Raw genomic sequence first — 560,509 nt, 5'->3', positions numbered from 1 at the left:
TTGCAGCAGCACTTTAGTCCTTTAATCTGTCCAGTTCTCTCAACATCTCATTTGTATATTCTGCTCATTTGTATATTCTGCTAATACCACCTTCGACACCATCATTACGTAGCTGTGCCCAGTCTCTGTACAACTGTGCCACATAGTTAAATAGTTCCACTCCTTTACTATGTGGGATTTCTCATTAATATGGCACTGAGCATTTATGGAAATTGGTAAACAAGAAAGAAGATTCTTTGTTTTTTATTTATTTATTTATTTATTTATTTATTTATTTGGAGCTAACACTGAAACCTGACTTGTCATCAGAGCATTGCATTACACAACACAACTCCTAACTTTTTACTGGAATAACAGAAACACAGCACCATGTTATAATGTATTAGAATTCAGGGTGAAGTGTTTCTTTAATTGGAATGAAGTGTAACACTAATTTCTGTATTATTAGCCAACATTATGCAGGTCTGGGCATCCAGGATAACCTTGGTCTTTAGCAGTTAATGATTTAAGCAACTTTTCGAAACATTAGGCTGTCTGAAACCACATTTTCACAAAGTACTAAGGCATATTTACCACTACGTTAATGATTGTAATTGTAGCTGTTGCTTAATGAAAGCTGCATGAGAACACAGTAACAGCTCGGCAGCGTACATGAAGCCACGCCCACTCCCTGACAGCGAAGGGCGTGGTTTCATGTTTTAAAGATGACCCTACTGGTTTATTCAATTTGCCTCCTAAAGCAGCGCGAGATCAGTGTCACGTTATAGACACAGGCCATTCGCACTGTGCTGTACATGTGGCACAGTGCATACAATCCTGCTGTCTTCCTTTTGCTCCTGTCTCATGGCGTGTGTATCCAGGGAGACTGAACCGCACCCCTGAGCCGCTGGAGGGCTGATAGTCTGTTCTCTCTTGGTCTCTTACACCTCTTTAATACTGCCGTTTGTATTGATCGGAATATTTACGATGTCTGACTCAGAGGATATAACGGAGTTCGGGAGCATAATGGAGCGAATTGAAAGGGGAGAGGTAAGTGTACACTGAAACACATTTCCCACGTGTTTTTTTTTGTTCTCAGAAATCAGCCATTGCTTTGATCTTGGGAAGATGAGGGATGAAGATGTTTGATGATGATGATGATGAGGGATGAAGATGATGAATGATGATGAGGGATGAAGATGATTGATGAAGATGAGGAATGATGATGAGGGATGATGATGAGGGATGAAGATGAGGGATGATGATGAGGGAAGATGAGGGATAAAGATGAGGGATGATGAGGGATGCTGCATTTCAGTTAAACGCCGCCCTGTCTCTATGAGTGCAAAATAAGCATTGGATCATTACAACATTTAGTGGTTTCAATCAGAATTTCCCAATCTAGGCAACGTTTTATCTGGGAAGATAGTACATTCATGTGCTATCGGTTTTCTCGTACTTACTGACCCCTAGCTGTGAACATGGCCGTGCAGACACCGTTATAAGAGCAGAGAGGTGCTCAGAGTTATACATCAACACCCCCATTTACACCAACACCTGAAACAGCACACTAACTACAGCACAAAACTATAGCAACAAATATTCAAGATGAAAATAACAAACCACGCTATATTATCTGACCAGATTGGTGTTTATCAAACGAAACAATCTTTATAATAATAAGTATTTTATATATTTTTTATATAACCATGATAAAACAAATCCAATTAAAACGTAAAGGTGGAAATGAAACTAAAAAGCATACACAATAAGCATCCAAGCAATAACACAGGGATGTATTTAACCAGCTCTGTCTAACTCACATAACCTACTTCTCTAATGCACTAAGTGTGAGAGTCTAAGTCACTGCACTAAGTCTAAGTCAGCTCATATTCATCTCAGATCCTCCAGCTGCACACTTCTGCTCACCACTACATACCTGACAGATGCTATAAATACAACATCACCTCAAAATGATCTCACTGCTAATCGGAGCTCAACACTGGTGTAGTTTATGCAGTTTGCGTGTAATAGACAGCATCTGGGGCATTTTATGTATAGTTAAAATACTTTGCATTGAAATATACAAGTGTCTATGGTGAGCCTTTTATGATGTTCTGCATCCCATTTGAGGACGCAGGCCTATTCCAGCCACACCCAGTGTTAGTGTGATGGGTCTATTTAGTCACTACCTTACATCTGTAATCGGTGTCTACCTTATGCATTTACATGTACGGTATTTGTCAGACTTACATTTATCTCATTTATACACCACTTAAAGAGACTGCTGCAGCAGCGCTTTAATCCTTTAATCTGTGCAGATCTCTCAACTTCTCTTATATAGGCTCCCTGATATGGTTACCAAAGTGAAAAAAAAATAGTTTAGCCAACTAATAACACACTTGTACCTTAGTTCAGAAGTCGTCTTCTCAGGCTGGACAATTAAATGATATGACACGTGAGGGCAGGATTTCCCTTCATCCTGGCAACTACGGGCTGAAGTGTCAGGCAGGGTTGTGTTTTCTTATTTGCTTTACTCATGCAACACGGACTGACTGTATAAATGCAACAAATTCTTTCTTTCTTCATTCGTTATATCTTGACTGAAATTAGCTCACGTTTATCCTTTAAAACATTAATGATTTTTTTTAACAAGAAGACACGAGCGACTATACGGCTCATTCGTCCACGCCCCCCTAATTTGCATACACAAGGGCTGCCAGGATGGTTGCTAAGGCGACTTTCTTTGGCCCCGCCCTGATTCCGGGCTTTCTGCGCTTCTTCTCATAAACTAACGGCGGTGCGCATGTGTGCCGGTTCACAGCGACTCTTTATCTGTAGTGTCAACTTAGAGGCTTTAATTCACTTTCTGGTTCTCGGCAAAGTTCCTGTTCTTCAGTTCACTAATTCTAACACTAATTCTAAGCAGTTAAGCGCTTTACAATGTCTGCGGTATCAAGGCGCAGCTCTATGGGGGTAAGTGATGCAGGAACATGATTCGAGTCTTTGGAGCTCATTATCGAGCTCACTGTCGATAACAGACTCATTCTGTCTCAGGTTGTGTTTGGATAAAAAACTACAATAGATAATCTGAATTGACATATTTTGTGTTGACTAAAAGTGCGACAATATCGTCTGGTTAAGTCTGAAAGAGCTGAATGCTACATTTCAAGGGGTGTAAACTAGCTGAAATGTAACAATGGCTTGTTCCCTTCCCCTTTATTTCCCCACACGGCTGTTCGTATGCAAATGAAGCTCGAGTTCAGCTGCAGGGGTCTTAAGTCTAGAAGGAATAAAATTCAAATCAAGTCTTGTTCAAAACTTTTCTTGTATGTGAATTTCCACTGGAATTTCCCTCAATGTGTTAAAAATGTCCTTGAATTTTAAAAATGAATGAAAAGTTAAAAAAAAGTTTTCTGCCCAGATATCTCAGTTCAGTTGTTTTTCTACATACTGTTCTTGTTCAACCAGAGTAACTGAAGCCTGATTTCTCGCTCTCTCTCTTTTTTTGCATTATTTGCAGGTCCCTATAAAGAACATAGAGCGTGAGCTGATCTGCCCCATTTGCAAGGAACTGTTCACGCACCCCCTCATCCTGCCATGCCAGCACAGTGTTTGTCACAAATGTGTCAAAGAGCTGCTCATGTTAAACCATGACGACTCTTTCAGCACGGACGCCGGATCCGAGTGCTCGAACCCTGGAAGTCCTCGGTCCAGAGTGCCGTCTCCCAGCATGGAGAGGCTTGACAGGCTGGTCCGATCAGGTGCGTCCCAGCTCTGAGTCTCAACAGACACACGCATCTGACACTGGAATATGCAATAATGTTCTTTAGAGAATTGTTTTTATTTAGTCTGTTTGTTTGCTATGAAACTGTTAGAAAATGTAAGAATGGCTGTTGAAGTTGTTACCTCTGGGTGCCTAGTCCATAAATGTAAACATGAATGTGGTTTAAGGAGGTAGAAAGCACAAGAAGGAAAGTTATACTGCCTTGTGCAAATATTTAACTTTCTAATTAATTACTCTTTGACTATTCAGGTTTGACTAGTGTCAAGTAGGTTTGACTAGTGTCAGTTTGACTAGTGTCAAACCTGTTAAATACACTTGTCTTAGATCAATGAGCATATGCATCGATTTTAGCAGGATCTTCAGTGCTGATGGTCTACTGCTCCCGTTCCTGCATACAATAATGTTTTAGTTAATTTTATTTTTTACGTTTGGAGTTCTCTGTATATTTTAGCAGAAATGTCTTATTTAGTCAGCTATAGACATGTCCTGTGCGGACCCCCAGCAGAGAGGAGAAATTGACCGATGTTTTCTAGTTCTACCTCCTACAAAGTGTTGTCATGGTGAGGCAGCCTGGCATTAGGAGGATTAAATCAAACCGAACAAACCTTGGGACAAGAACCTCCAGGCTTCTTTTATATCATCCAGCATTTGCTTAAGCAAATAATTCAGCTTTATTTTTGGCCGAAAGATACGCATCAAGCTCCTGTGAATTAACAACTATGTTCCTGTTGTCCTCATCTACAGTGTCAGCTTTGCATTGAAATGTGTGACATGTAATATGATTTCATGTTTGTGCAATCCTGGGCTGTAAGCCAGGTCTCATGCTACATTTGTTCACATTTGTTCTGTGTTACTCTTATTTTATTTCACTTCTCTGTTTGTTGCTTGCAGCCTCACTCAGAAGGTCGTTCGGAGGGAGAGGTAGATGTGGGTTACATAATTTGAATAGCTGTAGTGAGTACGGTGTTTGTAGAACCCTTGTGAACACACACTACTTCTCTGTAGATACAAACAGCTCCTTGTGCGAGACGGTGTAATGGAATAACGGAAACGATGTCTTTTGAAAAGTCTACTGAGCATATTCACTGGATAACATGGTGCAGCTTTGAAGCCACTCATTTGCAAATGCTTTTACAAGGAATGAATCCAACCAGAGAGAGTAAGAGCGATAGATTGATAGAGCGATAGAGAAAGGGTTTAGAGAGCTGAGGACGTTGCTGTGGACGTGTGCTGGCCTGGAATGTGTGGGTCACTTTGTAGAGTTCTTTGTAACATTTAAATATATTTTAAAATACCATTTCACAGTAGTGACGTTCTTTATAGTCACTGTGAATTTCAGTAATGCTAAAATGTTTCTCTTGCTAGGGTTTTTTTAATATTGAAAATTTTCTTTAAATCTCAAATTTAACATTGCAGTTTAAAGCAATTTAAATATTTGGCGAGATAATTAAGTCATGTTGAGTTAACCCCTATTTTATTTAACCCCCTAATTTTAATAAAGCATTCTTCCTGTCAATGCTGGCATATGTGTCTGTGTTTGAAAGGCCTAGGATGGAGAAATGATTAAAAGACCTGTTAAACCCACAAAAAAATGTCAGCTAAATATTTCAGCTGCTAGTATCGCTAAAATTGTAACTTTTATTGATTTTTTCTGAACTAATGAACTTTATCTGATCAGATATATTTTATTGCAATCCAACAGCCACAACAGATTTTCCATGTTATTAAACTTGTGAATGAAAACAATCGCACAGTTGAGTAAAATGAAAAGCACTGTGGAGCACATAAGACGTGCCTCGTCACTTCTGGTGTACTGCAGGCAAATGTGCAAACCTGAGGTATCTGAACTGTGCTTTTTGTCGTTAAAGACGTTTTAAAAGAGTTGTGGTGAACATTTATTGGGGAGATATTTATTCCTAATTTTATCCTGCAAGCTTCATATGTGATGGCTCCATTGTCTGAGGGTAAAAACCAGATCCAGAGAAAATCCATGAAAACAGTGTGGCTGTCTGCTGGTGTTTCTATCTTCACACTGAGCTCATGTGGACGTTTGGCATAACCATTGGCTGAATGACGATGTCAGTATTTATTTGAATACTGGTGGATCAAATGGTTAACGGTTATTTGAATATTTGGGAACATCCCTAGCTTCCACAGAAAGTGATCATCAGGTCAAGTGGTGTTTTATTTGACCACCAGCAGATGGCACTAAAATTACTAACAGCTCCTTTAAACCCAAATTAACTAAAATGAGTGTCGTCTTTTTTCCTAACTAATTAATCAATGCATCAGTGCACCACTCAGTCCTAGCCAATTCTTTTTATATTATGTGTATCCTGCCTTGATGCCTGATGATGCCTGAGATAGGCACAGGCTCCTAGTGACCCGAGTAGTTCGGATAAGCGTTAGAAAATGAATGAATGAATGTAATATAACACAGGTTACGTGAGTCAGTACAAGCCTTAGCCAGACTTGCTTCTATTCATTGTTTGTCCTGGCAGTAAATATGCTCAGTGTTTCGAACGTCCGTGCACAATTGTCGCCTGTTTCCAACCGTTTGACTCTTCCACCCATCTCTGATGTGAATATCACACATCAGATTGCGTCTGAGAGTGCGCCCCACTGCACAATTAGTGATTGGAAAGTGAGAACATTCTACCAAATTTAACTGAGGCAGATCTGAAAGTAGATAATGCGTACATGTGAAAAAATGTTTAGTTTTAGCATAGTACCATGATCTTGAATGAAAAGGTGCTTGCCATTGATTTGTGATTTTTGTATGGCCAGGCACCTCTATGCTCTGCCAGAATGGCTTTACGATGACTTACTGGTCTGAGCGTTTTATTTTCTTTTCCCTCCTCTGCACTGAGTGTCACTGCGGCAGCAGCAGCAGCAGCTGGCCCAAGCAAGCCGCGCTGCAGATGCTGCCTGCTCCTCCCCTCCCCGAACAGCACAGCGCAACCATGGCCTAAGTACATGCTCCCTTCTTCTAACACGCCCTTACTCATTGCCTATTTTATCTTCAATTTGTTCATCTCCCATACGTAAAAGTCCTCGCAATCATTGTCACCACCATCTCCCACCATGTCCGCAACAGTCAAGCCGTTATGAGTCCGTTACATCTCCGTACATCTCTGTGCATGTTTCTTTCTGTTTTGCATCCATTGGTCACTTTTGTGCAATGCAATGTGATGTCACTGTCTTGTGTTCATGCCGTGCATCTAAGTTTAGTCTTTTCTTAGCTGAAGTGTTTGTTACCTGCTTGCTTCTGTCATGGATGTAGTGAATGTTTTCTTGTTCTGTCAGTGACTCTCTTATGTCTGAGATTTTTCATTTTTCATGTGGAACACAAACTTTGTGTCTCTGTTACTGTACTCTGCTTATTTACATGTTAAATACATTGAACTGGACAAGAAACAGGATAAATCTTTACCTGATATCTGTAGTTTTTCTGGTGTCAGTGAAATGTCAAAAAAAGAAAATGGTTGGTTAGTTATATTGCATCATACCCAAGTATGTGGTGGTGTGTTGGTGTGTGGTGGTGGTGGGGGGGAATAAAATGCACATTTGCAACATCATCTGACTATTCAGCTTGTCAATCAAGAATTTGGTAACTGGCTCACATATCTTTTGTATGGTATCTCTTTGTTTGACCTCCTTTTGTATTTGAGCATTTTATTGTCCAGATCATTGTGCACCTTCTGGCTTTTCCTTCTATCTGTCTCATTGTTTGTGAGCATCCTATTTCATCTTTTTAGGTCAGCAGTGCTTTCACTTTTATAAGATTTTTCATCTATGCATTTAGCTGACAGTAATATTTGTGTGAAATCAGGGTCCGTGTCCTCTTCTCCCGGCTGGAGGCGCTCCTCAGTCACCCCCCGCGTCACCAGCTTTCCATGCCCAGGTTGCCAGCGTGACATAGAGCTGGGCGAACGCGGCATCAGCATGCTTTTCCGCAACTTCACACTAGAGAGCATCGTGGAACGCTACAGGCAGGCAGCCCGTGCTGCAGTCGCCATCATGTGCAACGTGTGCAAGCCGCCTGTGCAGGAGGCCACCAAGAGCTGCATGGACTGTAAGGCGAGCTACTGCAACGAGTGCTTCAAGCTGCACCACCCATGGGGGACGCCCAGGGCCCAGCATGAGTATGTTGGGCCTACTACTAACTTCAGACCAAAGGTATGACCGGCAAAACTGTTAAATTACTAACATCAGATCTTGTATTGGTGTCCTGGATATCATCTGATCTGTAGTCAAGTCAGACTGCCAGTCTAGGCAAGAAAGGATTGAACATATGATATAATCATGCTGTAATATATGTAAAATATGTAATATCTCTTTATTAATAAGGTGTTGGACCAACATTTGCATTTAATACAGCCTCCAAACTTAGTGGAATTGATTCATACAAATTTTTGGTATGAATTTTCTACCATTCATCTAGCAGAATATCTTCTTATTGCTTCAGAGAGGTTGGAGCAGAGAACCTGCTTCTCACTCGTCTCTCCAAAATTTCCCACATTGATTTGATGATATTCAAAGTCAGGTGATTGGCCAGGGCAGATGTTGTAGTTCATACTGGTGCTGCTTAAACCCAGACTAAACTCTTTTGGCTGTGTGTAGGGGTGTATTATCATCTTCAAAAATGGCAACATTGTTTTGAAACAACATTTGGACCTTAGGATGCACCAGATTAGTTAGAATTTCCAAATAATTGCTGACAGTAACACAACTATGTAATCTAATGACAGGCCCAACAGCTTACCAAGATATGGCTGCTGAAATCTTCATATAAACCTCCATGTTTGACAGTTGGAACTAAACAGTCCAAGTGGTATGCTCCCTTGGGGGTTCTCCATACATAAACCTGACCTGCATAAACTTGAAGAATGTTAATGATGGTTCATCAGACTATATGACATGTTTTCAGCTGCTCAGTTTTTATGATCATGAAACCATCTTTTTTTTTTTTTTTTTTTTTTACATTTTTGCCATGTCCTGCCATGCTTTGTATACGCAGTTATAATCGTGCAGACTGTTGATCTTGAAGCACAAAAGAGTTGGGCTATAAAGGTTACAGATGTTAACAGGAGCTCCCACAATCTGTCCCATTTGGAAGTCTAATAAGTCACCCATTTCAACAATGCCTTAAACTAAACACTGCTGAGCACGAAATGTTTTATACTGGCATGCAACCTAGACAATATATATTCAATTCAGTTCAGTTCAATTTATTTGTTTAGCTCTTTTAACAATTCACATAATCTCAAAGCAGCTTTACAGAAGTATAGAAACAGAAGAAGAAGAAGGAAAAAATGTGTGTGTGTGTGTGTATATATATATATATATATATATATATATATATATATATATATATATATATATATATATATATACACATTTTTTTTCCTTCTTCTTCTTCTGTTTCTATACTTCTGTAAAGCTGCTTTGAGATTATGTGAATTAAAATTAAATTAAAAATATTTAGAACATTTAAAATACTATGTAACTCTAATATCTATCCCTAACGAGCAAGCCAGAGGTGACAGTGGCAAGGAAAAACTCCCCGAGATGATATGAGGAAGAAACTTTGAGAGGAACCAGACTCAAATGGGAACCCATATAGCAGCAAAAAATAAATAAAATGATAATCACAACATTTGATTTTTTTTTTTTTCACAAAAGCCTACACAAATAATATTATCCCCTATAACTGTGTGTGCTCACATTATTGTGTTCAACCCCTGTATGTCCTCCTGGGATAGTTTATGAGAGATAACTGATCATTAAAGCATATTCTCATCCCCAAGAGTTTCCATCTTTCTGGCTGCAGGTGTTGATGTGTCCTGAGCACGAGATGGAGAAAGTTAACATGTACTGCGAGGTGTGTCGCAGGCCGGTGTGTCACCTCTGCAAACTTGGCGGTTCGCATGCTAACCATAAAGTCACGTCCATGAGCAGTGCCTATAAGGTCCTTAAGGTATGCAGACTCGAAACAAGATTGTAATAGAAACTATAGGTTTCTACTGCATTCTCAAGCCTGTGATGGCGCATTGTATTTGTTAAGGGTTTACAGTTTCATTTTTTTAGCTGCTCATTAAAAATTGATTATCCTGCTTCGCAAGAACTCCGGATCATGTTGCTTTTGAATAGAAGGGAAAGAGGCAAGAAATTCACATATGTACATTTGTCAGTTAAAGCCTCTTCTTTACTTTTGGCCAGGTGTAAATTCCTAAAGAATACAAAAAAAAACACTGCAGACCCATTTTGTCTTTAGTCTAAGCTGTGTAACCTTAGATCAGACCAAGCAGGCCTGGGCTATGCATTTTTAATGCAATCAATTCTGCCTAATAATGTTAAAGCCATCTCAGAGCCCAATGTCTTCTGTCAGTGTGGTATTAAATGCTCTGAATTGCTGGCGCAGTTCACTTTACATTACGTGCATTCAAAGCCTAATAGAGTTATTTGTTCCCCAACAGGAAAAGCTATCAAAAAGTATCCATTATTTAATTAGCAAAGAGGAACAAGTGAGGACTCAGATTTCTGAACTCCATGTCATGATTCGGCAGACTGAGGTACGTAGTTTGCTCTGTCTACTCCACTGCCTACTGCAAGACAGGATCATGTCTCTTCTTGTCAAGTAGAATTTATAAAAATGAACATACAAATTTTGATGGTCAAGCCATGGGATATTAGGGGATTGATATATAAAATATACAAAAGTCTACAATATTGTGATTTAGGATAAAATTTTTATATTACATTACATTTTCTCATTACAACTTCTAATTCAATTATCTGTAGCACTAACTTTAATAGTGTAGGTTAGAAAAAGAATTACACGAGGAAAGCAAACTCACAGCCAGAATTGTATTGATTAAAATAGTGTAATGGTCTTTAGATTCTCATAACCAGTGTATTGTGTTTATGACTGCTCTGTTTAGACATGTTGGCAGCTGGCAGAGTAAAACTTGTCTACCGGTCCACAAGGACCGTTTCTGGAAATGCTGGTGTAGTGTATTGTGTGTAGTGATGCACTTACAGTATCTAATGATGAGCACTAGTGCTAGGCCTAAATTGGCCTGAAGCAGTGGATTGATTTTGAGACAGACCTGACTGTGACAAATGTCTTTCTGCTATGGAAGTTGAGTAGCTCCTGAGTATTTCCTCTCTTAAGCACATCATTAGCTGATGGAAGAGAATAGCAATCTGACCATAGCACTCGGGATATTGAAAATGATAATAGACTAGTTTTTGCTTTTGGTAATTAATGTTTGTATCTCACCAATGTAGGAAAATGGACAGCTTGCAGAGAGACAGGCGCATGAGCACTTTGAGCGTCTATTTGAGACTCTGCAGGAAAGAAAGACTGAAATGTTGCGGTCCATTGAGTTGTCCAGGAACCGACGTCTGGACAAGCTCAAGAGCCAGGTGGAAGAGTACCAGGGCATGTTGGAGAACAGCGGTTTAGTGGGCTACGCACAAGAAGTCCTCAAAGAGACTGACCAGTCCTGCTTTGTTCAGACGGCTAAGCAGCTCCACATCAGGTTACACCAGTATCTCCTAAATTCCCTAATTCTTATATTTACTGCTGTTTATTTTCTGACACAAGCCGCTTAAAAGTGGCTGGTGGTCTGTCTCAAGGTTCTGGTCAGTGAAAGCTGTCCACGTGTTTCTGAGCTTTGCAGAATGACTTGTATGGGTGGATTTATGTCTAATAATAGTGCCCTTCAGTCTAATCCTGATAATTGATCTCTATTAGGCAGCTTTTGTCAGTTTACTATCTAAGCACTTCATATACAATGATCAAACATGGCTGCTGTTGAACTGCTGCTGTATCTCAACGTTTTCTTGGGTTTAGGATTCAGAAAGCAACGGAGTCACTGAAGACCTTTCAGCCTGCTGCAAATCCCTCATTTGATGAGTTTGTCCTGGACACCTCAAAGGAAGAGTCCTTGCTGAAAGATCTTTCTTTTGGTGGAGGTAAGTGTGAGAAAAGCACACGTTCATCTGTGGGCAGGTGGGGTGTGACTGCTACCAGTGGCTCTCTAATTAAATAAGCTGGTTGGAGTCCTTAATATAGCCTAGGATTTTGACACAAGGAGGATTGGCAGCTTTTACTCTTATTTCATTCTTAATGACTTGTATACTTGTTGTAAGGTAAAGTTTATGAAATGGGTTTGTGTGTGATTATATAGAGCAGGGGTCACCAACACGGTGCCCGCGGGCACCTGGTCGCCCGCAAGGAGCACTTAAGGTGCCCGCGAGGCACGTTCTAAAATAGCACTGGTCAAAATATAGCTACGCCTAAAAAAATTTTCTTGCTGTAGTTTTTGAATAAAAAACACTTGCATTAACGTAGATTTTAAAATGACGATATTTAATTTCATTTTATTTAATTAAAAAAAAAATTAAAACAAAAATGTTTTATGTATATAACGAACTCTGGCCTTTTCTGAAGTCAAATGTCAATATTGCGCGCACGTCACGTCCGACTGCTGACACAAGGAAGTGGTGCAGCAACGATGAGGAGTTAGTTGTGATTTACCCCCAAAAAACGGCAGAAAAGCGACAGAAAACATACCATTTTCACAGTGTTTGGGAGGAAGAGTTCTTTTTACGTCAGTCAAAAGAAAAGTGTGTGTGTCTCATTTGCGGGACGACTGTTGCGACGGCAAAGCAGCACAATGTGGCAGGACACTTCAGTCTGCGTCACGAAAGTTTCAATGCTAACTACCCACCCAAAAAGCCGTTACAAATCCTTTCATGCAAGTGGACATGACATGCACTGCTGAGCAACTAAGTGCTCTGTTCAAATTGGATGCTGGACAGGTAGAGACAGAAATCCTAACGTTGCAAAATGACCTCCACCTCAAAGCCCATCAGTCTGCATCAAACTTTTGGTGCCTTGTGGACACAGAAAAGTACAGTGGTGTATGCACAGCAGCTATGAAATTTGCATGCCTTTTTGGTTCAACCTATCTCTGTGAATCAGCCTTTTCTAAAATGAACTTTATCAAGAACTAACACAGAACACGCCTTACTGATGCACATTTACAAAACTCACTCAGACTTGCAGTGTCAAATTATTCACCAGATTACAGTACACTGGTGTGCAGAATGCAGTGCCAGGCTTCCCACTAACAGACATTTACAGACAAAGAAGAGATAACATGTGTTCATTGAAAACACCATAACATTAAACTAAAAATGGTGCACAGAAATGTGAACATTTTTTGAAAAAGACTAAATTACTTGTGAATATTCCTTAAATCATTGTTGTATAAATCAGTGTTAATAATTGTGGAGAATAATAAACATTGACATGTGAGCAGTCTCTTCACCATAATATTATTATTATTATTATTATTATTATTAAAAAGTGATCTGTGCAATTTTGCTCTTGAGGAAGTTTGTATCAAACCGGTAGCCCTTCGTACTACTCAGTTCCCTTGAAGTAGCCCTCAGTCTTAAAAAGGTTGGTGACCCCTGATATAGAGTATACAACTGAGCACACTAGTTTTAGATTTATTTTCCTTGTTTCAAATGTTAAATCTATCAACATTTACTAAAGTTTAATTGTTTCGGTTGTTCCTGAAAGTGTATGATCTTACTAGTGCAACAATCACCATTGTGTCTGATGTGGACTTTCCTCTTATTCCACTTGTTCCTGTTCCTCCAAATACATCTTCTATTTGTGTCAGGTGAATGTTTTTCTCGATAACCTATATAAGTAGTGTCTGTGTTTTTGTTTTTTTTCCACTGAGAAACAAAGGGAATGCAAAGCTTTGCGCTCAATTGTGTGTAAATAAAGCAACATACAGGGAGAAACTGGAGTGCGACAGAGGCAAATATAGATGTTAAAATTGCAAGGTAGTATACAAAGTCTGCTCAGGAACTGATTATTTAGTCAGAAATCTCTCCTCAGCTATGCAAACAAAGAGCGCATTTTGTACTGCTCAGCAAAAAATATGCAGAGTAAAGCTGTGGGGTAAGAGCTGGTTAATATGTGAATTGTTCCTGAAAACATATTGTAAACTTGTTAGCTGTTTATTCAGATCTTTGCAAACAAGGAATTTTATGTAACTAGACCTGTACATGACACGCAGTGAGATGCTTACACCAGTATAACTGTGCTTGAAGACTGGTGTCTGGCAACTGTTGAGCAACAGCTGACTAGTGATCTGTCATTGAATCAAAATGGTGTAATTCTGGTTCAAACTGGTCAGATTACACATGGTCGAAATCCTGCTTTCATCACATCCACAAAGATTTTCTTTGGACTATTTCTCTGTGTGTGTGTGTGTGTGTGTGTGTGTGTGTGTGTGTGTGTGTGTGTGTGTGTGTGTGTGTGTGTGTGTGTGTGTGTGTGTGTGTGTGTGTGTGTGTGTGTGTGTGTGTGTGTGTGTGTGTGTGTGTGTGTGTGTGTGTGTGTGTGTGTGTGTGTGTGTGTGTGTGTGTGTGTGATTTTTTTTTTTTTTTTTTTTTTAACCAATTTACAAAATGTAAAGTGAACAAAACATCATCCATTTCACATGTAGGTTGAAACACAGTTATTAAGTGAAACAGAAACAGCAGTGTAGGAGGTTTAACACTGGGTGAGTGACCTTAAGCGCATAGCCAAACCTAGACTTATGGATGTGTAAAAATGGCAAGTGTAGTATCTAATCAGAATGAAAGCAACAACACAATAAAATGTGCAACATGGGAAAGGGTTGAATACTTCCTGGATCCACTGTGTGTCCCCTGTCACTAATCAGTGACATAATACATAAGTTTAAAAGGCCTGCAAGTAATGTGAGTAATGATGTATAAAATACTATAATTAGGACGATCCATTTTAATTAGATTTTTTTCTGCAGTCTAATTTTTGCGAATGCTTCTAAAAAGGTCTGTGTATATTGAGTGCAATTGATCAAATGGAAAAGCATACTAGGCAGATGGCATCTGCTGCTTCCATTTTGACATTGCATCTCTGATTAAAGTGGACTTTTATTGGGGCTTTGTAATGCTGATGGAAGCCATAAATGCCCATAGAATGGCACACCTTCTTGACCTCCAGCTCTATAAATCTGTTTTCTCTTCCATAATTTCTGGTGCAGAAGAATTCACGACCAGTGAGCAAGATGAGGTTTCTTTGCAGTTTTGGGGTTTATTGCAGCCCCTGTTCTGTTCAATATCTTGTTATTTGGGGAGAAGTGCTTTGGGCTTTGTGCCTAAAGGCTTTAGTTGTGTGTCAGTCCCCTCTTCATCCTTGCTTGTCGAGGTTACAGCTCTTCACTTTTTGGACGAGATCATGCTACAGAGTATTTCCAAGTTTATTTCCAAGTTTTGAAAATGTATTATACAATCTGCAAAAACAACGATTGATGATAAAAAAGCACCCATTAGATGTTTTATTTAACATGCAATATATTGTGAATTTTGGAGTTGGTCCTGCATCAGGAACAGCTCTATTCTTGTCCCATTCACTTCATGTCCTTCATAGTTTGATGTAAGAACCGTGTCTTTATGGTTCAAATGGTAACACAGAATTATGTTTGTCCATTTTTCTCTTCAGTTCCCGATCCTCCTATGATTGACTTGTCTCAGAGTCGTGTATATAATGAGGGCCTGATCCAATGGAGGCTGCCGGACGATTCTCTTCCCACTGACCACCATGTTCTCGAGTATAGAAAAGTGCCTGCAAAGGATGAGGAGAGCCACTGGCACCAGACCGAGCAAGTGTACAGCCCCAGCACAGTGGTGTGTGATTTGGATAGCGATTGCCACTACGCATTCAGGGTGCGGAGCTGCCGCAATAGCATTCACAGCCCCTACAGCCCAGAGGTGTCCTTTCACACACCTCCTGCACCAGGTAAAAGAACATTATCATGGTTAATAATCTGGTTCATGCACAATAGCCGGTACCCAGTGGAACTCACCCAGTTCGGTCCCAGCTGTGTATGAGACTGTATGCACCAGCACTGTAAAAAATCCTCATTACAATAATGGCACTTTTCCCTCTGATGGTATGGCATGGATTAGCAAATTAACTGCGATCCCACATGATGACACTTTTTTCATGATGTCCATGTCCCTGTGATGAATCTAGTCACCCTTCTCCAGAGACCATGCAAGTTTGGACCTGCAGGTGATGCTAAAAATAGCTCACACCGTCGATTAGTCAAGTACGATTAAAGAGAATCTTGATTCGTCTCTGAATGAATAATTTATTTAGGAGCACAAAACTTTACAGTAAGTTTATTACTGCTTTAAAAATCTTCTGAATTTAAAATAAATGTTTCTTTTCAATTTTTTTTTCATATACACAATTTTTACTGCTAGTGAGTTAGATTTTACATAGACTTTGTGTGTCACATACCTTATTACTAGTTATATCTCTTTACCAAACCAGCTAAAGAAACTTATAAAGCTTTCTAATAATTGGAATATTCAAACCTAGAAATTGTATTGTGATGCTTTAATGCACACATTGAGAGATTTGAAAAAGGCTGAAACGATTCCTCTAGTTTGTCAAATACAAAAAAATCATTGAGGAAAATTATTTCTAAGCTTCGTTTAGTCCATTTACTGTAACTACACACAGAGCACTGCGTTTCCCCATGTACCATAATTACTGACGCACAACCCACTAAACTCTGGACATGTGATAAACACTGACGCTGCAAAATGAAAAACGGAGGAACAGGGAGAAAGCGCTGAGGGACGAGGAGGAGATTCAGGCAAAAGAAGACTGCAGAAAGTTTCCAAAAATTGTGATAATTTCAAATTAATACTTCGTACAGTGTGTATTCTGTAAGATTGAACTGGAGACCACAAGAGTACACGTTCGATGCTTCAACATCTCATCCAAAAACACTGTCCTCGCAATTCCACTGAGCAGAGTCGACACAAGGTAGTTTGAATTAAAGGCCAATAAAAATGTATGTTGGTTGTGGCTATATTAGGTGAATATTTAGGATTGTAAATCAATATGGTGTCTAGTTATGATTTCCCCAAATTGCAATTTCTGCAATAAAAATGTTAATTTTTCTAAAAAGTAAACAAATTAGTTGTTTATTTTAAGAGACCTGTCTTATTTTCTCTTGCATATTTAGTATTCCTCTTTAATAAAGAAAAAAGTACTCCTTATCCAATTACTCCTACAGCCTGAGTATATTTTAAATTTAAATCGTCTACGATGTCTATAAATGTGCCGGTCTTTTTATTCAAAGCCATTCCGACATTCTGCCGATTCTGCATCTTGCTCGAACAAATCCTGGCTATGCATTCTGTATCACAGCGTATGAAGTTGCTCTTCTAAGTTGATTAACGACTGAACATATGGTATGTGGCAGTTGAACTGCTGAGCCACCACATGTGTAACCTTCCGTGACGCTATTGTATGTATTTTAATGCACATATTTGAACAAGATCACTAAGTATTCCGATGCCTCTTTTGTGCACCTCCTGTCATGATTACCTTTATCTCAGATTTAATCTGGCAGCATTTGTGTGCTCAGACCAGCAGAGCATATTCAGTCTGGCCGTCTTTTCTGTTGTTTGTTATTCAGTGAACGGTGGAACATTTTAAACTGCTGTCAAAATCCAATCTGTGCTAGGGTTTATCTCTGGAGCTGGATGAAGGGTCATTCCAAATGAGCATGAGTGTGTTATTAATGAGGGGCATTTTTGGGTCTTTGTACCTTAGTGTAATATTTGGCGCCTTGTCTAAAGCATCGGCTCAGTGCTGTAGTGCTCGGGCTACAATTATACAATCAAAATATTTGAAGTAAATATTCAGAGTTGGTATTAATTTAGCGTAGGTACAATTGAATTTACAAAATGAAAGTGTATTGCAGTACTGTATAAATATGTTATTGCATTTCTAGTCAGTATAATGTTTCAACATATTTCTGTTGACTCACTTGGTAATGTTACAAAATTAGTCACTGACTGTCTCAACAAAAAGTAAGCTCTTTTGTAATTAGTTTATTTCCTTTATTTGTGTAGTGTTTAATACCTGGAACTGTCCCTTCAGTATTCTGCAAATTTGCGATTACAGAATTAAGCACTCAGCAATCAAGTCCACGCTACTCAGAGGAGCTTGCGGTTTTTTGCAATATTACTACAAGACATGCCATGTGATTTGATCACAACTCACATAGTGCCAGACCCCCATTCAGTTCAGGTTCGTCCAACATGCGTACAGCTAGGATAAAAAATAAATACATATGCGTCTTTTTTGTTGGACGTTTACAAGAAGTAAACGTCCAAAAGTCCGGTGCTTGCAATTTTGCCATTCATTTGCAATTCAATTAGCTTTCCAAAAAAAGCACAAAAAAATTAAGTTGAATCACAAAAAATCGGGGGTGTATATAACCGCAAAAGCCACTAAAAACAAACAAAAAAAAAACTCCTCAGTGGAATTCTGGAGGGACTGGAAAGAAGTTGTCACATCCTGCCTATATTTTGAAACACTACTCCTTAATTAATGCCCTTAAACCAGGTTTTACTTTTTAAGAAGCTGCTGTTTGCTTTTCCACAGTGTTCGGCTTCCTGTTCAATGAGAAATGCGGCTACAGCGCCGAGCGTCTGAGGTTGAGCAAGAGGAAGGACTCTGTGGACAGCATGGCTGGCATGACCTTCTTGTTGGCTGCTGATCGGGTTCAGACTGGAAGTTACATATGTCTCGACTACATCATCGGTGACACAGGCATCTCTCATGGCCGCCACTACTGGGCTTTCCATGTGGAACCAAGCTCTTACATGGTGAAAGTGGGTGTGGCTTCAGATTCGAAGATGAGTGAGTGGTTCCACAACCCCCGTGACACCAGCAGCCCACGGTAAGTGTATTTAGGGAAAGTCATCCTCTGTTACTTCTGTTGATTAACTGCCAATTTGTGTGTTATACTTTAGAAAAGGCTTTTACTACTGGTCAGTAATGTGAGTTTATGGAAAAATTTATTTAACTGATGAAGGAATAGTATTTTAAAGGCAGAATGCTATAAGGAAATCCCCCCCCCACCACCCACCCACACACACACACACACACACACACACACACACACACTTTTTTTTGTCATTTCCCCTTGTTGCAATCTGTTTCAACATCCAGGGCCTTCCCTTGTCTGTCAGCTGATGTGAAGGTCATTAATTGAGTCCTGGGAGGATTGATATAATGAAGCAATGTAATGGAGACATCAGAAGCAAAATAGTAGATTACTACTGTTTAGGTTTAATTATGCTTAAGATTGCACATTTAGAATTTTTAGGCATACACACGTACATAAAAGCATCAAAGCAATCAAAGTACTTTTTGTTTAAATTGGGGCACCGATCTGGTGCTTTTAAATAGTTGGATGTAGTCCAAGCCAACTGGTTTCTGTTCAGCAGATCTTGGTCATGCCATTCTTATAATTTTTTTCTAGGTATGACCATGACAGCGGGCATGACAGTGGCAGCGAAGACACGTGCTATGAGCTCTCTCAGCCTTTCACTCTGCTCACAGTAGGCATGGGAAAGCTCTTTATTCCCAAAGCGTCCCACAACGCAGCCTCGGGAGACCATGGAAGCCGTGTTCTGCCTCTGCCTCAGCGAATCGGCATCTGCCTTGACTATGAGGCTGGCCGTGTCTTCTTCTACGACGCTGACTCAATGCGCTGCTTCTTCGAGCGTCAGGTGGACTGTTCCGGAATCATGTACCCTGCTTTCGGCCTCATGGGAGGCGGAGCCATCCACCTGGAGGAGTTCATCACAGCCAAGCGTCTCTCTTACATGTAAAATATGTCTGAGTTGGTCTGCTGATCACTATCTATCCTATTCCATTGGCTTCTTTTGTCCCCTGTTTCTCACGTCATAATATGTAGCTATTTGTGAAAACACAATTTTGGTGCACTGCTTCAGTTTCAGAGCCACATGTAATGTGAAAAACCCTAGATACAGTGCCTTTTAGAAGACCAACTAGGCCGGTGTTTAGATTCTAATGTCTGCACTTATACAAATCAGGGTTTAACACCAGTCACAGAAATGCAAAAGAACACACTACACCTTAATATAATGCACTGTTTTACAGATGTCATCTATTTGCTGTACACATGAGCAATTTAACGATTGTAAACGAGTACGTTAATCGACACTAACTAATACCTGTGCACTAATAATCACCGACTTTGTACACTGTTCAGATTGTAGAAATGCTGCTTAGGCAGGCTTTGTTTCTATCACGAGAAAGATTACAAATTGTTTAAGAATAATCAAGAATGTTCTAATAAATAATTTGCAGTGAAATTGAGTCTATTCTAAACAGTCTGTTTTAAAAACACCATGAAAGCGCTTGCTTGCAGTGGACTGTCACGTATACACGTAAGGACACCTCGAAGTGATTGGTATGTAAATGAATGCAGCATTGATTAGCTTTTGCATTTTGAATGTAGCTTTAAAAAAAAAAAAAAGCAAGGTAGCATTTGAAGCACAGCTGTGCTGCTAGGTTTTAACCAGGGTATGAGTACGAACACTGATTCAGAAGGTGATTGGTTTAATATGCACAATCACAGCCAGTCCATAAATGACTGACTAATACTGACATGGCCTTAGTGAATGATGACGACAGATAACTGGATTTAAAGGGATTTAAATGGAGTAGCAGCAGATGGAATGGGATTGCCATGTGATTCCTCAGGTACTCATCCTATGGGCTTTCTAATACCTACCTCTTAGTCCTGAAATAATAATAATTGGCGCTGGCTTTATGCTTGGATGAAATTGAGGTGGTGGTATAGCATGTGCCTATTCACTGAACCTCAAAGGGTTTGTTTGCCTCTTAAGCTTGAACCCTATGAGTTTACCAAATCAAAGCATTTTATTTCTCCATTCAAGTCTTTCTAACTTGTTCTTTTTAACCTTTTTGGTATTTTTTTTAAGATGCTTTTTAAATTTCAATGCTTTTTGATCCTTCCTACTTATGTTTTAGTTTTTATTTCATTGTAGCATAATCCTTTGTGATAGGAATGTTTGTTTTAAAGAAAGCATCATCAGATTATGACCAAGAAGTCCTTTTTTTTTTTTTTTCTTCAAATCTCTTCAATAATATGTAATATATTTTACATGTTGTGTCCTGAGGGTTGGTTGGTTGGTTTGTTTGTGATGATTAATCATGTGAATGATGGTATTGTCACGTAAGAAAATAGTGAAATCATGGGATGCTCTTCTGGTAGTTACTTTCAAACACTAATCATGGTTTATCACATTTCTTTCCACAGTGGATTCAAAGGAGAATCTATGCACATTAGTTTACAGTTTCGGACTTGTGTTTTTTGCAAAGTTACAATGTTTGTGTCAGAGTGTAATTGTAACCCACATATAACAATATTTTTTTTTCCTTGTACACGTTAAACTGTTCAGTCTTTTAGGGTGGGGTTCTGTTTTCACTAATCACTTTTAACGTAGACTTAGTGGTAGAGTATCAAGATACTGTGAGCTGTACTTGCTTATTAAACAGGACATGATGTGTTTTTAGTGGTCATTCGTCGTTAAGATAGCACTTTATAGCATGTTAAGTCTCATGGCTCGGTGCAGATGTATGTGAAGTAGTGTGCAATATAATTTCCCCCCATGGGACGTACTATACTCTTCAATGAGCTGTGGTGTGATGTTTGTATTTTTGTGATTTCAAGGCTTTAATGAAAATGAAAAGCTGTCTGTCACTTGTATATCTATATTGTTTTATTTTTTAATTTGCCACGTGGGGTTTTGATATAAAATAAAAGTGTTGAAACTGGGATGAGTTTTATTATGATTTCATTTATTATTATTATTATTATTATTATTATTATTATTATTATTATTATTATTATGAGGAGGATGAATTTCTTTTCTGTATGTGCCTGCAGGTAACAAACATTTCACTTCTTTATCTCCAACATTTATCAACTGTAAATTTATCGTTTATTATGCCAAGTTTTTACGTGGAAACATGAATAAAAATCTCTGTAAATATACTGCGTATAAGAGGTCATCTACTACTGTACTGTGCCCTTATATAGCACTCTTCTGTTGTAAGGCATCAGTGACGCCTTGTGGCTTTCAGAGGAATTACACCCTTAAACAGGAGTTGACCTAAGGCAGGTTACACTGAATGTTACATTACATTACACCAGTGTAGTGTAATGTCACCCAGTGGCATCCTGTAATACAGTTGTCATGGTACACGAAGAACTGGAAAATATTGTGTCGCACTGCAACGTATGAATATATAAATGATGAAACTCAAAATGTTTGTAACTGCTAATAGGTGTGAGTTTCCCCATTCATTATTCTGCCTTTGTTCAACGTGGCTTCAGTCATTTTCTATAACATCCCTGACTGCAGTAGTATCCCAGGCTTTATCCCAGGCTAACTCCTTCACAGTGTCTTGTTCTTCAGGCAGTAAGACTAATAATGCACATATCACAAACATGTTCTTTAACAGTGATGACAATGACAAACTGATGAGATGAAGCTTTTTCTGTAAGATGTTTTCTTTATTTATGGTAATGGGTGTTGAAGCCTAATAATCCATTAATAATCTCAATCGGAATAAAAAAATCATATGCGACACCTCGGTGTAGGAGCCCTGAATGTGGAAAATGCAAATGACAGTCCAGTTAAACCAGGTGGATAATCATTTCAGTGATCCATGAAATAAAAACATAATAGTCATGTAAGGCTTTGTGTCTGAATATATTTGCTACTGGAATCTGCACAGAAAGTTACAGATTTCAACTTTTGTTTTATTATTATTATTATTATTATTATTATTATTATTATTATTGGTAGTAGTAGTAGTGTTGGTGGTTGTATTAGTATTTATATAATTATTATCATTTTCTGCTTTATTATTTGTATTTTTTAATACGCTTTATCCCTTAATAAATACATGTTTCTTGTGATTATGTGCTTAATGTCACAAACATTAGACTTTTCTGACCCCCTTTTTTTTCTTTAGTTCACTATTCATTCATAGAGAATCAGGGAATAAATGAATTAATACTCCTCAAAACTGGTGTGATTCGTATTTAAATAACCAGGCAGGGAATCACTTAGCTGATAAAACATACAAAGATTCTCTCAGACAGACAGAGAGTCCAATATTAAACTAATATTCCATTAAAACCAACTAAAGATGCTGAGAAAATCTCACACCGGAGCAAACCGGCGTCCTTCATGCTTCAACTAACCCCCGCCATATCAAGGCCGTATCCCAAATCACATAAAGGGCACTAAATAGGCTGTAATATCCATCTCTCTACACTTGGAGCAAGCAGGTGCTATTTGGTATCCAGCCATTTTTTTTACTTACCTGTGCACTAACGCTCGGTGACGACAAGGTGCTCACGTCACCGAGGCAACAACGCGGAAGCGGAGAAAGAGACTCCACGTCATTTTAGGTGCACTATTGCGACCAAACCATGGGGTTTGCTGTAGGGAGACTGACATGTAATTGAAACTGCCAACCCCTGAGCCATAATAGTGTTTGGCCGCGCAGGCAAACAGAAAAGCGACGGATTCCGGAACCTCGTTTCTTCAGGTACTGCATTTCTTCTCTGTTTCTCTGTCACTGTTGACCTAGCATGGATGTGACTAGCTGTCACGGCTTGCTATTGTAGCGCGCGACGCTAACAGCCTGCATCACGTATCGTTATTGGCACACAATCTCTGTATTGTGTACACAAAACCCGAGCTATTCCTGTGGTATAAAACGGCAACCTTTGTGTTATAATCGTGCATTGCTTCTGACTCGCAATTTACTTGCTACGGTACCATTTAAAATATTACCAGAACTGTCAAAATCTCGGATTGATGTGTTGACGTCAGGTGATTGTTTGTAATCTGTGTAAATGAATACATTTGGTCTGTAAACGCCTTTCCTAACTGACCTTAGTGCTGATTTCCTCTACGGGGGACGTGGTGCTTTAGCCTAGTGGTTAAGGCGACTGACCAGAAGGTCATGAGTTCGAATCCCACGTCCACCAAGCTGGGCCCCTGAGCAAGGCCCTAAACCCTCAATCGCTCAGTTGTGTAAATTTTAATACGTCACTCTGGATTAGGGTGTCTGCTAAATGCCATGAATGTAGATGTAAACACTCCTAAGCACTCTCATCATTATGCAAGCCTGGATAATACGCAGGTGTGTGATTCATGTGTTGTGAAAAACAAACACAATTAACTTGTGTTATATTTCAGAATTGTATAGAATGTGCATTGTTTGCTGAAATGCACATCTCCATAATCCTGAATAGAGTGGAACCTGCATTCCAGTGGTAGGTGTGTAGAAGTGGGTGTTTTGTGTAAAAGCATTTATAAGTTCTTAATCACATTTAGTTAATAGGAAACGCCTTTTTTTTTTTTGACAGTAAGTACAACTCCTTATGTGCAAGGCAAAGTTGATCATTTTCATCGGTAGCATATACTTTGTGGAAAAATGATGCTGTCATTGAAACTTATTATTTATTTGTTATTTCGGCTGATATAATCTCCATGTGTACTGATTGTGTGTGTTTTTAATTTTATTCAGATTTAGTTAGATTTGGTGCTTATCTCTGATGGGTGAATCAGGGCCACGCAGATCCACCCTGGTCTCCAGGTTGCCCATCTTCAGGCGCAGCGCAAGGAAGAAGCAGGACTCCCTGCCGTCCTCTCCCTCCTCCGGTGGTGTAGGCAATGGTGTGCACACTTCTTCTCCCTCAAGCACCAACTCGAGCTCCAGCAGCACTGGAAAGCGGCGCAGCCTTTTTCGAACACCATCTATCAGCTTTCATAGCAAGAGGAACAGTGAGTCACGAGCTGATTCCAACCAGTTCAGTGCAGACAATCGGAGTCGGCTGTCTGAACCGAGCTTCAATGACAGTTGCAACAAGACACGACACTCGTTTGGTTTTGGCGGACACAAGAAGAAGCTCAGCCGCTCCCAGACAGAGGACTTTGAGAAAACCCCCACAAACCGCAATGTTTTCATCAACTGCATTAGCTCACGGACGAATGAAGCAGACGATTCAGGTTTCCTGGATGATGTCAGCAGCAAGAGATCTTCCAAATCAAAAAAGCTGCTGCCCAAGTCTTTTTCGGCCCACCATCGGTTTTCCAAGAACTACTCGAACCAGGTTGAACAGAATCAAGGCAAGGATGATGCTCCCAAGACAGGAACTCCAGGTTCCTGGCCTGGCGAACTTGCAGACTCTCTACAATCTCCCATAGTTTCTGAGGACCGGACAACAGCCATTACCCCCTCAGACTTTGTCCATGTCACCGAGGACACAGTCTCTGAAGTGGATGCCCTGCCTGTTCCGAGTCCAGCTGAAGTCCCACCTGAGAATATGAGCCAAGGTGTTTCTACCTCACAGACATGCGCCAAACCAGATCAGAGTACTGTAGAGAAGCCTATACTGCCAGATATGAACCAAACTGCTGATACAAAGTGTGAGAGTACCACTGTCCAAACAGAACCAGAAACACAGAATAAAGCAGTGGAACAGCACCAGAATCCAAACGAGACCAGTGAAAACGAACTGAACCCAGAGCCGAGCGAGGAGGAGGGCAGCTCCAATGCAGAACCCAGAGGAAGAACACACCGAAATACTGTGCTGGTTCAGCAGCTAGGAAAATCAGCAGGCCTTGGCAAACTGGAGAGCAGGCCAAGCTATCTGAGGAAACCTCACACAGGTATGATGAAGAGGAAATAGTAAAAAAAAAAGTACTCACACACACACACACACACACCCCAGTATATAGAGGGCTTTGGTCTGTTGCAGTCATCTACATTTACAGCATGCATGCATACAGAAGTTCATTGAAGACTCTGTAGAAAAAAACATGACCTATAAATATCTTATAAATCCCATAATGCTTTACATAAGGTGTAGTACTTTCAGAGAGATAGTACCACAAAGCGATTCTCATATTTCAATTGAAATCATTTTCAGGACCTTTTCAAAGGTTACTCATTGTTTCATTTAGTTCCTTGTTTGTTTTCTAGTGAACAAGGGAAAGACAGTCGCCCTGTCACCCAACACTTGCTGTTTATCAGGTTTTTTTTTAATATGAGGTCAGTTGCATCTACTTGAGTTTGTTGTAATTGAATATGATGGCTTTAAAACACTTTTCTCACTTCTCGTGACCTGAGGCTACATTTTGAGGAACCATACCACAGAGTACTGTAACTACTTAAATGTAGGTTTACATGAGGTATGTGGTATATGGTAATGTTTTTTTTTTTTATTTACTCTGTAGAAGCAACCCTCGAAGGGCCAGTACCAGATTTAGATGATAACAAAGACATTATAGTGTGACTTCCATTGAATAACCTGTTTGTCTTTTAAATCCTGGCTGTTGCACATTAGTTCCTGAAGTTTGTTTATCAGGGAAGTAGGAACTGTTTTCTGTGTGATCTATTTCAAGTTTATAGTAAATCAGCTTCTAATAAATCATCTGTTTATGTTAAATAAAATCATTCAGACAAAGTGAGTCATATTGGTCTCAAGCAGAAAAGTACAGGAATGAATACAGCATTGGAATAGCTCACAATGTTGTTTGTCATCAATAAAGCAGTGTGTCAGTCGGTCACACACACAAAATCAGATTAAGTAATATTAGGTTAAGATCCAGCAATCTGTTTGCAAATATGTGTCAAGCTTTTACATGGATTTCTTTCTTTCTTTCTTTCTTTTTTTAAGTCAGTGTCTGTAGAAGAGATGGGAGGAAACAATACTCAACCCGAATATGTCACTTGATCCTTTAAAGGTTATAGTCTAGACACCACAATAGTTCTGTCCCATGAGCTAAATGCAGGAAAGATCTGGCCACCTCAGAGGCACGAACTGTACATTGGTCATCTGAATTTGCCGCTTGTCAATACAGCATATAAATAGACCTGACTTAACTTTCACACTTATGTCCACAGCTCTTTTCTCTAAAAGCATGTTCATGTTAAATGATTACATATCTGAGAGGCCTAGGAGAGTCTGGCATCTCAGAAAAAACGCACAATGTAGTTGAATATCTTTTTTTCCAAACATGTAAACCAACAATAAGATACCAAGTGAGGAAAAATAAGCTACAATATAATCGAGACATGAAAATAGAAAAAAAGGTAGAACCGTGTTTATCAACAATAACGTGAAGTGTTTTGTAGTCAAGTCATTTGAAGGAGTTTCAGTCTCTCACATTGTTTTGGCGAAATCTTCAGTTCACTGAATTTCACTGTTGACAGTTTGAAGGCCTTTGTTTATGTACAGCTCACTAAATCCCACCACAACATTTCACTGGGATTGAGATTTGGACTTTGACTTGGCCAGTCCAACACTTTGGACCTTAAATATTTTTTCTTTGTTAGCCATTCATGACATTCTGTCGATTAGCTGGTGTGCATGCAATCGTTGGTATAAAGTGGACCTTATTTATTTATTTATTTATTTATTTATTTATTTATTTATTTATATGTTTCAATGACTGCAAGTTGGCTGCAGGTCCACCACCATGCTTTTTTTTTGGTCAAAAATGGCTCTGTGCATCATGAACAAACACCACTATCTTGGTCTCATTAGTCAAAAATGATATTTAGATTTCTTAATATGAAATTTTCCGAAGCAAAGTCATGCTGTCATATTATTTTTGCAGACGTTGGCCTTTTTCCTAACCGGTCTTCTATGAAAGCCTTAAATATTGAGTTTTCTCAGCTGAATCTGTCTTGAACATAAACCTTTACAGAGGCTTGTAGGCGGTCATTAAATAGTCTGGCCTTGGACCAAATTTGATGGGATGCTCACTCCTGGGAATTCTTAAAGGCTGTCCGTTTCTAAACAATACTTCTCACTTTTAAGTGCTCCAGCATACCAAACTGCTGAAAGCTCTGCTTGTCCACAGGTAGATTGATTGATCATTAATTAATTTTGTGTATTTCATTAGTAATGAACTGAACACCTTGCTGCTAATTAATTGAGTTCAATTAAACTGTATTTCTACAACACTTTCAAAGTGAACATTGTCACCAAGCAGCTTTACAGAAATTAAGTATGTACATTTTAAATTGTTCTCTTAAGGAGTGTGGAAGTAATAGAAGGGCGTACTTATTTTCCTAAAAGTTTTCTTTTGTTACTTGTTATAAACACATTGTGTTGTTTTGTTATCACCTGCGAGTTTCCTTTTCCCCATGACCGTATTTTTACGGTTGGAAAGAAATTAAGATAATGAACAGGGAACTATATTTTTATGTAGTAGATAACTGTGATAACTTCCCTCATAGTATTATAATTTAATTGTTATTTTTATAGTCATTCCTTTACAGTTCATTTATGTTTTGTGTTATGTTCTGTTATGTTGTGTGCTGCCTCAGGTTTGATTTAACAACCATTTACTTTACTAGCTCTAGTTTAACAATTCTTCCATTGCACTCCTTTAAAACATTATTGCTTCTACCCACTGAAAACATCTCTTTCCTATGCAGTGTGACTTCAGTTTCTTTCCCTCATGGCCTACAATATTGTAATGTTATATTGTGAGTCCTGAAGCTCACACTCTGGAATTCCTGTGGCTGAGAGCTTTTATGGAAGTTTGTTGACTGTATTAAATTTCTTCATGCTGAGAGGTAATCTGCAAATTCTCTGTGTCTTTCTCGTTTCTTAATGCGTGCTCTGGAGAAAGTGAACTATTTTCATGTATGTATGTATTTTTGTCAGCACAACACTCAACAGGGCATATGATTAACCATATAATTCACCTATTTACATGTAGGCTGGATTGATTTTTTTTTTTTTTTTCTTAATGCTGATATTTCATATAACTTCTAGACCTATATCCCTTGATACCACCTTGATGTAGTTTGTTCTGGTTAAATAATATCAGTTTGTTTTGAATGTCTGCTGAAGATTCACACATACCTGACACAACAGCGGTGATGGCTTATTTATGAATGTGTATAGACATTTTCTACTTCCCCCCCTCCTAACTGCCAGGATAAGTTCTTCAGAATGCATGCCAGCCTGCACATGTAGACCTTCAACAAAGTTCCGTAAGCGAAAGCGTCCGGTCAATTCTTTGATATAAATACTTTTGATGTATGGATACTATTCTTTTTTTCAGTTTTTGCTTAGAATCCCACAAACCTCATTTAATTCTGCAGTAGTGTCCTATAGTATGTTTTGGAGATGTTTTTAACATGGTAGTTGGTTTCTCTCTGTATCTTGCCAGCATATCTTGTGAACATGTTGAGGAAACTCTTAAAACATCACCCTCCATCCTCATTTGCATGATATCTCAAGAACAAATGGTTGAATGTTTTTTGTATTTATATTGGACCATCACTGTAACAAGCAACATTTAAAATTCATCCAAACAGGGAAAAGGTTGCAGTAAGGAAAGTAAATTTCTGAACTATTTTTCAGTAGCTGCTTTCAAGTCTGAGATATAGTTCAATATTTCTGCCATACACAATAGTAACAAGAAGGGCTTGGAGGTGTTCCTGTAGATGTCGCTGGCATTGTCTTTTTGGATTGGATCCTGACATCCATCCTTTTTTTTTTTTTTTTGAATTTATTTTATTATTATTATTTTTTGCACTGTTTAAAGACTATTTGTTGATCATTAAAAGATCCTTTAGACCAGCAACAGCTCCTTATTTAACTTGATGGATTATGAGCAGGTTTCAGGCCACAGTGCTTTACTGGTGGTTTCACTGGATAATGTTCACATGTAGAATACACTGCCCATGCAGCTGAATTCATGATATTCTAATTCTTACCTCAAGTATGGTGTGTAGAGGCAATTTGATGGATGCTTTCCTTGGAAATGGTCCAATATGCAGCGATCAATGTCTCAAGATGGCGAGTGTGGTTGGCACAATCCTTATTGACAGTCACATGTAATTCAACCCTGTGAAAGTAGGCCATATGGGACAGTCCACCACTCTTACTCACAGTGAATTGCTCATTCTCATGAAAAACAAACCAAATACTGAAGCAACAAACAGTTCTTCAGCATAAAGTCTTCAGTATTGAGAATTCTGTCCACCATATTACCCCAGTTTGTGGCAGATATTATTACACTGTTTGATTCAGGCAGGAAACAGATTCTATCATTTTAACTGCAGCGACAACAGTAGTGGACTTGGACATTTGCAATACCCCAAATACCACACCATGTGTGTGAGGGTGAGGGGCACAGTCTCTAATTCACCGGATATGTGAAATTTTCCTCACAAAAGGGGTCCGCGAGTAGTGGTCCACAAGAGAGATAGTCGCCATGGATGCCTCACTCTCTGGCTGGGGGGTTGTGCAGTACCACTGAGACACTGGAAATGTGTGGAGCCTCATTGTGAACCTTCTGGTACTTGGGGTGGTCTGTCTATCCTTAAATACTTTTCGCAGTAATGAAACACTGGTGTGTAATGGTCTCAAAAGTAATACTTAGTAACTGTTAATTAAAATATTAACAAAATTCTGGCTGGATTCATATAGTTCAGAGGGAAAAAAGAAACTGCAGTTCTCTCAGCTGGTAGCTAAATAAATACACTAATGGTTGCTTTAATTGCTGATACTGGTTTTTGTGTGTATTCTTTTGTTCATTTTATGCGTCAGTGGGAACTTTTAAAGAAGATTGCTTATTTTAAATATCGCTCCTGGTTTTTTAGTCTTACACTTCACCACTGTTGTGTTTCACTCCTCACAGTGTCCATGTGCAGTAGTATGAGCCCACGCCGTGAGGTTATACGTTTGGAGCGGAGGCTGCGCTCAGCTTCAGAGGGAGCTGGAGGACCAAATCTTCATCTCAACCTTAAAGAGCATACCTGCATGGAGGCCAGCATGCTTGCAAAACACAGAACCAACTCCTCGTCCTCCAAACTGGGCAGTCTGGTAAGCAGTGTCATCAAGATCATACCACATCAGGGCACTTACTGTAGCGTGTTATGTTGATACGTGAGTCTTCGTTTTTGAACCAACAAATTTGGTGGAGCAGCTTGCCAATATATTCCCTTCTTAGTTGTAGTATGAATTTAAAGGAAGGAACATGTACTATCTCAGCATTAATGATACCTACACTTGATCACACACACTTACTTACAGACTCTGCAGCTCTGTAAGTGGATGTGCCTATATACAAATATAGTGCACTGCAGGGGGTAAAGAGGTATGCTAACTAGATATAATGAGAGAGAAGTTGGTAGCTCTGTCTTTTAATGAGATTTGGGTTTGTTCCTCTCCCACACACATTTCCCTTGTCCTTATGTGAAAAAATATAAAATCCCAAAGGTTATATGCTCCATCAAATTTACTGTAGTCTTATAAAGTTTTGTTAGTCCCTTGTATATCATGCTTGTTTGCAAACATTTTTCTTTCTTACTATTTTCTAACTGGTTTCTGCCTCTCATTAGAGATCAGTTTAAATGCTAATCTTTCACAGCTAACACACATAAGCGCTCTCTCTCAAGGTGCCATATCTGGAGTAGACTTTAAACTTCTAATGCCCTCCATTCTTTAAAAGATTAGCTTTTCACCCAGGGAGAAAAGCACAAGTCTTCACAGATGAGGCGAATCCTCGTCGAGGAAGTCGAGTCCTTTTTCCTTCTCCTTTTTTTCTTCTCCTGCCCCTTCTGTGACAGATTTCTTGCTGTAGCACCTTGGCTGAGTAAGCATAGTTTGCTGAAGTAAACACATTGAGTGTAGACATTTTGCCTTTTTTTGCTCTGACCCTTCAAGTGGACTAATGTGATAAAGGATCTCTAGAATAAATTTAGTTCAGTCAGACAACAGACACTACAGTTATGAAGAGCCACATTCGTGGCACAGAGCAGGAGTCATGTGACCTTAGGCCAATGAAGCGAGCAACCTCTCCTGTGAGACACGATGACTGAACGAATGATGACAGATGAAAACTTTTGTTAGTATCATTTCATCTGTTTATTTCATCTTTCAGTTTTTTTTTTTTTCACAAAAAAAAATCGGGAAATTCAGTGAAACAACATTAACCCTACTCTAATACTCTACTCTACCTACACATGTAAATCTTCATACTCGCACGAGTGCCATTAAAACATGTACACCCGATTTCACTGCTCATGCCAAATCTAAAAATTGTTATTTCTCTCATTAAAAGCCAGCTTAAATGTTTCCTTTTAAACATAGGAAAAAAGCTTACTTGAGTGTCTTATGGTGCAAAAATACAACATAATGGCTCCTATATTGTTGTTGTGTCATCACTCATATTACAAGCCAGATCTCTTCGGCCACTCGTTTGGAATGCTTTTCATGAACTGCCCCCATGGCAAAGTAATTGAATAGCCCTGCATTAGATGCTGTACAAGATGATTTGTAGTTAGTGAGATTCACCCTTTGTGTCCTTTGATAGCGTATACTTGAAATAAGATATTTTTGGAGCAGTAGTTCTGAAACTTGTCTTGGCTGAAATCGTAAAGTTTTAGAGGTCACATTTCTATGGGTATCGTGAAACTCTAGCCAAGAGGCTGTAGCTTAACCAGCTACTTGGCGTGTCCTCCGCTGTACTGTAATTACATGGGAATTAAAGTTTGTGAACTCTGTGGCCTCTAAACTCCCTGTAGAGCCAAAGAAGTTCAGTATATCTAAACTGGCCTAAAGTACTAAAATCTTGGAAAAAATACAAACAGAACAAAGTGAGATGCGCTGTAATTCTTAAGATGACTTAAATCTTATATGCTAAGTCTATTGTAAGATCTAACAACATTTAAATAGTATTGAAATACTAGAAATACAATATAAAGTGCTGATTGCTTTGATGGTTTTTCTGTCCTGTACCTGATATTACTTGGTGTTCAGTGTGAGCAGCAGGTCATCTACATCTGTGTAAACTTTTCATGGTTTCTGCGATGCACAATAGGCAAGTAATTTGCATTTACTGTTTATGCCAAGTGCCAAGAGGGGGTACAATGCCCAAGGACCCATGAATACACAGCAGAAAACAACAGAAGCAAAACAGGAAACTCCCAGTCTCCTCCGTTCTTGAAAGGATGACAGGGTTTAAGCCTCCATTATAACTAAACATAATGCTTGTCAAGGCTGTTGGACTTTGTAAACCAATGAAGCCTATTGAGCCTCATTACACAGTGTCTAACATACACTATTTTTCAGAGAGATGTCTACCAGGAATGCACAGATTATTTTTTACTGTACTTAAATATGAGTGAGTCTTTCCCTTGAGAAACTTTACTTCAGAAAGCATAATAAATGGCTCTCCAGGCCCCCAAACACTCTCAGAAGTGCTTCAGTGTGTATTAGCTCCAAGGCTATTAGGGCCATATTCATTAATAAATGGTGTCTAGGAGCAGGCATGAGGTGAAATATTTTGGTCTAGTATAGTTCTGGCTCTGCAGTATATTTATTATTGCTGGTTATGTTAATTAGCAGGAGTGGAACGCAATCGCTTCAGTCTCCACAGCAATTTGAAGCAGATTTGCATTCCTTAGAGTTGTATTTGCAGTATTCAAAGCAGTGTGACGTTTCTGTGCTTCGGGATAAGAACACACAACAGAATGAAACAACGATGAAATCATGTTCGAATATTATCCACCCTTAATGTAAAATAACATAAAAATCCGGTGGAAAAAAACAAATCCGAAACAACCTTGCTCTTTTATATATGGGGATGTGGCTGTATTCCGGATGAACCGATCACATCCAGTCTCATGATCACGAGTAATTATCCTACAGTTGTCATCAATGAAATGTTTCTGATTAATCCCAAATAAATATCAGCTGTTTCTGTAGGATTTTCTTCACATATTCTTGGTTTCACTGAAGCCATAGTCCCCAAAGAGCTTACAAAGCATGCATGATATCTCACTTGAGTGTAAGTATTGCGTACTTTTTTCTATTGGAAAAGTTTGCTGATTCTTTGTCATTTCACATTGACGGGGAGAAAAGTTCTGACATGAATTTTGTTTCATGTTTTTACCTTAAAAAAACCTGAATTTTAATACATTTTATATCCATGGTATTAAATTTGTGCCCTTTGGATTTTATTCTATTTATTATTTCTCTATCGATGAAATCCTTTTTCTAGTTAAAGAATCACTAACAAAGGCCAAAGAGTGTATGGTGTCCTATTGTGTGTTTTTCTTTTCTTTTCTTCTTCTTTTTTTTTTTTTATACCAAGCATTATTATACAAGAGGAAGTGCTACTTCTGATCATGTCTTGTGTTTTAGGCAGAACAGAGAACAGACAGTGTTTATCTGGATAAAGTAGTAGACAGTTAGCAGTTATTCATTGTGTAATTCAGAGGTGTTGTATTCATAAATGTAGTCTTAATGACTTTTATAGTTTTGCAATTATTCTTGTGTAATTTATTGAAGTTTGAGACCCTTTTAGAAGAGCCAGCTCCTGCATGCAGAACATTTATATTCTTAGGTTTATGATGCCATTAATTTATGATGCCATTAATTTATGATGCCATTAATCTTCACAAGAGAGTCTGAGCCACTAGCCACAAAACAGCTGCAGTGTCAATGAGCCACCTCTCTGTTTTATAGTGGGGTTTCAGGTGCTTTTCCTTGTACATCATTCCTGTTTAGCAGGAGTGAAATGAATACACACTCCTGTGTCTATATATACACATACACACACACACACACACACACACACACACACACAGTGAAGTTCAGGTTTCATTTTTTGATTTACGGGGCGTTGCCAGGTTCACTCTAAGTTAAGGGTTACAAGAATTTTAAATAGTTCATTTTAAAAAAATGGTTAATATATGATAAGTAATTTCCTTAACATCGAGATTTTTACTCTGTGTATCGTGAGAATGGGACTAGACAGAGGCATAAAAAAAACAAACATAGGACAAACAAAAAGACACGGTAAAGCGAATATGGCCAGGGTGAAGAGAGAAATGTATTAGCTGAAAAGAAACAAGGATTTATTTGGACTGTTATCATGAATTTGGTTACACTGAAGCAGTGGACAATGTGAGAATTTTGAAAATCTGTGGTGAGAGATTAGCCAATGAAAGCATGAAGCCCTGAAAACTGAAGAGGAATCTGAGCACCAAACAGACACAGACGGTCTGCAAAGTCAGAGAAATTTTCCTAAGGAAAAAACTTCCCCAGAATATCAGAGATACTGTGACTAGAGCTGGAAATAAAAATAGACAATGTGTGCTCTCTTGCTTAAATTGCTCTTAATTATTATAAAGAAATAATGTGCGAGACAAGTGGCATCTAAACTTAAACTGTATTTGTGTCTATTTTTGTGGCTGTCACAAAAATCAAGTCTTTTATCCAGTCTCTAGCCCAAGAAATCCAGGCTCAGAGTTTACATTAATTAGCATTTCACAATTAATCAAGTGCTTCATTTAGTCAGGAATACAAGAAATTACACACATAAATTGACATAAGTATAATTATAATTTAAATGGCGGAATAGGGGTTGACAAGACAAAACTTGACAAGCTGAAGAATCAGCTAAGATATTTAGATACTGTGATCTTTGTGCTCTTTTTCCCCCTCGGTCACTATTGTCCTCGCATGCTACTGACAATGAAGCTTTATTATAACACTTAATGAATAATATTTTATAATATATAAATATTAAAAATTTCTTAATTCAAAGGTATGAAAGTTTTTTCATCATACTCTTAACACACACTTATTAAGTGTCTAAACCCAATGTGGCGGCAAATAAATAGATCACATCCTATAACCTTTGGTATAACAGTATTATCCATGTACATTTCCATAAAATCCTGTTGCTGATCTTGTGATGAAATATGAAAATTCATAGATATTGTTGTTCTACAAATTTACAGTTAATTTATTTTTAACCATTTATCCCACATCTATCGCTTCATGATTAACAGGACTGTTTAGCTTTGACACTTCTCTACTAATTTATTAAAAGCAGTGTTGGTGTTTTTCTCACCTCTAAGTAAATCAGACTTTTTTATTCAATGTGTATTATTAGTTTAATATGACTTCTAATTGGCTGTGCATCACAGACGCTTTAGTTGACATTATAGTCCCTGTAGAGAAATGTACGACTGGAGCAAAAAAAAAAAAGGAGTGTTAGGAAACTTGACCCAGAAACCAGTCTGTGTAATCGGAATAAGCCATCTAAGAAGGTTTAATCTAATCATAAATGTCCAGGTACTTTGTTAGCAGCAGTGCAGTTTCTGTTACATTTGAGGTTATGTTCTGATGTGGATAAAGTTTCTGTGCCCACGTATTAATTTACCACTAAAAAAGGATCGGTAGGAAGATCCTGCTCTGTCCACCTGAATCTGTGACACATTCAGCACTCAGCCAAAGGATCAGGTCATGGTTTATTTAGTAATTGTTGATAAACAAATTTCTCTGCTAGTTAATATTATCATATTATCTCATTATCTCATATTTATCTCACATTGTAAAATTATCTAGGCGTTCACTCGATTGACTATAGGCAGCTACAATTTGTGAACGATCCGGCTTCAGCTTTGCTTGGGCAGCCTTATTACTGCTGCTGCTGAGCTCCTGTATTACTAACTGATTATTAGACTTCTCTGTTTGCAAAACTTCAATACTCAAGTTTAGTGAATGAGAAGCAGCCACTGAGAACTGCTCAGTGGCTGAGAATTTGCAGAGCTGTGCAGCCTGATCATGCAGTCCAACACACTATTGCACCTACTGCACTATTGCATCATGAAGGAGGTATGAACATGTATAATTAGCAATATTTAAATAAGCACTGATCTTCACACTATCTGGCATTTTGCTGCAGTAATTGGGATCGGGAACGTTCAACAATTCATAAGTAATACTTGTAAGAATCCATCAAATGATAGTAAAACTTTCTCTCTTTGTGTCTAGGTGTTTGTTAGGACTCAGTCAGCCATGTTCAAACAATATTAATGTTCATTCACACCCACATTTCAAGATGGTGCAGCTTTAATTCCTTGCAAAATTAGCAAGACATAAATGACAGTGCTGTACGTGGTGTCTTGGTGCATGGTACGCTGCCCGTGTGGGGTAAATGTGACGAGGTGATTGGTACTAAACGGGGAAATGAGCATGTGGGAATGCACAAGAAAATTTCAGAAGGAAAATGGTTGGAAACCACAGAAATTCAAGCTGGAACACAGGTTTCCATCATGTGTCTGATGGACTTTGAGTTTGTTTTCTATCTTAAGTCATATTTTTGATTTGCCTGTGCATCTGTTTCAGTTTGTCCGTTTGCGTGTCCTAAATTTTTGTTAGATTTATTTCACGAGAACAAGTGTTTGAATGTTTGCAGGACTTATATGATGGAATCATTCTAACCAAAAGATTAACACAAGGTCATACAAGGTCACAACAAAGTCAACATTTTTGAATTAATTTATCTTCCATAGCTTCTCACATGAAATCTATTTCAATGGTATTTGGGTATTTAAACCATAAAAATTACTAATAGGAAACACACCTTGGTGATGGTGGAGTCATCCAAAGCATTGCATTCTGCTTGTTTTCCTTCCTGCACTTTGAACCATGTGTTTTGTTTATTTATTTTTTCATATTATTGATTGAGGATCCTGAATGTTGAAGTAAAGTAAAGCAACCTATTCCTGAAATCAATGTTTAAAATGGCACACATTTCCTTGATTGGTGATTGGATGATGATGATGGTAATGGGGAGCGCTGTTTAACAATCCAGTCCCAGATCTCCTAACGGTGTTTAGTTAAACTGAGATTCATGAAACCATTTAGTGAGATCTCATGCCCCGTGTCCGTACGCACTGACATCCGTAGAACAGAACACTCCCATCAGGATAGATATGAATCATCGTAGCATAAAAGGCGATCAGTCAGAATAACTTTGTATTGATTTGCAGTGACCCTTTCCTCTAAGCAGACAAATGAATCCAAACCCTGGCAGCAAAATGCCTTTGGAAGGTTTCCAGAGTCTGTGCTATTTCCTTTCATTTAGCATCTTTCTGTAGCTACATATAAAACACAATTAATTAGGGGGAAAAATTTAAATCAGAAAATAGATTTAGTTATACACACTCTAATAGGAACTGTCCACTTTATTAGGAACACCTGTAGTCATGTAGCAGCAGCAGTGTGTACAGTCATATAAATATACGTCAAGATCTTCAGGTAATAGTCACAAGTCATATCAAACATCCGAATGTGGAAAAAAAGGGTCTTCTTAGTACAAGGTGGGCTTCTGTGTATTTTTGTAACAGCTGATCCCTTGCTATTCTCACACACAAGTAACCAATTAACTGATGGATAACTACATGAATTTGTAGGTGTACTGGTTCCTAATAAAGTGGACGGTAAGTGTATGTTCATATTATTTTACAAGCTTTGCTGGGTTACTCATAATCAGCATTAAGATTTGTTGATCAATAAGTAAACATTGAGAAATGTTACAAACAACAGAAGTTCAAAGTACAGAAAAATAATTATATTTATCGACTATGATATGCAATCAATATTATATGACTATAAGAGTGTGTGTGGCAGTGTGTGTGTGGGGCTGTCTGTGTGTGTGGGGCTGTGTGTCTGTATGTGTGGGGGCTGTCTGTGTGTGTTGTGGGGGGGGGCTGTGTGTGTGTGGGGGGGCTGTCTGAGAGTGTGGGGGGGCTGTCTGAGAGTGTGTGGGGGCTGTCTGAGAGTGTGTGGGAGCTGTCTGTGAGTGTGTGGGAGCTGTCTGTGAGTGTGTGGGGGCTGTCTGTGAGTGTGTGGGGGCTGTCTGTGAGTGTGTGGGAGCTGTCTGTGAGTGTGTGGGAGCTGTCTGTGTGTGTGGGGGGGGCTGTCTGTGAGTGTGGGGGGCTGTCTGTGTCTGGGGGCTGTCTGTGTGTGTGGGGGGGCTGTCTGTGTGTGTGTGGGGGGCTGTCTGTGTGTGTGGGGGGGCTGTCTGTGTGTGTGTGTGTGGGGCTGTGTGTGTGTGGGGCTGTGTGTGTGTGGGGCTGTGTGTGTGTGGGGCTGTGTGTGTGTGGGGCTGTGTGTGTGTGTGTGGGGCTGTCTGTGTGTGTGTGTGGGGCTGTCTGTGTGTGTGTGTGTGGGGCTGTCTGTGTGTGTGTGGGGCTGTCTGTGTGTGTGTGTGGGGGCTGTCTGTGTGTGTGTGGGGGCTGTCTGTGAGTGTGTGGGGGGCTGTCTGTGAGTGTGTGAGGGGGGCTGTCTGTGAGTGTGTGTGTGTGTGGGGGCTGCCTGTGTGTGGGGTGGCTGCCTGTGTGTGTGTGTGGGGGGCTGCCTGTGTGTGTGTGGGGGGCTGCCTGTGTGTGTGTGGGGGGCTGCCTGTGTGTGTGTGTGGGGCTGCCTGTGTGTGTGTGTGTGTGGGGCTGCCTCTGTGTGTGTGGGGGGCTGCCTGTGTGTGTGTGGGGGGCTGCCTGTGTGTGTGTGTGGGGCTGCCTGTGTGTGGGTGGGGGGGGGTGTGTGTGTGTGTGTGGGGCTGCCTGTGTGTGTGTGGGGGGGCTGCCCGTGTGTGTGGGGGGGCTGCCTGTGTGTGTGGGGGGGGCTGCCTGTGTGTGTGGGGGGGGCTGCCTGTGTGTGTGGGGGGGGGCTGCCTGTGTGTGTGGGGGGGATGCCTGTGTGTGGGGGGGGGCTGCCGGTGTGTGTGGGGGGCTGCCTGTGTGTGTGTGTGTGTGTGGGGGCTGCCTGTGTGTGTGTGTGTGTGGGGGCTGCCTGTGTGTGTGTGTGTGTGTGTGTGTGGGGGGGGCTGCCTGTGTGTGTGTGTGTGGGGGCTGCCTGTGTGTGTGTGTGTGTGGGGGCTGCCTGTGTGTGTGTGTGTGTGTGTGTGTGTGTGTGTGTGTGTGTGTGTGTGTCATTGTGTGTGTGTGTGGGGGGGCTGCCTGTGTGTGTGTGTGGGGCTGCCTCTGTGTGTGTGTGGGGCTGCCTGTGTGTGTGTGGGGGGGGCTGCCTGTGTGTGTGTGTGTGTGGGGGGCTGCCTGTGTGTGTGTGTGTGGGGGGGGCTGCCTGTGTATGTGTGTGTGGGGGGGGCTGCCTGTGTGTGTGTGTGTGTGGGGGGCTGCCTGTGTGTGTGTGTGGGGGGGCTGCCTGTGTGTGTGGGGGGGGGCTGCCTGTGTATGTGTGTGGGGGGTCTGTGTGTGTGGGGGGCTGCCTGTGTGTTTGGCTGTCTGTGTGTGTGTCTGGGGCTGTCTCTGTGTGTGTGTGGCTGGCTGTCTGAGTGTGTGTGGCTGGGGCTGTCTGAGTGTGTGTGGCTGGGGCTGTCTGAGTGTGTGTGGCTGGCTGTCTGAGTGTGCATGTGTGCGTGTGGCTGTCTGTCTGTGTGTGCGTGTGTGTGTGTGTGATGTAGCCTTGTGGTTAAGGTGTTGGACTATCATTTGGGTTGTTCAATTCGAGGTTCACTAAGCTGCCACTGCTGGGCCCCTGAGCATGTCCCTTAACCCTCAATTGCTCATTTGTAGAAAAATGAGATAAAATGTAAGTCGCTCTGGATAAGGTTGTTTGCCAAATGCTGTAAATGTAAACGTGTGTGTGTGTGTGTGTGAGTGAAAGATAGCAGCTGCAGTTGTTATTCATTTTCAGTATGCCTTCATTCTTTTGACAGCATAAGCAATATGTTTTATAAGGCTTTGTCCAGAATTCCCTGCATGAATCTACACTTGTTCTGCTCAGAAGCTGTGAGTGCAGTGTGCCGGTTGAACTGGCTGTTGAATCCAGTGTTAAAGACGTGTTTACCCTGAGCATGTTGTTGTGAAGAGGGCTCAGGTGGAATACCTTTTTAGCAGACATACAGTATCTCCTGAGCCTAACATCTTCTAACATCACACAGCGTAGTATCATAAATATGGTTTTTTGGTCCTTTGCTCTAAACAGTTTGCTATGCTAATCATGTAATGACTGGCTTCAAGAAGTGAAAAGTATGAGAACGATTAGATTGGACAGACAGGAAAAGAGTAAAGACGTTTGCTGCTGCTGCCGCTAGCATAGCTTGTATTGTTATAACTTTGGTTGGACATCATTAAGCAGCTACAATTGTAGCAAATTTGTCCGATGTGGCTATAAACAAAGCACAATTAACATGTTTTACAAGTGTGAAGTTTTATGAAGTGTTTATTTTTCCCCTTAGAAAATGAGCAAATTTTTATTGTGCTATTAAGGTTTCATCTCTCGTCCTCATTATTGGACTCCTGAGCCAAATGTTTATCACCACAAAAGGCTTTTATTGCTAATCATCCCTAACACTTTAATACTTGAACATACCATTTTGGTGAAATGGATGCAGCTATGGATTTAGTGATAGTTTAAACAATAGTAGAGAAAATACATCTGGGATTACGCAAGGTAATGCTGGACCATCAGACTCTTTTCAAACAATGCACATGTATGCGAACAAACCGTAAGTCTTATTTCATCAGGTCTGATTAGTTTCCTTTCGTTATGATTGTGAGGAAGCTAGCTAAAGGCTTGCCTTGTTACTGTGGTCAATTAGTCCTCTGGGCAGACCTGCTCTGTGTGGTTCTAATGCTAATGCTTAGCTTGATCAGTCTAATTGAAAAAGCCACATGAGTTTCACCAGGTCTATACAACCATTGATATAAGTTTCCTATTTCCTAATTATTTCCTATTTAAAAAAAAAAACAATACTTATGAACAAATTGCTGCCAAACTAGTACATATATTATTACATGCGTAAAACAAGTGTTTTGTACTCGGTAGATAAGAAATAAAAGCCACTATGCTACAATAAAGTGTGTGATCTAAATCCAATATTAACTGTACAGTATAAAAACAGTATCTTACAGTGAAGGCTGTTCATGGTTGGTGCATGTGCAAGTGTTCACGTGATCATTTTGGGCCCCCTCACATTTCCCGATGAGATCTTCTGTGATTAATAAAGATATTGGAATCACTGGAAATCTCTTCAGTGTATACACTAAGGATACACTTACATTAGAGTAGCTGGACTATGCGCTCAGAAATCTCCATTATATATTTATTACTAGCTTGTAGTTTTATGTTGAAATACAGTATGTGGTGAAGTATTTGTCCTACAGGTTTGCACTGTGGTAACTTTTTAGGATGAATATTGACCTGCTTCTCTAACAGATACTTACTATATAATGCCTTCTTGAGGTCAAATTGCAGATCATTTCTAGTGTTGCTCATAAGTACATTAAGTACATATTGTATATTTATGTCTGTCTTGCGTATTCAGCCGGCTACTTTCTGCCAGGCAGCTTCTGTGGCTTTATATTACAGGATGATCTTGTCATAATTATGTCTTACAGCGTTTAACAAACAATTCCTCAAAGGAAAAAAAAGTGTCATTCTTTGTTTGAATGACACTTTGCTCTTTCTGCCTCCGATTGTCAGGGCTGTAGACTTGTCGGATGGATGCATGTGAGCCTTGATTACTTCAGCTGCTCTTAAGTTAGTGGGAACGTGTCACACACCGAGGACAGAGTGACCTGTCTGGCGATTTCAAATAAGGCAGGATATTGGGAGCTTGTTTTGTAGAATACCCCCTGGTTGATTATAAATAAGCCTTTTCACACAATTGTGTTTTTTCCTAATAGCTTGTGACAGCCCAGCTTTAGTCTAATCCTGAAGCAGCGCATTATGCAGTCCTGTGGAGTGGATTTAATTACTGAACTTGGACCCTGTAGAAGTTGGGTTTTGAAACCCAGATGGTGTTAGCAGCAAAGTTTATATTTGTGATCAAAAAAAAGTTTTTTTTTAAGCCTAGGTGGTCATCCATCCATCCATCCATCCATCCATCCATCCATCCATCCATTTCTGTACCATTTATTTTACACAGGGTTCAGGGGTACCTGGTGTCATGGGGCACAATGCTCAGGAGTACGTGTGCTAACCACTTACAGTGTATATATATGCTGTTAGGTTCAATTTTGCTCTTTAAATGATTTTAGTGAATTCATTATTTTTCAAAGATGACATTCTCATGTTCTCAACTGATCAATTGAGAAAGATTTTAAAAAAGAAGGTTTTAAATACAGGAACTCAGCAGTGTGGCTGAATTCCTCCTGTATTTAATAAGAACTTCTGCTTGTAAGAGCTGCAGGGATGGTGGGACATTATTGTGTGTAGCAGCAGCTTTATTGAGGTTTGTTGACAGCAGCATTTGTAATCCAGAGCAGACGTGAATAAGAAAGTTACAGAATGCTGCATTTTTTCAGTTTTATATCGTCAACAAGGTTGATCTATGCAATCATCTCTCTCTTTCTCTTGCTCTCTTCTTTTTTTTTTTTCCAGTTAGATCGTTGAGATTCCTTTAGCTTGAATCCACTATTCAGGCTGAAGGCCATACATATAGTTTGACACTAGCTGCTTCTTTTTTCACATGCATTAGTGCTCCAAATAAAGAACTTACATGAGCACTTCTGTCATCATCACAGGGGTTTATCTAAAGGTAGTAATTCAGGTACATACTACACATTCCTCATAGATAACTAGTTAAAGATGACTGTGGTGCAATGGTTTCGGTGTGTATTCTAAACAGTACTTTATCTCAGAGAGTTATAAGTGAGTGGTATGTTGTGACCGAGCTGTAGTATCCATGCTGTATACAACACTATACATTTTGTAGGCTTTATTTTTAAATCAATTAGCTACAATGTCACCTTTAAAGTGCTCCTTTAAAGTGTGCAAGGAAAGCATTTCTTTTTTTGCTCACTGCCCACATTGCCCTGTTTGATCGATCGTAGGCGATGCAGATTGCCTGTCTCTTCACCATGATTCTCCTTTTTAGAGACTAATGAATCTTCAAAATGAGGAAAAGTAGCATCCATCCTGACCAGCCCATCTGTTTCCACAACACCTTTATTCCAAACCACTGTGCGTTCCTGACCCAACATGAAACACAAGAACCTTTCGATTTAAAGTAAAATTTACTTTGATTGAAGAGAAAACCCCATGTTTTCAGAACTGGTCTTATAGATATTAACTATCCACTATGCTGGAATAAGGAACTAGTCTTTCCGGTCATTGTGCTTTTGTTGACCGGTAAAAGAGACAAGCTGTTTAAAGTCGTTCTCTTCCAATGTGGCTTGACTCAGCATGCATCACCGCTGTGTGCAGTGTTCCGGATTTTATCCGTGTTCAGGCACAGTTTCTTGTACAGCCGGATGTTTTCGCATGTTTGTTTTCTCACAGGGCTGCGTGGAATCGTCAGGCAGCAGAAAATTGTTTCATTTGCCATTGCATGGTTTTTCAAGTGCCTTGGCAACAACTGTTGGATCCAGCTTTAATGAGTAAAAGAGTTTTTCTCCTGGCTGTGGCATGAGAGGCAGGAAAATCAATCTGGTTGTGTGTGTGAAAGAGAGTAAGTCATACCAAATGTCAGATCTCTGTCACCCCTCAAACTCTTCTCAGAGATAAATGTTAACATGAAAGCGTTCAGACAGGATGCCGGCTGCAGGTAGCTGATTTACAGGCGGATGTGTGCCGGTGTGGGTGTAAGACCATGTCGATTATATTTCTCGATTAAAAATAATTACACATGCCATTTTCAGATAACATTAAAATCAATTCTGGTTTCCTTCTCACGGTACCAGCTTTTTATTTTTCTTTTCTTTTTTTCCCTCTCAGTGAGAGAGGGGTGGTGGGGGTGTGTTTTTTATTATGCAGTTTCAAGTTTTTATGCTCTAGCTATGTTCTGCTTTACAGCGGCTTGGCTTGCCTGCTTTGTGCCTCGCTTTCCACCCTTTCTCAGTTTTCAACCATTCCTGACACTGGCCACAAGATGGCAGTGTGTCTCTATGGAAAGGATTTGTCATGCCTTATGGTTTAATCTGAATAACTTGTTCAGGCAGTACATGCCTTTTAGATGTATTGCATTTGTGAGCTTCTTTCTGATAGAAAAAGACATGCCTTGTGTTTTATGTCAAAGCTATAAAGATTTTCAGGTTATTTTGATTTACTAGTAGCAATGGGATTTTACTGAAGACGTATTCGAGACGCTACTACTCTATGGGACTTTGTCTTTTCTAAGCTTCTTTGACTTGTGTAATGATCATAAAACTGATGAAGACTCCTGATCAGAATTATGTTTTTAGTGACGTCCCACTGACTGATTGCTAGAGATTCAAAATGATGAGGTAAAAGCAGTAAGTCTAAACATGTACTGTAGCATACATTTTCACAGACGAATAAAACTAGCCACGTCCTAAGTACTGTATGTTGCTTTGTTCTACATATAAAACCAGATAGACAGATGAACGGATGCTTGTAAAATCACCAAATCATCACCATTCCAAACTAGTTAATCTATGGACTCTAGTTGCATTGCACACCCAGTCAGTGGAAAGTACACTGAGATCTCAACACACTGGTGCCATGCTTACATGACAGGACTTTCACTGCTGTTTAGAGCAAGAAGTGTAACCAAATACTGAGAGGGGATAAATTATACATTTTAATCCAGGAAGCTCCTCTTCTATATATCAAATGCAATATACAGTATCACACAGAAGTGAGTACACCCCTCAAATTTTTTTATGTGACAACACTGAAGAAATGACACTTTGCTACAATATAAAGTAGTGAGTGTACAGCATGTATAACAGTGTAAATGTGCTGTCCCATCAAAATAACTCAACACACAGCCATTAATGTCTAAATCGCTGGCCATAAAAGTGAGTACAGCCCTAAGAGAAAATGTCCAAATTTGGCCCAATTAGTCATTTTTCTCTCCCCGGTGTCATGTGACTCGTTAGTGTTACAAGGTCAAAGGTGTGTTAAATTTGGTGCTATCGCTCTCACTCTCTCCTACTGGTCACTAGAATTTCAACATGGCACCTCATGGAAAAGAACTCCAACCTCTCTAAGGATCTGAAAAAAGAATTGTTGCTCTAAAGATGGTGTGGGCTATAATAAGATCGCCAAGAAACTGAGCTGCAGCACGGTGGCCAAGACCATACAGCTGTTTAACAGGACAGGTTCCACTCAGAACAGGGTATATCCAGAGGTTGTGTTTGGGGAAATAGACGTATAAACGCTGCCAGCATTGCAGGGGGTCTGCATGGGTGTCGTCCCAGAATGAGGCCTCTCCTGCTGTCCTGGCTTTCTTGTGCATCATCCTTAGACGTTTAGTTTGCTGAAGACAAGCAGACTAAGGACATGGATTACTTGAACCATGTCCTGTGGTCTGATGAGACCAAGAAAAACTTATTTGTTTCAGATGGTGCCAAGCGTGTGTGGCGACAACCAGGTGAGGATTACAAAGACAAGTGTGTTTTGCCTACAGTCAAGCATGGTGGTGGGAGTATCATGGTCTGGGGCTACATGAGTGCTGTCGGGACTGGGGAGCTACAGTTCATTGAGGGAACCATGAATGGCAACATGTACTGTGACATTCTGAAGCAGAGCAGGATCCCCTCCCTTCAGAAACTGGGCCGCAGGGCTGTATTCCAACATGATAACGACCCCAAACACACCTCCAAGACAACCACTGCCTTGCTAAAGAAGCTGAGGGTAAAGGTGAAGGACTGGCCAAGCATGTCTCCGGACCTAAACCCTATTTAGCATCTGTGGGGCACCCTCAACCAGAAGGTGGTGGAGCGCAAGGTCTCTAACATCCTCCATGTCATCATGGAGGAGTGGAAGAGGACTCCAGTGTTCACCTGTGATGCTCTGGTGAACTCCATGCCCAATAGGGTTAAGGCAGTGCTGGAAAATAATGGTGGCTACACAAAATATTTACACTTTGGGCCCAATTTGGTCATTTTCAGTTGGGGTATACTCACTTTTGTGGGCAGCACAAGAGTGTGTTGAGTTATTTTGATGGGGACAGGAAATTTACACTGTTATACAAGCTGTACACTCCCTACTTTATATTGTAGCAAAGTTTCATTTCTTCAGTGTTGTCACATGAAAAGATATAATAAAATATTTACAAAAATGTCAGGGGTGTACTCACTTCTGTGCTGTATTTTAAGACTTGATTGAAACTTTTGAAGTGAAGTATGCGAGAACTTTGTCACTGATGCAATGGCTTCTCTTCTCCCAGGATTTTTTGAACAATCTCGGCTCATCAGAGCTAGATGAGGACGATCTAATGCTGGACCTGGAGCTCTCCGATGACCAGAGACATCGACATGGTACATCTTTAAGCACTTTAAACTAATAATGAACCTCACACTAACTTCTCTGGTGAATACCCTTCATCTTAAAGTAATTATGTAAATCATTTGCACAATACTCTAGTGGGAAGATTGCTTGCAGATTGCTTTTTTAAACTAGACATGCCGCTTTTGTTTCAAATATATGAGGATTAAGCAAGACAGAATTTTAATACTGGTCAAGAATATATTACACAACTATAGAGAATGCTTGTGAGCAGATATCCAGGACAAATCCTGCTAATATATCTCATTTATTGTCCATTTAAACTCATCAAACTTTGTGTTTTTGTACAAATAACATACTGTATCATCTTGGTCAGGTTTCTTAGTATGCTGCTCTATATAAAGGTTCTGATGTAGTTTTTGTGTTGGGCCACAAAACAAAACAAAACAAATGTGTAGCCAATGAGCAGAAAGTGGCGTGTTTTGTCAATATGGGCGGAGAGAGTGTTCAGTACGCATGTGTGACATTAGCAGAAAGCGGTTTAAATATTGACATGGAGGATAAAAACAGAAAGAAAGCAAAGAAAGGCTTACGATAAGGCAAGAAGTAGGACCCGTGTTAATATAGGATCAGCTTTCCAACACCGGAGAGAACTGAACGTTTTTCGCGTGACACGGAGCTAAACCTTACAAAACACAGTACTACAAAAACACATTTGCATTACCATAGTATTACTCATTGAGTTAATTTATTGATAAAATATACCCTCGGTCAGCTGCCCCAACAGGTTGTGCCATGATACTTGTCTGGGTTATACTTGGGTTATACTTGTCTGGTGTATGTGTGGGTTGGAGCTATCAAAACAGGGGTGGACCCATTTGGGTTAGGGGCGTGTTTGTTTTGGTGATTTCAAATGTCAACATTGGCTTTCAAACAACGGAGACCCCACCTTTAATTGTTTTAAAATCAATACAATTCCCTGGCATTCTAAATGTCTAATGAATTCTAATCTTTTTTTGTGGTTATTAATAGAAATGTAATATCAATTTTGTTTTAAAAAACAATTCCTTACCAATCCACGTTTCTAGTTTCTCCTAATCTTTCTCTTCTTAATTATATTATGATTGGTAATTAAGTAAACATACATAAATTCACTTATTTATGTTATATAAAGGATCGTCATGAATTGAATGAATGAATCGAATGTCGTCCTCACTAACTGACACTAATTAGCCTTGTTGCTTTATGTAATATTTTTTATTTTTTTTTATTTTTTGAAACGATAGCTTCTCAGGAAGACTCGTGCCAATCTCTTGCCTCCTGTCTGAATCTGCTGCCATCCCCACTGGAACTGCCTACAGACCAGAACACTGCCAAGGAGTGCAGAGAGAACAACAGGTACTTGCTCATCCTCCTCTGGCTCACTCTGTGTTAATATTCTCCTCTCCTCACCTCTCCTCCTTTTACCCTCCGTTAATCTTTTTTTCTCCTGTTTCCTCTTCTCACCCCCCCCTCCTTTCTTCCTCTCCTCTCCTCTTTTCATCTCCTCTCCTCCTCTCTCTTTGACTCTCCTCTCCTTCTTTCTCTTTGACTCTCCTCTCCTTCTCTCTCTTTGACTCTCCCTTTCTTCTCTCTCTTTGACTCTCCTCTCCTCCTTTCCTCTACTTACTTCTCCTTTCTTCTCCTCCCCCCTTTCCCCCTCCTCTCCTTTCCTCTCCTCTCCTCTTTTCTCCTTTCTTCACCTCTCTTTTTGTTTCCTCTCCTTTCTTTCACCTCTCTTTTCCTCTCCTTTCCTCTCTTCTCCTCACTCAAATTCATTTGCATGTTAAATCTTTAAATCAGTCAAAAGAATTAGATGTGATCAATTCTATAAAAATTGCATTAAAAAAAAAAAACAACAATTAATTTATCCTCCTGCGCCCAGCTCACAGAGATGCTCTAATGAATACATGAGAAAAGACAGTGATTGAGGAAGACAAATAAGCCAAGCTTTACCTCCACTGGATTTCAGTATGCTGGGATTTCAAACGGCTTTGCCTTACAAGCTTGCCACTAGTTCATTTAAATTTATCTGATTGAACGAGAGTGTAAGTGTATGTTTAAACAATGAAGACTGTTTTGGATTTTAGCAGCCTGATCTCAGTGCTCTCTAGTGTCACTGTGGGATTTGTACCCCAGTGTTCTTGATGAAGAATTTTTAGGTTTAGTCTCCACCGCTTTGTAGGAGATTGTAATCGACTTGATTGACTGAGCCTCTTAGATAGTTAAATCCACTTCAGTTTCCCGACGCGCTCATATAACTCTCATCTAAACAAGATAGTCTGTTGTTCTTGTTGACAGCTAATTACCATAATTTATACAGTTGTGTCTAGTTGTTTAATTATATCTAACAGTAATGCACACAATGCATTACTGGTTAAGATAGTTGATAAATATGCTCTCAAATGCTGAGTCCTTACAGAACTGGGTCTCATTTCTGACAGCTGGCTTTTCCTCGTAATGACGCCAGACGTATCCCATGTGGATGTGCCGGAAATTATATTTGCATGGAAATTAGCCTAGAAATTTATATATATTTCCCTGACCTTTTAATTATTTGTACAATTTTTAGAAGCTGCCCTAATATACTATGGTTCAAGTTTATTTGAGAATCTGGAAAAAAAAAAAGTGTGACTCTGTGTGATTTTGAATATATTTTTTCATAGGGTGCAAAATAAAAGTCTAATTTTGAACAGTGCACCAGCCATAACTGTTAAGAGCAATGCTGTGTTCAGATCCTGACCCTGAAGACTTGAGAATGAATAACACACAATGTGCAGGGCAAGTGGAATAGTAAGACAAAAGCAGCTTTCATGCTGGCAGTTTAGTCTAAAACAGAGCAGGGTTTGCATGGAAATGGTAAACCTGTCATGTGGATTGGAAAGAGCATCGCAATTTTCAACCCGAGACCCCAGCCTGTAGGAGGAGCTCTGATTTTGGGTAGCATACATATATATTTTATATTTATATATAAAAACAGGTGCACTCAAATAGTGAAAAAAGTATTATATAAATTCAGTACACACAGACTAAAGTAGTTTAAGTCTTTGGTACTTTTAATTGTGATGATTTTGGCTCACATCTAACAAAAACCCACCAGTTAAATGACCATGGAGTTGGTATGTTTGACCGGACAGAAAACTCACCAGAACTGAACCCTCTAGTGAATCTATGCTGTATTGTCAAGAGGAAAATGAGAAACAAGAAAAAAGAAGACCAAAAAATGCAGGTGTATATGTATGTATGTATGTATGTATGTGTGTGTGTGTGTGTGTGTGTGTGTGTGTGTGTGTGTGTGTGTGTGTGTGTGTGTGTGTGTGTGTATATATATATCGCTGTCGGGGGGAAACCTCGTATGTCCAAATTTGGTCAATTTCATATTTTTTCACATATCGATGCTATTGGTCAGTCCCCATGTGGGTCTGTTATTTTTACAAGTTATTAACCAATCTAAAGTCTTGAAAATAGCTTGAGCGCAAATCTCAGAACTCCATTGGACACTTCAACTGTCCACCTCTTCCTCACTCCGCGGGAGAGCTTCGCGGCATATTTCTCCTCAAGAAGAGTCGCAACGAATCAACACGTCTTCTGAGGTAAATGTCTTCAAAACACTGGGCTCAAAGAAAAAAAATAGAACCCGCTAGTTCTGGTGCTCGTCTGAGGACAGGAATTTAGCGCAAGACAATCCACTGCAATGCGGACTAAACCCTGTTCACTGCAGATAAGAGACGCCGTTTTTTTCATTTCCTGAAAAATAACGGTTTTGGAGATACGAGGATTCCGCCCGACAGCGACGATATATATATATATATATATATATATATATATATATATATATATATATATATATATATATATATATTTATATATATTTATATATATTTATAAATATATAAATTTAATTAGTCACTTGAGTCTCATTGTGTTCTCCATGTGCATTTTTGTTGACACAAGATGAGCACACTTGGGTTTCCATAGAATCAACTGAGTGTGAATCCACACCAAAGTGCCGGAAACAATCACATTCAGGTTCAGACCTCAGAAAATGTGCCTAGTGTGAAAACCACCTAACACAGCAAGAGGTGTGTGGAATGAAGTGGACAATAAGTTCAGTGTTCACGAAACCCCACCATCACTAATGCATTTGTACCAGCACACACCACCACCCCTCCTTCACACACACACACACATACACACATACACACACATGCACACGCCACTGCCATGCTACTGTCACTGCTGTGCTGTGAATGATCCACCGTTCAGATAAGATCTGCTCAGCAGTTGTTTGTTAGTAGGCACTTCCTGTCTATATACAGACTCTTCATACATTCAAAATGATTCCCTACAGCACACAGATTTTCAATACAGCCCAAACATGACGACTGTGATAACCAAGATTGATTTTCTGTCCCAACACCTCTTCAGTTTGGGGTCATTATCTTGCTGAAAGATCCATTTACAAGCAACTATTAACCTCCTGGCAGAGGTTTTGGGCTCAAATATCCTGCTCTTTGGCAGAATTCATGATGCCATCAATATTCACAAGAGCACCTGAACCAACAGCCCCAAAGCATCAGTGATCCACCATCAGATTTTATTATGACTGTCACGCGATTGCTCTTGCATCCTGTTCCCTTTTTATCACCAGTTAAGGTACAGTTAAGCGTTGTCATCTTTCTTTTCTTTTCTTTTCTTTTCTTTTCCAGATGAGATTTTGTGTCTGCAACCTCATATCAACCTCAATACAAGAAAACAACAAAAGAATTTGATATTTCTAAGGACATGTTCTGTGCTTTTAATATAAAACACTTCCATTACATACACAAAAAAAAAAAAATAAAATAAAATGCATGGCAGTGTGTGTGAGTGTGTGTGTGTGAGTGTGAGTGTGTGTGTGTAAGCCTGAATGTGATATATACATACACACACACACAAAGATTCTAAGATTTTTCTTAGAAACTGACTTGAAGACTGATATTTTTAATCTACTTTTGAATTACTGCACAAAAAAGCTGTTAAGTTCCCTCCAGAGCAGGTGGGTTTGCCTCGTCAGCAAGACGTATGAATGACCTTGGCCTTGTATCTTTAAAACAGCTTTGAATCGCTCGTCCACTGTATATCTTCCAACAGAGTTTTATGTCTAGTATTATGCAGCCTGTTGTACATCCTCAGCACATCTGGCCAGCAGTTTGTAAGTCAATATATTTTTTTTCCCCTTGTTTTTTTTTTGGACGTGCGTGTGACAGCTGCTATTCAGTGATATGACCAAAAAATTATTAACATTTTTTTTTTCTATGATATTTTTAAAGATATTGTGACTTCTGGCCCTTTGCCATGACATATTAGGGTCTTATTTGAAATAGAAGTTTTTTCCCCTCGTTTTTAAATCAAAGCATGTGCATGTAGACTGAATATTTGTTAGCATACAGGTTAGTGATATTTCTGCTTGAACACTTCACATCTGGTTAGTGGTAAAGCTGTCACTTTATAGGTCGCAATGAATACAAACATACCAGATGGAACCAAAACAGTGTGATGTTATTCATACTTACTTATTAAAACTAATTAGACAAATTGACCCAATGACACCCAAGCCAGTGTTTTGCTTTATTTAATCTCTGACTGTTGACATTTTTTTTTTCCAAGCACATCACCTGATCAGCTTTTCCAGTACCATGGTTGGATAATTAGACCAATAAAACAGACTTTATTATTCACCTGGCTTTAAGGTTCTTCAGTCCTGAAAAAAAAAATATGGTTTTGACTTTATGGAGATATAAATAAATAAATGAATAAACTGCAGATTTGCCACAGGTTTGGCCCAAGGCCCATTATCATACCCATCATCATCTTCATCAAAACATTCAGCCAAAGCCTTCTTCAGTTTCTGTGCATCGTACTTGATATTATAGAAAGCTATTACAAACATGTCGTCAGTGGAAGTAGTTCCAAAGAAGAAGGATCCCATGATTACACTTTAACCAGTTTAAGTAGCTTTCCACAAGAAAGTTGCATCATAAATTTTGAAAAAGCTCTAACCAAATCAAGTGTATTTGGCTGCAACAATCTCAAAAAAAAAAAAAAACTCCTAAAATATTGCAATGAGGTAACAGTGACTTGGTCTGTTGAATTGGTGATGCTGCAAGCACAGGATTCATCTTTTAATCTACTTTCTACGAGGTTCAACACACATGAATTGAGGACGAGTTTGGCTAAACTGTGTCTTGGGCCAAATCTGCAGAAACCCGTTGATAAATTGGAAAAAAATTGCAAGCTCCTCTGAATATCAGCTTGAATATTTGAATGACTTTGAGTTCAATTCTGGAGGGACTGATACTTACTACCCTATTGATGGTGCAGTCTATGCATTGACCAGAGCCTTTCCTTTTTCCACTGTCGCTCTTGCTAAAATGCTTTGATCTGCAATTAAGTACTAAGCTCTGAAATGCCCAGAGTGAAATAACTTAGCAGGATTATACCACTGCCATCAGTGCAGCAAAAGATACTCTGTGAGTCTGTGGAGTTTTTATTCTTCTCCAGTGCTAAGTGACATGATTTATTATCCTAAGGCAAAACCTTGGCTTTTTCTATGGATGACACCTCAACAGTTGACAAAACCGATTCTCAGCCCCAGAGCCCTCCCTCTCTCAATCCCAGCATTGAGGTTTGAGGCAGAGCTAAACCGAGCGAGGGAGAGGGGGCGAGAGTGAGAGCGAGAGAACAGAATGGGTTCATCCTACCTTATAGCACGACTAAGACTGAATCACTTGTAGAAAAGACAACGTAATGTGTAGAAACTTAAGCAACTAGCAATGTAGGAGATCTTTTTGGAGGAAAGCAGAGAAGAATTTAATCCCTATTGTGGCCTTACACTTTTTCATCCAGTGCTTTTGATCCTTTTTTTTTCCTTTTTTTTTTATTAAGTCTCTGGACAAAGCCCAGGTGGTCAGGTGCTCAAATTCTCAGCCATGAAAGGCAGTTCATCTCACGTGTCCTTCAGGAACAGGTTTGCTGCAGCAGGGGGGCAGACTGCATAGGTTCTTGCAAGCTGTGGTCCTCTGTGACAGAAGGCTGTGCGTCTGGCCTGTGCTACTTTCCGTCTCCTTCTCTTTCAAGGTGATTTAGAGAGGGAGGCTCCAAAAAACCATGACAAACCGAGAAGTACTTTAGATTGAAAATGTCTAATCCAACTCTCAGCCAGCACGCTTATGTCTAGGCTAAGAAATATCTCAATCAAAATGACTCATGCTTGTCATTTGGTTGGTTTTTTTAATTTTTTTTTATTTCCAAAGGCAGGCAGTGCCACCGTATTGGCAAGTTCAGATGCTTCGTGACGGATTTACAGTCATGTTTTTTTTTTTTTTTGCCTGATTACGCACGTTATAAATGATGAACTACTTAAATATAGGACTTCCAATATAACTCATATGTCAAGGCTGTCTTCCTCACTCAACCTCATATTATTTCATTTCTCGAAATAACATTGGTTTTTTTCAGCAGGCATTTAGTCAACAGTGACAAAATTATTATTCCAAGCATAGAAGTGAGGATTATACAAAAAAAAAAGGTGCATCGGTGTCAAGACACCGAGTGTAGCTGTCACCTCTACGTTCTCAATGTTAACACCAATGTTGCATTATATCACGTGATTTAAATCAAACAAAATCTTTCTGAGATTCAGCACAGGAAATTAAAAAGTAGTTTACCGGTTTACCTTTTTACCTGTCTTTTTTTCCCGTTTTTTAACAGTATGCACGTCTCAATAACGTAATACAATTGTGTACGATTGCCACTGGTGTGCTTCTATTAAGCAAGACAAGAAAAAAAAGCCTTATATTTATGTTTTCTTTTTTTTTTCTCGAAATATCTTTCAGTTCGTATTTACTTCATTTTTCTAATTTCTGAAAGCAGAATCCACCGAACTCAGCATGCAACACCTTCAACTAGATCTGAGCAAATCTTTCTTTTTCGAATTGCCACTTCATTTTAAATCATTTCACACATTTTCACCCCTTTCACTTGTAATCCTGTTACGAGCCTCCTTTCATGGTTGCATGTCGCTTTAAGCTAATGGTCCAGCGTAAACTCTACAGTATCTTGGCATGCCGATGGTTTCAGGTACGCACCAATAAACGTTCTCAGTAGTCCATCAGACCCAATGGACTTCCCTAGGGTGTTCGTATATCCACAGTCCTGCGTCTGCGTCTCTTTTTTGTGCTCATGTTTACGGGGTTTCTTTCCTGGCACACATTCATACAGCACCATCAGTTTTTCAAACTGCTTCTATTTTCAGTGTCTTTATGCTTCATATTTTTTGGTATAGCATTTGTTAAATCTCCTCCTACTCACTCGGTTATCTGCAGCCTCCAAATGTGCTGTACAGCTTAACAGCTTGCTAACTAAGGTATACACATATTTGTCTTTGCTGCTCTTGCCAGGATACACAACTCCACTCTAATGCAGACCTTTTTTTTTTTTTTTTTTTTTGCTTCACTTTGCTTCACTTTGCTTGAAGTGTTTATTATATTACTCCTTGATTTGTTTATTAAATTTGTAAGCTACAGCCTTGTTTTTGAGCTTATTATATGAGTTTTGCCTGATTGAAACATATCATAATATTCTGTGACTCCTCTTGTTTTGCTCAACACCAGATATTTCCATATCTTTATTGAACAAGTACATAGCTTATTAAGACTGTGTCTTTGTTTTCCACTGTGACCTAGATGAAGATCAGATTGTATTTTAGGAGCCGTTCAAGCAGAGATCCAAATTTTTCCCTACAACTCCATAATGAATATACCAGCACGGATGGCTTCATGGTGCCCAGATGCAGTACTGCTTCTCTAGCGTGAAATTAATGTGTAATTAGAAATCAAAGGCAGTGCGTGGCATGATGCTGAAGGCCCTGATGGGAATACTGCGCTAATAACCCAAACACAGAATATGAGCTATAAAGCAGTCCAGCTGGGGGAGTCCATTCCATGTGACAGCTGGTCTTTTAGAGCAAAGGGACACCGGCTCCCTGTGTCCTCTAACATGAGGAGTCCAGGTGAGCGCACAGAGGGGGGCCATCATAGAGGAGGCTAAACAAAGAGACTTTCCTTCATAAGACGCCCTAACTGGATGGCATTATTAGTATTCGCATTGCACAGTGCACAGACATGAACCCATAGAGTCCTGGGGGAAGCTGTGATGGCTATAATGATATTGTAATGGGATATTAGAGGTGACTGGAATGTTGTCAAAGCTAATGGGCACCACTTTTAGATGTTCTACACAGGGCCATATTACAGTGAAGGAAAGATAGAGGCACTAATGTGAAGCATATTTAGGATTTATAGTGTTTGAAGGGACAGAAATCCAGCTTGTGCCAGTGGAGGCTGAAAAAGTGCTTTAGTAAGGAAAATTACATAGTCAGGGAAAAAAAACCCTATTCCTGTTATCATCAGTGTTCCCAGACAAAGCTAACTCTGCCAGCCTGCCATTTTCTTAGTGCTATGGCTATTATGCTAAGATGTCATTGCTTTTATCCTCACACTGCTGTTTTTCTTTGCCAGAGTAAAAAGCCCTCAGATGGCGTGTTCTCTCTATAGTAGACAACAAGGTAAAATCCAGGGACGACAAAAATCTGCTCTGGTGTATCTAGAATATGAATCACGACTGTTTCTCTATCCTCTAATCCATGATGTAAATAATGACCCTGTAATAGATGTAGCGATTGTCATATAAATATATATATGTGTTTTCTGTCTTATCACTCTGGCCTGCCTTAGGCACATCCATTGTGAGAGAGTCACCGTGTAGATTGTGAGCAGTCAGTGAATCATCACATTCATTACCACAGTACTGCTTTTGATTTCCAAGAAAAAATATTCTTATAAGAAATATAGAGTTTTTCCCCGGTTAGTAGTTTTCTGTGCCAGGATTAGACAGACACATCCACACCTGAGAGCTGTTTGAGCTCTGTTGATCGGAACACATACGCATTAAGCACTAGTCTCATATACAGAAAATGAAAACTATCAGGTTAAATGCCTCAGATATGAAAATGGTTTTATATGTTATACTGTGTAAATATGATCAGTTTTTTATTTTATTTTATTTCACAGTAAATGTTTGTTGAGAAGTCAAGAATACTTTTTGGAATTTTCTGAAATTTTTGTTTATTGGAACAGCAACTGGAACAGCCTTCATTGTTTTTTTTTTTTTTTTTAGCTTTAATTGCATTAATTGCTTCACTTAATTTCAACATTTAGTTGCATATTTTATAGAGAAGAATTATTTTTTCCCGATCTGGAATCACTGTGTGCAAAACTGGCTACTTTTATTGAGCGGGCTTTCTCCTTTTTCATGACTCTCTTCTATACCTGAAGTTTATTATTCTGTGTTTTTTTAGCCCCTTTTTTGCTTTATAATCTGCACTCATTGAGTGTCTGTGTTTCCTTTTTCAGTTATGTTTATATTATTATATATATTTCAGTAATTATATTGATGGTTCTAGTGTAATACTTTTTTTTTTTTTTTTTTTTTTACTCGAGTTCCACTAATCCAGCACGTACAGTATCTGCACTGCTCACTATGTTTCTTGCAAAATATCCAATTAACCGCACGATGCAAAGCTTACGTTAATGTATATATCACTCGATATAGAGTTTACTATTAGGCGAAGCAACTAAAAGACCTCATGACCAAAAACACTCATTGTTAACGAATAAAGTCTGCTGCACTTGATGAGCATTTTTAAACAAGTACAGTTTATATTGTGCTTCTACTGCATGTACATACTGTATAGTATTTGTATGTTTCCATGTTAGGAATACACTGACATGTTGTTCCATCTCTTGTTTTTTCCAGGGAGTCACGACCGGTGTCTCTCTTTGTGCCCTGTGATGATGAGCTGTTCCCTGGGTTGGAGACGTTACCCTTCAGGCTGATGCAGCAGGACTGCACGGCCATGAAAACGCTCCTGCTGCGACTTCGCAGGCTTTTGCAGGAGGTAAGAGTTCATGCTGGTTGCTGATTTCTGGAGCTGCTGTGCTTTTTTTTTTTTAATTTTATTTATTTATTTATTTTAAATCATCTGAGAAATAAACAGAGCTTTAAGGCCACTACCTGTTAAAACCTCTCCACTGGAATGGGAAGCACAGCTACTGTAAGGCATTTTTGACTCAAGTATCTTACTATAATCTAGAGAAAGGGCTTATAAACTTACATGCAGTATTGCTGTGCTAGATTTTACCTGGAACAAAGCTTAATAAACTTAGCAAGAGCATAATATTATAAACTTACCTGGTGTACAGCATTAGAAACGTACCTGGTGTACAGCATTAGAAACATATCTGGTGTACAGCATTAGAAACGTACCTGGAGTACAGCATTACAAACGTACCTGGAGTACAGCATTACAAACGTACCTGGAGTACAGCATTACAAACTTACCTGGAGTACAGCTACAGTCCCATCTGAAACTATTGGAACATCAAGGCCATTTCTTTTGTTTTTGATATTCAATGAAGACATTTGGGGTTGAGAACAAAAGTTAAATATGCAATGATAGATCATAATTTCAGCTTCTGGGCTGTATATTAGCTTAGGAATGACATATTTCCCTGAAATATACTATCTTTGCTAGGACAAAATGAAGTGTGTCAGCTTTACTGACTATGCAAAATATAAAAACTTTATTGCTTTGGCTGGACTCAGAGCAACCTGAGTCTGAGGTTCAGCCTGCAAGTGATCTTAGTATTTATTATTATTTGGCAAAACTGTAGTCATTCTGATATTTTTGACTATAAACACAAGTTCATTTATTTTCAGTGGAGGTCCCTTTTCATTCTATTGAATCATATTATTTTAGATTTCATTATTGACTCTCACTATAAACCATCGTACCTGTGACACTCTCTATCCTCTTCCCCTACACAGTAGCAACTAAAACTATTTTGTAAGCCGTAAAAACTGAAATAACAATTATGAGACAAAAGAAGGTCCAGGAAAGTGCGCACAGCATAAAAAAAAACATGAATATTAAAGAGGAAATTGTTTGCCCTCCTCACTGACTCAGGCCTCTCATTAACTTGCAAATGTGCCGTCTTCCATCTCCATATGTAAACTGTTCACCAACAAATTTGCAATGAGTTGTGCTTTTCTGTTGCGGTTGTTTATATGACCCTGTGATATTGAGCACAGATGAAGACGTCTTCAAAGTTTCCCATTGGTTTCAAATTATATAGAGATGGCTTCAGTATTACTGGAGTGAAATGGCATAGATTTTTATGAACAGAGTATCAACATGTTCACATTTATATTTTCCTTTTTTCTTTCATCACTTTTCACCTTTTTTTTCATCCGCATTAGAAAAATGAAAAGAATACACAAATGAATTTAGATTGAACTGTTTTGACCTTCGTGAATAAAGAAAAGACTACAAAGAACAATAAATTACATATAATAAAATATTAGTAGTATTGCAGTATTAAACCTGCCTGGAAGATGACACAAGTCAGTTTTGCCATCATGCACAGAGAGAAGGATAGAGACGAGGAGCACAGTTGGAGATTTGAGGAAGTGGACCATCATTTTGGGGTCACTAAATCTCAGAATCTGAAATAAACAATCTATTTGAAATGGACATATCCGAACTGATATGTTAACAGATCAGATGATTAACAGGTGGAATCAGGTGGACTCCTCTTTTAGAAGGTCAGAACAAATCCAAAACCCTCATTAACAAGAAGCGTATGTATCTGGAGTTCATTTGACAATACTGGAAATTTGACTGGGACAATGTTCTGTAGTCAGATGTTTATTTATTTATTTATTGGCTTATAGGGTGGATATACAGAAAAGAACCTAATACCCACCGCTGAGTATGGTAGACAATCTGTAAAGGAATCTTGTTGCGTTTTTAACAGGTACTCTACAAAGTACTACAGATTTTAAAGAAATGTCCGGCTACCTGAGTCCAAAAATGGGATCTTGATAATGTGAGGATGCATTCAAATCTACACAAAAATGGTTCAGTGACCACAGAATATGACCATATATGAGCATATAGCCATTACAGTTCCCTGAAAATATTTCAAACCCTTGTGGAAAACCTGTGGGTAAGCAAAAGAACAGAATCCACAAAAGACTATCAGGAACAATGGAGCATCTGTAGAGATTGTGATAGATCCATATTTTTTTCAATTTATATATATTTTTTATTACATTTTCCTAGAATAAAGGCAAGATGTTTCAGTGTGAGATCGAGTTAATAAATCATACAGTATTTATTTCCTTAACGTTTTCAACCAATTCAACAGGTCCCAATAATTTTGGAGCTTTCTGTATCATTTAATTATTCATTCATTAAATTAACTATTTCTTCAGTATCACAGTAATCTACAGCTAACCTGACATAACAATGATCACAGATGTTCAAACCTTGTTGCTTTACTTATTGATGATGTTTGGTTTTATTTTGACATGCAGGTCAGCTAAGCTGACAGGACAACGTTTCCAAATTATAGCACACCTCACAAAATGTGCTTTCAGTGAAACACTCTGTGAACCATTAAGTACTCAAGTTCCATTAGGGCATTACATCTCAGTGAGCTGCAGAAAATACCACAAAGACAACCAGTTATCAAGTACAAACATTATGCCAGTTGAAAAGCCGTATTGAATCCACGTTTCTAGAATGACTCTGTAAAATAAATGTCAAGATAGGAAACTTTTAGGAATTGCAAATTCGTGTGGAGCTTGAACACATTTACAGTACAGTATGGAAAAAAAATCCTTGTTCTTACTTCCCATCTGATCTACCAAGAGTTAATAGGGTACAATAGATTAAATGGCACAGAGTACAAGTATTAGTACAATGAAAAGCAGTTTAGAATCTAACCAGATGTAAAGTGAAGTGTAAGCATAATATAGAATGGCAGGGTCAGGTAAGTATGTACAGGGCAATTGATAGATTCAGCTCCAATGATGGATATAAGAGCTATATGTAGATATGATTTTGTTGTTACAGAGTGTTATATGTCCAGTAGGGTATGGCAGGTCACACACCCTCCATCTTTAGGTGTCTCCACAGATATTATATACAGTACAGGTCTGGGTTACTCAAGGACATACCGACACTTGTACTCAGAGCTAGTGCTGGTGCTGGTTCAAAGTTGGTTCCACTGGCGAACCTTCTAAGAACCGGTTTGCCTTTCCATCGGTTAGAGAGCCATCACAGAGCCGAGTCTGACGTCACTGTATACGTGTCACGTTTCCCAGCAACTTTAGCGCAGCACTGGCAAACACATCAACAATGGCAGATGTTGCCTTACTGTTAATGCTCATGGCTTTGTGAACCTACAAATGCATCCAAACGTGGCGAATCCAACGTGTACGTGCAGCTCAATGTAATTTGTATAATCGGAGGTTGTAATCGAGAAAGTACATAACATTATTTTATCATTAACTCACAAAAAAGTTAGCCTTAGCATGTAGCTACCTACTATCATGTGTGCTGATAATTGATCATATTGCGGTAAAGTAAAAGTTTATTAAAAATCTGTATATTATCAAATGCGCTAACAGTAGCCCCGCCCCCAGCCACTGACACAAGCGGTTCTTAAGTCTAGACCAGCAACGTTTTGGTGCTACTTAAGAACCACTTTTCCTGGTTCAGAGCCGGTGCTTTGGCTGTCAAAAAAGAAAGAACTGGTTCTAAATTAGGCTCTGGCTCCGAATCAGCACTCAAACTGCCTCAGTGGAAAAGGGGCATTATTGACTCGATTCTGACCAGTCTTCCTGTCCCTGCCACAACCATGCATCACCGCAGGGATGGTATTATCCAGTTGATAAGCAGTATCTGGTTTCCACCAGATTTGTGTTTGTAGTTAAGCCCAACGTGTTCCATTTATATCTCATCAGACCAGAGGATCTTTTTTCTCACGCTGTCTTTTAAATGCCTGCCATATGCTTTTTACTCAGGAGTGACTTCTATCTTGTCGATGTACTATAAAGGCCTGACTGATGCAGTATTTTTAAGATTGTTGACTTATAAAGCTGTTAGAGTGGTTCTAACCAAGGCCATTTTATCCTGGTAACTGTACTCTAGAAAGAGTCCTAATGGTTCCAAACCTCTTCTATTTCACAAACGTTCTGCCCACTCTGTCTGTATCCCATAAATTCAGAGCTTTAGAAATGTTTTATACACTGTGCCCAGATTCATGTTTGTATACAATTTGTTTGTGGAAGTCTACAGCAATTTCCTTGGACTGTGGTTTGGTGTCTGGTTGGACATGCACTCTAAATTGTGGATCTGTGTACACACAAGTGTGCCTTTCTAGGGAATCTAGTCACCTCCTACAGATGCCTCAAGATTATCAAAATCTACCTGAGCCAAGAATTTTAGGATTTGGTTAATTAGAGCTCAGGTTTGTAATTGTAATACATTTGCAAAATGCTAAATGCTAATAAAATACTTTTCTGGAAGTCAACTATGTATTGAATTGTGTGTCGTTCATTCAGGGTAAGACATTAAAAACAACAACAACAAAAAAAGGATTGAATTGAAACTGATGGTCTTTGTTGTTTTTCCCCTCCTTTTAGAGCACTGAGCCCAGCCCTGCCAGCAGCCTTCACTCTTTACCCATAAGCCCTTGCAGCGAGAAGTCTCCAGCTTTCAAGGTAATTGCCATCATTATGAAATATATTTGGGGAATTTCTTAAGCCTTTCAGTCTGTAAAGTTTGTATACACATTTTTCTAGTAATTAAAAAAAACTATCAGTGTTTGTTTTTCGCAGTTTGTTAATATAAACCTTATCTTAAAAGAGATGCCAGCATTTCTGAACTGCAATAATGAGAATGAATTTATTTTCCTTTTGTGTTTTTCCAACAAAATGCTCTCTTTCCTTCAATTCAACTTCGGTATAGAAGGGAGCTCAATCTGAATTATTTTCCTCAACCATCAAAAAAAAAAAATGTTGAACTATGTTGATGAGATTATTTTATTATGTTGGGTAATCCTTTGGAGCTGGGCCATGGCTGTCACAAGAGAAAGGTTTATACTTTTGCCTGTGGAGTTTTTTATGGGGAGGGAAGCGGATTTTGTTTCTCATCAGGATTTTTTTCAAATCGGAAATCCCGTCGAGCTGAGCAAAGTTGGAAACGAGGTCTCTCTCTGTCCTCCTTCCTGACCTACATGGAGCACATGCAGGAGCAGCAGTCACACCAATGGGCCATGTGATGTCGCAGCTTGTCCGTAGCCTGCAAGAGGAAAGCTTATAATAGGATGCCATGAATTCTCACACTGTGTTCAGATGACAGGAGAAGGGTGGGACTAGTCCTGCCTTGTTCTAGAAAACATAAAACTTCCTCATATTTAAAAATAAAACCCACAATCCCACCTGAAACAGAACCATGTCACTTTTTGTCCTACTTTGAGCAGAACTTTGTGTATCAAATATTTGTTATCTCTGTGTCTTTCATAACTGGAGCCTGAGGAAAGTGCTCTCGTGTGGTTACACCGAGAAATCTGCAAAGAATAAGGAGTTATGCTTCTTGAAATTATTACCCGATTATTGTTTGTGTGGCTCCTATCGCAGTCATTAAGCTCTGTTGAGCACTAACATTAAAACTAACAGATGCAGTGAATAAATGTAGGGGTTGTTGTGCTGGAAGGAGGAAAAATGGGCAAGTCTATGGATGTTTGAAAAGGACCACTGTGTGATGGCTAGATGTCTGGTTCAGAGCATCTCCAAAACATCAGGTCTTGTGAAGTGTTTCCAGTATGCATGACAGCCAGGTCATGGGCACTCAAGCCTCACGGAAGGATAGTCAGATCCGATCTAACAGAAGAGCTATTGTAGCACAAATTTGTCTACGAACGAAAGGTGTCAGAACACACAGTGGCATGGCCACAGACTGGTCAGAATTGCCATACTGACCCCTGTGCACTGCTGAAAGGGCCTACAATGGGCAAGTGGGCATGGTGCAGATCCCACAGCACACCTTAAGAGGTCTTGTAGAGTCCATGCCTTGACGGGTCAGAGCTGTTTAGGTGGCAGCACTGGGGGCCTACACAATATTAGGCACCTAGTTTAATGTTAAGTGTATCATTGTATATTCATGGTGCAACAGGCAGAACCTGGCTTAAGTGTTTTTATTCTCAGCAAATGGGATTTAAGTAAATAATACAAAGTTCCAATTTCAGGCTGCTGAGTTCGATTTATTGTTTTAGCTCTTATGAGACTGTATCTCTTAATGATGCAGAGGCACAAGTGATGGCTGACTGAGTCTCCCATACAGTGTCAAACACTGGAAAATTTATTTATGACATTTTTCCTTCGCCCCAAATCCACACATAGTCTCTATACTGAAATAAAGAAAATAAGGTCAAATGAGTGGACAACCTTTTTATCATGTAAATGTTGTTGTTCCATCCTGTTAATATAATTCAATAATGAGCCTGAAATGCTTCAGTGGCAACATGGCTTTGTGCTCAGACACTGCAGACAGTCATTTCAAAATGTAGTGTCCTACATTAATTAAACATCTAGAACAATATTTTTGCTAATCAGGGTAGGTCTAGAATGAGTTGCAATAAAGGGCATTGTAATTATGTTAGAAATTAATTGCATGGCAATTAATATAGAGGCTTTATTGTTGCAAAGTGGGTAGTAGTTGACTACCGAGAGAGAATTGGCCAAAGCTAAGGGAGAGAACTTGGGGGGTAAAAAGAAGGAGAGTACATTATGAAACTCCATTTCAATGACAGAGTAATTTTGTCAGCTCACCTCAGCTTACCTGTTTTTTTTTTCCCCAATAGAATCTTAACATACTTTATGATGGACAAAAACAATCTATTTCAATAAATGTAAAGCCAGCAACACGATGCTGTTCTGACATTAATGTCATTGTGACTGCTGTATCAGCAGCAATGTTATTGTAACTTTCATTAAAATAGAATTGCAAAGAAGATTTTTGTCTACATTAAAGAGCCAGCCCAGAGAATCAACTTGTTTTTAAACAATTCATAACTACGAAGCATAAAGTAACCAAAGTCATAGACTAGATTTACATAATAACACAGTAAATGTAAGAAGGATTTATTTTTTTCATTTATTACTGCAACACCATACTGTATTTATAATTTATTTGTAATTTTTACCCTTATTGGTTACTTGTTTTTCGGCTGTCTGTACATCTACATGCTCTCATTAAAAAAGTATGTTTAAAATGATGGGAAATACAAATTATGCAGAACACAGCAGATCACTGAAGTATGGTAATTGGGTCTAAATGAAAAGATTGTCTCTCTTTACGACGGCGATACGGCAGAGAGAGTTTAAGTTTCAGTGATGTTCAGACTAACTTTTGAACAGGTGTTTTGCCTTATTTTGGATTTAGCCTATATCGCTAACTTTATTCTCCTAAATTCTGCATGCTTATTAACTAATCAATCTAATGAAAGTATTGTCTAATTAGAGAGCAGAAATCTCAGGTATATAAACTTGGATCCATGTAAAGAATTATTGTTTGGTTTAAACAAGTGTGAGTGATGTTAGGAAATCTGCATATATTTCTGACAGTTTTGCTGCCATAGATTTTTTTTTAATGGCAAAACTTATTAGTTAAAAAATATTTTTAAGCACACATTGTCACACCCATGGCTAAGGCAGTGACTAGCAGTATACCTATATACACTATTATACACCTGTATACAAATTAATATACATATTAATATGGTGATGATTAAAAAGAAAACATTTAGATTCTTAGCCTAATTAATTATAATATTATTATTGTTAATAAAATGGAATGGTCAATATTATGAATGAAAGAATATATTTTTTATTAATAAGTTTTTAATAATGCATGTTCTCCCCGTGCCTCGAGGGTTTCCTCCGGGTACTCCGGTTTCCTCCCCCGGTCCAAAGACATGCATGGTAGGTTGATTGGCATCTCTGGAAAATTGTCCCTAGTGTGTGATTGCGTGAGTGAATGAGAGTGTGTGTGTGCCCTGCGATGGGTTGGCACTCCGTCCAGGGTGTATCCTGCCTTGATGCCCAATGACGCCTGAGATAGGCACAGGCTCCCCGTGACCCGAGGTAGTTCGTATAAGCGGTAGAAGATGAATGAATGAATGAAGTTGTTTTTCATTTGTCATAGTTGAGTAGCAGTAGATTTTGTGTGTGTGTGTGTGTTTCTATTTATGGACCTTGAAGGGATGAACTTTCAATATACTTCTGTATTTGTGTTTTCTGTAACAGTAAAGTGTTCTCATTTGTTGAGCCTGACCCTTTCGCACTGCTGAAGTGTCTAACTAGGCCAACTAAACTGAAAAAACTACTCAAGTGGAGCTTTACAGCATGCTGCCAAAGACTGTGCACAGCGTCTTGTTATGCTAAAGGCATTCGTCTGTTTGTCTATGTACTTCTGCGAATATGTGTGTCAATGTAACTGTGGCCAAATTGCTCTCTGGAGGTCCACCATGCCTCTGCAAAGATAAAATGCCTCTTGGTGAATCTGGGATCTATAATTATCGCATAATTAAATGTTCCCACAAGCCTGGATTTGGATGTGACCTTTTTTATGCGCTGGAAGTGTGTGGTTTTACTTCACTAGTTCACTAATTTGAAATTTGGTATCAAGATGAAGGATATTTATTTTTTCCTTTTTTAGCTACATCAGAGGTAAACTGACTCTTGAGATCCTTGTTTCCATAAGGGAGCATTTCCAGAAATAGCTGTGATATTGAAGCACATAATCTTTTTAACTGAGCTGTTATGACCTTCATACTACATAACAGGATTCCATTAAACCCCTGACTAGCTGTACGTTTACACCTTGATTAATAGGCATTTAGTATAAGGTTTTAGGATGGGTTGGAACAGCCAAATTTTGGATGCTTTTTGACCTTTATTGAACATTAATTTCCTTTACAGTTAAAACTTCAAGCATATTCCATACACCACTGTGCCATATACACTCAGACTAAACTGCGGTGAAGGCTATTGGCTAAAGCCAGCAATTTAACATGCAATAAATACACATGAAATGCAATAAATACACATGAAATATCACATAAAATGAACAGAGGATTATTTGCAGTATTTTCTAGCAACTGTGTTCAAGTAGAATGGGAAATCCCAGTTGGGAGTGGTTTTGTTTGTTTGTTTGTTTGTTTTTGGGTGCCACCAATGTGTGAACAGCACTGGTCAGTAGAGACTATATGGCCAAACATTTGTGGACACCTACCCATCAATGTGGGTGTTCCCTAAACTTTTACAAATTTGAAGCTCACAACTGTATTGGATGTGTTTGGATTTTGTTTCATTACAGTTTTCTTCAATGGAACTAAGATGCGCAAACATGTTCCACCCTGTGCACAAAGCTTATAAAGTCAATGAAGACATGACTTGCCAAGATTTATGTGGATCTTACTGCACATCCCCACTGCACACCTTTAGGATGAACTGGACTGCTGAGTGTGTGCCAGTCTTTTTAACTCAGCATCGGTGCCTAATCTTGCTAATGCTTCTGTGACAGAATGGATAAATCCTTATGTCATGTTTTGGGAAATCGAAATATTACTTGTTAAAATGTGAAGCATTTAATCTGCAAACATTGTACAATTTTGAAATGAAATCATGTCGGTAGTGAAGCAGAATAATTTTTGCGTGTCCCTCTGCCTCAATTTAGCCTGTGGCTGTGCTTCGCAAAACTATGGAAGGAGCACTTCAATTTTCTTTTAGGGATTTGTGGACAATAATTCCATCTTTAAACGCTCATTTTTTCCACTTTTTATATTTTCCCAATATACAACCTCAGACCTATTATAGGCTTTCATTGCACCATCATTAGTCTGATTATCCAAACATTACGCTCATAAATGTGCAAGACTTTCATGTTACCTTACTGTATTTCCCCAGCGTGACTAATCTCTTTAAATTAAACCCTGTCTGGAAAGCAGCTTCGGTTTATCTAGGGCTTTTTATTACCAGTACGTTAGTTGCCAAATCTATGCTGTATTTGGATGTGAATGAAGGAGTTTAGAGCTTTCAGTGGTCTAAATACTAAAGCTGAAGGTTCCTCCATACACATATAATGGATGTTGACCAGACTTGCTGGAAATGGTGAGCAAGTTCACATCAGACAGAACTTTAGTGTAAAAGCTGCACTTCCGCTACACTTTCTCTTCTCTCACTTGAAAAGCTGGTTCCCAACCAGAAAAGATGGCCTGAATAAAGTAGCCCTTTTTAAAGAGCGTGTGCGTGTGTGTGTGTGTGTAGGATCCAGGGCGAGATGAGAGCCACTCCCTGCAGCAGCAGCTGAAAGAGAGAGATGAGTTGATCCTGCTTCTACAGACTGAGCTGGTGAGATAAGTCTAACCCTCATACACATCACCTCCATTTTCCAAATCAAGACGCCTATAGTCTTCTCACAGGCAACCAAGATTAACATGCTACAGCTTCATGCTTGCTTTACTTAATTCCTTTTTGTTGGCACTACATAATTAGGTGGGACTAAGGCTATAAATAATGGACGACATGAATGTCTAGCTGGTGTCTGTTTCTCTTTCACTGATAAGTTATGCAGATGCTTGAGAGCACTTCAGTTCGCACTGGAAATATTTTGTCACTTGCCCTCTCACTGCATTGTAAACCAGGCACCATGTGCTCACTACTACTCACTATGGCAAAGACACTGTTCTGTGTCTTAACCGCAAGAGGGTAGATGCTGAAAGGAGAAATATGACAGCTCCTTCTCAAATTTATGGTCTAGTGGTGTGAAGGAGAACTGAAAAGACATGCTAGCATAAGAAAGGGGGCTTGAATAAACTCTAGAGGGCAGTCAAGAGGCTATAAATGCAAGAGGACAAATGAAGAATAATACTTCAGCCATAATGTGAAAGGCCGTCATAATGGTTTTCTACCAGCTAAATTGATATTTGTCAGATTGATTTGTGGAGGTGATTGAAAAGAACTCTTAAAAGCATATCAAATTTTAAATGCCATTGTTCTGTCCTATTGATGGGGTAAAGTGAAGGATGGTTGGTTGAATCTCAGTGCAGAATCATTATTACTCTGTCATTGTATTATTGCCATTAGATTGATTACTTACTTATGCATCGCAAGCTAGAATATTTATTTGTTTATGTGCGGGTTTTCTATAACTTTTGTACAGTTATTATGCTAATGTCATGCTGTTATATTCATAGCAAGTTTTTGGTCAAAGAACTTGGTCTAGACAGTGGGGGGCTCAAACTATAGAGTTTTCATGTAGTTAATTTTTCTGCCCAGACACTATATTCAGAAGACTCTTATGCTTTATTGATGCATTTCTAAATTTTCTGTCATGAAAAGGTCACCTTCTCTTTTCTTATGCAAACAAGTGTCTGTAGAAAATAAGTACTGTGGCTTTTATGTTTGCACATCTCAAACATACACAATCCAATCTCTCCAATCCCTCAAGACAATACACCACTGAGTTTATTTAAAAGTCTCTTGGCTGCACAAGCCTATGCTTCAATGGTTTTCACCATTTTCTTTGTCTGATCATATTTATTCGAGATGTACTGTACATGCCTGAGTACTGTGATCAGTAAGTCGGAATATCAGTTGGAATATTGCTGCATTGTGAAGAAAATAAGTCAGTGTTTTTAGGTCATATGATGAACACACCATGTTCAAACTTATCTTATCACGTTGTTTAAGGCCATTATGTTTTCTGCACCACAATGATTACTTTTAGCTTGTATATCGTGTGTGTGTGTGTGTGTGTGTGTGTGTGTATATATATATATATATATATATATATATATATATATATATATATATATATATATATATATATATATATATAATGTTTTTCATGTGTCTAGAAGATTTGACATTAAGCCTTTTAATATTTCCAAATGTAAACAAGTAATTTTGCTCACACATAGAACAGAACTGGATTATATCTGCTAATGGAATATGCTATTGTAATTTTTTATTATATGTGTTGTGCATGTGTTATAGGAAGCTGCCCGTTCTGCTCAGAGACCCCTGTGCCAAAAAACTGACAAAACAACACAGACGGATCCTCCAGCCCCAGAGGTGAGTACCCATTACTCGACCATAATAGAACTCTTAATGGCTCCTTTAAAGTCTTGGCTTCATTGAACACTGTCAGTTTTTTTTTTTTTTTTTTTAAATAATTGAATTCAGGTCTGCTTGCCCTGTTATTTATTTACTTATTTATTTATTTATATTTGGCCATGGTTGGAGAAAAAGCAATAATACTGTAATCCAGGCAGCGCATGTTCAGGTTCAGATAGTGCTGCCGGATTCAACACTTTCTCAGCAGAAAGCTTCAAGCCATTTAAATCATAAAGCTCTGATGCAGCGTTTTCTTGGATGTTCTTTGGGTAAAGCAGTTTTGCGAAGTTGTCATGCAGCATTCTGTGTAATACAAAGCTGTATAATTTACAGATATTAAGATCTTATTAAGATAAATTCTTTACAAGTTGCCTACATCCATTGAGAGTCAAAGTAAGAACTTCAGAATGCTGAAACTTGGTGTAGAACCGTAATGTAGGTCCTAGGACCTCAGTGTTTGACCTCAGCGTATCAGCTGTGTTCAACCTCCATGTGTAACCTGGAAACAGTTTCAAAAGGTGGAGTTTCCGTATCTCTAGTTTAGAAAACATGAAGTGTATTATCACTGGCAGTAAGTTCTTCAAGTTTTCCTCTTTCTTCTCTTGGTATTCATCACACATTTCACCTCCAGCACTGTAATGCGGAGTGAAAAGGACCCGCAATATTATCATGGGTTGGTTTTTTTGGGGGCTCTACTTCCCTCATTCAGATTCACTTTTAGACATGCTCCAGTGGAGACGACTGTCAGCCCCTGCCCCTTTCCCCCGAATATTTCCAGCCTCTCTAGACGTCCTAAGCATTGTATTATAGATAATGTGCTTCTCTGATGTGAATTCTAATGATGTTTCTATAATTGGTTTACAAGCCACACTGTTAACACAACCTAAATGGCTCACCAAGTCATCAGGCTTTTATCAGGCTCTTACATCGTCTATAAAAGAACCAGAGAAAGATGAAATATTCTAAGGAGCTCACTGTTATGCAATAGATAAACAGCATTTTTGAAAAATATCTGTGAGCTAACACTTTTTTTTTCCACTGCAATGTCAAGAAGGAATGTGGAAGTAGAGTGGGTGGATAAAAATGTGGATCATCTTCTGCTTGTCTCATATGAACCAGAGGTGGAATCCAAGAGCAAAAACTAACCACACAAGACCCTCACGCAACCTATCTGCTATACACAACCTCATCACTTCTGATGCTTAGCAAGAGAGGAGTTGCACTTCCGCACACCACTCTATGTAGACTGCACTGCTATATAGGTTACTTCATTGAGGACACGCAGACATCAGAAAGTGTGTCTACAAGTAGGTCAGCTATTTCTAAGGCTGCTTTGACTTGAGGAGGTCATCACTATTTTTCCTCTTTATCCGTAGTTCTCTATTTTTTATCTGGAGCACCCCGCCTCTCACTTACTGAGCTAATTAGCTAAAGCGGGAACGAAGCAAGGGTTTCATGTCCTAACTTAAGCCACACAGCAGCAATGGACAGGAATGGACAAGCCACATTTGTAGGCATCAGCCATACTCGTATTGAGCAGCCACAGCAAAGTATTCTCAATGTGTCAAAGAGCACTGGCCAGATGGCCAAGCTCCAGACCGAGCCATTTATGCCAGCTTGTCTTTTCCATCTTGTCCACAGTTGTCCTGCAGATCAATATGATCTTCCGTGTCACTTGTGAAGCATGACACAGTTCTTCACAAGATTTCCTCTTAGACGATCACGAATTGTCTTTCTTTTCATGTCATGATGTTAAAACTGACATGTTGAGGAATTCTATTGTATCTGTCCATAACTGTTAAAGGGATATCAGGATAACATTGTTCATTTAGATACCTGGTCCATACAGTCTATTCATGAGCACTATGCTGAGTGGAATGATGTCTGGTGGTGATGATCTATCCAGCGCACATGCAGCAGTTTAGCTCACCCACTCACATTGACATGATTAGCAAAGCTTTTAATGTTATTTAAGTGACAGATCTCAGATAAAGCCCCCTGACTTCCAAATGCCCCCACATGCACAAACACTCTCACAACTTCTATCTAAGCAGCATGAGCAATATGCATGTTTTTTTTTACCCTGAATGAACGTTGGGGCTTGCAAAGTTAAAAGCAAATGTGATTCACTGGTTTATATCTTACTCATCAAATCATTCAGTGAGCCCTCATAACCAGTGGAGGGTGACATTGTAATCATCAAGAACATCAAGAACACTCCTATCAGGATATGAACTTTATTCGGAACACCTGTACACCTAGTCATTTCTGCAATTACCGAACCAGCCAATCATGTGGCAGCAGTACAGTGTAAAAATCATGCATCTGCAGGTCAGGAGCTTTTGGTAATGTTCGCATCAAACATAAGAATGGGGGAAAATGGGATCTTGGTGATTTTGGCCATGCCATGATTGTTTGTTCCAGACAGGCTTGAAGCTCCTGAGATTTTAATGAACAACAGTCTCTAGGGTTTGCAAAAAACAGAGAAAAGCAAAGAAAAAGTGTGACACTTATGTGGAAACAAGGTCAGAGGAAAATTCCAGATTGTCCAGATTGGTTCAAGCCAACAAGAAGGATGCAGTAAATAATGAGTTTTTAAAAGTGGTGAGCAGTAATCATCTCCGAACAAACAAAACATCAAACCTTGAGGTGGATAAGTTACAACAGCAGATCACTACATTGGGTCTCACTTCTATCGGCCATGAATCTGAGGCTACAATTGGCCTAGACTTGCTGACACTGGGCCGTTTGAGATTAGAAAAAAAAAATCCTTTGTTTTTTCCCCTAGTCTTAAGCTGTCCTGTTTGGGTGATTCTCTTCTGCTGTTGTAGCACAGCCAAGTGAAGGTGATGTCTGTGTTCTGAGATGCTTTTTTGCTATTCTGCAGTTGGGATTATTTAAGTTACTATATTCTTCCTGTTGTTTTGAACCAATCTGGCAGTTTTCCTATGACCTCTCAGAGATTCCACCATCAGAACTGTTGCTCACTTGATGTTTTTTTCACAGCATTGTGTGAAAACCTAAGAGAATGTAGTAAGGGAACCCAGGAGATCAGCAAGTTATGAAATACTCAAGACTCCTGTTTGGTGGCAACTACACCACTGTTATCACTGAAATCACATTTTTTTATGTGTTGTGATATTTCATGTGAACAACTGAAACTCTTAATTGATATCTGCTTCATTGTATACTTGTATCGCTGCTACAGTATGCCACTCGATCATTTCATGAATGTGTTAATCATAGGACTTCCTTGCACTTGTCTTCCATCTATGTATCCATTCTTAAAGACGTTATAACAAAACCAGACCTTTAATTTTAAGCGATTAATAGATGTTAAAAATAGTGTCATTCGTTTTGGTATACAAACCCACCAAAACTTGCACAAACAATGTAGAATGGATTCCTTTTAAATGAACCAATATTTAGCTAACATTTAATTAGAGTTAGTGATTTTTGTCTTAACTCTTACTAAACATCAGGAAATTGCTCTGTCCTATTCTTCCTTAAAGTCAGTGCGAGAGTACAATATATTTTCATCAAGTGGAAATACATAATCGATCATGCTAAGATGTTTAGTAAACATAAATTATAAACTCTACCTGCTGCTTCAATTCTTCTCTGCTTGGGGTCATTTTTTTTCAGTTTGGCTTAAGCCTGTGGACCTCTGTTTAATAAGGATAAACACTAAAGAGCCCCATCAGTTCTCACTCCACGACAAAGATAAGTTTTTTTTTAACGGATTACTTAAAAATTTCACATACCTTCCCCCCAAGCCATAAATCTTATTTCGAGAAGTGACAGCTCATTAAACGTTTGAATATTTATCCCATATGAAACGCCCCCTCCAGCCAAAATGAATTGTTCTGATTATGGCCTCGACAGTTCAATCTATACTAGCTGGAGGTGGTGGGAGGAAATCGATCGATGATCATCTTTGTTGCTTCAAGAAACCTGTTGATGGAATAGTAGTGGACATGTTCAGCAATGCCACGTTTAAGACCTTTTGTCCATCCTCCAGAGAAACTTTTCGTCATGTTTTGTTTTGACCTACCTCACTCGCGCTTAAGTTTTTTACAGGTCTTCCATACCCCCCAACCCCCACCCCCACACAATTGTTTTTTGCAATTCAATAGTGAAGCCAAGGCTTACCAAAGCTTTTGAACAGCACTCACAGAGATTATTATTGAAGCAGCGTTTAAGCACAAAAAGCTTTACCCTATATAAAAAAGACATGTATACAGAATTTCAATTCATTGTCTCAGCATATAGGAGCTTTTGTCCTATCTCTGCCAGCACCATTTATGAGACATTCACAGATGATTGGGTGATTTTGCAGGTCACCTAGCAGCTCTAAAATCACAATTTTTTTATGATTTCATGCATCAGTCTGGTGCAGAATGGTCTAGACAGACACCTATGTTAGTGGCACCTGTGGGACATGTGGAACAGTGAATTATTATTGCCCTGAAGAGCAAATCATTTTGTTTGTTGTTTGACTATATTGTGAAGTAATAGACATGTAAAATAACATTGGAAAAAAAATGTGATTTTGTGAAATAGTAGAAGTTTATATACCACCTTTTTATATACTAAGGGTTGCTTTACCCAGCATGTACCATAGAGTAACTTAAAAATGAAAGAGAACGCAGAAAAAGAAGGCTGATATTGTGTAAAGAGAAATGTTTTCAGCCGAGATTTGAAAGAAGTAATAGAAGTGCAGTCACAGCTCGATTAGGGTAAGCCATGGCAATGCATGACCTTCTGCCCACTGATGAAAGCCTGGTGTGGGAAACTGCAGTCTGCTGCCAGAGGACGAGACCAAACGAGATGGGATGTAAAAGAAAGATAGGCAGGAGCAAGAGTTTAAAGGGCTTTAGAAGAGCTAAAATGTAGATTGTATTGAATACTGGAAAGATAACTGTAATCAGCGTAATTGACACAGCATTGGCGTAATATGAGCTGATCATATGGTGTTGTAATACTTAAGCAGTTGAATGTTAAATGTATTGTTTTAGCTGATATATCAATAAGCCAGTGCATTACAATAAGAGCCAATAAACATCATAAATATTTAAGAATGGACAGATTTTATGTGATGCTCGAATGAAAGTCCAGAACACTACCAAAAGAGTGTCCTGAATCACATTCTTATGCACTGTTCTATGCCAGTGTGTAGTACAAATAGTGTGAGTGGTTTGTTCACACTGAAAATTGCAACATGATGGAGGGTACTTGAAGTACCAGATGATGTACTTATTTGGCCGAATAAATTCAACATGGAACGTCGGACACGTCATGCACTCAACACTTGCAGCTTTGTTTTGCTTATGTAGTGGAAGAGGGGTGGGGTTTACCAGGTGCTGATCCTGGGTGAGAAAAAAAAAATCTAAGATAGCTGACAACACTGCAGCTAAATATGCATCTCACAAATGTTTTTTAAATTAGACCCATTGTGATTTCTTTTTCAATATTAAAAAAAATATTTTCTTCTAAAGATAGCAGTGCTGCATTATGTGCATTTGACCTCATTAGCCATCAGTTGGGGAACTAGTTTGTATTTCTGGTTAGTAAAAAAAAAACTGATTTGAGACAATACTGCTCTTCGATTATTCATACAGTCGACTTTGGAGTACATAGCACATAGTGTAAGTGCAGAAAGCAGCACACACTAAAGATTCCATACAGCCTGTGCAGATTTAAGACTGGGAGATTTGACACTGGGGTTTACAAGCAATATTTCTGTTTTGTTTTTGTTTAATCTAAGAGAAGTTTTATTCATCCACAGTTTTCAGTCATAAATGCATGTATACCTTTGTTACTGAAATGAAAGTTCGAACACAGGGTTGAGGTATGTGGTGCAATTTGCATTTACATGTCATCAGCAGAATACTGAAAGCTTGTAACTTGTCTAGGGAACATGTATTGTATGATGAAAAGGAAGGGACTGAGAACCGAGCCTTGAGGCAGCACTTGATTGACAGGCGAGGTAGATGATTTATGTTTTCCTAAGGTAATGAACTGTGTTTGGTTGAAAAGCTGTTTACAGTACAAAAAGCCAGAGAGAGATCAAGACAAAGAAGAATGTGCAGTGGACCAGCATTAGCAGACAGTAGGAGCACATTTTCCATCACTCACAATTGGCAAGAGCAGTTGTGTCAAGGCCAGGTTTCTTCAGGACAGGTGTAACAACAGCCCTACACATATCGATCAAACGGCAGGGGTCGAGAGGCTAGACAAGCAAGCTTTAAGATTAAAGGTAGGAACAGCATCAGATTCACAGACTGAAGAGCTGGATTTAGTACAAAATTTCTGAGACTGAGAAGGAATCAACAGCAAAGCAATTGCTGAACAAATTACCATGACGGTGGGGGGAAGCGGAGGGAAAATGTTAGTGGATATTACTAAATTTATCTTAAAAAAAATCTGGAGAAGCTTGTCAAGTGGTCAGCAGTACAGTGGGTATAAAAGCACTTGTAGTTCTACAGAACAGTAGTTATAAAGGGACTGTTAATGGTCAGAAGTTGTTATCTAGACATTCAGCTGTCATAACCTATGATTATGAGCAGCACAAGCAACCTGTAATTAAATATATACACGGAATATAAAGTTAAGGCCAGTTTTATATACATTTGTATGCCAGTTGCCTCATAGCTTAGGAGTCAATCATGGTGAAAGAGTGTGTAACTAGAACAAAGCCTGATCTTTAATTGGACATGATTATTGACTGTGTTGGAAATTCTATTATTATAATGTGAAACCACAGTGACTTAGAGGTTGAGCATGTTGGCCTCACACCTCAGGGTTCTGATTACTACATTGCACTGTGAACACAGAGTTCTCCTTATGCTTAGGGATTTCTTCTAGGTACTCTGTTTTCCTTCCCCAGTCCAAAAACATGCATTGTAGGCTGACTTGTAGTAGTGTGTGAATGGGTGTGAGTATACAGTATTACTATACTGAATATCAGTATTAAAAAAGAATCACTTCACTTCAACTCTGTTTCTTTCTTTCTTTCTTTCTTTCTTTCTTTCTTTCTTGGACGTTATAAACTGCAGTAAGTAAATACAACTGGATAAAAAAAAAAAATAAAAAATGTGTCCGTCTTCATTTTAGGCGGCAAAGCAAAAAAATTGTGATTATTCTGAAGGGCGGTCATTCTTTCTATACCCACTGTACAGTATGTACGATTGTGCCCTGCAGTGGTCTGGCTCCCCATCAAGGCTGTCCACTGCCTTGTGGTCTTTGGGATAAACTCCAGGTTCCTACAACCCTGTGTAGAATAAACAGTACAAAAAAATTGATTGAGGTTAAAGTACAGCTACATTCAATGAGGTGGTGATCAGGAGCTGAGTGTCTGTCTTGAGTCCAAAGATTATATCAATATTTATGCTGTGAAAGTTCCAAGTACTTAAGCTTTTTTTCTGAAAGTGCCTTTCAGCTTATGCAAATTAGCTGTGTGTTACTTCCTGCCTCGGAGGTTGTCAGTTTTGTCTGGAGAACAGGTGTCTTCCGAAAACATCTACAACTCCTCACTTAAACATAAAAACTTGCCTTTAAGCCCCAAAACATAGATGGACCAAAAAAAAAATGTTGTTTAGTGGTGTTTTTTTTTCTCTCAGATTGAATACGTAAAAGTAATTTCAAATTGCAGTTTAAAATTTTTTAATATTGAGTATTAAGAAGCTATTAAACAAATAATTGAGAAACTATTAAACAGAATGAATATCTACTAATCTAGTAATGGTTGTTAATTTTTTGTAGCTTATACATTTATATATCTAAATATTGTTTGATCATCTTATTATTTAACATTCATCCATCCAGCCATTTTCTGCAGTGCTTATCTTACACAGGGTCATGGGGAACCTGGAATCAAGCCCAGGGGACTTGTGGCACAAAGCCCAGGGTGCAAACCCATAACGGGGCAAGATCACACTCACACTCACACACTCATTATCACACTACTGAGGCCAGTCAGCCTACATTGGATGTCTTTGGACTAGGGGACTAACCAACTTAGTAAAGCCTTGGCATACCATACCGAGGTTGTAAATTCACATGTGCACAGAACATAGTGTTATTTTTCATGCTTTTAGACCATGGTGCTGCACTTGAGCCAAAATGGCACAAGAAAAAGGAGCTAAAGTGAGGAGCAGTATTAAGTCCAAGGAAAGAATTGCACGTAACTAAGACACGCGTCTGTTTTACTCCAACTTTCCTCAGTAAGTTCAGACAGTTCAGCTGTCCCCTGTCCATGCTGATCATATTGAGGATGTGTGAGTAGGCTGTTTACCAATACTGCTCCAAAGATATGTCATGTGTTGCTTTTACTTCCAGGGCCAAGCTTATGCCAGCCCCAGTTCTCCTGCTTGCGCCTTGTCTCGCAGGCAGTCGTGCGAGTTCTTCCCACAACCATGTGGTGCTTCATACAAAGCATGGCATACAACCACGGTTCAGAGAGCTGGACACTGCTACTCCCGTACTGACGCTTCAGGATTCTTGCCTGCTTTTTCAAGACCTCTACATCTTGTCTTTTTTGCTCAGCCAATCCAATTCCTGCCTGCCAAGCTTTCTGTATCTGTCTTTCTCTCTATATATATCCCATCCTTCTGCTCTTGTATGTGCACGCATATAGTCCTGGCTTTCATATGCAGTAATGGTACTTAAGACATTACAGCTTCAAATGTGTCCTTTTTGCACCATATCTCCTGACATTAGATGGAGTTCTTGATCTGTCCTTCGCAGAACATTCATCTCCAGTTTAAACGCTTAAAGCCAGCCTCACATTTAGTTTGTATTTAATCCCCCAGAAGCACCGCTTCAAAGATGAAGGGAAAACTCAGAGAAGCGCATACATATACTGCCCTTGTGTGGGCGTAAGTATATTGAATGATAATCCACGCAGACAGAGGCATGAGAATGGCAACTCTCTGCCCAAAGCGCCTGGATTGGGAAGATGAAAGCAGCATGTTTATTCAAGAGGAGGAGCTGGCTGCAGGAAGGCAGAAGGCCGCATAGGCTTTGATCCACTTTTAACTTTTTTTATTTTACTGATGTACGTAAAACTCATGAACATGTAGTATAAACTGAATGAAACGAAAGTCACAAAGGGTCTAATTTTATTCGAAGTTTTTTAAAAATGTATTTGATTTAACTCTTCCTCATATGCCCCTATGGGATTGTTCCAGGGAATGCAGGTTATGGGTAATTTAGTGCAGATTAGCTGAGATGGAAGGTGTCTCAGTGTGCTCAGGAAAACTGTTCAAGCCCCCTCCCCCTGCCCCAAATTTCCTTCAAGCTTCATAGCATAGTTTAGTAAAGAACTAATTTTCCTAATCTACTTACTTGCATGGTAGCGCAGAAAATACAATATAACATTTCAAATTCACATTTTTTTGTGCTCTCCGTGATCATCATTCCTGGGAACTTTACATGTGGCCGCTGGCAAGTGAGTGAACGTTTTCAAGTGCGTCTCATGCAATAATGAAGTGCTGATCTGCGCCACTATGATTTGGATAAGTGCATTGGAGTATGGCCAGACAGCAGGCAGGCGGTAGCAGCTAATGAGACAGCATCCCTCAAGAAGGTGCGTGGGCTCCTAGCAGCCGCTGCTGTTCCTTAGGTCCCACAGCTTTGGCCCCATGGCTGTATCCTTCACATCTCATCCAGCACACCATCAGCTGGAGAGGATCTGTCTGCCTCTGTCTTTTTCTTAGTTTTGTCTTTGACATTCCTTCACGTTTTTTTCTCAGGTGGCAGAAGAGTGGGAAGGTGAGAGTCTTGTTAGAAGCAGCTTGGAGTGGGGGAGGGCGAGAAGACTTGATGATGAGAGGCCATTACGAAAGTGATGTGTATTTTAAATGCTTGTTATGGACTGAATAGTGAGATGGATCCACATGAAAGCATCAGTAAAGGGACAGTAAAGAAGGGGTGGGAGCATGTGTTATAATAATAACATGGTCTTACTAAAGGTTATTGAAGTGTTAAGCTGTGTTTAACGCGAGATGGATGTGCTTTTTAAGTGCAAACGTGTGCACTGGTAGGCCTGTCATTAACACAGTGCTCCATCTGGGCTTAGTGCTAAGGCATCAGCAGGTGTGACGCCAAACGTGTGTGGGTGCTTGTGTGAAAACATTAAGTGGCAGGCAGGTTGGAGAACACTCAATGTTTTTTTTTCTTTTTTTTTTCTTTTTAATGAAGTGCCATGCCAGTTGATTAAGTAGTTCTTCAGGGATGAATGTTAAGTGCATTTTTCCTAGCCCCTAATATATGCTGTCATTTGAAAATGTCATCTTTTGTGTAATCATGCAATATCTCTTGTATTGTTATGCTCACACTGTAGCCCTGGCTTAACTTTAATAACTTTGTCAGGGTAATGACTGTAGCCTAAAATGAGAAACAGAATTATTGAGTCCCGGTACATGAGGCTGGCTGCAGGCTGTCTGTGGGGTATTTAGATATTAGAGGAAGGTGTGTGCTAGTCGGTGTGTGCCATACACACTCTATCTCGTCCCTCAATTCTTTCCCCTCAAGGGCCAGCGTGCGACAGAATGCACAGGCGACACCTCACCAGGGACAGATGGCTGGGAGAAGAAAGAACATTGTGGCAAGAATTTTAATAAAGAATTATATCATCAATGACACCAATCCTAGTGTTTATTCTTGGTTGTGCCCTCAAGCAGTTTTTTTTGTAGGTTGGTGTGCAGGTTTTATATGCACAGTATCAACAGTAGAGTTATACGCCTTGTCTTTTAATCTACACGTTACACAGGCATTTGATTTTGAAGTTTTTCAAAAATATTTTTTCAAAAGTTTTCAAGTTTTTATTTAAGGTTGTTTCTCCATTTCTTCCCAATATGATCACCTGGCAGTTCTCACCAACCTTTCCTGAGCCTTTCCCTGTTCTACACTTACCACACAGACAAGGTGAAAGCTAGCATTTTCTTTACTCCGAATCGCTTGAAACCAGCCTTTGCACTGACAGAAGAAAGAGTATGCAGTCACTCCCACCTAGAGAGCACAGCCAATTTTGTTCTCGTCGTCTCGATTCAAACTTGCGACAATAGAACAAATGCTTTTTCCTGCTCAGGAGCACAAACTATTGAAAATGTATATATATTTTTAGTTTTCTCTCTTATTTTCCTCTCTGTGAGTCCTACAGTATGAAGGGTTGTTGTAAGACCAAATTGAGACTCGGTCACTGGCTTCTGACAGTGTAGCCGTGTAGTGTGTGTACCCCAATAATTATATTCCCCAGTTTTTAATAAATGCTTCAGATAGTTATTTCAAGTCCCCTTAGTAGGGGGAAGGCCCTCTTTATATTTTCTCCCCCCTCTCTACTCAGTACCTCTAAATACATGTTGCAGTGTGAGTCACTCGCCCACCTACTGCTTCCTTAAGCATCTGCAGGTTCACTCCCCCCGAGACCTTAAACACTGTTCACAATCTCCTCTTGCAAATTTCTTCAAAGAAAACTTTTTGTGTTCCCCAGTTGATTGCATTTGTTGAGTCTGTGCTGTGGAGTAATGCAATTTTGCCTACCTAGCATAGGGCTAATTTAAATCAATCTGTATTTGTAAATAATTAATGCAGTGTTTAATTCTTTCTAATTTGGTAAGAATTTAACAATGCCTCAGTGGTGAAGCTTCGAACACTGTAATTGATACTTTGGTGACATTAGACCATTCATCTTCAAGCCATGTGGCATATTCTATGGCAGATCTGTTCTGAATGCTAATGATCCAGCGATGAATACCAAAGGACAGGGTCAGCCATGATACAGCACTCATGAAGCAGTAAGACCTGGGGGCCTTCCTCAAGGGCCCGACGGTTGAACCCCAATCCTCTGATCAACAACACAGGGCCTTAAACTTGAGCCTTGAGATTGATAAATAAAATGATTTATTTATGAGAGTTTTGTAAAAAGTGTTTTTTTCCCCTATTCTTATGTCTTAATGCTAATCTACACATTTGATCTTCCCTTGAAGCCCCAATGATTAATTCAAAGACATGTTTATATCTGCATAATGGGACACCATTCCAAATCGTCTCACCACATCTACCTTTTGTTTTCTCCATTTGATATTCAGGTTTTTATTTGTGTTTTGCACACATCATGCTCATCGGTCTATTCATTGTTGTGTTCTTTTGTCCCTCCCAATCCATCCTTGTGGGTGCAGTGAGCAACACGAGCCTGTGCTGGAGGCAGAACGCAGGTAGGAGGTATCTCTGTATGAAGCAGCCCTGTCTGACTCTAATCAAAGTCAGGTTGCTTTTCTCCGCCAATCTTCACCCTGGCTAATTAAGGGAAACAGCAGAGCTTTTGAAATTGCATCATCGAATAATAGAATCGCTTAATTACTGTGGTGCTCCTTATGAAATGAAAGTGATTGTTGGGTTGTAATCTTATCAGTAATCGTAATCGGAGTGCATGTTGATTACGTGGTGTCTCTTCATCAATGCTTACCCAATCTACCACCATTCTCCTATAAAATTGCCTTCTTTTTTGTTAATGCTTATTTCCATGTGGCACTGCCTTAATGCCTTTTGCCTCCAGGTTGCATATAGACATTTAGCATTTATTACACAAATACAAATCTTGGTGCGCACTGAATGGGACAGTAAACCATAACAGTGAGGAGAAACGGGAAGTGGCTTTATAGCTGAGAATACATTCAGGCAGTTATTTAAATTCCCACTTTGTGAGTAATGTAGAGGAATTTGAAAACACTTCACAAACACAAACACACAGTGAAGCATCCCAATAGAAAGTAGAAAATGTAGATGGGATGCAAATCACACCAGTCAACCACCTCCTTTAGCTCTGTGGGTGCAGAGTAGGTGTTTTAATGCGAGTAAAAATTGAAGTCCTGCTGCTTTGCCTTTTTCTGTGCCATAGCTCTGTTAGATTTAGGGTGGTAGTGTGAAAGTCTGTCATTTGGTAACATTCTGTATCTGCAGTAGATTGAGTTTAACAGAGGATTATTGTGTTTAGTGTATCGTGGTGTCCTGTGAATCTCTTTTTTTTGTGTGTGTGTGATTTGGGTATAGAGCGACGTGTTATTAGTAGTTAAGGGCGTGTAATCTAATCCATGTTTATGTACCGAAAGCTACATGCCGATATCTATTTCATTCATTTAGAAGGAGGTTAGAGAGCCTTGCCGGTGTGTGCTTTATAGAGCACTGCAAAGATATGGACTTGGTTGATCCATTGCCTTTACAGTACAAAAGGTTAACTGGAAGGAGTGATCACTGGACCTTACTCCCAGTGACAAAGCTTAAGGACGCATACAGTATAATGCAAATATGATATTGACATCAGAAAGCCTGTGCATTTATAGGTCTTTCCTGGAGGAATTACGCTTAAACTATAAGAATGAACCAAACAGCTCAGACTTTCTAAACATTTGTCACATTTGTTTAAGAAATCCAAGCTAACAAAACTGAACAGAGCCATTCATACAAGTTGCATTTGGAATGTTAAGTTCTAATATCATTATTATTATTATTAGTGAAGCAAGATTTGATTCATATGCAGTTGGGAACCTCTCTTCAACACATCCTGTTCTTTGAGCCTATATCAGATGAGTCTATATCTGGTTTCTCATCTATGGTTAGCTACAGGTGGAAAAGAGGTGCGTGTCTGATGGATGAAATCTTGGGAGGAGACAAGAGATTGATGTATTATTAAGCAGCCTCCAGGCCGCTGTCTATTATTGGAGTTGTTAGTTCAAGCTTGTAACAGTCAGCGATCAGCCAGAGAGGATGTGTGTACTTTTGTTTTGGGATGAGACATCGTGGTTTATTTCCGAACTTGGGAAAAGACCCATTTCAAATATTTCATAAGATGCTGAGAGAAATAATTCGTTTCATATTGTTGCTTTTAGAACGACTTGATCCGCAGTCAGACATGCTGCCCTTCGTCATTTCTTGCTCACATGCAGCCTCTCTTACCTGCTCATCTAGCTGAAAAAAGAAAGCCGAAAAATAGACTTAGCAGTTGAACTGAACCAATATTTTGTCCTGATTATATTAATTAAATGATTTGGCCTCAATGTGAAAATACCTACAATATATACAGCGTAATGTTACTACCATTAAAATAATTAAGACGTAAGTGTGATCTGGAATAAAAGATCATTTAGTAATTATGCAGGACTAAACTTGCAACATTTAATCAGATCTGTTGGAAATCATGTGTTGCCAGCACTAATTTATTATAGAGGTAAAAAACTTTATTGTAATGGTTCATTCACTTTTCTGTATTTCTTCAAATTTCTAAGCTGCTCTTTTGCAGACATTAAAGCAATATGGTTGTGCTTTCATATAATCCAAAGCTTTATAAGATCAATATCTCAGCTGAAGGATACAGATGGCCTTTCAGCGTTGTGTAATGTCTCTCTCTGTGTTATAGCAGGACCGACATCTTTCTTTAATTATCTGCTTCAATTCTTTTTCTTCAATATTATTTTATTAAACTTTTTTCTTCCAGATTTTTTTGTGCGCATTTTTCTCTGCCCAGACCACACCAGCATTTTTGTGAGTTCTTGAAGGGACATAATGTAGAGCTATTCAGTTTTGACTATTCTGTCCATTTAGACCAGTAGACCTTTTTCACTCTTCCGTTTATGAATGCGGAAGCATAAACCGAAGCATTTCACACCTTTCAGTGAGGCAGCAAATATAGTTTGCAATCTTTGCAGTGACCTTAAGTATACATATAATTCAAGCAAACATACTTGACTTTCACTCATTTCTCCACCGATGTGCTTGTGAGAGAGAAATGGCTTTCGGGCTATTATCTGGGATAAGGATGAGGAGTATAAACGTCTGCAGCCTGCATTTCAAAGAAACAGAATACTGGAAATCCAGGTGTAAATATTAATAGCATGAGACTATACAGTCTCCAACTGAATGGACAGATCAAATATCTTTTTTCCAGCAAAATATTTTGACTTGACAGAATCCCGAAAAAAAAAAAACCAGCAGTGTGTAGGACCACAACCATGCAGCTCTTCCTCTCTCAGATAAGTGAATATTTGTACAATATGCAGCCAAAAGTATGTTGACATCCCACCATCACACCTGTAAGTACTTGTTGAACATCCCATTCCAAAGCTGATATTCCCTTTACTGCTATAATAGCATTGACTCTTCTGGGAAGGCTTTTAGCTAGATTATTTTTAACATGGCTGTGCGCATTCAGCTACAAGAGTAAGGCCAGGAGAAAAGTTTTAGAGCTTACTTACCATTCCAGTTCATCCCAGAGGTTTTCAGTGGGGTTGAGGGTAGGGCTCTGTGGAGGAAACTGGAGTTTTTCCACTTTGGCCTTCACACACCTTGACTTTACGGGGCTTGCTTTGTGCACACATGTACAGTGGTAGCTCAGAAATAAGACTTTATTGGAAATCGCAGCAGCGTTGGGCTCTTACCTCTCAACTGCTCAGTTGTGCAAATGAAGTAGCTGCAAATTGCTCTGGATAAGACCATCTGCCATAAATGTAGACATCACGCTAGAATACATTAGTCCCTTTCTTCCAGTAAAAGGAAAACTACACCATACAAAGACATTCTAAACAATTGTCTGCTTACAGCAGTTGTGGGAAGAACCATTACATTTATTACAAGACCCATTACATTTATGGCATTTGCCAGAAGCCCTTATCCAGAGCAACTTACCTTAAACTTAACTTGTGCTTAAATTTTATCCTATTTTTTACAACGGAGCAATGGAGGGTTAAGAGCCTTGCTAAGGGGCCCAGCAGTGGCAGCTTGGCGGACCTGGGATTCAAACTCAACCTTCCAATTGGTAGCCCAACACCTTAACCACTAGGCTACCACATGCTGGGTGTTATGGTCAGGTATCCACATACTTTAGGCCATATAGTGTAAATTCAGTAAATTACTATGAAGAAACTATTTTCATTACACCTTGTTGTTAGTGATTGCTAGCTAATTAACTGCTGTGTTTGTTAGGAGCTATAGCAGGTGATTGACACCAACTCTGTAGCTGTGTGAAAAGTAAAAAAACATAGGTATTTTCCAATTACTTTAATTGTGACTATACCTTTAGTTCAGATTCACAGTGTGACCCTTGCATTTCATTACCTAAATAATGCTCAAAGTGTCAATGCTACTATTCAGTTCTGGATATCATGACATTGGTATTGTGAAAACAGTCCATACAAGTTTTCTAGGGAAAAGTAGGGCTAATAGAAGCTATTTAAGACCTCACATGGGCTCATCTCTGCTAAGAGCTTGTTCTTAGCAGTTGTTTCCTTTTTTCAACCTATTTGAATGTCCCTATACCAGATTGATACAGTTTAGGATTTAGACTGGGTCATTAAGTCATACTAAAGGCCAAGGCCGAGCAGGTTTTTGGATTACAGTAGTACCTCGAGTGCTTTGGCATACGAATATTTTGAGATACGCCTTCACACTGCACGTGACAAACAAATTTTCGGATCCGTTTTAAGCGTTGGATCCGTTAAAAAAAATTTGAACTTGTTTTTATTAAAACGACCGGCAGATGTTAGTGAGGAAAGAGTGACAAAAAAGGCAAAAACAAGTGAAGAGAAAAGCGATGAAGAAAATGAATCAAAATTAATGTAAAGAAAACAGAAATTGTAGCGATTAAGTTCAGTTATGTTAAGAGAATTTCGGTTAAGTTCTTTAATTTTAGTGAATTTTAGTTAAGTTCTATTTAAGTGTACAGTAGCCAGTAAGAGAATGAAAGTGAAAGTGTAATTCCTCCTAACTCTTCCTGTTTACTCCTCCCTCAACTTACGTGCGCACATTTTTCATATTTAAAACACATTCAAAACAACTGGAGTGGAATTTTGTGAGCTGGAACGGATTAATGGGATTTCAGTTAATTTAAATGGGGAAAATTGCTTTGAGATACGAGCAATTTGAGATACGAGCAAGGTCACGGAACGAATTAAACTCGTATCTCGAGGTATTACTGTATTTGTAGATTCTTGTCTGACATACATTTAAATGCAGCAGACAGGTATCTATTGTACTGTAACTGGATTTTAAGCACTGTGAGATGCGAGCTCATCCAGAATTGGTGGTGAGTATGTTATATGGATGGTCTAAAAATTTAATTGAGTGCCAGGATCTACAGGCTGTTTCAGTATTTTTTTACATATGTAAGAGAAGATGAAAAAAGCTGAACGCAAAATCACAAAGTATTCATTCATTCACTCATTTTTTTTATTTGTTAATTCATTCTTTCATGTTCAGTGATCGTTTTATTCTGGTCAAGGTTATTGATGATCCATATCTTATCCCATGAGCACTGTGCACGAGGCAGGAATGCACCCTCAAAAAGACAAGATTTGCTCTTAATAAAGCAACTGACTGATCTTTCACCGGTTGCTTTTCCCACATATTTTAAGATCAGTTTATCTGTGCTAAAAGCAGCTCAAATGTCATATTGCAGCAAGAGAACTCTTAAAATGTTGAAGATTTAAGTTAAATCTTAACAACCATAACCCTGACTTCATTTGCTTTTTAGACCAAATGAATCCTCCTCTCTCATATTTGCCAGTTGCTGGCACAGAATCAGTGCTCAATGATGCTGCAAACAACCTGAGATTTGATTGAATGTCTATACTGGAATCTGGTTTAAACCCCACAGTCATGATCAAGCTCACCATGCTGAGATCTCAGACTAATATCTCGCACCCTTTGCACCAGTTTGACCGTCATCCTCAACGATCTGCCCCCATTCCATTTTACTTAACTACTGTACAGCGAGCTGTGAACTGCTTACACCACCACTTGCCCCAGTGGTTAAACAGGATTGTGAAATAGTCCATGGAGTTTTGTATTGTCAAGCTAATTCCTTTATTATTCCTTCATTATTTTGTCTGCATTCTTTTGAAGGCAATTTTTTTTCTTTTATCATGTAATATTGTGAGGATTTGCTAAAAATGTGTGCCTCCAAGTTTTCAATCCAAGCTGGCACTCATTTTCAGAGCACACTTGCTTCTCCTGCCATACTGTTCAGTTTGCCAGAATGTTGTGAGCCCTGTCATTTACGAGACAGTTGTCACAATCATTCACAGTCACTCAGTCTGCACCAATTTATTTTTCGACCAGTTTGTGTTGTAGTGGATTTGTTAAGTTTGGAGAGAACGCTAGAAAAGGCACAGACAGGGTAAACTATTAGAGAGTTGAACGCTTGCCATCCATGGAGGCTGGTCTTTATTTTGATTGAGATAAATGTAGTTGTCTTTTTCCCTGTTCGGGTTGGCTGGGATGAAGTCCATTTTATCCAGTGTACTGAAAGGGCCCTTGTGTCATAGATTCCTTTTACTTACAGCTATGGCACTACCTGTAACCCGGTACAATTTAGATTGGACCCATTAAGGGCTTTGTGCTTTTTCCTGGATTATTTTGTTCATAACAACAACTGCAGAAAAGTAATGGAATTGAATTTTGTCTTAACTCTTCGATTACACAATGGTATTTATAGCATCAAACAAATCAAGAACCCATTAGGTCTGACTGACATAAAGGGAGAAAGGAATCTGGAACAAAGATGATGTGCAGTACTTACACAATGATTTACCGACTAGAAAGCATTGATGGTTTTTTTGGGACATCTTAATTGAATACCACCGCAATCAGCATATTCATCAAAAGGGAGATTTGAGCTTGGTTCGTCTTTGAGAATAGGCTGGATTTAGAAATTAATTAGAGCTCCATTATCCTTTGGACTGCAGATTGCAGCACGAGTATGATAGGGGAAAAGGATTGCTGTATAAGCGCGTGTGTGTGTGTGTGTGAGCAAGACAGAGACATACAGACAGACAGACAGGCTTTGGACACAGAGGAGTGTGACAGGGATCACAGCTATCTTAGACCTCTTCTTTTTCCTGACAGGGTCAGTTCAGACTTTCTACATTCTGAAACATCATGTACCAGTGACTCACAGTCAGCCAGTTCTTTTTCCCAGTAACATCAAACGAAAATGTAACACATTATATATCAAGGCAGCAGTATGTGGGTGTGTAATCCCGTATATTATCCATGTAGTGAATCACATATAGAACTTTTCAGGAGAAGCTAAAATGATTACTCTGCTTGTCCACGCTGCTCTACATAGTATATTAAACTATTTTTGCTCACCTAAGCAACATTGTTATATAAAACAGATGCATGGTAAAATGTGTTCAGAACTCTAGCACTGTTACCTTTGTCTTGAGTTCATTTTCAAAGGACATTCCAAAGGACTTTGCTAGAAAGACTGGACCTTTATAGACATTTGAGTTATGAGGCCTCTGCATCACACTGACAGTTTGGAAAGAGTTTGGACAGTATTGTAAAAAGAAATCTTGTAGCAGCATCATTATTCAAATTTAGTAGTATAACTTAATATAAACCATAAGCTGGGTGGGTAGATGTTGGCATTAGATTTTCAAACTGGTTTTGAGCTTCTTAGAAGATTTCTCACTTGAAACCCTTCCAGATAAGGAAACACTGTTCTAGGGTTTGACATTGAACCTTTTAAGCACACCTACAAGTGAACAACTAAAGAAAATTTATGTTAATTTGCTTTTAGGAGATGTGATTTTTATTTAGAAAGTAAACATGAGTGCTAAAACTTAATTAAATGTGTTAATAAGATTAAACATTAATAGAAAACTAAATCAGACAGCTCATGTAATGTGCACAGTGATTGAAAACAGATTCTAAACTAGAATTTAAAACTTTTACTGTGTGTGTGTGTGTGTGTGTGTGTGTGTGTGTGTGTGTGTGTGTGTGTGTGAGAGAGAGAGAGAGAGAGAGAGAGAGAACGTAGGGGTGCATGTTTATTTCAGCAGGTCTCAGGGTGCCTTCTAAGTCTGACCAGGGTCCAGGGATGAGGTTGCGTATCCATCACTGTGTAGTGGCACACGGTCAGTGTCAGCCAAGGGACTTGCTCCTGTTTACCGCTGTCCTCCTCACCCACTAGTGGACAGATTCAGGACATTTTAAGTTTATTAGTCAAGCTAAAGTAGGACAGGTGCAGTCTGAGCATTTTCCTCCATATTCTGGTTATGAACGTACTGAGGTAGCAGCAGCAGCAGCACCGTATGCGTGAAATTCAATAATTTTATTGGACATTCTGTGCATGCTTGCTTTCAGTTTGAGATGAATGGTATGTCAGTAAATTGGCTTCTGCTTTTCCTTTTGGCATGCACTTTTAAATTTTTCATCTGTCAGATGCTGAGAGGACCCCTGGCTCTCTGAATCTGATCTAGCACAGTTTACCCCAGCATAAATGGGAGAAAAGGCAACACGTAGAACGTTAATTACATATTCGAAATAGTCTTTAGATACTGAATCGCCTTGAGGTGTATAGTTTTGGGAATGTTTTGCCACAACCACAATGATTCCTCAAAAATTTCCTGTAGATTTTTAAGATGGGGCAGAACATCTACAAAGGATTTACACCATGTGCATCAGAGACAAAATCAGATTTCAGACATGGTAGTAGGTATGCTAGCACCAATACACACACACACACACACACACACAGGTCAAATGCATCCATATAACTACTTCACACACCAGTATGCAGTTGCTGAGTAATGTAAAGAATTTAATTTAAGAATGTAATTTAAAAACAAATGTTTGTCTTTTGCTTATCTGTTCATATCCACAATCACTATCATTTCGATGTATTCTCTGTTCATCTAAATCGGTGTGTATTCTAATTTCATATTACTGTTCAGAATTATTCTCTAATCGCTTTTCGTATCAAATGTATTCTATTAAGCACAAATTCTTGTTAAAATGTACATTTTCTTTAGGGATATTTTGTTTCAGAGAACCTTTTTTTGATTTGTTCTATGCTATTATATAAATAAGCAGGGCTTGTAGTATTGTTGCAGTTTTTACTACCTAGTCAGTGAGTTAGGAATATTTTAAACCAGGAAACTGAAATTAAATCATTATAGTTCTTGACTTATTGACTCAGAAATAACTTAATTGTACAGGCTCTGTTGATATATGAATATCAATATTTTACAGATTTATCAGGAGAAAAGAAACTTGTGGTTTTATTCCAGACTAGGTGGCGGTGTCAAAATGCTTTGCTTGCATAGTTTACTTTAACTGCTTAATATTTATTGTGACATTACCTTCATCTGGCAGGTCGTGTCCCTTATCATCAGCCACCACCGGATTATGAGCAATCAGTCTCTTGCTCTTCTTCTTTTTTCTCTTGCCTTCACTTTTTCTCGGCTTCTCTATGAGCTGTCACTATCTATAGTAGTTGTAATTAACATGGGCTTGTGTGGACAGAGAATGACATGTGTATCAGAGGAAGACCCTGGCCAGAAATTCCCTAAGGCGAGGTAGACGCATCCCTGCCAACGGTACAGCCGAGCATTCCTTTGCTCACTCCGTTACTCAGAGCTACATGACATGTAACAATGACACTCAAGGGCCCTGTGAAGGACACACTGTTCCCCTCATACTCTCCTTGTATTTCTTATACTTTATTTTTATGGTCATGTGGAGGATTGTTGTGTCCGAGTGTTGAATAATTCACATTATGGTAGTTAGCCAGTTGTGCCACCTTATTAAAAGAAATGCTCGGGCATGACCCAACGTACTAAAAAATAAGGTCTGATATATCCTCAGACAATGTAAAGGATACGAGTGGCTGTGATGGATTGAGAAAAGCATCATCATTACAGGTATTATACTGGCCCGAATAGCCTGGTAGCAAGTGCTAAAGAAAGGATGTCTCTCTAGAGGATGTGCTAGGGTGAAAAATGAGTTGCTATAAACTAGGCAAGCCCTTTAGTACTCTAAAAAAAAAAATAGAAAAGTAAAAAGAAAGACCTGGCTGAGCTTCTGACAGCAGAGCCTCTCTGATGACTTGGCCATCCATTGATGACTTGGCCATCCATAGATGCAAAGACAAGCACACAGCTGTGGTTTTAATTGTAAAGCCATGACCTAAAATGATTTCAACAAAAGTCTATATAAGTATAGTATATATCCTGTTATCATGGTGGAGTCATGGTAGATCTAGAGCTTATGCTGGGAACACTGGGTGTGAAGCAGGGATACATACAGCAAGGCAATGCCAGTCTAGTTCAGAGAAATATGCACACACGCACGCACGCACGCACGCACGCACGCACACACACACACACACACACACACACACACACACTAATATCCTCAATCATACCCAGGGGACAATTTAGTGTAGCTAATCTTCATTCTGGCTTGGTTTTACAAGGAAACTGAAATGAACACAATGAGAACCTGTGAAACTCTGCATACAGTAGATAGTACCCCAAGCTCAGGTCCAGCCAGGGATCCTGGAGCTGTGGGGTGTCAGTGGTACTCACTCCAATACTTTGTCAATGGCAACTTAATCAATATAAGGAATTCATAAACGTAAGGCTATGAACAGTTGATGTTTTGTGTCTCTGAAAGCTTTAATAATTCAAACACTAATTGCCTTATCAAAGATTCATTGCAGAAATTTCTTCTGCAGACCTTGACTTTGCAAAAAGTTTCTTTGTATTGCACCAGCTAGCACCAGGCTCGCTCTCAAAAATGCATTGCCTTCTTCATAGTGTTGACTCAGTAAACGAGCGCTGCTCCAGTTGTTGACATAAGGCCTAGATTTGGAGGGCACCTGAAGCTGCACAGTGGGTTACAGAGAAAGATGCCCAGGCTGGTAAGCTTTGTATCCTTGTGTTGTTTTTAAGCCTGACATAACTGTCTGTAGCCTCAGCCATTGCACTTACTTCAGCCCGAGTGCAGTAATAACAGCTGCAAGAGGCTGACTGCTTTGCTCTCCTTACACTAGCACCCAAGCAAATGGAAGGGAGCCGAGCGGAGCTACACAAACCTCACAGCCTGAGGGCACTCAAGCATTTGGCTCTGTGTTTCATGTTCTACCTCTGCCTGCAAATTATACCATACGCCAGGTTGCGGATGGGATGTGCATCTTTGAATGCTATCTAGCAGTTTGGCTTATTTTCTTTTGCTGCACTTTCCTGCGAAAAAGAGCTGCCTGCAATAGCTTTGCTGTTGGCATAAAAAACATCTGCAATTGTTTGTTAAGGATGCTGTGGCACCCAGCTGTGTTCCATCCACTGCTTTGTAATTTTTGCTTGTAAAATCCCATATGACATGTGATGCATTTTTCTGACATGATCCTTAGAACACTCTTCCCTTACCATAGTGGAGCTGACAGTCTTTAAAACAGGCTTCATGAGCCAGAGAAGACATCTGCCACAATGCGTGATAGAATCTCAATTTATACCGCTTTTATCTGCATCTTTCCTCTTTTTTTTTTGATATACATATCCCCTATTGTCTACCCAGTGCCTGTCCTGTCAGAGAGAACAAGACAAGCACTGTAAAGCACCTTATCTTCCCACAAAGCTGATGGCTATTTGAGGGAGGCAGTAGTAGGAGGAAGGGCTTTGATGTTCACTCTTCTACACTGCATTTTCAAATCAAAGCGCCATCAGGTCTCTGTGAACAAGCCTGGCAAAAATCCATTTCTGTCATTCCATCCTTGTATGATGCTTAGGAGAAATATTCACACACACACACACACACACACACACACATTTTGTACTGAAGTGGACTTAATTGGAATTATATGTCATGGAGCTACACAATTAGCAGGAGGGTAATGCAGGGTTCAATATTGTTTGTTAATTTATGAACAAAAAATTCTTTAAATGCATTATTTAAACATGGAAAGGATGTGGTACAACCATGCCTAAAGGAGACCATCTACCAAAAGTTACCGACCAGCTAAGGAGGTCATTAGTCAGGAGACGCGACCCGCAGGCCAACTCTGAAGGAGCTGAAGTGATCCACAGCTTACACAAGAGGAGGTGTTCACAGGACAACCATAGCCTGGACACTCCGCAAAGCAAAGCTTTATGGAAGTGTTATGTTTATGATAAGGAGACCTTATGGACCTTTCAATTCAGGTCCATAAAGTGTTTCGAAATGTAATAGTTTTTTGAAAGCTAAGAACCTTAATTATCCTGTGAACCATCAAAGAACCCCTGAAGAACCTTTTTATGCTTGCTACAGTTTGCTACATAATGTGATGTGTGGAACACCCCTGACACACACATACACACATTGTTGTCATTCCTTTGTTATCCGCACACTACTTTACTTTTATGTTCCTTTCAGTTTTCACCCATCTTTTGATCTCTCTACCATTTAGCTTGCTTCTCACCCTCACATCTCTTTGTACTCTCCCTGTGCTGTAGCACTGTGTCATAATGTAGTTCATTTTCAGATGCACCGCTGACTTTAACAGAACCTTTGTGAAAATTCCACTCCTGTGAACAGAAAAAAACCCAAACCTCTGATAAATGACCTGCTGAGATACCTGGTGGGAGACATTTATGTGTTCCAGAAAGAGTGAAAATTGCATTGGTGGAGACCTGCAGTGACCCTGGCGTTGAAATGAGATATAATTCTAGGTATGACTAATAAAGGCGACTATTTATGCAGGGCCTCAATGAAAAGGTTAGGCTAATTTGAGCTATTGCTGTGCATCCTTTCAAAATAAAATAAGAATATTTATATTACTTTCAGCTGTCGTCATTTAAAATATTGCAGAGCAGAGGTCTAATTTCAAAGGGCACAAAAAAGGTTGTTACCCAGCTGAAATCACACACGCATGCACACACACTCAGACACATGGAGATATCTTGATTTTGGATTAAGATGGCACAGGAAACTGATTTGAGGGGCTTTTAAAGAGGGTGTTATTATTGGGGTGGGAACGGCAGTTTCTTCAGACACCAAAGACTGCTGAACTGCCTTCAGAATCCCTGATTTATACCTGAGTTTGGTCGATGAGATTTTTTTGTGTATGTGTGTTTCTTCTTCTTCTTTTTTTTTTTTTGCCATCTCCACCACCCAAAAAAAAAAATCAACAACAAAAACATGGTGGTAGGTGGGTTGACTGTACCAAATTGTCTTTAGGTGTGACTGTAAGAATGTATGTCTGTTATACCTCATGATGGATCAGTGCCCCATCCAGGATGTCTTCACAGCTGTATTCCCACCTCACTCCACTGTTTGCTGGATAGACGACCGGGATCCTGACCAGAAATCAGGTGTTGCACACAGATAAATGAATGACCTAGATGTGATCAGACTGTTGCAAAGCACATGTTGACCTCAAGCATTAGAATGGGGAAATTCTGATCTCACTCATTTTTAGCTACATGTGAAGTCCTAGCCAGATGTGCTGGTTTGAGTATTTTAGAAACTCTTGATTTTCTGGTATGATCAAGAGATCATGATGTGTGTGTGTGTGTATGTGTATATCAGGGTTCCCACGCGTCCTGGAAAACCTGGAAATCCTGGAAAATTAATGACCAATGTTCCAGTCCTGGAAAACACATGGAAAATGAGAGAAAACATAAATTGTCCTGGAAAAAAATCTTTTTGTCCTGGAAAATTATTATTTTTAAATGTTCTTGATCATTTAAAGAACAGTTTACAACTGGTCAAAACAATTAAAGTTAGTAACAGAAAACGCTCTGTTCAGGGATGCAGAGTTTTTTCTTATGCTGTTTAATCTCGCTGTGACAGATGACGCTGTCTTGTGTTGGGGTTTCAGGTGCTAGGAATGGTTTAAGTGCTCGAATGTTTTCAGCAAATGGTGACAGTAAGCAGGTTATATTAACCTTGTTAATCTGAATATCATGTGCAAAGGGAATGCACATCAAACTAAAGCATGCATGACGGGATTGGCCTGAGAAAGGAAAGGGTATTAATATGTGCGGTCTTTTTATTCTATAAATGTTGAAATTTCATTCACATGACAAATTGTCTTTAAAAGTATAGTTAAGTAATAGCCATAAAGTGTACGTTGTTTTTAAGACTTCTGGAGAGAAGAACATGTTACTTTAGGCTCTGAATCTGTGATCCTTGTCTTTTTTTGCTAAATTTGAAATGTCCTGGAAAAGTCCTGGAAAATGATCTCTGAAAAAGAGTGGGAACCCTGTATATGTATGTATATATATATATATATATATATATATATATATATATATATATATATATATATATATATATATATATATATATATATATATACACACACACACACACACACACACACACACACACACACACACACACACACACACCATGGCTTCTGCTCTGATCTTGGATGACAGATCTTGCAATATCCCTACACAACAATCTGATCTCACCTTCGGTCACAAAGTAACGGTAACTTTGGGTAACCATGGACAATCAACTGTCCTTCCCTTGCATGTTGCTTATGTGACACGCTCATGTCGGTTTCTTCTCTATAACATCAGAAGGATTCAGCCATTTTCATCCACAGAGGCTTAGGTACTTGTTCAGTCTCTTTTCATTTTGAGACTGGGCGACTACAACTCACTGCTGGCAGGTCTACCTTTGAACACAATTAGTCCTCTGCAAATGATCCATAATGCAGCTGCACAACGTGTTTTCAATCTGCCTAAGTTCTCACACACCACCCCACTGCTGTGCTCCCTCCACTGGCTTCTGGTAGATGCACACATCAGATTCAAAACACTGATGCTTGTCTACAAAGCCAAAAATGGACCATCTCCCTCTTACCTCAAAGCTGATAAAATCTGAACTCCTAGCACTGCTCGAATGGTCCCACCATGTCTCCGGGAAAGAGGTAGGTATACAGCAAGACTCGTTTCTGTTGTGGCACTGAGGTGGTGGAATGCACCTCCCCTAGATGTCCAAACAGCTAAGTCACTTGCTATCTTCAGACGACAGGTGAAGACCTACCTCTTTTCATTCATTCATTCATTTTCTACCGCTTATCCGAACTACCTCGGGTCACGGGGAGCCTGTGCCTATCTCAGGCGTCATCGGGCATCAAGGCAGGATACACCCTGGACGGAGTGCCAACCCATCACAGTCCACACACACACACACACTCTCATTCACTCACGCAATCACACACTACGGACAATTTTCCAGATATGCCAATCAACCTACCATGCATGTCTTTGGACCGGGGGAGGAAACCGGAGTACCCAGAGGAAACCCCCGAGGCACGGGGAGAACATGCAAACTCCACACACACAAGGCGGAGGCGGGAATCGAACCCCCAACCCTGGAGGTGTGAGGCGAACGTGCTAACCACTAAGCCACCGTGCCCCCCCTACCTCTTTTGAAACACTTAAATTAGTTTGTTTTATTTTTGCTGTTTGTTTTAGGTGTATATGTAAAAAAGTGTTTATAAGTAATTATATCCTACGTCTTCCAAATGCCGTAACTGTACTGTATGTTCATTCACAGCAGTCTATAGAATTTATAGTCTATAGAATTCTGCATGCAAAATCCGTTGCTGATTAGAGAGGTCAAAGGAGAATGGCCAGATGAGTTCAAGCTGACAAGAAGGCTACAGTAACTCAAATAGTTGTTACAACCGTAGTTAACAGAAATGCAATATCTGACTGTTTAAATCTCATGGGGACATTTAGCTGATTTCCTTTTGGTTAAGGTTAGCGTTAGGCTTAGGTGTAGGCATAGCATTCATTAGCTGAATTCATAATTACGTCAATCAAAGCTCCTCACAAGGGGAGTAAGACAAATGCGAGTGGGTGTGTGTAAAATAAAAGGAATAGTTGTTGACAGTAGTTAAAGCAGAGTGAATCATGAATAGGAACTGAAATCTTCTTCTTCCACCCAATACAAACTCATTGTCCCTGTGGTAGACACACTCTATTTGTCCTTGTGTGCAGTGGCAGGTTAAAAAGCGGCCTTTGGCCTGAGCATATGATTGTAAGGTCTTTTAGTGCACAGAGTAGCCTGTGGGAGTTTTCCATACTCTCTCCTTTTCTCTGTCAGCTCTTCTATCATCTGAAGACGCGTCCGCTTCACAACGTTAGACGTCTAGCTCTGCAGCAGCCGCAGGCAAACTGTGTCTCTTCCCTCCGTGCTGCCTGAGCACACGTCTACTCTTCCTCTGACATTTGGGAGACAGTGATAAAAGATAGGTGGCTACTGAGCTCCAAACGGGAGCTAATGGCTTTATTTCCTACTTGTCTCAGTGAAAACACTGATGATGGCGCATTTATCATTTAAAGCACTACCTTAGTCAGGAGGCCTAGAAAATGGCACACTCTGTGTTAGAAGTGTCGTTATCTAAACCTGACAGTGGGTGTTCTTTTCATGCTTTTATTGATTTGAGATCACTTCTCTGAGAAATATTCCTGCCTCTGCAGACCCTGCCTCTCAGGGGCAGTGGTGGGTCAGGGGATATCCTCTGGGTTACTGCTCAGATCGTCAAGCGTTCAAGCCCCAGCACCAACAAGCTCCCATTGCTGGACCACATGAGCAAGATTACTAAACTCCATGGCTGACCCTGCACTCTGTTATGCTCTGAACAGAATTTCACTGAGACAAATAAAGGCATTCTTCTTCTTCTTGTGCTACGACCAGAGACTATTCATTTTTAATGAGAGCTGGAGACATCTTGCAACATGAGCAACAGCAACTGTCAGTGACTTGATGTGGGCGTGTCCAGCAATGTGAGAAAGTTGAGAAATGTTTAACATTATGCAAATACGTTGCGACGTGGTGTAGCATCTAGGGACGGTAGAGAAAACAGTAGAGTACACATGCTGCTTTTCCTTCATCTTGTGTATATATCTCCCTCCAGGATGTTTCATTTTACTAGCAAGAAAACTGATTTGAAATTCTAGTTGCAGCACACACTTGATAAATGTTATTACTATGGCAACCAACTGGCGACTTCATAGTACAGTGACTGGCGACTCACAGCGATAAAATCACTGCATGTGTGAACATAGGTTTATGTGGAATAATACAAAGGCTTGATATCCAAGTGCTGGATTTATAAGTATGTGTATATGTACTTTATAGTGTGGTGAAAGACTATGGTACTTCTCTCTGCCCAGTGGGTGTAATCAGCCTGAGGGGCTTTTAGTGGAAGTGTACAATTATCACCAGACTGGTTTTTATTACAGGCTAATAAAGACACAAATGGATTAGGCTGTTAAATCACAATGATTTACACCAGTATCCTGTTTTCAACATCAGGACTCTGCACGTGTAGTGAGGTGTGTGTGTGTGTGTGTGTAAAGGTTTCTGGCCTTTTTCCAAAGCATCAAACTTCTGTCTCAGATGCTTTTATGTCCCTGATTTTGAGAGACTGAGTGCATGTGGAGGCATGTGCTTGAGATGCAGTTGAAGAGAAGTAAACTTGGTCCACATCCGCCCCTATGTTGATCTCTGCCTTTCCATCATATATTTTACAAAATGGATGTCCGTGTCCTTTTATCTTGGTGTGCATACAAGCTGTTCAGTTTCTACCAAACTGTAGACATGTACTTGCTTTATATATATATATTTTTTTACCCTTGTCTGCTTTCAGTTTCCCCTCACCACTTTCCACTTTTCACATTAGTTAAGCAACATCACGTTTAATCAACTCTCTCCCTCAACCCAAGGGAACAGTCAAATTTACACTCATTGCAGTTTATTTTATTGCATTTTAGCTGTAAACTCAGCTGGGATTACACGCTGAGTTGTGGGTGGTATTTAGTCAAAACATTGAAGCCTTTAGCTAATGGCTTCGTTTATAGGTGCTCTGCTCATTAGCATCATAAGTAATGGGCTGTGTGGAAGTGAGGCTGTGTTTTGTGGGGGGAAAGAAATGAACAGGTGGCTTCATCTCTGCTGTGACTTTTTCCTTTTATTCTGCTACATCCCAGACATAGCTAGCTATTCCACAAAGATGCATCAGTTGGTCAAAAATCAATTAAAGAGGATCCAGGAGTCTGAGCGAGTTTGATCAAGGTGTTGTTGAATTAAGTGCCCTAATTTGTTCTTAGTCTTAAAGTCTCACTTTGTTCTTGTTTTCCTGTTTAACAGTCCATTCATTGAACTTAAACCATGAGCAAACCTCCTTTTGATTAACACATTTAACACCTTTCTACACGTTAGTTAAGAAGCATCATTATGCATTAAGCCTCATAATTAGTGTCTACTTGTCATATGTCCTGTCACTAGTTTATTCCATTGCTTTTTAATAAATTGTCCGATGTACACTCAACCTGTTTTCCTGATTTATTTGTTATTTTTTCCCCTTCTCTGTCAACAGGCTGTCCATCCAAGTCGAGCCATAGGCAATAGCAGCAGCAGTCTTCCAAGGGAGCGAAGGTCAGCCCGACTGTCCAGTTTGGGAGAAGAGCGTCATAGTGGAGGAACAGGCATTCGAGATCCTGCTGCACTACAGAGGAGGTCCGAACAGACATACTCATCATCTTCTGAGGCAACTACACCGCGAAAGCTAGACCATCCGGGGCCCTCTCAGATCCCTCGTGCCGTAGTGAGTGGCAGCACTTGCAGCCTGTCCTCAGACAGCGAGAGACTCACCATGGCAAGGCCACACTCCTCATTCAGCGGTCGTCTGGGCCAGCCGCCACGCGGGCCGCTCTCTCTGCACATGTACAGCCGCAAGAACGTCTTCCTCCAGCACTCGCTCTACACGACTGAGTTGCAGGCTCTTGGCCAGCAGGATGCATGAAAACAGACACACACACATACATACACACACACACACAAACTACAAACACACTTTAAATTAGACTTCTGCACTAATCATCAATCCCTCTGCCTCAGCAGCTGTTTGACCTCTGGCTGGTTTGGACAGAGCCCCAATCTAGCTTCTGCAGCTATCTTAAAAATGCCATCAATCCTCTATTGACCCCGCTTGACCTGCACAAGTAGACTTCATTACGCAGTTGTGTGACAAGGGCAGTATGGCAGAATAGTGGGTCTGACACCAGTTCACTGACTCACTGCTTACTGCTGAAAGACTGACATGGGAGATCATTCTGTATTTATCTATTTTTTATTTGTCTTTTGTATTTAAAATCTGTGTAGTAATGGTACCAGTGATATTGTCTATCTGTGTGTATTTAATCCTAGCATCTCCACTTACCTCTGATCGGCAAAGAAAAGAAAAAACTTAGAGAGCATACCAGACTTGAAAGATCTTAACGACAAGCACTCGTGTCTTATATCAAATTGATGCTTCATCTGCACATCTGTTGTGTTAGAGATCGGTGTGTATGGAATGCACACATTTGTAATTTACCCACCAGCATCTTTTTTGCACCAACAAATGTGGCCCATTCACATGTTGCCAACTCTTATCCTCTGGGGGATTTTAAGCTCTTGCTGCTAGTTGGAAATGATTCTTTCTCTCATTAACCTTTACTAATTGCATGCTACTTTGCTACTTTTTTACATTCCATAAACCGAAATCATACCTGAGCCTTTTTGTACAGTTGCTTAGAAATAGCGTTTACAGTATTTTAATAAGAAGCAGTGACAGCTTCTAGTGATCACCACGTCTATAAATAGAAACCAGGCGAGTTCATTTTACAAAAAAAGCTCGACTCATGACGCGACTCGCACTTCTTACATGTAATAACGGTCGGCTCCCACTACAGCAATCGTCATATTTATAATAGATAAATAAATAAATACAGCACACTAAATTTCACTTGAAAAATGGTGCATAAGAGCTATATTTAAGTTATTTGTTAAAAAAATGGATTGACATTCTGTGATGATTTAGATAAATGTACAAATATCTACACTCTGTACAAGGAGCTTGGTTTTTATAATATAATTTTTTTTTTTGTCCAATGTTGGGACAGCTTTGCACTTCGGACCAATGAGCATCGAAGGGCATTCAGAGGGGAAGGAAACCCTGAAGAAACTCACTTCTATCTATCCAGCAGGTCTGCTCCCGGAGGTCTGCTGCTCCACTTACAGCAATCTGCTGGGAGCGCCAGTACGCTCGCTCTCTCTCTCTCTCTCTCTCTCTCTCTCTCTCTCTCTCTCTCTCTCTCTCTCTCTTTTCTTTCTTTCACTCTCTCTCTTTTTCTTTCACTCTCTCCCCCCTCTCAGCCCTACTTGTACAGCAGAGAGAGAGATTTAGCATGCTCTCACCATCACCTTGCTGTGATCTCAATATCATCTCTCTGTGAAACTGGAACATGCTTCTTACGTGATTTAAGAATGACCTTGCAAGAACAGAGACTGCACTTCCTTTGAACATTTGCTTTTAGTGATACCATTACGACAGAACTTGAACTCTAAATGCATGTTTGAACAGACAAGCAACTTTCCTCTACATGTTTCTCAACCGTCATCTGTTAATGGGCATAGAACCTTTCAAGGTAAATGCCGTAATGGCAAAAGCACGGGTAATTAATTAACAAGTACAAGATGAGATAAAGGAGAATAAATGGCACTTGATGGAAAAATCATTCATGAGACTGTATGTAAGAAACACATCCTCTGAACAGACACTTTGTCAACTAGATTTTGTCAACTAGGTATTTATTTTGCGCCTTATTTATTATGTTCATTGTTGTGATATATCACTCGAAGGTCTTATTTTGTATGTAAAACTGGCATCCTTATAAAGGCCTCTCGATTTATTATGATTTATTATCATGCAGGAAAAAATTATTTGTAAATTATGTATTTTCCAAGATGTACAGGGTTCGTTTAATATCAGCACTTTGAAGAAGTGATTTTAAACCATGATCAAACTGAGAATTTAATAGAATATGTTCCTGTACTTTACTTTTTTCTCTCAACAGTGATTTTCACGATAATGTTATAATTTACACTGAATGTAATATAATATATATAAGGATAAATAAAAACTTTGAACAATTTGAATCAAGTTCTTGATCCACTGATACTTAACATGTTTCATCTCTTTGTGGATTGCCTCTGAATGTTTGTATGTAAAGGACACATCATTTTGTGGAAGAATTGTTTGGTTTTAAACCTTTGATTTAAAAAAAAAAAAAAACCCAAATGTACATTTATATATTTTATATGCCACATCACAGATATTAAAAACACATGCAAAGAAACAATCTGACTCACAGTGCAAGAAAGGACATCAAGTGAAAATATCTTAAATATTATCTTGACTATTCAGTCAAATTGATCTAATTTATGATATTACAAATATGAAATTATAATATTAAATATTTTTAGTAATTTTAATTTTATTGCCAATTCATTTTGTTTCTTTCTGGGAATAAATGGGAATTTCAAGCTTAAAATTAGTAAAATGATTAAAAAATCTGTTTAATTTTATATTTGGTTTAATGTAATATTTTAGAATAGGACATATTAGATAGATTGGACTATATTTAATATATTAGATGTTCAAACTGCGTCTCGTACGATATGATGCACATATTCACACTGGTGAATTCTATACAGAAACACTGTCCATCCACAATGTTTAATTTTAATAGAAAGAAAACTGATTTGTTGTCAGTTGGAAAGTTACATCCATGGATAAACATTATTACTTTGGCAACCAGAAGTAGCAACTCCTGCTTGTGATGTCGTAGAACGACGACTAGAGATTTGCAGTGATAAAATGTGTATTCTTGTGTGGACATACTGTAGCTTTACTGCCACGTTTTTGAGAGAAAACCCAAATAGATGCAAGGAGAAGATATGAAAATGCACTGACAGTGAAGTATCCTGAGCTCAACATTGAATCAGGGAATCTGCAACTGTGAGGCAGCAATGACAACCATGCTGACCAGTGAAAAATTAAAAGATCAGTTTTAGATCAGATTTAACAGATGTTAGCTGAAACTACCAGTTTATAATTTAGAATCCAAATTCTTTACATTCATTTCTGCCTCCTGTACAAACACATCAGCAAACCCAGCCTGGGCTAGATGGTTCTACCTATTTAGGTCCTACATATAAACTCAATTTGTCCTCTGCGAATGCTCCAAAATGCAGCTGCCTAAGTTCTCACACACCACCCCACTGCTGTGCTCCCTCCACTGACTTCTGGTAGATGCACGCATCAGATTCAAAACACTGATGCTTGCCTACAAAGCCAAAAATGGACCATCTCCCTCTTACCTCAAAGCTCTTATCACTCCTTGCATTGCTTGACTGGTCCCACCATGTCTTGGGGCAGGAGAGGAAGGTATACAGCAAGACTCGTTTCTGTTCTGGCACCGAGGTGGTGGAATGAACCTGGTGGAGTCACTGGTTTCAAACAACGAGTGAAGACCTATCTCTTTCTGAAACACTTAAACTAGCTCTTATTTTCACTTTTTGTATAATGTGTATATTTAAAAAAAAGTTTTAGTTTGATGGAATCCTAAGTCTGTAACTTAGTGAACCAGTGTTAATGTATTCATCGATAGAGATTTACAGTAAAAGCACTTTTGTACGTCGCTCTGGATAAGGGAGTCTGCCAAATGCTGTAAATGTAAATGTAAGATTCCTGAGAGCAGGAGGAAGGACTTTCTGAAATGACTTGTAACAAGTAAAAATGTCTGCTTATGCTGACTAATTGGCTAGTAATGGGTCACATCATTAGTTTTTCTCCTGCTCAGAATAAGTGGTGCCACAAACATCAGTGTTTTTGGTCACAGAGCGGATATGTTATTGACCCCTGGCAAAATGTGAGGAGCTCAATGCCAACATCACAGATAGTCCATTTTTATAAAGTGCTATGTAGAAGTGTAGAAATACAGTCCATGGATGTTTAGCCTGCTTTCCCAGCTGCTGTTTGTTAACTATTACTCTGACTCCTTTTCTGTCCAAGTAAACATTTTAAGAACCATAGGAAAAATATATGACATTTCACTTGATAGCTTGAATTTGATCCTTTTTGCTTCTGCCATTTTTTCCTGGTGCTGGAAAAGATGGTTATTAGTTTTTAAAAAAAATGTCCACTGGAAATCGTTTATTGCATTGTTGGTAATTTATTGCGTTAGATTTTATGGCTCAGAGCGACATCTTTCTCTATCAGTATCCATTCTTCCGCCCTTCAGCAGTTCGTGTTCAGCCTCCTTGGCCCAAATTGAACTAGCCTGCTTTCATGGCTTGCAACTCTTCTCTCTTATTCATCCTATTAACGAGTTTGCAGACTAAAAGGAGGCCAGAGGCGGCTTTGAGGCAGCTGTAGAGAGAAAATCGCTGTGGTGGCACTCGGCAGGAAAGGAGCGTTTCAGAATCTGCACTGATAATGCAGGCATGGGGTTTTGGATGCTAGGAGGATATTTCCCTTGTGCCAAGTCTAACTGTATGGTGGAGTGTTCCTGCTGCTCAATAATTAACTGATCAGTGAATAAACAAACTTTGATAGGCTGGAGTCCCATCCAGGGTGTACTTCTCTCCTTGCACCCTGTGTTTCTGGGATACACTCCAGATCCCATGACCAGGATAAAACAGTTACTGAAAATGAATGAATGAATGAATAAATAAATGAATGAATGAATGAATGAATGAATGAATGAATGAATGAATGAAACTGACTCCATAGTTTTTTCATCTGTCTAGACCATATTTGTATGGCCAAAGGTATGTTAACACCTAATCAAACCATATGTAGGTCCTGATCAAAATGTTGCCACAAAGTTGGAGGCATACAATTGTCTACAGTGTCTTTCAGTTTTGCACTGAAAGTGAATTTCCCTTTACAAACCCTTTCCTGCACGGTTATTCCAATATTGATGTGGAAGAACGTTAGTGGCCTGCATAGGGTTTTGAAATTAACCCCATTGAACAACTTTTGAATGAACTGGAAAGTCTGAACCACAGACCTACTCACTCAACATCACGGCCTGGCTTCACTAATGTTCTTGTAGCTGATTGAATACAGCCCTACAGCTTCCAAGATAAATGGAGGTTATTATAACAACAAAAAGGAGACCAAATCTAAAACAGGATGTTCAACAAGCACATGTGATTTGATAATCAGGTGTCCACAAACATTTGGCCATGTAGTGTATTACTGTATACTACCTGTAATTTAGAAATCATTGGCAAGTATTGTATATACTTTATTCTTTTCCTTTAGTAAAATCAGAGCTATATAAATAAAGAATAAACACTACTGGGCATGCTTTTATAAGAAAATGATTAAGTCCAGTGTAGTGTGATGCCGCCTGACACAAAATAGAGTTACTCTTGCCAACCTGAAGTAGACTATTTTTTCTACAGCACATCCTGAAGTGTTTTATTCCTCTTACACCATAGCAATTTCCCAATTGTTACAACTTTTCACTGACAAATGAAAAACATACTTTTATCCATATTGTGAAACCTGTAAAAAAAAGATGAGTTCCTGTTATCTTATGATAATAGCTGCTGTAGACAGAATCCCTCACTGGCATCTATTTTCTTCTGCTTTTTGCTGTTAATAGGACAAGAAATACAGAGAAAGCAGAAGATGTTCTTCTGTTTACTCCCATGGTTGAACTTACAAAGTGCTGACACTTGAGACTTCTTCTATAACTGATAACTAAAAGTCTTCTGATAGAAAGCTTTACCATATGGATGATTATAACAAAACCATATATAAGCGTCCTTCAGAAAAGTTCCTGTGAATGAGTTGCTCTAGAAACAATAAGGTACTCGAACCTGTGCATAAATACAAACCTCAGAAGCACTACTGTCAAAACTGCTTTTAAATAATAAAAATAATAGATTACCACCATCTGACCAATCATAAAATTTAGAATTTAGCAGCACTATGGAATAAATAAGCTTTGTATAATATAAAGTAATGGTTATGTAATGTTTACTATAGCCATTCAAATACCATTCTACAGCAGCTAGGATCTTTATTTCTCACATTGTCCCTCAATAACCTTGTGTTTTATTACTGGTATCTCTTCTACTGTTATTTTTTTCCACGTCAAGCAGCTTCGTCTGTGTAAAATAATGCATACTATATTAATGAAGGAACACAGAACAACCAGACACAACTGATGCTAAAGGCTGATGCCACCCACCATCTGGCAAGGATCCAAAAGCATTCTGTGAGAGCCTTCCTGTGATAGACTCAGGGCATATGGAAATGTGATGTCTGGGGCCGCTGGGTGTTGGAAACTGGTGAGTAGTATAAGCGGTGGCTTGTTACAGTAAAACATATTCAAGAACTGAGTACATGTAGTTAGGTACATGTTTCCACTCCTGCTTACTGACTAAGCCTAATAAAACAGAGACAAATAAGACAAAATCCAATTAGCCCTATAATTTAGAATATGATTATTTTTCATTTATGGAAGGAGTCTTTCTCTGTAAAAGTGTGCCAAAATATACATGCACATACATACATACATACATGCATATATATATAAAACATATGTATATTTGATATATGTATATGTATAAAACATATGTATATATATATATATATATATACTCATTACAGTGGCACCAATTCCACCAATATTTGGTGGATTGCTTGTTTTCTGGTAGCATGTGGCATTAATACAACATGAAGGAGAAGTTTAAAAGTTTCATTTCCAGTTATGTGAAGTTTCTTCCTTTTTTTTTTTTTACTTTTTATTTCACTGAATCAACCTTACAGTATAATAATCTTATACAACAGGTCTTTAATTAGTTGAAAGCATTAAAAGCATTAAACTTTCCATACTTCCTTCACATAATGTCCATGTCTACTGTATCTATCTATCTATCTATCTATCTATCTATCTATCTATCTATCTATCTATCTATCTATCTATCTATCTATCTAAGTAATTACTGGGAACATGAATGTGGTAATTGTCATTAATATCAAGAATCTGACATTGTGATAATTTATTGTGTAAGCATCGATTAACATTTTCACATTAATAAACTATATTTGAATTACCTGAACATCTTTTAAAGATACACTTTTTTATTTTTCATACAGTATTCAATCTATTGCAAGATGGCAAAAAAAAAAAAAAAATCAAACAAAGGAAGAAAAGAACAGGAAATGATGAAAATACTGACTTTGGCATGTTCTCCAAGATTCCTCCCCAGTACAAAGCCATGCATTGTTGTAGGCTGATTAGCATCTCTAAAAGTTGTCTTGTGCGAATGTCTGTGATTGTGCCCTGTGATGGGTTGGTACCCCATTCAGGGTGTCCCCATGCCTGTTCCCCCAGTCCCTGTGCATAGGCTTCTGGCTCCCCTTTATATTACCCTGTATAGTGGCACTGGAAATGGCTGGACCTTCACAGATGTTTTCCGTAACTCAAATAATGTAATTCTGTTTTAGATTTGCAGTGGACGTTAGGTAATTATATATGGTGTCCCAAAACTTGTTACAGTGGCTAACACTAAGTGTAAGGGTGAACATGTACAGCATATGTTGTGACTAATAAAAATACAAAATTACAGTCCTCTCCAAAGGAACAGGAAGGTCAGTTCATTTGGTTTTGAGATAAAAAGATGAATATGAGGTGATAGATCAGAATCTCAGCTTTCATTTCCTAATTTTCTCATCTAGATAACATCTAATAAATGGGAAATAAAAGATGAAATTCTGATATTTTTCTTCATATTCATCTTTGGATCTCAAACCCAAATGTCTTTAGTGTATAGCCAAAAAAATAAATAAATAAAATTGACCTTGCTGTTCCAATCCTTTCAAGGTGTACTGTATGTGTATGTAGTTTTACTCTCATTGGTTTCTGACATTTTTGGACATCCTGTATAGTAAACTATGAAGGAAATATAATTTACCCACTTACAATTTGGCCAAGACTACAAACTGGCTGCACCCCAAATAATGATGTAGAGAGAGAACAAATTCAGACATGAGCAAAATAACAAAAGCAAAAGAAAAACAAGGGGCTGGAGATGGTATAAGGTTATAGCTGCTAGAATGCAAGTCAGAACAGGAACTAACTTGTGTTATATATCTTAAACATTAAAATGTACTAGAAACACATAGAAAGTTTATCTTTAGTGGATAAAAACAAATTGTGTTGGCAAATTTTTAGGGTTGTAACAGTAACTCTGGTTCAGGTGGTTGATTATTTTTGTATGGCGGCATGCCCAGTTGTGTTGTATTTCTTTAACACTTGAAGATGAATTATGCAGATATGCGTTTCAGTTTTCATTCGAGATTCTTATGACTCATCACTGCTTTCATGAACAATTTAACCACCCTCACCAAACATACTAAATATTGTGCACATCTTTTACACATTTCTTCTTTGTAAATTGCCTCCATCATGCCTCATTACAGTTTTTCTCGATTGCTTAAACACATTTGCCCACTCTGACATCACATTTTCAAAACAGTTAACACACAGGATAAAACTGAAGCTCAATGGCCAAACTGACTCATTTTGTTAGCAAAATGCTCTAACACTCACAAAACATTAAAAACATGCAACATAAGCAAATATTTCCATCAAACACCACAACTTGTAGTCAAATTAATTTATTCTTTCAATCAAACATTACACAATGGACAACAAAATAAAAAAATGCATCCATCAATATGAATTATGATACTTTACAAACTCTAATGGATACTGGAAAAAAAGCTACCAAAGGAAACCTTTGGGTGGAAATACCTTTAAAAAAAGAAAGAAAGTGTGTCTTAGCAAATGAGAAAAACTGTAAATGCATGCCTCCAGCTGCATATACTATAAGCTTACCAGTTTAATTTCAATGAGATCACACAATACTGTGTTGTTAAAGAAATCAATTGCGTACTATTTGTTTCCTCGCTTGACATATTCTTCCTGTGGAGGAGAAAAAAATATATAAAACAGTAATAATGAAATGTCACCTCTCACTGCTGGACTGCATACTGTGTGGAGTGAAAGGTAAGTGTGTGTACCTGCTCATTCCTAAAGTAAACACAGAACTGATCAAAAAGTTCTGAATCTTGCCTCATTGCAATGGAGAGAGTGAAATAAAACTCCAAGACAAACAGTAGATTTATGTTAATGCACTCAATCTAACAGCTCATAACACTTTACATAACCTGACTAAAAATGTGTTTACAGTAAAATGCTGATATTTTTATTCCATAATGAATAAATATTAGGATATTTTACAGCTCAAGAACATTTTTATAAAGATATTATTAAGGTCTTAAATGTTATTTAATCCATAAAATAAAAAAAACACATTATACTCCCTACTTTGAACTTATCCAGTGCACTCATAAAGTCTCCATAATGCAGTGCAGCAGGTTCATGTCTAAATAATGTAGTTTATAGAATTTCCTTTACTGTAACAGGGGTCAGGAACATTTTTCAATAACATTTTAATTATTTAGGTCCATAGACAACTCAAAAACAAACAAATATGCAACAAACAATACATAATATGTTGCAATATAAAATGAATTGTGCAGGATTTTCACATTGAAATTGAGTTTGAGTACGTGTGTATGTGAGTGAGTGTGTGTGTGATTGAGTGAGTGTGTGAGTGTGTGTGAGTGAGTAAGTGTGTGAGTGAGTGAGTGTGTGTGTGAGTAAGTGAGTGTGTGTGCGAGTGTGTTTGAGTAAGTGAGTGAGTGTGTGTGAGTGAGTGTGTGTGTGTGAGTGTGTGAGTGAGTGAGTAAGTGTGTGAGTGAGTGAGTGTGTGTGTGTGTGTGTGTGAGTAAGTGAGTGTGTGTGCGAGTGTGTTTGAGTAAGTGAGTGAGTGTGTGTGAGTGTGTGTGAGTGGGTGTGTGTGTGTGAGTGTGTGAGTGAGTGAGTAAGTAAGTGAGTGAGTGTGTGTGAGTGAGTAAGTGTGTGTGAGTGAGTGTGTGTGTGAGTGAGTGAGTGTGTGGGTGAGTAAGTGAGTGAGTGAGTGTGTGTGTGAGTAAGTGTGTGAGTGAGTGTGTGTGTGAGTGAGTGAGTGTGTGTGTGTGAGTAAGTGAGTGAGTGTGTGTGTGTAAGTGAGTGAATGAGTGTGTGTGAGTGAGTGTGTGTGTATGAGTGATTAAGTGAGTGTGTGTGAATGAGTGAGTGCCTGTGAGTGTCTGTGAGTGTGTGAGTAAGTGTGTGTGTGAGTGAGAGTGTGGGTGTGTGAGTGTGTGAATGAGTGAGTGAGTGAGTGAGTGAGTGTCTGTGTGAGTGTGTATGAGTGTATGTGTGTGTAAGAATGATTGATTGTGTGTGTGAGTGAGTGTCTGTGATTGTCTGTGAGTGTGTGAGTAAGTGTGTGTGTGTGTGTGAGTGAGAGTGTGAGTATGTGAATGAGTAAGTGAGTGAGTGAGTGTGAGTGAGTGTCTGTGTGTGTGAGTGAGTGTATGTGAGTGTGTGAGAGTGTGTGAGTGAGTGTGTGTGAATGAGTGTGAGTGTCCATGAGTATGTGTGAGTATGTGTGTCTGTGTGTGAGTGAGTGAGTAAGTGTGTGTGAGTGTGTGTGTGTGTGTGTGAGTGAGTGTGTGAGTGAGTGAGTGAGTGAGTGTGTGTGAGTGTGTGTAAGTATGTGCGTGTGAGTGAGTGTGTGAGTGTCCATGAGAGTGTGTGTGTGAGTGAGTGTGTGTGTGTGAGTGAGTGTGAGAGTGAGCGAGTGTGTGTGTGTGATTGAGTGAGTGTGTGTGTGAGTGAGTGTGAGAGTGAGTGAGTGAGTGTGTGTGTGAGAGAGTGAGTGTAAGAGTGTGTGATTGAGTGTGTGTGAGTGAGTGAGTGTGTGTGAGTGTGAGAGTGAGCAAGTGTGTGTGTGTGTGTGATTGAGTAAGTGAGTGAGTGTGTGTGTGAGTGAGTGTGAGAGTGAGTGTGTGTGGATGAGTGTGAGTGAGTGAGTGAGTGTGTGTGAGTGAGTGTGTGTAAGTGAGTGTGTGTGAGTACGTGTGTGTGTGAGTGAGTGTGTGTGAGTGAGTGTGTGTGTGTGAGTAAGTGAGTGAGTGTGTGTGAGTGAGTAAGTGTGTGTGAGTGAGTGTGTGTGAGTGAGTGAGTGTGTGTGTGTGTGAGTGAGTGAGTGTGTGTGCGAGTGTGTGTGAGTAAGTGAGTGAGTGTGTGTGTGAGTGAGTGTGTGTGAGTGAATGTGTGTGTGTGTGTGAGTAAGTGAGTGAGTGAGTGTGTGTGCGAGTGTGTGTGAGTAAGTGAGTGAGTGTGTGTGAGTGAGTGTGTGTGTGAGTGTGTGTGAGTAAGTGAGTGAGTGAGTGTGTGTGCGAGTGTGTGAGCGAGTGTGTGTGTGTCTGAGCGAGTGTGTGCGTGTGTGAGTGAGTGAGAGTGTGTGTGTGTCTGAGCGAGTGTGTGTGAGTGAGTGTCTATGTGAGTGAGTGTGTGAGCGAGTGTGTGTGTGAGTGTAAGTAAGTGTGTGAGTGAGAGTTTGTGTGTGAGAGTGAGTGAGTGTGTATGAGTGAGTAAGTGAGTGAGTGTGTGAGAGTGTGTGTGTGTGAGTGAGTGTGTGTGAGTGTGTGTAAGAATGAGTGAGTGAGTGTGTGTGTGAGTGAGTGTGAGAGTGAGTGTGTGTGGGTGAGTGTGAGTGAGTGAGTGAGTGAGTGTGTGTGTGAGTGAGTGTGTGTAAGTGAGTGTGTGTGAGTACGTGTGTGTGTGAGTGAGTGTGTGTGAGTGAGTGTGTGTGTGTGAGTAAGTGAGTGAGTGTGTGTGAGTGAGTAAGTGTGTGTGAGTGAGTGAGTGTGTGTGCGAGTGTGTGTGAGTAAGTGAGTGAGTGTGTGTGTGAGTGAGTGTGTGTGAGTGAATGTGTGTGTGTGTGAGTAAGTGAGTGTGTGTGCGAGTGTGTGTGAGTAAGTGAGTGAGTGTGTGTGAGTGAGTGTGTGTAAGTGAGTGTGTGTGTGAGTGTGTGTGAGTAAGTGAGTGAGTGAGTGTGTGTGCGAGTGTGTGTGAGTAAGTGAGTGAGTGTGTGTGTGAGTGAGTGTGTGTGATTGAGTGTGTGTGTGAGTGTGTGTGAGTGAGTGTGTGTGAGTGAGTAAGTTTGTGTGAGTGTGTGTGTGAGTGAGTGAGTGTGTGTGTAAGTGAGTGTATGTGCGAGTGTGTTTGAGTAAGTGAGTGAGTGAATGAGTGAGTGTGTGTGTGAGTGTGTGTGTGAGTGTATGTGAGTGAGTGTGTGTGTGTTAGTGAGTAAGTGAATGAGTGAGTGTGTGAGTGAGTGAGTGTGTGTGTGTGTGTGTGAGTGAGTGTGTGTGAGTGTGTGTGTGTGAATGAGTGTGAGTGTGTGTGTGAGTAAGTGTGAGTAAGTGTGAGTACGTGTGAGTGAGTGAGAGTGTGTGTGTGAGTAAGTGTGTGTGTGAGTGTGTGTGAATGAGTGTGTGTGAGTGAGTGTGTGTGTATGAGTGATTAAGTGAGTGAGTGCGTGTGTGAATGAGTGAGTGTCTGTGAGTGTCTGTGAGTGTGTGAGTAAGTGTGTGTGTGTGAGTGAGAGTGTGTGTGAGTGAGTGAGTGTAAGTGAGTGTCTGTGTGAGTGTGTGAGTGTATGTGTGTGTAAGAATGATTGAGTGTGTGTGTGTGTGAGTGAGTGTGAGTGAGTGTGTGTGTGAGTGAGTGAGTGTGTGTGTGAGTGAGTGTGTGAGTGAGTGTGTGTGTGTGAGTTTGTGTGAGTGTGTGAGTGAGTGTGTGTGTGAGTTTGTGTAAGTGTGTGTGTGAGTGAGTGTATGTGAGTGTGTGTGAGAGTGTGTGTGTGAGTGTGTGTGAGTGAGTGTGTGAGTGTCCATGAGTATGTGTGAGAGTGTGTGTGTGTGTGTGAGTGAGTGAGTAAGTGTGTGTGAGTGTGTGTGTGTGTGAGTGAGTGTGTGAGTGAGTGAGTGAGTGTGTGTGAGTTTGTGTAAATGTGTGTGTGAGAGTGTGTGAGTGAGTGTGTGTGAGTGAGTGTGTGAGTGTCCATGAGTATGTGTGAGAGTGTGTGTGTGTGAGTGAGTGAGTAAGTGTGTGTGAGTGTGTGTGTGTGTGAGTGTGTGTGTAAGTGTGTGTGTGTGTGTGTGTGTGTGAGTGTGTGTGTAGAACAAAGCACAGTGCTTAAACTCAGGCCGCCATAAAATTACTTCCATTGTTTATAAACTACTTAAAGGCTTAACATAAAACCAGGATTCCTTAAAATTCAACTTTATTACACATAAAATATGTCTGTGGAAAAAAAACCATTGCCTTTATTAGTGAAACTCACAATTAGCATTACTATTTAATTTTATAAAAGAACACAATGAGTTCTGAACCAATAATGACACAGCAGAACACCAGAGCTTCCCGAAGCTCCTCTGAATCCTTACTTTTCTTCATCTGTATACTTTTAGCTAAAGTAGCTGCTTGTATCTGAGCACGAGTTAGTAAACGGTAGCAAACGGTTTGTTGTTGTTTGTCGTAGTGACACTTCTGCACATGCTACTGTATACACTTATGTCTTTAATATTACAAAATTAGTTACAAATAAATAAATTCTAAGAACTTGAACAAAACTTGTGTGTAATGGTTGTTTTTTCACTACTATTCATGTTCACTACTTAATGGTTCCTGCTAATTGCTGTAGGTGGGGCTTTAAGTAGCGTCACACCGTAGGAGGATATATCACTTCCTCTTTAAGCATTCACTCTTAGCTGCATTGTGTGTGCAAACAGAGAAGAGGTCGTTTTCACTTCTGTTTAGAATTTAATCCCCTTATTTATGGACTTAAAACTTGAAGGTTTTTGTAATGATGTACATATGTGTGTACATATTACCTCCTCTATCACACTTTTTTATGCAGAGGTGAAAGTGAGACTATTAATCTTGCATCATGCTGCTTTTATTATAGTATGTTGTTTTATTTTATGATCATTTAATTCAGTGTGTAAGTGGGTGAGTGTGTGTGTGTGGGTGGGTGAGTGTGTGTGTGGGTGTGGGTGAGGGTATGGGTGAGTGCGGGTGCGGGTGTGGGTGTGGGTGAGTGCGGGTGGGTGTGAGTGAGGGTGGGTGTGTGAGAGTGAGTGTGTGTGTGTGAGAGTGAGTGTGTGTGAGAGTGAGTGAGTGGGTGTGTGGGTGAGTGAGCGGGTGGGTGAGTGTGTGGGTGAGTGCGGGTGCGGGTGTGGGTGAGTGCGGGTGGGTGTGAGTGAGGGTGGGTGTGTGAGAGTGAGTGTGTGTGTGTGAGAGTGAGTGTGTGTGTGAGAGTGAGTGAGTGGGTGTGTGGGTGAGTGAGCGGGTGGGTGAGTGTGTGGGTGAGTGAGTGTGTGGGTGTGAGTGTGGATGAGTGCAGGTGGGTGTGAGTGAGTGTGTGTGTGTGGGTGAGAGTGCGGGTGAGTGTGTGGGTGAGTGGGTGTGGGTGAGTGCGGGTGTGTGTGAGTGAGTGTGAGTGTGGGTGAGTGTGTGGGTGTGTGTGACAGAATCATAAATAAACATAGAAGTGTTCAGTCTCAGTCGATGGTATATTAAAACGTGTAAGCAGAGGGATAAGGCAGTAGCACATCAATGTGTATGTTAATCTTGCCTCATGCAGCTTTATTTAAAGTAATAAATCCAGAGATTCAGTCATCCCATTCATGATGTGGCCATGTTTCTATGATGCCTAGTGGCCACAGGTCTGCTACGTACTGTATACATGCATTGGCCAGAACAACATGTTATAATCTGACTTCATTAACAGTAGGCTGTACAACAAATGCATTGTAATTGACTTTGTTTCCTGAAGGAAACTTGTCTTGTTGCATGTCTAAGTTTTTTAACGATCATATGTTGGTGAAAGGGTCGTTATCACACATGATTTTTGTCAAGAAGCCACTTGTATTAAGTTCTGACCAAAGACCAAGAATGCAGTCTGAAACATAGCAAGAGACATTTTTGTCATGTTTAAAAGAAAACAAAAAGAAAAAGAAAAAGATCAGATGTCTGAAGAGCATCATGGGTTGTTCTTCAAGGTCAATGATTCTGACTATCACAACATTTGAAATTTTCTGGTGTTACCCAATGAAATGTGTGGACACTGAGTAAAAACTATTTAATTTCGAAAGGTTAGTCAGATGCTAGGTGTCTTTGACCAAGTCATATGGTTTGAAATGAAAATGATAAACAGAATAAACAGTAATACCCTGACACTTGTTGTAAGATACTGGTATTTCAATGGCTTTTTAATTTCAAATGATTTAATGCTAGCAGACAACCTAATCAGTCTTTCTTCTCTTATTGGGTGCAAAACCAAATAACTGATTTATGGCTTCTCTATCAAAAATATTATCTTTATGGCATGAATAAAAAGTTTGGGAAAGTGAGAAGGTGGTGAGTTTTACATAAAGGCTATACAGTAGATTAAAATTGTCCTTTCCAAGCCTTGCATTTTTCAGGGATTGCATTCAACTGAGCAGATTGGTCCATTGTGTAAATTATAAATACAGCACTTTTGAAACTTTTTTAAAAGACAGAAGGTGAAGTTGAATATATTATTGGAGGTTCTGAGTTAGTATATGTGACAAGTGTTAATGTAGCTAAGCCTACCCTCTTATATTGTTCAAATACAGACCATTTTTATTAAACTAACAATTTAATTTACTGTTAATTTTGTTTTTCTCCTCCTAACACTGCCAGGAAATGTTTTCTTTTATTCTTGCATACAGTACAAACTGTGACACAATGCATATCATTTTTTCATATATATATATATATATATATATATATATATATATATATATATATATATATATATATATATATAAAAATGAGATTTAAAACAAAAACATTTTTCCTGTGGATACAATGGAAACAATAATTAATATTCCCATTTTACATGCGTTTTAAAAGACTTTTTTCAACCTTTTAAAATTAAATTAAATTAAAGTAAATTAAATTAAAGTAAATTAAATTGATAATATTTATATCTTTAACCTTTTATTATCTGTGCTCTGGTGTTTTGATATGACCTTTTAAATCAGTACAAATGAATTAATTTATGGCTGCAAGGCTGATATTTCAGAATAAGCAGATTTTACCTGTTTTGGGATAAACTTACACAATTTTACACAGATAATCTAACGATTTTTTTTTAGTTTTCTATATAATATATACCTCTAATAGGATAGGTAAAAAGATATATTTATGGAAAATTACAAATTTCTAAATTTGCAGCATTTGACAAGAGTTGATTCATTTTGCATTTTAATGTTACGGTTTTATGTTTTTAAATATTCTCTTCAAAATGATGCAATCTTGCGTGTGTGCGAGTATTGTGAGAGTGCCTTCCTGCCAGTAGGTGAAATTTCTCCAAGATGTATGTAGTTCATAGCTGACCTCCTGTACTCATATGAGTAACAAAAACACCCACGAATTGGTTTGTTGGGTCCTGAGGCTCCCCAGTATCTCTTTCCTAACACACACAAAAAGCACTGCTACACATAGTTCAGAGTGTATACTATTTTGACATCTGCTGTATTTTCAGTCTGGTTTATAGAGCTTGGCAGTAAGAAAACACTTCTATAGTCTTTTTCCCAATCCACGCAATTTCTCTTATACATTTTAAGTTATCAACGAACTGTGCATTAAAAAAGACTCAAAATTCTTTTGGAATATATATATATATATATACATATATATATTAAAGGAAAAAAATGTGATGTATCATAGTATACTCCTTATTAAAGGTAAGATGACTGAGAAAGTAGGAAGCAGGAATATTCCCTTTAGCAAAAGTAATTATCTCTGTATAATCACATCATTTTGACTGTGGATTCCTCATTGAGATGCATTCTGGTAAACGTCCAGCTAATTTGCAGTACACATTGATTTCAGAAGCAAAGTTAACAGTGGCCAGAATGACTGGACCTATTAGTCCACTTTTGTGGAGCTTTTATAGGAAGATCTATCCATACCCCTTGCTGTTATACCTTAGGGGTCCGAGAAATCAAGTGAGGAAGAAATTCATCATGGGCTTGCCAAACTCTTGGAAGGGTCCTAATGGGCTGGCAACTTATGCCTTATTTTTGCCAAAGCCATACTGAGATTCTCATCTTCCCGTGGCTTCTACTCCGATTCCCATAACTTTAAAAAATATAATACTCTCAGTTAAAGCTAGCATGCTGTGCTCTTCTTAGCTGATGATTACAAGAAGACTTGGCCTGTTACTTTAATGATTGGAGGATATTGGTAGTGAAGAAGAGAAACCAATAACTCCTTAATCATCATTACAATCACCTTTCAGCACAGCTTTTCTCATCATTATTATAATTTTTTTTTGTCTACACATGGCTGAAACGAAAGCCAGAAAAGCTTACTTTATGTTGATCAAACAACATGAACTGAGCATTTCTGTCTCTTTGAATCCTCAGAAGCTGTATCCCAGAGAGGTTAAGGCTTCTGGTGGCTTCAGAGCTGTAATATCCTTATATCTCTGCTTCACATTCAACAGCCCTCTGCACCAGCCAACAAAAGCAGGAAGCCTCCAATGGCAAATATGTTTGGTTTGTTATTCTTCTCACGATGGATGGAGAGAAAGCATGAGGAAAACCGAGGGACTTTATTATTTTCTTCCACTAACACAAATGTCTGATGAAGTCCTGATATACATTATTAGCAGTCTTTGATAGCATTTTGCCTTCAAAATGAAACGGAAACAGAATATAAAAGACCCAAAGACTAGGAGCAGCAGCAGCCCATCCATCTCTGAACGATCACATAAGACATTTTACACTTAATGATAATTAGCAATAAGAACGAGTGATTGCCATCTCTTTATTTTGTTTACACTCTTTCACAGTGTCTCTCTCTCCTACCTCCTCACACACTGGTTTGGTTTTTCTCATTTTAATTATTCCAGTATGTCGTACACCCGGACATACTCAAAGGTTCTTGGTTTGCCTAGCAGTAACATCTCACAAGATCCACCCACAGAAATGGGATTCCTTTACATCTTTAATTAAAGCATGCAAATGTTGTTGTTTTTTTGGCCTCAAAGCTGTCTAGATATGAGTCACATCAAGTACTTGTAAAGCTGTTGCCTGCAGCAGGCCAGGAACAATGAGGTAAAAACATACGTAACACCTGCAAAGCTGCATTACCTTGTTACAGAGATCTGCAGGCCTTTGGCCATGTTGATGGACCTGTAATAGATGTTGGCTGATAAAGGTTTTCCCAGGCAGTGTGCAGTGCCAACACTTCACTGCCCATATCAATTTGGCCAAATGCTTTTACAAGCACTCAGTCCTTACTAACAGTATGTGTTATTTCTGCAATCCAACTACTTTGATTTTTGACAAGGAAAAGTCAGCTATTAGAAAAAAGCCCTAATATCTATCCTTTTAAATGTAAATTATTTTGTCGTTTTGTTTTATTTTGCACTGCCTGATCTATTATTTATAACAGACTTTGTGTTGGCACTTTTGGTATGTGCAGAACTCCGGGGTCTCATTTATCAAGTTCTTATTCTGTGTAAGAATTTACCTCACTTCTTCACCTGCAATAGAAAATAATATTTATCACACACATGTACAGTATGCAGAGCTGTATGGAATGGATGTTAATAAATCCAACACACATTGAGCCAAATTGTTTTGCTCATGCATGATCATGCTCATTTACATAAAGAAATGCCGCTAAATCACCATATATGGTTGGTGTTTTTATGGCCATGTGCATGCACTCAATAGCAAAAACCCCTCACTATTGTCGTGTTTTTTTTTTTGCTGTATTTGGAAAAGTAATGCATGTAAGACGTGTCATTATTTATCTCATGGCTGTTTTGGAAAAGACCTGACCTGACCTGACAGCAGATTCTTGATTTTAATCTATTGAGTGTACATGAGGATGCAGTTTCTGCACTTTTTTTGGCTTTTTCAAAAGTTTTGCGAGTTGCTGGCAGAGATCAACTATAACTACACTGTGCAAACAAAATTGACTGATGAACCACTCTCAGCAAAGAGATTTCTGTGCTTCTTTCCTGCGCAAAGCTGTATGTGCCAAATATTCCAGTAAGGCAAGGTCATTTAGTATATTCCATTGATATGTTTTTACTATACATACCATCTGTCATTTGTCTTCACCTTGTTGTGAGCACCACAGCCAATATTTCCTGTCAGTTATGCTGACACGACTGACAATAAGTGGGATGGAAATGCCTCATAATTGGTTTACCCATGACTACACTTTTCAATCACAGGGAGTTACTGCATAAGCATGATCAGAGCTAGTAAATATGCACACGTCCTTACACACAAGAATAACTTGATCATATAAAGTTATGTAAATTGTATTCTGGGCAGCCTGATGGTGCAGTGGGCAATATTGCTGCTTAACTGAATTTGATCCTGAGCCACACTTCTTGCATGCTCTCCTCATGCCCATGTGATTTTCCTCTCATCTCTCAAAAACATGCCAGTAGGTGGATTGACTCTGGCCTAGTGAGTGTTTGTGCACATGCTGCCCTATGGACTGGCATGGCCCATTTATCCAGGGTGAATTCTTGCTCCCAGTTTATGCACCCTTGGTATAGGCACTGGACCAGTGCAAATATGACCAGGATAAAGCTCTTAACGATGATTAATGAATGTTTGAATACATCACGTTCATTGTATACAAATGGGGGTGTGCATGATTAATGCATGCTAACAATCTGTTGATAAATAAAACTCTTTGGTTATTAACTATTTATTTATAGTTAATCATAGACATTTGTTCAGACTGTGTCGAAGACATTCAGTGCTGTGCTACACATTACAGAATACTGTTGACACAATGCTGCTTGTATTTCTTCCATATCACTAATCTGTTCTTGCAGAAATCTTACAGATATCAGCATTGTTTCCAGCAACCATCATTTCTCTTCAGTAAGTACTTTACGTTGTTCAGGGTGATGGATCCGATGGCCACAAGGTGGGAGAATGAGATCATGTATCACTATTTTCCAGAGATATGTGTTTAACCTTTTACAAATAAATAAAATCTAAAGGAACCCTTTTTCTGTTATGAGAAATAGTTGCGGACACGGTGGCTTAGTGGTTAGCACGTTCGCCTCACACCTCCAGGGTTGGGATTTCGATTCCCGCCACCGCCTTGTGTGTGTGGAGTTTGAATGTTCTCCCTGTGCCTCGGGGGTTTCCTCCGGGTACTCCGGTTTCCTCCCCTGGTCCAAAGACATGCATGGTAGGTTGATTGGCATCTCTGGAAAATTGTCCATAGTGTGTGATTGCGTGAGTGAATGAGAGTGTGTGTGAACCCTGCGATGGGTTGGCACTCCGTCCAGGGTGTATCCTGCCTTGATGCCTGATGAAGCCTGAGATAGGCACAGGCTCCCCGTGACCCGAGGTAGTTCGGATAAGCGGTAGAAAATGAGTGAGTGAGTGAAATAGTTGCGTTAACACCTATATAACACTGCACCATAAAAATCCTTGTGCATTTGAGTGATAATGACAACTACTGGACTCTGCATTAAAGCCCATGTCACTCTGACAGCATAGCCCTGTAGAAACAGTGTCATGCCAGCCTGCTCCCTACCTACTTCAATTAAGATCCTGCTGCTTTGCGTTTCCTGCAAAGGAGCTCCTTTAACCTTGTTTTCCTTCATTAGCTGAGTAAACAAAATCATCCTTTTTGTTTCTCTTTCATTCCCTTCTCTTTCTCTTGCTCCCTCTCTTTCTCTGTCATTCACTCTCTCTTTAGCATAACTGCATGGCTGAGAGGATCTGTGGTCTCAGAGCCTGGAATGTCTATTTGCTTCTGTCTCTTGATCTCTGCCTTACCAAACCTCAGTAGGCATATTGTCCATGCAGAAGACCCTTATCACAGCTGTGGCAATCGTCTTTCCAAGCCTCCAATGCCCCCAGACAGTGCACTTCATTTCAGGTCTTCTTCTCATTGTGTTTTCAAGGTCAGTGAGCCAGAAAACCAATTAGTCAGGGTTCTTTTATCACCTGAATGAAAGTGAGTCCTGTTGAAAGTGGCAGGGATACATGCTAGGCACACAAATCCTGACTCTGCCAATTTTGAATTTCATGTGCACAGGATTCCTGTAGTCATTAACTGCGATGACTGTTGAATGATAGATTTTCTTACCCAGAAGTCCTTAACCATTTTTTGAGTGCAACCCACCCAACCCCCCAATCAAAATGATAGATGGATAAAGATTAATAACTTTTTCAATATTTTGGACTGCTGACTCAGTGGGATGGTTGGTTCAGATGCTTGCTGAGTGGTGCCTAGGAAATAATGTAAACTATTTTCAACAACGAGTCTGACATTATACTTTACCTGAAATGAATTTCATTCAGTATTTAATTACCAAATCTGACAAATTCTATAAATGAATTATTTAATTAGTTCATAATGCAGGTAGGTGGTAACCTTAATATTTTATACACTTCCTCAAAATAAACATTATCCTGTGACTAACTGCTTTAACCAGTTCTTTACCCATCATGATTCAACATTGTATTTAGGTAAAGGATTGATTGGGTTACCACTTGTAACCCACTATACTGCATTATTCTCATAGAAAATGGAAAGTGGATATGATAATTATGCACCTTTTTATTCTCGTACTAGTGTCTCCTACCACAAGGTTATAATAAAATCACATAATTTGAGTTTCTTCTGAGTGGAGAGCGATTCTGTGCCCACTGACTCTGACTCCAGCTCTGCTAAAGAGGAGGGTTCAGTCAGGCCTCCTTTTCTGCCAAAGTATGACTTCAGGCAGTAGGAGGAACTGTTGTGTCACCCATGTGCAAGGTGCTCCATCACTCATCCGAAACAAAATGTTTATGATGATGATGATGATGATGATGATGATGATGATGATGATGATGATGATGATGGCAGCACAAAGGGCAATGCAAGGTATCTCTTGCTTCTTCTGCCCAGCAAGGGCTCCACCCTGCATTAGCATTAAATTACATAACTCAATGCCACTGAAAAAATAGTATACCAACTTCATCTCAGGACATTTTTGGTGTTTTAATATTCAGAGAAGAAAAGTGGCAAAAGTGTTTCTTATTGAAAAGACCAAATTGAAATGTTTTTTAAATAGGATGTGTTGGCTGAAGGAAAATATGACTCCAGGGTGCCCAACAGTATGTTTGTGTGTGTGCACACATGGGTTTTCATGGCACAGTCCAGGTTTCTCAATCAATTCCATGAGTGTCTGATCCCCAAATGTAGATCTGAAAATAACCTGCAGCTCATTATTATGCATCATCCTGTCCAAAACTCTCAGCACAAAATCATACACAGTGTAATTAAATCTTATGTCTGTATAGAGACATGTCTCAGATTCTTTCTCAGAAATGTTTTAAAGGAAATATTGTGGAGTTTTCATCCATCTTTGTTCAAAGACAAAAATAATACAAGTCTTCAATGAACTACATGAAGCTATTTAGTAATATAACACACTCTTCTTTTTTCCAACAAGAGCAAAAAATTATAAAAGCTAATAAATTTCTTAAAAATAGATATGTTGATTTAAATAAACAAATGTCAGTGCTGCATTAAAGCTCAATGCTAAGCAGCTTATATAGAAGGGAGACCTCTGCTGTTTGCAGGAAAGTATTTCCCACTGTCCATTTAGCTAATAAGAGACCTCCTACGACAGCATTATAAAACAGGTTATTCAAGCTGAAATTTACATTTAAATGAATAAATTCAATAAATTATATTCATGTGTTAAACATGTCACAATAGTTTTCATCAATCCTGCTAAAGTTTTCTTGATTCAAGTACTTTTACTTTAGGTAATCTAATCTGATCCTTCATATTAACAGTCAGCACAGAGGCGCTGATGTGTAGAGATGAAGTACTCCCTTTCTTAACATTCCTCTTAATGAAGGCACAGACAAGTGCAGCGCTGGTGTTAGTTATATGGTGCAGTTATGTTTCAGGACTAGTAAGTGGACAGCTCCCATATCTCCTCAAGCACTTTTCATTTTAGTGCACGTAACAGAGGCTCTGACGTGCAGGTTATGATTAACAAGTCCTATTTACTGTGAAAGAAAAGTGCTATATAAATGACCCAACTACTCTTATGCTAAGACAGCAAATTATATATACGCAATGGCCACAAATTGCCATGCTAATGCATTGAGTAATGCGCTGCTGTGTGTGCTGTAAGACATGTCCTTGTCCTGTTTTATTCACATTCCTGAACTTGTTTCTCTACTCCCTGCCACTCAGAATGAGAAACATTCTGACCTGGTTAACGTGAACCATTTTTGATTAGGTGTTTTTTTCAGCTACAGTGTCTGAGTGGCGTAGACACATTACTTAGTAATCTAGATCGAAAAAACAGTTTTATAGTTGTTAGATTATTTATGACAGAGGTCCCCTTGCTACTCCACAGATCTAGAAATGCACCGGAAGATGTTTGGGAGGCTATAAATATTTCTTAGGACAGCTGCAATTGCCAAAACAGGGCCTCCAAAGTCATGCTTATTTGTCTCTCAACCCACACACCTCCATCGGTACTTAAGCTCACACATTTTGAGCTGAAGCTCCTTTCATTCTTTCTGTTTGCTGATAAATAATTCACCCTTTCCAAATCATTGTGAAGGTGGTCCTTGAAATGCAGCGCTCTGTGTATTTATGTGCAGTTGTGTGTGTCGATAGGAGTACAAAAGTGAGAAAATAGTGTTCATTTTGACTTTCAGAATAAAACAACTGATCTTTGACTGATCAAAGTTTGACACTGACACTTATCTGCTCTGAAATGCCAGTTGCCTGTCTCAATAGTGGCATGTCCTTGCCCATCTGTCTGCATATTCTTTATCACAGGGTCTTAGTTTTATGTAGATAAAAGACCTACCTAAGGTCACAGAATTGAGACCTTGAGGACTATGAGGTCCGTGTGCTTCTTTAAAACAGGGAATCTTATGTAATGAAACAGTTTTGTGTGGACTGCTGAACACCATACACTGATAGTGTTTATAACGTTATATCTTTCTTTGCATGCATTTTGTAATTCTGTATTTATGCCCTGATGTCACTGGCCAACATGATTAATGCCCTAGCATACAATGATATGTTGAAGCACTAATTTCACTTGTGCCTTATCCAATCACAGAGGTTAATGAGCCATAACACCCTCTCTCTTGGCTGAATGGCAGCATAAAAGTTGTGTGTTCTCATCCCTTGCAGACCCTTGATTTACCTGACCTATAATTCACAATGTAAACCCAACAAGAGATCTCAACAGCCTTAGAAAGCATAATAGAAAAATGAAGTCTAATTTTGCACTTGAAATTGCCTCTTTGGGTTCTACAGAAATCTACAATAAACTCTTACAACTAACCCAAACGTCTATAACCAAAGCTTTGTTTTTATGGGGAACCCTGAAGCACTGCATAACCCTCCAAATTTACCCTCTGAATTTAATCAGTTTTAGAAGCTATTATCCTCCAAAGGACTTTAGAGGAACAGAAGGGTTTTAAGTAACACAATTTTATATGGCTATAGCCATAACTAGAACCTTGAGGAACCTAGGGTAAGGGTTTAAGGCTATATATCTGGTAAACGCTCCATCGCTGGAGCTCTAGGCATTCCAATCAAGGTTAGCATTATAATCTTAAAACTAATTTTTTCATCTAGAATTTTTTCATCTAGAAGAACATATGTGTTCTTCAGTTTGTCCCTGTAAGAGAACTCTTGAAACTAAAATGTAGAGCCATATAACAGACTTTCCTTTATGCAAACATGGAACGATTTGGTGCAGCAACTACAAATGGAAGTGAAGACAGTAGTATGTGATTTGTGGCTGGTTACACCACCGACTGATAACCATTATTACCATGGCAACCAGTGGTAGGAACACCTACTGGCATCGTCGTGGTATTCAACAACTGGTGAATGTAGCATGCAACTGGTGAGCAAAACTAAGTAGAGGTAGCTAAGAAGAAACTCTATCTAACAAAATGACCTTTTTACAACAGATATCTTATTCCAGAAAAAAAAGGTACTAAGTAGAACCCCTTTGGAAAGTTAGAATCAAAACTTATTTTCCAAATAGAAGCTGATAGCTCAACATTCACTTAATAGGGCTCTAGTCAGGGAAGTGGCAGGTTGTAACATTGCACATGTTATTAAAATGATTTCTGTTTAACACTGTAAATTGTTTGTCCCTCCTGGGGGAAGAGCACTGTAAGAAAGTGCCTTGATTTCAGAGTATCTTGTAAGTCGGATTTTTCAGGAGACCGAGAACCCCTCAGTATCCCAAGAGCCAGGGATTAAACCTTGGTTGATAAATATCTTCATAGCTGGACAGGGGAGGAGCCATAACCACACAGATTACTCTTCTGCATGATCATGGCTCCGCCCACTTTCTCTCTCTCTCTCTGTTTCTCTCACTTTCTCTCTCTCTCTCTCTCTCTCTCTCTCTCTCTCTCTCTCTCTCTGAGGTAATCCAGTTCCGTTCAGCGCGGGAGCCGTAACGGATGCTGCGTATCTTTTCGTCTCCTCTCATCGCATACTAAGCAGAAGTCTCATGCGAAACACCCACTTAATTCTCCATCGCAGGAAAAAAAAAGTCGTCCAGTTTGTTCATCTAAACAGCGCTTCATGGGAATACGGGCTCAGAGCTAAACCTGCATCATCCAGCCTGAATCGTGCGCTTAAGAGGAAGTTGTGCGCCGTTTGATGCTGTGGCGCGCGAGTCGTCGAGCAAAGCCATCATAGCCGTCGCATTGCTCTTGACTTTCTCTGGTTTCTATTCGGATCGGACGCGGGCTGACCGGACGGAGTATATTTCAGCCTGGACTATCTGGATGTTTTGACGAGGTCTAGAAAGAATTCCCGAGATTGTTGAAGGATTTCTCCGTTTTGCATTGCTCTCGACAGAAAGCAACCGCATCCAAGCCGGGAGGGATTCGAGGGAGTGCGGCTTAAAGGAGGACTCGCATCCCTCCCTCCTCCTTCATCTGGACCTTCTGGATCTTCGTGTTGGCTCGGGATTTTAAAGCAGACGTCTCGCGGTAGGAGAATTGATTTGCAGCTGGAGAGATGAAAGTTTTTACGGCTGTGATGCTTCTGCTTGCATCCTGGAGTCTGGAGTGGGAGCCTGTGATTGCTGATTCCATTATTCACATCGGTGAGTTTAACCCTCTGTTTGAAGCCACGTCAGTTTCGGGATCCCTTTGGTGTTTGTTATTCCGAGATGCATTTAGTCTCTGCGTGGTTAAAAGCCACTGCTATTATTATGCAATTAACTCAATGCAGATGTCTGCGGCTTTTCTGCTGTATGACAGTCGACTCGTTTAGGCGACTGGATTTTGTTACAGAAAGACGCACTTGTACATGGACTGGTGTCTTCCCGACAATGCGCCTATTATATTCGCTTTGGTGCTCGAGAACAGGTGGTTGGTTTGACCAGAAGAAATTGTTCTATCATGATAATTCGCGCTTAACGGCAAAGCATCGATAATTGACTTAAGTAGCCTCACATATTGAATATCAGTAAAGTGAAGGTGTGTTTGTGTGTGTGTGTGTGTGTGTGTGTGTGTGTGTGTGCGCGTGTGTGTGTTTTTCGGGGTGAGGATGGGGGGCGGAAATATGTACAGAAGTGTGGAAGCGCGCGTGCCCGTTTGGATAAAATGAGCACGAGTGGACGCGCTCGGAATGATGTTAAATCAAGCGCGGACGCCTCTAAACTCCTGCACCGTGAGCGCGCGTATGTGTGTGTGTGCGTGTGCGTGTGTGTGTTTGAGGGTGGGGAGGTGGAGCACTAGTGAATAAGGGTGCACATATACATAATATGCAAACTTAAGCCTAATTCGTGCGTAAACCTTCAACAACTGACGTGAATTGCACGCGCACAATTATTTCTCATTTGCTTTATGTTATTAAAATGTAAGTACAACGAAAATCAACCACATAAACGAGAGTTTGCACCGTTACTTTGGAAGAGCTCATATAGCTTTAAAAAAGGCAATGCAGACGAAGCAACAAACAGGTGGCTTACATTGAACTCTCATGTCAGTCTCACACTGGCCTTATTCTCATTTTGTCTCAACTGTCTCTTACATCACTCATTAAACCAATGATATTTCCCATATACCCCTGGATTCTATTGTCATCTCACTGTTGGAACCCTCCCTGATCCTCGTTGCAAAGTCTGAAAACTGATGAGTTCTAAGAGATAAGATCCCCAAACAGTTCTGCGCTGTTGCAAAGCCACACTGCTGTATTAACACGCTGCTTATTTACCTTAGTTATCTTTCCCCACAATACTGTCATGCTAGCACTTCACAAACGACATGTTTAATATATTTAGAGCTGAATTGTTGAGCGCTTCAGATGGCATGGGCTGTATCTTGGTGACGCATTGCTTTTATGAGCTCTAGTACCAAAGTCACTGTCATTTATTTCTGTCACTGAAAAACCACAATGTCAATGCTGGCCTGCGCCTACAGGGACGCCAAGTGCGCACTTATTCCTCCTAAGTAGACTCCACACTCATGTTTCACGATAAGGTAGTTTAGAGTGACTCTTGAAGGGCAATTCGCAAACGTTTGGATTGGCAGAGAGAGAGAGGGAGAGTTAGTGAGGAGAAAGAGAGAGAGAGAGAGAGAGAGAGAGAGAGAGAGAGAGTTAGTGAGGAGAGAGACAGAGAGAGGAGAGGAGAGAGAGAGAGAGAGAGAGAGAGAGAGAGAGAGAGAGAAAGAGAGAGAGGGAGAATATATATAGAGAGAGAGAGAAGAGAGGAGAGAGGGATATAGAGAGAAGAGAAAGAGAGGAGAGAGCGTGCGTGCGTGTTTGTTCAAAAACCACAGGGTTTACGATTCAGTTCACTCCCCCTAGTGGCCGCTAGTTTTTATATCTTTATTCGCCTTTACGTGACCAGGTTGATTATTTATACGTGCGGAAAGATCTGGCATTGTGCATTTTTATATATTGCTTGAGAAACTGCGAAGATGAATGCCTTCCACCACACGTGCCAGGATAGTAGTTGCTTGGAATAATTTACTACATCAACACAAAAAATACATTTTGTATAATTTTCCTTAGGTCAGGGTTTGACCACATACACCTGTGTGACACTGGCCTTTTTTTTTTTTAAATAAACAGAAATATCTAGTGTTGTTATACAGTGTAAAATGTGTGACGTTTGATTGGTCTCTCCACAAGGATGAGCTCTGCCCTAACTGATGTCACTGAATGTGTCGCTGACACTCTTAGTTTTGCTGAGACAGATTGGTTTTTAGACTGCTTTTTATTCAGTGATCCACAAATGCAAATGAAACTGAATTAAAGAGTAAATAAACAAACAAGGGTATATATGATATCTGATAATCTCATCACCATCTCAAGCACTGTCATGTATGTTACATGGTTCTGTCCGAAGCCAAAGGGAATTGCGGATAATAATCTCCTGCATTGTCTGGCAGGTGGGCCAGATGGGTAGTCCCATCGCGGCAATCTATTTTTGGACATCTTTCTTGGCCTCCATCACAAGAACACAGTGGTAATGTGTTGTGTTTGCCTGCAGGCTACATATCATGCCAGGATTTAATATGCACTACTTCATCTCATAGGCAATTCTGCACCCTGTATAGAGCCACTTCAGCCCTCTCTTTTTCAGTGACATCAGTGACTTATGATATTAAGTCATACTTTCCCAAAACAGATTCATTCTTCAGTTTAAGTAAGCGTGACAGCTAACAGAAGCAGCAGTGCAGCAGTAAACAGTGAACTTTCCCCAGGCTCTGAAGGATCCGCCCCTTTGTTTTGTGATTTAATAATTTGACCTGGAACAAAGAATCTAGCAGCTTAAAGCTTTCCACACTGCTTACTGAATCTCAGCATGAACTCCTGGGGTTGCCAGGTCGGCTAGTGTTCCATCCAAGGTGGAAATATTGATGATGTTGACTGTTGGAAATGTATTCAAGTCTAGGGTTGTGGGCTACTTCTCACAAAATCCTCACAGTCAGCAGAAAGCTTTCACTGTAGACAGATGCAATGAAAATCTAACGTGTTATGAATATATTGATTCTAGTGATAAGTATATGACAACCTCAGACATACACATCTCAGTTCATTGTAATTCGGATTTATTTATATAGAGATGTTAACATTAGACATGGTCATAAAGCAGATTTCTAGAAATCTTGATGCAGATTTATGTCCCTGCTGAACAAATGAGATTCACTAAAGGCAATGAAGAAATCCCTAAGACAACTTACATCCTGGTAGTTATCATTTTGATCTGAAGAAACTTTGTTGTAATGGTTTAGTAAATGTAAATCAGTAGTTTTACAAAAGTTAGCAAACAATAACAAAGGGAAATGTTTAATGTATTACTACAGGGAGCAAACAGAAACATTATATTTCATCATCTTCTGTAACCATTTTATTCTGATCAATGTCAAGACGTATCTCAAAAGAGCCAGCCAGAGGCGACTGTAGTAGGGAAAAACTTCCTGAGACGACATGAAAAAGAAACCATGAGAGGAACCAGACTCAAAAAGGAATCCATCCTCATCAGGATGACACCAGATAGTGTGATTATAATTTCTCTTCTATAATGACTATGACTTTTACTATATACACACAAAGCACTGTTTTGTAAACAGGAAAGCATGAGCTTATGAGCCACTTTATATTCACCATTGGAAATAAAACACAGCCTGTCTACCTCCTGACATTTTGAAAACCAGAGACTTCAGAGGAAACCCATGCAGACGTTGGGTGAACATGCAAAACTAAAACAGCAATATAGCATAATTGTGACAGGGTTGTTTTTGGTACTATTACTCTATTATTACAAAAATTGCACTTAAGAAAAATTACAATACTGCACTGATTGAAATCTGTAATTAAATCTTTAAATACTTATTCTACTACCTACCTGGCAACTCTGTTTATTAATGTTATTATAATGAACTAATTTTCAAACCTATTTTAAGCCTTTTTAATTTAGTGTTCAGCAGTTGAGAGAAACTTTAGAAAGTTTTGGAAAATGATAATTAATATTATAATTCTGATATTCCTTAATTAGGGGGGCACGGTGGCTTAGTGGTTAGCACGTTCGCCTCACACCTCCAGGGTTGGGGGTTCGATTCATGCCTCCGCCTTGTGTGTGTGGAGTTTGCATGTTCTTCCCGTGCCTCGTGGGTTTCCTCCAGGTACTCTGGTTTCCTCCCCCGGTCCAAAGACATGCATGGTAGGTTGATTGGCGTCTCTGGAATATTGTCCGTAGTGTGTGATTGCGTGAGTGAATGAGAGAGTGTGTGTGCCCTGTGATGGGTTGGCACTCCATCCAGGGTGTATCCTGCCTTAATGCCCGATGACACCTGAGATAGGCACAGGCTCACCATGACCCGAGGTAGTTCGGATAAGCGGTAGAAGATGAATGAATGAATGAATATTCCTTAATTATTTAGAAATGACCTGGTTCTTTTTGGAAAGGCTCCTTAAGGTTTGAATCCCAAATCATTCTTGCATCATCTTTCTGTCATGATGTTCATGTAGTATAGAGTATAGAGACATGTTTTTGAGAGTTTTGTTTTCATTTGTGTGACAAGGAAAGAAATAAATGTCAATACTTGCTGCTATGTTAAAGAGTGTGAACTCAGGTTCTGATTTATGTGCAAAAATGCAGGCATTTAAATTGGGAGTATAAGGTCAGCAAACAATATCGCTGGGTTATTTCATCGTGCTTTTGCACAAGCATTGATGTTACATGCTCTTTATTAGGATTTGTGCTGCCGTTTGGTAAAGCGCACTTGGCCACACATTATGGCACTTGAAAGACAAAGCTTTCCACTGTCACTTCATGTGGCATTTAGAGTTTTGCTATTTCCATAAAAGCTGTCTCTTGCATTATATGCTTATCTGGATGACTATAGAGTGAAGTGAGTCAGACATGGCTGGGGTTGTTTTTAGTGTTTGGCATAGCGCATACCAATATATCCCTGTGTTAGGGCTGCAATATGCAGTGATCGTGGAGTCAAGGGCAAGACAACGAAAGAGCACAGGAATAATTAAAGTCTTACAAGTGTCACTGTGTGATCTTGTGCCTTCTTCAGTTGATTAAAAGAACGAAAGGTCTGTTCCAGCCAGGGTGTGACAGTCCTGGAGCCTCTCTTGGGTGTACTCTTTCTTCATTTCTATTCTTACAAAGGAATTTTGTAGCAGGATCACCTGAGGTCCTTTTGCATGTCATCTCACTTCAAACTAATCTCTAGGGTAGTGGAGTCATTTGCAGCAAATCTGGGATGTGAATGTCTGTCAGGATGAACCATGTCAGACCTTTTTTGAAATTCTTAGTCGTGTTCTACAAGAATAGATTGTTAGAATAGATTAGAATTTACCAGAATAGATTTTATTGGAGCCATTTTAGTAAATCCTAATAAGACTGAGAACAAAATGAGCTGTATGCCCCAGAATTGTGGAAAGTGTGCAAACACTGTTACAGAGATTTACTGTTTTTCCTTTTTTTTTTTATTTTTTTTTTTTTTATAAACAGAATTATGTAAACAGGTTTTATGAAGCAGGAATGAATGATTAAATGTTGCTTATTTCATTACAGATAAAAGGGCTTGTAATTGTGATGGCAGCAGGCTGCTTGGTTGTCTGATCCTTAAAAAAGCTGTCCTATCATTATCAGCCTGTTTGAATCCTTCATCTCTCTTTTTGTCTTACAAAGATCAATGTATATTTGACACTTAACACTTGACTCTGCTTGACTATTTTCTTGCGTTTTATTTTTGGATTGCTGATGCCGACAACTTGAGTTATTTCCTACGTACTGAGTAAACATGCTCCCAGTGAACTGTAACACAGAGCTAGACTGAGCACATCAGTCAAGCTTCACTACAGGGGTTAAAGGGAGCTATGCGGTGTCATAATTACAATACGCTGAGCTGGAAAGAAAATATTTTACAATAGTGACTGCTGTACCGTCACCCGTAGTAGTCGTACGGGAAGGTTAAGACTGTATGTTATTCATGTCAGGTGGATAGATAAAACAGCCAGAAGGCAAGAAAAGAAGGATTGGCTTGGCACTCAGGATTCATCTCAGCATAGCAGATCTCACAAGAACATGCAAACTAGAGTCAGACTTCAAGTTCCCTACAAACAAGCTCTTGCAACATACCGTAATCCTCAAAGGGAAGCAGGTCCCCTTTGAGAGGTGGTGGCTCTGATCATTGCTGTCTTTCGCACATGGAGCCTTGGGCCCCATACTTTGACTCCTGCTTCTCTCTCTCTCTCTCTCTCTCTCTCTCTCTCTCTCCCTCTCTCTTTCTCTCTCTCTCTCTCCCCCTCTCTCTCTTGTTCAAGCTCTGATCAACTCCTCTGCACTGTACTGCACGCATGTGATGAGCTTCAGAAGTCTTCCTCTGTTCCGTACCAATTTCTTTGTGTTAGCAACTTATTTCACACTCCTTAAACAGCAATGTAAACTATAATATTCACAATATTCACTAGTTTGAATTAGCTTGTAATTCATCACACTGGACAATATAGTTGTCTGCCTCCATCTACCAAACAAATGTCAGTGATCCAACCAGAAACCCTTATTTTATCTGATAAAACTATTGAACTAATTGAACCATCTTTAAAAACACACCGGCTCCATTACTCCTTTCTTAAAGATAGTTCTTCTATGCCACATGGCAAATAGAAGGATTCAGTACTTTAAGACGTCGTATAGGATACTACAGAAACACTCCACATTCTGAGCATGTGATTCTGTAAGCCATCACTCTTCTAACTCTATCTGCTTATGTGTCTTATTTTATATCACATGATTCTTACTGAGAAGCACTGATTGAAAGTGTACACGCATTCACTGGCTTGTGGACTTATGGAATAAAAGTGAATTATATATGGTGTAATCCTTATGCAAATACCTTATTCAGTTACTTTCTGGCATAAGCATAAGTCTGGCAAATCTTAAAAGTTAAGCTGTAAATCCTCTTTGGAAGAAGCTTGCTTTAATCGTGTGGATATTGTGTCGTCCTCACTAATTCCTTTGATTGTCCCTGACCCTGTATATAGCCCTTTGATACCATGAGAGGTCACATCATCTCTGCTTTGTGTCACGGTAAATCCTCATCTCGACAACCTTCTGGTCTCAACCAATAAAACATTAAACATTAAAAACTATTTGTTACTGACCATGTCTGGCTGTTGGCATCATGGAGGCTAAAGTTCAGCAAAAATTGGATGCCAGGATTTTATTGGACAAAGAAAGGCATGTTTTATAGAGAGAAATGGAGGGTTGACCAGATGGAAATATGGCTCGGAGTTAATTGGGTGTGGAAGGACTAATGTAAAACTCCAGCTCCATTTGTTTACCCTGCCATAGATCTGTATGCTGTGCTCACAGTTTTTCTAGTCAGGGAAAGTGACTGTATAAAGGCTGTGACTGAATCATGGGGCTTTGTTTGGCAAGCTGACATATGACATAAGCTTTAAGGAACCCAGTTATTGTTGCATCACATTTATTAGCACTCATTACAGTTTATACTTAAATAGATGTTTAATGCTTCTTTCATTATAGATCTAGGTGTGTCTGTTATTGTTTGTTTGGTTCTCTGGTTAAGGATTTTGAAGGTTAAAATCTCATTTCCACATTTCCAGAGCCACGGGGAACAATTTTTGTCAGCATTGCCATGGCAACACTATTAAGTATTGCATTGTACAGTTTAATGCATTTTTGTCTGAGCATTAACTCTATTGACAGATTTGTAAAATCCGTGTAAATCCAGTCTTGATTTTATCAAGGTCATCTACAAGCAAATCCAGACCAAGTCTGCACTTGAGCAACTCAAGCAAATCATTTTTCACAGACAATGGAGCAGAAGTCTGGGTTCTGTTCATGCTATTTAAAAGCCAGAAGTGAGAAGCACATGTGATTGTATTGAATTATAACACTACTAGTAACTAATACATAATGTATTTACCCTCAGGCATTATCATTTAAGAAACTGTACATACAGTATACGTCTTTGTGGTTAAGCCAGCATAAGTAGCAATACACAATACTGAGCTGGTCATATGATTATATTGAGGTTTAAAACCAAAAACCTGGTTTTATTAGAACAAAGCCCAGACCTCAATCTCATGGAGAATCTGTAGCAAAACCTGAACATTGCTGTTTACCTGTGGTCTCCATGCAATCTATCTGAGCTTGTGCAATTTTGCCAAGAAGAATTAGCATCCAGAATTGTAACGCTGATAGAGATGCATCCCGGCAGCTCTAACTGCAGCCAAAGGTGGATCTTCCAAGTGTTGACCCAGGTGGTTGAGAATGCAAACAAAACATTTCTGCTTTGTTGTTTAATTAACCTTTGTGTCACAAAAGAATGTATTTTTGCAGCTTCAAATAAACATATGGGGTAAATTAATTAATAAAAAAAAAATCCCATTTAGTGTGTAAATGTGAAAAAGTTCAAGAGTACTTATGTAAGCTACTGGAATTAATGGGGTTCTGGTAGTTCTTTACAGTCAGTAGTTTGTTTTTGTTTCAATGAGTTGCAACAGCTCATGTGTCCCCATTAACATTTTGGCATAGAAAAACCAACTCTATAAAATGTTGCAATATAATTAAAAATTCAGTATGGCACCTAATATTTATAGAGTCATAATATAAAATAATGTTATGTTATTCATTTTTGTGCATTAATTTATGGCAGTTTAATTCATTTAAAATAGGGTAAGAAGAAGCCCGGTTAATAACAGTAAAGTGTGTTTGGTCAAAGATAATCCTGGGAGCATGGACTTAGTAGCATTTAGTAATCATCAGTTTAGATCAAGTAATATAATTAAATAAGGGCATGTTGTCTTGTGGGGGCACAGTGGCTTAGTGGTTAGCACGTTCGCCTCACACCTCCAGGGTTGGGGGTTCGATTCCCGCCTCCGCCTTGTGTGTGTGGAGTTTGCATGTTCTCTCCGTGCCTCGGGGGTTTCCTCTGGGTACTCCGGTTTCCTCCCCCGGTCCAAAGACATGCATGGTAGGTTGATTGGCATCTCTAGTGTTTGATTGCGTGAGGGAATGAGAGTGTGTGTGTGCCCTGTGATGGGTTGGCACTCCGTCCAGGGTGTATCCTGCCTTGATGCCCGATGACACCTGAGATAGGCACAGGCTCTCCGTGACCCGAGGTAGTTCGGATAAGTGGTAGAAAATGAATGAATGAATGAATGAATGAATGAGAAAACACATTTATATAGTAGGAAACCAACATAATTAAGAAAACACCTACATGGTTGGTAGAGTTTTGGTGCATAAACGGTCGTTTTACAATACATGTCAATTGCTTAGCATGGGATTTTGGCAAGCTTTTCTCATTTAAACTCCATTTAAGTGTAAAATATTTTTTGCAATTGTGTAAATTCTTAGGGTAGAATCCAGATAATTTCAAACACTAGAGCTGTGCCTACTAAGTTTTTTTTGTTTGCTGAAAGATTAATTACATGCTTTTTCTCCTGTTAGCCAGATACTTTTTATTCTTAAACACTCCTTTTTGTTGAAACATTTACTGTTAAATCTGCTAAAAGATTAATCCTGAGGAACCCATAAAAGTTTTACATAGAACCTTACAGTATTTAAGACACGGCTTCTCTTTGAGAAAGATTTGTAAGTAGAACCCTCTGGGAAGGTCAGACAACATCGTTCCACTCCTAAAGCATAGTAGTGTAGACTGTATTACTTCTACAACAGCTGATCTTCCTTATTGTTGGGGTGGTCCCTTCAAGGGTAATCTATTTGTACCAGTAGTATATATCTTATACTTAGTAAGCTGCATGTAGTGTAAACTGAAAGCTCTAAAATATACTTCTAAAAGGTCATCATAGCTATCTACCTTAAATCATGTTTAAAGGCTCATTATATCCACATTTCCAATGGATAGATAGGTGTTAATGGTACAGACGATCAAGTCTGCCATCCCAGACACAAGTGAAGGTGCAATTTATTACCTTTAAACCATTATTTAATCCATTACTCTAAGATTACTTCAAGCTGCTTATATTAGCACATCAGTGCAAGAAAGTTTCTACATGTTGCATACATTTTAATCAGAATTCCTTGTTGAGCTTTTAACATCGCTTGAGCGTCATCCTCCATAAATAGACTCGGCTTCTCTTCCTGTGCTCCGTGCAACCCTGACCATCACTAAGAGTTTGGCTGTTTTATGCAGTATTGCCACAAAGGTCACATAAATAAACCTACACAGTGAGTCTATATTTGTATTAGATTTAAGTTCAAGCTATTGTATATTCCCCAGTTCACACTCCATGGCCTTTCCTTCATGAAACATAATCTCCTGTTTCATTTGGACATTCACTGATCCAGCACTAAAATCCTACTGGCTGTTCCTTTAACAGCTCTACCTGTGTTATGTAACCTCATGCCAGTGGCCCACAGTGAACCTTACACTCCAGATTTTGTCATGGAGTGTCATATGGCTTCTTTGCCACCAACTTATTCTTTGAAAAACAACAATAAATTTGGATTAAGCAGAAAGCAATTTTTATGAAAAATAGCTCACAGGCAGTAAGCCTACTTAGTAGTCAGGTCAGAATATGAGATGTCATTTTTTTTTGTGTTCTGTCTTCCAATAGAACATGTTTATCATCTACCTGCCAAATGAATCTACCGCAGTTCAATAAGTCACCATTCGTAAACTAGCTCTGTCTTATAAGACGTAGCTTGGTAATAAGCTTGGGCAGGGAAACTAATGGCGTCTTGGTTGCTGAATTATAATTGAAGAAATGAATAATTCTACAGGAATTAGAAAGGAGGACATGTAACTTTAATATTAAAACTGTGCTTTAATTTATCTGCTACACTAAAAGTGAAAATCTTGTTGGATTAATAGCTTTAGTGTGAATAAAGTAACATATTAATATATCAGTTAATGTAAATAGTAATCAGAACTGACATTTGCACACTGAAGTTTAACCAGTGAATGGAAAACAATGGAAAAACTGAAAATTTAAACTACGCTGTTAGTAAGCAGGTTTTACTTATAGAGATCAGGGAATACAGTGTTATTAAAAAATCTGTTTGTGTCCATTCCACCCTTCTATTATAGTATTGTCCATTTAGCAATGATAATATAATAAATAGCATTTTTCGCGTTCCATAATAAATAAATATGCTGTTTGACGCTTGTTTGTTTCATGTGTCTGTCTTTTGTCTGAGATGCTTACTCATGTCGTCTAACACGGAAATTGGCTTTCTCGTTATCTCGTATCCTCCTTCAAGAAAAGCCTCAAATAAGATGAAAGTTATGTTGCAATTTGTTAGAACTCGCTTTGAACTGCAGTGTATTTATCAGAACTGTTTATTAAAATACTAATGGATAGATACAAAGACAGGAAAGGGAGAATTGGTGTGTCATATGGTGGGAAAGGTCTTGCAACTTTGGAATAAGCCGATTGATGCAGTAGATGAAGGTACTTGAGAGCAGAAGAGGTAAAAAGGGGTAACGGGCAACAGCAGCAAGCTGGTCACTGTCGCTGTTAGCCAATTCTGACCTTTGCAAAACTGTGTTGAAATGTCTTTTACATTGTTGTTACTCAAGGTTTCTACAGATCAGATTGGTGCTGTCTGCATGTTTGTGGCTGGTTGTGTAGAATCTAGATGTGTAGACCCTAAAGGAATATTGCAGCCATTAAAAATGTATGATGAAAACATACATCTAGCTCAACTTATATTGCATGGTTGTGGTTTTGCATGCTTTAACACAAGCTGGTGTGTCATTGTGACACTGTGTGTAGTGTCATCACCTTTGAAGCTCCATTGATCCTGGCTGGATCCTCAGCTTGGGGGTTACAATGTGTGAGGGTTTTTCAGTTTTCTCTCACCTCACAAAAGCATGAAGGTTGGTAACTTAGCTACAGAACCATGCCCAGGATAAACCAGTTTAATGAAGATGAACATATGATTGAACAATCACAATGTGGATTACAGATCATTTGTATTGATCATTAAACTGGGTGTTTCAGGCTGAACACAAATGGGACTGTTAGGACTGATAGGGCAGGTCATAAGCCAGTGCAACACACCTCCTCAGATTTCCCTTTTATTTGAACAGTGTCTCTGATTAATAGAAAATCTCCTTTGCTCTGCGGCCGAATGCCTCGCCTCTTATAATTGGATTCTTGAGTAAGTCCAGATTCTACTTTACATTGCTTTCTACATGACGACATGGGATTCCAGCACTCTTTAATATTACATTTCCATTTCAGGCGAGTGGATGAAATATTCATACCAGAAAATGACTTTAATAAGGCGACCTTTTGAAGCATTTGAGGATAATTTGCAGCTTTCCTGCTTCTTTTCTAATGGTCTTTTCTGTGTACATGGCAGGACATGGTGGCATAATATATGTAAAAATTATCATCTCGAATGTTGACCCACACTTACAGAAGCTGCCAAATGGACTCTGAGGGCTCTGTCGCCTGCGAGCACACCTGCAATTTAATGCAGAGCCTTATCAGAACTTTGATAGACATGCTGTAATAGTGTTAAATTCACACCACAATCAAGACTTAATGAACGGGAGATCAACAGGGTTTAAAGCTGAATGGTCAGAAACACAATGTCTCCTAATCCCAAAGAAGAAGAAAAGGGTGCAAGGAATATCCTGACACCTCAAGATCAAAAGACTGAGTGTCTGCATGGATTATTCATATTCTTCTAACTGAATACTATGGAAGCTGTTCTTATCTCAGAACACTTGTTTTAGATGGTTGTAAAAAAGTGGCAGCGATCTTCCCATTTCCAATCTCGCTTTAAGCCGTATGTCAAGATACAGGATAATTAGACTTTTGAATCACACAGACTGGCGGTCGTCATACTGCTGCCCACCCAAATCTGCCCCGTCCTCTCTTTACACACATACACACCAATTTGTTACGATTAAGGGATTTTAATAATATTAAGCTGTGGAAATGAACACAAATTGACCATTTAATTAGGATTGTTCTCTTAGAATTGGACCACATGAAACTTGTATGTTCTAATTATTTTGACGTGTTTTCCTGCAACATTATGTTAAAATTTAGTTGCCTTTGTTTTACCCATGATAAACAAACAAACAAACAAACAAAAACCAATATATAATACTCTGAATTGACACTGTTTGTGTTACATTCAGTAAACTTCATTATCATTTCATTGGTAAAGTTCATTATCAAAAGGAGAAAGGATTGTATGAGTGGGGAAAAGCACATGTAAATTTATAACTCTTTGCTATAAGCCACCTTCACTGATCATGAAGCTCACTGTTTTTAATGTCATTAAAAATCGATCAGCCCTACACTGTACAGAGATGAAACATGATTCAAGTTTAATTCCTTTTATTAAACCTCAAGCTGAACCTCAAGCTCCCAATCACACTTTTTATTACCCTTTCCATATCTAGCCAAAGCCAGCAATGAGTTTGTCTCCTTAGTATGAGGAAATTCTTTTCCCTCCATCAAAGAGCAAAGCTTATCAACACGGCCATGGCAGCCTATTCGGTGAGTAGAGTGTAAACATATCTAAACACCTCACAGCCTTTTGCCTGTGTCGTCCCTCAGTTTGATCAGTTTGGAAATGTTGGAAGGTTAGCTCCAAAAGGTTTTGGTGTGGGAGTGTGCCCTGTAAAGAAGTTAAAGTTCTTAATTTGGTTATGACATCACCTATTGTGTTTTTAAGCAGCAGGATGTAATGGTTGGATAGAGCCTCACATGCACTGTAATTTGGGACTTTGTGAGTTTGCTTATTTCTCCCCACGATGAGGCCAATGCTCTGCTGTAAACAGCGTGCAGATTAATGAGCTTTCATTAGACAAGGCTGCTGAAAAATTGTCTGAGGAGTGTTTAGTTTAGCGGATGTCTGTTTTAGAGCAAGGATGCTGTATTTGAATCATGCCAGCTCTCAATCACATCTTGTCATGGACCTCTTTCCTCTATTATAGATCTTTCTGTGTTTACACACTCCCCTGCGATTATCACTTGGGGTATAGATTGTAACCAAGATTCCAGGATAAGTCCAAATAAATTGACACTGGACACACACACACACAAATCTATAGAATTCACTTTGACTCATAAAAAAAATCTGTGATCTGAATTGAAGTGGACAGTCCACATGCACATGATGAACAAAATAAAGGGGCTTGCAATAACCAGAGTAGCTCATTGCATTGCAGGATTTCAATTCGGTTATTGAGATAGCTATAGCAAAACATTGATTTTCTATTCCAGCAACTATTTCTTTATTGAGTTGGATGTATGTTTGGGGATATTATCTTGTTAAAATATCCAGTGTTTTGTGCTTAAAATATCTAGAATATGAAATCCATCAATCTTCACAAGGGCTTCTAGACTATTAGCTATACAACAACCTTAAAGTATCAAAGATCTTTTTTCTTCTTCTAGTTTTTACCTCAGATTTACATGGTGTAGTTCACAGACACTACGAACAATTAAAAAAATAATAATACAAACTTACTGCTATTAATTTGAAATATTTTTGCCATTAGTTTTGTCAAACCGTGAGAGAGTAAGCTATTTTTTTAACTACTGTTACTATGTTAAGGTTATTGTCGAACGATTTGTTGGTGTTTCGGTATTGTGAATAGTTTGAATAGAAAGCAAAATATATGAAATCTAATGACTATTATTAGTATTTATTGAAGGTGCCAATAATTTTGGTTTAGTCAGTTTATATTCCTGCATCATGCTTTAATGTATCGTTTATATTGTAGCCATTCAGAACGGAGAGAAGTTGATTGTTCTGGACTTTTGTATGTATATGAAGAGTGATGAGGTGAGCAACAGCTAGCAACTGGTTGGGAAGCATGAAGACCCTGATGCATACAAACTGAAGTCTATATTATTCTGTGGATACAGAATTGACATGCCAAGAAATTTTTATAGTCAACAAAACGTTTATTCATCTGTTGATGTTCTACAAGAGCTGTCAAAAAGCAATGCAACCTGATTAGAACGGGAGGAAACCAAAAGAAACTCAGTCATGATGTTCGTGAAAACTAGTGCTTTAGTTGTCAAGTATATAGACAGTAGCAGGACTCCTTTCCATCATATGTCATTTTTTATCTCCATTATCCAGAAAATGAAAAGCCTACAACAAATATATTTTAGATGAAAGCATAACAAACCTGATGACAGATAAATGACATTATATTACAGGAACGCTCTTAAGAAGAAACTCTGCTATCAGAGTTCATTTTTTTTTTTACAGTTGAGCAAGAGCACTGTGAATATGAAAGAAAGAAGAAAGAAATGTGGCTTTGAAAGATGGTCAATTCCAGTGCACTTTGAAACTTATTGCTTGGATCACTATTTTACAATTGTTTTTACCGAGCAGTTATTGTTTGACAGAATTTGATGTATTTTAAAGCATATAGGGAAAAAAGGAAAACCTGGAACATGATGAAGAATGAAGATAATATGTATTAATGTGTACATTTACTGTTCAAGACAAATAGTATTCAGGTCTCTGTTTAAAAACTGTAATAAATTGCAGAAGGTCATATAGAAAACACTGACCAAATAAATGAAGTTTCTAAATCATTAATAGCTCGTAGTGGTGGAAAAGTGCTATTTTGATCAGTGGAACTGGCTAGAGATCTGGGCACATATCCAGTGCATTAACTAAGACATGATTGACAGGTATAAACACAAGGATAACATGAGCCTCTTCCATGGGACCCCTGGGAAACATGGAATTGAAACCCATCATGCCAACACGGCTAGAGAGCTGGTAGAAGAGATATGGCCAGGTGAATTTCAGCGTACATGTGTGCAGTAGAGATTTGGCTTCTCTCAGCTGCCTGCCTGCTGCTATGTAACAGGAGGGCTACATCACACCCACAGATTTATGCTGCTGCTTTGCCAATCGAGCTCTGCTTCATTTGATTAAATATTTGGCACTGGAATGAAGGGCAGTGGATTTGCAGTATCAGTTCGGAAGTGTGTGCTTTGTGTGTAACATTTGATTTATATGCGCAATAAACATTTACCTACCACACGGAGGACAATAATTGGCACAGGGCCTCATTTAGAGTGGACTTATGCGGAAGTAGTGAGGATTTAATACCAAAATTGCACACATCAATATTCTTTCAATATACTTTCAGATTACTACATACTTGCATTTACTGACTCCTAGAGCTGCATGGGATTTTCACCTAAATCATAAACGTTGCTTATCTCAAAGAGCATATTTTCTATGGATGAAGTTGAAGTGCATTTAAAGTGAGATGCCAACTGCTTGGTCAGCTTATCCTTCAAACTGTTTGCTTCAAAGGGAAGTACATCCTATTAATCCAAACATCCGCAGTATTTCATTTCATTATAGTTTTTATACTTTTTTACAATGTTTTTTATGAATACAAATCACACTCGCATATTAGTGATTTAGTATCACAATTAAATGTCAGCATACTCTATAAAAATAAATATTGTCCTGTCCCGTCAACATAAGATATAACATTCGTCACCGCTTGCCTAAGCTGAATACTTTCTGTTGTGGTGGTGAGTAATGAGGGTGGATGTAATATTGTTCAATTAAGACAAATTTGCAGTCATTACATCTGGAGTCATACAACCAGGAGTGTTCTTGTAGGAATTTATTGCATGTTAATCAGGATTCCAGAAATTGTACATACAGCTGTTAATAATAATAACAACAATAATAATAATAATAATAATAATAATAATAATAATAATAATAATAATAATACACAAGTTTCTCCATTACTGTAAGAATTTGCCAGTGATTATAATTTTGAATTTATTAATGACACATCATACTTTTCCACAGTTCATCATTACATTTAAACCGATATGTTTAAAGTGTTTACGTGTTTATGATTTCTGGTTTCTCTGTAACAATACACCTTTTTTGTCTCATTAACGTAAAGAGAGAAAACTAACCACTGTGCTGTTGCTGGATTTTAAAACGCACTGAAACGTATTCTATAAATGTTAATAAAACTTCTCCAAAGCAATGAGTACATGCTGTTAATAAATTTATTATGAAGCTGGTTCATGTGTAGCTTTGGCTGTACTTGTGAATGAGCTGTGATGAGGAGCTGTGACAGAACGAGCATGTTGTTATAGACTTTTATATCATTTGTGTTACAGTGAAAAATATTTAGGCCTATGCTGTTACTGAAAATCAGTCGACCAGAATAATTCACTAACACACAATCTCTGGTAAAAGAATAATAATTTGGGCATCATGGATTATAGCTCATGACTCATGGATGTTGCTCCTTAGAGGTTTGAGATACATGAAGCAATGGCTATTAAACCAATAGATAATAGAAATAATAGAAAATAATAGAAAATAGGGTTCCAGAAGGATTCTGAAATAACCTTTAAATACATTTTACTCACATAGTAAATAAATAGTAAAAATAATAGAATAGTTATATTCTACTGCATTTATACTTGTTTCATTTGTAGTCAGGTGGAATAACAAGCATTATTAAAATTAATTTTTGTCAGTTCTTTTCAAATTTTTGTAATTAATTTATTAGTTCTTAATGATTCATGCCCACTTTTCTAATAAACATTTCCAATTGAGGCAAAGAAGTCATACACAACTTTTTTTGAGAAGAATTTTTTGAAATTTTTGAATCAGAGACCAAAACAGTTTGCTGAATTAGCCAACTGAACTTCATTAGAGACAAAAAACTAAACACTGAATGTTTTTGACCAATCAGAACTGACTCAGACCATTCAGAACTGACTCAGACGGTAAGAACCACTGACCTCAGTTTCCTTAGGCACTGTTTCTACTGACCCACTGACCCAGATTCTTTTACACAAAATAAAACTTCAGACTTGTCTACACACACTTTGTCATTTTTTTCTCTCTCTACTTTTGCAATTTAAATATAATCTGCAGTTGAACCCAACCCTGCGACTCCAGAATCTCATTGTATTCACTACTGTATTTTTAACCCGTCTCTGCAAGCCTAGCATGTGGGTTACATACTGTTTTAATTGGCATTTTTTGTTCTAGATAGTTCTGTTATACATCATTAAGTGTTCATGAACATAAGACACCTTTATAGAGTAAATATCAGTACATTTCTGCTTATAGGCACATGAGTAAAAGCAGAAATGTACTGATATTTACTCTATAAAAAAGAGTTAACTAATCATAGTAAACTCTTTTTTTTACTGGTACATTGCCATTTTAATCTGTCAGCAGAATGGAAATCAACTTGTCAGACATTTTTAAACAAAATGAATGAATTATCACTGCAAGTATGATATACTGTAAATGAATCGGGACACTGATGGCTTTCAGGATGAGACATGTTGACCTATGTGGAATAATGTTCCAAAGAATGTCAGTGGTTGATGATAACACCTTAAAATTTTTATGACAAGCACTTGGGGCATCTCAGAGAACAGGGTTTGATTTCATCCTTTACTTGGTGTGTGGGGGGGAAAAGGATAGATTTTTTTTTGGAACTTTTATAAAAATATTTTGCAACTAGTAGGGTAGGTGCAAATAGAAATACTTATAAAAAAAACTGCATATTTCTAAGTCTCTGAGAAAGTCAACGAAATTCAATGCTGAATATGGTCAACCCCAAATAGGCACAGACTCCTTTTTTGGCTTCTGGTAAAAGAAGTTAAATAACTCTTTATAATTGAAGCTATATAGTAGCCTAGTTCTAAATTGCCTTTTAATGAAAAAGTACTTAATATCTACTTGTATCTTTGTGGCTCTGTTTTTCTCTGTATGTTTTTGAGCATGATGGAAATTTGGAAATCTGTTCTCATGCAGTGGATACGATGACATTGCAGAGCCCTGGGAGAGAAGAGTGTGGGCTTAATGTTTGGATGTAGGTGGCACTGCTTTGACGAAGCACAGTTGCATCTATGGCCACAGGGATTTGTGAATGATTGTTTCTCCTCATCAGAGTAAAATGGGCTCAGATGCTGTCTTTTTGTAATGCTAATATGGCTTTGTCATAGAATGCACGTCATTGCAATGCCCTTCAGCATTTTTCCCTAGCCATGCTTGGAATTACTTTGGCGCATGACCTTGATGTTACAGAAAACTCCGTAAATGCCATCGGGTTATTACTGAAGCTTCAGACGCATATAAATTATTTTTTATTCACTCCTAACAACCACCTTTGCACTGGTAAACACGGTTTCCTTCTATTGACATTTGTAGACTGTTTTATCTGAAACAACTCAAAACAGCACTTTAATATTGCAATTACAGATCTTTTTTATCAGCAATTGGCTCACACTTAATGCCAGTGCATCCATTTTCCAGGCATAGTTGTAATGCAACAGTCATTTCCCTGGGTCTACAAACATATTAATAAAAATGGTTGACTTTTTGACAGCATGGCCTATATTGGTTCATCTCTGTGACAGGTTAATTTGACAGCTGTAGTCCCTAATCACCTTCACACAATTATTAAAAATAATGAATAATATGAATAATAGTCTGAATTAAACTGTTGAGTGTAAAGTGAAAATAGTTTGAGCCCTTTCTTCCCCAGCATCGTGTATAATGAATATGATTGCATGTTTTTTGCCTGAATTAGACTAAAATAAATTAGTCTACAGAAAATTCTGAAAATGTGGCCATGCAGATGCAAAACGTTCCACTAAGGAAGTCAAATCTCTTTCATGACATAACATCACCTATTGAATTGAATTACATTTAATTATATGGAAAAAAAACTTTAACTTCATATGGGATGGGGAATGACTTGCATCTCCTTCTGTCTAAAGGTTAAGAGATATATATATATATGTATATATTGTATAGCACTCTTGCAGTGAGGGGAACATGGAGAAATGACATAGAGTTGGGGATCCATTATTATATAAGAGTATGAACAGTATGAAAACTGCTAAGGCTTCAGCGGTCAGTGTGGCTTTGGCTCAGCAAACTAGGGAGCGACTGCAGCTTTTGGCCTGTTGACTCTGGAAAGAGGTAGAGAGACCATAAGCACGTTAATTCCACCCGTTACTTGACGGCTTACCTCTCCCCTGGTGCTGGGCCTGACTCAGGTGCTCAGGAGTCTTCTCCAGGAGCGTGAGGAGTTAGAGGGCGCTCCTGATTGGTCTGCCCAATTTTGTGGTGCTTTTGGTTGCCCAGTCTTCCAGCCACACTCAGCGGTGCTGGCCTTGGTGCTGAAATGCTGCTGTTTCTTCAGCACTCAGGTTTAATGAGTGACGAGAAGATTTAAACTGTGGTTTGGGTGAAAAGGTCTGTGTGGCATGTCATTATATATATGGATGAACAACGTCCTTCACACCTTCATGTAAACATTTTGCCATTATCCCTCGTTCCCAAGCCTTTATTTACATGGAAGGTCTTGAAATTTCATCCATATAGAAAACATATAAAGAAGATTCACAACCTGGCATTTAATCTCTGCAGGCAATTTACTCAGATAGTGTTCTGGTCTAATTCTTTAGGTGCCAGAACATATAGGGTAGAACTCAATAATTATTGGCACCCTTCAATAATGAGTAAAATACACTTCACACAAATAACAATTATACAATAAAAAAAAGGACTTTGCTATATTTTCAATTAAACATGTTTTGTATATTTTTTTTATTTAATCAAGTCATGCCTGCTTGATACATATACAGTTACAAATAGCATTGTAGGAGAAATCACAAAATCAGAAATATTCTCCTTTGTGTGGAAACATTACAGTATGTAATGTTACTTTTAGTCTTTTTTTTACTATACTGACATTTAGCGCTAGCATTAGAATTTGGCAAAAGAAGTCTGTCTACCTCTGCTAAACAAATTAGATTACCATTTTAGATTGCATACTTATATACATCTTTATATGCAAAATGTACCAATACACACACACACACACACACACACACACACACACACACACACACACACACACAGAGTATAGACCATCATGAGTACAAGCATTAACCATCTTATTAATTATTAGCCTTCTAATATGGTCGCTCATGCATACCAATCTTCTGGCTTTATTAGAGTAGTAAATACTCTTCAAAGTAAGATCAGAGTTTTGAGATGCAGCTCATGGCATCACAATGGAAATAGTGGAAATTTCTGAGCAAAATAGAGCTCATAGTTTTGTTTAACCTTGCTGTGCATGAAGTAATGTCTCACTATCTAACTGGCTAGAGCAGATGCAGTGGAAACCCCTGACCACATTTGTTGGTTGAACTGCGTGAGTGGACATGAGAAATGCTTCAGAAATCCACAAATAAATGCAGTCTGTTCCACAAATATCACATTGTTGTACATTCCACAAATAAACAACATAGTGAGTGAGCCTGTGCTTTTCAAATAATATTTGGAAGCCAAATATTTATTTGTGAATTGTAAAAATATTTTGTTTATTTTCTTTTATGTATTTGTGACTCACTTACTGTTCATTTGCTTGTTCTTGCTGAATTCATATTCCTTTTTTGTTAAACAAATTATGCAAAAGTCAAACAGAAACTATGTAATATTGTTCTATTTAAACACTGGTTTCATAAATAAAATCATTCCTATTCCTCATGGTGACGCATGTCCTTGAAAGAACGTCATAGTGTATCTTGTTGTAATATCTTACACAGTTCGACACACTTCTAGAGCGATGTTGAATCAATCTTCCATGCATTCAACTCTGTTTATATTCTTAGGTTTGTGCATGTGGACTTCCCTCTCCAATTCCGACCACAGGATTTTAAATAGGGTTCAAATCCAGAGGCTGAGTTCGTAATTGCAAAACATTGATTTTGTGTCTTGCAATCATTTCTCTGTTAGTTTTAGCGTATGCGTGTTGTCATTATCTTGTTGAAAGATCTGCAGATCAATCTTAACCTCTTGACAGAGGCAATCAGGTATTGGAATGAAGAAACTTGGTACTTAGTGCTTACATATTTTTTATAGGTAATAGCTGATTTACAGAAATAAAAACATCAGTCTTGTTTTGAATACCATGGTGATAAATAACAGACAGATTTTAACCATATGTAGCTCCTTACTTATTTAAATAAACAGAAAATTATATTTTTCCTCAATTTGATCATCAATCACCTCTACAAACGGCTTCTCGTGTAGCGTTCGACTACCAACCAGAAGCTCTGTGATCGATGGGGAGAAAGTATGCCATCATTTACGATCAGGGAGCATTGCCAGTTATGTTGCCCAATGCATGTAGCCCAATGATAGTTGAAACGTTGTCAGGACTTAAATTTGGGTGAACACTCTCCTTTGTGCCAGTTGGGAACCCCAAAACAATTGTGTTTATTTTTGTTTTGGAAAATAATTAGTTTCTCAAATTGTTTTGGGAAAGCCAAATCATTGTGTTTTTATTTTGCTCAATGCTTATACTAAACAGTGATTTTTTTTCTATTCTTTCACAATGTAGACAATATTCAAAAGTTTACAGCACATGCTTTATTAATTTGTTTTAATATAAAAAAAGTACAGCCCAGGTGCCTTGGTAGTACTGATGGTAGTACTGGCATGTCCATGGTTTGAGCATGAGCTTAGGTTTCTGTTTGTGTGGAGGTTCAAATGTTCTCCTCATGTTCCTGTGAGTTTCATTCCATCTCTGCAGGTAGGGTAATTGGCTGCTTTAAATTTAAATAGGTGTTGAATTGTGTGTGTGTGTGTGTGTGTGTGTGTGTGTGTGTGTGTGTGTGTGTGTGTGGCTGAATGGTGCTCTACTATAGGATGCCAAACTATCGTGGGTGAATTCACTTGCCTTGTGTCAATTGTTAGTGGGATAAGCTCTGGATCCACCACCCTGACCAGACTGTCCACAGCACCACCCTGACCTACAGCACTTACTGTAGATAAATGAATGAACACATGGCTATACAAATATACAGATGGTTTACACGGGGAGCCTGTGCCTATCTCAGGCGTCATTGGGCAACAAGGCAGGATACACCCTGGATGGAGTGCCATCCCATCGCAGGGCACACACACACTCTCATTCACTCACACAATCACACACTACGGACAATTTTCCAGAGATGCCAATCAACCTACCATGCATGTCTTTGGACCGGGGGAGGAAACCAGAGTACCCGGAGGAAACCCCCGAGGCACGGGGAGAACATGCAAACTCCACACACACAAGGTGGAGGCGGGAATCGAACCCCAACCCTGGAGGTGTGAGGCGAACGTGCTAACCACTAAGCCACCGTGCCCCCCTATATATATATACACACACACACACACACACACACACACACACACACACACACACACACACACACACACACACACACACACACACACACACACACACACACACACACACACACACACACACACACACACACACACTGTTTTGTGTTAAATCCACTGTTGCTGATTTTCTAGCATCACAAAAGCTTGTCACAGGAATCCATGGCTCACATTACCTTTTCCAAGTGAAATAATTTGATACTATCTGATTTCCTCTTGCTCATCTTCCTGGAGTGACAGCAGAGGCTTTCATAAATGGAAAAAAAAATCATTTAATACCATGACATCAACAGTGGGAGTTTTATTTGTTATTCTGTTTGGCAGCAGTGGAAGGCCATTTGTGTTTTTCTCCATTTTCTCATTTTGCTGTTAGGGCAAATGGAACACTCTGACAGGGGTTGTATCAATGGGTAAACAGATGACAAGTGTAGAAGGGTTGTTTTGGACAGCTGGGTCCGTTTCATAAGAAAGCATTGATATAGTCACATTCAGCACATGCTGTGAGTCTTACAATTTGTTGAAGAAATTGAGGATTGGACTTCTTTTTGCTGTATCTTATGATTTTCTTCATAAACCGACTGATTTTTACCCATTTCTTTTACCTTGGATTACTGAAAGCTGAAGTAATTCCTATGAGGCCAGATGACCCATAACTCCCTCTGACAGCCCAAAAGAACTCAGGTCTAAAGAGCACAGGCAGGCAATTTGTAATGGGTTCTCAACAGTGGGTCTATTTTGTCAAGGATTAAATCAGTCAGGGTTGAGTTGGATAAGAGAAAGGTGTGATCTCATTCTTCTCATCATGTGAGAAGATTAATGAAAAGCACTCAGGGATGGATTTTCTGGTGGAAGCAGCCAATATTTTTCCAAAGCAGAGGTGCTGTTCATCTCTTGATGTCAACAGAACTCCAGGTTTTTTTTTAATGTAGGACAAAGCATTTGGCCCTACATAATGCATACATGATATTTTTCATGCTAATGGTTGGTGAATTTTTTATTAAAGACAAAAGCTCTTTAAATTTTGTTCTGGGTGGAAGGAAAATGAAAGGACTTGAAACTGGGAAGTCTAAAGCTTGTCTTAGACAGTGCCACTACAATGCTTGTCATATTATCTGAGAGATCAATAAATATCTTGGCCGATTTCATTGACTGCGATAACGTGTTCTCCATGTCAGATTATACAATGGAACTGAGATGAAAAAAATGACTATGCTCTATTTATGTTCGTCTGTATCAATCGGCGTGTATCAACATTTTGTTTTTGTGACTTTAGATGATTAGGTTCTTTCTGCCTCAGGGAAAAGGAGGATGTTCTACACAAAGGCTAGCACAAATATGTTTTTCAAATAAGCATGAATTTATGCAGGGCTTCTTACAGTACATGTACCTACTGTGTTTTACCATAGTCGATGTTTGGACCCAGTTTCGAATGTATTTTTGAAACTCTCCAATGGGGCTTCTAGCTAGTGTGAAGGGAAGCGTTATGTATACCTTAGCCTGGCCTTCACCCACTCAGTGAACCACAGCACTGTAGGAGGGATGCTTTAAAGAAAAAGGGAGCGACAATTTTGAAAGAATGTGGATGAAGCTTGTGGATTGTGGATGAAGAGATAGTAGGTTTCGGAAGGTAGGTGATGAAATAAGGGACTAAAACCCTATTGGTGGGCATGAAGTGTTAAAAAAACATTAAGATAAATCACTGGATACCTGGATATTTAATGAGTAATTTAGTTATTTTGTCATTCCACAGAACTGGAAGTCATTAGGGAATTGAAATGTACCTTTAGCATTTAAAAAATTAAAAAAAGTAGTTCATGACCAGTAATGAATCTTCTCTACTCAGCTTTTTAAACAATAATCGTAGAATTTTCCTTTGTACATTGTGTTCTGCACATATTTTTTTATGGGAAATCATTTTATGGGTAGGTGATAAATGTCTGTCTAATACCTAGCATCAAGGCACAGAACACAATACCTAATGCCATTTAGTTACTGTGCTATCAAAAGCCTTGCTGTAACATATCACTACTTTCACTATTACACTTCTGTGGAACCGTCGCTAAGCATGATCACTGGCAGTAATTTATCTGTGACTGATGCAGCTGATGTGAGCAGAGGTTCCTTCTAAGTAATGATGACAAAGGAAATTTATTACCTAGACACTGAGTAAAGGAGAGAAGGGCTGCAATACAAACAGCACCCTTGCTGGTCCATGAGGGTTAATAATTTGCCCAGAAGCAGAGATGGCACATGTGAATCACTGGCATAAGAAGGTGGCAGTTTTGGCACAGTGAGACCAGCATGGGATCATAGGTCACATTCCACTAAGAACAAAAGTGTTATACTTAACGTAGGTGAATAATAATGTAGCCACATGAAGTAAACAGAGCTATGATCAAAACAAGCTCCTATCACATACGTATAAACCTGAATGATACTTCAGATGGTTTATGTGCATATTTATACATCCAGTGGCAATTATGTGCTACTGACCACTAGGCACTGCGTGAGATATTTTTAAAACTTCAAGAGAACACAATCTTAAATTTGAGATCAATTTGAGAAATAATAATAAGAACATTTCTCTAGTGTATTTTTTCCTATTGTCCAGGCCCTGTGCAGTGATTTATGTCACTAGAAAGTGACATAGATCCATCTTTCCACATTGAGGACAACGTAAGAACTTGTACACAACTATTACACAAAGCGCATTCACTGATTCTGGAGAAAGAAATCTAATCCATTAAGAGCCAGGGGATGTAAAATTTTTAACTGGATGGTCGGTGTACATTGTAAAAATCCTATGAACTTTTGTAAAAATACATTTGACCTACATGTTCAATGTACCTTTTATAGAGTAAAGTCAGTGTGTTTATTATGCAAGCCTTATGAGTTCAAGTGGCATCACATAAGCAACACTCCTAAACACATTTCAGGCACATTTAAGCACTAAGTGGTGTAGAAAAAAAAACTGTGGTAAAATATCAGCAGTTAAACTATGATTATGGGTCAAATAGCAAGCCAGATTCAGCGTAGAATGGAATAATACACTCTATTATGCAGAGCATGGCCTGAATTCATATTAAAACAATACAAAATTGGTGTTAATAGCACTATATTTTATTGTGAATGGTTGGTGCTGTTATATATATAATGATAATAATAATAATTATAGGAGCTGTATCCTATTATGTAAAAAAAAAATTCTTCTAAGGAAGGCCATAAGTAATAAAGCACGAAGGGATAAAATATGAATAAAAATCCAGAATGCATTTTATTTACACAATTTAAGGATTAGTACAGTAGTAGCAATAAAGTACTGTAACCGCACCAGTTTCACAAGCCGTGCTCACTATTTACTAAATACCACATCTTATAGATAAAGACTTTTATTTCTTTATTTGCTTATTTATTTTTGTCACTTTACAGCACAGTGAAAGTCTTTCTTTGCATATCCCAACTTTGGAGGTTGGGGTCAGAGTGCAGGGTCGGTACAGAGCCCCTGGAGCAGAGAGGGTTAAGGGCTTTACTCAAGGGCCCAACAGTGGCAGCTTCAACCCTGATCCTCTGATCAACAACCCAGACTCTTATCCACTTAAGCCACAAGCGGCGTCCCATCCAGTGTGTATTCCTACCTCATACCAGTGTTCCAGGACGAGGCTCTGAATTCACTGTCACTCAATACAGTATTTTAATAATATACAAACCAGCACTTTCTTCAGTAGTGTAAATGTAAATGTAAACTGAAAACAGTTTAAGGAGATGCCATCTCAGTCATTATTTTTTACTCACTCATCGCTTGAGGTTAGTATTTAAATTAAAGATTTAATCAAAACATTTAATTGGATATGTTGTTCCTGTTCAGGTAGCTGTGACTGAAGGTTGACAGGTTGATTGAAATGATTAAATCATGTCAGATCAAGCACAATACGCAGTAATATTCCGTTAAATAACATTGGTATAACAACAGAAATATAATCATTTAATAGAAGTTTTTAAAAAGAAATAAAGCTGTCTTAGAGGGTTGTGTTACGTTGGAGGTTTTGTAAAAACTCATAACCGTGTGTTACATTAGACGTTTTGGAACAATTCATATTAATTGTTTAAAAAAACCTGCCTTACACTGAAATGAAACTCTTGTGTCAGGCATTTCCTCGCCGTACCAAGAACAGCTTGCAGAGGTATGAGTTCACTTTGTCTTATACTTGTCTTGTCTCCTCCCATGTCTTGATATTTGTTATCTCCCTTATGTGTCTTCATTACTCAGACATTTTTCAGGTTGCACTTTCATCACTTTGTATGTGTTTAAACCCTTGTTTCAGTGTGAAGTATTGTGCAGTGTTTTGCCTACCTGGTGCTACCGACTCCTTTCTGTTCTCTGTTCTGATCCTCCAGTTAGCGCTTCCTTTACTGATTGCTGATCTCCTGACTTTTTCCTGTATTGTCTTCCATTCACGATGCTGATTGTGGTTTGGATTTGTTTGCCAGCTATGCTCATAAACTTCAAACCTACCAACCAAGGTGCCAGACACATTTTATTATATTTTATTTGATGGAAATCATAGCCTGACATATACTCGATAATAATGATTATATAATACAGTTTTATGCTGATTTATAGGTAAATACTTTCATTTAAATTCTGTGAACACTTTTTTTAGTAAAGACAGTATTTACATTCCATATAAGAACATTTCACCATTAAAGCAGTGTGAAACTGTATTACATCATTATTAATACCATTATGTTATGCAAAGTTTCTGTCAAATTATAGTGCTGGAGCTCAACTTGTTAGAATTATGTACTTTTCTGTGTCATTAATGTCAAAGAACCAGAAGATATTTTAATATCAATGTGATGGCAAACTGGGCAGACTGAATACTTGATGTTTGGCCAATCAGTTGTAGTTGGCTAAAGTCCCTAAAAGAAACATACATGTATCTAAAACCCATGTTAATCATTTCAATATATCTGTGTAATAAGATAAAATTGTACTGTTTATTCCTTTTTGCAAGATGTGTCTAAATACAAATATAACCCCTTGGGGTTGTAAAAATCTACACAAGGCAGTAAGTTCACATAGGTTACTGGATGCTTGAAGACAAGCTCAGCATTGGGGTCCCTTTTAGAAGTGTGCTGCTGTAGCGGTCTTCAGTTTGGAGGATCCATGTTTGTGCTTTGGCAATCAGGATACAGTTTTGTACTTTCCTAATCATGAAGCTAGGACTTGATTTAAGACCTCCCTGGAACTTTGAGTAGGACAAGAGATGTACAGTGTAATAAATTTAGCACTCACGTGAGCATTCTGTGCAAGATGTTAATAATTGAGGGGAATCTGTTCCAATTAACGTGCCCCCTTCATTTTAAATCCCTATTTAAATTCCCCTATCTGGGTCACAGGAGCAGTGGGATAAAATAAATTAGCTTCTTTAAATGATTAAGTTTTAACAAGTGGGTTACAACACCATAGTCTCCCTCATGCCTGCGAAGGCTGTAAAAGCTTCTCTTGAGCATTTGGTGTAGCAGAAGTGAGCAGGATGTTGCAAAGTCACAGCTCTATAGGGACATCAAAATCCAGCTTGCTCTTGTCTAAGCGCTTTTTTCCTGGATGATGAGAATTAGTTCATTATTTATAATGTCACATTGGTACAGGGACCTCATTATGCCTTGACAGGTCATTTGAGTTGGGTGCATTTCAGCTGGCAAAAAAAAAAAAAACTGTACTGACTGGAGAATTCTCAAGTGGGGAGAGCACAGCTCCTGCCAGATATTAAGCGGGATATTCATAGACACCCTTGAGAGTCCCTATCATTTGTCCCTTCTCATATTTTATCACCTGTCCCCTGAACGAAGACATCCAATCCAAAATGCTCCACGAGGGCATTAAACTATATCTTTCATGTTGCACGTTGTATTTCGAATATTTATATTTTTTAATCAGCAGCAAGTGCAGCGGCCACAGGGGGCAGAGGATTCCCACGGTAATCTGCAGCGTTTTTCACAGATAATCATATAGGTGCTTTGTTAAGCTTAAAATAGGATCCAGTAGCAGTGACTGCTGAAAGGTGGCAGGCTGACACCATTTTGAAGAGACATTTTGAGTGGTATTCTATCAACGCAGCAAAAAGCTGAGAGACCTTATATTCAGTTGGTTTATCCACCTTCTCATAGCCAGGAGCTCAACTCCAAACGTGCTTGGGTAGATTCTGCTTTCTGAGGAATACAAAAAAAATCCTCCAGTCTTATTTTTATCTCCCTTCACACAGTGAGATCAGGCTGCGATATATCAGCACTGTATTTCAGTTCAGCACGCTACGTGGAATCAGATTAGATTCAGATCTCAGATTAATTGCTGAATTTCAGGTTTGAATAACCAATTTCTAGCAAATGTACATGTATCTGAGAACGCATGTGAAGATGAAAATGTGTGGTGCTTAAAATGTGGAGTGGAAAGGAATTTCACCACATACAGCACTCTTTCATGTTATCTGTTGCGGCTGAGTTCGGTGTTAGGCCATTCTGAGAAATTCTGCCTGACACTTCAATGCGGTTTAAATTCCCCTCAGGTGTTTCAAGCCCAGTCAGATCTGTTAGCTTATTTGTACTTGCAGGTTTGAAAACTGCTGCCTTTTTATGTTTTGTTCTCCGCATCGCTCCTGCTGTTCACCTTTTTTAAGTGACCCAGTTTATACACCACTGGCAAATGAGTGATCAGTAAATAAATTGTGCTCATATTTGTTATCTGGAGAGTTGGCAGGAGCTCCAGATTTTTTTTTTGTTCTTTTGTAGGATTCGTTTGACTTTTCTCTCGGTTTCTTTGCGTTTCCCTGCGGAAAATTTAATGATTTCAGTTCTTGCAAGGTGTTGCTCATTTTTCCAGGAAAATATACACAAAAACAAACAAAGTAACAATCAAAGTAATTGTTCTTAGACAGATGGTACTTTAAATGTATAATTGTGCTGAGGAAAACAGCTGAGGCTTCTCAACTGCGCTTTGGTCCACATTTAACCGGCTGCTGAATAAGAAAAGCAGAACAGAGCAACAGCACATGGTTGTGTGCTGAAGTAACACAGTGCTTTTCATAAAAACCTAATAACTCAGACACTGTGTTTTTCTGGGATCCTTTAGCAGATTTATGTACAATTTCTTTTAATGGGATGACAGATTAAGGCTCATTAGATAATAGGACGTTAATATGTCATTTTGAGTCCTGCCCGGAAGCCATGCGGATTCGTTTGCGAGTACGAGTGAGAGGTGTTTTTCATAATTAAAAAAAAACTTTACTTCAACTTTAATGAACATTACTGACATGACATGAAGCTGGTGTTCCAATCCATCCACCATTTATTTATGGAACCTTTATGGAAGGCCAATATATGTGTGTTAAGGTCAGGTGTTGTGGTGGAAATTCAGTTATGATACAAAAACACGAGGAGTGACAACTGGAGTAAGAAAAAAAAGAAAGTGATTTCTAATAGTGATGCATGAAAGTAACTATCTCTTCTGATTAGCTCATGAAAGACTCCTTGTTCGAACACATTGCCAACATTCAGCAGACAGATGTTTCCAAGCCTTTTGGACAAAATTCTACTCATTCTATAAAAATGAGAGAGAAATGATAAATATCACATTTATTTATTTTTTATTCCGTTCTGCCCTGAATAAACTATTTCACATAACAAATGTTTACATACTGTAGTGTCCACAAAACAAAATAACTCAATTTAAACAAATGAAACAGTTCTAAATTCAAATTCTAATTCTAATGTATTTATAATGTATTTATGTGACTCAGGCAGCAGTGGCAATTAAAAACTCCATTGGATGGTAAAGGAAGAATCCTTGAGAGGAACCAGATTCAAAGGCGGAACCTATCATCGTTTTGGTGACACTGGAGGTGTAAAAATATACAGTCTGATTTGTGATGGTGTACAGTCTGATTTGTCAGACTACATATTTTCACACCTCCAGTGTCACCCAAATGATAATGGGTTCCCCTTTGAATACGCTTCCTTGATGAGAAGGTTGTTGTCCTCAAAGACCACATGGAGTTGGCATCTCCTCTTAGTATGTCCGAATACTTCTCAAGTCCAACTGGAGCAGGTAAATCTCTAGATGTCTCAGGATCCTCACAGAGTCGGACTCATCTCAGTAAAGGTCAAAAATCTTCATGGCACAAAAGACAGTCAGAGCTGGTAAAATTTCTGGATGCCTCGAGATGGGTGGAAAGGGAGAAGCAGTGGCGAGGAATTAGCGTAGCTGCTGTTCATAATATTAGCAAGCACTATAGATGATAATGTGCATTTGGTGATATGTATTAGAGCACAAGATTATTGGATGTATTATGTGTATGCCTGACTAAAGAGATACGTTTTTAAACCTACATTAAACTGGGAAAGTGTTTCTGAGCCCGAACACTATCAGGAAGTTTGGGAACTAAATACAAAAACGCCTTACCACCTTTAGTAGACTTTAATATTCTGGGAACTACCAGACGTCCTGAGTTTTATGATCTCAGAGAGCACGAAGGATTGTAACATGTTAGAAGACTAGTTAGATAAATTGGAGCTAAACCATTAAGAGCCTTGCATTACATATAATAATAATAATAATAATAATAATGCATTACAATTTCCAGTCTAGAGGTTATGAATACATGAACTAGCTTCTCAGCAGTAGATAAAGATAGGATGTTTCTTATTTCTAAGGTGGAAGAAGGCAGTTTTTGTAGGCTATATGATTTTCAAAAAGACAAGTTGCTGTTGAAATAAAATGCAGGTCTTTCATTGTTGAGCTGGTAGTTACAGTAGATCCCTCTAAATGGAAGTTGAAGTGTGAGAGCTTCTGTGTACTGAATTTCTGACCAATAAGTAGTATTTCTGTCTTATCAGAGTTTACAAACGGAAAATTTCAGGTCATCTGATCTTTTATCTCTTTAATGCACTCAGTTAATTTAGACAATATACATTTAGCTAATTCATTTGTTTTTGACAAGATATATAACTGGGTATCGTGAGCATAACAATGGGAACTAATCCCATGCTTTATAATGATGTTCCCTAAGGGAAGCATGTTTATTGAGAAAAACAGCGGTCCTAGAACTGATCCTTGAGGGACCCCATAATTAACTAGCAATAAACTGGATGATTCACCATTTAATTCTGCAAAATAGAATCGATCAGACATGTAGGATCAAAACCAACTTACAGCCTGCCCCTGAATACCTGAGTAATTTTGTAAGTGATCTAGGAGAATGTTGTGTTCTATAGTGTAGAATGCAGCAGTAAGGTCAAGTAGAACTAATAGTGACATGCTAAGAACAAGTCATTTGTAACTTTAACAAGTGCAGTTTCTGTGCTATGATGGGGTCTGAAACCTGACTGAAATGCTTCAAACATATTGTTCTCCTGTAGGAAGACACAACCTTTAACAGACACAACCTTTTCTAAAGTTTTACAGAGTAAAACTTTGAGTCACTTGCTTCTCCTGATCAGTTCAACTTCAGAAAAATCCTGCACATTTATTGCTTTTCCAGCATTATCTGACCCTGGCCAGTAGAGGCTATATGATTTTGAGATCCATCTTTCCACTCTGAGGACAACGTAAGAACTAGTACACAATTATTACACAAAGCGCATTCACTGATTCTCGAGAAAGAAATCTAATCCATTAAGAGCCAGGGGATGTAAACTTTTTAACTGGATGATCGGTGTACATTGTTGTGTAATCTTAGTTATTTTTTTCCTTTAGTACTGCCCTTCAGAAGCTACATAAAATATTTACATGTTTCCCTAAACATAAAATGTGAACAAATTTACACTGATCATCAAAAATTCTGTTATTTTTGTGTCTTGTGGAAAATATGGAAACATCTATTATGTGAAATAGTTTATTCAGGACTGAATTAAATTAAAAGCAAAATTAAATTTTTATCTCTCTTATTTAATAATAATAATAATAATAATAATAATAATAATAATAATAATAATAATAATAATAATAATAACTTTTAGCAGATTCTGACAGATGTATGCAAACCTATGGCCTCAACTATATATCTGAATCCACACACCATCCATTTGATTATACAGAGTTATAGAAAGGACATTATTTATAATCACACTCTCTGGTGTCACTGAAATTAGGATGAGTTCCCTTTTTAGTCTGTTTCCTCTCAAGGTTTCTTCCTCATATCATCTCAAGGACTTTTTCCTTATAGCTGTTGCCTCAGGCAAGGAATCATATCAAACAGCTCTTTATATAATGTTGAACTGAATATAAATTAGTAATTGTACATAATGCATTACAATACAAAAATGTACTGTAAATACCAAAAGTAACAAATAGAAAATAGTTAGATTCAGTTATTATTTGTAAATAATATACTATTCATATTTTAATATATTGTATAAATAATACTATTTAATAATGCCATTTATATCCTAAATATATGAACAAAAATTAAAGCATTACATACACTTTGTAAGAGAATTATATCTTGACAATTTAAATAAAACAACATTTCAATGCTTAATTTATATGTTTGTAATCTCTTTCCTTGAGTGATTAAAAATTAGTAAAAAGATCAATATTTACCTGAAGCACATTTGTATCCAATAATCCTGAGACGGCTAATCGGCTGTACTGTAAACTCACAGAAAGGAAAGGCATGAGCGATCACCAGACCAACCTTTTCTAAATAATGATAGTGATGAAGGTGAAATACGGTACATCAGGCGTAATGAAACAAAGGCCAGCATGATGTGCAAAATCACACTGATTATAAAGTGGCAGGATAATAGAGACGAATACTGTAACATTAATCCTGTACAGCCATTAAAACAGATTACAGTGTTTTTTCTTTGACCAAGAAAAGTAAACAATTTTGCACAGGATAAAAAGTTTTTGTCCAGCTTAGGTTTTTATAAGGGTTTCGAATTTGACATATAGCCAAGGAGCAAGAGACTTTAATGTGTTTTAATTATAGACGGCTCACTCAAGCAAGCATCCATAGTTAGGAGAAAGTCTCGGGTTAGGTACTCTTCTTCTTCTTCTTCTTTAAGTGTGCAAATAATTCACTGTTGATGTTTATAGGTAGTAGCCCACTGAATTTGTAGCTGATGCTTACAATAATTACAATGCAATTTTAGTCTTTTGCTGTGTTTTCTTTGTAATGTACCAACACTTTTATACCAAATCCCTGACACGGGTTCTCATTTCTCATTTTCTCTTATTTCCGCTGCTTGTGTAAAGACTTAACTTGCTTGCTGGCTAAATTGGTTGTCCCTAAAAAGCTAGTTTATAATTTACTGTATATTCTCCAGTTGCCTAGCAACAGTATTTCATAGCCATTGGAGTGACGAGCGTATCGACATTGCCGACACTTTCCTGTGTGGAAATCAAAAATTTTATGAGTTCAATCTGAAGTCACAATACGTTTGTGTCCTCTATAAAAAATGGCTAGAATCCATAGAAACTAACAGAAAGAACCAATCAAAACTCTTAAATAATCATCAAAAAATAAAATAAACCAAGCTCAGTGTCGAAAATGTTGGGGATCATGTTGGTAAAAAAAACTACTCCTAAAAAAAGGCTCACAACTGGCAATCAGCCTACATATCATTTACTGAAACGCAATACTACAAGGAACATTACTGAACACACAGCGCGTTTACTCACACATTACACATTTCACGCACCTTATACAAATATTAATGAAACGATCTTTAAGTTTCTGATAGCTTTTGCTTTGGAGAGCATGTGGCAAAACCATAAGGATATAAGGATTGCTTTCTGTCTACAGTAACTGAGGCTTTACTTGTTATAAAAAGCACAACGCGTTCTGATTTCAGTTGTTTATTATACGGTTGGAATATGCTTTTCTTATTGAACACAGCAAAAAATATAAATAAATTGTATGTAGGCACAGCCACATCGTTGCCACAGCACATTTTTTTTGTTGCTTCTGTATACGGAAAAAGATTCACACAGAAGCCTAGTGTGCTTATGTAAATGCTTGACTTTTGTTATGCTAATCATAACCCCCGACATCCCCATCATTTCAGCAGAAGCTGTTAACTCTCTCTCACCAGAATGAATCTATCTGTGTTGTGTAGTGCTGTGTTTTATTATTTTTTTGCTGAGGGATGGAAGAATAAATACAAAGATGGACATTTAGCCAAAAGAAGAAGTGTTAAGGAAAGAGACATTGTGACGATTACAAATAAACCAGCAATAGATGTGCAGTTCTTTCCCAAACTTTTACTTTTCTAAATTAAATGTTTGATTTTCTTTTATAGCTTTTCCTACATCTAATGGAGCCGTTGATTGAATTTACTCTGTTTAGGGAGCAGCATTACTCCCTATGTGAAGCCTAAACTACTGGGTAAATTACGCTCTTCAAAATTTAGAACCCAAAAAGTGAAAGTATGGTCAGCATATTTTAATAAAGATAATTTTAATAAAGAAATCTGACAATTCCAATCGTATTCCACAGACTCATGAACACGGCTGTCTACGATGTCTTTGTATGCTGTAAGCAGTGCAGTTGCTCATGGCCCAACTTTTCTCCAGCATGACAATGCCCGTGTGCACAAAGGAAGCTCCATGAAGACATAGTTTGCCAAGGACAGGGTGTGGAAAAGCTCAAGTCTCTCTGACCTCAACCCCATGTAACACTTGTGGATTAATTGGAACACTGGCTGCTTATCAGGTGTCTTCACACAACATCAGTGCCTGACCTCACTCATTCTCTTGTGCATAAATGAGCAGAAATCCCCACAGTCACGGTCCAAAATCAGGTGGAATTTCTTTCCCGATGAGTGGAGGTTATTATACCAGAAAAGATGGACTAAATATGGAATGTGATGATCAACAAGTACAAATACAGCATTGTGATGGTGTGATGGTGATGGTCAGGTTCACCTTCATTCATAACACAAATACCTTTACTGTAGAAATATTTCTAATAATAATCTTAGTTATAGTCATAATTAATAATCTTTACTGTAATTCAAATGTCACAACAAACTCTCCTGCTAAGAAAGTATAAAACATTTATGCATGTTTACACAAAGAAAAAAAAATCAATAAGGATAAAGATTGTTGGAGAGCAGAACATGAGCACTACACAAGCAGATGAGTGGATGGGCCATTTTTCTTTTCTTTATAAAGTGATTAATTTTAATATTTCACTTGATCTCCAGAATGTGTGAGAGTAATTGTCACATAATAATAATACTAATACTACTACTACTACTACTACTACTACTACTACTAATAATAATAATAATAATTATAATAATAATAATGATAATAATAATAAATACAATAATACTACTACTACTAATAACAATAATAATAACAATAATAATAATAATAATAATAATAATAAGAATAATCACTTTTATTATTGTTAGAAGTATCATTATTGTCTGGCAGGACATAAAAGGACTTGAATGGAACTAACTGGCCACGTAATCAGTCATGATTTGCACATAAGAGAGGTTCAAATTTCTTTTCATTACTGCTTGGCTACAGAAGATATCGCCAAACAGAAACGAAAGCACTCATTTAAACACACTCAATTGCTCATATTTGACAGGCGGATGATCTCCACAAAGGGGAGTAATTACTTATGTCGCTTGTGTATGCGCCATTATTGAAAGGCAGGAAACTGACACAAATCTGAACCAGCAGGATCTGTTAAATGCGCATATATTGCACATACACACAAAGGCACAAATCACATCCTACACAAAAAACACAAGGTACACTGCATCCTTACTGTATGACAACAACTGTATTTTTATTCATCATCAGCATTCAATCTAACATAAACACACAGATGAACGCTTTTAAAGTATGGCATGCCAGGTTTAGTCTTAAACATAATACACACATTTGTCATTCAAGTGCTGCTTACAGACAGCACAGTTTGACGCATTATGAATACAGAGCTGTCGATCATCCCTAAACACTAAACATCTTACTGTAAAAATCTCTTCAATTGTTGTTAACTGCAGAGCAACATCTACATATATATATATATATATAAAACAGCAGGCATCAGTTATATTATGTAGAAAAACTAATATTCATCCCAGACCTACAAACATCAGCCAAATTCCTGCTTTTTTCACATCAGTGACACTTATTTTTTACTATGCACCAAAAGGCACAAGGAAAATAAATAAACCAGTAAATAATTTATTACATTTATGCATTGTTTTCTAGTTAATTTAAACAGCAGACAACTGAATCCACTCTGTGACAGCTGCGCTCGCAACAAACACCTGCTTTATTGTAGAAAATCATACAATTATAAGAGTGTAGTGCATTTTGATAAAAATCAGTTCTTTCTGTTTCATTCGTTTTATTATATGCATTTGTGCAACCGGATCTGCTGTCATAATTTTCTTTCACGTTTGTGTTCCCAGATATGTTTGGCTTTTTGCTCTGTTCATAAGTTTTGCAGTTTATGGTTTTTGGAGAAAAAAAAAACAGCTTTAAATGTCAACATTTTAAAGGCTGTTTTAACACCTGAATTAACCAGGAAGATACTTATGCTCAAGATTTCTTATTCAATGAAATATTACATTTTAGATTGGCATCTAAATCCCAGTTTAAACATATGTGTTGATTGCTTGTGAAATGCAGTTTAAAGGAAGAGGAAACAGGGTTAAGCTGGCTGATATTTGATGCTGTATGACTTAAAGTTGGTGGAACTGCTCTGGACAAACCTATTCACTTCATCAGTGTTCAGTGTTCTACTGATAATTATTAAGTCCATATGTGCACTTGGGTATGCAGTTAAATTAAGTGGCCTTCTATAACCATCTGCCTCACAACGGAAACCAGTATTGTCACTGTAGAGAGCATTGTGTGCACTGTACTCACTTTATTGGACTACACATTGCTTTTATTACCCCTGACTTTATTTTCAGTGCAGTTAGATCATTTAAATTTGGTCTTCGTACAACATAAGCACTTTTCTTATCCGCGTGAAGTCTGACCTCTGCACCAGAGTGCTTACAATGTGAGTGTTAATTAACGCTGTTAAACTATGAGATTATTTGTGGGGGTTGGTGGAGGGGGTGGTTTTTTATCTTGTTTTCATCTTGGTACATGCCTCTCCTTACTTCCCTGTCTATTCCTTTTCTCATCCTCCAGGCCACCCAAATGTGCTGCAGTGATGAATAAAACAACAGGCACGTTTATGCTGACTCTCTCTGTTTTAAATGAACCAGTATGGCTGTAAGTCAGGCTGTACTTCCAAACATTTCTGCTTTTTACACACACACACACACACACACACACACACGCACGCACAGATTGGCCAACAGCGGAAGGTCAAACTGCTCTGGGTGGCTTGGCTCACTTGAAACATGTTCTTGCCATCACCAGGGCTCTTTGTGGCATAAATATTGGATATAATACACATCGGCACTCCCAGAGCCAGAACGCCTGCCATGAGGCTTAAAGTCGAATCCCATGGCAAGTTAATTCTTTACAGATCTCTTTTAAGCCATGTTCACATTGTGCTCAATATGCTTTAAAATAGCGGTCTTTCCTAAGCTGTGTCTTTTTCTCAGCTTGTTTTACAGTCACAGTTCCTGTACCCCTTCTCTCATCTCTTGTCTTCTCTTCTCTCCTCTCATCTTCTGCTAACCTTCATTACAAAGGCCATGCTGAGATCCCTCATGCATCAATGTTGAGTGAGCTAAATCCTATTTCTACCCCTTGAAGTAGCAAAATGCACTTACTAAATATAGGAATATTGACAGCTGATAAGCCATTAACATCTTTTCACGCTGACCCACAGTGCTAGGAAAGATGACTAGCTATTGTCTTCAGAAAAACTGTCTTCAAAAATGTGTTATTACTTTGGCTCTCTCATTGGTTCTATTGGTTTTTTGCTGGCTCGGGTTAATAGCCGGTTGCCTGTTCTTTGATATGGCAATAATGATAATAGTGCATCTACGTGTCCATTGTCACAGTCTGTGCCTGATTGTGCAGTAATGAAAGTCTTTCATGGCGTCTGAGAGGATTTCAGAGAAAACGAACCTTGGTTCTGATTTAAGCAGTAGCACTCATTGCACACCTCATTTACAACACGTTTAAGATCTGCAGTGAGCAAATTACTATAAATCTAGGAAGATAGCTTTGTAGTCTGTACATGGATTCCACTAGAATACGTGCTTGGTGTTGCAGTTCATTAGAGTCTAAGGGTAAAAGAACAATTCTGGTCGTAAAAGTCTCACAAAACACATAATGTAACAAAAGACTGCCATGATATGGCTCTACTGTGTGGACATTAAAACAGCCAGTGGACTCCTGAGCATTAAATAATGCCATATAAGTCAGCTTTATCAACCAGTTAAAGCAGTACTGGCAAGCACACAACCAGAGTGCGAGCTGAGAGCAGGCAGGAGCCAGGCTGAGTGGTACTGATAATTCCTCTGCCCTATGGAGAGATGTCACTCCTTCTGCGACCCTCTGGGTCTTTATCTCCCTCTTGCCTTGGTGGTTAGGCATCAGTGTTGTGGCTGTCTTTTAATGATGCCAAAGGACTCTGGTCCCTTTAAGCTGGGTTTGATTAAATATCAGAAGCAGAGATTGCTGCAGGAAAGGACTGTGATGTGAAATATGGAGCAGAATCTAGAGTAGCTCAATGCACGTACAATGAACAGAAATTAATTTATATTGTAATAATATAATAACGTGTAGTAGTGTTTGAAGCCAGATGGATCGAAGGAACGCATCCTGATTCTCATGGCAGGGATTATGTCTTTGGGGATTTATTAAAAAAGGGAAAAAAGTCTCAGGGTGGATATTATGCAGCAAGTCTCTGCACTGTCAATGAGACAATGCTATGCAGCTATTTAAGCCCTTTAATATTTGTGCGAGTCTCCTACTTGAATGCCAATGGACCAGCACAGTAAGACAGCAAGTGCTGTTGATAAGCATTGTGTTGCTTAGTTACTAACTCAGTTCAAGGTGTTGCAGGAGAATACGGTTTACATAATGACAATGATGCATCAATTAATTATTACACTTGTGCATAAACCGTCATTTAATCATAAGATGATTATGTTATTATGTTAATCATTGACAAGTAGCTGTGATTTATCACATCCTTCTGTGTATGCTTCCATCAAGCATTGAAAAATACTTCCTGTTCCTCTCACAAACTGCAAGACAAGATCTACATTGGTAGACCCAGTCTCAGACACAGTTCTTTCATACCTGCCATTTTCTATTAAGCTTCTTTAAGTTTTATATTTATTTATATTTGTTTATATTTATATTTATATTTTATATTTTGATTTATATTTTAGTCTTGCCATTTTTGATATCTATTTATTGAATTTTTATACAAATTTGCCAAATAACCAATCTCCAGCATTTTGATTTTAGGAACATCCCACACATCTCACAGTCAAATCAATTCTTCAGCTTAAATTCCTTGTTTTCATGCTGGCAGGAGAAGACATGGTTTTGTGTGGCTGCAAAGCAAAAACTGAGTTATTAATGGCTGACTGTGCGTGGCGGGCCAGTGGCAGTGTGATAAACTCTGCCTGGTGTTGCTGTTTTTATATCACATTATATCAGTCCATTACTACGCTCCCCAGCCCAGCGGCCTTATTAATCCAGTCCTGTTTCTGTGGCATCAGCGTGCACAACACATCCCCCTGAGAGAGATGCATCCCCGTGGCTGTAAATCTGAGTGCAGGATTCAGTAGGAACCTGATGCCAGCACCAACTAATTCATTACCATGCTGCCATCATCATGACTGCAGGCCACAGTATGAGCTCACAGCTACTCATACTTCAGAGATGACAGTGTTGGTGGCCGACAGTGTCCTGATATGCTCTTTGGAGATTGTCAAGCTTGATATTGCCAAGTTGATAAATAAAGGATATTTGGGCATCTGGAGAGACATTGTTTTGTGTATTGTTATGTGGCTCATATACCTCAGTGCACATGCACACATTCACACGCGACACATTAGCAGCAGTTGTCACCTAGCAGGAAGAGTTTAAGGGAATTTACAAAATGAACTACGGCATTTTACATGTTGCTTCAGGTTTCATTCAGGTTCTCTGGTTTTCTCCAACCTCTAAAAACTGGACGGTAGGTTGATTACTTACAATAAATTGCCTTTAGGTTTGAATGAGTGCATCTAAGTGTGTGCACATTGACTTGCGATGGGCTCTTGACCCATCTTCAGATTATTCCTGGCATATGCTTTGGATCCACTATGATCCTGACTGAGATAAATCGGTTACTGAAGTTGAATGAGCTACAGAGTCTCTACACTCAGATTAGTGTTATATTCCCATTGCTTCATGATGCATTGAAGGCTGACAGCTTCTTCTGCTTCTCCTCAATTCTCATTATTCCTTTTAATGGCTTAACTGTATAATGTAACTAGCTGCAATAACTGACATGTAGGCATAGGTGTAGAAACTTTGGCTGGTGAAATGTAGAAATGCATTGTAAAATATTCCATAGCCAATGGAATCAAAGCCAATGGATCTTCTTCTCTCTTTATTCTTGCATTTGTCTGTCTGACTGATGCACATATTTGATTTGACATGTCAAACCAGATCTCTTGCTCTGCTTTCTGTTTTTTTATGGCCACAAAATAGCACCATAGTGCTATAGTTTTTTTTTTGTAAATTGCAACTTAACATGGCTTCTGAAATGTTTGCTATGGATTTATCATTATTATGGTGGGATATGCATCATTTTGTACACTCTGGGTCAGATGTAAAAGACCTTTTAGCACATATTTTCTGTATGTATCAAAACAGCTTGACAGAAGCACAGGCTTTGAAAAATTTGCTGACAGAATATTTGCTTTATACTTTATATCTTATTTTAACTCTCAGTACAGAAAATTATCCAATGGTTCTGATTTAGCAGTCACCTGATTACTATTCTTATGTGAGAAAGGAAAGACGAACAAAAACCTCCTGCACAATGCTTTCATTTCTGTGAAACTGCCTGCGACAGTGTAATTTTTGAGCAACAGTATCTGTCACACTAAGAATTTAACAGTGTAGATGACGCATATTTTAGTTGATTTCATCTGGTTTTGCATCAAGCTAATTTTGTATTGTAGATGCCATAGGTGATAAGTGTAATAAACTTTTATCTGACATAGATTATTCTGTACACAACTTCTGTATATATATATATATTATCATTATCATTGTATCCTAATGGCATGACAGCCATATCAAAGCCCTTCACATTGTTTACTTGTTGTGACATTAGCGGAAGGACATTTAAAAAGAATTAAAACCCTGCACCTCATGCAGAGTGCTTTTAGCAGAAGGTCCCAGGTGCTGTTTGCACGATTAGCTGCAGCTTTTGTAAATTGAATGCTAATGTCAGAGACATTACAAGCACACATACCGCCCACCATGCCCATCATGCTGTGTTTTGCATTTTGCCTCCTCACTTGTGTACATCTGTCTCTGAATGTCACACCATGAGTTTTGAGTTTTAAGTTTTGTTAGAAAGTCACAAGACATGCTCAGACATTCCGGGCCACATTTACAACTCTGAATTAAAATCACACAAGTGGTCAGGTTACAGTTATGGTGCACTTGTCCTTGACATGTCGGATATGGCCAGATATTCTATAATGCTGATCTCTGATTTATGTGTTGACGTTTGCCTTTTCCTTCACAATCCAATTGCCCAAGAGCTGCAGCCACACAAGCTTTTTGGAGCAGGACAACAGCAGCTTGTAAATCAGCATTCACAGCTGCTCATTCACACACACACACACACACACACACAAACACACAAACACACAAACACACACACACACACAAACACACACACACACACACACGGTCTGTCATATCCTGGATGGGAGCCCACCTTCAGGTGATAGTGGAATCAAGAACACCATATTAAAAGAAGCTGGATGATATTAATATGCATAGTTCAAGGCATGTAGAAATGCTCTAGTTTGATCAGGGTCCAAACACATACAGAATATATCACATAAAATCTAAAAGACTAAAGGCTTTGAACTTTGCCTACCTACTTTCCTAGTTTTGTTATAGCTCGGCCTTACTTAAAGTGAAACACCAAAAAAACATCTCAAGATACAAGTACTACTGTACTTTATAACAGGAGATTACCATGAATATTTATATTTTTTAATAATAATAACAATAATAATAATAACAATAATAATAATAATAACAAATTAAAAAAACGATTAAACAGGAAGTAAAGTGATGCAGAGATAAGATATAAGTTTAATGTACTGTATGAGGTATTTGAAGGATAAAATAGAGGAGTCTGCATTTTGGCAGCCAGTATGATAAAAGTTTTCATTTCATAGTTAGAGGGTTTGGGGCCCTACTTGTTCCTTGGTTGCCAAGAATGTGTCACATTAACATTCAATTCACATAAGCCATGTGAAAAATATGATAATATAAGTCTTGCGGGAACACATAGAAGATCACCCAAAAGACAAGCCAAGAGATCATTGTCATGTCTTCAAGACACAGGCTTGTTCAAGGTACAGATACTTAGGTGTGAGACCATGAAGTGCACATTTTAAGGAACAGGCAACCACTTGAATTAATAGAGGAAAGGGAATATAGATTTTTGGTTAAAAACTGCATTTGCATATCCTTTTAACCTTGGCGATTTTCCCTTTGCCTTTCATGTAGCTCTTGGTAACAGCTGTTTGACTCCTAGACCTATCGAAGGCAGAGGTCAGACTGCTTAATTCTGTGTCTCTCAGGAGACACAAATGGGAAGAGAACTGAGGTGGGCAAAGAGGAAGCAGGAGGCAATGGTGCAGGTATTGAAAAGACGAGGGCAAGGATTTGGTTGTAATCTACATTGTGATATATTTGTGCCTGAGTCTCTTCAAACCCATTAGCAGATTAGGATCTTAGTTGACCAATCTTTCGGTGACTAACACTTTCTGAGGACATATGAAATAGATTAATTTCCGTATGCCATTGGAAAGTAAAATAGGGTTTAGACTTGTATAAGACTTGCTCAGAATCAAACTACCATGTTTTCTGTTGCATATTTTCTGCTACAAATGCACAACTGGGAAGCATGTTGGTACTGTCTAGTTCCTTTAACCACAGCTCTAGCCAGGAGAATATATAGTAACCTACTCTATTTTTTCTATTTCCAATTACTTTGGTCATCTGGCAATTTCTTCCAGCCAGTCTGCTCTCCCTTAAATCCAGGGGTGGTAGGGAGGGGGAAAGTTAACATATGCTTCCAGAGGCAGAGGCAGTAAGATGTACTGTATAAGGAGACTCTTTTATGGTTTATGCAAAAATTGTGGTCATGATCCATCAAACAAGATGAACAAAAGTAAATGTTTCAGAGTCACACAGACAGAGAGACAGACAGACAGACAGGCAGGCAGGCTGAGGACATGGGAACTGGAAAACAAGACTAGAGGACCACTGATCCATTATTCAGCATATCTTCACTAGCTATTCAGCTTATACTTCAGTAAACATACAAGGCTGACTTATCAATAGAACAGACTGTAATGAGGCTGGACCTGGAGCCAAAACCTGTCTGGAACCAAGCCAGAAAAGGATACAGATGGAACATATACATGGACCCACCTGAAAAGTATTTATTCATAAACTAATACTTCATTTTCACAGCATAAATAGATTCAACTTAAAGACATATTTCATACTGTACTGTGCACTCATGTCTATCGATTACAGGGTAATGTACATTCAGTCATATTTACTGTAAATGTTCACAAAAGAAACAATGCCACTGGAAGGGATTTTTATTCTAGATCTTCTAATTAGAGCTTAGATTTAAATTCTGATTGTTTTATTTCAGTTTCTAGGTGACGCAAGTGCTGCTAAGGGTGAGCTGCATCTTCAGTGTACATTTTTGAAACCTCCACATTGAGCTGTGTTTCTATGGCAACTCAGCAACAGATGAGAAAGATGTTTGTATGATGTTTTGCGGAGGATTTAAAAAAAAAAGTATGTGTCTTTATGGCAGCATGGAGGGAGAACTGTCTTCTGAAAGTTCTTTCAGCTTTCTCAACCTCTGTGAACAGTGACTGTAGTGACTGTACTTAAGAATCACCACACTGATCACAGGCTTTCATTTGGCAGATGTCTTTGGTACATAAGTTTGTCTTGTAGATTAAGACATGAAGCTTGTTTTTCTTTCTGCTTACCTTTATGATAAGGATTCTATGGCTTGTTTTCTATCCTTTCAACCATCCATTCATCCATCCATCATGATGGGTTAGTGGTTAGTATGTATGACTCGCACCTCTGTGGTTGGGGGTTTGTTTCCTGCTTCTGCCCTGTGTGTGTGAAGTTTGCATGGGCTCCCTACTGTATGCCTTGTGGGTTTCCTCTATGTACTCTGGTTTCCTTTTCTAGGTAGTGGTAGCTCAAGTAATTAAGGCTCTGGCTTATTGATTGGAAGGTCAGGGTTCAAACTGAAACTTGAGCAAGGCCCTTAACTGTCTCTACTTCGAAAATTGCACTCTGCTGTAATGTATATTAGGCTAAAGGCTTCAGATTGGAATTCTCTAAATTGTCCCTGGGATATGCCCTGAATCTCCAATGTGAGTACTGTAACAGTCTGGGTAAAGCAGCAACTGGAAAGTGGAAGCAGAAACTGGAAACTGGAAACTGGAAAGTCTTTTGGGCAGAAGTCTTTGTAATTTTTCTATGACATGAAAGACAAAATAGAGATTTAAAAACAAATATAGAGTGAGGCTGATGAGTGAATGCCTGTTTACAGATAGTATGACATGATAACAGGCACCAATTTGTTTTCCCATTACCATTTAACGCAACTATAAATGTATACGAATATGATGTGACAAACTGCTGGAGTATAGATGGAATAAAACCTTTGATTTTTAAATACCATGCCTGTATGTGTACATATCTTCTTCTCTTATTCCTGAGCTTAACAGCAGTGAGCAGAGATTTGCTAGTAGACATCACAGACCCTCATACACACACTCAAACTCACATACTTACCACGGCTTGGATAATTACAGCAGCTAAGCAGTACTTCGTATACACCTCACCGTAAATCTAACTTGTTTCTGTAAATTGTGTAAAAGGTGTTATAACCATTATGCTGACCTAATAGCTCTTTTATTCAGCCCATTTTTTTCCTTTAGAACACCAAAATAATAAACACACTTGCACAAAGGCAGATGCATGCAAACCCTTTTTTTTGTGTCAGTTGTTAAATGAGGATTATTTCATTTGTTCAGACATGTTACCATATTGATACTTTTATTTCTACTTTACTATTATTACTTTTACTTATTTCATGCTTTTACTTAATTTCCAGGGGCCATATTTGATGAGTCTGCCAAAAAGGATGACGAGGTGTTCCGCATGGCGGTGGCCGACCTCAACCTCAACAACGAGATCCTTGAGACAGAGAAAATCACCTTCTCTGTGGAGTTTGTGGATGGGAACAACCCCTTCCAGGCAGTGCAGGAAGGTAGGTTTTCGCTCAGATACACTTCCTTCTGATTGCTTTGGCCCTGAACTGCTAACCAGAGGCAAAGTGTCAAAACTAAAATGAGGAGGAACGGAATAAACTGTCTTTGTACTGCAAATAGAAATGAGTAACTCAAAAGTTGTTGTTTTTGTTTTTTACAAGGCCTTAATGACGGAATGCAGTGGGGTAAACACGCTTTAGCTCCCATGATCAACAGAACAATCATCACCAATTATCTTTCATCACAGCAATTAATTGCAAATATTTGGGTATTTAAAATCAGTCTATAAAATTCAAAGTACACTCAGAAAACGGACAGGCAGATTGCACATTAAATGATTTAAAAGTGCATGGATTACATGAGCCCTGGATATACTTTTCAAATTCTTCACTGATATGTGTGCACTCCTTCAGTTTCTGAACACTTCACTTTATACACATTGAACTGTTTGGCAGATGCTGTGGACAAGGACGATGGAACAAAATAAGACATGTTCTTAACCTTGAGCATCAGGAGAATACTTTGCAAGTAGACACAGACAGTGCAGTTATACTTTGTGTATGTGTGTTTAATTGATTATCAGGTGGATTGGCTACGGCAAATTGCTGATAAGTGTGAGTGGATATGTGAATGTATTTGTGCATTATGCCCTGTAATAGATTGGTATTCTGTTCCATCTCACACCAAGTGCTCCAGGGATAGTTACCGGATGGAGCCTGAGCACAATACTGCTATGTTTTTTTATTTTATGTATTTTCTCTTTTTACAGTTAATAGTCCTGCATAGGCTAGCTGCTTTCCCTTTGTATCTGTACTTCCTCTGGTTACTTAACAAAGTTCAGGTAGTTTGGTTTGTTATAAAGCTGTCAAAAGCTGACACTGGTCTTACACTTACATACTGGTCTTACACAATTACATTATGTATGATCCAGAGTCAGAATTTGAAGGAAGTTGTAGTGATAAAGCTGTTTAGCAAAGCATAACGAGTTAAGCTAGAGATTAAGCACTATTGAAAGAACAAATTGACTGTTCAAATGATCACTGTTAATGTGTTATTCCTGAATAATATTCTTTCTTTCATTCAATTTGTAACTTACAGGAAATATTCAGTGCAACATTTTAGTTTAGTCTACTATTAGCTCACTGTGCAGCATGACTGTGTATTAGCATATCACACTGGGGAAAAAAACATGAAGCCTGAATACAGCAGATTTAACATGGGTTCTTTTTTCATTAATCAAAAAAAAAAAAATCATGTTCTTTTGTTGAGTCATGCAAGACGAGAGCAGTTTCAGGTTCATATATTTACCTATCACTCATGTCCACCCACACAAAAAAACTCTATTATAACCAAATCATGGAAATACAAAATATTGTGACACAATTCTGGAAATCTTAAAGGTGTTATTTTATGCTAGATTTCTGATAGGATTGCTTGCACCCAGAGCTTTAAGTCTCCTGAATACTGACCTACAAACCAAAGCCATCTTTGTTATAGTCTCTTAGCATTACACACTGATCACACTGCTTAAACCTTGTCTGGTGCTTTTAAAGTGCTTCTTTTATTTTTCCTTTATCTGCTGTAGTTGGCTTGATTTTGCATTTCTCTGAATTTAGACCATTTCCTAAGTGCCGGGTTGTGTAACTCCAAACCTGTCCTTAGATTTCCATTCTCGATTGTCAGTGTTACAGAAGCGTATTTATTTAAATTTATTATTATTATTATTATTATTATTATTATTATTATTATTATTATTATTATTATTATTATTATTTTAACCTGAATGCAGCAGCCTTGGAGCTAGACTGCCTCATTAAGCAGAGTGTTAATACTCACACCTCTTTGCAGAGTATTGCCTTTCTGGTAGTTCTGATAGAATCCTGAACTCCTGAAAATGTCAGCGGTATCTATAGCTGCTTACTGGCTAAACACATTGATGTAGTGGATTTTATGCTGCTTTGATCTCTACGGTGATTCGAAAGAGATCTCCATTTCACTTTTCTTACCCTTTTCTTACCCTTTTCTACATCTTTCTAGATGACTCCGTTCTTCTCAAACCAGCAATCAGAAGTCGTTTAAATTAACACTGTGTAGGAATTAACTTTCATATTTTTATGTAAATGGTTATCGAAAATGATGCTAATATACTATTTACAGCAATACCATCTCAGTCCATCAAACACCCATGATCCATGACCTTTATATACTTATATACTTGCCTGAGGAGGTAGGCTTGATTTTATGCTGCACTAGTTAGCGCTGCCAGACTACTAATAATGCATTTTAAATAGGATTTTCATATGTTGCTATACTATCCTAAATATTCTGGTCTGTTATTTTCTTTTCTTCTACTAACCAAATTACTGCAAACCCACCCTGAGGTCCACCAGCTCTGACTCCTGCCATCCTGCCCACATGACTTGCGAGTATACTCTTTATTCAAAGAGGATTTGATTATCCTTGGACCAGCTCTTTAATGCTAGCCCACTCCAGTATTATATTACTACTCTTTAGAAAAACTAGAAGTGGCTGAGTCTGCATGGAAACACTGAAGAGAACATATTTTACCAATTTTACAAATGACAAATTCTCCTAAGATCCTAATATCAGTCTATGGCCCAGTATTTTATGGAGCTCATCCAGTAGAGCAAACAGTTTTAAAAATTGTATGTAGTTTATTGTTATTGTTTGAAGCAAAGTGCATTGTGGGCTATAGAAATAAAGCCATAATGTTGGGTTTTATTCAGTGCTCTGGCAGCAGTAGTTGTCTTTCTTTGTGTTTAAAAAAAAAAGTTCAGCCCTCATATTGATTATCGGATAGTGAATACAGGTGCTGTCAAATACCATTAGCCGCTTCCCTGTGTCTGCTTCTAGAACAGATCACGGGCCTTCTTTTTTCCTTTTTTTCCCCAAAAAAGCTGATTTAAGAAGTGCCTGTAATCTCATTAGTATTCACAAAGGTAATGAATGGCTAACTGCACTCATCACCACTAGGAGCCACTATGAGCACTTAGTCATGCCATAAATGCTCTCTAACCCTCTGGATAGCTTACCACAAGGAGCTTTTCAGGTGTTTATTAACAAGGTACTTATTGTTATACTAGATATGATAGATAGAGATGGGGCAATCATTTATCTTTCCAATAATCTAATCTACCTTAGAATGACACTTTTTTAAATTATTCAAGCAAAATTATTATTATTATTATTCACCTTCAAAAGGTTCAATTCTCTTACTCACTCTGGAGAATTATAGTATGTTCGATTTTCACTTTTGCTGTGTTTCTTACTTTCTCATCTTCACCTTACTCTGAAAGAAAGGCTTAATTTGATTCCTTTTAATGGCTAAGAAGGTTTTCCCAAATATAATTGAGAAATTTGGCTATAGAAAAAGTCTCTTTGGCACTTATTTTGTAGAAAATTGAAGAGTTTGGAGTACAGACACGCATCTGATCTTGCTAATAAGTTCGGAGGCCTGACTAATCAGGAAAAAAAAACATTTATTCTTGATGCTATTACATGTTATACATGTTTAATGAAAAATCATGTCATCAATAGCTATAAGGAAGATGATAAATGCATTAATTTGGCAAATGAGTAATACTAAGGGAACTATGTTAGTAATACATAGGCAACTACACAGAAGCTAAGAATCTATCTTAAGAAATAATGCTAATGAATTATTAAGTAAGTATGTAGTAGGTAAGGTGCACTATGCGGTAATTAAATCCCAAGCCTTAGTCTTACAGTAATTACTAAGTCTTAAATTAATTACTATTCCTTTACAACTACTAGTTCATTATGAGCCTTTTATAATTACTGCTGATTAATAACTGATCACACCAACATTAAATGCTAATAGCAAATCCTCACCTTTCTACCTTCTACTATATACAATACCTGCCCACTTTATTAGGAACTTTATTATTTAGTTAGCCAAACATGTAGAAGTAGTGCAATACAAAAAAAAGGTCGATTAATTTTCTTTTACATTTAACTTTTACATTCATGTTTGCTACAGCAGCTCCAAACTGTATGGATTTATGAGCTTAAAGGATTTTAACAATATTTATATAGGTTTAAACAATAAAGTGAAACTCATTAGTAATGATTGAAGTGTTACTGTAAAGTTCTTCAGTAGTTAATAAATATATGGAACAGTAATGTGTCATTCTTCACTAGTTTATAATGCTGTGGAACAGCATTACATATGGTAATTTACTCTATTCTATTAAATTATTATGAAATATTTACTTTACTTTTAATTATTAAATTAGTACTTACAAAAAAATAAATGTGTTACTGTGCAATATTTTTTAGTCACTTTTGAGGGGTATCGTTGTCTATTTCTCTCTTAAACAACATTAAATTAAAGCAATATACAGACCCTGTGCTCAGCTGAGGAGACCAGGACCTCTAATAATTCACATAAAGATTTACATGTTAGACACTGATGAGCTGAAACAAGATGAATTATGTTAGGTAGTAGATCTCCAGGAGGAAGGTAAGTCTTTGGGAGAATCTCCTAGGGATTAATGATATGATCACTAATTATACAGTAGAGCCATAGTTAGCTGTCTGAAATATCTTTGTATGCATTACAAGTTTCCTTCACTGAAAGGAGCTCAAACATATAATAGCATAAAAGTACCCTTGGTAACAAAGTAATCTCCATGAAGACATGGTTTGGCAAGTTTGGAACGAAAGAACTTAAGTAACCTGGACAAAACCCTGAACTCAACCCTAAAGCGCCTGTGATGAACTGGAATGCTGACTGCATCCCATGACTTCTTGCCCAACAGCAGTGCTTGATCTCACTAATACTCGTGTGGCTGAATGGACAAATCCCCAATGTCATACCACAAAATCTAGTGGAAAGCCTTCTCAGAAGAGTGAGGAGTGAGCGAAGGGGTGTGAGGAGAGGAGGGGGTATGTGGAATGGGAACGGGATGTTCAAAATGCGCATGTTCCATGAGTGTGATGGTGTAGTGTGCACATATTTTTGGCTGTAATACTACAGAGCATAAGAACTGTGACAGATGACAAAAATATTTTGATTTATACTTTATACATACTGTATTGCATTGTAGGATACTACATACTGTGCTGCATAGTACAAACGTTTTTGATGAATAGGGTATTGAACAATTCTGTACTAAACCCTGCTGATGACTCCCGTTGGACTCAGAGCCAGTGATTTTCCGAATCTGGGTAATTCACTGAGACCTTTCAGTGAGTCATGCCTTGTATGCACTAAAGATGTAAGCTGGCTAACCCTGGCTATCTAATAGATAATGCCCCATTAGCAAACGACACTGCTTGATCTAAGGTGCTTACTCTCATGAAAGGCTGTCAGCCTGTTCTGTGGTTTCACTGTTTGTTTGAAGATATCTCTTTGAAAGTGCCTAATTACAGATGTACATGTGTTATGGTTCAGCTTGAGTGCTGATGCTTGCACTTCTTATGGATGCCTGATTCTGGGACTTGTTATACATTCTTCATTTATTTAAACATCTGTTCTGTTCATCCTTCTGCTTTGCTGCTACTCTGGCTTTTGAAATTTATTTTCTTTTAACAAAAGTCTTTACATACCCCCCATTCTCTTTTTGTACAGTTTAGAAATGATTCGATAAATATATAACATTGTGCATATTACATTCTATGGTTAAATCAGCGGTCCAGTCCAATGTGTTGATATACACTCGTTAGCACTTTCCATGTCCTCCATAATTAGCAGACATTTAATACAATTGTATTATGTATTTCATTTAATTTGATCAACCTTTAATTTAATTTGTTTAATTCAGACAGGTCTTTTCATTTACAGTCGTATGCAAAAGTTTAGGAACCCCTGACAATTTCCATGATTTTCATTTATAAACATTTGGGTGTTTGAATCAGCAATTACATTTTGATCTATCAAATAACTAAAGGACACAGTAATATTTCAGTAGTGAAATGAGGTTTAATGGATTAACAGAAAATGTGCAATATGCATCAAAACAAAATTAGGCAGGTGCATAAATTTGGGCGACCCTCTACTTTAACCAGATTCCCAGTACCGGCACTGGCCACACCGCCCCACAGCATGATGGAACCTCCACCAAATTTTACTGTGGGTAGCAAGTGTTTTTCTTGGAATGCTGTGTTCTTTTGCCGCCATGCATAACGCCCCTTGTTATGACCAAATAACTCAATCTTTGTTTCATCACTCCACAGCACCTTATTCCAAAATGAAGCTGGCTTGTCCAAATGTGCGTTTGCATACCACAAGCGACTCCGTTTGTAGCGTGTGTGCAGAAAAGGCTTCTTTCGCCTCACTCTCCCATACAGCTTCACCTTGTGCAAAGTGTGCTGAATTGTTGAACGATGCACAGTGACACCATCTGAAGCAAGTTGATGTTGTAGGTCTTTGGAGGTGGTCTGTGGGCTGTTTTTGACCGTTTTCACCATCCTTCGCCTTTGCCCCTCCAATATTTTACGTGGTCTGCCACTTCTGGCCTTAACAAGAACTGTGCCTGTGGTCTTCCATTTCCTCACTATGTTCCTGGACACTGACAGTGGACACTGACAGTACTGACAGTGGACACTGACAGCTTATATCTCTGTGATAACTTTTTGTAGCCTTCCCCTAAACCACAATGTTGAACAATCTTTGTTTTCAGGTCATTTGAGAGTTGTTTTGAGGCCTCTATGTTGCCACTCTTCAGAGGAGAGTCAAGGAGAACAACAACTTGCAATTGGCCACCTTAAATACCTTTTCTCATGATTGGATGCACCTGTCTATGAAGTTCTAGGCTTAAGGAGCTCACCAAAGCTCACCAAATTGTGTGTTCCAATTAATCAGTGCTAAGTACAGTAGTTACAGGTATTCAAATCAACAAAATGGCAAGGGTGGCCAAATTTATGAACCTGTCTAATTTCGTTTTAATGCATATTGCATATTTTCTGTTAATCCAATAAACCTCATTTCACTATTGAAATATTACTGTGTCCTTGTTATTTGATAGATCAAAATGAAATTGCTGATCCAAATACCCAAATATTTATAAATGAAAATCATGGAAATTGTCAGGGGTTCCTAAACTTTTGCATACGACTGTAGTTTTGCATACACAATGCCTGGAATAGCTAAGCTTTTGAAACGTGCTATTTAAATATGAGATTTTTAGATATTGGTCCAATATGTATAAATAATATATTTGATTTCTTCCAAGTGATTTTGAACAAATAGGAACCCACATTTTTGATGACCCTTGGTCAGATAAAGCAAGAGGCAATACTGCAGAGCAGTTTGTTCTTGTTGTCCTCACACACACTCTGACAGCACTTGCCAGATAGTAAGCATGCTGTGTGTGTGGGTGAGGGAGATGTGTACAGGTTATTTTCCCATCAGTGCCCTGTCTGATCTTTGAACAGGACGTGACAGCTTTTCTTGCACTCAACCCAGTAATTATGTTGTGATTTTTACATAGATGCACCTTGTTTTGTCCTTTTCAAGGAGCTTCCAGCAGACTCTTGGTTGTCTGTAGAAAAGGTCAACGACAGTGAGGGATGTCTGACAGAATGACAAGTCAGGTTTTATTCAGATCCACAAAATTCCACCTAGCAAAGATGGAGAAACTGCATGAAAAAAATAGACTGAATACATACAGATCAAATACAGTTAACAGAACATGAGCCCAGCCAACCGAGCGGAATTAACTGATGGTTTTTATCTTAAGTCATCCTCAAGCAAATTGTGAATTAGGAACTCCACATAAACATATCACAGCTTTCTTTAACCTGGCTAAAGTTGAGTGTGGGTATAACATATCAAGCATAGATATCTCTCTCTCTCTCTCTCTCTCTCTCTCTCTCTCTCTCTCTCTCTCTCTCTCTCCATATATATATGGTATTATATAAATATATATAATGGTATGGTATTATGGACCACATCATGTGTGTATATATTTGTATATTTTTACATGTTTTGTTTTCAGTTTACTTGTACAGGTAATTCGACTTTTTTATCGTAACTAATCATATTCTATTCCCCCCCTCTTTTTTATCTCATGCACAGCCGAAAAGCATTTCAACATATCGTACTGTGTAGGGTTATGTGACAAACACAATTTGAATTTGGTTTGCAGGTGGTAAGCAATCTTTGTGTTTATCTTCCCTTCTGCTCTCTTTAGGTAGTCCATGCATATTTAAAATCATATGCAAGCATGTTTGATAATCACGTTTATGGGTCACAGCTCAACCTGGAATATCTGAATATAATTTTCAGTCTATGTACTTTAAAATAAAATAAAAAAGCATGCTTGATTGAGAGAGAGAGAGAGAGAGAGAGAGAGAGAGAGAAGGGAAAGAAGAGAGAGAGAATCATCATCTACTTTAAAAAGAAAAATGCAGATTTGATTACATGTTCCAGTTGTTCTCCATGGCCATTCATTTTGATACTTCAGTATATATTACAGCTGAAGGAAAATTGGTATTTAAGGGACTTGCAGTCACACTGAGAAGGAGGTTTTGGAGTGTTCCCTTTTGTTCTCCCAAACACACAGTCATTTTGATTTTTAAAAGGCCAGACTGGTCAGATATACAGATATGTAATATGAACCATCTGACCTGTGACAGTGACAGATTCTGAAGCAAAACTGTGGAACATTGAAAACTGAATGGATCTAGTCACCCAAAAAGGCAATTTCTGTTGTGCTAAATATTTCAGAAGCAGACAAAAATTTGCTTTTATATGTTTTCGATTTTAACTGAGTCTAGTCAAAACTCTCAAATTCATTAGCTGAAGATTAGTTGAATAATCAATGATTTACTTCATTTATAATACAAACATACTGTACATACAATAGACTTAGAAGCACTCATTACTTTCCTGTGGTGTGCTATCTGTCACTGTATTACATGTTGAATCACAACAGGAGGGGGATGTGAGGTTACAACTCCCCGGTGTGACTTCATATCCCCTCCCATGCCGAGGCTTAGTCTTCATCTCCTAAATGCCTCTAGATAAACTGCAGGCTTGCTGAGAAATAGCTCCAATCCAATTATCCAACTTCTAATCAATAGGGGAGGTGTCTCCAGCAGCGAGGCTGACATTTATAATAAAACAGCAATATGACTGCTTTCTGCAGCTGACAGCTGGCTAAAGCCCTGCTGCCAGTGCTTCATGGTTCCTAAGAGGAACTTGGCCTTGCAATGAGGTTCATTTGGCGTGGCTTAAATGGGCAAACTGACGCTTTCAGACTTTTTTTTTTCTCCCTCATGAACAATGAAGGAAAGTTGGTAAACAGCTCTCCACAGAATGTCTCTATTGGACATCAAGGGAGAGGCAGAGAGTTTCCTGCTCCTACAGAGATCTATCCGCTTGAGCTGGGAGTCTGAACTTGGCTCGACCATCGGAAATGATTATAACGAAACACCAGGATTCCAAACATTCAACGGCAGCCAATGGCTTTTGGAAAAAAAAAAAGTCTTTAGTTCTAATTGAATAAGTGAAGATATTTTTGGTATAAACTCATCTTTAGTGCAAAACAGGGGTGGAAACTAATAGAGATTGCTGTTGGTTTTAAGCTATGGCAGTAAATGCAGCCATGTGAATAACTGCCAGGCTTATTAAACCCTGAAAAAGATGTTCAACCCTTTTACAAACCCTCGTTTATTAACAAATTAAGCTGCAGAAAATTGGTCGGATGTTGTGGTGGGAAGAAGACTCATTTTGACAACCTTACAACAGGCAGTCAAGGCAATAATGAAATGAATTCAAAGAATATAGTAAAGATCCACTAGAAAGTGTCTTGTCCTTAAGTTTTATAGGCTCTGTAGAGGATAGTATATGGCTGTTTTGCCTCTTGCCAAAAAGCTGTCCTTCAGTGACAGTTTTTAACAGCAAAAATAATTTCCACAGCTCCACAAAGCAGGTCCGGAGACTAGAAATCAAAGTACATGACCATTCTTTATTTTATTTTTGTTGTTAGCATTCACTAGAAATATTTAAGAATATTTACATCATTCTTTTTTTTTTTTTTTTTTTTTTAAATCTATTTGTATGTATGTGTCTGTGTGTCCTCAACCTCCCATATTGAAGTTGTCTAAAGCACAGACATTGCTTTCAGTTGTATGAAAGGAGAGGTTCAGACACCCTGGGGCTAAAGTGACTGCTTCCAGCTCTCTGAGAGGATCTATCTCACTTCCTTCCTCCTCCTTTCTTTCATTCATTCGTTCTCTCTTTTTTCTTCAACCGCTCTAAGCACAGCTAAAGCAGAAATAATAATTCCATCTATTCCACAGATTTCCCCCTTAACCCCAATCGTGTCCTTTTAAATTCGCCCCAATGGATCCTGTCACTATAATGACACTTTTCAGGTCTGATCCTCGCAGTCTGTTGTGAGAGGCAGAATGAGGTGATCTTGACCAGTCTGACTCCACTGGGAATCTTTCGACTGGCCTTCCTCCTAGCTCTAGGCACTGAAAGAGAATACAAATCAGCATGTACTCACCCATTATATTGATTTGAAGCCTTTTCAGGAATAGTGATAACATAGACTTATATGAGTGTCTCGCTGCTTTCATTTTATTCCAGCAACCTTCTGGAATGGAAGTGTTTCATTCTGATGTAATCTCAGGTAACACAAGATACCCCTGAGGTATAAGTAGAGAATTTAAGAACTGAGGCCTCTAATGCATCTCAGGCACTTTAAAATCTTTTTTGATAAACTAGTCTAAGTCTAAGGTCATCCAACTTAAAAGTTAATACTCACTTTTTCTACAGTGCTATATAATTTTTCATACCCTTTCATTTCTATTATTTAAAATAATGTGGAATTTTGAGGTCCTACGAAAACACCACTGTGTAATCTCCTGTTTAGAGCCTTCAGTTATCAAACTCTGTTCAGTTACTCCAGTTTAATATCATAATTTCTAGGTAATATGTCTCTCCAATTTCACAGGACTAAACCACTTTTCTAAGTTCTGCAAGGTCAATTTCAATCTACGTCACGGTCGATGTAGCACATATAAATATACACTATATGGCCAAAGGCTTGTGGACAACTCACCATACTAATATGTGCGTTTTTAAAATTCCTATTTCAGACTATTGCCTGGCTTTGCTGTCACTGTTCCAGGAATCTTTCCACAGCTTTTTGGAGTGTGGCTGTGGGGTCTGGTCCTTTCAGCCACAGAAACATCAGTGAAGTCAAACACAGATGTTGAGTAAGAAGGTAGTCAGCATTCCAGTTCATCTCAGAAGTAATCCCTTGGGTTGAGGTCAGGGCTTTGTGCAGGCCACACAAATTCTTTCACACCAGCCTTTGCTTTGATCATGGAAGCTATGTCTTGCTAGAAAATCCTGTACAGAGGTGTGTTTTTGAACTATGTGGAAACATGTTGGGGAAGGATCAGATATGGTTGTGAATGCCAGGTGTCCATATGCGTTTGGCCATACTTACTTGGTATATCACTTGGGCTTCTATTGCAGGTATTACTAATAATTTTGGTTTGTCACATTTGATGGCTTTCAGTCTTTCATTGAATGTATTACTACGGAAGCGTATTGCATTCACTTGAGTAAAAAAAATCTAAAAATCGGTTCAACTGATCCTAGAGAAACACAGCAACGTCAAGCAGATCAGAATGTTCTTTTCGTCTGAACAGGTGCAAAGTCTTGAGGTGTCTGCGCAAAGTTGACGCACTAATAACAATACCATTTATATTACTTAAAGACAGCAGTATCTACCAATGTCTCAAACCCAAAGTAAAATAAAACCGGATTAAACTTGAAAGGCGGGACATGTTTACTTCCATGCAATCCACATTAAGTCGTTAATTCAGAAAAACAGAGCAAAAAACTTTTTATTCATGAAAAATTATCTCATAATTTTGAGATAATTAAGTCGTTAATTCAGAAAAACAGAGCAAAAAAATTTTTTTCCTGAAAAATTCTCATAATTTTGAGATACTGTAATTAAGTCGTTAATTCAGAAAAACAGAGCAAAACATTTTTTTTCCTGAAAAATTCTCTCATAATTCTGAGATAATTAAGTCGTTAATTCAGAAAAACAGAGTAGATTTTTTTTTACTCAAGTGAATGCAATACACTTCCGTATATTACAGATTATCTGCAAGTTAAAAATATTTGCTTGCAATATTGCAATCCTGCTATTCCACTCAATTTATTGGGATTATAAGATTCTTGTAGACAGCAAGATTTTTTGTCAGTATGCATGGTTCAAGGTTATGACCTAGTGAAATTCTTTAAGTGACCAAAACAGTGGGTTCTCCTGAATCATGATGAGGATACTAGTGGGATTAATGAATGTGCAATTGATCAATCCATTCACATCTAAAGCTGTAGTGTCTGGCTAGCAGCCATGGTGAAGCCAAGCAGTTTCCATGAGGAAATCAATCTTATTGCATTGATTTTATTGAGCCCCTTGTTGACAAAACAGAGGTGTTCTAACTCCGCTGTAGGTATCCACATTCTTCTAATTCTCCTGCTACATCTAATTCACCTGCTAATTCTCTTGTGGAGTTGGCCTGCATCCAGATTTCTCTCTTTTATATCCTCTCTCATTCTCTCACTAAGTCACACTCTCAAAGTCCAGAATATAAGTCCATGGATGTCAGAGGATGATCCAGGGATGATCTGGGTTTTGTGTTGATATGTACCACTGTGTGCTGTAACAGGCAATCATTCGGGAGATGCTCCCATGTTATACACTGTGCTTCCTCTAATCTGTCTTACTCTTCTTTCTCTCTTCTTAAGTTACCCTCTGTCACACTTTTTGCCAGACGACACTGCTGTCCATCGCTCTACTCTGCTAGGGATTTGCATCCGTAGTTGCTGGACCCTATTACATACTGTTACTCAGCAGCCTAAGTTAATGAGATGTCTTTACTGACTCCAGTTTTGTAAATTAGGTCTAGGTTATAAAGAAATATTTTATGATTTCATAATGATTATCCTTTTTATTTGATTAAATCTTTTGTACATTTATCTGGACAACTCAAGGGATAGATTAAGAGCCTTCTTCCAACTGGGAATATTTAAAAGAGATAGTGGTTTGATTTGATTTGCAAGGAAAAGTTAAAAAAATCATTCTGAAGAAACAGAACATATGTTTTTTAGCTCACTTTATTAGTCACTGAACATAAGGCATAAAATCAGCACTAACTAGGTTTTGATTTTAAATTCTCAGAAGATTTGCTTAATGGCATGAGCTGTTAACTCTGCAAAAGATAGGGCAAGCACATCATCTTCCAAGGGAGTGAACACAAACAGATTATATATATATAATCTATATATATATATATAATATATATATCTGTTTGTGTTCACTCCCTTGGCCAAGAACAGGAATCTGAGGCTATCATGAGCACAGGCTTACCCAAACTGGACACTTGAAGACCAGGTGATTTTTTTCTCCCCCCTTATCTTTGGCTGACAGTAGTGGAACATGATTCTGTATTTTGCTGTTGTAGCTCATCCACCTCAATGTTTGATGTTTTGTGCATGCTGAGATGCTTTTCTGCTCACCTCTCTTATAACCAAGGTGTTTCCACCTACAGTAGTGTCACTTTATAAAGTCTAGAGACTGTTATGTATAAAAATCTGGAAAATCCCACCTGCCACCAACAACTATGACAATTGTACACAATTGTTCATATTTTTTTTCACAGATCATATGTTTCCCCATTATGATATTTATATATAAACATCAACTGAAGCTTTCGATCTGTATCTGCATGGATTTTATGCATTGTGCTTCTGCCACTTGATTGAATAACTGCATGTATAGGGAATCTATGACTAAACACAGACAATCAATTTTACAACATTAAGACAAATAAAAGGACCTTTTTTGTTCACCGATTTTATTTTTAATTAATATCGTGGGCATTTTTCTGGCCTCTTGTTTAATTTCATCTCTCCTCAAGTATGAACATCAAAAGACTTTTCTGAAATTGGTCCAACTCAGACTTATAAACAAGAAGTTTCAGAAACGAATGTCAAATCAATTCACCTATAACAAGCTTCAAGCGATTTCAACTGGCGGCAATATAAATAAGTTTGAGCTGTCAGTTATGTTCATTAGTGTTTCTGTGCTTGGCAGCTTCTTACAAGGTTCCGCCCCTTTGAGAGGTCGACCAATCATTATAAGTAAAAGCCATGCATCCATCCAGAAGAGCGCACTGTCTAATAAATGTCAAGATGTATTTTTTAGTGAAAAACTCACCTGCCTACACTTCATTCACTCCCATTGAAGCCCCTGTGTTCAGGGACTGAAAATGACATGCTAAAAAAAAACGTCTAGTAATCTTTAGTATGTCTATCTTTCATCCTATTAAAATAGTACATGAACACTGATAGATGCACAACATTTCTGAATAAATATTTGCTCTATGTCAGGGGCTACAAAGGATCATGCAAGCTGAAATGTTCACAGAAACAGTTTGAAGTAAATGAATAAATACCATGATGCTATACCGAGATATTTGATCATTTTATTTTGAAAAATATTGAATATTGAATATATAATTTATTTATGAGGCTAGATTGACATACTGATAACAGCATGTCTAGAAGTTTTTTATTCCCTTTTAATGCAGACATTTTCAACAATCATAATATCTTTTATTAAATGTATTATATATATTTCTATTATTAATTAGTAAATATAATAAGTAAATAACATGTCATGTAGTGTTCATATGTTTTATTCATTTATATTTATTTTTAAATATTGTGGAATGGAATATTGTGGGCTGTGTGACTATTATGTTTTCCAAGCTTATGCAGGCCAAACAAAACAAGACTGCAGGCCAAGTTTGGGCCCTGTGTTTCAGAGCAGATTTTATTCAGGTAAATCTGTTTTTTTATTCCCGTGGATGACACAAATAAAGCATACAGGTAATCAGAGACTGTTTGTGTTCTGGCTTTTTAAACCATGCCTTTCAGGTTAAGCATCACTTTATGACAGTGAAGACCACTTAAACTCTACTGCTATGCTCTCAGCCCGGCACCAGAGGGAAGGTCAACGGAAGGAGGTGTGAATAGAAAGAGGGGTCAAAGATGAGAAAGTGGATATTTGATGAGGAGAAGGCCAGATATTGAAAGGTTAAGGGTGCCCAGATGCCCTTTTAAATGCGCACAAAATAGATTTTTTTTTGCCAATTTCTAAAGGAACAATAGTTCCAAGACAACATCTTGTACCTTCTGATAGAATATACACTACACAAACACCTTGCAGAACAGCTCTCAGATGTAAGACTGAAATAGAAACGCTTCTCCTTCTAACCTGTAGTAAAGTGAAGGAAAAGGTATGTCATATTACTAGTAAGTCAAAAGTACATTGTGCAAGCTCAAGGTAATATTGGTCTTCTCTGTAATCTCAAATGGGCGGTGATAACTCTTCTGTAGTGATAGCTGCCATGGAGGCTTATAAAATATTGATTAATAAGGGGTAAATTCAGTGGCTTCAATGTCATGGCCTTTCCCCTGGGTGAAGATAGCGTTAATAAATATGTTTTGAGCTGGATGTGGAACCTTTCATCTCTGAACTGGATATAAGATGAACTGGATATAAGGCATCTTTGAGTTGTCACTCAAATCATGGCTTCTGTGTCACACCCCCTTTTCATGTCCACTATCTCTCTTAACTCTTTTCATCATTGCAGTCCTCTTGGCATCAGCCCTGTTCAATAACACTACAATAGCCTTTAAATCTATACTTCTTAATCTGACCTCATGGCAGCAACCTTATACATCGTAAGTTAAACTCTGAACAATGCCATCATGCTTTTATTTTCCCAGGGAGTGTTATAGATACCATCACTTATTGCAAATCCTGGATTATTGCCACCGTTTTTTGGAAGATGAATGCTGAATAGTGGACTTCGTTGGGTATGATCTTTGACTTCAGCTTCATCAACTATATGGTGTCTACTTCATCTGGTGTTCCACCACACCTCCATTTTCCTCCATAATCTATGAGAAGCAATTTTTAAAATAGCACATTTTATACCGTTTTGGACATTATGAAATAAAAACTCAACAGACAGCTCAGTGTTTTTTTTTAGTTCATAATGTCCAAAACATGGTGAAATGTGCTATTTTAAAAAAGATCCTGTGCTTTAAATACCAGGTGTAAGAGTGTGGGTGTTTGGGCTAAATATGCTGACGTTGAACTGTAATGTCTGAAAGTGTTGAGTGGTTTAGTTTTGTTTGTTTATCTATTTATTTGTATTATAAGGATATTGTATTGGAACTATTACAGGGCTAAGGTTGGGTTTAGGTGACACCCTGGCTAGCATCTTCTGCAGATCATGAGATAAATTAAAGCAATCTCATTAAATGTTGTGAAAACGAAGGCCATGACATCTCCTGGCAGGTCGTGTATTAGAATCAGTAGGGTGGTTGGAATGGGATTGCAGTTGGATGCTGTCTGCGTTTTTCTGGAGAAGAACAGACCTGCCCAGTTGAATCAGAGCCTTTATGCAAAAACTGCAGGAGCAGCATGTCACCATAGCAATGTCACCATTACTGTGTCACTCTCGCTTAAGCGCTGCCTATGTCTTCCTGCAGACTGATCGATGTTTGTATAGTGGGCTGCAACAGGGGGTTTAAGCAGCCTATTACAAGGAGTGAGCATTTTTGCAAAGCAAGTGGCCTGATGCTATCATTAACCAATTAGGTGGGCTTGCATTTTTCTCTTCTCTTTTCTTTAAGCTATTGTCCAGGTGCCTTCAGCATTTTATCTATTAATCATTTGCTTCATTCATTCAATCCTATTCTGTATCACTTACCTTACACAGGGTCCTGGGGCCTGTTCCTGGGGCTCAATGTGGTGGACACCAGGACACTGGACGGTGCACCAACCCATCACAGGGCACAATCACACACATACTCTCACACATTACAATTTAGAGATGCCAATAACAACACATTGAACTTTGGGACAAAACCAAGTACCAGATAAGTAAATGGGAGAAAATGAAAACTCTGTGCACACAGGGAGTCGGTGGAAATTGAACCCCCAAACCTGGAGCTGTAAGGCAATGTGCTGACCATGTCTATGCCACCATACCCACCCCATGCCCCAATCTGCTACATAACATACACAATCCCATTTTATGCCCCCAAAACCAAATCAATTAAAATTTACAAGCTTTTATACGTACATCCACAGAAATATAGCTGCCATTATTGTCTATCATATACCATAGCATCAGCTCCTTTGCCCTTTTGAAATATGTTATTTATTTTTTGTTATACATCATTTTTAAAATGTTTTCCATAGGCTCTTATCAGAGGTTCTCTTCATGAGATTTGAGCTGCACTTATAGATTTTTAATTGCTGGAGCACACAATTCTGAATGTGAGCTGACAACCACAATTAGTTCCTGCTTCATTTTTTCTCATCAGATCGAATGACTGAAGCCTCAAGAGGCTTTTTACAAACAACATTCTTGCACTACATGGGGCATTGAAGTTGCGTAAAAACCATCACAGATTTGAGCGCTGGACTGATGTATGTACCAAACTGTGTCTAATTCATTAATTGATCTCATGCTTCCAACAGTGTGACAAATTGAACGCAAAAGACGAATAAACTACAGTTGCATGAAAAGAAGCCCCTGCCCACTAGTCCCTTATTTAAATGTCATATGCGAGACACACTACAATTTTCTCTAATTTACAGCTTATATACCGGAAGCATGCCCAATTTATACAGGTGTAGTGACAGCAAACCAATAAAAGGAAAGTGTTCAGCATAATACAGTTATCCAAGATCCAACAAAAGAAGTATTTTTTTTTTGTTTAAAGTGAGGAATAGATTTTTGCAATTTTTTAATTTTCTTGAAATTAACTGTATGATGTAGGCATATTCAGTGGATCAGTGGAAGTCTATGCCTTTTTTATGACATTCATAAGTCATTTAATATGAACACCGAAAAGCAGACCACCAAAATGAAGAAAAATGACTTCTGGCATGTTTGAGTGTTGATATGATATGGCTGAACCCTAAAATAAATTAGTACTTAGAACTGAAATGAATAAAAATGCAGTGTGATTTAATGTGTTGTGTAGTGCAAACACAGGTTTATGGTTTTTATTAAATCCTTAGTTGCCATGCAAAAGTCCAATGAAGTCTAAAATTATGAGACAAGCAGATGGTCATGTAACCAGCAAACAGGCATCAACTAGACTAAGAGTAAAGAGGTAAACAATAAGCTGTCTGGCTGAAACATAAATCACACCAGGCAAAGACACAATGCAAGTTTGGGTTTCTTATGTAGGTGAAGTTTTTATTTATTAAGATTACAAACATTTATTAATCTGCAGATTGTGTAAAGGAACTTGGAATCATATAGTAATGCCACAAGCTGGGGATCATAAGAACTCTGCATATTGATTTAAAATTATTTAACAGCATAAAATCTAAATTGACCTAGTCGGTAAAAGTATAGTTGCTGTAATAGTTTTGAATTCATTTAACTGCAAATCAAACATTTTAGATTTAGGTTGTTACATTCAAATTCATTCTTGCTTACCAGAAGTGCTGGTATTTGTCTAGAGAGATATGAACATACGCAACTTTGATAAATAAATGCAATTGGCCTTTAAGCGCTTCTAGAGCACTATAAGGCCAAGAGGATGATATTCAGGGTCGACCTTGCGGAACGGCTTGGCTGCTAGTTGACCAAAGGTTCTGCTCTTCTGGCTTTCTCAGTTGTATTTCACAGCTGACAAATATTCAGGTCTAGAATAGTTTAGCCTGGGCTTTCAACTGAAGTTAAAAGATGTATCCACCAATATATTAGACAGTATAGACTGTACGGAAATAGCTATTTGTGCTTTGGAGTTTTGGCTGTTTATTTTTTGCTCTGGTGAGAAAGAATTATACGTCTTGTATGAAATCTTTAATCATGGAATGTTGACCTAGGTACCCTACATCTGCAGCTGTGTTAATGTATAAAGTATATAATAAGTAAGTAATGTACTGTAAGGGTTGAATATTATGCTCTGTCCTATTGAAATTTAACACAGTGACTTATTCACGCTCAACTGGATTATTGGTTTATTATTACCAGTAATGTTAATTCAGTTAATGCTTACCTTTCTGTAGTATCTATAAAGTCTCAGAGGGAAATATTTTATTGTAGCTTGCTGAGGATTGTTTTTAATTCTAGTTAAGCTAACCAATATCAAGGTAATATTCTTATTGTTGCATATGGGAGTCTGTAGACATTCAAGAAGGCTTCAAGTGGACAGGATGTTGAATGAAATGTCTTTTGATAACCTGCTGCTCTTAAGCTGGTCTTGTCAGTAATACAGAAAAAAACTGTCATGAAAATGAAAACACTTACTAGATATTTAGACAGTAAAGAATTCTGGAAAGCTTCTCATTAACAATTCTCAGTAACTTTATATTGCTAGCTTCCTTCTCACATAAACACGCAGCCCATGCAGTGCTGTACTCGTTTGTGCGTCTTTCTTTGGGCAGTTATTATTGATGCCAATGTGTGTGTGCATGTGAATCTGCGATGTCTGAGGGAGCACACAGGGCAGTAATGAGATTGCTGTCTGCCAGCTTTCATTCTTCTGCATGTCCGCATTTAGATGTGTGCAAATAGAGAGAGGGTCACAAATTACACTCAGATGAGTGCCAGCTGTAAACAGACCCTTTAGCCCTGTCGACTGCATACTGCTGGGGTGTTAGTCACCGTAGTTTCCTGCACCTTGTGTCTAAGACAGATATAAATACTGCATCCAGCCACAGTGGAGGACAAAACAGTCCCGGCAGCCCAAGTAATAAAGTCCAAATCGAATAAAAGAAAGTAGTTTGATGAAATGTAAGTGGGGAGGTGTTAGAAAAGCCACCGTTTCTGATCACATTACGCAGCAATGCCACGCTTAGCTCTCCACCACATCATGTACTCTGTCTTTCTTCTTTTTCTCACCCGCCACTTTCCTGTTCTTCATGGAACCCGGGTCCACTCTCAGAGCTAGAGTACCACTGCACAGCATCACAATGAAAGAGACATTCTCTTTGTCACTTCTTTCAACCATTAAGGTGCATTAAAGCACAATAAGATCCTCTGTCTTTTTGGGGCAGACAGAAGATGACTCTTGGCTAATCTGACTCCACCCAGCCACCAACAAAGTGACTTTCTACTCCTTTTATCTGGAATAATAAGAGCAATTGGCTTAAAACAACACTCAGACACACTGCTGAAGGCCACAGAACATTGTGATCCTATATTAAGAGTATACTCACGATTTACTAAAAGGAAAAAAGCCTGCTTCAGTATAGTCACACAATAAGACAGCTACAGATCAGACAGCTAGTTCTGAAATAGGTTTCTTTTATCTCTCGTGACTTACTGCCCTCCAGACAAACACACGCAGGCCCTATAATTATTTCCGTTGTCATATTTTGTTTTCCCTACAGTCTCTACTGCTATATCAATATCTTATGGGGTCGTTTTCACACCACTCAGGACTGGAGGTAGGTATAATGACTTCTACACATGGCTTCATTCTGCTTCATGATGTATTCGGACATTCTAAGAGGACACACTACATGTGGTCTTTGAGGACAACAACCTCCTCGTCAATACCGTATATTTTTAATCGCATCCTCTAGTGTCACCCAAATAAGGATGGCTCCCTTTTGAGTCTGGTTCTCTCAAGGATTCTTCCTCTTCAATCAAAAGGAGTTTTTCCTTTCCACAGTCACCTCAGGCTTGATCATTGTGGATAAATACAAACACATTTAAATACAAGTCTAATATTAATCTTTGTATACCATTAGACTTTTTTGTATTATGTTTCTTATGTTCTGTAAAGCTGCTTTGAGACAATATCCATTGTTAAAAGCGCTATACAAATCAATTTAAATTGAATTGAATCATATAGTGTACTCTACTGGGGGGGCACGGTGGCTTAGTGGTTAGCACGTTCGCCTCACACCTCCAGGGTCGGGGTTCGATTCCCGCCTCCCCTTTGTGTGTGTGGAGTTTGCATGTTCTCCCCGTGCCTCGGGGGTTTCCTCCGGGTACTCCGGTTTCCTCCCCCGGTCCAAAGACATGCATGGTAGGTTGATTGGCATCTCTGGAAAATTGTCCCTAGTGTGTGATTGCGTGAGTGAATGAGAGTGTGTGTGTGTGCCCTGTGATGGGTTGGCACTCCGTCCAGGGTGTATCCTTCCTTGATGCCCGATGACGCCTGAGATTGGCACAGGTTCCCCGTGACCCGAGGTAGTTCGGATAAGCGGTAGAAGATGAGTGAGTGTACTCTACTTGCTCGGTGTTTCGCCAAAGCATTCATTCATTTATTCATTCATTCATTCATTCGTTCTTTTATTCATTCACTTAGCATTTTCAGTAAACATTTGTGCTGGTTAAGTTTCAAAGTTCTTTATTTGTCACATACATATTACATATGTATAACACATAAGAACACGATGAAACAGAATAAACTTAAAACAGAGTAGACTATAGAGGAATATAATGTAGACAATATAGAATATAGAGTGTAGAATACACCCTGGATAGGATGCAAGGCCATCTCGGACACCATGGGCTCATACATTCACACTTTTTTGTTACCGACTTATATTTGGGAAAGAAGACTAAAAACCAAAAAGGAACCTATCAGAACTTCTGACACACAACACACAATATATGAAAAAAAAAAAAAAAACATTGATTGACACAAAAAACGTCACACAGAGACCATGAAGTTAATTAAAAACTAAGGTTTGAATCAGAGACCTTGAAGCTGTGAGGTGGCAATGCTAACTGCTGTGCCAACATGCCAGAAAAGTACAAGAACATCTAGTATCACAGCAGGTGTTTGTGTAAATTGCAGTTCATATGCATTTTAGGGTCTTCATACAAAATTTACTGGTGCATATAATGTATCACCTGAATGATTCAAGTTATAGATGACATATTTTCTATTATTATACGTGCTCATTAAAAATAATCCCAAGTAATATTGTGGAAATTTGAATATTTATAATATTGAATTCCCTTTAAAGTTTTAAAGCTGCGAAGCAAGTCACTTGAAAATCCCCTTAAATATTAAATCAAGCTCAAAACCCTTATCACCAGTCAGAGTAGTGTTTTATGTATTTATTTATTTATGTTTTGTTTTGTTTCATGCATTATCATGTATGATATGCACATGAACATCTGTCAGGCAGCTGTTTAACAGTGTTGTGAAGCCAGAGACACAGAGAGTAGCCACAAACAATGATTGCTATTATTTCCAAGCCTTAAGAAAGCCAGCAATTAACAGTGACAGTGCCAGAGCTAAAATGACATGAAGGGGTTGCCAGATTTTAAAAGGATACTAGAATGATGTGTAGTGTTCTTGCTGAGCTGGTATGATGGATGTTTTTCTAGCTGGCTACTGAAATGATAGCCAGCCAACTGTAGCTGATAATACTGCTATATTTTTTGTTAGTTTGTGTTTATTAAGCTAAATATTAGAAATTTAATGTGAGTAGGAAATCCAGTCACTGAACCAAACATTGCATTACAACATTACGATTTATATTAAGATTAGGATTAATATTAAGATCCCCAAACTAGAGCCATACATATTATTTGACTTTATTTACAGTCTAGGACATTTTCAAGTGGTTGAATTATGGAGTGTTTTGTATATGCTTCACTGCCCTGGTGGAAGGTGGAAACATGACCTTAAGCTTTTACAGGAAGCACTCTAACAGCAATCAGTAATGCCCAGGGGATCCTTCTGCTTCTATCACTGCAACAACAAAAAAAAGAGATTTATGGAAAGTGTTACACAGAATTGTGTATCTCTATCACAGGCCAAAAATATATGGTATAAAAATACTATAAAACATCTATACATCTATATAAAATATATCATGGCAAACTACTGATTGAATACCACATTTTCCTTTCTTTTATTTTGGACTTCCTATTTTCTGAAATCGTACAGATTGCAATTACAATTCCAATACACATGTAATTTTTTTGTATATTCATATAGTAAAATGGCTGCCTCTACCAGCTTCTTATCACTCAAGGTGAAGGGTAATGGAAAGCAAATCAAACTTTCAGAGTAAATATTCTGTCAAACAAGAAGATTCCAGAGATTAAAATGGACATTTTCAATCTCATCTGCTGCACACTGCAGTGGTTCGTTGGCATTTGTTAGATGGAAGCTGAATGATGAAGGCTTTGTTTAAATACATCTCCCTCAGTGATATTGGATTATTGATCTTGCTATATCTAGAAATCTATTGGCTTGATGTATTAAAGCAATATAATTCACAATCAGGCTAAATAGTATGCAAAAAGGTGGCTGATTCAGTACATATGATGTGTAAACAGCAGCAGAGAGCTGCCCAGTGTTTCTTTGTACCCTTGAGAAGATCCTGAGAGTGACGACATGTCTTCTCGTCTCTTTCTTGGCATCAGACAGACTTGACGGTTTACATGCTGAGGTGGCAAACAGGGCCAAGCTGTAGTGTCTTCCCTCCCTTGAGGACCGTGCCCTGGGGCGTGACCTGGTTCAGCATGCCCATCACATTTCTCACCTTTGTCCAGCTCAAAGGAAAAGCACTCAGCCGTCACTCGCCATTTACATGCTCTTTTCTATTGCTGTTAATGGAATTTCTGTATTAACCTTATATCAGAGAATCAAAAAGTTGATGAACCTGGTAAAGGCAATTTGCATTGAGTGGCTCTGCAGATAAGATGTTCCACGAGCATTCCTGCCTTCAACATGTCTCAGTCTGCACTGACAGTGTCTATTATTTACTCATTAGTAGCATAAATGTGGCAGGGACTAAATCTTCCTGATGGGCTGTTAAGAGACTAGACCATTAAATTCCCATAGGTTGTCCCCAGTCATGCAGAAGGGATTGTCACCATTGTCCCCTAAGGCAGTGCTGCTAATATATTATCTTAAAGTCACACTCTGAGATTTAATAGATTCCTTCTTAAAAATAATTTGCTTGGTGAGTCTGTCCAGAGACAGCTAGTACTAATATTAGCTCAAGATGGATTATCACAAGATAGGTGCAGCATTTTCTTTAAAAGTAGTGTAACCCATTCTTGCTTTTTGATGCTCCTTGTCTGGTATGTCGATAGAAAGCATTAGTTGTTTGTCATTGATTGGTTTTAATAATTACAATAATTATAATCGGTTGCTTTACAAATTGGTGTTAAAATGCGAACATTTCATACATTTTTATGATGTAAGCAGACAGATTGACTGTTTCCTCTGTGCCATAAGGACACAGTAGTCCAGGCACCTGGCTTGTATTCTTGGAGAGACAGAAGTGTCAGCAGATGGACAGGATTTAGAATCGTATTTTGGCAGCACTCTGTGGCTTTTAAGCAAGTACTGGTGCATCTGCCGTCCTTGTGCCCTCCCGTTATACCCGGTTCAGCACCTGGAGCAGATGCACAGATTCAGAGAAATAAGAAGGAGTCTAGTGGGACCTTTTTTATTTGGCCATTGACGTTCTAATGTGTCAAAGATAATTACAGTTTTGGAAAATGGTGAAATGACCAAAATGGTGTAGTACTGCATGTCTATTTGATAGCCTGTTGATAAAGTGTCCCTTGATATTCTGTGAGAATTATGAAATTAGTGCATTAGGGTTTTCTTTGTTATTTTAATTAGTTGCATTTCTGTCAACGATCAGATGTTTTGTCTTTATGCCCCCTTGCTCTCCAGCAGGTCGCGACCACAGCAAAGCCTGCTTCTGTCTCACTCTCACCGCCTCTGAGAAGATTGATCTCCCTTAATGCAACTATAAAACCAGAAAACACAATATCCTGGCACCTAGAGAAAAATGCAGCATTCACAAAGCCTCAAGCAATGGTTATGAGCAGTCTTGAATTACATTTTTTAGAAAGCACAAAGTGATGCTGATTCTATCAAGTGGTGGTGCCTGTAGATGCCTGTGTGTGTGCTGGGTGGATTGTCAGTAAGGAAGTCTCCTGTGAAATCCTGTAATGTTTGTACAATTTCAAGTGTATTTTCTGCTCTAAGCTTGGCACGTTAAGTGATCTGCTTGGGCGGACACTGTTTCCGATTACAATTCGTGGTTTAAAGGAGTTGCACATAAGATTAAAGAAGTATTGTTCTATTCGCCCGTACAAACTGCCATCATTGTTTAGAACACCAGCGCTAAACTTTCTATAATGAGTGTTGTGCATGCCTTAGCACACTTTCTCATTTTGTCTGTGTGCTTGTACCATTTGCTCCAATAAAGACAGTCACTTTCACAGTGCATTGCATTTGGAATAAAAGCAGGGTTGGCACTACAGGGTTAGGGTTAGGGTTAGTATCTTCTAAAAAGTTATTTAGAAAGTCTAGGTTGGTTAAATTACAAAAAAAGCACTGAAAGTAGTATGAACTGCACTTCCACTTCTACCCTGTCCTTTATTTTTAAATTTTTTAAATTTTCTAATATGATGTAACCACTAATAGACTTTCACAGGATCTCTTTCATGGTGGCAAAATACTAACTCATAGCAGCTATTCGAAAATGAGGGAGACAGAAAAATCTGTAAAACCGAAACCTATGTAAATGCACCATCACACCTTTTTTTCATCTTATAGTGCAATTCTGCCAATTAAATTAAATTTCTACATAATATTTTTACTGGATGAAAAACTTTATGCAGTGATCTAATTGCTTCTTATATTAAAATGAAAAGACAGAGCAGAATATAGATGCTGGTGAAGAATGTATTGTTGCTAATGACTCTAATTTTCAGTAAGTGATCACATAATGGTTTTTACATTGATTTTAATAAAAAATTCTGACATGTGGCTAGAATTAGTTTAAAAACTTCGACTAATGTATAGGAAGTAGAGATTAGACTAGGACCAGGGCTAACTGCAATATCAGAGCTGCTGGCTTATTAACTCCTGTGTAACCCATCACCGAGGCAGCTGAACGAGCTGAGTATAATGCCTACACATTCATTCGAGTTGGTATAAAGGAATTATCCACTTTCTTTGTCAATGCATCGATTCAGATTTCTAAATGACCTCTTTTGATCCTCCACCAACGCTGGTGTCTTAAATCATTTTCTTATTGATCCTGCACTGATTTGAAAGGGTTTGAATTGATTAAAACAAACAAATGGCTCATAAATCACGTATACTGGGTTGATAAGAAGATTCACACCCTAATTTGTCCTGTAATTCTTTTGAATTAACTGACTCAGCAATACATGTGCACACACACACACAGACACACACACACACACACACAATCTAATAAATCAGTTAATTACATGTACAACTGTGGTGTTTTTAAGATAGATTGGTGCATTACTGCAAATAATAATTCTCATTTATGAACTAGCATTTGGGGGCATGGTGGGTTAGTGGTAAGCACATTTGCCTCACACCTCTGGGACTGAGGGCTCAATTTTCACCTCCACAAATAATTTGCATTACATTGCCCAAAATAACAATAACAGATAGGCATAGGGCTAAGAGATCGCTATCTTAGAGATTTCTTTTTTGCCTAGGAGATGTCAAGAAAGTGATGTTTGATATGAGCCTTTCTTTTTTAAAACACATATGAAGTGCATGCAGAATATTATAGGCTCATGGGCCACAATAGTGGCCTTATTTTATTTTATCTCATTTCCGAAAATATATTAAAGACTGAAAAAAAGTTTATTAGAAATTTTATCAAACTAGAACACAGGGTTTACTTATCAGCGAGAATTCCATGAATTGTCTAAGCTGAGTTTGTGCATTTCTACTTCCATGCAGACCAAAAAAATCACTTTTTCCTCAGAAACCTGTATGAAAAAAACAAAACATCGATTGAAGTAATTGACAGATGATTGCAGTTAGCTAGTGCTAATCACAGGTATGCAAAAAAACAGCACTCTTTTTTCTTATTTTTTGAAAGTCCAAGAAGGAATGTTCATCACTGTTTCTACCCAAATTCAGTCCCAACTACAAATAAAGCTAGTGATCTAGCTGTGAGCTTAGCAAACTATCAGACTGAAAGATAGAAGGTACATAAATGCTGTCTAAATTATTTCCAGATCGTTTGTAAGAAATTCAGGTGTGCTTAGGCGAGTACTCCGAGGACTTAGATGATAGGACACGTACTAGTGCAAGAAGACAAAATGCACTATTTAATATTTGGGGTAACAGGCTAAAGATATATAATGCTAACCAACCTTCATGTTGTCCAAGTGAATGCAAAACCTTGCAGAGCCTTAATTATTATCAAATTAGAACCATTTATATATTTATTATGAGTCAAGTGTGACCTTCAGAATGTACTTTCTTTAAACACAGGTTATAAAAAGGCCAAAAAAAGTGTGTACTAAGGCCTGGATAGTGAAAATCAAAATAAATGCTGTCCTTTAGAGACTTTCAGTTCCTTGATGTTTGTTTTGGATTTTATGAAAGGATTTCTGTTCCAGCTACAGGTATGTTTCTTCCAATTTTTGATAATATCTCACTGTCATTTTTTTCTACTATTGTTTGAATTATGGTTCTTACTGTTGATAATGGTGTCCCTCAACACTGATAGCTGTGTACAAGTACCATTTTTTTTCTTTTTCGGTACAGAGATAGCGTTCTTACACTCGATCTTAGCGTGGTAAACATTTCATTAAAATAAATATACACTATATGTTGACATGTGTTTTCATTAGATTGATATTAAAGACAAAAATATAAACATAAATCATATAAACAAAAAACCTTTAAAATAAATTAAAAACCTGTACTAGCTTCCAGTAATGTATTTGCAAAACAAAATACATGCAATTTTTAAATGAATGTGGAACTGTGGGTTGTAGTTAAACTGTGAAATAGACATGGATCTTTATCACCAAGAAAACCAGAAAGTGAATTGCATTTGAAGCAAGCTTTCACTTTTGCTGCTTTTGTCTGCTGGGGCATAGCTGTAAACTCTGAAGGATAGATATTGCATGTCATAAATGTTTGCCCAGCAAAATGAACCTTGCTTTTGTGCAAATCAGTCACTGACAGGAAAGGATTGATGAACTGCTGTTCTTTCCTTTGGTATATATTTGATATGCATGGCATAGATTTTCTGTGGAACAAAGTCATTAGATGCACTTGGCATATCTAAAAATGTGCTCCTGAATGAAAAGGTCAAAGGTGAAGCAAGGTCAGTGAGTACAATGAAGATATAATATGCCTTCAAAATTATTGTCAGGTTTCATTTGGAACTTCATTTTTATTCCGTCTTTTTTAGGCCAAATATGTACTGGTATCATTTGTTTTAATTGGTGGTGGTGAGGTCATACTAATCGCTAACCCCGATTTCCCGAAATGAGTATAGATTGCCACCGTGTGTATCGTGAACAGGGCATGGGATTTTCTCTCTATAATATTTTCTCATTTTCTTTCTCATTTTCTGTCTCTCTCAAGGTTGATAAAGCTCCATCTTTACAGGTTTAGCTTTTTCCGGGTAATTCATTGTTTTTGTGCAAGCTATGCATTTTCCCACATTAATTTGCACAAGTAATCTTAAGATCAATAGCCAGGAAACTTCAACCAACCAAGTCTCTCAGCTTCTCTGCTTGCCTGTATGAAATTGTACGTGCTAGACAACAAAAAAAGACTGCTTCTTATTGTGTCCCGCTGGTTTAATTTGACTTTTTTTCTTTTCATTTGCATAGTTCCCCTCTATTTAATCACCAATCTACAAAGGGGCTTAATTAGCTGGAGGTGCTGGTGCATGTCTGGATTATGCCTTTTGGAGAAACAACACATTTGCTCTCATTTGAAACAAGCCTCAATGACCATTAACTACTTGCAGCACTGTAGCTGGTTCTGCAGTGGCAAGACCGGCAGTGAACAACAAGAGCTGTTGACTCCATTGGTCGCTGCTGCACCAAGCTTTCTTGGGAAAAACTTTAATAAAGCATCTCATTACAAAGTAGAAATGTTTCGTTAGACTGTACAATCCAGTTTAATAGCCATTCAATTAAGCACCAATTGGAACGTCTACTGGATACAAGGGATGGAATCTTTTAACATGAGTTGAAATGGATGTTCATTGTGATTACTGAAAAGACCTGATACGGGATACTCACTGCATGAGTTGGTCAAGAAGTTAATTAGCAAGCTTTTGTACTGAGCCCGTTGGTCAATGCCTCCTCACGAATTCCTTCATGACTAGGTCTCCTTGAGCCTCATAATCTCCCACATGACAGACACCTTAAACAAGCAGACTTCACATGTGCCATAAAGAGCCTCTTGTTGCTGTCATCTTGCCTTTAGGCTGTGACATGCAGGTTTCCAGGGGAATCAGCACAGCACAGTCCCTAGTGTTCATTTTCATGCAGCTGGACAGAAAATAAACACTGTAAAAGTTAATTAACCACTTGGGATTTTGCCATGAAGGCTCTAGAAGAGGCTCCTTACAATCATGGAAGCCCATTCAGGCTGAGCACTGTCACTCAGCTTCCTGTTTTAGTCTTCAGCAGTCCTTTGTCTTAGCGTTTCAGCTCCACAAAGCTATAAAGAAGAGACGTGAAAGACTGAGAAGAGATGTCTCGTTCATGACTTATTCTATTCATCTTTTCTCTCTTTTACTTTTTCACAGTGCAGAAATGAAAGTGGAGAAAAATGGCACTGTTGTATTCTAAAACAATCAATAATCTCAGACGAATGCTGCTAGAGATTTAAAATGAATGGTGCTTTTATATGAAATGTATTATTTTTAACCCCTCAAAACCTCATCTTAAAGCTTGTAAAGTGTTCTAAACTACTGGGAAACCGCTGTGAAAGTAATAGGAAAACTCCACAGTTATATGAGTGAGGAATACAAGTCTAAACTGGAAACGTGTCTTCATGATTATCCTTCCAGTGATGTTTAGATACAAGCATGCTGTCCTACTCACTGTTACTTTAGGCCTCATTGATCAGTTCTAAAAACGTTTGTCTCTATTCATTTTAATGAAGTCATTCATTTCTCTTTGCTTGCAGTTGTTTTCTCGTGACTGCCTCAGACACTGCCGATATGCAGAGCTGATTATCTGACGCTGCTATAAATTACCACTAAACAAATGCCATCTTGGCTGTGGTTTTAAAATTACATTAGCAAATAACACTCATCAGCACACAAACCCATACACACTCACACTCCCATTTTGTCCCTTTCAAGTCACACCTCCACTGAGTATCTCTTCTATATTGATAAATAGCGTCTCCGTGTTTGAGGAGTGACAGAACGATGAAGAGATTGCTCTGCTAGGTCTGTGCCACAGCAAATGCGCGTGTGCTGCTTGCGTCATGGTCATTAAATTGGACGTTCATGCATCCCGAGAGTGTAGAAAGCTCCTGGATGGGAGAGGTGGGTGACAGCAATCGATTGTTTGGGTGCCTTCAAGTCCTCTTACAGAGCTGCAGATCTCTTTATTTGATTTCTCTGTCACACTGCACGCCTTGGCAGAGGGTACAGAGCCCTCTGCGCTTAGTGCTTTTATTGGATTGGATCGTGTATCAGACATGGCTCAATCTAATAGCTTCTCATTAAGCTACTAAGGAGTGTGCTGTGTTGTGCAGGCCTACAGTATATTGCTTACTTCAAGACCGCATGCAACAATATTTACCAAGTTCAAAATGGATTTGCATAATTGTAGTTATTTATGCAGATGTGTTTCACCTGGAATATGAATGCCGATGTTTCATCGACTGCAGCGTTTTAAACTGGCAGCATGTTCTTATGGATTTTTCCATGTCTGCATGTTCCGGAATAAGTAATTCATCTGTGACTTGCAGAATTTATAGAACATTAATGACATCCGGAAGTGTCTCACCTCACGATTTGTGTGAATTTATCTCCTAAATCCACCTTAATCAAGTGTTAATGACTGCCGCCTTGTCTATTTAAGTAAATTCTAGTCATCTTCTCATTAGCTAGCCTAGTAGCCTTTCATGTACCATTTGCGTTAGAGCACTGTGCTTAATGCTTCAAACTGATTCCTAGTAATTATTCAAACAACTTTCAAAATATCAGCCTGCAGGCGAAGATAAAGGAAATGATTACAAATCTAATTCTTTTTTATATGTCTTTGTGGAATCAGCTGGCAGAACTGAAACCTATATCCAAGCCTGTGTTTGCAGGATGAATGGAGATGGTTGAACAAATAAGTTAAGAAAATGAATTTATGCATTTTCAGGTGCTGCATATGCATAATAACCTCATCTTTATGTGGCGCTGGGGAATAGATTTATGGGGGAGGCTCTGCTTCCTTGATATTGAAGGATATGAGCTACCTTTCTGCTATGACTCATATTTAAAACCAATTATGGACATACATTACTCATGATTATGAAAACATATCATTGATGGCAACGTTAAGAGTTGCCCGAGCACTACTGTTGTTTTATTAATAGTGTTTCTCCTGATTCTTTACTTGCAACGTGGCCTCCTGCTATGAAAATTCTTTTAGATTAACGCTGACAATTCTTTACAGGTCTGTCATTTTTAGTAAACCTTGGTATAAGGCACATGTCTCTCACCAAGATATCCTTCTTCAGAGTGACTTACTTTTATCTCATTTATACAACTAAGGAGTTTAGGGTTAAGTGCCTCGCTCAAGGGCCCAGTAATAGCAGCTTGATTGTCCTCGCAACCTTCTGAGCAATACACCATCTTCTTAACCAGTGAACACACACACCCTATTTCTATACATAGCTGTGAAAAAGCAGGCAATTATTCAGGATCAGGTAAATCAACACAGTCCAGTGAACAAAGTAGAATTTACAGTTTCAGGCGTTAGTTAAAAGAAATTAGCGTGTAATTTTTATGAAGTTATAAAATCAATGAAGCGGTGACTCCTCTAATAAAATGTATGCTGTGACATTAATTTGGTGTATGTAAGGCCAGTGCTAAATTGAAGCTGAAATAGTTATTTCCTTATCTGCTGTTCTTTAAGGCTTTCCACAAAATGGCATTTGATGGCTGTTATTGGTTTTCCTTCTTCAGCTCCGACAACGAATGAATAGAATCGGTTGGGGAAAAAAAAAGCCATTACTACATAAGAAAATGCAGCAGGCACTGTATATACGTATATTTAACAAATAAAACTAAACAATATTAATTCAACATGCTCATTTTTCCTCCTTTTTGTAATTGTCATCTGACCTGAGTGCAGCGCTGATGGTGTGAGGAGGAATGCAAGCGGTTTTTAATCAGATCAATGCTTTGCTTTTCTGCTTAGATGATCTGTCTTGTGTGTGACTCAGCTTTGTCATAGCTCAGAGATCATAGATCAGCCATTATTTGGGCTTTGCCCTCATGCTTGTCACACCTGACAAGCAAAAGGAATGAATTTCCTGCAGCGTTATACCAAATCTAATTAAGGATTACATTTTTTTTCTCTCATTTTACCAACCGCTATCTGCATGTTAGTCAAATCAGTCAGATGCATTTCCATTCTTAAACCTTTTGGGATTTCTTCAGCATTGATTCAAATTGATTATTTTGTGCTATGCAAGTTTTATTGATGTATTAGTCCTACTTCATGGCTGGTAACCTTTTTATGAGTGATTACACACTTTTGTAGCTTATATATATATATTCTTTTGATTTGGCCTTGCTTATAAATGAAGAATTAATGAGGCTTGAGCATAGTTTCTGTTTATCTAAATGTTACTTTTAGTAACTCTGAAGCTGTAGATGTTTTCTTAACAATTATGCATGAAACACATTTACATATATATATACGTTTATATATATATATATATATACACACACACACACACACACACACACACACACATACATATACATACATACATACTTATATATACACGTATATACATATATATACACACACATACATTATATATACATTATATATATATATATATATATATATATATATATATATATATATATATATATATATATATATATATATATATATATATATATATATAATGTATATATATATATATATATATGCATAGAAAAAAATATCTGTGACTGTCCACTTTCATAGAAATACTATGCACTTGCTTATTTATGCTGTTATGAGGAGAAAGGTCAGACTGGTTTGGGCTGACTGAATGGCTATGCTTAAACAAACACTTTAAACACCACGAGCAGAAAATCATGAGCAGAAAATCATCTCAGAATGTATGACATCCTGAATCTTAATGAGGAAAGACTACAACATGTAGCAGAATACCTCATCAGGTTCTCTCACAACATTCAGCAGTAGTAGTCAGTAGCACCTTAAATTTGAACAGTGACGGTTAGAAGAAGACCAGGTGATAACCAGGCACCAACATGTCTGATGTCTGAGGTAAACATTAAGTGAAGCTGTGGACCTCTATCTGTATGATTATTTGCATTTCTCTTCTTCCACTTTTCGGGCTTTACCCATTAGGGGTTGCCACAGCGAATCATCTGTTTCCACCTAACTCTATCCTCAGCATCCTCTACTCTTGCACTGATTACCTTCATGTCCTCATTTAACACATCTATATATCTCCTCTTTAGACTTCCTCTTGACCTCTTACCTGGCAGCTCCATCTCCAACATCCTTCTACCAGTATAACCATCTCCCTCCTCTGTACATGTCCAAACCATCTCAATCTATCCTCCACTGCTACATAATTGGTTGATTGAGTAAATTCAATTAAATTGGATTAGGGTGACATGTGTTCCTATTAAACTGGCAGGTGAGTATTTAACAACATATAAATGAAATACGAAAAGCAGGCATTTGAGTTTGCATATATTTAATAGTGAATAATGTGCTGTAAGAGCCAAAGAAGGTTATAAGTTGGTTTAGGAAGCAGCTTTGCTGTCAATTAAGGGCCACAAGTTGTGAGTGCAGTCTCTGCTCAGTAATAAGATTTGGCTCTGCATGTGATATTTCAATCTGCGTAATGCCCCTGGAGCATAGTAAAAAAAAAACATGCATGAATATAAGCCTCTGCTCATGATGCATTGGCGTAATGCACTGCATTTTCAAACATTATTCCACCCAAGTCTCTCTCTCTCTCTCTCTCTCTCTCTCTCTCTCTCTCTCTCTCTCTCTCTCAGATGAGTGTACTCAGGGAGTAATTAAAACCCATTCCCTCTCACTCTTCTTATTGCTCTGGCTTTATTTTGTTAGCTGATTCTTATTTCATTTTATTTCACTTTTTGATGCATGAAAAACACGGCTGACGATTTTATTGCGGAAACTTGTCACGTACATTCCAAGAGCTTCCTCAGAGCACGTTACTAGAAAAGTCACGTTCAAACGTGACCGAGAAACTGACAATGACATTCAGGCAACATTCTTCCTGGAATGGGAATGGAATCAGAAGAGTGAAGTTTTGTCTTTCAAGAAAAGAGTTAGGAAGTGAGTCAGAATCGACAGATAGACAGCCTTTAACATTTTCTGTCCTTGGACACACACACATGCACAATTGTGGCTTTTCAATGCAAGTCAAGCTGTGCAGATAAGGCTGTTTCAGACCAGTGTTTTAGAGATTTATTCCACTGAATAAATTACATAAAGATTGTCAGTATTTTTTACCTGCTGCTATATTTCAAAAGATAAATCACTAATTAAATTAGGGTGCATCCTGTCATCGTGATTTAGCTGTCAGATTTCTTTCTATTGAACCTGATGTAGCATATCACAGCTTTTTGATATTCATTTAATATTATAACACAATTTAAACATCCTCTAAAAGAAAAGTAAGTCGAAGACTATCTCTAAGCATAGGTCTATGTCAGCCTATAGTTTGGAAGACAATCTGCTTTAACATGTTAATTAATGAGATGGTGCTTGTAATATCTAGCTAGCTAGCCAACCTAATAGGCATCCAAATAGCATTGAATTAATAGCTACATTTGTATGGTTACAATAATAATGCTGTGTCATTGCTTGTTGTTTCATATTCGGCTGAAATCTCCAGAAATTTCCGTTGTAAAGCAGTTTTAATATTCTCAGCTTCATCACAGTGATTCAACAGAAAATACTCAACCCCTCATTATGCTACCACAAGAGATCAGGTTCTTACCCTTCCAGCTAGATAACCAACTACCAAAACAAAAAAAAAAAAATAGAATGACCTGGCATGAAGACATAAGGTGTACCATCATAAAAAATTATACATTAATAATAGGGTCAAATAGCAGAAACTATTTAAATACATACATGTGCAACAGCCTTGCTATTTATATATTACATGTGCAATATCTGTAGAATTGATAATGTAACAATTAAGTGTGTGTGTGTGTGTGTGTGTGTGTGTGTGTGTGTGTGTGTGTGTGTGTGTGTGTGTGTGTGTGGCTTAAAGGCAGTATTTTCTATTTGCATAGGTTACAAAACAGCCATAAACATTGATAAACAGGGCCATGGGCAGATATCTTGTTTTTCTAACTACAAGAATGTGTCTTCTACACATGTACCATGATCCTGTTCTGTTGTTGAATTGATTATGAAAATAGTTCAGCTATGGACAAAAAAACCTTGCCATGCTACAAAAACCTGTTGTTAAATTAGTAGCATTTTGCTCTAATTTTCCTCTCACAAACAACGGGGACCAGAAGTTGTTTTACTAAACTGCACTTTCCAGATCTTTCATGCTGACTATATACCACTACATTTGTCATGATTATCAGCTAACCGACAGGTTACTGGCACGTTAACCAACCAAACAATAACATTTCTCAAATTAAAGAAGAATGATTTAAGGAAATGATTTATAATCACATTATCTGATGTCACCCAGATGAGGATGGATTCCTTTTGAGTCTGGTTCCTCTCAAGGTTTCTCCCTTATATCATCTCAGGGAGTTTTTGATTGCCATTATCATCTGGCTTTTATATTTCATCAAAACACTGATGCTGGCCTACAAAGCCAAAAACGGACCAGCTCCCTCTTACCTCCAAGCCCTCATCACTCCTCGTACTACACCCCGCACCCTCCGATCTACAGTACCAGCACTGCTCGACTGGTTCCACCATCTCCCAGGGTAAGAGGCAAGTATACTACAAGACTCTTTTCTATTATGGCACCAATGTGGTGGAATGAACTTCCCCTAGGGGTCCGGATAACTGAGTCACTGACTATTTTCAAATGGCGGTTGAAGACCTACAGTACTTATTCACGCAACACTTCAACTAGCACTTCTTTCCCTATCTTTTGCATTTATTTAAAAAAACAACAAAAAAAAACAACACAACCTTTGACACTTTTTCATTGTAACATTGAACAATGTTTTAAACTCATGGTATCTTAAGTATGTAACCTAGTGATCCAGCATTAATGTATCCAATAAGAGAAATTTAAGCACTTACAGTATGTACGTCACTCTGGATAAGGGCATCTGCCAAATGCTGTAAATGTAATGTAAATGAATGTATTCTTCTCCTGCGATTCGGACTGTAGAAGCTAATGATATGTGAACAGAGGAAATTCGCTTGAACTGACAGCAAATGAAAAGTATTTAGTATTTTTTTTATTTAAGGCTGAATCTTAAGGCTGAACATGAGATCTAAAACATGGCTGTGTTAATACAAAAATCAAGACTCCTAATTTATAATTTTTTTTTACATCTATATATATTAACCCTAAAACATGAACAAACCTTTTTTTTGCTTGTGACCTAATTGAGTGTGTAATCAAGTTTATTTTTTATTGATCTAGTTAATTACAATAATCTTTATTTGTTTTAATTGTTAAATGATTTGAGTCAACTGTGGGACTGTTTTATTAATTGTGGAGTTGTCTTCATACATTGATTATGTATCAGTGTTTACATAGCTTTCCAATATTTGGCCATGTTAAAATTGCACTCATGATAAAATCAACAGCAAATATCATCCACCCCTCAAATAATAAATTCCTACAAACAAAATACAATTTGACTTATAACAGCATTTGACATCTGTCAATTTAGACTGAAAGCTCATTTCATTATAATGTTATTTTATATATTTATTTTGTATATGTATTTTATTTTTGCTTTATTATAGTATAGTAGTATATGTTTTTGATTGATTATGTATGAAATTAGATTTTTTTCCCCCATCATACATTATTATATTGTACATTACGCATTAGATCTATTGTAGTTTGAAAACACTTTGTAAAAAATCTGCATTGTTAGAAATGTATATGAGACACCAGAACATGGTGTACCTCCATTCATTCATTCATTTATTTATTATCTATTCATCCATTTCTGTACTGCTTATTATATACTGCTGAACCTGGAGTCTTTCCCAGGGGACACAAGGTGGGGGACACCCTGGATGGGGTACCAACACACCATAGGGCACAATCATACACACACTTACACACTCATAGACTAGGTACAATTTAGAAATGTCAATCAGTCTACAGCACGTGTCTTTGGACTGAGAGAGGAAACCGCACTACATGGAGTAAATGTCAGAAGCTTGGCGAAACATGTAAACCCTGTGCGCACTGGGATGAGGTGGGAATTGAAACCCAAACACAGGAGTCAAATATATTATTTTCATTAGTAGCATTATTATCATCTTAAAATAGCTTTTATATACAAGCTTCATGTGTTCTTAAATGACTTAAATGAGATGAATTAATGGTCATTTAATGAACTAAGCAAAGTTCGAGAGCAAGAGCAGCTTTACCTGAAAACTGAATTAAGATTAAATTGCAGCATTTTGAGCTTTTTTCTATAGTGAAAAAGAGTTTTTGTATGCACACACAATCTGGATGGGGAAATGGTAACTCAGTGGTAGAGGCATTGTCTCGCTAATCGGAAGATCGAAAGTTTGAATCCCAGTACCACCAGGATGCCACTGCTGTGCCCCAGGGCAAGGCTTTTAACCCCCAATTGCTCAGATGTATGAAATGAGATGAATGTAAGTCGTATGTCTGCCAAATTCTGTAAATGTATGCAGCTCACAGAAAGCTGTATCTCCAACTGTGATCTAAAGTGATGGTTTAAAGACCAGTTGTTGTATAGCCTGACTGAGTGAATGAAAATGCTCACATATCCCTCCTTTATTCAAACCATTCTATCAACTTTAAGCCCAAAGCAGACTGGTGACTGACTATAACCAACAAAATCCCCAGCAATGAAGTTGAAGTGAAATTGACATAAAACAGTCATACAGACTGATGTGTTCCACTGGTGTGTTAAATGAAATAGTTTTCTATGCCTATTTACTTTTAGTAAGTGTGTAATGGTTCCCCCATTTCACTGCTCAGTGGAATAATCCATTTTTTTGGAGTCAAGCTTAACTAATGAACTGCTACATAAGCGTAATTCAAACTGATATTAAATTCACAAAGCCAGTGATAAGAACTTGGCAACACTTTCAACACTCGTTCAGCCTACTCAGACCGCTTCAAACTTATTCACTGCTGCCATGCTTACAGAGAATCCTCTCTTACAACTCCCCTTCACTTTCCCATTTATTGAAAGGAAACCGATAGAAACATGTATATAAACAGTTGGAGATTTAGAAATAAAAAGTGAAAGAGGTTTTCCATATGGATGGAAATTGTGTGTGTTTCTCTCATGTACAGTAGAAGGGACTATATTATATATATATATATAGTTTAATATTTTTTTAGTTAGATTATATTAGAAAGCATGTTCCACTTGTGCTTGAAGCCTTAATAATATATGCAATAGTTACCTGAGCTCACAAACTATCTGTGCAGGATCTGGCATCCCATCCAGACCTCTGTTTCTGGGACTGGCTCCAGATCCACTGCAACTCTGACCAGGGTAATGTGGTTACTGAAGTAAAATGATTGAATTAAAGTTCTCCAACATGTCTCCGGGTTTGATACCTTCATCTCTGGAAACTGTTTTGGCATGTAGGCTGATAATCAACAATAAAAGTATCACAGTTAATTATTTATGTACAAGTATCCTCTCTCTTAGACAAATTTATCTATTCACATTTATCATTCACATTCATTTTTTAGCAATATTCCTTAGGGATTTCTTGTGGATTCACAAAAATCATTGTAGAAATGTATGGCTCCGCGTTGTATGTATGTATGTATACTTGTTCATCTGTTCCACCTGGTTGAACCGAGTAACATTAGCACAATTCATTTTCATCCATCCAACATGATCTGAGCGTGTAATTCAAAACCCTGATTAAAATCAAATGCACAGCTCACACCTGAGCTGAGCCTCAAACCCATGATGTTGGTGTTTAGCAACAGACATTATCGCGGTGTGTGATTTAATTATCTAAAATTAATACTATAGTTAGAATTCCCATCACTGCCAAGATCCTTATGAGATTTCACAACTGAATTAGTTAATGTCAATGCTAAGTGATCATGCTCACTACTCAATTTAATCTAGTAATTAAAGAAATTGGTTTAAATAAATTTTAGTTAAGCAATGAAATCGTCTTTTGTTGAGAAAAATTATTTTACTCTTCTTGGTGACACCAGATTGTGTTGTTATAAATATATTTTCTAGAGGAGTGAACTGAAAAAATATATAACTGTACAAAAATGTTAACTGTATTAACAGGAGTTCTTTCTAAATTCATTATTTTTTTTCATTTAAAGTCTATCATATCAAACTAAAATTATAAAGACATGAATGTAAACTTTCAAATTTTAAAATGCTACAGTACCAACCAGTGAAAATTCATGGTGATCTTTAAGCTGTCCATATGGGGCCAGACTTTAGGAAGCAGCACGGACTGCGGTAATAAATGTTCGGACTGGTGGATCTTTAAAGGTGTGTGTAAATACTAAATGAAGAAAAGATGCCAAGCTGTATTCAGCACAAACGCATCAATTTGATCAGCAACATCTGGGAAGGCGAGATACGCAAAAAAAGTGTAAGGTGCCTTAGAGAACATGTATTTTATTCAAAATTCTGTCTTCTTTTGGATTAGACGAAGGCCCTCCAGGTAAGTGCATCTGACAGTTTGGTTGCTGATTTGCTACAAACGATTGAGAAACTTTATTCAAAACATCATGGATTCCAGAGTGGATGGTCCCTGTCGATAGGTAAAAGTTTCTGAGACGTGCTATTTCCCTCAGTACCACAACAAACTACAACATCAGTTACATTTTTTTTGCTTAGCTTATGAATAGTGAAGTTGTGAAGGTTTATAGTGAAGCTCCCCCTCCTCCTGATTCAAGCTGTATTCATGCTATAGTGCTGTAGCTCTAATGATTGGAACAGCCCCGGTTCATGTGTGGCTTTGGGGAGAATGTAATGTCTGCTTCATCTTTAAGGTTTAACCAGAATGACTGTGAAATGGGGGTGATGTGTCAGGTAAAATGGGGTGAAACACTCGCCAGATGAGGTTATATTGTACTCCTGGGGAATACAGATGAAACTCTGGAGGGTTTTGGATTGAGCACAACAGTAAAATGTTGCAATACTTCTCCCGATAGGATTTCACAGCAATTTCATGATGGTACAGCCAAAAATTAATCATTTTACTCTTTTTTCCCTGCTACATTGCTAGCACAGCATTCATATCCTAAATGACTACCAGTGAAGACACATACACAATTACTTATGATAACTCGAGGAATGTTGTCAAACAGCAATGTCACACAATGAATCCTCGCCCATAGCTACAGAAAATTGCAAACTCTACAAAAAATTGTGGAGTTTGCTTAATTTGCATCCATTTCTGCAATTATAAAATTGGGAAATCCTGGAGGAACTGCAATACGCATGTGGTTTTTTGACTTGAAAGACAATGCAGCATCTGAATGTAACTGTGCCAGGGAAGGCATATGTGACAATTCCAATTTTTTGATATTTGAAAGCCTCACAAACTGTTTCCCGAAATCAAGCTGTAGGAACAAATGTGATGCAGGGTTCTTTAGATGTGGTCATTAGTGTCAGGGTCTAACTGGGCAAACCAATCTTATATCAGAACCGTAGGATTCCTAATGAGCAAGAGGTTTGTTGGTTGTCTTTCTTTTGCTGGATCAGAAAAGCTGTGATCGTTTCACTGCTTCGTCCTAACCTAATCATTTTCGTTTTTTTTTTATTTTTTTTTATACGAGTTGGATTTTTTTTTTCTTTTTTAAAGCCTGTGAATCATGAATCCGTGCTGAGCAGAAAGACTTTTAAGTAAAGAATTAAAGTGACTACCCTTAGTTAGACTGAGTGATAGACCTCCGTTCTGAGAAAAAGCTTTCTCTGGTGGCATGGCTGTGAATCACTTCAGTTACTTTCACAGCACTGTTTGAGCTTTGCAGATCTCACACTTAATCCAGTCGGTCTGTTCAATCAGTCGTTCGTCATTTGTCCATTTTTTTAAAGGGGCTTTTCATTTAATAATTAGCTAGTTCTATTTTCCTGAAATATAAACAAACAAAAAAAGAATAAAATGATGGTGGCTCAATGCTTTGGGCTACTGATTAGGTTGTAAGTTCCAGCCTTAGTACCACTGAGCTGATGGGCCCTTTAAGCAAGGCATCAAGAATCAGGACTAAACCTGTGCTCTGATCCCTAGCTTACCAAACTATTAGACTATGAAACAAAATACTTTGTATTAAAGATATGAATATTTAGTGCACTAAGACATTGTGGGGTTCATTAGGGGTGCTGTATCATGGCTGACCCTGTGCTCTGACCCCAAACTTCAAAATTGGGTTGTCCAAAGAAATAATTTTAATGTGCTGTAATGTGTATGTTACAAAATAAAGGCTTCTTTTACTTGCAAACAGTAAAAAGAGGAATAAATTTAGCACTTTTTGTTGCATTTGTAATTGCATAAGATTTTTATTATTATTTTCCATTATTTTTATCTGTGCATATCTCATGTAACGTTTACTGTGAAGTAAAGTGTGCTGCTGAAAGAAAAGTGTCTGTGCTAAGATACATGCTGACCTATACACATAATGAGCAGCACTAAGTCGCTGGCAACAGAATAACAAGTTAAGAGAGAACTGATCTGTTTTTTAACGTCAAGATCTATTTTATCATTTCGCCTAAAAGCTGACATTATTTCTCCATGTGAGTATATTATGGATACTATGAATATAGTGGGGGCACGGTGGCTTAGTGGTTAGCACGTTCGCCTCACACCTCCAGGGTTGGGGGTTCGATTCCCGCCTCCACCTTGTGTGTGTGGAGTTTGCATGTTCTTCCCGTGCCTCGGGGTTTCCTCCGGGTACTCCGGTTTCCTCCCCCGGTCCAAAAACATGCATGGTAGGTTGATTGGCATCTCTGGAAAAATTGTCCGTAGTGTGTGATTGCGTGAGTGAATGAGAGTGTGTGTGCCCTGCGATGGGTTGGCATTCCATCCAGGGTGTATCCTGCCTTGATGCCTGAGATAGGCACAGGCTCCCCGTGACCCGAGGTAGTTCGGATAAGCGGTAGAAAATGAGTGGGAGAGAGAGTGAATATAGTGTGATCACGAATTAAAGGGAAAAAAAAAACACTGGGAAGGATTTTGTTGGAATGTTTGGGGCATGTCACTTAGAGTGCCACCTTATAGACAGGAAAGACACAATACTCCATTTTCTTACATTTATTTCTTTGCTTACATAGCACTGAAAAATAAAACATATAAAACACAACTTGGAAAATGATATAAATCTGTGACAGCCTTTGCTGTCACTCAGCCTAATTAAACATGAGACTACAGGAGAGTGCTAATCACCACTGGTATCAAAACATCTTCGAAGGGGAAAATTATATGTGACATATTGAATATTTTCTTATAAAAAAACAAAATAACATTCAAGAATAATGAATCAAATTCATAGCATATGTATGTATAATTGAAAAGAGTGATATTATGATGTAAACTATACACATAGCACACCTAGCTCTGAGAGCTTATCTTGTGCAATTGTACTTATACATAAACTTACATTTACAGACATAGAACTATTAAGATTTTATATCAATACAGTTTTAATCTAGTATAAATTATACACACAGATATCAATGAGTAATAGCCTGCAGGCTGCTGGTTGTACATACTGTATAAAGTCGGATGTACGTACTGTATAAAGTCGGAGAGATGGTGGATTTTTAAATAATCAAGGCCATAAATCCATATAATTCTATAACTTAAGATTTTATTTTTCTTCCATGATGCATTTCCCATCCAAGTCAGATACATCTAGCTTGTGAACCTGTAATTATAAAATAACCCTAGCCATTAGTATTGGAGTCCTGATAATTTGGTTGAATGGTGAAGACAAAAACTTGTAATAGTGCAGGAAATTCTGGTCATTAAGGTGATTGGTGAAGCTCCGTGCTTGAGTGCATAGTTAAAGCAAACTGTGTTACTGCATGACTCTAGGGCACTAGATTAATCCGAATAATGGCTGAAAAGGCAGATGGTACATTGTGGAGGTCCTGCTGTTTTATTTGGGGAATTATTCTTGCCGCTAAGGTCATCTGTTATTGCCTCTCATCTCTTGCTTGTGCATTCTGATAGTAATTTCTTAGTTAGTCATTTAAATTCCCTTTCATTTACACTTTAGTTTCGCAGCAGAGGTGCTGATGAATTGGCTTGGAATTTTCTTGGAGGGATGAGGTTGAGAATTCAGTCCCAGTAGATCTGTGTTGGGTTTGTCTTTACTGCAGTCTTTTCAATAAAACATCTAATTAAACTAATCAGATCCTTGAGCAGCATTGGTTTGGCACTATCAGGTTACTATAGAACAGGATTGGCGAACATCACTGTAGGATTACAGCTGTTTACTAAAAGCTTATCCGTTTATGGTATAAGATCAGTGTGCATATTTAACCCCATCACATGCTTCTCTGGAGGCTTGGTCAGATTTGGTAGAGGATTTAGCGATTTAAGTAATGAAATCACTAAGATTTGCTTGCTCTAGTGTGTACAGTATTTTTATATATTAAAACACATCACACAGGGAGAAATGAGGGATTCTTAATGTGCCACGTCTGTGCATGGTCACAGAAAAGTATGCTCTGAGGCTGTGGATCTATGGCTGAAGTTCTATGTGAATCATCATAACAAAGGCTTATTCACCGCAATTTGACAACATGGCATTAGGCACCCGGACTCAGACTTGCACCAACAACTGCTTTAATCAACTACTTAGATTAGCATCAACGCTTGTACCATGTAGTAATCACGAAGCTCCACAGGGTGCTACAGATGGTGTCGTCTCCTATCCAATTCATCTGAGCTTCACTGTCTATCCTGGTCCTGCATATTCTAAGCTCCTGATACTTAAGATAGTAGCACTGTTTAATATTCATCCATATTTTCACAGCGCGTGAATTGAACATGTATTATTCAAAACAGGCGCACTGGAGCAATACAAATGAATGATTAACTACCAAGCCATAGTAATAAATCATCAGGAGAGAGTCAGTCACTTCAGAATGTCACAGGCCTCTAAACACCTCAAACTGGTATACAAGAGAATCAGTATCACAAATATAACACGCACAATGCAAATTTTCTTCCTGACAACCTGCAATCAAACCATAACTAACAACACCATCAGTACTATTACTACTACAACAACAACTACTACTATTACTAGCACCACAACAACTACTAAAACTAGTATAACTTCCATTACATTAGTATTACTTCCATTACATACAGACCATTACTACTAGTGCTACTACTACATATCGTCGCTGTCGGGCGGAATCCTCGTATCTCCAAAACCATTATTTTTCAGGAAATTAAAAAAACGCCGTATTTTTTTGAGTTATTAAACATTGTATCATTAAAGTTGTTATTATACCTTATATTGCTATCATATACTGTTGTGTACCAACATTAACACAACATATTCCCAAAGTCACGTTTTATCGGCGATACAAGCTTTATGACTTGGGAGCAGGGAGATACGAGATTATGCTGTCATTGATAAGAACGGTACGGACACAGACGTCGCTGCTGCCAGCAGTGTTCAGTAAAGTCTGCGGTCACGTTGAGCCTTTTGACAAGAGAAAAGGCTTCAATAGTTAACCAAAGCTAATGACTGTAGTTACATACATCTTCCTAAACTCTATTTTAAAGGTTTAAGAGCTATAAGTGATGCAATACAAAACACGATAAGCTGATTAGGCTGTCTAATAGGTGGAAATTAGTCTAATCTGCTCGCAAACTTACCTTCGTGACTCACGGGTTTCTTTTTGCACAGAAGCATTACAGCTATCGATTTGAAACAAAACAGACCTACTCAAATGTATCTAACCTGACTATTTTCACTTGTTAGTGTCCAAAAAACAGTGTTTTACATGCACAGTGCCAAGAGAGGCATTGTCTATAAGTAGGCTGACTTAAAGTCAGTAAAATAATAATAAAAACAATCATTTAATAGTGGTATCCAAAACATTCAATTTAATTAAAATATTATATTATAAATAAACATTTTAAAACGTCAATGAACATGTATAATAAGCAGTACTAAATAGATATTTAAAATACATCAAAAACACAGATAAACATCGATAAAATCATAGTTAAAGGGATAGTTCACCCAAAAAATAAAATTAATAAAAGTTCAAATTATCGTTTCACTACGTTATACGGCATGTTTACGTATAATAACGAGGCAAAAAGCCAGCCAGCTTGCTTAAAGTGATGAGCATGACGGTTGAACATAACAGTTTGCCTTGACATTGTAAGATACAGTACAATCCTATCTTATCTGCAGTGCACAGGGTTTAGTCCGCGTTGCAGTGGATTGTCTTGCGCTAAATTCCTGTCCTCAGACGAGCACCAGAACTAGCGGGGGTCAAGATTTTTTTTTCTTTGAACCCCACGAAAATCACTTTAGATATCACTTTAAGACGTGTTGATTCGTTGCGACTCTTAATCTTGAGGAGAAATATGCCGCGGAGTTACGAGATTTCTCAGACAGTTGAAGTGTCCAATGGAGTTAAGAGATTTGCGTTCAAGCTATTTTCAAGACTTTAGATTGGTTAATAACTTGTAAAAATAACAGACCCACGTGGGGACTGACCAGTAGTATCGATATGTGAAAAAATATGAAATTGACCAAATTTGGACATACGAGTTTTCCGCCCGACAGCGACGATATACTACTACTAATAAGGAGACAAACTAACACCTTGAACATAACATGAGAAGGAGACAGTTACAACGGCAAAAACTTACACCTTATACTTCTAGTGCTTGATGTAAATCTTATAGTTTTATATTCTAATAAATGAATCATTGTAATTGGGGGAAGATTGTGTTCTATAAGCAGCGATTTGCTTTAGACCATGCTGTTTACACATTGTGAAGCATCACGATTCCCAGCATACTTTATTTTTGTATGTAGCACTCCTATCCCACCCTTTACGATAAGAGCACTCTGGGTTCGTTAACAAGATCAAAAAACAACTTAGGCAAGTCACCAATCACAGAATATATATATTGAATTTAAACAAAGAAAATTAGCTGTGTAACTAACAATACTTAAATAGTCATTTAGTAAATAAATCGCATGACAGAAGACGAATAAAACCATAATTTTTACTTAATCGCATGACAGAAGACGAATAAAACCATAATTTTTATTATTTAACAAACTACTTAGCATTCGTAATGAGTTTACTAACTTCACTCACTCACTCATTTTCTACCGCTTATCCGAACTACCTCGGGTCACGGGGAGCCTGTGCCTATCTCAGGCGTCATCAGGCATCAAGGCAGGATACACCCTGGACAGAGTGCCAACCCATCACAGGTCACACACATACTCTCATTCACTCACGCAATCACACACTACGGACAATTTTCCAGAGATGGCAATCAACCTACCATGCATGTCTTTGGACCAGGGGAGGAAACCGGAGTACCCGGAGGAAACCCCCAAAGCACGGGGAGAACATGCAAACACACAAGGCAGAGGCGGGAATCGAACCCCGACCCTGGAGGTGTGAGGCAAACGTGCTAACCACTAAGCCACCGTGCTCCCCAGTTTACTAACTTGAACGTTGATCGTTGTGGCCATAAGCCACTTCGCCCCTTTTTAATCGGCAAAAACCACGAAGAAAAAAAAAACTTAGACTCAGAGTCACTTCGCAGTCTCGAATACAGGGTCAAAGAAAGTATAATCCACTAAGTTTACTCGAACATAGCCTGAGTGATCCACGAACCCATGAGCACGTTTTCCCTCAGCGGGAAAAGAAAGTTCGGGAACACCACCTATAATCCGTATCGAACTTTGGATATGAATCCAGGAAACAAAGGAAAATAACTCCACGAAAGTCACTATTGGTTTTAAAGTGTCTACTGGACACTGTATCCTGTCACCTTGACAGAAGTAAAAAGTGAACAGAAACTATTTATAATGAGCGACACCTCTGCGTGTCTCTCTAGCACAAAAAAACAAAATGTCCGACTCTCTCTTCTTGTCGTCAATCACCATTACGACAAAGACCCGCCCCATCCAATCACACGCATCAAAATTAACAGCCCAAGCCCTGAACCAATGGGCTTAAGTCATCAACTAACTATGCTTGAGGATAGGGTGCCACTTACAGGACCACAACAATACATTCAGTCAAAAAGAATATATCACATACACACAATGTTGTGTTATAAAACATAATATCCAAGCAGGCTACATGTATAACAGCATGGTCAGTCATGTATTGTTACTTGCTTCATACTTTCTGTTAATTGCTATATACTTTTAGTCAATACTTAACATGCAACACATTAATGCCACATTATTTCTGAAAACTATTGAAATCAAGAAAAGTATAGCCCATCCAGGGTTTATTAATGCTTCTCATGCAGTGTTCCTGGGATACGGTCCAGGTCCAACACAGCACTGACCAGCATGACATGCTTACTGATGATGAATGAAAGAATAAAGAAAAAAAGCATAAAGGAATGAGATCCATATGTGAAAAGAACAGTCATATAGAATTGGTGCTTAGTTCAACTAAAAGAGCTGCCTTCTCTGCTCTTTTTTCCCAAAAGCTTGTTAGAGAGAGTGATATACACTCTCTGGTACTTATGCTACAGATTTATCACATTGGCAATGCATGGGAGGGTTTTATGGGTCCTGTTTCTAATGCAACACTGTGAAAGATGCTATCTCAGCTTTATGCACGAATACTATTTGTGCAAACGGCATGTTTAAAAGTTAAGACTAGCCAGGAAGTTCTCTATTATGTGAGATATAAATAGTAGTTTAAAGGCATTTGTTAGCATATTCATTGCATGTCAGAACTATTGAGTGCCACCAAAAGCCCTATTTTCCATTCTAATTCAATTGAGACATGGTGTGTACTGTCTGACTGTTAGCTGATGTTCTTCAGACACTTACACAGTCTTGTGTAATTCCTGTGCAGATGCCTCTATTTTCTTCGAAGTGTTAATCACCGTCTCGTTTCTCAGCAGGCATTGTTAACCCTGGCAATCTTTGTTACAATAAGTAGGAGAATGACGCACATGTGGGTGAAGCAGCTATGGTAATATGGGAGTAATATTTCATTTCACAATGTAATTCAAGTCATCAATCATACGGTGCATCGCTTTGTCTAAAGGCCTGTAATTAGTGGACTGTGAACTGACCATCTTTCAGGCAGATCTTTATGATTGAAGGATGCAAATGGATACACAATACAGCATAATTCTTTTATGTAAGATTGGTAATTCCTAATGTCTTTTCTTGTACAGCTCAACATTTTAAATAGCTCAAATTCACATTTTCTTTTCCGAATCCTCAATAATTAAAGCTATCCGGCCTTGAATATTAATCCAAATTAGGGGTGGCTCCTACCCGTTATGCAGTCCTTCAGTATTATGCACCACTTTAATAAGACAATATGATCACTTGGGATTTGAACAAACTGAAGTGGATACATGTAACAATCCCAGCAGGTTCATCGAAACACACTAACTGGCTAGAACATGTGTGTAGATGCTCTTCCTCCTGTGTCTTGCGTTTCTGCCAATTTTAGCCCACACACACACACAGGTGTCTCACACATCCTTGTATATGGGAGCATCAATGGTGTGTTCATTCTCAGAGTCTGACCAGCAACTCATAATTTGATTGCATATATGTCCAGGTGTACAACCTTGGATTGTGCGACATTGTCCAGTGAAGTGTTGCTATTGGTGGATGTGAAAATCTTTGTCTGGCAGTGTTAGGAACCTTTTATCATCCTCTAAAAATAAAACATCAGGTGTGTTGTGCAAAAGGGAAGCAGGTTTTGTAGCACAAATCCAATAGAGTAGACACCAGATTTCTTATTGAGATAGGAATTTATTGAAAAATATAGAAAGTAAAGCTTTTGGCAGCTAAAGAAGTAAAATACATCATTCCACCTTTCTTTCATTTTAAACAAAAGAAAAAGAAAGAAAGGAAAGAAAATGAAAGCTTCAAAAACAAAAGATATTCTCCTCTGCAGATATTGGTCAGCTATAAACAATATCTGACATCTGCTATATCTAGGAAATTACACAAGCTGATAAAGGGCTAAATTGTCTGGGCATGGGTGAGCAAATATACCGTAGCGCGGATGAATTCATAAACAAGAGGGGCCTACAAATCATAGCCCAAAGCATCTATAAAACAAAAGAATGAACTCTAACATACCTGTTAAAAGAAGCAAAAGAAAAAAGATACAATAAACTCCAGCCATTTTGCTCATACATCATATATGACATCCACGTTTGAGTTTGTTTGGCATCTAAGGTTCTATTGCTGAAGCAACATCAGAATGACATTTTTCTTTTTACAGTGACTTAAATATCATAAATATCATCTAGCATATGACCCCTAGAGGTATCCTTACCAGAATATCACAGAATATTATGCAACCCATGAAGAAAGACAGCTTAATAAAGACTAGGGTTGGTGTATTGGTTGAGTCAGTATACCCTAAGTCATTTATATGCTGGAATATTGCATTTCCAGCAACATTATCTTGATGTACACTTATAAGCAAGAAACCGAAGCCATTGAGGTGTGACTGAATTCTCCTAGTAGCCTAGCAATCAAAAAAACGTCATTTGAACACTTTTTTGTGTGTGTGCACATGCATGCCAATACCATCAGCAAATTCATGAAGGAGTAGTAATGTGGTTTGCATTAATCCTTGGGACCTTCTCATCGTTGATTAACCTAAAGTGTTATTTAATTAATGTTTAGAAACAACTAGTATAGTGATGTCCATGAGGAGGTGAATGGTATGCTAAAGTAGCAGCTAATCAGCCAATTGGCCATGATGATGTCCACTATGTAGTTTAGATCCTTGAACTCCTGGTGTCGTTTCTCCAGTTTTTGACAATTGTGGAATAAAAGTGGAAAAGTCTGAATGGGGAAAATGAGTGAGAACTTTACAGGCAAGTCGAATGTGTAGATTAGAATGAAATTACCTTGCAATTTTTTACCTGTACAGAGAATCTGATACATGTGTGAAACCATTCAACTTGGCTGTGAAGGGTATATTTCTGTGAAGGGTAAGATTCTGGACCTTGAACAAAGGGAGATTTTACAAAAGGATAGACCCTATTTTGTAAAAGACTCTTTGTTACAGTATATCTGCCTGCACATAGCTCCATGATTTTAAACCTACTCTGATTTATTGAATCGAACAAGCAAGTGAAAATTGGATCGATTCGATTAAAATTTCCTTTTTGTGAGATTTCAGTACTTTTTCAGCACACCTGTTTATCAGAGGTGAAACAAACTGAGGAAAAACAAGATTTACTGTGAGATATCTGCTTCCTGATATCTCCTTCTCTAGAACCATGCATAAAATCATTGAATTTAAAAGGATTATTCTTTACTCTTGAGGTTCTGTCAGGTCTTTAAACCAGTGATGTGGTAAACTATGATGTTATCAGTCCAATCAAACAAATGTCATTATGACACTAAAATGTGATTTATCATAGGACTCTACCAATCTCCTGCAGCTCTACTCTGCACACAGGTCCACGTTAACATATTATCACTTATCCTTTAATAACACAGTCACGGTTTACCCACACACACACACGCACACGCACACGCACACACACACACACACACACACACACACACACACAAAAACTTCTGATTTTAGCTTCTGTCACTATGCCACTTTAGCCACTGTAAATAAATCTGGAATGGGAAATACAACTTCTCAAACTGAATGAAAATCAATATGAAAGGATTCGACTTTCGGCACACATACCACCATCTCCTTAATTATCGGCACTTTAAAAGGGCAAAATAATTGCATAAGAAACATTACACATAATACTTATAATGCTATTTGTGCATGCATGAAAGTATATATAGAAAGAACAACCAGAATTATGTGATCTGACCAAGATGAGACCATCATAAATCATACACTTTGGCTATACACAGCCATCAGCAAAGCATTGGGGCTGGTCTAAAGGCTGTAATGATGAATGATGCCATTAAGTCTGCTGATTATATTTTAGCCAAAAACTTAGCCTTAAATTAATTGACCTTATTAATCTTAAGCAAGAGCCTAAACAATCATCCAAATCCAGCAGAAAAATTGTTCAATATCTGTTTATTTCAATGGTCACTTCAGTATGATTTAAAGTGCCCTAAAGCAAACCTGTGGTCTTAATTACTGTAAGAACAGTAATTAAGGACAGTCTACATGTGCAGAACTAACAATAAAATCAGACTTGAAATGATCTGCATGGAGAAGAGTTTGCAAGTGCTTCCAACCTTCGACAACACTACATGATACAGGATACACTAGATAACATTTTCTCTTACATTTCCTCACTTCACTGCTTTCATAACAACCCCTAGCGATGTACACAGACATGTCATTAATGTCCATCAGTGCTGAAGTGTCTCAGCAATGGAAAGGAGAAATCCTTCAACTCTGATGTGCTAGAACAAAATGATCAGCCATTCTCCTCTTGATTTTCTCCAGCGTACTGCTGATTACATCTCTTCCAGGAGATACAATGAACTCCTGTCATGATACACAAGTAGTGATGGGTAACAAAAATGGCTCCCTTATGGTCTGTGACTTTAGTGACTGTGTTAAATTTGAAAGTGGAACATCTTGATCTGCTGCATGCCGAACTACTGCAGTTACTCTTCAGCTAATCATTTAATTCACTTCTGTTGAGCGAGTCTTTGATGTTTCTTTCCCCCTGTCTGTAGGAGATGAGTGGAGGATCATTTAAAAGGGAAGTGATCTCAGTGGTCTCATCCTGCAGGATTTCTACTTTTTTTTTTTTTTTTGCCAGTTTTATTAGTAGGATGATAAGTGAGCACCAAAGGAATTTCTCTGTTCGAACAGTGGATCGTCAGTGCATCCATTTGGTCAGTAATGGAAATACGGCTATGGCATGATCTATGACTTTCTTGGAGAATCCACAATTCTTATTAGAATGAAGAAAGTTTGATGAAAGTCTTCATTCTCACTACAAAGATGTTTAAATCTTATTAGCTCTGGATTATGATGTGAAGAGTTGGTCTGTAAGTTTATAACAGCTGGTAGTTTTTAAGAAGGAACCTTCTAATACTTCAAGTACATGGGTATAGAGCCAATAAGCCAATGTTGGTGTATTGAATATTCTATTCCAATCCAGGGTCATTAAATATTGAGCTGTTCCCCCTTTTCTTTTAAAATAGCCTCTACTGGGAAAATTTTTGGAACATGGTTGTGAGTATTTGTGCTCATTCAGCCACAAGGGCACATGAAGCTCAACCTTCCAACCAGTTTATCCCAAAGGTGGTCGGTGGAGTCAAGGTAAGGTCTCTGTGCAGATCTCTCAGGTTCTTCAAATCCCAAACTTGACAAACTATGAAAGGAAATGATACACAATACAAAGACATTCAAGACAATTTTGTGCTTCAAACTTGCCAACAGTTTGAGGAAGGCTCACAGATGGCTGTGATGGTAATGTGCCCACTTCTTTTTGTTCTTCTTTTAGTGTATATTCTAGGTCTACTGTAGGTCATCGGTGGACCTAAGGAACAATGTAGATAAATGTCTGATAAATTGTATGAAATTTTGCTAGACAAATTCAGTCCCATTTTAATGCCAATGCCAACACCTCATATTTTAGTGCAAAACTTAAAGTTAAAGCTGAAATAGGTCTATTAATTTTAATAGTGTCAGTAGGCAGGTTCTTTTAGAGCTGTTTTGTGGTCTTGTATTTTTAGCCAGAATGAAGTGAGGTTTTAGCCATCCAATATCCAGTGCATGGATTCTGCTAATGAAAACGTAGTCTGAATTTTGAGTGTTCAGTGCAATATGTTATAGGGCCTATAACATATTGCACTCATGGATGTATTTACTTAATGGCATGGACGTTACATATGTGATAGAGACGATTATCAGCTATAATATAGGTGATATTCTACTACATCACACATGGAATATCCATGCCAAGTAAACAACAGACGCGCTCATAAAAATGCAACATAGACTGATCTACTGAGCCGATATACAGAATAATGTGTTATATAATAAAGTGTAAGTATCCAAAATAATTGCTGACCATTTCCCCCTTGCCCATGTGTGAATATCACACACATAGCATGTCCTGCACCCCATTCAACATCAACAGTGCTAATGTACTCAACCAATAAAGGTAATTCGAATCAATATCAATTTCATGCTGTGATATACAGTATGGTGCCACTTGCAATTCTTCACCTCACACTGTTTATAACCGAGAACAGTAGTCAAGCGTCTAGTGTGGAGGAGATCATGTGTTTCTTCAGGAGCCAGAAAATCCGTAGACATAGACACAACAATAAAAGATTTACTGATAATTGATATATCATTATTTTTAAAATCTGTTCTTAGAGACAGGATTTCATGCTTTAAATATAGGTATATTGAGGATGTAAAAAGTATTGGAGGCCTGCTGTGTTGGCATACATTAAAATATCAGAATAAATGCTTCTTTTTTCTTGATAGATCTGTGATCGAAGTAGATCGAAGCTCACTGTACAGGAATATTTACAGGAATTGTGTGTAGGGTTTTATTTTTGGAAGTTGGGTCAGAGTCAGCCATGATACAGCGCCCCTGGGGCAGAAAGGGTAAGGGCCTTGCTCAAGGGCCCAACAGTTGCAGCTTGGCAGTCCTGGGGCTTGAACCCCAATCAACAACCCGGAGCCTTAATGGTTTGAGCCACCCCTACCATGGAGTGTGAATGTACTGACTTTCTCTCTTACTTGCTTACTTTATTTATTGACTCAGTTACTTTCTTAAATACTAACTGCCAGACTTACTCACTTACTGTGACACCACATGACCACATAAATTCATCATAATAACGTAAGAAAGCAAACAGGTATACTCTTTATGCTATATGCAACTCAGTTAACTGTAATACTTACAACTTTTAAGTAATTTATGTAAAATGACTACTGCAGTCAACAATGCAAATAAAGTGGAAATGATACAAATAATTCTTATTTTTAAGTGGTATTAGCAGTTCCAGGACAAGCTGACATAAATGATGAGAAACAGACAAATGTCACCTTTGTAACTGGATACCATTTAAAATGAAATCTATGTGCCTTAATTTATAGCATTAATGCTCTTCTCTGAGAACAGAGAATTCTTGAGCCGTGTATGACTTACTTTGTTGTCAGCGCTTTCTTCTTGAAGTCTCTTTGCATAACTCTCTATTCATTTTGTTATTATTACTAGCACTGACAGCGACACCGAATTTGATATCCAACCTCTTTGATTTTCAGTGTTTTTCTCATTTCGTATGTCAGTACCAGAGAAGACAGTAGCCTATAAAAAAACAGACAGATGGATAGAAACGTTATTTATGGAAATTGTGATGCTGTTGTTTTAGGACCACAAAACATTATACAGTACAATTTTACAAAGCTGAATAAGAGGTGTAGCTTAATAAAATAACTTTAATTTTCATGACCTTTGAATTATAATGATATATGTATAGGACAAATCTGTGATTAAAAAAAAAATCACTAAGCCTTATTTTGGCAGTTTAAGCAATATTTTGATGTCAAATTTATCACCTAGTCATAGGCATGGAAATAAGATATAGCTCTTTTTTGCCAAACACAATTTCTTCAAGGTCTAATTTCAAAATGAAAAAGCAAAGGTTAAAGTAAAGTATAAAAAACAAAAGATTTCACCCATCAATTTCATATTATCACTATATATACATAACAGAAAGAGTGTGGAAAAACAGTTCACAATACCAGTTAAAGAGTGAGTGATTGGGTCTGTCCTGACTGTAATGTGACTCATTATACAATCTTCTTGCTATGGGGCACAGAGACCCAACATGGTGCTCCCTGGAAAAAAGCTTCTCTACTTATCCAAAGTGGCTTACAGAGGATGCAAGTTATTGTCCATTACAGCTACAACTTTGCTCTCAGTTCTATCACAGTTTCCAGAGCATGACATTTAATTGATAAGACAACGCTGAACTTTTTAATCTTTTTGCAGATCTTGCTTGCACACCATGCAGTAATACCACTTCTCTAACTTTCTACAGCACAAAGTAATGCACTAACAATGACAGACTGGTGGAAAATCCATAGCACAGCAGAAAGCCACCCACTGATGTCTCTCAGTTGCCTACAAACACTTCAGGAAACTCCCACATCTCTTGCACACTGTCTAAGTTTTGGCTGCCCATTCCAGTTTATCATTCATAACCACCCTAGAATATCAGTATGTTATCACCACTTATACTGTACAAACCCCCCCTCAGTAAAGACTACTCCATTATCTGGCTAATACTGGGGCACAGCTACTGTAGGAAATGTTCAATTTACTGGCACATTTCATGTAGGCAAAACAGTTCACAAATTGCTTTAATGGCTACAACTATAGTTTCAAAAAGTAATATATTAACTTAGACAAAATAGGAACGTGACTGACAAGAAATTTGAGTAAAGTCGTTTCTCATTTAAAACGCAATTCACTATGACATGTAGCATATTAAGCTTGAAAATTAACATGATCTTCAGTGGTAAAATGAAGAGATTTATTTTGTGATGAATTCTTAATACAGATTTCAGTTTTACAATTTTGTTCATGGAAATGTTGGTTTATTTTTATTATTTGGGTTAATGGTTTCCTACATTCCTACTACAGACTCACAATGACATTCGTTTTCTGGGTGATATTGGTGCCAGTGGGAAACGCTGAGTTCATGTTGCCTTGTAAATGGTAATTTTCGAGTTGTTATGGTGTCGTTTGGACATCATTGGGCATCTCAATGAAAGAGTGTCTTTTGTTTGCTCTGTCAGAGCACATACATCTCTTAACAACAGTTAGGCACGGGCGGCTATTGGTACTGTTCTTCTGTAGAGAACTTCAAACATTCATGCAATATTATAGAGTAGCATTAGCGACAAACTTTTGTTCCTTAAATTGTGACACTGTTTTTATATGGAAACCTTATTATATATAAATGAGTCCATGTAGTGTACAGCTCCGTCTTAAGAGACAGCCAGCTCTCTGAAAGAACTTTACAGGCATGTACACTGGTCATTTAAAAGTCTATTAAACTGCAAGTAACCTATAATTTACCCCTATTAATCCAACATGTGCTGAACTAATAAACTGGAACAAAAACAATGTTGTGGTTAGGACAACAAGCATGCAAAATGTCTCAAAACCAAACCATTATCATAGGGTTACACAAGGAAAAAAAACAACAGAACAAATTAACAGATAAATAAATAAACCAATAATGGTGATGGGAAGCTCTGCCCTGAGCAGATTTGAAATTTTTAAGGATATGTTTTGATATTGTCTAAAAGTTTCTGTCTTCAAACATCAAACTTTATCAATGATGCAACAAAAGCAATTAGTCAAACTGAACTTAGTAAAATAATTCAGTACCGAAACATGTTGAGGTGGCAAATCATATTAATGAGTACGACTCTACAGCCTGTGGCTCTGTCTGTTTTTTTATAATTATAAAGCTGAATAATTTAATTACTTTCCTTACTACACATTTGGCATAATTTATTCTATAATTCTGTTTATTTATTTGAGTACTACCTTAGTTTAAAGCCACTAATATGCCACAGTGCTGTTGCATTCGGATTCTGAAGTAACATGATTATAATAAATTCCTGTATTGCTGCATTATATGTGATAGTGTTGTCGCACTATACAGCCATGATGCCTGTGATGTGCCTGAGCCTCAAAGCAAATACCCCCTTTGTGTCACAGTAAGAGTTCTTGTTTGTATGGCATGAGAGAGTCAGAAAGGGAGATAAAACAAAGACTGTGATCATACAGGTGGAGATAAAAGCATACTGTACCTGTTCTGTGCGGTTTGCAGACATCATATTTTAGAATGCTTATACTACTGTATGTCCTGTTTTAGACCAGAAAGAAAAACTAACAAACAGCCCAAATGTTTCCTTTTGGGTATTCAGATTAGTATTAATTACTTTATAATTATAATAGTAATAATTATAATAGTGGAAGATCCAAACAAAGGTTTGTCTCTGTGTGTGTATGTTTGTGTGTGTGTGAGTGTGTGTGTGTGTGTGTGTGTCTGAGAGATGTTTTAACAAAAAACAGAGAAATGGCAGCACAGCTCCACAACACTATCCGTATCCAGCAGCTGTTGCAGTCTTTGCAAATGCTGTTGAATTCACTGATGTAGAAGCAAAACCCAAAACAATGCCATCTGATGCCTGAGCTCAGCTTGGACTGACCTTGCATAAACAATTAGCAAGACAAAAGCGCTTAATGTTCAGAATATAATCAGTCTTGAACCAGAATCACTGAAGCGCACAGGCCAGTTTTTTATAGTGTACCAACTAATTATGAATATACCTACAGTACCATAATGTACAACTACACTTACAGAGCACTTTATTATAAACACCTGTACATCTGCTCATTCATGTGTGTGGCAGCAGTGCTGTGCATCAAATCATGTAGATACAACCCAGTAGATTTGGGTAACATTCATATTAAAACATATAAAAAAGATCTCAGTGATTTTGTCTGTGTCATGGTTATTAGGGCCAGATTTGAGTATTTCAGAAACTGCTGATCATTGGGATTTTCACACAAAACACACTCTACAGTTTACTCATAATGGTGTGGAAAACAAAACAAAAAATCAAGTGACCGACAGTTCTGTTGGTTGAAAAGCCATGTTGATGCGGGAGGTCAGATGTATGAATATGGCCAGACGGTTCAAGTCAGCAAGAAGCATACAGTAAATAATCAGTCTAAAAATGTTGCAAATCTAAGCAAAATACATCTCCAAACAAACTAAACATTTAAACATTAAACCTTATCAGGTTCCACTCCTATCAGCCAAGAACAGGAATCCGAGACTGTCATGGGCACAGACTCACTGAAACTGGACGGTTTGCTGTTAGAGAAAAATCTCCTGATCTTTTTCCACTCTTCGGTTGTCTGGTTTTGATGAAAGTGTGCTAATGATTGCATAATAATTGTATGACTGCATGAATACAGCTGTGTAAACGTACTGCTATTAAAGTGTTTGGTTAGTGTACTGTATATACTTAGGCTAGAGTACACTTTTCTTTCATTTTCCAATCCCAGCACAGCAAAAATAAATCAGCCAAAGATATTTCTGACAGCCAATCACATAAGGATACTTTAGCACAGATTACAGCGTTTTAGTGTAAACGCAGAGACTACTTTAGTCTTTTCTAGACGGCGACTTATATCGACGGCGACTAGGAATTGTGAAATCTTCTACTCCTGCTGAATTGGAGCTTGGGTAGAGAAAATACAATGGTGGATAATCAACATTCTCATTGTCCATCACTCTGGAGAAAAATAACATTTTAGCAAACCCTGAGTCACTTCTTACACTCTCTGTTCAGAAGATCTTGAACAAAGCATCACGTTGGGTCTCTGCAAATCCTGAATGGGTTTTGAACACTAAAACGCTTATCTTAAAGATCCAGGCTTCAGATTGGCTACATCACTGACCAGAATAAAACTCTTCCTGATAACTGAACGAATGCTAACCTTAAAGATACACTACAGCAAGTAGATGCTGTAGATGCTGTTATATGGTGATAAAATTGAACGCTTCATGATTATTTTAATGGAGTCACAAGCTGATAAGTGTAAAGCACACACTTAGACTACTTCTCCCTCCTCTTAGACAGATTTCTCCTTAGTATTATTATGATTATGAAGATGTTTGCAGTCGTCAGTGGTCTTTGGAGTTAATAAGGAAAGACGGCAACGGTAAACAAGCTAATAAATATAACACAGTGTGCCAGCACAAATGTCTCAGAAAGATGCGTCAGACTTAATTATATACACTATATAGAGTATAGTGTTCTTAACACTTACATAAGCTCTTCAGGACAACTGACAAGGATTTTTCCAACTGCCTAAAAAACGCTTTTTGTGAGATCGGGTTTGCATAACACCTTGAAAAACTTTTGTTGAAGTTGTGTATTGACACTTGGACTGACATCGGATAGAACGTAGGAACTCAGTCACCTAATGGTAATAATGTGACATAACCTGTCATAGATTTTCATTAAAAAATTGCCTGGAATGTCTGTATATGCTGTTACAATTTCCTTGCACTGGAACCAAATTTGTTCCAGCATGTCAGTCCACCTGTGCACGTAGTTGCATCCACGAGGACATGGTTTGGTTTTAAAGTGACCTGCACAAAGCCCCAAACCCCACCGAACACCTTTAGGATGAACTGGAACACTGACTACATGCCAGATTTCCTCTTTCATTATCACTGCCTGACTTCACTAATGTTCTTGTGGCTGAATGAGCACAAATCCCCACCATCACATTCAAAGATCTAGTGGAAGTCCATCTCAGATGAGTATAGAATGAAGAGTTATAAGAGTAAAGGGGATAACATCTATAATGGGATGTTCAACAAGCAGTAAGTGAGATTCTCTGCCATACCAGTATGTGGAGTGTATAATATTAATTTTCCACCAAGGTGTGAATGTGGGTGTGCATAATGTCCTGAGATGGACTGGTGTAATAAAACCAGGATGTATTTCCACCACAACCCTGAACAGGATAAAGCAATGGATGGATGGATGGATGGATGGATGGATGGATGGAGAATTAATGAAGGTTGGATGGTGTGTTTATCTCACTACCATAAACCAGCTCTTAACAACTCATACAGTCTTATCCACTGCATTAAATTAACAATACCTTGTACGTTTATATAAATGACAGTATATTTTAAAATGCAGTTTTCTGACAGCTGAGTTTTTCCCCTCCGGTGTAGGTGACTGTAATTGGGTATTTTTACCCAGCACATACTGCTTGTCTTTTCTCTATTTCCTGTCAGAAAAGACAATAAAATCAGCAGCTTTCATGATGGAAGGATCCAAACCAAAGCTAAAAGTACCATCGAAGATGACCATTTTGTTAGAGAAGATATGGCTCAGCTTAACATTTCTTCAGTTGAAAATAATTATGGGGGAAAGGACATATTTATTTCACACTACTAATCCGTTTATCTTAAAATTTGTTAAAACCGTGTCAAAAAGTCTATTATGAAGAACTTTCCACATAACCACACTTAAATACAAACTGTGGTCTAGCTTTCATCAAATAAAAGCGAGAAAGGAGAGAGAGCTGTTTTTTTAAGTTATAATGAAGAGATCTCTCTCTCTCTCTCTCTCTCTCTCTCTCTCTCTCTCTCTCGTACAAGCAGCATGTTGAATGTGCCTGTTGTAATCTTCTGACAATAATTAATACACAGATTAATTACCCAGGTGTGTGTGCTTGAGAGATTTAAGAGAGGGAGGGAAAGAGAAAACGCTTTTGATAGAAAATGTCCTTTCAGAAACAAATATGAAAGGGAGTAAACAAAGCCGGGTGTGTGCTACAGACGTTTTAGCCTCTTTTTATTCTTTTTGTGATTTAAAAATTGTTTTTTTTTCTTTTTTAGATTCAAAAGCTAGTGCCCAGGTCAGGAGCATTCATCTTCAATTGAATGTTAATACAGATGACAGAAGACCTTGGGCTAGCCTATATGAAGCGTATGGAGCTTATACTGTACTTCATTAACATCTTAATGAGCAAAGCTTTGTATTTTTTGGACGTTTCTGTCACACGATGAAACCGTATTGCTGAAGTCTTTTTTACAATGTCTTCTGGACGTCCAGTGTTTATGTTCGCAGGATCTTTGTATGTGGATGAGAATTAGATCAGATGTGGTCAGTGTGGGCATCTTTTCAACATCTTATAACATCTAATAACTACAGACTCATTTTTTTGACATCATTAATACTGCTGGATGTTTCAGTTAAGACTCACTTTTATTTCAATATCAATTTCTATTTGTAGTGGCAAAGCTACTAGAGATTGTGTATGAAAAAAAAAACCTGAAACAAAAGAGAAACTTAATTCACACTGCAGTAATATAACAACTAGAACGTACATTTCCTGAAGAAAATGTGAATGGTGCTTGCACGTGGCAAGTTCCCCTCATCGTGCTGAGTGTTTTGATATGTCACGTATGATATGTCCATGTTGTGCAAATTTTTTATTTTCACGTGAAATCACGTGACGTCACGTGACTTCATCAAATTACACGTGAGGAAGTTCCCCTCATTGTTCTGAGTGTTTTGATATGTCACATCTATGGGAAAAAAGGCCAATTTGAGACCCAGTACCGGAAGTACCAGTACTCAGATCGCTTAGAAAAGTCATAGCACACCTCTCCTCAATGAGCCGGTCGATTTGACACCTCATTCATGGGTCTAGGACAAAAGCTGCGGGACAAGTTACGTGCCGACGTTTTGTCCGGAAGAGTATGCAGGATAGTAAGAATGTTGCTTTGCAAGCACCATTAATTAACAAATAACAAACAACAATCCCTCCCTTTCTCAGTAGTGCATGCTGTAAGGAGCTTGTAGCACAGCTTTTTTTTTAAGAGGCTTTACTGACATGAAGGTTTTAAGAACAATTGCCAAAGCATCAAATATTTGGACAGTACAAAATAACAGCAATATGAACAACTGACATTGACAACTTTTGAATGGATCTGACAGTTCATACAATATGACAATTTCCTTCTACCTGTCTTGCTTGTTCCCGGAAGTCCAAAAAACTCCTAGACAGGCGTTCAAATATTGAACTGTATATCTAAACCCAAATGTGGACGCCATCAGATGTCGAGATACTAAACCTGTAGACATACAGACATGCTCTTGGACACCTCTGACATCTGACAGATGTCTCCTGTTTGCTGGGTTAGGGTTAGAAGCACTTTTATCTATGTCAAAGACTTAGAATAAATACTGGAATAAACTGTATAAGAGTTTAATCTTCATAATACTCTAATGTTTGATGGACATCTTATAGGCAACTGTTACAAAATATGTTCATTGAGATCTCAGTAAATGTTTCAGCATCCAGGTAAACATATTCTCTGTTTAGTTTCTGTCCCATGACTGTGCAGCGAGTTGGGATTTTTTTTTACTGCTTATATATTTATCAATCAATCTTTTTATGCATGTCATGTCCTGTCTTTTCCTAATCATTTAGTGTAATCATCCTTAAAAAACCATCACTGAAATGCTGTCCATTTACATGCAGTCTTTGCATAGCTTAAGAGCAACAGCTATGCCATCTTTCTCTGTCTCATTAGTGCTGCTGTGTGATGGCTCTCAGTTTCATGACCCTTCTTGAACAACTCGGGTAAATTTATGGCCATTAATATCTGCCATTCACACTGAGGGTCCTATTTTCTGCACTTTTGCAATATTAACAAAGGGTTTGTGAATATGGATTGGAACAGGCATATGTAGACATTGAAGCATGTAAGGAGAAGCGTATAGCGTGAATAAAAGCACTCATACACGCACACTGCATATGCCATGAATAGCACCGATAGTATAGACTCCTCTCACTTAGAGCTTGTCATATAAAGGGCATAACTTTACACAACACAGCTTGCATATTAACCTGTCAATCATGAAATCATGTATTTAAAATAAATTCCCATCTAATTAAATGTTTGTTCAGAGAAAAGCATCTGCAGGTTTACTGGTGGCTTACTGGTTGTACTCATTTATTTATTCATTCTTCCTCAGTACATGGTCTATCCTGATCTAGAGCTTTTTTCTCAGCAACACTGGATGCAAGCCAGCAGAATTCACCCCTGGATGGAACAGCAGTCCATCACAGAGCACCATTCACACACAAGTTTACACACTCATTCACACCTCGGACAACCCTAGAGAACCCCGAGGAAACCCATGTGGAACATGTGAAACATGTTGTGAGGCAGCAAATGGTCAGGTGATCAGTGTACAGGCAGAAACTAGACAAGGCTTAAATCATCAAACATGAAGAAGGCTGTGATCAAACACTAATCCAGACTGACAAATACCCAAATCTTGCCAAATCTTGGAACTGTCATAGACATGGTGTGTGTGTGTGTGTGTGTGTGTGTGTGTGTGTGTACGTGAGTGTGTGTGAGTGTGTGTGTGTACATGAGTGTGTGTGAGTGAGAGAGAGAGAGAGAGAGAGAGAGAGAGAGATTCTCTTTATTCAGGAGAGTGCAATTCTACAGTTAATTCTGGAGAATTACAGTTTAATTCTGGAGAACAGCCAAAAATCGTGAAACCAGTTTTTAGATTTTTTTTCTCAAATTCCCTCAAATTCTATTTTTAATGCAGTTCTATTGTTATTCTATTTTACTACACAGACAGTAAAAAAAAAAAAAATTTACCCTGTGACCAGTAACACTTGAATTCGAAAAAAAATGGAAGTTTTGTTTAAAATTACGTTTTTCTGTTTATTTCGGTAAAATAACAAAAAATAAAGTTATAATTTATTATTCATTCATTCATTCATTCATTCATCTTCTACCGTTTATCCGAACTACCTCGGGTCACGGGGAGCCTGTGCCTATCTCAGGCATCATCAGGCATCAAGGCAGGATACACCCTGGACGGAGTGCCAACCCATCACAGGGCACACACACACACACATTCACTCACGCACTCACACACTATGGACAATTTTCCAGAGATGCCAATCAACCTACCATGCATGTCTTTGGACCGGGGAGGAAACCGGAGTACCCGGAGGAGACCCCCGAGGCACGGGGAGAACATGCAAACTCCACACACACAAGGCGGAGGCGGGAATCGAACCCCGACACTGGAGGTGTGAGGCGAACGTGCTAACCACTAAGCCACTGTGCCCCCTAATTTATTATTATTATTATTATTATTATTATTATTATTATGATTATTATCAATGCTTGTTATTTTATTGTTATTAATTAATTCCTTTGTTTGTTTGCTTGCTTATTAATTAATTAGTTTTACTAAAATTATGGAATTTGGTTTACTTTCTAACCTCGTCTTGGCTGTCAGCCTGCAAAGATCACATTGGATGCTGCCAACTGAACAAATTCTGCTGTGAATGCAGTAGAAACATGGCTAATGATGTTCGTGTTGGATGGTAAAGCCATAGCAAAATGGAATTGATGTGAACATATAATTCTTTTTAAAAATTGTCAGTAAAGTTGTTTTTTCTTTTTTATACACAGACGGTTACACAGTAAATGTAGTCCCACATTTCTTTGCATGTTTAATTGTCAGTCGTATGGGAGGAAAATTTTCAGCCTGCATTTGGCAAAACTTTAGCAAAAAAAAAAACAAAAAAAGCTTCTACACACGTACACAGACAAGCGAGACAAACCTAAAACCTTTTTTTTATCTGCACTAAGAAAATGTGCAGAGCAATAACACGACAGCAGAGTCTTGTATCTGTGCGTCCTCAGAGATTCTCTCGAGCCCCAGGGGCTGCTGCAGGATCTTGAGTCTTATCTCTGTGCTTCTCTTTTTCATTCATGTGGTATTTTATCTTACAGAAGATGTCCATGACTCTCTAGGTTTAGATCGGACAAGCGTTTTTTTCCCCCTGCTTGTGCAGAGGCTGCTTGTGGCTCTCTCGGCTGCAGAAAGATGAATGTATGAAAGTGACAGTGTAATAACTAACTAAGCCGGGGATCACATTACAGGGCTTTAGGTGGTCAGTTTTACCCTATTTTCATGATTCATGACAAAATAAAGCACAAGGCAGCAAATTACATGTATTTAAAAAGAAGTTACACTATCTTGCATTATACTGCTGTTTATATGCACTGAATACATTCAATAGTATTGTATATTATAGCTGTAGAGCTATTTTGTATTATTTTTTCGTCATGAAGTTAGCCAGTCTACATCTGAATTTGTTAATGCTGCCATTGATCCGTCGTTACCCATGTTTGTACGGAACCATCAGCTGTTTTTCATTTCACGTGGTTTCAATCCAATGTAGATATATAATTTCTGCTTAGTCTCGCATTTAACCCTGATAAACAACTCCGTACGCATCAAGTCGAATAATTAGTCCGACTATTTATGTAAAACATGCGCCTCGAAAACATCATCTGTGCGGAAATCCAGCAGCACACCCACGCACATACAGAATTAAACAGCAACAGCAATTGCTACGAAACATCGCAAGGGTCTAACAGTTAACTGTGTGTGTGTGTGTGTGTGTGTGTGTGTGTGTGAGAGAGAGAGAGAGAGCGAGAGAGAGAGAGAGAGAGAGAGAGAGAGAGAGAGAGAGAGAGAATTTATGTGCTCTTATTTGCATATCCTTAGGGAGTAGTAGTAAGCAGACAGCCATATACCGCCTGGGATATTGTACAACTTTTAGTGAGAAATATTCAGGAAATATTTTTGTTGACAGATCAAAACGACACTAAATATTTGCCCTTTGTGTCTGAAATACCATTACTTTATATATTTTTTAGCATATAGAGCTTTTATATCAAAGCCATGTCATAATTCGGCTGTAGGCTTGAGGAAATCGCAGCTGCACTGCTAGTAAAACTTCACCATTACATTTTTTAGCATATAAAGCTCTTATATCAAAGCCATGTCATAATTCGGCTGTAGGTTTGAGGAAATCGCAGCTGCACTGCTAGTAAAACTGCGATTTCCTCAAACCTACAGCCAAATCACAGCCATGCTGGTATTCGACACTCATAACAGCACTCTTGCTCATCTGAGATTCTGTATAAGGTCCCATTGTGATGAGCACAGTGTTTTCATGTTTGGTCATGTTTTAGCTCTGTTCCCACCCCAACTTGCAAGGTTGTGTTGTTTTTGATTACTTTGCAAAGTTTATACTTTAGTTGAAGTCTGAAAGTGGTCTCTTGGTTTGGAATCTCATCCTTTCTTCTAGTTCAAATTATAAATTAATATAATTCTAAATTTACACACCTGAGTCCTGACTTCTTGAATCACACATTTAAGCAGCATCACACAAGCAAGAGTGTGGTGATGATGAATATCGGCCTGGCTTTCAGGGCGAGTGCTGCAGATATTCACGTATGAAAAACTGTACAAATCAGCATGACACTGATTTATACAATGGTACTATAAACGAGAAATCAAGTGACTTTTCAGGCAGAATTATGTCCAGATTGATCTGTTTATATTTGCCCTATACTGTATTTGCTTTTACTTATCCTTAAATAATTCTCCACTTGCCATGGTTTGTTACTACGTGTCAGTGAAAGAAGATGGCAGAGTTGTAATATTGTATATTCAGTGAACGGAGAGTTGTATTTTGTCTTCATGGAACAGAAACAGAAAAGCAATCTTTACAGAAAAATGTGTAGAAATACTTGGTGCCTTGGCAGATAGGTCTCAATTCTACCAAATGCTTGCTCGCACAGTCAGTTAGTACGAAGAAAAAGTGGATATATTTGGATTTTTTTTTTAAACAAGTAAACGGGTTGAAATAGAGACGATAACGTCCTCTCATGCTGAGCCAGAGAAACAGGGTGTGTAAACGTCTGTATGAGTTCCAAGTCCATTTCCATGGCAAAGTAGCCAGTTACAGATAAAACGATAGCTTAGTTGTGCCTCCCTTTGGCTAGTAACACTAGACTTTTAAAAGCCAAATAGTTTTATATTTTATCAGGCTGGTAATCCTGCCAACAGTGATAACACCAGAGGCAAGTTTTAAGGATGAGTCTAACTTTTTTTTCTGATCATGTCATACCAAATTAAATCATGGAATATTTGAGTATAAGTTTTTTGCTTGACACCATACCTGACACCATTGTTATTTGCCATGTCCTCTAATGTTGTCTCTAACACTACTGTAGTAAAGGTTTTAAGATAGGAAGTGGAAGTTTTTGTAGCAAACACAGACAAGCTGAGAGATATACACACATACACAATGAGTCAACCCACCGCGGTTACAGGAAATGTAGACGCTCTTGGAATGCAACCAATTAAATTAGTGGACCAGAACTAAATGTTTAATAAAAGAGTATTTCAGCATTATGTAAAGGTGATGTAACACTGTTTGTCAAGCAAGTCAGGGTTAAACTTGGAAAAAATATAACAACTCTAAATTTGGCTTTATCCAGAAATAAATCAGATTAAGAAGTAAAAGTATACTGTACTTACTACATGTCATGACTGATGCTAAGTACAGTAGGAGTTAGCTTAGTGTTGATGTTTGGCATGATCACATACTCATCATTAGAAAGAGCAGAGATATGAAAGTTCAACTGTCAAAAATTACCCAAAAAGTCAGCCATAAAGATGTCATCAATAATCATCACAAATCTACATCACAAGAATTGAATAAAGACATCGTTATGACCTCTAATGAAATGAAGAAGTGCATTGCAAATTCAATCTATTTTTAAAAGACAGCCTAAAATCCAATCTGACCTTTTTTCATTTTGTTAGCTTGCATCCCTGTGCTCTTGAGCTCATTCATCTGTACTAATCACTTAAAAGACAAAACCAATTATTTTAGGTCATGTTTGACTCCCTCCCATGTAAGTTATTTGAGATGCTTTAAATAATCAGCACAAACATTAGCCTCTGCATTTTATGACCTATGTTATAGACTGCACATATAGGCTCTCTCTCTCTCTCTCTCTCTCTCTCTCTCTCTCTCTCTCACACACACACACACACGCATTTATATGGGTATATATATATATATATATATATATATATATATATATATATATATATATATATATATATATATATATATATATAATATTTGTATACATTTTTCCCCATCTCTGCCTCCTTTTCCCCTATCCGTTAGCAGGATTTGTCACTCTCTGACTCTTCATGTGTTGATGGTGATGTAGGAGGCGAGTATTGCTCCACAATTCACTGCAGGCTAGCATCACCTTGATTTACAAAAAAAAAAAAACAATGGCTAAAACCTAGATTTATGTGGAAAGCCACATTGCATGAAAAATGCTCTTGAATATCTGTTTCATTTGTCTTCAGTCACTGTAATTCTGACAGTTGTGTCTCTAATACAAAACCTCTGATGCGAATTAGAAACACATGCGGAAAAAACACTACGAAAAAAAATATTGTACCCCAGCAAATCAGTATAAACTCTAACAGACATTTCTATTGATATTGTTCTCCATAGAACCATGTTCAATTATCCGTGTTACGATGACTAATCCTTACTAAACACCAACTGGTCTCAATGTTTTTGGCCATTAAGCTGCTTTGACTTGTGTAGTCAGGGTGAGAGAAAGAAGAAATTGACTGTAGCTTTACATTGCCTTTTAGATTCTTTGCCTTTTGCCTTGTGGAGATTTACTGCATGGGGTGCCATGCTAACTACATTCTCTCATCAATGCTTAATGGCGCTTCAGGTGGTGTTTTACCCTGCAGAGAAGCAGAGAATGCTAAGGTGCTGAATGAAGCATGAACACATTGACTCACTGTGGAAGAATCGTTTGCCTTTTCTTTAGCGGTTGTTCGTCTCTGTCAGCGGGTTTAACTTTTTTCTCGCACTGCTAATAGCTTTTCACATCGAGCATTCATAGGTTAAGCACTGATTTGGAAATTACACCACTTCTTAATAATGTTGTTGTTTTAATGATGTGTAGTATTGATGAGAGGGCATTGCGACAAAAGCTGGCACATTTTCTAACCTCCGAAATGTTCTGAAAGAACATCCTCCAAATAGTTGACACTTACATAAATTACAAATAGGAAAACATAGAAAAAAATGGAGAGGAAAAAGAAGTACATTTGCAGAGAAATTTGTATGTGTAGATTATAAACAAGAAAATGTTCAGTGTAAACATGATGTTCACAGTAGCAGTCCATGATAGTAGACAGTTGTTGGGTAAATCTCAACACTTCTCAAGATAAGATGGTAGTGGTGAGTGGGGAGCTAGTGGTAAGAGACATTCACAAGTCTGATGGCCTTTGGCTAGAAATAGTTTTTCATCTGTGTTGTTCTTGCTTTGGCACTCCTGTAGCGTCTAACTGATGGTAGGAGTGTGAATAAGTGTTGCAGGTGTTGGGGTGGCTATTGTTCTTAACTCCTTTTTTACCAGAGGGCAAAAAGTCATGGAATGGAACGTTCCACCTGTTTATAGTATTTCTGTGTTTATCTAACGTACTACAGGCAATATATTCATAGAAAAGTTACTAAAAACAGAAATTGTTTGTTTTTATTTCACATAGATGTTTATATCTTTAAAGCAAATGTATAATCTCTGGGATGCCCCAAGTGATTAATCATAAACGTCTAAAATCTGATGGTGTTATCTTCAACTACTGAATATCTGTGTAAGTTTATCCCAATAGAGGTAGAAATATATCACACTGAACAACACTTTAATGGATAATTTTATACCAGACATGCAACAATAAAATCATTTTTTTATACTGATTGAAAAGTTTTGATAAGCCAATTTCCATGCTGCCTGTGGAATAGAACACCAGTGAACTGGTAAATAGGATTAATAATGTCCGGATGACCGTGGCCTGGTAGACTCTCTCCGGCATTGGTAATGCTATTGCAGCGATGGATTGTGCAGCTTCCACCATCACACTGTAGAGCCTTACAGTCCTAAACTGTGCAGCTTCTAAACTACTATGGAGCTGGTGAAGAACCTTTCAATTGCAGAGCTGTAGATGGTAAATTTCCTCTGCCTTATCAAAGTGTATAGATGATGTCAAGATTTATTCACCATGTATGATTTCTTGTGAGACTAGGTGAGATTTAAGTAACAGAAACTCTGAGAAAAATGTCTTCTGAAAAATGATCCATTTTGAAGGATGATGATTGGTTGAATCCGGGCTCAAGTAAGGAGTATGCAAGGGCTTTGTCATCCATCCAGTCTCTACACTGGCCATACTACTGGTTCAGAGTGAAGCTGTAGCCTATCCCAGGAAACTTGGGGCAGAAGGCAGGGGACACCCTGGGCAGGATGCCAGTCTATCACATGGCAGAATTATCCACAACAATCACACATCATAAAATCCACATGTCTAGGGACTGGGAGAGGAAACCAGAGTACCCAGAAGAAAGTCCAGTTGCACATGGAGAACAGCTCCACACACAGAGGCAGGGATTGAACCCTCAACCAGGGGGTGTGAGGCAAGCATACTAACCACCAATTGACTGTGCCCCGCTTAAAAAAAACTGCTTCTATTGATCTTGTATAACAATTTAAGAATATCAATGTTTAACCGCACTTTTCTTTTAGAGCCATCATCATGCCATAGGACACATTAATGTGAACAAGTCAGTAATGAGGATGAGTGAAAAATCTTATATAGAAATGATTAAGAAATCAGAGTGTATCGACGATCCAAAACTTACAAAATCAAGCGCTAATTGTTTCGATTTTTTTTATGACATTAGTTTTGAGTGTCATTCATTCTATTCTAGCTTTGGCATCAAATAAAAAATGAATCCATCTAGATCCAAGCTATCTTGCACTATCTTATGATGTCTATCGTGCTGTATATTGTGTGGACGGAATAGGAAGGTTATGAGTGTGCTTTGTATTCTACTGTGTTGTGTTCCAGCTGAAATCCCAACTGTCTCCTCACCCTTATGGAAAATCAAGTATTTGAAGAAGTAAAGGTCAATGATAAAGAGAGAATAAATTGGAAGAAGAAAGCTTTTATGTATGTTTTTTTTTCTTCTGATGTAAAATACTCAACAGTAGAGCATTATATGTATACATTTTGCTTTTGTGAACAAAAGAATCAAACTTAACTTTAGGCATTTTTCCTGAGTGTGTGTGTATGTATGTGTGTGTGTGTGTGTGTGTGTGTGTGTGTGTGTGTGTCTGTGTGTGTGTGTGTGTCTGTGTGTGTGTGTGTGTGTGTGTGTGTGTGTGGCTTTTAAGCTGTGGCAAAGATTCTCCAGCATTGATAGTAAACCATTATATTGTCTATGTTTAAATATCATCCGGTCTAATTGAACGTACAGTACCCCACTCACCATGTTTAGCTAGTTGTCAAGCCTTTTCCTTACTGACCTTTCCCTTCTAATCCATTCAATCCCTTGTCTTTTGTAATTTGTTTAATACGTACATATAAATCTTTAAAAACCCCATTTGGTATTAAACAGAAAATGGCATTTAAATTAGCTTATACATATGAAATATTAGGAATTACTATGTAAACAAGAGCACAGCTTTTTTAAGCCTTAATTGACCTTAAAAACACATGGATATGATTTGTCTAGATTGGATTCTCAATATTTCAAGCAGCTGTAGGGTTTAGGGCTGAGGATGGTCTTGGCTGATCCTTGTGCACAATGATACTTGTGATATCTGGATTTGGTCCAATTATTCTAATGCCTCTCTGTGCCATTCACTGCTGGGCATGTGCCTGAGTGATCATCTCGTGTCTACAGTATTCAAAGGCTCAAAGACAAAGTAGGAGAAAACACTTGACCTCTGAACATCACTGTTAGCAGTGACTGAAGAACAATTAATTTTGTTTACCTCCATTGGGCTTAGGCTGAACATGCACTGTTTTGACTATTTTTGACTCTGTTTGAACCTGAGACTTGACCAGGGTCTCGATCTTACTGTTCTGCCTGTGAGAAAGGAAGCTTGTGGCTGCCAAGTTTTCAGTGCTTTTATACGTCAATCATTCTCTTCCTTTTTTAAAGCTCAAACAAGGGTGTTACAGGCTGTCAAGGAGGCTAGTTAATACCTGTACAGTACTTTGCAGCCAAATTGCCATAGCAATACCACTTGTCAATCTTTCCAGTGATGAGTAGTATTGCTCATTTGTCTTTACTTTTAAAGGTCTAAATTTCTAACCATTATTTTTTTCCAAAACAATATTCTCTCCCCTAAAGTGTCAATCTGTTACATGTTAATTAATCCTTATTTACTCTCCGGCAGTTGTTCAGATGCAATAATTTTTAAAAGCAGCTATGAAGGGTACATCACTATTAGAAAGGTCATCAAAGGATGGACTGATTTTGCAATAGAGGCATCTATATAACATTACACTTCCTATTAACAGGCCAGACAAACCTAAGATTCTTAAGATTAAAGGTCATCTAAGAAGTCAGTGAAAGGAATCAGTGGGTCAGTATGTGTGTGTGTGTGATGCTAACTGAACGCTAATTTTTTTTTCTTTGTGTGGAGGCTGCTCTCATCCTGTCCGCTCTAATGGCTTGCCCATGATTTTCAACGTGAGGGGAAAGTGCTATGACTCATCTAGTATTATAACAGCCAGTGCTGAAAGAAGTCTAGAGCAGGCATTTAATCAAGATTCTTGCCTTTTCACGTCTCATGCATGCGATAAGAAAGAAACCCTCTGTCCTCTGTAGGTGAGGAATGGGATGTCATGTGCTAAGGAAAAAAAAGTGTCATAAAGCAGGAAATCGAGAAGGAGGGGAAAAAAATAGCAGGCCCATTTTGAGAGATGCATTATGCATGTTTAATGCAATGCTCCAGCGGCTCTGGTGGCGTGAGTAAGTCTTCACACGGATGCTGATAACTAATGGCCAGGCTTGGCGTAGCATGGACATTCTCAAGGGATAAAGCATGGACTATTATGCTATATATCTGAGGAAACCTGGACAGCAATAAATGGCCTGTAGAGTGTGCCTTGACACCTCCAGTGTGTAGAATAGGACCTGTAAAATTAACAAGAGCTGGACCCAAAGGCAACTTGAGGTCTGGAAACCCTCTAGTGTACCAAAAATGCTAATCTATGTGGCTGTTTTCATGTGTAATACACTGGGAATAGTCTGCCATAATAATAAGGTCTGTCTTGGGTTGTGTTTATCTGCTTATATTTATGTTGCTCATTTTTCACCCCTCCACATCTTAATCAAGTTAATGTGGCAGTGCACATCTATTTGCAGTCTAGTGACCCAAAACGGGGGTATTGGAACAATAGCTGAATGTATTGTGAGATACTCTGGCATGCTTGCGTAATTTTGTGTGGTTAGTAAACTTGTTACATTGTTTACATTGGTTAGTAAACTTGTTACAATGTCATTTGGCTAGTTTTTTTTAAAAAAAATTTTATTCTGTACCTATGAACATCTCCATGGTCTATGTCGCTTTTATTATTAAAGAGCTCCAACGTCCTATTAAGTAATTACACACACAACCCTTGCAGACTTCCCTTCTGTACATATACAGTACTACACCATGTCCAAGGTGGCACACAGTTCTTCTCAACTCCTTATTTCTGTCTGCCATAGCGACAAGAAAGGACCTTTTTATGTTTGTGATGTAGAACCAATGGCAGTTGCTCATAATGAGATTTTATGGAATAGCAAATGGCTCCCAGAGACACAGACAGATTGCCTCCTCTCATAAAACACACTTGCAGCTTTAGTATATCTAATTCCCAGATCATACACTGACATTTATAAATGTTATTGCAAACTAAATGTTATAAATTTGAACACAAACCACTGTGATTGTGACGTCTAATTTCAAGCTCTAGTTCGCATTTCGTGTCCGTCAAACGTCAGTTGTTGTTATTGTTAATTATAAGTTACGAATTAATATATGACTCATTTGGATCGATGTGACTTGACATGGTTATAATTTAAAACAATGCAGACATTAAATATAGATATATATATTATAAAAGATAAAATATTAGATCTATATATCATTAGGGCTTTCTCTGGTGTGGTCATGACATACGAGAGAGAGGGTTTCAAGTACAATATCATTAGGAGATGAACCCAGATGATAATCTTTCTGGCTAGGTGAGATCAGTACTGTCTTGAGAGCGTTGCTCCTTTGTTCTTTGACTGAAAGCAATAGCTATTTTTTTTCCACAGGCAAGCAAACATCAGTTTAGCTAGTGTGGATTGTGTTTATTCCTGTCAGCAATCTGAGTTTTGCCAGTTACCATGATGTCCCCAGGTTTACAGAAAAACTCCTTTGGTCAAAGAACAAAGATGTGGTTCTTATTTTTCATGAAGTTAGAGATGTTGGGATAAATATCAGTTTGTCTATATATCAGTATACCATCTCTTTCTGTCAACAAACCGTTACATAAAGCTGTAGAATCCTTTTGCAGCCTAAGGTATTGGTTGCACTGCTGTTTGGTATATAAATAATTTCCTACGACTAGTAACTTACAGACTTAATAGATCAGTTTTTAGCCATTGGAATTGTTATATGGCACTGCAGCCAAACACAGGCTTTTTCAGAAGTGTGAAAACATAGGTGTTCTGGTTGGTTCTGGGTTGATGTAGTTGGTCTACAGCTGATGCACAAGGATAGGGTTAATTGCTATAGATACCCTTTTAGACCTTTCTGCTGCAGCCACTATACTGTAGATAGTAATTATATGTGGAATAATCTTAGAACAGGGTAACAGAAATAAAGTGGATGGATCGTTTTGTCCTCTTGTCCTCCTGACTAATCCTATTACTGGTGAAGCTCTGGTGCTAGATGAACACCTCTTTGCCTCACACACCTCTACTTCAGGTTTGATGGGATGAAAATGTTTATAATAACTAAATTAAGCACTGTCAGAAATGCAGTCCTGGTAATGGCCATCGCTTTGTTTCAGTCAAGGCTAGAGCTGTCAACAAGTGTGAATTTCAGAAGCTGCTACAGAGTTTTGATGGCCTCTGGCTGAGCCAGGAAAGTGGTACAGAGTACAACAGTTCAACAGCCCATTAAGATATAATGTCACCTTGTTTCTATACCTGACTCTGCTGTAGCCGGTGCAAGACCGTGAGCTTGATGCAAGGCAAGCATAATTTGAATCTCCCACAACAACACCCGCACTTGTGTCTCTGAGAAAATGCATCATCAAATCCACTCAGTATCTTTTCCAGCATATTCTAGTAAGGAATTAAAAAATCAGCCTGAATGTTATGGAGAACCTTGAATCCATATGCAACAAGCAGGATTGTTTATATTCTTAACCAACCATACATAAGCAGTTCTAGTACTCCAACACAAGGCTGGCCATTCTTGTTCATCTTGAGATCTTGTTTCTGTATAACATTTTGGCATGGTCAGAAGATCTTTTGTAGACTTACTGAATTAAGACCATGAATGTATTGTTTTGGGCACATCTGATTTCAAGAGCTGATTCAGTTGCCTTAGAGCAGGAAACCCACAATGTACACTGAATTGAGTTCCTAGAAGTGTTACCACTTGTGAGTTAAACTGCGGTGTATAGTTGGAAGCAGATATGATTGTTCACTAGAGGGCCTAAATTCTTTGGCCATTTAATTATAAACCTCCCACACTTCTCTGCACTACTCAGTGTTAATTAACCTTCATTGACTACTTGCTGAATATTAGATTCTAGTCCTATCTCCTGACATTTAAATAGCACTTATAATGTCAAGGCAAAGTGTTTGTGCTTAAGCAAAAACGGGGGAAAAAATGTTCAGCACACACTAATTGCTTTGTCCTCCATACGCTGTCTTGTGTGTGTAGACGGCTGGTTTAAATGACAAGTTTACCCAAGGTGGTACAGAACGTGTTTGCTTTATTCTCTTTCAGTAAGTAAAGGAAGGTTTTCATTAAATAAATAATGCCCCAAAAATCTACATCATAGCTTGAGGGTGGCAGTGTGTCTGTTGGTGAAACATGTAGTGTGTATGTGTGGGGCTGTCTTAATAAAAGCTAAAATATATGTGCTCTGGATTTCCTAAACACTCTTAGGAGAAATAAATTGCCTGTCTGGTAAGTCGAGACTCGGGTGATCTGGCCAACAATAGGGAGCTGAGGCAGACAAGCAGCCTCACATCATTTCAATGGCTTCTCTTAGTCTCTAAATGGAAGCCGAGTGCCATAGAGCAGGAGGAATATTGCTTATGCAGATGAGGCAGGAGTGTGAGACGGCGGCGCAGCCCACAGCCAGTCAGGGAGCTCATTTGTAGGAGTTTTTTTTTTGTTTAGCAGGCAGTAGAGAGCAGAAGGTGGCAGAGGAAGAGGAAGAGCTGAAGAGTAGGTTTAGGTGGGAGGAAAGGCAGTCTTGAATATATCAATCCTAAGATTGTGCAACTACCTCGCATTGAATTGGCATCAGCTAAACTCTTCTTTCTGTGGAATTGCCTTATTCAGCATTGGGGAAGAATATGGGTTGTTAGTTCAGGGCTTGTCTGGGTGGATAATTGGTTTGTGATAGCTTGTCTTCACCAGGTCACCATCTCCCTTTCAGCTACTGAGTGATCGCCTCATTGCTGCTGAGGTTCAAGGATTATTAAGCCAATGAGGCATAGCATGAAGCCTCGATCAGGATCTGTGCGCGGAGTCCATATTGATGGTTGTTGCTTGATGGATACACAAAATTCAAATTTAGAAGACATAGAGCTGTTGTCCAAAATTATATTACATTTTTAGTGTCAGTAAACGTAGGATCTGGAGCCTATTACAAGAACACTTGGTGTGGGGCAGGAATACACCCTGGATGCGACACCAGTTCATGACAGACATACTGTATGTATTGAGAGGCGTGTATTGGATTCCTGTCCTAGATTGGACCAGTGTACCCGGAGGAAACCTATGAGGAATGTTTCACACTTGTAATTTAGAAGAGTATCAGCACCATGTTTACCCAGGCTCTCCTGCAGCTCTAGCATCACTTTTGCAGTGTTAACACCTTACAGCGTTGTTAAAAGTGTACAGAGTGAAATGATTCGGTGTTAAAATGTGACACCCGATCAGAAACTGAACAGTGCATGCCTCATATCATGTGCTGTGTACAGTCACATAATCCCTGTGTGTTGTGTAAACAGTCTAACGGTTTAAGTTTAGTTTTCTTTTTGTCTTTTTTCTTTGGTGCGTGTCAGGAGTCTTTTAAACAGCCAAGGAGGACTTACATGGTGACATTTATTCTCACTGAGACAAGAAGAAATTGTTTGTATTTATGCAATCACGGTTGTTGACACTACAAATATGCAGATAATAAGTTTAACCTTTTTTAGCGTGACAACATCAGATTATGATTATTCAAGATTTATTGTTAACCCTGTATAAAGTGTGAGCTAAACATGCTAACTCAGGATTCCTTTTAAATAGAGTGTAGAAAGAACCGGTGTTAATTTTTTCGATTGTGATAAGCTTTACAGTACAACCCGAGCACCCCCACGCAGCCTTTAAGACGTTTGGTGTATGCAGTGTAAAATAGCTGTAGCAATACGTGTTGTCTGTAGTGTGTTGTATAATTTTGCAAGCCAAGAATAATATTTGACATGCTTCCTATTTACAGTATAGTAGAATCTATATGCAGACATGCTTTAATATGTACTGTAATAATACCTGCAAACCTCTGAATTTTCACTCCTTACAGAACGCAACAAAAATAAAGTATATGCACAGAAATTAAATGAAATACTACGCCTCCATTTTCCCTCACAGTCTGCAAACTTCTCTATCACATCAGAAAGGTTTTACAGCTCATAATGTCTTTTTGCGGATATGCATTTATTCATTTGAAAATGGCATATGAATGCTGTGTCTTGCATAGAAGCAACCGTGTGTGTGTGTGTGTGTGTGTGTCTGATTGTGGTTACTCATCCTCGAGTCACACAATGCTAAAAGCACCACTCGGAATTGTAATTGTTAATATGCAAAAACACCAGTTCTAATCTTTTCTGATCTGCCAGATGAGACTCTTTTACTTGCCTTTTTGTATGGAAATGCATTTTTGTTCCATAGGCCCACAGAGATTCATTAATGCACAATAGAGGTTCTCCATCAACTGCTGTATCTAACACGTGAAAGAGCTCTTTCTCCCTGCTTTTCACAATCACATTCATCCTGTAAAGCCTGACTCTATGTTTCACCCACAATGTCTGGATTGTCCTTCTTTAAATGAAGAATTTCAATTCAATGATCAGTAATAGTCATTATATCTTCACGGCTGTTATAACGTTTAATCTGTGGAGGCTGCATAGAGTGTCCAGAACCGACAGATCTTCGGTGGATCAGTTACAAATCTGTCTGTTAATCTCATTCTCAAGTCTTTTTGAGTGGTTTTGAGGAATGTTGCTCAGTCTGTAACGCTTTGTGTTTTTGTTATCAAGGCCAGTTTGTGGGACTTTAAAATACAATACAAGAATCATGCCGATGTACTATAATATGAGAGACTCCTCTATGAAACACTTTCTTAGCCTGAAAGAGTCTTCTCAGACTTCACAAATAAGTGTGTCAAAATTGGAACTGCACCTTCTTTACCCTTTAAAATCCATAAATTATACAGTCGGTGTGGAGAACAGCTGAATTATTCAAATTCGAAGCGGTGCAGCTCCATAAACTGCACAGTTCAAAGCCTTAATTCAGCTCTGTTTATTTTCATTAATATTTATAGAAGAAATTACAGGAGATTAAAGTATTAATAACAAAAAAATATACTAACCTTCAACTGAAAAAGAATGGTTTTCACTGAGCTCTGTGCCATATATAAGACAGCGATTAAATGTCAAAGGGGCAAAACTGAATCCAAATAATAATCAATTGCTGCAACAATGGTGCATTCTGGGAGGTCAGGTCAAGCCAAGGAAAGTGGCAGATGTTACATGATGCTGCACAGCTCTAGAGTTCATGGTTTAAGCTTGTTATCTGGTTAAAGGCTGTACAGTGGTATTCTAGTTTCCTTCTACCTCAGTATATTCTATATATTATGTGTGCGATGTCTCTGTGTGTGTGTAGTGGGCATCCTGCAGGCAAATGTCTGTAGGCTATATCCTACACACAACAATCTAAATTCAAGTGTTGAAATACAGAACTGCTAAATTAGAGCTACCACATTGCCAGAGAAGTTATATGGATTTGTACAAATGAACAGTTTATGACTTTAAAAAATTGTATTGATTATTCTACGCCCAGTTCAATACTGCTTTGCTTAAGCTTTGTTAAGCTTCACTATGAATGATTTTAGGTGGCTTTCACACTGACAGCTTAGTATAAAACAGAGCAGGGTTTGCATGAGAAATTGGCAATGTGAAAGCTGTCATGTGGAGCAAGAAGAGCAGCATGGTACTGAACCCGAGACTACCTGTAGGAGGCGATTACACTGTATCTATACCACGATTCTGTGAATGTTCTCACTTGTTCAGTGACGACATCATTCGTTTTCACGACACACGTGTACCATGAGAGACAGGGGAACATTGTAGGACACATAAGAGGTGAGATACCTTATTGTGTATAATGGCAGCTTTGTGTTCTCCTGATGACATAAGATAGACGATAAAATCAACTTACCTCAATGAATAAGCTAGAAGCTTGATAGAATCATGTGAGTCTGAAACCAACCCAAGGCTGCAGGGGTGCTAGGAGGAATCACACTCAGATCCAGACTGCGGTAAACGTTCCCAGTGTGAAAACCCCCTAACTGTTCACACCCTACATGACTTCCTGAACAATACAGCAGAAATCCCAATGTGTACCTCATGAGGTAGGTCCTCATACAGACCATCAAATTTAAAGTTTATCGTTTGCATCTCTGGTCACCTGAGGAAAAAAAAAAGTCGGCATTCATAGCTCAGCTTGAAAGTTTCATATGTCATCAAAGTAAGGAAGAAGAGAAAACATATAGACAAAGGAACCATGGTTAGGGTCAATATGGTTACACAGCACCACCACGCTCATGACCAATTAAATTACAGATCACGTTAACTGATAGTGCTATTGTAGACTGTTCTGCTCAGATGGTGACATTACACACACCCTGTTAGCACCCAAATTATTTTTTTTCAATCTGTAATCTAGTTAACCTAACTTGAAGATTTATTTCAATGATAGTTATATGGTATTTTTAAAGGAGTAATTCTTTCCTTTGAATAGAGGTTTTGTCATGTAAAATTAGCAGGATATGGAGACGGAGGTGGATGCAAGTGCAGATGATGGTTCGATAAGCACAACACGAAACAGACACTGAGAACATGAGCTAGAAGATCAAGAACTAGGCAAAGACACAAGAACATAAGGAGAACACAACAAAGTGCCCCAAATGACAGAACTTAAAAACTAGTGCTCATTAGACATTAATGTGACTCAGATGTTCATGATCTCGTGATGTGCAGTGGCTGATGGTAATGTAGTCAGGACAGAACTAACTTCATGTGAATGCGCTTGATAAAAATAAGCATGAATGAAAAGTTAAAGGTGTTAGAAAGGACAATCACACGTTTTTGGACTGAGGGAGGAAACTGGAGTACCATAGAGGAAACCCCTAGAGCAACAAAACAACCTGCAAAAACTCCACAAACACACAGGGTGGAGATGTGAGTCGAAGCTACAGTATGCCTCGATCTACAGTATGAGGCAAACCACTAAGCTACTATAACCCCTGGCTATTCTGTTAACGTATTAAAATGACAGACTAATCACAAATCATCCATAAAACAAAAAGCAGCTGTGTCATTTCATTTAACTTTATCTTTCTACTCTTTTCCTCTCAATTTATTTTCTACATCCTTCTCCACTCCTTTCATTACCTTTCTTACTGATGTCTGCATTTAATGATATTCATTACACTAATGAATTGAATTTGTATTGGATTTCTGTCTAGGTATTCTCCAAATCTGTTGCATAACTATAGCCTCCTTACACAGTAGCAGGTCTAATGAACAGCACCTCCTCTGAATTGACCTGGAGGGATTGTTGGTTGAAAAAACTTTTGGCCTGCACTTTGTTTTGGAGCTTTTAATGGTGATGGAATGCACTTTACCATATGCACAGCACATTTCTCTAAGGATTGTAGAGATGCTGTATACTGTGTGCCTAACTCGCTTCAAAAGGCCTAAATGTAGCAGCGGTGTAAAAAAAAAAAGCCTATAGCATTACCACCTGAGTGCTAATGCCTGCTCCCTGCACAGCAAGGAAACAAGCTCTAATGCAGCCTGATTTCACTAGACTAATTAGCCGCGCTGTCTTTTTTTGCGATTGAATTACACTATATACAGATAGTATTTCATCCCAGAGCGTGGTGTGTTAATATCACCAAGATTAGCGACTCCCTGCAAAACGATTGAATGAATGTAATCCTCTGCTTCCAAAGGATTTAGCATCAGGGCTGCAAACAGGTTAAAGGATTCAAAATGTAACAGGAAATGAATGTTATTTAGCAATGGACATAAGATCTCTCTGTTACCAATTTATCAATTATGTTTGTAGGTTGAAAAATAGATGATAGTATATTTCATTCGATATATATTCAATGAACACTTTCTAAACACATTCAGCATTGTAGGTAACATACATAATCAATGTGCACAGCTGAGGAATATATGTTCCTTTATCATACATATGTAGTGCAACATAAACAACACAATAATTTAGGAATTGTCAAGATTTTTTATTCTTATTTAAATAGGATTAAAGCCATTATTATTATCAACAATTACTATAGAAACAACAAAAGCAACTATTGGTTGTTTGTCTGAGAAAATATATTGTTTATTTGTAAACAAATTTACAACAAACTCTCCATATCTCTGTAGATGAATTTTTCATTTTTAAAAGCATTGTAAAGAATAAAAATCTAACAGAAAATGCCTAGCATGAAACTTTGACATTAAAACTAATATAGATCTCAGTGTATCAAAGGGTTAGGTTTTCACTACCACCCTTTTCAAAGTGCCCCAATGCTCCTCCAGGTCATTCATGTTCTTACTCACACAGGAAGAGCTCGGTGTCTCTGAAAAGACTGGCTTTCTGTGTTAAAATTGTCAAAAAATAAACCTGTGGTATTGCCAAACTTTCAGCTTGAATCAGTGGCCTTGTCATTATACTGGTGCCAGAGGTGTAGCAGTATCTTTCTATTAACTGCAAGGGTCGTTTAGCCTCAGGATGTCGACTGCATGGCTAATCAATATATTTATCAATGTGTCAGGATTTATTCTATTCATTTCGATAAACTCTACAGTCGTAAAAAATCTTTTTTTTTCCTTTGTTTATTCTAAGCTGATGATTAAATGTGCGCTATTGATCTCCAAAACCCTGGATAACAATGCAATAAATAAGCAGACATGCACATAAAACATTCCCATAAAACCAAGGCAGCTTTCATATATGAAGTGTGTAGAGTTGAGCCCTTATGTGTAGTTTGTGTTGGCAGCTGAAAAGTTGGGAAGAATTGCAATCCGATCTGGACCGAAACAACCACTCTATTACCTTAAATGCTTGTCAATTATTTTCAAAAATTAGAGTAAGCACTAAAATGTTCTACTTTTGGCTTGATTTCTAATGTTAATTTCTCCCACTCTTCGTCATGAATGGCTCGCTGTTCAGCCAAGAAACCAAAACAGAGTAGATCAGGATAAATGTGGCACACACAACATTTCTGCTCACACACGTCCACACCATGTTATGTGTGCAAGCCTTTTTCTGTTGGGAAATCCTTATTTTTAGATAAGGTTTTCAACCATAGGCAATACCTCAGCCAGCACCCACGCTGTGCCTCTTTGTTCATTTGCTGTTTTTTTTATTTTGTGTGTTGTTGGTTTGTGTCAGGGATTTAATAATAATCTAAATTATCAAATGCATAGATTTAAAATGAATAGGTAATTAAATCATCATCATCTTTATGATCTCATGCTGTGTGTGTGTGTGTTTGTGTGTGTTTGTGTGAAGTGTGTGTTCCTGGCTTGCACATGGTCTTCCTCAGAAAAGTATGCAAACGCTTGTGAGTAGGGAGGGGACCCACCTACAGTACATCTCAGATAAGAGAGGCTTTGGAAAACTGTATGTATGAAATGCTGTGCAGTGAAGGACCGCTGAAGATGAGCATAAATAAATTAACTCTTTAAAACTCAACCGTGTGCTTTTGTCTGTGACATTTACTGCCTGTGTTAATGCATAGTTTCAACCCATGGTCTCAACAAGCATCATAAATAAATTAGTCCATTAATACGCTGCTGCATACCTCTGTGACATTTACTGCTTGTCTAAGCTGCTGTCCATGATGTCGACTGTTAATAATTGTCCATTTACATTTGATTAGAAGAAATAAAGACCCTCACTACGGGCAGACAAAGAATCGATGACATAATGACTGCGAGGACAAAGCTGACCTCATGTCCAAGGCACTCAGCAGTAAAGATGCAGTACTTTCAAGGTGTTGATCAGGATTTGGATCCCGTGGGACCTGCTGATGACCAAGAGCTGTAATTTTTTAGGAGTGTTTTTTTTTTCTTACGGCAAAAATCTCCACAATGTTTAAACATTTTCCACACGCCATTCCATTTCGTCATTGGAGCTTATGTTCTGTACAAAAGAGCAGGTAAAGATATCAAATGGCTGACTTCCACTAATAATAAATATCGCTATACCTCGTCTTCCAGATTGATCAAGTTTTAGAAACCTAATGAAAAGAAAGATTCGCTCCCAAGCAAAGCCTTACAATTGACAGTTTTTTTCCCATACATCAACGCCAAGGCCACAGCATAAACCATCTTCTTACACGTTCTATAAAAAGGTTCCAGAGGAGTGTGATGAGAATGTGGTATGGTGTGTGTATGAGTTTGAAAAGCTTGCTTAGTTTGAAAAGCTTCTTGAAACCCCTGTAGCCACTGTATTACATTCAGCTTTCAAGTCTCTTTTTCTTTTTTGCAGTGTTGAGACTGAGTGTGCTATTATACTGTGGCATTAATGATGTTGAACAAGCACTCTGCACACGCTCTGTCGCCACAAAGACAGAAGTTTTATTTGTTTACTGGCTCATTTAATTACACATTTCAATATTTTCCCTTTCACCAAAAAGCCAGCAGACGTTACACCCTCTAAGCCTCAGTGGAAAGCAAAAAAGGCCTGTCTGAGTAATTACCCTTTGTGGACATACTATATAGGGTGCACTAAGTTAAGGTCGATTTGTGCTGTGCTTTCTGTAAGCGAATGGGAGTTTCGAGTGATGGACAATCTTTAATTTGCTTGGGGACAATGTATTAGTGTAGGATATTTTCTATAAGTCTTAAATTGTGTTCCTTAATCAGAAGCGATTGAGTTTATAACAAGTTAATGCACTCTGTCTAGTCACTTCAGCATAAGGCATTTATTCCAGTCTACTAATATATTATTAATAATTCACGTAATTCCCAGGGAAAGGTTTTAAACGTCCATGTCTGTTAATACCTCCTGCATTGTTATAGAAAGAGAAGATTTCCAAACATCAGTAAGAAGAAAAAGAAGAAGAACATGAAGTCTAGGACCACAATTCTGACAGCAAGTCAGATTATGAGTTAATTTTAGTGTTGGTGAAGCGACACAGTGGTGCACTAGGTAGTGGGTAGTGTGTAGTGTTGTTGCCACACAGCTCCAGGGTCTCAGGTATAACCCGGAGCTCAGGTTACTGTCCAAGTTGAGTTGAAGTTCTGTTAGTTCTCTTGCAGTGTTTTTGCGTGGGTTTCCTCAGTGCTCTCTGGTTTGCTGGATCAAAAACATGCATGTGGGTTCAATAGCAGGTATGATAAATTGCCCAGTGGTGTGAAAGTGTGTGTGCGCATGTGGACTGGCAGTGGACTGATGCTATGAAGATTTCAGACCTCAAAGAAAAACAGCCAACCCTGTGAGAATCCCAAGATATCTAGAGACAGACCAGCTCCAGTTGGATTCCGTTTCATAAAGATTTCAGATATTTGAAGAGAAGTTGCCAACCCCATGAGGACTTTAAAGAGAACAACCTTGTAATCAATACACAAAACAACATTCTACACATGCTGTATCTCCTTTGTTGAACATTTGAAGGCTCCAACATGGAGGAGATGGTGTTACAGTAAATCAATAATGATGTCAAATGATTTTTGAGTTGTTCCGGAGCTCCTGGTTACACGACTCCAAATGATGGTAGAAAGGATATTATTTATAATCATGGTAGTTTACACTCTCCAGTGTTTATATTGATTTATAATTAAGTACGCTGGTGTCACCTAAATGAGGATGGGTTCCTTTTTGAATCTGGTTCCTCTCAAGGTTTCTGAAAGTTCTCTGACTTGCTCATTGAGGATGCATAGAAATTTTAATCTAAAATTCTAAAAATATTCTATTTCTATAAACTGCTTTAAGACCATGTCCATTGTTAAAAGTGCTACAGAAATAAAATTGAATTGAATTGGTGTATCAATAAATAAATAAATTTTTTATGCTTGTATTTAAGTGCTAGTTTAAGTACTTCATCCAGAGGGAATAAACGAATCATGACTATCGGTTTGATATCTGGTGTTTATATTGATTGGATGCATTAAATTCATTAAATAAATTATCTTAAGTTATCTTTGATTTACAGAATTTCCTTAGGTATGCTTACGATTTCGTAAAATGTTAATTAGGAAAGTTTAAGAAATTGTAAAATGTTAATTAGCTGAAAAGGTCTGATAGAGCCGAAAAAGAATTAACCAGGATAGTTTGATGACTAGAAAAATTTTAAATCAATACATATTTATTTATAGTACAAAAAGAAATAACTATCAAATTTTTCAGAATGCAGAATTACAAATCAAATCAAATCGTCCTAAGAATCCTCACTCATCTCTCAATACAAAACAGCTATGAACATTTAAGGTCAAGGGGTTTTCATGGATCCTCTTTGTCAGTGTATTCAATGTTTCTGTAATGGAGTTGGCTGAAGTTTTTTTTGCATTTTCGTCCTTGTACATCTTTAACTAGCAGTGCTTTTAGACCTGATAGTTTATAATACAAGACAGCTTTCACATTACCAATATCTCATGTAAACCCTTTTCTGTTTCAAACTAAATTTCCAGCACAAAAGCTCCCTAAAGCCCTATTCGGACGGGATTAGTTTTACATGGGGACGTGGATTAATGCAATTTTACCTCAGGACGTCTGTAATATTAATTGGCCAATTCACACGGGACAAGACATCTCAGTAAAACTAGCAGAAGTGGGAGGGGTAACTCGCTTTACGCACCACAGTAACCTCCTTGTCGTCATGTGCGTATGACGTTGCTTCCTGTTATCACGTGCGCAAACAGACAACATGGTGCCTCCATGCTTGCAAAACGCGCCAAAAACTACTTTTAAACAGGAAATGACGGAATTATACCGTACATATTTACAGCGGGTCTATTCGGACGGGATTAGTATTACCTGAGGTCATTTTTCCGGACCTTTTTACAGAAGGTAAAAGTCGCCGTAATCTTTACTGACATTAGCCCTATTCAGACGGGATTAGTTTTACGTGGGGACGTGGAGTAATGCAATTTTACCTCAGGACGTCTGTAATATTAATTGGCCAATTCGCACGGGACAAGACATCTCAGTAAAACTAGCAGAAGTGGGAGGGGTAACTTTCTTTTACGCACCACAGTAACCTCCTTGTCGTCATGTGCGTATGACATTGCTTCCTGTTATCACGTGCGCAAACAGACAACATGGCGTCTCCATGCTTGCAAAACGCGCCAAAAACTACTTTTAAACAGGAAATGACGGCATTTTACCGTACATATTTACAGCGGGTCTATTCGGACAGAATTAGTATTACCTGAGGTAATTTTTCCGACCTTTTTACAGATGGTAAAAGTCGCCGTAATCTTTACTGACATTGTCCATAATGATTACCAAGATGGCAACAGACGGGACTAAAATCCCCGAGAAGCTCTGGTAATAATTACTTTACCCCCACGTCCCCACCTAAAACTAATCCCGTCCGAATAGGGCTATTGTCCGTAATGATTACCGAGATGGCACATTCGGACGGGACTAAAATCACCGAGAAGCTCTGGTAATAATTACTTTACCCCCACATCCCCACATAAAACTAATCCCGTCCAAATAGGGCTTAAGAATGCCTTTGAAAACAAATGAGTACCAGAAGAATGTTGTGAAATCATTCTCATGGCTGGGAATCTGAGAATCTGTTGAAAGGAAGTGATGGATAGGCAATTATACACATAACTCCAGATGTTTTAACATAAGTTTATCATGAGTGGAAGACTCATTTATTTGAGGCATGATTTGTAAACAGTGTTACATTTTACTACGAATGTGTTTTAAACTGCTCTCTATATTGGACCTGGGAGACTCTTAGATCCTCCAGTACCTCCTGAAACTTACTTAGTTTACACTTTGCCCATGCAGCAAAGTGTAATATTGCAAGCAACTGATAATCAATAAGAGTGATTTGTTAGCAAAATGTGCTTGCTTTTAAATTCGCTTTCTCCCTGGAGAGGTGATATAGTTCTGTTGATGGTGAAGCTCTGGGGATGAGAAATGGAATAAAGCCTCTTTAGGCATCACTCCTCAGAAATACTGCCTTTAATGGAATAGCATAATTCAGGACGGTGGGTCCCTAACTGTCCGGCAACATGCTGGGTGAAAATTAATAGCTTGCCATGGGTGTAATGTACTGTGTAGCTAATAAACTAAAATTGTCAGTCTCTAATTAAAAAAAGAGCAAGAAGAATAGACTGCTACAATGTTTTTGCTCATATGCAATAGTGTTATTTTACTTTATATGAAGCGTGAGTGTAACAAAGCAGGAAGCCTTTCTCTTCTGCAGTGGTATGAGATGGAAAAGGTCTTCAGGCAGGGATTTGGGAATATGTGAAGATTTCTGAGGGATATTAGGGAGACTACTTAACTGGTAGTCTAGTAGAAAGATCCCGCTCTCTCATTGCCACGGCCTGGGTTTGATTCTCAGGCAGGTTAGCTAACTCAGCCACTTGGGGTTAACTCTCAGTGCCGGTCCCAAGCCTGGATAAAAAAATGGTTGCATCAGAAAGGTCATCCGGTGTAAAACCTGTGCCAAATCAAATATGAGGACCAAATACAATCCAATATGGTGCCTCCAAACAGGCAGCAACCAAAAGAACAACAACATTAAGGAGACTCTTAAGCCTGACTGGTAACAGTAATGGAAATGCATTTGTTCATTGAAGTAGAATGAAGGTAAATACACTGTAAGGCCTGAGAGCCTGTGAGTTCAAACAAAGCTTACTTTCAAGTTGAATTTACTCACGTTTTAAGGCAGCAGATAAGATTTTGTTTCCAAATACAGAAGAGAACTTATTTATAAATGCATCTAGTGTCACCCAGATGAGGATGGATTTGAGTCTGGTTCCTCTCAAGGTTTCCTTCTCATGTCATCTCTGGGAGTTTTTTCTTACCACTTTTGCCTCAGGCTTGCTCATTAGTGATAATCACAGCACGTTGTCGTTTTCATTCTGCATTATTATATTCCTGTGAAGTTGCTTTGTGACAGTGTCCATCGTTTTCGGTTTTAACTGAAGTTTAACCATCTTGAAATGTCTTCATATAGAAGCATCAGTACTTTAGTATTTTAGTAAAAATTGAATAAGAAAAATAAATCTGAATACATCCAGGTTAAAGTATAATACTCTAATGCTAAACCTTTTTTCTAGCTTATTCATGATTTAAACTTTTACCTCAGTTATAAAATAGATCTACTTCAGAGATTATTGCTGATGTGCTGTTATTTCACTGCCAAAAAAAAATCAATGAAACAATAGCTTCATTCTTTAGCAGAATCTTGTTCTTAAGCTATTCTAAGGGGGAAAAAACTTTCAAACTTATAAGACAGATCCAGATCTTTGCATGCACTTAAAATGATGCTGCTTTTCACTGATTTGCTTTTCACAGTGCCTCAGTATCATCAGAATACAATCCTATTCAGTCGCAAAATGTCATCCTCTCAAATGTAGTTGTGAAACGGATGTGAAATGGGAATGAGGAGAATGAGTCTGAGGAGAAAACGATGATGAATCGGAACAAACACAAAGTGTGCAAAATTTCTTCAATCCAAAGTATAATGCTACATTCATACACAGTAAAAAAGCGACCAGAGACTATTCATTTGGCGGACGACCTCATTCAGAGCAACTTCCATTATAACTCGTTTTGTACAACCGAGCAATTGAGGTTTAAGGTCCTTGCTTAGGGGCCCATCAGTGGTAGCTTGTTAGACCTGAGATTTAACTCACAATTTTCGAAGCAGTAGTTCAACACCTTAACCACTAAGCTACCGCGTCCCCCATTTAGCATGAGAGCTGGAGACGTCCTGCAACATAAGCGACCACAGCACCAGCAACAGTAGTTGTATTCAGTGATGTGACAACGTTGAGAATACGTTAGCATTAGGCAACGATGGAGCAACTTGGTGCAGCATCTACCAGTGGGAGTGAAGACAGTAGAGTGCAAGTAGAGAGGAAACACTACTTCTCCTTCATCGTATGATATAATGCAGACATACACTGCTGCATTTTACAGTATATACAAACCCAAAATCTCCACACCAGAATGTTTCATTTTAGCAGTTCATAATCCAGAGACTGCCGACTTAAATTTGTGTGAAATTTAAATTTAAATGTCATTAGTCATATATACAGCGTTACATAGCAAAACATGCTTTACAACTGTCAGAGGTGCAATAAAACTAGAATAAGAATATAATAGTAAAAACAGAATTTAAGAAATAAAATATAATATTAAAATTAAATAAAATTGAATTGGGGGGCAGGGGGGCACGGTGGCTTAGTGGTTAGCACGTTTGCCTCACACCTCCAGGGTTGGGGGTTCGATTCCCGCCTCCACCTTGTGTGTGTGGAGTTTGTATGTTCTCCCCGTGCCTCGGGGGTTTCCTCCGGGTACTCCGGTTTCCTCCCCCGGTCCAAAGACATGCATGGTAGGTTGATTGGCATCTCTGGAAAATTGTCCGTAGTGTGTGAGTGCGTGAGTGAATGAGAGTGTGTGTGTGCCCTGCGATGGGTTGGCACTCCGTCCAGGGTGTATCCTGCCTTGATGCCCAATGACGCCTGAGATAGGCACAGGCTCCCCGTGACCCGAGGTAGTTCGGATAAGCGGTAGAAAATGAGTGAGTGAGTAAAATTGAATTGCCTGTACAGAACAGAGGAAAAATAGAGATATTGTAAAAAAGAAAAAAAAAACCCACTGATTATGAATAATATATATAGATGACTGATGTGAATGGATTTGGTGATATGTGTAAATGTTACCTAGTGTGTAAATGGGATAAAACCTTTTGTGTTGAATATATTCATGTTTTTCAGAGCAATGGATATCTGTTTACGAGCAGAGCAAATCTTGCTCATCGTTCTGCTTTCAGCATCTGACAATTATATAATGTCATATACTGATTCATATTTTAAAGAAGACTTCATTAGTTTTTGTAAAAATAAGAGGGAAAATGTGCTTTTTTTTTTAAAGAGGAAAAAACAGGAAGTCAGTTGTACAGCTTTTAACTTTTATTCATTCATTCAATCATTAATTAATGAATTCATTCATCTTTATTAAGTGCTTTTGCAGTTCCATCAATTATTGAGCAAAGAACAGTGGTAGTGAAATTATTTCAGATATCTCCTGCATTTGTAATGTTTCCATACATTGTTCATAACACAGCACTGTATCTGAAAATCTGAAATCTCAAGTCTGATTGCTCATTAGATGCTAATTATTAATTATTAATAATTTGCTATAACAGCAGCTGACAATTATTCATTCATTCATCTTCATTAAGCCCTTCAGCCTGGCTACGTTTGCCATGGATCCAGAGTCTAAGCTGAGAGAGAAATGCAACCTGAACGAGTCACAAGTCCATTGCCATTTAAAGAATCCAGTTTACCTACAAGCATGTGATTGTGAGGTGTCCCAAACATGGAGAAGCTGAAGGAAAGGAGGGGAAAAAAGAACGGAAAAGCTTAGCAATGAACCAACAAGTCACTCTGTATGTTGTGAATTCGAGTGGATTGATAGATTCTTAAATGTTTCTTTCTGTTTTTTTTGTATTCTTTATTTGAAATCTGACGTCTGCGTGAATGTCTGAGCCGCACTTGACATGCGGCGAATAGCGGCACCACAATCATAAGCCCTGTCTGCTCCCGAATGTCAGTAAATAACAACAACAGATTCTAGTCTCTATAAATCTGCATGAAGTGAGCCTCCTCTTCTTCTGTTTTTTTTTCTCAAACATCCACAATTCAGAAGCTGCTCTAGTTTACCTTTAGCATTCTTAAAGCTGTTATTTTGTTGTAGATTTTAGTGTCAGTTTATGGCCAGAAACATTTCACTGTCCACATGTTAGTCAATACAAGCCACGTACTAACCCATAATTACAGGTTTCATGAGTTGAGAAAATTGTATAAAGCTGAGTGACAGGTTCTTCCCTCCCAAGCAGCGTTGTACTCCATTTTGTGCGTAGGCATGACACAATACATTAAAGCTTCCAGCTGCCTCAAAAGTTGCCTTTATTTTTGTTTTCTTCTGTTTTCTAGTCTTTTATTATTTATTCTCGACAGAAATCAGCTCAGCGTCTTGGGTAGCAGGGATAAATTGCACAGAGTAAAAGTGGTGTAGGAACAAATATAGTATATAACTGTTAAACAAAACACTACGAGACAGGTAATTAACCTTCACTGGTATTCATCAGGATAGAATAAACATTACAGCCATGTTTTACGAAACTTCCGTGTGTAATGTTGGCTTTAAATTCATTCTGTTCTTTGCTTTTGCAGTTATATCTCTAATTAGCAAAGGACAAAGGTAGTGATGTTATTTCAGATTTCCTGCATTTTTAATAAATCCATGCATTGTTTGGACTGATTATTAAATCTACATCTTACATCTCATTGCTCATTAGCTGCTGAATAATTCTTTTATGACAATAGTAATATATGACTTTATCTGACGTGAAAAGAAGTATCACATGAAGACAATGGCGGTGTTCTGGTCATAGCTTTGAACTGTTGTTGCCGCAGTCGGTTTTGTGCTTGTGTCTCCATCATCGAACTGTAATAAACCATAATTAAATCAGAAATCCTGATCCTCATAATCATCAGTTGCTCGAAACTTCCTGGTTGAATAAATGTAGTTGACTATATAGAGCTATTAAAGGGAAGTTATTTATAATCACATTATAAATGAAAGGATGAATGGTTCCTTGAAAGGCTACTTCCTTATTTCATCTCAAGGAGTTTGTCCTTACCAGTGTTGCCTCAGGACATTTTTTTAAAATAATTTTTATTCTAAATTTTAGATTCCTGTAAAGCTACTTTGTGATAAGGTCCACATTAAAAGCACTATATAAATAAAATTGAATTGAGCTGTGGAAAAACTTACATCTGTTCTTCATCAAAGGTCTGACATTTTCTGGCGCACTTAGTCTTCTATTGTGACTTCTATTTTCTGTGGTATCTTTATGTATCTATCAATACTTTTATATGTACTACACAGTTATGTATGTGTGCATATAAATGCATACATTTGCCATTTCAAATAAAAAATGAATTGAATTAATGTTAGTATTATTCTACAATACTAATAATCTACTTAGACAATAGTGCTGCCTGTAATTTAAGTCACAGCTTTATATTAATGCATGATGGTATATTTTGGGGTTTTCTCTCATTTTCTGACCTCCAATCAGCTCGTCCTATTTTATGATAGCGTCAAACCTGGGAGTGTGCAGGCAATCATGTGCTTTCTCTGAGATACATGAAGGCAGCCAGCTGCATCGTTTCAAACTGCTGCTCGTGCTGTCACAGGGCAGCGTAACCCACTCCTCCTTCCACATGCATGAGCTCACACACGTCCATGATTACCTAGTGTCGCTGTGATTGATAGGGAAGAGAGGGCTTCACATCCCTCCTACCCAGTAAGCACGACTCAACAACGCCGGGCACATAAAGGACGAGGTACTGCTGGAGTATCCGGCATCTTCATGAGAGAGAAAAAGAGAAAGTAGTGATAGAATGACCGTTTATCCCTGCTATAACTATATTGTCTTCCACATCTTACACAAATTTAAAGGAAGCTATAAAAGAATGTGGTAATGTTCATATGTGGTAATGTTGATATGTGGTCATATTGCTATGGTATGCTATAAGAGGAATAAAGCCTTAAAATACAAAAAAATAAATAAAAATAAAAAAATAATCTTCTTTGCATTGGACCACAGTACACCAGGCTGTCGTTGATTATTTTGTGTTGTGATTTACACCTTGCTTAAACTCTTTGAACCCAACAACAGAGAGTTTCTACAATACTGACTTAATAGACTGATCTCCTACAACATTATCAGCCAAAATGAAACTGCTTATCCGAAATGCCATCCTTACTCTTTGGAGAATATATATTAGGGTTGCACAGTGTAACCCATGATACAGCCAAGTAATAACTATTTTGAAGTTTGACATCCCTATTCCCATTACCTCAAATAAATTACACAAAGTGCTTTCATTCTAAAGCAAAGGCATCTTTCAGCTATCGGGATTTAGGATCGGGAGATAAGGCCTAGCACTAGTGACATGCATATCTGTCCTCATAAAATATGAAGCAGTGGTCCTGCACTCTATTACACTCGTTTATCTGAGCACATCAAATTGTCAAAGATTAGGCATTTCAATAGAGCATTTTTTTCAATTCTAGCCAATTACTTCAAGGTTACAGAGACTGTACAGCATTGCATAATAGAAATACAGCTGGTGTATGAGGTAGGCTGTGTATGTGTCACACCAGCGAATGAGCACATATTTAATGGAACATCCAGAAATAGAAACCAGCTGGAAAAACACCTCTACAACAAATAGTTAGACACAAAACCCCCTGGAACAAGGAAGTGCTTTGATTTATTGGGCTGAACGATTTATTAACATAACTGCTTGCCCTTTTCTGAACTGTATTATACTGCTATCGCCATTTTCATTTATTTCCCAAAGAAATCTTTTCTATATTGTAAGCTGCCTTTTATCTTCACACACTGCACATTTGATAGAGCTGTTTCTGGTCTACAAGGATAAAGCCAGTGCTGATGGTGGTATGGAGGCCTGATACTGTGTGACTAACATCACTGATGAGCTGTCTGAATAGAAAGCTTCCGTGCCTGCAGATGTGGCGTTACCATGGGGATGAGACTGTGGAGCTCAGGGTAGGGTAAAGCCATGCTTATCCTTCCTTCCCTTTTAAATTGCAAGTCCATGCATAGATCTGATGGCAAAAGAGAGCATGTGTTGTGGAGTGTATTCTTAAAAAAAAAGTGCAACAGCTATCTTTCCTTGGCAATTTTTTTAGTTCTGTAGTCTCTTTTTTGACCCACCCGAAGGTCATGCTCACCTTCATCTTGACTTGTTCCTGTATCTAGTGCATGTTCTTTTTAACAAAATCAGCTTTTTATTAGTCAGTGCAAAGATCTCTGAGGGATATTTGCTATCATGAACAATAATTTAGTGTTCCAGGAAACACACTAAAACCACTTGTTTCTTTGATGGATGAATCATTTAGTTGAAGGATACATAGAGGAGTGGAGTGGTTTGGAGGAAGGGGTTCTATGACCTAACATTTGTAATGTTAGATATTAAAGATATTATGTAGGATTTAAAATAATTGTAATCTAAAATAAAAGTGAGGAGTAAAAGATTACGGCTGTGATGTTTTAGAAAATAATGGATAAGGTTGTTTTATTCCTCTTATACCACAGCAAATTGTCATGGAGTAGAAGATTGTTCTTGTTATCGCTTATATTACTGAAGCTATCAACATCGTTTAAGTCTCATTTCTTCTCTTTTAGAAATTAACTAGACAAAAAATGTAGTTTATCATGTTAGCCAAAAAACAGAAAGCACTAATCCTCCTTCTTTAGGACACATCTGTAGCTGAAAACTTGCAAAATGGCACAGCACATGGTCACTGATAACTTCACTGAATAAACATGTTGTTACAGAAAACATCACCATATGATTACTGTTTCTTTGCTCAGCATTAATTTTTTTTTATTAAACACAATAACATTAGATTTGAATTACAGCTGGCACTAGTGCCAAAAAAAACCCCCCTAATCAACCAACACCTTCTGCCCAATCAGACTTGAGCATGGTTGCCTCGCAGCTCTAGGGTTGTGGGTTTGGTTCCTATCTGTGTGTAGTTTGCATTTTTTCCCTGTGCTTCAGGGGGTTTTCTCCAGGTACCCTGGCTTCGTCCCCAAATCTAAGATGTGTTGTAGGCTAATTGGCATCTCTAAATTGTCTGTCATGTGTGAATGACCTGGGATATACTCCAGGTTCCCTTTGACCCTGTGTAGGTCCAGAAAATGATAAGTGGTAGGGAAAATGGATGAAGAAAAAATGGATGTGTGGAGTCGATGAAGCCTCACTGGCTTGTTAGTTTACTACTCTTCTGCCCTGTACTCTACCCTCCCTTCTTCCTCTTGTTCTCTTTTCTAGAATGTCATGCACCATAAATAGCCCATAATTGGCTTGTGTCTGATCATAACTACCCTCCTATATTTTTCATCAAATCTTCCAGATCACAAACAATATACCCATATTATATTTGCAGATACACTCCTTGCGCTGAACGAGGCACTCCAAACCCACTTTTATTTGACTTTGTGAAACCTTTCAGCTTGAGTGCTTACAACAAAAGAAAAGCCTTTACCTTGTACTGTATTATTGCTAGGATTAGTCTAGGTAATAGATGATTGTCTACACTGACTCTCTGCAATTCTCAATATCTATGCTAGGATGTGTTCATTAAATGCATAAATCCTCATTTCACTGTTACTATTGACTGTAATAAAATAAAAAGATTGATTGTAGATTTCTACTTTAAAACTTGAATCAAGTGTATAGCAGCATCAAAGGTTTTTGTTTATTTCTGAGATAAGTTTTCTCACTGTTCAGGCAGATCTTTAGACAGACCCACTGGCCAGTTAATATTTTAGAGATGCCAAACTGAGGGGAGGAAAGGCACCTATGGCTGCTTTCTTTTTATTTATTTAGCAGCCATTTTGCACTTAGAAAGGATTTCCGCTTTGCACCTCCCACGGTTTTTCGGTACGGCTTGACGTTTTGGACGATTTGAGTGAAAGTTTGCATCACGTGGCATTTGCATTACAATTGAGACTTCACTCACTCATAAATATTTAAACCAAAAAAGAAATAAATAAAAGATTTGCTATGACACAGTTCACAAAGAGCCTTCCGTCTGACTATGCAAATCATTCTAAATAAGTTGTCAGGAATGATTTTGCCATGTAGTGCCTCTGGTGATAAAAAGAAATAGAGAAATGGCAGGGAAGCACGAGAAGCATTTTCATTACCATTGTAAATATACAGTAAGGACAGATTTGCATGGGTGGGGGGGTGACGTTGACAGAAATCCATGTAGGAGGGCAATTTATTTGAATGAAGTTTACCAAAAATCTTATTTGAATATTTGTTCAGAGTTCATAAGCTTCACATTAGCTTCAGAATTGGGATTGTGAGGATGAATTTTTGTTCTCTGCCATAGTTTATAGGAATTCATGTTGCACGTGTCTTTCGTTTATATGAACCCTTGCCAGAAAATGGATTATCTATCTCCACCCCAACCCTGCTAATATCCACAGATCTTATAAGGGCCGCTGGTAATCTCATGCAGTGGGAACATACTTTTTTTTCCAGAGTCCTGTGCTGTTTTTCACTGTAAGAACCCATTTCTCCTCCATACTGACAAGAAGCTAAATGGGATCTTATGCCTGACATTACATTGGAAATGCATTTATAACAGGTCAGCTGCTTCTTGCAGAAACAATGCTGTGTAGCCGGCATTTCAGAATGTGAAACAAGCAGATCCCTACACGCTTTTTATTTCTGCTTTGATATTTTTGCCTGTGGAAGCCCATATATTTTTGATCAGATAATGATATTTTGAAACTGACAACATCATTGAGGCTTGAAAATTGTTTCATAGAGCAGAACAGAGTTGTGGCTAAAAACAAAAAGCCTAGATTTTTTTTCTCCTGCTGACAAAAGGTGCGTACCATTATATGTAGATAAAACAATTGCAATTGCAAATCGGTGGCATGATGACAAAGTGGGTAGCATTTTCACCTCACAGCGCCACCGTTCCCGGCTCAATCATATATGACGTTTGTCTACATGTTCTTTCTATGTCCTCAGGGGTTTTCCTCTGGCTTCTCCCCGGGCGTCATCCCACCTCTCAAAAATATGTCAGTAGGTGAATTGGCTATGATAAATTGCCCCAGGTGTGAAAGAGAATATGTGAGTGTGTGCAATGTGCTCTGCGATGCCATGCCAGCCGTACCATTCAGAATATGTGGCAAACTACAAACAAGAAAAGACAGGACTGTCCACGATGCACTTAATCCCTATTGACCAGCTATCTCTTCCCAAAACACAGGCTGTGAAGTGCAAAGCTGATCGAGATTCAGGATCAGAGAAGATTCTGAATGTCCATTTGGGTTGTTTGCCTGAAAAGTTTGTGAAATAAATAAAAGTGGTAGAGATTTTTTTTTTTTTTTTTGCTTTGATACTCCCACATATTGATTAGCACTGTTGCTGACATTTAATTTCTTTTGAAGATCTGTGAAGCGCTTTATTTTGATTAGCTTTGATTTTCTGATATTTGCTGTTCACTGGCATGTTATTTAGATGGAAAAACCATATGGATGATACTTAGGTATGCAAGGGGCAACTGCTTCTGTCTGTCTCCTAATGTGAGCTACCTGCATTGCTGAGTGCCAGTACAAACCACTTTTAATAATAAGTCCATGTCTGAACGTAACTTTTTTCCCAACATCATTAAAGTTATTTTAACATACCGATCAAAATTTATAGTTTGGAGGCAGTGTTTCTGTTAGACCAAGGTCATGCACAAATTATATATTTATGCAGCCCTGGTCCCATCTTCAGCCAGCTGTATGTAGCCCAGAAATATATTACTAACTTATGACCAAGAAGGCATTATGCAAATGTAGGTTACAAAGACCAACTAAAATGCACTCTGTGTAAATAGGACCAGCTCTTTAATCTAAGGGACGAAGTAAGCAGCTAATCATTTCATGTGCACTCTTTAATGCACTCTAGGTATCTTAGATTCCAGGACAGTAGTGTAACAGTGCAATCTCACTCCAAGGAGCATTAGATACAGCATAACAGGCTGAGGTTAGCATGGTTAAAAGCACTCCAACGATTAACATCCAGCCATTATAATTTCAAGCAGAGACTCTTGCAACTGCTCTAGCAATAAAGATGTGTATAATTGTTGTGTGTAATTTCCTTTGACTTGAAAATGAACATGAGCCTCATCATTGACAGTGAAATTCACTAACTGTGCAATTAACACCATATACATGTGTATACTGTAGATACTCATACTGCATTTTAATGGTGCTTACTCACAGACCTCCTGAGGCTAGGTCTACCACTTTGTGAAATGGGGTGAATAAACCGCTGCTTATGTGCCAAGAATGAATTAGCTTTGTTTGGTACATTGTAAAATGTTGTATATAGATCATTTTGAAAGCAATATAACATTACTAATAGGGCTATGCATATATGTATATATAATATACCAATTAGTGATGTTATATAGCTTTCAAAATGATTCTTAAGTTTGTTGAAGAAGAAGAAGAATCAGTATAAACATGAATTTTGACCTGGTTTGTACTGTAAGGGGTTAATGCAAGAGCCATGACAACATCGCAGAAACACTTCATGTGTTGGAGGTTCTGAAATGTGATATGCTAAACGCTGATATGAAAAGTCCAGCACGAAATGAACAACACATAGAGCTATGCATTTCAAATACTAGGTAGTGTAATGTAATAGCATTCAAGTCATTTGAATGTAATTAGCTAAAAAAACAGAGCAACGTATTCTACCTCAAACTTCCAGAGATTAACCTACTGTATGGTATTTTAAAGAAACACACACACACACACACACACACACACACACACACACACACACACACACACACACACACAAAAGCCTTTCTTACTATCCTTGTGAGACCCTTCCTCTCATATAATTAGTAATGAATAATATATAATTCCAAGCCTAACCTTAACCTTAACCTGTACTTCGCAATTATCAGAGCGTAAACCTTTCCTACAGTACAAGAGCGAAAAACTACCAAGTGAAATGCCATTAAACATACAGACGCTGCAATCTCCGGAATGCAGTTCATTAAAGTGCTCAAGGGTTTTGAGTCATTGCTCCTCAAGGTCGGAAATCACTAGCAAATGTTTTAGAAAAGATGATGATCTGTCAGCTTGCTAAATTTTGCTTTTTTTGGTTAAATACACTGTCCTCACAATAATGAGCCCATAAAAGTTGACAGGAGAGAGAATAATGGTCGAAGCCTTGATGTTGAAGCTGTTAGTCTGAGTCAGTACTGTCCTTGTTAGCTAATGGCTGTATGGACTGGTGCTAATGAGTTATCTACTGTAGCGTTATGGCTGGTGCTAGCATTTTGCTGAGTGTCTTGGAAAAGTTTCCAGAGCAAAAGGTAAGAGGTTTTAGTGAGAGAAATGCTCTTGCGGCTTTACTAATGGAAGACTACTCTTTTCTGGGTCATTGCTTTAGAATTATTAGGTTTCTCATTTATTTATCCCCAGCCCCTAACTCTTGATAAAAAAAAAAAAAAAATTAAAAAAAAATTAGTGAATGAAGTAGATAAATAAAACAGCAGTTTAACCCAGAGCCTGACTTGAACCACATACCTGATCACGACTTTTATTAATCTTTCTTCTTGTATATAAATGAAAACTGAGCAGTATTGTATATCAATAGCAAAGCTTACACAATGTACAGATCAGACTGTCGCTGCAATTTGGCCACTGCAAACAAAAATTTGCTTTTAATTAACCTCCACTTAGAAAGATTAAAATGCAGGAGCATGAGTGGCACTCATGCTGTGATAGTATTGACAGCAGGTCAGATAACACTAGTGCAGCATTTCTTTATATTTAGCTATCCATCAGCAGAAATGCCTAAATACGCTAAACAGAGCTGTGAAGTACAAACAGTTTTCACTATGTCCAGACTTTCCAGGGAAGCACACATTCTTAGAAAGCAAACTAGTACCACAAGCAACATAGATGCTTCTTTGTCAAGTTACTTTTAGTCATAACTCACAATCTACTATTGAACACTATTTGAACCATATAAGACATATATATATCTCTTACATGTCTTACATGGTTCAAATATATATATATATATTTTTTTTATACGTCCCACATGCATACTATAGCTTTAGGAAAACAAATGTCTTTTAGATTTCCTGCATCTCTATAGCAACGTTATCGATTTCTTTCTGTTTCAACTTGAAAGTGCACCTTTGGCGCTGTCTGACAGTGATCGATACTTGACCTTACAATTTAGCATTTAACATTATGCCTCATTGGATAGGATTGCCTTTACATTCTTCTGAGAGAGAGAGAACGAGTGAACGAGAGAGAGAGCGAGAGCACGAGGGAGAGAGAGAGAGTGAAGACAGAGCAGGGAGTTAGAATCCAAAAAATGTTCAATGTCAGCTTTAAAAATGAGAGAGAACAAAGAACAAGGCTGTGGCTTTGGCGGATGTCCTCTCATATTGGCAGTCATCATCTCATGGAATATCCTTTAAGGACAATTAACAGCTTGACAGGGAATACCGAGCAAAGAACATCTGTTTAAAGTCTACTGGCCAAGACTTTTACTGCCAAAACGTTACTAATATGGACAGTCCAAAAAAAAAAAAAAAAACAACATCTTAGAAAGCCTAATCTTTCCCAGTACCTCTTCTCTCTTATACACTTTCATACTACACTTATATTTATACATAATCTAATTGGATTCATTTTAATTCTGCAACTGGGATAATTTCTGATAAGTCTTTAAAAGGTGTCCTGATCTACCTAACATATATTAAGACAAATATCTGATTATCTTGTTGATACTGTCTGTCACTATACTCCTAGTTTCAGCCTCAGGCATAATACATTATACATGTACCTGACAGCATAAACTCTGACTGGTTATTTACCATTCAGTGCACAGTACTTTCCACAAAATGCCAAATTTAGTATTTCAGAGCAAGAGTTAGTCAATGAGTTGTAAAAACCTCAGGGTACATCTATTCCTGGGTTTTGGATGAAGCAGTGATTGGCGAGTCCATACATGTCTACAGTGTCGATCAGATGTCTTCCTTCTTCCTGTGCAGTTTCTGATTCAATCTAGCAGAAGTAGTCATGCATTAACAAAGTGCACATTTGGGTCTGACCATTACACCTACATGTCGAACATCTCATTCCAGATGTTGGTCCTCTTTGCTGTCATAATAATCTCCACTCTTCTGGGAAGGCTTTTCTTCAGATTTTGAAGTAGGGCTGTGTGGAGTTGGGCTCATTCAACCACAAAAGCATTAGTGAGAGCTAATGTTGGGAGAGAAGGGCCGGTTTATCACATACTGTAGGTCAGGGGCGGTTCTAGGCCTTTTTTAGGGTGGCTTCAGCCCCACTGTCTGTGATCTCATCCACCCTAAAACTATAAGTATAATTTTTACTTTCATAAATAAAAAAATAAAAATTACATTAAAATGCAGGACATGTCGTCGAGGGGAAAGAAAATTAATTATCGGTTTGATCCAAGACCGATTTTTTTACTTTGCTTTTACGCGCGTGCGTTGTAGTCTTTCAAAATTGTGTCATCAGCTGTCTGCTTTATTTGAATGGAGAATCACAGGCACGCGCAGCGTGCACGCGCAGTCAGAGCTGGAGGCGTTTATCTATAACGTTAATCGGCGGAAAGCCGCAAAGACGGCAACCAAAAGCAGTGAAAGTTCACTATTCTTATTACCAGAGTTGATAGCACAAACAAAATATTAATGCAAACAATCCATTCAATACTAAATATAAATAACATTTATTGATTTGGTCTTTGTCTTGTGAATATTTTTTATTAATGGACACACTGTTCGTAGAGAATGCACACATACATGAACTGATTTGATTCAAGACTGGCATCATTACATCATGCATAAAATTTTGATGTCCACTTTTGCCATTTTAAATAATACCGTAACTTTTGGCTTACTATGTAGTCATATGATATATAATATAAAACTCTTCTTGTTTTAAATTCTCACTGAGGGCTAAAACCCCTAAAGATGAAATCCTAGAACCGCCCCTGCTGTAGGTGTAGTGTAGGGTTGAGCTCAGAGCTCTGTGCAGGAGTTCTTCCACTCAACCTTTTGGCAGAATACCATTATGAACTTTGCTTTGTGTACCGGTGTGTTGTCATGCTAAGATGTGTTTGGCTGAAAAGAAACTGTACTGCAAAGACATATACAATTGTGTAATTCAACACTTTGGGGAAGATCCATATACTGTATAGGTGTAATGTGCATGTGTCCACAAACATTTGTCCATATAATTAACTTGTGCATGGTTTACTCTGCTTTCCAAATTTAGGACAAACATAACAAGATTGCATTTGACAAGCAATGCACCACACAAGAATCTGTACTGATATTTGTTTATGTCTTCATAAAACTGCCATTAGCTTCCTTTTTATTTATAACACTTCTTTTTCTCAAACTGCAACTCATCAACAAAGATGCTCCTACATGCTCGGTCTCCATTGGATCTTTAATCAACAACATATATTTCTAATATATAATATTCTAATATTTATTCTATGAAATTGAAGAATTGTGGTGACACCAAGTGAAATCAATAGATGCCTCTCTAAAATCCTACTCTGGATAGGTTACGATGATGGATTTCCATTTCACTGTTTCTTATTGTGATGCGGTAGCACATGCTTGAGCACATCCTGCTTTTGAGCATGAGCACACTCAAGTCTGTGTGCTTTTTAATAACAGCAAGTTCTAAAGATTTATTTATAATCCTGAAACCTTATACGCTAAGCTCAATGGCACATGCTGCTATGATGCGCTTATTAAGCTTGATCTTTTAAGTGGATTTTTGTTACTGGGATTGTGTGTATAGGTGACCTTTTCCTAAGTGGGAATATGTGGGATGATGCCTCAGCGTGCTCCTAGAGGTAGGAGGTGGATCACTCAATCACACTAGATTTACCTTCATTCCAATAAGGTCACAATCATATTTTCATATAATTTGTAAATAGATTATCTACTTTCATATATATATATATATATATATATATATATATATATATATATATATATATATATATATATATATATAGTATATTGCCAGTGCTGTGTATTTATTGGATTTATGAATTGTTTTTTCCTGCATGCTGTGGAGACACTGGTCCAGATGTCATTGCTCATAGGCCCGCTCTCATTCTCCTGCACAAAAACATACTACAGTATAATACACACACATACTGTATATACTCACACCCCACACACATCACTAAGAGAAGTGTAGTTCCTTTCATATTTCTGGTAGGTGGTTGTGAGTTAGTTGTGTAACTTCCATTGTTCTTTATGTAGCATCTACTATACATAGTTTTTGGGTCACATGTTAGGGTTGTGCTCATTGCTTCCTACTATACTGATCATCCTCACCATACAAACTGAATTTCCGTAGCGGAGGGAAGGGCTATGCACGAGAGTCCTGCTTGCTTTGACAAGTGCAGAATGTATGATTCAGGGTGACATTTGGAAGTCAATGAATTCAGGTGCACCACATGGGAAAAGGAGATCTGATCATTTGGTCTAGACAAAACAAGCATGAACACAAGCGGACATGATTAAGATCCAGACATGATTAACATTATTTGTGTGTAAGTACAGCAAGGTCTGAAACGTGACAAATGCTGAAGACCACAGACTCTCTCTCTCTCTCTCTCTCTCTCTCTCTCTCTCTCTCTATCTCTCTCTCTAGTATATTTTAATACAGTGTACACATGGTTTAAGGCTTTGATTCCTTCTTCTGCCGTATGTGTAGTTTCCATGTTCTCCCCAGGTTCCCTGCGACCCTGTATACGATAAACAGTACAGAAAACAAATGGATGCATGGAGGATGGAATCTGTTTTGTGTGTATGAGTAAGAGCGATTAAAGCTCCATATACCCTGGAACAAAATAACATGAATGAAGAAATACACCATTTAGCCATACTATGGCATTAAATAAGCAGTATTAGCTACAGTAACTATGAAGCACAGTGGTACAGCAAATAAAGTTAAAACCTCACAGCTCCAGGGTCTCTGATTTCTGTGCGTATTCTCCCAGAGTCTGTTTGGGTCTCCTCTATCTGGACCTACCTTTACCCTGACCAGGATACAGCAAAGTTATTGATGAATAACTTAATGATCCTGTATAGTATGAGTTGAATAATTATTAATAGATTGATTACTTTGATTGATCATTTCTTTTTTCTATTCTAAGTCTAACAGACACTGCATGTATATTCACATCTTTTTTGCAAAGCTTTCTGTAAGGGATGATGCAACCGTTTTGCCCTTTTATTCTCCATTTTGGGAATCACCTGCATTATCCTGCCTCAACAAATTAATTTCATGCAGCCTTCCCTTGGATATTGACATTTATGGTAATATTCTAGAGTCTTGAAGTTTATTCCCTCTCTCAAATGGGAAAATCAACCATGTGTATCACTTTGCTCCCTTTAGTACTACAACAGTAGTACACTTCATTGAATAAACACTAGAGTCTGTTTTTTTTAGGCATATAAGAACAAGGACGGGGTTCGATTATGCCTTATGAAATCTTTTTTTATAAATGTGAGGATACATTCTAACTGTTCAGTTCTGTTTATCCTTCGCAAGGATTTGTTGCTTGATGACTCTATGATCCATGCAAATAGAAGTCATTTTTATGAGCTAATAATTTTATTTGGCATTTAAAGTTCGTCTACAATGTCACTTTTCCGACCGTATGCCTGTATGCCTCACATTTTGAGTTTCTGTTTGTTTGTTTGTATGTTTTTGTTTACACTTTTTTTAATACTAATTAATTTGCTTCCTTTCTCTTTTTTCTCTCTTTCATGTTCCAATACTGCTGCATCATAATTCTCATTATCAAGGTAAGAGAGCTAATTCCTTTTAAAAATCGGATTATTTTGTGAACACAGTTCATTAAGTCTCAGATATATAGAGACAACGCTACAATTCCTGTCACCTAAAAACTATTTATAAGAAACATTACAGAGCAGCTTTCTACTTTCTCTACCAAAACAACATTCTCATAAATTCTAATTAGTATAATTCTGCTACATTCTCTCAGCGACATATGAAGCAAAAACTATTGTTACCCTGAGCATTATTTAAACTAAGTGCAAACAGTCTCAGTTTGTAGGAGTTCAGTTATTGGCTTTGACCACGTTTAAAGGTTGCTTACATGTAAAAATCCTTTGTAATTAAGTAAAATGGGCAAACAAGAACCCTGTTTTGTATAAAAATCACCTATTAGCTATGACCTCTATAACAAATAAGGATGAAAATAAGCACAAGAGTGTTTTACTTTTATTCTCTCTTTTGAGGGTCGAAGTCCCAAATTTAAAGTTTAGTCTAGGGAGCAAATCCCGAATACAATTCAAAACATATTTTGTCTCAGCCTTTGTTATGAATTCAGCAGTACAAGTTAACAGTATTAACTTCTATTCAGGAAAATTATACGCAAAACCTGGCAACCATGCTTATAGGACAAAGACCAAATTTATACTGTAAATATGATATAAATAAGAAATGCAGAATATAATTTTTTTTTATCATTGCTTGCTCCAGTAACCCAACCTAAAACCCTGCCTTATTGAGCTTTAAAATAAAAACATATTTTTTGCAACATTTCTATACAAACAAAAGAAATATTCTTTTATTTATTGACTTGGTGCTCCAGAAAGGTCATACTGTAAATGTGGTAGCATATTGTACTTTTTTTTCATGAAGGGTGCCAATAATTCTAAAGCCTAAACTGCAAAAAAAAAAAGAAAAAAAAGAAAAGAAAAAAGTTTAGTCCTTCAACTGCCTGCCAGTCTTCTTATCAGCATGCCAGATGGTTGGTGCGTTTTGGATGCCTAAAAGTTGCTGAGTTTGCTATGGGTTTGAGCTGGACAGGTATCCCTGAAGCCTGCAAAATCATCTGGGACTGAAATTTGCACTTGGACAAGTTTCTGTTGTACTTGGCATTGCCACCACAGCATTCTCTGACAACACACATGCTCAGATATTACATCCCAGCTCTAGCTGAGTTGTGTTAAAGTCTGTTGGTACATACGGTGCTTTGCAGTGCATTCCTTTTCTCTGTGTCTCTCTAATTGCATTTATTTTTTTCAATGTAATGTCAGTTTATGAAATACCTATGACATCCTGTCGTTTCTACTAATATAAAAGAAAATTCAAAAGTTTTCATTCAAATATACATTTCACTTTTCCCCCAAACTGTTTAGTAGTTTATTCTTTGGTTTCCCGCATCAGTGATGATGAAATTGCATTTGTATACAGACAGACAGGATGGTATATTGGTTGCCTTAACATCAATTTGAAAGAAGGCTATAAAGCCTTAGTCAGCATCTTCACCCAGGCAAATTTAATAGGCAGCAACACAGAGGCCTTTAAATCTGTGATGATCCCTCAGGATGACATGTACTACAGTGGGGCCCTTGGTCTCATTGGGGACTCAACGAATTGATGAAGTAGCCTCGCACAGGATACGTCATGGGACAACAAGAGCCTATGATTCATCAGTTGGAGCTGACGTGGATGCTTCATCAGGTCCATGTCTGGAAGATGACCTGACAATCTATTCAGCTTCAACACCAGTTCATACAGTTATTTTATTTTTATCTGTATTTTCATGACACACAGAACAGCTGGAGTTGCATCTTGGCATTCTTGATACATTATTAGATGTGTCCAATGGCTGCTGTTTGGAGCCAAATTTAAACCTTATCTATATTTTCTCTTGTGCCTGTACAATTGCATAAGCCTACCTTTAAAAGGCAGGAGCAAGGGAGAATTTTGCCTTCTGTGTTAACTAATACATGGGTAAAAGTCTATGGAGATTGAATTAAAGTCATAATTTCGGTTTTGGATATCCAAATGCAACGTATGTTGCACTAAGCAAAATTAGTTTACTGCCTCAGTATCAAGATTGTCAAAGTAGAGCCAGCCATGTTGCATAAGTGTAATACATAAAATTGTACAGACTACCTTGAGGAGTTGGCATGACTTCAGTTGCACTGGACCACGAAACCGTCCTGTGAATGTTACGCGGCTCATACTCAGGGTCTGCACTGATGATGTAAGGTGAAGGCACATGCACTGGGGTTTGATAGATAGCTGCAGGGCCACCATGAACAATCGCCCTCAAGATTTGGACCACAGCTAAGATGCCTGCCAAAGTATTTTATAAAAGCAGTCTCTAGAGTTTACACAGATGGCTTGTTAATGAGAGATGTCAAAGGACAATGGTTTGAGCTGACAGAAAGACTACAGTAACCCCTTTATACCACTGTGTTGAGCAGAAAATATCTCTGAATGCACAGCATGTCAAACCTTGAGGTGGATGGGATACAACAGCAGGAGATTACATAATAGTTACATTCCAGTCAACCAAGGACAGTGGTCTGAGGATACAGAATTCTGAGGCTACAGGTCTGGGAACGTGACTGATGATTGGAAAATCTGATGATGATGATGTCATCTGGTCTGATGGATCTTGATTTCTGCTGCAGCGTGCAGGTGGTAGGTAAGGGACCCGACCTGCCTCGTGCCACCAATTGATGCTGCTGCTGGTGGTGTAATGGCGTGTGGAAAATTTTCTTGGCACATATCCGATCTGATCCAGCAGAGCACCTTCAGGATGTGGTAGAACAGGAGATTCACAGCATAAATATGCAGCTGACAAATTGGTAGCAATTATATCATACAGTGATGTCAACATGGGTCAGAATCTCATATGAATGTTTCGAAACCTTATGGAATCCATGCTGCAAAGAATTGAGGCTGTTCTGACAGCAAAGTGGGGTTCCTAATAAAGTGGCCAGTGACTCGATGTATCTTAGGCACCAACAGACACTTTAACTATCCTCCTGTCCTCCAATGATGTTTTTATTTACCACTATGACTTTCATATGGCAAGTGTCAATTAACATGGCTAGACAGATTGACAATTCATTGCTGTGTAATTATACACTGTTTGAAAGAATCCACATAATCACTAACTGCTGTGCAGCTACTTAGTGCTCATATTCTTCAACAATGCTAGCTGCTGAACATCCGTTCCCTGTTGGATGTGTAGAATTCGACCGGATTTAAAAGACAGGCTAGCATAATGTCTCCCATGGCTCTGCTCTGAATGAACAATGCAGCTTCTAAATACATCCAGCGTTTTATTCTCCCTCAAAAAAACAGACTTTCTGAGGCCCCTTGTTGACTAACCGCTAGCAAGGTCATGCTGTCTTTCATTTAAATACCACAATGCTACAAGTGAATACTGTCGACGACATTCTGCAAATAATGAGCGAGAGACTAGACATGAATGCAAATTTGAATGTGCCTTTATTTCCTCAATTTTGGAAACATGATTGATTTTTCATTTTTTAATTATGTTTATACAAACTAGGCTGCTTCCATGTGTGGCATGCGCTCAGGTCACTACGGGTCATATTCGGGGCTGCGTTTCATCCATGTAGTGAGGATTTAATATGGAAATCATGCATACTGGTAGACTTCAGACCTAACTACAGACTTCCACACTATTCAGACAGATTTACAATATGTCACAGAAAGTGGGTATGGCTCATATTATGCTCATTTCATGGGTAAAGGGATGCTGAATCAGTATAACAAATGCGACTTATCATAGTTGATCTTTGCTGTAGAGATAATTCCATTTTCATTTAGAGCTTGATTGTTTTTCTGGAAACATTCAAAGCATTCATAGCACTGCGAGTTGGTGTGACAGATACATTCATGGTATTTCTATGACCGTTGGTGCAAGCTGTAACCTGGTGATGAGCAGTGAAGTGTACAAAGGGTGGGATTTGAATGACTATATTATAAATAAGTGTTATTAGGTATAAAGTGATATTAGACACTTAGCTACTATACATTCACGGCCCACTTTAATAGTAAAACCTCTACAACTGCTCATGTATGCAATTATCTAATCAAGCCCAATCAAGTGGCAGCAGCACAATGCATAAAATCATGCAGATACAGATCAAGAGCTTCAGTTAATGTTCACATCAAACATCAGAATGGGGAAAATGTCTGATCACTGTGACTTTAACTATGGCATGGTTATTGGTGCCAGATGGGCTGGTTTGATTATTTCAGAAACTGCTGATCTCCTGGGAATTTCACACACAACATTCTCTAGAGTTACACAGAATGCAGCAAATAAACAAAAAAATAAATAAATGGGAAAAAAAAACACATTGAGTGAGCGACACTTCTTTGTGTTGAAACACCTTGTTGATAAGAGGTAAGAGGAAAAGAACATTTGCAACACTGTTTGAGTTGCCAGGTAGGGTATAAATAGCTCAAATAACCACTTTTTACAGCTGTGGTGGACAGAAAAGCTTGAGCTAGATCGTATCTGAGGCTATCATGGCTGACAGGAGTGGAACCTGATGTACAGTAGTCTTCTGGTATGGTAGTTCACCACATGCAGTTTTACATAGAGATTATTTGATGTCCTGTAAGCTGAAACCATTATCTTTCTAATCACCCTGTATCAGCCTGCAGACCCTCCCAAAGTCACAGAGACGACAGTTTTTCCCCATCCTGATGTTTGATGTGAACATTACCTGACACTTTTGAGCCATATCTGCATGAATTCATGTATTATGCTGCTGTCACATGATTGGCTGATTAGGTAACTACATAAATGGACAGGTGTATCGTTGTTCCTATTATATGGACAGAGCTTGTGTGTGAGATATTCACTTCATCCAAAAACTTTTACAGCACTATTTCATTGGCAATGATAATGCTTGAATGATATGTGATATTCCATCACATTTGACCGCTGGCTACAAAATGATTGGCTTGTGATACTAAGTGTGTTTGTGATCTCCAAATGTACAGTTAGGTGGAGTGAGATATTTTCATAAAGACGTGATTTCTCTAAAAGATTTCAGATTGATACACAAAAGTAAGTTGTTTGTTTGTATTTGTTGAGAATATAATAGTAGCTTATTTACATATATGGGGGAGACATGAATAGTGAACATGTGCAAAGCTTCAAGCTGAGGAAAACTTTTCCAAATCTAAAAAAAAAGGATTTACTTATACTCAATGTAGAAGTGTAAAGCATTTACAAATAACATGATAATAAATCAAATTTAAACTCCAAACCTACTATCATTTAAAAGAACAATATCCCCCCTCATATTAACCCTAATATTCAATAATCATGCTAGCATGACAAGATGGGTTGCTTTATTTGGCTGGTATTTTGTAGTTTATCTTTTGTACAAACATGTCATCTAAAGAGACTGAAGGTGTTGCCAGGTCTGGGATCTCTGAGGAACGTGGCATTTGCATTTCCTTTGTATATAGATAAAAGTGCCTGTAATTGCTTTTGAGGTGACTTTTCCTACCATCTGTTGCTCATTAATGAGAGCATTTATAATGAATATTTAAGATGTTTTTGTTGGTGTGTGTACAAATACACTCCCCACTTAATAACAACTAGCAGGGACGGTACCTTGTGTGTCGTTCATCCAAGCATTAAGATCTGGTCCTGGCAGGTGTTGGTTATCTGACTGTGCTTGTTTCTGTCTCAGGTGCTGCTCATCAGATGTATCCAGATGTGTACCCGTGTACATGTACTTTTCCCTAGCTGGGCATCACAGCAATCTGTGAGCTCAGTTACTTGGCAACAAGTTATTTGGAGGTTCAGATATCAAGATCTCCTGTGAATTGTTATTAGAGTAAGCCTCATGACCTGAGGAGATGAATTTCATCTGGAGCACATTTTAACATGGCCAGGCTATCTGTGCCCTTGACCCATCTGTGTCTGGTCAGTCTCAGGAAAGCTGTGGTCTATGACTTTGTTTAACCAGAATAAAAAACAAAAGGTGAATAGGAAACACAAGGGGAGGCTTCTCCAGACCTACCAACCTTTTTGGGCAAGAGTTCTGCATATTACCGTCTGCTACATGTTATGACCCAAAAATAAGCCAATTCAAATCTGTATTGTTTAGTAGCTGAATAAATGTTTTGTAGTCTCCAGCATTAACTGACTGGCTAAAAATCACACACAATGTTTGCATAAATGAATAAAGGCCATGAGTTTGATCCTGTGTGGAGTTTTCCAAAAGCTTGCCACTAGATGAAATAGCCAATTTACATTGTCCATAGTTTTAAGTGAGTGTCCTGCAATGAAATGGAATCCCAATCAAAGGTATTGCTTTTCACCCAGTGCTCCCAGGATAGGATCCAGATCCATTGTGAACCTGAATAAGTGTATAAACATAACATTAGCCATAACATTCAAACCACTTACAGATAGTAAATTGAAGAGCATTGATTACCTAATTACAATGGTACTGTATCTGTCAAGGTGTGGGATATATTATGCATCATGCAAACAGTCAGTTCTAGAAGTTGATTTGTTGGAAGCAGGTATAATGTACAATTGAGCGACTTTGACAGGGGCTAAGTTGTCATGGGTAGTCAACAGGGTCAGAACATCTTCAAAACAGCAGGTCTTGTGGAGTGTTCCTGGTTGGTTCCTGGTACAGTGGTTTGTAGCTACCATAAGTAATCCAAGGAAGGTCTAGATGAATCTGTTCAGGGTCATGGGCACTAAGTGCCCATTGATGTGCATGGGGAGTGAAGGCTAACCCGTCTGATCTGATCCCACAGAAAAGCTACTGTAGCACAAATTGCCAAAATGTTAATTCCAGCTATGATAGTAAGGTGTCTGAACACAGAGTGCATCACAGCTGCATGCATGTGAGAGCTGTTTTGGGACCTACACAATATTATGCAGGTGGTTTTAATGTTCTGTCTGATTAGTGTATAATCTGTAAGATATCTCAGATAACAGTGTACAGTGATGGAGACTTTAAATGTCACATTTTTATGGAGTGGGCAGAAACACATTTTCTAGTCTGTCTTTAGAGAGAGTGAGACACTTGATCTGTGTGCTTATTGATATTGTATGAGCACTACTGGATTGAAAGGCGATGTCCCGCTCTCCTTAGTATATTTGACATGCTGATTCGAAACGTCGCCTCGTGTTTTCGTTGGCACAAAGTCCCTGCTCTCTCGCGGTGTAGAAACTGATAATAGGACACTTCAGTCACATGGTACTACCAACTGTGAAATAAAGGGATACGTTACACAACAAAAGGACATAGTTAAGTATCCAGCCATCCATTTTCTGTAGCTCTCATCTTGCACAGGGGTGCAGGGAGCTTGGAGTCTATTCCAGGGGACTCAGGGCACAAGGTGGGAGACACCCTGGATGGGGTGCCAACTCATGCTGGGGCAGAATCACACACACATTCACACACTATGGACAATAGTTAGCCTATAGATTATGTCTTTGGACTGAGAGAGGAAACTTCTGAAGCACAGGGGAACATGTAAACTCTGTGAACAATGATCAGAGATGGAAATCAAAGCCATAATCCAAGAGGTGTGATTAAAACATGCTAATTGATAAGATAGCATGCCCCATAGCAAAGTATACACTTTTTTCTGGAACATAAAGCTCATCAGTCAGTGGTTGGGATGTGATTGTTATCATGGCTTGCTAATACCTTTACAGACCCTAATGAATGATTTTGATGTGTATGGCCTTTTTTTGTATCTTAAAGGTTCTTTATTGTTTTCAGACATGTTTGTGTTATTCCTGAGGGTCAGAGAAGCACATTTCAAGCTTTTTTACTCTACAAATCACTCTTATAATAAATTGACATATACACTGTATTTTATGCCCTCCAGCTCACTGGCAGTTTTCACTGTAATCCCCGACTAATGTTCAATGCTAATTAATATTCACCGGCTTACTAATAGCCTTTTCAACGGACAGAAAAGCCTTTTGCATATCAATACCAGCAGATGTAACCTCTTGTTACAAATGACAAGAAATTATTCATTATTTATTGTCAGGAAACAACAAGATATATCAAATGCCTGCATTGTTCTGACCGTTATGTGTTCTCATTGTTGACCAGAAATAAATGTGTTATGTGAATATTGGCAGTTTGGAAAGCAACTGTAAGGTGGGACAAAAATTCTACAGCATGGCTCAGCATTTATAGGGAGTTTTGTGCTTATGGGAAAAAAGGAACTTTTTTGCTGCTTTGCAGTAGTAGTGGCACATTTCTCCAGGCTCTTTCCAGTGATCGCTTTGAGTTCATGTTTCTCTCGCTGGAGTTGGGTGTATTGTCCCAAATCATTCCACTAGAGTAGCCTTCTAGCTGAGGAGATCTGGCGTGCGGTTTGGGACGGACCCTTTTTGACAGTTGTGCTGTATGTTATTCTCAGGTAAGGGCCAGTCACACTGAGTTATGCAGTTGCGAAATAAATTGAGTGTAACTTTAAATGATTAATTAAATCTGGGAAATTATTTTTGTAACTGTGGAACTGAAGTACAGCTTTCACAGACTTTCCCAAGTGTTGTGCAATAAAACACTAGAGATCCTTTAATAATGCTAGATTACCCTAATTTGAACCTGATATAACAGAATGAAACCTAGACATCTACAAAAGAGAATCTGGTAATATAAAGTGAATGTCAGAGAACATTCAGTAGAATTTATTGTTGCTGAGTAACCTATTAAGAAACATTGATCAAAAGAATACTATTTTTAGGGTCCCGACACTCGAACCATGGAAACAAGTAATAGGATGCAAATTAGTGACCAACAGATTCTCAGAATTGCTTTCCACATATGTAGATGTCCAATATTCCCATGTTTTTGTTCCCATTTGCTTGGCTTTTTTATTTTTATTTCAACTTTCTTGAAAGGCTCTACGATACTCATTCGGAAAGAAACAGAATTAAAGTTGGATGAGTGGCTTCAGCACACATCCGTTTAGGGACCCAAAACCAGTGGCAGGCAAAATGCCCAAAGTGTGTGTCAGGCTCAATCAGTGCAGGCAGCCAAGTGAATTCTTCCATTTAACACTGATGTACATGGAGAGGAGGAGTCCACAGGGGCCAGCCCATAATAATCCACCTGTCTGGCAAATCACCTGTGACAAGAAGAGGTAAAGAGAGATGTGGAGAGAGAGAGAAAGACAGGGGGAGAAAGAAGATTTGAATGCACACTTGTACAGTATGTGACTCAAAGTTGCCATATGTGTTGCAGCAGATAGCTGTGGGTTTAAGGGTGAGGTTCCTGATCCACATCATCCTTTCTCTAGCTTATAGGGAATAGGCCGCCACCACAAATATTCTTGATTTATTTTTATTTTTTTCCAATATGTAGTTACCTACAGCTGTCAGATTTCACTTTATATTATAAAACCTTCTTTAACACACTTATAATACATACATTATAAATTACTGATGCCCAATGACACCTGAGATAGGCACAGGCTCCCCGTGACCTGAGAAGTTTGGATAAGCGGTAGAAAATGAATGAATGAATGAATGAAATTACTGATCCTGGCGTTAATCCTTTAACTATCCTATAAGCTAGGGGACAATAAATATGACAATTTTCCCAAGAGAATTTTCTGAAGGGAGGATAAGGATACCACCTTATTTTTAAAACAGGAAGTAGGTAATAGCTCATATTTCCTTATTTCGTGCAAGACTTCCAGTTTGATTCCACACTTGCTTGGAAATGTGCTAAAGTAACAAGCAGACTGTGAGTTATTGCTAATGACCTGACATGAACACCTAAGTCTAGACTCACAGAGTTTTCCTTAAAAAAAAAGAAAGAAAAGAAAACCTGTTCATTAGCTGCAAAAACTTGCTTGCTTTAACTTTTGATTCCTAAGGACATTTACAAGTATTTTTATACTAAAGAGAAAAGTAATCAAAAACCTCTCAGAATCAAATATTTCTCAAGATATAGATGCTCCTCCACCGGAATCTATGGGTCTGACTCACTTAATTCTGTCAAACCCGAGTAAGGCATCTCTTCTGTGTCTGACAATGTTCTCCTGTTACTCATGGTACATGTGTGCTGTGGAAACTAACGATGTCATCATCACTAAAACACACGCACAGGTTACTTTACTTGATGAACAAGCGCAGACCCGAGTTTGAGTTACGTTCACATTCACACAAACATACACGAAACAAACAAGGGAAAAAGTGCTAGTTTAAGTAATTCGTGAAGAGGTAGGTCTTCACCTGTCGTTTGACTCTGTCAACTGATCGGATATCTAAGGGGAAGTTCATTTCACCACCTCAGTGCCAGAACAGAAAAGAGTCTTGCTGTATACCTACCTATTACCCTAAAAGATGATGGGACCAGTCGAGCAGTGCTGGCAGATTTGAGAGAGCGAGTCTGTTTCAGACTAAACTGCCAGTGTGAAAACAACCTTACTTTTCCACCTCTATTAAATGTAAGGCTAGACACTGTTTCAGTTACTGATTTCAATTGATTGCCCTTTTAAAAAAAATTATTTTCTTTGTCACATTCTCTCAATCTTTTTTTCTAAGCTCTCATTCATACTTGTTCTGGTTGGTTGCTAATAAAAATAGGAAATTCAATTGAAGCGATTTTAATAAAGCTTTGTGCATTTCATATCTGAGGAGATGAAGCTTGGGACCGAGAGCTGCTAAGTTAGAGCACATTTGTGCCCACACACACATACACACACACGCAGACGCACGAGCATACACTCGTGCATAAACACCAGATGTGTTGAATGTATATAGTGCTTGGTCACTAACATGTGTGTACATATGCGCACATGCATATGCGCCTTATCTCACATCCTCCCACTTGTAATACACATGATTCAGCCACACATGGATGCATTCACAGATGCAGAAACAGGACGTATCCTCACATTTCCTGCTTTTCTTCATCTTCTTGTACAGATTAATGCTGTATAAGCACACTGTACAGCCCTCATTTACTTAAGTTAAGCTGTCAGATTAAAAATAATGGGAAAAAGGAATAATTTAAATAACATTGGTTGAGGTTATTGGGCATCTTGTGAGCTTTTAACAAAGAACAACTGCATAATTGAAGTTAGATGCAAAGCAGGTGGAGAAAATGTATTTATATTAGCTTTTCACAAATTGTTTTTAGCAATAGTTTTAGCAAGTTTGAAATTCTAAATGAACTAAATTGCTAAATTAAAATGGATGCAAACCTATAAAGAGAAAAAAAAAGAAAAGAATAGATTGAAATTGAAAAAAACTGTCTTACAATAAAATAAAAAGTGTCTCTAATGAGCAGGAAGCATTTAAAGATGCTTATAATCTGTTCTCTGCAGAAGTCTGTTCCAAAAAAACAATTTATGACTATGTTCAGATACTAAATTAAAAACTTTCCTGTGCTTCTAACAAAAAAATAGAGAAAACAAAACAAGTTATTTGGAAGGTGTTGGGCCATAACGAGCTCCCAGAACAGCTTCATTTAATGTGGGCACAGATTCTACAAGTACTGGAGGGATAAGCAGCTTCTTCTGAAACATATTCCCAAGGTTACTGTTTTGCTGGGAGACATGGTGATTTTTTGGCAAGCATGGTTGCCTCGCACCTATTGGGTTGGGGATTTAATTCCTGCCACCACAACCACCACCACCACCACCACAGGGTTTGCATGTTCTCCCTTTGCTTTAGGGGTTTCCTCCGGGTTTTTTTGGTTTCCTCTCATCAGTCCAAAGTCATGTAATGTTGGCTGATTGACACCTCTAAATTGTCTGAAATTGTCTGTGATGTACTGGCATTTTCTCCATTTATAGACTCCAGGCTCGCTGTGTAGTTTAAGTTTTGTGTTTTGATGTGCTAATGGTAGTGGAAAGCACTGTCTAACATGACTGTATGTGTTCAGTTGGGTTGAGAAGGTGAAGGCCATGGCAGATGATTTCTTATCGAAACATTCAGTGAACGATCATTTAGAAAACTTTGTATTCATTTACAATGATTTTTCTCCTCTAAGCAGCAGGCAGACACACACCGTGCCAGCAAAATACCCCCTAAACATTTGTATTTGTTATCACGCTCTCATAATTTATTCAGGTTATTCCTTTCATTTGTCACCCATCCAGTTTCTTTTGTTTAATGCATGCCCTCCAGGTGTATTGATTTGTGCATGTTGTTACTGTCCCTGAAGTGACTTTCAAGCTTTAAATCACACTACAGGTGCTAAATTAATGTATTTGCCTAAATACCAACATGAATTTTACACTTTCAAGTACGAGTGTTATTATATTCATTATGACAAAATAGACACTTTGTAAAAATGCAATACTTTGTAATTCACATGAATGTTTTTTTCTGATGTTATAAAAAATGCATGTGTGTTTTTGTTTGTTGGTTGGTTTGTGGCTCAGCTTTACAGAATGCACTCAAAGCCTTGCTCCAGCCACACAGCAAAAAAGTTGCTATTTATACCGGTGAAATAAACCTACCCTCCAGACCCTGCTGGAGGGCACCCGGGTAAATAACAGCCCTACCAGCAATCTGCCTATGATTCAGCTTGGCTAACACTACAACATTCCATCATGCCATGTCTCCCTATGGCCAGCTGACTAATTCAGGAAGTCCAACATGCATGTCTTTAAATGTGGTTCAGCAGATAGAACATCTTCCAGCATGGGCAATTTGCTGTCTTGGGATATTTCTGATTTGTCATGTGTGACCATGGGGATGCATTCACAAAGACAGATGCTGAGGCAGAGCTCCCTGTGGACCACACAGAAGCACAAGCTCAACTACAGAACCACAGACAGGCAGAGACAAACAAACAGGCCCGTGTGTGACACGCAGTTTGTCCCAGAGGTTTTCATTTAGAGTCATATTGATTAAGGTGTTATGACAGTTAATCAGTAGTCAATGAGGCTCCTTGTGCTTCACCGTCCTGACTCTCTTATGCATTGTTAAAAAGGGTCCAACTACAAAGAATACATAACAATTAGTGCTGTTATTTTAGAATTAATGTGAATTTGGTTGGTAATGAAAAACCCAATGCAAGCACACAATGTTCCTTATCAAAGCTGATGGCAAGATACCAAATACAATTAGTCACCGTTCCTGCAGTTTTAGGGCGGGAGGGAGGGGTGGATGAAGGGAGGGGTAGATGGAGGGAGGGGTGGCTGATTAGTGGTTATGTAGGTAGCATGCATTATTTACTTCCCCACATTATTTTTATTTTTATGCCATTTTCTTTTTACCCCACACCCCTTTGCTGTCTGTTAGCAGTCTTTTGCCGAGTGCTTAATGATGAATGCTCATCACTCAGATCTGTTTAATCCTTCATGTGTCTTGAAATCTACAACTTGTATTACAAATGTACACACACTTTTTGTACTAAAAAAAGTACTTTAGTGTCCAGACAGTACCATTCATTTGAGAGGTATTCGGTATTAGCACTGCAGAGTTTACCCACTACATTATATAGTTTACAGGGTAGGTCTATGCAGGTGGTAAAACATGAGACTGTGTGTAAAGTATATGTACAAGATATAAAATATGCAGCTTAGGGAATGCAGCTCCACTATCTGACCAACTACAGCTTTTATCCTGTTTCATTATTCATGTTGTTTATAGGTTGCTTTAGTGGATCTCCCTCGATGTTATAAACACTATAAATCACTTTTTAGCTAAACATTTGTCAGACCCTGTCTCCAGCCCTCAGGCAAATGAAATAAAGATGTTTAGATAGGTACATAAAAGCTAGAATATTAGTAGCATTTCCAGTATTGATCTCCCTCAAGATATTTTGCCCATATTCACAGGAATAGACTTAGTTGTGAAGGCTAAAGGTCTCTAGTAAGCTTCAGAAAGTACTGCATAGTATTTTACCTGTATATTTGTGAAATACAAACTGTCAGTTCAACCAACATCACAATAGCTAATATACAAATATCTACTAGCTAATATGCAAATTTAGATGAACTGCGTCTGAAGTCGTGTACTGTGACAGTAACTTCTGTATTCGATTCAGTAGCTACTACTCGGCCGTTGATCAGTACTGTATATTCGTGTGGTATGAATACAGTCGGGACATTGTCGTGTGACCTCCAACGTCACATTAATTGTAAAATTAACAGCAAAAACTGTTTTTCTAGTAAATAATGTACTCAGGTGTTGTTAAGCAAGTACACTTTAACTAAAAGGAATGATGTTTAATAGCTACAGCACTTGCACTCCACTATTTTTAGATTTGAACTATTTTTAATCCAGTTGCATTATGGGATATCGCAGTGTCCATCAGAAGCTGTGGTATATATACATCCAGGTATTTCTCGACTTCTGATTTATGGATATTTAGAATTCAGACATAATGCTCCTTTGGCTTTTCCTTTTCACCCTACTGACTACATACTAGCTAGGGAGAGTTACAATAGGTAATTTTTTACATTTATTTAGTTTTATTATGTTGCATTATCTGTGTCACACAAACATTTTCACATACAGTTTCACACCTGCCTTTTTTTTGCTGTGGTTTTACTTTTGTAAACACTGAAACTTCATCCCCTAAAATATCAGTGATTTTAGTCATTGTCCATGTGTCCTATGATCGAAATTATGTGGGTAACATATGATGGTCTGCACCAAAACGGTCTGAGAGCTTGTATCACGGAGGTAAAATTTCATTTCCGACATTTGTCTTTTTCAGCTCTTCTAGCAATTAAGCAGACTGCAGAAGCTGTCGTTCAGTCCGTGCCTGCTGCCAGTGAATTATGCGCACCAGATGTTCTGCAGTCTCTGTGAAATCCAGCATATGACTCTTTGTCTTAATACTGAATCAAAAAGACCACCTTTCCCTGCAGTGCAACAAGAACAAACAGAGCACGCAGAGATCAATGCGCCTTCAGTATGTTTGGTTTCCTATAAATAACTTCAATACGTTTTCTAAATGGAAGAATTTTGAAACATTTGAAAAATTGGTCTTTGAACCACTTTTGGACTTTTATCACTCTTTTGTACTGTTCAGTTTAAATTGACCCAGGGTATTAAAAGCACTACAGAGATTAAAAACCATAGTCCTTAACACGCCTATCATCTTTACATTAATCTCAAATAATATAGATACCATTTGTGATTAATGCTTGCAATTACTAGATCACATTTAACCCTCAAAGTGTCATTTGATTTTGTGATTTTTAGAATTTCTACAAAATATACTATAATAAAGACCTTGCTAGGATAAATCTAGAAAACAAATAGAAATGGAACGATGTGTCAATTAATGTTTATTATTTTAAACTGATTTATTTAATACAGGTGATGAACAATAGAGCCGCATGAAACAAAAGATTACTGAAGTCACTGAGTGTAAAATCCAGCTTTCGCAACTGTGCCTGCAAATGTGGATGATATACAACAATGCAAAACACTTTTAGTGAAAACATAAAACGGGTCAATTTTACCGAACACGGTATAAGGGTTAGCTGAAATGTGTATCGGATGTAAATTATGGCTCACATTTCAATATGCATTTTGAACTGTGGGGTGTATTTGCACACGGTTAACTAGATTTTTAAAATGTTTTTTCCTAGCCTACTAAATTACTAATTGGGTAGCAGACATTTATACAAACAGGTTGGTGTGCATGTGTGAAATTTGTCTCAATAAGAAACCGGTACCAAAAAAAAAGAAACCCTGTTACAGAATGTGGTAAACAGGTGTGAAATCATCCTTAGTTAATTTAGTGAAGCTTTAATGCCGCAAGCTCCTGAAACAGTGAAAAATGGATATTAGGACCTTTTTCTAAGAAAGATGGCTAATTAGGTTTTCAAAGAGTACTAATGTGAAGGACTGTAAAGGAATGACTGACCAAACTGATGTCCTCACTTATACTCTAGCTGTATCTCTATCTTTGTGTGCTAATATGGCTAAGAAGCATCATGCTAGTTTGGTATTTGATGCTAGCCTTGCTATCACATATGACTCCACTTGACAGAGGGGTTGATGCTAACTGTCATATAACAAAATTTGGACTGATTTGGATTTAATTGCTTGTGTCAATTATGTTAACTCTGTCAAAATGATTGAAGGCTTAGAAAATAGTAATACTTTTCACTTCTCATAGACTTTTTAATTATTGGAATACACAGTCATTTTGACTCTTCACTGTGGCGATTTTACGCTGGAAGTTTATCCTGAAACAGTACAGGATTTGCATGAGAAATCGGTAATGTGTAAGCTGTCATGTGAACCAGAGACTCTTTTTAGCAGGTGGCGTGCGTTCGGGTGCATTGGGTCTGTGCCACAATTTCTGTGAATGCAAAAACAACTCTTACTCGGGTCTGCACTTTTTCGTGAAATAAAATAACCTGCGCATGTGGCTAAGCTGATGACGACATCATTAGTTTCCAAAACACGTGTACCATGGGAAAAAAAAATAATTGAGTCACATTTTTATATCCATGAGTGGTTCTGTGATTATGTAAGATTCACAAGCAAATGCATATCAGGGTTTAACCGAGTCTTAAACCAGATCAACAAGAACACTGCTGCTATAAACAATCACACTCAGATTTGGACCACAGTAAATACACCCAGTGTGAAAATCCCATAAAACATTGCCATTCCCCTTTTAACAGTATTTAACAAGAGCATAAATTAGTAGTGAAGTACGACCGGTGAGTCAATGTTCTCTGTGATCCCGCAGTCTTCAAACTATTTTTCTTTCAAATGCGCATCAGCAATAAAAAACTTATGATGATTCTAGTGACTCATCATGCTAACGTCAAACAGAGTTTTCAATTAATCGCTTGTGTCATAAGCCTGATCATGTTAGACCAAAGACTCAGGAAATATATCTTCTATAAGCTGCAGTGCTGTGATGTGGAGTGCAGTGCTTGGTAAGAAGCCTGTAGTGTGTGAGAGTGTGTGGGCTGAAACCACAGGAGATCAAGATAATTACCACTGATATTAATCACATGCCCTTTCTGGTGAGTGTAGATCAAGGATGTGAGGACAGAGAAGTGCTAATAGTTAGTGTTTCTTTTTTTCTTCTGTGTGAACTCTATCCATCAGACATCAGTGTGGAGAAATACATGACGTACCGACCATACAAAACAGACGTTTAAATGATCACTGCATCACAGGTTTCAACAGAATACGTGTCTATTACATTTACAACTTATTTGCATAACAGATCACAGCAAAGTACAATAATACATAGTTACTGTCTATATATTTTCATTACAAATATTTAATTGATCGGAACTAATTACAGTATAATTAGTAGCCATAGGGTTCACCTTATGCCAAGAAATTCCTCCATGCCAATAAAACTTTTTGTTTATTAAATGGGAAATTTGCAATTCACTGTGTATAATCATTAGGAGGAAAAAAGGACATGTTTGGCATATTCTCTTTGAGAGCTCTTGTCTATTTTAAGTACAAATTAATTACCGTGGACTGTTTAAATTTATTCAGCGGCTGAATGGAAATGATGTTTACAGCAGTTTTTTTTTTTTTTACACTATCTTATTGTTCATGCGATGTTCAAAAGCAAATCGCATAAATCTGGACAGAATGATCATGCACGCTGTTGTTATTAAGCACACATTCTCAGTGCACCTCTGATGGATGAAGAAAGCTCAGATCTTCTTCAAATTGGAGATTAGTCACTGCTGGAACAAATGGCCCCATGGTGAAAATGTCTCTCTCAACACGACATGCATTAATGAATGTCTTCGACAATAGTGAGCAAATTATTTATTTTTGTTTGTCTTCTCACACGTGTTAGAATCCATAGCATCTTCCTCTAGAGTTCTTACTGCATTTCCTCTTTTATTATTTGCTCGGTAGATGTGGCCTGTTTGATATGAAGGGAGGAAGAATAACACTCACTTTCTCGTGTGATGATGCTTTCTTTTTTATAAAGCTCTTTTCACTTCCTTCACCAGCTCATTAGTTTATGTGATTAATTAGGGACTGAGGTGGCACATTAGCTGGTGGCCTTATTTGTAGCGTTGCAGTATTGCAAGGGCATTTCATACGTGCTGAGTAACAGCATTAAAAAAGAACATATGGCAACTTATCGAGGTCCAGAAGCCAGAAATAAGTCTTCAATAGAGATAAATAGAGATAGGTATCTAATGAGACAAGGTTGAACAGTGACCCAGATGGGCTGGATTGTAGCACTCTGTAAGATAAAGGGGTGAAAAATTTCGACCTAGGAAGAGCCATTTCTACTATTGATTTTATTTCAAACTCTTGGTGCTGAAACTTCCACAATACAAAGGAAAAAAGAAGTCTTTCAGATCTCTGGTATCTCATATAATATGAGGACATGGAAAGTTCTGTATTACACCAGACAAGTGAAATGAAAAAGCGATTGAGAGAGAGAGAGAAAGGCAAAGAGGAAGCAGCAGAGAGAAAAGGCACATCACTGTGATAAAGGGAAGCAGCTCAGCTTTGAATGGTAATGATGAAAGTCATATGGAACCCCCAAAAAAAGGCAGTTTTATTTCACAGCATTGATTTATGAGGCCTGGGACCCAGGTGGCAGATTCGTGTAGAGTGCTAAAAAACTCTCATACACATGCATACAAGCACACAAACACACGCAAACACACACAGTTTAAATTGAAATTCCTTTTCAAATAAAAGTTTATTAGAATGGACGCATGATAGATTTCCTAACCTGGGGTCAGCAAAGTTGTTATTGTAATCACAAATAAATATTTTACAATGAAAACTGAGTGGAATTTATTTAAACAGCAGCACAAATATAAAATTGCAATTATATATCCATTTATTTTAGTTTCAGCTCGACCAGGTATAATGTGTTTATACATATTAAGCACTATTCATTTCATTCATTTTCAGTTAGTTCTGGTTAGAGATGATCCACAATCTGGCCCTGGACAACCGTGAATGTGAGGCAGGAATACACACTGGAAAGTGACACTAGTTTGTTGAAAGGCCTCACACACATTTATATCAAAGGAGATTTCAGAGTGGTTACTGTTAACATGTTAATATGAGATCAGGCTCGAACCATAGACACTAGGGCTGCTGCTCTTACACCAACATCATTATCAACATCATACTCTTTTACCATTAGAGAAAGGGCTTTCACGCTCCGTGTGACTTCACCTCTATAAGTAAAGGAAGAAGCGCTTTATTATTTTTTTATCTTTTTTATTTTTTTAGTCTTTATTCTATTTTATACTTTCTATACTATATTAAAAAATATTCACAATATACACACAATGAATATTGTAACTGCAGAAGACTTTAAACTATGAAAAGCTCTCACCAGCTGTGGTCTATTCACACATCCGCCAGCCCATACAAAGCAAGTCTGAGATTAAGTTTCTTTGATTTTTCCCATCCATGACCCATGCTAACTGAGAAACCCAGTTTACAAGAGAAAAACCCCATACCAAGCCAGAGATGCATTTCACCTGTCCAGCTCCATCATGTCAAACTAAACAGTTCTTCCTTTTGTCCTCCGGTCTCACAAAGGCATCAATGCTCTGTCTTCCAGCATATGTCACTATCAATCGAGAGCTCACAATAGAATCCCACATGAAGGGAAATGCTCGAGCTATACTTTCTCTCTGGGCGTCTGCTTCCCTCACTAGCCGGCTTCTACTGAATAATGTGCAGGTCGATATAGATAGTCTGAGTACGATGAAACGAAACGTCGCTGTGCCATTCTGCTGATAAAGTTAATTGTTAGTTGGCTTTAAATGCAGTCATTTTCATTGCAGGTAATTGGCTCTTTCTGAGAATCTGTGAATAAAGGCAGTACCATTCATTAGATTAGGATTGGGACAGAGATGTTACTGACTAATGTAGTGGAATATTATATGCGTTGTAAGTGTCCAAATGTGACTAACTGAAAACTGAATGCTGATGCTAATGCTTAGTGGGATATGTGAAGAAAAGTATTCCACTATGCTGTAATCCTTGTGTGACAAATAAAAGCATAAATAGGCATAAATATTTAATGTTGAATTTTTTTTTGATCGAAGGCTTTGATGACTGTCATTAGCACCGAGAACTCATTTAAATGAGGTTTATATTTATGTGCTATTTTTAATAGATTAGTTTCTATAGTAACCCCTTATAATGTCGGGTGATTTAAATAACCCAAGGCTAATAATAAATGGACTAAACACTGGACTTGTTATTAACCAATGAAGGACATATGAATTTGTAAAACGTTCTTTAAGTTAATGTTTGTGAAAAGAAGTCTCAGATGTCAGCACTCGGCAATGTTTGGTACTGTAGGTTTTCTGCATGAGGACAGAGGACTATTTTTCTTATTACAGTACCTTTAAGAAAGGGAAGAAAGAGGCTTGTGAGAGAACTCATGCTTCTAGCTACGTGGTTCTAGTTGGGATAAATGCCGGTACATAATATATCGTCTGCCGGATGTAACTTTAATATGGGGTAGTGAAAGGCAGGATGTAATCAGGTGCATGTAATCAGTGTGGTGTTTATTTCTATGAGGCGATCCACAAATTAATATCAATAGACTTTGTAATGAGACACGGATGGGTGGAAACAGAAAAACTTTCCATCTATACATCCATTTTCTGAACCAGGTTGGTAGGGAGCTTAGAGTCTATCCCAGGTGATTTGGGGCACAAGGTGGGTGACACACTGGTTAGGGGTTCCAACCCATCACAGGACACAATTTAGAGATGCCAGTCAGCCTACGAAAATGGAGAACCTAGAGTAAATTCCCAACCTTGGAGGTTTAAGGCAAACATGCTAACAACAATGCCATGAGCCCCCCACAGACAAACAAATTAAAAGCTAAATTTAGAACAACTGCATTAATGACAAAACAGACAAATGATGGGGCAGAAAAGGGGCATTAGACTAGATGGGGCATTAAACTAGATAGCAAAACAAAACATGCCATATTAAGAGGATAAGGACTTTGCACTAAATTAATTTATGACTGTTCAATATAAATTACTAAGGAGTGTAAAGCATGTTTTATTAATGTAATAAGAATTGGAATAATGGTTAAAAAACTTTGAATAATCCTGTTCACACCACCTTTTCTGTCTACAGAGTAGAGTTGAAGGTGGCAGTACATGATCTGTTGCCATGCAGCGTAAAGGAGGATGTTATTAGAAAATGTTCACAACACATTCGGTAAAAGATTTGTATGCAGAACAAGGACTGTGTGGATGAGAGTATATGAGGATTACACACAAGACAAAGATACCATAAAAAACAATAGCTTAATATACTGTACTAACCTCTAATATCAGGAGAATGAAGGAACAGCCTGTAAAAACCTAACAAGCTGCTGTTGGTGTAAATGAAATATCTTCACTTTATCTTGATGCTTTCATCATATAAACGCTTTATTACTGGTAAATCTAACCTTAGCAGCACTGACAAAATGCAGCTTTACTATCCTGTATACAAGCTTTTAATTTGCACAACTCATTGTATTAGTTTGAGTTGACAGAATATTCATTCATTAGTGTTTATACATATCAATATACACTCAGCAGCCACTTTATTAGGAACAGCTGCACACCTGCTTATTCATGTAGGTATCTAGTGAGTAAGTCATGTGGCTCAAATGCAGTGCATAAAATCATGTAAGTAGAGGCTCAAATTAGACATCAGTTGGGGATGAAGAAATGTGTGTGGGTGGGAAATCTAGACCTTTTGACATTTGTGCTCCGCTTTACACTATGGTTTTATTGTCTGGAACACTTTACACTGGCCTTCGAAAAATGCAACACAATATTCACCAACTGAAAAGAAGCCATCACTAGCTTACAGGTTTTGACCCATTCGAGTTTGCAGTTCAAGTTCACAGTGTGTGTGTGTGTGTGTGTGTGTGTGTGTGTGTGGGTTTGTGTGTGTGTGTGTACGAAGGACCACAAAGAAATAGGCAATGTTAAGGGCAGTAGATAAAGTTGTTTTCTGTCAAGGAAACTTAATGAAAGTTCAAAAACACTTTATCATACAACATCATGGTTTATATACATATACAGTATATACGTATATACATATACCAGCTTAGTGGTTAGCACGTTTGCCTCACACCTCCAGGGCTGGGGGTTCGATTCCCGACCTCCCGACCTGTGTGTGTGGAGTTTGCATGTTCTCCCCGTGCCTCGGTGGTTTCCTCTGGGTACTCCGGTTTCCTCCCCCAGTCCAAAGACATGCATGGTAGGTTGATTGGCATCTCTGGAAAATTGTTCGTAGTGTGTGATTGTGTGAGTGAATGAGAGTGTGTGTGTGCCCTGTGATGGGTTGGCACTGGGTTGGTCCAGGATGTATCCTGCCTTGATGCCTGATGATGTCTGAGATTGGCACAGGCTCCCCGTGACCCGAGGTAGTTCGGATAAGCGGTAGAAGATGAATGAATGAATGAATGATTAAAATCTGTATTGGCCATGAAACAGGCGTTGAAGTTGATATGGAAATAAGCCTAAATACAAACATATACACTGGTATCACTGGAATTATATGATGGGATTATACATTTCCAGTGTTTAGTGACAGGTATATTTTGGTATATCTGGAAGATTTTCCTCCATGTTAATCTTTGTAATATTTTTATAAACATACAGGACACAAATCCACTTCCAGTCACTGCGGAGGAAATTCTGACTAATTCTGCCCACTCTTTATTTACCAAACCTGCCTGCTAGCACAGTTCTTGTTTTTGTTCATACCTGGCTGGTATTTGTTCCAATTAATCTATTTGGTTTTATTTCTCATAATAGTAACACGTTAGTCATTTAAACCACCATGAAGCATCTCGTGAAAAAGAATGAAATGCACCGAACACACTGTGCAGCATGAACAACCTGCCACATCCAGTATACTCCCATTATTTTGCCTGCATGAGAAGAACAAAAACCCTGCACACCTCCTCCGGTTAGAGTTCTGTTCTCCCGTGGGGCAGATGCACACCTCTACACTAATCTTTCTGTAATATTACTTAGAGTAAAAGACTGGAGACTCGATCGATGTCTCTGCTGCCTGTGATGTGCAAGGCTGCCCAGCACAAATGTTTTTTTTTCTCCCTGTCATCAGGTGTCCTGCCTCCCAGCAGCACTGTTACTTCAGAACAAATCTGAACTAGCTGCAAACACCTGGTCTGCTGATGTTGCCAGCTGCAAAGAAAAAACATCGCTGTTGGTTGCCATCACACGCACTACATGTTTTTGGTTGCCTTTTGCAGTATTGATGCATTACTTGCTGTCTTTGTGCCTAAATTGGTGCTGTCTGTTCCACGCTATGCACACGCACCTAATGAGGGCTTTTTTCTTCATGGTTGGTGTCTGTTAAAATATTATAAAATCTCTGTAAGGAATGAGGTGCCAGGCATTGGGAATTATCCGTGCTGCTCCTCCAAGCAGTCCTCCATTGAGTTCCATCTGTTTGTTAAACAGATTTTTTTTTTTTCAATTTAACAAATGAAATCTTTCCTTTAGAATCTTGCCTAGAAAGATCATATCAGGTAATGAGTATATGCTTTAATGCTGTTTGGCTTGTCTTCTTATATATTGGTTGTCTATAGTGTTTAAGATTTTTGGACACGCAATAACCTTTTTAAATGTTTATTACACTAGTATGGGTTTGATGTTTTCAATTTCTTATTGCCATTCATTATAGTGACAAAAAAGGAGAAAATTAAAGTGTGTATAAGGGCATGATTTGTATTATAATGCTACTTATGTGCTTATGTGCTTTCAATGAACTTGGCTTGAGAGGCTTTTTTCGCTCGTTTTTTTCTTTAGAGCATTTTTACTGAGGACGTAGGATGGACTACTATTAGGGCCAAGGCTCTAGAACGTCATACTAACAGACTCTAAGTATATAACTGGTCTTAAAACTGTCAAAGATAGGAATTTTATATATAGCCAAAACCCCAGAGATGGATAAACGTAAACCATTTCAGGATGCGCTGTTATCTGACACTTGGGTGGTCTCATGAGATGGGCAGGTGAATGATATCCTCTAAATAACCAGTCATATTTCCAAATGACATACCTTACTATTTTAATGTTCTTTTTGGATGAAAATGAATGGCATAGAAAATAGATTTAATATTAAACCAGAACAATACACATATGTATGTGGGTCTGGCATAAACCACAAAAACACAAAAACTTATTTATTTTTATGGCCCTCTGATTTCTCTCTCTCTCTCTCTCTCTCTCTCTCTCTCTCTCTCTCTTTTCCCCCTGTGTAACCAGGTAATTCATTCTCATTTTAACATGGAGTCTATTCACTAATGGAGGCTCCAAACCCATCTTCATGACTTATAAGTGGTACTTTTTAAAGTAATCTCGAGTATCTTTAGGCTGTCCATTCGATGCCATCCTCAGCAACAGCAGATAGTCAAGTGGTGGGAAATCCAAACAGAAGTAGGGTATCACGATGGATCTCACAGGCTTGAAAAGTGGAAGGGGTCAGAATTAATGGTATCTCAGGAGATCCATGTATTCACCTTCTCCAGTGTGTGTTTTAGTTATCATGCCAACACACTATCTCACAAACTGCATACCTGTAATAAATGGTACTGTATGTCAGGACCCCATTGGTGTCAAGCCTGTTTAGCCCCACAACTTACCATACAGTGCACTGTGCGCTTGGGAAACAGTCATAAACACACAGCCTGTCAAAAGTAGTGTTAGAAAACATTATGAATAAGTAGATAATGCAGAGGGTCTTAGAATGTAGTTTCGAGATACACTCTGCCTGATCCCAGGAGCAATTTACTTGAAGTAAATCTCATCCCAATTTTCAGGTAGGTCAGAGATCTGTTTAACTGTACTGGAAAAGTGGGAGCAGTTTTCACACTTGACAAAAATTGTTAAAATGCCTTTAGTTCAGTGTGTGTTGTTGTTGTTGTTGTTCTGCATTATTTCTGCTGCGTGTCTTGGTATCTTGACCCTGTGTATTAAATAGTTCTCACTCACTCATTTTCTACCGCTTATCCGAACTACCTCAGGTCACGGGGAGCCTGTGCCTATCTCAGGCGTCATCGGGCATCAATGCAGGATACACCCTGGATGGAGTGCCAACCCATCGCAGGGCGCACACACACACGCTCTCATTCACTCACGCAATCACACACTACGAACAATTTTCCAGAGATGCCAATCAACCTACCATGCATGTCTTTGGACCGGGGGAGGAAACCGGAGTACCCGGAGGAAACCCTCGAGGCACGGGGAGAACATGCAAACTCCACACACACAAGGCGGAGGCGGGAATCGAACCCCCAACCATGGAGGTGTGAGGCGAACGTGCTAACCACTAAGCCACCGTGCCCCCGTATTAAATAGTTGAAATAATAATATGATGTTTAATGTGATATGGAGTGAAAACTAGTGGCAGACAACATAATACTCTCTAAACTTCTCTTCATCTTCCTAATTTCTGTTTTTTTGTCTGATAACTTGACCTTGGTAAGTCATTATGTATGAATAAGAAAGATTAAATCTGAAAAAATCTGGAGAGAATGTGAGAGATCAAGAGATAGAGATTAGGCTCAGTGTTTTCTATTCTATTTTCTATCACGGTAAGATCCGTCTAAGTGCCTGTGTCCACCGCTCAGGGGCCTCAGTTAACAACAGGCCACTTGCTGTTAAGGTGTTGTGAAATTGCACCTCGATTTCAAGGCCTTCCCTAAATAAAGCATGTTCATTGTCCTATCTTTTCCCCCCACAGCTCCACAGCAGCCATTTGGCTTTATCTCTGTAAAGCAGCAGCTCGGGAGAATTTCCAAACTCCCCGTTCTCTCTTCATAGGCACTGCTCTCTTTTCCCAGATAGCCTCCGGCACTCGCGCGAGGAGACAGGATCACACACGCAACACTTTTATGCAAAAACAGTAGAATGCGCATGTATGTGGTTGATGCAACAACTGTGATGTTTATCCAAGGACACACTGAGGTGATTGACTCTACAGACTTCAGGAGCTAAGTGATATCCAATAATCAGACCAAAGAAGCAGAAAAATGGACGAAGGAACAGCTCTCAAATTTCGCTCAGGTCTGCTAGGACGACATCTGATAATTCTGCCATGTATTTCTTCTCACAGAGTGACGATCTTATCACTGTTTTTCTGGTAATAGTCCAGCAAATGGTGGTAAGTACAACACTGATGAAGCAGTGACCCTTTGGCTGGAGTCAGGTAAACACAAAGACATTTTTTGGAATTGTTTTTTTTTTGGCTCTGCATTCTGTTTTTCTTCAGAGAAACTAGTTTCTGGCAGTCTCTATGATTACGTTTTAACGCTTGATTATTTTCTGCTTCTTTCTGTTTTATTGCTTTAATGGACTTGTAGGTCAACAAAAAAAGGAAAAAAAATAAAAATACCTTGAAGAATGCAGAGAAGTGAATTTTATTTTCATATTATGTACAGCTCAGTCAGGATTTGGTGGTTTTGTCATCACTCCACATTATCTTTACCTCAGATTTTCTGTAGATTCGGGCCAAGACATTTCATGTCATATTGTCATGACTAGGGTTGGGTATCAAAAGAAATTTTCCGGTTCTGATTCCGATTCAATAATAAAAGAAATGTGAAAAATAATGCACAATACTTAAACAATTCCATTTGTGTTTATTAATCACTCTTTAAATATTTTTAACAGAGCATTTTAATTCATATAATTTTAAATTTAAATAAATCCAACATAAAATTTAACATCCAGAATTACAACTTAGAAAAACAGTTAGCAATTTTTCTGAAGAAACATTAACATGTCTGCTTTCTCTGGGAGAAGATGAGACCTTTCCTGGCTTACTGTATCTCCAGCTGTGGAGAAAACCCTCTCAGAGGGGGGAGATTTGTTTCATTGTTGTAGCTTTGGAACACTTTAGACTTTTTTTAGACATGTTTAACACAAAGCATACCTCAGCACAGCAGCGCGAGTGACTGATTTATGTGGTAAGCTGCGTTAATTTGGTTGCGTGACTGTAAACAGTGTAAATAATTAATATTCATGAGGTAAGACATGGCTATTTAAAGTGACCGATACCAGCGCTTTGCCCGTCATCGCATCGGAACCGCGTTTGGAACCGAAACTTGAAAAGTCTGCGCGGTTCCGGTTCCTGTTAAAAAACAGAACCGGTTCTGAATAAGAACCGGTTCTCGGTTCCCAACCGTAGTCATGACACACATTTGGCCATGTGTTCTCTTTTAAATTTATATGCGTCAAGCATGAGTACAGCTCATGTGTCTTCACTGGTAGGAGTTTAAATGGAGAATCTGGTGCTTGCAGTTTTACCAATTGAAATAGATAGGAAAACAAAGCAGAGAAAACTTTTTTCAAGTTTTTTTGCAAGTTGCATCACAGGTTTTTTTTTCTTACAAAATCACAAAAAAAAGTTAAATCCTGGAGAGACTGTTAGTTTGTAGGAACAAACCTTAGGGCTGTAGATAGTAAATTTCAAACTTTTAATAAAGGACACATGTTTGTCTGTTACGGTGGCCGGGAAGTGCAAAACAAATTAACAAATCCCAAAACAAATTAACAAATCCGAAAGCACATTAACAAGTCAGACAACCCGGACGCGTTTGGTATAGTTTGTGAATGGAAACTTACCATCATCGGACGAGACACCTTTCATTCACCTGTATATCTTTAATGACAGGTGTCTTGTCCAATGATCGGTAAGTTTCCATTCACAAACTATACCTACGTCTTCTGGGTTGTCTGAATCGGTGCCCGAAACACATTAACAAATCCGAAAACACATTAACAAATCAGAAAACACAACAACATTTCAGACAACCCGGAAGCGGTTGGTATAGTTTGTGATTGGACAAGACACCTGTCACTCAAGGTATACATGAAGTTCAACAGTCTGCCGCAGGGAAAAGTTGGAATGGATGGATGGAATGGATTACTGTGGATTAATTCTGTTATTTTCTTATATTTAAACTGAGAACTTTACACATTACACATAAGATTCCATATCTGTATATCTTGAGTGACAGGTGTCTTGTCCAATGATTGGTAAGTTTCCATTCAAAAACGATACACTACCGTTTCTGGGTTGTCTGACTTGTCGTTGTGTTTTCGATTTTGTTAATGTGTTTTCGGATTTGTTAATTTGTTTTCGGATTTGTTAATGTGTTTTCGGATTTGTTAATTTGTTTTCGGATTTTTCAATGTGTTTTCGGATTTGTTAATGTGTTTTGGGATTTGTTATTTTGTTTTGGGATTTGTTAATGTGTTTTGGGATTTGTGCTTTTGGAAAGAACCTACTGTATATATGATTGAGATTCTACATTTAATACAGAATATCACAACCCCAGCTGATTCACCAGTTAAACACTAACAATTTCACAAATGGAATGTTTTTCTTATATATATGTAAGGAATATACTGTATATATGGAAGGAATAAAATGAAAAAAAAATTAATAAGCACACAATTTAAAAAAACTATTAAAAAACAGTGTATCTAATCTGGCAAATGAAACTACAGTCTGGGTTGTGTTGTTATGGAAACTTCTACTGACAAATCAGAATTGATTGTGGTCTACTATTATAATAAATCTGTATAGATAACAAAACAATCGCCACATCTTCGTCAATCGTTTGCAGTGCACATAAGAAAATGTAATGTTTGTGAGTGTAACAGCAAAGTACAAATTTAAGTAAAAGTAAGAGAAAAGTAAAGAAGAGGGAGATGATTAATCAAGGATGAAGATGGCAAGAGATGCCAAGCGACAGCATCTGCGGCAGATAAGGTGCACAGCTGTCCTCCCCTGTGGAGCTACCTGCATGTCTACAGGACCAGGATTATTGTTAAACAGACATTTAATTGATCCACTAATGGATAGTTGGCAAATTACCTTGCAGGTTTCACTGAGGTTGTTCCACTTTATTTAGTTTATTTTTATTTTTTTTATTTGTTTCTTTCCAGGATTATTTGGTTGTTACAGATAAGTCTGCATTACTCATGGACACTGGAAAAGGCACAAATGAGAACATTTCTGGCCAATGCAAATCCAACAATTAGTATGATTTCATTGTTAAATGGTTGAATAAATTAATCTATTGTTTGCATAGCTTTAGCTTATTTACACACTTATTTGTTTTTTATTTGCTTGAATAATATATTATATGAACCCATTTTAATATGAACACTCAAGGTAAAAGGACCTACAGTATCACAAGGCACAATCAAACACTACAAAGCATTTAGGGATGTAAATCAGCCTTCAGTACTCAAAGGAAAGCTAACCGCTAATAAACCACACCCCCATTATTAGAGCCAATTTCACTTATTTTGAGACCTACTTGTTTTTTGACCTAAGGTTTGGATAAAACTAAACATATCGGATCTGGGTAATAACTAAAATATAATAAATAATAAATATAACACTGACTACCAAACAGTAGGCTTTGATTTTCAGTGCTTTTTACTAAATGTAAAAACATTTGAAAAAATGATCAAAGGTTCCTTGAATATATGCTTCGACGATTCCTGAGTTCCCAAGATCTCAATTGAAGAACCAATGTGCTGAATGACCAGTTAGTCACGTAGATGTATGAGAAAACACTCTTTATATTAAACTGTACGCTTTGAAACATTTCTTAAAAGGGATCAGACCCCTGTTAGATGTGCTGCCGTTTCCGTGTGTTCATGTTACTCTGAGGTAGATGTTAAAAGAAGCAGCTTGAAAATTGTGCTAGTTGAAATATGTTTGGGAAACATATTTACACCTCATTCATGTATAAATGCCTTGAATTCTTAGCTTAACATCTCTATTATTTCCAAAGTCGCTTGAAGTAAATATTTAATGCCTGTTCTTGAAGCAAACTAATTACATGCTGGAAATGCAATATACATGTATTATAAATCAGACTAAATTGCAGTTGAACTCGTAAATCTTATTTAGTGGCTTTCATGAAATGCAGTGTTCTGTACAGCCACTGTCTGTTCTTAAAGCAAGGAGACACATGAGGGGAAAAAGACAGTGCAAAGAGGAATCGAAGGCAACAACAACATAATATACCAACAGGAATTCATAAGTAATTCATACAATAACCAAGTGGCAAGTGAAAATTTAAACTGGGAATTGTGAGTATGTAAATGAGAGGCAGCACTGGGTGTTGATGCAATACACTTCAATCCAGAACAACCCCTGGTGCTATTAAAAAAATTACAAAGAATTACCCATTACAAATTAAAAAAAAAAAAACTAGGGCAGTTGCATGGGAGGGTGGATATTGCAAATGTCTTTTTTTATTATTATTTTCTCGCTTGATTAGAAGCAAAACAGCAGGATAGAGCTATGTTAATGTAGATGAAAGTAGTTTATTCTCAGAAAGTGCAAAAGTTTAAAATGGTTGTTGTTCAATTCAGTTTTATCTGTAGACCGCTTTTAACAATGGACATAAAAGCAACATTCATTCATTCATTCATTCATTTTCTACCGCTTATCCGAACTACCTCGGGTCACGGGGAGCCTGTGCCTATCTCAGGCTTCATCGAGCATCAAAGCAGGATACACCCTGGATGGAGTGCCAACCCATCGCAGGGCACACACACACTCTCATTCACTCACTCACACACTAGGGACAATTTTCCAGAGATGCCAATCAACCTACCATGCATGTCTTTGGACCGGGGGAGGAAACCGGAGTACCCGGAGGAAACCCCCCAGGGCACGGGGAGAACATGCAAACTCCACACACACAAGTCGGAGGCAGGAATCGAACCCCAACCCTGGAGGTGTGAGGCGAACGTGCTAACCACTAAGCCACCGTGCCCCCATAAAAATATATACATTCAGAAATAGGAATTCAGTTCTCTCCTATAACTGTGTGCTATGTAGTAAAAAAAAAATACAATTATGAAACCAGGAAATTCATTCTAGTTTTAACATGTAGTCTATTTAGTTGAAGTTACCATCTGATAACTTCAACTGATGGAGACTTGAGATTGTTCAAGGCAATTGTGACCAGAGGTTTAAACTTAACTCTTGTCACTTTAATTCACACCAGCTAATAGGATTCCCAGGCTACATAACTGATTTCATCTCATCTATTGACTGTAGTTCATACTTTTGGTTTCTTTTGCATTTACAGCATTTGGCAGACTTTGGCAGTGCTTTTAGGAACTTTCTGGCTAAAAACTCGATTATTCTGTAGGCAAAGTGGCTTAGTGGTTAGCACGTTCGCCTCACACCTCCAGGGTTGGGGGTTCGATTCCCGCCTCCGCCTTGTGTGTGTGGAGTTTGCATGTTCTCCCCGTGCCTCGAGGGTTTCCTCCTGGTACTCCAGTTTCCTTCCCCAGTCCAAAGACATGCATGGTAGGTTAATTGGCATCTCTGGAAAATTGTCTGTAGTGTGTGATTGCGTGAGTGAATGAGGGTGTGTGTGTGCCCTGCAATGGGTTTGCACTCCGTCCAGGGTGTATCCTGCCTTGATGCCCGATGACGCCTGAGCTCCCCGTGACCCGAGAATAGTTCGGATAAGCGATAGAGAATGAGTGAGTGAGTGAGTGAGAACTCGATTATTCTCCTTAGCATGCTAGTCCTGTGCTGTCCCTGAGTTAGCTCTAACCCATTCTGCTGCTCTGGATGAGTACTTACTTCTCAGTTCCTCTCTGGATGTGAATTCCCTTGACACTTTACAGAATCCACCACTGCGCATCCTAGAATGTTCTGCTATCATGGGTGACCGGTTACAAAGGTTGCCTGGTTAGCATTAACACGCATCTTTGGGTCAGATTGCTAACACAATACAGGGGCTGAATGTATGTTTACACATTGAATAAAATGTTAAAGAGAATGCTGTCAATGCCTTGTTACCACCTTGTGCCTTGTTACCACCTGCATCTGTGGTCACAAAGATACCAAATACAATACTATAGATACTATACAAAAATAGAGTTTATTAATTTTACAAAATATTTATGTAACACATTTGTTTGAGTTAATTATACCTTCAGGAACACGTGAGACGAAAAGGGATGCAATAAAGTTGACAGAACAATACTTGACATTTGCCTCATCTCTGGGGTTTGATTCCTGCATCTGCCCTTACGGAGTTTGCACGTTTTCCCTGTTCTTTGTGGGTTTCCTCTGGGTACTCTGGTTTCCTCTCTCAGTCCGAAGGCATGTGTTGTAGGTTGACTGGCATCTCTAATTTGTCAGAAATGTGTGAGTATGTTGTGGCCTGCAATGTTTTGGCACCCTGTTTAGTTTGTACCACACCTTGTGCCACAAGTCCCCTGGGATAGACTCCAGGCTCCCTGTTTAGGAAAAGTGGTACAGAAGATGGATGGATGGATGGACGGATGGATTCCCGTGTCTGTGACTGATGGGTTGACGCCTTGTCCAGAATGTCCTCTGCTTTGAATTCCATTGGGATAGGCCTTGTGTAGGATAAGCAGTACAGAAGATGAATTGATTTTTGCAAATAATTCAATCATGCCAATGAATGCTGTGTGTGTTGCAAACAAAACAGTTGTAACTGTGAAAGCATTACTTTTTTTGCATGATATTGCATGAATATAAGTGGGGAGATATGGACGTGCTGAAATCTTTGCTTCAACAGCATTAATTGCGTTGAAATCTGTTTCTTTTTACTGCTTCATTATCTAAAGGCAGTCATTGTAAAGCTAAGACAGTGTGTAATGTAAAGCGAATAGTGCCTCATTCCTCATTAAGATGGCAACACAGTATAGTGTGACAGGAATGCTCTGAAATGGAAGGGAGCAAAAGGTTAGGCTATAGTGGTCTTACATTTTAATTAAATTGATTCGAACTTTACAATTATTTCCCAATTATTAATGCGATTCTAAATGTACTGGCCTATAGTTGTTAATGAGATTGCACTGAATGTTCAGATGCTGCTATGGTGTGGGTGTGTGGTGTGGCCAGTATATTGATAATGCCATGGATGATTAGGGTGAGAATGCTTTCAGATGCTGAGAAATTTAAGTGTTCACTGACCTCTAAGTGACAAGACTAGAACAAATTTCAAATTTGGTGAAAGGTAGACTGAACTTGATGAGCCTGATTGCACTGATGCACAACACGTAAGAGTCTGGCAAGAAGCTTATTCTCAGTAGTGGAGCTCATCTACAGTAGGTGTCAGTCAGCCCAGTCTAATAGTTGTTGATCTTTACACATGACTGCACTGAGAAGTGTGAAGATTTAATGTGATATAGTCTAGTCTTATTAAATTTAAGCATTCTGAACTGGAATTTCTATTCATTATTATTTATGTATTACTAGAACAACTAACTTGAGTTGCCTCTCAAAGTCTTTCAAATTAATTAAGGTCTCAAATTCACCTGATTAAGAACATTTAATTGCATTACAGTCAATTCATCTCTGCTTTTACCCTTGTCAAGAAATTCACTTCCTTTAGACATTTGGAAGCATTCACTAACCCTGCATGTGCCCACCCCGTATGCATGAATGCATATAATGTTTAATCTACAAAAAAAAGGGGAAACACTGTCACATCTAAGATGTCTAACACTTGGGGTAACTGGGCTTGAGTCAAGTAAAGTCAAAGTCAAAGACAGTCCAAATGCAGCAAGACCAAGCCTGTAGCCAAGGTAAGCCTGTAGCCTTCTACCTTTTTTTGGTCCCTAAAAAAAACATGAATTTATAACTGCATTAACTAGACAAAAGCAAGGTTGCTACAGCACAAAAGAGTAAGTATTGTCTGAGCACAGAAAGGTGCGCAATGATATGCATAACAAGACAATAATAAAACAAATTATTTATTAGAAAAGCGAGAGAGAGAGCGACAGAGAGAGAGAGAGAGAGAGAGAGTGTGTGTGTGTGTGTGGGTGATCCTCTGAAATCAGGCACTCGGTAATATCAAACTTTTCACACTTTCCTTGTTTGCCACACTTTAGTGACGGTCCCTAATGATTCAGTGATACAGATATGCAAAGTATGAAAATGTTTAACTCTGATTTAAATGCTTCCTGACTTGATTAAATGGGTGTTTGTTGTCTATCCTTTCAAGCCCTATGATGCAGCCCAGGTTAACCTCTGCATAGTCATGCTGAAAGCTATTAGTTTTTTGTCAAACTTTGTGTATGCAAAAAGAAAAGACATTCCACAGAAGTCCAAGTCAACACAGAAAACTTGAGATTGCAGACAAGGACTAAAGAAGTTTCAGGAGCAAAAATCAGAACAGTGCAATAAACGCTGTAACAGTGTTACATGTTGTGCACTAATGCATATTTTCCAATAAGATTTTATTCATAAAAATATTTAAAAGCTACTATGACTTTAACAGATATTCATGCAGGACTCAAGCACAACTATCTATAAAATGCTTTAATAAGACTCGATTTGATGTAACGTAGTACTTTGAAGAATTTTATATTTTTTACTATTTCTTTGGTGATAATGAGGAGTTTCTTTCAGCAGGCCATCCAATGCTGCCCAAAAGTTTAAAGGCACCAATGTTTCAATAGTCTCTGATTTGCTGGCCATCCAATGCTGCTTGCCAATGGCTAAGCAGGTTTTGTGTAAAAAAACAAAAAAAAAAGCCATTACTCTCTGCGTTGGCCATCTGGATCTGGAAAAATCTGACCAGTTTTGGCTAGAGCTCCCAGTCCAACCATTACATGTACTGTTTGCAATAGTAATCGACATTGGAATATCTCCACCTGCATTTCCAATGATACACAGGACAAAACCACAAGCAGGCAGGACATGAAGGAAAATGAATTCCTTTCCATTTTTTCTTTATGATTGCTAGAAATATGAATGAATGTGTTGTACTTGAGAGCTTTTTTTTTGTGGCAAATGAGGCTTGCTTGTCACACTTTTGATTGATTTGGCTTGACATCAGAACTGCTTAACGACGAGGGAAAGTCTGCAACAGAGTCAGCGTCAATAACTTCAATAGGACACGTCTCAGAGACAGAGACTCACCTGTGCTGCATGTAGAAACAGCTTCCTTTGAACATTCATCTTGTCAGATCTTTCATCATAAATAGCTCGATATAGGCATGGAGTTCAGAAGTTTCGAAGTTGATCATTAAATGTTGGAACACTTTGTGTGACTTTACACATTTATACAGAGTTGATCAGATTCCTTGGTGCCAAACACTGATCATGATGTGGCTTCGAATAAGTGCTGCCAAAATACGTTGTTGTTTTTTTTGTCACACATACACTGACTTAGATTTTGATCAAATCTCACCACTGTTAATTTTCTGTAAATACTGGAATTTATTATAATGTTCATAAAATGTTTAATGTCCTAAATCTGTTTAATCAAATTGCAGATTAAGGTTGCTTTCATTCTGCTAGTTTAGTCTGTAACAGAGAAGGGTTTGTATATGAAAGCTTTCACGTGGACCAGAAAGTGAACCTCAGTATAAACCTGAGACTACCTGCAGTTCAGGTGCACTAGAATGAATGTGAACACAACTCGGGTTCAGAATGCGTTCAGAAAATAAAGTAACCTGTGCATGCATTTTAAGCAATGATGACATTAGTTTCCACAACATACGTGTACCGTGATTGACAGGAGAATGTGAAAGACACAGAAGTGAGGTGCCTTAATGTGCAAGGTAGCATAAAAATGATTAAAAATGTAATCAATAGGGTGAGTCAAGTTGTGTTATATTCTCCATGTGCATTTGGGATGTAAAATTAACCAGGGTTTGATAGAAACAAGATTCTTAAATAAGACAAAAAGGAACAATCACACTCAGATTCGTACCTCAGAAATGTGGCCAGTGTAAAAAAATACAACACAAAGCAAAGTTCACTTTGCAATTAGTTTGTTCTCATGTACCTGTTTTAATGTATCTGAAACATGAATATGAAATCCCTTGACCTCTACTCTATCAACTAGAACAAAGCCTTTAAACCTGTTAATCTATAGTAAAGAATAGTTATCCTCACGCTGCCTGTTTTTGTAGACTCTCGTTCAGCAATTTAAACATTTACTCTCATTTAACATCTCTTTAACATTTACTTTCTCTGTCTCTATGCCCTTCGCAATAGGTGTACCTTTGTAATTACAAAGCCCCCTATTTTTATTGACGTCTGTACAGTAGCACGTAATTCCGAGCAAGAGCTGCCACCCCAAGGGTAATATCCAATTCACAGATAGATTACGATCTGCTCTGAGTCACAGTGCCAGCTGTAGCAGTGATAGGAAAAGAATGGTTAAGAGTAGCAGCTCAGACTAATAGAGCTTTTCAGGCATGGCTCTGTCTCAGATAAGCTTTTGATTGTGAATTTTCGATCCCTGAGATTTTGCCAATTTTATTCCATCATGTATCGGCAAAGAAAAAAAATTTTATTCCATCAAGTATCGGCAAAGAATTTTGTTCCCCCCCACAGTGGATCGATGGCACATGTTTTGATTATGATACTATATAAAGGAAATACACTTGAAAGGGGAAAAACTGCTGGGGAAAAAAAAAAAGAAATGGCAGGATATCTGTCTTAAGCAATTTTCTCTGCTCTGAAAGAGAGCTTTGATCTCACAGCTCTCCCACATGTCTTTTCACATTGTACCATCCACAGAGTCTAAACAACACCTCCGTCAATGCAGAACTTTGTAATTTTGATATATGTGTGATACATTGAATTTAACGCTGGGCATTTCTTAATCTGATATGTTTAGGTCAAAACAATCATCATCATCATCATCATCATCATCATCATCATTTTCAACTGACTGCAGCAACAACAATCAGAATTACAGATTATCTTAGTGGTAATTATTTACATTATTTGTGTCTTTTTGTATCATATATGATCATTTATTGTTTCTCATTAAAAATACAAGTATTTTAAGAAGCATGAAAAGTCATATGGGGGAACATAGTGGCTTATAGTTCAACACATTTGCTTCACACCTCCAGGGTTGGGGTTTCGATTCCCGCCTCTGCCCTGTACTGTATGAATGACGTTTGCATGTTCACCCCATGCTTCAGGGATTTCTTACAGGCAGTCAGGTTTCTTCCCTTAGTCCATAGGCATTCATTGTAAGCTGATTGGCATCTCTAAATTGTCTGTTTTGTATGATTGTGCCCAGCTATGACTTGGCACCCCATCTATGGTGTGTCAGGATCCAGCCCGGACTTTGGCCACATGCTTTTGTTTATGTTCTATGTTCATGTGTCTGACCCACCATTGTCTCTTCCTCCCTGCCTCTGCACGCCTCTTCCTCTTGTCTAATTGTCATGTGTATATATCCGTGCTGCGTTGCCTAGGGCAGCACGGAATCCTTGTCGTTGTCATCTGTCGTCCCTTTTCATGTCTGGTCATGTCTTTGGTTGTCGTGTCTTTGTCCCTGTTTTGTGTTTTTTAGTTAACAAACCCTTTTATTTTTCGCTATCCTGCATTTGGGTCTGTTTTTATCCCCGCGTCCCTGACAGAAGAATTCCGCCAGACTAAGACTCAGCAGGCTAGCTTTAGCCTGGACCGGTTTAATGTGTGAGCATTTTTTTTTTCTGCCCTGGACTTTTTCTTGTTTTGGGTGACATCGGTCCGCATTTGTTCCGCGGGGGACGCCGCCTCATCTCCTGCTTGCAGTCGATGTCACCAGCCGAGTTTTTTTTTTTTTATGGTGTCCTGCAACATCGCCCCACACCTGTCCGGTGGGGGATGTCGCTTCACTTCCTGGTTTCCTGTGGAGGACGCCACCCCACTTCCTGCAGGCCCGTGTTTTGCCCCCAGGGATATTTTTGTTTGTCTTTGTTTGTTGTGTCTTTGTACCTGTTTTGTGTTTTTAGTTAATAAACTGGATTTATTAATCCAGTATTAATCCAGACTCCAGGGTCCCCATGACCCTGTGAGGGAATAAGCAGTACAGAAGATGGATGGATGAAATTCACATTTTCCATAACAGTATTTCATTCATTCATTCATTCATTCATTCATCTACAGAAACTGCTTTACCTGGTCAAGCTTGAGATCAATCTGAGGTTTGTCCCGGGAACACTTGATGGGGCTTGAGATTTTCACAGGGCATCATTTACAAAGTACCAGCATGTGTTTTTACGGTTAAATGAAATTTCTCTATGAAAAATATATACGCATTCTCTTTCATTAGGTCAGGGACTATGAATAACAAGTGGTTGGTTGCATGGAATGGATGGTTAGTACAGCAAGAGAAAAGAAAATACTGTCAAAGTCATAAGAAATGAAATTGAATTGAATTGAATACTAATGCAAGTGATTGGTGATGAGGTAGGTTTTAGATCATGTACAGTATAGACAGCTATGCGAGCTCAGGATAAAACTGGTAACCTTGGAGTTGTGAAGTGCCAGTCTATCCACTGCACCTTGAGGGTATCTACTGCACAGTTCTGAATGAAATGACTAAAAACGTTCTCTGAGAAATTCCTATAGGTTTTTATACCAATTTGTGGCTGTCGCGATTGTTAGTAGTACACTCTCAGAAAAAAGTACTGTTTTTCCTTGTTGCTAGGTCAGTACCCTTGGGTCGACGCATCCTTTCTAGCTTTAGGCTCTGATTTAATAATATGCAAAATAACAGCGCTTGCAAGTATTGTGCACGCTGCACCAAATCTTCCCCGTATGCTTGCGGTAGTACAGATCTAACAGACTACAGGAAGAGCAACGTGATCTTGAAACTCAAGTATAATGGTGTCTAGAGGCACTAAGAATCTAACTTCACACAGCAATGTTGTGTAAAAATCATTTTGGAGTATTTTCTGAAGGTATCATTAAGGTAAACTTCATTATGAAGACCTCTTTCATTTGGTGGAAATTTGGTGGGCCTTTTCAAATTGAGTACATGCTGCTCAGACTGTTCAGAATTTCTGTAGATACTGTTTCTACATTAGATTTTTTAGATGTAGTGAGACGTAAGTGTACACTACATGAACCTTTCCATTTAAAAATGGCTACTAAATCTACAAAAGATGTACCCTTGAGGGTACCCAATCCAGTGGCATGAAAAAGTGTTTTTCTGATTAAATCTCTGGGTTGTTGATTGGAAGGTTGGGGTTTAAGCCCCAGCACTGCCAAGCTGCCACTGATGAGCAAGGCCCTTATCCCTCTCTACTGTGCTGTAATGTATATATGACGATAATAAAAGGTTCTATTTCATTTAATATTTATACATTTTTGTAACTGATAGTATATATGTATGGCTTTTTCTCCCACATCTCATGTATCTATAGTGTTTCTGACCTGAGATATATGTTCCATTGGTAATTGGTGTCAGATAGATATTGATTGGTATTGGATAAAAGAGTCATTGAGTTTAAATGAGTGTTTTTTTCTTTGACAGTTCTATTTTCCTGCAGTGCATATTAGGTCATTTAGTAATGTTTTGTATTTTAACTTTCTTACACCTTAATTCCATCATTAGCAGAGAGGACACAGTATTGGCCCTGGGCAAGATTCGATTTGACAGATTGCATTTCTGTTTATGAAGAAATAGAGAAAAAGCAGCCATTTTGTTGCATTTGGAGAATTACTGAAAGCAGTGGCTGAAATGTGTAAAATTAGGCTGTGTGATGTGTCCGTCGATGTTCCTGCCACGCTGTGTCTTTTGATTTGTTGGATGTGAAAGAAATGTGTCTTTTATTCTACAATAGATCAACCCACATACAGGTGCATCTCAATACATTAGAATGTTGTGGAAAAGTTCATTTATTTCAGTAATTCAACTGAAATAGTGAAACTTGTGTATTATACAGTATAAATTCAGTAAACACAGACTAAAGAAATTTAATTTAAAAAAAATAGAATACTTCTTAAGACCAATAAAAAAAACATTTTTAGTGAATTGTTGGTCTTCTGTAAAAGTATGTTTATTTACTGTATATGTACTCAGTACTTGTTGGGGATCCTTTTGCTTTAATTACTGCCTCAATTCGGGGTGGCATGGAGGTGATCAGTCTGTGGCACTGCTGAGGTGGTATGGAAGCCCAGGTTTCTTTGACAGTGGCCCTCAGCTCATCTGCAGTTTTCTGTCTCTTGTTTCTCATTTTCCTCTTGACAATACAGCATAGATTCTCTATGGGGTTCTGGTGAGTATGCAGGCAGGTCAAGCACACCAACACCATGGTCATTTAACCAATTGGTGTGGGCAGGTTCCAAATCCTGCTGGAAAATGAAATCAGCATCTTTAAAAAGCTGGTCAGCAGAGGGAAGCATGAAGTGCTCTATAACTTCTTGGTAAATGGGTGAAGTGACTTTGGTTTTTAAAAAACACAGTGGACCAACACCAGCAGATGACCTTGCACCCCAAATCAATACAGACTGTGGAAACATAACAGTGGACTTCAAGCAACTTGGGCTATGAGCTTTTTCACCCTTCCTCCAGACTCTAGGACCTTGGTTTCCAAATGAAATACAAAACTCGCTCTCATATGAAAAGATGTCCAGTTCTTCCTTAGCCCAGCTAAAACACCTCTGTGGTTTAGGAGTGGCTTAATCTGTGGCTTAAAACCGACATCTGTGGTTTACGAGTGGCTTAACAAGCGGAATACGACAACTGTAGCCAAATACCTTGACATGTCTGTGTGTGGGACTCTTGATGCCTTGACCCCAGCCTCAGTCCATTCCTTGGGAAGATCTCCCAAATTCTTGAATTGATTTTGCATGACAAGCCTCTCAAGGCTGCGGTTCTCTCGGTTGGTTGTGAATCTTTTTTTCCACACTTTTTTCCTTCCACTCAACTTTCTGTTAACATGCTTGAATACAGCACTGTGTGAACAGCCAACTTCTTTGGCAAGGAATGTGGCTTACCCTCCTTGTGAAGGGTGTCAATGATTGTCTTCTGGACAACTGTCAGATCAGCAGACTTCGCCATGATTGTGTAGCCTAGTGAACCACATTGAGAGACCATTTTGATGGCTCAGGATCTTGAATTGGTGGGTTTTTGCTAAATGGGAGGCAAAGTTTTCAAAATGAAAAGAACCAAAGACTTAAACTATTTCATCCTGTGTACTGAATTTATATAATACACGAGTTTCACTATTTGAGTTGAATTACTAAAATAAACGATCTTTTCCTCGACATTCTAATTTATTGGGATGCACCTGTATATTAGCCAGATATAATACAATATTATCCACATAAAAAAATGTTTTGGTTAGAATTTTAGTCATTAGTGTAATAATATTAAAAAGGACTATACTATTAAATATTTAAAGCTGACCAAAAAAAAAGGATTTCGATGTGCTATTGTGTAATGCATCCCTTTTTGTCCCAACAAACCCAGAATGCTTTGGACAACTTTTTAAAAGGTCACTCAAACAGTGGCACATTTTTTTTTGCAATAAACTGTCAATAAAAACTCAATAAATAGCACTTAAGTTTGGCTCAGGTTGGCAAATCCTGAGCTCAGGTTACTGTTTTTGCAGACTTTTACACATTCTCCCTGTGTTCAGCCTTTAGTTTCCTCTCACCTCTGAAAGACATGCTGGTAGGTTGACTGGCTAAGATATATTTCCCCTAAGTGTGTATATGTGTGTGCTATTGCTTTGCATTGGACTCGCATCCCATCCTTCCTTGTGCTGTCTCTGGACCCAGCAAGGCTCTAAACAGGATCAAATGATTACTTAACATGAACAAATGAACTCTGTAAACAGAAGCAATTCAACCTCATCACATATTTGCAGTTGTGCTGATTAATAGTAAGTAGCTTGATCCACTGACATCAACACGCAGCATGATACAGAGCACAGGACAAATGTTAGCTAATTTTAAATATATTAAAAACAATTTAAAAAGCATGTATTGTAGTTTCAACTAATACTTGAAAAAAGGAAATCCATTGTGTTTGAAGAATGAGCAATAATCCATGTTTTGTTTGCCTGTTTTTTTTTTGTTTTTTTTTTTAATAACCATCCCTAATAATCCTAACAGTGCTGAGTGGTAATTACACAGATATTGTAGACTAAATATTACTTCAATATAAACAACAGATCTCTATTTAGAAAAATAAAAAAGAGGAGAATGAATTGTCAACAGATTTTTCCAGATGTTTAGTGATATTTTTTTTACACTAAAATACAGTATACTCATGTGTGTTCTGCTTATAAACCATCTACCACACCAGCCATGGATGTGGACTTCATTTGCATGAAACTGTTTTGCTTAAATACCCATAAAACATTCATGTGGAAAGCCACAGTTACTTCTTGCTCTTGCTGATCTTTCCCTGTCTCACTCTCTCATCTTTGATGTCCATTTAACCATGTGTCCTCTTTTGTGGATGTGGAATGTTTTGTTGATCTGAGGAATCATTATAAATCTAAATCACTGAAGGCTTGAGACAGATACAGATGAAGAGTTCTATTTGCAGTGAAGTGCCTTCCTGCCAGACTCCAGCATCTCTATAACAAAATCCAGTTGATCAAAATCTTTGTCTTTATCCAGCTGTTTGAGGCGTTGGGGTAACCTTGTGTGCCACTATAGCTGATTTAAGGCATTGGACAGATTTCTTTCTTAATGGAAGTGTGAATATGTAAGAATATTTTGTCACCTGACAATCACATTTCTCTTAAAATTGTTGCCACAATCAGGATCAGTATATTTGCATGCTTTAACGTTAAGATTTCCTCTTTATTGGATCTACCGGACTCAAACTAATATTATTAATGGTGCCTGCATACTCTTCCGGACAAAACTTTGGTTGTCAAAAAATTGTCCCGCAGCTTTTGTCCTAGACCCATGAATGACGTGTCAAATGGACCGGCTCATTGAGGAGAGGTGCGCTATGACTTTTCTAAGTGATCTGAGTACTGGTACTTCCGGTGGCCTTTTTTCCCATAGAAAAAAAGTGGCCTTTTTTCCCATAGACTCCCATTATAAATTTTGCAGGTTTACAACTCGGCAAACTTTTGACTATCTACACCAAACTCAGCTAGCTCCTTTAGGGTGATACTCTGAACAAACTTTTAAATTGGTATACCGACTGGCCTTTCGGTTGTGCCGCAGCCCCGCCCCCAAAATATGCAAAATCAAAAAACTTTTTGAACATGTGACAAACACTCAGAACAATGAGGGGAATTTCCTCATGTGTAATTTGATGAAGTCACGTGATTTCACGTGGAAATAAAAAATTTGCACAACATGGTGATATCATACGTGTCAAAACACTCAGCACGATGAGGGGAACTTGCAACGTGCAAGCACCATTCACATTTTCTTCAGGAAATGTACGTTCTAGTTTATAATGCTACTGTGCACAAAGTGAGTTCCATAAAGACTTTGTGTAAGAACACTAGTCACCTTCCATCTGTGGGAGCTTTCACATGCATCTTAAAGTTCTTTTGAATTTGGTTTCAGTGGTTTGTTGCTCAGGTGTAACATGTAGTATTGCCCCATAGAGTCAAAGACTACTGTACAAGTAAATTGCAGTGAGAAAGCCTTTCCTCCCTGAAACAACATTTTTCTAATGATGTGATGTCTAGAATGTGGTACATAATGTGTAAAGGGCACTTTTGTTTTTCTTTTTGTTTTGTTCAATTTATGTGCATTGTGAAACCAAATCGAAACAAATGGCTAACAAAAACAGAGACGCAAAATCGGTTTGCAAGCATGCTTGAAAAACAGACAATCCAACAAAAAAGCAGTAGAAGCATTAATGGAAGAATTGTGCATGCCAGGTTTGGAGGATTTGAGAATATTTGGGGCATCATGGAAAAGAAAAAAAAATTGGGGGAGTGGGGCAGAATAGTGTAGATGTAATGCTTGCATAATGTGTCATCAGTGAAGCATCTGCTTATACCACACTCTTAAAGGTATATTTCAGATATGCAGATATTTGTTCTCAGAGAATTAGTTCCTCTCTTGTATATACATTTCCTCAACTCCTAGACAGTGCATGTCAAACATCTGAAATAATCAAGTCTATTCAGAACAGGGACCAGCGGCATGGTTGTCCACTATTGTATGCTGGTTTGAAGCCTGCCTTAGAAAAATGTGGCAGCTTGCCTTTTTTTTCTTCAAAAAATACTAGCAAGGAGATGATGAAGGTTTTTTTCTAGTGAAACAGAAAACTTGCTCTCTCTTAAAATATCTCAGGACATCTCTGACAGAAGCAGACCGTATCAGCCTGAAAAGACTTTCATCAAAATCCAAAAACCAGAACTGTCTTTTGAATTCATTTCTACATAGAAGTATGAAGCTGTATGAAGCTGTAGATTGTAGAATATTTTTAGATGTGTAGATTGATCGAACAAAACTGAAAATCTCTTGCATTATTTTCTGCTTGGAGCTTTCGGGCGAACTCCTGATTTGCAAGCTATTTGAAATGTGCTTTTTGAAGCTCACTTCAACTGAATGGATAAATGCAGTTACAGTATTTGGCCACACTTTTCATCAACCGCTGTAATGCTCTGTTCCACCTGACTGATTATTCGCATTAGTATCACTCCAAGACACATGCAAAACATTAAACATGGGTTTAAAAATGAAGCAAAAAGCTTTAACAAACAGGGCTTTATTAAACAAGAAACATAAACCATATGCAACATTGATGAAATACATATACTGTAGTTAGATTTAATGTAGCCACATTAATATTAGTCAGCCTAGCAGCTGTTGTTTGTCATGAACTTTAAATTGTTAGGTTGAAGTCGCTAAGTGGATTAATATAACTAACAAAATACACATTTTAACTGGATAAGCAGTGTTGCTTTCAAAATTTGCATTTTGTCTCATTACACTAACCTAAATTAATGGAAAATCCTAATGCATAATCCATGTTTACCAAGAAACATCCATCTATCCATTTTCTGTATTGCTTATCTTACACATGGTTGTGGGGAATCTAGAGTCTATTCCAGGGGAAATGGAGGCAAGGCAGAGGACACTCTGGACTTAGTTCCATACTGAATACAATTACCCAAACATTCACACAGTACAATTTAGAGATGCCAATCAGACTAAAAAACATGTCTTTAGACTGCAAAAAAAGAGCAAAAGTACACTAAGGAGACTACATGGCACAAGAACATGCAAACTCCACCAAGAAACACAAATAAGCATAATAAAGTTCCTTACCTACACCTATCTTAAAATTAAATTATATCTTATGTTAAGGCTAAAAAAAATATAGGTCATTTTTTTTGAAGAGCAGTCAAACTTGTATGTAGTCTTTGACATTTGGATTAGTATGAACTTTGAATGCACTTCTGACATGCATTCTTAAACTATAAAGAAGAGAGAATTCTTTGTTTTTTTAAAATGTTTTTTTCCTGTATAATTAGGGGCATTTAGTTTTGACAAAGGCTTCTAATTTGAGCTAATTCTGATAGAATACTGCGTTTTCCAAAGACGTACCGTTAACATGTACAGCATTTGATAAATGTTGCTGGCCTCAGAAAGTATAGCAGCATCACACAGTTACTTTGCATCACATCATTCACCTGGATAAAGTGGTGTCATACACAATTCTTTTTTTATTGTACTCAGGATGGAGAGAAGATACTGGCTTACATGCACTGTTGCCCTGTGATGTGTACAACTTCAAACCCACCAATTCAATTATCCGTGTTTATTGAATGTGATTTAACACATAGCACTGACTATTTACTTTGTGGAATTGAATCCATAACTCATAGACAGTGCTATGATGTAGTCATAGACAGTGTTATGCTCAAGGTAGTCTGAATTGGATGCCATGAACATAGTACATCATCTCAATATCCATCCAAAAATAGTTTTAAAAATAGAAATGTGTGTCTACAGTACAAAATACAATTAGTTCTATGAACACTTTACACTAACCAATCACACTGTGTTATATCTATATAGGAAGTGGAAAGCTCAGTGGTTAGGACATGGTCAGGTTCTGCATGGTCAGCCATATGAGGATGGGATCCCTTCTGAGCCTGGTTCCTCTCAAGGTTTCTTCCTCTTATCATATCAGGGAGTTTTTACTTGCCGCCACCACCTCCAGCCTGCTCATTAGGGATATATGAGCAGTATATACGTATATATATATATATATATATATATATATATATATATATATATATATATATATATATATAGTATCTTAAATTAATTTTTAATTAATTTTAAACTTTAATTGTATATATTTACTTATTTTTATTCTTACTTTTTCTTCTTATTATTATTTTTATTATATATTTATGCCACTGCTACAGTCTGCCACTACTAGACTCTTGAGCAAGGCTCTAAACCCTCAACTGCTCAGTTGCATTAAAAAAAAGATAAATGTAAAAGATGTAAGTCTGGATAGGGGCATCGTCCAAATGGCTTGAAAATGTAATGCAAATGTACCAACCGATGGCTTTGTAACATAACAAAACCTGGAAGACCACAATGGACAGGTAAAATCACTCACATACCCTCATGGGTTATTTTAACAGCCACAGTGCACTATGGGGAAGCAGCCAGTACAACACTAAAGACAAGACCATAGAGAATTTATCAGGAAAAAGGCTCTTTGGTAAATGACAACCCAATTACCGGCCTTTATTCAGGACATGGGATGTACTCTACAATTGATTTGACCATGTGTGAACCTGAATTATTGCTTGTTTTCCCCTTGATTATAACCTTGGTAGAAGCAGACATGCAACGAAGAGTGCAAAGCTTAAAAATGTTAACCGACCTTCCTTTTAGACCCTGTGCCAGGAGAAGTTTAAGACAGAGCCTCAATATATACAGGACTCAATAAAGTGGTTCACTGATAATCTAATATCAGTAATTGGATCATGAACAGATTCTTTTTTTCCTACACACTTTGGTCTTTTCATCACCTTGGTAGAGGTTAATCTTGGTTCCAGAACTTTTGTGGCTCATCTCTTTATTTCTTTTTGAATTCCAGTCTTCTGAGTCTTATTGCTTATGAGAGTTTACCTCTTGTGGTCTTCTTCTTTTACTTTCTGCTTTTCCCGTTAGGGGTTGCCACAGCGAATCATCTGTTTCCACCTAACTCTATCCTCAGTATCCTCTACTCTCGCACCAATTACCTTCATGAACTCATTTAACACATCTATATATCTCCTCTTTAAACTTCCTCTGAACCTCTTACCTGGCAGCTCCATCTACAACATCCTTCTACCGATATACCCATCTCCCTCCTCTGCACATGTCCAAACCATCTCAATCTACCCTCTTTGACCTTGTCCTCAAAACAGCCAACCTGAGATGTCCCTCTGATGTGCTCGTACTTAATCTTGTCCATCCTCGTCATTCCTAAAGAGAACCTCAACATTCTTATCTCTGCTACCTCCATCTCTGCCTCATGTCTTTTATGGTCGCTATATTTCTGCTCTCATAGTCTACTTCAAACAGTAGATTGTGATACCTTCTCAATGCTCTGTGAAGGATGTTTGTGATGTCACTGACTGTTGTTTTTGTTGTTTTCTTGATCGACCTGAACAATGTCTGGTTTTTGGTTTCTTCTTTTTTTTTTTGAACAATTCAGAATAGTTGTATTGGCTATGCCCAAAGCCTGTGATTGATCTTTTCTCACAATCTTTTCTTCATAATGGCTTGTTTTTCTTCCATAGACAGCTCTTTGGTCTTCATTTTGGTTACCTTTTTATAATTTGTTCAGAAATTATATATATTTTTCTGGATCAACTTTGTGACATTGTCCATGAATTGAATTTCAAAAATGATTTAACTTCTTTTGAGGAGCTATGCTTCATTAAACAATGTTTCTGCGTTATAGCTTCCATCTAACTAAATCCAACTGAGTGAACAAACCTTAATTCCTCAACATGAAAGTAATTAATAGTCAATAGTCTTTTTCTCTGGCCATGAATATTACCATTAGTGTTTATCTTTGATGTATTGAACATATGATTAGCCTGTCTAACCTTTTAGTGCATTTAGCAACAAACTGAATTGCACAATTTTATTGTCAATTTAAAAAACCTATAAAGACAATTTAAACAGCTGTTGTAATAATTTAATTGGACAATTCCAAACACAGACTTACTTCAGATAGAGATATAGAATGGGCCTGAAACAGTAGAGAAAAGAGAGCTGGTTAGCTTGTACTGTAGTTGTGTATGTGTTGGCTGTCATCACTATTTATCATATCATATCACATCACATCAAATAATGAAATGGGTTTCATGAATATTGCATATAATTATCAGGAGCCAAGTGCTAGTTTTGCATAACTCAGAAGAGCTGAAGCAGCATTCCCAAGTGCTTCTGCACAATTTAACCCCTGTTTATATGATACATCACACATGTATTGCACAAGGCATTAAGGATTACCCTTTCCCCTCTTAATATGGATCACTTTAGCTGATTTAAAACGGTCTTATCCTTGATTACAGTCAGATGTAGGCATTAATGATGCATGTGTGAAGATTCATGCTGAGGTTCAGAGACTGTATGGCTTCACTACAGCATTAATACTGCTACAAATTACACAGTCAGTACACTGAGGTAACAAACACATAATGCTAAAAAAGGACTCACTCGTTATATGAAAAAGACTATACAGTATATTATGATGTACTATGTATTTTTTTGTCCAGCAGAGAAAACAAATACTAAGAAATATTGGGGAAAATGGAAAACGTGGTATGCTGATTTCAGTACTCCTGATGCGCGAGAGAATATCTGACAATTCTGAAATCAAACGGCAAATCTATTCACGTGATGACGTGGAGTCTGAGTGGAAAAAAAGGAAAGATATCAGCTTGATTGCAGGAAGAGATGGAGAGATTGCACTGTGGCAATCTTTAACAGCACAACAGGTTTCACCAGCCCAGACCTTATCTTCAAACAAGCAGCTGAGTGATCATGCTGCTGACATAAATAAGTAAAACTATTTTCCCTGACTGCTAGAAGTGGGTAAGTCGGTCCGCCACAGGTTAGCCTGGCACAAACACTAAACTGCCTCATGCCTCCTTTGATAACTTGTTTTGCTGATTTGAATCAAATCCCTGCCAGAATTTGGCACATGTTTGGCAGTCATTTAGAAGGATTGGGCAAATTGTACATGATATTGTAACAGGAATGCTTAATAAGCAGAGGATGGGTTTTGGCAGTGGGGCTGCTTTCGTGTGAGCTAGAGGGTTGCAGGAATCCATTTGACAAATTAGCTTTTTCCCCTCACAGCAAATGTTTCCAAAAGCTTCTTACCCTCCCACTTTTATTATTGATCGCAAGCATTTGAAAGCCATAATTAGTTCTGTATTAAAATGTGCTATGAAACAAGTTGAGGCCATACCTCTTTCAGCATTCATATCTCGCTGTGATTTATCATAAGCAATATTAGCTAGTGCCTTCTGCCTCCACACCCACACACACGCGCGCACACACGCACACACACAAACGATTTCTATAAGTTACCGTTTTAGTGGGTTTTTAGAGTGGATTCTGTCAAGATTCCAAATGCTAAGTGGTGAATTGATTTAAAGGTTGAAGTAAATGTTTTATATCGGTGATACATATATAGCCTGGGACAAAACAAATGACCTTGGTACCATAAGCATAATAAGATAAAGTGAATGAAGTCATATATTTATGATTTACACAGAAATAAAAGTGCCAGAAAAGGTTTGTTTCCTATAGAACATTTTGAATAGCACCACAAAGAATGATATTTGCCATTATGTATAATGTCTTTGTTTATTGTTTACTGTGGCAAAGAATAAAGAGCTATAGAGTGAAAGGTTATTTCAGCAATATAAAAAAAATAAATCTTTCGGAAAGCGGTACTGTTAGGGCATTGCTCTAAATCCACGCTTTCTAGCACCCTTATAGTTTTCATGTTATATGACAAACATCAAATGCCAAATTTTGTTTAATACTGTTATATCTTCACACTTGGGTTATAAAGGTGTCATAAAAATTCTAAAAAAAAAAAAAAAAAAAAAAAGCAGTTGTTATACAGAGGGAAATTGCTTTTAGTTCAATTAGCATTGCACAGCAGTAGAAAGGCCAAGATTAGAATACATCAGAAGTGTTTTCTGTGTTTGGGGGAAAATTTCCTCTGTTGATTCATGTCCACTAATTTGTGGAATCGGCCAGACTATGGTGATTAGATGCTGAATTTGTCCTTCAGCACGGAATTGTTGAGCAGTTCCTTTAAATGACATTGTTTTATGGAGTTCAGCATATGTCTGTGCCTCTAATGGTTTAGTGAAATTATGCAGTATTATGTAATCATTAAACTGCAGCATGAGTGTAAGTGTGTGGCAGTACATAAACCCCCAAGCTCACCTGACCTTTCATGCTTTAGACTGTGATATAATAGGCCAGTGAGACCTTTCTTAGAGACAGGGTAGCTGCATAAGAATCTGTACTCAGCCCAGTCACTCCAGAGAAAAACGAAATGTGCTCATGCTGAGAGAGAGAGAGAGAGAGAGAGAGAGAGAGAGAGAGAGAGAGAGAGAGTTGTCTCCAGGAAGCATTCATCATCTGGCACTGCAGGATTCTCTCGTTTCCTGTTCCATATACCTGTGCATTCTCATCTCCATGTAGCTCACCTCATGTTCCACAACCTCATGCATCCACAACCACTCACACCTGTTCTTTCATACATCCCTTTCTATTTCTCTCTCTTTCTTTCTCACTCTCTCTATGAAACTTCCCTCTTTGTGCTTTCTTCACTCTCTGATCTCTATTCTTTCTCATTTTCCTCATGTCTCGACATTTTCGACAGAAGGTTTTTTGTTCCAAATGAAAAAGTGTGTTGCTGCTTCCACCCGTGGTTACAATTAGTATATTTTCCTGAGAGAGAGAGAGGACGAAGGATGGGTAGCTTTTACCTGGTTGTGTTGGAACGCAACCATATGCACACACACACACACACACACACACACACACACACACACAAACACACACACACACAGGTATTAATGGATTATTAATGCAGCAAATTAACTCTAAGCCTAACTAAGACTTCAACCTCAGAAACCAAAAATAACGTGTTTGACTGCAGTTTAAAATAATATCTGGTATTTAAGCTACTTGTTCCACTAATTTGTTTACTATATTTCACTCCACTCCTATTCGAACTGTTTTTCTCAGCAGCTTAATTGCATCAACTTTGGCTTCAAATTTGGCATAAAAAAAAAGTCAAAACACATTTTGTCAGCAGTAATTGTCAAAATAAATATGCATAAAAATGAAGCAGTCTGACATAATGGCATATGAGGGAACAGCATGATTTGGACCCACAGGTATAGTCATATGACTGTGTAGTAGACCAAATGATAGTTATTACATATACTTAAACAATATATAATAGAAACTAGTTCTTACTAAATACTAATAGAAGAAATGCACTGTTCAGTTCTTCAATTTGAATGGTTAGATGGAGTTTAATTTCCAATAATAGCATAATTCTTAAACACAGGCACCTGAACTTTTATCCAATTATCCAGTTAGCCAACTATGTGGCAGCAGCACAATGCATCACATCATGTAGATACAGGCCAAGAACTCTCATCACATCACATCAAACATCAAAATGTGGAAAAGTATGTGTTCTCTGTGACTTTAATCTTGGATTGATTGTTTGTGCCAGACAGGCCGGTTTGAGTAATCTTAAGGGATTTTCACACACAAGTGTCCCTAGAGTTTACACAAAATGCTGCAAACATCCTGTTAGCCGAGGCTGAAGCACCTTGTTGATGAAAGAAATCAGTGGAGATGAACAGACTGGTTTAAGCTGCCAGGAAGTCTATAGTAACTCAAATAAGAACTCTTCACAACTGTGAAGAGCAGAGAAGCATCTCAGAATTACAACAGACCTTGAGGTGGACAGGCTAAAATAGCAGAAAACCAGAGAGTATGTATTTACAGTATATACTATATATATAATAATTTTTGGACACCTATCTGTTATATGCATGTGCTTGTTGAATATATTTTTCCTGATTTTGTCTCCTTGATGCTATAATAACCTCCACTTATCTGAGAAAGCTTTCAATTAGATGGAGTGTCGCTTAGGGATTTGCCCATTCAGCCAGAAGAGCATTAGTGAGGTCAGGCACTGATGTCAGGTGAGGAGGAGATGGGACTAAAATGCAGAAGTTAATGTTTTAATGCTAATTATTTAAATAAATACTGTAAATAAATAAATAAATAAATACACATAGTATCCAATTTTAACTTTTGAATTATAATTTTTTTCTTTAAAAAGTATATACACTATAGATACAGTGGTTACTGACCAAGTGTCATAATCTCTGCAATCGCCATTTACATGCTCAATACAGTATGTCTTGACTGCATTTGCCCAGAGCTTTTACCTAAACTAAAGAAATCACATTAGAATAATTTGAACATGAATACCGGGCTAAAAGGAAAGGTTAAAATGGGAATGCAGAAAAATGTACCAGTTTCAGGTAACTAAAGCTGCATGAAATATTTTCCCCATAATTACTCTGCAGGCATGACAGTTTACCACCAAAATGTTCTGCCTGAGGCAGGGGTAAAATATGCATCCAGTAATTGTTACCACTTCTAAGAATGAATCAAAACAAGGTTAAATAAGAATCTCGGCAATACAAAGCCTTTTTCCTTAGCTATATCCATTGAACTGAAATCAGGTTTCCATGGCAACCTTTTCTCTCTTTTCCATTCTTCTTTGCTCTCTAATGTAAATTTGGACTCTTTTAGGTTATGCAGTTTCAGGTGGATGAGAAGGTCTTCTGAAGGGGAGAGAAAGGGGGAAAAATGGGACAAAAAGAGAAGAGTAGGACAGAATAAGAAATGAAGAAAGAAGGAGAAGGGGAAAGAAAAGGCGGAGATTTGGATACAGTTAAGGAAAAGCAGATGGAGAGAGAGGGTGATGAAGGGAGGACAAATCTGGTCTTACTGTCACTATGTATTAGCCAACTGAGCAGATGACATTAAGTTGGAGCAGCCCATTGAAGAATGTTAGGCCCTTGTCTCTCCCCACCCCCAAATCCCCACCCCCCATTCTCTCACTTACTCTCTCTCTCTCTCTCTCTCTCTCTCTCTCTCTCTTTCTCTCTCCCTCTCTCTCTCACACACACAGTGCAGGATTGACAGACAAGTCTAAATCTCAAAGGGTTTTATTATCTAGTGTTGTGAAGGAGCATTATGATTATCTTCACTTCATTTTAGGACTGTAGTTGTGTGACTCAAGGCTTTTCAGTTCAGAGGTCAAGGCAAACTTTTTTTCCCCACATCACACAAATAAGCAGCTCCCGCTATCTGGATAGCACTCAACACTCCAACTGCAACATTACAGGCAGAAAGTCTGCAATCAGTGTGCGATGCTTGTGTAACTGGGTAATACACATGTGTTATTTCTGTCAGATACAAAACTTAAAAAAGGCAGCATACTGTACAAAAGCTGAAGAAATGCTGCTTGGCTTTACTTAATATTCTCAGAGTATTGTGTGTAGACATAAATGCCTGGTCTTGCGTTATCTTGAAAAAATTTCATTACAGAAAATAATCATTTCATTATCTTAAACGCAGACAACTCAGGGAACAGGCACCATAGATTAATGGGGTGAACGCTGTGTCAAGGCCTACAGCTAGAGCAAGGTCACTAATAATTCTGCAGAAGTGAGAGACAATATGACATTAACGAACAGTTGAGTTCCAGATGCAGTGTTCTTTTATGGAGCCAAAAATAACTTCAAAAAGTGTTGCATGTAAAAAGCACTAGATAAATAATTGGGTATAAAATATAATAAGAAAGCATGAACCCAAAATAAAGAGAAAAACAAGAAACACTTCTCAGAATTACAGGCACAAAAAAATCATTATAGAGACTAACATGATTCTTTTAAAACTGTTGATTTCAAAGAATCAAATGTCTGATGTCTGATGTTCTCAAATGTTCTAGCCTGTTTTTAATTTAAGATGCTAAATAGCACAAGGGGTGTAATGGAGCTGTGAATTTATGATATACAGCTACTAGAGCATGTTAGTCCGTTAGTTGTTCACCTTCACAACAAACACTTATTTTGGCCTATGACAGTGGTCTGTAGGAGCAGCTCTTGATATTTGTTTGGATAAAACTGAGACAAACTGATTTGCCCAAATGGCCAGTGCATAAGTTAAATGATACCTAAGCAAATTCATCGACAGCTGTCTCAATGAAAATTGGTTTCCACTCATTACATGGTTGGCATTCAACTATTTGGTTTTGTTAGTCAGGAAATAGCTAAAGTTTGGTTTGCTGAGTAACTCAATCTTGCCATTTAGAATCCCAACCGAGAAGCTTGATTGGTTCATTTTGATTTCGCTAGTCAGAGCACAGAGTAGAGACATGCACACAAATAGCACAAAAATGAAGTCATTAGAACATGTTCGTAGAGTCTTTTCTACATGAAAAGCCTAGCATGCTGTGAGTCTCAGAAAAAAAACAACAACAGCAAAACAGGATTGTCTTCATTCTACTTCATTACAAATTGTACCTAAATGCTTAAACTCTGCACTGACGAGAGCTTAAGAGATGCCGTCCATGAATAAATAGCACTATTCCTAACTCATAGAGCAGGAAAAAAGCTGGTGCCTTGGGTAGTTTATTTTCCCCCCACATGGATGATTATATGCTAGCTGAACTGCTTCTTACTTCTTTTGAATTTTTTGAATAAAAGAAAATTGTCAGATGAGAAATAAAAACATTCTTAAGGAGATGTTCTTGCACGATACACACTCACATAAGGAGTAAAAAGACCACATATCGTCTGGTAACAGTACATGAATAATCCTGCTCTACTACTGTATATGTATTAATACTTACTTAGATATGAGTACATGATGAGTTAAGGTACATAGGTAGAGGTGATCTACACTACATGTGTTTTAAATGAGACTAAAACACTAAAAATAATCTTGCAGAACATTAGTGTTCAATGCTCAATAGTGCTCAATTGTTGTTATTTATTATTAGCATCTTTCTACATTTGATAAGGAGGATCAGTATAAATCATGAAAGTAATCCAGTGCCAGTCAATGAGTCTAGTGTACACAGCTGCATATGGCACATTATTGATTTGAAATCATTCACATACTTTCTTATAGAGTATGTGTGATGTAGTTTAGCACTACACATAAATTAATACATTAACTAACAAACATGTACCAAAGGCACTTGACTCACGTCCTCGTTAAGGTTAAGTCTTCATTAGCTCATGATTAGTACGTGCCTTAAATCATCATTAGTTCATATATAAGTAAGTATTAATTCAGGTATTAGTGCAGGATTATTCGTGTACTGTGTAAAGTGTTACCTCTTCTTCTTAAGTCTTCTACTTAATTACATAAGGAAAGATAACAGCGTGAATGCTTAAATGACGGCTGTCTAGCTTGTACAAATGGCTCTCTGAAAGCAGTCACTGGGAGGCTGCCAGTCGGCAAAATTGGATCGCCGGCTCGTTTTAAATTGAAATCGTTGTTGAGGTATCAAAGAGATTGGAGAGCTGACAGGAAGCAGAATTAAGGCATTAAACACAGCATCTGTCTAGGTCCAGTCAGGGAACATGGAAAGAGCAGGATGACTGTCCCTGAAATGGTGGTTAAAAGGTGTGAGAGACAGAAAGAGAGATAGGACAACTGCTGGTTGGCTGGGGAGCCCATGGTGGGGTGGGGTGAGGTGAGGGAGAGGGGCTAATGTTTTTATATATTTTGGTGGAGACCCAAAGTTCACACAAGGATACTTTTTTCCAGCTTTTGTTAAGAATTTAATTTTTTTGTTACCAAGGTTAAGGTTAGGTTTAGGTGCAGACATTGCATTTATTAGCTGCATTATTAATTATATCCAAGGAAGATCCTCGTGAATATAGTAGAAACAATGTGCAGGGATTTGCTTTCAGAGGATTGGCTTTTCTGTCCATTAAAGACACCACCAGCAGTGTTTAAACACATTCACAGCAGCTAATTCATATAATCCAACCTTTATTATTATCCACATGATTCCAATAACTCTAACTTACAATAACTTCAGTTTTATGACTTCAGTCAATTCTTTTTGAGCTTACAAAGGAATTTGTCTTGTACTGAGAAGAAAAAACCCTGACAGATTTACAGACTCAGAGATTCTAGTAAACTAGTTTTGAAAATATCTGATCAATTATCTTCATAAGAGTGTTTAAATCGATTGAATTTTTAAAAATGTGTGTGTACTTTAATATAATCCAGTCATACTGGTGAGAGTCTTGGTGAAAGAAGTAGCTGAAACTTCATATATGGAGTCTGGTCTACAGTGGCTGACCAGAGACAACATGCCATAGATACAGAAAACAGATGCAGAACATTTAAGCATCAATCTGGCAAAACACACACACACTACCAACAGTGGGCCTTGGAAATTAGAAATACTGCAATACACCAACATCATACACAAGAGATATGAAAAAAAACAGGAACGTTTCAGAGGGATGCACGATGGAAACACCTGATGGCTCATTTTAACACTGCAGTTAGTCCAGGCAGTCTTCCTTAAACCATGGTAAATCTAGCCCAGGGAGTCTAGTCTTATCCAGGTCCGGTGTGGGTGCAGGTGCAGGTTTTTCTTACTATAGAAAGCCCAGTTTAAACAGGTGGAATGAGTGAAATGAAAAGCTGCACCCACACTAAACCTTTGTGGGTAAGACTGGACACCCTGATCTACCGCAACAGCACATTTCCCAAAAAAATCCTTTATCTGTAAATGCCTATACAAATAACTACTGTGAATTTACTCTTGTTCAGAATCTCTCTGTGAAACTCTCAAACCTCTTTACATGTAATGATCTTAGAAACATGGAGGTTATTGCACTAAATACAGTAAACTGTTGCTTCTTACTTTACTTACAACCTCCTACTGAGTTTCAGCTATTGTCCTTGACTAATCTTTCATCACTCGTACTTTCTTCCATATTTTTTCCCCTTTTTCTGCTCTTGTGACCTCTATATCCTGCTCAGTCTCGTTTCCCTGCCTCCTTCCTCTGCTTTGTCTTTGTAATATCACAAACAAACTGATCTATTTACTTTTTTGTTTTTTTATTAAAAAAAAAACAACCTAAAATCAATTTAATCGTTGATTCTTTTTTACTTTTCATATGTAGTGTAACCGTCTTGGTCTCCATCCATTGATAAGTGCAACAGTTTTACAGTTAACTGCATAACCAGTCCGTATTCCTCAGTATGTACAGTAACATAACATAAGCAAAGGATGGTAATAATAAGAAGATGAACTTTAATCATTGTGATCTTGTTGGACTTAGCAGATTATTAACTAGCACCTTTATCCAGTTTAGACTTCCAGTTTACGGCCCAAATAACACAACTAAAGATAATTGATGGTTATGTTTGTTTATGGTTATGATTAAGCTGCATGGCGGGATTTATAACTGATCTTTGCATCTTTTTGTGTAGATGATCTAACCTGCTTCAGTGCTAAATAAATTCAGTTCAGTTTTATCAATAGATATTCTTATAAATCGATACTGTAAATAAGCAAGAGGCAACACTGGCAAAAAGGGAAAAAAAACTCCCTGAGATGACATTAGGAAGAAACACAAAGACTCAATAAGGGAATCCATGGTCTTCTGGGTGACAGATTGAGGGATTATAAGTCATTACTGTCCTACAGTTAACTATTAAGTTAAACAGTTGTAAGTATGTTGATGTTCAGTTGGAGCATAATAGGAATTGTCTTAGAAGGAATTGTCTTAATATTTTCCGTGAATACAGCCACAGTTTTTTGAAAAAGAACTTCATGATCAGAAGTTTATGGCATTTGGCAGATGGCCTTATCACGAACGACTGGCGTCTCACCTGTGGGTAAGACTCGCTGCGAGCAACGAGTTCACTGAGATTCAAATGAAGCGGAAAATATTTTATTGTACATAAGGAAATATGCAGTGTGTAAATGTCATATAAGCATCCAAGCAGTGAGCAGAAAAAGATTAGATGCATCTCAATCAGCTCCCTAGGTCATGAAATAGTATTTTGTGTACACAAGTTCAGGCATGGGTAAAAACACACTGGGACGCTGATGACTCTATTTTCGGTAACATTCTAATTTCCTCATCAGTCACTGTAAAAACTCATCTATTATGGTGCTTCAGAAGGGATCATCGGCTGGCTAGAGGATTTTTAAAAATGTTGAACACTTACACGTTACCCATTAGAGATAAACAAACTATATATTGATTGTCAAATAAAGCATAAAATTGCTAACATGCTCATTTGAGAGCTACAACGATAACAATCTATTCATACTTGTAGACGAAGTAGGCTAAGAGTTCACCCTTTGTTTTTGTTTTGTTTTTTATTTCAAGTTTCAGAAAATATGAGGTCATTTCCATTAAGAGAGCATAGTGCATCCTGGTTTTTGTTGTTTCACTGTAGGATTTTTTTAGGTGAGCAAACGATCCAGTGCATTTAAAGGATTCTGTGACGAGTCGAACTCCAATTCGAATCCCAGGTCCAGCAAGTTGCCACTGCAGGGCCCCTGAGCAAGGCCCTTAACGCTCAATTGCTCAGGTGTATAAACTGAAATAAAAAAAAAAAAAATCTAAGTCACTCTGGATAAGAGTGTCTGCTAAATACTGTAATTGTATTGTATTGTACTGTATAATTCCCAACATGCACCGCAGCCTACGAAGCTGGCCCCACTGGATTTCACTACCCAGAACACACATGCACTTCCTACTATTCACACACACATGTTCCCAATCACACTGCACTCACAATCCCAATTTATAATGGCCTTCTTTCCTTCAGTTCATTACAAAGCAAACACTCAGTCACACTCAGTATTACCATTACTAAGCTTTTCGATTCTGTTTAATTGCCCGGTTTGTTGACTTTTCCTAATTTCCTGACTCCTGTGCTTTGCCTAGTCACATTGTTAGTTTGCTGAACGTCTATCCTGTTCCTGTCTTGACATTTTGGATTTGTCTGCTTATTCTTCATTTAAACTGCCTGCATTCACATCCTCCCAGCTTCTCCTTATCTGACAGCCTGAAGTAGGGAGCCGATTGAGATTCACCCATTGTTTGGCCCATGACCCAGACAAAGACTCGCAATGCTTTGGTGTGGTTTAAACAATAGAATCTCTAAATAAAGGGGAGGAGTCTAATAACAGTTTGTAGATTGTATATTGTTATTTTGCCAGCTTTCACACTTGTAAAACGAAGTCCATGTAAATAGAGTCTGGTATCGGCTGCAGTTATACATGATATAATAAAACACTTGTCAGTCTGTAACATCATGGCAAACATGTAATCTCATCAGATTCAACAACATCGTTGGATATTTTCATTTCTGTTGTCTCTGCTGAATTATTTACACATTCGGTTCATGCTGTTCTAATTATTGTTGGAGGGTGTAATGAAGCTCTCGTGTAAAATAAATCAGCACGTCCTTGATTTTAGTAATGTTAATCTTTAAACGTAAAAACAAAGATCTCTAAGCAAACAAATCAACAGCATGAATCTTCTCTCTTTTGTAGAAGACTAGCAACAACAATCATCGGCATGATTTATGATGAACTTTTTATTGCACTTACTGCAACGTTTGTCTGTGTCACATACGGAATAATAACACGATACAAATCAACAGCAGTGCTTAAAAAATTATAGTAACTACCATTGTTTGACAAGTGACCTCGGTTAATCAAGTCAAAATTACAAGCCTACATCTTGACAAGGATTCATTACTCCAGAATCATCAAGATGGCACAATGCACATGGCCAGGTTTGTGTAATTTCCCTTGAGATATTAGACAAAAGATTTGCGCTGAAAGCCATTGTGCAGCTTTTCCTGTTGGTTACATGGATTCACTGGATTGGGAATAGAAGTGGATATCTGGGCATCCACACAAATAATAATAAGGACATATGTTTGCCATGGAGACTTAATTAACATACATGAAATATAGGGAAATATTCCCAATATGAGTGATGGACAAACCATGGACAAAAAAGCGAATATCACAGAAGTGAATGTATAAAATGAATTCACAAGAAGTGTGACACTCTAACACTAAAGCTCTTAAGGAACAGGTTTTCATTTCTCTTTAAAGAAGAAGTAGAAGCTTAAAGATATTAGGTCATTTGGCAGCAGGCACTGGTGATTGCTTTAAGACTACACAGGAAGCCTGGATTTTCCTAACGTTTCATTAAAATGCAGCAATCAAATGTTTACCAAAGTGTCTATATTTCTCATTAGTCTTGGTGGAATTCAAATGATCAAGTACCACTGCAATATAGCAATGTTTGTTCATTCAGCTCAGACTCTCTTCAGCAGACTAGAAGACATGGAAACAGGCCATAACAGACACCCAATGAAGCCTGTGCATCCCTGGCTGTTTATTACAAATTTGTGTCGATGGGATGAAAGATTAACGCTTATTAGACACCAGGTTTTTCCACACGTCTTTTTTGAGTCACGTCTGGACACACAGGCTTCACTGGGAGTAAATGGAGTATGAGCTGGTGTATTATTACCCAGAAAAAACATCTAGATGTTTTATTGGACAGTGCATTCTTCATTTGTCCTGCCGCCAGACATACTGTACAGCTACTCCTTAGGATGATTTGTCAATCTCTAAAAGCAGGGGGACCTCGTAACCAGAACGGGGAAATAAATATGACTGACATGTGAAATTAAAATACATCAGCACCAGTGGGAATCTCTTAGAGCCTGCAGGACTGGTGTAATTTTTAAATATTGTAAATAAACTGTAAGTACTGTATAAATAAACTGAATATTTAATAAGTCTAGTCAACTAGCTGTCACTTCCTATTTCAGCTAGCAGTTTAGTTCCTTTTTTCCAAGAAATGGCACACACGCCTAACGTTGGCCTGATTTTAGAAAAGTCTCTTGATGATCATGAGAAGAGACTCAAAAGTAAACAAGAGACCAGACCAGTGGCCAAAATTTTAAATCCAAAAGTCAAGTCCTTTTACATGTTGTGGTATAGTAAGATTTATTGGCTGTGTTTAATATTACTCTTAGATTATGTGGAGCATCAGCCATACAATTCTGTGTAAATGACTGTACTATAGGACAAGTGCAAGAGAAAACTATGAACTCATATATACTGTATACAGTAGACACATAAATATATTCCAAAACAGACAAACAACACCAGTCTCCAATGACATCATGGGAAGCAAGACAACATTTTTCTACCTCTTAGAAATCCAGATGTTAAACATAATTTTTATTTCCTATTGACCAAATTTATATTATTTATACTTACTTCACTGGTTAATGTCTGAGAACTAAATATATACCGAATATGAGTATTTAAGTATAAAATAGCATATGCAGTGCTTGATTCCTGAAAGCATTAATTTTAAAATGTAAATTCCTGAACAGTGAAGTAAACCTAATTAGAACTTAATGGGGTTTAATTTTGAAGTTGCTGCAGTCGTTTTTGTGCTTGGGTCTCCATCATTGAAAAATTTATGGCATTGGCAGGAAGGAATTTACTTTAAATTGCTTAAAACTCCTGGTTACAAAATTATACCTGACTATATATAGCTGTAGCACGGACATTATTACTATCCAGTGTCACCAGATGAAGAGGGGTTTCCTTTTGAATCTGGTTCCTCTCAAGGTTTCCTCCTCATATTGTCCTTTTTTCTTACCATGGTTGCCTCTGGATTGCTCATTAGGGATAAATACAATTTTTTTTTTAAAGCTTTGTCATTTTTATTCAGAATTTTTATATTTCTTTCAAGCTGCTTTCAGACATTGTCCACTGATAAAAGTGCTACGCAAATAAAATATAATTGCATTAAATAAATACTGATATGTGATTTTAAACATAACATCTTTTATGAATATATTAGCTTTTAAAATTCAAACCAATTTGCTTTTATAAATATAGTGATAATATTTTCTTTTTTTTATATGTGGTATATATGGACTTCAGCCTTCCTTCTTGTTTTCTATATGCTTACACAGCTGAGCTTCACAAATTCATGGGTCAGAGATTTACTTTCTTCAAAGCAAGAGACACCCAGTCCAAACAGTCTTGCATCCTTTCGTCTTAAAGTAGAAAGGTATTTGTTTTAAGTCTGATTGCCGCTTTAGAAAGTGTTTCCAAAGCTGTTCTTATGTGGTGTTATACATGTTTCCAATACTGGGACAGTACTGGGACAAATTTCAAGTACTGGTAAAAGTTGTGAGGTATTTACTTGTTAATACTTATTTACTGGCAAAACATAACTACAGATTCTTTACTCTGAAAAAAGATTGAGAAAGCATAAATTATAGTGAAAAAACATTGTGAATCTATAATTCATTTTAACTGCAGGATTTATGGAAGCACTCTACATGCATACATCTTGTAGTCCCAACAACTGCTCTTACATTTCAATATACAAGTGAGTTTCAGTATATTCTCAAAACTCTGGTTTATGATAATAAACTGTGGACTACAGCAGGTGCCGACAGAAGTGGAAAAAAAAAAGGTTTTCAAAATGCAGAGGTATAAAAGGAATAAAACATGGTTAGATGTAGACCTTAGTTAATGATGTGATGATGTGTGGTGGCAGCTATACAGTAAATAGGTATTTTCTTACATGCCCATTTCCAGCTTTCTAAGAAGAGAGACAAAGCCCTTCAGTGTAAGAAAATTCCTGTAGCAGCCATACATGAGCGTTACAAAGCACTGACAGTGAAGACTCTACTGTATATAGACTACAGAATGGTATTATACTATAGATATGTATTAGAATAAATGGGCTTTCAATCTGCACTATTGTCAGCTCTGCTCTTATAGAAAACTTGCCGTCTTTTAATATTGACCCTGTTACTTTATTTCACAAACAAAATTATATAAGGTAAAGTTTGTTCTTGTTTTTATAATTGATAAATGAGAACAGTTATTGGTCATGGCATCAGACTAAGGGTTTGTCCCTAAACTGCTGTATGTACTGTACAGTGTACTTTTATCAGTTCAAGTGTAATTAGGACACGCTGTGTAGGTTAAATGTACCAATTTGTGTTCAAATTAGCATTGTGAAGTGATTAGGATGGCTGTTCTATAGTGTGACACACTGTGCTGTACCAGAGAGGAAATAAAAGAAAGATTCAGTGCTTTTATTGTGCAGCTTGGAGTCAGACATAGTACCATATGTTTGTGTGAGTTGTGGCAGAGAAAGAGAAAGAGTTTGTAGGAGAAAGAGCTGCTATCGCTGCACAAGGTTTGGTGTTTTTTTTTTGTTTGTTTGTTTTTTTTTTCAGTTTGTTTACTGTGATTCTTATCTCACTGAGAGGCTGGAAAACAAAGCTTCAAACAGAAGGAAAGGGAGGAGACCCTCAGACTGACATAGTACTGCTTTCAGGGCTCAGCTGGATTTCTGGCAGAGGGCTGGAGTTTCTGTGTGTGTGCTTTGGGATACACACACACACACACACACACACACACACACACATATATATATATATATATATATATATATATATATATATATAAATATATGTGTGTGTGTGTGTAGTAAGTAAGGCTTCTGGGGGTGATCAATTCAATCCCCTAGTTATTGATGTCTTAGAAGAGTTACAGTCTACAGGCATGTTATATCATAATGGTCAAATTGTAACAGCCATGTGTACGACATGAAAATATTCCTATCTCTGTGATTTACACCAAGCTCATTTATCCCATAAGATAAATAGATTATATGCCTGGGAATATTATCCTGCTTGAAAGTACTTATGTCATCATCAGTGAAACATATTGACACATTATTAATGCAAAGCTGTAATTCCTTTGCGTATCTGCATATTTGTTACATCTTACCTTTGCAAATGATTTACAATGACAATGTAATAACCTTTTCTACATCAAAATATCGACAATGATGAATTCCATACATCCTTAATGTCTTTGTAGCATGGTTAGTGAAAGTTCGTGGTGAACTATAATACCAGCTCAGCAAGTCACTTGACCATGTTACTGATCACTCACACCTGCTTAATTGTTACTACGCATTAGCACTCATTTTAGATTTTGGCAGGAAGCAATTAGAGTTAGGTCTGTTGTGAATTCAGAAGTTGCGCTGACCCATTAGTTCCTCAGGTGCCCTCTGTTACTCCATTATAAACTGTTGTAGAAAGGACATTGTTTACATTTACATTGTTTGCTGTCCAGTGTTACCCATATGAGGATGGGTTCCCTTCTGAGCCTGGTTCTACTCAAGGTTTCTTCCTCATTCAAATGTATTGTTATTATTATTATTATTATTATTATTATTATTATTAACAATTGACATTGTCTCAAAGCAGCTTCACAGAACATAAACATAAAACAAAAGGTTAATATAAAGATTAATATAATAGAAAATTTTAAGATTAATATTAGATATATTTGTGTGTTTGTATTTATCCCTAATGAGCAAGTCTGAGGTGACTCGGGATCCTTACATGGTTGGCCTCATCTCAGTGGAGGCCCAAAATCTTCATGGCACGGAAGACAATCAGAGATGGTACAATTTCTGGATGCCTCGGGATGGGTAGAAAGGGAGAAGCATTGGAGAGGAATTAGCGTAGCTGCTGTTCATAATATTAGCAAGCACTAGATGATAATGTGCATTTGGTCAGATGTATTAGAGCACAAGATTATGGGTTGTATTATGTGTACGCCTGACTAAAGAGATACATTTTCAATCTACATTTAAACTGGGAAAGTGTGTCTGAGCCCGAACACTAGCAGGAAGACTGTTCCATAGTTTGGGAGCTAAATACGAAAAAACGTAAGCATTTGCATCCAGCTTAATCTCCCAATGGTGACACTTTGTTGAGTTTTAACATATGGTCTCTATATGTAACTTTTTTATATACATACCTATTTAAAAAAAAAAAACCTCTATTCATAATTGAGACGTATGAATGTCTCTTAATTAAACTGAGGTGTAATGTGTTAGGGCTGCTTATCTATTATATTGTGCTTACATGTTAACCAAAATGTGGGCACAAATTAATATTGTTTAATAACTCAAGTATTTTATTTAAGGGCCATGTATAGCAGTTTGAGAGCCCACAAAATGTCATTTGTGTGCGTAAAATATATGAACACACTTAATATGTCATATCTATGTTAAACTAAATTCTTTACATGTTTATCTACAATGTCTGTGAACCTTTTCACAGCTTCTGCGGAGCTTCACAGAGATAAGACAAAACAAATACTGTACAGAAAGTCAGAGATTGAGGAACGAGATGTGACATTTACAATTAGAAAGAATATGAAAGGTTGATGGATTTGAATTTGTTCTTGTTTGCTGTATTCAAGAGAAAGAAGAAGACAGCAACCTAGAGATTGTTAAATCTGATACAACCAGCAAAGCAGATTCTAAGGAAAATGCAAGCTGCTCTCTTATTGCCTTTATATCCAGTACAAAGAGCTAGCTATAGGTGTTTGCCTTGTGTTCTGCATGGTACATTTAGCTAAACTATCGGTCCATTACGTTGGGTAGAACTGGACATCTTTGTTAAGGTGTTGGCTTATGCATTCTTTACAAAATATACTCTAAAAGAACAAGCTATAAGGACAATTTGAGCTAAATGATTAACATTACATGCTCCAAGTCATGCTAGCTCTTTTTTCCCCCAAAGATATTTTTATTGGTTTGGCCACATGACATAAATGACATAAATGCCTAAATAAAATACAAAGGAGAAAGACAGATCACAAATAGTGGGATAGAAATCAACATAAAAATACTAAAATCACACATATGTCAAAATCTTGAAGTTTTGACTCCACTGTCATGTAAATGTTGGAGGAAGACTCCCCAGAGACTTTGCTTCATTAAACCGAATTTTCTCAAGATAAGAAAGACACCATCTCCTCAAGCCATCTCTAAAAGCATGGGGAAGACTTATATTTCCTCAGTGTAATTCTCTAGGTCAACACCATGCCCAGCATCAACACCAATTGCAAATGATAGAGCAATAATTAAACTGTATCAGAGCAGCCAAAGATGGCCAATTCCATTTTACATAAGAAAACCTGATCGTATGTTATGCCAGTTCTTAGCTAGCTGCGTAATGATATTCTGCTAGCATAACATTACATAGCACACATTTGTTATACTTTATTATTTTAACCAATTTTCATTCTAAAGGTTTTATTAAGAGACATTAAAATCAGGTACCTCGTAATTGTTTTTTTTTTTTTTTGGAGCGTATTTCCTTCGCCAATCTGTAGTAATGAGAAAAAGTTAATGTGCAGCATTTCCAATTACGTTGTACCACTGAACAATACAGAGAGTTTATGATGAACATATTTAGATTCAGAGAGAGTTTATTTCTTCAAGGTAACAGAAAGCAATCAGTGCAGTTTAACTCCGTGTGGTGTTATCCAGAGGCCATGCTGCACCATCACACAGTCGACGTCAGCTGTAATTATTCGGCTTTGCATCCTTCTCTTCTTTCCTTACTCGCAGCAGTACACATCTCTCTTTACAGTATTTGATGGGCAGCACTGCTTTCTCAGGCCCTCCGTGACTTTAGGTAATTGTGGCATTAGACTTCAGGATGTTTTTGTAACTGGATTTTGCTGAGGATTTGTGGACTCGTGGCTTTTCTGAGTGTATGTTTGTGCATATATATTCTTATTTATTGTGAATTCTTTGCTTGAGTTTTTCATCACTTAGTGATGAGACACCAACAAAAAGGTTTGCAAAAGGTTTGTGGTTTTGTTTTCCATTTCATGCCAGCCATAACCAATGTGTAGCTACAAAAGTCTGAAACACTTTGTGTTATTTATTATTTTTAGTTTCTTTAAAATGATTCAGTGATCATGGGGCAGTGGAATTTTAACATGACTATCCATTACTGAGGAATTATTTATAGCGAATTATAATAGTTTTATGAGTTTATAGATTTTATATATGGTTACAAATCTCAAAAAAATTCTTGGATTAAAGTAAAAACAGAAAAAATTTAAAAATTTTAAATAAAAAAAAAATTCAGTGAAGTAGTGAATACAACAGAAAGAAGACTAAGCAACTTAGCTAAGAATTATAACCTTATTTTATGAAAATGGGCTTTATAGAAAATGCCACATTGCCTTCAATGTTTTTAGTTGCCTAAGATTTCCTGTATCAGAGAATTCTGACAAATTCAGAATCAATACTGATAATACTGATAGTATATTATCCATTCATCTCTAACAGTATTTCATCAATAGGATCAGCCTGTTAACAATTTATTAAGTTTGTCAGTGCAAACATCAGCATTGTCCAGATCAGGAATAAAGGGAAAAAAGAGCTACTGTAGTATGTGTAGATATTTGTGCTTCAGGTTCTTGGGAAGATAGTAGTTGAGTTTAGTGTGTTTCTTAGATAGCTGAACATCTGTAAATGAATTTGAATGATGGCCACTGATGGTCCCTGTCTGTCTCCACATCTGATAAAGCAAAGGATTCTATATGAAGTTTCAAGAAGACACTGGCAGATGTCATGGGACACTTTTACAGTTAAATGCAGACAAGACTCCCAGCTCCCACTGAGATACACTTTAAGCTACAGCTCATAGACATGATCTCTTGCCATACCCACCATCTGTTTATAGTGAATAACCTGTTCCAGTTGTCTTTATCCCAAATTGCTGAGCACACATATTTGCCTCTCTCTCTCTCTCTCTCTCTCTCTCTCTCTCTCTCTCTCTCAAGTTTTCAAGTTCTTCAATTATTTTTTCCCCTCCTTCTCCCAGTATCATTTCTTTCTTCTCCCCTCCCTTGTCATCTTCTCGTGCCATTGCTCTGTTCACACACCTTCTTTTCTCTCCCTGCCGCACATTTTCTATGTTCTCCTGGCTCATTTTTTTTCTTTCGCCTCCTCTTTTTCTAACATTTAATATGTTCTATTCTGTTCGCCTGAGTCAGATCTCACCTTGGAGGTTACAGGCCCTTTTAGAAATAATGGATGAATGGATATCGACCTGATTGTGTTCTGATTGCCACTGTAGTAGAGGAGAGTGGCGCTGTCACCTCTTGTTTCATGCTTGAAAGGTCTGTGGTGCAGACTCAGCAGTGGGCTTCAGAGCTGGTGAAGCCAGAAATAAAATAAATGCAAATACATTTCTTGAAATCAGTGGTGTTTGAAGAGGGTTTAACCAAAATCCATATTTCCTCAAAGTGTAATAAAGTCATAGTCCAAAAAATTATTCACTTTCATATTTCTGCTTTTCCTCTCAGTACTGAAAAGGCACATATTGCTAGGAAGATTAAATGGGAGACAGAACAATAGCTATTATCTTGTATTTAGATTATATTCTTAAGGAAAGAGAAGGTCAGCACTAAAGGATTATGATGAAAGAGTATTACATTTTTACCAGTGTATAAAAAAAACAAACCTAAATAAAGAGGCATGCTGGTGGACGACTGTCTCAATTTTTTTAATGCAGTATATAGATTTTCACATGAGACCATTGATTCCTACAGCACAGTGTGAAAGCCTTAAGGAGAAATAGGATTAGTGTATGATTTTGTGATCAGCAAACCAAATTGCACGTCATTAGAGAATTCTTTGGTTATGACTTGAGAACGGCGGTCAGAAGGCGTGAGTTACGTGCACACCGAAGGCCAATTTAGTACCATTGTGACCAAAAAAAGCTGACTCCAAAGTTCTGGCAGTGTCAGAAATTAAATATTAAAAACTCATAGTGTGGAGGATGGTGTCGGTATACAAAACTCATGGGATAGTTCCATATACTGTAGTGGCAGTGAGGAAACTTTAATGAAAAATATGAATGAACACAAAACTATCCTTCATACCAAAGATTCACTTTGAAGTGAAGAATGTTTCTCTTTATTTGAACCCCTTTTCTGTACAAGCTCAATTGATGACATATAGCAGTACATTCGAGATTTTTGTTAATCGCAGGCATGTTATGAAATTTGGCTGAGATATTATTGCGGATCATTTCATACAGTGTGACACATAATGATCTTGAAAGACCGCAGAGTCTAAAACAGACTTCAGTCTAATTATGTCAATGTGGTCCCTTGTAAATTCATAACAGCTCAATGAGTGTGAACATGTGTAGATCAGCTGAGGTGGAGTTAATGCCTGTACTCTTTCTTATGACTTTTGTATTTGTATGAAATCAAATTAAATAAAATAGCCTTAAATATGGACAAATTTCACATTAAATTAGTTTTTAGTTGTCAAACAAAGACATCTATTGATTTGCTGTTTGTTTATTCATCTGAAAGAATCGTTAAAGGTTAATTTATGATTTTAAAAATTACAATAATAAAAAAAGCCAAGAATTTCTTGGAATTGCTCCAAAATTGCATCCTGAACATCTACATTTAAGTAGCTCTTCTTCTGTGACACCGTTGTGGAGAAAAATATCAAATTTGAATTTTATTCCACATTAGAGGTTATGCCGTGTCATTAGCATACTGAAATCACTCAAAGGGTTTTGAAGCTTCAGCTGCCTTGAAGACTTCTGCTTGCAGTTAAGTCTTAAACTTTGGTACCACAGGGAAGTAACCTTATTATTATTATTATTATTTATTATTAGATCGACTTTTTTTATTTATATTTTTTATTTTTTTCCATTCCACATCCTCTTCCCTGGTGATATCTCTGATGATATTTCCATGATACCAAACTATCATTATATTTTTTATGTATTTATTTGTTGACTTCCACTCACAGAGTGTGTGATCCAGTGATGCTGTTTATTTATTACAATGAATATTGCGATAATGTTGAATGAAGTGAGAGTATGCTGGAGGTTGAACAAATAGGATTCTTCATCAAAGCTATTTTTAAGGCAACAGAAGCTTTAGAAGTCTACAGAGATGTAGTACAAAGGTTCTACTTAAATGAGTCATCCTTCACCATGTTCTGAGCAAGTGGGCGAGTGCATGTGGGCGAATGGACCAAGAGAACGATACAGGATGGAACGGCTGACCTCTACACTGTGTGGTTTTGTTATGCTATTGGGGCATTTTCCAGCATGATTTGTTCCAACTTGTTCCCTTAGAGGGAAGATTGACTACAAATCAATATAAAGTTCTTCTGACTGATCACCTTCACATAGTGATGAAATATTTCTATCCTGATCTGTCCTGATCTAGCCATAGACAGGGTGCAAGGGCTTGCTGTATTGCTTGAATGAGTATAAAATTGATGCAAACCATATGCTATGGCCTTCATAGTCGACAACCCAACCTAAAGATCTACAATATGAGAGATTTTGGTCTGTAGTGTTAAACTGCTGTATGTTCAAATCGCTGTACTATGAAGTCGGCAGTACAGTAGGTGTTCCTATTACTGGTTGCCATAGTAATAACGTTTAATTGTGGGTGGTGTAACTAGCTTTCCAAATCGAAAAAAATGAAGGTAAAACATTCTGGAAGGAAAGATTTTGTTTATAAATTTCACCTGTAAATATACGCATCATATCATAATAGATGAAGAAGAAGCAGTGTGTGCTCTTTACAACAAATCACGAGCATGTACTGTCTTCACTCCCATTAGTAGTTGCTGCACCAAGTCGCTGCATACTTGCATAAAGTTAAGCTTTTCTCATCTTTGCCACTGCGCACACCAAGATCTAGTTAGTCATGTCGCCGTTGTGAGTCGCTGTATGTGTGAAAATAGCATTAGACATCATGCTCCACCACCATCAGCAAAATATCTACTGAGGGAAAATCTTGTGGAAGAAGAAGAACAAGAAATAGAAGCTCATCCCTACAATACATTTACAGAGATTTGTAGCTCCTCCAAGGAGGACTGAAGCTATGCTGGCATCTCATGTAGCCAACCTGTTTTTCACAGGTATGGGATACAAATCTTAAGTAAATTCACTGGTTTAATGGGAAAGAAAACAGCCAGTGATTTATTGTACCCTAATTTGTATCATTAGCTCACTAAACTGTGGGATAGAGATGAACCGGATACTCGGCTGAAACGAGTATCCTGTACGGATAAATCACTTCTGAGTACGAGTATTATACGAGTAATACGAGTCAATATCTGTGCTCGTATTGAATGAAAATCATCATTGGGTAGCTGATTGTATCAGTGTTCTGTGATAGGCTAGTCACAGCGCCCCTCCCCTACACACATACAGATGTATTGTGTTGCTGTGTCTCGCTCTGCTCACTCACAATCACACACAGAACAGCTCTCTGTCTCTCCCTCAGTCACTCGGGTTCGTGGGTCTTTTCAGTTAACGTTTAAGGTTTCTTCAGCTTTTTACTTCGGGTTGTAACGTTAATAATACGTATTTACTAACCAGTAGAGTTCTGGTAAACGTGGGTTCGTTCAGACGTGGTGCTTGCTTGGTAGAATGCGACTCGCATTGCGACTCTGCCTGTCGGAGATTTTTTTTCTTTTTTAAACCTTCAGCTGTCTCTAACCAGTAACCAGACACTGAGTGTCTGACACGTTTTTGCTGTATTTCATAAAAACATAAAGGTAGTAAGCTAGTGTTATAAATATTACAAATTAATCATTACCGGTTAAAGCCCCGCCCATTTCAAGGCAAGCCGGATACGGATACAGATAATTCATATGGTTAACAGATACGGATACAGATACAGATAATGCTGTACTCGCTCATCCCTACTGTGGGATGCATAATATTATCAGTATTAATGTCTTTAGACATTAAATTAATTCAGAACCTATTAATTTAGACTTTTACAAAAAATTCACTTTGGGGTTTAGTTCTATCCCATATAAGTATTAATAATAATGTATGTGAGGGCTTTCTCTGCAGTGCCCCGGGTGCGATTTCCAGACAGGGAGTTAACCCAGCCATTCAGGGGTTGACTCTCAGTGTCGGCCCCAAGCCTGGATAAAATGCGCCAGGAAGGTCATCCGTCATTAAAATCCTGTGCCAAAATTAAATCTGTGGACCAGATGCTCCACTGTGGTGACCCTGAACAGGGAACATTTGAAAAAAGAAGAACAATAATGCATGAGACAATGCTAAATTTCCAAAGTGACTTTTGCTGTGCTTATTAAGACATAATAAATGGGGTGTCATCCGTCAAATTGTGAAGGTTCTAAATTTGTGCATAAAAACCACAAGTACACACAAGAACATTGGTAATCATCACGTTTGCACTCAGTGAACATAAATCCCAACTTTCTCTTGCACGGCTACAATTATTTACCAAAAGAAACAGCACTAAAATTCCATACATGCTAAACAAAGCTCAGTAGCTTGCTTAGTTGTATGTTTTAGATAACTTGAAAAAAAATGTGAAAACGTTCAACTTTACTGATAATGAAGCAAAGATTTTGCAGTATATAGCAGAGATGGGGGACTCGAGTCACATGACTTGACTCGAGTCGGACTTAAGTCACAAATCTGAGACTTGAGACTTGCTTGACAAATATTAAAAAAAGACTCGACTTGACTTTGACTTCCAATAGCACTTATAATTGGTCTTCAGTGTTAGGCTTTGAGTGAAAAGCGTATTCAATTTAAAGGGATAGTTCACCCAAAAATAAAAAAATTCTTTTATAATTTTCTCACCCTCATGATGTTACAAACCTGTATAAATGTCTTTGTTCTGATGAACACGGAGGAAGATATTTTAAGGAATGTTTATAACTAAACCATTCATGAGCCCCATTCATTTCCATAGTATTCTTTTTTCCCACTATGGAAGTGAATGGGGCTCATGAATGGTTTGGTTACAAACATTCCTTAAAATATCCACATGTGTGTTCATCAAAACAAAGAAATTTATACAGGTTTGTAACATAATGAGAAAAAGATAACAGTATTTTCATTTTTAGGTGAACTGACCCTTTAATTAATAAATTACACTCACTCCAATCATCTCTCTCTCTCTCTCTCTCTCTCTCTCTCCAATAGTTAATTCACTTCAAGGTTTGTGGGATTCAATAATTTATGTTTTTTGATTGACGTGATTGATTGTTGTTGTTATTCTGTTGTTAAAAAGGAAGGATCTAATTTAAGGATGTGTTCATGTCCCATTAAAAGGGAATGCCTGTTCAAAAAATGCCATTTGGTTGCAAAGAAACCATTGTACTTTTTATATACTGTATATATACTTTTCCATGGTCTTCTGCCATGTTTGAGGCATCTTGAAACATTTCATGCTTTTATGTTGGCCTTATTTCAGTTACATTTACATCTTATTTTTTGTAGTTTTGATTTTTGTTCATTTTTAGATTTTTATTGTATTTACAACTCACCTGTATGTGGACACATTTTAAAAATAAATGCATATAATCATTTTTGTTGCAAATAAAATTATCATAGTCCATAAATACTGTATATTTAACTTTGTTTAATATATACATTTAGTTAAATCATCAAACATATGTATGACTTGCCAGTGACTTGCTTGACATAAAGCAGTGACTTGACTTGACTTGACTCTCACAAAAAATGACTCAGACTTGCTTGAGACTTGAAGGTTAAGACTTGAGACTTACTTGTGACTTGCACATGTGTGACTTACTCCCACCTCTGGTATACAGTATAAACAAAAATGCTTTATTAGAATTTGCTTTGTGTACGATTTTACTTTGTCTGTTTCAGCTTCTCTTAAGCACGGACATCAGTAACTAATCTCTTGATTTTATTCCCATATAATTACATTTTTGGTACAATGTTCAAAATGCACAACTTTTGTTTATTTGTAAGCAATTACTTTATACAAAACAACCATTCTAGCTTACTACTCAGTTATTTACATTTAAACATATTAGTCATTAAGTTGATGTCAATAAAGACGGCTGCTTGGTCGTACAACTCAGCGATTTTCAATTCACACAGTGTAAATAGTGATGCATAGCAAGCTTGTAGTAGATGAAGAGGTCCAGAGTTGGGTTGCACTCAAACCTTTCAAGTCTTGTATACATCAAACCTAATGAAACATATGATTTCACAACAAATCAATCCCTGTCAGGATAAGCTGCAGTTTTTCGGCTGCACGAAAAATGACACTCGTCCGCTGCTTCGCCAAGCCTAGAAATTTCTTCCGCTCGTCATCATGTAACGTGCTTTATGGCCATGCAGCATAGCAGTAACAGTTTCCAGAGATGATACATCAGCATCACTTCACTAGTTAGCATTCATATTTTGACAGGATAAAAAATGGGTGCAAAACACTTGACGGTAGCCATCAGCATGTGTAGTTGTCCTGTAGGACATTCCAAAATGCATGTAAAATGTATAAGAATTTATTTTCAGCGTACTAGATACCCCAGGGCATGGAAGGTTAGTGGTTGGTGTTTGAATTCCCACCTTCGCCCAGTATGTGTAAAGTTTGCATGTTCTTCCTGTGCTTCAGGGGTTTCCTCCAGGTACTCTGATTTCCTCCTACAGTCCAAATTGTAAGCTAACTGGCATCTCTAAATTGTCCATAGTGTGTGACTGGGTGTGTGAACGTGATTGTACAATACCATGCAATGTTTTGGCACCCTTTCCAGTGTGCCCCTTACCTTGAGTGAGGACAGATTCCCTTCACTGTGACAGCCAGTCATAACTATAAGGACCTGGGAGTCTTTGGGATCTAAATTGCTGTAGAATTTTATTGTACAAACCATCATATTAATCTTTAATATGTTTTAATATGGGCTGATTTTGTCTTATCTTGTGCCAGAGATGGGGGACTCGAGTCATATGACTTGACTCGAGTCGGACTTAAGTCGCACAGTTGAGACTTGAGACTTGCTTGACAAATATTAAAAAAAGACTCGACTTGACTTTGACTTGACATTCATGACTTGAGACTTGACTCGGACTTGAGTTAAATGACTCGAAATAACTTGTTTTTTTGTTTTTGTTTTATCTTTTTTTGTCTATTTTGTTTTTAAAATCTGTTTTTAAACGCACGCAAGTGCGTAATATAACCACGTGACGCAGCAGCAGGCACGCAGAGGGAGCGCGCGCACTAACTAATAAACCTTAACAGTCGTGACGAAACATGGAAGGCGCTACACCAAAAATAATTAATTTCGGGTACCGGGATTTTGTGCAAGATGAGAAGAGAAGAACAGCAGTATGCGACCACATCGCTCACAATTGAATGACAAAGTTCTATCAAATTAATTTTTTTGCAAGCGCAATGTAGTGTAAATGGTTGGTCACTGTTTATGTGGAAATGTCAGCTTTTTTCCAACAGCACTTATTATTAGTCTTCAGTGTTAGGCTTTGTGTGAAAAGCGTATGGACCGTTTATGGGGATGCACATATATATATAAAACATAAATATAAATAAATAAAAAATAAAAATAAAAAACCTCAGAGTTGCAAGCGCAGCAAAATTCTTGTCTCGCATGCACACGCACACACATTCAATTTAAAGGGTTAGTTCACCCAAAAATAAAAAAAAATATTTTATAATTTTCTCACCCTCATGATGTTACAAACCTGTATAATTTTCTTTGTTTAGATGAACACGGAGGAAGATATTTTAAGGAATGTTTGTAACCAAACCATTCATGAGCCCCATTATTATCTATAGTATTATTTTTTCCCACTATGGAAGTGAATGGGGCTCATGAATGGTTTGGTTACAAACAGTCCTCAAAATATCTACATGTGTGTTCATCAAAACAAAGAAATTTATACAGGTTTGTAACATCATGAGGGTGAGAAAAAGATAACAGAATTATAATAATAAATTACACTCACTTCAATCATCTCTCTCTCTCTCTCTCTCTCTCTCTCTCTCTCTCTCTCTCTCTCTCTCTCTCTCTCCAATAGTTAATTCACTTCAAGGTTTGTGGGATTCAATAATTTACGTTTTTTGGTTGACGTGATTGATTGTTATTCTGTTGTTAAAAAGGAAGGATCTAATTTAAGGATGTGTTCATGTCCCATTAAAAGGGAATGCCTGTTCAAAAAATGCCATTTGGTTGCAAAGTAACCATTGTACTTTTTTATATATATACTTTTCCATGGTCTTCTGCCATGTTTGAGGCATATTGAAACTTTTCATGCTTTTATATTGGCATTATTTCAGTTACATTTACATCTTAGGCTTTGTAGTTTTGATTTTTATTCATTTTTAGATTTTTATTGTATTTACAACTCACCTGTATGTGGACACATTTTAAAAATAAATGCATATAATCATTGTTGCAAATAAAACTATCATAGTCCATAAATACTGTAGATTTAAGTTTGTTTAATATATACATTTAGTTAAATCATCAAACATATGTATGACTTGCCAGTGACTTGCTTGACTCAAGCTACGACTTGACTTGCTTGACATAAAGCAGTGACTTGACTTGACTTGACTCTCACAAAAAATGACTCGGACTTGCTTGAGACTTGAAGGTTAAGACTTGAGACTTACTTGTGACTTGCACATGTGTGACTTACTCCCACCTCTGTCTTGTGCATATGTGACTATTAGGATTTTTAGTTAGAGTTTAATTTAATCTTATATAATTTGTCAAATCAAATCAAATCAAATTTTATTTGTCACATACACATACATACAGGGTACGACATGCAGTGAAATGCTTTTTGCATCTATCCGGTATTTAAGCATAAAAGGAATGCAATTAGGGGTAAAAAATAAACCAAAAACCAAAACCAAAAGGAAATAAATAAAAAAGTATAAACAATATAAAAACTATATAAAATATGAAAATATATGTGAAAAAAACAATGTATATACATATACATAAATAATGTATATATGTATATATATATATATATATATATATATATATATATATATATATATATATATATATATATATATATAATATCTTATGTATCATCATCATCATCATCATCATCAAAAAAGCAACTGGTCGCACTGTTTATGTATGAAATTGAATCCCAATACAGTAACGAAACTCAGTTTTGAATCTGCTTTAAAGTAATCCACTTCATTTTCTCAAAATAAATATAATTTAATATAAAGTGCATCAACTAGAATTAGATCCTTCAGGGATCAAAACACAATGTCACATCAATAACACATTTTACACATCTCTGTAATTATTGTAAAGCACTCAGGAATTCAGCATCATTCTGAGTTGAACATAATGACACACTGGCAGTGCGGCCTGTTCTGCCCTAATTCATCTAAATTAACTAACTCATTAGACATTTAAAAAGAAAACTCGACACTCGAACGCCAAAAGTGAAACAAGTTAATTCGGTTCATTTTTGCTACAAATAAATGACGTACCTGTGTGAATACGTGCATCTGACCTCCTTCATCATCTTCCTCTTTAACTTAGAGCAGGTCTTAATGTGCACTTTCTCTCTCATAACTAGACATTATTCAGTTTTTCTTTTATTTAAAAAGGTAAAGTGTTAAAAATGTAAGCTATTTAATGTAAATGTAAGACGGTTTTAACTGGATATTTATTTATCACCAAACAGACTTTTTCTGAGACATTTTTATATTTGTATTCTAGCACAATACAAACCAGTTCTAAATGATGACATTAATGATCATTTCTTATCCTTATTTATCTAGCTAGGTTATGTACCTGCCTCCTCAACCCTGTCCCATCATCGTCATCATCATTATCATCATCATCATCATCATCATCATCATCATCATCATCATCATTATCACAAAACAACTGAATTCCCTTCATTGTTGTCTAAATGCATCCGCAAAGAAAGGAAACAGACGATCAAAACCTCCAATATAAAAAATGGTCTGAGTGAGAGAGAGACAGGGAGAGAGAAATACCTAGAGTGATTTTGACCAAGTCGCAAATGACATACTAAAAAAGTATCAATTTAGAACACCACCAATGGTGTCATTAGGTTTTCTTGAACATACAATTTATTTAGCAGCCTATTTGAAGGCACAAAGGCAAAGTTAGACTGAATTATTGCAGGGTTCAGGATGAAAATGAAACTGATCCCATCATTTCTCAATTACAGCTGCTTACAGAAAGCAATGAAATATGTCTATTTTATGCATTTTTTTGTCTATTTTATGCATCAGTGTGCATGCAGGTGACATGGAACAGTGGGACAGAGCAAATAATAGAATTGATGATAATAGAAGGAAGAAAAATATGAAAACAAACCAAAGATTCAAACGGAAAAGAAAAAAAAAAACGAACAAAACGCAGCTGAAAAGACAGAATGGAGCAGTGTACTGATGTACTGATGTGATAAAAAGAGACTGGACTCTAATAGTGACATATTTGGATGCTTGTAAAACACCACCCTAACTCAGATTCCACTTTAAGGAGGTGTTAGAAAGTATAGAGGAAGTAGTCAAGCAGGATGAGGAAGATGAATGTCAGTGAGAGATGAAAGCAGAGGAGAGGGAGGATTGATACTGGCGAGGTTTCTAATGAGTCACAGGTTCAATGCTTGTGCTTTACCCAGAGGAGATTGGCCCTGTGATAAATGGCTTAATTTGAATTGCTTCAATTAGACAAGAAACCTCTGCATACTGATCTAAGTGAAGAGGCAAGAGAACGTACACATGCTTACACACTCATCCCCCCTCCAAAAAATATATATATATAGAAAGCTGAAGAAAGATATATGAGGCTGCCTCAGCCTCTTCTCTTTATCTCTCTGATGAGCTACGTTATCCTCTTAAAAACACTTTAAACACACAGAAGCAGGTGGGCCTGCTGCGCATTGATTGTGTTCCTCTTGTCTGCAGCCAGCTGGCATGCTAACGTGTTCATGAGTCTTCATTACGCTCACAGACAGTAAGACAGGTCCCTTTAATGCCACAAGATCATCTCTCCATCAAACACTTGCTTTGTGACATTTGGAGAGTTACCTATACGGAAACATACAAATCATTCTCCTCTACTGCTGTTTGTGTTTCTAGATCCTTCTAGCAGTGTGTGGTGTGACAAACAAAAAGCAAAGTAAGAAGGGAAGTGCAGTGAAAGAGCAGGAATGACGATTGTTCTTTTCTCTCTCGTCCCTTAGTACCTAAATATGATATGTACTACAACTGGTTCAGGAAGACAAAAGTTGGCAGAAAGCAGTACACAGTAGAGGAATTACAGAATTTATAACTGCACTTCACTAACATTTTATAGGAGTTGGTCTTGTTATACACAAGTGTTTATTAAAGCGTTTTTAATAATTGATAATTCCATGCCATGCAACCTGGCAAGGATACCACAACCAATTAAACAAAGGAACAAACAAAATAAACAAACAAAAAAAAAAAACGCAGTGAATCCAGAAAACTCTGGTCCTGAATTCTGACTTTTACAAAATGCTGAAGCTGAGGTCTCCTTTAAAAAAATTTTGTGATTGGTGAATTTGGTGAATTTTCATGCACAAGATTCTTCTTTTATACTCCTATGACTGAAAATCCTGAAGGGACTGACTAACTAAAAGTCTCTTCACAGAAAATGTCATCAACAATCAAAAACATCTTGTTCATGTTGTTACTATGGAAATGATAACTTGTTAGAGGGATGAAGGCAAGACAGATAAAACTTAGGAGCAAATGTTTCTTAGCAAGCTATAAATATCTTGTATCTAGTCAACATGATGTACTATTTTGTCTTGAAATACTACAATAAACCAAATATTAGATTATTAAGCTTATTTTTAGTCCTATTTTTACCATTTTTAACCTTTCAATTTTCTTTCTCTTGGTAGATTAGTTTGATATCTAGAAGCAAAATAGATCATATAAAGCCTAAGACCCTAGAAAAAGGCTGAATAATATTACGTTTGGTTTATTGTAATCTTATTATAGTAAATAGAAGATATATTTAACCAGATTCAAGATATTATTTACACTCTTTTTTTGCAGTGATACAGATGTTTTTATAAAAGAGTAAAACAAATTTTTGCTTCATCGGTTTTTCCTGATGGAAGATTAATTGATGCTTATTGTATTGAAATATTATGATGGTTAGACTTTAGGTATTACTAATGTAACTGTTCAGCAGAGTGTGACGCTCTGAAATCTGCAGTAAGAACACATGCACGATTAATGCCTCATCTGAGCTTCAGGACACTGAGCGCTGCTGCTCCTTTTGTGAATAAACAGCAGCGGGTTTTATTAGGAAACACGGCTTGTGCAGGTGTGTGAGGGAGGGCAGTAATGCCTAGACAGAATGTTCAAGCACTGTGAAGGCAGCAGAGCATGATATTGAGCTTTCTGTCGTGTTCACCTGTCAGGAGTAAATGGGGCCTTTCTGCCGAAACACTCCACAGTCACTACAAAGGCACTCAGCTATGACTGCCGCTATATCAGGTGAGGCTGGCAAGTCATGGGACAACACTTAATGCTTCAACCCTGCATAGGCTTGCTGTGTACTGCAAGCGTTTCTTCTATGAAAGCTTAAATGTCCTGAACGAGAAGCTGTATTGAACTTAATTTAAACAGGCCTCACTAACTAATAGCTCATTATTTCATAACTCGGAATAAATGATCATGCTGTGTGACCTTCAAAAAAGTTTGTCCGTGTCTCATGTGAAATCCCGAGCTCTTGTTTTGTATATTTAGCTTTATGAGAAAGCCAAAAATAATCAGGTGTAGTTTGTTTTACTTTGGAATCTTGACTTATGACTGCGCATTTGTCTCTACTTCACTGTTTTCTCTTTTCTTTCCCCTCTAATTGTGTAAGAATGCCTGAATATACACTACACTTGTAGAAACCCACTTTTTTATTTATTTATTTATTTTTTTTATTCATTTAATTATTGTATTCATTTACTTATTTCTGAAGAGCTCATCAATACCAGTAGATTAAGGGCATACGTGTTTACACAGAGTTGTATTTTACACATCACCCTGTGTTTACAGCCTACAGTTATTTTGGCCCAGTGCTAATTTGTTGTCTTTGTATTCTGAATTCATAATAGCATTTATTTATTGTATTCTGAATTCATAATAGCATTCATTTATATCTATGAATTTATATCACCTATGCACTCAGTTCATTTATGTTCACATTAAATTCTTCACACAAAATCCTTTGTTGTTGTTTAATACTTCATTTTCACCAAATCTGATTAATAGTCATTACAACGCAGTTTGCCCTCCCCATCATATAACAGCTATAAAGCAGCAAAAATCAACATGGTTCTAGAACCACAGGTTTTCAAACTGCTGCTCATGCAGGTCAGTTGAACACACTGAAGGAAAACAGCTATCTTTCCTTTTTCCACTTATATGAGCCTCTGCCCATCTGCCCATGCTCACTTAAAGAGAGAACTTTTCTTACTGGTTGTGGCATCGTCAAGATTCAAAATCTCACTGAAACATTAACAAAAAATACTGTAACCCTTTTTTTGCGTAGGGAATTAATGAATTCTTTCTTTTCTTTTCTTCAGATATATGTTTATCTTTCAACTTTTATCAGAAAAAAAAACATGGATTTTACGTGAAATAAAAAAAAAAAAACAAGTTCTAATTAAAACCTGTTACACATGTCCAACCCCCTCTCTTTCTCTACATTACATTACATTCGTTATTGTCATTTCCAGCAGTTGTACAATCCTTACCACTCACCTTCTCGCCACCAATTCACAAATATCACAAATATTTCTATATTTATACTTATTTTTGCAATGTTACACTGACTAATGTCCAGTACCTTTTAATACAATTACATGATTGGAATATATCTATTTACTAGTCTAATTCTGCCCACTAGCTTTATATGAAAGCAATTTTTCTGCCGTTATATTTTCAAGTTGACCATCAGCAGCCTGACCATCAGCAGACATTTCCAGACGAAAGGAAGAGTTTTGGCTTTTTCCTTCATACTGGCAGTTGATACTGTGTATTCTAAGGTCGGATGCTAGATCATATTATTAATTAAACACATTATCTATTAAAATGCATTTTTTTAATGAAATTTTAATTGTAGTCATTAGAGATCAGTATTAGACATGTGCAGTTATATGCACACTAGAACTTGGTTGTGTGTTGCAAATGTGTGTGAATTTTCAGCGAATCTGGTTAGGTTTAAGTATGTTTATGCTTGAAGGGAGTTATATTTTTTGAGGATTAACACTGTTTTGTTGTCGTATGCACATGCCTTGTTCTGCTGGCTGCTGGCAGGTAGTTTGATGACATTTCTATGGATTTGGTTGCAGGCAACTGAAATTCTTCCCTTTTGTGAAGCAACAGCTTGATAAATGCTAAACAGAGTTGTGGCTGTGTTTGTTTACATAAAGTTGAGCTTCACTAAACTTGTCACTGTCACAAATAAGAAAATAGTGACATACAGTATGGGTCATTTGGTTTAAACAAATGCTTCAAAATGATCATAGCAATTATTAATTATTATTAATTAATTAATTAATTATTAATCTAGATAAAAAGATTATGCTTTATATTATTATGTGCCATGTGAAGAAAAAAATAAGCAAAATTATGCTTTGCGTTTGAGTTTTTATGAAAAGATACTAAAATGGTCTGAGTAAACAGTACATTTAAATGCAACAAAATAATCATTTAGTAATTACTCAGTCAGATCATAAAGCCTTCATGTAAATGTCACAATCAATCTTGAATTGATTTAAAGGTAGTGGTGGTCAGGGTGGTGTAGATCTGAAATAATTTGGTAAATAGTGATCAATTAGCCCACTTAGCAAACACTTGAATTGTGTATTTATTTATTTGTTTGTTTGTTTGTTTGTTTACTTATTTGAAATATGTATTTATTAATAAATAAATAAATAAATAAATAAATAAATAAATAAATAAATAAATAAATAAATAAAATTCAGAAATACCCTGCTTACATGTTTAGTGCAGTAGAGCGCACGTCAATTTCCATCTTACAGCCTAAACTTGGAATCTGGTGGAAATAAATATTTGAAAGGGATTGCAATGTTTAGGGTACAGTATGTATAAATAGTATTTTTACTCATTGAACTCATTCAGGTTGATGGGAATGCTCTTAGAATTAAAACGATTGGTGACATTCATGGTATTTATTTATTTAATTGTTTGTTTGATTGTTGCAGTGTTTTAAACGAAGCACATTAAACCCATCATCTATTTTTTCTTCGCATTTTTTTTAGTGACCAACTTTTCTGATCTCTAAAAGGCTCAGCAGCCACTGTCATGCTTTGCCCTGCACACAGGACTTTTCTGCCAACTGGCAAATTACATCGTACCTCAGCTAAGGCGACATGCTCCATGTTTCACCTTCCCCGAATCTGGTGACAAGCAATGAAACAAGCCAAGTGAGATGAATGTATGTGTCTGGCATTGATGCTGCTGTGTGTCCAGGAGCACAGAGGGTGGTAGGGAAATCTGTTGGCCTTTGCTTGGGGCAAATGTTTTTTTTTTTCCACATTAAAATATTATTAGCATTAATAACACACTCTGTTTAAGGGCAGTGACAGACAGGATTGGGTTACATGGCTGAACACACATCTATCAAAATCATGGCTGTGGATTGGAACAGTAGCAAGAGGTGAAGAGAGCATATAAAGAGATCATGAGCATCACCAGTGCCCTCTAATGATAGATCGCTGGGCAGATTTTTTTTTTTTTCTATTCTTTTTTTTTGCAAACTATGCACTTGAGAAATTAATTGGGTCATGTAGAGTGCTTTGTACCATGCGCTATGTAATATAAGCTGATGCCAGGGAGATTAAGTTTTTTCTTATTGAGATCCAATAGCAGCCATAATGCCATGGTCTCTGCAGCAGCAACAGCAACCTCATGATGGTGGTGAATCTATTTGAACTATATTTAATTAGTAATTAAGTGCACTGAAAAGGCACATTGATTACTTAGTTCTTGGCTTCCAGTTTGCAATTATATCTGAACTTGAGTCACATAATCACCATATCCTAAAGCAAACAAGATGCTGACTTTGGTAAAGGGAGTTATATTTGTTTTCAGTGTTTCTCAGTTATTTTCAATGTACATCCATTCTCTGTCTTAACATTATTTCTCTTGTCAGCGTACATATCTAGAAGTGCTTCCTAGTCCCAAATAAAGGAGAATCCATTCAATAAAAAAAAAAAAAACATTTTTTCTCTCTGTCTTTTTCTCCTTCTCTGCAGCCTGTGAGCTGATGAACAGAGGCATTCTTGCTCTGGTGAGCTCAATCGGATGCATGTCTGCAGGCTCGCTTCAGACGCTGGCCGATGCCATGCACATCCCCCATCTGTTCATCCAACGGGCACCAGCAGGAACCCCTCGCTCCAGCTGCCCTCCTACCAGCCATGGGCAACCTGATGACTACACACTCTTTGTCCGGCCCCCTGTCTACCTGAACGATGTCATCTTCCAAGTGGTGATGGAGTACACATGGCAGAAATTTATCATCTTTTATGACACTGATTACGGTAAGTGTACAATGCAACTTCCTAGGGGGCGTGGGCATTGACAAGACATGTTGACACTCGCCCAGCAGGGTTGGTTAGTTTATTAGCGATATGGAAAAAGCATAAAAATGTAGATTGAAAAATGTTAACACACCAAAAACACAAAATCAGAAATTGCAACAACCAAAGAACCAAAATGCCAACAGCAAATTTATAAAGATATCAACTTTAAAGAGACAGGCGGATCCTTATTGACCATCACATGCACAGTACTGAAAATATCACAACAAACAAAGGAATCAGACATTTACTGTCTGAGAGCCTAGTTAATTTAATGTAAAGTCTGTGGTTGAATTACAGTATTCTTCTGAATAGCCTGGCTTTATTTAGTCAGGTTTTTAGCGTTTGCATACTGTACAAAGATGACAGTGTATCTACCATAATGTCATATGAATACCCTTCATAGGCATGAATAAATTCTTTGATAAATTCTATGAGGCTTATACAGTATTTCTCTAAACATTCTCCAGCTCACTATTGCTCGCAGTTTCTTAGAATGACGAATGCTGTAGTCAGTGCCCATCAGGATGTAATGTTCATTATGGACTTACCCTTTCCTTTTGATTTAGTATTATTGTGTTGCAGTTGTGTTTTTACGTTTGCAGTTGCATTTTTATAATGTATTTAGAACTTACTGTTTAGATCTGTGCTGAAACCCCTAAAAATATTCTTCTATATACTCTATATAGTATATATATATTCTATATATTGTCTTGACTACAGGGTAAATTTTCTTCCTTTTATCTAGATCTTTATTTCTTCAGATAACCAACCAATTTCCAGTACATTAACTTAATGGTGTCTGACTCTTGTAGTGTAAAGCACTAATGTGATCATTAGAAGCAATCAGTATACACTATATGGCCTCAAGTGTGTGTATACCTGACCATCACACCCATATGAATAAAAGAATTGTTGAGAAAATCTTTGTTTGCTGCAGGTTACCTGAGCTAAAGCTTCTGTGGTTGAATGATCACATGCCTACGGCCATGTTCCACAGTCTTCACAGAAGGGTGGAGGTTATTATGACAGTAAAGGTGGGCAAAATCTATTATGGGAAGTTCAGCAAGCAAATATAGGTGTGATGGTTCAGTTGTCCCAATAGCAATATAGTGTATGATGTGAAATTCTTCTTTCTATAATGTTCGGAACATTCATGAACACATAACATAATTTATAACATTACATAGACTCCTAAATGAGTTGAGTTTCAATTACAGCAAGTGCTGTACAGCAGAACACAGTCATATGCTGATGATTTTTTTCTTTTGGATATGTAACCAAAACAAACATATATATATATTTATATATACCTGATATATATACCTGACATATTTATTATTATTTTTCATCCTGAATTTGTTCTGAATTACATATTAAAATGAAGGAATAATGAGATACAGAATATACACTGGTAGTACTGAAGAATAGTTATGAATTATGACTTGTTGCGAGATGTGCAGCTACACTGGTGACACTTTGCCTACATGCCAGCTGGAAATAGGCGATCCTCTAGATATCCCTTTAATACACTGAAACACAGAGAAAAAGCCTGAAAGCTTACAGCTAACGAATGCAATATTGCGACAGATTTAAGGGCTATGTGTTAGACTGAAGTGCGACTTTCCAGACATAATAGGGATTAAGTGGTTTTGCTCATTGTTAACCATGCAGGCCTTTGATAATCACTGATATTATTCATAACTTGGACTTCGCCACTTCGTGTCAACACCCTCTCATCATTTCCTTAAAAAACGATATGTGGTTGTTTCTGTTGTAGCTCATTATGTGTCCACAAAAGTCAGACTTGTGTCAGTGTGTAGGTGAAAGAATGAAAAAAACAGAACAAGAAAAAATGTGTGTGTGTGAGACAAAGAGAGAGAGAGAGAGAGAGAGAGAGAGAGAGAGAGAGAGAGAGAGAGAGAGAGAGAGAGAGAGAGAGAGAGAGAGAGAAAGACGGAAACCGATAGAAAAATGTCTGTGTGTTTATTTTGTAAGGAAAAAAAAAGTGAGTGTGGGGCAGAGACACCATCAGTGTACCCTGTAGGTGTCTGTATGTACATCAGTATGTGTGTGTACTTGAGTATGTGTGTGTCTGTTACTGAGGGAGAGACAGATAGGGAAGCTGCACAGTTGTGTGTGAGAGAACTCCATCTTCCTGTCAGTCCCTGTGGAGGCCATACTCGACTGCAGCAGGATAAGGCCGCGATAAATAAGTGTCTGTCTCTACAGAGAAACGAAGAGAAACGGATAGGTTTTCAGTTCCACCAGGAAGCCAAGCTTCTCACATAGTCCTTCATAATGAAACCTCTGAGATCCTCTCCTTCTTCCTGCCTAAAGCTCACTGAAAGCTTGTCCAATGACTCGGAAGATAGATCTGCTGGGCATTAGTTGTGCTCTTCTAATCAGCATTCTTTCAGTGAGAACAATTTACCCTTAAATTGCTTTGACTTTGTTTTCAAAATAGCTTTTTGGACAATTGAATCTGTTGGTAAATTGATTTCTCTATCCTCATTGTCCCCTGCTTACTTCACGGTTTAGTGGCTCAAGCAGAACTCTTTACAGTGAAGGGTTGACCTGACAAGCCGTTGCCAGTTTGCCAATTTATTCAGTTCTGTTACAATTATTGCTTAGTAGCAAGTGACTTGGGATTTTCCTGATACCTGTTTTTTTTCTCCAGCTAGCCAATCTTTGGCTACAAGACTGCTTAGTGGTCCCAAGAAAAGAGTTCACATCACCAGCTTCACTGTCCATTATAGAATCCAGTTTAAGATGATTGTATTTGGTTTTAAAGCTTTTTATGCACTTGTGCCTCCTTGCATCATGAGTGCACTCAGACCATATTTTGCCCCCAGGTCTCAGTGATCTTCAGGTCTGTTGGCCACGATCCCAGCTAAAACACAAGGGTGACTTTACCTTTGTAGTCACTATCTTGAGACTATGGAGCAGTTTACTGCAAAACATTAGATTTGCTCTAGAAGGCTTAAACTATACACCCATCAGCCATAACATTAAAACCATTGACATGTAAGGTGAAAACATTGATCTCATTACAATGGCACCTATCAAGGGGTTTGGTATATCTAGGCATTAAGTGAGCAGTTAGTTCTAAAAAAGTTGATGTGTTGGAACCAGGAAAAGAGGAAGTGTAAGGATCTGGGTGAATTTTTGGGTCATTATGTGGGATCTGGGTCATTTTGTGATGGCTAGAGGACTAGATTAGAGCATCTCCAAAACAGCAGGTCTTGTGGTGTGTTTCTTACAAAATGTATTGGCTAGTACCTACCAAAAGTGATCCAAGGAAGAATAACTGGCGAACCAGACACAGTTAGCCCATTTGATCTGATCCCACAGAAGAGCTAGTGCAGTACAAATTGTTAAAAAGTTCAGAGTTCATTCAGAGTGCCCATGCTGACCCTTGTGCACTGCCGGGGTGTCTACAATGGGCATGTGAGCATCAGAAATGGACCAATAGAATAACGGAAGAAGGTGGCCTGGTCTGATGAATCATGTTCTTTTACATCATGTGCATGGACAGATGCATGTGTGTGTCACTTTTTAATGTTATGGGTGATAGCTTTATGGTTGATATTTTATGCTAATATTTTTATGGTAGAATTGTAGGTGCAGTTCTTTTGGTTTAACCTCCTGAGACCGTATGCTACTGTTGTGTACATTACAATTTCTACTGACTGTTTCTCTTAATTCATAGCTGATAACTATAAATTTAATCAGTGTTTTCAAGGAAGCAGTTTGGCAAAAGAATTATACCCAACAGTCCTCATATAAGTTTGGTACAATAAATATATAGACAATGAAGTGTGAGAAAATGTTATGTCCTCATACTGTATGAGGACATTCGGGTCTCAAGAGGTTAAATATGCTTTCTAAAAACTGACTTAAGTATAATTTACATAGAACAGCACATAAAGAAATAAAACCTTTTTCCTGCCCTCATTATAGTTACATGGTGTTCACTATGCCACCTTTATCTTTATGCTTATCCACTGACAAAGCAAAGAGCTATATAATCAGTTAATAATTACATGAATCCAACTGCAGGATACAGTTGGATTAGCATGCATACTGTCTAAATTCCAGGACTCCATGCTGAACAAATGAGTAGATGAAACAGATAGAGTTAATCAAATTTTGTCCCCCCTTCATGGATATAATTAGCAATGATTCAGGCGAATGACCCAATTATCCTCGCGTCAGAGCCAGCTGCCCACTTTGCCCTGTGCTGGACCCAAGGAAAAATGTATTCCTTAGGGTATATTTTAGTTTTCCTGCCATATTGATTTTTGCCATTCCCAGATTTTACACTTATCTACTTCGGTAATCTACGTTTTCACACACAACATTCACCTGTTGTCTCACTTGTGGCTTGTGTGCTGTGGCAGGCTGTTTTTTCAGGACTGTTATATCTGGTTGGTTTCAGCAGGCATAGTCAAAGCATTAGACACAGCAAAGAGCCTGCTGTTAAGAGTGGGGATTGATGCAAAGCGCACAGAGCTTTAGCTCACTTGAGACTCAGATCTAGCTCTTTGCATTCAGGTCACGGCCCACAAAGCTTCTCTCGGGTGTCTCCAAAAACTTCCACTAGCACCGGAATTTGATGTTAAGTTTGATTTAGAGTAGCTGTGCACTGACTGTCTGTCTATATGTCTGTCTGTTTCTCTGTATATCTGTCTATCTTCACTATATTGGCAAAGGTATGTGATCACCTGACCAATATGTGCTTGCAATTAGAATAACCTTCACTCTTCTGGGAAGCCACTAGATTTTGAAACATGCCTGTGGGGATTAGTGGAAGTCATTTCACCGAAATGAGGAGGTCTGACATGCAGTCAGTGTTCAAGTTCAACCCAGAGGTGTTCACTGGGGTTGAGAAAAGGGCTCTGCCCAGGAGTCCACTTTGTGCACAGGGGAATTATCATGCTTGAACAGTTTTTGAATACCTTGGCTCCAGTAAAGATGAATTATTACTACAACAGTATACAATGCATCCTTTACATGTATGTGTGTGTTATCCTATACAGCTTTATGGAAACAGTTTAGATAAACATACGTCCAAATACGTTTGGCCACATACAGTAGTGTATCTATTTCCATTGTCTGTCTGTCAGTCAAGCTAGTAGTCTTTTCCATCATTCTACACAGTTTTCCTATAACTGGAAATAATAAGCTAATGTAATGTGCAGCATTTCAATCATCTCGAAATATAGTAATTAGGGTGAAAACCTTCTGTTGGTAAGACTAATGGGGATTCTCTCCTGGCAATTAATTTGGATGATTAATCATAAAAAAAAAACATGCTTTGGTCTCACTTTATATTGTGCCTCTGTGGATTATTTATTTTAATAGCAACTAGTGCACTAGTATCAAACAAGTATGTTCAGGAATTACAAAGTCATGCTGAGATTGTGCAGGCTTCTGAAATGGTAATTTTCATGCAGTTACTTGAAATGATTTGTTGTAAAATAACAACCTGTAGAAACCTGGACTATAATTTGGCAGTACCTACAATGCAGTGGTTTAATAACTGGTTATGTGAACATATTTCTTCTCTTTAACTTTATTTGTCATGACAAGTTTTGGAACTAAGTTTAACCATCTTGAAATATTTATAGTGCAGATGTAACTGTTGAATCAGAATCAGAATACTCTATTAATCCCCACAGGGAAGTTGGGTTTGTTACCGCAGCACCAAGTCACCAAAATTGTTGCTGTTGTCTGAGATGGACAGTAGGTTAGACAACATCCTTCTGTCTGACACTACACTCAGAGAGTCCAGCTCCACCCCCACAACATCACCGGCCTTACGGATTGCTAGTATAATTAATCAGATGTGGAACTGCTATTGCCGTGTAAGTACTGCTGAGTTACAGACTGATGTAAATCTTGCAGTACAGTGAGAGCAGCACAGTTAAGTTAACATTAGCACTGTGAGTACTGGGTAGTATAGTGTAATATAGGTAATTCCACACAATTAGAAAGAAATTTTCTATTAGTGAATTTGAATTTCATGCAAAAGACAAGCGACTGACTGCTGTTACACCTTGTGAAGGTTTTGTTCAGATGACACATGAGTGGCAGGTAGAAACCTATAATACTACAACCTGTCAATAAACAGTGGCTTTCAGAAAATCTTAGACACTTTAAATAGAAACACATTTTGCAGCAATTACAGCACTGAGTCTCTGGAGTGAGTCTTTACAAACTTTGCAAACCTAGATTTTGTCCTGAAACCACTGCAGAAATGTCTCTTGAAGGATCTGTCTATATTTGGCTGCACTAAACCTTCCCTCAGTTCTGACCAATACAGTCTCTCCTTGTCACTGAGAAAAACCTACAACATGATGCAGGCACCATCAAGCTTCTCAACAAATATGTGAATGAACTTCACAGGGGTCCATTTTTGTCTTGTCAGACCAGAGCATCTTCTTCCTCATGCACTTAGTCATTTAAGTGTCTGCCATATGCTTTTTCCTCAGAAGTGGCTTCCGTATAGCCACTCTAACATAATGGAGGAAGTATTTTCAAGATGCTTGTTTTTCCTAGCAGGTTCTCCCATCTTGGCGGAGGACTTCTAAAGCTCTGCTATTGTGTTCATGGTCAACTTTCTGACTGAGGGAAGGGTAGGTAGAGTCCTGGTGCTTTCAGACTTCTATGCTACTGGGAACATTCAAAACTTCAGAAATGGTTTTTACACCACTGCTCGTATTTGCCTCTACATACTTCTCTGACGTCTACAGAGTGTTTCTTAGACTTTATTGACTTGGTTTCTGGTCTGACCTACATTGTGGTTTGTTGAACAGGTGTGTGCCTTTCTAAATCATGTCCAATCAGTTGAATTTGGACTCCAGCCGAGATCTTAGCTAAGGTCATAATATTTATGTAAACAAGAGATTTTTGACTTATTAAATTCGGATTACATTTCCATTTCCATTTGGATACATTTCCATTTCTATGTTTTTGACCTAATCAATATGGATTATTTTGTGTAGATTACTGGCTAAAATGTAAAAAGTACATTCATTTTATAACACAATACTAATGAAAATACAGAAGGCATATGAATACTTTCCAAACCCACTGTACATTGAGTACTTACCCAAGATAAACCTGAGCTTATACACATACATTTACATAAGATAAATCTATTGATTTTGGTTGCATGTATTGTTTATGTAACGATACAGGTATGGGAGGCACAAAAATAAAGTATATAAAGACTGACTCATTTGATTTCTGTTGGGATTCATGTTGCTCTTCTAACCCCTACCAAAGTCAGAAGCAAAATATAAGTATAGAACTATTAATGGTGAGAGCACAATGGGCCTAATTGCAACCACATTGAGAACTCCACCTGAACTTCACCCTGAAATTCAACAGCTAAAGACAAGGAGGTTTTTGAATGCTTCTTTGGTCTTCAAATGCAAGGTCATAGAGTATCTTTGATAACAAATGTTGTTGTTACCTTCTGCACAGTAAGAAATAGAGGTTGAGTAGAAGTGCAAAGTCACTTTGGTCTCTTAATAAACTACAAAAAACGTTTCTAGAAAATGAAAAATAAAGAATGCGCATCAGGGTTTTTTTTTTAAAATCCATTTATGAAGCCACTGTAAACTTTATTGTTACATATTACATTGTTATTGTGCAATGCTTTTACATCTGAAATACAGTGCTTGTATTTCAATAACCTGATGCATATATCAAAAACATAATTAAAATCAGCTTCTGAGATGAGTAAACATTCAATTTCAACAAATTTACTGTCAAACATATGTTGCATCTATTGATTCCGCCATGTTTTCTTACTCACAAGCACCACTTGGAAACTCAGAGCTCAGAGAAAATCCTTTTTTTCCCCTGTTTTCTAATTATGGTACCATTCCTATGCATTGAAACATGTTAATACAATCTTTATAAGGGAATTTGAACGCAACATTAGCAGTGAAAGTAGAAATAAATTATGAATTGGAAAAAAAGGCAATTCAAACAAAGCAAAAACACTTTTAGCAGTAAACAAACCAGTAGGGTCAGAAACAAACAAACAAACAAACAAGAAAAAGTTCAAATGACCCAGAAAAGTTCTGATATTTTGGTGATGGGGACCTCTGGTGGTGTGGGGTGGAATAAGCCTGTGACAGCTGTAAGGTAACACTGACTTATTTATGACCAGTTGTATGGTTTAATCCAACCTTAGCCTTCATGTGACTAGCTCTAGTCAGTGCACAGTATAATCATAGGGTGGAAAACAATGGAATTTAAAATAGTAAATAGTAAAAAGAACAAAGTTGAACGAGAGAGAGAGATGATGCAGCAGGGCACTAAAAGGAGGCTGACAATGTAAGTTTCACTCTGAACAGCAGGGCAGTCAATGAAGCAGAATGCCTGAAGCTTCTAATTTTGGAACAGTTACATGTTTTGATTTGAATTCACTATTTCCCTTCAGTCTAACTTGGAAGTAATTTACAAGCATTTTATGTGCAAGATACAACAGTGGTTTGGCCATTTAACCTAAAAGTGCAGTAGTACTGTAATTCTTGTGAGTGGAGAGATGACTTCTTCTCTTCTGCACTAATGCCCTTGTATAAATCTATTACCAGCAGTTTCCGTTACAGGTATTTGATGACAAATGAAGCTCTATTGCTTCTGGGTCATGGAAAAAAAGGACATGACATCTTGTTAGTTTAACAGTACAGTGAGTTTGCCCACACTGTGTTTAATTAATCCGATGTTTGCCTAACAAGCCAGCATCCGCTTAATTATTGAAGCGACATGTGAAAAGTTTTCCAAGCTGGGCTCACAAAACCAACCCCTAGTGTGGCACAGAGTCACAGCTGGAGAGCTGTGCCAGCCACTAATGATAATAGAGATGCTAACGTTGATTAGAATTACATGTGTGTTTTCTAATAAATTAAGGCCCCCGCGGTCTGTGCGTTAGTGCAGTGTTTTGCTTGTATTAATTGCTCAACCTGCCAGAATTCCAGTAGTTATAAATCTGGAGTGTAGAGTCAAGGTATGTCGAGTGCTTTACAGAGACATGAAAGAGCAGAAAGAAGCTGTGCGGGAACATTGCTCTGTAGGACCCCACATACGAGGAGACTTTGGTGTTATCTCTGCATGTGTCCATGCGTTTAAAGGCATGTGCTATCATCTGCTCACGGCCCAATGGGAGAAACGCAGCCACTGATTTGCTTTTGCTTTCAACTTGCTCCAGCACACAGATGGTGACTTGGACCCTCCTCCAGCAATCTGCGAAACTTGTCGTCCATATTTAGATGTGTTTTCCAGTGGCGACGCAGGGGGGCAGTGACCCTACTAATTAACCCAGCTGGGGGAATTTACTATGCAGACGAAAAGTGCCATTCGTAAAACTATTTGCAACTTTAAAAAGACAATATTATTGTCAGATGCTAAATTATGTATCTTGCGACATATAATGGAATGGCACCACCTGTGAGCTGTGGTATATATTGATTGGAGGACAGTTAGGTACATGTAATAAAAACTGTAGTTTGGGACAATTGTATTATACTGTATATACTATTGTAGTGTTTTGATCATCAGAATTTGAAGTACATTCGTTTGATGGTCACTTCTGACTGGCATTATATTGCTGTTTTATTTATTTTATTTTATTTATTTATTTATTTATTTATTTTACATATATATATTTTTTTGACATCTACCTAACTGTCCTTAGAGCAATATAGTTTTCTCTGGTGTCCCTATTAGCCTATGTAGATGGAGGAAACAGATGGATTTCTCTACGCTTTATGATGTTCCTGTGGCCTGGGAATTGGCAGATTGATTTTTTTGGCAAATGCATAAAATCTCTCCATGCAGCTGGAAACTTTTTTCTCTGCTTTCTCTCTATATTTTCAAGGCAAAGAACTTTAATCAAACTTTGTTTCATTTCTCAGAAGTTTTATAAGCATAAACCTAAATATACAAATGGATAAAGGATTGTGATTTAAGAAATTCGTAATGTGCATGATATATACCTTTATATACAAGTGTCTTTAAGCACTATGATAGTGCAATATAGCATTTTCATGTAGATGAATGTCGCATCAGATCACAGAAGAATTGCTTAATTCAAAGTGCAAGGAAAAAGGTTCAAATGGCATGAGAACTATTGGCATGCTGCAGGCTGCCATGTCCTGTCCTGTCGCCCTTGACAGGTCACTTGACCTTACACAATCTGGTTGAACATGTTTGTGTTGCTCCCAACCTCAGGAGACCATGTAACCTTCTGCCTTCTGTCTTTATACACCAACTGCATCCAACAGCGTGTTGCATATCCTTTGTTCCACTGGTACACTGTCGAATAAAATATACAAGAAACCCTTAAAAAAAGAAACTTTTTTCAGCATGAATAAACTTCTCATGCATATATTTCATTGAGTGGTCAAAGTATGCTTAAAGGAACATACACATATCCATAAAACATCAAATATATCTAACATGATCAATTAGCACTAACAGCATGAGTCCGTCTCTCTCTTGGTTAGGATTTTGGATAAACCTGTTTGATAATAATGCATTTTCAAAGTAAAGGTAGAAGACTACAGTTTTAGACCTTCATCTGATAAACTCTGAAGGTCAGTGGTAATTTAGAAAGACTACACCTGGATTGTTGGTGATTTTTCCTTGCTGACTTCAACTTTTTAAGACACATAATATCTTCTACACAGCTGCACGTAAGACATGGGGTTTTAATCATATCCACACTTGATTTCACTTGTTTAATCACTTTATTTTAGTCACTAATTAACTATCAAGCATGCCTCTAATTTGGCCTGCAGGCCCAGCAGCCTGTCTTTTGACTGAAGAATTACCTGACCCCTTGTTTAGATAGACCCCTGATTAAAGGTGAAAAACTAATGTTTGAAAAAATGTTAACTTTAATACAACTTCACCAGAGCTAGTGCTTGTTTGTAGGCAGACATTGTCATTGTAACCAGCACATGAACTGATTAGGTATTGGATTTGATTCAAATCCAGTAGCTTCCTTGCTGTTTGTTCATGTCCAGGAACTTGAGAGACCATTTTCTGTATAATTGCGAATATTTTTGCCATCGTTCAATCCGTGTGTCTGTCTATCGTCTATAAAAGTGCAAGATTTTTCACAGAGCAAGAACGACTGGCTGACTCATGTTTTTTTAAAACAGGAATCAGCATTCTGACTAGAATGAAACTAAACTTTTGGTCACATCAAGGTTAGCAGTCTAAAACATTTTCTTCAATAGCATTCTTTCCATTTGAAATATATTTTAAGATTATTTCAGGCATAAAAATTTAGAACAAGAAGAGCAAGAAGAATAAGTAAAGAGTTTTGCTTGTTTTTGTTTTTTTTTTATCTTGAGGCAAGGTTTTTCAGGCCTGCCAGTGTAAGAATTGATTTAGCATTGCAGTCTGACTACTCAGGGCAGGTAGTGTTCCTGCCTCACAGCTCAAAGGTCTGCGGTTTGATCCTGAGCATAGGCTACTGTCTTTGTGTAGTCTGATTGCATGTTCACCCTGTGTCTGTGTGGGAGTCTTTTCACCTAAAACATGCCAGTAGGTGGCTGGAAAATATGTGGGCACGGTGCCAGTCAATAGACTGAATTAGCCGATATTTTAGTGCTGGAAACGTGTGTACAGGTGACTTTATTAGAGTAGAACTCCAGAGCAAAAAGTACAATCATATGAGCAACTTAAACTGCTAGAGAAAGAAAAGCAAAGTTTCAAGATTCTGTGAGGAGTACAATGTTATGTTACTTTCGTGACATATTAAAAATAAGTAATGGAAACGCATTTATAGTTTGGCACTTGGGCTTGAAATAAAATCTATCTCAGGCCTACAATTTCTGTAAAAGGAACACAAATACAAATAAATGAATACATACATAAATAATAAAGGTGAGATTGATTTGAACAGAGATAATGTTTAATCTTACTCAAGGCAGAAACTCTTAAAACAATGACCTATGATAATAAATTCTACCAAAGCCTTACAGTAAGTTTGTCCTGATTATACAGAACTGTAAGGCGTGTTAACAAGAGCACATAAAAAGCCCTGCAGTGAGAAAAGTCTGGTGTAACATATTCAACAGTTGTTAATTCAATGCATCAAATTCATACATTCTAGACACTAATATTTCTGCCAATTAATCTCATTGTGTCTTTCGACTTTCAGAACGTGCCAGTAAAAGAAGATAAACCATTTGAGTTTGATTGAACTCTGAGGAAAACTGTGGCTTCCCTGCTGCAAAGCAATTTGATCCCTCATTATCTGTAGGTAGCCTAGGAATATTACTACTCATTCAGCTTTCCAGCAAATGGAGAGCAGTAATGTGGTAGCCCTGTACAATGCCTTGGGTGATTGCCTATTCCACCTTTATCTAGTGTCCACTACAAAGAATGCCTAGTCCACAGACAAGCATTACAACCAGGTAGTTTACTGTATACTTTCCATGTCTACATATGCTATTTGTGTTTCAGTTCCTTTGTAAATGTTGCTTGAAATGGGTCTCAGTGAGTCTCAATGGCACCTCCAGAAAGACCCCTTTTCCATTTCACCTTTTCATGCCCCCCAGTCCTATTATTCTTTCTGCTTTAATTGTGCACTTGGCTTGCTTTCCTCTCTCCATGCTGGAAGTGGTTTGATGTAGGACAGAGCTGACTGCACAGAAGGATGAGCATGCAGCCAGCATCGCTTTAACTGGAGGAGATTCATATTTTATTTACCCCAGGTCTGAGACAGTGCTCCAGTTCTGCCATTTCTTTCTTTCTTGCTCCGTCTATCTTGCCTGTGTGTCATTAACGCAAATGCTAATGTTTTCGTACATGCTACGGCTTTCAAGCTGAAGTTCCTGGCGGAAGAGATATGGTTGAGAACGCACTAATGTCTGTGCCTGCTGACTGAAGATGATGGTTCAAATGAGATGTTATTTCCCCTGCCTGTGGATTCTGCAATCTCATAAATGGGGTCCTGAATGTGTGTGATATCTTTATTTGTGTGAAACGTATATTCACTTTACTACACGTACTGTATATTCTATTTCAATAAAGTGATTGAAAGGCTCACTCTGGGTACGAAATGTAACTGTGGTGACATCATTTCTGCATATTTAGATATCCGAGGGATCCAGGACTTTCTGGACAGGTCGTCACAGCAAGGGATGGACGTGTCCCTACAGAAGGTGGAGTCGAACATCAACATGATGATCACTGGGATGTTCCGCACCATGAGGATGGAAGAGTTGCACCGCTACAGGGACACGCTGCGCCGAGCTGTTCTCTTCATGAGTCCTGCAAGTGCCAAGGGCTTTATCACAGAGGTACAATACACACACACACACACACACACACACACACACACCACAGTTAATGTTCACATCAAGCATCAGAATAGGGGAATGTTGTTTGCTGGATTATTTTAGAATTTGCCCGTCTCCTGGGACACACAACAGTTTGTACAGAGTGGTGCATAAAGCAAAACAAAAAAAACCTTCCAGCGAGTCGTAGTTCTGCAGGTGGGTTGAAAAGAAAGGCCAGACTATTACTGAAGGCTACAGTAACACAAATAATGACTCTTTACAACTGAGATGAACAGGAAAGCACCTTGAGGTGCTTGCAGACCCTACCGGGTTCAACTCCTGTCAGATGAGAACAGTGATTTGAGGCTACAGGGGATACAGGTTCATCAAAGACTGTAAAAGTTTGAAAGAAAAAAGGCTTGGTGAAAAAAAAAGCTTGGTTTTAATCTTTGTCTGTGGAGTTTCAGTGTAGCCTGTGTAGTTTAACATGTCATTCTTCTCCATAATACCACACTGTCCACCTTAGTTAAGATATTATGATGCAAAGCAGCACATAGTATCCACATGTTAATTTTCATTATTCTCTTGTTGAAAGCTCTGACGAATAAGGAAAAGTGTTTACATGTCAATTTTTTTTTCTCAGTTGTATAATATAACAAAGAGGTAAAAAAAACTAAATTAGTGCGGCTGAAAAAAAAATCGGGCAATAGAAAGCTATTTTTTTCTTTCTGTTCTCATCTAAAATAATTTTGTGGCAGCTGCTGTTAGCTACTTACATTGGCATGATAGCTTAGCAGGTAGTACTGATGCATCCCGGAGTTCAGGGTTTGATTTTGAGTTCCAGATACTGCTGGTGCAATGTTTTTTCCTCTGTATGTGTGTGTGTGTGTGTGTGTGTGTGTGTGTGTGTGTGTGTGTGTGTGTGTGTGTGTGTTTGTGGCTTTCATGTAGGGTTTCCTGCAGGCAGATGAATTGAATACACTAAACTGGAAGGAATCTGTGTGTGTGTGTGTGTGTGTGTGTGTGTGTGTGTGTGAGTGAGAGAGAGAGAGAGAGAGAGAGAGAGAGAGAGAGAGTTAGAGAGAGAAAACGAGAGAGAGAGTGTGATGGACTGGCACCCTGTCTAGTGTTCCTGGAATAGTTTTAGGATCCATTGTGACCCTGACTAAGATAAAGGTGGTACTGAAGATGAATGAATGAATGCAGCTCATTCATTGATGGGTGACAAATTTTCTGGCATAGTTTGGGGCCATAAATTCACAAATTAAAGCAGAGTTCTTCTGACTGATCACCTCTGCCCTGTGCTAAAGGATTTATATTCAGATGGGAGTGTTCTCTTCCAGGATGACAACGATCCCATCTGCAGTGCACAAGGCTTTAAGAATGAATGGTTTGAGTACGGATATCATATGTTGTGGTTTTTACAACCACCAGATCTCTAGGCAGTAGGCGATTTCAGCACACCATATTAGACAACACCCTCATTAATACACCAGCTGGCAAAAGGAATATCTTAGAAGAGGTTTTAATTGGTAATTCATTAAGGCACAGTAAAAAAAATTTCTATGCATATCCCAGCTTAAGAAGTTGGGGTCAGAACGCATGGACATGATACAGTACCCCTGGAGCAGAGAGGTTTAAGGGCCTTGCTCAATGGCAGCAATGGCAGCTTAGTGGTGCTGGGGATTGAACCACTAACCATCTGCTCAGTAACCCAGAGCCCATTTAGTATCCCTGCAGTTCAATACAGAGACTTTACTGACTCTTTAAGACTCTTTACTAGGACAGGACACTTTAGTGTTAGCTCGCAGTTATTTTTAGACGTTTAACCACAGTTACTGCATTCTTGTTGTGGATTTAATGTGCCCATGGTCTGTTGCCAGAATGACATTTTTCAAATAATGTAATAAATGAGTAAATAAGTGAAAAATTGTTTTCCTTTTTTTTCTGCCAGGGACTGTAATGGTAAATACTTGCTAACATGCTAATGACATTCACCTTTACACACATCACTTCATCTATGAAAAGCAATTAAAAACCATTCAAGCTGCTACACAATGTAGGAGGAAATACCAGATAAATAGGCCTGCCACTGTATGCAGTAATGACCGTGGTCTCAGGTGTTTCTAAAATGAATGAGAATGTTGGCTTGAGGAATCTTGTGTGTCACACCTTGTGTTGGGGAAAGGTTAAAACAAGACACTGTTGTTTCCGTTAATTGCTTTAGTGTGTGTTTACAGAGAGAATGCTCCATGACATTGTATTGTGCCTTTTGCAAAACTCTTATTGCCCAAAGCATTCCGGCCGTGCACTCTAAGGGTTTAGGAAGAATGCACGTTGTTCTGTTTATAAACAAAGGCATGATAGATGGGAGTATGACATTTTGAAGCCTTGTTGTTGCCCCATGATTGCGCACAGTGGATATAGTCAGGGCTCTGTTACCACAGCGGGGAAAGCTATTAAGCATCTGTTAGCTAAGTGAGCTAGCATGCATTCCTTTCTCAGTCTGCGGATTTAAATTTAGGCCATTTTAGTCTAAGTAGGAAAATTCACATAAAATCTGGTCTCTTTGCCAGTTTTGGCATATTTAAACACTGTCTGCTCAGTGATATTGATTTTATGGGTTATGAGGGACATTCTCGTTAAAGCCCCTATCAGGAGGTGTTAGAGCCTTTACAACGCTGGCCAGGAATGAGCTGGGGATGTAAAATACACTGTGGCAAAGGTTTGAGATCAATATGTTTGCCCATACTTGGATTTGACACGTTGTTATTTGCTGACGTTTATTCTTTAAAAACTCAAGCAGTGAGTGGCTTTAAACTGACAGTGATGATACAGACAGTATAGCCTGTGCAGTATGTACTGTAAGTTATTTCAGGCTTCATTTGCACTTTTGTCATCTAAATCTTGTGTTTAATGTTGACACCCATCCATTTTGATGACAAGGAAAACGGAGCCATAATTGCAGAATGTTTTGCATAACCATTTAATTATGTTGTGTGACAATATTCTCTGATTTTTTTTTTTTTTTTTTGCAGAATATTTTCAAACATAATTTCACGTTTGCTTTATTCCAACTTGAGTCATTGTGCACCTGCATAATGATATGTTTTGATCAAAAACATCCCTAGAACAGACCATGAAAGATTATGTCTTTGCTTATTTTATTCTACAAACACGGTCCTCTTAAAACAGCTCACTAGTCCTGCATTAGCATTAGCGAAACGCAGCAGATTTTCTGGCACGTGTCCGAAAGTGACAGCAAGACGCGGCATGCTTTTTTATTTAATGGCCTATCGGTGTGTCATGTCAGATGATCTCTTATACACATATGTGCAATTAGGTTATACCATACTGAGAGAGATTGGGAGCCAGTTGTATAGAAGGTCAGAGACATGGTTGAAAGACAGAAGACATGATGGAGGGTGAAGAGGAAGAGGTGCTGTCAGTGAAGTGAGAGGTGTGACAGTAAAGGAGGTTGACCTGGGTCTAAAAGCCGTCACTCTTTTTGAAGTATGTGTGTTTAGAGGTGAGGACACATGCCCATCCTGTCAACACTGACTAAAGGACAGACGTGCAGACATCAGAGTAGAGGAATGCTAGATTACTATAGCTGAATTATTTGTGCAGTGTGCCAATTTACTGTATATGAATAAGCCATGACACGTAATCTGCAAAAAAGCCAGTGTTTTAGAGTCTTGACACATTGAAAAAAAACAAATAGATATTTTTTAACATACAGTAAATGGTAGATGGTTGAGGATTTATATGCCGGATGTTTATTATCATAGACAGAGAGACAGACAGATAGAAAAAAAGAATCCGAGTGACTTTGACAAGGCCGAAATATTGACAGCTAGACCACTTACTCAGAGCATCTCCAAACAGTAGATCTTGTGGGATGTTTCTAGTATGCAGTGACTACTACTTAAGTCCAAGGATGGAGAACTGGTGAACTGGTGACAGTGTAATGAGAAGGAGGTGTGTGTGTGTGTGTGTGTGTGTGTGTGTGTGTGTGTGTGGGTGTGTGTGAGTTCAGTAAGCACATGTCCTTGTAATGATCAAAGAATTGCTGTTCTTGGCTGATAGGAGTGAAACCGTGGGGACAGGAGTGAAATGGAGGCAAGTGGTAGCTCAGTAGTTAAGGTATTGGACTACTGGTCAGGAGGTTGTGAGTTCAAATCCCAGGGAAGCCAAGCTGCCGCTCCTGAGCAAGGCCATTAACCCTAAATTGCTCAGCTGTTTGATAAGGGCATCTGTCAAATGCCATACATGGAAATGAAACCCACTGGTCTTCATCTTTTGTATCTGGTCTGCCACAGGGTTCCATATTGTGAATGTTGTGCATTCTGAGGAGCTTTTCTGCAAAACACAGTTGTAAAATGTGATTACATGAACCAGGTTATTCTCCTCTGATCCTTCTCCTTTATCATGGTGTTTCCACTTGTATAACAGCCACTCACTGTATTTTCTGTGTTTACTGTTGTGTGTGAAAATGTGAACGTGAATGTAGTTCCTGTTAGATAATGTATTAGACCGATGGGACTGTATTTTAGTATAAGCAATTTTCTTGAGTCGAGAAAAAATGTTCCTGTTTTTGTTGATGGTGGTCCGTGTGTGATTCAGCTCTCGCACCACTTGACACTGTGCTTTAGCTGCTTGAACTCAAGGTTACCAGGCTGAAAGATAAACCTGTCTGTACACATATGGATGCGCTACAGGGAGAGATAGAGAGTCATGCCTGGGCAGACATCATTTACCACCATTCAATCTTGGATTGTAAGAACCTGTCAAACACACCGAAACTTATGTTACCCCGAGTGACTTTAAGACCTATTTTTGGAAAAAAATGAGCAAAAAACTAGAATGGAAAAAGTGCAACCAAGTGTGATCTATTTTAACCTAAGCAACACAAATGAAAGCGTCAAACCTGTCCAAGTGAAACTGTGGCTAGATAATGATATGGGTGAATAATCTGATGATGTCAAGCAGAGATGCATTTCTAGTAAAGAGCAGATAATTTACATTTTCACGGTCGTTGTTTCGGCAGACCTCCTCGTGCTTTGCAATCCGGGTTGTACTTAGAATGCTAACTCAAAGTGACAGTAAGGTTGTCAGCTTCATGCGATCTTACTCCCCTGACTGATGTGGATGAACTTTTTTGCTGTTTCACCACATTTCCATCACCCTAGCAAGAAGCAGAACAGGCATTTTTAAATGCATTATTTAAAATGGAGAATAGGAGATGATGGCTTCTTTGCTTCGCTGTGGGCATTGTACCTTGAGCTCCAAGCCTTTTGTGGCTATGTAATGGTGGCAGCGCTGAGAGAACTCCAGAATACCAGAACTCTTGCTTGACTGAACAGTTTGTATAGGCCAGAGATGGCTTCTAAAAAAAAAGTTTCTAAAATTATAAACAATTAACCTGTTAACCCTTAACATGTCAAAAATTTTTCATTGCATACTTTATAGTGTAATGTGCAAGTGTATGTAAAATGCACCAAGAGTGATTATACACCACATAAGAGTGATTCATTAAGACTTTACAAAAAACATCATAAAACTGAGAGATGCTTTAATCCATATTAAAAACATTTACATTCAATGAATCCAAAAGAATAAAGATCAGGAAATCAGGCAGAGGGTCATACAAAGTACAGATATTCGGTAAGGTATGTTTACAGTATATGCTGAGAAGTCAAAAACTGAAACTGAAATTTATGCAATGGATTTTATTTTTCAAATTATGCAACCTTTGCTGCCACCATGTCCATTAAGGTCTTGGTTCAAATTAGTCATGCTATGGATGCGATAAACATTGCTTAATGCAATTCAGCTTCTTGGGCTTATTAATTTTAGATCAATGCATTAATGGAAATTCTACATTCATGTCAGATATGATTATCACATCAAAGGTTTTTCCTATGTTAAGCTCATTACAGATATTTAAGTAAGTAATTATGTAAAGTATTACACTGGAAAAAGTTTAATAGTGCATCATTTTTATTCAAATTATATATGCGATTTACTCCGATCCAAACATAAGACAATTCATTTCTGACTTTAAAATGTTTACAGTCAAAAACATATGGTGCCATTTATGAAAGCAAAGTGAGTGTGATAATTGTAAAGGACTGACAGCTGGGTTAGGTTAGTACATCTGAACAGCAGCAAAGCAGAGTATTCGGAGAACAGGAGCTTGAAATGACATCGCCATCACTTCCTCAAAAGCCAGTCCTAAGTATTTATTACTTTGCCAATTACACTCTGCCGGACACTTTCACATCTCAATTAAATTATCCTTACAGTGTATTTAATTTCATTCTGTAAAGAGCATGACTATTTTATATGGATCTGTAGAGACCATACATCACCTTAGGAGACTCAACAGATATCCTGGTGGGGCAATATAAAGCTGTCTGCCATCAGCTCAGATTGTTTAATCTATCCAGTGTTTGGATTTATCGAGTATATGTACATATATTTGGATTTTAAGCAACTATGTCCCTAGAAACTGTGGAATACACTGGAAAAAAGATAGAAAGATAGAAAAATGTGTGCACTCTCAGCATGGTGTGTGAATTCTGACTCTGACAGATCATAATTGGACTCAACTGTAGATCTTTTTAATCTCTCTCACAGTTATTATTGATGTTCATACCTGAACTGAACCTAACTAATTTTGTTAGGAATATAAACAAATTAGTAGCCTAATTTAAACCACTATCATCTGAGATTGCTAACCACAGGACCATTGCACATTCTGGTTAATGAGACTTGAGCTGTTTTTTTTTTTCTTTCAAATATTCATATTGGACATGCTTGCACGGAGATGAAACCTCCAACTCACGCGACTTTCTTTGTTTACTATTGTCTGTCATAGCAGCATGTTTTGTTTCATGTTGTTAAAAGCTAGAAGCAGAAGTAATATACAGCAGCAGTCATCCCTGTTTGTAGTTGTATTGTAGAAATTGATAATCTACACAAGAAAACAAAAAAAAGTCCAAACCAACTGGCAGAGGCAGAATTTGTGATGCAATCACTTTTCACAAAAGCCCCTAAACCACCAGCCAATTCCACATTTCACAGTCATGTGCTTTTCCTTGTATACCATCCTCTTTTTTTTTTTTTTTGTTCAGCCTTCTGATAATGTACAGTATGTGACCAAAAATTCAGATGTTCCTGTCAGATGACTACTACAGATCCTTTTAACTGTAGTTTTAATGAGAAGTTAAATTGCTATATTTTTTGAGATGCTCTCAAGAAGGCTTTTTTTCTTGAAATTGGAATCATCTGTAGTTTGGAGGCAAAAACGTGAAGTGCTCTCTGCATTTCAAATGCATTAATTTCTAGTTTACTTGCATCTCAGTCATGCGAGTCCTATCTTAGTGCTTGGCGGTTCAGAGAGCTCACACATTGATTATGACTGGGACTGTGACTAGTGTCTTGAGGGCTCTTGTGTTAGGGGCTTATGGGGAGTTATTGCATGTCTCAATCAGGTACTCAGGAATCAAAGGCAACTCAGATGGGTTGGAATTGTCTTTAGTGTAAGTGTGATAGCATTCCATATGCTTCATGATAAAATATTCTTTAGACCTTTATGTTAGGTCAAAGCAAAATTTGAATACATGTATATTTTTCCCTACAATTAGATGCTAGTTCAGTCTGTTTTTCAGCTCTCTTTAATTCATTGCTTTTCACACTCTTGGCAACAGCCTAGAAATAGCTTTGATTTCTTTTTTTTATTTGTTAAACACAATAACATTTGTTTGGCACTTAAATCATTACCCAATACGCATATTTTATCATGCTGATTTATTTTTATGGTTCACTTTGTACTTTCCTCTAGAACACATCTATGTCAGCAGTTTATGCTGCCTAGAAAATGTGCAAGTCACTATGAATTTACTTTTTGGGTTTTGTGCCATTCACTCCGGGTATGTGCATCTGCATCTGAGTGTGTGTGCGTGTTTTTTTTTTCTTCATTCATTCTCAAACTGGAACTCTCCCGTAGAGAACGCTTGATGAATGATGACACAGCCATGGCATGTGCTGATAAGCCTGTGGGCGGATTACGCTTCTAATCTGTCAACCCACAATATTTCACATCCTACAATATTACACATACACAGAGCAACTCACTTTACTCAACTCACTGTGTACCTGACTCACCGGCATCAACAATCTGGAACCGAACTATGTAGTAAAAGTTCAGTGATTAAAGTTCTGTACAAGTAGCAAGAAAGTTTAAGATGCCTGTAAAGGTTTTCCACACAATTTAAAATGTCTAGCACTCTATGTCCTATGCTATCTTAACAGGTATTAAAAGATTCAATATAGTCACATGTAATACTTACATACTGAATAGTGTAGGATTCACCATTATATAATTTGATTTTAATTATTTCATTTAATGCATGTTTTTTTTAAAATCCATCTCCTCAGTCAGTAGGTTTTTCCCACTTAACAGTAGCTGATAAAGCATGCATTAATTTCTGCTACGCTTTGTTTACTAGTAGCAAAGATGGAGGTGTGTATAACATGACCGACAGGAGGAATGTGAACACAACGAAAACATTTTGTCAGTTGCTTTTATAGAAATTTACTTAAAATTCAATTGCTTGTTTCTCTTATAAGTGATTCCCTTGTGTTTTTGGTTTTGGTTGTTCTAGCTTGATGTTGACCTCCTCCATGACTCCTCCTCCTTCTGAAACAGTTGTCTATAGTTTCCTCACGTTACTCTAAAAGACTGTGCTTGTTTATATTAGTGGTTAGGTGTCAACACAAATATAGATTATTTTATGCAATAGGTTTGTGGTGTTGGGTGTTGATGCTTCCAGTGGCTTAGTAGTTAGTACATTTGCTTGCACCTATAGGGTTGGGGGTTTGGTTTATCGTCTCTGTCCTGTGCCTGTGTGTCTGTGTGTGTGTGTGTGTGTATGTGTGTGCATGCGTGTGTGTGTGTGTGTGTGTGTTTGTGTGTGTGTGTTTGTGTGGGTGGGTTTCCTCCTCCAGTCCAAAGATATGTTGTTGTCTATAGGCATTTCTAAATAGCCTGTAATGTTTGAATAGGTGTGTGAGTGTGTCTGCAATCTAGGGTGGGCTCCAGGCTCCATTTGACCCTGTGTATGATAAGTGCTTTAGAAAATGAGTAACAATTCAATTCAGAAAAGATAAAGCAGATTCAATGGCTTGGCTGCTAAAATGCAGCAGCTTTTCCACTCTCTGAACACTAGACATCGTATTAGTATTACGTATACAAACTTTTCCGGTAAAAGTTTTAAGACAACCATTCACTTGCCATATATACTTGGCTACAACTGAAAGGATTAATTGAGAAAGAGAGTCGCTCGTTGGTGTTTGTTGGTGCTTTTAAGGCATCGGTTAGTGCTCCATTAGGATGACTATACCGTATTCTGTTGACAAAATGTGGCATGCAGTTGATGAGGCTTTTTGTGGCTTGTCACTGTGCTTATATCCTCAAGAGGACCTTTTGTACCTTCAGTATACATCTTTCATCTAAAAACAATAATGTAGTGTACCTCATTTAAGCTACAAGAGTGGTCCGTAAGGTCTAATTATGTACCATAAATGAATGTTTGATGTACACCACATTCATTTTCCAGGTAGAAGTTTCACAGTAAAAACAGAGAAGATCTACCCATGAGGGCACAAGCTCGGTGATAAGCAATAGCAATTTTATTTTCTTAAGAATTTTTCAGCTATTGGTTGCTGTCATTTTTCCCCCCTTATTTAGGACCGTCTCCACCCATTGTAGTTGATTTTTCTGTCGATAACTTGTTCCCATGATACTGCCACAAAAGTAGTAAATTACTAGAAAAAGCAATTGATACTTAAATCTTTGCTCAGAATAAGGACTGACCATCATGCATGTTTACAAAGCCATAACGCTGATTAAAACTGCAAGATAATGATCATTTTCACTAATTGCAAGTATTTAAAGGTGACATAATTAAAATAAATAAATCAATTTTTGAGTGCTTAGGTTATGATAATATTGTCATGTTTAGTGAACAGTGCTGAAATATACCCATTAAGCTTTATTTTACTTGTGCAATATCTCCAAAATAGTAACTTTTCAGGCTAAGCATAAAAATGTCTGAGCTTTTCATTGTTATGAACTTAATTATGGTCAGGCTTCAAATGGCTGGGAGTTCATTTCATCACCTAGAGCTATAAAATGCCTGGGGGGTGTGGAGAAGTCAGTCAGCTTTCAATTTATGTTGTCAAATCTGAATAAAATAAAGGACTTGTTTCCATGGGCATAGTAGTCTTCTTCAGACAGCTTGCACAGCAGAAGGGAACTTCCAAACATGAGCAAGAGTTGATTTCAAAATTCATTAGTACATAACCTCACTCATTAACATAAGCAACATTAGAAGATTCGAGAACAAATGTTTCAGGAGGGAATTAAGCATGAGGGAAATTAGCTAACATATCTCTTACCCTTGTTTCTTCTGGATGCATCTCTTGTATGTGGCACTCATTTTATGTGCAGATCTTTGAGCTTTGATGCCAGTAATTGCTGGCTGAGGCACAGTTATTTGCACCACACATGAAATGCAATTTATGATTTAACTTTATTTCACACATGAAACAATTCAGGTGCATGAAGAAAATTACTTCTGTGTTGTCCGTAGAAGTTCTAGGACTGAGCTGGCAGCGAGTGTGTCCACTGGGTTGCTGGTTATAAGCATGCTGTAATTATTTTTTTGTAAGGCACTACAACAAGAGAGATAACTGGAAATATTGTCACTTTAATTTGCCTCACAAAAGACTGATCTGCTGCATCCTCTGGCTTTTATTTACTGCACCACAATGACACAGACCAGTGCAGATTTAATGCCTAAAAGATATAGGTATTGTTATGTTTCAGTTGGGGTTAGTTCTCGTAGTTAATGAGCATCATATATATATATATATATATATATATATATATATATATATATATATATATATATATATATATATATATATATATATATATATTGTATAATGAGATTTTTTTATAGAAGCTCCGTGCTGCTTCTTTGTGCTAAAAAGTGAGGGTTAAAGCAGGAAGAAAGTTAATGGTTAGGAATATAAGCCTTTATTTAACTATAAAACATATAAAGTGCACTGGGGGCATGGTGATTTAGTGTTTAACATGCTTGCCTCTCACCTCTTGGGTTAGGGGTTCATTTCTGTCTCCACCTGTGTGTGCAGGGTTTTCTCCGGGTTTTCTTTGTGTACTCCAGTTTCCTTCGCTATTCCACCGTGTGGGTGATTTTGCCCTGCATTGTGTTTATCCAGGATGTCGGCCTTGTGCCCTGAGTTCATAGTCTCCATACTCCCTGTAACCCTGTGTAGGACAAGTGGTACAGAATTCTCATTGATATGTATTATTATTATTATTATTATTATTATTATTATTATTATTATATAACATTACTACTTAACTAACATTAATATAATAGCTACTGTAGCAAACTGGTGGACATAATACTGCTTTCATCTAAGTGTTTTACTAATAAACTAAAGTTAATGATGCTGAAAATCCTTATTTATCTTACATCAAAAAGCAAAAAACCATAAGATTTTTACATGCTGAAAAAGGGATTTAGTGGAAGACTTTGAGTTGCCCCCACAAAGCCCTGACCTCAACCCCACTTTGGGAAATACCTTTAGGATGAATTGGAATGCTGTCTGTGTCAAAGGCTTTAATAGCATGACTTCAGTGCTCTTTACTGTGCAGGGTTTACTAATGCTATTGCAGCTGAATGGGCAAATCCTCACAGGTACGCTCCAAAATCTAGTGGAAAAACCTTTTGGAAGAGTGGAGTTTCTTGTAACAGTGGGAAGGGAGGACTAAATCTGAAATGTGATGTTCAATATGCACATATTTGTGTGTTGGCCAGGTTCTTATATTAATATATAAAAGGACACGAGAAACTATAAGATGGCATATACAACTATTATACACAGTGTAACAAAGTCCATTAATGCATTTATTATTGTATTCAAGCAATGGGAATACTCCATTTTGCTGTGGGAGAAAAGGGGAAACAGATATCAGTGTTCATATCTCTCTCATCTTTTCTAGATTACTGTAAATGAATAAATATTATATCTTAGACTTGTTGCTTGGTGTATTAAAATGTGCAGATAAGTGAATCATGTCTAATATCTATAAGTGATTACTTACAGTACATGATAGATGATACAATAAATCACTAAATATTCACCAACCAAAATATTTGTTAAATGAAAAGAATTTGCTTTCTCTCAATATTCCCAAAGAGTATTGAAGTGATAATCAACCAAGAGGTCAATGCTTCATACTGGCTTAAGTTTATTATTTAATCAAACACACAATTGCGGGCTGTTCTGTGCTACATTTGCAGACTTCATGTAGAAAAAGCAGCTCTTTTTCTAAACTATATGAACTATTGACTAGTAAATTCTAATTCTTAGATTACTGTTTTTAATTACAGTATATAACTAGCAACCTAACATTATTTAAAACAGCTAGCAATTGTAGCAAGCACATATAACAGCTAATGACTAGCTCAAACTCTGATAAAGTCACACTGATAAAAATATGTTGAAACTTTTTCGGACTTTCAAGCTCGACGCAGACAGCGTTTCTTTGGGACGTTTTAAACAGCTAAAAGTAAAGTTCCTGTGGTGCGCTGAGTGGTTTTCACCACCCTTTACAGTGCGGCCTGCGACTTTGCAATTCCCATACCAGACTGTGACACAGTTGGTCAGGATGCTCTCAATTACACAGCGAAAAAAGTTCACCACGATGGCTGAAGACAGGTTTCATCGTTGTTGGTGGTGAGGCCAATCACTGTGGTGTCACGAGCAAACTTGATTATGGAATTAGACTGATGCACAGGCCTGCAGTTGAGAGTGAAGGGGGATTTTATTAATATATATATATGTGTGTGTGTGTGTGTGTGTGTGTGTGTGTGTGTGTGTGTGTGTGTGTGTGTGTATTAAACGGGTTTGAAATGGTTTGACATGACAACATTGACTAATTGCCAAATAGTTCAAAGGTGCTCATATCTCACCTGATTAGTTACATGAATAACCTGGCTAGCTGGCTCTGAATGCACACTCACACCAAAGAAATAGATCTTCCTCTGCTCTCTCTCTCTCTCTCTCTCTCTCTCTCTCTCTCTCTCTCTCTCTCTCTCTCTCTCTCTCTCTCCCTCTCCCTCTCTTCCTCCATAATTGGGACACAATCCATATGATTAAGATAAAATCAGGAGTGGATTTACATGAAACTAGCATTACAGCCAGAATGAATGGCATGTTATTCACCAACTAAACGTAATGTTGCCTTTTTGCCAGCTGTAAGAATTAGTGTTGCTGGGCAGCACTTACATGAGAAGTAGAGTTTGCCATGGTGATACCAGCAATACTGAAGGCAGTGGAACCTAATAATGTGTGTCATTTTTAAAAAAATTAGAAGATGCTTTCAAAATTAATTAAACAGATTTTTTAATTATCCACTCCATATATATGTAGATTAGATTAGATTAGATTAAATTCATCTTACACATGTACAACTACAAGCCAATGACATGCTGTTTGGTATTTAACCAGAAGTGTAATAAGCAGCAAGTGCAAGACAGTATTTACAGTATGAACAGGATAATTTACCAACGAATATGCTATGGATATACAGGTATTGATATATAAGATTTACAGGTTTGGTGTTATAGACATGATATACATGATGTTATATATTATATATTATATAGGTGCCACTGACATAATATACAAGGGTGGGTGGTCATCGGGAGGCAGAGTTCAGTAAGGTGACAGCCCTAGGGAAAAATCTGTTGTTCAGTCTGCTGGTTTATGTACGGAAGCTCCCGAAATGCCTATAAGATGGAAGAAGGAAACAGTCTAAGCGAAGTGTTGGAGGAGTCTTTAAGAATGCTGCAAGCTCGACACAGACAGCGTTACATTTGGACATCCTAATTGGCTGGAAGTAAAATTCCTGTGATGCGCTGAGTGGTTTTCACCACCCTTTGCAGTGTGGCCTGCGACTGTGCAATTCCCATACCAGACTGTGACACAGTTGGCCAGGATGCTCTGAACCACACAGCGATAAAAGTTCACCAGGATGGCCGAAGACAGATGATGTCTCTTCAGTGTCCTCTAGAAGAACAGGTGGTGGTGAGCTTTCTTGACCAGGCTGGAGGTGTTGGTGGTCCAGGAAATGTTGGAGAGACGTTCAACTGGCAAACCTGTTGATGTGGATGGGGGTGTGCGTGCCTCTTCTCTCCCTTCTGAGGTCCATGATGAGCTCCTTTGTTTTGCTGGTGTTAAGGAGCAAGTTGTTGTTTGCACACCATGCAGCCAAATGCTGTACCTCTTCCCTGTAGGCTGTCTCATCGTTGTTGGTGGTGAGGCCAATCACTGTAGTGTCACGAGCAAACTTGATTATGGAATTAGATCCATGCACAGGCCTGCATTTGAGAGTTAATATATTTTATATAACTATATATATATATATATATATATATATATATATATATATATATATATATATATATATATATATATATATATATATATATATAGAACGTATTACACCATGTTAATAATTCCCTTTGCTGCAACTTGCAATTAAATGTTTGTCTTTAGGGTAGGTGTATACATTTTAGATCATAAAACTGCAAGCTTCTGTTCTTCAGACTGTTACAAGAGATTGCAAAAGTGATGTGTGTGTGTGTGTGTGTGTGTGTGTGTGTGTGCGTGTGTGCGTGCTTGCTTGCATGTAACAAGCCAGACACTGTGTATGTGTCTGGATATGTCAGAAACCTTACCACTGCCCTTGTCTGAGCTCTCTGTGTGATCAACATGTGGTGACAGGAAAGTGTGCTAGTGAATGTATACGCAGTGACGTGACGGCTGAACGTATGAAACACTCCACACTGTGGATGATTTCTACATAAAAAAAGCCAAATGATAAGCAAGGTTTGAACAACAGACGGTAATGTAAATGTCAAATTGTAGCATACTAACAGCTATGACATATTAAGTCCAATCTGCAGGATGAATCATGCAAAATTACATCTCACAGTAATGTAAAAATACCAATGCTGAGATGTGCACTGCACTGCCACTAATTACACTTACTGAAATCCAATTCATGAAACCATTGCAACCTTATGTGATGGTTCTGTGACCTGATGGATCATTATATTTCTCAGCGTCTTCCTACCACAGACCCATAAATGAAAATCCCCTGTTCTTAAAGTGGATGTGATGGATTCACTTTATTAAAGAAAAGTAAAATAAATAAAGGTCTTGCTACATAACTGCTTGCTGAAAAATGTCCAGGTAGGCAACTAACATGACAGAGCAGTGACAACAGTTCACATTTAATGCTATGTAATATGTTCAAGGCTATAATTACAACACATTTGAAGAGTTTGAAAAGGCACTGTACTTTGGTTACAGACAAAATGGTATGTACACTGCACAGTGTTGTCTGCATACTTCAAATAATCTATGTGAAATACTTTCTAAACAATCACTATCCAACCCGCATTAGCTACTTATGCTATATTTTAGCTACAAACACTGTACAATAGAATAATAAACAACCCATAATGGCATACGTATACAATAGAGCATTTCATATTTAGATGAACTTGATTCCCTATTCACCCGCATAATCCTATTTTAAATATATGTGGTAAGAGGAGTCACAGGGGTTCTTCGTTTGCTTTTATTTTTAGATTACAAAGAGGATGTCACACAGGAAATGATACAGTGCACTGGAATTTGCATTAACCATGATGTTACAGTGTCAATTGATCATGTCCAATGGTTTTGCATCAGGGCCTAACTGCACGATGCCACTTTTCTGAAGTGCACTCCTGTGCTCCAAAGATCCTCCACAGTTGAGGCTGTAGCATTTTTCAATAAAGAACTTATTTGCTATATTTTTTATGATCAAAGGATGCCTTCATTCTGGTTTCTGTGTATAATTTTAAGAAACAGTATTGTGTAGTGTCATAGTGCATCATTAATTCTGATCATCTTTGTATCTTGCTCACCATAATGAGTACTCACTATCTTCTCCGCTTTAAGAACCCAGACAGGTGGAAAATATGGCATAATAACAATAATCATAGTTCTTTGAAAGTGCCATCTTGAAGCATGTGCTTTTGCCATGTAATTTGAACATCTCTGGTACTGGAATAAAATGTGAGCTCCTTAAGTATTTTATGTCTAACAAATAAGTGAACTTTTGCAGATCATGTGTACCAGGCTCAATTTAAATGGAAATGATCACAGGTTTTTAATATCACCAAATTTTATGTGGTTGTATTACATGCATGGAATGGAGGCCTTTAACCAATTTTTTTTTAAAGTTTTAGATCATTTTTAAAACGGACACATGGTTCACACAGTGCAAATTGCTTACAGCTTCTGTTAGATTACCAAACCCAATGTTAGATATTTTAAAACTTTACAAACTAACATTATCTGACTAGCTTGCATTAAGGCTGTATCACAAAAACAACATTTATCGAAAAACATTTTGACTATGCAGTGTGTGTCAAATTTGGGCTAGCAAATTTAACAAACATCCCACTGAATATTCAGCACATCATCATCATCAACAGCATTTTGGTTAAAACTATAATAGCTATACACTGGGCAAGCCAAAGACTGTCTTTGTATTAAAGACAGATGTCTAAAGGGACATGACTGTGGTAGACAGATGAATTGTAGCAAGTGTGTGTCCTCCAGTCTCCAGTAGCAAGTACTAACTTTTGGAAATGAGTTGTCAGAATATCACCCAGTTTGAGTTGTATTGAGTAGAATACAGTTTGACATTCAGAGACTTAAATACTGTATATGGGGTCTAATATACTAAGCTGTTTATGTCTATTTCAGGCTTGTTTAGGTCACATTATTCTCATCTAAACATTGCTGTTATGTCTGAAACTGGAGTACAAGCCAAAACATGCAGCTTATTCAGGTTACACTTCTCCCCTTTATACATATGTATTGAAGAAAACATCACGGAAAAAGTGGGAAGGGTGGAGATACGGAAAGTGGGTCTGATTACATATTCTGTTCGATGTTCTAAACTTAAGGCAATTCACACAGAATTAGGCTACTTTTGAATTCTTTATTCATGAAAAATGTCTACTTTAGGACCTTGATAAAAGAACATTTCAGGCAAAGTATGTGTTTTAGTACTACTTTCTGTGTTGGACCGCTTTTGTAACTCGGATCTGGCAACAGTGTCCACAGGGTTGCATCTGAAATCCTGTTCCATTGCTTATGGACGTCCTAAATTTGAAATAAAGTACTGATCTTTTCATTAGTGTAATTGATGTTTTGTTGCTGCTGTTCTGTTTTGAGTTACAGCCTTAGCAACTAGAGTCTTAATGTCTGAATTTCAGATGTATTTTGTGATTGAATTACATTATGTACAGTACAGGACACGGCCCATAGTGTGTTAGCTAAAAATCAGAAATGGACAAATAGTTCATATTACATTCCATATTCATTTTTGATAAAAAAAAAAATAAAATAATATCAATTTGTGATAAATATTCTCTAACACTTTCTGCCTTTATAATTGACTCCAATGCCTTTTGGACTCGTTAAACAGTTGCCCTCCACCGCTCTTCATTGAGATCTCTTTCTCTGATATCTTTGCCCAGAGTTGTTGTCGTTATTGTCCCTGTTAGGGGTCACCACAGCAGATCATCCGATCCGCATATTGTGATTTGGCACAGGTTTTACGCCAGATGACCTTCCTGATGCAACCCTCCTGTTTTATCCTGGTTTTGGCCCGGCACTGAGAGTTAACCCCTCATTGGCTTGAACGTTTCACCGCAAAATTCTCTTTTGACTTTTGATTTTGCATTTTATACAATTTATCCTCATTTAAATTTTAAATGTTGTTTGTAAACTGTCAAGCACAAGTACTTATTTTAATCTATCACTTCAGAATAATAGAGCGATGCACATTTTTGCTCTTAGCAAGGTGCACACCGAGTACTCACACCAGGAGTGTTGTTTTTGTGGCCCTAGGTGCACATGTCCCATGTGGACAAGTACTTTTGAGGATAATAACCTGCTACATTTATTTACTGCTCAGAGTGTTTTTAACACGGCACTTCATTCCATTCATATTGGGTTTATATGCTAAATTTTCAATGCTTCTTCCTGATTTAAAGTCAGAGGTAGATGTGCAGGTGACAGTAATGAACAATGAGTAGACATCTCTGGGTGAATACATGGCTTTGATCTAACAGGCAAACAACCTCACCACAAGCCACCTGTCACTCAGGAAAAAGGAAGCTTGAACCCTGTCCAATGCTGAATCAGACACTCAGGCACTGTGTCGAATTCTATTTGGTTTTTGTACAGTCCACTTGTTGGCTCCTTTGTTTCTACTGATGTAAAGTGTGTACCTTGGGACTGCCCTCACGTTATTTGAAAGGTTTTTTTTTCAAAGGAAGGTGGATCTGCTGAAATCCTCTCAAGGGGAGACACTGGCTTAGTCATAGGGCTGTTGTTTACCACACTCTGAACACACTGCCAAGTCACATCACAAGTGCCCATTTGTCAGTCTTAGAGACATTGCCAGTATTGATGAATTCCTCAATCACATTATTTAAAGATGATGAATCAGTGCTTTAAAGATGCACTGAGGGAATCACAGTTGTGATTAGGACACTTGCTCTGTACTTACAGCTTTCTAGCTTTTTGTGCAGCAGCACAAGTTAAGTATCATTCTGTTGCTGTTTGCAGTACATGTTTCAGATAAGTGGAAACATCTGGATACGCAGAGAGTGCATTTTAATGTATAGGACAGACTGAGTCATACACTGTGACCGACACACACACAGCAGGTGGTGAAGCATAAGCTGACCCCCTCCACCCACCTACACAACTGCTGGTCCATGGATTGTTATTGTAACCTTGGCAAGCATAAAATATTATTGTCACACACGGAGTAACAAAATAAAAGTTGCATCATATTTGGCTCCATCTGTTGTTGTTTTTTTTTTAAGGTGGAGACATCTATAGTAATGCATTACACACTATATAATAACCACCGTTCCAAAGACAGACTTTTAATAGCTGTTTTATGCATTAAAGATAACAGTTTAACATACAGACTATGTTTGATGCATAAAAAATGGTTTTCTATACAGGTCTTTTTTGAGAAACTATATTTTCATGCCGGGAATAGACAGACTCTTCAGCTCCATTTGCCTAATCAAACATTCCCCACTTGCGTTCCAGTTGATAGGATGCTTTATGCCTCTTGTCTGGGCTGTAATTATGTTTTATTAGGTCTTTGTGAAAGATTAAAACACTATTAGCACTGCACCAACCATCATACTCTCCAGCTGCTGCCTTTGTTTAGAAACAGCGTGGTTTATGACACCCGCTTTTAGTCACCTACACAATTACAAATAATGGAATTTAGCCCTGATACAGTGGGCAGGAGAAGCATTGATGGGATTGTAAAGAGGGGCAAAGAAAGAAGACGGATGGAAAAGACAGTGGAGAGAACGCTGTACATGAGGCTGAGAAATATCCACGTAAAATATGCAAATGGGAAACGCAGATGAATGTTTATGGGGATTGTCATGAAAGACAGATGGAAAGGAAGTAAGAGAATTTATAATCTGCAAATTAATGTTTATGCCCATCTGTACACTCTTATGTAGTCATGTAGGATTTGAATAGTAATTATTTAATGCTTTCGTAAGATTTATCAGTGTACTATTCCTTTCTCTCACAGGTAGTGGAAACCAACTTGGTTGCTTTTGATTGCCACTGGATCATCATAAATGAGGTAAGCTTCTAAAATTAACTACTGTAAGCATTAGATAATAGTGTAATATGAGATATGAGATATCTTCTTCTTCTTCTTCCATGAGTGCTTTTTTCAGACATGTACATCTGTGACTCTGTGCCTTCACAGAACTCAGGTGCTCTCACATTCATCAATTTATTTGCAAGCTCACTTCACTGCTCCACACTTTTTCTGCTCCTTGCACTCATTCTTAATAATAACCATCCCTGATACTTATCAGGTCTGATGCCGACACTCCCTCTATTAAAAATACTAACATTGTGCGATGTTTTAGCAGGTTACATGTGTTGCAGGAAGATGCTGTGGTACCTGTACTAGGCAATATCAAAGACGTCAATTTGCAGTGTGCTGAATAACACAAAAACGTAGTATCTCGGGTGAAAAGTAGCATGTAATATTCACTTCTGTGCATTCCTAATTATTATTATTAGTAGTAGTAGTAATAATAGTAGTGGAAATGTATTCACAAAGGATAAATATAGTATCTACAGAATAGTTAATGATATTCACTGATCATGTATGCAAATTAAAAATCCCTGCACTAATTTAAATATGTCCTTTCATCAGCCCAGTGAGAAAATCTACTGAGTGCTCAATTAAACTGAACAGACATTCAGGAGCAAATATACTCTTTCTAAAGAACAATGGCATTCAATAATATATTTTTAAAAAATCTAATTCCATGAAAATTGTGTACTCCAACCTTAATGTTACATTAAAGTTAACTTTGGGCTGAAAAGTGTTGGCATTCTATGCCTGTGTTTTCTTATCTGCCCTATTTTGTGGTCAGCTGATACAGAAACTGGAACGCTTCTCCAGAGTCGTGTTCCTTAAAGCTGTTTTTTGGAAGTTCACCACGTAACCAAACAGTCGGCTACCTTTCAAGTTTACACTGGTTTAAACCCCTATAAAGGGTTCACTAATTGGAGCAGGGTAGAGCAAGGTGTAAACCTATTCATGCAGAGAAGTAGGTAATGATAATTATAACGCACCTTTGCTGGCACTGCTATAGGTGACACTGTTTTAGCACAACACTTTATAGGTAGTTCCTGTGATTGATTCTCAACCTTAATAGCTGTCTTTCCCCTCTCTGCTGAGTTGCATTGTTTTTATTAGGACATTAAAGGAGGATTATGGCTTATTGGGCATCTGATACTTAAAATAATTATAATTTTGAGGCAAAGCAGTCTTAGATATGGAAACACAGATCGGAGGCATCTTGCAGACATGTATTACACACATGTAAATGCAAACAAAATAAATAAAACCTTTGGAAATGAATATTTGGAAAAAGGATTTTCAAGGACATGTAAAGGTCATGTATTCTTAAAACAATGTGTGTGTGTGTGTGTGTATGCATGTAAACTCCCTGAACAGTATAAAGTGGTTAGTGAAATTTGAATAAATGGATGCAGGACCACAGTTACTTTGCCAAGCCTTATTGTAAGATCCTGTAGAACAGAGTTATAAGGAAAAACTAATCATAATGAGCATCTGGAGCGCATCTGCTAAGGTTCAGTTAACTAGCATTTACAGCATATAAAAAACTATATTCAACATAAAACCATGAATTTATATAGCCAAATAACACAAAAACAATATCATATTGCGAGCTCTAAATTATCTATGTCATGACTACTTACAATGCTCATGTCTGGCCTGACTTGACAGTAATCTAAGGGTAGGAAAAAACTAACAAAAAGTGTACCTCTAAACTAGGCCATAACCCTGTAGGCCTCTATTTGTGTCATTCTGATTTAGCTCCACTAATTAAGCATCAAGAGCCTTTTGCATTTGTCAGCTAGGGGTAAAAAACAGTAACTGGGCTATGACATTTTCAGTGTGCCTGTCCTCTAAAGTGCCATCAACTAAGTTTTCAAAGTATGAGTCAACTATTAGGAGGAACTCATGCGGCATCTGTTTTATGCGCTTGCCTGGTGGTCATAGTTTTTCTTTTAAAAAAAAGTTAATTAACATTTGTGAAAGACATTTACTTTTTAAGAATGGTGAGCTTACAGGATTGTGTTCTGCCCACAAGAAGAGTGGCATCAGGCTCTGTTTGGCCTATGTGCAGTAAAAAGTTTGTCCTTTTCTGTGCGGATGGAACCCCAGCAGCATTATGAAGATGACTCTCTTTATGAAAGCCAGTCACTGGGAATTAAGTTGTCACAGGTAGAAAAGGCAAATTCCCTAAAGTTAGACTTGTCAGACGGTGCAGTTTGGCCACATCTGCTCCGATCTCATCATCCCTGATCATGGCATCAAAAAAACATGGCTTTGGGCTTAAAGTAGTACAAACTCCTCCTTGGGTCGCATAAGGTATGAGACAGTGCTTGTGTTCCCTTTCATTCTATTCTCCTTATTTTATGACTGCACTCACCTTTTCCCTTAGATTAGCACCCATCAGGGAAATATCTATGATATAAATGGCTATCATAAATAGATGGTCTACTTCATCTCTGGCAGCAGTTATAAAGAGAGTGAGTGTGAATGGGGTGTCCTCTGACTAACAGCAAAAAGGAGGACAATGGCCTTGCCGGAAGAGTAAATAGTTCACAGTTTATGTATGATAGAGTTGTTGTGTACCTGGGAGAATCACTGTGAGAAGAGAGAGACTTTGGGTCTCAAGAACTTTTGTGTTGATGGATTTATCTTGACCTGAAAGTGTGTCATTGTGCCTTTTTCTAGGAAAAAAACAGTGTTCCTTGTTGTTTCTATAGTGTACTTTGTCATTGTTTCCACTGTACATGAAGTTCCAGTGCTAAAATAATTTACTGTCCTTTCGCGGGTACCATTAGTACTGAAAATAACTAACATTAATTGGCTATATGCTTTTGTTACATATTTGTAAAACATACCTGTGATTTAACATCTTGTAATAATTTAGACCTACCTGCTTTGTACCGGTTTTTGTTGATGATGTATTCTGAATTGCTAAACTGTGTGCAGTGTAGATTGCATTTTGAAATTGCACACATCGGTACTCAGACTTTCATTCATGCACATGGGGTGGAGTTTGTCTTAAGCAGTAATGGATGGAGGAAAGAAAATTGTCATCCTCCAGGTCCACTTTCTGACAGTTGTAACCATAATACATCATGCAGAAATTCATGATTTCTCCTATAAATACACTGAGGATATAATGGAATGCAGTTCTAGGCCAATATTATATAGATAAAAATGACACTAGTAATTTATCCATATTATTGTCCATTTTGACTAAGTAAGAAAAGGTTTCTTTTCTCACATGGATAAAATTACGTGTTAACGGCTGTAACCATAGTAGCTGAGTGCTTGCACAGCTTATCCATCAAACCATTTTGATCACATTTTCTTGTTTTTGTGGATTATAATTAAAATAACTTTGGCATTATATTATTAGTCACATTATGGTTTATGACCTCAATTTAGTATCTCATGTTTACTTTCGATTTTGCACACAAGTAACTGTCAGAGCATGATAAAGATATAATCATAAGATGTTCTATTTTATAAGCTTTCAGAAAATTAGGGTGGAAACCATATTGTTAAATTGAGCCAAGCTAATGCAATGAGTGTAATTAATGTAATAATTATAACTAGGACTGATGCAATATTTTCAATGTACTAGCCTCTTATTAGAAATGTATTTCCATGCGTGTCATCTTCTCATTCATATGTATCATCGTATTGTTTTTTTTTCTTCTTTTTTTTAAATGATCTCCTGTGTGTTACATCATATTACAGTTGGAAGCAAAAAAACACAATTTCCTTCTTCAGTCAGCATTTTCTTTTCAAAGCAAAGGCTCTTGTTTTGAATGTTTTGATCTAAATGCTATTGAGAAAACCCATCTTGGATGTGTGTACTCAAGAAAGCTCTGGCATTCCCAGAGGCCTGTACTCCATGCAGGCGATTTGCATATTTTGAATGGGAAGCCCAGAAAATCAACTTAAGCAGCTGCATGTCCCCTGAAAATGCATCTACTTTCCCTGAGTAAATATTGATATAACATTTTGACTTCATTTACTGACTCAGATTATGGCCCCATATGCCCCAAACAGGGAGCACGGTGGCTTAGTGGTTAGCACGTTTGCCTCACACCTCCAGGGTTGGGGGTTCGATTCCCGCCTCCGCCTTCTGTGTGTGGAGTTTGCATGTTCTCCCCATGCCTCGGGGGTTTCCTCCGGGTACTCCGGTTTCCTCCCCCGGTCCCAAGACATGCATGGTAGGTTGATTGGCATCTCTGGAAAATTGTCCCTAGTGTGTGATTGCGTGAGTGAATGAGAGTGTGTGCGTGCCCTGCGATGGGTTGGCACTCCGTCCAGGGTGTATCCTGCCTTGATGCCCAATGACGCCTGAGATAGGCACAGGCTCCCCGTGACCCGAGAAGTTCGGATAAGCGGTAGAAAATGAATGAATGAATCAATGAATGCCCCAGACATATTTTGAGGTTCAGCCACAAAAGAAAAAAAGAATATTAAAACTCAGTCCCAACTTCACTCCACAACCTCCAGAGTATTTTAAGACTTTCTTAGATAACGTTATCTGTTAGAATAACACTAGGTACAGTTCTATGTTAGACTACACAGTTCTATGTTAGACTACAGTGTCCAGCATAAAAGAGCTTAGAATTAAGTGGGTCACCAGCTCTTAACACTGTTCAGTTCTTAATTGTTTCCTCAGTATTTTACATTCATGTGTGATTTCTGTTTACAGGAGCTCTCCGATCTGGATGTGCAGGAGTTGGTGATGAAGTCTATAGGACGTCTGACTCTCATCCGTCAGACCTTCCCACTTCCTCAGAACACCAGCCAGCAATGTGTGCGGAACAACCACCGCATCAACAACTCCCTCTGTAACCCCAAAGACCCCAAGGCTCAGACATTAGAGGTACTTCCCACTCTCTTCTCTTGTACTCAAATCCATTCTCATTATGACCGTGCATAAATTATCATAGTTAATGTATACTATCACCTGACAATATGTCATTTTTATTGAATTTGTTTGTAACGAGTAGGTCAATATAACAATATAGCGAGTTTTGTTGAGTTTTGTAAAGCTGCCAGTTTTGAAACTTCATATGAATTCAAATAAATATGGCTCCTAAAACCCAAAACCACATCCACAAAATCAGAAGGATGCTTGTACAAGAGATTTTTTCCTTTGTGAATGGCAGGTGAGTGGATATGCCTCCCAGTTCCCTTTATTTTGGTGCTTCATTTTTTTTTTGTTTCTCCCATTCTTGCAGAGATTTTTCTCAAGTTTTTTTACTTTCTTGACAATGAAAGTGAACTTTCTCAAATATTATAACACTAATTTTAAGAAGAAATCACTGACCCCACTTTTAATTCAGATAATTAAATGATGTCTCTTCTTGCATTCTTAGCTTATGCCCCTAGAGTACACTTGAATTAGTGTTTTGACTACTAATCTCCAGGGATTTATGCATTTTGCGTGTGTGTGTGTGTGTGTGTGTGTGTACTCATATGTGTATATTAAAGCAGTTTAGAGTGGAGCATTTAGTCTAGGCTTGTTTGGCTGGAATGAGGGAGAACAGATCAGAGATCAGGAACTCAGGCCAGAAGAAGCCCAATTTCACACAGCTCTGGAGCGTATCATCTCCTATCCCTCTGTGTCTCTCTCTGTCTCTGTCTTTTTTCCTCTCTCTCTCTCTCTCTCTCTCTCTCTCTCTCTCTCTCTCTCTCTCTCTCCCCCTCTCTCTTTCCCACCTCACTGGCTCCCTCTGGACCAGTGATTACGTTGACCCGTGAGAAGAGGCTGCAGCACTCAGGCTTCCGCTGGCCTTTCCTGTTTCCTGCTTTTTCTCCAGCTACCACATTATGAATCTGTTGGTCCTGAAAGAAAAAGAATTTCTCACAACCTTTGAATCATTTCCCCACTGTGTCCACTCTCTTAAAACACAGTTTGATTCCCTCTCCAAGATGAACACTTGCAAAGAATTGGGAGAAACCACTGAGCACATTCAAAATTTAATGATAGCACCACTCCATAACAGAAAGGATTGTTTCAAAGGATTGATTTTCCAGGATTGTTGCTCTTTTTTAATAGTCCACTTTCTAGATGGTTCCCACTGGGCTGTTAAGGCAAATAGGAGCATTGCCATCCCTGCTAGAGGTTCAAGGTTGTGTAGATCATTTCTTCTTCAACTCCAGCAGATTTCTTGGAAAATGAATATCACTGTAAATTGTATTATCTCGCAATTGGATCATTAAAAAAATATTCTGTGACTAACATTGTTGGGGGAAGGCCTTGTCCAGGGCAGGGCTTATTTCATTCCCAAACTATTAAAGCACATCATCTTTGTGCTGGTCTTTTTGACACAAACACATATTTATACCCAGCACTAGTGAGAGGTCACAGGAAAACAGGATTTCTCATTTTTAATCAAACCTGAAGCCTAACAATATACATTTATGAGGGTGTTTCTACTCAGTTGAAGCAATTTTATTTTAAAAAATAAAAACAAAGCCTTCCAGAAATGGAGCGATTATCTTTATTTAGCTTATTGCACAGGCCAAATATTTTATTTCAGACTGTTGTGACTTGTTCATTCATTCGTATATCACACTAAAACAAGTCTGTTTGTTTTTAGTTTTTGTCCTCGCATTTTTAGGGCAATTCCACCAAAACTGGTAGAAAGCAGCATGCTGGACATTTATACTAGGTTTCTGGGACTTGACCTTTACATCCTTTTCACTATTTTCATTTATTTTGACAACCTGAGCATTAAAAACTTATTATTATTTATTCTTTTTTCTTTACCTCTACTCTGGCAAATTGTCTGTGATGGAAAGTCAGATTATTATATTGTAAACCTACGTTAACAACTGTATGCAGTCAAATAAGGTTTATCAGCATGATAGAATGAGCCTAAAGTGACTGAGCCTTTATTGTGCTTTGAAGTGTTAAAATGTTAACTAGCCTAGTCATGATACACTTCCTTTATGCCCTACAACAAACTGTATAAACATATAATTAATGGACTCGCTAATTTTGTCTATGATTAGAGCAGGTCAGCCAACAACAGGGGAAAAATATCCTGTTAAGCTTTAAATCGTGTTAGAAAAGTACAGTGCACTTACATAAAAAAGTCATTTGTAAGTCAGCTATGTATTCATATAGTTAAGAGTCTATGTTTTAATTCATAAATTCAATATTTGGAACAAAAGATGACATTTACCACTTGAGATGACAGTACTGACATTTGTACACGGCGACTTTGAGACATAATGAGTAGCTTTATTTTATATACTGTAGATAATTACAACTGAAAAAGTCTTACCTGACCTGCCTGGATATACATGTGAAATCCCATATTTAAACTAAATAAAAAAATAAATAAAAGGCAGAAACAATGACTTTCTTTCCTTTCAGCCATTTTATTGTCTCATTGCTGCACTGATTCTGTGTGAAAATGACCTCCAGGTCAACTACATTTTCATTTTCACATCTTGCTACCTGTCAGTCAGCCCCTCAGGGTGGAGCCACAGCTCCACAGAACGATCCATTTAAAACAGATTGTAGATGTATTCTCACAGGGTCCACATACTGTACGCTAACCCACATCATCCACATGTAAGGTGCAGGCCGAAACGATTAGACAGATTAATATAAAGTACAAAGTATTAAGGTTGGGTGAGATTATAGGTGATGCATGGTGTGAAGTTTTATCCAAATTGTGCTAGATAAATAAAAAAAAAATAGAAGAAAACCTTAAATAAAATCATACATCTGTTCCCAGCATGAAAAAACAAGCAGCCTGGTGTAATTTGGACATTGATGGAGTGCTGTGTGGCATCACAGCTCAAAATAGCTTAGTGTTGAAATAAAGAATACAACATACACATCTTTCTTTTCTGATTATATGGGGAAGCATATCATGTAGTTTGGTTAACACATTTGAATTTTATTTTTAGATCTCGTATACGGTATGACTGGAAAGATACAATCCAACATACAGTAGTGTAACAACACACTCTGATCATAGTTTAACTTGATTCATGATACTGGCTTTATGGCAGAAATTTTGAATTAAGAAAAATTATTACTGAAAAAAAAGATTGTTGTAAAACCTGTGCCAAATCTAATATGCGGACCACGTGATCCGCTGAGGCAAACTCGAACAGGGAGCAGCCGAAGGAAGAAAAACAATGTTTTTGTTTGAAAAACACATGCAAAAAAGGTTTACTCTTGAATAAAAAATGAATATAAAAAATTATAAATTTCTCAGAATATTTTGACTGAATAGACAAAGCCTCTGAGCTCCATAGCAGTGTCCGAGGCACCTTTTTTTAATCGAGCTCTACAGTCAAATTCAGTCTAAAACGCCTGACCTCTGAGGCCTTTTTCTAAGGTATCATAGATCACAGAGGTACAGGACTGGTAATCCAGAGCAGTCAGGCCCGGGGTGCACGCTATATCTTTTAACTCTAGGATATTGTGGATTGGGACCTCTGGTGTTCAAAGAGTACAATTGCATTAGATGTATAATTAATAGAATGCTGAATCACACCTTTGGGCCATGCACATCAAATTTTTGCATGGCAGTGCAGAAAACTTTATTGCAATACAATATTAATACATTGTATGTTGAATTCTCTTTAAGGCAAATAAACAATGAATTTCTTTTGACAAAAAGTGTTAAGAAAAGAGTTGAGAATAGCTGGTAAATATAAAAAATATTCTTAAATATAAGAAACTTAGATACTTTATTACTTTCGTACACCAGCAGTCTTTACTTATTAGCTGGGGGAAAAATCCATTTATAAGGAAATGCAGGTTTACCCTGAAATGATTGCTTGAGTCTAAGTGCAGAAAAAAAGGGGGATGAAGGCTGATGTAAATGTGCAATAGTAAGAAATCAGGTTATATATTTCAAAATTAATTTATTAACTGCATGTGATCAGGAATCAACAATACCAACACTACTGTACATAAGATCAGAACGTAACTAAGATTATGATATACAATACACAGCTAACCTGACAATTTAACTTATTATTAACTCAAACGAAATATAACTGAACTACACCAGGTTCCAAGATCCTTAGATAATAAAACTGAGGTGAAATAATGGGAAGTTAATCATCAAAAATGACCTGGAGCAATGAGGGATCCACTGTTACTCAGAGAATGTGCTTAACAGAGAAATAATGGTGAAAACATAGTGTTTTCTTTACACAGATACTGTAGACAGTACAGACACAACACTGGCCATGTCACTGCAAATTGTTCACAATACTTTGTTAACTATTATTACTGTAAAGCAGGAGCATTCATTACTTTTATTCACGTAGAGACAAACATCTTTGGTAGTTTTCTGACAGCTACTATGGGTTTTTGTTATGTGAACAATTACACAGGACAAATGCTAATGTCCAGAGCAATTCTGGAATTTTCTTGCCTGGAATAAAGGCTGAATACACACGCACACACACACACACACACACACACAGTCAAGTGTGCACTTGCTTGGTGGGTTAATCAACAATGGGAAAAGCGCAATGGCCACTTGACACTATTTATTATGGCCTCATTAAAACAGAGACAACACTTGGACAAGATTAGAGCAGCATGATCAATCAGAGTGGAATTAACTCTCCTTTCACATAGCCTATTGTTTCGGTGTGTTTGCATGTGTGTGGGTGTGTGTTTGCATGTGTGTTTGTGGTTGTGTGTGTGGGTGTGAGAGAGAGAGTGTGTGTAGGCATATCTGGAGTGGAGGATGTTGTAATGATCTAATTATCAATTCCACTCCTCTATCCTCCACCCTGCAAATTTGCTTTACATTATTCCTGCTGTCAAACTCAAAAGAAAAAGAAACACAAGAAAAGACAAACAAGCATCAGCTAGAGTCTTGAACGGTAGTCAGGGATCTGAAGCTCTTGTGCAAATAGCATTAAGCTGGAGATGTTTGCAGTCTTCAAAACATGTGCTACAAATGGCAGGCTCCATTGGCCATGCTACTGCTTCCTAATGTTGCTAGATTAGCAAGAAAATGTAATCCACTGCTGATCAGGATTAATCTTTATTATCATATAAAAAGTCAAATTACTTCTAGGCCTTCAAACTTCAAATGAGTCTTGACATCATCCCAGTATTTTTTATTTTTTAAAGGTGTTGGACTTGATACCAGTTATACGAATTGTTGCCAAGACAACAGTCCAAGTCCATAAGCACAAACATGTTGAAATTTGCCAATAATATGTCTCCATAATATGTCTCCTGTTATAAGAAATTAATCAATGATGGGTTTGTGTGACGAAGCCAGAGGCTACAGTGATCATTTTGCAATAAATGCAAGTCTTCCTTCCTCTTATAGTTTTCCTCTTAAAGTTTTCTTCCCCTCCAATCATAAGAAATGTAATGATCATTACATGTAAATGCTGACACTAAGATGAGTTCTTCTTACAAAAAACTTTCCCATGTAAAAAAATAAATAAATAAAAAGCACATTTAAATCCATTAATTATCATTCTCTGATTATGCGCTAGTTCCTGAGTGAAATACAGTAATATAAATTATGCAGTGTCATTATGGAAAGTTAATCAACACCTTCTGGTCAATCAGATTATAGAACTTAACAATGCTATGGTTAAAATAATTTCTATTCTGTGATTCATTTTCTCTCACAATCAGCACTCATTAAAAGTACTTAATTTTTGTAATCAGATTACATAACCCGATGAGCCATTCTGCATGTAAAAACTGTAACCCTTGGTCATCTAAAAATCTTTTAGGATCCTAACATCTGCATTCTTTGGACTGATAACACAGTGGTTGTATAATTATAATTGACCCATGTACAAGTGGCACACTTTCTACTGCTAGCACAGAACAAAACAATCCGTTTTGTCTCTTTACTGTATTTTCTGTGTAATTCACACACCTTGTGTAAAAAAAAAACTTGTAAGGTAATGATTAATTAAAACGCCTTATGGTTTCTGTAAACCATTCTTTTTTGCTCTTCTCCTACTCCATCTGTCTAGATCACCAACCGCTATATCTATGACACAGTATTGCTGCTGGCCAACACCTTCCACAGGAAGCTGGAGGACCGCAAGTGGCACAGCATGGCTAGCCTGTCCTGCATCCGCAAAGGCTCCAAGCCATGGCAGGGTGGACGCTCTATGCTGGAGACTGTCAAAAAGGTAGGACAGTGCCAGAGAGTGGGATAGTTATGTGGGCGTGTAAATTGAAAAGACAGAACATTTGTGTGCATATCCCTTATGTGTGTTCAGGCACAAATGTGTATTCTGTCACCCGCAGGGCTTTGATGGACAGCTAGATGTTTTCCAAAATGACTTTTTCTTCCTCACCAGCAGACATGCTTTCAACCTGGGGTTTTTATTCTATCATGCCTGGAAAACAGCAGGCCTGAGTAGACACGTGTGTGTGTGTGTGTGTGTGTGTGTGTGTGTGTGTGTGTGTGTGTGTGTGTGTTTGTGTGTGTGTGTGTTGGCTATGCTCTGTGTAGAATGACCTTGCCCCCAGGGTGCTGTAGAGTTACTAGAGCTAGTATTCTGCCACTAGAGATATTACCCTGCTAAGGGCAGTTATATAAATTGTGACTAGTCAGTACTTGGGCCTTACAGCAGTATGTGTGTAAATTCACAGATTTTTAATACTTACAGTATTCACTGGGTGTTTGACAGTCACTTGAGTGTTGTTTGCTCATACTTTATGAAGAGCTCTTGAGATATGACCATCTGTTTTGGTAATGCCTCTGCTAAGCTCTCCTGCAAATACATACTATACAGCATGTATCAGAATTAGTTCAGTCTTCAGTTACTTAGTCAGATCTTCCGTTACTACTTTACTGGGTCACAGTGGATCCTCCCCAAAAAACACTGATCGTTTGGTATGAATACATCATGTTCTGGTTCATTTTAGCCTTAAATTCCAAGCTTTGAATAATCTGCACAGAATTGCTTCAGCATACACTCCTATTGAGGAGTGGGGTATAGACAAGGTGCTTATCATAAATGTACATAATTGTGCTGTGCCCTTCCTTATAATTTATGATTACTACTTTCTGACAAAAAAAAGGCTTTATTTATGTGCAGCAGCCACAACCTTAGCTTAGTGTTCTAAGGTTATATTTTATTGGACATAATGCAAATTTTGCTGGGTTTTTTCCCCAGCAAGCTGTTACTTTTGTAGTTAATGAGAAACATACCGATACTGATATAGGTGTGGCAGCCCAATACAGTATGTGTGACACTTGTGAGCATCAATGCTATGAATTTCAACCCATTTTGGACTTGTTTCCTAAATTGTGATTATAAGTTAAGATAAGATGCACTTTACTGATCCCAATGATAAATGATGTGCTGATGTTCAAGAAGTACAAAGTTAGAGGTTTTCTCTGAGTACTCTGGTTTCCTCTCCAAGGCCGAAAGTCGATAGACTATCCCATGTGATAGATCATCATCCTTTCAAGGGTGTACCCTGCCTTGTGTCTTGAGTCTTAAAGGATAGGCTCCATATTCCCAGAGACCTAGTAGGATAAGTGGTGTAGAGAATGGATGGATGGATATAAAGTTATCAATCTGAAGAAAGGGTACATTTGTTAGCTTGGGTTTTAGGGCAAAATCATACAGTACAAAAATATACTTTTGATTAAATATATAACAATGAAAAACAGATTTCCAAGAAAAGGTGACTGACTGTTGGTGTTTTTGTCCATTAAGGTGATTGGTCAGTGTTTGGGTTTTGCTTGGATGGCATTCCCTGTTTAGGAGAAACTAAACTTCCATGAGATTTTATTATTGCTTTTGAATAAATTATTTCTTTGGTTCATTTGTAATGATGTGCTATTTTTGGGCCATCAAATCTGGACAATCTGCTTTTCAATGTTATATATTTAATCACTGTAATATTTTCACTGTATGAATTTGCAGAGAATCCTAGTGCTAACAAATGTCCCCTTGGTGCAAATTGTAAATTCAAGTGAAAACTTTACAGTTCTGTCCCCCTCTATCAATTACAAAAATGAACCATTGACCTCTTTTGGTTAATGTTCTACTAAAAACAAATGTTTTACTTTTACCAGCGTGACCAGGCTAAATTTAACTAAACAGAAATAAAAAGTTTTTTTTTTTCCTTTAGAGTTTCTCAAATAGTTCACTATTTGTGACTGTTAGCTCACAGTCAGTTGTGGGTAGCTCACTGCTTGAGGGTCTTTAGCTCTCTGTTCAGTAGTGCCAGGTCAAGCTGAATTGGATTTTCTGTGTTATGGATATGTTGTGAATAATAGAGCAAAGCCCAAAGGCTATTTTTGTGAACATTTTGCTAAAAATAAGAAGTTTGCTTGGCACAACTACATAAGATGTTAGCCTCTTTGTAATGTCATTATTCACTTTGTTGTCATGTCTGACTTGTTTTGGTAGCTGCCACTGCCAGCATGGTTATCCTGCATGTATTATTACCAGTTAAATTGGATTGTGAAATGGAAATGGAAATAAAATTATGTTAAATGTTTTCACAACAGCAGGAGACCTCAAATGCTGTTTCTGCAGGGCATTGTTTGTGAAACCAGTCCTTCAAAGGCAATCTACATTGTTTCTTTCTCTTACAGCTCCCTAGTTTCAACCTCAAATGCATTTCTCATAGACAGTCTGAAGTGTGTTATACATTTATATGGCCACAATTATCAGTATCTTACCAGTTACAATGCCACTTGTATCTGCATTGCTGTGTGCATAAGGTTCGTTCCTTTTTATGAGTCTGACAGGGAAACAACCCTTTGAACATTGTGTCAACAATGGAAAAAAAGAAGGTTGTGAGGATCTAAATATTCTAGTCTCAGCCTGAGAAACTTTAGAAATATGTCTTGTGAGAGCAAGCTTTGGTGAATCCAAGTTGTTACAAGCAGAAATGTTTTTATCAGCTCCACCTAGATATCGCACAGAAATAAGTATTCTGTGATTGATCATTTGTCACAATTATTCTCTTTTGTAAATATAGTCAGATTTTTGGGCTTGTTGAGTAACAAAAACTGACACTCCAGCGACAGAACCATTAGTGTTGAATAATCATTTATATAAACATTTAATCATTTAAAACCTTTAATGAATTGATTGTTCCTTTTTGTAAAGCACACATCACTTTCTTCACAATTCATAATGAATAGGGACAATTAATAATCATTACTGTATAATTGCGTCTGTTTGTGTCTCATATCGTAACATATGTCCAATAGACAACACTTCATAAATGTATAAGGATGAATAATACATTTTTAAGCAGCTGGATTTTCAAGCTATTTTCAACAATGAGAATATTAATAATGTATAGTAATGGTTCAACTTTATTGCATAATAGTATTTTATAAATTGTAATAAAAGCAACACTGTAAGCATCAACAAGACTTTGCAAATAAACAAAGATAGAACAAGGCATAAAGAGACAAAATAATCAAAGTTCAAACATGGAAAAGGTGGACACATTCAGGAAATACACCACTGACAGGACGGAGGTGGTGGGGGACACGACTTGAATCACAACAAAGGATCATGTCCATGTAAACAAAGAAGCAAATCGAAACAAACTATCAGAACAGTGCTTGGCACACTGGGAAACAGGGGTTGAAAAAAGGAGGATGTCAGGAATCAGATGAGGACGCGAGTGCAGGGATTTGCCGGTTTTATTAACCGTAGCAAACGAGAGACATGAAATACAAAAACAATGTAAACAAACAGGCAAGGGTCAGCCGGATAAATTGGACTAGGCAGAATAACAACATGAGAAATCTAGTCAGCTCAAAATCAGAGAGACAAACAGTAGTCTAAAGTATGGTACTAAATGACAGAGTGTATACTTCATGTATGATCTCAAAGTCCTTTTAACTGTCAGAGTGTGCTGTGAAGGTAATTGAGATCAGTTGTGTGTAAACAGTAATCTGGTTAGTAAAAAAGTTGTACAGAGCTGACTTTAATAATAATTAAGCTTTGCATATGATGTAGTAATACGTAGGCTCTCTTATTAGTAATATTAATCTTAACTGGAAATGTTGCTTAAGGTGCTTATTATTTATGTATTTATGTATGTATGTATTTACATAATAATAATAATGATAATAATCATAAGAATGTAATAATAATAATAATAAGAATTATTATTATTATTATTATTATTATTATTATTATTATTATTATTATTATGTAATGGCTAAAAAAAGGTCCTTTTGCACATATAAGGTGCTCTGGACAGAATGTGTCACAGAAAACGAATGTGAATGAAAATGAATAGTGTCACAAAGAATCACAGAAGTGTATGCAAATGCGAGTGAATAATGTTTAATTAAAGTTCAATTCAACAGCCCAAAACGAACAGTGAAAGAAACCTTGGTAATGTCAGAAACAAAAGGTATACTGAGCAAATACTTTGTAGTGTGTGGAATGAATTAGTCATTTTTATACTGTAAGAATGTGTGAGTGATTGAACAAGGGGGAGTCTGTAAAGGTTTAGTCAGTTGAGTGCAGGAGTGGCATAGGCTGGCATGGCGGAGAGGCGTCACTTCTTTAATCCGACAGGGACGGCAAAAAAACACCATTAGTTTCTGCCACATTACATTCTCACAGCCCTGGGGCAGCCCACTCTAGCAAGCCTACTCCCAGAGGCTTCTCTGGTTTTGGTGCACTTTCTGTTGTCCAGCCTCATAGCTGCATTTCATGACGCTGCCCGTGGTGCTGAAATGCCGCTGTTTCTTTAGTGCCACTGAGCTGGGGTGAAAAGCGTTTTTGGTGGTGTTTGTACCACTGTTATATTGATAAACATAACATATTGATAAACACAATATTACTATGTTAACATATCGATAAACACAATGACAGATGAAGAAAATCCCAAAGCACATATCCATAAGCAGGAGCACTGCTATACAGTAAGGGAAACACTGTAGTCACTGTATAAATACTGTAGATACGACTCCAAATGCCATAAGAGTGATGAAGAAGGTCAGCGCTGTGTTATGTTGTATACCTGTGGATTTAAGGTATTAAATAACCTTTAAGGTTATTCTAGGTATTGAATATGGAAATGGACAGGTAACTGATAGTTTATATCCTTATAGTATAAGGATAAGGTGGGCTGTTTTCGGTTAAGAGTTGAAGACCTTAGTGAAGACCCGAAAAATTTCAGTAAAGTTGTGAATTGATAAAAAGGCAAAACTAATGTTTCTGCATCTACACTTGAGTATTGGGTGTGGGTGTTGACTGGTCCAGCAATATTCTGAAGGTGAAGAAAGGTGATTTTGATAAGTGAAGCAACATGAGAATCATAGAGTTACAAATGATGAAAATTACAGACAGTTAGACTCCACCAATGTTAATCCATAAGAAGGTCACAATGGGCACTAACAAGATATTTGAGACCGGTTAATATAGTTTTGTTAGCATTTACTATAGTTTAGATAAATTGGAGTTCATCTTGGGGGGGCACAGTGGCTTAGTGGTTAGCACGTTTGCCTCACACCTCCAGGGTTGGGGGTTCGATTCCCGCCTCCGCCTTGTGTGTGTGGAGTTTGCATGTACTCCGGTTTCCTCCCCCGGTCCAAAGACATGCATGCATAGGTTGATTGGCATCTCTGAAAAATTGTCCGTAGTGTGTGATTGCATGAGTGCATGAGTGTGTGTGTGCCCTGCGATGGGTTGGCACTCCGTCCAGGGTGTATCCTGCCTTGATGCCTGATGATGCCTGAGATCCTTGAGCACAGGCTCCTCGTGACCTGAGTAGTTCGGATAAGCGGTAGAAAATGAATGAGAGTGAGTGAGTTCATCTTGATCTTAATATAATAAATACAAAATAATACTCATGCAACAGATTCACAGAGAATGCATTTATTTGTCTTTATTGTCTTACTCAAATTGTTAGGATAACTTACATTGTATATGTTATTTGCTAATGGGTAAGTTCAGACTCAGTAATGAGTTAATTAAAACTAGTTAACTAGTTAATCAGATAAAGAGGTTAGGAAACAGATGCAGTTGAGTGTATTTTTTTTTTTCAGACAGGCAGATGTAAAAACCTAGCACAGAATCAGAATAAAAAAAAAAAAACATAGGTCAGGCTAACGGGGTAAGCAGAGCTAAGGCAAAACTAAAAAAAAAATAGATTTGTTAATTGTTTAATATCACTAAGTAATACTTAACAATGCTTCATTAATATAGAAAGTAATGTTAGTTAATAATCATTAATGTATTTAGTCAATGGTTAGTTATAGTTTGACCTGATTAAGAATGTTGATTATATCACAATCTTCAGTTTTTAAGTCAGGAGGTGTTGAATCATTTTTCAGGTGTTGTTCTGGCCCTAATACAATGTGTTTATATTGATGTCTGTGTATTAATTATTATTTTTTTTTTATTTTGATGGTAACTGCTCCTTCCAAAGGTACTTCTGTGGCAGACCAAATAATAAACAGATCATTTTTACATGTTTTGTCATTTAAGAAAGAAAAAAGATTATTCATATGATAAATTTATGGAAGGAGTTTCAGGGTGTCAGCGTTTTATGACAGTCAGTAAGTTTTTCCCCACTGGAGAGTTCTCAGGACAGAGGAGCTTGCACTTTCTTTGCACGCTGCAGATTTTTTGTGGTATACTTTAAAATGAGTGAATAAAGACAGGCTGGTGAGGTAATGTGTGTCCCTATAATTAATGAGCATGTGTCATTCCTTATAATTTACAAATTATTAAATTTTAAATTAGCATTGTTCTCATTCATAATTGGTTAATAGACAATTTATTATTATTATTATTATTATTATTATTATTATTATTTGTCTTTTATGTTTCCTACTGTATTAATGTTTATTAGTGTATTCTATGTGTATTATTACGTGTAAAGTGTTAAGACATACTGATCGTAAGGTTGTGAGGTCAACAGTGACAAGGTCACAGCTGGGCCCCTGAGGAAGACCCTAAGCCCTCAACTGTGTCGTTTTATATATGACCTAAATGTCGTTCTGGATAAGGGCAACTTCAAAATGTAAGTGTTATGTATGTAATGTATAGTGAACAGTATTGTATTTGCTTTTGCAGAGTGGAGTGAGTGGTCTGACAAACTTGCTGGAATTTAACGACAATGGCACAAATCCCAACATTTTCTTTGAAATCCTGGGGACGAACTACGGAGAGGACCGTGGCCGAGGAGTCAGCAGGGTAAGAGCTGTGTAAACAAATCGATCAATTCTGTCTCAGTTACGGCTCGTTTGCTCTCATATCATCTCTCTTTTTGAAGTGCAATGCTGCTGTGTTGTTAGCTTCAAAGAGCGAATATTCTTAATTGATGATCACAGCAGCGTAATTAGGGCCATAGTGCAGGTGCATGTTATTCATCTAGATTTATCTAGATTACCCTGTTTGTCTTTAGTTTGCAGAAGTCAGGTGGCAGTTCAAGCAAACATAATGCAATACCCATCCCCTAAGTGATTTGTAAAAATAATTAATGCTTTCTATCTCCTGTTTTTGCTTTAATTGCTTTAGTCATATTTCAATGTAGTTGCATGGGTGAATGTCAGCTCTCATCCGTCTGTGTTTTCCCTGAGGATTACAGATCCATCATTCAGCACAGATCAGCTTCCAGGGACATGCAGTATATTGCTTATAAAAGTTCCCCCTGTGTTAGTTCTTGTTTTGTTTTTTGTTTCCTTTCATTACAAAGCCCATTGGATATTATGCGTTTGAGCTCTCATTAAAGGAAACAATGTTATGTAGTGCACATTTACAATCTCGTTTGATTGATGAACTAACAGCCAGTAACATGACAGAAGTACGCTATATAAAGTGCATGTCACTGACAAAGTTGCCTCGGAGGCCAAACTGAGAGTGTTCTTGGGCTAAATTTAGCAGCACTCATTAAGATCAAGGTGACAACATTGAAGACTGGAAGCCTCCAGCACTTTGGTGGATTAGGAGTAAAATGTCAGTGAAAAGCGCGCCTTGCCATAAAAATCTACCCAATTTGACCACTTTATCACTACTTTTTCAGCTTTAGTGATTTTATATGTTAGACCGGATGGTGTCATGAACATTTTCTGCCCTGTCCTTTTGTTTCCATGGGTCAGATCACTGGTAAAATTACTATTGCCTAAAGTCCCATTTCTGCAGTGGTAGCTTTCACATAGTACTCCTTCTGTGTTTCTTCTACTGAAATAAATTGCCAACCTGATCCAGATCTCCAACTATAATTTAATCCTGATGGCTAAGACATGGAAGAAGCAATGATGAAGGTGAATGAGTCACTGCTGCGCAGTAAGTTTAAGAAACCTCAATGCATTCCTCTGCATAGCAGTTCTATCATAGCAACCTTTCCAACGTTTGACTTATAGTTAGGCTGCCACCTTTGTAAGAATAGCTAGTATAAACTACATAATTGTTTCAAGTGCTTTATTACAATTGATTATACTGTTTTTGTTGCAAATCCACTGGCCTGAGCTTTTAACCTGATGAAATGGAGACATCTTGTATAATACAGGATTCCACACATGAGCATCATATTAGGAACTGACAGGCAGAGAAACGGAATCAGATGAGGCTGGGACATGGTCGTAAACACGAGGGTCATCAGTCGGCCACGGAGGAGGGCCATGTTATTGATTCTTGCCTTATCATTGGCCGAAGAGCTTCATCCTTCTTTTCAGCTCACAGCCTCCTAATATACACAAGAGCATAGGATGCCACTGTGCACAGATTAAATTGTCTGATCTCATTAAAGATAATTGTTCTCTAACAAACCCAGAACCGTACCGCACGTCCAGAGGATGAAATGAATATTTTAACTACAAAGTAATTACATTAAGCAAGATTTCTTAATGAGGGAAGATAATTGCTTTTGAAGGGATCAAACACATTGTAAGGCACTTCCTTCTTTCTCGCCACTGCTGAACTATACAGAATACCAAGTTGTAGAGATAGAAATGCAACATTTGAACCTTCAGTGAAATATATATTGAAACAAACTGGTGGACCAGGAACAGATCACGGTAGGCTTGCATTATTCACTCTTTTTTCATTCATATTCAGGAACTGAATTATCCTAGTCAAAGTCACATTGGATTCAGATTCCATGAGGGTAGCTATCCCAGTGCCACTGGGGGTGGGGGTGGGTGGTTGGGTATGCACCCTGAATGAGACACCAGTCCATCACAAGACACCATGCACACACATTCATACACTCACATAAACCTTGGGGCAATTTAGTATAGCCAATTCACCTGCCAGCATCAAATCTGAGCTCAGGCTTGAACCGGGAACAATGGAGCTGCAAGGCAGCAATAACACAGTACCTGCTGCACCGCTGTGCCTCCTGGTCTGCATTAATAAGACCAAAATGTATTCACTGAAGCTGCATTAAAAAACCCATTCTAACCTTTGAGTTTGGTAAGAGTTTTCACAGAGCACAGTAAAAACCGTGGCAAGAACAGAACCATATGATGCCTCTGCCACACATTGCTACAGAGTCCAACAGTGCAAGATTGGCTCTGCTCTTAGAGAGGGAAGGATGGCACTCTTTTTGCCCCTGTCAATAAGATTGACTCTTGAGAGTCTGGGATGTTTAAATAAGTGGTGTTCACTGCCCTCTAAGGCCAGAAGACTGCCCTGTGATGTCGCATGAGCAGCAGATTGAAAAATGTGGCGGCAGAGTTGGCAATAAGAGACGACACGTTGCAGACGACTGTAATGTAACTTTTGAAAAGGCCATTATTATGACAATGATTTACATTCAGTATCCTTTCAAGCTTTAAACTGACTGTCCCTTACTGGTGGAATGAATTTCCTATCTCAATCCAGACAACATAAACTGGTACTAAAAAAAAGGCTAAAGACCCAACTCTTCTGTGACCTAATCCCTAACTTGTTAAAAAAATAGAAAATAAAATAACAAGCACCTTTCTCTGCTCATATGGTAGCATTACTCCGCTTAGTACATCACTTGACTTGTATTTCCTCAATCGTAAGTCACTTCAGATAAAAGTGCATACTTTTCATATAAAATGTAAATACTCTATTAGGTAACCAGCTATTTTACATACCTCATGTCTCATGCTTATTTCCATGTCTTAATTTTTTTATACTGTTTCATGTCTGCAGGGTTTTTCTTTATCTGTTGTGTAACACGTGCCCTTGAAGTTAAGGAGGCTGTGTGTCATGCTAATGTCGTGTGTGTGTGTGTGTTGCTTTGAGATGTGTGCTAAGTCGCTTAAATTTAGTTTAAACAGAACATCAATTTCTTGTAAATGTCATTTCAATGTGAGTAGTTGAGAGGTTGATTTCCCTACTTCCCTGCTCTATGCTGCTAATCCTGACTGACTTGTGGTTGATCGTTTGGAGCAACTGACATTAAAAGGACTTAGTTAAGACATATTGTTGTTCAGCAGATTTTCTTTAAATGGCATTTTATCAGCTGGAAATTTGTTTTGAATTGTAATAGCTAATGTGCTGACCGAGTGAAGGCTATAGAAATTTTCATATTAACTATGTGAAAACTGCATGGTGGAAAGGATATCCCCCTGGGTACATTACTCTATTTCCCCCAATTTTCCATTCCATTAGGTAGATTCAGGTGTTCTTTTAGAAGAGCTGCCTTTGCCCACAGGGACAGAGAGAGAGACTCATTGATTTGTCCTGCTTCGGAGGCTTTCTCTCTTTGCACAATTCACCTGGACAACTCCCAGTAGATAGCTGATGTGTTAAATGTCCTGGGCGTCTTATGCTCATCCGCGGTCTCTTCTCAATTTACCAGTTTGTCAGAAAGACATTTTCTACAGAACTCGTGATGTGGATGATGTTGTAATATAGCTTTTAGTTGGATATGATTAAATAGACATTAGAGAGAATCGATAGAGAGACACCAAGCCAACACCAAATTTGTTGTTGTAGTGAGGAATTATTAAAAAACATTGTGCACATAGGCATTCAGAACACAGATATGACAACAGACAGGAATGAGGCTTGAGACGTGAGGGCAGACTGGAGTTTGCTGAGAACAGAGGACTGCCTCAGTCACATGTGATTCTGACCTTGAATTTAAGTGGATGGTTGTTCTTTTCTTGTTGGCTTTAACTCTCCTCTGACTGGCTGTCAGCTCCTTTTTATCAATCCTTGAAACATATCTGTGCTCATCGTACATGGTATGTGCACAAATTTCTAGCCAGTTCTGTCCTGATACCCCTGAAAAGCACTGACTGAGAGTAAATTTTAAGGGATGGTCAGGGAGTAGCTCAGGAACATCTTATAGGTTTTTTTCTCCATCAGATTCAATAATCGTTTTAAATGAGATCATAGTAGGTGTGTCAAATAAAATGGACATGATGGTAATAATGCATTTCTTAAATAACGCAATACTGATGCTGTGATTGGTCTACTTGTACCATACTCTGTCCCGGTCAGAGGTGGTCTTATGTTCAGGTTATTTAAAGATTAACCTCAAAGAACAAGAATGTTTACTGCATTTTTAAAACTGTAGGAACTATGTTCAGATGTTGACTTCTTTTAGGTATACAGTATATTGTTTTTTTTTTGACATATGCTACATGCTTGTGTTGATATCCTACAGATATAAATATCTTTAGGCCAAGCATCCTTAGAAAGATTTCCGTCCTCAAGCCATAAATTTTATTCCACCCATGGGTAAGGAAATCTCTTTGGTGTTATGAATCTTCAGCTCTGTGGCTAGAGGAGATCCCTACTTTATTTCAAGTCACAGTACACCAAGCTTCTGTATTATTTATTTACAGTATGGTGTTGTTCCATGGATCTGTGTGAAAGCAAGAGAGAATAGTGGAGTTAAACAGCATGTGACATCTGGAGGCAGTCACACAGACACACACACACACACACACACACACACACACACACACAAACACACACACATACCAGCCAGGTTGTTTCCTTTTTACAGGCTTATTGCCAGTTGTCTGTCCTGGCATCTCAAATGGCTCCCCATTTTTCTGCCTACAGTACTTTCTAGAGCTGTAACATTTTTAGAACAGTATCGTGAGTTCTTGGGCTCCTGCTGATGTATAAAATGCTATGAATTCTCAGTTATGCTTGCAAAGAATACAGGAGAAAATCCTTGTATTTGGTACAACTCTTCTTATAAATCCAATCTCAGGGGATTTCAAGCTATCAGTATTTTTAATTCATAGTTAGCCAGAAGATAAGTCAAAAAAAGGGGGGGGGAAACTTGCTCCTTATTGACTTCTACAAAAAAAGAACTTTTCATTTGGTTTGTATGTTTAAATGTATTGTGCTTCATGGTGGTGCAACTCGACTTCTCGCGATATGCTGGCTGACAGTAGAATGGTGTTTATTAGTTGGATTAATAGACACAAATATAAAAATTTAAATTTAAATTTAATTATTTTATATACTTTTACATTTTATACTGTATGTAACTTGAGCACAGAACTCCCCATTTCACAAGTGAAACGTTTGCCAATAGTTATTTCCCAGGGCTCAAACTTGATCATATACTGTACATGTTCATTTCCATTATTCTGTATTAACTTATGCAAATAAAACAAGCTTGCTATGTGTTTTATTTGTATCATAGTCATTTAGCATTTTGGGCAAGCGATCCATGGAACTGGGCAACTGCACACTGCAGCTTCCACTTTCCAGTCCTGGATAATGATTTTACGATTTGTTCACCTCTGAACATAAATATTTTAAAGTGTGGATATTGGCAGAGAGCTTTAGCGGTCCTGATGTGTGCGTGTAGAAGCGTGTGTGTGTTTCAGGTTCCCCTGCAGAATTACAGCATGTAAAGCTGGGGATTACAGCGGGTGTTTCCTCTCCAGCTCCTCATGGCCGTGTTGCACAGCTCCAACCATTCTCCATCCCCATCTTCCAACAGGAAAAGGATTAACATGGCTTCCTGCTTTCAGCACTCCATCACCTCTCCACACTCTGGTGCTCATAATATACCAGTGCTTTCATACTCTCTTAGACACTCCTTCACTCCTTCACTCAATCCTTTGACACTTCCTTCTCGCCACCATTTTGTACCCGCCTACCCTGTGCATTTTATTTTTTCATTTAATTCTCCATATTATTCAAATGTGCCAAAAAAGAAAATTACCAGAAGATATCTCATAATGATGAGCAATTTGTTTATGGGATGAGAAATGTATGTAGCGTATACAAATCATTCAATTGACTATTGTCTTTTTTTTGTGATATAGACATGGAGCGAGCTTTAATAAAAAAATTAATTAAATAAATAAAACAGCATGGTAACGTGCAAATTAAAAAAAAGTCAGAAATCCAGGTAACTGTAAATACACAGATCATTTGACAAATCCAACCCAAAGTACAGAATCCAAAAATAATAAGCAAAGATCAAAACAGCAAACAAAATGAAACACAACGAGAATGCTCCAGCATGAATGTATTAGCTAGGGCAATTCTAGACAATATGACGCAGGATTATATTGCACATTTGCACTTATTGCCAACAAAATGGGACACCCGACCATAGCACCCACGTGTGGGGCTTCTCCATGTTGTTGCCAAAAACTCAGAAGCACAGATTTGTCGAGATTTCCTTTTACAGGAGCTAAGAGGACTAGCCCAATCATGTTCCAGCATGAAAGTGCCCCAGTGCACTAAGAATGGTCCACCAACACATGGTTTGGAAAGGTTGCTGTACAAAAGCTTATCCTGACCTCAACCTCACTGAACACTTTTTTTGCTTGAATGCACAAATCCCCGCAGCCTCGTTCTAAACTCTAGTGAAAAGCCGTTCCTAAAGATGTCATAGGAGAGTGGACCAATTAATATTAGCCATGCTTTTGGAATATGATTAGTCAGGTGTCCACATACTCGTGGCAATATACTTTATAATAAGTGTTTAAAACAAACTATTTGTACCATAGTCACTCTAAATACTCAATTCTGATTGGCTGGAAGGTGGGTGTTCAAGTCATTGAATGCTCAGGTAGTTCAAGTCAGTTTAATCACCACTCTAAATTAATGCAATCCCTAATAAACATAATGAAAATAACATGTTACCATAGAAACATACAGTTACACACAGCTATTGTAAACATTTAATAATTACCTTACTTAGCTGCATGGAACATTTTTGCATGCCATTTAACTTGAATATAACAATTTTGGTCAAATAAATCAAATGTTTTGAAATAGTTAAGCTAGCAAATTAATTATTAGTATAGAGGCAGCACAGACTCACACAGATTCCCACACACACGATCCCTCTATCTGTCTCTCTCTCTCTCTTTCAAATAAATGTAATGTATCGGACTACTTTATCCCTGTGTATGATTCAGAACATGCAAAATTCTAGATCTCGCAACCCATTTATAATAACAAAAAATAATGATTCTTTTAATCAGATTTTGCACTGCAAACATCACTGACAGCTGTAACTTTTCAGTACTGGCATGTAACCATGTTATTAGCAGAATAATTCATGGCTAGCTGTGCATTACTCCACATTGTGTATCCAAATTGTGTACTGCACACCAAGCCTCGTACTGTATAATCCCTGACGTATGTGATAAAGTATCAAAAACCCTGGAAAACATCACTGGAAAATGCTGTTCCGTGATACTATATGCAGTAAATAAGCATTTATGACCAGATGAGAAGAAATTATGGTAAAACAATTTTAATGCTTAAAGGTTTGATTTTAAAATTTAGATATTAATTGCATTATACCTCAGAAGAACTGAGAAAATATTCTTTTGTTTCTTACCATGACTCCAACAACCATCTCTCTCTCTCTCTCTCTCTCTCTCTCTCTCTCTCTCTCTCTCTCTCTCTCTCTCTCTCACTCACTCACACTCTCTCTCTCTCTCTCTCTCTCTCTCTCTCTCTCTCAATCTCTCTCTCACTCTCTCTCTTGTGCTCATTCCCTCAGTATCTCTTTCTTATCCACATGATTGCTTTCTCTAATCTTTTTTGCAATTCTTTAACCTTGATGAAGCCAACTTGAGGTAGAACGCTGATGTCTGACTTTTTTTAAAGGTCAAGTACGGGTGTAAATGTGAGAAGTGCTTTCATCTATCCAGAGAAAAACACAAGTAAGGTGCAAACAGGTGGATTCGCACCACAAGAGATGTTAAATTTCTTGGGGAATCACGCTCACAAAAGAAACATTGGACTTGTCTGTCATTCAGTTCTTCTGTGCATATAGGAACTGATTCATATTTCTCACTGCTCTAAGGCAAAACTCAGGCATTATCATGCTTACTTTTTAAATACTGGTTGTTGTTTTTATAACTGCTAAAGCACATTCCCTTTAAATAATGCCAGAAATAGAAAGTCTCAATTTACTAAAAGCAAACTATTTAAAATCATTTAAAACACTAAAATTCCTCAAGATCATAGGCACTGATTAGAAGCTAGATGATGAAGAAAAAATATACTGCATATACTGTATAAGACTTCAACAGAAACAATAATGAACTGATAATAAATGCACTGTTGAGACTGAGAAAAGGGGACAATACAGAATAACACGAACATATATAAGTTCTATGGAAAGCATTCAGACTTGTTAGAAACAGTATAAAGACCTGTGGATTTATTGTGCCTCAGGATCTTGTCTCTGGCCTTGGAAGTCAAATATTTCCAAGTTTGGCATCTTGTCCAATCCTTAGTGACAATACAGCTATTTCACCACCAACTCCATAGCTTGGATGAGGCCTTCTTGTTTTTATGGATATCTGTCAGATACTTTCCAACACTATTCAGGAAAGATTCTTTAACAAGGTTAAAGAAAGACAGGAGAAGAATTGACAGGAAGTCAGGTGAGACTTAAAGATTGCTATTGAGTTGTTCACAGATCTGGATACTGAGACAAAAAGTGGTATTGTTCCAAAAAATGATGTAAGGTTTGGTTAGTCTTGCTGTATAAAAAAAACGAGACGGAATTTAAAAGAAACCCTGAGAGATTTATAAGCTATTTCGCTTCATTGACTGTCTACTATATAATCATAAAGTTCAATCATAATTGTTTTGAAGCTATGTAGTGTTTTGTGCAGTGCATATGGTCTTGTGAACTGATTATTAAAAATAAGGAACAATTTGTTCATCAATCAGAAAGCACAATTTTGAGTTTTACTGTTCTAACAGTATGATATGTGATACAGACTGTACCATGTGTTCAGCACTATAAATTTCAGATATCGTCGAAAATCTTTGTGTTATAGATGAAAATTTTATCAGGTTTAACCATCCTGTTATTTCTTACATTAATTATTAATAAATTTATCTTTTTTTACACTTCTGTGTACAAGATGTCTCTATCTCAGACCCCAGTGTTATTGTTCCACTGTTTTCAGTGTTGAGGTTGATAAGTAAGTTTATCAAAAAATGTTCACAGTCCCTTTCTGTCTTCAGCACACAATATGACTCTCATGAAAAGGTTTTTAACAACCCTCACACTGAAATATTCAGCAGCAGCACATCATTATGTACAGGAAGACATTTGGTTCAGCGCTCTCTTTTCTCTTCCCTCTATTCTTTATGCCATACATGCTTTATGTGTTGGGGCTCTTATGACTGCATTAGGCCGTCCCCAGTGCTCTCTGTGTTTGGCCTTACAAATTGGATAAAGAGAAAAGGCATGGGATGAGACCTTACAATATTCTCCTGTGGCTTCTGCGCTCTCTCTCTCTCTCTCTCTCTCTCTCTCTCTCTCTCTCTCTCTCTCTCTCTCTCTCTCTCTCTCTCTCTGTCACCATCACTGACCTGATGCTCCTCTTTCAGTACATTACTAACAAAATGGATGAAATTCACCTTACAAAATGATATAATAAATTCCAGCCTCAAAGCATCTTTTGATGTCCAGCAAAACCAAATTTTTAGACCTCTGTTTACTTTTGAAAATCTGTCTGTGTTTATTTATTTATTTATTTATTTATTTATTTATTTATTTATTTATTTATTATTCTCTGCCTCTGTAGCTAGGGGGCAGATATTAGCTGAGATGAGTGAGTCTACTTTCAGTCGCAGTCGCAGAGATAGAGAATATTTTAAGATAGTGTAGGTGAAATGGGCCTCCTCATATTAATTCTGCAAGGAACAAAACACAACAGGGTGCAAAATAATCAAGCACATGGTGGTCTGATGTGCCCTGACATGAAGTAGAGTTAATGTTACTGCTCTGAAGTATAGGCACAGCAGTTTGCCAGTGATTACAATTTTATAGACAGATAAGCCATAACATTAAAATCACTGACAGGCAAAATGAATAACATTGATTATTTCACTGCAATGGAACCTGTAGGAAGTGGGATATATCTAGGCAGCAAGTGAACAAACAGCCAGCTAGAAATGGATGTGTTGGAACCTGGAAAAATGGTCTATATACTGAGTCGACTGGGTCAGAGCATCTCCAATACAGCAGGGTTCCCAGTATGCATTGCTATAAAAGTGGTCCAAGAAAGACAAGTGGTGAACCAGTGACAGGGTGACAGGTGCCTAAATCTCACTAATCTCATCCATTGGTATGATCATAGGGTTGCTGATCCCGGTTCACTAGAAAAAGCTTCTACATATGTAGGTAGTTTTAATGTTGTCAGATGGCTGATCTGTGTATTTATTAAGAAACTATATGAACAGTATTTTTAACCAGTTACATTTAACTTTGAACATTATCTGTGAGACATGAGAAAAGCCTCTTTTGTTTTCTCTTTCTTGATATGAAATAAATCTCAGCTCATCGTGATACCAAGAAACTAGAAGGTCCTCTATACTGAAATGTTTCCCATGGACAAAATACTGATACCTGAACTTCTTCCATAAATGTTAAACAAATATCTCCTTAGTGAAAGATTCACCATAATCAATGATAAGATATTTTTCTTTCACAAATAACTACACTTTTTACTCAGTTGATTATTATGTTTAAAGCCATACATGCCTCTGGAAATGAGCTTTTATAGAGAATATGATGCATTATAACGAGCACTTTAATATAAACCTGTGGTTTGGATTACAGCCGAGTTGTCAGAGCTGCTCTTATGTAATGTTAATCCACTCCTTCTGAGTTGAGAATTTAACGGCTCTATGGTATAAGTAGATTTACAGTGCAGCACCTACACTGCAGGTGTTTACTTCTGTATTTACTTGTGCGAGGAGGAACAGCTTTCCCCTACAGCTGCCCCACTTACATTTATCAATATAAAGCCTTCAGTAACTATAAGAAACTTTCATAGGAAGAACTTGTAACATATACATACATATATATATATATATATATATATATATATATATATATATATATATATATATATATATATATATATATATATATATATCTGACAATTTGCCTAAGCACTAATGACATTATGTGAAGGCTCATGGAAGAAACTGAGACTAAAACCAACTAGATTGTTTTGTTCTTATGTACTTGCTAGGACCTTCCAATGACATCATTATTAATTCATACAGAACTATTCATTCTCCTATTGGGAACCATCCAAAGGTCATTCTGTCAGATAGTCCTGTCCTTGTGGTGACATTTAATGCCCCACCCACCACCCCAAATCATGGTACTGAATTCAGAAATAACACACTATCAAAGAACTAAAATGACTTTCTAAACTAGATCCAGCTTTTGAGATGGCTTGTACACTGATCCAAAATCAGGTGATTAACCAGTTTCTGCCCTTCAGATATATTTTCTATATTTAGGAAAACATCCAATAAAGAAAGGACACTTGACCACAGGCAAATTTGTTGTGTGTTTTAAAAATTCTGAACATTGTGTGTTGTTTTTGTTGAAATGTCTGCCGATACCACAAACACACACTGTTATTTCTTCCCTTAAGATGATTAATCTTTTAATTGTTAGTACCCAGTCATTAATTTCACTCTGCTCCGCGTCATTTGCTTTTAGCGACATCCTGTAGGCGAATCTGTTCATAACATCTATTAAAATGACACGTGGAATATGAATTGACTTCCTAACACTATAGTCTGATTCATTATTTGTTTCCTAGTCTTTATCTCAAATGAATGTTAAAATTTAATAAGATGTGGTTTTAATTATGTAAATGTCCAATTACTTCCCTCTTTCTAATTGTTTTCTTCAAAATATTTACCTGCACGTATTTATTTTTGCTGTGACAAATGAATAGCATCAGAATTGTCAGTGAATATTAAATTGCAGGTGTATATTATAGTGCACTGATGAATCATGTACTGTATATAGAATAAGTTTAATATAAATACGTTTAAACATGAAGCACATATTTCTGATTAGGAGAAGAACTCGTGCTTACTTGGAGAGAGAAACTAAAGAAAATCAGTGCAACTTTTGCTCTCCTTAATTTCACTTAAATGACCTTTTTCCATTGTAGGCCTGTAGACACTACTGTTACAATGGCTGTGCCGAGTGACACAAGTTTAATGGGACATTTTGCCTTGTCCAAAAGGAAAGTGACCCATGGAGGCTACAGGCTGAACTCCTGTTATACCCAAAACAGGACTTTCATAAATCATCTCATAAATCAAATTTCACTTATTTAGCATCGTTGTTTGTGTGTTTGCATAGAGTATATTTGCTGAGCGGGTTAAATCTATTGTAATTATAACATTCATATCTGTATGTACTATATATATCGAAAGTATGTAATGAAATAATTTTTATTTTTATCAACAATGTTTGATTTTGTTTGTTTGAAGAGTTTTCCCAATTCTTGAGTAGCTTCATTTTAAAAGCCTGTTTAGATTTCACCCTAAACTTGTGTGTTTGTGATTTCAAGGACCTTGTCAAGAAATCCTATTGTGATTTTAGTTTGTCCTGTTGTCACGAACGCAGGATAAAAGGGACCCAAACGCAGGATAGCAAACTAAACAGGGTTTAATAACGAAAAACATGAAACATAACACAGACTAGACCAGACAAAGACAACAGTTGATTCCACACTGCACAAGGCAACGCGGCACAGTCACAGACAATGAGACACAATTAGGAACAGGTGTGGAGACAGGGAGGGGCAGACGAAGACACGTGACGAGGAACGTAAACAAAGGCACATGGCCAAAAGTCCGGGCTGAGTCCTGACAGAGCCCCCCCAAGGCGCGGCTCCCGACTCGCCAACCCGTCTTGATAGTCCCGATGGGGTCCAGGTGGGGGGAGCGAGGCACACGGCGAGGCAGGTGGGGGGAGCGAGGCACACGGCGAGGCAGGTGGGGGGAGTGAGGCACACGGCGGCGCAGCCAGAGAGGGCCGAGCGACGTCCTCAGCCGAGCAGGGGGGGACAAGTGACGTCCACAGCCGAGCAGGGGGGGGACGAGCGACGTCCACAGCAGAGCAGGGGGGGACGAGCGACGTCCACAGCCGAGCGGGGGGGACGAGCGACATCCACAGCCGAGCAGGGGGGGACGAGCGACGTCCACAGCCGAGCAGGGGGGGACGAGCGACGTCCACAGCCGAGCAGGGGGGGGACGAGCGACGTCCACAGCCGAGCAGGGGGGGACGAGCGACGTCCACAGCCGAGCAGGGGGGGGAACGAGCGACGTCCACAGCCGAGCAGCCAAACGCAGCCCCCGACGCACCACGGCCAGACCCACCTCTCAGAAACCAGGAAAGGGAAGGAGGGCAGGGGAAAAAAACAAAAAAAAAATCCTCCACAGAACAGAAAAAAAATAAATAAATAAAAACTAAAAAATACACGGATGCAAAACACGGGCCTGCAACACCCCCCGCGGACAGGAAGTGGGGCGGCGTCCTCCACGGAAACCGGATGTGAAGCGATGCCCCCCACCGAACAGGTGCGGGGCGATGACATACTGTAGGACACCGAAAAACAAAACAAAACTCTGGCTGGTGACATGGCCCGCAACCAGGAAGTTAGGCGGCGCCCCCCCGTGGAGAAATCGGAAGCGGGGTGAAGTCCCTCACCGAAAAAATGCGGACTGATGTCACCAAAACCACGAAGTCCAGGAAAAAAGGTCCAAGAAGAAAAAGAAAAAAATGCTCCCAATCGGCCGGCCCAGACTGTCGCTATCCTGCTGGGTCTTAGTACGGCGGAATCATCTGTCACGAACGCAGGATAAAAGGGGCCCAAACGCAGGATAGCAAACTAAACAGGGTTTAATAACGAAAAACATGAAACATAACACAGACTAGACCAGACAAAGACAACAGTTGATTCCACGCGGCACAGTTAAATACAAAAGACAATGAGACATGATTAGGAACAGGTGTGGAGACAGGGAGGGGCAGACGAAGGCGGGGCAGACACGTGATGAGGAACGTAAACAAAGGCACATGGCCAAAAGTCCGGGCTGAGTCCTGACACCTGTAAGGTCCTGTTATTTGATTTTTATTATTATTGTTAATAATATATAATTATTGTTGATAATATTATTCTTATTGGAACTCTGCTGAACTATGTAAATAGCATTGGGTAATGTTTTAGGCTACAGAACTTTTAATAATTAATTAAAGAATGAATCATTACTTAAAGAATTAAAGATTAATAATTTAGGGAGCGGAAAGTTTTAAACACCTAGAATTTCGTAAATATACACTATTTATAAAGCAGCATCAGTTTCATCAGTACAGAAACGTCTTAAAAATATCACATTGGATTCCCTAAATAAGAACCCAAATGGATCCCATTCAAAAACATCTGTAACATCTGATATTTCTCTTGTCCGATAAGACAATTCTCAGAGGAAGCTTCAAAAAATTCTTATATAAAATATGAAATAAATTCAAATTAGATATTACTAGTATAGTTTTTCAATGGAATCCATTATGATTTTTTAGAACAGAGAAATTATTTTAACCATCTGAAAGGTGCTGAAGATCTAAATGGAAAACATCCATCAGTATCAAAAATGTATCTGACAGGTGAATATTTTTCAATGATAAAGATTTATAATAATAATAATAATAATAATAATAATAATAATAATAATAATAATAATACATTTAAAAAGCACTTTTAAAACAGCCAAAGCTGAATACAAAATGCTGTACATCATAAAATACAGATAATAAAATGATTAAATACTAACAAAATAAAATAATAACAGCAATAATTCAGAATTAAACAAAAACCAGGGAATAGAAATGTGTTTTCAACCAGTTTTTAAATAAGGAAACAGTGGGTGCCTGTCTGATGTAGAGAGGCAAGTTGTTAGGGTGGGGGTGGGGTGCAGAAGAGGGTAGAATAGCAGGGGGGTGCAGAAGCGTAGGTTAGTAGAGGGGTGCAGAAGGGTAGGGTAGCTGGGGGTGAAGAAGGGTAGGGTAGTAGAGGGGTGCAGAAGGGTAGAGTGGCAGGGGGGTGGAGAAGGGTAGTGTAGCTGGGGGTGCAGAAGGGTAGAGTAGCAGGGGGGTGCAGAAGGGTATTGTAGGCATGAGGGTGTGTCTAATTTATAGAATCTTGTCAATGGTATGTGTAGGTTAAACAATTTATTGCTCAATATTAAAAGAATGATCTGCTTCATGGTTATTTAAAAGTTCAGACCCTCCATCCCCAACCACCTGGTTCCATAAGAAAAGCAAGAGGTAATTCAGTGCTTTACACCACAGGGTGTCAGGCTCTCAGGCCATTACAACACATTTCTTTTTTCTGTGCTTTGCTCATCTCTATTATGACTTTTGAATGTAGAGTGATTTTTTTCCTTGAGCTGAAACTTATCCTTGCTGTCACATGCAGGGACTCTTGAAATATTCATGACCTGGTGCTCTAGGGAGACTGAGATCGAAGCGGCATGCAATGAAGCAGCTAGCTGTTGCTATGGCAATTAAACACTCGGTCATACGACTGGGCGAACCGTAGCTATCAGGCCGAGCAGACTGCGTTTTGCTTTGTCAGCGTGTCATTACCATGGATAGAACCACGGAGTGCTTGAGCTTTAAGGCTATGTTTACAGAGTGCCTGAGGCACCACGTTAGTGACACCAAGCACACTCTCTGACTGCAATTTGATAGCAGACTGAAACACCCCCAAGCAAGGCTGCGAAAGTTTATAGAAGCAAGTCATTGATTTGGCATGCTCAGGTACAATATTGATTGTCATGCATTAACATAGACAAACTGTGTTGCAGCCTAACGTTAGTTAGTAGAATGCTATAAGACAGGTGTTCAGATGAAGTTGAACAGCATTGCATTTTATTGCATGCATCTGTTCTGCCTTGATGTCCAGTCGTAGACAATGTTTACATCCACAGTTGTGTATGAACTCATTACAGATTCAGACTGAGCTGTTTATAGTCTGTATACTAAAATGGATGCTCTGTAAAAAATCACTCTGTAATCCAATCCAAGTTATGTGCACATGGGAAGCAAAGCTCAGTGCAAGCCTGACCATAACAATAAAAAAAACCAGGCTGCACATTTAGCTTTTTAATAACATGCTGATTGTTTTGTTGAGTTCAAAATAATTTCTGTGACTCAATACATGCTCTGAACACAATGCAGATTTTGATAGTGAAAGCATTCAAACAGAAAGGTTTACATGACTGTTTTTCTTTTGTTTAATGGATTATATAAGGGATTTCTCACCCTGCTTGACTGCACTGGGATTTCAGTGTGATTGGCCTTAATTGGTTTACTCTAGTCCTGCAGACTTTGTGGTGTATACATGAGCATTTTTTTATCTGATTGAGCTGTCAGTCAGATTATTAACAGATTATTAGGCTGCATGTAAACATAAAGCTGACAGCTCAATTGGAATAGACAACATTCACATGAATGAAGATTTTCCACAGAGTGTCTCTCTGTCTGTCTACTCCACGGTAAGAAGTGGATTTGAGAAAATCTCTGCAGATAAAACCTAGACACTGATAGATACCTCATAAAAAAGGGAAACCTGCTTCATCATTGCAGGAAGAGATCAAAGTGAGTGTGGACCTTATGACTGTTTCATTTTTGAATTATTGGCTGAAAGATTGCGGCCAGGTTGCTGCATAAGCCTGGCCGTTTATTTCTTCTTTTGCCCTTCTTTGGGCCAGCTGGATCATGCGCACTCTTGCTGGCCGTGTTAATATTCACATGCTGCATACTAACAATATCCCAGCAGGCCTGGAAATGCTGTTAATTTGCGAGGATGTGACTAGAGCTGGCCGTCACCTACACACGAGACCCTGTCCCTAGACAACCTGCTTACATTCACACATACACACACATGCACGCTCACATCTATCAGTAGCAGTATGATTAAGGCAAGCAAGTCCTTGCATAAGATGTAGAAATGTCAAGAATACTCATGATAGGATGGCACACAAAGGGAGATTAGCCTGGGACAGAGAGAGGCTTTATGGTATGTTAATCATGCCATTCTCCTCACATAGTCTGGACAGGCCCCCTTGTTGATGTTCAGCAGAAAGAAATGAGTGCCAGGAAGATAAGAAGATGCACTACCTGCTTTCATTCCCTTTTCTCCCCAATTTCTCGTTCTCTTCCTTACTCTCCTTACTTCTATTCACTCTCGAGAGCTCTCGGGAATGTTGTGAAGATGAAGGAGTTTATTTCTCCAGTTAGTGGATGACAACAACAAGCACTGGGTTTCAAATTCAGCCAGCAAAATGTATTTAAACGGTAAACGTATCTTCTCATCACCATAAGTCTGATGTGCCTATAGCATAGTGGAGTTGAGAGGTATTGCTAAAAATGAGAATATCCCGCTTGACTGCTCAGGATAAAGGTGCCTTATAGAGCATAGCGTCATCCCTTTAATTCACAGTGAATTGTTTAAGTCTCTAGGCCAACGTCTGCCTCCTCGTCTTTCATGCCACATTTGTTTTGCACATTGATTTGTCCCAAGTTTTTCCATATTCATGTCCTGAAGACTTCTCAGACTAGAAGACTATACAAAGTTACAGTGGCAAACAGCTTTGTATTGATTCTTTGGGTTAATGAAATGTATTAAAAACTTATTATATATTCTTTAAACATTTCTGTATTTAATTTCTAAAGGTCATATTTCATTAATTACTTTGCAAACCCATGCAGAGGAAAATCCACTAGATTAGACACGTTTTGGTAGAGGGTTTTTTGGATCCAGAGCCAAGTCTTGAAATTCATGATATGACTAAGAATTAATAACCTATTTTAAAGCAAAACAGATTATTAAGCATGCTCAAATGAACGAGTGTCTTGGGAATGAGCTGTCAAATACCAAAAATAAAAACTATCTTTTCAACAACCCTGCCAAAAATGAATTAAATTTAATTGCACGCTTAATTGGTGGTAATGTGAAAGGATTTGTTGCTGTATATTATAAAGTTTAAAATGGTGTCGTAGCGCTCTCTCTCTCTCTCTCTCTCTCTCTCTCTCTCTCTCTCTCTCTCCCCTCATCCACAAACCTACACACAAGCACATACAAACTCTCTCTTTCTGACACACACTGATACACACTGATACACACACACACACACACACACACACACACACATACATATGCTCTCTCTCTCTCTCTCTCTCTCTCTCTCTCTCTCTCTCTCTCCCCTCATCCACAAACCTACACACAAGCACATACAAACTCTCTCTTTCTGACACACACTGATACACACACACACACACACACACACACACATACATACACATATGCTCTCTCTCTCTCTCTCTCTCTCTCTCTCTCTCTCTCTCTCTCTCTCTCTCTCTCCCCTCATCCACACACTTACACAAAAGCACATACAAACTCTCTCTTTCTGACACACACTGATACACACACACACGTATGCTCTCTCTCTCTCTCTCTCTCTCTCTCACTCCCCCTCACACACACACACACACCACATTTGCAGCACAAAGAGGGTCATACTATAATAGCAGGTGAAAATGCTACTTTCAGACCATGTTCCATTTGTGGCCGTGTTCCCTTTAGTACGTGTGTAGTATGTGTTAAAGCATAAGCATTAAGCCCCATTGCTCACAGACATTGCTGGAAATGTCTTTTTTGCTCTCACTGTGTAACCCATGACAATGTGTTATGCAAATCTATGTAGAGAAATGCTTGATGATCCCTCTGATGACATGCAGTGATAGTATGTGGAGTAACACTCAGATGTGCTGTATATTGTTTGTCACTCACTGACAATAGCGTTTTTAGATAAGTCATTTAAATGCATTATTTCCACATTTCAGAAGAGCTTCATGAAACATGAATTAAATTCCTTATTATGTTGACTTAAGATCTGTTTTGTTCATTTTACAAAAGTATGTGTGGGGGCTGTGCGGCTGCACACGTGCGGCTGTCATCATCTCCTTCACTACACGCCTCAGTTTGTTCTCTGTCATGAAAGGAGCTCTGTATTTTATGACGAGTTCTGAAAGCAGATGGGAAGAGTAGACGTTTCTTCATGTTGACTGTGAGCAGGGAAATCATTCGCCTCTCCTCTGTGTAATCCTTAGCAGAGGAGTGGCTCGTTTGATGTCTGAAATAAAATAAAAAAAACGACACACTTAGGCTGTATTGTTTTACTCATGTTTTTTATACGTTCTTTTTTATTATGCAAGAAAAATCTATCGATTTTGTTTTTGTTATTTTACCTTGTCTGACTGTGAGGAAAGCGGAGAGTGGTGACAAATCAATTGCTTGCACAGCACACACACTCACTTCGTTCAACTAGCCAGTGATTTATCCTTGTGTTTAAATGAGACGTTTTCATGCTGAAATGTTCTTTCTCATTGATTGTTATGCAGGTGAACGATCTGTACGGTTGTTGCCACGTACGGTAATTTATAGGAGTAGAACTATGTCAGACAGTTTTGTAGGCTTCATCTATTTTGGAAATTTCTTATGGAAACAGACTTTTGCTAGAAGCAAGCAGGCTGCTACTATTGGATGAATTATTATTAGATAGTGTAGTCCTTAAAAGCGTGTTCAAGGTCTTAACTGTTTTAAATCATGGGTTTTTAACTCATTTTAGGTAACATTTTATAATTCAACTGAATTAAATTTTATTTATGTAATGCTCTTAACTGTTAGACATTGCCATGAAGCAGATTAACATAAATATAAAAATAGAATATAACTTGTATGTATATAATATATACAAGTCATAATTTTTTCATGTAAATATATCTCTAATGAGCAACACAGAGGCTACAGTGGCAAGGAAAATCTCACTGAGATGATATGAGGAAGAAACCTAGGGAGGAACCAGGCTCAAAAGCAAATCTATCCTCAACTGGATAATACCCTGAGACTGTGATTACACATCATTTTTCTTTATAATTGTGTACTAAATGTTCAGAAACTGCAATTGTGTAATCAGGAAATTAATTCTAACTTTTAACATGGTCTATTTTGTAGAACAATGTCAACTTGCACGGATGTCTTCATATCTCATCATGTTTGCAGTTGCATTACCAATGTGAACATAAGAATGCTTTCAAAAATGTTTGAATTGTTTTTTTGTTTTGTTTTTTTATCAATTTACAAAATGAAAATTTAGTGAACAGAAGAAACATCTAAATAGATCTAAATGAATGTTTAGTGTGACTTCCCTTTAGCTTCAAACCAGCATCTTGTACACATTTGTACACGTTGCACAAAGTCAGGGATTTTGCGGGATCAGAGTCAGGTGTATAATTAAGCAATTACACCAAGCAGGTTTTAATTATCATCCATTTCATATGTAGGTTGAAACACAGTGATTAAGTGAAACAAACAGCTGTGTAGGAGGTTTAACACTGGGTGGGGAAAAGACTCTACTACTAAGGTGAGGTTGTGGAAGACAGTTTCATGTCACAGGTCAAACACCAGGGCAAGACTGAACACAGCAACAAGACACAAGGTAGTTCTACTGCATTAGCAAGGTCTCTCCCAGGTGAAGATTTTAAAGCAGACTGGGGTTTCAACATGTGCTGTTCAAGCTACAGCCAATGTCATTAAGAGCTATTTTCAGCATAGATAAGAACAAGGAGTCCTGGACGTGAGAGAGCCCTAATCTCAACATCGAGTCTGTCTGAGATTACATGAAGAGACAGAAGGATTTGAAGCAGCCTACATCCACAGAAGCTCTGTAGTTACAGTAGTTCGCCAAGATATTGATGACGACCTTCAAAAACTGAAAGTACCCTAAAGACCTGATGCTGTTTTCCAGGCAAGGGTGGTCACATCAAATACTGATTTGATTTGGATTTCTCTTCTGTTCATTTACTTTCTATTTGGTTAATTGATTAAAATAAACAATTAACACTTCTATTTCTGAAACCATTCTTACTCTACATCATGGATTCCAGACCTGCCTGAAACTTTTTGCACTGTGTATGTGTATATGTACTGTGTATGTGTATATGTTTGTATAATGTACTTTTGTAATGTAAATGTAATGTCAAATTTTGCCCTGTGAATCCCTTCAATTATTTATACATAGTTAATATGTCAAGCTTTTATGCTTGCTAATTAAGAATAACATAATTAGCACATTTTGTTATTAAGCTAGATAATAGCAATGAGTTATTCCAGAAACTATGGTCCCTAAGACATTAAGAAAGTATGAAAGTACAAAAACAGGTTCTGAATTAATTTAGTGGTCTGGATTTGGACCTGTATTTGCGTCACCTCAACACACCTGTTTTGTATGTTTGACACCCCTGTTTGAAATGTTAATCAAGATTCATATATGAATTTTAGTAATTGTACCGTTTACACAGTTCTGCTCTGTTCTGAATGTTAGTGACTAAAAGCAAACTTGCTCATGTAACCTTGGTTCTATTAAGGATTTTGAAAATGTTACACATAAGTCTATAATATAGTGCAGTCTATCCACCAACTTAGTTATCTATCCAGCTTCAAACAGAAGCACCTATTGGGGAAGTCGTGGCCTAATGGTTAGATAGTCTGACTCCTAACCCTAAGGTTGTGGGTTCGAGTCTTGGTCCGGCCACGACTGAGGTACCCTTGAGCAAGGCCCCCCAATTGCTCCCCAGGCGCCGCAGCATAAATGGCTGCCCACTGCTCCGTGTGTGTGTTCACGGTGTGTGTGTGTATTCACTGCTGTGTGTGTGCACTTTGGATGGGTTAAACACAGAGAACGAATTCTGAATATGGGTCACCATACTTAGCCATATGTCACATCACTTATAAGCTTCAGGAAGCTTTTAACCATCTTGGCTGGACTACTGTGTGTCTGGAGCACAGGGGCAGAAAGCTGATTTATTGCCGTACCATTACAGAGAGTCCTTGGGTTACTTTGGACTCGACGTACAGCGTTTTGTGGTTACGTTGCCAGCCCCCATAAATTTATTAAGAAAATTACAGCATTTGCGAAGTAAACCAAAGTTTGTGCTGGAACTACTTGTTCATTTGCCAAAATTGTTGTATGCCATTTTGTATTGTGCTTCACTCGCTCTCTTTTGTTTGTTTTGTTTTTTATTTGAAACAACATATATGCAACAATATTTGACAATAACCATTAAGAACTATCCATATGGAAAGGGCAGTAGATAAAATGCACCATGCAAAAGCCCATGGCTAAATCTGTTCTGTCTCATTAACTTCAGAAACATCAAACCAGTTCAATTTGGATGCCATTCACTCCCTAAATATAGGGAAATTAAATGCAGGAGTGCAAATATTTTTTGTATAGAGTAAAGCTTAACTGTCAGACATCAATTTAATATATTCCCTGTTTCGATCATGAGCTCAGGTTACTGTTCATATGGAGTTTGCTTGTTGTCCATGTGTCAGTGTGACTTTCCACTGGATTCCCAAAAAAAATACCAGCAGGTGAACTGCTAATCATGAACTAATGAAGAGTTAACCTTAACTAGGATTATGAATTCATGCATAAATAATAAACACTTTAAATGAACATTGGTACTTTGTTTGTTAATGTATTAATTATCATTTTATTATAACTTGCTCTAACACTGATAGGAAAAAATATGAATGTGCATGGAAATTTTCAGGGGCAGAGCTGGTTTTAAACGTAAACAGTTAAATAAATAAGTACTCTATTAATTTCACCCCTGTGGGTAAACAAACATGTACTAGTACTACAGCGGGATTTGAACAGAAATGAATAGAGAATGATGCAAAACTGATGGAGATAAAATTATTGGTGTTTGTTTGTTTTTTTTTTTGTTTTTTTTTTGGTGTGTCTTTCTACGTTCAGTAAGAAGTATAAGTGTAAATTATAAAAGTAACCCAGCACCAGATGATGATGTTTCTGCATATAACAAATTATATAAACAATTTGAAATTATGTATGTTTCATTTTTATTTTTCATTATAGAGCGTGTCGGATTGAGTTTACCCTTCTGTGTTAAATTAACACGTTAACTAACATCAAGGTGATCGTGATTCATGCATGAATTCAAAAGACTCTCATCTTAGTTAAGATTAACTCTTTATTAGTTCACAATTATTAGTGTTAATTAAAGTATTCATTCAAGGAAAAACAAACAAACAAAAAACCCCTTTTAAAATAAAAGAGGACTGAACTAGCATTTAAATTTTGCATTGTGAGAATTTTCATTTGCATTTACTTTCTGTTGCATTTCTATAACAGAGACACTGGTATTTTATTAAGTCTTATTTCAGTATTAGAAGTAAATGCATGCTCCATAACTGTATTAGATGAAATAGAATTATATCATTTCAGTAGCTGGTGCTTGCATTCCCAGAGAGCAATCTCAGTGTTTCATTACAATGTGAAGTTGCATAACTAAAAAGTATGAATAAAGCAAAGAAAAACTTTCTATGTTTAATCTATTTTACTACGTTTAGTTCTAGCTTTGAATGTTGCACTGTGTAGAGATTACAATGAGACGATCTGTGTTTTGTTTATTTTTTTTTGGTTTTGATTTCAATGTTCTTTTCTTTTTCTTTTTTCTTTCTTTATTTTTTTTTTAAGCTGGCGACTTGGGACCCTGTCCATGGACTAAATGGAACCTTGTCGGACCGGAAGCTGGAGAACAACATGCGTGGGGTGGTGCTACGTGTTGTTACTGTCCTGGTAAGAGCTCATTTTAATATTTTATGTTCTTTTTTCATCTAATGGGACAGGTTGAGATTTGGATGTGAATTACGTCATTTACTCACTGGATACAGAGGAACACAGAGACTCATCCGAGTCCAACGAAGCCTAGCGTACATATGTTGAAAAGGAGTTTGGTGTGCTTGAGTGTGGGATTGGAGGATGAGTAAGAGCTAGCTGTATATTCAGATTTCAGTTCTTCTATATTGCCTCCAGCACAGATTTGATTGAGTCCTTCGAGTTTCTTAAAGGTTTAGTTGTCTGAATTCTTCATATTCCTGCTTTGAAGTTAGTACAAGAAGAAAGTGATTCTACCTCGGTTCATGTCTCACTCTTTCTCTACCTTTCTTTTACTGCTTTTGGTGATGTGCTTGTCGGTCTGAAAAAATGCAGATTGTGTACCTGAGAATGAGGAAACAATGAGCAATTGTTCAAATAAGATGACTCTTTCTGGTGTAATTGACCAAACCATATAAATGCACACCAGAGAATTCTCAGGAAAGAAAGTCTACCGGGGGGGCACGGTGGCTTAGTGGTTAGCACGTTTGCCTCACACCTCCAGGGTTGGGGGTTCGATTCCTGCCTCTGCCTTGTGTGTGTGGAGTTTGCATGTTCTCCCCGTGACATGCATGGTAGATTGATTGGCATCTCTAATTTGTCCGTAGTGTGTGATTGCATGAGTGAATGAGAGTGTGTGTGTGCCTGCGATGGGTTGGAACTCCGTCCAGGGTGTATCCTGCCTTGATGCCCGATGACGCCTGAGATAGGCACAGGCTCCCCGTGACCCAAGGTAGTTCGGATAAGCGGTAGAAAATGAATGAATGAATGAATGAATGAAAGTCTACCAGTTGCTTGGGATTCATACATTCCTGTATGAGCAAGCTCACAGGAAAACCTAATCAACTAAACTCTGATGGTAAAGATAAGATAATGGGCTTTGCTAGGGTTGGAAGGGATGATCGGTTTAGCAACCTGTGACTCACCAGCATTTGCATTATTATTAGCTCACCAATGAATGAATGACTGAATGAATGCAATGGCCGTATACGAACAACAGCTAACCCCGAAGCCCCACCCTCACTGACCATAGAATAAAACCCCCTTTTTTTTTCAATAGCAATTTACCAAACAGGGACGGCTCTGTATAGTCCTTGATATACAATAAAAATAATTGACATCAAGAATTTTGACTATGAATCGTAGTACATTCTAATTGCACATGAAATATATTATCCAGGTCTGTTATTCACATGCCTTTGTGTCACTGGTAGGAATGGGCATTTTGACAATATCATAGCAATGTTTTAAAAGAATGCTTTTTTTAACAGAATTATTATTTAATAATAAGCAGTTGAAGGTCTATGTAATAGTTACATTTTTTTTTTTATTTCTGTTTTTTTTTTGCTTTTATTTTTTTAATTTAAATAAAAAAATGTTTGTAGACATAAAATAATAATAATAAAAAATTAGACAATTTTTTTTTTCAGCCCGACTGTATTGCTAGCAATTTTTGACCAAATATATATATTGTGATTTTTACACAACTGTGGGTCTTAGAAATTCTAAGATATGAATTATATGTGATATGATAATTTTGTCATATGTGTGATTGCCCTTCACTATTTGCTGATTTGGCAAAATATATAAATAATAGCCATTCAAAGAAATGTATTTCAGCATTATAAGTAGTTCCTCCCTGTAGCCCGAGTGCATTCTTGGCTGATGTGTGTAAACGTAAAAGGAGGAGAAGGAAGAATGCCAGCTTTGCCACTATGCGTTATTTAAACCAACTGGAACATGTTGCTTTAAAAATACTGTATTTTACTAAATGGTTAGTGGAGCAATATACACATATACAAACTAGAAACAGTTGATTATTTATTTAAGAGTTCCTTTAATAAATATTCATATTCTGTCATATTTGCTAAAACACACACAGAGTTTATTTCCCTATTATCTCCTCAGTAGTCTTGACAATATTTTCTTTCCAAATAAGTTTAATATAAACGAACGTTTGCTCCAAAATTTATTAGAACGAGTTTCATTCAGCTGGTTACCTCCTTCATATAATAATATAACATGTAGTTTATCATAATTATGTTAAACAATAAAATTTCTGCTGCAAAGAATTGTTTATGATTTTTTTTCAGCTATTTTAGTGTGATTGATATTTTCTTGCTAATGTTAGTTGTTACCATATCTCAGCTTCTGCTTCCTTCCTGTTGTTTCCTTATCCGCTCCATCTTAGAGTGGGAATGCAAGCATAGGTTTTCTCCAAGATACATGCTTGCAGTAGAGCACTGTGCTTTCCACTTAAATAGCAGTACATATTGTCCAATTACCTTTTAGCCCGCAAGCCAAGGATGCCTGTGATACTGTCTGATGTGCTATTAGCTGACCGGCCCCTAACGATCTGAACAGCCTGCTCAGGTTTGTTTTCTTCAAGCAGGACACAGATGCATTTTATTCCAAAGCCATTAAATGATTTGTAGCAGCACTTTATAATCAGTTCTGTAATTAACTGGAAGTCACTGTGAGCATCTGAGGATTGGATGTGTGATGTGCTCCACTCTCTTTAAGTCCTCCTAGGAAGTTTGTATATACGACGAGTTGGGAAGTCATATTTACGACATCAGGTGTGCTCAGTTGACTCCCATCAGAGCAGGACGGAGGTGTATCTTTTCTTAATTAACTACAAGAAATACATCAACTGTTTTTCTGTATCAATATTAAAATATTAAATGACAGAGGGGAAAGCAACAACTCTGAACAAACTGTCAGGCAACGTCACAAATCAAACCATTTCACTCCTAAAGGTGTTTAACTTTTAACGAATTTGCTTGAATTTCAACAACTTGCCGCATACATAAAACACATAATAACCGAAATCAGCTTTTGAGAGGAGCAAACTCTTCAATCTCAACAAATTTACCATCATCTATTGAACTGACATGCTCAGAGAAGTTTCCAATCATAATTAAGACTGTGGTGGTGCTCATGTGCTCGTAAATCCAATCTTTTCAAAATGACTTGAACGCACCATTTATCCTGGTTTGCATTTCAGTGGCTGCATTTTGAATGAGCTGAAACTGTTTTATTTTTTATTCTTAAACAGGAAACAGACCAGTAAAGAAACCAATGCAGTAATCCCCTCTCTTGTCCACGAAGGCATGAATGAGCTTCTTTAAAATATATTTAGATGTGAAACACCTGAATCTACTTATGCTTTCGAGATCCTAATCCAGTCCGGTCCACTGGAGAAGCATCTTAAAGGCATCCATTAAATAAATAAAATCAAAGTGAGCTGTAAACATAGCAGATGGGCACTTGGTCAGATTATCTTCAAAACTATGGGCACAGGAAAGAATGACTGAAAGATTATTGTCATTATTTTATTTCTTACATAATAGTGAATTGAAAGTGTGTGAAATAGATTAGTAGCTTAAATCCTGCACACACACACTACGGATTCATTACCTAAATAAGGTGTGTGGACGGTGTTAGACAGATGGGGTAAAGAGATGTGTGTTGACTGTTAAGCAATGTTTTTTAATATCTCCAATGACTTGGCATTAAGGAAGCATAAGGCATGGGGAGGTTCACTCAGATTCATGACCAGTTAAGCACCACTGGAGATATTACCTACTGTTTTTTTAATCAGTCTAAAATATTTCTTTTTCGATATAGAAAACTGTGTAACAAATATCATTCACTGTCAATAACTAACACTTATATAGTGCTAGAGTCAGCGTTCAGTCTAATATCATTTAGTAAGTTTTAAGGGAGTATAAATCATCATGTTGACCATCAAGTTCACAAAACTTCTCTATAAAGGGAGATATATAGGATATATAGGCATATACAGGAAGTGTTTAGTATGGATGCACCCTTTTTAGAAAGAGCGTCATTACAGCAGTCATCAGCACAAAATGAATTGAAAGTGAATTATTGAAGTGAGATGTTTCCTATTTGTGAGAACAATGGTGCAGTTAAAAACTTAAGTGCTTTCCTATACTGCTTTATCCCAAATAATCTTATATCTCAAACCTCCTATTGGATGATTAAAAACTCAAAGGCAAGACCATGCAGAAACTTATATTGAATAAAACGACTAGTAACACTTGTTCACTTGTCCAACTATAATGAGGTCTAAAATTAAGGTACTTTATTACTGTAGATTGATGTGTGAAGTTCAGAGCTTGAGTTTTGCTCAGACACTCATGAATAACATCATTGAGTTATTTAAAGCTTTCTGTTGCACCATCTAGCCAGTGACCTATTGCTTTCCCATAGAGACCAATGAGCTCATGAAGCTTTTAAGTGCAAAATTACCCGCTGTATTGATAAATTTTCATTAAAAACACTTCAAATGAGTCAAAGAAGAAGAAAAAGAAAATAGTTTGATGAGTTCTCTACTTCCCTGCAATAACAACATGTGTTTAGGGAAGAAGGGAGTTTGCACCCGTGGGAAATTTAGTCTTTTATAAATCAAAGCTTTACATAAATGAAGAGAAATTCTTTTTTTCTCTCTTGATGGCAGACAGATTAGTCACAGAAGTTCTAAGGGTTATGAGTTCGCTGGATGTAACTGAGTGTCCCAGTGACTGTGGTGTCAGGATTTATAGCACTGTTAACATGGAGTTTTTGATAGTCACATGAGTCAAAAGTGTCGAGCTGCTCAAGACATGGACAGACTGTCAGGGAAACACTGCTGCTGCCATGGAGTTTGTCAGCTTCCCACCACCCCAGTACTATTCTTGTCTGCATCACTGTCACTGTGGATCAGAACAGTATGCCAGAGAGAGAGAGAGAGGGAGAGAGAGAGAGAGAGAGAGAGAGAGAGAGAGAGAGAGAGAGAGAGAGAGAGAGAGAGAGAGAGAGAGGAGCAGCGATCCTAGGGATAAAGCCTGAGATATAGGAAAAAGCACTGCCATGTGCTTCCAAAGTCAGCCATATGTGAGGTACAAGTGAAAGAAAAATGGAGTGAGACATACTGTTATGAGAGCCATGAGGGCTCCCTCTGCTGGCCTGCAGAGGATTTGCTGCACGTTATCATCAGGACTCTAATTCCCACTATCTATTGCACCACCAACTCAGCACACCTGTTTCCTGTTTGTAATCACCTGGCCTATTTAAGCTCACTCAGAACTCTCTTATGGCGCGAAGTATTGTTAGCCCTGTCTGCATACTGAGCGTATTACTCTGTTCCAGCTATTGCCTTGTTTTTGACCCTGCCTGTTTTTTGTGTTTGTGATTGTTTGCTACCTGTCCTGACCTACGCCTGGGTTATTGACTACTGCTTTTGGATTTCCTTAGTTGTTGCTGTTTGCCTGGTGTTTTGACCCTTGCCTGTTTTTGGATATTGCTAATAAACCAGCATTTGGATCTAACCGGTTTCACGTGTATGACAGAATACTTCGCCCGACAAGATCCAGCTTTTTTTTTTTTTTTTTTTAAATCCACCCTGGTTTCATCACTGCATCAGCCATAAACCTAACAACCAAATCCGGCATTCCCAGAAATCCGGCATTCCCACCGTTTTTGACCACTCATCTAGGATTCAGCAGTGATATTTCCCCGTTCCGATTGGTGTGTTCCCGTACCCCGACATGTACCGATACAGCGGCATACAAGTCCAAGTGTTGCCCCCTCCACTGAGTAAGAATGGTGGGACAGTTTGGACAACTTGATGTCCCTCCGCCAACAAGGACGAGCGGTGAGTTGTTTTGCCCAATTATTCTGGACATGTGCGGCTGGTTTGAACCTCAGTGACGTGGAATTAAGGTTGTACGTAAATGACTGTTTGGATGAACCTATGTCTCAAGCAGAAATGCAAAGTTTACAAATTTTGGACTTTTGGGGGTTTGTCAGTAATTTAGAAAGCCGAACCCGATGGAACTTATGGGAAACCCCAGATAGAAAACCCGTTGACAACATGGTCGTCACTATGCCAGTCTCTGCTCCTAAAACAGCCGCTGCCACGCCTGCCTCGACCCCTAAAATGGCTACTGTCTTACCTGCACCTGTTTTCAAGAGGGCTACTATGGTATCTGCACCAGCTGTTAAAAGAGCCACTGTCCTGACAACACCTGTCCCTCAGAGGGCCGTTACCATCCCGGCACCTGTCATCAAGATTGCTGCCATTCCTGCATCCCAACCACTTCCCAAAATGGCTGCCACATCCGAGCCAATCCACAAAATGGCTGCCTCACCTATCTCTCCTGCTCCTGCAAAGCCACAACTACTAGTGTCTAGTCTACTGGACCCCCTGATAACGTCTGTACGGGTGTCTAAGAGTCGAAAACCAGTTTTGTCAAGTTCAATGATCCCCAGGGCTACAGAGGTATGTTCTCTCAATCCCATGCCTCCTGTATTGGCTATGGCACCGCAGTATGCTTTCACCAGGCAGTTCCCAAATCCATGACTCGGAATCATCTGACTCTCCCGAGCCACCTGAACCATCTGACTCTTCTGGGCCATCTGAATCATCTGAACTAACTGAATCATCTGAACCACCTGACTCACCTGAATCACCTGAATCATCTGAATCATCCAAATCTACTGAATCTGCTGCTGAGTCATCTGAACCAATGGAATCATCTGATTCAACCAGACCCACTGACCCAAATGAAGCACCTGAGCCTGCTGAAGCACCTGAGCCTGCTGAGGCACCTGAGCCTGCTGAGGCACCTGAGGCACCTGAACCTGCTGAAGCTAATGAATCACCTGAATCATCTGTAGCAACTGGCGCACCTGAATCAACCATATCATCTATGTCCGCATCGTTTTTGAGTCATGCAAGGTCCACCATTTGTTCTTCTGCTTCACAGGAAATCCCACAATCTCATTAACCTGAGTCTCCCGAACTCTCCGTCACAGCTGGACGGTTCGAACCTGGGTCACTAACCATGCACGGCTTCCAAGGTCTCAATGTCTCGTCAAAAACAGTCGACCCTGAACTATTTGCTTCGTCTAAGGTGGCTAACTACAAACTGTCCTGTCTAAGATGGCCAACTATGAACTCTCTGCCTGGCCCAAGATGGTCATTTCTGGGTTCCCTGAGCTCTCTGCCTGGCCTGAACCAACCAATTTGCCTCTGTTATATGTTCTGTGTTTTGTTTCACTGGCTTTGCCACCCCCTCTACCTCCTGTCCCTGTTTACATGCTCAGAACTCCTCCAGCACTGCCTTGGATTGCGATGTTGACCAGTTTACTGAGTTACTCTGTGGCACCACCCTGGCCTCCAGTCCTGCTCTGGTCTCTGGCTCTGCCTGCGGCACCACCCTGGCCTCCAGTCCTGCTCTGGTCTCTGGCTCTGCCTGCGGCACCACCCTGGCCTCCAGTCCTGCTCTGGTCTCTGGCTCTGCCTGCGGCACCACCCTGGCCTCCAGTCCTGCTCTGGTCTCTGGCTCTGCCTGCGGCACCACCCTGGCCTCCAGTCCTGCTCTGGTCTCTGGCTCTGCCTGCGGCACCACCCTGGCCTCCAGTCCTGCTCTGGTCTCTGGCTCTGCCTGCGGCACCACCCTGGCCTCCAGTCCTGCTCTGGTCTCTGGCTCTGCCTGCGGCACCACCCTGGCCTCCAGTCCTGCTCTGGTCTCTGGCTCTGCCTGCGGCACCACCCTGGCCTCCAGTCCTGCTCTGGTCTCTGGCTCTGCCTGCGGCACCACCCTGGCCTCCAGTCCTGCACCACCAACTCTGCACACCTGTTTCCTGTTTGTAATCACCTGGTCTATTTAAGCTCACTCAGAACTCTCTTACGACGCGAAGTATTGTTAGCCCTGTCTGCATACTGAGCGTATTACTCTGTTCCGTCTATTGCCTTGTTTTTGACCCTGCCTGTTTTTCGTGTTTGTGATTGTTTGCTACCTGTCCTGACCTACGCCTGGATTATTGACTACTGCTTTTGGATTTCCTTAGTTGTTGCTGTTTGCCTGGTGTTTTGACCCTTGCCTGTTTTTGGATATTGCTAATAAACCAGCATTTGGATCTAACCGGTTTCATGTGTATGACACGTACAGTAGATGCTTGTACACACAATCATATTCCCAAGCCAATTCCTATTTTGCTGTAAAATATGGTAATTATGTTCATACAATAAAACATTTATATTTGTATAATCCCTCACCTCCTGATTGCTTCTCATCTGTACAACCTTGAACAACTCAATGGAAGGAATGGCCATATAACGAGAAGGGAAGTGATACAATCTTCCCCACTGGTGAATTTAACATGTTAAGTGTAGATGAAGGATAGATGATGCTACAAAAAAAAAAACAAACAGCATACTTTGAAACGGTGCAAAGTTCCAATAGAAGTGATAGTAACTTGCGTCAGCATCTCCTCAGAGGGACTCTGATAGATGGCGCTCCTTGGCTTCTGTGAGCCTTGGCATGCATGTCCACATTCCCACTAATAGCTTATTGAGCGAGGTGGGCCTGGTGTGGATTAGAAAGCTCTGGCTTAATGTGCAGGCAGCATGCAGTCAATAATGCCTTCTCTGAGATAAATCTGCCCGACGTTCCCAGAAACTCTCCATTCATCGATAGGGATTTATTTAAGCCAATATGAAAAATAAGCAGCGGACTATTACTTTTACTGGCACAGCCAATGCCGAACACAGCAGTGGTGAATGCAAGATGCAGGGTGATGGGAGCTGTCATGTAAAAAATGGTGGGTGAATGAGAAGTATTGCTTATACAGTGAGTCTTGTGGTACTGAGATCAGCTCGTTACACCTGAATGGTGGTCTGCAGCATCAGGGACCAAGTGTGTGATGCTTTATATGAAACATCACTGTTGTTCACAATATTTTAAGTTAGTTGGTAGCATTGAAAGGCAAATCTACATGTCCGGGATGATTTACCTTCAAAAGAATGTTCATGTTTTCATTGTTTTTTTTTGTACCAGTTTCTCACTTCTACCCTTCTACTGTACCAACGTTAATTTTTGCCGTTTGTGCCAATAATTGCCGTTTGTGTTCTTGTTACTGGCAGGTGTCAGTGCTTTTATAATTACTTTGTAACCTGATGCTGCCTGGGAGAACGTCCAAAACCATTTGTTATATAAAAAAAAACTGCTCTATGTGGAACTTTGTTAGCAAAATCCTAACACAATCTTATTTTGTTGCATAACAAGTACTGTATCAGAAGATAAAGTATGGTGACTAGAGGTGTGTTATATAGCATAATATAATGTTTTGTTTCGTACAAGGCTCTTGGTTTGATATATATAAGTATCAGATCATCAACAGTCTTTATACACAAATTGTCATAAAATCCTGCTTATATTGTATGGAGGGTAATAAACATATAAATTAATCTATTTCACATTCAGTGTGCTGAATCTGCCAAATATATATAATACACCACATACAATGCTAATACCAAAGGCACATATCTACACATCTGCACCAGCATCACTCTTTTATGCTAGACAGTAGAACTAAAAGAAAACACAAAGCCAACCTTCTACATACAAACGCGCACACATTTGTGTCTAGTGGGTGTTTTCTCTGTATAGCTTGTATACATTGGAATGAAATGTCAATTCTCCAAGATTATGGTGCAAAACAGAATACAGTAGCCCAGTACACTGGACTACATAAAGTGTAGATATATTCCTGTGAGAGATGAGTGCAAAACTATAGAATAATATACAAGACAGTGCACATAAAATAAGCAGGTCAACTATGCTTGAACTAGTACAAACAGTTGTCTGAAAGCAATGAAAATGGGGAATAGCAAGATCGAGTGAGAGAAAGCACTAAAAAAACATTTCTCATTGTGCCACAGCTGTATTATTTTTGTATTATTGCAGTGATGGGTGTACAGTGGTGGACCTTGAGAAGGTTTTAATTAACACAGGTATGTGTTGGGAGGCAGGAATTTGTTGCATATAGTAACTGCTTCAAAGAAGTTGTTGCTGGTGGTGGTAGCACGGATGCTCATGTACCTTGTGCTTGATGGCTGGAGGGGTTGAAGGGGTCATAAACATCACTTCTGGATGCAACGGTTGTGGTTAGAGACATTGATGGTGAGAAGAGAGATCAAGATCATCTCAGCTGTTATCACAATGCTCTGCAGGGTTCTCGTGGTCTGAGAATGTATTGTTTCCGTATCAGGCAGTGAGACACCTCTGCTGATTTGCTCGATGTGTCAATCCAGGTTGAAAAAGTCACCATGGTGATTGTGAAGTTGCTACAGTAGCTACTGTTATGAGACTCTACTTGGTGCTGAAGAATGAAGCATTCGAAAACTAGGGCTACAGAAAGCTGTGTGACTTCGACAGCACAGCTAGTGAACGGCCTAATGTGTAAAATATAATAATATAATAAATTAACAAATAAAAAGTGCTTCAGACATTTTTTGATCAAGTTTTTTATTATTAAGTTTAAGAAACTGTACTTTTGTAAGATTTTAATTAAATAAAAAATATATATTCAGGGAATACTTCATTTTTCTGCATTAAAAATATATAATATTGAGATTCACATCGTATTGTATTGTATCAAATTAGAATCCTTTAGTACTGTACTTTTTGTCTTAGCACACGTTAGAAGAAGTTGCCAAAAGAAGGCAAGCAGTTTTAGGGCACTAATAAAATATCCCTGGTTCTTGTTTATATGTGATTTTTGGTCATACAAATTTTCTTTTAGATTTGTGTCAATAGAAAATTTGTTAAAATATGTTCATGTTTAATTGTCCGTAGTGTGTGATTGCGTGAGTGAATGAGAGTGTGTGTGTGGCCTGAGATGGGTTGGCACTCCGTCCAGGATGTATCCTGCCTTGATGCCCGATGACGCCTGAGATAGGCACAGGCTCCCCGTGACCCGAGGTAGTTCGGATAAGCGGTAGAAAATGAGTGAGAGAGATGTTCATGTTTAATATATTTGTAGGCTTTTCCTGTTAACACTACACTTCCCAGAGTCCTTCATGTTTTTCTGCTATGAAATTGTAACTAATTAAGGTTTTTAATAGCTATGTATCTAGTTGATTGACGGGTGTCTGGACAAATCAAGTGTAAGCCGCAGGAAAAAGAATTGTTGGAGTTCTTGAAGACGGTGAAACAAAGGAGTTTACTCAGTTTTGATAACTTTCAGAGACTACAAATTTTGGTGTTTTGGTCCAGAGTTTCTAGCTGATTATTGAGCTCCACTAAACGGTACTGTAAGGTTAGACTGAGCAGTGCCTGTTGTCTTCATCCCAGTTATCCAGTGAATGTGTTCATGGATTGCACGGTTGTACGATTACATTACGGATATGTTTCTGTTTATTTTATTTCCAGTAGAAATTTAATATTGAAGCCGTCACTTGTGCACCAACGAATTGGGCCCCATTGTTGTTACAAGCGCTTGCACCATTTGAGTGCGAAACTATTACCGTTTGACTAAACTGTATTTTTATAAGGCCTATTAAAGTTTATTGGTTTTAATTCACATGCTTTGCGTTGGTGTACAATATCTGGTATAATTAGCTCTATAATGATTTTAATTTGTTTTTTTTTTTATTACTTATTTTCTAATCAACCTCCTCATCAATACACAATTGTCAGACTGTATATTTATAATCACAGCCTCCAGTGTCACCCAAATGAGGATGAGGTTCTTTCTCTTCCATATAAGGGAGTTTTTCCGTGCCTCAGTCACCTCAGGCTTGCTCACTGCGGATAAATACAAACACATTTTTAAATATGAGTTTAATATTAGGGGGGCACAGTGGCTTAGTGGTTAGCACATTCGCCTCACACCTCCAGGGTTGGGGATTTGATTCCTGCCTTGTGTGTGTGGAGTTTGCATGTTCTCCCCGTGCCTCGGGGGTTTCCTCCGGGTACTCCGGTTTCCTCCCCCGGTCCAAAGACATGCATGGTAGGTAGATTGGCATCTCTGAAAAATTGTCCGTAGTGTGTGATTGCGTGAGTGAATGAGAGTGTGTGTGTGCACTGCGATGGGTTGGCACTCCGTCCAGGGTGTATCCTGCCTTAATGCCCCATGACGCCTAGCACAGGCTCCCCGTGACCCGAGGTAGTTCGGATAAGCGGTAGAAGATGAGTGAGTGAGTGAGTGAGTGAGTGAGCGAGTGAGTTTAATATTAATCTTGAACTTTTGTATAATATTAAATATTTAATATTATGTTCTATAAAGCTGCTTTGAGACAATGTCCATTGTTAAAAGCGCTATACAAATAAATTTGAATTGAATTGAAGTATGTCATAACCATCATCTCTATCAACAGCGATTGATCCAGGTTTTTCTTTTGGGAGACAGGTGATTGAAGCGCTCAGTATCCTTGTACCCAGTGGTGCTCACTTGTTTTTCAGAGAGAGCCAAGAAGGGGTTTTCAGTGTGAAGTAAAAAAAAAGCTTATTATATTTATAACCAAATATGTACCAAATATTGTTGAACATAATATTAATATGAAATCAATGCTGGCTTCCAAATGTTATTCAAAAAAATGTTATTACTGGTAATCAAATTTGAATTATGTCTTTAGTGTAATTAAAGTAATAATAAATAGTACAAATCGGACATGAGAATGTTTTCCCAAGAAAGTCCCAAGAACACCATGCTGAAAAGTGCTCCAAATAATACTCTACTGTGGTTTCTTGTTGAGTTCAGTAGTGGACGTTTTTCTGTTTCTTTTTTCTGTTTTTCTGTTATACGGAGTTCTTTCCTAAACTGAAATCTTAATCTGTTTCACTTATCGCTAAAGACTTTTGCTTTTAGGGTCATTTCACTTTCACCAGACTGATTACTTCCAGGTTTAATTCAGATAAAGGGAATTTTATCGTTTTCGGATCTCCTTGCAGCCCCTTACTTTTGATCGTTACGGTTATGTCATAGATAGAATGATTCGATAGCATGTCCTGTAAGTTCCTGAGCACTTTTTAATGTCTTCCAGTGTGGTTTTGACAGCATTCTAGGCATATTGCTTATGAGCAATGAGCATTTGACAGTAATGTACTGTAAGAGGAGCAAAGTTGATTAAAGTTCAGCCTGTAAGCTGTCACGTCTTCTACTTCTAGACTGTGTGATTCATCCCTCTTTCCTTTATTCTCATCTACTGTAGCACTAATCACCCAAATGCCTTTGGCTGAAAAGCAAAGTAATTGATTTCATTGAAGCTTCAATGAAAGATTCAAATGATCAATCTCTAGGCTTAAATCTTAAACCAGGAAGACTGCTTTCTTTAACAGAAGGCATCGTCATGCATGTGCACTCTGCAGGAACATAAAGCCAAAGAAAGAATGCTTTAGATGCACTAATTAAGTTGAATTGAACTCCTGATCTAGAGTATACTGTTAAAGCATAGAAAAAAAAAGCTTGTAATGTTAATTATTTGTGATTTAACACAGGTAAAAATAAACCGTGCTTATTTGTCCAGCACAGCTTTGATTGGCAGTTGTCTGCTCTATAAGAGTTGTTTATGAAGAGACTTTTTTTTATGGATTTACACTTCATTAAGCATCATATCTCCACAGATTGTAGTTAGTGCAGTGTTTAAACACTGATTGCAGGGATCTGTAAAGCATTGTAAAGCAGTGTGCTGGAAACTCAGCGGCAGAGATCTTTCTACGCTATTATTATAATACTAGATCAATATGCTTCATCTCGGTATGCAGATAAACTGGAAAGATGGGGGCATGGAGGCTTCGTGGTTTTTGCTTTTGCTTCACATCTCCAGGGTTAGGGGTTCGATTTCCGCTTCTGCCGTGTGTGTGTGTGTGTGTCGAGTTTGCACGTTCTCTGAAGTTTTGGAGGATGGATGGATGGTTGGATGAACTGGAAAGAGCTATTTTCCTTCTATAACAGAGAGCTACAAATATGAATTGATGAATTTAAATTTGTCAGTTACAAGCTTGGTGAGAACCGTTCTTCAATTCCATGCTCATATATTATATTTAGATTTAACCAGATCAAAAAATAACAACCATAATTGGGGGAAAAAACTCAGCCTCCCAAAATATAGTAAGTGACAAGGGAAATATAGTCAGCTTAAGCTGATAAACTCCCAGAGAAAGTTTTTAGTTTCTTTGTTGGGTTATTTTGTTGTTTTTTTTTTTGTTTTTTTTTTTTTAAATTGTGTGACCTTTACAATTCCTCCAGAGCCATCACAACAGACTGTGACAATGTTTGCAGACCTTTTTTCACTCAGCTCTTATTTGTTCCAAATCACATCATCCCATGTCTTCAGAATAACTGGTGTGGGTTGGTTTGTGTAAATCCTCAGAGATCGTGTACCTCCGTCTGTCTAGCTGGGTCAGTCGCTGCAGATGGTCTTCGTGAAAGACGCAGTTACTCAGAGCCTTTTCAATCTATACTCTTACTCATCAGTGACCGCTCCTTTTGCTCCTGAAGCCCTTGCACATTTATTGCATTCTTGTTATGCTGCATCTGTTTTGAAGGCCAAAATGTCTCCCCAATCCTCATGTTGATTTTTCAAACATTTTGATATTTTGGACTGCTAACAAGACTTGATCAATGGAAAATAGCTGCAAAAACCAGCTGCTTTCATCTCTGCTTTTGTCGCATGACCTTTATCCTTTAGCCCTGCAGTACAGAACTCATGTTCTTCAGCATGATTTCCAAAAGATTCTTAAAATTAATATTTTTGCAAATACTGTACAGCCACACAAATCTGCACTTTATGTTTATACTTTTCTTGCCTTTTGTATTTTAGATCCTTTATATTACAAATCTTTTACATTTTTCTTTTTCTACTTTCATTCTGTTTACATGTAAGTTTTTTTTATGTTGCTGATCAGTTGTAAAACGCTTTTCCGTCTATGTTGTCCTCTGGACCAGTAAAATGTAAACATGACTTAAATTTGATTATGAATGATACAGTGGTGTTGTGGTTGGCACTAATAATTGCCTCACATCTCCAGGATTGGGGGATTGATTCTCACTTCTGCTCGGTGTGTGGTGTTTGCATGTTCTCTCTGTGCTTCCTCCTCCAGTCCAAAGACCTGTAGGCTGATTGGCATCTTTTAATTGCCTGTAGTATGTGAATGAGTGCGCGATTGTGCCATGCAGAGGCTTGGCACCCTGTTCAGGATGTCGCCTACCCCACTTTTGCCCTGAGTTTCCTGCAATAGACTCCAGGCTCATTGCAACCGTGTGTAGGATAAGTACAGAAAATTGAAGGATGAATTTGATTACATTTTTTTGCTTAGGTCAATGACACAGTCCATTAGATGACTCATTGTTGCTGTCACACTATGAATGGTATGCGTTTGTATGCTTCCCAAATCAACTCAGATTACCGAGATACATTGGACCCTATACGCAGACGCCCACTTCCAATCAGATCACTCAGGATGTGAACAGGGCCTCAGAGATTGCTGGATTGATTGTCTTATTTGAATCAGTTTTGTTTACATGGCTATTTCTTAGTGTTGAAATTGAAACCATCATCGTTATTTTTCTGACACAAGACACATTTACCATGCATCCACAAAATGATTCAATATATCTGCGTTCTTTTGCCATATGTTTATTTAATGTTAAAATGTGATTAAGTTCAAATTGTTGTAAGTTGTCGAAAGTGGAGCTGCAGTGCTCATGACAACCTGTACAAGTACCAGTACAAACCTCCCATAAAAAAGGTTTTCTATAACCTTTTCACATTTATAATTATTACACTATAATTTTTTTTCCATCTCCATGTTTTCTGAGAATTTTGATCTAGGCCACAGTATCCAGAAGCTGCTCTCCAGCACAACAAAAGCCATATGGACTTATTTGGTTACATCACTGCTCATTGAAAGTGACATGAAGCTCATAAAGCTACATCACATGTGATGTGACATTAAAGCATGATTACATACTGCAACATTTCCTTACAGTATGTATCAAACGAAAAACAAAGAGCCTTTATCTAAACAATTTGTAGTGCTTTTGTTTTGATTGCTTTGCTTTTTAATGTTCTGATTAAGTGTGTGTGTGTGTGTGTGTGTGTGTGTGTGTGTGTGTGTGTGTGTGTCAGTTCTGGACATCTGGGACAATTATTCTGTTCTGTGTATAACGTTAGTTGTAACTTTTACGAAGATAGACACACAGGTTTTATGATATTTATGATTATGCTGTTTAATGTCATAGGTTCTTGTGGATTCTGTTATGTCGTGCTGTGTCTGGGTCCTGGTTTGGTAGTGACATACAGTATATACTGTACACGTCAATCAATCAATTGGGGTCAGAAAACAAAGTCAGGCATTATACAATGTCCCTGGAGCAGAGAGGGTTAAGGGCCTTGCTCAAAGGCCAAACAGTGGCAGCTTGGTGGTTCTGGGGCTTGAACCCTCACCTTCTGCTTAGTGATCCAGAGACTGTGACATGTAACTTATGGAACATTCATGTTTGAAAATACATGTTTATCAGACCAATTTCAGTTTAACTGGACATCATAATTAAACAAAATCTTGGAATTATAAACAGTCCATACTGTGGTTTATGATCTCCTAATGATAGTGGTATAATGCATATTTTATTTTTCTGTTGAACCACTCAAGAGCCATAATTATAATACCTTAGCAAGGTTAATGCAAATATACATTTTAGCATTATTCATGGTTTTATTTATATATTTTTGGTAATTCCATTAAACACTGTTTTAGTGTGAATTCTCTCACATTTGGGTGTAATTAACAGGAGTGTGGGCGTAAAGAACTTTTCTAAAACAGTGTAAGTTTAAAGAAAGAAATTGAAGTAAGTGATTAGAAAGAGTAAAGTAAAACAAGCTAAATGCAAAAAAAAAAATCTGAAGAAACTGACCAATGTGTGAAGTGAACAAGAGTATAGTGACATAAGCTATAAAAGCACATCCAAGCAAGATAATCATAAATGTAAAGCATGAATCTACTAAACATCGTAAATCATGATAAGAAGAGTAATTTTAATATGAGATCTAAAGCATAATTATGCTTCAATATAAAGATAGGGCTGGATGGTAGACAAGAGAAGATCAGAAATCAAGGAAGACAGAACATTGGACTTTTTGTTCATTTTATAATTTAAATGTTTTGATTTTGTTTTTTTTTGCAGGAGGAGCCATTTGTCATGGTATCCGAGAACGTGTTGGGGAAGCCCAAAAAGTATCAAGGGTTCGCCATTGACGTTTTGGATGCTCTGTCTAATTACCTCGGCTTCAAGTACGAAATCTATTTGGCTCCTGATCACAAATACGGCAGCCAACAAGCCGACGGAAGCTGGAATGGTCTAATTGGAGAACTGGTGTTCAAGGTAAGCCATTTGCTCAGAAAGTCAATCTAACAGGTGGAAAACATTTCCCTGCTAGAGGTAACAAAGCCTTGTGACTCCAGAAAACTGGCACAGATTCCCTGAATGTGGATGAAATGTTGAGCTGAAATGTTTTCTACAGGCCAGTAAACAAAAAGGTAAAATTATTTCAGCAGTCAGAGGTCATCTGAGCATTTTCAGGGCCATTACCCAGCACTGCATGCTGCTTTTCATTTAGAACTGTTGATAGTATCTCTTCAGTGCCACTCTCCACTCTCTGCTGTCACTATGGCAAGCCTGCTTCTCAACCGGACAGCCAGAAAACATATCAAAATTTCCAACGAGCACACGGATTTGTGACGTATAAAATTGGTGTAATTTGATGAAATTTTGTAAAGTGCTTTTAACAGTGGACATTGTCTCAAAGCAACTGTACAGAAATATATAAATTCAGGATATTTTATTATCGGTAATAAACAAGCCAGAGGCAACAGAAGAGCCAGAGGCAACCTTCATGAGACACGAAGAAGCCTTGAGAGGAACCAGACTCTAAAAGAAACCCATCCTCATCTGGGTGACACCAGATAGTGGGATTATAAATCATTTCCCTTCTATAACTGTATACTCCATGGTCAAAAAAGCACAATTCTGTAACCAGAGAATTCTTGAGCTAGAGTCTCCAATATTGCACATTTGATGGCGTTGGCCGGTAAAAATTCATGTTGAATCTATAATGAATTTAGAAATCACACTCATACTGTATATTGCACAGAAGCTCCTGGTTGGATGGACATTATTTAATCCCACTATCTGGTGTCACCCAGATGAGGATGGGTTCCCTTTAGAGTAAAATAAATAAAGGTTTTTCTTTGCCACCATTGTCACTCGCTTGCTCATTAGGGATAAATATAAATAAATCTTTGTCATTTTTATTCTGAATTTCTATACTCTCTATATCCATTGTAAAAAACACTATACAGCTAGAAAATGAATTAATTGAATTAAAATTCACCATGAAGTCTTTTTCGTTATCAAGTTATCAGCTGGTCACTGATGGAGCCTTAAGTGCAAAACCGTTGCACTTCCAGTCCTAAAGCAATCATAGCAATTGTAGTCCTAAGCCTTTCTAACAAAAGTGTTCACTTAATTCACTCAAGCCTTAGCATTTTGCTGTTTTTTTTCTCAAGCTTAAACTAGTAATTTGGCTTGCTTTTTGGTTACATTGTTTGCTGTATGTCAATAGGGTGAGAGATACGTGAAGGGTTTCGGTGAACAATCCCTAGAGTACAAGACAGTATTCATTTCCTTACATCAGAGGAAGTGTCCAGAAAACAGGTTGCTGGTTTATCAAGTTGCTATTATAGTTTATCCTCATAATGTTCTCTCCATTTTTGCATGGCTTCCCTTCCCTTTTAGTTCTTCAGTCTTTTCCTATAGTCTAAAAACATTCCAAGAGGTGTATCGGCTGTGCTAAATTGCCTAGAGGTGTAGATGAGTGTGGGGAAGGTTTGTGTGTGTGTGTTGCAATGTCTTGCAGTGTCTTTTCATCCCGGGTGAATTCTCACATCCTCCACCTGGTGTTTCTGGGATAAGCTTCAGATTCCACTGAGACACCGACCAGGATAAAGTATTTACTGTAGAGGAATTAATTAATTTTTATTATTCAACAATTGCAGCATGAAAACTGACCTGCTTCTTTCACTTCATAAAAACTATTGCGAATACTCAAACTTAATGTACTGTATAATACAAAAGACCTTTGGCTGGAATACTTGTTGATGCAGCTAGTCAACGTTATGCCTACAACAAACATCCGACCTTAACCTCAGTAACCCAAAGGAAGTAGAATGAAAGCTGTGGATAGTAGCACTTAGAAACCATGAGTTGCCACGTACAGTTTTGCGCTTAATTTTCCATCTGTGAACAAATAACTTCAGTGAGATAGACTTCATGACAGCAATAAAATGAATACATTTACTGGTAATTGCAGTTATTGACCATATAGCGGTCCTTCCCGGATTTTGCACTTTGGCGATCACAGAAATGAAAATGACAGCAAATCTTCTGCAGATCTAGGCAAAGACATTCAGCAGTCAACCAAAAAAAACTCGGTTTGATTCACATGCGCTCGGCTAAATACAAAAAGAATTGGACTGCTGCTGAGTGGTCCAAAGTCATGTTCTCTGATGAAAGTAAATTTTGCATTTCCTTTGGAAATCAGGGTCCCAGAGTCTGAAGGAAGAGAGGAGAGGCACACAATCCACGTTGCTTGAGGTCCAGTGTAAAGTTTCCACAGTCAGTGATGGTTTGGCGTGCCATGTCATCTGCTGGTGTTGGTCCACTGTGTTTTCTGAGGTCCAAGGTCAACGCAGCCGTATACCAGGAAGTTTTAGGGCACTTCATGCTTCCTGCTGCTGACCAAATTTATGGAGATGCAGATTTCATTTTCCAACAGGACTTGGCACCTGCACACAGTGCCAAAGCTAGCAGTACCTGGTTTAAGGACCATGGGATCCCTGTTCTTAATTGGCCAGCAAACTCACCTGACCTTAACCCCATAGAAAATCTATGGGATATTGTGAAGAGGAAGATGCGATATGCCAGACCCAACAATGCAGAAGAGCTGAAGGCCACTATCAGAGCAAACTGGGCTCTCATAACACCTGAGCAGTGCCACAGACTGATCGACTCCATGCCATGCCACATTGCTGCAGTAATTCAGGCAAAAGGAGCCCTAACTAAGTATTGAGTGCTGTACATGCTCATACTTTCAGTTGGCCCAGATTTCTAAAAATCCTTTCTTTGTATTGGTCTTAAGTAATATTCTAATTTTCTGAGATACTGAATTTGGGATTTTCCTTAGTTGTCAGTTATAAGCATCAAAAAAAAAAGAAATAAACATTTGAAATATATCAGTCTGTGTGTAATGAATAAATATAATATACAAGTTTCACTTTTTGAATGGAATTAGTGAAATAAATCAACTTTATAACGATATTCTATATGACCAGCACCTGTATATATAGGGATTAGCTTCAGGACAAAACTGTGTCTCAAATCTCTGTGGGTAAATTTGGTCTTAATCAATACATAAAACATAAAATATATAAATCATCTCTCTCTGTCTGTCTCTGTCTGTCTGTCTGTCTCTCTCTCTCTCTCTCTCTCTCTCTCTCTCTCTCTTTCTCTCTCTCTCTCTCTCTCTCTCTCTCTCTCTTTCTCTGTTTCTCTCTTTGTCTGTCTCTCTGTCTCACTTTCTGTCTCAATCACACACACACACACACACACACACACACACACACACACACACACACACACACACACACACACACACACACACACACACACACAGAGAGAGTCATATTTTGATATTTCTTTTTGCTAGGCAAGCTTAGAACCTCAAATCTTCAAACAGCTTTAATATCCCTAAAAGTGACCGTTTCTGGCTGTTTAAGCGTTTAGCTCTCCTATCAGACCATGAAATTAGCAAGTTTAGTCAGCTGTGATTTAATTGTCGGTAGAAGGATAGAAATCATCAGCTCGCACAGTTTATCGTAAGTGAGTATTCTTTCTGTTTGTTTGTTTTTTTTCTTCTTAACATAAGTTTGAGAAAGCAGTTTGTCAGTGATATGTTTGGGCCAATTTAAAAAATCATTATGAAGCACGGACCAGATGTGTTCAGATGTGCTTAGTGAGCTCAGGAGAAATGCGTGCAGTATTTCAGTCTTGCATGCAGTGTGATAAAATGGCTATCATTATGACAGATGCAGTGCAGAGAAAGTTTCAGTAAAAGTGTCGTTCATCTCTCTCAGTTTGGAAAACTAGTCAAATGAGATGCCATAATGTGAGAACGACAAAATATTATCTAGTGCTGAAATAATGTATACCGATAAATGACTATTTTCATTCTGGCAATATTGCTACATAGTGCTTGTGCATCATGTAGCAGTGTTGTTTTGCCTCAGGTTTAATGGATTTGCACAATCAAGTGTATGAAATTCTTCAAGGCCAATGTTTACATAAAGAAACAAAAAGTCTATTTACAATGCTATTTTTTTTTGTGTGTGTGTGAGTGTATGTTCAAATTTCATCTCTACACAGCGTATTAGAGAACTGATTTAGGCAGTGGCTCTAGTGCTACAAGACAGGTATTATTAAAAGCACAGGAAGTGGACAGGACTACAACCCTGTGCATACACTGAGGTCATCCGTCTCTTCCTTTCCTCTCACGATGGCCATTCTGGCTAATAAGAGTCAGCCAGGTGAGGCTCAACACTGGCTCACTGATGATGAAAATGGACATTCATACAGCCACACGTGGCTAATGATTCTTGACAGAGCCTCTTCCTCAGCCCTATAGACTCTGCTCTTCCTGTCTGCCTGCCTGCTTGACAACACAGAATGTTCTTGAACTGGGGGAAAAAAAAAAGAAAAAAGAAATAGGATGCTGATTTGCGTCTGAGCACTGTAGATGCAATTTCCATTCCGCAGCAGCCAATATAGCCTCTAGCTAAAATATATGCTCCTGTGGTTGTTTGTTTGCTTCTCAATCTGATATTGAGTTATTTATTGTGGTGAAGAAAAATAAGTCTTATGCCTTGCCACTTCTTTTGATGTGACATGATGGAAATTGAAATGATTATAATCATAACAGTGAGCAGTATGTAGTGTGTAAGTATTTTCTAGTATGCATTCTCTCTCACTTTTTCTATGCTTGTGTCTGTGTGTATATATATATATATGCACGCACATATACAATATATATTATTCTATCATTATTATTATTATTCTTGTTATTATTATTGTAATTAGGTATTGTTACAATTTATAGCAAATTAAAAGTTTTAATAAACAATCCATTATTAATTGTGTACAAATGTTTAACATACACTGATCAGCCATAACATTAACATTAATGACTGACAGCTAAAGAGAATAACATGAATGTTAGGCAGCATGTAAGCAGTCACTTCTAGAAGTTGTGTCGGAAGCAGGAAAAATGGGCAAGCATTAGAATCTGAGTGACTTTGACAAGACCCAAATATTGGCAGCTAGACCACTGAGGAGGTGAGGTGTTCCCAGTATGCAGTGATTACTACCTACCAAAGTGCTCCAAGGAAGGACAACCTTTGAACCAGCAACAGGGATCATTGATGCATGTGTGCAGTGAAGGTTATCCCGTCCGGTCAGGTCCTACAGGAGTAGCACAAATTGCTCAATTTAATACTAGCTATGATGGCAAGGTGCTGTATTAGTGGCACAAAGTTGACCCACACAATATCAGGTGGTTTTAATGTTATAAGTTTTAATGTAATGTTTAATTTAGTCGGCATAGATGTCATATTTGTATGTATTTGTGGACAGGCTGTATATACAAATTGTTCAATTTACTGGAGAGGTTATGGATTTTATTTTTTGTATTTCTGTGCTGTGTGCATAAACCAGCATGTGTTCATGCTTCTTTAGAGAGCAGACGTGGGGATCTCCGCGCTGACCATCACGCCGGAGCGAGAGAGTGTAGTGGACTTCACAACACGCTACATGGACTACTCAGTGGGTGTGCTGCTGAAGAAAGCTGAGCGCACAGTGGACATGTTTGCCTGCTTGGCGCCTTTTGACCTGTCGCTCTGGGCGTGCATTGCTGGCACGGTGCTCCTCGTAGGCACGCTGGTGTACCTGCTCAACTGGCTCAACCCGCCACGTCTGCCCATGGGATCCATGTCCTCTACCACTCTCTATAACTCCATGTGGTTTGTCTACGGCTCCTTCGTGCAGCAGGGTGAGTGGGCTGGTTCAGTCTGAGCCAAACTATTATGAACTGGGCACCATTTTAGGGTCGGTTCCATAATTGTTGACTTTCCTCCTAAAGTCTGATGGGTTGCTTGATTCTGATTTTCAAAATATTTGTTCTAAGGAAAGCTGGATAAGGAAAGTATAGCAAAGAATGTCACAGCATTCATGTCAGAAGGATATTAGGTAAATATTTCTAAGAAACTCAAATATGCGCTAATTCTGAAGCTTATTAGCTTAATCATTTTTTAAGCAGAATAACATGCAAATTTGCAAAACTTGTTTCTGAAATCCATTAAAAACACCCTTTCCATTCCCCACTCAACAGGCCATTTAGAAGTAATTCATTTGAGAAGTTTTTCCCCCAACAAACTGCTAGCTGTGATGCTTGGTGCTGTTGTCTTTAGAGGTGTTTAAGTGATGGATTGTCAGCCCACATTTTCACTGCGTACTGTAAAGATGTTCTAGCTGCCTGTCTCTTGTGTATTCACAACAGCTGGGTTCATTCAATAAATGCAAACTAGAGAACCAGGGAAAAAGGAAATGTTTGTTGTGAAAAATATAAGGCAGCAGGAAATGCCTGGTAATGGGGAAGTAAAAAATAAGCTAGAGGCTGGTGTACTGCCAAAGCAAAGAAGAAACAGCATGCACTGTTAGCCTTATTGTTGCATCTAATTATTCATTAAAATATTTTCAGATGCTGAGGAGCAGGAGGCTTTAATTTGCAAAACAAACATGGACAGCTTCTCTGAAAAATCAGTAAATTGTCTAGTTTCATCAGCTAATGATTATAATGACGATGATGATATATGCTAATTGCTCTCTTATATCCATAGCTATCCGTCTTCGACTTGTAATTTTCGTCTATTTTCAAAACGCAGTCACTTTGACAAATGCGGTTCATTAATGCATCTGTGAACTTAAGTCAAAACAGCGATGCAATTTGTTCAGGCTTTGAGAAACTTCTAAATGTCACTGATTGCGGCCAATCGTACATGATGCCAAAAGACTGGTTAATGCGCAAACAGCCGTGAGAACGCATGCACATACAGTACAGATCGCTTTATATGTGCCTGTAGTGTTTTCAGCAACTACTGATCTCCCTGAGCTTTTCACATCTGGAGGGTAGAGAATTGATTTTGTATTTGGATGTGCTCTGAAACAGTTCAGATGAGAAATAGCGGTGATGACCAAGATTTTGCGTTTGGTACAGCACTGTCACAGCAAAGAAATGGAACATAAATGTATTCATGACTTGTGTCTCTATTTCTCCATCATCTTTTTTTTTTTTCTTTTTTTTTTTTCTTTTTATTAACAGAGCTCCAGACAAATAAGTCTCTCTCTCTCTCTCTCTCTCTCTCTCTCTCTCTCTCTCTCGGAAATGAGTGTGGGGAGCAAAATACGTGGCTGGAATGATGTCACTTTATATTGGCTACATCACACATCTCACCTACACTGCTGTTATCTCTTTTTATTCTCATTTCTTTAGTCTTTTAAACATCTTCCCAGATCAGTGCTTCAGCCACACATGAAATTTAATGTTTGAGTTCATGGTTTAGTTCATCACATTTTGTTAAACGTGTTTGTTTGAGTTTTTTTATTAGCACTTACATGACCACAGGAAAGCTAGACTGTACTTTTACAGCAGGGGTCTGTAATCGTGGCCACAAAAGGGCAGGTGTGGCTTTTATTCACACCAGGCAGGAGGCAGACCTGTTTCTCCTTGTTTAATCAGTTCATCTTGGGCACTAATCAGCTATCGAGTGTCCCTCTTATTTGGCCGAGATGAAAGCATGCAGCCACACCAGGCCTTCGTGGACAAGAATGAAAGCCCCTGTTTCACACATTACACAAATACTTGATTTTTCATGTTTCTTGAAGTTTCTCATTTACTTTGGCTTGTGGCTAAATGAATTATTAACATGCGTACAAAGCAAAACCTCCACATACACTCTTCATATCCATTCCGACACAGTAAGATTTTATTTCACAGTAGATACGTTCACATGAAACCAAATAGTCTGTTAGTAAATTGGATTAACAGCTGAATCGGATCAGAAAGCTTTCATGTAAACGTCTCAATTGATCAGATTAAACTCACCGAAATTTGATTGGCTTGAAATTGTCTATTGTCTAATGCTTATTGTCTCGTCTCAATACGATTCAAAAATAGCTCGCAGTGGTCTTACAGTATGTTTAAACAGATTTTTTTTCGAAATAAATTTAATGAACATGTAAATGAACATTTGAATCAGATTGTAGTGTTGGGCTACATGTAAACACTACATCAAAAATCTGTAATAGGACTCAGTTCATTCGTATGGAAGGGGCTTTTTACACCTGCTCACTTCATGCGTTTTCTGTGATCGGATAGCTATCCGATCGTAAAAAGACCAGGTCTAAATGCCCTCCGATCGTTCAAAAAACTTCAGGAGGTGGTCACATTTCAGATGAAACTGGACAGGTGTAAATGAATGTGGTTGTTCAAGCATAAGTATGTAATTGGGGAAGTGTTGATCCCCATACGCTTTATAACCTCAGAGTACCCACAACGCTTTGCTCACATTTGATGCTCTTTAGCCACTTTTTAGACATACAGAGGGTGCAGATGAAGTGTGGAAAAATAACTCAATGGAATAATTGTTATAGTGAAATAAATTATATAGTATAAATTATATAAGGAATAAAGAGTGGAAAAAACTGAATCTGCTACAGTGACGGTGTGTGTAACTAGGCAACAGCACTGTCTACCGTTACACAATGTGTAGTATGCTCCAGTACTAATAATACTCTTTTGCTACACACTCAAACGCTTGAAGATTTTCTTTGCAAAATAATTATATACTTTTACTGCATAGTATAGCTATGCCAGTTGGAAGTCAGCAATTGTCACATTCACCTGATTTCTATTCACACACACCTGAACACAATCGACTCCACTCACTATATAAGTACTACAGATCCACACGCATATTGTGAAGTAATGCCTGTAAAGTGTCTACTTTAACTTACCAAGATTTTATCTCTTTTTTTTCTTTTGGTTTCAACTTTCTTTGCATCTTTATTTGTACTTGTCATGGAAGTTCTGAGGTTTGAGAGATTTAAAGTATAAAGTATCACACTGGTGGACACGGGCAAGAGTAAAAAAGGTTTCACAATTTATTGTGTTCAGCTGCGCAGCAGGACCCAACACTCTGCATATAGCATGAGAGATGAAGGGCCCCAATCATTGATTACATCAAGATTTTATAGACAGAACTCAAGTAAAGAAGATATGTAAAAGCAAAACATCATCAATCATTGGCTCAAAATCACTGCATGCTCATCTCCTGATCAAGTTAATCTGGGCCGGGCCAAGGTCTGCTAGAAGGCCTACTAGAAGATTTACTGGACGTTGTTTATGCCTAATTCCTGACAACTCGTCTCCAGTCCCTACTGCCCTTGTCATAATCTTAAGAAAACAACCGATGACAATGTCAATCTCTGGTCACTACAGATACAAGGTAAAAGCATAGAAGGACAAGGCCTTTTAAACATCTTTAGATTAGAAATTTCCACCACATACGTTTGAATTTTGACCAAGTATTACTGTTTCCTGCTCGCCTGAGCGTTGATTATTTTGGGATATTGAACGCTGCTTTGGAATTGTTTGCCCATGTCACAAACGTGCGGGGTAAAAACGGACCCAAACGCAGGACAGCTTAACAAAAACAGGGATTTATTAACTTAAACACAAAACAGGACCAAACAAGACGAAGACAACAGCAGACAAGGACAACAGAGGATTCCGCGCTGCACAAGGCAACGCGGCTCAACTAAATAGTACAAATAATTATTCAGACATAAGGGACAGGTGTGCAGAGGCGGGGAGGGAAAGACAAGGGCGGGGCAGACACGTGAACAAGAAACATAAACAAAAGGCACGTGGCCAAAGTCCGGGCAGAGTCCTGACAGCCTACCCCTGTAATAAAACCTCAAATTGCATTTGCATCTATCTTCACCTTCATAAATCATGGCACATAAAGATATGGTAAGTTAAAGGCAAACTAAATATGATTAGAAATGTAGAAAAAGACCTTTTAAAAAATAGCCTTTTTAGTTTTATTTTTTGCAAAAACATTGTAGATCCATTCGATTGTAAGGGCATCTCTCATGAAGTGTCCATTTCAGTTCACTCCACAGATTTGTACTTGAATTCAGGTCTGGTTCGGGCTAGCTCACTCACTAATATACTTTTGGTCATTCCCTATGTCATTTGGATGTATGCTTTGGGTCACTGTCATGCTAAAGGGTACAATTTTCCTTTTCATCTTCAGCCTACTAGCAGACACCTAAAGATTTTCCACTAAAATTGGTATTTGTAGCTATTTCCAATTCCCTCTGCTTTATCAAATGCCCCAAATGTGGCTGAAAAAAAGCAGCCCTAAAGCTGGTTGCTGCCACCACCATGCTGTCCCATGGGCATAGTGATGTTTTGGTGATGTGATGTATACTAAACATTCCTCTGGAATTATGGAATTATTGTACATTTTGGAATTGGACTCATGAAACCATAACACATTTTGCCACATGGTTTTTGGTGATTTAGATGAGCTTGGATGTTATTTGTGAGAAATGGCCTCATAGCCCAGACATGTCAAGAAGATGAGATTGTCACATGTAGAGACAGAAAATCCTGCAGCTTCTTCAATGTTGCTGTAGGTCTCATGGCAGCCGGTGTGTCTTGTCCTTTTCTAGAATTTGGAGGGATGTCATGTTGGTGGTGATGTCACTGTTGTGGACCATTTCCTCCATTTGTTTATTTATTTATTTATTTATTTATTTTTTGATGATGGTCTTTACAGTACAGCTAATGTTTTGGTAATTTGGGAATTCTTTTGTACCAATTTTCTGATTAATCAGCATATATGCCATGCCTGCTTTGTTAGCTCATTATGGACCATGCCTTGCCAAGAGAATCATGCCAAGAAAATCATACAGAAGCAGTTGAATTTTATTTGCCATTAATCAGTATAATTTATTCAATCATGACATCATTGTCATTGATAAAAGCTGTATGACAATTACTTTTCAGCACAAGACTAAATGGTTTATACACCCCCAATTATAAAAGTCTGTTCATTCAACGTATTGTATCTTTTATCTTGCCATTTTTTGCCAATATTTTTTTTGTTATTCACTTAATTTTTATTTGTTATAATTTCACATTGAATGTGTTAAAGGTTTTGATATGATTGATCTTGGTTGAACCTCTATATATCACAAAAACCTGCCATTTTAACAGTGGTGTATAGAATTTTTTATAAAAATTGATGCATTGTAGATGCTCTTATGTACATGCGTCCAGCATTAGAGGAGAAAATACGTGTAGTACTGTATATCTGTGGCTGACTGAATCCGAAGTCAATTGAATATTTAATGGGGGGAGAGAGAGAGAGAGAGAGAGAGAGAGAGAGAGAGAGAGATGGGAGGGTAATTAAGACTGTCAGTGGAATGTGATAAGTGCTTGAGAGCATGAAGGTCAGACTGGTACATAGCTTATATTCTTTTCTGTGAAACACTTGTGACACACTCAGCCAGGGCACAAACCTGGACACATGTGTTTTGCTCATCATGTTTTGCACCTACAGCTGCATACATTGTACTCATAACACACACTGAGAATGCTAATTTAGTGAGTGTGTTGTGGGAGAATTACAACAAAAATTATGTGAATGATGTCTCATGTAGTATGCTGCTGGTGCAATGAATAATGCGTCTGACTCCGGACTGGAAGAGTCTAGGCTCGACTCCTAGTTGGCTCAGCTTAGCTCACATGGGGCAAGATGACTTATCGGTTAGCTTGTTTGCCTCACACCGCCAGGGCTGATTTGATTCCCATCTGCACCCTGTGTGTGCATGTTCTGTTCACAAACGGTTTCTTGGGTACTCTGGTTTCCAGAATACCCAAGAAACAATACTTTCAGGAGAGTGGAACCTGCCACGCATGCAGAATTACACATAGCGCATAGTATAACATGCTGATTAAAGGCAGTGAGACGTGTTGGGAAACTGTTTAATATACGACATTAATGTAAAGTAAGTGTGCATAATTTTTATATGTCGAATAAAACTTTTAACAGGCTTATGTTGAATGCTATCATCAATGGATTAGCAAATATCTCAAAAACCCAGCTCTATAAAAACCGGAAAATTGCCTTTTAAAAAAGTTTCTTTGAAAATCTTGTTTCAGTATACCATGAGTGTAAAGGACAGGACATGTCAGATTACTGAGGGTCATGTGGATAAGCTTTATTAACAATTTCAGAACAAAATAAAAAAAATAAAAAAATAAAACAGGTAAAGGCCAATAGATGAATGTTAATTGAAAAGAGCAAGACCAAATCAGTGATCCAAATGGTCTGGCACATGATAAAGCAATGAACCATGGGCTTATATATTAAAGTAATGTGAAAGAGGATTTCTTAGTATTCAGGGGAGCAAGAGCACTACTGACCTGGAGGTCTAATGTCCTGGGTATATGATGTTTTCAGATAAAAATAATATCTCCAGGCTCCCATTTGGTTATATTTATTTGAGCACACAATCTCTGCTTCTTAAGAGACTTCCAGGTTTGGTTATCAAGCTGCGGGTGAATTGACTCCGTCCTTTTCACCTCTCTGTAGAGATGGTAGATGACAAACTCAAAAAAGGAACAATGTGTAATACTTCTGAGTTCAAAAAAAGTGTTAGAGAGTCAGCTTGCATGTTTTGTGGCATCTCGCTAATACACATTTTTCTATTTCTCTTCCCGTTTCTCTGTCTGGTTTGCTATCACATACGCAAAGCATGAGCGCATTAAGTGCACATCCACAGGTCTCTCTAAGTCCTTTCATCTCCACTTTCTAGTACTGCTCTTCTCCATTCCTTCCTTTCATCCTGCTCTTCAATGTGCTCCACATCATTCCTTTCTTCCTCCATCATATTTTATAATGTGCAAAAGCATAACATCCTTCTCTCTTTTGACACTCTAGGTGTCTGCCCTACTCTTTTTTTCCTCCCCAGCATTATTCTTCACACTCTATTTTGTATTGCGTCACTTTTTTAATGGTTTTGAAGAAGGCTCTTTTCTTCTGACATTTAACGCAAAATTTAAAAGACAGTCCAAATCTGGTGATGTTTGTCCTTCTGGCCCTTCCGCTTATCGCTGACAGATAGAGATCCCGGTGTAGAGGATTCTGAATGAGAATTTTCTCTGTCCACTATAAGCTTTAATCTTTTCAGGCCCTGGCCAAACACAGCAACACCCACTCTGAGGTTTGTACAAAAAAAACAGTAACGTTTATAAGGCAACAAAACACAAGAATTTCCATTCTATTTAATCAGTGTGAGAATCCCACTACAGTCCAAAACCTGTGTTCATGCAGTTCAACTCATAATTTCAGCTGACCATGTGGGCCTGGATAGCTTCCCAGCAGCCATTGCAAATTCACTGACCTTACTGACACAGGTGCTGGCCACCAAGGATGAGAGTGGTGGCTGCAGACTGGAACGAGCCAATTGCTTTCACCTGTCACAACATGCGCTGGAAAAAGCAAGCTGATATTTGTCTCCTCGAATTGAAAAGGAAACCACATGAAAAAAACATTGTATAAAGAATCATAATTATGGGTAATTCCTGGAAAAAAAGACCCTATTATCAAAGGATAAGGTTAGTGTTTCTATCCTGACATGTTATCCTCGTCTCTTTAGAAAGAGACCGGAATCGTATTATCACACCGACACACAGCCAATGGTCTTAATATCCTAAATGCTTCTTTGTTGCCATAGTAACCTACCATTAGACCTGTTGCTCATTAGTGCTTTCTATAGTTTCTATAAACTTCAACATCTGCAGCACTTTGTATTGTTAATTATAAAACTTTGATATTCTTTAGCATTATGGTATCTAGTGTTAGGGGGATATGGTAGCTTAGTGGTTATGGTGTTGGACTTCCAATTGGAATGTTGCGACTTTAAATCCCGGGTCCCTGAGCAAGGCCCTTAAACCTCAATTGCTCTGTTGTATAAAATGAGATGAATGTAAGTCGCTATGGATAAGGTAATGAATTAAATTACATAAATGTAATTTAACGTGGGGGGCACGGTGGCTTAGTGGTTAGCACGTTCGCCTCACACCTCCAGGGTTGGGGGTTCGATTCCCGCCTCTGCCTTGTGTGTGTGGAGTTTGCATGTTCTCCCCGTGCCTCGGGGGTTTCCTCCGGGTACTCCGGTTTCCTCCCCCGGTCCAAAGACATGCATGGTAGGTTGATTGGCATCTCTGGAAAATTGTCCGTAGTGTGTGATTGCGTGAGTGAATGAGAGTGTGTGTGTGTGCCCTGTGATGGGTTGGCACTCCGTCCAGGGTGTATCCTGCCTTGATGCCCGATGACGCCTGAAATACTGTAGGCACAGGCTCCCCGTGACCCGAGGTAGTTCGGATAAGCGGTAGAAGATGAGTGAGTGAGTGAGTGAGTGAGTGAGTGAGTGAGTAATTTAACGTATCTAATATAGAACTGAATGAAATAAAATGCTGAAATCTTAAATCTGATTGGTCAGAAGGTGATGGTTAAATTTCTATAACAGCGTGGCTCTGACAGTAGTGGCTGCCGGCTGCAAGACAAATCGCAGCTATGTAATCATTTGCTTGTTCATTATCATTTCTACAGTTGCAACTTACTCTCAGGGACTTGTTGATGTTAGACGCTCAGTTATACAAAGTGTTATTTAACACAGAAAAACATAGCTGAAGGTTTCTCTAAGGAGATCATTATTTAACATGAAGATTTATTTAACATTCTCTTGCTCAAGGGGGATAGGAAACAAAGAGAAATGATGGTATTTTTTTTCATGGACTAAAGCATTCTGTTTATTAGGATGGACTTCACCTCCTTATATATTGCTGATAATCTTGTATTTTTAATCTGTTAATCTATTAGTTTGATTATTTTATAAATATAATAAATACTCTATAAAACGCCTTGTTATTATTTCTAGCATTTCAGTCAAATGCAATGCATGATGCTCCTTTGGAAACAAAAATATGATTTTAAAGTTATTTATTTATTTTTAATAATGTTGACTGCTCTGCTAGCCTATGTAACCCCTACTGATCTGTTTATCAACTCTACTTGGTCAAAGAAAATCCAGTAATTGTAAGCTGATTCAAATCGCTTCATTAATTTTGTTGACACTGCTACTTCTGATCAATGCAAATGCATTAAAAACACAGGACATTCATTATTACTAGAATGCACAAAAGCAAAACTAAAAGAAAGCCAGTGTAGAGACAACTGTTTTTTTTTTTTGTGACATGAGTTCTTTTTCAAAGTGGGAAGATGGCTGTCTCATTCATTTGAAACCATGTTCAGATAGTTCTAACTCATTAAGCTGTCATATAAACTGCTGACATTTTGCCCAAAGTAGCATGAGATAATTTCTTTCTAATGGGTCAGGTAAGATCAATTTAAAAATAGGCATAAATTTGCTATACAGTTATAAAGGTAGGACAAGTAAATATCATAAGGTATGGACCCTACATTTTACTGGCCTTTATAGACCTGCATTTGTGACCATAATGAGAAGCGGCGGAAATTCAATTTCTATTCAGTCATGTGCCTCACTTTATTAGTGGCCAGGCTAACTTACATGTTACATGTAGAACTTCTGCATAACAAGTTGTTCCAGCTATCAACAGTCATTTACCTTTATCAGCTTCTGTCTAAATCTAAAAAGACAACAAATCCAGCTTGTCTATCAAAACATGAAACCTGTTCCAAAGTAGTCTATTTCATAAATGGTTAACTTCTCCTTATGTGCATCTGCACCATAACAACAGTTTTTTAGTTTAATCTGTGTGGTTTTTTTGCACTATCATTGCCATGAACCTCATAATGAGTTCGCAGTTGTGACGTTATAGATACTTAATCACCTTCTGACCAAACAGATCTGAGAGTGCAACAATAGTCTAAAACCGGCATAATGTTTCTTTTAAATGGACAAGCTCTATATGTTGTTTTTTTAACAAAATGAAAAATGTGTAATTGAAAAAATGCCTGTAAGCAAAATAAACCACTCTAGAACATGATGTTATATTACATGCTCTAATATTTACAGTGTAGCTAGATGTACATGACGACAACTTGATAAACAGCTTTCTTTCTATAAAATACAGTAGTTAAGACAAAGATGGCATTTACTTAATCATCAGATTAACGTCACTTCCTATCTTTAATGGACAGTTCAGTGACATTTAATTGACAATTAATCAGCTAGATAATTAGTCGATCAAAATTGGACAATCCAAATAGCGTTATCTTTACAAAGTGTTGCATTGTGCTTATTAGATTTTAATGACTCATTCACATGTTCTCATATTCTGCTGGGTAGCACTTAATTAGTAGCCTCCCAACAAGCACTTAACATGGTTATGGCCCACTTAATTCAATTAAACACTGGTGTAGTTATGCTATTTCTCTTCATTTCATATCTGCCCTGCACTCATACGAAGCAAAATTTTATTATTCCAAATATCTTTTCACATCCTTAATATGGCTATTGGGTTTAATGCTTTTTGTAAGTCTGAGTGATAAACGAGTATTGTTAACATGTTTATAAACCCCAAGGGACTTCAGAAAGAAGCTGAATCGAATGCTGTAGTGGAAAAATAACAATGCGTTTCTAACAGTCATAACATGTAAAGCAACACATCTTTTTATGTGCAGAGCTTTGGCCTTTGTATGCAGTATTATCTACAGCTGATGATAGTCATATAATCTCGAGTTAGGCAGCTTTACAACTGGCGTCATGCCACATTGATCAGCGTCTCAACAGACCTGGAATGGTTGGTAGCGCTTTATTTGAAGGTTATCTACACTGAGCTTTCAGAACACAATAAAACATTGTTGCATAAATCACTAACACTTCATTTTGTTAGTCCACTTTAGAAACTATTTATAGACCAACATGTCAAAGCACGTTTATGTATATGGCATTAAACCTTTCAGAGTCTAGATGAATTTTGAAAGACAACCCAACTAAAGCAAACAATTAATTATGAATATATAGTAAATCGATTATCAAATCAATAAAGACACAAACAACAATCCAATTAAATAGAAAATAAATATTTAAACAAGTATTTTCTGGAACAAATATTTAAAACATTTTTTTTCTTTAATATATATAATATTTTTGAGTATTTAAAAAAAATATAAAAATTGTATATTTGTAAAATTGAATATTCTCTATGGGTACAGATTGTTTACGGCTATGGCCAAAAGTTTTGAGAATGAAACAAATATTAATTTGCACAATGTCTGCTGCTTCCGTGTTTTTAGATTAGTTACAATGAAGTTACAATGTTATACTGAAGTATAATTACAAGTATTTCATAAGTGTCAAAGGTTTTTATTGACAATTGTGTTAAGTTTATGCAAAGAGTCCATATTTGCAGTGTTGACACTTCTTTTCCAAGACCTTTGCAATATCTTGGAAATATATAAATATATTGCCCTAGTACACTAGATAGAAAGATAAAAAAGAGTTGAGAGTGACAAACTTTATAATATTGTAACAGTTTGAGCTTTCTACTTCAGGATAACCTTGTGTAAAAATGTATTAACAATTTAGAAATTTAGACTCCCATCATTGATTGGGAGTCCTAAGCATTCTGTCACTTCACGGCCACTTCACGGGCCTTCTCCTATGGTATCTTAGAGACTGCGGTCATTTTGCGGTGCTGGACTTGATAATGATGTAAAACATTTTTCTTTCAAGTATTGAATTTTCATTTTACCCACCTATTCATGAATCAGTAGATTCAATTACACCTAAGTTTTAACACATCCCAGTTTCCGCAAACTAGGTGCATACGTGTGCCAAAATGATTCAGAAATCATAGAAAAACTCTAAAACACTATCATTACAATATTCCTTGTTCCATGTATTTTCCGGCTATCCAAAAAGGTTATGAAAACAAAATTATGTTTTGCTGCTTAGAGATATTCAAACAAAAATTGTGTGTTATCAAAAGAAAATCACACTTGTTATCTTTGGGGCCAATTCAAACCCTAGATTGAAAATAAATCTGAAAAATATTTAGAAAAAGCATTGAAACATAATATTCCAGTGACCATTGTTCAGATGAAGTATGTACAAATAGATCATATTTACACCCAACCACCTCCATCAAGGTGCTATCGTTGGGACTACAGTGCCGCAAGATACTAAAGCTGTGGCCGAATTGCTTGGTATGTATTGGTCAAAAGGGGCATCTCACTCACCAAACAAACAAGACATTCATTAAGAGTAACACTGGGCCTGGGCTCTAAAGCCGGGGCAATTGTTCAACCCACCACCCAAACAGTCTTAATAGCTGTAAGTTGATCATGTTACCTTTTATGTCCTCTTGTCTTGCTGTGATCAAACTGTATGACAGTCATTTCAAAACATTTTAAATGTACTCCTATGTAGACATAGTGGCAGGGAAAACTGTGAGCAAATTGTGGCAGTTAGGTAAAAGGGCTACAACAATTGAGGTGTAAAAAATGGACAAATTACACTTGTCCTTTAAATAAAAAATACACAAATTCCTTTAATCTAGATAGACACAAGATATAAGATTTATTATTATTTTTTTTTGTAAATACATCTGAAAAAAGTTCTCTCATTTTCTCATTTTCTACCGCTCTACTTTGGGTCACGGGGAGCCTGTGATCAGGCTTGATCGGGCATCAAGGCAGGATACACCCTGGACGGAGTGCCAACCCATCGCAGGGCACCCACATACTCTCATTCACTCACACAATCACACACTAGGGACAATTTTCCAGAGATGCCAATCAACCTACCATGCATGTCTTTGGACCAGGGGAGGAAACCCCCGAGGCATGGGGAGAACATGCAAAATCCACACACAAGACGGGAATCGAACCCCCAACCCTGGAGGTGTGAGGCGAACCTGCTAACCACTAAGCCACCATGCCCAACCGAAAAAAGTTTATATCCTATTTTTCCTACAGTTCTCGTGTAATTAGTAAAAGTAAATGGGAAAAAAAACATAATTGTATGTTTAAGCCATTGATGAGAACAGGAGGACTAGAGAGCTATATTAGCCATAGATGGGATTACTCTCTTATCATTTTTTCCGATTGATTCTCTGATGCTTCTCGCTGATGTACCATGAGAAAATGTTTGAAATGATGCACAGACTGGTTTTATGTCTTGGTGATAGACTGCTTCTCTCCTGTTGCTAGCTGTCATGTGATAGGGACAATAAGCTTGTAAGTGGGAACTAGCAAATGACCAAATTGAAGAGAAAACCAAAAAGACACAAAAAGGTCAGATCTTCTTTTTTAATGGTTCCTCACCCAGCCCAAATAATTGTGTGAATAAGTATGTGTGTATATATGTGTATATATATTTATATATACTCACACACTCACACACACACACACTCAAACACGTCATTGTTCCCTGCAACGGGTTGCACAAGTCCTCTGGGATAAGCTCCAGGTTCTCTGGTAAATGGATGGATGTGTAAAATCACATCTATTGGGCCTCATTTATCAAACTGGACACAAACCGATTTATTAATACATCTTTTCTAAAAAAATTTAGACAAGAAATGTGATATTCATAAAAATCAGAAAAACCTCTGTATCCTACTTGTTACTGACTGTATGTTAATTTACACATAAGAAGACTAATTATTGTTAAGCTTGTTTGATTAGCATTTTTATGTATGGATTTTGCTGTCAAATTTTTAATTATTTGTTTATTTCAATGACGCACAATAAATGTTATTTTTTTAAGCCTTCAGTTCATATTAATGAAATAAAAAATATTGAAATGTCAAAAAATCAACCCGAACCAAATCCGTTTTAAGACACATAAGATCAATTGTTCAATTAAGTAGAAATGCATGTGTATAAAAGCAGTGCTGGTCTGGGCATATGGTCGCTGTGAGCAGAGGTGCTAAAAAAAGGCAGAATTGCTACTGTATAACTGGAAGAGTTAGCACAGGCTGTGCTGAGGAGAGACTGGATATTTAGCAACTTGTATGATTTATTTATTTTAGGAGGATAAATTATCTTGGCTGGCTCATAAGTTGATTCTGTTTGCCACAGCAGTGAAACACCTTATGCCAGCATTAATTTGGCTGACAAAAAAGATCCTGTGCATGTCCAAGTTTTGTCTGTTCTTGGATGTCTTGCTACTGGCACATTTGAAAGTGGGATAAGTGACCAATCTTTTGTTCTCCTTACACTGAGCTATATACTGTATCCTGTAGTGTGCAGCGCTATAGTCCAGCTCTAAAGGGTTACCCTTGAATCCTTAACAAAACAATGTTAAGAGATTTATATAAAGGTCACGATAAAACCTATGAAGTGACGTGAAAGGGTGATGGGAAGAGTTTTTCAGTGGGCACATATACAGTATATATTTTCTAACAAAAGCAGATTTATTATTATTATTATTATTATTATTATTATTATTATTATTATTATTATTATTATTAAACATCAAAGGAAATTATTATGGTCTGAATCCCTCTGACTATATGATGCATAGCAAGAATGAAACAGTTAAATTTATTGCTTAGTATTTATTTAAGCTGATGTATTCCCACATATTTGACATTGTGCTGCAATCTCTCTGTCTTACACACACACACACACACACAGACACACACACAGTGAGTGCATCTGAACCAGGATTTGTTCACTGATTGGCGTGTACTTTGCTTTTCCATGACAATATTGAATTTTTTTTAACCATTTTGTTGTTTGATTTAAACCTGATCTAGGCTTCTAGACTGATGTGGCTGTATTGTTGAATGTTTTTCAGATTCAAATTGGGTTGTCTTTCCCCGCTACAAATGCTAACTTCCTTAGCGCAGTAGCAAGATTAATACATAACAGTACCCAGTATTCTCTTCTTTTACTTTTGGCTTTTCCTGTTAGAGGTCGCCACAGCGCCATCTCAATCTTGCCTCTCTGACCTTGTCCCCAAAACAGCCAACCTGAGCTGTCCCTCTGATGTGCTCGTTCCTAATCCTGCCCATCCTCGTCACTGCTAAAGAGAACCTCAACATCCTCATCTCCACAGTGCTCAGTGTTCAAGGTTAATAATTAACCAATGAAAACTCTGTATTAATGTGTGGATAGAGTGGTGAGTTTTAAACGGAACAATACCATCGTTTTTCAAATAGCTAAAAATAATTTTGTTTGTATGGTGTTTATTTAATTGAATAAATATCAGCTCAATACAATATTGTATTGTTTGTACAGGCTAGAATAAAAGTGGCAGGGATTCATAATTTAAAACCATTTTAAAGTAGTTCTGTTAAGTACTTCACAGTTTATCGTAGCTCATGAAAGGCTTTGTATTGTGCTGAGGCGTTAAAACACTGGTGCACTGTTGTGATATACAGAGTGAACCATTTTTATCCTGTTCATCTTTTCAGGAGATACACAAACAGCAGTTGGTTTTTTGAGCTTTTCAAGCCATTGCTGTTTCATTAGAAGTGGCATAAAAAACATAGTTGATATCTTGTGACAGACGTGTAAGAGGTGCATTTAAGCTCATGGGCAATTTGTTTTTCCAACGGTCAAATAACATCAGTCAGTTTAGGTGTCACTCTTATGAAGGCTTTGTCAAGAAAAATATTCACACATTTTTAAAATAAAAGCAGGCAGGAAGGGGGGTGTCTCTTTTTCAAAATGTAAATGCTTTGAGACCCAATAACAACTTTAAAAACCTTAATCAATAATCATCAGTGTATTTTATGTGAGATTAATAGTTTGAGAAATTGTTCAGTGACTAGTTATCATGTTACTTACAGTGTGCGCTGTCAGCATATTTGTATGTTTGGTATCCCTTCTGATTGCTGAAGTCTCATGTTGCAGGGAAGTATAGCTAGTTTTCAGCATTGAAGTTTCACAGATTGCACAAGTTTCACAATTTCTGTTCACAATTGCTCATATTATAAAAATGACGGGGTGTATAATGTTTCACATATCTGCCTTTTAAATTCTGCTGTCCATTAATTAGACTCCTGTACAAAAGATGTCTTATACAGGACATCATTAATGCACTAGTTTCCATTTGTGTCAATGTTTGTCCTTGTGTTTGTTGATGCTGCCTGTATCTAATGCACTTTTATTACATAATTACAAATTATTACGTTGGCTGTTCAGATTTGATCGGCCACTCCAAGGGCTGTTATTTCTGAATCATGATCTGCTGAATTTGTCTCGACTGCTGAGTTCGGCTATTCTTTCCATGTCCTTCATGCCATCATTCTAATGGCAGCTACATTTACTTAATATCACTGTACACATCAACAGTTCAAAAGATGTTCTATTCACCTTGTCATACGTTATTTTATGTGTAAGCGTTCAGTAAAGCTACAAGCTGCTAGCACTGACATTAGCTTCAATGGATATACAACATATGCACACCTTTGTTAAATAGCACATTTTTTGTGATGTATAAAAGGAAACCAATTTTTCCAATGTAAAATAGAACTCAGTATTCAATTATAATTAGCATACATCTGCCATTAATGAAATAATTCTGATTAATTCCATTGACGATCAGCTCTTTCTGCAGGATTTGCTCACCAAAGAGCTTACAAAGAAAGCATGGCATTTCACTTGTTGACAGATATTGATCAGAAGAGAGATGGTAGTGGAAGTCTTGATAAATTTGCACACTGGTAGGCAAGAGCAAGAGTAAAAATGTTTCCGATTTTATTGTACTGCTGCGCAACAGGACCCACCGCTCTCCAAGAAATCTCAGAGAGGAAAGGCCATACATCCAAATCTCTAAAGAAGACCAATGTATTTGAATGACTTTGTTACAGAGGATCCAGCTAAAATCTGTGAGGTGACCTGACATCCAGGCAGTGCACAGGAAATGCCCTAAAGTTTTGATAAATCTAAATTGTTTTTGCAAGAAATAGTGAGAAAATATTGCCTGGTTAAGATGTGGTCTAAGAAAATCAAAAGGTGCCTCAACAAAGTATTATTTTAGGGATGTGCATACTTATGCATACATAGGTTATTGTAAAATTTGTACTTTTTCCTATTTTTCCCCTAAAATATTTCTAGTTTTATTTCACTTAATTTTTATATGCTGTAATTTCACATTGAGGGTGGAAAAAGTTTAGTGTCATTTTTCTTGGTTTATCTTGGTTTCAACCTACCATTTTAACAGGAGTGTGTAGTCTATTTAGTTCCAATGTTATTATCTAAATGGTAAAATCTTGTGCCATAAAACTGATTCTGTAATAAAGACTGCTAGTGTACTGGAGGACTGTATAGACCTAGGTACTGCTTGCAGTAATCTTAGTCTGCTGGTTTGATAGTTCATTTTGTGCTGCCAATAGAAAATGTCTCATCGAAGATGCATAAATGTCTCATCGCAATCAAATAATCAGAGAATGAAACTCAAAACCAGGCTTGTTCTGTATAACTGGAAGAGTTAGCACAGGCTGTGCTGAGGAGAGACTGGATATTTAGCAACTTGTATGATTTATTTATTTTAGGAGGATAAATTATCTTCTGTGATGTGCCATCATATCTACTTTGTTAATGGAGTCGTGACCGAAATAAAAATGAGAAAAATTGACAGTGACATGGCAAGGATTAAGAATTAAGAGACTGTTGAAAAGATCAACTTGAGCCAAATAAAACAGAATGATAAACAGAAAAGCTTTGCTCAAGTTGTTTGTCTCTTTCTCAGAAAACTAAACTTTCTCTATAATCACTCCACTCATTCTGATGCTGGAAAATGTACAACATCTCCTAATCATAAAAGCTTGCAATACACAGAGCAAGCAATAGTGCTTATTTGTGCATTTAAGAGCTTTTACAAAATTAGTGTGTGTGTCTGCTTATACCATGTACAGTAAGTGCATGGTTAGGGTTAGGGATCTGCATGTGGCACTAAGCGGTAACGTAGTTATTGTCCATCATTCTGGAAACCCTCAAGTTCTCTTGAGACACAAACATTTTCTATCTGTTACTATTCCACACATGAGTCTCAGGCTCTGTTACTGTATGCTGCTATGCTCATTCCAGCTCTCTTGTTGTCTAGCACTAAATGTGCAAAGTTGGAGTAATAAGTTGGTGTGCAAGGATTTTAAACAAACACACATTGTCACCTACACAAAACACCTTTCAAAGACATTTAAACACAATATCTAGTTGTAAAGAAGTGTTTATTGTCATTATGACCACATATAGATGACTCGGTATAAAACAAAAAAAAGCTACATAAAATAACATGGAGCTAAGGACTAAAAAGTAAGTTAACAATGTACTCTTACACAATGCTTTATGCCTGTCAGACAATTCAGCTAATAAATGATGCATAACAGAATATTAGCAAGATTTAACTGACTTGGACATCTTACCCTTAGACTAGCATGAAGCTAATGAATGTGTGGTAAGATGACTAGCTGGATTAGTGAGATAACACTGTCCGATCATCTGTCTATACATGTCTCTACAACTAGCTTATATTTAACAATATATCACAGAAGTATTAAAAAATCGTAAGAAAAAAATACACATTGACAATTTTATATTAATAGAATACCGAGCTTTGCTGGCTGTAATATTATCATCAGTAAATGCTTCCATACAGCAACAAAAAATGTTTATGGCTAGGTCTATACTTTAATGGTTCCATGATGTGCAATAACACTGAGAGGGGGAAAAATAATCTAAGCAACAACAGATGCTGGAACAGATTGGTCTGTGCTAAGCTCTGAGTGTCTTCAAATCCTTTAAGACATCATATACCAAGACTGATATCTTTTGGCTACTTTTTTAAGTTTTGTAAGAAGTAGCTCAGTCTGCTTAGCTGAGATGTGCAATACAGAGAATGACACAGCTCAGTTATACAGATGTATATACTGTGTGTATAGTAAATCCATTTCTCAGTGGACAATCTTAGAGAACAGTTTATCAGTTTGGGGGATTTTTCTTATTTGAATTAAAAGCAATAATATTTGTCCCATCTTAACTGGGAAAAGGAAAGTCATTTTGTTTTCATTATTACAATCGGCTAAATTATATTGCACTGTATATATTGATTGCAAAAATCAAAATGAGAAACAAACCACCAACTAAGTCGTAAAGGATCTGCTGAATCAGCTATTTTGCTTTGCAAAGGGAGGAGATTTCATTATGTTGCTTAGGGGATCAAAGGAAGTAAGGAAATTGCTGTTTTTCTGTGCAACTTTAATATGAGAGTTGAGTTGCTGGCATCCTCTGGATGTGTGTGTGTGTGTGTGTGTGTGTGTGTGTGTGTGTGTGTGTGTGTGTGTGTGTGTATCAGGGGATAATCCACCATTCCTTCTATTTGAAAGAAAAATGTTTTTTTTTTTTTCTGAGAGCCTTCCAATAATAATCAATACTATCTGTGTGTGGAGGGGACAAGTAAAATCTTGTAGTGTATTTGCAGTTGTAAATGTGGATTGGATTGCTCCATAAAACCATCTATACGGTAGCAGTGCATAATGTATCTCCACTTATTTTAAAAAAGAAAAAAAAGGATGCTGGGCACACTATGTTGTTTTTGATGCATTTCAAAATCCACCTGGACTGGATGAAATTGGTGCAATTTTTCTTGTTGAATATAGAAAACTTGTAAGAGAAAATATGTAAGAGTTTGTAATTTGGCCCTACTTTGATTTGACACAACTGTATAAGGATGTGTCTTGGAGTAACTTGTGATCAGAAGGACTGGGAGGCCATGGACAACATTAATGAGGTGTTAAGCTGGTATACTTTTAACTAGCATAAGAGCTTAGCTAAAAAAGCAGCAAGTAATCTAATTTAACAAAAGTATGATAGACTATGACGCCTGAGATAGGCACAGGCTCCCCGTGACCCGAGAATAGTTTGGATAAGCGGTAGAAAATGAATGAATGAATGAATGAATGAATGAATGAATGAATGAATGATAGACTATTTAACTATTTAGCTTTATGTAGCATAGTTTATCATCTTATTGTGTCATCACACTTGTTAGTTGTCATGGTCTTCATTTTCATTCAGTTAAAAGTTTTTAATACAAACTGACAGTGTAGGAGCAATTTATTCACCCCTGATTCTCAGGGAACTTCTAATATTTTCCTAACAACAAACCCAGGATAACCTGTAATGCTCTTTAGGAAGGAAGATATTCAGAAATTGAGGCATGTCAAAAGGAAATGCTTGCATTTATAAGAATGATAGTTCAGAGGAATAATATGTATGTGTATATGGCTGTGTATATGGCTGTTGAGTGTGGAAAAAAGTAGGACTCACCCTGTTTGGATCAGTTGGTTATAATGTTAATTTTATAAAAGTCCTGCAAACTCTCAGCCACTCAAACTTGAGATTTCACACTATCGAGAATGTCAGACATGCAGATAAATGTATGGACACCATGAAAGCATAGCGCCTGTACCACCTAGTGGCAAACGCTTAAATAAACTGGTGTTATTTTAACAGATTATTGAACCCGCTTGCCCTCTAGGAAACTGCAAATGAAATATTAATAGCCTGGATGTGTAATCTGCTTGTCACCAGCAACCGAGCTAGCAATTTATTCACCCCTGATTCCCAGGGAACTTCTAATATTTTCCCCAGGATAACCTGTGATTCTGAAATTCTTTAAGAAGGAAGATATTAGAAGGAGGTGAGGCCTATGAAAAGGAAATGCTTGCATTTATAAGAATGATAGTTCAGAGGAATAATATGTATGTTTGAATAATATGTGTAGTATGAAGGCGATGTCAGTCAGTCAGTCAGTCATGCATCCTTGTTTTGAACAGTTTTCAACCTTTCACTTTTTTTCCTTTAAAGCTTTTTTGCTACATCATTCCCGTTTTACTGATGGCCTGGACAAAGTTCCTGCACTGTGGAAGGCATTGTTCAGTGTCCCAGTGGCAAAGAATGGACAACTTGCATGCCTGAGTAATCACAAACTTGTAGCACACACTTTATAGGCTGGTCTTGGTTGACTTTAAGACCCTTGGGTAATCCATCATTGGACCCCTGCAGTTTGACTGTCCACCCCATGATGGTGCGGATGATGCAGTGATCTATATGATGCAAAGGGTGTGGATTAAGTGTAGTCATTATTGTTTAGTGCTTTCAGCATTGTACAGTCAGTTCTGCTAGGAACAAAGAAAGTGAAATACTGGGGTGTGCTCCAAGGATGCCATGGATCACAGAACACCACAGAAACAACAGTCACTATCAAAGAGAGTCAGGTTTCTTGAGGGCTTTTCACGCTGCACCAGGTTATTGTTGTTCTAAACCCTGCTTTCTACCCAGTGAAGAGGAATGTTTCACACTTGTAATTTAAAAGCGAGGTTAGTACCACTTTTTACCTGGGTTTATGAAACCCTGATGCTTTGAAGCAGGGCTAGCATCGCTTTTGCTGGAGGATTTACATACCAACATTTTTTTTTTCACTGCTGCAAAAGAGTAAGACAGGTCGTTATTCAAACCGGCCGTGCCTTGTATTTATCCAGTCATAGTTGCTGACACTGCAAATATGCAAATAAGAATGTTAACAAGAATTAACCCAAAATACAGTGTGAAATGTTTAACAATAGACCCCAGGATTCTATTTAGGGTGGGCTATTTCAAGTGTTCTCAAGTCATCTGAGGTGATAAACAGACTGAATCCAGCTCACAAGAACCACAGTACATCAAGGACTTTACTGTGCTCCCAATACCAACAACTAGCAGGTGGCTCAGACTGCTAGCACTGACCTCTCATGTTGTAAAGATGATAAAGAGGCTGGCCTTGCTCCATATCATCCACTGCTTAATCCATCATGGGACTACCTGCTGTTTTCAGCTTTTCAGCTTCATATCAAGGTGGATTCTGTATATGCTGTATAGGGAAACACTTTACTGGAAACACTGGGTGGATTATGTGCACTCATGCTTTCCCAGTGTGTTCATCACTATCTAGCCAGCAGTGCATGGAAAGCCACTGGGTGAATGCAGGTTTCTGCCTCAAAGATTGCATGGTCTGACTAGCCTATCTTGCTCTGTGAGCACTGTGTTCACAGTCTACAGCACTGTGTCTAAGAAAGGGGAGTGAGCAACCCAATTGCCCCTCAGGTGATTGTATCTGCTCAGCCACTACAAACCTTTACTTTACAGTAATCTACAACTCTGAGTCATGTGACCTACAGAAATTCTCAGATGTTTCTACTATTGTGAGATACAGTATATGGAGGATGGACAGGGGGCATGGTATGAGACTGCCTTACCAACCTTGCTTACTGTCTAACCTGTATATGTGTGCAGATATTTAGAGACCTCAGTGAAGTCAAAGAATGCATACAATTTGACCTGTCAAAGTTGCTGATATGGGGCACAGTGTTTTAATGGTAAGCTTGTTTGCTTAGCACCTCTGAGGTTGGGGAATTGATTCTTGATGATTTTGTACTGTATGTGTGCTCCATTCTTCAGGGGTGAAGAATGTCCACCAGTCCAAAGATGTGAGTTGTAGGCTGACTGGCATGTCTGCAATTGTCTGAAGAGCATGTGTGAAGTTGGTTGATTGTGCCTGGAGATGGGTTGGCAACCCGTCACTCGGAGACTCGCTCTGAGTCCTCTGGGATAGATTCCAGACTTCCTGCAACCCTGTGGAATATAAGTGCTAGAGAAAATGGATGAATGAATGAGATAATGCCAGATATAATATATCTCAAAAGCACTGAGCTGTGAATTGCATAGTCATTGTCATCTCTCTGGAAACTCGGAATTAGCATAACTAAATGGGAGGCTTGGGATCCTGTTGGATAAGGAAACCTATTCCGATTAACATCCCAAATGTTTGTAGAAATACATATAAAAAACATTGGGAAAGATTTAGACCACTTATGTATGTACAATATAAGCATTATCCCTCTTGGAAGATGACCTGCATGAATGTCTTCAAATTTCTAGACTAAATGTAATCTCTGTAAAGCAGGAATTTAAATTTTAACTGTCTCCTTTTGTAATGTTCTGCCTCTTGTTAGGAGAGTAAAAACTGTGTAGAACAAAAGTCTCTGCTCCCTCAAAAAGCATGTTTTTTCCACTCCTGCACCCTCTGGATGTTTTGATAGCATCAAGTTGTCAGTGTGCATCACATCATGACAAGCAAACAGAACAAAGATGATACTTTTAGCCTAGTGAATTTCAATTGTCTAACGTGAGCTGCTGTGCTCTATTCTATAGATCTCGTCATGGGGATGATGTCTGTCATTGTCAAGGCTGAATGAATATGCATATGCATTCAGAGTGAGATGGTGTTCCCTTCGGATAGTGTTCTAAAGGGACCACGAGTGAATGTCTTCTTCATTCTAATGAGAAGGCACTTGTTCACCTCACTCACTGTGACTTGGGTTTAGTTGGTTCAATGTCAACCGAGTCACACAAAATAATTAGTGGAGGGGACACATGCTTCTGAATGTATGTTCTTAGATATTATGAGAATAAAATATGCTTCATATAGGAGTGAAATACACATTAAACCAATGAAAGAGGCTATAACTATGTAATTTTGCATATTTTTGTTGGTGATATAACGAAAGTTTGCTTATGCATGATGATCATGTCATTTCTCCAATTTATATCAAGCTACCTTTATAAACATTTTAGCTTTCTACAGCATTTCACAATGTGACACACATCACTCAGCACCATTCCTCAGCACCGGTCTGATTAAACATTTATAATTGTTATTGCACTTCCGGTTGACATAATTTCATGAAAAATGTGTTTGCTCTTCCACTGTAGTTGAGCTTTAGTGGCAGCGAAATCTCATTCTTGGTTGTACAGGCTTAGCTAGGAAAATGTTTTGAGCCCAAGGCTAGATTGTGTTCACAGATGATACACACTGCAGTCACTTTTTGTTGTTGTTGTTTCCTTCCTCTTGCATGCCTGAAGCTTGCTACATTCCCATCCAGCGAACGGAAGCTGAAGAAATATGTACTGAGGCACACCTTAGAGTTTATTTATTTCTATTTAGATTATTTATAATGCTGAGAGCTCAAGGGTGGCTGCATGGTGAGATAGAGGCTTATGTGCAAAGGCCACACTTCTGCCTGCTAAACTATATGCAAATTGAAGGAATTAGGTGCCAACTAGCCTTATAATGGGATAGTTGATGACTTGAATAAATTTCAGTGATATACACACATGTATTTATGTGTTCAGACCCACTCACACATCCAAACCTTCTGCAAATGGCACCATGCCAGGAATAAAGCTTATATGGTGGGAAACATTTCTGCAGCAAACACTGAAGCTAATTAGGAATTACAACAATCAGTGGTCAAGTTAAATAATTCACTTTTCTGACATACTGTGTTTATTTTTATATGATGTAAGTATTATTTTTAATGAAGGTTTTAACAAACTAACTAGACGCATAATGTTTAATGTGATATAACGTTTTATATATTGTTTTTATATGTATAAATTTTCATTTTTAAATGAAAATCCAGTTTTTGTAAACATTAAATAATGTATTATTAAATCTGTTTAACAATTAGATTATAGGTTTGATTAAGTCAGTACACTTTATAGTAAGCATGCATGTATCTTTTTCAGAAACACTGTCGGATGCATTTGTTTTTTTATTCTGAATGTCAAGCCAGATATGTTGAATAAGATTGTTTTAAACAAAATAACACTTACATTGATTTAAGTCCCCAGCAGTTGAATTCTGAAATTAATTCTTTTCAAAATCACAGGTCAGAGTGACGGCATGGTGAAGTTGACTAAATTACACTCAAACCAGAAGCCGTTAAAGCCGAACCATTTACATTACATTTACAGCATTTGGCAGGTGCCCTTATCCAGAGCAACGTACATAAGTGCTTAAATCTCACTTATTGGATACATTAATGCTGGTTCACTAGGTTACATACTTAAGATACCATGAGTTTTTTCAAAACATTGTTCAAAATTACAATGGGTTTTTTATTTAATAAATGCAGAAGATAGGGAAAGAAGTGCTAGTTGAAGTGTTTCCTGAATAAGTAGGTCTTCAACCGCCGTTTGAAAATAGCCAGTGACTCAGTTATCCGGACCCCTAGGGGAAGTTCATTCCACCACCTTGGTGCCAGAACAGAAAAGAGTCTTGTAGTATACTTATCTCTTACCCTGGGAGATGGTGGAACCAGTCGAGTAGTGCTGGTACTGTAGATCGGAGGGTGCGGGGTGTAGTGCGAGGAGTGATGAGGGCTTTGAGGTAATAGGGAGCTGGTCCGTTTTTGGCTTTTTTTTTTCGTTTTCAGTTTTGAATCTGATGCGTGCAGCTACCGGAAGCCAGTGGAGGGATCGCAGCAGTGGGGTGGTATACGAGAACTTTGGCAGGTTAAAAACAAGCCGTGCAGCTGCATTTTGTATCATTTGCAGAGGACAGAATAAAATGTATCATGGTATCTTAAATTTTCTTTCATTTTATACAACTGAGCAATTGAGGGTTAAGGGCCTTGCTCAGGGGCCCAGCAGTGGCAGGTTGGTGGACCTGAGATTTGAACTCACAACGTTCCAATTTGTAGTCCAATCAATTTTTAACTACTAAGTTACCACATTCCCATGAAATATGGAGAATAACAAAAAGTATAATGAGCGTTGTATTTCAAAGTTGGAGGAATTTTATGTCCACTTTCACCCACATTTGTCCACATTAAAAAGGAAGATAACTTTCCAAAGTGTCTTTGGAGTTGCTGTATTTTTGACCCATGATCAGCTGTCAGATGGTGACAGCGAGTTGGATTGACCTCAGTGGGAGGCATCAGACATGTCTGTGTGGCTTATAATGGATTTGAAATATTTCAATATTTGATTAAACTATATTATATAATTAGACTAATGGAAAATCTCAGACATTATAAAAATCTCAGACATGATATATAATATAGAAACATACCATATAAACATAACATATAGCACATCATATTATATGGATATATATTACATACACATAGATAGATAGATAGATAGATAGATAGATAGATAGATAGATAGATAGATAGATAGATAGATAGATAGATAGATGGGTAGATGGATATAGATATAAATTAGCCCAAAAACATATTTTGTAAAACACAATATATACTATAATATACTAGTGTTAATTTCGTCACCTATTTTTAATTTAGTCTTAGTCTTAGTCTTGTGCCAAATGTCCTTGTTAGTTTTAGTTATATTTAGTCATTCACATATCTTTTTTGTTAGTCTTAGTTTTAGTTGACTAAAAGTCTCGTCATTTTAGTCTAGTTGTAGTCAAAAGAAAACTCAAGGTATCCTAGTCAAGTTTTAGTCGACTAAAAGTCTTTTAATTTTAGTCTAGTTTTAGTAAAAAAAATTGTAACTTGACCACATCTGGAATCTATTGTAAGAATAAATACAACGAGGCCTCATTAAATGCAATAATATCAGGAACACAAGTGTTATAGTTGAAATAAATAACTTATTGAAAAGCCTAAGATCATGATATTTGGAGCAATATTACATGTAATTGTTAAACTTGATTCCCTTACATATACATTTGCTTTTAAGCCTAATTATTAATTTTGATTATGATGTGATTGTGACAGGGGCGTGGGAAGGGGTTTCAGGTTGGGGGTGCTGAGTTTTTTCTGTCACCACTTTTGAATAAGAAACAATATCAAGGCTATAAAACTTGTCAAAACTCCGCGAATCACAAAAGTATCAGTGAGAAGTTGAGAACACTCGTTTAAACAGTGCATACACTCGAACTTGACTGCACATCACATTTTTTACTTTATTGATACTGCTTTTAATCGTAATGCAAAGACCGGTCATCGGGACATAAGCTGTCATGTAGAATAAAAGAGCCTGCGCAGAGACAGGAAATATAATTTAACACAAAAAGCCACCTAGACCTAGGGTGGACTTGCGCTCAGGAGTTTTCATTTATTTAAATTTTTTTTTTGGAGCGGTGTGTGGACGAATTCTTTCTACGCACACACTATTTTATTTATTGATAACAGACCGCTGCGAACTATAACACACCGTTGCCATGAAAAACAGAGCATTGCCATGGACACACAGGATTCTAACCGTAGAAACGGAGCGCACTATCTTTAGCAGAAACAATACAATTGTTTTTAAATCAATAAACTTCTTTTTAAATCATCATTTTGAGTCAAATTATCAAACTCGTGAATATTTTAAAGGCGCAAACTCGTTGTGAATATTTTAAAGGCGTAACAGCTGATGAAAAAGCAGAGACAATTGTAGACGAAAATGAAGAGAGATTTTATCTTAGTTTTTATTTTATACAAAACATTTTCGTCTCGTCTTTTTTCGTCAACAATAATGCATGTTAATTTAGTCTTAGTCAGCGTTTTTGGACAGTGGTGCAGTCTTGTCATCGTCTCGTCTTAGTCATGAAAAAAAAGCTTGTTGACGAACATATTTCGTCTCGTCTCGTCTGACGAAATTAACCCTATAATATACTAATGTAAAAATAAATGTACAGTACTCTGACAAACACCCATTAAATGATAGTTCACCTCAGCCTCTCGAGAAGAGAGCGCAAGAAGAATGCCCCATCTACTCCCCCTCGTCTTGGACCTTTTGACCATAGAGTTTCTACCCTGAAGTTGCATTATATTCCAGTGATATTTAATTTTTGTTCAGTAAGTACATTCATTAAGACTCATTATGGAAACTCATTAAATCTGAAGTAATCTTTTGAGACTGCAAGAGTTTTCTGTAGCAATTTGTTTAATAGTTGTCTCTGAACTTCAAGCATCTTTGTTTGCAGATTTAAGTTTGGTAAGCGTGCGCCTATAAACGGTCTGGAAAACATTTCTATCTGGTTCCCTAACTAACCCTTAAATATGAGCAAACACAATAGAGTTCTTTTGGCTATAGATCTCTTTGTCAGAGGCCACTCTCAGAGTGAATGCTTACATACTGTGAGGGGCTGAGTGGCGTGTATCACATCTGGCCTCCTACTGAATAAAAGAACAGGGCGTGAGGAACCTGCTGGATATAGTGCCTGCTGATTTTGATGTGCGTAGCGGGGTGGTTTTGAATCTCAGTCATAAGTCTCCTAGATAAAAGCTACATTACTGGCTGGGTCATTTTTCTAAAGATCAACATCCTGCAGTCAGAAAAAAAGGGATGCAATCAGCTTTCTTTCTGGGCCAGTTGCAGCAATATTCACTGCCGTGAAAGTGTCCTATTCGCTTTTTACCCAGCCTTTTTGCAAATCCTCCTCCTTGATAATTCACTGCAATATACTGGGTGTACTCTGCTTTTTCTTGAATGAAGGTGTTGCAAGCTAACAGTCGTCTCTGATCTGGTGCGTTATGATAGATTGTTAGGGTTTCTTTTTCTTTTCTCTTTGTTCTTATATACCTCTGACACTTTTACCTATGCAATAACCCCTGCCTTACTGATGAGGCCAAGGTTTTTAATATCATATCCACAGAGAATGTCAGTATGCTTATGAAAAATTGCTGCAGCAGTTACAGTATATTTGTGAGGGAAAATCTCTGCCAGACCTTCAGAGGGACCTCCTGACAGTTCTTCTAATTTAAAAGTCCAAAAACTTTCATTTCATGCTAAAGCATCAAGATAAGTAAAAAAGAATTGACCTTTAAAGACATTTCCAAGCCATAAACTTGCTCAATCCATGGACACGTCATAAATAAGAAGATTTGAAAAGGGATTCTCCAGAGGACATTGTAGCTAATGTGAGTCCTGATTGCTTTCCTGCCAGCATTAGGATGTGAAAAGCAGAACATATGAGTGCAAAGGAGATATTCATCTCAAATACAGCTAATCTGTGTGAACAACAATAGATAAATAGACATTTCTTATTGAGCTTTGACTAAGAGAAGTGAATGGTACACAGACAGCTCGAATGATTTCCCCACAAGTCACAAGGATGAATGTTTAACCTTAGCCATAAACATAACAGAAAAATAAATTCAAATGGACAAATCCATCACTGGATTTTGTCCAGTCTTGTAAAGCTTCTGTCCTTAGCAGAGGTGGCATTCAGTTTAGATTCAGAAGCTTCCCTGCATTTCTGATTAGAGACATATGCTATAGTTTTCATGCTACTGCTATTTGTAATGTGATGATATCAAAAAGGCCATGCAGTAACTGATACTCTGTAAAATGTATCAGTGAAAAGTGAACACAAATATTTAAAAAAAAAATGAAAGAATATGTTAGAAATGAAAGAAATAAAATTTTCAAAAAACTTGCAGCATAATGCACTGTATCACTTCTTCTCAAGGTACAACTTTTCTACAATTAGTATCTACATTTTATATGAAAAATGTGAATGTTGGGCTCTTTAAAACACATCAAATCTAACAGTGGAACGAAAAAAATTACCTGGATAAATTTTAGAATTATTGGTCCACATGTTATTCAGGGTGGACTTTAACCCTTTAACTTTAAAGGTGCTTTGTGAATGAAGTAATGTTGCAAACATCACAGGCATATTTACATGTGTATTGTATGTCAAGACAAAACTGATAATTTATTAAAATGTTTTTTTTTATTATTATTATTTACTCTTTCTGACTTACTTGGTCAATATATCATTCATTAAGAGATGATCTCCCTCTCTCTCTCTCTCTCTCTCTCTCTCTCTCTCTCTCTCTGTAGGTGGAGAAGTACCATACACGACTCTGGCCACGAGGTTGATGATGGGTGTTTGGTGGCTCTTTGCTTTAATTGTTATTTCTTCCTATACGGCTAATCTGGCAGCCTTCCTCACCATCTCGCGCATTGAGAACTCTATCCAGTAAGTGTCTGCAATAATGTTTCTATTAACTCAGCCCTGCACTTACCTTCGAGACCATCATTGCATTTTTGTATTGGGGAAAATGATATCAGAATTGTTTTCTCCCTCACCTCAATTTCTAGGCAATGCTATTATCTGGGCTTGAGAAAACTTGTATCAATTCTCCTCTTGTATCCTAAAGGGAGGAACAAAAATCATTCTGTATCCCAGATACAATGGCATGGGATCCAGATGGAAAACTGTACTGCCACATTGATGAATGTGAACAAGACAAGCAGAATAAAGAACATTCAAGCTAGTGTAACATTTGTCATTCTCCTGAAGTGAGGAGAAGCCAAAATAAGCTAATTGTATCCATCACTCCCAAGACACACTCATGCAAATACAGGTGTGTGTCACATGCAGACAAATCAGGCAAGCAAGGCTTTATGGGTAGGCTGTGTGTAAACAACTGAGATCCAAACACCACGTTGGTCATCCAAAGTGAGTATGAGTATAAAGCTGTATATGTGTGATGTTCTTATGTGAGACAAGGATTTTATTATTTGACCATTAGGTCTATGATTTATGGTTGAATAACTATATCCATGCCCAGGTAACTCGTAGAAAGGCAGCAGAAGAGCTCAAGGGCACACTCATAAGCATACACAGGGGAAATCACATGAGTATTTATAATAAACTGTGCATAGCTCAGGGCCTTCCTTTGTTTCATCGAGGTCTCTAATCTAGCACGGTTATTAGACTAATCATATTCCACAACACCTAGCAGTGATAGAGTTAATTGTGCTTGTACAATATTTTATATTACTAAACAGCTAAATATGAGGAGGCCGAGTAGGGAAATTAATGCAGAATTTTTTTCCCTCTCTTTGTTTATTTTCACTTGTGTAAGATTGTCATTAATGAGCCTGTGCTTAGATCACTTGCTTCTGCTTCTATGCAGCTAATTAGGATTTCCATAAATTTAAATGCATTATCTGTTAATGTGTAGACAGTGATGGGGTCATTACAGTCTTAATTACAGCCTAAACTCCACCCCATGGGTCTGTTGTGTTTAAAAGTGAGAGACAAACCATGCCTGTCAAGAAGCATTGAAATATTTATGAAAAAAAATGTCATAATTAGACAGTTTTGGGTTATTGACTGGAGTTTGTTTATTAGCTACAGTAGATAGGCTCTAAGGGTTGTATTCAGATTTGGCGAATTAAAAAGGTACATTTATATATGTGGCAAAAAACTGAGTCCTGAGTCAGTTTTTCAAGCAATTAAGTTCCTGGGCAACTCAATTCTGGTTATTAAAATTAGCTGCATGTAGTTCACACCGCCCGAGGTTGTCAGATTTTTCATCAGGTGCATGAGATGGGGTTTTTAACACACTCTAAATTGTGTTTAAACACAAGCACTTGCTTTTAATCCACAAAAACTATCAGATAGGAAGTGAAGACTGGAGACATAGATCACATTTTATCCCACTGCAGTCACTACTTTGGTGTAACATAAAAGCAGGGCACGAATAAATATAAAGGTTAATATAATGACCCATCAATTAAAAGGTGGTAAGCAATGTGGTAAATAACCAACAGAGACTAGAATATTGCCAATATGTTGCTGCCAGAATAGTCCCAGTTTTAATTGCCACATTAATCATTGCCAATTTTAATAATATGACTTCCACTCTCATTTCTTGGCATCAATTGAAATATGTGTGTGTGTGTGTGTGTGTGTGTGTGTGTGTGTGTGTGTGTGTGTGTGTGTGTGTGTGTGTGTGTGTGTGTGGTTAAATTGGTTAAATTATAAGCTGAACAAGCTTTCTTCTTAATTCTTCATTTTCGATCTGTATAAAATTCTGCCCTTGAAATAAGCATTGTCTTGTAATATGCTGCCTCATCTGTTCTTCTCCATTCCAGGGAATTTACAACAACAATTGCAATAAATAAATTACTGGTGTCATTTTTATGTATTTACTGTTGGCCTCAAATGCCTTTCCTTAGTTTTATAGTTTTTGCATTTACAATTTCTAGTGTCTTTATAAAACACAAATTTCCTAAAAATCAAAACATAAATTTCAGTTTTATTTATTGTTTTTTTATGGTTAGCTGATTATTAGATAGTGGTGCTGGACTTAATACCGCTCCTCAATCGAGACGATAAACAGTTGCACAATGGATTTTATATGCACCTCTGCTAAAGACATTCATGATCAATACATTTTGTGTTACCTCAGCCATCAAATTTATATCTGTAAGAGTTCATTTCAAAATAATAGTCAAGAGACAATAGTCAAGTGTTTATTTACTATAGCAGCTTTTCAGTTGGTCAAACTTTTAAAAACAAATTGATAGTATTTGTTGGCCTTGTTTGTGTGACTTGTTTGATATTTTGATCCATCGTAGCTCCATCTTACAAGTCATAATTTAATTCCTAGTTATTTTTGTAACTAGCAATGTTGTAATGTAACAGAGTACAAATACTTTGTTACTGTACTTACAGTAAGTAGAAATTTCACGTATCTGTACTTTACTTTCACTTTTACTCCTCTACATTTCCTAGATAAAATGTATACTTTTACTCCGCTATATTTCCACTAAGCATCTTCGTTACTCGTTACTACAAAATAAAATCAGAAGAAATGTGTGCGACTCCAATAAGGGAGGTTTGGCGAATCACTGCTCCTAGATTGCATTACGCAGCTCTGTATGCTCTGTTTCAGCATAATGTTGCTAAAGGAGGTGTAAGCTCAACTGAAACCGCCATGGAAGCACCTACTGGAGGACCTCCCGTTATTGTAGACCAGGGGTGGCCAACCAGTCAAAGGGCCCCATTTTTTACTGTGTTACCGCAAAGAACCACATCATACACATGGGCACACATGAACATCATCTTTTTTTTCCCTGCCATTTTAAGAGCGAACTTGACACAAATTGTTTACTCAAATGATCTTGCTCCTACTGTGAAACTGTGAGGTATTTTCATCCCACTCACATGCATGTTTGACGGAAATACCGTATTGAACTCGGCTCGGGAGCTGAGGTTTGGCCACCCCTGTCTTAGACGACCACCCCGACGATAGTGGTGAACAGGGTGAAGAAGATAACGTTATACACCTGTGGCCGTATTTGCAAGAAATGTTTCTGTACATTGGAATGAAAGATTCTTCCTACCGGATGAAGTGCCTCTTATGCCTACCGAAAATCACTGAAATTTTACTTTTTACTTTTACTTCAAATACTTACTGTAAGTACATTAAATATCAGAAAATGACTTTTGATACTTAAGTACAGTATATATCAGATACTTTAAGACTTTCACTTGAGTAATATTCTAAAAGGTAACTTTCACTTCTACCAAAGTCTTTTTCTAGTACGATACTTGTACTTTTACTTTACTTGCTTTCTTGTACTTTATACAACCATGGTATGTCTTATATTAACATTGTGTATATATAGGTGTGTAGGATATATGCAGGTTTGAGGGGGTTTAATGTGCCTCGGTCGTGCTGATTCTGCCGAGAATGCTAATTCTAACGTTTACCTGCTGGGTAACAAAAGCAAAAAGACTTTTTAAATTCTCAAAAAGAGAAACTCATTTACATTGTTGAGTCAAATAGGTTCTACAGCAAAGTGCCTTCATTTGGTGATTTAGCTCATTCTACTTTTGACAGAATAAAGAACAGCAACTAGAGAATATCTCTTAGTGGCTTTTTTAAACCACAGGGTAATGTTCATTTTCTGGATCATGTCGAAAAGAAAATGGATTTTCATGTGGGTTATTCTGAGGTTTCTCCAGTGAGTGGTTTGGATAAGGTAGGTTTAGTTTTGAATTTGAGTTAGATGGATGTCTATGCAATATAGTGTGTTTTAGAGTGTCTGCTAAATATAACTCGCATACTCTCAGTACTAGGACTATAAAAAGCACCCTATAAGAAGAAGGAATGGATCAAATAAGCACCAATATGCACCATAAGATTTGAGTAGTATAGTCAGACCTAAACATTATTGTTTAAATATTTCATGTACATGTTTGGTGACTAATTTGCTGTTTGCAGCTAAAGGTCTTCAGTAGCCGACTGCTATGGCATCATGAACTCTGTTAAATATCACTAAATAACACAACATTTTAGCATATTGATTTTGTTAACAGCACAATAATCTCTCAACAGTGAGATGATTAAAGAAAGTAACATTGTGCAATGATCATCACTATTGTTGGATTTGAATGCTACTGAAAACCTCAGAACTTGAGAAGCTAGAAATGTTCTGCCTGAATCATTAGTCTAAGATACATTTACATTTATGGCATTTGGCAGATGCCCTAATCCAGAGTGACCTGGGATTCAAACTCACAACCTTCCAATCAGTAAGCCAACACCTTAACCACAAGGCTACCACATCCCCACAGTTACTTTTACAGCATTTGGCAGACGCCTTTTTCCAGAGCGACTTTCATTCTCATTCTCATTCTCTCTCTCTCTCTCTCTCTCTCTCTCTCTCTCTCTCTCTCTCTCTCTCTCTCTCTCTCTCTCTCTCTCTCTCTCTCTCTCTCTCTCGTACAACTGAGTAATTTAGTGTTGAGGTCCTTGTCCAAGGGCCTTGTTCGAACTCACAACCTTCCGATTGTTAGTCCAACATCTTAACTAGGCTGCCACATCCCCGTCTAGATCATCTACTAGTGTCTCAAACCTTGTTAGAGATTACAGAAAACGGTGTAGTGCTGTTAGTCTCTCCAGGAGAACACCAGCAATTTAGCAGATCATTTTGAAACAAGTTATATGTAGACATACTTCAGCACTACTTGAGAAAACTGTATAATACCACACAGCCTGCTCATATAAGTCCAAAATAGTAATAATCAACACAATTAGTTCCTATTATGAATGTGCTTATTTATTCTGAAGTCTGAAGTGTTGTCCACATACTCGAGATTAAATTTACAGGTATGATCTGTGAAACGGAGAATAATTGTATTGCAGTCTGATTTGATGATGGTGTTTGAAGGACAATGCTCTGTAGGAGTTAAATGACATTACACGCCCGCTATTAGCATGTTATAGGGAGACTCTTCCTATCAACGAAGTGTTGAGTAGACTTTTCAAGCAATGAAAGATGAACATATGTGGCTTAAGTTCATAAAATCTTAAAAAGCCTCTGGAGTTAAGTACAAGAAGATTTTCGAAAGATGACAGCAGTCTAATGTAATAATATTCAGTAAATCAAAAGCTAGCAATAATCTTTAAAGTACCCAATCCACTCTTCTGTGATTCTAGCTGACATCCTCTCAAAGGTCTAATGAAAGCAAGCCCTTGTTCATACTTGTTGCATTTAAAAGGATTTTATTAATTTATGTTTGTGAAATTCTCCCCCAAATAAAGTGTTAGTGATACAATTAATTGCTTAACACAAAAGAGAAAGTATCACCGTTTGTGTGTGGTAAGTGTGAAGATTTAATATTTCAATTAGCAAAGCCTTTTCCCCTCAAAGTTACAGATTGTACTATGCTTATTATGTTTCAATTACTTTCCTTGAATGTTCATTTCTGCACGGAGGACGAGTCGCCAGCTTTTAAATGGAGGCAAGATTAACTCGGATGTTGACGCAGACTGCAATCTAATAAACATAATGTGTGATCTAATGTGATATAATAATATGTGTGTGCTGTAAATGAGCGTAGGTGGTGTGAGAGCAGGATAAGAATGCATGAGTCTGTTTATACAAAATTGTGCCTTTGCAGTGCAGGTACGCAAAAAATAGTTAGTGACTGTATAGAAATGTCTGGGTTTAGAGTTCAAACCTCGTGCTTCGAACTGAGCGTTAAGCGTGGTCACGTGTTCTCAGTGTGTGCTCAGTGGTGTGTGTTCTTCCTACAGGTCACTTCAGGACCTGTCCAAGCAGACTGAGCTGCCGTACGGCACTGTGCTGGACTCTGCCGTGTATGACCAGCTGCGCAGTAAAGGCATGAACCCTTTTGAGAGAGATCCCATGTACTCACAGATGTGGAGGATGATCAACCAGTCAGGAGGAGCCGATAATAACGTGGAGGACTCAAAGGAGGGCATTCGTAAGGTGCGGTAGGCCATCACACTTATCAATCAGATGCAGAAAGATACTTATTTACAGCAACAGGAATATAGGCCTCATTAGCCAATAATTAAGCTCATTTGTCAAAAACGGCGTTAGATATTAAGAATTCTGGCTAATAGACAACAAACAACGGTCATGACAGATAACCTGATGTGTATAAAATTCAAGCTTAATATCTTCAATATACTTTCTGTCAAGCTGGTTCTGCTTCTCGGATTTAAAAATAATAATTACACATGCATATAATTATAGAAACAAACATGATCGTGAAGACACATTAAAGAAGAATTTATTCAACTCAACATTCATAGTCTGTTCAGCAGTCAACCATGTTTATGCAAAGGTAGTTTGTGTCGCTAGAAAACATTGAAATAGCAAAAAGCAAACCAGACAATCAAAAAACGATGGAAAGATGTTCAAGAGCAATCTTCCACTTGATATCTTGAGAAAAGAAAAAGCATAATGAAGTATTTGTAAATGAAGCATTCAAAGATATGGTCATAAATTCCTGGCAGATGTGAACAGACCGTATTCAGAACTGAGAAAATAAACATCAAAACCAAAGGTATAGAATCCAAGGCACTAGTGCAAACAAGAAAACACAGCTCAGAAATGCACAATAACATGGATAACATATGTCAACGTGAACACAAAGCACTTGGAGGGAAATATAACAGGAAATTGAGCAGTTGGGATACATGCCATGTGTCAAGACAACCTTTACACAGTTCTGTATACATTTCTAATGAACTTTTACCAACATTACTCATTTATAGTATGATGTGCTATGGTATATTTACTTACTTAATATTAAAGTGTTTACTAGTACAAGCCTTGATTTATTTTTTTCTGAGCAAATAAGCTAACAAGGGTTAACTGATTTCACAAGAAACATTCCCATGCTTATTATTTATGATGTTACAGCCTAATGCTTTGGGGTTTGTTTTTTTTCTGAAGGTTGGTTTTATCTCGGAAATTGAACTTAAAATGCATGGCACAATTAAATAGGGAGTAAAGCATGAAAGCTCAGGTTTTACACCTTCATCTGATCACATGAAGGTTGGACTGAATGAATCGGTCATTAAGCCTCGCTGCTATTACACTGTGCTTTGTTGAGGCAATCTCGACTCGCAGGTGTTCTGATAATTATTGTATATCATGACAATGTCTTTGTAGTGCCATGAATGTACAGGTCTCTGTTTTCAGCGTTTTTCCCTCACGATCTACATAGCTTCCACTTTTGACCTTGAAAGCATCAGGGATAAGTACGCTTTTAACATTTTGTCTTTGATGTGTAATACTGCTGGTTATGCCATCACCAAATATTCTACATTGATTGTAGTGCTGGAATATGCATATGTCTAGCTCACTCACCACGGTTGTGAAAGAAAGCATGTGAAAGAAAGCTTTTGCTTCACTCTTCGCTTTGTTTATAGCTGTGTCAGATCTCTGAATAATCTGCAAAGACATGAAAAGGATTGAAATAGAAATCATTGAGGCATGATGATGTAGTACCGAGGTAGGGTGGGCTTTTTTATCACAGAGATGGTAAAGATAAAGCTGATAGTATAACACTGTTAGATAACGGTGGCTCTTATTTCCTATGACATTTGCAACTTCCTTATCAGTGGTTGGTTTCCTATTGCACATGCACCCTTTGTGGGCTCGAGTAGTTATTATGCTTAATGGCTTTCCTTATAGGGCCTTGCCTTCTGACGAGCCTACGCACGGTGACATATTGTGTTTGATTGGCATGGCATGTGGGCATGTGAGATCTCTATATGCTTGACGTGAATGATTTCAAAAATAGACAGAGAGAGAAAGAGAGAGAGAGAGAGAGAGAGAGAGAGAGAGAGAGAGAGAGAGAGAGAGAGAGAGAGAGAGAGAGAGAGAAGATAATTTGTACCTTTGAGGATTTAAAGTTTGATATCAGAATTAATCACTCTAAAAGTTTTATTTGACATTCAAGTAGTACCTTCATGAGACAACATAAAAGTAAAAAGTGAAAGGATATCATGGAATATTTATTAATTCATTCATTGTTCTTCTGTTTTATGCTGGATGTTGGTCAGGGGTGAGGATTGATGCACTGAACATGAGCTAGGACAAGATATCGGTCCATTAAAGAGCATCAGATTTGGGGGCAATTGAGAGTAGCGCTGTCCACCTACTGTGAGGTAACCTAAGAATCCTGAAAAAACCCAAAGGAACAAAAGGGAGAACATGTGAAACATGGGGAGCTTGTAGCTGTGTGGCTGCAACGCTATATACTGCACCACCATGACGCCCTGTATAATATGTGTTCATATTAACTGTAACTGTATTCCATTTATATTTTTTTCCAATTCAAGATGACTTCATTATAATAAGCGTCTGCACCGAGAGTCCTCCAAATGGGACCTAATGCACTCATTCTCTGTGTTTGTTCCTTGGATTTGAACAAACACTTGTTTGAAAATGAGCTTTACTTTTGCATTCATTACACAAACACTTATTTCTCATTTATCCTGTTCTCACTTAGCTCATTTGTGTGTTGTCACACTGAGATATGAGATCCTGGTGTGTGACTGTGGGAGGTATTATAATAATGGTGTGACTATTCTCACTGCAGTTTGAGTTGCTTCCAGTAGAAGCTTTGTGCATCATCTCAAGAAGCCATCGTTCACTGTGGAGCCAGGAATATATTTTCAGGTTGGGGAGGTGTAAATGTGAGGAAATAAAATCACCACATGATCGGTACCAATAATGCGATACACTTGTTGACACACTTGTGCAATCTGGGTGGATGCTACACAGTAGCAGAAACAGTACTGGTATACAGAATGATAAGGTATGAGCAGCCATCAAAACAAATTAACAAATCCGAAAACACATTAACAAATCCGAAAACAAATTAACAAATTCCAAAACACATTAACAAATCCGAAAACAAATTAACAAAAATCCGAAAACACATTAACAAATCCGAAAACAAATTAACAAGTCAGATAACACCATCAGATAACACCATCTAGTGTCACCCATATGAGGATGGGTTCCCCTTGAGTCTGGTTCCTCTCAAGGTTTCTTCCTTTACCAATCTAATGGAGTTTTTCCTTGCCACTGTTGCCTGAGTCACCTCAGACTTGCTCATTGGGGACAAATACACATACACACATACATACATACATACACACTGTGAACTGTATATATCTTGAATTTTTATTATATTAATTCTTTATACTTCTCCTTATGTTTATCTTTTGTTCTATGTTTATGTTCTGTAAAGCTGCTTTGTGACAATGTCCATTGTAAAAAGCGCTATACAAATAAACTTGAATTGAATTGAATTGTATAGATAACCCGGAAGCGGTTGGTATAGTTTGTGAATGGAAACTTACCATCATCGGACAAGACACCTTTCATTCACCTGTATATCTTTAATGACAGGTGTCTTGTCCAATGATCGGTAAGTTTCCATTCACAAACTATACCTACCTCTTCCGGGTTGTCTGAATCGGTGCACGAAACACATTAACAAATCCGAAAACACATTAACAAATCAGAAAACACAACGACATTTCAGACAACCCGTAAGTGGTTGGTATAGTTTGTGATTGGACAAGACACCTGTCACTCAAGGTATACATGAAGTTCAACAGTCTGCAGCAGGGAAAAGTTGGAATGGATGGATGGAATGGATTACTGTGGATTAATTCTGTTGTTTTCTTATATTTGAACGAAGAACTTTACACATTACACATAAGATTCCATACCTGTATATCTTGAGTGACAGGTGTCTTGTCCAATGATCGGTAAGTTCATTCATTCATTCATTCATTCATTCATTCATTCATTTTCTACCGCTTATCCAAACTGTCACGGGGAGCCTGTGCCTATCTCAGGCGTCATCGGGCATCAAGGCAGGATACACCCTGGACGGAGTGCCAACCCATCGCAGGGCTAATGTGTTTTTGGATTTGTTAATTTGTTTTCGGATTTGTTAATGTGTTTTCGGATTTGTTAATGTGTTTTGCACTTCTCGGCCACCGTACATCAGCCATTATTTCCATAATAGTAACAATAATTACAGGAAATAAAATGGCAGTGTTCCGGTGAAAATTATTATAAGACCCTAGTACTAGGGCGAATCTAATATCTTAAACCAGATCCTTCTTTATCTCCTCCTTCAGTAGATCTCCAGCATTTTATCTGCTGTGACCTCAATGTCAGTACGCTCGGTTTGTAGCTGGCTAAGTGCGGCACACAAAAAACAGTAATAACGACTGAACAAACAAAGTTATGAAAAGATGCATTAACTGAGCGAGACAGAACTAGACACCAAAACAAGTACAAACGGTGTAGCATAAACCAAGTAACATTGGCAAGAGTCTACCAAAATAACTGACTCTATTTAGGTAAGGGGATAAACAACAGAAAAATTATACAAGAATATTGTTTAATGAGAAGACAAAACAAATGTCTATATAATTGAATTATTTATTTTTTTTTTTTAAATCATCATCCAGTGCACACAAACCCTCCACCCCTAGACCCATGGTTACCTTTAATGTTTCTCTGGCTAAGTATAAAAAACCTGAAGCTAGGTGGGGGGTTACGTATTTTTGAGTGGACCTCAACAGGAAGGGACAAACAGAGGATGAGAAGAGGGAAAACTAGGCAGGGAGCTTTAAAGGGTATCAGCTGAGGCTTATCTCCTCTCTTCAGATTGATTTAGCCGTGAATTGTTGCTAGGCATCTGAAGGAGCCCCCAGCGGCTACAGCTTTAAGTGGAAGGCTCGAATAGAGAGAGACAAAGCATGGGACTGAGGAAGAGAGAGTATTGTATTGAGATTGTAGTGAGATAAGAGAATTGTGGGGGGGGGGGACATACTCACTGGGTGTTAGAGCATCATCGGGAGCTGGTCAGCTTAGTTGGGGTATTGTCTTTATTATGTCCAGGCTTTTGCAGCCTCGTTAATTCAGGTTTTGTCCTAATAAGGCAGGCATCTGTTAGCTATCTGTTAACTCATTAGTCTCGCTCAAATCAGCAACTCCAAGTATTTAGACACATGATACATGATTAAAATCCAGACCACAAGAGTACAAGCCAGGATGCCCTCAGACTCACTTTTTTCAGGAAATAATGAAAAGAAAGTTGAGGCAACAACTGAACTATTGCACAAACAGTTTTGTTTTGCTTTGTTCCATTTTGCTGAATGTGAACAAGAGTGCCATATCAGATAAGACACAAACACCGAGCATCCCGCTCTCCCGTGTCTCACCTAGTTAGTTTGCTTTTTACCCCGAACACCCTGCTCTTACTCACTTTTTTAATGAGCCACTCCAGATAAATTGTGCTGCTGAAAATTACAAATGGAGGTGCATTACTGATGAGAGCGAGCGAGGCGGCAAGGAGCATGATCTCATCACATAATAAGAAAAGTTGCACGTGGTGTAAATTCCGAGCGGGAAACATCGATGCGTGAGAAACCTGAAGAAAAACAGTGTCTAAAAGATGAGTTTAATCTCTTGTTTAACAAGGTTTCAGCCTGCCAGCCAGATGACCAAAATTGGATCATTAAATTTCACATCTGTATTCTTGTGGAGGGAAGGGAATGAATCTTGACTGTTTTTTTTCCACCAAGCACAAAAGTTCAATTATGGATTTGTAAATGAATTAAAAAACCCAAAGCTATAGGAGAATGTGTTGAATAGACGGGTGCACAGTGAGTATGTGTGTGTGTGTGTGTGTGTGTGTGTGTGTGTGTGTGTGTGTGTGTGCATTTGTATGTGTGAGTGTGTGTGCTGTAATTCTGTGTGTTTTTCACAGTAAGCTCCAGCAATAGCCTCCTCATTCGCATTCTGTTTGCCCTCGCACTGCTCTACTGCGTCTTTATCTCTGTCTGCGGGAGACACGATGGCCTACCGCCAAGACCTAATGGACTTTTGGAAAACAGAGAAAATAATATATCACTTGGGCAGCGGGAAGGAGAGAGACAAAGAGACAGACAGCAAAGCCTTTAAAACGTGTCCTCTAGGCCTGCACTTATCCAAGAGGATGGCCAGATCAGATCTAAAAGAGAGAGAATCCACCTAGACTCGCCCTGACTGACTCCGCCATTCTTTTCCTTTTTCTAGCTTTGCTTCTCACTTCCTCTTGGCCACCACACACACACACACACACACACACACACACACACACACACACACACACACACACCTGTGTGATTGGGTTATTTGAGGCAAAGTCATTCCTGGAAGCCATTTAAAATAATTTGGCAGGCAGTATTTGAAGCATGTAATGTGATTGTGCTTTTTCTGCACTGTTGTGTCTTCTCTCTTAAATGCTCAGGTGTCAACATGAAGATACATTTATTCAGTGAAAGTTATATAATTTAATTCACCTCACTTGGAGATAGTGGATCTGTTGTGTAGTCTAAATGACTGGAGCTGCACCTCTGTCATTCATGCATAGTATCTCTCTCTCTCTCTCTCTCTCAGTCTCTCTCTCTTCCCCCCCCCCCCTCTCTCTTTTATTTAACACCTTTTACCAATACCGAAAAATGGAATCTGCACCTGTTTGGGTGGTGTAAATGTTCAGCATTGCATTTCTTTGTCATGTCCCACTCCACAATGGTGGTTAGTGGCTCATATAAAAATAGACACTCGGTGCTGTAAGAATTCATAAGTATATCTGTTTTTAGCTAGCCTACTAGGGGCAGTATATTCATAGAAATGTTTCAAAAAACAATTGTTTATATCAAAGTACATGGTGATATCTGCTTTCTAAAAAGCTTGTTCAAAATATACAATTTAAAGAGTTTATACTTCAACCACTGAAATTCTGTGTGAAGTTATCGCAACAGAGGTAAAACATCTCCTACTAAAAGCCAACATTGTCCTGCCTCATTTTATATCAGACTTGTAGTGATAAAATAATTCATTTAATGGAAAATGTCTGATAAGTCTATTTCCATTCCGCCTGTGGACTGAAAGCCAATGTACTGATAAAAAGGGGTTCAACTTTGCTGTAAACGTTGCGCTTATTATTACAACATTCACAAGCCTGTGTCTTACTGGTTAAACGCTTAAGATGTCATACACCATCATGTGTTTTCATTATACTTTATGTCCACTGATGGTCATGGTCAAGAAAATGTTTGATGGAAAATGGTAGATTCCGTTATTTTACATTGCATTCATGGCATTTTGCATACGCCTTCATCCTTATCTCATTTTATACAACTGACTAATTGAGGGTTATGAGCCATGGGATTTGAACTCACAACCTTCAGATTAGTAGTCGGACACCCGAACCAGTAAACTTATACATCCCCACCCCATGTCACATGCCAAGTGTCCAGTAATAATGCAGTATAAAATCAAGTTTCAAGAATTTTCTTTGTCATGTTCTCAGTTATACACAGTACACATCTTGCAGTGAAATGAAAACAACCCTATTATGTCAAAAGTGGGATTTAAACTCACGCGTCCAATCCGTGGCCAGAAACCTCCATTAATCATATAAAAGGTTTGATCCTTGAGTTTGCTGTTTTAGATCACTCAGCCATCCTGCCACTAATGGTAGATGTTATTATAATTGAAGACAATTGTCCTAAAACTTGACGATCATCCACCTGCATTGAGCTCTGATGCAATACTGCATATCATACATAATTACTGCCAGCCAATGACTCTTATTTTCGAATGTGAAGACCCTTTGCCTGTTTTTAGCTCAAATATATTACCAGTATTTTTAAGAAGAAAAAAACAACAACGGCATTTTCTTCAGCTAACTGCAGATACCTCCACACTGCAATATAGGTACTGTTGTACAAATGCTGCTACCTGTATAGTTACAGTATCCCTCAGGATGCATTAGATACAGCTGATTTGAATAAGATTTCCATGCAGTGTAGTTTTAATGCTAACCCATTTACTAACATCTAGCAGTGCAACTGGTAAATATCGAATTAAATTTATGCTGTTTGGGACATATTGAGAGTTGAGTTGAATGTTTGGAGTGAGGTGTTAAGACTGAAACTGCACACATCAGTGTTCAGACTTCAGCTGTTACTATGATCATAAAAGGTGTTGGGGGAATTGCACTCACTTGAGGCAGGTATTAGCGTTCAGAGGAACTGATTATGTTTAGTGTCAGTGTTTGACAGGTTGATGTAATCTGTAATCACATTACATAAAAAAAAATGTGGACTGATATTCGAAACTTTTTAAATTCTACAAAAAGGGATTTTTTTCCCCCAAATGGACATGGGAGGAGATAGCATCTTAAAGACATCTTAAAAGCTTGCCTCAAACAAGTCGTGGGAAGTCGTGGCCTAATGGTTAGAGAGTCTGACTCCTAACCCTAAGGTTGTGGGTTCGAGTCTTGGGCCGGCCACAACTGAGGTGCCCTTGAGCAAGGCACCGAACCCCCCCAACTGCTCCCCAGGCACCATATCATAAATGGCTGTCCACTGCTCCAGGTGTGTGTGTGTGTGTGTTCACTGCTGTGTGTGCACTTTGGATGGGTTAAACGCAAAGAACAAATTCTGAGTACGGGTCACCATACGTATGTCACGCCACTTTCACTTCACTTTTTCAAACAGCGAGCTAAAATTATGAACAACTCTTAACCATATAATCTTAAAGTCTTGAAAAACCTTACTTAAAATGTGTGGTGAATATAGACAATAAGTGCTTGTTCAGCTTATCCTTAAAACTTTTTTTTTAAAGGAGATTTTTTTTTTTTTTTTAAAGGAGGTTTTTTTTTTGGAGAGCTCATCACCTATATCAAAAACATTGTCTGATCAATAATTCATAATATGAAATTAAAAGCATGATAAACAGTATACAGTAAGTCTCATGCATTTTAGTATCTCACGGCTTCATTAAATTGAGCACACACTTAATTATTGATGCACAAAATAAAAAAAAATAAAATAATTAATAATAGGATTTGGATCAAGGGCTTATTTTGTAAAGCTGCTGAGGTGGAAGAGTGAAATCAGACCACAGGTTGGAAATTGAGTTTAATTTATTTGATTTTTTTAATTGCAAAATTCCTTTTACGTTGCATTTATATTACTATTGACAGCAAAGAAAAACAATGTTATGACAATAAAATATAATGTCTTTAGAAACTTTTCACTATGTTGGTTTGAATAATCATAAATGAAAAATCCTATCACGGTATAGGTGAACAGGAAAATGTTATAAATTACTTTTTTATTGGAACAATCTCATGTAATCAGTATAAAGGCCCAAATCCTTCACTCTAATTGGTCATTAATAAAACAGACATTACAGATAAATTAGACATAAATTTTTATCACTCTAATTCAATGTAATTTAAGTTTTATAGTTAAAATTAACCCAGTCTATATCAATAGATTTAACAGTTTTAGCCTCCAAATGCCTTTAATAAAGCACTGATTATGATCTGAAAGCAAGTAATATAAGTTCCACAAAGTTTGGTTTGTTTATATTATTACTGTTTCTTATCATTTCATTTGGTCTGTGGCAATAATTCTGTTAATTATATAATTAATTGGTTTAACTATAATAAAACATGCAACTTTTAACTGATTTTGTGTGTGTGGACGTGCGTGTGTGTGTGTGTGTTAATGGGATTAGTGAGATTGAGACTCAGGAATACAATTCTGTGAAGTGGGATTGTGTACACATGTTTGAACACCAGATTGCATGTCTGTACTGTACACCCGTGCATTTTTGTGTGTTGGAAGACTGCGTATGTTGTTTCCTGTGGGAAACATGGCTGATTTTTCCCCAGAGGGCTGATGACACCTCTGTGATCTGTTCTTTGCTGTCATCAGTCTGACACACAGGAAAGCAGAGCAGGGTTGACTTTGACTTTCACTGCAGCACAACATTTTAGCACAACATCTCCTCTTTTGTACATGCCATATAATAGTGATCAATAGGAAATATGCATTTGTTGTTGTTGTGGTGTGTTTTTTTGTTTGTTTTTTTGCACAGTAACAATCATTGAATTATATTATATTGATACTAAGATTTACAAGTCAGTCATTAAATTTTCTCAAACTGCAGCTCTAGGAACCTTATAATGCAACTGAACAACTGTCCAGATGCTTTTCCAGACAGAAAATTGCTCCCGTATACATTTATGACCTTTTACATTTCTTTGATTAGCCTGGCATTCCTGTACATTTATACAGTTAAGAAACCATGTTTCCTTTCTGTAAGCACAACCAGTGAAGGGCTCATGAACTCCCAACACACACATGAATCTGGATTCACTCATAATGCAATTATTATGGATATTTGTAGAAAATCCATTTGCTAGGAAACCCTTCTATAAGGGTTTAGCCCAACGCTATAATGGGTCCCTCGACATGACAACGCAATCCTTTACACTAATGGGCAGTCAATTCCTCCACTTTGAACTACAGACCATTTAGAAGTGTAAATATGGTTTAATAATTAGCAGCACTGTCTCTCTCAGGCTGTCGCGATGGAGGGCGGGACAGACGTTGTGCTGGTGCTGCAAATCTTACCATTTACAGAACTGAATTAAAACACGGGGGCACGGTGGCTTAGTGGTTAGCACGTTCGCCTCACACCTCCAGGGTCGGGGTTCGATTCCCGCCTCCACCTTGTGTGTGGAGTTTGCATGTTCTCCCCGTGCCCTGGGTTTCCTCCGGGTACTCCGGTTTCCTCCCCCAGTCCAAAGACATGCATGGTAGGTTGAAAATTGTCCCTAGTGTGTGAATGAGAGTGTGTGTGTGCCCTGCGATGGGTTGGCACTCCGTCCAGGGTGTATCCTGCCTTGATGCCCAATGACGCCTGAGATAGGCACAGGCTCCCCGTGACCCGAGGTAGTTCGGATAAGCGGTAGAAGATGAATGAATGAATGAATGAATTAAAACACTGGCTGCAGATGAGCACATAGATCGCCTTGTTAGCTGTGTTTGTCATTTATTTAAAGGCATGTCACAAATAATGTCAATTATTATTATTATTACTAGTTATTCAGAGTTGATGATTTAAATTGAAAGATTATGTCAGTATTTATGTAGGAAAAGTTCCTTATATATGCAAAGACAGGATTTGTTGATTTTTAATGTTTCTGCACTTTAAAGGGAAACTATTAATTAGCCTTGAATGGCACTTTGTAGTTTTTATTCAGTTATAATGCTCACATTTCAGAGTGACATTATGGTTGCATCAACTTATGATAGTGGACTTAATAATGCTCCTCACTCATGCCAATATCATGCATGAAAATGGATTGAAGTCCAAGGACAGTTCTGTGTATAAGTGAGAGCTGACTCTGAAAACTGGTGTGTGCAGTTTTGGTATTAATTCCTCAGTATGCTCTCGTAACTCAACTATGAACACGGTCTGTAGAGTGGTACAGTTTTGCATAGTAAGGCATTCATTCTACTCACACATCTTTTAGAAGTGAAAGGTTTGTGTAACCCCTCTTGGACTTGTCCCACGTTGTATTTTAAATGGATATAGAGTCTCTAGAGATGAAGTAGAGTGAAGGGCCCTGTACTGTATATGCTTTTCTCAGGGGGTCCAGGACATCTAGCCTGAAACAAATTGAGAATGGAGCAGAGGCTTGGTAAAATCTTGCCCTTGTCAAATAAAGATAACATACAACTGAGATCCTGCAATATATTTAATATCTTTTTAAAGCAACATGAAGGACAGAAAGTAGAACAACACACAGGGGTCACAGTGCTTTCCACCCTCCGCTTAAGCTTACGGCACTTTGTCCCCGTTCTGTGTTTCCTTTGTGTGGTAGCTTGAAAGAGAAACACACCCGGATCATCTTCCTTCCCACTCGCCCACTTGTAAGAAGGATTATTTATTACTCCAGTGTGTTGGCAAAAAAAGATCAAAGAAATACAGAGGCTTATATGTAGACTCATTTTCAAGGCTGAATTTGCCATTATAGTTATTTGTAGTCTTTCATTTATTAACAGAGAACACTTGAGGTGACAGAGGGCCAGATGTGCATATGTAAAGAGGCGCAGCACATAATGCTGTCTGATGCAGCCGCAAAATGTATTCACAATGCATATGAAATGAACATTCAGTTTACTATGGCTGTAACTCATCACACACACTACGCCTGAGACTGTCTACTAAATGCACTCTGCATGAAGCACAAACTACAGTTTCAAAGCTACTATGAAGTGGTTGACAAGTTCTTGCATACTGTACATTCAAAAACCTTACCAGTGAGTAACTACAGAGGAAATTAATAATTTTTTCTACTTTATACAGAAAATCATTAATGTATTACATTTTTCTTCATTAAAATGTGCTGTTACTGTATTAAACGAGGTTGACTGTAGCTTCTTTAGCCTTTAGAAATTGATTATCAAGTTTCTTTGTTAGATGTACAGTAAGTAAATTGCTATCATTTGTGTGGTTTGACCAGGGTTGCCAGATCAGGATTGGCAGATGCTCAAAAAGCAGACCAATAGACAAGTGGCACTAAAAGAAATAGTTTCCTTAATAGTTATTTCCATAAAAGTCTCATAAAATGGTCTCATTGTTCTGTCCTAATTAAACAGCTGAATGAGAAGGAATAAACAAACAAATACAGTTCAAAAGTATCCCTTTTCTGTTGGAACACAATGCACTCATATAGAGCTCTGAGAAAGCAAGTAAGATGGTGATTTACTTTTGATTTTGAGAAATAGTCATGCACAATTTTTGTCCTCCCAGTTTTGGACTTAACAAACAAGTTATTTAGCACAAAATGTGGCCCAAATATGCCCAAACAGCTGTGTATTTCTGGGCCTGAGGCAGAGTTCCAGCTGAAAATTTAGGGGATTGCGAGGCTTTTTTTTTCCTTACACTTTGCCTTTGTTGCAAAGTTTGCACTTTCACTACCAATTACAAAACTATCTTCTAATCCCTCACTGCCAGTAAGATAGTTGACAGCTTTGTCAAAACATGGCAGAATAACTGTTTTTGTGTTTTTCCATAAGTGTTACTAATATAAGGAACATATAAGGAACACATCATATGAGAAACAAATGGAAAATATAAATGTCTTATGACCCTAAAGAGACTTTGAAAGCACTTCTCATCCATTCAAAAGCTTTCTAAACATAAGCTTTTAAGAAAATTGTCTGCTTTTAGCTAAGCAAATTAACTATTCATTTATGAAGGACATGCTGTGAATATGAGGCCTGACAGTCTGGAAGTTGCACTTTAAGACAAAAAAGAAAGCTTTAAATTTATATTTTGCATAATCATGGCTCATGTCATTTTTAAAGCAATTTATGTTGTCTTATATTAGTAACAGAGTTTTGGTTCTAGCACAGTGAACGGTCCTGGACTATTTATGAAACATCTGTCCTTAATTATTCCCCTCTCCCCTACCAGCTTGTGTCTTTGAGGAGATGTTTGCCAATCTGCATGCATTTTATGATAAACTGTTAATTGCCTTTCTTTAGTTTTCTAGAAGACATAAAGCACTAATGACAGCTCAAGGCCACTTAGGGAGGAGGAGGAGCAGTACAGGAGAGGAAGTCTTCACACTTCTGCTTCTCTTAGCGTGTTGATTCCACAGAGATCCTGTTTTGAGAACCAGTGATTTGTGTGTGAGGCTTCCTTCCTTAGAAACACGTTGCTGCTCAACCATCCACAGCCAAACACGCCCAACTAAAGTCTTTGACTCTTCTAGTTTAAATAATAAGCTCTGCTCTTTTTTCTAGCCCTGATTAATAAAAACGAGAAAACATCACAATCAAATTAAGGACAATCAAATTTTAGTTATATGTCCTGGGGGATTGGGAGGGTGGTGGGTATGTCAGCAGGGCTACCCTGCATGTTTGTGGGTTTTCATACATTCATTCTTTCATCTTTCTATCTGTCAAGGTGGTCAATCCAGAGCCTATAATAGGAACACTGGCTGCAAGGCGTATACCTTGGATCACCATATGCCCGTGCACACACACAGAGACAGACACACACACACACACTAGAAAGAAACTGGTAAATCCAGAGAAAAGTTAGACAAAAGGCACAATTGGACTTCACTTTCGGATCGGAAAGCATTGGTCAATTGACTTTTGGGACTGATTTTGAGAGATTTTTTAAAATTCCAGTGAGATGGATTGTTGTGCATATCTGGCAACCCTAACCCCCCTAGCATCCTCTATAGATGTCAACATGAGTCAAACAATTATAGACCAAATTCAGTTCCGTTCATCAATTGCATCAAATCCAAATTATAATTATTACACTAAGGACCTTGTAACAGTGAAACTTGAACACCTGCACATACATATTCCAAAAGTGACAATATCTACAGTTTAACTGTAGCATTTTTAAATCTTTTTATCAGATGTGAGACACATTTGCTTCAGGTTACAGTTTGACCTGTAAATTCACAAGCCTCTGTTTCATAAGAAAATAGAAACCAAGTGGGTGGGACTGTGGTCTCTTTGGTCAAAGGAGCTAGTCATTGTTAATTAGCAGTCTCACCAGATTTTTTTTTTCTTACATTTGCTTGAAAGACATCTGAAAAAATTAGCTGCCTACTCCACCCATATACGTTTTTGAGGTCCTTTTTATTTCCTCCTTTTTTTACTTTCTGGGTAATACGTAAATTTTCATTTAGCAACCCCCACGTAGTTATGCAATCTACTTTGGTGGTTAAATCCGTATACCTCATTATGCATGAATAAAATATTGGTGGGCATGACACCCAGTTTTATATAGTTTATATAATTAAGGTTTAAACAGACTTTTTTAGAATAACACAAACGATTGGTTTCACGCATCATCTTTGCATTCATGTGCACACCAATAGCATCAATTCTGCTTTTAAAATATCTGATTAGAGAAAATAGGACGAGACAGGCTTGAGGTGTTAACATTAGACCTCTAATGCTCGAGACATATAGAAAAAAGAACAACATGAGAGCATGAGAACAACAAGGGCTGGCTGCCTCACAGGGAAGCTGGATGGTCTCCCGGAGAAATGCCCTTCTTTATTAACTAATGTGCTTTTGTGTTCAGCTAATATGGTGACACTGAAGCTAATTTATGTGTGCTGATGACCTTTTAGGACTCCACCGGATGAAGGATGGTGTAAACACAAATGTCACTGTATTCAAACAAAGGAAAGCAGAGGTTATTAATAAACCTATCATAGGGGGTGGTTGATAATGAAGTGCAATTATTTTGTTGTACTTAACCTCTCATACTTTTGCACAATGCAGTATTTTTTTCTCATTCACCAGAATCAAGATGAGGTTACTTGAGTTTAGTTTAGTAAAATATCTACTAAATCTAAGCAAATCAGAACAAATGATACAAGAACTGGTGGTTGGAGTATAGGGTTTTGTCTTGCCATTAAAGGAGGGAGAAGAACAGGGAAATTGAGTAAATAAACTGTATTATGATAACTTTTAAATGCAGGATCAATCTTGAGAATTGAACCAGGGATAATTTTGTAAAAAAAAAAACAACAACAAAAAACTGTCATACACCATTAAAATAGACTACATTCTCTCTTAAAAGTTCTTCTTTCCTTTACTTTAATAATTGATTAAATTCACTCATAACATTGAGCTTTATTCAGAGACCCAAGCTGAAAAGTTAAGTCTGTATTTGCACTGGGATTGATTTTGAAGCCCTACTGGAATTAATTTCTTATAATTCATGCCTTCAATGTTGCCAGTATTTTTTTTCTGTTCTGTAATTAATAAATGTATTTGTATGTAGAGTCGGTTTACTCAGGTACTTAACTTAACTTTTCTGGTTGACCCACTCAGATTATTAAAATTACCCATATGAAGTTCATAGATTAGAATTAACTCTCTGATTATCATGTTTCTCCTCTAATATCTTCTGTGCATACAAACTCATTAAAGATCAGTCTCTACAGGGACGATTCTTATGGTTCATTCGTTAATAATTATATCTGCCTATTGAATATTTCACAATTTATTGAGTAAATTTGAACTGTCAGACAGTGACACTGGACTCTATAAGACTCTTCACTGGGGTAGGCATCGTACAAGAAGAATGGGTTTCATTTTGTGGTCGGAATTTGGCATAAATGAAACACTTGTGCAATTTCTTTGCATCTGTCAGCCATTTCACTGATGGTTTAACATAAAAAAAATTATTAACAAAAACAAACCAAAAAATGATAATAAAATGATCCATTATGTTGCCTCTCAAGAGGTTGGTAGTTTCAAAAGCTTTGGCTTCACATAGTTTTTATGTTCATGACACTAGAGTGTGTATGTAAAAGTGTACGTGAGTGTGTGTGAGTGTGTGAGTGTGTGTGTTTGTTCCCCTGGAAAATACTGATGTGATTAGGATGTGCACAGCATCATTTGTTCATGGTAAAATTGCTTCAAATTACCTTGGCACAATTAGAATCAAACCTCCCTGATTGCCATGACTGCAGGCTGCACCACTGTCAATCCGAGACCCGCTTCATCATCCTCCTTTTAATGTGCTCTGACACAAGAACTAGAAACCCCTCTCTTTTTAGCCAGACCTTAAGGTTTTTTGCTCTAAGTCATGGTCCTCTGGTTACGTTTCCATTCCGTGGCCCAAACTCACTCTAATGCACCCGTGTTTTTTGTGCTACCTGATTTTTTTTTTTTTTCCATCCTGGCCTCCTGAGGTCAATTGAAATGAAATCAATGGAAACTGCCTCTGGTATGCTTGGATGCACTTCATTCGGCCTTTGGTCTTCAATTTAGTGTTCTTACACAGTCACTTAGGGAGCAGGGAAGAAAGCATGCCTACAATCTGCTTGCTAGGGCTAAACAACAGTAAATATAGTATATCTAGTTATTAAAAGGGTTCATCTCATATCTTATCAGTCTTAGTAATGCGCAGTTGCTCTTAAACTTTTTTGTTTCTACCTGACCCTTAAAGAGCACTGACCATACCACTTCCATGCTATTAATATAATGTATATCAATCATAACATTAAATTCATCTACCTAATATTGTGAATTGTCGAAGCTTAGACTACACAAAGCTTCTGAATGTGTGCTCTTCTTTCTGGCACCAAGATTTTAGCAGCAGATCCTTTGAGTCCTGTAAGTTACAAGGTAGGACCTTCATGGATCATGGATGAGTTTGCCCAGCATATCCCACAGATTCTCAATTGGACTGAGTTCAAGTCAACACTTTTGTCCTTAACCCATTTTTTAACCATTTTCCAGTATGGCAGGGTGCACAGTTGTGTTCTACTATTCATATCATGTTGCCTGGCTGAGTGACAATAAATTTGACTTAGACTTCACTCCATAGTCCAGTTCTGATGCTCATATGTCCATTGTAGGTACTTTTGCTGGTAAACAAGTGTTAGAATGGGCACTCTGATCGTGTTGTTGGTCCTTGGACAACTTTTGGTACTAACCAAGACTCTGTGGTCTAGCGATCATAGTTCAGATCAATTTAGTCACTCAGATTTTTACACTCGCCCATTTTTACTACTGACCGGTCACTTAGTGCCTAATATACCCCACCCCTTGAAAGGTGCCTATGTAATGAGATCACGTGATAGTGGTTTTATGTTCTGGATGATAAGTGTATAGTAATATATACTACAACTATACTGTAGTATATAATTCTGTTAAGCTAAGAACCTTGTAGATTTGTGTTCGCACATTTTGTGTACTCTTAATTATATTTTGAAGTATTTAACAAATGTTCCACTTATACATATTCTTTGAATTTTAAACAATGGCATGAACCCTCTCTAATCATTCTCTTGTGGTCTGTAGACCCGGGTTTTAAAAAAGACACAGAGTCTTGTTGTCTGGAGGTTGTGTAATTATAGCTCGAGCTACTGCACTCATCCATGGAAGTTACAGCAAAGACGAAAAGAGATAAGACAGCAAATGTGGATGTAGACCTAATTTGAATTCCTAAACTGCTGATGTTGTGACTGCTGTGGTTGCAGAGGTGTTGCAACTTTCTGTCATGAGAAAACTTGAATGAATATAAATCCACTGGGAATTGGGATGGAAAAGCTTTTAAATCGCATTTTCATATCAACATATTGACTGAGTAGTACATAATGACCTGTAGCTACATGTTTGAGCCAGTTATATGCTGTGCATATGTAACATATTTATGCTTGTAGATTTATGCACTGGCCACTTTTGCTTGTTTGTATTTGGCGGTTTCTCTGGAAATTTCATTCTCTCTCTCTCTGATTTCCTAAAGCAGCTTGATTGCAGACGTGTGCAGCTTTTATGAGTGGACCGTGAAAATGTTTCATTGTCAGATACATGCCTTGGAAATGAAATGAGCACTTTTCCTTTCTGCTAAAATTTTACTTAAATAAAGCAATAATCATTAATCTTATATTAATATCAGGTCATTTCAAATGTCCCAGATCATGAAGCATTCAAAATAACTTCACCTGAGATCCAGATACGCTGTAAAAGAAGCCATAGTGTCAGGGCCCATTGATTTTTGCATAAAGTCTCACCTTGAAATGTTCCCTTTAAGGGGAGAGGACTTCTTTTACATGAATGGCTTAAGGCAGTACCTTACATACTACAAACTAACGTCTGTCATTCTGTCTGCTGGCCTGCAATCAGTAAAGGATGCATGCAGAGCAAAGGCACTGATGAAACCAGGCTGGTCTCATGGTTTGGATTTTTTGAAAAGATGTTCTTTTCTTTTTTGTGATTTAACCCTTTTAGCATCTCTGGTTATTAAGAAGCTCTTCAGTCTATAGCACAATAAGGAAAATAAGGAAAAACGTTTTTAAAACAATAAAAATCTTTGGTTCATTTTACCCCGTGACCCGAGGTAGTTCGGATAAGCGGTAGAAAATGAGTGAGAGTGAGTGAGTGAGTGGTTCATTTTAGGATCTTATGTTAATTAATAGTGTAAGAGACAGAATGATCTCAGCAACAAGGTTAACAGGTGATTATAGATCATAGATTATAGATGTTATTATTATTTTTATTTTTATTTTTATTCTAATAAACTTTATTTTCATTAGCAGGGTCCTTTTTTAGTCTTGTTTTTCCACTGAGTATTAATAAGCTTATTATAAGTCATTGGCATCCAGTTAAAGGAGATAAAGGACCTCATTTTGTTCCTATTGAAAGCAGATGTTTTCCTTTTCAGCAACTCATTTTCCCTCTCAGTATTCTTACCAATACAGTCAGCACCTGTTTGCATTATTAGAAATGAGTCTTTCAGCCTTCCTATTTGGTTTTATAATTCGTCTAACTCCATCCATATTTAGCAGACGGCTTGTCTTTGAAAATAATTTTTTTTTTTGCAAGTTTCTCATTTGATTGTGTTGTCTACCCCCCTCCCGGTTTATTTTTCTCCCAGGTAAAGTATGGCCGCTTTGCATTTGTGTGGGATGCAGCTGTGCTGGAGTATGTGGCCATTAACGATGAGGACTGCTCCTTCTACACTGTGAGCAACAATGCACCAGACAGAGGCTACGGCATTGCTATGCAGCATGGCAGCCCTTACAGAGACATCTTTTCTCAGAGGTAACATATGACACAAGCACCCAGACTGCTTCCTGCAGAATCTCCTAGCTCAAAGCTTTAAGCATGGAGTAAATACTGATTTTCAGCAGCATACATGCAATCACCTGAATATATGGTTCCTTATCAGCAGTGACGAACTTTTAATAAGGTCAGAGGGTTGCTGCCTGCTTCAAACACTTTTTTTTTTTTTTTTAATGGTTTGAGAAATGTCTCTGTAGTGCCAGCTTGCTCTGTTTTATCTGAATTCTGACCCGAGATTAGTAGCAGAAATGATGTCCACAGATGCAAGCACATACTATACACCCATGCCTTCAAGTCTATTCTACAGTTTTATTCCAGTAACAAATGGTTTTGCTTGCAGTAGTAGTATAAAAAAATTATTTTGCAAGGCATAACATGATAACGGACAGTGGTGGCTCAAGAGGGCAGTGGTAGCTCAAGCGGTTAAGGCTCTGGGTTGTTGAATAGAGGATTGGGGTTCAAGCCTAAACCTCCAAAGTTGAGATACACATAAAACAGAATTTAACTGTGTGGTAATGTTTATGTTACAAAATTAAGGCCTCTTTTAAAAAGGCTTAAATTGACCTTTAAAAAAATTGTAAATATTTGTATTTCTATTTTAGTCATTTATCTTATATGCTCATAGTAAATTATATATAATTGACTATAAGTCTATAATTATGTGTTGATTAATTTACTATAATAGCACAGCTCTGACAGTCATGTGGGCTGCAAGTCAAGTCACAGGGTTATATTCATGAACACATTCTCATTCACAAGGACCTCAGAGGCAAATAAACAAAGTCTAATAATAAACAGATTTTAACAAGCAAGTTATTTTACAAAAATATTGAAGCTTCCTGTAAGACTTTTTTACATTTTTGAATGTGTCTCCAGTGCCAGTACGTTGTGAAATGATAGGAAAAGCTGTTCATTTAGGGTTCCTGATTATTCTCTGCTGATTATTTCCCTCTTCCTGTTATGTTTTTAAATGACTATAATGAAAACAGACGCTGCCATAATCTGAGATTTATTATAGCGTTAGCTAAAATAGTTTGGTTGTGGTTCCTTTAGCCAAAATAATGTTTGTTGCAACAACATTTTCAGCCTCACTACTGTACCTTTCTAGCTTAAATCAGTAACGCTTATTTGCAGAAACAAGGTATATATTCTATCCTCTCATGAACACATTATCTCTTCCCAAAAGACTAAAGACAGCAGTGCGACAAAATATGAAAGGATATACAGTTTCAACATAATTTAAATAAAAAAATAAAAATAAAAAAACAATGAAAAAGACAAGAAATGCATGTTAGTATTGCTGATGCAGAGTTCTCAAAGGTTGAGACCCGAAAAGTAATTAATTTGCTTAAATAAATAAATAAATAAATAAATAAATAAATAAATAAATAAATAGATAGATAGATAGATAGATAGATAGATAGATAGATAAACATACTGTACATGCATATACCAAATATATGCAGAAAAACAAACATTATTATGCTACTAATTGTTTTCAGCATCCATATTCATTTACAACATTAAGATTTATTGTCCTATTTCACTTGAAAGCCAGTTTGAAATTTGTTAGATATAATGTTAGAGGAAGATTCAAAAATTAATTGAAAATTAATTTGAATTCCCAGGGCTGTTATGAATGATGTCAGCAGTTATGAAATGCCGCTTGTGCAATCTTCTCCAGTAACATCATCATTAGCTGAAAGGAGTTTGCATATATTAATTGCAGAAAAAGATAGATTGCCGGGTAAGAGATAGATAGAGGGGAAGAAAGATCTTTGATGCACATGGCTGGATCAGTCTGGAGCTGAATGTGCGCTGCCGCATGACTAAGTGTTCATAAAAAAATGCATATTGCCAGGACAATGTCCCTGGAAGAGAGAACTTTTTGCATTGCTTATGTCAATGGCTGTGTGTGTTTGTGGGGGGTGGGGGGCACATTGTAACATGTGTGAAAAACTCCCTCTAGTGGTTGACTGCCAGTCGAACACACACACTTTCCATCACACATCTGAGGCTCTTCATATTTCAGTAGCATTAGCCATATTTTTTGAGGTATAAACTGTTCTATAAGGGATTTTTCTTCAGCAGTGTTTCCTTTCCCTAAAAATTGTGTATATATTTAAATATTGGCTGATGTTTTGCATTATATTTCCAGTGGTTTCAGTACATTAGCATTAGCTGATTATATGTATGTGGATTAGCTAATGTCTGTTAGCAAATGTTCTCTCAGTAAAATCAATATACGTGCACAAATTATATACGTAGTTTAACATTTAACATACTGTACTTGCCAGTTTGAGCTAATAGACAACGTGCCGCCTTAATCTACACTTCAGGCAATGCCGCTTTATCTCGATCTTCTTCTTATTCCCCCTGTGCACACGCAGTTAAGATGGTGACTTTCGGTTCCATTAGATATATGCTTCAGAAGCACACAATGAGAGCTGACTGGTTATCTTGTTGAGAGATAATTGAAATTTTGCAGGGTGTTAATATATACACTCAAATGATTTTTTTGTTACTTTTTTTTACATTTTAAAAGACGTTTGTTTCTTTTATGGCTTTTATGCTGTGTCCTGATTTGCATTTATGCTAATACAGTCTGTCATTTTATGCTGTCTCACTGTGTTTTGTCCTGCTGTAATTTTTGCTATCAATGCCCTCTCCACTGGGGGCATTTATACTTTCTGGACTGTAATCAAGTCTGTAGTTTTGCATTCACATTCAGTGCTTTGATATTTAGCTTTTGTTCTTCCTTAATGGTGGCAGAGTCTAAGTCTCTCCAATTAGCTTTAAAATAAGCTTCTCTTAGGAAATTAGTTTGCTGATGCTTGCAGCAATACTGGTTTCTGCACTCATATGTAGAACATGATGCCATATCTGGAACCCCAAATGATTCTTAATATAGAATCGTTTTCATGTTTTCATTGAAAAGAACCCTATGAGCTCCTTGGTATTTGGTATTACCTACAAGTTTAGACAAGAAAATACAGCAAATTCAAACAGCATAACAGGTAAGGAAAAAAATCACACTGTGTTGATCAGAAATTATCAAATTATTTATCTTCCATCACAAAAAAAGCGATAACGTCCCACTTTGGATGAATCTGAAATCTTCCCTTAAAGCAAGCTGAACCATTTCTTTAGGTTTAAGCTACCTTGTGTCTCTTCCTTATGTAAACGGTATATATTTTTCATAACAGAAAAAATGTTTCTCTAATTTCATTGTGAATTATTACACAGATTTAATAAACAATTTGATAGTTTCTAAAATGTCACCATGCAGCGTTAGCTACATATAGATACAGTTCCAAATAGTAATGACACTGATTTTACCTGACTCATTGGTAGGGCAGTGGTAGCTCAGTGGTTAAGGTGTTAGACTACTGATTGGAAGGTTGTGAGTTTGAATACAATGCTGCAAAGCTACCACTACTGGCCCCAGAGCAAGGCTTTTAACCTTCAATTGCTCAGCTCTATAAATGAGATAAATGTTGCTCTGGATAAGGTTGACTGCCAAGGTTTTAAAGAGAACCTTTTTTGGGGGATAGGTTCGATTGGCCAAGTACAGAACCCCAAGGAACATCTTTCTTTTTAGAGTGAATGATTTATTTCCTACAAGATTTAAAATCCAAAAAGTATTGTTTTTCTGTTTTTCTGGTGTTTTGGGGGTTTTTTCCCCCATTTATCGGTGCTAATGAAAATAAATAAGCTATTAATTGGCAGTCATGTTTAATTTCTTGACATTGCTATTCGAGTACTCCGGGCCTCACGGGTAACTGTCAGCTCTGATTTTAATACAGTGTAATGTGTGTCCTCTGAGGTTCTTGAGTCATTGGTGAGGGAAAAAATGTGAGTAGATGTTATGAGATTGTTTGAAACTTATAGCAAGCTCAGGCTTTTCTGCTACACCCACAAAGGGTCAGTGGCTTTATTTAAAAAGGTATTCAGGAGACAATACTATAGCATGAGTCGATCAAAAATATTGCGGTTTCACCAGAAAATAGATGACTGAAGAATAAGGAGAATAAGAGCCAGGGTATAGTCAATAAGATGGGTTTATTGTGCACAAAGAAAGCCTAGGTGCTCTATAAACTAAATTTAAGTTGAAAACTTTTATACTGAGGTTTATGTGCAAAGGACGCACTCAAAGACCATACAGATAATGCTCAAGGCTAAAGTTAGAGAAAAACATCACAAGTGAACAAAGAACAGACGCATATACATAACAGGTAAGCACAAAAATCAAATCACGTATCTTCCATTCCATATAAAAGCAATAAATCCCACACTTTCCCACTCTAAAATCATCCATTAAAGCAAGCCGAACCATTTGTTTAGGTTGAAGCTGCTTTGTAGACTGAACTCTCTGTAGCACAGTGCAGGATGTTAGACTCAAGTTGCCCTCTTTAGCAAAAGTTCCTTCAGAAAGGTCAGTGCTGTGTTAGCTTGTGAAGAAATTCACAGCATGAAGCAGACATGCTGTTACCCAGTAGCAGCTATGACAACCCTAAAGGCAGCCATACATTATCCTACCATATTTAGCACACACAAGATTGCTATCATATTTCATTTTAGAATGAGACTGCTAGGTAAGCAGCATTTCTGGGCAGTGCTTATGCTATCTGAAAATGTGTATACCATTTGGAGGGCAGAATAAGGACTTCTGTCTTTGAAAAACCTGCATTTTGAACAAATGTGAAGGAGCCTTACAGTATGTGGACCGCTGCTCCATAAAAGCTGGAAACTCTTACCGAGGGATATTTTCAGCAACATTTCAAAATCTTAATGCCGTTTTCTGAAAACTTTGTAAACTGTGATGAAAGATTCTGTAAATCTCTGGAAATGTAAAATTATGCATAAGGGAATATTAGCCAGCAAGATGACTGGGTGATCTGGCCTGTAATCAGAAGAGCTGTCTATGTACTGAATGTGTGTTATTTTATTGATTGTTCTCTGCAGTAATTCATTAATGTACAGTATTGGCTACATACTGTATAAGGCTAAAATGTGGGCTCTATATTTTGCAATTCATGTAGCAATCACTGTGTCTGCTAACGCCAGGCTCTTGTTAGCCATTTTTGATTATGCAGATGGAGTAAGGAAAACACATTTTCTAGATGGAAAACTAAAGATATCTGGGCAATCACACAAAAATGCCTTTTTGCCTAATCAGTCACTGTAAATAAATAAACAAATAAATAAATAAATACTGCAAGATTTTGAGAATGAATTCAATAACATCTTTAGTTGTAGTTAACCCTAATCCAGCTATTGAATCTGTTATCGATACAATTTTTAACCCCGCACATTACCATGTTAGACAGTGGGATGCACCCAAACTTACACTTTTAGTTATAAATCCACAAATTATTTTCAGTTACATTTTAAATTACATAATTTATTGACTGCAGGAGCTAAAACTCGAATGTTAAGTGATTGTTAAGGTTAGCCAGTCACTCCTGGCCAGTTAGCCAGTAGCTGACAGAGCAAGATGAAAATTATGGAAAACATTAAAAAAAAAAAAAAAAAAAAAAAGAATTAATTAATTTTCAAAAAAAGCTCTGGAATGCTTTGCTTGCAAATGGTAAAAGCAAACAACAAAATATAAAACAATACCAGAATCAGTTTAGCACATAACCTTAGATTATGTATTATATATAGTATACATATATATAATACATATCTCACGTTGGATTTTAGGTGTCTCAAAGGGTTCACACTCCCAAATAGTGTCCATTATAACATTTTGACATTTTATTTATTTTATTCCTGCAATTTGCTAGTCGCTGTAGTATGACGTTGCCAGTATGAGTTCCTACTACTGGTTGCCATAGTAAGTATTTTTATCAGTGACTGGTGCAGCTAGCGTTCCACTTGACAACAAATTAGTTTTCTTGCTGTGAAATATTCTGGAGGGAGAGGTTTTATATATAAATTTCACCAGTGCATATATACATCATATCATATGAGATGTAGCAAGTGTGTGCTCTTTGCTATGGGTCACGTGCATCCTCCCATTGGTAGTCGCTACTTTTCTCAACTTTGTCACCCTGTTGGACACATCCACATCTAGCCATCAACTGTTGCTTTCGCACGTGTTGCCAGAAGTCGCCAGCTGTCATGAATGAATTATCTCCTTTCACTTTGCTGCTGCGAGTCTCTGAATGTGTAAATGTAGCATTATACGGATAGATGGGAGGCAGATCTTCTGTCTGACTAGCAGTGTCTACTTCTCAAGGTCTGGCTCCAAGGTCTCTTGAGAGATTCTTGAAATATGGAGACTACCATTTAGCTCAGGAAGGGGGCTTTATGGGAGCCAAAATAGTGTCATATTGTAGTGAAACTCATATATAGAGTCATTCTCCACACCTCAAGCAGTGTCATGCCACATGCGAGAAAATTTAGGTTACTGTGATTTTAAGGCTAGACTAATTTCAACTCATATATTGATACTAAAATTTGTTTTTTTCTTTTTTATACATCTAATAGTAATAATACATTTATTAGTTTTTATTCTTTTTATCTGCATAACTAATAGATGTACACCATAAAAAAAGTTTTGCTTTAATTGCTTGCCATGTTTCACTTTGAATGTTCAATTATATTAATGAAATGAAATATATGAACAAAATTTTGTCTTCTTAGCCAGGGATCTATGCAGCACCTTCAAGAAATTTGAATATGATAATATTGACTTAAATGCCATTGTATATCCATTGTATAGTATAGTATAATTATAGCCATTGGACCTACTTCAGATCACTAATCACCAATGTTTGGCACTGTACACTGGTGGTTCCGTTACCAGGACAGATGTGGAGCTACTTATAAGCTTTTGGCACACACTGACATGAGCAGGTTTGAACCACTGAGTGTGAAAGCCACTGAACAAATTGTGCATGTGAACACATGACATTTCAAGTCCATTGTAATGCTGTTCCAGACTGCTAGCATTGTTTCTTTCCTATCACCATGCAACTACAGTGCTGTTATTTTGCAAATACATTGTGCTAACATTGCACACTCCGTATACTCGGGCGTCATTTCATTATCTGTGTGTGTTTGGAGGGGAGTATTACAATAAGATACAGCGATCTCTCTGTATTAGGAGGGACAGCGCTGGTGCCTCTGCAGTGTTCTAATTCGTTTTGTCAGCCGCAAAAAAAAATATCTGCCTTCTGTTTTTTGCTTCCTCTTCATCTTTTTTTCTCTTTCCCTCTCCCTCTGTTTCTCAGTCATATCAAGCAGTTTGTCCGCCCGCAGTCACAGCCATCTAATAACATGTGATCATTTCTGCTGCAGCTGGTTGCCATGGCAACAGCTAGGGCAGTCCACAGACTAATCGGAGCGCAAGGGCCCAGGAGGGACGATAGCCAAGTGCGGAGACTGGATGACAGACAGACTTTAAGAAGAGACACGCAAATCCCTGCCCTGTGCTCACAACAAAGAGAGAAATGAGTTTAGAGCAGACATTTTCTGGAAAACTTCATTTTTTCTTTCACATATTGTTGTGGTGGATAATGACATCATTGACGTATTTAACTCAAGTCGAATGTTGATGATTAACTCAGCACTTAGACATGGACCTGAGTTGATCCAACTGCCAATGATTTGCAGTTGTGTTATCAAAGTGCCAGAGGAGGTTCATGGGAAATTGACCAACTGTTGTGCCATGATGCATCAAGATGCTGTAGACCTCCAGCTTGATATTAACTGAAGATTGCCTAACATAACCCCCATCTTCTGTAAAAGGTTGTACTTGTGAAGATTACAACTGACAACCGCACGTCCTAAATGGTCTACAGGGAGTTTTTTGTTTCCACTCAATGCAAATAAAAGGAAGCCTGTATGCAACCCACAGTGATTTCTTTACCAAATCTGAATGATTGACTGCAGCTGGTAGGCTTCTTTAGGTTTTGTATGCCAGAGGGCATTTGAAGACAACAAAAAATCTCCAAATGTTTAAAATTCTGACATAATGCTACCTCAGTAAAGTTACATTTCTATTCAGTATTTTACAGATGCTTACAAGTCTGAAACCAGAAGCAAAGATACTGGGAAAAAGTTTGACTTGCGTTTCCATTATGAACAATGGGTGCATTGCTAATGCAATTCTGTGCTCTGACTTCTCTATGGATATGGAGAGAATGAATACTAAAAGCTCATTACAGCTTATTCAAAATTTTATCTGACATAATCTGCTATGTCATCATTTATTTTTGTAAAGCATTTGCTTACAGTATCAGCTACTGACTTAGTACACAAATCAGTTATCAGCACTTGGAATAATTTGGAAATCAGTAAACCAGGGCCTTGTGGTTTAGCATAATTTTTTTGGTAACTAAAAAAATGTAGCCACTCTTTCCACTAAAGTGAACACTCAGTCAGAGACCTTTTACACTCCTGTCAGCCTGTGATGCTGAATAAACATGTGCAGTCATTGCTGATGAGACCCTGACAACAACCAGCGGTGTCACTGCAAAAATTCAGGTTCCTACAGCCTGCTCAGAAAGCACAGCTCCCATTCATCCATTATGTTTCTCACTAATTTTTACTTTTATTTCCAAGCCGATTAGTCAAGCCGATCTAGTCTACGTGCACCACACAGTAAAAAAAACATAGCTTAAAAGCCTGTCCAGCTGTAAATGTGGAAAACGTAATAAATATATTAGAGGCCCACTGCTGCAAATTGATAACACGTAGTTTCTCTGCAGGATCTTTAGATGAAGACATGAGGGGAGGGAGAAAAAGACACAGTGGGTCCGTGTAGTTAATGATTTAACAAAACAGCTGGGTGCTCAGAGGAAATGGTGAAGAAAACCAGTAAAGCTACTGGAGAGCAAATTCATTTATTCATGTAAGCTTAAGCCATGGTTTACTGTGTTTTAAATACACTATATGTTCAAAATATGGCCTGTGGAAAAATGATTTGTGTTGACAGATAGTGTTATTGACTCAAGAAGTGAATCCAAATGAGTAAAACTAGATTTTAGATTGTTCTTGGTTTGCCCAGCCTTAATCCCTTATACAATTTCTCTCTATACGCCTCTGGGTCTGGAACATCCAGTGTCTTGGTATTAATGCATGAAGCAACAGGGGTGTTAAATATCCTGGGAACAGCTGCTAAAACCCTGCAAAGTCATTAGCAAACCTTCGGATCTAGATTTCTCAAAACATTAGATTTATTTGCTTTACTTTTTTTTTTTTTATATACATATAAATAGTAGTTGGAGTGAGATAAATAGGAGTGAGAGCTAATGTGCAAAGTCACAAATGATCAAATGCAACATGCTTTAGGATAAGCAGGTGAGCAAAAAGCAAAAAAAAAAACATCAATATGAAATTTGTTGTTTGCCTTTTCATTGATCGCCGTTCTCTCCAAATTGTAGTGCTTCCTTTGATGAATTATATGGCATCCCAATGCATCTAATGGATTTTCGCTTGAAATGAAGTGGCTGATGGTGAGGGAATGCATAAAGTTATATAATTTATCCAGGAAGTGTGTTTTCTACTTCCTCTGTGGTTCATAAACATCTACACAGCCCAGGGAAAAGCAGCTTATACTTACAGCTTTACTATTAATGAAACTTATAGTTATGTGTAGAATATGGTAAAATTTAGTATCATATATAATATCTCATGTTACGCTGCATAATAATTTCAGTTTAATTTGTTATCCTTTTCAACATTGTATCAGAGCAAAAGTGATTTTGTTTGCTGTTTGCTTTGGTTTGACAGGAAACATAATTCAATTTAAGAAAAAAGTAAAAAAAAAAAAAAAAGAATGAAAACATGGAATGTTACACTGAAAATGTGTTATTAAAACTCAGTTTTTAAAAAAAACAACTTTTTTTTTCGCACTGGTCTGAAACAGACAAAGGTAAAGTGTGCATAAAACCACAGATCTCAAGCAAACACAGAAAACTTAGAGCTGGCACTAACTAAAGGATTATTCAATTATATTAGTTAGAAATTTCCAGATCTAAATCAGTCCATATCTCCAGAACTAGTGGTATTTCATCAGTGCTAAAGCTTTGTTCTATGGCTGAGTTACGTTCCTCATGGGTCAGTTCAGCAGCTACAAAAGAAAATGCTTCAGCCAAAAATACACAACATGTCTGTTTCACTTTCTGAAGCTGGGTCAATTCAAGGTCAAATTGCTTTCTCTCTGTAATTAAGCCAAACAAGTTCACTTGGAATCGGCCCAAGACCAGCTCATACAGTTGCTATTGGACCGATTGTTTTGATCCATACTGTACTTAAGTGAGATTCCTGTGTTCTTACTTGCTGATATAAACCAATTGGGAAAATGCACACAGACATGTCACATGTAGAAGAATGCAATTTAATACAGAATTTTAATTGCAGCCAGAAGGACAGACAGTATTTCTGAGCCCCTCTGTAACATAGCAGGCTCAGTGATTTGCTTCTGGTCATCTCCATGGTTTAACTTAATAATTATAGATTGTGTTCATTAGATTCTGCTTCTGTGTGTTCGTGCCAATTTACTCCCTTACAGTGATGTGCACAAACAAAGGCTAATTGTGTGCTAATAACTCCCTCTATGCATAATTTTCAACTTGCTAAATATTACCAGTTAGTAAGTTACAAAGCAGATTCATAAAAGGATGTATATCTAAAAATACGACAGCCATTTCTTCTGTGTTAGTGATAATTATTTTAGTCTTTTTAAAAAGGTCTCATTTAGGTTAGTCTGGTTCTAAAGCAACTCATTTCCTGTCAAGTCCCATAGTAAACATTTCATCAACAGATACTTTAAGTAAGGGATCGCATTGAGTTTACAAAGTTCCTTTTCTAAAGCTTAGTTTTCTGACTGATAAACTGAAGATGCCCAATTTTAAACTGAACACTAATTGGAAAATGTTAGCAAGGTAATTTTCACCCATCAGTGTACTAGCCAAGTTCAGAATAAGTGTTTTGTTTTTCTTTACCAGGGTTCGTTGTGAATACCTATTTGACTGAAACCTCATTTCTTCAGTTGCTAAGACTACTGCGATGAGTCGAATCATTATTTACTTTTGCTTGGCTTGCTGTAATGTAATGAAGTTAAAAGGTTGCTATTTGCTGAAAGATTTGCTTGAAGATTATTATTATAATTATCAGTGTGGTCCTGGGTCCATGAACTCCATGAAAATCCATGAAATGTTGCAATAATTCTAAGGCTACTATTATAACTATTATCTTTTTCAGTGAGGTTTTTTTTGTTGTTTTTTCTGATGTAGTAAATGTCTTGACACATTACGCACACAATTCACACATTTTGTTTGCATTTATATGTGCGCACATTTGTACAAAATAAGATTATGCACCTCCCTGCATGTGCACATTTGCATCTGTGTTTATTTGTGTGAGAACAAGTGTTCAGGTCCCTATTCGCCCCCTTCAGAGAATGATTGTGTCATACCGCTCCACACTGTAGGTCTAAGAGACAGAGATCAGAACAATCCATCAGCGAGAAGGACTGTGATAAAGCTCTGCATTCCATATTCATCATCACGCTCGTCAATGCAGTGGCATTAGTGCAAACTGCTCCTCTACATTAAAACAAGCTCGTTTCTCATGACTGCTGGACAGGGAATTAGACTGTCATCTGCCTGCATTTTAATGGAGACACTGCCCTCTAGTGCAGCCAAACAGAGTAGAAATTTGATCATTGCAGCAACAGATGCCACTGGACTGGAGATATGTGTCACTTCTTTATTGGGTAAATTGTTATATAAAGGTATTCTGCAGTGTTTTTTTTTTTTTTACTCTAAAGTCTGTAGAACATGTGAGATGAATACAGATAAGAGTTTTGTTGTATTTCCTGGTAAACCATCTTTTTACACATTATTATTAAAAAGAAAAAACAGTTCATTCTGAGGGACTTAAGTTTCAGTCATGCTACATAACCTACAGTAAGGCGAATAATAAGCTGTTTTTGTCAGTTATTTAACAACACCAGCTAGATTATCTTTAATAAGGTGACATTTCTGTAAGGTGATGTTCAGTTAATATGTATGGAAGAAGACACTCAAGTGCATTGCATGTAACTGTAAAGAATTAAAAAGCATGATATTTTTTCATCAGTACATTTTTAATTGTAATTGTTGCTAACTGTTGAACAATAACTCTTCTTCACATAGGGCCACATCATACCACCCTGTCATTGATGTTTTTTTTCTGTAACAGCACAGTGTTTTATTTCTTACAAAATGCATAACTATATAGAAAGCATTAATGCAGTTATCACACTATAACATTCTCTACACTACAAAGCTAACATGACAGGAAGTGTCATTGTAGTTTATCCATCTTTTCAACACTGCAGCAAATTTACTAAAAAAAATTATTTTCGCTTCCTCTAGTGGCGTTCACATGTAATCCACACACAACAATATCAAAAAATACCTTCGACAAATGAAAGCCTTAAACATAAATGCATGTTTCGCATTAATGATAGCTGTCAATCTAAATTAACATGCATTATAATGGAGTTATGAATAAACAGGTTTGCTTTGTTTTGTTGATATAGGAAATAAATTCTGGTTCTAAATTCTGTAAAATCTGCACACAGATTTGGGCTCTGCACCAGTCCAGTATCTGAGATTAAATGTCTATTCCATGCTATGTTTAGGATCTTGGAGCTGCAGCAGAACGGAGACATGGATATCCTGAAGCTGAAGTGGTGGCCCAGAGAAAGCCCCTGTGACCTGTATTCTGCAATCGGCACCAAGAAAAGTGCCAGCGCTCTGGACATCCACAGTTTTGCTGGCGTGTTCTTTGTCCTTGCAGCCGGTGTGGTGCTGTCCTGTCTTATTGCCACTGTCGAGACCTGGTGGACACGGAGGAAGGGATCCAGAGTGCCCTCTAAAGAGGTAAGGCTCATGAGAATGGTAAGGGGTTGGGCTCAAATGACATGACCGTGTCAGTTGTCAAATCTTAATTTCTGCCAAAAGTCTGCCAGTTGCAGTTATTAACTAGATTCAATTCACTTTTGGTTGCCAAGGGTCAGCATGAAACTATGCATACTGGGGTTTTTCCTAGCATAATATCTTGTAAGCAGACTAGACTGTTTACACTATATGGCCAAGGGTCTGACACCATACCATCACATCATATGTGAGTTTTCTCTGTTGCCACAACATTGGAATCACACAAATGTATATGATGTCTCTGTATGCTGAAGCATTACAATTTCCCTTCACTAGAACAAATCTGTTACAGCATGACAATGCCGCTGTGCACAAAGCAAGGCCCATGAACACATGATGATGATGTGCCATGGCTGAAAAGAATCCCAACTTGACTGAAATGTTTTGCACCGGGCCCTGAGCACAACTCCACTGAAACCTTTGAGAGGAACTGAATACTGACTGAACCCCAAGCCTTCTCACACAGATATCACTGCCTGACCTCACTAATGCTCCTGTGACTGAACACAAATCCCCACAGCCACACTCCATCTAGTGGAAAACCTTCACAGAAGAGTGCAGGCTATAATAACAGCAAAAATTGTGAACTCAATATGGAATTAAAGCTTATTTAGGTGTGAAGGTCAGGTGTCCACAAACAGTTGGCAACACAGCGTAGCATAAACTTTGAAGCTCAGAGCCCTACTGACCAACAGAATGCTGCTTCCTTTGAGACAAAGACATAAATACAAACTCTCCAAAGAACTGAACTAAATGTTATTTCGGGGACTTAAGTGATAGAGAATTGGTCTTAAATTAAATCAAAGGTGTTATAAATTTGATGTTCTCACAAGTGTATTATCGAAACAATAAGTGTTCCTGCAGATTCTACCAAACATAAATTAAAATCAAAGAAATGCTATAAAGAAACAGCTGTAGGACTGGTTTTAGTAACTCAAAGATTCAGCCTGGTTTTGCTTTTTATGTTCATGTTAAAGCTTATTTCTGTTTTTCGGTAGCTCAGATTTAGCAATTAAAATGTAATCGTAAGCACTTTAAATGCACTTAAGCACTCTAAACGGTCATTCTGTTTTGCTTTATTACCCGCTTAAACACTCAAATGCATGTCAATTAGTGGAAATTAAAACAACCTAAGGGGTAGAAAAAAGCTTCAGCTTTTGAAAACTTATATCACCTGATCAGATTTTAGGTGAAGGAATGATTTAACCCTGATTGCTTCATATCATCTTTACAAATGTCAAATGAACAACACCCCAGTTCCTGTTGTCTGGTAGTGCTTGAACCTGCTCCATTCTAACAAGATCCAGTCCTTTCTTAGACCAAAATCAAAATAAGGGTTATATTTGAAATACAAAACAAAACATAAAGAATATAGCCACCTATTTGCCTTTTGAACACTGATGATGATTACCTTTTGGCCCTGCATTCAGCCAATTTTTGCTCATGTCTTGTTAACAGCTTTCATCTGGCAGTGAAGGAGACCTGTAACACATCACCCCAGAGCATGGCAGAAAATAATTTGATATGGTCCTGCACAGGGATGCTAGTGATGAATAAATTTGATCAAAAATGTTCAGGTGCACATTACATATTGTGCCATGATATTTAGTCAGGATTGCAATTTTCTCTCTCTTGAAAAAATAATAAAATCTCTGATATAAATTATGGCACAACCTGCAAGTCCCACCCTGTCCAAAGTTGACCGATATATATATTAAAAAAATTTATATTGAAAATGTATTGTAATTTTATTATTACTACGGAGTTGCTTGATGGCACTGTCATCAAGCAGAACACGACTGCTCAGCTGATAATATTATGCTCTCCCAAATATGCTCCTTAAACCTGAAATGGTGGAAGATCTCACTTTTCTGTCAATTCTTTATGGCTAGTTCTTGGGAATTAAATATTGTATGTCCGGTTTTGAATGGTAAATCATGAGCAGGGAAAAATCAATTTTACACAAGCTTACTTTGGAGTCTCGCCATGAAGGCTTATAATTACAACATGAATTGCATTATACAGTTTAAGAGATTGCTATAGATCTTTGTCATGTATAAAATAAAATCTTAAACCATTTGGAGAGCCTAAAACAAAACTTTAGGATTACATGAATTTAACCTCATCCTGAAAGTATTCATATTCAGCTCATTTCTTTATGCTTATAGCTCGTGTGCAGGCTGTTGTATAAATAAATGTTTATAGCAAACAGATGTAGATTCAATTTCCTACCAGAAACAACTGTGCATGCTTTAATTATTGCTCTGAATATGCATCCCTATTTTGTGAGTACACATAAGCACACAGTATGTGCTGAGTAATTAATGGTTAATGATTAGCAGTGTAAGGTGAAATGCAAAGTTTATTTCTTGTGAGGATTTCTAAAGTGGCTTCCAGAAGGCTGGCCGTCACACTTGAACCTCCTCTCAAGTCCTGTGGTGCAATCACGCTGAGGCGGTCTTCAGAGCACTCTTCCAGAAGGTTCCATCAGACTTGAAGCTTGGCAGAGCTTACACGCACAGGCACACATCGATGAGCACACTACTCACAGTCCAGTGATCAATCAGTTTAATGTTTGGAGCAAACTGATTGATAAAAAATACAAAAGATAAAAGCTAAGATGTCCACTTATACCACATTACCATGTTGTTGCAGTTATCATCATAGAATGTATATAAGTGATCGGTCACATTCTGGCCTAAACTTAAATCATTGTTGTTTAACCTCTCTAGTATTCATTGTCTGCATTATTTTTTCATTCAACAACATAGTTTCCAAACAACGTGTCCTTGCATCTTAACACATTTCTAACCTGTCCTAACTGCCTTCCATGTAATATCTCTTTGCTAACATCAAGTGCATTGAAACGCCAAAATAGTAGAACAAGAGGTTTGTGTTTGTGTCTCTGTCTCTTAACACACACACTCACGTGCTGCATAATTCATGGTACAAGCTCGAACCCTGTTTCCACTCTCTGCTTCTCTGTGTTTTCCCAGTCAGGCCTCTTACTTCAGTGTCAAGGATTGGTGTGAGAAGTCATCAGAATAAATCTTTTAATTCTGTGTAAATGTGCAATGTTGTCTCAACACATGACAGTAGTGAGGAGATAGACAGGGATCAAGAGAAACAGAGAATGTACAGTGTTATGAGCAAGCAATTTGTCTTTTACCAGAAAAAAAAAGTGACTTCAGATGTCTGCTGTGTCATTGCTGTTGTGATTATGTGGAGTCCAGCGGGTCCTCTTTAAATATCTTTGAACAACAAATCATTTTTTCATAATTAAAAAAAAAGCCAGCTGCCACTATTGTTTTTTAAAGCTCTTTGCTGAAGAGTGAAAATAATGTATTAATGAACAAGAGTTTCTTTTTACTAAGTTCTACTCATGTGGAACAATAGCTGATGGCTCAAGATCAACTGACGTTGCTGAGCGCCACACAATCTTCTGTGTTGATCATGACTCTGACTTTAGAAACTGTCTGATTTACTGCTAAAAGCAGCAAAAAAAATGTCATTAAAAATTTTACTGTCTTCATCTAAGATGACAGCATTCCATTTATTTGTTTTTTATTTATTTCTGTTGTGTTTTGTAGATAAGTACTCTGTGTTGAGGGGGTTAAAGCGGGCGAGGGAGAGAAATGCAATATGCCATTTTTACCATCTCACCTTTCCAGGTATCTGGCTCCTTGGAAATAGAAAAGAACCAAAACAAAGTCTATAATTCTGACTGTTTTGTTTGTTGTCTTTTTCTGCTCATCTCCCACCTCTCTTAAATGACCTCTCCCTCGTCCCATTTGCCTGATCCATCCATCTGTCCGTCCTACCATCCTTCTGTTGGCTTGTGGCCGGCTGGCCTGTACAGACACGAGTTGACGGGCCGTCTGCCAGGCCAGACGAGTCTTGTCATGAGCCTCGGAGTGACATCACACTCACGCTTAGGCCCACATCCAATCACCTGTCGCCTGCATGCTGTGCACCGCCTCTGGACTCCAGCCTGCGCCACACGTTTGCTATTCCTTCACGAACTGTCTTCTGCCAGCACTGAGCCGCCCTCTCTCTCTCTCCGCATACACCAAGCTTCAAGCCCATGTAGGTAGTGGAATAAGTGGAATAAACCCCCAGCAATCTGCAAAGTGCACCTTATGAATTGGCTCTGCCATAAATAAAGCACAAATAAATACATCTTGCCTGTTGAGAGATTTCCAGATGTTTCATTATGGGTGAATGAGGATTTTAGACATTTCTGTGTAGATGTTCCAGAAACCTCAACAATTTGATGATATATAGGTAACTAATGTGTAGGAATATTTATACCTAGAAATTGGAACATTATTATACCTGAATCTTTTGAAAAGAGGTATCTGTAAGTGAAATTACAGGCTTGAAAAAAACCTAATGTAGGTCAGTAATTCTCATACATCTGAATAACTTTGATTTTCAATTCAGAATGCTGATTTTTCTAAAATCTTTAGAAAAGCCTGGAGCTGGAACTGATGTGAATGGTACATTTAAGTAGTTGCCAGTAGATAAATTAGAGCACACCAGAGCAACTACATCACTGAAATTAAAAGGCAAAACTGCAGCTTAGATTGATGAGGCTCATCAATGTCTTGCTTCAAGAAGAACATAAATGATTTTTTTTTCTTTGAAGCAGTTAAATGGTGTTCTTAAAATGGACAGTATAATCTTTATTCCATGGTCTTCACATTAGGAAATAATTTGTACAGCCAAAACTTGTTGCAATCATATAGGCAAAGACTAGCAAGATGCTTCATTCACATGCACTTGCACAGATACCCTCAGCATGCACAGAAACTATATACGGATCCCCACGCTTCCTCTTATTTGCTATAATCAGCTTTATGATATGCCCTGTTTCTTCACAACCTATCTAAATGGTCAAATTTCCCATGGGCACCCCTACAATTGTCTCTAGACCTCCCTTCAGGCTTCTGCTGCTACATATATAAAATCAGCTGATTATTTATATAGGCAGCTGTACAGTCAGCTCAGAGACGGAAAAACTCAACTGCACCATGCCCCAGTCACTGTTAATGAGAGAAAAAGCAAATGATAGAAACCACCAACATTCAGCCAGTCAGGACAAGAAAGGTCTGTGTTTTTTTGGCAATCGTGTTGCTTATCAGATTGGAAAGCTTCCAAAGGTGTACGTTTGTGTTTTAAAGGTGCGGCTTTCTAAACAGGATCATAAGCGTTATTATTTAATAATTAATATCTGTTAAAATAGCTTCAAACTGGTGTGTGAGATGCAGTCATCTGGATACACATCTCTTCACACATTTTATTTCATTCGAATGCACTAAATGATCGTGTTGATGACATCATAATTCAGGGGGTAGTATTTGTTTTTTTAATCTACAGTTTTAGCCTCCAATTAAGAATGGCATTACTGTTACACAATGCTTGATCCCATAAAAAAATATCCATTTGTCTTTGTTACTATTGTTTATTTGTCCTTTTTTATGCCTTCTCTTTCCCATACCTGTTCATTTATACTGCTTACATCAAAAATCCAAAAACTACCATGCCACTACCATGTCTTTCCAATCCTGTTCCCAATTAACTCTTTATAATCTCTATTAACACATACACACACACGTGACTTATTTTGCCTTATTCATTACTCATCTATACAACACACATTCATGCCTTCCTTGTCTGCTAACCATCACCACATTTGACCACACTGCTTTGTTTCACACTAACACATTCGCCTGTACTTCTACTCCTCCGACCGTACACCCACTTCTTCACTTTTATACCCCTTACTTCTTCTGTCCTCTGCTCTTGCTGCTCCTGTAACAACCCTTACCCCTCCTCCTTCTTTCTTTCTCTGTCTCTCTCTTTCTCTCTCACTTTCTCTCTTCCCCCCCACCTCTTCCCCACTCCACCTTTCCTACCTTTCTCAACCCCCCGTCTCAGGATGACAAGGAGATCGACCTGGAGCACCTCCACCGGCGTGTAAACAGTCTGTGCACGGAGGACGAGAGCCCGCACAAGCAGTTCTCCACATCTTCAATGGATCTGACACCACTGGACATGGACTCACTGCCAGCGGCACGCCAGGCCCTGGAGCAGATCAGCGATTTCCGTAACACACACATCACCACCACGACCTTCATCCCCGAACAGATCCAGACACTGAGCCGCAGCCTATCTGCCAAGGCGGCCTCCGGCTTCGCTTTCGGTGCCATGCCCGACCCGCGGACTGGCGCCGGGCCTTTCAGGCAGCGCGCGCCCAACGGAGGCTTCTTCCGCAGTCCCATCAAGACCATGTCCAGCATCCCTTACCAGCCAACACCAGCCCCAAGCTTCAGCTATGGCAATGATCCAGACCGGGGCACCTCCATATGAGGGGGCACAATCAAAACAAGATCCAAATGTAAATACCCGTCTTCTTTTTTTGTTGTCCTTTTTTTTTTTGCTTTTTAAGAGCTTTTTTGCTTTTAAGTTTTTTGCTGTTGGGGTTGCTCGTCCTGCCTGAACTCACCTACCTGTTGAGGATGATGATAAAATTCATTATTGTTGTCGTGATTGTTGGGAGATCTCGTGTAAACATGACTTTGCCTTCATTTTTCACGTGGAATTTTGGGAAATAGCTCTGTGGGGGGAGATTTAAAAGACCCTATGAATCTAAAGATCATGGGATGTTTACATGTCTTTTCTTTCTTTTAATTTCCGGACAAAAAGGGAAAAAATACACTGCACTTTGCAGACTGACCTACCGACTGGCAATAACTTGAGGCTTATTTGAGAAATCTTGTCTGCTTCTCAGTGTATGCTGGTCAATGCTCGGTACTGAGTTCAGCCATGTGGTGTGCCGAGTTGGGTGTCAATAGCTAGCGAATAAAGTCCTTCTGCTGCTCTACACTGCACCTGAGCTCCAGACATATAGACTGATGATCTCACATCCTTACGTCTGGCTCTGATATCTCTCTGAGCCTTTTTCCACTTACACTCTGAACAGTCTATAAGAAAAAGATGTAATGAAAAAAAAATACATAAACCAAGTTCGAGCATAGAAGGACAACTGCAAATGAGGCCTCTAAATGTCTTTAATTTTTGGTTTGTTTGTTTATTTTTTTAGTTTGAAATAGAACAAATCATTTTGTGTGGAATGTGTTTGATTGGAACATGGTATAAAAATAGTGCAGGTTATTTCTTTTTTTTTTTTTTTTAAATAGACATTTTTGCGATTGCTTCAGTGCCATCATCTTACTGTTAGGTGTTATAGGTTTCTGAAGTCAAGAAGAAAACCTTCAAGTGGATCTTTTTAATTCTTCACGTGTCCTCAAACTGACACTAGGCCATCTGAAGGTACAAACAAGGCAGCCCATTTTGGGGAATTATTTGAAATAACTTTCTATTTCCTTTCATAAACAGTAAGGGGTAATATTTATCTAACTTTTTTAAAAGTGCTAATTGTTCAAACAAGGCCATCAAAGTGTGATGACAGGTTAAAAAAAGACACATTTTGAGAAGTTTAAAAATAGAAAAGAAAAAAAAACACGAAAAACATTCAAACAGTTTTCACTAACATTGTATTAATATAACTAATGTTAGTTGTTTAGAATGAGCTTTCAGTTTGTTATCCTCAGACTAATTCGCAAATGTTGTGTGTAGAGAAAAGCAGCAGTGTTTTGATGACAGCATTCTAGATGTACTTTTCTTAAGCTATGAATGAGAATAGGAAAAGTTTTTATTTAGTATCAAATTAAAGATTTTTATTTAGTATAAAATGAAGAGACATTACAATGTATATTTTACATGGAGATAATTTTTGTTGAATTAAAGAAGATATAGAGTTTAACATTAAAACATTGCATTGCATTAGCCACCATTTACACTAACTCAACTCCCCAGAATCCATCTGATAAGAGTCTTTAAGCTTTCCATTTTAGACACCTTTTAACTTTATTTTATTTTATTTTTTTAGTTATGGAATCATGAGTAAGAATTAAAGTCTTTATCCTAAAGGAAAAAAACATGTAAGACTTGCTAAGCCTGTAACATTTTTAATTTCTTACATAGTATGTACAGGAGTTCCTTTCAACTGATTATAATGTACAGTATTTAATATAGGCCTATTTTGTTGTATGTGTTGCATATTATTCTAATGGAACAAACTGAGGCCTCTGTTACAAGTGGCAAAGCTTTCTGTGTATAATTTGTCTAATAAACATGTTTTCTACAGTGGGTTTAGTTGTCTTTGCTGTATTGGAGGACTCGATTTAGATTCACTGTATTAGCATTTTATTTCATTAGCCAGTTCCATCAGTAACTCAAGTCCTCTGTGTTTTTCTCTCTTGGTTCATGGTAGCGATTTCATAGATATCTGACTAATGCCAAGGATGAAATCCTCGAATTCAGACGCGATGGTTTCTACACCACACCCCAGGTAGTGTGGTCAAAGGTCCGGGCTGGTTTTGGATGATCATTGAGCGTGTGCACCAGGCGTCATGCCCTCTGGCACACAATGAATAGCACAGCAGCTCATTGCATTATGCATGAATGACTAGAGAAGAGCCACGGCTACTTAGTGCATGTACAACCCCCTCCAGTCTCGCCCCTCGCAACACTTCAAAAGGCCAAGTTCTTGGCTCACCATTGTTGATCATATGAATATATGGTCCATACTTTAAAAATACAGACATATTGGTCACAGCTAAAGGATGTTTGTGATCCTACATTAATGATCATGATTATTGGGTTGATTGTATACATTTTAAGCACTTATAGCTAGTTTTGTTTTGACATGACCAAATATTAATGTAAAGGGTTTATCCTCATAGGCTTCCCAGCTTGAGTGTTGTTTTGAAATAGTGCTTTACTGATGAGTAACAATTTAGACTATAAATTGTATACTTTGGTTATTTTAGTTAATCCATAAGCTATACTTTAACCATATTTTGTTATCAAATATATAATAGCTAAATATCACTGTGCTAAATGTCTACTGAATGTTGAGTGATGGTACAAGGTGATACTATGTGCATAAAAATAAATCGATAGTGTTAAGTTACAGTTTCCCAAAAGCCTTAGGTAACAGATGACTCTACTCACAGCAAGGAGGTAAGCTCTACTGTTCGATAACATGCATATATAGAATATAGTATAATTAAATATGAATATTGATCAGTCATAACATTACAACATGCATTATATTGTGTAAGTCCGATTGTGCTTTCAAAACAGCTCTGACACTTCGAGGTGTGGTCTCCACTCGAACTCCTGAGGGTGTTTTGTGGTATCTGGCATCAAGATGTTAGCATCAGATACTTTAAGTTCTGTAAGTTGTGAGGTGGGGCCTCCATGGATCAGATTTGTTTGTCCAGAACATCCCACAGATTCTCAAGTAGACTGAGATATGGAGAATTTGAAAGCAGAGTCAACACACTGAATGAACTGATATTTTCTAATGCTCCATTCTCTAGTTCTGATGCTCACATTCCCATTGTAGGTAGTTTCACTCCCCACACACATAGTCATGAGTCTTAGGCAACCATGAAACTAGGAACTATTACATAGCAGAAACATCCAACAAAAAGACCAAGTTGATTTTTAGATGGCCTGACACAGTTGTCTAACCATCACTATTTGTCCCTTGTTAAAGTCATTTAGATTCTTATTCTTGCCCATTTTTCTGCTTTGAACACACACCAGTTTTAGAAAATCAGCATATGTCCTCATGGTACATCTAGATATGGTCTTGCTTCACATATTCCTTAGACATATTTAGATGTTTTGACTGTATTTAATGTATTTAAATGTTTAGACTGTTTAATAACAAACATGGAAAAATACTTATTAAATATATGGACCAAGCATTCATGAGAACTCTGTTGTGCTCTCACTCTAGCCTCTATTTCTTGATTCTCCTCATTCCCCATAGCTTTCCACACTGAGGGCATTTTAGTTTTTAGCTCTTTAGTATTTTCCTGAAGCTTCTGGTTTGTTGACTCTTAAATCGAATCTCCACCGTGTTATGAAAAATATTTCTCATCAATGTTATTTTGCAGAAAAGGACAGTCACAATCAATCAGTAACCAACTACTCCTGAGTCCTCATTCTTTACTTTCTCAAAGCTTTTATATTAGATCACGCAAAATCAGTAGGAATAACACCTCTGCCTGGCAGACCCTACTGCTAGTGTATAATAATCATCCTCTGTATTTTTTTTAACAAACTTTTTAACAAAAGTTAAGTTTTTTAGGTGAGTATTACAATTACATAACAGTGATGAAGGCAAAAAAAAGTAAAAAAAAAAAAAAAAAAAAAGTAAAAAAAAAAAAAAGTTCAACAACAACAAATAATAATAATAATAATAATAATAATAATAATAATAATAATAATAAAAGGTTTCTGGTGTCTTAGTGGTACGCATGTTTGCCTCGCACCTTGGGTTTTATCAGAAGTTTGCATTTTTCCCAAGTCCAAAGACATGCATTGTAGGCTGATTGCCCAGCAATGCCCCTAGTGTGTAGGATAGTCTCCAGGCTCCCCATGACCCTATGTAGGATGAGTGTTTCAGAAGATGGATGGATAATAATAATAATAATAATAATAATAATAATAACTACACATTTAATACTAATAAAGAATTACCAGACCATCATTTTAAAAAGGGTTTACTTAGAACTTTAGATACAAAGTTTAGGGAAATACCACTCAATGCAAATACACTGGTACATAACTAAAATCTACATATAAACCAGGGCATACAGTATAATGACTTGCTTACCTGGGTAATGTTTAATAGATAGAGATGAATGACAGATGTCAGTTTGTAGACTTTCTCATGTAAACATTGTAAAAATGGACATATATCTTAGTACCACACTAATACCACAGTAGAATCGGGCTTGCCAGTGGAAAAGGCAACAACAAATTGGATTGTGGGTATTTTGTCTTACTAAGACAGTCCATGCTGAATGTTCCAGTGAGAAAGCCAATGAATGCCCCATTAATATTTGGACATTAAATCTATTTTTCAAAATTATCCACATTGCAGGCACCAATGTGAGTACCATTTATTCAAAAAATAAAACTACGCTAAATGATTAGTCAGGTTCAGATCAATCATCAGATTATCCTACAGTAACACTGAAATGTGATTCATATTGAAATTTCTGAATTGTAATATAAAATCAGAAATAGAACTAGATTTGTAAAGTTCGTCGTGACAAACTTTGATGTTGGCTTTGACGAGGCAAGTATTCGCAAAGGCCGGTGCTTTTTGGAGTCAAGTGGACATTTTATTTTCACGTGACGTCACGTGATGTCACGTGAAAATAAAATGTCCAGAATCATCATCAGAATACATCATCAGAATACACGAGACGAAGTTCCCCTCATTGTTCTGAGTGTTTTGAAATGTCACATGTCCATGTTGTAAAAAGTTTTTTGATTTTGCATATTTTGGGGGCGGGGCTGCGGCACAACCGAAAGGCCAGTCGGTACACCAATTTAAAACTTTGTTCAGAGTATCACCCTAAAGGAGCTGGCCGAGTTTGGTGTAGATAGTTCAAAAGCTTGCCGAGTTATAAACCTCCAAAGTTTATAATGGGAGTCTATGGGAAAAAAGGCCACTTTGAGACCTGGTACCGGAAGTATCGGTACTCGGATCGCTTAGAAAAGTAATAGCAACAAACATCATACCAGCGTCTACAACATATCCGAATTTGGTGCATGTTGCTTGAAAGCCCTAGGCCGCATTAAATTTTATAAATTTTTGTCTAAGCTTAAATAGGAAAACAAAATTCTACAAAGCCAACATAATTATGTCAATACCCATAACTAGCAGAAATGCTGTGCACCCCATAAAAACCCAATCAATAATTTTGTGTATTTTTATCTAGTCCTTCCACAATTTTAAGAGGAACTGTACAGTTTTCTCCTATACACTTTGTGCACTTTGTTTGATGCAGTCTAGTCAAAGTAAAATAAGAGTGATACAATAGTAATAGAAAAAATAAAAAAAAATAAATTTGTAAGAATGATGTCCGTAATTATATATTTTTTATCATTACTGTTAAGTAATATGCAACATATTAGACAGTGAAATTACTTGTCATGACTTAAGTAGTATGTTTCCTGTAGTTCCTGGATCTCTATTGCAAGATATATTTTATTTCAAGTTGTGTTGCAGCACGCTCATTGTCCACTAGAGGGCGCGAACCTTAAGCGCGTTGACTGTCAGTGAATGTTCCAGTCTAACTGACCTACCCCATGTACAGGGGTTTAGATTACTAACAGTAAAACATTTGACCTTTTACAGCATCATCTACCGGTGAAGAAAAATGTCCTTGAATCGAGGTTGCTATTATAAGGCCTAAACTATACGCAAATTGTTATAGTCTATATGTGATGGGAATTGGGAAAATTATTCTATAGAAATTAAAGGTTTGAGATTTACTTTGATAAAATAGAGTTTAACAGTAGGGGCTTTTTGTACTCGTTGTTGTTATTGTTGTTGAATGTCTTTTTCTTTTTTTTTAACCTATCAGCTAAGCGATATGTGGCCGTTTCCTTGGCTACAGGAATAAAGAATGCAGCACGCAGACTCGCTCGCGCTGAAGCCCCAGTGTGTGTGTCTTCTGTCCAAAGAGTCCCCTTGGCGTGTCCAATGGAACATAGAGTCCTCTTTGTCCCCGAGACACTTTAATAATCGGCAGCAACCATATCCAACCTGTTGTTTGCTTTAGGAACTCTTCCAAGACACGCAGGCTGACTGGACGCGGCTCCGGCTCAGTGCGCTCAGGCGCCACGGCTTCATGAATACATCCAACACAAAGGTCCAGCGTCGGAAATGCGCCATTTATCGCGCCTCTTATTCCATCTCATCAAATCTTCTTGTGTTCGAACTGTACCAACATGAACGGGAACCTCGTTCTGCATTTGTGTTGAGAGTGTGACATTTAGGCATCACAGAGACTAGAAAAGTAGGAGCTTGTTTGTGTGTCAAAATAACCTATTATATACAGTCTCTCTTTTCTTTTTTATTAATTAATTTTAATTTTTTTTTATAAAACGTACCTTTTTTACAGTATTGGATTATTTAAGGTTATTGGTTATTATTCTTATTCTTCTTCTTCTTCTTCTTCTTCTTCTTATTATTATTATTATTATTATTATTATTATTATTATTATTATATTGTAGCCCAAATTATTTCTTGCTCACTGCACAATGTAATAATAATAATAAGAATTATTATTATTATTATTATTATTATTATTATTATTATTATTGTTAGTATTATTATTATATTGTAGCCCAAATTATTTCTTGCTCACTGTACAATGTAATAATAATAATAATAATAATAATAATAATAATAATAATAATAATAATAATAATAATAATAATAATTTTTATATTAGCCTTGTGACAGTAAAGGCTGTTCTGTATCTTCTATCCCTTAGACACCTTTTACCTAACAGGGCGTTTCTTGGGTCTAATCAAAAGAAGTTGTTCTAAAGAAAATGAAACTTGAGATGGTTACAGCATTCATCGCTCACAAGGGAAGCATTGGATTTTTCGTATACGAAAAGAAACGAAATAAGTATTAAAATGGGCGATATATATATATATATATATATATATATATATATATATATATATATATATATATATATATATATTTCTTTAGACCTTTTTATGCTTTTTTTGGTTTAAATTCCGTGGAAAAAATATATGGCATATTACATGATTTAATGGCGTTGTGTTTGATTAAATTGTGGTTATGTAACATATGCTATAGGGAAATATTTCATTCGCTTATTAAACTTTTATATAAAGCTCTCTAAAGAACTCCAACGGGGAAGTGAGATGTAAAGAGATCATTTATTCTGGCACGATGATCTGTTCCAGAAAACGAATTTAAAAGTGTAATGAAGGCTTCTGCTTTTTGCTCTGTCATTTGAGCATATTAACAAATGGACAGAGTATTTTGTACAGCCTGTCCTATCAACCCTTTCTTCACGTTGAGTGCATTTGCATGCCCATGCCAGCTGCACTGTGGAACACACGCCTGTGTGTGTTTTGCACCCTGCTCGCGCTCTCCACATTCCTGCACCTTTCTGCGCGCGTCCTGTGGGACGACCCATTGTGTTAATAACACTCCAGTTAAACAGGCAGCGGTACTATAAAAAAAAGTTTGGACATAATAACCTGTCTCGAGTTCTCTGCGGCATTCTCATTGGTCGGTCACACGCGCCTGCCCCGAGTGCTCTTATTGGTCAAAGCGCCACGCGACCGGCTTGAGAAGGGGGGCTCCCAGGCGCGTGCCGCTTTTAAAAACGGCGGGTCGCATAGAAACACCCAGTAAAGAAATCCTCCTGTGGAAGGAGTACGCGCAACAGGTGCAGGAAGGAGACCAGAGCCCCCGTCACCGCACACACACTCACCGGTCATTCATATATTTTTTGGAAACCTCCGTCCCGCGAAAATGGACGTCATGGGCACCTGCGAAGACGCGAGCACGGTGGAGTCGGACGCGGCGTGTGGGGAGCGCTTTCCGCTCGCTTTGGCGCTGATGGAAGGCGGCGATGCACGCGCCTGGCTCGCTCCTTCACACGCTGAATACCTGCCGCACAGCTCGGGGTCCTCGAGCACGGAGGGCGTGTCCGGTTCGCACGTAAACAAGGGTGCAAGGGTGGGGGGCGCAGTACGTGTGCGCGAGTTGTGCCGCCTCAAGGGAGCGACGCGGGCGGATGAGGGCAGGCAGCGCGCCCCGACCAGCAAACCCGCCAACGTGGTGCAGAAGCAGAGACGCATAGCGGCGAACGCACGAGAGCGCCGGCGCATGCATGGTCTGAACCACGCCTTCGACGAGCTGCGCAGCGTCATCCCCTCTCTCGACAACGAGAAAAAGCTTTCCAAGTACGAGACACTCCAGATGGCACAGATCTACATCAACGCGCTGTCCGACCTGCTGCGTGCTCCCGGCGCAGAAGATGACGCAAATAACGGTGACATGTTGCCGGCCGTCTACGGGGGTGAAAGATCATCAAACTCGTTTCCTGTTCAGCTCGCCGGCGTTTCATTCCCGTATGAGGAAGACGCGTTTGTGTCGCTCGGAGCGAGCAAGTCTGCCTCTGAATGCAGTAAAGACTCTCCGCGGTCCAGTCGGAGCGATGGAGAGTTTTCACCTCACTCGCACTTCAGCGACTCGGATGAGACACACGCAGAGATGCACAGTGAAGACGAGCTGTGTGAACTGAAGCTGAGTCGCAATCGAGCCTTTTAGAGACGCTGAAACAAATCCAGACGTCCGTCAGTTCTTTGTGTCAATCGTATTCGCCCTATTTTTTTGTAATAGGTTTAAGTTTGAATTGGTTGTTTGACTTCGATTTTATGACCAACTGAATTGTACGATGTTTGTTATTGTTGTAGTTTTCTGTAACTTGTACGCCAATAGAATCTGGTTGCCTTGTCGTGACATTGGCGAGATTCCCCACGCCACGTCAACTGTCTCGCGCAGCAGTGCCATGGGGCCAGGATGTCATGCAAAAACTGTCTTCCGAAAAAAAAGAAAGAAAAAAAATGTGACCCAATTTGTGCATTTATACGATAAGAATACGATTGGTTGGTTTGTTTGATTGTTTGTTTGTTTTTTTTTAACTCGAAGAATTTGCTACTTCTAAACTTCACTTGCACTTTAAACACGGGCCATAGGCTTGAGAAACACGCTTTGAAATAGGACGAGATTTTTCTGTTGTTTGTATGTAGCCTAGTAATGCCAATTTGTCAAGGATATTTAATATAGCCATTAGACGTTTTGTACATTTGTTAAGTTTGAATATTCGATTTCGACGCGAGGTTATTATTTGTATTTAACTTCTGCTTGGAGATGCCGGTTAAAGTGTCTATTTATTTCCGTTTGCCTTATCTTTTTTAATGATAAAAATTAGCAGATATGCCACATGCTTTATGTTTTATTTGATTTTGGAATAATAAAAAAAAAAGAATCAAAACGCTTTTTTGTATTATTTACTGATGTCTCTGATGATGATGATGATGGTGATGATGATGGTGACGATACTGAAGACATTCAGCATTCTTACTGTGAAAAAAAAGTTTAGATTGGTCAATATTTTCTCATAAATATCACAAACTAGGGCGCACAGAGTGACTCTAAATAGTTTTAGTAGTTAAGTTATAAAGTACTTAGTGATTATAATTGAACTGCAAATTAAATTAAAAAAATGTTTTTTTTTGTAAGTGAAACAGTTCTAATTTAGTCTAAATAGTATCTGAGCTGCGATAGAATGTCATTTAGTCTTTATTATCGGCTTCAGATCAACAATCTTCTTCGATTAGCTGAAACATTATAATGCATTCGTTGTAACTTCTTGAAGAGACCTGATATATGTCGTTATATATATCGTAAATCCCCGAAATATAACAGAGTACACTGACGATGTGTGAGGAAATTCTAAAAAACTGACTACAGTAACTGCAACAATCTACTAAACTGTTAAGAGTAAGATTTAAGTGATTTAACAGGAAAAAATCTTGAAACAATAAATGAAACAATAAATAGTACTCAGTTACGCACAGAAATGTCCACGCACATTAACAACAACAACAATAATAATAATAGTAATAATAATAACAATACTACTACTAATAATAATAATAGTAATAATAATAACAATACTACTACTACTAATAATAATAGTAATAATAATAACAACAATACTACTAATAATAATAGTAATAATAACAACAACAACAACAACAATAATAATAATAATAACAACAACAACAACACTCGGACCCACTTTAAAGATAAATACGATTAATACCCAAAATATACATTCAATGAAGAATATGCACAATAATTTAATTGTAAGTGTATGTAGATTTCCAACTAGGGAAACAGAAATGGCAATTAATGACCTGCCACAAGCTGTATAAGCAGGTTTTTTTGGTGCTACTGTATGTTACAACATCATAAATATTCTCAATCAGCACCTTAACAACTTATTTATTTATGCAGTTATTTGGCTTTGAAGTGACCGATAAATCTTTAGTGTAGCCTGAAGTCAGACTCAGAGACGCGTTCTAAGTGTTGAACACAAAGAGCTGCGCGCGCGGCTGCTCTAGTGGTGTATATTAATTGGCGCGCGCTCTGTTGGCAGGCCCGTGCGCGCGGTGTTGAATGTCTTTAGAGTAGCACGCGCTGTCAGCTGGTGAGCGCGCCACGTCCTTACACACCGCGAGCTGCCGTGTCCCTCAGGACCTGACTCCAGAGACACACACACGCTCAAGCGCCCGCCAATACGCACCGGGTGCCCATACACACGCACACACACACACACAGAAAAATCTAGGTGCTCATGCACGCACTTGCAAACATGCGCATCTCTCTCTCACACACGCACACACGCACACACACACACACACACACACACACACACACACACACACAGAGAGAGAGAAAAATCTAGGTGCTCATGCTCATGCACGCACTTGCAAACATGCGCATCTCTCTCTCTCTCTCTCTCTCTCTCTCACACACACACACAAACGCACACACACGCACGCACACACACACACACACACCATTAATAATTACATAATTTTATTTATTCTTCCACATAATATTCCTATATGTTCCCTCGCCAAACCACCACAACGCTTCCAAAAACATTTCACTGGAAAAGCTAACAAATTATTAACGACTTTGAGCTCTCAGTACCACCCCTTGTTTTGCCCAATCAGATTACCATGTGAATAATAACAAGCAATATCATGTGCACCCTTGCTTTGATCAATTATTTACAACTTTTATTTTTATTCCGTTATCTTCCCTTGAACAACTGAAGCCATCTGTATTGTACCTGTTATTGCGATGCGCAAACGATAAACACTCTCAAATTTCACAACCATAAAGTTTGAGACTTTTTTTCACCTGGGGCAAATTGTTAGTAAAAGATCCTTATCAGCTCACATGAACTTTTACGCTGTCTATATAATACAGGCTGTTTGTATAATACAAGTTATACCTTTTGTTTAATCTAAAAAAAGATTCCAATTTATTTCTATTTATAGAAAGAAATTGGAATAAGAGTGTTGTGTTGGGTGGAAAAAGCAACAAAAAAAATCTTTTTTGGGTTTATATGCTGGTTTAACAATTATTTTTATTATTTCAGCCTGTTAACTAAACAACAAGTCCTTGTTAACCAAAGAGCAACAGGCTACTAATGCCCTTAGTAATTTAAGTAATTGCCCCCACCCCCCCTGCTCGCACCACACTGCAATGAAAATGCCCCGGCAGCTTTGACACTGTCGTTTCATTTTAATTGTGCAGTGTTCGTAGTAACAGCTGCTAGACTGCATAAGATGAGACTGTTTCGCGTCTCATGAAATATTGAGCATGCATGAGCGTTGAGGGCAAAACGTAAACAACACGCCCTTCTCTCACGTGCGTGCGTGTGTATGTACGTGCGCGTGTGTGTTGAACCAGGGAATGAAAGAGGAAGCACATTCTATCAGACTCTATAAAACAGTTGATCGTTTTGTTATGCAATATAAAGCAGGTAACAATGTTCCAGTGACTTGCAACAGGTTCAAAACGAAGAATAAAATTCTGCGCTACTGCATGGCAAATGAATTATTTGTCTGATGCAGTAGTAAGTCTTATAAACTGGATTAAAAATGAACACTTTAACCACTTAAATTATGAATTTATTTAAAAATGTTAATTGGCTCAGAAATGAAACATTAACAGATGCAGAGTAAGAGATGAATTTTGATTTAACCAAACTTTAGCAAACAGAACGAGGCTTTACCATTACCGACATCTGACTATGTTTATGTGATGCTATAAAGTAGTGTTTCAAATTATTTCACTCTGCTGCATCCATTTATTCATTTGTTGTCAGAAATAGCAAAAAAATCTGGATATTCTGCACACAAAAAAGTCAGTATTTTTAATTGAGCAAGTGTGGACAGAGTACTTGTTTGTTTCTGTGCTTTACCCCATTGAAAAGCAAAGGCCCTGCATTTAATATTAGATAAGGAGAGTGGGAGTCTGAAAAAAAGGGCTTGGATTCTCTTGGGACATCAGAACAAAAGCTAAAACTAGGCCGTACTCTCCATCTGCTGTAAGTCTGAGCAACAGGCAGAGAGAGAGAGAGAGAGAGAGAGAGAGAGAGAGAGAGAGAGAGAGAGAGAGAGAGAGAGAGAGAGAGAGAGCGCCAGAGAGCATGGCAGTGAGAGATAAGATGCACTGAAGGTGGAAGTCACACCAAAGGAGGAGCAAGAAGTTCATCTTCACATATCCTCTGACACAGCTAAACCTAAGTCTTAAGCAACAGGCCCAGTGTATCATTCCCAGCCCAAACATGTTTCATTGGGCATCTGCTGCATTTCTAGCAACAAAAGGACCATTTGGATCTCAGTTTGAAGAGGCTGCATAAAACTTTAATTTCATGTGGCATGAACTTCTCACTATGTGCACCTGAGGATGAACCACAGAGGTAAAAAAAAAAAAAAAAAAAAGGCTGGTGCCTTTTTAGAAAGATCATTATCTGAGTAAGCAGGGAAAATAATAGAAAATGTCACATGAGATGATGGCATGAATAATGCATAAGCTTTTCACAGCAGTCCGTAGCCCTTGACGATGCATATCAGTGTAGAAGAGTGAACAGTGTAACAGTGTAGCATATCAGTGTAGAAGTCTTCATATATGAGATCTGGGATAGTGTGTGCTACAAATAACACATATTTTGTTGATATTCGTCTAAAAATATCATTGAGGTTTTATGATAATAAATATTAACCAGTTTATGAAAAGTCAATAAATCAACTCTTACTAGAAATCAAAAATCTAGCAACAGCAGTGACAAGTCTGAAATTATTCTATTAATTGTATCTAAAATCTATTAAGTAACAAGGCATTTGATTGCAGTGTAAATATTAGCTTGCAGCATAAGAAAAAGGAAGTATGAGTTTATTAGACAGCATTGTCCACTTGTCTTTCTTCACAGTGCCAAAGGAAAACTGAAAGAACACTGCAGAGCTCTCTCATCTTTGTTCCTCCCCAGGCTGACCTTTTGTGTCTGCAAAATGTTCAAAGCGAATGTACCTAGACCAACATGAGGCTTCTTGGGTAACCATCTCTTTCAGAAGCTCACAATGGTGAGGCCAATTATAATGTCGTTCAATGGCCTCTGAGTCTCAGTTACATTCATTGCAAGGATATGGATGTGTGTGTATATGTATAGGAAACACCTTCGACTGTAGGGATATTTACCCTTTACGGTGACTTCCTCACAGCTTGGATTACGCCCAGCACGCTGTGCCACTTCTGAGGTGTGAAGGCTGTGATGGTGTGTCTCTACTGTCAGAGCTATCTACTGGACACTTACTGTACACCACAGACCATGAAAGTGACTCTTTTTTTAAATGTATTTATGAGTATAGGTTGAAATATCAGAGTGATAAATCTATAATAATTTGAGTTGGTAGGTAAAAACGTGGACAAATGGCTCCTGTTCTGCTTGTTGTCATGCACTTAAATTCGTTATTGTTTTTGTCGACTTATTATTCAGAGTTCATGGTGAACTATTACTATTTCAGAAATGCATGCAAATCAAGAACATCCGAACTCTTTAAAGGAATTTTATTTGCAGAACATCATTAATATTAGTTGCTATCATTAATAATGACTTACTTATTTACGTTGCTCTGGATAAGGGTGTCTGACAAATGCTGTAAATGTAAATGTAAATGTAATAAGGTTCTAAAAAAAAATTCACATTGATGGTATGGATGCTCCATGAGGCTGAGCCCTCTTTGGTCCTGCTACTTGGAGCCTTGAACTCATTTAACTCCAACAGGACTGGAGAGAGCTGTCAGTCCCACCCACTCACCTGTGAAGGCCCCACATCTATTAAAGGACTCTTGCCCCCATTGTACAGTGACTGAGCAGATAATATTTCACCTGCTAGCCCTACTCTAGGGATGGATACTGTATATTGTTAGGATTTTCTCTTCTCTCTCTCTCTCTCTCTCTCTCTCTCTCTCTCTCTCATTTTTTTTTTCTGCTCTCCTTTCACGGCCACTGAAAGCCTCGCCTGGTGCAGTTCCCCTGAGACCCCCACTCTCAGGTATCCTATGGGCGGAGTGAAGGGGAGCGGGTCAGGCAGGGAGAGACAAGGGTATCACTTTCAGGCCAGTGCAAGACAAGTAATCCCCCCCAATCCTTCCACCACCCACCCATCAGTCACACAATTAGGGGTACATGTCTGAGCCCACTTTCATTTCTCCTCTCTGTTCCTCTTGTTTAGCCCTGAACAAGAATCTCCAACAATGCAGAGTTGCAGAAAAGCAATTATACAAATAAGAAAACCCACAAAGAGGAGCATTAGTTGGAAGCTGCAATCTGATCTTTGATCAGTTTAGAGGTTTTCCTTACAGCGGTGAAGGTTGAGATTTGCATATAGAAAGTTGGTCACAGATCACTCTGAAATGGTACAGAAAGGACACTTACTGAGTCACTTCTGAACCCCCAGGCACTGTTGTAAACTCACCAATCTAATATGGCAGATTTCAGTAGCATATTACTGTTGTTTAACAAGCAAGATTGAGTGTTATTTTGAATGTTTTTATAAAGGTGACTCATGACTGTCAGAGAGATAGACAATGGGAAATGATTTCTATTAACAGTTACCGAAACTCAAAAGAATAAATGCTCTGTGGAAAAAATAATACTATACAGTCTTATGATGACTCAGTTATGAGAAATTGTTACCACAGTAATATTAGTCATTGATGAGACCCAGGAATAGAGAGGTGAGTGCCAGTGCCTGGGGGTGTTCTTAAAATCAATACCCTTCTCTCTGAACCAGTGCACACCATAACACCAAAACAAAGCAACTTTCTTTCTGCATGAACTTAGTTCATGGACACCATGAAATATAACTAACTAATGCACAGAAATCTAAGTAATTAGTTAACTAGATTGACTATTTTTTTCAGAACAATCTCCTAGCCAAATAGACATTTTATTATGTAACAAATGCCATTGTGTTATTTTTCTAATGTTAGTAAAACACATTAGAGCATGAGTTAAAATGAAGTTGACATTTAAATCTTTACACAAACTTGGTAATGCTTAATAAAAGAAATTTAGGTAATGGGCTTAAATGAAATAAACTCAAAACTTGGTGGGTAAAAGCTCTTAGTTTTTCCCACACTTATTTGCTTATCTATATCTAGCTGGTTAACTTTTACATCCCTTGTTGTCCTATCCACATCCTCAAGATCCCTTGCAGATTAGTTCTGCTTCACTGCACCTGTCAATCAATCAAATCTCTCTCTCTCTCTCTCTCTCTCTCTCTCTCTCTCTCTCTCTCTCTCTCTCTCTCTCTGCTTTTGTCTTTCTCATTCAGTTATCAGAGAGAAAGAAAGATACACAGCACTTCATAGAACTTCTTACCTGTTATAAGGGGCATTTAGACTCCAAACACTAAAAACAAATAAAGTGAACATTTTTCATTTTCCTTTATGAATATAATATAAATATCCTTTAATACATTGTACTAATTGTATTTTCCAGACTTTTTTTCATTTTTTTCAGAAACTTTTCTGTATGTTTTGTCTTGAATTGTCTTGTTGCAGAATAAACCCCAATTCACATTTTAATTTTTTTCTTAACCCAGAAACCATTGCAAATGTCTTCCTTTGCATGCAACTATGTGCATTCATCCAGCAAGCTGTACACAATTTTTATTGCACTGTTTTAATTAATTTGAACATGCTTACAAAACATTCTCATTGGAAAAAGTTTGTTTTGTTGCACTTTGCTCCCTCTTGTCCCCTGATGCAAAGACATTTACTTGAATGATCCCTCTCTCGATCCTTGTCCCCCACCTTAATCTAAAAGTGTGCACTTTGTGGATGAGCATGCGATGCAAACACTCCATACTCTGCCAGAGAGACAGGGGCAAAAAAACAAAATGGCACTGCTAACAAAAGGGCCTGTATCCAGGCCGGGCCCAGCCATTGTCCCACACGGGGCCCGCCGTCGAACGTGAGACGATCAGGCTTCCCCCCTCCCACTAGACTAGAGGAACCTAATAGGAAATCAAAGTTCTCAGGGAGAATGGGCCGAGCTCAGAGTTCCTCTCCCTTGGGTCCCGCTGAAAGAGGAGTGAAGAAAGAGCTCTTGCGGGCCGCAGAAGGTTAATGCAGTGGATAGTCTTTCTGTTGCCTGCCTCTGTGAGTCCCTAAGTCTCCTTCTGTCTGTTAGGATGGACACCCTCCTACTATGACATGAAAATTCTAATTCATGACTACCTCTGCTTCGAAGCAAACAAAGGTGGCCAAGTGTGGCATGTGTCATTTAAGTACTGAATACTGAATGAATGCTCTTTTCTTATTCTTTCCTTAGTAAACCACAGACTTTGAGGTGACTTTGAGACAACTACATGTACATGCATTCAAGTGTGTGAGATGTGTAAAAGTATGTGTGTGACGTTTATGTTCGTCTTGTGGCATGATAAGTCAGAGGTTGAATTGCAGGCTGAGTTGAACATGTGAAAGAAGTAGATAGTGTAGTAGATGTTGCTATATTAGCTATCCTACACTCTGATGAAGCCCTGGGACCCAGCACAAAAAAACCGGATCACCAGAGGGGAGCGTTTTTACCACGACATAGGCCATTACAGTCTCTGGGCCCCCGAGTCTGTTTCTGGGTTAGCTGCTGGAGAACAAGAGCTTTTTACAGTTCAAATTCTTAGAAGGTGTTGGATGACTGCAGTGTCACAACCAACAAAACCATTTGAAAACAAAGTGGACCAGTGAATACGGTGCTGCAACGCGATCCCAGGTCTTTTATGTAGCTGGAGAAAATGTCCCCTCAGAAGCAAGGGGGAGAGACACCATTTAATTCTGCAGATTTAGAGCCTTTTAAGTGCATGCTTCAAAGGTGAACATGTTATCTGTGGTGGAGCTCTGTTACATCACAGTCTGAGGTGGTCCCACCCTCAAATCTGAGTGAGAGGTTCTGCATTCAGATCTCTCAATCTCATGAGCCGAGTCACACTACTACACGGCCCATCCTGGCACTCTTGCAAGTATTTGAAAGAAGAGAAAGTTCTTGTCTTTTACACCTACAGCCATATACATTTTTGCATTAAGTCAAATATAGGAAGAATATAATGACTGTATATTAAACAATAGAATTTAATTGTATATGTGTGTATATGTCTGTCCTTTATTAAATAGGTGAGCTAACCTGTAAAAATCACAGAAAGTCAATAATATGACATGCAATGATGCATCCTATGAACAGATTTTAGCTACAAAGCAACACTGCAAGCTTGTTCTGCCAGCATCCAGTGGTGTTCTTGTATCCTACTGGTCTGTACCAATAAGATGACAGTGATGTGAGTGCTCCTTCCACTTTGCCTGTTGCCATCAATTCCCTGTCAGTCAGCTAGTTAATTACTGCCTCTGCCACTGTGTGAAAGCCTGTGGTAGGATCTCTGACCTATGGGTTATATCCCCCATCTCTTTCAGTGGAGACACTATGAGTGACACACAGCTACAGCTCACCACTGACCACCTGCCATTTATATGTATGTGTGATGGTTGCTTGTAGGAAGAAGGGTACAATGTCATCAAGGTCAAGAAGTGTGTTTGTGCAATAGTAACTACTAGTAGAGTCTGAGAAGCTGGACCTCTGGGATGCTAGTCTAGCATCCGAACAATGGGGCTTCCTCAGTAGGGGGCCTTTGACTGACTATGACTGAGGCATGGAGCGGAAAATAACTCACTGACATGTTTCATTAAGCTTGTTAAGGCTGCCTCACACACCACTCTCTGTTACACAACTGCAGTAATGTAACTAAAATGAGCATTTGACAAGTCACTTTGGCTTATTTATTTATAAAAATAAATCATTTATTTATTAATGATCATAAATCATGAAGATGAAGATCCAAAAAGCAACAATCAACAATCATCAATTTTTAATGGTTTTATTAATCTAGATGAAGAAACTAAAAAACAAAAACTCTAATCAAGAGCCATAGGGAAAATGAGGATCACTAAAAGCAAAGGTTAAAATATGTTTTCTTTCATGAAAATGTTTGTATTTATTTAACACTCAAATCTGACAGGCATTGCACAAAATGCATCAGTATTAGAGAAACTATTGCAACTCCCCTGCAACCAAGAAATAACCAAACCACCAACTATATACAGAAACACTGCAACTCAATATTTCCAAATGAAGAACAAACACATTTATTACTAGCTTGTCTCATCTACACAAGGACTCCAAGAAGCCGGGACATATCTGCAATAACATAATCCCCCCCAAAAAATCACACTCCCTACAGTCCCTGAGAGAGATGTAATGTCATTACCAATGACATAGCCGACCTGTATCTATGTTGAAGGCGAGGAAAAAGTGGCAGCTAACTAAATAAGTTATAATACGAGAATGAAAATTAAAATGCCATCGCTTCAAGCCAAGATGAAAGATAGAAAGTAAAAGAAAAGCTTTAGAAATAGATTGAGTTAGGTTGACTGAAATCACATCACTAAAGACTTGCCCTCTCGCAGCAAATTTGATCCCAAGCAATAACTGCAGCTTAAGAGATTTCTTGGTGGGTATTCGGTAAAATTCAAAAGCTCACTGTGACTATGGGGACACGACATGATTGGATTAGTGGGTAGAACAGGAAGCTGACCACTGGGGAGGCATACTGATCAGAATGGGAGAGAAAAGGGATGACTGGCAATTCCACAACTCTGCCTGTGGCTGAACACAATGTCTCTCAGCAGGATCTCTAGATAAAACTTTGCTAAATCTAAGAACATTTTAGACCAGCTTTAATATTGGAGTGTTCTTTAACTAAATTGTGCCAAGCAAACTGTGAAACATCATCAACATTGAAAGGCATTTTAAGATGGTTAAACGTAGAAATAAAAGTTCATCTGCTGCCTTAAAAATGTAAGTAAATGATGCCGATTAAAATAATATTAAAGCTGAAAGTGAAAGCTTGAATATAGCCTTTATTTACAAGTTAAGACAATGAATGACTGTTTTTCATTTTTGAAAACTTATGATAGAGTTAAAGAGAAAAAATAAGTGATAGAATTTTATTTAAAGGTAACAAAATTTGTGCCTAATCTTCCAATAGATATTTGCTTAAAAACTTGGGATTAACCTAGAAAGCATCGGGATGTAATTGTCTGGAAATGAAAAAAAAATATTCAAATAAAAAAATCCATATTACATAATTTCTAAAAGATATAATTTGTAAAGACACATATATAACCTTTAGAGTTTTTAAACATGGCTCTTTATGTCACTGATCAAATCCGTAAACTCTCATGATGCCTCACTGGATCCAAACTTAGATTTCTTAATCCCATTCTTTTCCAATTATTCCAATTGTTGAATAATTCATAAGGATTATATTCATAAAGATGTTTTAACATACTTTAAGAGGTTATAGTAATATATCTACAGTATATGGGAAAAGGTTTGCCACAAAGTTGCCACAAACTGTTGCCACAAAGTTGTACACGATTGTATTTCATGTCGTTGTTTGCTACAGAATGACAGCTTCTCCCAACTGGAACTATGGAGCCATTAGTTTTAGTATGACCAGCATTGTTTCTCAACCAGTGTCTGTTTGTTATTAATGCTTTTGAGCAGAATGAGCAGAAAGTGTAGAGACATATTTTTGCAAAAAGGAGGACTAAATCTGGAATAGGTTGTTCAACAATCACATGTGATTGTCATTTGTCCACAAACATTTGCTGATATAGTGCATATTTCTTGTCCTTCTTTAAGGAACTAAGGAAGCATGCCCCATTCCATTTATTTATTTTAATGTAACCTATTAAATATATAGTTATAGTTACATCTAGCTTCGTAAATAAACATTCCGATACAGCTCATATAGGATATAGGAGTCTCAAATTTAGTATAAAATCATATAATAGAGAAAGACTCAAAATGACCTCAAAGACAAGAAGGAGAACTTCAAACTCTGTGAATGTAGTTTACTTAAAATGTAAACTGATCAGCAGATACTGATAGTATAGAGAGGTGAGTGTGGATGAAAGGTGAAGTGCAGTGGATCTCAAGTCTAGGGGCCCCCTTGAGCTCCCTGTGAACCTTGGTGTCCTAAGTCCCCTTCTCTTATTTCTTTCTGACAAATTGTCTTATCGGAACCTGCGGCCGATTGGGTGAATAAAAACATGACCCCGGCTGGGATCATCCTGACATTCACACAGGCATCTCGGGAACAACTGATGGGAGAGATAACGCGGATCAGTGCAGTCAGTGGAGTGGCTAACAAGCGGCCATTAGATGTTCTTTTCATGCACACTACGGAAGGGGACTGACGGCCAGAAAGACACTTGGAGGTGGGGGTAGGCTAGTGGAGAAGGGGGGAAATTCAGCAAAGTAACTTTTCAGGTCTGCATCATTGTTTGCCTTTAAGAGCCATGGCCTTTGTCCTGGGGAGCTGGAGGAGAGGAAGGTGAGGCAGGGAAAACTGGAGATAAGTAATTCTGATTCATGCTCCACTACTCCTGCAGGAGCCAGTGGGGACAGAGGGACAGAGGAAAACAGAGAGCAAGAGAGCAAGCGAGTCAGAGACACAGTGGCGGCTTTGTGACAACAACGGCCCCCTGGTTGAGAGTGGAAAGAGAGAGCAAAAGAAAAAGAAAGCAGGAATCCATTGGTGGTGTAAAAAAAAAGTCTCAGAAAGGTGGACATGCTTGGGAAGATTCAAAGTGCACCTCGAGGATACTAATATTGTTGGCAGAGAGTCTTGAGCACTCAGAGGTGGAAAGAGATAGAGAAGGTCAGAGAAAAGGGGGTGGGCAGAGGTACCAGGCCGGGATAAATATGTGAGCTTATGTTACAAGCAAGCAATTCATTTTTTTATGGTGTGTCAGATGGAGAGAAAAGAGAGAGTAGATTCGCAATACATCCTGCTCTGGTCACTGAACAGATAATCACACCTCTCAACAAGGGCACTAGCATGACGCTGTCACTTTATATACAGATGCAGGATGCAGTGATAATACCACTGAGAAATTATGAAATGTGCATGGATAAGTATCATTTTATGCATAGAAAGGTCTTCACATTATACTGTGTAATTACACTGTTTTAACATCCATCAAAATCGTTCCATATATTATCCTACTAGGTACGCTGATGTCTGACTCATAATACCGTCCGAGCACAATAATGATCATTTGAGGTGTATTGCATTTCATACGAAGCGTATTGTTACCATTGATGGACTTCAATCCATACAACTATTGTGTGTTTTTGAAGATAAATCAATCACTTTATAAACCTGTTACTGCATGCAGACTTCTTTGACAGTGAAAGCAACTGACTGAGAGACAAAGATCGATCACACACACAGGGGGACCTCTGGAAGCCATGACGGGAGGCCACGCTGAGAGAGGTCATGTCAGACATCGGCCCCCACAGTGGGCTGAACCTCCTCCGCTGTGGCTGTCACCACCCCCCTGCGGTGCTTGTCCCACTCTGACCAACCCCACCAGTCCGCATCAGTAGGAGGGTGGTGAGGGGACTCATCTCTCATCAACCCCCTGTCTGTCTGACTGCAGGTCTCATCCATCCCTGATCTTGTCAGGATTGTCTGCTTCACACACTTTTATGGCTGATTCATAGACCTGAATGTGCATGAGTGATCTTGTCATATTATCATCATCCTAATGCTTTGTTAAATTTCACTTGAGTCAGTGTGTTTCAAATTCAGAAAGTTTCTATTTTGAAATGGAGGCTGTTCTAAAATGTAGCCATTAAATAACGGCTTTATAGAAATTATACTTTTTGCTGTCACGAGGCTAATTTGAGTGTCACATGATTGAGTAGTCAGTCAAAGTGTTTGCATTCTCTGCTGTCTAATGTAATGTTAAAAATTAATTACCAGCTTTTAGATTTAGCCCAGTTTTTATATTTAACAAAACCATTCCTATTATGCTGTGAAAAGTAAACTAATAATAGTTCAGGCTCACAATACAAATTCAGTGAGTTAATTAGTTTGATCAGTAAATTTTAAGAACTCCCAAATCTTTTATGATTAATAGAAACATTACCGGTATAACAGTAACTAATATAATGATAATCAATCACAGCGTTCACTCATATATTGACATCTTACTTTTGATTCAAATCTTCCCATCTTTCATTCCTTGGGAATTCCCACAGTATATAAGCATCAGTATGACACAAAGAGGAGACCTAGTGAGGAGGTGCACATTCTCTTCCCACACTGCATTTTACCCCTGGAGATTGTCAGATCCCCCACATCAACCAGAGCAGCCCCCTCCCTCCTGCTCTCCTTCATTTCTGGTTCATTGTGGGCTGATTTAATTAAAGACCCCAGCAGCAACATCCTGGGCCTCCGCCCCGCCAGGGTACGACCCATCACTGGACTGTAGGGAGTACCTTACTGTGCACTCACATACAACATTCTCACACTTGGAGTGGTATCTGCACATGCACTCTTCTCACCTCCACTATTGTATTGTATACTTCTTTGAGTAACAGAATGTTATACTAATGTGTTCAAATGTAATGTTGTATAAGTTCCAAAAAATCTTATGCTTACAAATAATCTTTGTAAGATAGTTGATTGTAACCTTATTTAATGCATTTGCTACCACTATCATTGAACAATCATTTTATTAATAACTATCACTTATTTCCAATTGCTTAATTACATCAGTTTGTCAGAATCACGTCTTTATTAGTATCTGTTTGTATTGCCATCATCATTCTTAACCTTGTCTTGACAGCCGTTAGGTAATGTATGATGGATGTATAGTGAGACAATAGCAATTAATTTTTTGATGATCTTGCTGCTAGATGGGGGCTGCATTGTGTTTTACAGAATGGGGGGTGGGTGACATCCCAGACATGTTGCCACGGTGATAAGGTAGTGCCCGCCGCCGTCGGGTCTCGGACATGGAGCCATGGAGACTGGATAGTGACACAATTGGAGACTGCAGACTGGATAGTGACACACTTAGGGCCAAGAATAGAGAAAAAGTATTTAGTTCCCTTTTGGTATCTTTCAAAACAATTCACATTATACTTTGCTCTTACTTGGCACTGGTCCCACCTTGCTCCTGGAAGGTTTTTACAACTCTTGTTTTCTATTCACCTTGCTACTACAGTATCATGTGTAGCACCAGCTCACTTATCAGGAAAAAAGTATCAGTCTCAATATCTGATTATTGCTTTTATTACATTATCCAACATAATGTAAACTAATTTCATTTTTCAAACTACATGGTTAGATGATCATGTTAAAAAAATCCTTTGAAAATGCAAATAAATAGACAAAATATTATTCAGAACAATAATTTCAAACAACATTTCAATGGCAATTAGAAACGTTTGCTTTTGTACATGTACTGTACACTTATGACAGAAATACACTGCGGATGTACACTGAGTTATTCTTTTTGCAAAAGCCTGTAATGTACATTTATAGATATGAGCGAAATATCTGAATTGATTATGTTCACAAAAGCTTGCTATGTACATCTATATATTTATTTAGATATCAGTGTTGGACTATAACCTTCATTCTCAAACTTATCTGGGGGATTAAGATGCAGAAAAGCCTAAGAGGGAGTCATGATTTGGAGACCTGCTGTGAGAGGTCAGAAGTCTTATCAACCTTAGTGTCAGAGTGTTCATTGTCTACATGGCACTGGTGTAAGTTATAGGTGTCTCCATAGAGACAAGCAAGGGGCGACTGAGTGGCGGCAGCATAGGCAAGTTAGCACAACTAAGAACTATACACAGTGCTGAATATACTTGGCTCAAGTGCAGTTTGGCTCTGTTCATAATACCAGTCATTACTCCAAAGATTTGTGCCAAAAAAAGTTTGGTTCTATATTTGTTTCCCAGAGCAAACATAAAAAATAATAATAGCAATCATACTTTGTAAAAGCAATGAGGCATTTAATAATTAGATATTTTTTCTTGCTTTTCAATTACACTAACACAAGAGTAACATTTGTCAGGGACAATACAAACTTATCTGGCTATTAAGAAATAATTGTTTCCTTTATAATTATTATCATAGATATCTAATTATAGAATATATCTAATGATCTTGGAAAAACAAGTTAATTTCTTAAGAGGACAAAAGTACTGAACAATAATGGGTTTCTTGCTTCTTTAAAATAATTACCTGAGTAATTAAGCTTTTAAATGCATCACATGTAGGCACAAAGGGTTTTACACCAATAACCTTAATGAAAATTGGTAAAAAAAAAAAAAATAATAATAAAAAAGTACATATTAAAGGTATATTAACTTTGATATGGCAGGATATACTGTATATATAGAACAGTTTTTTATACTGTATATATAGAACAACATTTGTTGAATGTACTAGAAAG

General features: G+C 38.0%; 4 protein-coding genes across 10 annotated transcripts; all 4 read left to right on the top strand.

Annotated features, from left to right (window-relative positions):
• The first annotated feature begins 705 nt into the window (after nucleotides 1-705).
• trim36 (tripartite motif containing 36) lies at nucleotides 706-21,528 on the top strand. Of its 3 annotated transcripts, XM_060881908.1 has the most exons (11): nucleotides 706-1,029; nucleotides 3,503-3,743; nucleotides 6,637-6,738; nucleotides 7,599-7,945; nucleotides 9,600-9,746; nucleotides 10,246-10,341; nucleotides 11,060-11,313; nucleotides 11,628-11,749; nucleotides 15,327-15,623; nucleotides 18,297-18,594; nucleotides 19,180-21,528. In XM_060881908.1, exons 1-11 carry the CDS (start codon nucleotides 967-969, stop codon nucleotides 19,529-19,531), a joined length of 2,319 nt encoding a protein of 772 aa, XP_060737891.1. In that variant the 5' UTR covers nucleotides 706-966; the 3' UTR covers nucleotides 19,532-21,528. The 3 variants fall into 3 exon arrangements, with proteins under 3 accessions (XP_060737891.1, XP_060737889.1, XP_060737890.1); XM_060881906.1 differs by lacking the exon at nucleotides 6,637-6,738 and having other exon boundaries at nucleotides 712-1,029; XM_060881907.1 differs by lacking the exons at nucleotides 706-1,029; nucleotides 6,637-6,738 and adding an exon at nucleotides 2,803-2,955.
• A 1,574-nt stretch (nucleotides 21,529-23,102) lies between these two features.
• ccser1 (coiled-coil serine-rich protein 1) lies at nucleotides 23,103-101,269 on the top strand. 3 transcript variants are annotated; one of them, XM_060880869.1, is made up of 12 exons: nucleotides 23,103-23,315; nucleotides 24,303-25,447; nucleotides 30,446-30,630; nucleotides 46,709-46,799; nucleotides 48,054-48,165; nucleotides 57,664-57,805; nucleotides 62,401-62,478; nucleotides 68,086-68,169; nucleotides 69,817-69,894; nucleotides 80,811-80,865; nucleotides 82,119-82,154; nucleotides 100,097-100,270. In XM_060880869.1, the coding sequence occupies exons 2-12, from the start codon at nucleotides 24,331-24,333 to the stop codon at nucleotides 100,126-100,128; spliced, it is 2,010 nt and encodes a 669-aa protein (XP_060736852.1). In that variant the 5' UTR covers nucleotides 23,103-23,315; nucleotides 24,303-24,330; the 3' UTR covers nucleotides 100,129-100,270. The 3 variants fall into 3 exon arrangements, with proteins under 3 accessions (XP_060736852.1, XP_060736853.1, XP_060736851.1); XM_060880870.1 differs by lacking the exon at nucleotides 80,811-80,865 and having other exon boundaries at nucleotides 23,104-23,315; nucleotides 100,097-100,199; XM_060880868.1 differs by lacking the exons at nucleotides 80,811-80,865; nucleotides 82,119-82,154 and having other exon boundaries at nucleotides 23,105-23,315; nucleotides 100,097-101,269.
• A 24,801-nt stretch (nucleotides 101,270-126,070) lies between these two features.
• grid2 (glutamate receptor, ionotropic, delta 2) lies at nucleotides 126,071-537,208 on the top strand. 3 transcript variants are annotated; one of them, XR_009649218.1, is made up of 17 exons: nucleotides 126,074-126,723; nucleotides 173,205-173,360; nucleotides 362,194-362,478; nucleotides 375,649-375,854; nucleotides 395,644-395,697; nucleotides 400,415-400,588; nucleotides 406,708-406,869; nucleotides 413,764-413,883; nucleotides 437,527-437,628; nucleotides 454,687-454,884; nucleotides 460,348-460,660; nucleotides 490,374-490,512; nucleotides 496,376-496,571; nucleotides 515,919-516,085; nucleotides 528,750-528,990; nucleotides 532,638-532,718; nucleotides 532,907-533,043. XR_009649218.1 is itself a non-coding variant. In XM_060882146.1 (16 exons), exons 1-16 carry the CDS (start codon nucleotides 126,636-126,638, stop codon nucleotides 535,417-535,419), a joined length of 3,033 nt encoding a protein of 1,010 aa, XP_060738129.1. In that variant the 5' UTR covers nucleotides 126,071-126,635; the 3' UTR covers nucleotides 535,420-537,208. The 3 variants fall into 3 exon arrangements, 2 of the variants coding, with proteins under 2 accessions (XP_060738129.1, XP_060738130.1); XM_060882146.1 differs by lacking the exons at nucleotides 532,638-532,718; nucleotides 532,907-533,043 and adding an exon at nucleotides 534,988-537,208 and having other exon boundaries at nucleotides 126,071-126,723; XM_060882147.1 differs by lacking the exon at nucleotides 532,638-532,718 and having other exon boundaries at nucleotides 126,076-126,723; nucleotides 532,907-533,237.
• Nucleotides 537,209-543,386: 6,178 nt separating this feature from the next.
• Nucleotides 543,387-545,043, top strand: atoh1a (atonal bHLH transcription factor 1a). Its single transcript, XM_060881570.1, has one exon. The coding sequence runs from the start codon at nucleotides 543,513-543,515 to the stop codon at nucleotides 544,311-544,313; it is 801 nt and encodes a 266-aa protein (XP_060737553.1). The 5' UTR covers nucleotides 543,387-543,512; the 3' UTR covers nucleotides 544,314-545,043.
• Nucleotides 545,044-560,509: the final 15,466 nt, after the last annotated feature.

The sequence above is a fragment of the Tachysurus vachellii genome, chromosome 11 (genome assembly GCF_030014155.1).
Source record: "Tachysurus vachellii isolate PV-2020 chromosome 11, HZAU_Pvac_v1, whole genome shotgun sequence".
Lineage (NCBI taxonomy): Eukaryota > Metazoa > Chordata > Actinopteri > Siluriformes > Bagridae > Tachysurus > Tachysurus vachellii.
This window is presented reverse-complemented; position numbering and strand designations above follow the sequence as displayed.

Excerpts from the sequence above, each read along its gene's own strand:
- trim36 (XM_060881908.1), top strand. The coding sequence starts at position 967 with ATGTCTGACTCAGAGGATATAACGGAGTTCGGGAGCATAATGGAGCGA. Across the intron at positions 11,750-15,326 it reads AGATCTTTCTTTTGGTGGAG|TTCCCGATCCTCCTATGATT; the intron begins GTAAGTGTGAGA and ends TTTTCTCTTCAG. Across the intron at positions 18,595-19,179 it reads CGTGACACCAGCAGCCCACG|GTATGACCATGACAGCGGGC; the intron begins GTAAGTGTATTT and ends ATTTTTTTCTAG.
- ccser1 (XM_060880868.1), top strand. The coding sequence starts at position 24,331 with ATGGGTGAATCAGGGCCACGCAGATCCACCCTGGTCTCCAGGTTGCCC. Across the intron at positions 25,448-30,445 it reads TCTGAGGAAACCTCACACAG|TGTCCATGTGCAGTAGTATG; the intron begins GTATGATGAAGA and ends CACTCCTCACAG. Across the intron at positions 62,479-68,085 it reads AGAAGTCTCCAGCTTTCAAG|GATCCAGGGCGAGATGAGAG; the intron begins GTAATTGCCATC and ends GTGTGTGTGTAG.
- grid2 (XM_060882146.1), top strand. The coding sequence starts at position 126,636 with ATGAAAGTTTTTACGGCTGTGATGCTTCTGCTTGCATCCTGGAGTCTG. Across the intron at positions 173,361-362,193 it reads CTTCCAGGCAGTGCAGGAAG|CCTGTGAGCTGATGAACAGA; the intron begins GTAGGTTTTCGC and ends CCTTCTCTGCAG. Across the intron at positions 406,870-413,763 it reads TGCTGGAGACTGTCAAAAAG|AGTGGAGTGAGTGGTCTGAC; the intron begins GTAGGACAGTGC and ends TTGCTTTTGCAG.
- atoh1a (XM_060881570.1), top strand. The coding sequence starts at position 543,513 with ATGGACGTCATGGGCACCTGCGAAGACGCGAGCACGGTGGAGTCGGAC.